The sequence below is a fragment of the Colletes gigas genome, unplaced genomic scaffold (assembly GCF_013123115.1).
Source record: "Colletes gigas isolate AHSC1104 unplaced genomic scaffold, ASM1312311v1 Colletes_gigas_Sc00007, whole genome shotgun sequence".
In the NCBI taxonomy this organism is placed as follows: domain Eukaryota; kingdom Metazoa; phylum Arthropoda; class Insecta; order Hymenoptera; family Colletidae; genus Colletes; species Colletes gigas.
Window position 1 is genome coordinate 2,373,335 of NW_025106636.1, and position 548,479 is coordinate 2,921,813.

The 548,479-nt window shown below is 44.3% G+C and overlaps 34 protein-coding genes across 62 annotated transcripts; 16 read left to right on the forward strand and 18 right to left on the reverse strand.

Moving 5' to 3' along the window:
• Nucleotides 1–6,972: 6,972 nt before the first annotated feature.
• LOC122396431 (RNA-binding protein Musashi homolog 2) lies at nucleotides 6,973–81,538 on the reverse strand. Of its 2 annotated transcripts, XM_043394815.1 has the most exons (4): nucleotides 81,319–81,538; nucleotides 66,100–66,221; nucleotides 20,159–20,399; nucleotides 6,973–18,663 (listed from the first exon to the last, which is right to left on the reverse strand). In XM_043394815.1, exons 2-4 carry the CDS (start codon nucleotides 66,153–66,155, stop codon nucleotides 17,788–17,790), a joined length of 1,173 nt encoding a protein of 390 aa, XP_043250750.1. In that variant the 5' UTR covers nucleotides 66,156–66,221; nucleotides 81,319–81,538; the 3' UTR covers nucleotides 6,973–17,787. The 2 variants fall into 2 exon arrangements, with proteins under 2 accessions (XP_043250750.1, XP_043250749.1); XM_043394814.1 differs by lacking the exons at nucleotides 66,100–66,221; nucleotides 81,319–81,538 and adding an exon at nucleotides 34,224–34,903.
• A 31,082-nt stretch (nucleotides 81,539–112,620) lies between these two features.
• LOC122396353 (prion-like-(Q/N-rich) domain-bearing protein 25) lies at nucleotides 112,621–113,851 on the reverse strand. The gene is made up of 6 exons (XM_043394665.1): nucleotides 113,667–113,851; nucleotides 113,444–113,593; nucleotides 113,253–113,381; nucleotides 113,030–113,173; nucleotides 112,785–112,901; nucleotides 112,621–112,707 (listed from the first exon to the last, which is right to left on the reverse strand). Exons 1-6 carry the CDS (start codon nucleotides 113,728–113,730, stop codon nucleotides 112,643–112,645), a joined length of 669 nt encoding a protein of 222 aa, XP_043250600.1. The 5' UTR covers nucleotides 113,731–113,851; the 3' UTR covers nucleotides 112,621–112,642.
• Nucleotides 113,852–114,194: 343 nt separating this feature from the next.
• On the forward strand, nucleotides 114,195–117,557 carry LOC122396268 (neurogenic locus notch homolog protein 1-like). Its single transcript, XM_043394501.1, has 7 exons — nucleotides 114,195–114,369; nucleotides 115,325–115,489; nucleotides 115,570–115,704; nucleotides 115,779–115,916; nucleotides 115,991–116,263; nucleotides 116,329–116,475; nucleotides 116,542–117,557. Exons 1-7 carry the CDS (start codon nucleotides 114,285–114,287, stop codon nucleotides 116,616–116,618), a joined length of 1,020 nt encoding a protein of 339 aa, XP_043250436.1. The 5' UTR covers nucleotides 114,195–114,284; the 3' UTR covers nucleotides 116,619–117,557.
• A 417-nt stretch (nucleotides 117,558–117,974) lies between these two features.
• LOC122396624 (uncharacterized protein DDB_G0272530-like) lies at nucleotides 117,975–123,233 on the forward strand. 9 transcript variants are annotated; one of them, XM_043395187.1, is made up of 9 exons: nucleotides 118,078–118,188; nucleotides 120,258–120,744; nucleotides 121,016–121,144; nucleotides 121,923–122,063; nucleotides 122,138–122,266; nucleotides 122,347–122,607; nucleotides 122,676–122,771; nucleotides 122,850–122,921; nucleotides 123,010–123,233. In XM_043395187.1, the coding sequence occupies exons 2-9, from the start codon at nucleotides 120,618–120,620 to the stop codon at nucleotides 123,123–123,125; spliced, it is 1,071 nt and encodes a 356-aa protein (XP_043251122.1). In that variant the 5' UTR covers nucleotides 118,078–118,188; nucleotides 120,258–120,617; the 3' UTR covers nucleotides 123,126–123,233. The 9 variants fall into 9 exon arrangements, with proteins under 9 accessions (XP_043251117.1, XP_043251122.1, XP_043251120.1 ...); XM_043395185.1 differs by having other exon boundaries at nucleotides 118,138–118,188; nucleotides 120,254–120,744; XM_043395190.1 differs by having other exon boundaries at nucleotides 118,146–118,188; nucleotides 120,302–120,744.
• Nucleotides 123,234–123,357: 124 nt separating this feature from the next.
• LOC122396623 (glucose dehydrogenase [FAD, quinone]-like) lies at nucleotides 123,358–126,001 on the reverse strand. Its single transcript, XM_043395181.1, has 5 exons — nucleotides 125,368–126,001; nucleotides 124,893–125,248; nucleotides 124,459–124,803; nucleotides 124,026–124,381; nucleotides 123,358–123,911 (listed from the first exon to the last, which is right to left on the reverse strand). The coding sequence occupies exons 1-5, from the start codon at nucleotides 125,949–125,951 to the stop codon at nucleotides 123,552–123,554; spliced, it is 2,001 nt and encodes a 666-aa protein (XP_043251116.1). The 5' UTR covers nucleotides 125,952–126,001; the 3' UTR covers nucleotides 123,358–123,551.
• A 21,114-nt stretch (nucleotides 126,002–147,115) lies between these two features.
• On the forward strand, nucleotides 147,116–220,595 carry LOC122396057 (gamma-aminobutyric acid type B receptor subunit 2). The gene is made up of 18 exons (XM_043394161.1): nucleotides 147,116–148,168; nucleotides 213,312–213,449; nucleotides 213,547–213,714; nucleotides 214,338–214,513; nucleotides 214,582–214,759; nucleotides 214,981–215,214; nucleotides 215,795–215,855; nucleotides 215,919–216,153; nucleotides 216,503–216,743; nucleotides 216,841–216,963; nucleotides 217,087–217,197; nucleotides 217,263–217,487; nucleotides 217,567–217,749; nucleotides 217,839–217,938; nucleotides 218,009–218,123; nucleotides 218,197–218,663; nucleotides 218,726–219,151; nucleotides 219,302–220,595. Exons 1-18 carry the CDS (start codon nucleotides 147,857–147,859, stop codon nucleotides 219,880–219,882), a joined length of 4,074 nt encoding a protein of 1,357 aa, XP_043250096.1. The 5' UTR covers nucleotides 147,116–147,856; the 3' UTR covers nucleotides 219,883–220,595.
• Nucleotides 220,596–222,582: 1,987 nt separating this feature from the next.
• LOC122396208 (aldehyde dehydrogenase, mitochondrial) lies at nucleotides 222,583–226,180 on the forward strand. Its single transcript, XM_043394400.1, has 8 exons — nucleotides 222,583–222,872; nucleotides 223,827–224,072; nucleotides 224,147–224,393; nucleotides 224,524–224,858; nucleotides 224,934–225,071; nucleotides 225,141–225,305; nucleotides 225,392–225,549; nucleotides 225,643–226,180. Exons 1-8 carry the CDS (start codon nucleotides 222,777–222,779, stop codon nucleotides 225,788–225,790), a joined length of 1,533 nt encoding a protein of 510 aa, XP_043250335.1. The 5' UTR covers nucleotides 222,583–222,776; the 3' UTR covers nucleotides 225,791–226,180.
• A 27-nt stretch (nucleotides 226,181–226,207) lies between these two features.
• Nucleotides 226,208–229,908, reverse strand: LOC122396207 (GATOR complex protein WDR24). Its single transcript, XM_043394399.1, has 12 exons — nucleotides 229,626–229,908; nucleotides 229,366–229,482; nucleotides 229,020–229,242; nucleotides 228,722–228,935; nucleotides 228,390–228,638; nucleotides 228,146–228,300; nucleotides 227,875–228,058; nucleotides 227,656–227,809; nucleotides 227,442–227,565; nucleotides 226,855–227,356; nucleotides 226,430–226,591; nucleotides 226,208–226,348 (listed from the first exon to the last, which is right to left on the reverse strand). Exons 1-12 carry the CDS (start codon nucleotides 229,720–229,722, stop codon nucleotides 226,220–226,222), a joined length of 2,310 nt encoding a protein of 769 aa, XP_043250334.1. The 5' UTR covers nucleotides 229,723–229,908; the 3' UTR covers nucleotides 226,208–226,219.
• A 525-nt stretch (nucleotides 229,909–230,433) lies between these two features.
• Nucleotides 230,434–232,577, forward strand: LOC122396484 (heme oxygenase 1). The gene is made up of 3 exons (XM_043394950.1): nucleotides 230,434–230,729; nucleotides 230,988–231,186; nucleotides 231,553–232,577. The coding sequence occupies exons 1-3, from the start codon at nucleotides 230,627–230,629 to the stop codon at nucleotides 231,986–231,988; spliced, it is 738 nt and encodes a 245-aa protein (XP_043250885.1). The 5' UTR covers nucleotides 230,434–230,626; the 3' UTR covers nucleotides 231,989–232,577.
• Nucleotides 232,578–232,710: 133 nt separating this feature from the next.
• Nucleotides 232,711–234,817, reverse strand: LOC122396482 (m7GpppN-mRNA hydrolase). 2 transcript variants are annotated; one of them, XM_043394949.1, is made up of 5 exons: nucleotides 234,572–234,817; nucleotides 233,782–234,429; nucleotides 233,547–233,688; nucleotides 233,177–233,468; nucleotides 232,711–233,106 (listed from the first exon to the last, which is right to left on the reverse strand). In XM_043394949.1, exons 1-5 carry the CDS (start codon nucleotides 234,616–234,618, stop codon nucleotides 232,850–232,852), a joined length of 1,386 nt encoding a protein of 461 aa, XP_043250884.1. In that variant the 5' UTR covers nucleotides 234,619–234,817; the 3' UTR covers nucleotides 232,711–232,849. The 2 variants fall into 2 exon arrangements, with proteins under 2 accessions (XP_043250884.1, XP_043250883.1); XM_043394948.1 differs by having other exon boundaries at nucleotides 233,547–233,691.
• A 495-nt stretch (nucleotides 234,818–235,312) lies between these two features.
• Nucleotides 235,313–236,488, reverse strand: LOC122396485 (phosphomevalonate kinase). Its single transcript, XM_043394951.1, has 4 exons — nucleotides 236,142–236,488; nucleotides 235,865–236,070; nucleotides 235,562–235,711; nucleotides 235,313–235,445 (listed from the first exon to the last, which is right to left on the reverse strand). Exons 1-4 carry the CDS (start codon nucleotides 236,273–236,275, stop codon nucleotides 235,324–235,326), a joined length of 612 nt encoding a protein of 203 aa, XP_043250886.1. The 5' UTR covers nucleotides 236,276–236,488; the 3' UTR covers nucleotides 235,313–235,323.
• Nucleotides 236,489–236,774: 286 nt separating this feature from the next.
• LOC122396486 (60S ribosomal protein L29) lies at nucleotides 236,775–237,486 on the reverse strand. Of its 3 annotated transcripts, none has more exons than XM_043394953.1 (4): nucleotides 237,370–237,428; nucleotides 237,131–237,185; nucleotides 236,992–237,056; nucleotides 236,775–236,926 (listed from the first exon to the last, which is right to left on the reverse strand). In XM_043394953.1, exons 2-4 carry the CDS (start codon nucleotides 237,165–237,167, stop codon nucleotides 236,816–236,818), a joined length of 213 nt encoding a protein of 70 aa, XP_043250888.1. In that variant the 5' UTR covers nucleotides 237,168–237,185; nucleotides 237,370–237,428; the 3' UTR covers nucleotides 236,775–236,815. The 3 variants fall into 3 exon arrangements, with proteins under 3 accessions (XP_043250888.1, XP_043250890.1, XP_043250887.1); XM_043394955.1 differs by lacking the exon at nucleotides 237,370–237,428 and adding an exon at nucleotides 237,271–237,331; XM_043394952.1 differs by having other exon boundaries at nucleotides 236,785–236,926; nucleotides 237,414–237,486.
• A 271-nt stretch (nucleotides 237,487–237,757) lies between these two features.
• On the reverse strand, nucleotides 237,758–242,485 carry LOC122396067 (calcium-independent phospholipase A2-gamma-like). Of its 5 annotated transcripts, XM_043394180.1 has the most exons (9): nucleotides 242,306–242,485; nucleotides 241,993–242,219; nucleotides 240,721–241,132; nucleotides 240,277–240,646; nucleotides 239,994–240,206; nucleotides 239,664–239,872; nucleotides 239,383–239,581; nucleotides 239,092–239,298; nucleotides 237,758–238,997 (listed from the first exon to the last, which is right to left on the reverse strand). In XM_043394180.1, the coding sequence occupies exons 3-9, from the start codon at nucleotides 241,036–241,038 to the stop codon at nucleotides 238,744–238,746; spliced, it is 1,770 nt and encodes a 589-aa protein (XP_043250115.1). In that variant the 5' UTR covers nucleotides 241,039–241,132; nucleotides 241,993–242,219; nucleotides 242,306–242,485; the 3' UTR covers nucleotides 237,758–238,743. The 5 variants fall into 5 exon arrangements, with proteins under 5 accessions (XP_043250115.1, XP_043250114.1, XP_043250113.1 ...); XM_043394179.1 differs by lacking the exon at nucleotides 241,993–242,219; XM_043394178.1 differs by having other exon boundaries at nucleotides 241,993–242,485.
• A 749-nt stretch (nucleotides 242,486–243,234) lies between these two features.
• On the reverse strand, nucleotides 243,235–244,370 carry LOC122396332 (mitochondrial inner membrane protease subunit 1). The gene is made up of 4 exons (XM_043394630.1): nucleotides 244,147–244,370; nucleotides 243,906–244,028; nucleotides 243,594–243,782; nucleotides 243,235–243,440 (listed from the first exon to the last, which is right to left on the reverse strand). The coding sequence occupies exons 2-4, from the start codon at nucleotides 243,999–244,001 to the stop codon at nucleotides 243,273–243,275; spliced, it is 453 nt and encodes a 150-aa protein (XP_043250565.1). The 5' UTR covers nucleotides 244,002–244,028; nucleotides 244,147–244,370; the 3' UTR covers nucleotides 243,235–243,272.
• Nucleotides 244,371–245,553: 1,183 nt separating this feature from the next.
• LOC122396248 (tetratricopeptide repeat protein 1) lies at nucleotides 245,554–246,892 on the forward strand. Its single transcript, XM_043394467.1, has 4 exons — nucleotides 245,554–246,043; nucleotides 246,115–246,291; nucleotides 246,369–246,551; nucleotides 246,620–246,892. Exons 1-4 carry the CDS (start codon nucleotides 245,741–245,743, stop codon nucleotides 246,797–246,799), a joined length of 843 nt encoding a protein of 280 aa, XP_043250402.1. The 5' UTR covers nucleotides 245,554–245,740; the 3' UTR covers nucleotides 246,800–246,892.
• Nucleotides 246,893–249,922: 3,030 nt separating this feature from the next.
• On the forward strand, nucleotides 249,923–255,314 carry LOC122396284 (probable sodium/potassium/calcium exchanger CG1090). Its single transcript, XM_043394524.1, has 9 exons — nucleotides 249,923–250,019; nucleotides 250,191–250,652; nucleotides 250,723–250,948; nucleotides 251,486–251,598; nucleotides 251,908–252,083; nucleotides 252,157–252,383; nucleotides 252,491–252,820; nucleotides 252,892–253,125; nucleotides 253,236–255,314. Exons 1-9 carry the CDS (start codon nucleotides 250,017–250,019, stop codon nucleotides 253,433–253,435), a joined length of 1,971 nt encoding a protein of 656 aa, XP_043250459.1. The 5' UTR covers nucleotides 249,923–250,016; the 3' UTR covers nucleotides 253,436–255,314.
• Nucleotides 255,315–264,347: 9,033 nt separating this feature from the next.
• Nucleotides 264,348–325,341, reverse strand: LOC122396584 (protein tincar). Of its 2 annotated transcripts, XM_043395120.1 has the most exons (15): nucleotides 324,646–325,341; nucleotides 301,668–301,706; nucleotides 287,991–288,051; nucleotides 279,062–279,157; nucleotides 277,629–277,911; nucleotides 277,327–277,551; nucleotides 277,090–277,221; nucleotides 271,932–272,744; nucleotides 271,683–271,861; nucleotides 271,422–271,621; nucleotides 270,844–271,346; nucleotides 270,511–270,706; nucleotides 269,422–269,572; nucleotides 269,058–269,108; nucleotides 264,348–267,862 (listed from the first exon to the last, which is right to left on the reverse strand). In XM_043395120.1, the coding sequence occupies exons 5-15, from the start codon at nucleotides 277,903–277,905 to the stop codon at nucleotides 266,723–266,725; spliced, it is 3,867 nt and encodes a 1,288-aa protein (XP_043251055.1). In that variant the 5' UTR covers nucleotides 277,906–277,911; nucleotides 279,062–279,157; nucleotides 287,991–288,051; nucleotides 301,668–301,706; nucleotides 324,646–325,341; the 3' UTR covers nucleotides 264,348–266,722. The 2 variants fall into 2 exon arrangements, with proteins under 2 accessions (XP_043251055.1, XP_043251057.1); XM_043395122.1 differs by lacking the exon at nucleotides 269,058–269,108.
• Nucleotides 325,342–334,810: 9,469 nt separating this feature from the next.
• LOC122396340 (nuclear envelope integral membrane protein 1) lies at nucleotides 334,811–337,575 on the reverse strand. The gene is made up of 8 exons (XM_043394643.1): nucleotides 337,390–337,575; nucleotides 336,980–337,089; nucleotides 336,671–336,893; nucleotides 336,428–336,594; nucleotides 336,132–336,347; nucleotides 335,921–336,045; nucleotides 335,187–335,348; nucleotides 334,811–335,092 (listed from the first exon to the last, which is right to left on the reverse strand). The coding sequence occupies exons 1-8, from the start codon at nucleotides 337,481–337,483 to the stop codon at nucleotides 334,972–334,974; spliced, it is 1,218 nt and encodes a 405-aa protein (XP_043250578.1). The 5' UTR covers nucleotides 337,484–337,575; the 3' UTR covers nucleotides 334,811–334,971.
• A 191-nt stretch (nucleotides 337,576–337,766) lies between these two features.
• On the forward strand, nucleotides 337,767–340,095 carry LOC122396062 (tubulin epsilon chain-like). Its single transcript, XM_043394168.1, has 9 exons — nucleotides 337,767–337,810; nucleotides 337,961–338,193; nucleotides 338,284–338,399; nucleotides 338,467–338,655; nucleotides 338,766–339,017; nucleotides 339,080–339,226; nucleotides 339,492–339,641; nucleotides 339,692–339,866; nucleotides 339,941–340,095. The coding sequence occupies exons 1-9, from the start codon at nucleotides 337,786–337,788 to the stop codon at nucleotides 340,085–340,087; spliced, it is 1,434 nt and encodes a 477-aa protein (XP_043250103.1). The 5' UTR covers nucleotides 337,767–337,785; the 3' UTR covers nucleotides 340,088–340,095.
• Nucleotides 340,096–340,179: 84 nt separating this feature from the next.
• Nucleotides 340,180–341,607, reverse strand: LOC122396063 (charged multivesicular body protein 5). Its single transcript, XM_043394169.1, has 4 exons — nucleotides 341,246–341,607; nucleotides 340,836–341,153; nucleotides 340,537–340,764; nucleotides 340,180–340,448 (listed from the first exon to the last, which is right to left on the reverse strand). The coding sequence occupies exons 1-4, from the start codon at nucleotides 341,312–341,314 to the stop codon at nucleotides 340,398–340,400; spliced, it is 666 nt and encodes a 221-aa protein (XP_043250104.1). The 5' UTR covers nucleotides 341,315–341,607; the 3' UTR covers nucleotides 340,180–340,397.
• Nucleotides 341,608–344,048: 2,441 nt separating this feature from the next.
• Nucleotides 344,049–425,890, forward strand: LOC122396150 (cytoplasmic polyadenylation element-binding protein 2-like). Its single transcript, XM_043394299.1, has 8 exons — nucleotides 344,049–346,608; nucleotides 356,845–356,956; nucleotides 395,185–395,235; nucleotides 412,534–412,830; nucleotides 413,240–413,352; nucleotides 414,027–414,419; nucleotides 414,517–414,627; nucleotides 414,822–425,890. The coding sequence occupies exons 1-8, from the start codon at nucleotides 345,484–345,486 to the stop codon at nucleotides 414,936–414,938; spliced, it is 2,319 nt and encodes a 772-aa protein (XP_043250234.1). The 5' UTR covers nucleotides 344,049–345,483; the 3' UTR covers nucleotides 414,939–425,890.
• Nucleotides 425,891–436,848: 10,958 nt separating this feature from the next.
• Nucleotides 436,849–440,984, reverse strand: LOC122396152 (apoptosis-inducing factor 3). 8 transcript variants are annotated; one of them, XM_043394303.1, is made up of 8 exons: nucleotides 440,393–440,984; nucleotides 439,466–439,586; nucleotides 439,008–439,300; nucleotides 438,593–438,929; nucleotides 438,176–438,526; nucleotides 437,902–438,107; nucleotides 437,610–437,826; nucleotides 436,849–437,530 (listed from the first exon to the last, which is right to left on the reverse strand). In XM_043394303.1, the coding sequence occupies exons 2-8, from the start codon at nucleotides 439,569–439,571 to the stop codon at nucleotides 437,271–437,273; spliced, it is 1,770 nt and encodes a 589-aa protein (XP_043250238.1). In that variant the 5' UTR covers nucleotides 439,572–439,586; nucleotides 440,393–440,984; the 3' UTR covers nucleotides 436,849–437,270. The 8 variants fall into 8 exon arrangements, with proteins under 8 accessions (XP_043250238.1, XP_043250241.1, XP_043250237.1 ...); XM_043394306.1 differs by lacking the exon at nucleotides 440,393–440,984 and adding an exon at nucleotides 439,864–439,997 and having other exon boundaries at nucleotides 439,532–439,586; XM_043394302.1 differs by lacking the exon at nucleotides 440,393–440,984 and adding an exon at nucleotides 439,864–439,997.
• Nucleotides 440,985–441,821: 837 nt separating this feature from the next.
• On the reverse strand, nucleotides 441,822–443,695 carry LOC122396242 (beta-1,4-galactosyltransferase 7). Of its 3 annotated transcripts, XM_043394460.1 has the most exons (6): nucleotides 443,592–443,695; nucleotides 443,183–443,202; nucleotides 442,891–443,105; nucleotides 442,586–442,809; nucleotides 442,356–442,502; nucleotides 441,823–442,268 (listed from the first exon to the last, which is right to left on the reverse strand). In XM_043394460.1, exons 1-6 carry the CDS (start codon nucleotides 443,618–443,620, stop codon nucleotides 441,977–441,979), a joined length of 927 nt encoding a protein of 308 aa, XP_043250395.1. In that variant the 5' UTR covers nucleotides 443,621–443,695; the 3' UTR covers nucleotides 441,823–441,976. The 3 variants fall into 3 exon arrangements, with proteins under 3 accessions (XP_043250394.1, XP_043250395.1, XP_043250393.1); XM_043394459.1 differs by lacking the exon at nucleotides 443,183–443,202 and having other exon boundaries at nucleotides 441,822–442,268; nucleotides 442,891–443,140; nucleotides 443,592–443,676; XM_043394458.1 differs by lacking the exon at nucleotides 443,592–443,695 and having other exon boundaries at nucleotides 441,825–442,268; nucleotides 443,183–443,304.
• Nucleotides 443,696–443,930: 235 nt separating this feature from the next.
• LOC122396240 (melanotransferrin) lies at nucleotides 443,931–448,646 on the forward strand. 2 transcript variants are annotated; one of them, XM_043394457.1, is made up of 9 exons: nucleotides 443,931–444,006; nucleotides 444,577–444,989; nucleotides 445,081–445,198; nucleotides 445,270–445,449; nucleotides 445,529–446,001; nucleotides 446,075–446,239; nucleotides 446,314–446,402; nucleotides 446,498–446,838; nucleotides 446,919–448,645. In XM_043394457.1, exons 2-9 carry the CDS (start codon nucleotides 444,735–444,737, stop codon nucleotides 447,557–447,559), a joined length of 2,262 nt encoding a protein of 753 aa, XP_043250392.1. In that variant the 5' UTR covers nucleotides 443,931–444,006; nucleotides 444,577–444,734; the 3' UTR covers nucleotides 447,560–448,645. The 2 variants fall into 2 exon arrangements, with proteins under 2 accessions (XP_043250392.1, XP_043250391.1); XM_043394456.1 differs by lacking the exon at nucleotides 443,931–444,006 and adding an exon at nucleotides 444,267–444,390 and having other exon boundaries at nucleotides 445,270–445,460; nucleotides 445,540–446,001; nucleotides 446,919–448,646.
• Nucleotides 448,647–448,905: 259 nt separating this feature from the next.
• On the forward strand, nucleotides 448,906–449,989 carry LOC122396243. The gene is made up of 3 exons (XM_043394462.1): nucleotides 448,906–449,296; nucleotides 449,357–449,492; nucleotides 449,574–449,989. Exons 1-3 carry the CDS (start codon nucleotides 449,198–449,200, stop codon nucleotides 449,837–449,839), a joined length of 501 nt encoding a protein of 166 aa, XP_043250397.1. The 5' UTR covers nucleotides 448,906–449,197; the 3' UTR covers nucleotides 449,840–449,989.
• Nucleotides 449,990–450,336: 347 nt separating this feature from the next.
• On the forward strand, nucleotides 450,337–452,596 carry LOC122396555. Its single transcript, XM_043395080.1, has 6 exons — nucleotides 450,337–450,464; nucleotides 450,806–450,926; nucleotides 451,120–451,578; nucleotides 451,649–452,000; nucleotides 452,084–452,295; nucleotides 452,372–452,596. Exons 1-6 carry the CDS (start codon nucleotides 450,337–450,339, stop codon nucleotides 452,594–452,596), a joined length of 1,497 nt encoding a protein of 498 aa, XP_043251015.1.
• A 657-nt stretch (nucleotides 452,597–453,253) lies between these two features.
• LOC122396435 (esterase E4-like) lies at nucleotides 453,254–456,047 on the forward strand. Its single transcript, XM_043394823.1, has 9 exons — nucleotides 453,254–453,688; nucleotides 453,916–454,044; nucleotides 454,118–454,277; nucleotides 454,342–454,718; nucleotides 454,795–454,966; nucleotides 455,045–455,235; nucleotides 455,308–455,452; nucleotides 455,522–455,833; nucleotides 455,904–456,047. Exons 1-8 carry the CDS (start codon nucleotides 453,491–453,493, stop codon nucleotides 455,830–455,832), a joined length of 1,683 nt encoding a protein of 560 aa, XP_043250758.1. The 5' UTR covers nucleotides 453,254–453,490; the 3' UTR covers nucleotide 455,833; nucleotides 455,904–456,047.
• A 277-nt stretch (nucleotides 456,048–456,324) lies between these two features.
• On the forward strand, nucleotides 456,325–458,979 carry LOC122396434 (esterase E4-like). Its single transcript, XM_043394821.1, has 8 exons — nucleotides 456,325–456,652; nucleotides 457,075–457,200; nucleotides 457,264–457,423; nucleotides 457,482–457,870; nucleotides 457,933–458,104; nucleotides 458,169–458,359; nucleotides 458,433–458,577; nucleotides 458,654–458,979. Exons 1-8 carry the CDS (start codon nucleotides 456,455–456,457, stop codon nucleotides 458,971–458,973), a joined length of 1,701 nt encoding a protein of 566 aa, XP_043250756.1. The 5' UTR covers nucleotides 456,325–456,454; the 3' UTR covers nucleotides 458,974–458,979.
• Nucleotides 458,980–459,204: 225 nt separating this feature from the next.
• Nucleotides 459,205–462,370, reverse strand: LOC122396436 (retinol dehydrogenase 14). Its single transcript, XM_043394824.1, has 5 exons — nucleotides 462,249–462,370; nucleotides 460,948–461,218; nucleotides 460,086–460,325; nucleotides 459,444–459,826; nucleotides 459,205–459,340 (listed from the first exon to the last, which is right to left on the reverse strand). Exons 2-5 carry the CDS (start codon nucleotides 461,213–461,215, stop codon nucleotides 459,236–459,238), a joined length of 996 nt encoding a protein of 331 aa, XP_043250759.1. The 5' UTR covers nucleotides 461,216–461,218; nucleotides 462,249–462,370; the 3' UTR covers nucleotides 459,205–459,235.
• Nucleotides 462,371–462,935: 565 nt separating this feature from the next.
• On the reverse strand, nucleotides 462,936–464,112 carry LOC122396556. Its single transcript, XM_043395081.1, has 4 exons — nucleotides 463,995–464,112; nucleotides 463,637–463,882; nucleotides 463,365–463,544; nucleotides 462,936–463,267 (listed from the first exon to the last, which is right to left on the reverse strand). Exons 1-4 carry the CDS (start codon nucleotides 464,110–464,112, stop codon nucleotides 462,936–462,938), a joined length of 876 nt encoding a protein of 291 aa, XP_043251016.1.
• Nucleotides 464,113–465,206: 1,094 nt separating this feature from the next.
• On the forward strand, nucleotides 465,207–466,482 carry LOC122396245 (proteasome subunit alpha type-2). Its single transcript, XM_043394464.1, has 3 exons — nucleotides 465,207–465,294; nucleotides 465,627–465,959; nucleotides 466,035–466,482. Exons 1-3 carry the CDS (start codon nucleotides 465,254–465,256, stop codon nucleotides 466,363–466,365), a joined length of 705 nt encoding a protein of 234 aa, XP_043250399.1. The 5' UTR covers nucleotides 465,207–465,253; the 3' UTR covers nucleotides 466,366–466,482.
• Nucleotides 466,483–471,772: 5,290 nt separating this feature from the next.
• Nucleotides 471,773–508,057, forward strand: LOC122396406 (microtubule-associated protein futsch). Its single transcript, XM_043394764.1, has 9 exons — nucleotides 471,773–471,910; nucleotides 472,114–472,325; nucleotides 473,823–474,065; nucleotides 483,238–483,336; nucleotides 483,504–483,676; nucleotides 483,777–483,934; nucleotides 484,018–484,429; nucleotides 484,949–504,143; nucleotides 504,208–508,057. Exons 3-9 carry the CDS (start codon nucleotides 473,825–473,827, stop codon nucleotides 504,375–504,377), a joined length of 20,448 nt encoding a protein of 6,815 aa, XP_043250699.1. The 5' UTR covers nucleotides 471,773–471,910; nucleotides 472,114–472,325; nucleotides 473,823–473,824; the 3' UTR covers nucleotides 504,378–508,057.
• A 508-nt stretch (nucleotides 508,058–508,565) lies between these two features.
• On the reverse strand, nucleotides 508,566–516,339 carry LOC122396335 (COMM domain-containing protein 4). The gene is made up of 8 exons (XM_043394636.1): nucleotides 516,260–516,339; nucleotides 509,778–509,825; nucleotides 509,611–509,682; nucleotides 509,448–509,513; nucleotides 509,248–509,287; nucleotides 508,959–509,159; nucleotides 508,724–508,870; nucleotides 508,566–508,655 (listed from the first exon to the last, which is right to left on the reverse strand). The coding sequence occupies exons 2-8, from the start codon at nucleotides 509,778–509,780 to the stop codon at nucleotides 508,618–508,620; spliced, it is 567 nt and encodes a 188-aa protein (XP_043250571.1). The 5' UTR covers nucleotides 509,781–509,825; nucleotides 516,260–516,339; the 3' UTR covers nucleotides 508,566–508,617.
• Nucleotides 516,340–517,347: 1,008 nt separating this feature from the next.
• Nucleotides 517,348–538,596, reverse strand: LOC122396143 (tachykinins). 2 transcript variants are annotated; one of them, XM_043394289.1, is made up of 7 exons: nucleotides 538,458–538,596; nucleotides 520,148–520,337; nucleotides 519,779–520,069; nucleotides 519,423–519,683; nucleotides 518,863–519,070; nucleotides 518,535–518,767; nucleotides 517,348–518,467 (listed from the first exon to the last, which is right to left on the reverse strand). In XM_043394289.1, exons 2-6 carry the CDS (start codon nucleotides 520,334–520,336, stop codon nucleotides 518,592–518,594), a joined length of 1,125 nt encoding a protein of 374 aa, XP_043250224.1. In that variant the 5' UTR covers nucleotide 520,337; nucleotides 538,458–538,596; the 3' UTR covers nucleotides 517,348–518,467; nucleotides 518,535–518,591. The 2 variants fall into 2 exon arrangements, with proteins under 2 accessions (XP_043250224.1, XP_043250225.1); XM_043394290.1 differs by lacking the exon at nucleotides 538,458–538,596 and adding an exon at nucleotides 521,130–521,239.
• Between the last annotated feature and the right edge of the window lie 9,883 nt (nucleotides 538,597–548,479).

A 548,479-nucleotide genomic window follows, 5' to 3' on the forward strand; every position in this document is an offset into this window, starting at 1 on the left:
TTTTCCCTCGCGAATCGTGCGTCACGAGACATGCTTTTTGTCTTCTTCGGTATTCGCAATATGAAAAGGAGGCACGATCAAGGGCCTATAATCTTTATCCTCCGCCGTCCGTGTTGCCCTTTCCTGGAAAATGTCGATTTTTCGAGTCGCGGAAAGTGCTTCGCGAACGTACAGTGCATTAAACGAGCCTCGTTCTTCGAAGATTTGTTCCACGCATTTGTTATTCGAAATTTCCATCTGGATGAAAAGATTGTTCATCTTTGGGCGTCTCTGTACGAACGAGCGGCCGCTGCACAGAGTCGAGAAAATCTTATTCGCGGATAACAATTTCAAATTGTTCGATTCGTTCGTAAATTAGCATTTAATCGCGACTTTAAGAGTCCCTTAATGGATTCCAATAAACGAATGAAACGTAAAGGGAAGTTAGTTTACGAACGATTTAAGGGGAAACATTTCTATTTCTTAAGAGTTCTCGTAACACGTAAAATTTCAAAGAAAACGTCATTCTTTTACGGATTATTTTCTACGATAATCTCTTGCACGATTTGCAATTTCATTTGCGGAAGAATCTAACTTGACAATGCTAATCGATGAAAACGTTCACGAACGCAAACAGTTTCGTACGGTATACACATCACTGTGCTATATTAAGATTTTGTTTCCTGTTGCTTTCGCTGCTAAATAAATTTCGTTCTCCGCTGTAATGAATTCTTCGCCCACGTTCGATTAGGCCACATCGTCGTTGATCGACAGGTTGCTGATAAAAATTGAGCGCGTCTTCTGGATCGGTCCTGCTCGCCAAAACAACTGGGAAGAAATCCTTTAATCGATATTTTAGTCGTAAATTAAGAAAATCGACGGAAACTTAGCTTTCCTTCTGTCGTTTCACGGCGCGCGCAGGATCGACGTCGAAGGTATGCCCATTTTCCCTCAGTGTCCCTGCACACACATTCGAATTTTGTTCTTCGACTCGTGATACGCTCGTTCTTGGAAATTCGTTGCAGAAACGGGGTGCAATGCCTTCTCAGCGTCCCCCTCCCTCCTTTTAGTTCCTACAGGTTAACCACTGTCGAGATTCTCGACGAAAATACATCTCTCTACGCAGACTCTAATTATTATCATTAATTACATCAGCTGCCACTATGTCTAGAAAAGTATAAGTTGTTTCGAAAGTTAAAGGAAACTACGTATCTACGATGCTGCGAAAAAGTTGATCATTCAAGGGTTTCAGGTTTCTCATGGAGGTTAGAATCAATTAATTATTCGATCGTTGCGTATTCATGGAGCGATTTCCTTAGATTATCGTAATTACATTGATTTTCTTTGTAAATAAAGGCACCAGCGCGAGGAAACAAACTGTTTAACTTTTATTTCGAGAGAAACTACGGCTCCATGTACACGCGTGTATTTTTAAAGAAATCGAACGTCATCAAAATATGTAACGATTTCTTATGCGATCGATGGGACCTCTCGTTTCGTGGCGATGGAACGTTCCATTAATTCGTAACAGCCATTGGAAAGGGAAGCCGTTTCCGATCGAATAAAAAATCGGTTTCTCTAAATTCAACGTTTCATCTTTCAGGTAAAATGTCTCGCTACTCTTGCACCAATCATCAAACAATACACCTCAAAGATTACACACGTTTTGCTCGTTACATCGAATCCAAGTAAAACCTACTTTCTTCGCATACTTGGACAAACTACTTTGTATCGAAGAAACACACCGATACGACAAACAAGATAAACTGAGATTTAAGGCTATCGTCGTCGGGCCCCGAGTCTGTATTCGAGTTCATGGCTTCCGGATGGGATGCCATGAACTCGAGCAAAGGTACGACAAAGTTTACAGAATTACTTTTCACCGTACACCATCTATCAAATATTAACTAATAACGTAATAGTTACAACTTTTCGATACAGACCCCGTTGTTTTTTTTTTTTATTTCGCAATAGCTGGTACAATACACGCTACAGGTATCCTAGAATATGCACCTTTGACTATTTCGCGTGCGCGTGTGTGTATGTGTGTACGTGTGTAAGTGTGAACATGTTTCATTTTCCTGTTCTCGATAGATAAAGTTCTGTCGTTGCTTCTTCCATCGGTAATCCTACGTCACGAAACGTCGGTTGGGCGAAAAATTACTTCCCCTAAACCAAGTATAGAAAAATAATGCCCCTGATTTATTGTCACTCACCTCTAGTTTTTTTAATCCCTTGGTTGCGATACGAACGATGCTGTCTCTCTTCCTTTCTCTATTGTTTCGTTAGGAACAATCGCACGTATTCGTTATCCCTATGAATCGAAAGTTAAATACACGGCACTTTCATGCTTTGTTAATTACGTTTTGGCTCGCGGTACCTTCGTTCGAAACAGCTCCAAGGAAGTAAGGGAAGAGCGGGGGGAAAAACGCATATTCCTACAATATACGCCACTGGCCGTCTACGTAAATAATACTTTGTCTCAGAATAGGTTGCATGAAAACATATAGAAAATGTTCGTCGTAGATGAAAACACGTCTTATAGGTTTTCGTTTAGAAGTACCGACGATGTATAGATTCGAAAATACGGCCAACGGCGCAAACTGGGGGCGAATAAACTACGACAAAGAGATACTAATATTTATAATATATAAATATATATATATACATATGTATATGTATATGTATATAGTATACAGGATGTTCGGCCACCCTCCCTGGGAAAAATTTTAATGGGAGATTCTAGAGGTCAAAATAAAACGAAAATCAAGGATACCAATTTGTTGATCGAGGCTTCGTTGAAAAGTTATAGAAACATTTCCAGCCACACAGTACATTTTCGGTAAAGAATTTTTTTCTCGAAAGTACGTAGGATTTCGGGGGTATGTCTATTGACCAAAAATGAATGCAATTGACCCCTGCAACCAAAAATAATTTTTCCAGAACGATTTGAAATTTTTGAATTTAATTGTTAATAACTTTTTAACGAAGCCTCCATCAACAAATTGGTACTCTTGATTTTCGTCTTATTTCGGCCTCTAGAATCGCCCATTAAAATTTTTTCCAGAGGTGGCCAAACACCCTGTATATGTATACACATGTATAGATATGTATGTACAAACACGCGCATCGATGCATCGAGAAATCGATCCAACTGCATCTTGGCGCATAATTTACACTACACGTATAATCACATACTATTCATTTACCAGAAAAAATACGATTCAACAGTGTAGAGGGGTGTGTGATATACCGCGCGCGTCAAATTGAAAATTTCACTACAGGTTTACAAAAACGGTATCAGCGTTTTTCGAATTATTTAAAAATTCGTAAACGTTTGTATCAAGAGATTGTATTCCGTTAGTATAATAATAATAATAATACTGTCTACGTGAAATTCCACGTCCCCGCGAATTTTTCGAACGCACGAAGAAGTTGTCGGCGATCGAGTGTCACAAACACCTGTTCCCACGTTTAATTGAATTTATTCGACGCGTCTCGATCCGTGATAATATATCGTTCAGCTGTTAAAACCGATCGCGATTGCTACGAAGCGGTGGATCACTTTTCGCGAAGTGCTTCGTTGATCCGTCGACGATCATCATTTACCGAATAGAGTCGATGGAAAGGGATGAAAATAAAAGATATTGCTAAGCGGCGTTAGCATGGAATAAGAGTGTTTTTAATGTTTTTTAACAACAACAGGTACAGTAACCAGTTTACCTGTAGTAAGTACGTTGGTAATTATTTCTTCCGTTTCTCCTTTTCTCTCCCTCTCGTGCATATCCTTTCGCCACGTCCCTTTCTCTCCCTCGCACACACACGAGGGCACGCACGCACGCATTCACGCACGCACGCACACACGCATACGTATATGTATACTCTCTAATTCGCTGCTTTGCATCGTGTCCCTCTATCAATTAATCAAAACTCACTTATTACTGTCTTTTGCATCTTACCCATGAAACCGGAGTAAGTAATTAATTTACGTAAGTAAGTTTGCTACACATCGTGTTACTATTCGACTGTCTATCTAGCTGACTATACTAAATAGTTGCGTTGCTAGAGTTCGGGTTAACCTACGTGGCCACGATTTCATGATCTTTCCAATAAACAGTGGGGTTCCAATATAAGAAAATCGTAACGCGAAATTGTAATCGTGCCGATTGGTCTCGTGTATCGACAGGCGAGAGAAGCAGCGAGACACGAGTCGAGACTTGCCGATCGACGATTTATGTTTTTTTGTTGGAAAGTCAGTGGATCGTCGACCGATCGCGGGAATGCTTACAGGGTGAAAGAGTGCGCTACGTCGAAGCTTTGTTTACAGAACATGAAAAATACGCAATAGATACAAATCCCGATCGTATACATGTATAATAATAATAATAATAATAATAATAATAATAATAGTGTCAGTACTCTAAGAAGTGTAACTGAGGTGTATTTGAAATAAATAAAATAAATAAATAAAATGACTACCTAATAAGGATGAGGATGACGATGACGGTGCGACGATGACGACGATGACGACGATTACGACGACGATGGCGACAAATGGCACATTTGACGAAAGAATATACTGGATACTACGTGGTAATTAATAGTAATACTTGTCGTGTACGACTAACGATATCAGCGATATTAATTAGCTGCAATTATCACGCGAGATACATCGCTACTGACTACACGCTAATCAGGAGAATGAAGTCCCGCGTCCGGGCAGGCCTCGTCGTCGGCCGGGAAAAATTGTCCTCGAAGAATATCTTTCTACCGGTTCTTGTCAGCCTTTGGGTCTCGGTGATCGACGAGGGCCTGCGAAAACGGGACTCGATCTCGATTTTTCTTGCTCAGTCACGCTAGGCAGAGATATCGAATTTCTCTCTCTCTATCTCTCGGACTACAGCTGGTCGATCCAGTTTAACGTTTATCCCGGTTTGTACTTTTTTTTGTAACATTCTCGAGGCCGCAAAATGTCCTCTCGTCGCAGAATTGTCTCGTGTCGTTAATGGAACGTTTAATCGAACGAAATCGCGCGCTCGCTCGCATCGACGAAACCGTGCCGATCGTCCTTTATTACTTTGCGTATCGGTATCGTCGACTCGAGCCAGTTCGATTCGCATTCTCGCTGTTTTTCTTCGAGCACGTGCTGGATAAATAGAGCGCCGACTCGCGGAAACGTACTCTCAAGAACCTAAGGAAATACCGAGGTACCGATTTCGTATTCGTATCGCGTAGGTTTAAAGGCGCGGTGTAATTAATAGCCGCGCGATCGATGATTGATATCTCCACGCGTCGATCGCGGCGCCGCTGCTTATTCCTACGGTTTACCACGATCGACGTGTTACGGGGGGGGGCAGCGCTAGAAAAAAAGAAAAAGGATAGCGCGAAACCGGTCGATCAACTGAAATTATCGAGACAATTTTACGAAATTATCGGCAACGTTTCCGCGTCTATTTTCCACATTTTCTTCTTTATTTAGAACAGCCGGGATCAGATTTAAAAAATATATGCGATACCTCGTACGCGACGCATGTATGCAAACGAATTACTAAGGTGTAGGGTGTAACTTTACGGATCGATACAACTCGTTACAAGAACGTACGTTTAAAATTTTCTCTACATATTGCGCCCGATGTTTTATCGTTCCGTAAAGTTTATAAAGATTCAGTATTTATATTTACAGAGGTAATAGATGTATCGTCGATCGCGGTTAGTTACCGTGGGATCGAGAGATCGTTCTCGAAGAAATTTCTTCCGGTTGCATTTTACGCAAATTCGCAAATAACAAACGATCGCCGTTCCTGTTTCGAATAGTCTTTCGATTAGCCCGAAGCGTGCAGTTTTCCTAGGCATAATACGGGACTGTTAAAGTCGGCATGCTTTTATTTTACGTATGTGTACCAACGTTGGTCCGACGAGACCTGGAACAGGTCAAGAAGTTGGTTAAAAATCCGTCCTATCGATCAAAGTTTCTATCCCCTTGTACTCGAAGCCAACCAAAAAGTGTAAACGGTCAAATGTAAATTGAAACGTCAGCGAAACCAAGTAGGTATTTACGAAGAACGCGACGATCCCATTGGTAATTGCGACGAAGGAAGAATAGACTGCGATGCTTGGATTTGTAATAAACTGTACAAAGTGGAAGAAATAATCGTGTACCGTTCGACGATATTATCGCTCGTCGTGGTCCTTTCTCCAGACATGTTCGAAGGTAAAAAATCATCGCGAAATAGAAACAAGTCTCGTACGCGTTGCAAGCAACAAGCCTATACTCCTTCTGTTTCGACGATACGATCGTAGGTATAATATTTACAAACGGGTATAGTCGTCGGGGTTTGAGGGAACGGGGTTTGAAAACGGTGCTCGCTTGGGTCGACGACTCGGAGAAAGAGGGTGAAATGAACGGTAAAATTTGTTTACCGGAAAACTTGTATCCATCGGTCCACGGTAATTGCTCGACGGAACCACGAGGAATGTTCGTTCGTTTCACCGATCAACGTTAAACGGTGTTTCTTTTTTATTTCTCGTTTTACCGGGTACTGGTGTACCGTATCGATTCGAAATCGTTATACAACAGTTCCAGAGAACGAAACATTGTGTACGAGACTGGACCTCGTTGATTCCCTTTACGTAATTTTAGATTTTGTTAATCGTCATTTTCCATGATTAATGTGATCACAGTTAAAGGTTGATAGTCTAATTAATTAATTGGGGAACATGGACAAAACGTTAGATAATTCAACAAAGTGTCATGCGACGAACCACTACTTGTATAAATACGAATCAAACACGCTTTTCTCTTCATAGAAAACCTCGTCCTTTCAAGCGTACGCTCGGCTCGATCGCCGACTTTGTCAAACGTACACTCGTTATATATACGCATATTTTTATGTATTATTATATAATTAATATATATATGTATGTATGTATGTATGTATATATATACATATATGTATTTATATTTGTATTTATAAGTATATATGTACTGGAAGAACAAGACACCGGACACGTCTACCGGCCTTAAAAAAAGCGTTACGAAAAACGCGCGGGTCCCATATCGAAAGAGTGCCTCGAAGACGAATGAAAAAAAGGCCAACCATCGTGCACGCGCGCGCGCGCGCGACAAATTTCGATCGATGGATCTTGGTTAAAAAAATGTCGGGAAATTCGTCGGTTCGCCGCGACGCGTTTCTCGCGGACAAAATTCGCTGGACTTGTTTAATTTCGTCTGTCCTGTTTTACTCGAAGCCAAGCTCTCCGACGGAAACGTCTTAGCGTGTACCTGCTTTCGAACGGAAGCAGCAAAACTTTCCTCGCGATCGTAATACGGTTATTAACGAAACGCTTCATCGCGAGCGCGGAGAGCTTGCCCTGTAAAAGTCGACTTTCGAGCGCACCGCGTCTTTAAAGCGACTCGTTTTAACTCGGATATTTAGCGGAATATCTCTCTCGTCGATGAAGGCGATGACGGTGGTAGTAAAGGTTTTTGGTGGCGGTGATGGCAGTAGTGGTGAACCATTACAAAGATCAACGATATACGTATACTTGTTTTACACTGTTTTCATCATCTCTCAAATCACGCATGCGACTACGTAAGGCCTCGCTTTGCCTTTGTACAGCACGACTGTCTCGTATCACGTTCGCTAATACACCACCTCTACTACGAAACGAAAAGAACAATGTTATCGATACACGTTGCATCGTTGCATATCCGAGCGACGTTTTCTGCGATTTTTCAAGGATCGTTTCGGAGGAGACGCGACACGACCGTACACTTTCGCGTACGCGCCTTTTTTTTTTTATAATTACAGACGCACATACGTTGTCGCGTCCCTTTCGAAACAACAGTCCCATAGACGTTGCGAGCGTGAATTCGTGGATACGAGATAATCGTTCAAACACGTGGTGTTAGTATAGACAAATCATTACTCATGCACGATACACCTCTGTTATCGTCGTCAAACAACCCCGATTCGGGTACTCTCTGTCCGTCGGTGAGTCTTCCACGTGGAAACGTATGTACTTTTTTTTCACGCTGTCGTCCGAATCGAGAAGAAATTCGGAATACGATGGACGACGATTAATTCCCGATGCAAGGGCTGTTCGGCGAACAAGTTACGAGGGCGCGAAATGGAACGACTCGCGTCACGTTGATTCCCAAGTTTCGCTAACAAGAAAACTTTGGGAACAGGGAGAAAGAACGTTGCCGGTCATCGAACATTGATAAATTCGACCGTTTCCGCGCGGAGAACTTCCCGACGTTGTAATAATCCACAGCCGCGGCCGAGACGGCTGAATCTTTTTTCAATTTCATTGATTGAATGTTCATGAAAAAGAAATTAAAGCGTACAAACAACTACGTTTTGAAAACTCGTGTTGGAAGAAGAAAGAGAAAAAGAAAATGAAGAACGATCGTCGAAAAAGTTTTACGCTTTCAAAGTAGCGAAGCATCCATCGTACGCAAATAGATTGAAAATAAATCGTAGGACAACCACCATATTACATATAATATAATATATACATATGTGTGTGTGTGTATGTGTGTGTGTGTGCGTGTGTGTGCGAGTGAGTGTGAATGCCCTTTGGAAGCAGCCGTTCTCGATCCCGAGGCTCTCTTTTTTCTTTCTTTTGTTTACTCGAAAAGTGTCTAAATTATACATGTAACTACTACGCCTACACACACCATCGGCGGCTCTTAGCTCTGCTAGTAACAACTACCAACATTTACCATGAAGATTACTATATAGATTACGATGCGTATGATAGAATGATATATCGGTTCTCTGGATCACCGAAACAGTGCCAGAGAGTCGAATACGTTTTGTTATCGACGATAAAAATAATGCTCGCAACTAACACGCTAAACCTCTCAATGCCTAAACGGCGCTATGTGAAAATCTACGGAACGATGCGTGTATATGTATAATAATAATAATAATAATAATAATAATAATAATAATAATAATACGTATATACGTCTATTTACACAGGGTGGGTGGAACATCCTGGCGCAGTCGGGGATAGTTGGTCGACGCGAGTCGAATTCTTCCGGTCGAACGAAAATCGGTGAAGTACTTTTCTTGAAATGTTGTTTTTCGCTGTACCAAGATGCTTAGACCACCCTGTACATACGCAACAAGTACGTAACGGGGTAGAAAGGGGTAGAGAGAAAAAAGAAAATGGTCTTACCTGTTTCTCAGCCGCGGTGGTCGGCCTTGCTCTCGAGCCTGAATCCGTAATGGCGGTTCTCTTCGCCTTCTCTAGCGACCGACACTCTCAATTCTACTCTGCCTATGGGAATTAATATGCATCTAAATCGTTCCTGGCTCTCTTCCCGCTGTCTCGAATTTTGGTATTGCGTTACATTGTTCCCTCTCTCTATTTCTGTATTGTTTCGTTCGTCCTTGACTTCTTTTTGTCGTTCGAGTTACGAAGGGGTGGCTGGGCCGGGTGAATACGGGAATACACGACGGGGGCATAGATAGATCGGATAAGGCACTCGGGTTCTGTCGAATCGACGATCGTAAAACGAGGGAAAAAGAGTGGCCCCCCAACTGCACGGAGAAAGCAGAAGGAAGCAAACGCGTTGATTCTTTTTCGATTCCCGTCGACCGACCCGTTTTTTACTCGCGTTGATTCCGGATCGTGCGAAATTACGGCCGTAGCGATAATCGATATGTCGCGGGTACTCGATATGTCTTTTACTTACGCTTCGCTCGACGCAGTTGGAATAATTCCGAACGATCGCGCGTCACGAGCGAAACGTTCATCGAATCGGTCCAGGTACGTGAAAAAATGTCTCGTTGAAAAGTCGATGAGTATTCACAGTTTCTTGGTCTTTCGCTGCCCCGAGGAGTCTTCTCTCTTTAATAAGAATCCCCGTGCTCGCGAGAACAACGACAAAACGCGAGAGGAATCACAGCGCGATATATTTACGTATGTATAAAACGAACTACGATCTAGAACTCGTACCAAACTAACTCGACGATATGTATGTATGTACACCGATCCCGAGGATCGCCAATTTTCCATCTAACATCGTTTCGAAGGCAAAGGTTTTCGCATTTATACCGAACTCTTTCGAACCCTATCTCGATCGACACGACTCGAAGAGGTCTCGCGAACCTGTAAAAACCGGAAGAATCTCTTTCTCCGTGTTGGGATGCCAGGTGTCTTCGCATGCTCGAACAAATCGAGAGTCATCGTCGATTACTCGTCTCTCTTTCTCTCTCTTTAGTAAACTCCTAAGGATGTTGTGTCGGTGTCTTTTCACGAATATCACGTTCGACGACGACGACACTCGTTCCTTCGATCGAGCGTACGAACAGAAAAGGTTAGGTTCACCGCGATATGCTCTCTTTCTTCGAACGGCTCCGAAATCAGCGGCAGAACGCGCATAATTTGTCCCCGTTAACCATTTGCGCTTGGGGCCAGAGTTTCTCAGCATGACAGACAGCTATACTTTCTACCGCGATTTCCGATTAATTTTTTACTTCCGCGATATTCCTACGTACGATCGAACGAAACTTGTACCGTTCCAAGAAAGTGCAAAGGGCTAAAGGGGGCGACGAGGTAAGTCGAGCCTTCGCACTCTTCGGGATGTCGGAGGACTAAGGAAAACCAAGTAAGAATTCTTACCACGGTTGCTCAAAATTCTCAACTTTAGACTGAAAATTCCGATGCCATCCGACCGTAACTTTCCTTCGATTTCTTTTATTCCAAGATACTGCGTGTTACCCCGGTTGGTCTTACGGTTGCTTGGCACCGCGACTCGCTCTTGTACGTTTTAAAAGTACGCACGCGTCCCACCGGTTTAGCTTGACAGCCAAAAGGTTGAGCAATCGTGAAAGAGGGAGCCTGTTGGGGGTTGTTGGTAAAAAAACTGTGTACATATGGAATTTATTAAAGTTTACTCTTACTTGCTGGTTAGAGTGCGCCAGAGGTGGTCTAGCTAAAATGCATGCGCTACAACAATTCCGCTGGCTGTCTTAAACCGCTTAAGAAGCAACATGGGGCGACAGGAGAGAGGAAGTAATGTTAAAAACGTTATTATCTATGCGTGCCGGAGGGCACGCCGCCCTTCTGCTCGATAGGAACAACAGCCTTGAATCGCGGAAATACGCGATCGGAAAACGCTACGTTCGTAACTCTGTCCATATACGATATAGAGATATGTAGCTGGAAATGCTTAAACACGGCTGTCTTCTGCTACCCTGTTCGGTACTATCAAGGACCTTGATGCGTTTCGCTCGTTTCCGTTCGCTTTTAAATTACGAAGAAGGGAGAGTCTTGCGTCGATCTCGCGAGGAAATCATTGAGCGTGCGTAGGTTCGTTTTAACCGGTCGAACGAAGAATTCTTTGGATCGAGGAGCCCTCGAGCGATATCGGAACTATTCGCGATTCGTAAACGACGCGAGATACTATTGCAAAAGCGCGAGAAAGGTCCTCGATGCGCGATACGCGATGCGAGCTAGCTTCGTGCCGAAGGGCACGCAGGGGCCATGTTCCGACCAACCAGAGAGCGGCGCGAAACGAGTGCCCAGCGGGGTTAACGAGGCTAATTACGGCTTAATATTAATTAGCCAATTAGCGATGCGCCCGCGGTGGCGCGCCTCCGGCAGCAACGGCTGCGCCGACGTTCGACGCCGCCGACGAATGGAAAAGTCCAAGGGAAAAGAAGAAAAAAAAAATTGAAACAAAGTAGGAGGAGAACAAACAAATCGTAAAAATAATCAATGTACGCTGGGATACCGTGTATCGCATTAAATACAAAACAAACACGCTAGATTTTAGGTTAAGTGAGGTATACAGAGAGACATAAAAGTATACATACATGGATGTGAGCGAGAGGATAGTGAAGTGTTACACAGCACCAAAAAGAAAAAATAAATAAATTACTTCTGGCGAAGGTAAAAATAACAAACAAGTACAATTAACCGAGGTATGCAGATACGGCTGGAGGATATTTGTTACGAATAGAAGGAGGGAGATATCAGCACAGGACGAATTGGATGTCGTGAGAGTATACAAAATAGATACACAATATACAGGTTAGCTACAAGTTTGAAACGAACTACTTTATTGGCAACTCATCTAGGCATCGAACTAAACTAATATCTGTCGTACTTGTCATTCTTCGCGTTCGCCGCCCTGCGTACTCCCGTTATGTCGCGCTCTCTCTTTCTCTCTCTCTCACTCTCTCTTTCACTCCCCCTCTCATCATCACCCCGTCCCCCTCCCGTTTTCGATCGATGGCCGATGGATCAAGGATAGATGTATTTGTACGCGTGTCCGTTTTTCAGGGAGTTTTTTTTCGCGTCGAGGGCTGGTTCGTCGAGAAAGAAACATAATGCTCGAAAGATCAACGCGAAACCTAGATCCGCTATCGTTTTCTTCTCTTTTTCGTCGTTAAAGAAAAGGCTCACCCGATGGAGATTAATACTCGTTATACATAATATTTGCGTTCGATACAAGAACGTCACACGAAGCGGAGAAAACGAAACGATACGGAGCCGCCATCGTTTCGGAATATCGATGAACTGATCGAAATTTGTTTGCGAGTACGTTCCGTCGAACAAAATGTTCTTCCACGTGGCGAACCGAAATACAGCATGGACCACCGCATCGATTGAAGCGTATCCCGTGGGCGGTCGACGACTCGAGGGTTGTCGTTTCATCCCCCTTTGGATGTTGAATCTGTTAGTGCACGCGAGGCGAGCGTCTCGTTGCACGGTTCTAACCCCCCAGCCCCGTCCCCCACCCCATCGTTTATGGCACCACGAAAAACACGTACTCGCACACGTACACAGGCGTACAGATAGAAGACAAGATAAGGCTAAAAAGAAAATAAAGGAAAGATATTGATACGGGAGAAGGAGAAGAAGAAGAGGGGACGAAACCCGACAACGAGAATCTCGAACTCGTGCAAGCTTATTTCACGGGCGACGCGTGATCTTTAACAAATTAAACATCTTTCTATACGTTTGAAAAGTTCCAATAGACGCCCACGATCGTATTCGAATGCGAAAATAATCGCTGGTAAGAATGACAAAGAGCAACGACATACCGATGTTCGTGAAACGTACTTGCAGGGGTGGCGGTAAAAGGCGGGCAAAAATAATTGTTGATAATAATTACTAATAATAAGAATAATAATACTAAGTAAGTAACCGCCATACGAGGCACGAAATATCGGGATCGCGTAAACAAGGACGTGTCTGGAGTTGTGGATGAATTCGCGGGAGGATGTGGGACGCGTCTCGGCAAGGGGTGCGTTTTTTAGTTTTCTTTTTGTCTCTTTTCATCAAGTTCGGCTCTCTTTTCATCGAAACGGCTTAATGAGGTTCTTTCCTTTCTTTTATTCGCCAATAATTCGCTGCTTCGATTTTCCTGAAGACTTTGTTTTTTAAACTCGCTCGCCACCGAGTGATTAATTACAATCTTTCGAGCTACATGGCAATTACGAGATACAACGATTCTACCAAAACGGATATCGATATCGACAAATTTATTAATTTCGTTGCAGTAAATAGCTGCGTGAGAAAGAGGTATAGCTGGAAAATAAAAAATCCTAGGCGTTTCTCGATTAAATCGCGCGCAACGAAAGTTGAAACGGCGAGGGAAATGAAGAAACTGGATACAGGAACGTATCGTGAACTGTGGTCAGAGGAACAACCAGTCGGTAGACGTTTTGCGTGTGTATATACACAGATATTTAAATTGGTAACATTACGATTGACCGCAACGAAAGCGTATTGCTCGAAGAATCGTCGTCGACGCAAGACTCCCACGTTCTTTTCTTTCCGCATCAACGATAAAGCTAGTTTCCTTTCCTTCTGGTTGCACGGTACGGATACATCTTTGTACGATTAAAAATTCAAAAAGAACAACAACAACAAAAGTCTGACCGAGAAAATAAACGAACGAGAAAGCAAACGAGAATAAAAAAAAAAGAAAAAAAAAGAAGAAAGAACAATCGAATGGGTACCCCTTGTCGCGACGCGGACGCGATCAAACGTCGGCAACAAGACAGAGCAGCGAGACACTGTATGCTTTAGAAATGTACGAAGAAACGACGAAGGCGGTGAAGGAACAGCGTAGGGTATCCGGTACTAAAAGATATTTCAACCAGCATGCTTCACCTACTGATCATTCTCAACTAGTGGGTGGTTAACGCTCATCAAAATATACTAACTACGCTAACAATTACTCTCGACATTCGCAATATGTGTGTATCTATGTGTTTGCATATTTTAGTGTGTGTGTGCGTGCATGTGTGTGTGTGTGTGTGTTTTGCGTATAAAATACATAATCATCTGTAGAGGTGTATCAAAGGGGTTTAAAGGGTGTTGGAAAAGACGAGTAAGTCTTGCGAAGGAGGGATAAGGGTTAGCTGTAAACGAAGATGGTATTCGCGTCGATGCAAGATCAAAGATCATTCCAAAACGCACGGTCGAAGATATCGATCCGTCGAATCAATGGTTTCCCTTTTGATTCTCGACGACGAGTCGTAAACACCGTATCCATCTGCTCGCGCAGAATTTATTGCCGAATCTTTCGATGAAAAGGATGCGCGAGGACACACACACGATGCACGGTCGACTCGGTGGATGTGCGCGTTCTGCTCTCATTGTTCGCGCGTTTGGCAATAGCCGATGTCGTCGAGTCTGTTCGAGCGAAAACTAAACGGAGGAACTATTCCTTGGAAAAAGAAGAAAATTGATCTCTTTCGTGCAACGTCGCGAAAGGATCGACGACACTGGGGAGGGGGGAAAGAAAAGACTAAAAGATCAGAGGATGGGGTTGGTGGTGGTGGCGGTGGCGGTGGTGGTGGCGGTGGTGTAGGGGCGGACGGGTTAGGGTACATCGATGTCGGGTATCCTCGAGGTCAGCTTTAAGTACGCACCGATTTCCTAGCTCTCGAAACGGCGCATCGAGTACGCAAACCGTGGAAAATAGAATTCGGTTTGCACCTAGCGGTGTTTCAGCTCGAATTATCGCCACCTGCTTTTTTTTTTCTCGCTAAATTGCGCTCGCGCGCGTGCTTGCTTGTGTTTGCTTCACGCGGTTTCTTAAGGCGTACTTCTCGTCGCTTATTTTTTCTTTTTCCGCTTATCGTTCTAAGTATCATCTTACGTGTAAGTCATAAATATCACTCACGAGCTTTGTCGTCGTTAACATTACGATACATGTTAAGTAAGTATATTAAGGTGTATATCACTAAAGAATATTACTTGTCGTTTGGAAGAGGATTCTTCCTTGCTCCCTGTTTGTCAAACAGCGAGCCTCTCACGCACAGATTATCGCATTTTTTTTTCGTTTTTTTTTTCTTTTTTACTTTTTCATCTCGTTTCGCTTATCGCGATAGTTAAACGTAAACGGTACAGCTTTAAGGTTTCAATGGATATCGCTTATTGCTGGAAATTTCTCGCGCGGTTTATCGCTACACGCTCCTCTCGTCGTCGACGACTTCCGTGCGCGCGCGTCTTCTTCTCACGAATCGCGGCATCTACCTGCACATCGATCGTTCGCATTTCCATCGAGATCGTTTCACTAATCGTCTATAAGTACACCGATCGAAATATTTATTTGAAAAATAAAGAAAATAATCACGGAAGATCACCGTTAAGACTCGGTCCTATCGTCGAGTTTTACTTTGCACCGCGTTTATTTAAAAAGAAAAAAGAAAAAATGATTCACGAAAGCGCAAGGTACGATAGTTGAACAAAAGCGTGCGCAAGCTAGTCGGAAATAGCGAAAGATCAAAGTCGCAGGAACGGTAGCCGCCTCGATCGTATTTTATCGCTGTGAATGAGAGGAGCGTGGTGCGCGCGCGAATTCGTATAAATTAAGTATCGACTTCGTTTTGTTACGAATGCCTTAAAAACCTATCTTAAAACTGGTTGAAACTTACAAACTAGGCGCGCTTAATTTAACGCTGAGCTAATCTCGATCTTGGGTTCTTGTTAACGCAGTCGCAGTCGCAGCCGCGAATGCTCGCGACTCGAAACTATTTCTAGAAACTTGAGTATCATTCTTCAAAAAACGTGTCTGTCTCTGTTTCGTATCCTCTAATCGCGCGTAGCGCTCGTTCAGTCTTCAACGAGTCCTACTAATCGCGCGATGGAGTAAATATTGTCTTCCATTACTCGGAGAAAAATATATGTATACCTATACATAACTATTTCTATTTAGACGCGTTACTTGTATGCACTTTATACAAGTTCTGCATGCTGGTATCCGCATGTACGTGTGTACCGTGTGGCGACTGATCGAGTGGTGTGTACGGTCTGTTTAAAGATCGATCCGTTGCGATCGCGATGCCGATCGCCGAGCGGAAGCACGCCGGAGCACGAACGATCGGATAAGATCGAGCGGTGCCGATGGAAGCTGGTGCGGAGGAGTATTCGGCGACGGTCCCTCGAGGGATCGATCCGAAGGTTTCGTTTGGCACTTTCACCGAGGCGGAGGAGTATCGCGCAACGAACAGGAGAACTGCCTCGTTCTCTGAAGAGGAAGAAAGGAGTGACGGGTTGGAATCGCCGACTCGCGGGTCGACGATCGAAACAGACGCGGCGTTCTTCTTCGCGCGTGCTTCCGCTTGGCACACGAGCAACGCTATCCCATGTTCAAAAGGAAGAGGGTAACCTCGGGCAACGAAGATTAAAGAAAAGTAACGTTAGAGTAGATTCAGTTCGCAAGCTCGGTTCACGGCACAACGTCCAGAGATATACATATACGTATATCTCTATGTATCTCACTCTCTCGCTCCCTCTTCCTTTCACGCTTTCTTTCTCTCTAACTCCCCTGTTTTATTGCTTCGTGGTCGAGATCCTTGAGAGTAAGGCGGTCGTGGTTCACGGCCGCCTATATCGCTTAATTAATTAAGTAATTAGTTATCGTGTACGGTTGGGCGCGGCGGGAAGCCGGGAAACAACGCGAACGATGTCACGCGCGTATCGTGTGTCAGGGAGCGTGCTAATCTAACTAGGAACCGAGTGTGGTGGAAACGCAAAACGCGCGGCTTAATCGCGTGGACAAAAGGAATATACCGACGGGCTCTCGAATGAGGGATGAAAAAATATCGTAACGAAACACGCGATACGACGAAACACACATCGGTCTCCTTCTCTCATTCAATCGCTCGTTCGTTCGTTCGTTCGTTTGCTCGCTCATTCACTCATTCATGTCCTCACTTACACGTGCTTTCTCTCTCTCTCTTTCTCTCTCTCCTCCTCTCGCTAATAAATTAATTGACAAGCGATAATGATGAGTAGTAAACGCAAGAAAAATGACTTCGGTTTCCGGCCGGTAAAATCCTCGTGCTCTATTTTCTCGAGGGTACGCACGCGCAACTCTGACTCTGATCCTTGCGAGCTTGCTTCCGCGCTTCCACGATTTTCGAAACGTTCGAGGTTCTCGTGCGTTGTGACGACGTGTTCTCGAACCACCATGAAGACGTTCGAACGAATGTCCGAGATGAGTTCCAAAGAGCAAAGTAAACGATGGTCCAACGTCGTCGAATATGGTTAGCAGACCAGAGAGTAGAAACGAGTCGGAAGCTCGGAAGGTGATGCCGGATCGGTGGTGTCCGTACGTAACAGCCGTATCTCGTATTTGATGTTGATATTGAGATGCCTTCGTGTGTGTGTGGATGCGGTGCGTATACAAGTGCGTATACACAGAACCAAGCATAAACACGAATAGGCGCGTATACAGAGGTACATCGGCGCGCGTGTAACGATGATGGAAGCGCGCGTTACGTGTCTTCGGATCAGAGTTCGTGTATCGACGAGTTATTAGACTTATTAGACGTACATGCCCATACCGTACATAGAACTCCAGTCGACGCCCTGGAAGCTGGACATGTCGACGTTAGTGAGCGAATAACCTTGATAGGGATTCGCGGGTGCAGCGGCGGCCGCGGCAGCAGCAGCAGGCGTCGCGGCGGCAGCAGCTGCAGCCGCGGCAGCGGCGGATGGCGGCGCGGGTGCAGGAGCTGGGGCTGCTGCTGCCGCGGCTGCGGCCACCGCCGCGGCTGGAATCGGGTATGGCGCGTATCTGTACGCGGATAACGCCGGATAGCTACTGGCGAACAATTTCCCGTATCCGGCGACGGCGTTCTGCACCTGAGCAGCAGCGGCCGCGGCCGCAGCCGCTTGTACTTGAGCTTGTGCCTGAGCGGCGACTATCTGCGAGGCCGCGGCGACCGGAAGCGGCGGCTGAGGCGCCAATCGAACCCCAAGAGCGCCCAACACCACTCTCTTCCCGAGAGCCAACGCGCCAGGTTGAACCGCCTCCTTCGGCTGAGCCTTCTTACACTCGACCTTCTTGTTCTTGATCGTATGAAAGTGAATCTCGCACACGCGATCCACTACGTCCTCGTTCTCGAACGTGACGAACCCAAAGCCACGGTGCCGCTTAGTTTGTTGGTCCATCAGCATCACGGTCTCCTCGACCTTGCCGAACTGGTTGAAGTAGGCCTTCACCTCGTCGCTGCTAGTATCCTGACTGACGCCACCGACGAAGATCTTCTTGGTGCGATTCGCCTGTTTCGCGCGGTTCTTCGGCGTTGCGTGTTTCGGGTCGATCTTCTTACCATCCAACGTGTGGATTGGACACTTCAGCACCTTGTCCACGCTACCCGGCTCGGCGAACGTGATGAAGCCGAATCCACGACTACGCTGTAACCGAACAAGCCAGAACGGCCACGATGCACAACCACCGACTCTCTCATCTTTCCCTGCTTTGTTTTTCGCTTTCCGCCCGACTGCCTCTCCCTGTCGCGCGGTTTCTTACCCTCTCGTCCGAGTGTCTCTTGGCTTCTCGATAACCTGCCTACTCGATCTATCTTTCGCAGCGCGTGATCTTTTGTCGCAGAATATCGTCGCGACGCGACGCGACGCGCTGCGCCGGTCAGTTAACCTCTCCGCTGTTCTACATAGTTTCCGCGCTCTTCATCGGTTATCGTCAACGAGCTTCTTCACCGATAAATACCATCTTTCTTTACCTTTCGTCCAACAACGAACAATCGAAACGATCGCGACGCAGCGAACAAGTTAACTGCCATCCAATTATTTCCCGCAACTTTCGCGATGCACGCGACCGCTATCAACGCGTTACGATCCGTCCGTTTCCTATCGCACTTTTTCCCAACAACTCTCGTTTCATCGAACAAGCTATCTATTACCGTCGCGTTTGTCGTGATAAATAATAATCCGTCTCGTTTTTTTCTATCGTACTCTCTCTCTCTGTATGTAAAAATGGTACCGTGATATATATATAGTATATATATATCTTCTTTTATATACAATAAACTAAATACTACCAAACTACCGTTTACATGCAAGACTGTCCAAGCCAATGTAAGACAAACATTCTAGGATTACGTGAGACAAGGACTTTGAATTATACGATAAAGATTCAACTGAGAATTACGATCGTTAAATGTATCGCTACCGAATATATGATAGATATAATGTGTGTCCAGAATCCTCGTTCGGTGCTTCCCCTCGAATCCCGATGCCGTGTGTGCGTCTGAATGTGTGTACGTGTGTGTGTGTATGTGTGTGCGTGCGTGTAGACGTATCTTTAGAAACGAGCCTCTGCCTCTTTTCCACCTTTTACGTTTTAAATACAAGTTTTAATACAGTAAAGTACCAAGATACACTTCTACTTCCTTTACACTGTCTCAGCAATTAGTTACATCGATTAGTACAACTTCTTCTCTACGATCTACTGTGTGAAGTCTCGTGCAAAAGTGGAAGGAAGAAACTGGTGCATCGAATCTCCTCGAGGCGAATTAGCGTTTCGACTTTTTTTTTTCTTTTTTTTTTTTTTTTTAAATTTTTGTTCTTTGTTATCCCCTCCCCCCACTCGGAGAGCTTTTCGGCTCGGCCGACACACCGATGCGAACGATTTGACCTATCGAGGAGGAAATGGACGAGAATTTGAAAACGCCGGTGGCCCGTTTACGAGCTTGCCCTTCGTGAAACCTAGTCAGAAACCGTCGTTCTACAATTGTACTCGTAGAGCACCCGCGCTCTACGAATCGTTTCTCGTTTTCGACCGAGTGTTTAATCGGTACTCGATATAGACGAACGTTTCTCGAACGGGCTCGCGAACGGGCTACTGTCGAAGATGGAGGAGCCGAGAGAGCTTTCCATCGAGTAGACCGACCTGTGTGACCGGATCCTTCATGATGAGGACATCGGTGACGGTGCCAAACATGCCAAAGTACTCCCTGAGCTTCTCGCTGTTGGTCTGCCAGGACAAGCCACCGACGAACAGTTTGCCCGGTGCCGGGTCGCCTCCGTTTGGTGTACTTCGACCGGAACTGCCGGAATGGCTACCGTTTATAGGTACCAGGGCGTTGTGAAAATCGTGCTCGATCGCACCGTTCGCCGCTTCCATACTGGCGCTGAAACATAACGAATCGGTGGTAAATTAGAAGGTTGGCCCGTTCGACCGAATTTCGAATAATTTCGCGCGCGGTGACTCGAAAAGACCAACGAAAGTTTATCTTTTGTTCCAAGGAGACCCCGTCCGTCGTGCATACTTTGCACACCTACGTATATTTCTGAACGGCAGTTCTACACCGATACCGATAAAATATCTGGCGACGGTGCTTTTCTCTTATCATTTATTTAGCAGTAGACGACGGGCTACTAGTATTTTAATTAACGGTGTGCCGCGTTGAAAAAGCTTTTCCCAGTCGCTGGGTTCTTTACCGGCAATTTACTGCCCGATCTGGAGCTAACCCGAACCTCTCGTTTCCTTTTTCACGTTTATGTTTATGCCGCGTGGCATTAAACGAACCTCTATAGAGCCTTTTGAATATTTCAAACGCGTCGAAACGCCCTTCGAATCCAGCCTCGCTCCCACTAAATATTCCCCTCTATGCTCGCGCGCGCCCCCCCAGCCTCAAAAGCGTCATTGTTGCTCACGCAATTTTATTAATTACCGATCTTTTCACGGATCGAAGCCTGTTGCTTAGTTCGCTGCAAAGGTGAAAAATAAAAGCGAGCTTGGAACGTGTACAACGTGGCAAATATTCGTCCGAAGTTAATCGATAAGAAGCAACGAAATCTTGCGAAAGAAAAACTTCCCTCTATTTTTGTTACCAGGTGATACCGCTGATCGTATTAAAAGCTTGCGTGCTCTTGGCGATACCACTGATAAGCTGCCACAGGATGTTTTTCACCACGATCGATGTTCAGTAAGTTGGTCTGCTTGGCGCAAATTTGAAAAGTAAAGGGTTTTCACGCGAATCGGTGAGAAAATGTGAACCGTGACGAAAGAAACGCGCTATTCGCAAACAGATTTCGCAAATTTGCTTGCTTCGATAATTTAATCGGAGCTTTTCTGTGCGCAGACTTGGCGGCTATCACCGTTACGAAATTCCGCCCGTTCCACGGTTCATCGATCTACGGAATCCTCGAGTTCTGAAGGTAAGTGGCCTTTAATTACCCTTTGCAACGTTTCCGTGATTACACCTCCTGTCGATAGTTGGATCTCTGCGTTCGAAAACGCGAAAGAAACCGCGGTCCTACACGATGTACGCAAGTACGGGGAACGATTTTATCGAACGGTATTCGATACCGATCTGTCAACTTTTTCTCGTTGGATATAAAAAATAAGTGTGAGGTACCCAGACAACGGTTCTTTATTACCAGCAGCGTGCTCGAGTAAGAAACTTGATCATTTAAAAATAATTCTGGATAAATTGGTTCGAGCACGGAACGGCCAGTTCTGACTGCCGTTTTTCTCTGTCGCGGCGGTAAGATTTAATCGGCCAGACGAGAACGCGTCGCTAGACTTGGCCACTGTTTCGCCGATCCACCGAGCGAATAATTGGGAAAGATAACGGCGTTTCCGCGTGGGAAAAAAAAAAAGAATGATAAAGACTTCGAAGACGCGGCAAACAGCCCGAAACACGAACGAGTAAGCACGAGGGCGTTTGCCCGGTACTTTCTTGGAAAGAACGCGTGTTCCATATGCGCGTACGTATACACGCGTCGATATCGAATCGACCAGGGGCGAAGACTACGCGACGATATTTTATTTTCTCTCCGCTGTCACCCTTCGTTACTCGTAACTGCTATCGATTCGCCGTCTCTGTCCGCTACGCGGAGTTACAACGATGCCGCGACTCCCGCGAGATTCCCATCCGGCCGATGTATCCGTCTATCTTCTTCATCCATCACAGTCGCCGTGCAAACTACCAATCGTCGTCTATTATCCATACTCCGAATCGAACCGAAGCTGCGTTCTCTCCTCTCTTTTCCTTAACTCGTTTGTTTCCATTGTTGGCCGTTGTGAAATCTTGCCAACGTGATCGTCATTTACGATTATAAATAAAATAATTTATCCAATAGCCAGAGTTTATTGCATGGGTACGGGAGATGTACTGTTACAATTAGTACGCGTCGCTTGGAAATTCTTTTCAATCTCCTGCATCAATTAAAAACGAGCAAAACAAGTTGAGAAAAGTTCGATGGAAGATCGGTTGGAGGGAACTGGAGAGATGTACGCTGTTGGCTTTTGCCCCAGGATCTGCTAGAAACAGCGTACATTCACCGGAAGAAAGGAACGTGGGAGTGGTGGGTCGAGGGTAGCGGAAGAGCTGCACGTTACTCTGGTTCGGTTCTATCGCCGCGAGGAACGCGAACAGAGCGTACGTATCACGAGGATATTCGGGGTGCAGAGGTCGTGGAGGCGCGCGTCGCGCTGCTCTGCTCTGCTCGGCTCGGTTCGCTCGGTTCGGCTCGACTCGGCGCAGGCTCTAGCCGAAGGTCCCGGGTGTAGAGGGAAACAAAGAGAAAAGGGGTGTTTGCGTGCGCGCGTACTACGCCCCTGAGGGGAAAGCGAGAGAAGAGCGAGCGTGCGCGAAATAAAGAAGCTCTGTAACGCGGTTCACGGTGTAGGAAGCATGACAGAGACTAAGCAAAGAGAACTAAGAACAAGGACGACGAACCGGCCAGCGATGGAATTAATTCGAGCTCCTCGCTTCTTACCCAAGGATTCTCTAACGGATTCGATTCCTTTGACCAGTAGGTATAGCGGTATATGGTACCTTGGCGAACGACGGAACGAAACTCGACCGACGTACGCCGTTTGGCGATTTCGCAGTCGCGTCTACGTGGGAATTTATTTAAACGGGTCGTCGTTCGGCGATAAGTCTTGTATTATAGTTTTGAAACTGCGGGTAAGATGCGCCGCTAACCTGAACGGGCTCGAACGAAAGCATCGATGGTACCCCGCCGCTCGTAAGGGTATTGTTCCCATCGCTATAGCCAGACAAGCTGGAAAGAGAAAAGCAACCGGAGACCAGAGAAAGAGCGAGTCCAAGCGAAACGGGCCGAGGGAGTCGAGCAGCGGGGGTGGAGAGGCTGAGGCTGAGGCCGAGGGCGAGGGTGAGGATGAGGGTGAGGGTGGTTTGGGCAGCGGGGGCGAAGGGTAAGAGTACGCGCAGCTGGTGGATCAATACGCCCCTCCGTTCCTCCCTCTCCGAGTTGTCGCACGATCCCTTTTGCAATGTTCCGCCCCTGCGGAACGTCTATCGGAAGATGCGACGCTCTTTTTCGCTTTCGCCGGCAAATGTCCACGTAAACTCGTCTCTCTCGTTGCTGCCACTCCGCATTAACCAGCTTTTTCTTCCGTGCTCCTTCCCGTTGCGTCTCGTTGTCCCTCTTTCGAAATTCCAAACGAGCACTTTTTTTTTTATCCACCCCCGAGAAATTGATCCGCGAGCACGCTAGCTTCGCGGCGACGCGTCGCGATGGTTGTTGCTCGTTTCGTCCAACGATCCTCGGAAACTTCCTCTTTCGAGCAGCCCAAGCTATTTTGTAAATTTACTTTGACCGATCCCGATGGTTGTTCTTTTCGTGAAACGGAGACGATATTATGTAATTATTCTACTCTCCGGCAGTTCCATTCCAGACACAATACACCTGTACATCACGTTTCCCGCAAACGAAAGGGAGTGGATTTCTTTATGTAAAAACAACTTCGTTGTACGGACCAACGATTCAAGGCGAAATAGCTTCGGCCGTACACATGGGCCGACGGTCATCTGTTAATTCTGATCAGGAGAAACAGTCGCGGACCGCACGAATACTCCTTTTTCACAAGGATCGCGCGATCGATTAATGCGAAAGTTGACGGTTGATGGTTGACGAACATTGACCGTGACCCTTTGTTCGGAAGGAATCGCTATTCACGCTGGGAACTGCGTCGTTTGTAACTTGAAATCGATCAAAAATGGAGCAACGACGGAATAAATTGGAAAATTGCGATCGAACGATCCACCATGGCAGCCATGACCTGGATCGTTTCGAATACGGAAATGTGGAAACGCGCAAATGCGCAAATCGAGCGAAGAGGAAGCGAGGATATAAATGAAGAACCCGGTGAGACGAGGCAAAGCAAGGAGGAGAGAAAACTGGACACGAGTACGATTCCAATATTTCCAGTATCGATAGACAGCCCGTGCTGCCGCCGTGCCGGCAGCAACATCGGCGTCGGCGTCGGCGTCGGTGGCAGCAGCGCACAGCACAGCACAGTTCCCGCTGGCCCTCGGCAACGTCGAGGGTTACTTTCCTCCCTTTCTCTGCCGCCCTTCTTCAGCCTGGCCGCGCGCTCCCTCGTCTCTCTTCGTCGCGCCGGCTTTCCCTCGAGGCCGTGCTCGCTCGCACGCGGAATATGCGCGGCTGGACACGCGCACTAACCATCCTTTCACCCTTACAGCTTCGGTCGTGGGGCTCGAGCAATCGAGGAGAGGGTGCACGCTTTCAGCCCTGGTGGGGTTTCGAACCTAGAGGAGAACCTCCCTCGGCTCCGAAAGAGGGGGGGAGGAGGGGGCAGGGTGCGGAAGCGGCGCCGACACCGAGCGACGCAGTGCCGTCGGGACGCTCGACCGTGCGATATCGTCTCCGCAAGAGTCAACTCGACGCCGCCAGCACCGAAGCCACGACCACGACCACGACCACGACCACGACCACGACCACGACCACGATCACGATCACGATCACGATCACGACCACGACCACGACCACCACGCCACACGGCTCTCCAAACTTTGCTTACTTTGCCGTCCGATGATCCTTATACGTTGTTGTCGGAAACACCGCGCGAAAAACAACTCGACAAAGGTTTCGGTTTGACCAAACTACCGGAAAACTCCTCGTTCGAGGACCTCGCGAGATCTGGACGAGGCGAGAATTTCACTCGAAACAGTCCCGTAGGACAGTGTTTCGGCTATGACGGGGCAAACGCGACGATGCGGTTCGATCACCCGACTACTTGGACACGATGCAGTTTTGGATGCTTGCCGGGGATATTGTCTTGTCACAGCAGTACGTCTTTAAAGAGTTACTGGTGTGATGGGACATTGTCCTCGTCTCGTGGCCCTCGTCGAAGGAAGCTCTCATCAACCCGACTCGATACAGTGCTTTCTCAATAGATTCTCGAGTGGAACAGACGTTAACAAAGTGTTTCAGGCTCGAATTGTGCTTCGTGACGCGCGTACACGATCGGAGAATTTTTCAGGCGTCCAAGGAAACACCCAAGAATTCGATTTCGACCGATTCTGTTGGCGATGACCCTTGCCGAGGTGTCTCTTAATTCTTCCCAACGTGGATGACACGGGCATTTCCGGTCGATAAGGCAGCTCTGTCGGAAGGTGCGACAGCTCGCTAGTTACGCTGGTCGATGGGGGAAACTAATTTTCCTCGTTGTTGGCCATCGTGAAGATATACAAATCGGAGTCGCGCGTCAAACCTAACCGTTCGTTTTTTCATTCGCTAGATTGATTTGTCGAAAGGAACTCGACCTGCTATCCGTTCCGGACATACGAAAACCATCGGCAACAGTGGATCACGAAACGGTACCCTCGATGGAATCGCGTATTGTACTGTCTAGATTCGCAAAATGGCCGTAGCGTTGACGACGTCGTTCGTTGACGCTGTGTTTTTCTCGCATGCCGGCGCGACGGTTCGTTGATCCAATACGCGTTCTTTTTTTTCGACAACGTACTTCCCTTCAGCCCCTACGAATCTACCGATCAAAGTTCGAATCGTTCCAACGAAACAGACTCGAGTGACAATATTTATCGAACATGTCGATAAATGGATGCAACCTTTCGAACGATGGACCGAAAATCATTTTTCCACTGGTTCGTTGGTGGTAATTGTACGCGTTCGATTTTCCGATATAATTTATCGAGCGTTCGTGGGATCGAACGGTGACGAAATCGACGTGGCCTACTTCTACGAAATAGCCCCACGATTCCTTCCGTCGTTTCAACCCCAAAGTATCTGCAGTCGTTTGCTGAATAATGAATCAGCCTTGTTTCCGTGCGCGACTCGGTCTACCGAATTAGAGCGGCGCCACGACGGGGTAGTGGAGAACTCGAACGGGGTCGATGAAAAGGTTAACGCCGGGTTTAGGTCGATCGTAGGTTTCTTTCTCTAACACTCTAGCCAATCCCCCTCCCCCATTTCTCTCTTTCTCTCTCTCTATCTCTCTCTATCTCTGTCTCGCTCTAGCCAACTCCCCCTCTAGGTTGCTTGGTTTCCCCAGTTTCGAACAGAGTTTCCACTAGTCACGACAACGTTCGATCGGTGTCTGAATTACGTATACGAATACACTCGTAACTCGCTAAATCCACGTTTAAGAAACCCACCTATACTCGATGCAAATCTTTTGTTTCTTTCTTCCAACGACCAATGGATTCCTCAAATTTGTCGAAAACTGTAAACAAAGAAGGACCGGTCCAAGATTCCGGCAACCTCGATGTTAAATATCTATTCAAGATCTTCGATTCCGATCGAGAAAATGATCAATCTCGATCGAGTACCTTATTAACGATTCTCCCTTCCAACCACCGGCCTAGCCTGCCCAACAGTTTCCACCGAAACCTTGTTTTAGCAAATTCACAGAGTGACGTTTCGCGATTGAAATCAATGTCCAGATGGCGCGTGTTTCCGTTAACCATTGCTTGGATACGATCTTCCGTGAAACTTGTACGAAATAATTTGTTGTAATAAATTGATATCGAAGCAACAGCATCCGGAGAGTTCCGAGTAAATATAGAGAAATAATCGATAAAATGGGGTAAACAGTAACGAGGCAGAATCGTTAGAAAATGAGTAGACATCGAAGCGAGAATTGATTAGCCGGTGGATTAACGGGCGCGGCACGTCTGCGATTCGAAAGAGAGAAGCTTGGAGGTCGTCGTCTGTTGGAGTTGAATTTCACGGGTGGTGGTGGTGGTGAAGTCGATGATATTGCTGGTCGTGCTCTACCCTTGTAGGTGCACGTGGAGGTGACGTAGCGTTGGTGGTTGCTAGTGTTGGTGATGGTGATGGTAGTGGTAGTAGTAGTGGTGGTGGTGCTGGTGGTGGTGGTGATGGTGGTGCTGCTGGATGGATGGGTGGGGTGGGTTGTCATCTAATCTTTCTACCAGTTGGTAGAGGGCACAGCCACCAGGTGGCGACACGTCCAATACCGGAAGAGAGGGTGGATGCACGAACGAGGAGAGGGGTAGGAGGATCGAAAGGAGAGGCAGGTACCCCCATCGGACCGGTGCGTTGGTTAGTCGCGTCGAAGACTGTGTGCCGTACACCTGCGCCATTTTTTTTGCGGAATCATTTGAGGGACCAGTGCAAAAGGAAAGCGGAAAGACGATCTATGAGAAAGCAAAAGGATTGGATCACGGAGACATGTAGAGAAGAAGAAAAGAATTCGCCATGTTCATCCCCGTGAGAGACACCTTAGACAAGAAAACCCCATAGATGTGTAGAGGCTAGAGTATCACATCGTCGCGCGCAGATGTCGTTGTTGTGTAGACATTGTTATAGATTAGATAGAAAATCCGTTTTAGACATCTGTATTATATGTACATTTCTGTATCTATTTATACATGTTGGAAATAGATTTAGCTTTAATCGAGGAAAGACTTGTTCCTCGTTCGAGAAATTATCTGTACACCTCGCTTGAATCGATGTATATGTGTGTTTGTATGTGACGGGGCGAAGCCGGCTCACGATCGATTTTGCCACGATCCTAGTACACACTCCGCGTAAAAAGTTCCGTTCAAATACTTCATACTACGCAATTTGGTAAATAACGTTTAAGGGATACTAAAGGCGAACGAGCAACATCTTATTGAAAATAACAACGAGCAATTTGCATGCATTGCGAGTTGGTATAGATTCTGTAACTAGGCTCTCTGCATACACGTAATCGTAACCATATTTGTTAAGCACCACTGCCCGTTGCGTATCATAGAAATGCACACACGTACACGCGCGCGCTTTCGTAGACTATAAACTTTCTGCAATATTTCGTTTAATATCGGTTAAGGTAATTGTTTGTTTCGCAAGGATAAGCACTACTCGCTAACGAACCTTCGACGAAAAGCATGTAAAGACCGGTAACATACGAGGGACTGAAATATCAATAAATCTAAATGATATTGATCAAGTCACGAATCGTCTACACCTTCCTTCATCCAGAAATGATAGAATAAAACACGTTAGTTTCTATTTACGTTTCTAATTCTATCGGGGGGGGAAATCAATATTCGTTAGGGACGGGAACCACGGTAATTCGTTTGCAAGTTACACGCGTAAACGTCCATTATGATAATTATACCGTACCGTGATCAAAGGGGTTAAACGTCACGCGTCACGTAACAACCCTATGCGCGTGCGCGTCTCAAGATGCTTTCGCGGTTGACTTTTTTCATTGGGGAGGACAACCGAGAAACCGACTCAATTTATTTTAATTTGGGCGATATTAATTTTAATTAAGGCGTACAATTAACGCGGAACACATCGTCGTTGACGAGCGAAACCGGATGAAAACGTCTCCTCCCTAAAGACTTTACGGGGAATTCTCGAGGGTGATACGTTGGTTGAGAGCTACCTAATGTTCGTCAAGGTGTGCGTGTATGCGACTGCGTGAACGCGCATGCGCACGTCCATCGGGTCAGGTGTTCGAGCGCACAACAAGTGCACATTACAGGACGCAAATGCGCGAAACGCGTCGTTGAGCATTCGATAATATACGTGGGTGAATGTCCCTTTAATCTTTTCGACGTTAAAACCTGCTAGCACACACGGTGTTTGCAACGATCGACAAATTTGTGGTTAGAAATCTTTGTTTGTTTCTATTTTCCGATCTAGTCGCGAAACACGATAACGTATCGAACGATAGTGTCCCACAATTTCCCTTTTTTCCTGTTTTCATCTCTCTCTCACGGTATCCTTCTTAAGATAGTTCTCTCTGTCTTTCGGTTTGTGTATCCGGCGGTCGCTGTTATTGGATCAATACGCGAGGATCCAATTAATCCACGGGGGGGTGCCCTCGACAGATGGCCTATGGGTAATACCATACCCTCGTGCATTAACCCTCCTAAACCACAACCACTCGCGTCGACGACGTCTTGTATGTTACGCGGACGCAAGCCACAACTTGGATCTCGCGATCTCTGCGAGTTGTCACGACTATTTGGAACAATCTGCTCTTATCCAGGGGACGATTATTTTTTAGTTCGCTCCCGGAACGCTCAACCCATTCGAGCATCTCTCTTACTCTTCTCCTCCTTAGTATCGGAGACCGTATACCCAAAACGAGTGAAAATGTTTATCGCGTGTGTTGGAACGAAAAGCTCCAAAGCGTCTTCAAACTATCTGGGCCACTCCTATTACCGAGCAGCCCCCATCAACTTCATCGGTTTCGCGAGCTAACGAGCAACCCGACTTCGAGCCCGAGTTTCCGTTCCTCGTTCTCGTGCCACCAACTACCTCGAACCGGCAAAAAGAGAAGGATAGAGCTTCGAAATCCCGCTTCCCGGCCTGAATGGCTTTCCTCTCGCTTTTCCGTGCTATTCACCGACCAATTAAATCGTCGCTCGGCCTTCCAGGCGTTAACGAGGTCTTTTTCCGTGGTTAACGGAAACCAACGTAGACGAGTTGGGATCAAACGAGGATCTTGGAGATCTTGGGAGCGTTCCTATCGATGAAAAGTTTACGTAACGACTCTGCTGGTCTTTTATCTTGATGTGCTGGACCGAGTGATCGCGCCCAAGGATTAATTTCGGAGCAACGTGTCGTTAGGTTTAGAGAACCCCGCCCTTAAACGACTCGTCAATTTTTCTTTTCTTTTTCCTCTCTATGATCGAGTTTGATCGGTCAAAGAGCATGTCGCATCGACTGACCAACTATCTATTCGTTACAAGTCCGACCAGGTACACTCGAACGTACGACTCGTGCAACTAGAGACTGACAGACGTTGTGTATTGGATTAACATTCTCGAGGGGGTATCCGATTCATCGTCAGCTTTTCTCTTTATATCGATAACGGACTGATCGAAGAGAACGTGGCAGAGATAGAGAAAGATAACACGTTCCTTGTTATCGTTCGGTGGTCGACCGAATGTTCTGCAACGAAAATCGATTGAAAATGGCTACGTATCGACGATCGAAAAACATCCAAATTTCGGACAATAGTTTCCCAAAATGATTAAACATATTTTTAAGCAGAATCAAAAATTTGTCGTATCGTAAAGATATTGCAGCCGGAATCTAAGAAACTATTCATCGATCATTACTATGGTCGCGGGTAAATGTAGCTTGATAAATGGTAAAACGCGCAAACGAGGAAATGGCTTTGCTACTAGCCGGTAAACTGAATTCCTGCGATGCCGAGAACGCACCACATTACCGACGCCTCCAATGTCGTTCTATCGACCGAACAATTCCATGAAATCTCAGTAGTTTCGTCTCGTCGCGAGCCAACCAATCGGTGCGCGTCGTACAGAGGGATGCAGCGAATAAAAAAAAAATGACGAGACCTTGATAAAATTGCATACCGATAACGGAATTTTTTTAAAGACATCTTTGCACGACGCTCGACTCGATAATGTAATGCAGAACGCGACGCGACGCGTAAAACAGCAAAGCGTTCGTTCGACGATAGGAAAAGCGATTTCCTTTCGAACGTTCCCAAGAAGCTGATGCGCTTGAATATTAATACCGCGTCGCTGAAGATTCCTTCGTATCGTTCCCCGTTTTAAAATCACCAACAGAGACTATTACACGCTGATAAATTTGTTCGTTGCGTTCCTCGGTGAAGAAAATGATTTTCGTGTCTGCAAAGTTCGCCGCGTCCTGCTTTTCTATTCTCTTCCGGCCGGAACGTCGCTAAGAATTTTTCGCTAAACTCTGTCTTATGAATTATTTACAGGCTTCTCCGACTTTTTATAAAAAGAGATTTCGAGTCAGCGCCACAGTTTTCGCTCGATAAAATTTGTAATTCAATTCGGTATGCTTTTTTCCATGTTTTCCATCGTTCTTCAGTTACATTATCATCGCACGAAAAGGAAACAGTTTCACAAAAACGTATTATATTACATTCGAAATTCCAGATACGTCGAGCAGACGTTCGAAATAATTTCAATTAATCTCTGATGCATTGTTCGCGAACAGCAAACGCGGAGAAAAGATGAAAGTGTATTGGGTGGAGGGCGTTAGGTTCGGACAAATCGGGCCCGCATCGTATGCACGATTTCGTTCGTTATCTCCGACAGACCGGAAAGGATTCCGCCACCTTCGAGACTGTGCGTGGAGGCTCTGCTCAATCGTTGGATCTCGATTTCGCCCTTCTTTTTACCTCTCGATCGTGGATCGCGCGTTATCGCGTCCATCTTCCGATTCACCCCTCGATACATTCTCATTCTCTTTCTCGCGGAGCATGCACCGACGTTCGAACGGAAGTCGAACGAACCACCGAATCTTTTATTCCCTTCAGAAGGAAACCACTTGGCGCCCTCGCGGCGCGGTTGCTTCCGAATCAACTCCACAAAGAAGCACTTGAAACACCGACGGTTATCGGGCACTGGTTATATTACTAGGGGATTTGGTTTCTGCTCTCCTTCGTGCATACGCGAGTCACGGAAGAACGTCATTGATTGCTCCAACTAATACGAAGACAAATAAAACTAAACTTTCGACTATGCACTAAAAAATAACACGAAATACTATAATTTTGAAACGCATGCACGTTTATTGCGTGAAAACAGTCTACTCTTTCTTGGGCATTTTCCAATCTTAATGTATCATTATCAATAATGGAATATCCAACGCATCGCTTCGAGTAATTGGATAATTGCTACCTCTAATACTTTTGATTCGTTGTTTGAAAATGATAATAGACGTTTTGTCGCGTACTTAAAGAATAGCAAGATCCACGTGTCGTCGTCGAAGGTTTGGGTTAACATTAATTCACGCGTCGATGCAATACAACTGCACTCGATTCGCGTTCGAGGTGCTCCGATCGATACGAAAGTTGGTCGTCACGGTGCTGAAAAAAAAGCCAACGCGTTCACCCTTTAACGAGAGCCGTGCGATTATTCGAAAAACTTTGATCGTTCGTCGAACAAAGCCGGCTGGAATTTTTATCGGAATTTTGTTGGGTTCGGAAAGAGAAACAAGCGAGGAAAAAAGAACGTTGCTCGTGTATAAACGGTGTTTTTTTCCGCAAACGTCGACAAGCAAAAGTTCTTCGCCCGGGATTGTATCATTCGACGAGATGCATAAGTGGAATCGCGTGCGATTTATTTTCAGATCGAGCCGAAAGGACGAGCTTATCGTTGTCTCCGAGCGGTGTTTGCGCGTACTTGGTCGGTCGTTGGTAGATTAAAATTCGTCGGTCATGATAGGTAGAGAGAAGGTAACCGGTTCTATTGGGTTCGCGGCTCAAATCGATTGCCATATATACCGGTCGTTCGGTCGATTTGGTCGTTTGTTGATCGACCTTCTTCTGGTTGGTTCGGTAGTGTCGCGGAACCGGTCGGATTTTTGCGACCGAGTTCCGCGGCCAGGCAACGCGTCTACCGTTTAGAGAAAATGAAGCCAGGCCAGCCCTCGTCCAGTTATATACACCGTAGGAAAGCGCACGCGTGCTACAAAACTTGAACAACCCAACACACGTGCGATTTTTCATCGATCTCGAACGCAGTTACAATTCCTATCGAGGGCAGGTTTCACGGGACCCAAAGATCGGGAAACTTGAAATCATTGCCGAAATAATGAAAGAAATTAATGGGAACCGCCACTCTTTTCTGGGAACTTTTTGCATGGTTTTTAGTTTCAACGTTACCGAGAGTAAATAGGAGTGAATAGCGGAGAAACTCGTTATCTGTCGTACAGAGGAACGGTTATGGTCGTCGACTTATCAGCGACTCTCGACTGGATGGATTCTAACGGTGTCTAGTGAACCAGGTCGTTTCCAGGACGATACGATACGTTTTCCTCCTTCTCTATTTTCGCGTGCGCGTGCGTACGCACGCACGCCGCGGGCTCTTTTAACCAAACGATCATCGTACCTCGGTGGACGCCTAGGATAAACGATAAAGAAAAAAAGACGCGAACGGACCACGGACGCGACAATTAATCCTAGATACCTGTACAAATTCGACCTATGTTCTGCTTCCTCGCACAAGTAACCTGTCGAGCAAGAGCATTGTCGGTAGATACGTAGAAACGTAAAATACGAGCAAGTAAAAGCGACGCAAAAGGAAATCTTTCGATATTAAAATGGTCTTCTCGAGAGCCTTACGCGTACGTACGGTGTTAGATTTTATAGCAACGCCGTACTGTTATTCGACACGGTTAACCAGCACCACCGTTCACGACGCATACTTTAGGATTATCTTCTAAATGGTTAGTAACTTATCTTACGGTAAATCGTTACGTCCGTAACTATTTTGATAGAGAAAGGCAGAAAAAGGATGACGAGAGACGTTGACAACGAACGAGCAAAAAAACGAGCATTTGTTGGTTGGACGAAAACGATGCATTTCGACGTTCCGTTCCAACGATCACTAGCGAACGATATCCGTAAAGCTGTATGCCAGTAACGCATTTCTATAACCATGACGCAATGATCCATAAACAAACCTTTAACCTTGTTAAGTGGTTCATGCGTATTGCACACGTGGTCGAGTGGCTGGTTGCCTTGTCCGACCGGTAATACAAACCATACGTGCACTTACGATTGTTAATTACTTTCTCGCAGATTCGAGTCGATGTTCGAAAGGTTAGAATTTCTTATATTTGAAATATTTTATGCAATCCTTTTCTACTGCCTTTCTCTCTTCGTTGAAAAGATACCAAGTTAGAGTTTTGGTAATTGGCCATTCGCGACAGACAATACACACGCATTGCGCCTCGGTTACCGTTGCTCCATCGTCCGTGCTCGCACCTGGTGGTTCAACGTCGGTTCACCAGGCTCGGCGATCAGGATTCGTACCTGCATCCTTGAAAAAAAGAGACAAGACAGAGGGTTTCTCGGTTGAAAAGGCTCGATGTCTCTCGTGCGCCTTGACCTGCCACGCCACGCGACGCCACGCCACACCACGCCACGCCACGCCACGCCACGTCACGCACGTCACACCGCACCACACCGCACCGCACTGCTCGCTCCGTGTTTCTGTCTGTCGTTCAGTCTCGCTTAACTCATTTTTCTGTCTTTCCTCTGCTCCTCTTCGCCAAGAAGAGACGTGGAAAGCCTGTGAAAATCGTCGATGCTTGTTTTCGTTCCGAATAACAAACAAGGGGCACGAAAAGAAAAGAAAGAAGCTGGACTAAGGTGGACGAAAATGGACGGTGAAGGTAACGCGAGATGCGGAGACAGAATCGGTTCGAGAGAAAAGGGTGTGATAAACGTTTACTGGATTTTCTCATTTTTACGCGATCTCTCGAGCCACTGGAGAACAGCAAGATCGTTTCACTGGTCTGTACGACTAATACATACTTGGACTAATATATACTTTACGATTACTCGATCGTATCGATCTTGTTATAGAAATACAGTGGTCACTACGGTTATCGGTGGCACGACAATACAAATTATAAGACAAACATTCATTTGGTGAAGAGCAGCGTTAGAAAGTGATGGGTGACATTATATGTATAACTAACGACGAGTAATAATATATAATAATAAAAATAATAATAATAAGATAATTAATATACACCAATATACATATCTGTATATACACTCGTAAAAGAAAATATTCAAACATTTACAGCTTCCAACGCGTGGAACATGTACCATATATTAAATTAAAATGTAAGCGTTCGAATATTTTCACGCGGGTGTATATATGTGTGTGTGTGTGTGTGTGTGTGTGTATTCTAGGATACTACTTAATATACGGTCAGTTACTGATATTGAAAAAAATAATCGCTCTAATTTATAGATGTAATAATTTATACATATATACAGGATTTATTTTAACATATATGACCCACTGATCGATCGAAGACACAAGAACAATGACAAGAGCAAATATGTATCCTGTTTAACCTTGATTTGTAGCAATTTTTGTACTCGGGGTAATACGTGGAACGAATGACTGTAATTTTGGGAATAAGGTGAAACATTTTTGTATTGCTTTTGTGGTTTCAATCGAACGTTCAAGTGTCTCCCGCATATTAGGATACACCTTGTACATACATATATGTATATCGGACATCTTTTTGGATTAGTATCGCGGAAGTTTCAGCGCCTCGCTGATATTTAAACGTACCTCCAAAGATTTTTCAACATTTTAAAAATCGTGAAATTTAAAGATGTTTCCCCCTGCCAATTATAATACAATCGTTGGGATATCGCGAAACATTGAACACGCGAGTGTATCGAATCTGTCGCCAGGCATAAAGTCTGCCGATCGGTGGAATAAAGGTGGTGATTCTCAATTATTGATAGAACGTACTGATTCCAATGTCGTACGTCGTATATCGCGATAGATTCAATACCCTCCAGTGTACATACAACTTTTTAATTCGCTTGGCCGTTGGTATCGCACGGTTCGAATCCTCCATACCTTTACAGTAAGCGTCTAAAAGCTCATTCTCATGCGACTGCTAGCTCAACAGTTATATCGGACAAAAGAAACTAGTATTATTTTTCAAACGACTATAAAATAAACGATTATCGAAATGTCGAAAAATCTTTCGAGATACCTTAAATTATCGCTAAAAGGTTTCCGATTTCGAGCGAATAAATGACCTATATATATATAAATATAAGCGAGAAAATGTTCTCTACATCCAATCTGCCACACTACCAAACATAGTGTTCACCACGCTAAGTTACCAGTTACAATTCGCAGATCAAAACAAATATTATGTAAACTACAAGCGATATTTATACGTATATGTATATTTAGACTACGAACAGCGATTATATGGTACACCGTGGCATGGATCGTTTTACCGTGACTGACTCGATTTGCGGCGCCAGCTCCAATCGCTAACTAACTTTTTGCTATCCAAGCGAAAGAAAAAGAACGGCGAACCGAGGGAAAAATGCGAAACGACGTCGATGATTCTGATCACTGCGACGATCGAACCCTTCCCTTCGAGACAAGGATGTACATAATAGTTCGAGATAGAAAGAGAACGGTGATACTCGGTTTAAAAAAAACAGAATGACGGCTGGCGGTCAGAGCGAAACGAAAGGTAATAATCGTTGTCGAAACGAGTGGCTGGGAATCACGGCGTCGCGTAATTAGTCGAATTAATCGAGGCTATCGTCAACGTGGGGCAATTAATTAAACGACAGCGGTGCGTGCGGTGTGTCTCGACGTTCGAAACGCGAGCGAACGAGCAACAAACGAAAAGCTAATTGCCCCGTTCGCAAAGGACTTCTGGAAGCCAAGCCGCCGCGGCGGTTTCCCCGTGACTCGACTAAGAAATCGTCATCTCGGTCCTTCTGTCGCGAGTTTAACGAGCGCGCGTCGCGCCAATCCTCGCGTATCGTCGTAACGAGCTCGTCGACAATTAACGATCAACCGTGTCAAGATGCCGTATCGATTTCTCCGTGGTACGATGGAACGATGTATCGTCCTCCGATACCGATTTCGGTCTACGTGGCGTTTCAATTTCATACATCGCGATTCTTCGAGTTATTTGGACTTTGTTGATTGGCTCCGTCTCTCTGAATCCTGAATGTTATCTCGTCCACGCGCCTCGATCGAATTTCTCCTCGCTATACGCGGAATCGCGGCGCACGGCTCTCTACACGATGGGAATATGCGAGCACAGTATCGTAGATCTGTAGCGAAACTCCCCTCCATCGTTGGCTGGAGCTCCCACCCTTGCCTGCTCTTCAGAGAGCGGACTCCATTCCTACCCCTTGCTCTGCCCTGCCCTGTCCTACCCTGCCCTGCCCTGCCCTGCCCTACCCTTCCCTACCCTTCCCTACCCTTCCCTACCCTTCCCTACCCTTCCCTACTCTGTTCGAAGCAGCGTCGCCGCCGCCACCGCCGACACCTCCCCTCGCCAACCACCCCCGACGACGAACCTATCTTCCTGGTCAATAACCTCGGTGTGCCGTGTACCGCGGCATAATCGGCCACCGGCGCGATTCGAATCAACGTGTTTCGATGGGGCACGTGTCTTTCCGCTACTCGCTCGCATCTTCCTCGATTTCTTCAGTTTCCGTTTTAAAGGACGGGTCAGAGTTCCCGGAAAATGGACGACGATTGATTTCGCGCCGCGGAAACGCCTCTGTCGCTCCTTCTTTCCAAGACAAATGTAGGATGTTGGAGGGGACGAAAGTCTCGAAGCAATTGATTTTACAAGTGTCCCGAGACTCGTCATATTTCTTATTCGTTTCTCTTCCGAGCAAATCGATCTACTTTTTCTTCCAACGAACCAACCCCCTCCTACTTTGTTTACGTACGTTTAAAATTGATTATCTATCGATTCAAACGCAACGGAGTTTACAGCGTTCAAGTTGCGTTACACGTTTTTAGAAGCTTCTGACATTACGGCAGGAATTCCTCTCGCCATCCTTTTGCTTATCGATCGTTCGCCCAGCCGATAGACTCGTTACAACTTTCCTTTAAAATGCATGCCGTGGTAGAAGAGGGTAACGTGAAATTTTTCAATACTCCGGAAATCGAATAAACGGGACCCGCTTAAACGTATCGATGGCAAAATAAATCGACGCTCTATGCTCTTCGAAAACAAACGATACAGAATTTCCAAGGTTCGCGCGATCGATATCAAAGTATGGAGAAAGATAAATAATGAGGATAAAGTAAACATTGTTAGTTCGATGTGTACGGATAGAAATAAAAGGAACGATCGTCGTCGGAACGATAATGTTGGTTAAAATCGACGCGACAACAGGTTCCGGGAACTTTGTGCCGAGATACCACCCCCGTAAGGTGTTGCCATCTGTGTCGGTTGTCGGGAAGCTCGTCTTAAAAATCATCCCCTGTAAGATCAATACATCGTACGGACAGACAGACAGTAAGTCTGTGAAACGCGGTCGGATTATTCCCCGGGAGATCGGGCGCTTTTAACTTGTAACAATGGCGAGGGGGAAAGGGTAGAGACACGATTAAACGGAAATAGAAAACAGGATGCGTATTAATTTCACGTGGGTGTACGATCGAAAAATTCTTAAACGCGTGGAATGCACGATGTATTTTGAACGTAACGCGACGATTCTACTAAAAACCGATGCGTTTTCCTTGACAAGCTTCTGCAAACATACTGACTCTCGGCCGTACGTCCATGTTTCGCATCAACGAGACTCTGTTCAAGGTTGATAATTATCGTCTCGAGCATCGTAACGTCGATAAAGCGTCTACTTATACCGGTGTATAGGTGTAGGAAGTTTCGTCAACGGTTTTCGCGTTAACGCGACCCTCTGTACTCGCGCCACCGACGCTCGACAAGGTTTCTTTGTTTACGAACGAATTTGCAGGCCAGCTGAAGAGCCCTGTGAGCTCTTCAGTCGATTTAGAATAATACACGCGCTTTGGAAACCATAGAAAACAGAAAAAGAGTTGATCGTAAACGACCAGGGAAGACCCATGAATTCGGGTCAGGCATTTGGCTTACGGGGGAAGTTTCCAAAGGTTTCCTCCGCTCCCTCTTTCCGTAGCGTCCGCTTTGCGGCTTCTAACGAGGGTAATTTGATTTCCAGGCAGCACCGGTCGCGATCAGTCGTTTGTAAAGTCACCGGCGCAGCGCGACGATTCCAACGACCAACGACCAACGTATTGAAAACGTTTGAAATTTACTTTTAGTACTTTTAACAACGAGCAAACTATCCAAAATATACCATTACCCGTACAACTGAAATAAAATCGGAACCCCCAGGATTTCGTTGAAATAGAAAAATGATCGTTCGGCCATTGTCGATGATTATCGAGCGATGCCGGTGAACCAGTCGCGAGAAACGCGGGATACGCTTTAATATTGACAATAGCAACGACAAAGTTCCTGGCAGGGTTGAACGAGGGTTTGCAGAGGGACCGAGAATGATGGGGTCGGTTGGTTGCGGGGTAAGCAGCTTATTGCGAGCGACGCGGTTCGGATTTTCAGCAACGTCGCTGTTTGACGTTGACTTCTATCCGATAGCTGCTGCACGAACGAAACACGTCTCTCTACCGAAAAACTCTTACGCTGTTGAATGAGGACTGCTGTATCCGTGAAAGCTTCTTTCCTCCGCGCGATGCAGTCACCCCCGAACGCGTCGAGGCCAACTCGCTCAATTTCTGCGCTTCTCGTTCGTTGACACTTTCCGAAATGTTTCGATAGTCGACGATTCTCTGCTCCGCTACTTCCTTTCCAAATACATGTACGTATACGCGCGTTTTACGAGCAGAGATTACGCCAGAGACGTGTCGCCGTGTGGTTCTCTTATCTCTTAATAAGCTCGACGCGTATGCATTTCACCGATTTACACGAATCATCGTGTATCAAGAATTTAAACAATACTTCACACATGTTCAATTATAATATGTTAGATATCTGTTTTTTCTTCTTCTTTAGCTAATGAAATTGCAAGAATGGAAACCAGCGATTCACTTGGACAATCGGTACAGGTTAATGAGAAAGGAACCAATGCTGGACGCCTGTGGAAACGAAACTGATGACATCGGCCAAGATGAGACTGCTCCCCCTGATATGAAAGAGACGTTTGAGAAAGGACTGGAAACGGGATTTTGGTGTTACATCCCCAAGATGAAAATTTTCTAAAGATTAATCAAATTCTCTGTACTATTCTGAAATAAATGCTCTTTGCAAAACAGTAGAGTTCCGATTATCTGACACCCGTTTATCCGGAATGTCCGAATAACCGATATATTTACCCCGACAAACGTTTTGTTTTTCATCAAAATTAAAAAATTTCAAATCGCTCTGAAAAAATTATTTTTGTTTGCAGGGTTCAATTACAATCATTTTTTGTGAATAGAACAACCCCCGAAATCCTACGCACTTTCGAGAAAAAAATCCTTACCGAAAATATCATTTCTGGTTCTCCGAATTTTCATGCGTGGCTTTAAAACATCATAACTTCTGAACGGATTGGAGGATTTTAATTTTTCAAACGGCAAACAACGCGTATTCTGGCGAGGAATATGTAGAAATTCTAAAAATATTCGAAAAATTGTTCCTTAATCCCGTAAAGTGAGGAAAACACGAGAAAAATGGTCCAATTTTCAAACAGCCATAACTCCTACAATAGCGAATATATTTCAATGAAATTTTTCCCCCAAGTAGGGCTCATGAGTGCCTACAAAAAAGTATTAGACAACTTTTCTATAGGGCGTAAAACAAAAGTACTAAAAATGTAAAACGAATTTTTAAGGAAAATCGACAGGGGGTAGGTGCCTAAATTTTTCGGCGAAAATAAAAAATTTCAAATCGTTCTAAAAAAATTATTTTTGGTTCCGGGGGTCAATTACAATCATTTTTGGTGAATAGAGATACCCCTGAGTTTTTACGCGCTTTCGAGAAAAAAATTCATTTCTGAAAACATGATACGAGGCCAGAAAAGTTTCCCGGTAATTTCATTTTCAGATTATATTCATCGCTTCATATGTAGATATAGTCCAATTACCTGGCATTACCCTAGTTATTTTTACAATTATATTTTTCTGGGTTTCGAAGCCCATCGTGTCTTATAAGGAAAAAACGCGGTCAAAGGACAGCGAACACGAATTTAAAGTCGAAACTACGGACCGAGGTTCGAGAGAATAATTTTGTCAGAGATGTAGGCCAGCTTTTTCGTCGAAAAGACGAAATTGTAGCGACACGGAAGACACCCGTCTTCCTGTAATGCCAGGTGATAGTTTGCGGAAAGCGAGAGGCGAACGACCCTCTTTTGATTTCGTAGGTAGGCAGCTGTTGCACGTTTTGCCGGAGATTATAAAGCTGTTGCGTGAATCGGCGATTCGATGAAAAGTGCAATCGTTCGAGATTAACGACATTCGCGTTCAAACGTTTCTACGACTCAGCGGTGACAATAATAATAATAATTATCTGGTTCGATGTCACGTGAAAATTAGGTAAAGCGTCGTGAAACATGTCCGAATGTACACGTTCGCCTGAATCTATCTAGACGCGTCGTACATCGTCGATATTGATATTCCATAGACAGGGTAAATCGTTGGTACGCGGCGCTACAATGGTCCTAATAATTAGATAATTTTGCAACGAGTAACGATCGCCGGGCAATGTACGGCCTCGCTATGAACAGGATAACGTATTACTTTGAATTACTTCTGGATAATTTCCAGCAGTCCGGTAGGCGGAGACTCTACAAACGATCGTGTAGTTCGCACGCGTAAAATGTCCCTCGTTGCTCGCGACTTGGACAATCTCCAAAGCGAAGCGACGCTCGGACCCACCGCGATTATTATTCCAAATAAGAAGATAATTATAGTCTGGTTGGTTTGAAAGATACGCGGTCGTTATAGCTCTGGTTTCGTTTTGATTCGCAAGTTAATCGATTCCCGATTAATTTCGACTGATCGAAAGTCAGTTGTAGGATCGATAACTCTGGTTTATCCGTAAATTGACAAGCAGCAAGGCCACAAGTAAGGGTCGTCGGGCGTCAGGCTCGGGGTCGGGGTCGGGATCGGGGGCCAGGTGGTTGGTCCGTGCAAGTATCCGTTAATACGACGGAAGGTAGGTAGGTAGGTAGGTAGGTAGGTAGGTAGGTAGGTAGGTAGGTAGGTAGGTTAGCGACAGCTGTTACTCGTCCCGGTACGAGGCTATACATCAGAGAACTATACATTAGACAGTGTGGTGTTCGGGCCGTTCGACGAGCTCCGGCAAGAGGGTCCTTCCTCGAGGTTGCACAGCTTAGGTGGGAGAACCTGGACCAGGCCTGCACCACCGTCGACATCGTCGTCGGGAGCAGCATGTACAGCCTGGACAAAGAGCTCATTCAACCACGGACAATGGCCCTGGCTGGATCGGTCGCTGCAACAAGGCCCGCGCGCGCTGCTTGTTGCAGTCTGCACATGGCCTGGAATCATGCTTTCGACGAAACCTCTTTTTTTCTGCGAGCCAGATACATACACCGGGCATTGAGTATCGGTTAATTAGTGTGGACGTTGTTCTTGCGCTAAATCGATTCATCGCGATCAGACGATGCGTAACTAGCACGGCCAGAGGCTAGGTCGGGATACCGAACGAAACGTCTAACTAAATATTCCCGACAAATATTTTTCAAACGTAATACCTTTCGATTTATCGTTCTATTTCTATAGAAAATAATTTTCTAACGAACGTTTCATAGCCTGCACACAGAGTACATTAAAAACAACAAAAGAAAAAGAATTGCTACACCGGTAACCGTACTTTTTTTCCAAACAATTGCAACAGTCATTGTTCGGCACCGTTCGTAGTTGTTCCGCGGATGACGCAAGTATCGTTAAACGTCGTACCGTTCAAGGAGTTGTAAGCGTCGGACCAGCAAAGTTTCTTCCGATTCCTTCGACATTTTTCGAATAGAACACATCCCGTTATCTAGTTGGAAATGATAAACTCTTGTCGCGGCAAGCTCGTGTACAACAAAGGAACCAGGGGAGACAAGGCAAAAAACGAGAAAAGGAGAAAATCGAAGGAACCAGCATCCGGGGAGGATCGATCAAGTTTCGCGGAGAAAGGAGAAAGACTGGATCGTTTCGTGTCCCCTTTTTCTCCGTCCATTTCGAAAGGCCTTTTAGCGAGCAATTTGCGGGTTTTGCTTCTCTCGGTTCTGTTACGCGGCAAATGACGCGGTGCGCGAAAGCGAGAGCGAAAAGGAAAGCGAAAGAAACCGTTCAACGAAGTAAGAAAGTGAATCGACACTACCCGCGACCGCACATGGCACGTTTATCCTCTCCTCTTTTTTTCTCTGCTACCTTCTCGCGCGAACTGCATAGCGTATCGAAACGGGAAGGGGAGTGCGCGATTGCGATTGCAACAATCATTTAAACATGTTCCAGCGACCTCTGCCCACGCTACATATTAGAGCTAATCCAGCAACATACGGTCGTAAAAATTCACCCCTGATCGACTCTATCTCGGTAGCATACAGTATCTTGCCGAATACTATAATATGGTTTTATCCAGTTACCCGTAATGCACCTATTACGCGGTTCTCGGTTTGTGCTTCGCATTCTTTTCATATTTGCATCGATACTCCGAAGGAACTTTCACTGGGAACACGTAATATAAAATTCTTGCTTCTACCTTTTTCTCTGTTTTGTGGAAAAAACAGAGCAAACACTCGGCGAGAGTTTATACCGCGGTTCTGATGAAAGAGAAACAAGCACACGGTTTCTTCCTGTTCCACGGATTTCAGTACGCCATTCACGAGTTATTGTTTTCGGACACGTTTCGTGGATACGGTGGAACAGTACGAACCGCGGAAAAAAGTCATTAGGCAATATACCTATACCGTTCTCTTTAAATTCCCGTTTCATTCAGGTTTCATTTGAAATTGGTTTCTTGCTTTCTTAATGGATCGATTTATCGACCACCGATGATCGATCGTTTCCAATCGAATTCTCCGCGTAAAAAAAGTTACGCAAGAGGTTAAATCTTCATTTCGCGTAAATTTTGCTTCGACAAGATTATCGCGACACATTCTCTGTTGGTAATTTCGCGCGGAAATGTCGCGAATAGAACGTGCGTACGACGACAAGCTCTCCCGCCGAAAGGATTTACGAAGACGTCGAGTGTATCGCTAGACACGATTAGCCACTTGCCCGACTAACTAACTGTTCGTGTCTCACGACCGGAAGAGCAGCAGCTGCTAGCCATTCAACGAAATAGTTATGTTTATCCGCTATGTGTTAATTTTCGTTGCGTTCCGCGTTCATCTTTCCTTCGTGTATTTTCGACATCGATTTTCTCGCCTGACAAATTACTTTGTTTTGGAGAAAATTTACCACGCTATCTTTTCTTCGCGGCTCTAGAACTACTAAATTAACAACGTCTGTTTGCGACCGCTTCATTCGAGTCGCTAATCATCGAATAATCTGGTTACGAGTTAGTTAATTAATTACACGCGATATGCAGTGATCGTTACGAAGCGAATTCCGAATGCGAGCCAACAGCCGTGCATTCTCATCGGAATCGGTGGTCTAGGAGTTCACGACCTATTTCACGTTTAAAATAACCGTTGAATAAAATCATTTGATGACCAGATCTCTCTTGGTTATGAATTACTAAACCATGCACCTGCGGTAATTATTTGTCAAAACGGTTCTTCTTATCGGCGCGGCGTGCTAATGTTTTTGTTACGGTTACCCGGCTATCGTATCGCCACGATAACAATCACCGTTTACGTTCTTTGTCGGCGTTCCACCAAAAATACACTATTATGCCCCGATGGGAACGAAACTTTTTCACGGGATCCAAGGTTTGCAAAGCAACAGCAGCTGCGGATGCGGATGCGAACGCGACGCACCTGCCTGAGCTTTTTCGCTGCTTTCAAGTTAGGAATGTATAGGGATCTTTTGCAAAGTTGATACGCTGCAGCACGGTTCGTTTACAGATAGACTGTAAGAACCTTGGAAAACCTATGGGTTCGTCGTTGTCCAGTATTGAAGAAAAATCTTTACCGATATATGTTTAGCGTGTCATAGTGCTCCATTATAAACAAAAGAAGAGAACCAGACGATAAACAAACGAGAACACAGCAGGTACGGACAGTGGTGGTTGGTGCAGACAAGGAGCAAGGTGGAGTCGAGAAGTCGAGACGAGACGTGACGTGAGAAGAAGAGAGGAGTAAACTGGAGAATCGAGAGTCGAGAGAGAAGAGTGGAGAGTAGAGGGTGCAAACTGGAGAGTGGAGAGTGGAGAGTGGAGAGAAAAGAGTCGGATGATCAGAGTGCAGGGAGGAGAGGAAATAAAGAGAAGAACAAAAATCGAGCGAGGTGAAGGAATGCTCGGCCTTGGCGCCTGCTGCTGGCTGGCTCGACAGAAAGGTCTGGTCAACTCCTCTGAATGAGAAAACTAAGGATGCAAATCGCTGGAATACACTCGTGTCTGATCCGTGTAGTAGTACTAACGACAACGACGATTCCTCGATAGTGACAATGGAATTCACGTACGGAGAGCCTTGAGGACGCGAGATTACAATGACGAGTTGCGTTTCCAAGCAACGAGAAAGAAAACGCATCTGAAATCGACAGTTACGAGAACGGTTCATTCGATCATTTACTCTACCCGGTAAACAAAACTTGTCTAGAGTAAGCGGTGTCGTGTGAAAACCAAAACGAACGTGTCAATTGCTTTAACGTGGTTTATTTAAAAAATTTCCACGTTTCCTTGTGCGATTTTTAATACACGATCTCGAATAAAAGAAGAAAATATATTCAGAAATCACAAGCAATTAAATTTAAAAAAATGATCCTCGGTAATAGATTATCGAAGACGCGAGGTCTTAGCATGGCGCATTGCGTTCTAATACCTTAATGTTCGTTAATTGCACGGGCAGCAATAATCGAAGAATTTGATTCGATATTTCATCGGTCCGATAACCATCCGACGTTTATTAGATTCTATCGCCAATCCTGCTAAAATTTATTCTGACAGCTTTAATAACGGCCAAGCGACTGCGCGATGAATTTAAATTGAACGCAGCGCGATGCACTGCCGTGCCGCTGCGAAAACAACCGTGTTCGGAAAATCATGCGCGCACGTTTAGTGGATTTCACTTCTGTATTTATTGGCTGGCGTTCAAACGCGACGAAATAGCTACACACCGAACAAACTCGATGCTCGTGTTTTGTTAACAATCTTTGCAAACTACATATACGCACACATCCGTGTTATCTATCGTTTTTCTAACCGCTAGCTTTCACAGAAAGGTTACCGATCTTTAGGACAAGTTTCGATAACGATCGGGTTCGAAGCAATTTTTAATCGGAGAAGCAAAGAAATTCATCGTTACCGGTCGTTACGAAATTTTCTTCAATTATGAAATGTTGGTTACGAAACTAATTCGAGCCAGGGAAAGTATCGAAAGTAAAACGTTCCTAGTTTACTGTGTTCAACTTTGATGGACACGTTCGCATGCACAGGACAAAGAGGAGTAATAGGGTAAAGAGAAAAGGAAGCGAACGAACGAACGAAGCGAACGTGAGTAGGTAAACGCGGACAAATATTATGAATAATGGCCGCGATCGAAAATTCGTTAGCTCGTAGCTAGCGATATTAGAGACTGTGTAAAGCCGGGGAAAGAGAGTGTACTGCTTCTAAATCCAATAATTACATCAACTCTGGGACGCCGCGCTGCGAACAACGAAGATACGCGAGAAATTGTAGAAAATGAGATCAGCTGTGAATTGAATTTTCATTTTTACCGACTTGGTTTGCGCAATAACGCGCAGCTGATTTTACGAAAGCCACGAGAACCCGTTTAACTTGAAAGGACAGCGAGTTTTCCGGGAGAAAATTGATTCGCGATAAGCGCGTTCCGACTCTCGGCGATCGTTAATTACTTGGAATTTTATTCAACCACTGTGTGTAAATTAAAATGGCTCCTATATAATAAATTGATAATAATTTTACAACTTAAGGATGTTTATCCATCGAACGATCATCGACCGTATTCTCGCTTTTTTTTGTAGAATCGCCGCGTACCATCAAACGCGTCTTTCAGTTTTCAAATAATGCATTCCTCGAAACGATACACGCGTCTTGCATTTACTCGGTTTCAGGTAGTGGTGCAAATGCATCGTGACACAGTTAAAGAAAAAAAGGAGGAAACTCTAAAAACCATTACTACTTTGAGCTTTCGAGAGACTTTCATCCGGAATCCATCAGGCGCGCGATTCTCATCGCGTGAGTACCAGTGGCGGCTCGCTCGCATTGACGCGAGTCAAAAACGCAGCTCTCTTTCGCCTTTTTCGATGGCTTTCAAGTGTCAAACACCAACGCTTTTCGAGAACACGTTTCGAAACGCGATAAAAGAAACGACCAAGGAAGGAAAATGCAAATATCACGCACGGGTATAAATCGTAACAGCGTTTCGTCGCGAAACAATAGACGCGATTCGATCGATCGACGTTCCTAATGCACCGATCCTAAACGATCAGGTCCATCTACTTAAATACATTTTTCTCGCAAACGTTCCTACGGAAATTATCTCGTTTCTCATCGATACGTTACAACAAATCTAACGACGATAAAGGCGCGCCACATAGATCGATCGTCGCGTGATTTCACAACGTAGCTCTTTAAACCGCCCCAGGAACTAGATTGTATAATGTTTTATGCCGGCCAAACGGGATCTGGTAACTCGATTCGCGAAAAGTTCTTCGACCGAGTCACGTTTCCATGTAGTGTTACGCAAGGTATTGCCGTCATGAGGATTTTCATCGATACGACTGTATTCGATTAATTGTATTACAGATACAAAAAGAAGAAATATAATCAAAGATCTATCACGAATATTTACAATCTTCGTTTAACTTTTAACGACTACTGTACATACGTCGCGATCAATATTTCCTGTTGTTATTTTTCGACGCGAATCAGGGAATCCATTGACCATTTTATCAAAGACGACTTCCTGCCTCCCACCATTTATTTGCTTGGTCATCGAATAAAAACGGATAGGATCGACTATAATTTCTCTTTCGAACGTGAAAATCGATACTTTCCCCGACGTTACTGCTAACGAGACCGTGAAACGATTCCATCGGTGCCAAATAAAAAAAAGGAAACAAGTAATCGGTAGAAACTCGTCGAAACGTTAACGGCAGAACGAAGGCGTTTACAGGTAATACATATGGTCCATGATCTATACGATCTATCGCGCGACGCGTGTTAATTTAGGTCTCGGAATTAGTTTCTAATCGAAGCTACTTTGTTCTTGTTTCGAGGATTGGCGCGACACGCGCGATGTTGCACTTGAATGCTTAATTCTGGAAATAGTTAACTAGAGTAGGGTTTCGATCAAGAGAAAAATCGATCATTTTTCACGTTGCTTCGTCCTGTTTACACCAAGCATATTTTAATTAATTTTCCTATCGCTTACAAACTAGTTTCCACCTGGCGAAAACATCTGCTCCATTTTTACAGCATTTCGTGCTCCGATCGATCAACGAATATTGATTTCACGAATAATAAACCCACCCATGATTAACAAATTCGTACGCAACCATGCAACAACTGATATTTGCGTATATCTCTTGCTTCTAAACTCTCCTGAAACGTGTTGAGTTTCTACGATCACAACCCACTCTCGGCAACACTCGACAGTTTAATTAAAACCAATTTGATCGAATAAGATATATCATTCGCTGTAATACACGAGCAGATACTGTTTGCTCGTAAAGTACCTAGACGGTAAAAAGGATAATAAACGTGGAAAGGATATCAAGAATGGTATCAGAAAGCTACGTTACGGGGAAGACTATGCTTACTTGTAGAGTAAATGCTCGCGACCGAAGTAAATTTCGTTCTCGAAGGATCAATAAACTTGTTCGGTAACATTTCTCTACCAAACTCGCATCGCTCTGATTCCTTTCTTTTCGATTGAATGGAATTGCGGATACACCTAGTATATGTATATGTATATCGCAAGGGGAAATTCCCCGACCGCTCACTGCCAGAGGTTGTAGATCACAAGAGAATTACGAACGCTGAAAGCGGGAAAAAGAGTCTAAGAGGAAAAGAACGGGGGTGGTAAAGGAGCTAAAGGGGAGGACGAGAGAGAGAAAGAGAGAGAAAGAGAGAGAAAGAGAGAAATAGAATCCTGACAGTGGCACCACGTGCATAGATCGAGGTCTTTGTCACTGGATACCATCGGTGGTCGATCGATTTCTCTCTCTCTCTCTGTCTCTGCTCTGGTAGCTAACTTTTTACACGCAGGGACTTCTAGTTGACAACCGTCCAACAATCTCGCATGTCTAAAGACGTCTCGCGATCGCAATACCGAATGCAGAACGGGAAGAAAAATTATACGCCAAGGTTTAAACACGAAGGACGTGCGATCTATGAGGGTTGTTTGCAGATATGTAACTTTTGCCTACTACCACCCGATACCGTTCGATGTAATCTTTGTCTCGTGTACGATGTAGCTTGTTCACTCAATTGCAGCAAAGTATGGTATATTTCTAAAACTAAAGCGACGAACGAAACGTTGGAAAACGGAGCGAAATGGGTCGAAGAGCGCGGGACGAGCAAAGGAGCGATGGTATTTTCAAAGAATCGACGACCAAAGGAAAATTCCCCGATATTTCAGTCACAACAGAAGTGAACGATAGTGGCATCGAAAGCACCTCGAGCGCGATCCTCTAGCGAGGCAAATAATCGAGCAGTCGGCAATGGCCACAACCGTTCTAAAAGCATTCGACGGACGGTGTCAGTGACGGACATTTATTGACATAACATTCGCGGATCGTAGCTGACCACGCACGCCGGTTATCGACTGCACAACGACGGATATTCACTGGTCGAAGAAAACACGTGACTCGCTCCCTATTATTCCTTCTCTCTTTTTCACCTCGAGCCGTTCCCGTGCAGCCGGTCTACTTACTCTCTTTCACTGTTCTGGCAAAACCAATTGCGTGCTTCTCGGTAGCCGACCGACAGACCAACCGACCTATCGTCCAAACTAATTACAAGCTGCGTTTTCCACCGGGAAACAAACGCTTGCTCGTTGCTCCCGGTGAACGTTTATCACTTGGGCCCCGTGCCAGGGAATTGCATCCGCGCGAAGATAGAAATGAAAGTGGAAAACTACGGCGGTGGCAATGTCTGCCTATGCCTATGCCTATATGCCTATATCCTCGAACCGTCAAAGTCTACCAGCTTTTTTAACACTTTCCTAAACCGTCGTTTCACCCGTAACGATCAACGGTCAAGTTTATTATTCGAGACTATTCGCGCCTCTGGATCAAAAGATCGAAAACTCCGATAATTAATTTCAATGCGATCTGCATCGGACAGTACACGCGGTAACATTTTTACCTTACTGCGTTGATCGTAACGTTATCGAGACAATAGGAGAAAACAGCGAGGTCTGTATTTCAATTAAAACTTTGCTCGAGTACGTTTGCAATCACATTCAATTCCACCTTTGTCTCTCGGACAAAGTAAAAACTAGCGCTTCGTACTGGTTCGCGTGATAAAAATCCAGCCAAGAATTAACCATCGAAAAGGAGTCATCTTTGCAATTTCATTAGCCAAAAAAAGACGGATAAAACTCGACAATAATCGATAAAAGGACAAACGAACGAAGCTGTTTCGTGTATGTGCGTATTTCCGGTTAAGGGCGGGTAAAGGGAACGGGGCACGGTTGGCTCTTTGAACAAATCGGAGTATCAAATATGTACCGTGAAAAGCCTAAAACTATTTCTTGGATACGATGATAACGAATGAATACCAGCGTATGTACACAAAAGTAATGATTTCAAGTTAATTTCGGCAGGAAAAATAGAGAGCTGAACATCCTGAATGGCTGGGAAATGAACGTCACGATGGTCGCTCGGACCAAGGTTTAATTACGAGCTACAGCTTAGAGCACGCATTCGTAAATTATCCTCGGTTCTCCGATAAAACCGACACTGTATTCAAACACGTGATACACACAGATTTAGTTGCATTCGCTGTTGACGTCACCATACTTCTTACCATAAAGGACCAATATATGTTTTCACGATGACTGTTCATTTATATGTACCGTGACGGTGCCTGTTTTCTCGTTTGGTAATTATTAGAGGGAAATATATTCGTCGAAAATAGCTTGATGCGTTTTGCTAACGAGGTCGTAACATAAAATTCGAGTCAAAGACGTAACATGCTTACGTGTACGCAAGATTATTGCAGTCGGAGCACGCCTAGAGTTACAAAATACAATACCATAAGCGAAAAAACAACGTTCGACCCACCAACCGTTTACTTCGTATAAAAAAATAAAGAATTCCATTATTCGTGAAAACTATTTCGGTTCAAACGTACAATTGTTTCTAATAAATTACGTGTCTTTGAACTTTGAACACGCAGCATTCGCGAATGTTAACCTAACCTCACTCGGTCGGGCAACACCACCGTAGCCGGTTGTTTTTTCGTCGCCATGACGACCTCGGTAGAGAGTGTGAGAGAGAGAGAGAAACGAACGAATCACGACAATCTAACCTAACTGCAACCGTAACGGCTCTCGTGTGTCACGCTACACCCTGCACCCTTTCCTCGCTTTCTGTTTTCTTCCCCTCGTAAAACACGTCGAATCAACGTGCTACGTTGCTAGGACAACCGAGAAGAAAGCTTTTGATTAAAAAGGACGTAATTCTCGGGATTCGAGTTGCGTTCACCGGAATCTTGGAGCGTTTCTCGCTTCCCTTTTCCTTCGTATCCGTCTCTACCTGTTCCGCGTCTGTGTCGAGCAGACAGAAGGCAGTATGGCGGAACACAAGAGATTGCCGTTGCCGTCGTTCGTCGCGTGAAACTTTTCTGTCAACTTTCGAATCGGCCCTCTCGCAGCCATTCTCGTTTGCACGCGATTGATTTCTCCGAACGCAGCCAGCGAGCAAGGGCTCTGCGCGATCCTCGTAGGTACACACGCGCGTATCTACACACGTTTGCACACAGTATATACATCGTATACCGGCGGTACACAGCCACAGCCATACACAGAGCGTGTATGCGCGCGCGCGCGCGCGTATGTGTATCTGTGTGCCTGTGTGCGAGAGAGAAAGAGAGACGGCAAAGCAAGGGAGAGCCAAAAGTGCGAGAGAGAAGAGGAGTAGGAGACAAAGGGGGAAAGGACAAAGCGTCGACGCGTTCGAAGTTCGGGCGTACCTATTCCGTAGAAACATGCATACGTCTCTCCTTGTCGTTTCGGCCCACCTCTCAGTCTCGTGTGCACACAGTCGACAGACGTCCAGTCTCTTTTTCTCTCTCTAAAATACGCGCAAACGTCGGGTAAGCACGCGCACGCACACGCACACGCGCAGCCAGAGGCAGAGGCAGAGGCATACGCACGCGCACGCACACGGCACGCAACGCGCATCGGTAGTTGCACGCGGTTTTTCCCCTCTGGCCGGTTTTCTACACGAAATAAAGCATGGACAGAGAATGAAATACAGGCAGGCCAGCAGCGTGTATATGCACGCGAAACTCGTTACAAGCGGTCCGAAGCAGGCACGACACCAACACAACCAAGCACCACGAAAACAAACAGTCCAGAATGAAAGGGTTAACGCGAGCAAGGACACGAGAGAAAGAGAACGCAAACGGTTCAAGCACGAGATGCGGGAAAAGAAGCTGCAAGAGTCGTTACCAGAGAAAGCCAATCCTTAGTATGACGAGCGACATACGCGCGACCCAACAGGGAACCACCGTCGAACGACTCGAATCGCGAAACGAACAAAAAAAAATTATTGTTTAGTTTCGGTGTTGCTTACCTTACTGCCGAAAAGGTCGTATAGGGGAACATTCTTGGACGCACTCGATCCCAGGATAAGTACCACCCCACCGGTTCTTCGAATCCTTACGTTTCTCTCTCTCCTCCTCGCGACACACAGTTTTATCGTTGGTCGATCGACGTCACAGGTTAAATGAACTACGCACAGCCACTCTCGGTGGGATACAAGCACACAAGTTCAAGGTCGGAACGATACGAATAGAACTAAACGATGCGCGGCGTGTACTAGCTTTATGCCGCCAAAACAACGACCACCGTTCGAAAGATGACGCGAAAACGTACTCCGAAGCTCCGCGAAACGATTCGGACAAAGAGGCTACTCCGTTGTGCCGGTCCTCGGCAAGCAGGAGTTTCCTCCGCATACGGAGGAACGTAGGAAAGGAACGCCGTCCTGTGACACAACGGTTTGCGAAAGTCACGCCGGCTTTCGATGCCGTAACAACAGCCAGGATCGAGGAAAAACTAGAATGTTACCAGAGAAGGAAACGCGAATGATCACACGACGTTCACACTGTCGATATTTTGCTTCGTTACTTTTATTCCAATTTTTAGGTTAGTCCAAAGAACCGGCTAGACTGTAACGGCGTCGCTGCGCGTCTCTCCAGTTCTCGCGCTTCACAGTGTGGCAGCTGTGCGCTCGCTGCCTCGGGCCACTGGTGGGGCTGTCTTTCAGGTTGGAGGGGATGGGCGAGAGGAACGGTGGAACGAGAACCACCGATGCACGCCGAAGAGTGGGGGTAGCAGATTGGTCGAACCAAGGGATACGTAGCGAAGTAGGGGTAGGTTAGGTTGGTACACCTGGAGGGAGAGGAGAGCGCACCCCTATGCGAACGCGGCCGCGGCGCGTACTACGAAACCGGCGCACGCACACGGAGAATGTATACGCCGGTTTGTAATTCCGTTCTGCCCTTCGATGAAAGATTCTGTGCGTCGCGTCGCATCGTTTTGCGTCGCATCGCGTCGCGGCGCGGCCCGGCGTCGTGTTGCTCGCCGTGACCGAGAGTCCTGTTTTTGCACCGGTGCTCACCGGAGATAACGACTAATCTTATTAATACGACCGAATGCCCTGTTCGTCGCAACGGATATAACTCGACGGTTAAGCTCTCGAATCCACGTATTTGAACATTTATAATACTTACGGTATCTATTATATTTTATTATTCTCGTACTTGGATCGCGATCGAACGATTCTCGGTAAATTATTTAAAAAAGAATCCTTCTCTATGGCCATTTTGATTAGTACACCGGGCGACGTAGATAGTTATGCCCCTATCGTACAAAACACCGTCTACGCGGATTTTGCGTTCCTAGCTAGCTACTTTTGAGCCCTTTTACGAGTGCCACTTCGTTCGTCGAGAGCTCTCGTGTTCGTGCAACGAATTACAGAGCCTGAGACGGAAAGGATTAAGGATCCTAATTGATGACACGCTTCGGGTCTCGACATTCGTTCGGATGTACCTCACGTTCTCCGTCTTCCACGGAGCTTGCTGCTCGTTTATCGTATTACGAGCGACCAGTGATATTCGACGCGTCGAGCGCTTCGATTAATCGATCGAGAATTACTCAAGATACGAGTAGTCGCGATTTTACGCAATCGCATCGAAACGCGAATAAACCCAGTTCTTGGAACTGCATCGTCCCGCCAATGAAAATACACAGATTTATCTTTGAACGAGCTCGAACAGAAGACATCCGGAAGTTGTACGACAGAAACGGAGAACTTGTATCGATAATATTAGAAGCGAGCTAAATTTCGCTACCGTGAAATCGAGTAAACCGAGAAATGTCACGAATCGTATGTCTCTTGACACGACAGTCTAACAGCAAATTGTAACTCGCGTTCTGTTATACTTTGTCACATTCGGTGAATTCGTATATTTCCACGAGTACAAATATACAAATATTTTCGCAAGCAGCGTTCGAGAATGTTAACGCTTAGGCGTTCTCTGGACACGTGTGCGCCGATACAAAGAGACGTGGGTTCGATGGGGAAATCAGCACGAGACGGACAGACACCATGTGCCAACGCCGCGTATTAGGCAATTCATACGATAGATTCGCATTTATTTGGACAGTTATTTGGAAAATTTCGAAAGATTCTCCGATGACGTACAATTTAAGTAATTCTCTTTTTCGTAATGTGCAACGCGCCGCGCCGTCTTGGCTAATTTCTTTGCAGTCCGTATACATACTATAACGAAAAGGTGACGCATTTGCCTGTATACCGTGGCTGGTGTTAAATTACCGGTGTAATGGCGGTTGCATTTTTCCGAGGCCTTGCACCTAATCCCTTTGGCCATACAGTCGCTCGGTTCCCGGTTCTTTTCTCGAGAATTGCACGATGGAACGCGAAGAGGAGGGCAGGTCAGGATCGAGACTTGGCTGGCCAGGTTCCAAATCGCTGGCCAGATTCTGGACGCGCGTGTCTCGACCCAAGGTAAATGTGTCGGCGTATTTCGGCGGTTACGTTGCATCGACGACAACCATGGGACCAAAAAAGACGGGAAATCTTCTTATCGCACGAGTCTCGATGTTTGTCATCGGTTTTGATCGATGCTCGATGAAATATAACATCGCGACGTTACCTAACGGTGAACCGTGGCAAAATACTTCAAGGATATCGAACAGATGTCCGAGCAGCGACGAGTACGAGTCAGTGACTGATAGTAGCGTCATCGAACGACCAACGAGCTTCTCCACTAAACATGTTTTCCGTAAAGATATTTTCAGAAGGTAGATGGATCGTGCACACGGTAATTCTTAACGTATAGAAAGATCGGTTCGTTGCAACGAAATCCATCTTCATTTTTAGTCGATATAGACATAGATAAAAAAATGAAAAAACGGGTGTGTATACACACGTGTAGGTTATTTGGAATCTCCGCGAGTTATATCTGCACACCAAGACCGAACAAGCGCATTGTTCGCATTGTAGGATGTTTCATTTGATTCGCGTATCGTGAATATCGGCTCTGGCTGAATATTACGAATATCGGCATGATCCAGATAATATGGATACGTGTACTAACCAAGCAATATCCAGATGGTGCAAGTACACCGCGTCGCGACTTTAATCTCGCGAAGTAGGTAGGTGTCATTTCCATTTGAATAGCATCACTCGCTTACTTCGGCAACCATAATTACTTAAGAAAAACATATTATTAATGACGCGTTTACGAAGAAGCATGAGAAAAACCTTTCCACAATTCCTACTAAGCTACGAATGTTCGCAGGCAAGCGTTTAAACACTTTGAGAGACAAGATTGGGAGAATGATTAGAAAAATTAAAAAGTTGATAACAGTCGAGGCCCGTAGAACGAATTGTTTCACCTTGGACACGAAACGAACGATTTCCACCTGGATCGTCAGACACAAAACGCAGGAAGTACTCTCGGACTTCCTTGTTCGGGTAATACGAACCTTCGCGAAGGAAGACAGCCGTTGGGGTGAGCGACACTCGTGGTGCTTCCATCCGAGCCGGTTGAAACCTATCCTCTTTCCGTGTCTTCCACCGTGCCACCACGAACGCACGATTTTATTACGTAAATTGAATTTACACGATGCGCCGCGGCGCGACTTACACGCCGCTCCGCTCCGGTCTGGCATCTCGTTCTCCTTCGGGAGCAAGCGTCGTCGATCGAGGTAACGAACTATGCTCTAATTGATTTCGTCGAACAGACACCCGAAGGACATTAAACGTCTCGAATCGATGACCGCCGCGAAGAATTCACCTCGAGAGAGCACTCCAACAACGACGAATAGGGAATTCGATCGAGTTGGAAACGTACGGAGAAATTAATTGACACCTGTGACGTACACGTATGGAATTTCGTTAGGACGGTGATCGATCGGCACAACGATTAATGTTATTTTTGTCTAGAAAAATAAAAGGATGTTTCTAAAGTCGCGAGGGTACAATTCGCCGGTTTCCATCGACTCGAGTCTAATCGAACGATGCGACTCGTTGATTAACTTTAGCAATAATTCCTTACTGTCGTTTCATCCGGAAGCGCGCTCGATAAGTATTACGGTCACAGACGATAAGGAATATTTGCAATTTGCCAACAAACTTGCACGATCGCGTCGAATATTTTATTTAACGTACCGAGAAAGTAAATAAACGAGTCAGAAAGGAGACGGTTGAATCTACCTTGGTGGGAAGCAAGACGAAGGTGCGTTACTACTGTTCCTCGCCCCCACCGCGCACCCACTCTTTCTCCGGCCGAATGGACAGGAACGATTAACCGAGCGGCTTTGCGCGAATTCTAAGCGAGCTCGAACACGACCCGTTTAAATATCGCGGAAATTGAACCTATAAATTTACCGTTGCCATAAATTTCACGATTTACCGCGCGTAAACTGGCCACCTCCAGCCTCGTTTCCACCTCGTCTTTGGCCTGACCGAAACAACGAGGAATAATAGAGAGTGAGAAACGAAGTTGGCGAAAGAAAAGAGAATCGAGAGGACGTATCGAATAATAATTTGGCGTTGTCGTTCGTTTGTTGCGTTGCTAAGCTTGCGACGGCTTTTACGCGTATCTTCAGGAAATACGATGGAAAATTGGCTCGTTCGACGTAAACCTCGAGACTACGCACAGCCCCATAAAAAGGGGTACATGTATACCATGCTCCACCTTGTATAATTTTTTTACGATCTATGAGATCTAAGAAAAAAGTGATCAACGAACTGTAATCGTAAGGAAGAAGAAAAAAACACTTGTAACTTGTGCTTAAAACAATATCGTGTCGACCGAATCTAATACGACGGGCATCCAACAAATCTACAAGGAAATCGTGTTCGTAACTGAAAAGTTCCATTTCCCGCGTACTCGGGTCTGGTGGTTAATTCCGGAAATCGGGTACAATAACAATAGCAATCGCGGGAACTTTTCGCAACGACGCTTCGTGTAACAACTTGATCCTATACGGCGCAATACCATTATCGTTTACCCGGATACAGTCTTGGAAAAGAACGGTTGAAAAGAAAAGTCGGGAAGAAAATATGCAGTTCGCGTCACGCGAGCGTTTAATATCGAAAATTCGACCGTGAAGGTTATGTGGCATCGTGGTTCTCGTAGGATTGTCTCGTAAATGTTTTTAATATCGATCGGGGGATGATGAATGCAACGAGAAGCGGAAGAAGCACGGAACGTTTGGTTAGATTTGTAAATACGTGTGCAGATTTGTAACCGGGGAAGTGATAGGTTAAGGAAATAATTAAATAAATTGTATCGCGAAGGGCAATCGTTCTGACAGAGAAAAATCTCGGGGAAATGTTGATACCATCGGTATTTCGCGTCTAAATGGGTTAAGTGTATGTTGGTCGATGTATGCAGGAAGAGGGAAGAAAGGTAGCGGATGAAGCGAGGGGTTGGGCCGTAAGTAGTAAAGTACGGCTTGTGTCTGGCGCGCCGCGCCGAGCCGCGCCGTGCCAGCCGGTGCACGTCGTGACGAGAATGCGTGCGCGAGAACGATTTCCACCCCCGCCGCCATTTCGCGATTTACTGCTTACCATTTGCCGTTTGCATTCACCACGCCCTACCTTTGTTCCTTCTCTATCGGCCGAAATTTCACGACAAATAAGAAACTGCTAGTCGAAAAACTACTTCAACCGTTAGAACGTGAAAAAGGGAATTAAACGCGTCGCGTCGCGTCGTTGGGATGAACAGAGAATCCGACGAAAGCATGTCCGTCGCTACGCGTCGATCCAGGATATCCTGGCAGGCAGGTATATCGCGCGACGAGATCGTTACCAAAACCCTGTCGTACCATCGACTCTCCGGCCCCGTTTCGAGCTTGATACCGTATCGATTCGCGGAGGCATACAGCAGACGCGCAGACGGAGGAATAGGGAAGGAGAGGAAAAGGGAGTGGGCGGAGGAGGAAAAGGAAATAGGCAGAGAAGAAAGAATAGGCCGACCGAACGACGAAGGAAAAGGAAAATGAGAGGAAAGAGGGAGAGAGAAAGTAGTATTCTCCTCGCACGACAACAGTACGGGTCTTCGTTACCCTTATCGGACACCGGAACCAGTATCGACAGCCCCGGGGGTCATTCCGATCGAAGAATCGCCGAGTCGAGGCCTCGACTCGAGCACGTTCCAAGAAAAATCGGAATTACAAGGCTGTCAAGATCGAAAAGAGTCGCGGTTCTCCTCGAAATTCTTCAACTTTACATAAACGCTTCGAAAATTAACAATCTTTCCTTCAACGTGGTGTTCGGTAACCGCACAGAACTGGACCAAACGGTGATTCCAGCCAATAAAAGTTAATATTTTTAACTAATGATTGGAACAAAATATGCAAACGAGCGTTTTAGGCTGGGGAAACTATAAAATTTCATGTACCATAAGGTTGCTTTGCATGGTGAAAAAGTTCCTTCCGCGATACAGACATCGTGACCGAACAATGTTACACATTAATTGCTTGCAAAGCTTTGCATTTAATTTTTGCGTGGTCGTTTGGCCCACTGTGGATCGCCGCGAATGCGTTCGCAACCGAGCAACGATTCAATTATCCCTCGCGCGACTTGTATTTCTCTCCTTTCTCCCTTTCCTGGTTTCTCGCCGATTTATTCGCAAACAGCGAACGTATTACGGTTTCACGGGCGACAGAGACATCCTGGGAACGGCACGTTATCGGTGAAACGTCTGCTGGCCGCCTATTTATAGTCGACTCGATGGCACGAATGCACTCTTTAAACTCGCATTTCCGCGGTAAACGGAGAGGAACGAGGATCACGCAGTGAAAGGAAGCCATCCGTGCAGACGTTAATTCGAGCGTGTCGCCAGGTCTCAGGATATCATTTCAACGGCTAAATTTCCTCGACTTGCGCTTTTTCCCCCCTCAAACTTTCCCAACTTTGCTCTTCGATTGACTCTTTGCTATTCCTATCGACGAATTAACCACCGTTCGCCTCGATTTTCTTACAAATTCTCCCGATTTTCGTTCAAGGTTCGACAGTCGACGAGAATCGCCAAGTAACAGCGCGAAAGATAGCCACTGGTTCCATAGAAAATAATTCGTTAGCCTTTGCATCGCGGCCTCTCTAACCGCGTTCGCTTTTCCACGGAACCGCACGGGTCTGAGGAATTGAGTTTCCTCTCGATTTACCGTAACGTTGTTTCCACTCGAATAACATTACGGGTCCGGCTTGTTCGAACGGTTACGAGAGCATCTTTCGCGTGCCGCTATCTAAATAACACTGCGCGTCAAACAAATTCTCCAATTCTGCGGGACATTGTAAATTTCAACTGTCCATCGAACGTCGCTCGTGGTTTTACTATTAACCGCGGATAAAAATTTTTCGAAAAACAAAGACGCGATTGAAACTTTATCGTTCCTCGGAAAATCGGAAATCAAATCGAATCGAACCGAACCGATTTTCCTTTCAAAGGTAAAGCTTGGTACCGTAATTTCACGACTTTAATCCCGTCGAGCGTTATCGTTATCGTTCGCGGAAGAGAAACGCGTCGAATGGAACGAGAGCTAAAGCTTTTATAATTCAGTACCGCCTATTTTCTCGAGCAAAATCGCGGCAGCGTGGCAAACAGGGTGTTTCCACGAAAAGAGCTGTTTCTGTTACGAGTCTGCGAACGGTCTGTACAACTCCCTCGAGACCGGAAGAATCATGGTTTCGTAAACACAGTGGCCTGCGTCTCGGTACAGTGAATCTTTGCTTTCGCGTCTTTATCCGACGAAACATATTTTTTGAAACCTTACGGATGCTTTGCGCTTACTTTCTTGCGTATTTTAATCTTAAATTCCAACGATTACAGTCATCGAAATACATCTAGGTATTTATGCATATTCAACGCGCTATCGAGTAATATTTTCGTTCCGATACGAGTACTCGAGGTACACATAGCTCCATTTTATCGATGCGTATACATTTCGATCGCGCTAGGAACGCCGAGGACGAGTGGTCGGTTCACTTTGTCGCGTCGAAGGAACTAGAACGGTCTACGATCGATTATTGATTTTTCGCGCTTATTACCGACATTACTCGTTGTAATTATAACGTAATTAATCTCGTTATTCTCCAATTCATCCGACACAAGCATCACCTTGTTACTTGGAATGCAATTGAAACGAATGAAATTTTATTCCGTTGGAGAACCCTCCCGCCCGGTCGGCGTGAATCGCACACAGTAATTATAATTATGCGAATCGCATTCTAGATCTGCGTGTTATTCCACGAGAGGTTACTTGAAATTGGAAATCTCTTTTACCGGGGCACTGAGCTACCTGAAAGATAATCGAAACTTATCCTCCCTCGTAACATTTTACTATTTACATATTTCGTTCGAAGTATAACGAAACTTTAATGCCGACACAGCGGAGGTCAATGTCCGCCGTGTGGTCCCGAATATGCGGGTCGAAATATTTGGCCGGAATTTTTCCGATTTTGCGGCGACCGTTTCGAACGTGGTTTGTTAATTACGACGCACGCGAGGTAAGCGTCGATAATTGGGAAGCATTAACGCCCCAACACCAAATTATATTCGACCCGAAAGCTTTTGTAATTGTTCGGAAAACGGTTATTATGTAAGCGGATACTATCGCGCGACGTTTTACCTTGTCTTTTTGCTAAACCATTAGACGTTTGTACTCAAGTCGGCTAATCGCTTGCATACTCGCACGCCATGTGGTTGGACGTCCGTTCACAGAGTCTAGAAGAAAGTTTGGCGATCCCAGAGTTTTGAACAGCGGTGTAGTTCGATGTATACACGTTACGGGCTTACCGAGGAATCCTTTCGGCACATTTGCCGCCCTCTATCGCGGTATATTTTAGGTCAGCGGATCTCCCTCAGCTTCCTGCTTCCACGCTATTTTATTCCTTACTGTTACGGGCGAAAAATTGCGAGCCAGATTCTCGGGTATTTCGTTGAAAATCTCGCGCGAGGTGTAATTAAAACGCAGGGCTACGCGACTGCGTCCAACTATTGGAAATCTTTTCATTCTCGGCAATACCGTCGCTGCGCGGTACGGTTTCGGTGGGTTTGAAATCCATATCATTTGTAACGGCACGGCATCCTGTTACATCTAAGCTAACGTGTTCGATTTTTTTTCTTTTTTTAAGCCGACTCGCTACCCCCGTCGGAACGAAACAGTCGGCCAAGAGCCGCGCGATTTCTCGCGTCGCGTTCGTGCCGCCATTAAATTTCGTATTTACCCGAGTCGGTAAAAGGCAGCCGCCAAGCCGGTGTCCCATATCTTGGAAGCATCGACGAAGCCTATCGTTATAGGCTACCGTTCGATTTGCGAACGCTGAGCCGCTTTCGAAGGATTACGGTCGCGGCCGCGGCCGCGGCCGCGCAACCGAGCATTCTGCTCTGCAATATTCACGGTAATGGCAGCCTGACGTGGAAACGTTGCTGCGTAGTATTCACCGATCGTATCGCGTGCAAATAGAATATTCGAAGAGCTAGGAAAAGATCCGACGAATTTTAGCTAATTTCCGACCGATCGATTCGCGCTCCTTTTAAATACACGCCTGCCGTGGCCCTACGTACACTCACGCGTCTACTTATTCGATCGATAAGGATTTTTAAGGATCAGTCCGTCTACCTTTCGAATAGGTATCCTCCATTTCGTGGATTACCTTCTGGCAAAAGTTACGTTCGCATAAAAGTGCGAGGCATAAATTATTCAGGACATTGTACCAAGAAAAACGAGACATTTTTCTCCGAACGACGCGTTGAAAAAAAAACTCGCTGCAATACCTTTCTTTTTTAATATCGACAATTTTTTCTGAGAGAAAGGTAACTGCTTCGTAATTTGCATCGTAAAACGATAACGTCGAGCAACACGATTTATAATTTACAGCGATCGCGTAGAGCAAAGCCGACGAAAGAAAAGTATCGAACGAGTATCGATAAACCGCTTAATAACGCGAAACAAGATTCATCGTTTCGAAAAAGAAGAACGCGTTCAAGATTGTGGATATTATCGTAAATACGTGTATTATACTACATTAACCAGTTGACATTAGCCAATTTTAGGAACCGCCCACGTCATGCCAGACTCCGAATTTACGCCGCGTGGGCGTCGGTGCACCTGCCTTCGCACGTGTGTTATTCTCGTAAAATAAATTAGCACCGCCAGCAGTCAACGCGGGAACCGTTATCAACCGAAACATCTTCCTCATCTTCCTCCTTTCTCAATGAATTCGCGAAAATAGTAGCGTCGACAGCTGCGCGTGCACAACAAAGTGGCGACCGCCGATATTAGCACCAGAGTACGCTCCGCGACGGGTAATTAGGCCCATTATCATATCCGTTTAGCGGTGAATTATAGCCGCAATAGCCGTTGAATTTGATCCGAATTAGCGAACCAGATATCCCGCCGTCCATTCGGAACGGATCTCCATTAATCTCTTCGCGAACGATTGATACGCTCGATCGACGAGTATACGACGCGAATTTTTTAAATCACTCGAGTTATATGTTTCGTTCGCAATAGGAATTACTAAACGACCAACCTTCCCGTATTCCGATTTAAAATTTATTGAACATTTTTATTCGACTATCAAAATGAACGAGCTAAGAGAACTCTCCAAGGATCATAAATCGCTACGTATACTCCAGCGAACGTTGCAAAGGACGCGGATAGTCGGAGTCTCCGTGAGTCATCTTCGAGATCTCGTCCCACGCGCGAATCACAAAGGTTGATTACCGTTTTCCTCGTTCGATCTACCGAATCTCGGAGCCCCGCGTAGGTCAAGAACAAAGGAAGTCTGCGAAGAAAGAGTTAATCGCGGCTTCCTGCCCGTCCTGTCGAGGAGGAGCGCGAAAAAAGCGCGAAAAAAAAACGGCTCCGTTTCTAAAATTGCGACGTGCTCTCTTTGAAAGGGAACTTTAATCAAAACTGCTTGAGATGGGGAGAGAAGGCGAGATAGAAAGAGAGAAATACAAGAGGCCTACATTTCAATCCGACCAAAAGTTGCACGAGCCGCGTCTCTTCGTTTTCGTCGGGGTGTCTATCTGTGGACTAACAATGATCACGCATTGTTCGCACCACTTTATTTAAGCTATCAGCAAACGACCAGCAAGGATAGATTCTTTCGAGGATAGACAAAGTGCACGAATAAGACGGTTTCCACTCGAACGAAATATCATTTCCCTTAACTTTGTTCTCGAGTTGATTTTATCGTTGAGGATCTAATAACATTGGTAGTCCACCTAAACTAGGTTTAATCAAAATTCGAAGCATCTTGTATCGTAAAATTACAACGACTTCTCTCGGTCTGGATGGAAGGTACGAGTTTCCCACGGCTCGACCGAAATTCGTCGCACCAATTACCGCGCACCGAGCGTGTTTCGTCTTCTTTGAAGTGCATTTCGGGCTTTTCGTTACGCGCAACAATGGCCCCGTTGCCTCTTTCTTTGCCCTATTATGCCTCTTTTGACACTCCCCCGTCTTTTCTACGCGCGCGAAACGACCTTTAAGGTAGATTCGGATGTGCATATTCGGTCGACAATAGAAAATGTCGACTGGTTTGCAGCGGGAACGCGAAAACGGAACAGTTTCGAAGCCTCTCGTGAACTGGAATAACCTGAATTTCATTTTCAACCACGATATTTTACTATACATGTATACGGTTAGAAAGAAAATTGTATATCACCGATTTATCGCGTCGAAGAACATAGAGATCGTAATTCCAGGTATCGGCAAATGATCTGGTGAACCGTTAAATTTGTTCGACGGTTGTATCCGAGTTATCGAAGCGAATCGAGCGTCTTCGAGGTAAACGCAAAGAGAGAAAGAAAGAGACTCGAAGACCGATAGGACAACGGTCGTATCCTTCCGTCGAGGAAATCCGTATTTCCCCGGTTCACCGACGAAATGAGCAAAAACTTGCGAAAATGTTTGTACCGATAAAGATGAAACCAAAGAAATTGCGGGTATGAGAAAAACGAGTCGACGCTTACGCTAAACGTGTCCGAAAATAAGGAAGAAACTTATTAATGGTGTAATAGGAGCTCTACGACTTCCCAAGTGGAAGCGAACCGGGTCAAGGTGGTGTCAAAGAGGGATGCTTCCGACAGATAACGATATTTTATGCCTGGTGTTCGTTGCAGAGCTTTTCAAAATTGCTATCAAGAGCAAAGCTTCTACTGGACTCGGTAGCCAGAGTAAGGATTCTTTCGCGCGAACGGCGAGATAACTTTCATCACGAAGGCCTTTCGGTTGTTCGTGCAAAACGTCTCTTAAGCTCGATATCGACTCTAAAAAGATAAAACTCTTCAGCGAACATTGGACCATTAGTATCGTCTGGTTGCAGGTAATCGTACTCTTTGTTGCCATTTTTTATCCTTTTCGAGCGTGATTTCCCTTTTACACGGTATTTCGGATGGACGGTAACCCATACACGCTGTATTTCTACGATATATCGTGAATTCTGGTTCGAGCAATTGTTTGGGCGAGTGTTTTCGATCGACCAAAATTTAAACGAGAACGGTGATTGCCGAGCTTTGAAACGAACTGGTGAATTTGTCAAGGAACAGAAATAATCGGCATCGATGACGGACCAAATAACCGTGCTTTTATTCTTCGGAATATTCCGAAGTTGTCCGCGAGTTAGACGCGGTCGAGCAGAAACTTGACGGTGCATTGCTGTGTGCACAATCGTTGACACGAATTCCTCTGAAATGCACAGTCTGTTCGCCGCGGTTTTCGAGTCTCGGCGTTTGTTCGCTTTTACAATACACGCTCGTACCGATTATCAGCGTCTACGCGAAAACTCGAGCCACGGGGCGGCACTTCCGTGCAATACACGTTAACGGTGTTCCGTTAACACATATGCATCTTCTCGGCCTTTACCGATCGCAACTCGATCGCGGCAAACGTTGCTAGAAGAGAGATTTTTCAACCGCGAATTTCCAATCCTCGCAGCTGGTAGACGCGCGTGTTACACCAAAACAGCATGCACTACGGACAGATCTAGATCGAACGAAGCTTCCAAAGGGGTACTAGAGGGGTTCGCTGGTACGTTCGTAGCGTGCAACCGTCTCGGTTATGCGTCGTCGTTACGCCATATCCACCGTTCGCTAACGTTGAAATACGCGGGATCGTAAAATTCCGTAGATCTTCGGTAGAGCCGCTCGACCGGCTATTTCTTGCTATTTGCCGAGGATTTCGCGACCACGGAAAAGAGGAACGGCGATTCCGTGCCCCTTGTAATCGATCCGAGGACGGTCCGCGAGTAAAGAAAGACGAAGGGGAACCGTGGCGGTTGCACGAGTTGGCCGTTCGAATGGGTGTCTCGGGGCAACCTTCTCCACACTTTAACGAAGCTTTCGCGACTTTTAAGAGGCTTCCAGTAGTAATTCCAAGGCATGACAAGCTATTACGTAGTCACTTACCAGTTCTCCAGAATACCGACGTTCGCGAAGTTTGGCGGAAAGCTCGCGGCCGCCATCGGTGGTCGCGGCTGCACTCTGTCCGTCCTGTCAATTCCGGTACTCTTTATGGTTGTGACGCGTCGCTGGAAGCAGGAAGGATTGCGCCATTAAGCTCCAAAGTTTCTCGGAAAATTCACCGTTAATCGCATCTCTCGTGGAACCGTTACGACGATCGTTAATGCATTGAACTAACAAGAAACGATACGCGAACCGATTCCACACGACATGTATGGTTAGGAAAGAAAAAGAGAAACGAAAAATGAAAAGTTTAGTCGGAACAACGATACATTTTCCATTTATCGGTCGAAGCGTCGCTAAGAAATACTCGTAGAGGGCGGCGTCCGGTCTCGAAGAAAACTCGCGCCTTCGACGCTCTTCCTTTCTCGCATTATCTTTTTACTTTTGGCCGGGTATGCGTCGCGCCGGTACCCGGTATCGGTAATGAACGATCTATTGTGCTGGTAGGTGCTCTTTCAAACAGCAAGAGAGACGGAGCAAGGAGGCGAGGAACGGATGCCGAGCGAGAGGATCAGAACTAGAGGGAGGGAACCGGGGGGGTGGCATAGAAGAGGTATGAAAACGGCACTCGTTAATGGACTGCCACCAGACTCTTTCACCCTGTTCCACCCACCCTCCTTCTCCCTATCAGTCTCTTTCTCTGTTTCTTCCTGCAGCTTTCGTCCTCTCGCTTGCTTTCATTTTTTTCATTTTTTTCTTTTCTATCTCTCTTCGCCTTTTTCTCGCGATCCCCCCGACTCCCACTTTTTACCTCCTCTCCTCGCTCATCGCCCTTCACCCTTCGCGTTTCGTCCCAACGTCGTTCCTTTACCCACCGGGTCCCTGTTTCCCTGTTTTCTCCCTTTCAAGCCCCGTCGTTTCTTTTCCACACCGCGCCGCGCCGCGCCGCGTCGTCGTCCCTTTAACCAGCCGAAGCAGCTAGCCGTGGAGTTGTTACACGTGTAAGCTCTGCTCGCGTGCATCTCCGTTGTGCATCATTATCACCGGCGGCTGACTGCATCTCCAACGGCTGCGTTCTCGGAAAAAGCCGGCTGAGCAAGATAAATAGGCAGATGCGAGCGCAGGATGGATCGTTTCGTTGTACTCGGTTCGCGGCAAAGTCCACCGAGTCTATACGTCACTGACGGACCACGGGAGAACGATCTTGGATCGATTATGTTCCCGCGCGCCCGTTGATACGATTTGTAAATTTGAAAATTTCTTCCCTTAGTAAATAGTTTGCGTACGTAGGGTTCGTAACACGAGAAACCTGGTCTCCGCGGGATGGATTGCGAGCGTACTATGCAAATTCTCCGCGGACCCGAACGTTTCCCGGTGCGATTCAAATTAACCGGCTGATGGGAAAATTATTTGTCCGACTGCTATATTCTGTGTCATAATGAACGGATCATCTCCGAGTTTGGCGAGAATTTCATACCGGTCGCGGGAACCGTCTCCTCGTCGAGGAGAATTAATTCTTGATTAGCAAGAAGATCTAGTAGAAATTATCGCGTGACATTCCATCCGTTTGGCCCGGCTCAAATTAATAGATCTCGAAAATTTTCACCGATCGAACTAGTCTACCGTACCGTGAATTCGTATACCTCGGTATAACTGCTAAAATACTTCGATCCGTGTCTGTCTGTTTAATTTTCCTACAGACGCTCTCGCCTCGGGGCCTCTCGTCAATCTCCGATCGCAGATTACACGGACCTTTCTAACGGGGAGCTTAAAAAGCCGGCTCCGCATCGATGGCTACGCCGAAACCGAGGATCGAAGAGGATGGCGCTAATTAGCGGGAACATCGAGAAACGCTTGGGAAACGTTGGGAACGCGGGAAACGAAGCACGCCTATATATGTGTATGTACATAGTGAGAGAAACCGACAGCCACGAAATCCGTTGTCATCGATCGCCGGCATTGTCAGTCGCCATTGTTTGTCGACTCGCGCGTCGTTGATAAGGGCGGCGATTCGCGTTTCGCAGCATTATCTTCAGAGGATAGTTGGCGAAACGGGGGCAGATTCTTTGTTTTCGTCACGGTTCATCGATCGTTTTGTAACGTGCGCGCGCTCCACTTCCGGAGTTGATCGGAGAACGCCGCGCAGCGCCGACCAGTCGTGGATCGCGAAAGAGGAAACAGTGCCGTTCCATCGACGCCTGTCGCGATACCATTTTTTTTCTTTTACAAATTTCGTAACACGGAAGAAACGGATTTTGGCAAACATACGATTGGTCGTGATACTACGAGCTTTCAAAAAGTATCTTTAATTAACGTTTTTAGCGATCTCTCCAACTTGTCGAAACACAGCACCCGGATCATACAGTGTGCACAACCGCAAGGGATTATTGCGAAATCGTAGTCGCGTAGCGGCCGAAACGCAACGTATCCAGGTTAATTGAGGATAATCCAACATATACGTATTTAGGGATTTAGTCCATTCTGGTACTCGTTTCGATATTTTTACTACGCTGAATTCGGGAATCGGGATGTCGTTTTTTCCTACTTAAAAAAGATTTCAGAAAAGTTGTCGTATTTGAATGCATTGAGAATATTGTATTATCGAGTAATCGTACAAGATAGACCGGTAGCCGAGGTTGTTGTTCGACAAAACCAAGATTTCAAACGTACCGAGTTATGCACACTTGTCGCGGTACGGCTCGATGTATCGCAACCGTTACGTATGAAAGTTAATGTATAGCTACATCTTGATAATCCCATTCTTATTATAGACATACCGAGGGTAGCAAAACTGGCGATTGTCCAAACGAAACATCTGATCGGTCCGGTTCGAAATAGAAAATCCCGCGAGGTGAAAATAGCTAAATGAAAGTCTTCGAACTTCCAAATCCCTCGATTCACGACTACTTAAATAAAATTGCACGTCGCGGAAGACATTCCGAGCAGTCTGATCCGTGCATCAGGATGCTCGACAGCGTTTTCTTATTCGAACAGTGTCAATATTGATTATTCGTGGCGCGAAATTGGAGATTTAAAAGAGGAGAACGTAATAGACGGAAGCAAAGAACGAGTAAACGTTGACTCGCGAGGGGAATAGCGCCAGATAGTCTGGCCACGTAGTCTGATATCGACTTGTCCTGGTGGACCGCGCACCGTTACCCCTTCGAACAACCCTGGTCAAGCTAACCAGCAACCACCGCCCCTCGAGGCAAACATCCCTGTAGACCGGCCTATCCAAATCGCGACGATCTTTGATGGCGCGGCGACGGTAGGGCAACGATCACGAGCTTGACGCTTATGCTCCGATTCCGAGGGTGTTTTGAGTTACGAGGCATAATCTTTTAACGCTACGAAGGTTGTCGTGGCCTACCGCTGCCAACGTTCTTCGACTGTATCTGTAAGTTGAATCTTGTACGATCGACTAGACACAGTTGCCTAGACGGTAGTATAGCAGTGCATAATTATTTCTAAGCGCGCGTGGAAACGTTTGAAAATTATTGCAGTCGTAAAACGGTTTAGTTCTAGAGTTCAGAATAGCACTTTTCGTTGAAGAAATAGATGGTCTTTCGTTAAAGAGGATTCGAATAATGCAAGTTTTACACGACGAATCCTTTGAAATATAATTCAAGGATCGACACGCCGCACGAGAGCACGTAAAAAGAGAGAGGGTGGCAGAGGATCGAGCAGCTTACGAGAAGCCCCCTGGAGAAAATCACAAACTGCGACCGTTTGCTATGCAAATTCCTACTAGTCGCCGACGCCACCGTTCCCCACTCTTTGTTTTTATTTTCTCGTCATCGTCGAATGGGGTTGCACGGGCGCCAGGACGGCTGTCCCTCTCTCCGGACTTCTTTTGGTAACCTTCCAAGCCAACTTCCGGTCCCTTGGCCGAAGTTCAACGCGTTCAGTCGCGTTCATACCGGCACCTATCCGCCTTCTCACAAAACAAATACGTTCGAAGCGAGTATCTCGACGGAAAGGACGAATTTCGATCCGTGCAAGTTAAGTACCGTTCGACGTGAAGAGTTCTGCGATCTATCTTTTACGTTACGAACGGTATATCTTCGTGCTTCTTTCTCATACTCTGACAAATAACGTAGCCAAGTTTTCGCGTCGTAGTTTCGACACGCTGATAAACAACCTTCTCGAGCAAAACAACTTTGCACAGTTCGACCGATCGAATTCATAGTCCCGACTTTTAATTTCGAACGAATCTATCCTGTGAAAAAAGTTGGTAGGAACGAAGAGTTGTAGCAAAGGGTGAAAACGTTTCGTCGATCCTTTGAAAGAGATTCGAACGACGTCGAAACACGAGGTCCAATGAATTTCCGCGCATTTAAACCGGAGAGAGGGGGTGAGTTTCGTTCACCGACGATGCCGACGGGTTCGACTCTTTAATCGCGCCAATTAATTCGAGGGTAATCCAATTAGGAAGCTAAGAATTAATAAAGTCTGCGGAGCACACTGTCCACGCTGTCGATTTCCATTCCGTTCCACGTTTTCACCACCGTTTTTCTTCGATTCTGTCCTTCGTTACCACTCACGTTTCGCACCCAAGTCGATGAAAACACGACCAAAGATCTTCCATCGAAATAAATTTTTATCACCGTCGCTTGGATTTTTCCAGTTTATTGGCCCCGTGGCTTTCATTCTTATTTCGCGAATAAACCGAGAGAACGCCAAGAGATCTCTGGAGAGTCGACTGTCCCTCAAGCTCTCGCAGTTATTGCATTCATAGAGAGAAAAGTTGCCAAACCGCGTGAAAACATGATACCTACGAAATATCGAGAAACCAGAGTTGGAACTTTGAACGAATAATTGGAAAAAAAGCATCCGTGGTCTTGGTCGACATTTCTCTAGCATTCGAAGCGTGGAGCGGAGTTTCGCTCGACATGGTCACGGTGCTTTGTAATTTCAGCGGAAAAAGGACGCACGAGAGTCCTGAAAAGATCACTCGGTCCGCGGATTCCTGGGATGAACGGTAAACAGTGAACGGTGAACGCGGGAACGGCGAGTATGGAAAAAGGTCAAAAGCGTGCCGAAAAGGATCTCACGTTCGCATCCGCGCGAGGGATTCTCGCGAGTGCTCGTCTTCCGGTTCGCGTGGCTCGCTCGAAATCTAGGTTACAACGTCGAGTGGCCCATTTTGCGCCGCCTTTTCGAGGAAAATCAATTTTTGTTGTGCACGCAACGCGTGTCGTCGCGTCACCTCCTCCCTAAACACACTGAATTCGTCGGGGACGACGATCAACAGATTCTCTTTAGAGTTACGGAAATCAAATTTCCATACAAAAGGAACGACGTTCGATTCTTAAAAAAAAGTGCGTTCCGTGTATGCCCCTCGTGGATGCATTTATCGCCACCGTCGTATTTTCATTCCTTTTTCGCAAACGTCCGACGAAAGCGATCGTTCACGACTAAAAATGGAAACTAGTTTCCTTCGATCCGGGGAATTAAAGTTTCGCTCGCGCGTCTGCGAGCAGCAGAATTATAGGTCCGAGTCTCGTATGGTCTCCCAAACTCGACCGAGACGAATAGAAAAACTATCGATCAAATATAAAATGCAAATATCTATCGGCGTACTTGCGCGTTCTAGCTTCGTACCGAAAAGCTACGATTATAGGTAGTTGCATCGTAGTCGTTAAGATGAATCGAGTGTGTAGTAGGTCGGCAGTGACTATAAACGGTGCGCGCGCGGTCGAGTCGCGAATCGCGTCCACTTTCTCTATCCGATCCAACTGGGAAGTCGTAAATCCCCTTTACCATTTACGCCATCGTATCTGGTTCGAAACGATGAAACTGCATGCCCGACACGTTTTATGCAACGCAATGCGTGCATAATAGAAACACGCGAACGTTCAGAAAACCGTTTCGCGTTCAACAATTGCACACTTTCCTGTTGAAGAGGAACATTGTAAGTTCAAGAAAAAAAAACAGATCAAAATGATCGTTGCACCGTTAGTTTGATTGTCAGTTGCATTACATTCTGGTTGTAGGAGGGCAACGTCGCGTCGTGCACTCGATGAGGACGGTCAAGTTCTCGGACATTCCAACTTCCGATCGAGTTGGAATACTACATCGCGACCGTAGTTTTCGAACGACTTGAAATCATTTTAATTACTGCACTTGATAAAGAATAATAATAAGAATACGTCGAAATTAGTGTATCTCTCCTTTTAAATTTCTCTAGTTTGTACGTTTCACGCGTTGGCGAGTGCAAGTAAATAAAATACTTCTCGGTCGAGTGTTCGCAACCAATAGTGCCAGTATGTCGTTATCGTCGTAAAAAGAGTGAAGGAAACGAGCACGTGGGCGAACCAGAATAGGCTCGGTTTCTCGTTGATCATAGTTGGCGTACCACGAACCGCTTACGCGTCTTCCAGACAGTCTTGTCTCGCTCTTTCCCCTGCCAGGTCGTAGAAAAAACGATCAAACCAGAAACCTTAATGGATTTCCAGAATGAGTTTCCTCCCCCCGCCTTTAGTTCTGTCTGCAAATTGGGTTAGTCTCTGTCAATGTTCCCTCGGTCTCCTTCTCCTAGCCTCGATTCGTCCGTTTAGATAACTTCCGATCTGTTCCTTACGGTCGGACAGTTTTTCGGAAAGAATTCCGAGATTCGTTTGGACGACTAATTTTGAAAAGTAACGCAAGATAAGAAGAAAATGATAATATCGTCCGCTTACTGCTACGTCAACGTTTTCTGTTCTTTCGCGGGAAGACATTTACGGAAAGTGGCCGATTACTTTAACGAAACGAATTTAGACACCAAGGACGGAAGAAGACTCGACGAGAAAAGATCGCGATCTTTAACTCGTACCAGTTTGAGCGTACGAGTCGAGGCGTATTAAAGGTGAACGGCTAAGACGCGCGATCGTTACGAGACGTCGGATAAATGCTGGGAGAACGGAATAACGTCCCGGTTCACTTTTGCCGGATGTATTATCCGCGCAGGCTTGTCGGTAATTGACATGGCGTTTACGTCCAAGCTGGAAACGTTATCGTCGATATCGGCGAGATCGAACGTCGTCGTCGTCGTCGACTTTTATGGACGACCAAGTGGCCACTCTCTGACGTTCGATATTTCGCGGTAGGCAGCCAACAGATTCTTTGCCACGTCCGATATCCTTTTCTCAGCCACGATAATTACCCGCAGCCATCGCGACAGTGCTCTGGCTGCGTTCGCCAGCGACAAAGATTCATTTCTAACCGGTATAAATAGTGACGCTAGTAATTTGTTTACATTTGATGAGAGATCTCGAGAGACCACGAACTCTCGAGGTTACGTGTCTAAGATCGTCCCTTCTAAATCTCTGGCCCGCCACAACGACTACGACAATTATAAGCATTCCCGCACGGGAACATCCTCTGAGGGTTAATTATGCATTCGAGTCTAATCACGAGATATCACGAGAGGAGTATATAACAGTCACGATCCACGCTGGGGCATCGATCGGGCATATATGTATGTATGTACATACGTATGTCCCAGGGGTTTCGATGCGCCGCGTAGATCGCTTTTCGACTTTTAAAGATTATTAAAAAAAATAGTTCACGTCGACCAACCAACCCCGTGGTTTCAGCGGTCGATGCAACGCGTTCGTATCCACGTTTTCTTCGAGTCGATTTATGCCCTGCTCTTCGCGAACGAGCATCGATGTTTCCCACTTCGCAATGCTCGATCTTTCCAGGATTTCGACGAATATCTTTCCGCGGCGCGTTCTTGGCTTGCCAACTTCTCGCGAAAGACGAGTTTTCTTTTGGAAAAGTGAGCCAAGTTTGGTCCAAGAAACGTGAAACGTTCGCGCCCGATGTCTCCCGGAGTAATTTATCGAATATGTCTGTTCGCGAAGAATAACGCGCGAAAGAAAATGTCACAAGGTCGTAGCCGTTCAGATCTCAGCCAACTTAGATCCAGCAATTTGAGCCCTGGCCAGATATTTAATACGGGCGTCTTTGCGATCGGATCATTTTCACGAGTCGATTATTATCGGGCATGTTTCGCGTACGATCGTCCATTATTCTCTACGTTAGATTAAATTGCAGCGAGCGTCCGAGAGAACGAATGGCTCGATCGAGACGGTCCTGTAATGGATCGCGGCGCAATAAACTAGGATGTAATTACTTTGCTTCTGGTGGCGAAATCACGGACAAGCAGAAATCAGTTTTCTCTTCTGCGACGTCGGGGAACGCGGGCACACGGTGCGCTGCCTGAGAAATCCCCGATGAAAATCTTTTAATGTACCTTGTGTAGTCACGGACCGCTCAGCGGAGCGATACACGACAGACTTTTTCATTCTTCGCCAACAAAGGGATCGTGTTGCATACGCCGTGCGCCATTCGCTGCCTTCAAGGGGATGCAACCGAGGCGGTGCGGCGCGGCGCAACACGGCGGTGACTGAGGACGCGGAACGAGGGTGGAATATCGGAAACAGTGGCAACACGAACCTCTGAAAACCCGTTCGCGCTGTTTTGCGGTGGGATAAAGGCGCCAGGGAGAGATAAACCGAGTCCGTTGCTAGATACAGTGACGTAACCCACCAAGAAACCAACAACCCCCTTAACGATCGTAAACGATCGATCCTCCCGATGAATCTCCACCACTTTTTCCAATCGGATAATTGCAAATTCAAAGTATTTTCAACGTTCTAAAGTCGCTACGTTCCAAAGAAACTACGCCGTCGGCTGGCACGCTATCGACCTATACTACTGGAAACCGATATACACCAATATCTACTTGTATTTTAAAATGTTATTTCTGGTCGTGGTTCGAACGTTGTTGGTCGTTCCTTCGGTAGACCGAAGACAAAAGTTTCAATCACGGAACAAGATCGAGACGTATTCGGAACTGCTACTGCGGAGTTCAATGCCCCCTGGTTTCAGACACGAACGAGAGTCGCCTAGGAGAGGAGGAAGAATAGAAGACGGGATTTTCGTTGCGGAGCAAGTTTTTGGTCGAACAAGTTACGCCACTGATTGCGTCACGAAACCATTTCATCCCCTTCATCTTGTCTCCTCGTCCGCTGGCGTCGTTGTGTCTCGGCGAGTCCTCTCGACTTGTACGCGACAGGGCTGTTTTCAGGTTCACCGGCGGAAAGCGAGCACGAGATTCTCGACATTTCCGCGACATAATTTTCCTCGCGTGCATCTTGCATCCTACCAGTGTCTGTTTCTTCGTCCAACTCCCCCCGTTCCCTTATTCTTCTTCTAGGTATGGTTTTAATCTGCAGGCCTTATTCAGGACGCCTTTTCGTTCCGTTGTACACGTTAATTGATAGTATTGTTGTCTCTCTTTTGTTTTTTCGAACAAAACTCTCGCAGTTTTCTCGCGTTTCGAGCAACGTCATTTTTGGTTTCGTAAAATCTACGGAACGATTTCTCGGTCAGGTTTGGCCAACTTTTCACGACAAAAGCATACCAACTACATTTTTTCTATTACAACCATCGACAAATTACACGGACGATGATGATCGTAATTAGGGAACGGAATAAGAAAATGTCCAGTTTTTCCCGCAGCTGAACAAATTTGCAATTTCGCGGCCGAGGAATTTCTCGAATAGCCGATTCTACGATAACTTTGAAATTCGCAATTACAACCAAGCTCGGGGGTTTCCTTGTTGATCCTCGCATAGTCGAGCCGACGAAATGAGAATGAAAAGGTCGGGGAACTGCTTTGAACTCCGGCTGCAAACGCGCGTCGCACTTTTATCCCCGAGACGAAATTATGTTTCTTTTCTGTCTCCGCGCGCGTGCTGGAATCCCACCGAATTCTCGTCCACGATATAAAAGTTAATCTGGAACGAGGAAAGGGAGCGTGAAAAGGCTTTCGTCGTGAAACAGAGGTAGCGAGCGACGCGGGAAGTTGATTTGCTACTAGAGGAGTAAGTTGGACGCGAATTATTTTGGTAACGAGTCCTGCACAAACTCGACCGACAAACTCTTAGACCGAGCAGAGGTCCGCTTTAACTTGCAATTTTCCCGGGGCAGAAAGACCATCTCGCCGATACTAATTTATTCAAATACGATACGTTTCTTTTGCATTTGAAATGGTAAGCTGGTTGCCAAAACCTGGCACGATAATCGATACCGGAGGTGCGATTAATCGCTTTCGCCGTTACACTTTTTCGCCATTTTGTCACGGTTTCAATCAGTCGTTCCAGCTCGCGATCGTTTCCAAGTTGAAAAATGTGGAACAAAGGCTTAAGAAATGAACTCGAGGATTAGATAGGGAGAGTAAATATGTGTGTGTGTGTATATGCGCGGGCAATAGAGAGAGATATTGAAAACGAGAACGCAAAGGAGAAACAAAGAGGAAGTAAATAAGCGCGTGTACAAACCAGCCGATGACCTACTATCGATGCTTTTGTAGACCTGTTTCAACTGCGTTCCGGCACAATGGAAAATGTAGCAACTCGAAACGTGGCTAGAAAGAGGGAGAGGAGACCAGCGCGAACAGAAAGGAGAGGAGAGACGTACCGTCCTTTTATCCGCGACGAAAAAACTGTGTCGCCCATTGTCGACCGGTACCCATCGCGGAACAATCGCGATAATGAGAAAGCTACGCAGCCGAAGAATTTTGCTCTTTCCCTCTTCTTTCTCCGCTGGTAATAGTCATCGCTAGCTCCCTCCATCCACAGTTTCTCGTTCCGGCCTTCGTATCTCTGCCATCCTAACCACCACCCCCCGCGAAGCCAGCTTCCTTCCTTTTGTCTTACGAGGCTCGCGATTTCCATCGTTGCTACGATCAGCCGATCGAACGAAATCACCCTTACCCGTCATCGTGTTATTATTTATCGTTGCAGCGACCAACAGATGGTCTCGACGCGTAACAGGAGACTTACATACTCTCCGGAAACGCTCTTTACCGCTGTCCAAAGAATCGTTCAATGTCAAGTTGTTCCTGACCTAGCGAACCCGTCTCCCTATTATTTCTATCTCGAGCTGGAAGACAATGAACGCGCATTCCACGGAACAACATTTATTCCGATCCTTCGCCATTTATTTCCGGCGTCATCCTAAACAGCCAGCCACCTCGCAATGATTCAATCAACCGCGAACGAGCTTACCGCGCCAATCCGACGGTTTTATTGTCCCGGAGCGAAGGTGGTGGGACACGAAACTTAATGGTCGCGTTGTTCTTGGCGGGATTCTCTTGCCAGGATTCGCGCTGATTAATAGCCAAGCGCTGCCATAAACGCTGACATATTCGCCGCGCGTGCTAACGCTATCGCTATTCCCCGTGGAATTTCTTCGCGTCGGGATCCTCCTTTATTTCGAACTCGCGCGCGCGATCGACCGGTCTTCGATCGATCTCGCGCACGGCACGCGACGTTCCCACTCATTCGGCCGACACTCTACACAGGTGATCAGAGAGCCCTTCTTTCTGGGGCAAAGTAACGCGACCGGTGCTGTCTGTTTTTTAATTGAATACTGAAATACAAGAAAGAGCCGGTTGCGAGTTGGTCGAGTTAACCGAGGATCGACAGCGAATTCCAAGGGCCGCGATTTTCCTAAAATGAGCATCGCCCGCCACGCTATGTTTAGTATTAGGTAGAAACAGACTCGTGTCTCCTTGCTGACCCGCGTCATCTAGCTAAACTTGGAACTTAGGCTTTCAACTGGCTTGCGTTGAACGTCCCTCGACGTATTCCACCATCTTGTCATCGCAGACTGTTTATATAATACTTAACACGGATTGCGCTGTCGATATTTTTGGAACGCCACGTTCTTCTTTCAGTCTAGCGCGCATTTTCGTGCGCTAAAATTGCAATATCTATCGCGAGGTTCCCTCCCTTTTAGATACTACGAACGTATCGTTTCGTTTTGAAAAAAAAACCACGTTGCAGATCGATCGTTCTTTGTACCGCAAACTGTTGGTCGCTGTTCGGAGACCCGGAGCGATCGAAAGAAAAAAATATTATCCGCCGGGTAAATATCGTATACCATTTTTTTGATAGCGTTACCGATAACGTTCTCCTTGCATCCTGATACAACGGTCGATGATTTTCAGCGACTTTGAATAGCCACTCTATAGAAAGAAAATCCTATTCGTTGGACGAATGTCAGTGTTGCTTAGATGCGAGCCTCCGCGATGGAAGAGGGCAAGAGAGCTGCGGCCAAAGTCGCCGAATGGTACGGATTTAGCCGACATCTGGTCCAGTCTGTTCTCTAGTTCGGTGAACGAACCACCGATAGGATTCGAAATAACTACCTCTTCTCGACTCCACTCTCGATTCTGCAGACCGAGGAAGTCTGTACGAAGCGATGGCGGTCGATCGAATCGAAGATCCCCTTTGGAATACGTTCCTCGAATAATCGGCACGTCCATCGTAGAAAACGAATCACGGTCTTTGTTGCTCCGAGAAAAATGGTTTGCCTTGCGTTTTATAACGAAAATAAAACGACAAATAATTAGAGCTCGGAAAAATACGGATAATTAGTTGCGTAATCACGGCACGCGATCGGGGAATCAAAGGAAGAAACAAGAACCTGGTCCGCGTTGCAGAAATTCCTACGGAGCGGAGGAAAAGGGGTGAAAATGCGACGTGAGATCGACTCTAGCGACACACGAAAGCGAAATCCTGTAGCGGCAACGCGTAACAACGAGCCGACTACGACGGAAAGCACGCGACAGAAATTCTTCGACGACGTGACGTATTAAAAACGCAAATACGATCGGGTATAACGTGAAACGTAATTGAAAATGTCGCTTTGTGCGCGAAAGCGGCACGTTTATCCAAACAGCCAATTATCCTGTCCGTGTACAATTTCCGCGAACAAATCAACGAGCAAATTCGTGCATCTTTCAACGGCACGTCTAGCCGAGTCTTCGCTGGCCGCGTTCCTTTCAAAGTTATGTACATTTTTTGCGAGCCCACGGTTTGCCGAGAAACTGGCTAAAGCGAACGACGACAAGACATATTTGAAGGGGAAGTTGTGCAAAGTTGAGGGACGACTTTGCACAGGGAGTTAATGGTAAGATTGCGATGAAAACAGCCTGTGGCACGACAACGTCGCCGCAAAGACCGGCATACTGCGCATAGCGTGGAATATTAAACGGTCAAAATGAAATTCTAAGAAGAGAACCGTCGACTGTTTCCCATCGACGTTCCTCGATAATAGCCACGGCAGCGATCAAATTCCTTGTACTTTCTTTTCGATTACGTTTATTTTAAGAAAGAACATTTATTTCCTGAAATTAACGCAACGATGTTTATTCGTACGCGAATCAATTTACAGCAAAAATAATCGTAATTTTAACAGCTTCGCAAAGATCGATGGTAAATAGAACTCGAGAGAAACGAACCAACCAACCACCAACCAGGAATTCGGCTACCCATGTTTCGACTTACGTGAAAGTAAAACGTTAAGGCAGCGTGACGCGAATGATCTTGGTTGATTCAAGTTCAAGTTTCCTCTTGCGTAGTACGCGAATCGTGATTATACCCTAATCATTTCGTCACCCGTATTAATATTTTGCTCTCTGTTGTTGCTGCTCTCTACGAACCGATCCGGATAAAATGTACAGATAAAGAAACAGAGCGGCTGATCGTCGATCGAACGGGCATTTAGCGGGGAAATACCGAAAGGAAGATACGGTAAACTTTTGGCAATGCGACATCCGTGACCCAATTTGCTCGGTAAAAGAGCTCATCGGACGTTTCGATGCCTTTTAGGCGACTTTGGATCCCGAGGAAAGTCGCGGGTGCGCGCGCGATCGATAATTGAAAATTAGCCGGTGGGAAAGGACGTCGACAAAACCGGCAACTCTTGGCGCGAGAAGGAGGTAAAATTCGCCTATTGTTCGGAGATTCTGTTCCCAGTTTTTCTCCGTCGGTCTTTCATTTCCCAGGGACGAAAGGCGGGAAGAGCAGAGAATGGAGGACGAGCAGATAAACGGTCCGCGAAAACAACGAGAAATTGAAGACCGGCGGAACAGCAAGCCAGAATCTATGTACCAGGGTTGACGCACGAGATCAGACCCGCTGGTAACGATAATCGAGTTCCTTGCAGCTCGGAGTAGTTTCAATGGAATATCTCATTTTAGCGCTATTGTACGTTCTCGTAAACGAAACGGCACAGAGATATCTATGTGTACACCAGATGCAACCAGGTGTCATCGATCAATACGCGTTGGAACAAAACGGGTTTCCCGTTTTTTACACCGTTTACAACATTTTCTTTCCTACCGTTTACCAAATCTTTTTAATTTCACGTAGGTATAGAGGAATGAATAATCTTCGAGCAATATCGGTAATGCATCTCGAAAAAACTCTCTGTTCGATCGATCGTATCGAACCAGAAGCGTCTCGTGCATCGATTTTCTTACGCGAGAAGTTTCCACGACAGAGCCGCGACGCGTCGCATCGCATCGCGTCGCGTCGCGTCGCCTCGCGTTGGTTCATCGATCCGCGTTCACCAGTGATTCGCGACTTCCCCTCTCGGGAGACTAATTTACGCGAATTTGGGTCGCCAGATATACGCGCGTGCCGATTGATTCGCGGTTTCTGATCACCGGAAACAACGCGCGGTCCAACATTGTCGCGATTTGGCTGTAATATTTCGCGAGTTTTATTCTATACCCGACAGCCGCCGGAATTATTGATTCTGGCACACAAACCGCACCGATGATGCTCCTCAATTTCCTTCCTTGGGGTGAAGGACGAAACTGTTTTGCCCAGATTCGTTCGTCGATTCCAGCCAGACTTTTTTTTTGCAACTTTTCAATAATATAATCGACCGCGGTGGCCGTTGACAAACGACGGACACCAATGTTGCGGATCGCGGATTCGTTTGGCTATTAGCGGAATTTCGGAAAGATTTATGACAGTGAGACGCAAGTCGGTCCGATACGTTAAACTTTTCACGACAGAGCATTAATCTTTGGACGAGCAGCCGATGCATCGGTGCAACGCGCACTCTCAATTTAAATTCTACTCGTCTCGAATGAAATTTACTAGGCTATTCCAAGCAAGAGATAGAGGATTTTGTGCGTTACGCGCCTCCAAGATCTTCTATTTGGAATACTTTAGAGCTACACTGTAGCAGCAAAGCTACGAGTACGTCGGAATGACGGTCGACCGGAAATTATCCGTCTTGTTGGAAACTACGCTCCTCCGGAATTTCATAATTTATTCGGCATTTATAGAAGGCGGCGGAGAAACACGATCCGAAAACTTGTCAACGGGTTTGGTGGTTCGCGGCAAGACTGCTCCGAATAATCACCTCATTGCCGGTGTGTTCAACAAGTCACTGCCACGAGGATCGAGCCTCCTCTCCATCGACGTTTCCAGAAAGTCACAACGATAACCGACCGATTGGCAGTCGAACGATCGATATCGATATCGATATCCAGCACAAGAAGAGCGTTGGTAGGGTTCGAGGCGGTGAAAGTTACGCGGCGGCGAGTAACGATTACGTGTGCGGAGGCGCGAACAAACACACGCGACAACGTACGCTTTGCGACTGAGTTTGATATCCTCCGGCGAGGGTAGCCCGCGGAGGAGAGCTCTGCCCCCACTCGGCTGGTTATGAGCGGTACCAACGGTCCGTACGGGGAGGCGCAGGGCAAGGAAGGGTGTTCTCCTCGATGTCTATAAAGCGACGCGGGTCGAGTACGCGTGCGCGCGACAATCGTGTGCACGCTTTGCCTGCAAAGTGGCAACCGGTGGCAACCGGTGGCACCGCACCGGCATCCTCCACGTCTATTTACGCAGACGATGCACCGTGTCACGCTGATCGAACAGACCGGACGCGCAAACCACTTGCACACACGAGGGTGTATCGTCGAGGACGATGCACCCCACCGACCAGCCTGCTACGTTATTCATTTCTCTCCTTTCTTCCGCGCTTACGTCTTAACCCCTAACGACCTATGCTCACTTCGCGTCCTTTCAAACGCACCGACCAAACTTTACAATCGTTAACCTTGTTAATTCCGTTTCGAGGCATCAAGGTACACTCGTTGGTTCGATACGCGCCTCAATTTTGCTGGTTTCGGTTCCTAGTGTATTATTAAACTACGCTTTGGCAGCGTTGCGAGCCGCGGATGCATTTACACGAACGTTGTTGTAACTCGGCTTAAGCAGGATTTAGGTTATACTCGGGGATCGCATGCTTGCAACCAACGAACGCGTTAACAACGCGACGCGACGCGGTGCACCGCGCGTTCGCCGCCGTTGAACGAAATTTAATGCGCGTCTCTAATCGATGCGCTGTCTACGAACGGTAGATTCTGCGCGCGGCACGCGACTAGAACGACGCGATGCACCGCGATCGAAATTAATCTCTCTCTTTTACGGCGCAGGGAAACCGGCACCTGAGAAATTTCAGTGAAAAATGTTTACCGGCACGGGTATCGCGAGTACCGCGACGTTTCGGAGAACAAAGCCGCGACGCGAGCCAACGAATTAATCGCCGCGCCACCGTGCACTCGATAAACAACAAGCACCGATGTAGAACAGCACTCTAAGCTCTCGAACGCGAGCGCCGGGAACGGGAAAATTTAAGGTAACGTTAGCTCGCAAATTTAAGGCGACCGCATTGGCGTCTCGCTAACCATCCTCGTGTCGGTGAGTATTTATGGAAAGGATGCACCGTCGCATTAATCGGACCATACCACCAGCCGATCCACGCCATCCAACCGCCAGTCTACAGTCTTTGTTTCGCTAATAACGCGTTCGATGCCTGCGGTTACCCTTCCTTCCCCTGGCGCTACTAAAACGAGACTAAACCTGACTCTTTCAAATTATTACATAACCACCATCGAGATATTGCAACGCTTGCCACAAGATCTACCGGATACGTTCACGTTCTTGTTCGATTACCTGTAATAAGCTAGTTAACGCGTGCAATTTAACTTATTTAATATAACGAAACAGTGAGATATTGCATTCCAGCGCGCGTTGCTTGTCCGTGGGCGGAACATTCCGTTGGTATCGATTCGCTATAATTCCGGAACATCTGGGGGAAACTAACAGGCATGCAGAGAAATCCTACAACGTGTTCCGTAAAGTCATCGTCGACGATGAAGGAGCGTGAGCGCAATCTAAGGCGAACAACAAACACATGCAACGCTTAAAAACCCCATTCCATGCAACGAATCTAAATGGTACCACTTTCTTCTGTTACAATAAACGCGATACCGCACCAAAAGTAACGCACGGCAAATATTTCAAATTGCTTTTGCAAGACCAAACCAATTACTATTGATCGTTATCCGGAACGTTACAATTCAGCAAACTATTCTTTTTATTCTGAAATATTTGATAATAATTCCCTATGAATTTTGATGGAATATTACACGAAGAGTCCAATTAACCCGACAAACGAATAGTTTGCAGATCATGTTTCACCTTTAGATCGGTTGAAAACGGATACGAACGGAATCGCAAATATTATTTCGCGTCCGTCCGCGAACCATTCTTACTTATTGACGTTCGACGATGAATCGATAAGCTGTTATACTTGTTATCCAACAGGAATCTAACAGCGAAGAAACGTTGCAATTAAAAGACGTCTCGCGAGTCTGCGAGCAAATCGAATAAACGGAGCACGCGTATCACGAACACCGCGCAACCATGTCCAACCATTTATCCCCGTTCGTGCAGATGCATATTTTTATGCTGATCCGAGTCGTTCGAGTTTTAAAAACTTGTCAAGGACTCGAAACTGGGATAGGACCAGTAACCAATTTATAATTTGATCCAAGCGCGGAACAATACCGACGGAGGCCTCCACCCACGAGACGACGGTAGAAATCGTTATCCCGGTTGCACAAAATGTCGGCAGAACCGAGCAAGAAGCCCGATGAGCTTTCGAGCTGGGTAGTGTCTGCGCAAAAACGACCACCAGACGCGACAAAAAGAAGAAAAACGCGAGCTGCTCGCTAATGGCCAGACAACGAGCATGCTCGGAGACGCGACAGAGTCAAGGAGCCTTCGGTCTGAGGTTTCAGCAACGGCGAAAATTCGCCAAAGTATCGATGACCCAGTAAACTACGATTCAACCCAGGGCTCAAACACCATCGAAATATATAAGTTGAATGATCGGAGAATCTTCGAGGGGATATCCAGCTGTCCATCGATGGAGCAACGTGCTTCGAGGGTTGTTTTAGTTCGGTCCTAGCGGTGGATTAACAATTTTCGGACTAATCGCGATCAAGTTTTTATCGGCGATGCGTTTTCATAGCGTCGAACATCGAGAACGCCGCGCTTATCGTGCTTCCACCCAATAACGCCGCGTTGGATCGCGATGGAACGTTCCTCCTCGTCGCGTTCGACCGTTTGGGCAAGCACTGAAACGCTTATCTGTCGACTTTATGACCAAACGTGCTTACAAATTGGAAAAATTGTGATAATTATTTCGATCTACGGGACTATTTGGTTTGCTCGCGGTACAAACGTGACGGACGACTCTTTCTGGTTCCCTGATTTAATATTAATCGCGTACCGTGCCACCAGACGAGCCTTATTCTTGCGAGCGAGCGTGTTTCGCATTGTACCTTGCGGATGTGTAGGCCGGCTAGAACGCGTCGCAACAGGTGCACTCAATTCGCGACCCTTTACGACCTAGCTTCTGCTACAGGTATGCACACATGCTGTACACACGCTGCAAAGGACCGAAAACTGCGACGGAAGATCTCGTGAAAAGCACACGGACGTTTTTTCCCTCCCGGTTGACTCGCGTGTCTACAGCATCCTCTCCTCCTCTCCTCTTCCCGGTTTGCTGTTCTTTTCTCGGCATTTATTTTGTTTCTTGCACGGCACGCTGCGCACTCTCGAAGCGGAGTGGAAAATTACTCAGCTTCCTCGGCTCATTTACAGTCGCGCGCGCTCCCTTCCCTTCCCTCCTGTGTCTTTTTTCTGTGTAATTTTTAATCGCAGCGACGGTCAACTTTTGAAAAAACTCATTCCTCCGTTTCGGAGACCTGAAAACTAACCAGCGACTTTCCGGCACGTTCGAACGCGTCTTCGAGTTGATCGACGTTCTTATTATTCTCGAGGAGAGAGACGATAATCGAAAAAGTCTGTAGCAACGATAAGTCGACCCTTGGAGCGTTAGCGTTTCGAGCAGGACGCGGAATTCGACGGGGACGGTTTGGCGGTGGAACGAGGGTGCTCGAAATACCGCATAGATCATACGTATTCTTACGTTCGCACGCGTGCCGGCAATTCCGTGATTCGCTGCTTTCACACGATCCTCGCGCATTGTTGCCCGCTAATTTACGGATCAATTAATTAGCCCCGTGTAGCTCAGATATTCCTGTTCGCTCGGACCGCCCTTTATACGCGTACCCCCGATACCATCCGCTCTCGTTTTCCTACTTCTTGCGACGGAATTTCCCGTCTAACTTTGCGTTCGTAGCACTTTGCCACTCTCTTAGGACGCTGTCCTCCATCTTTGAAACGCAAATCAGACCTTTTTTGCGAGAAGGCTGGCTAAAAGAAAAGTTGGGAAGGTAGCAGCGAGACGCAAGGACGCTCTCGTAAAGAAGAACGAACGTAGATCGAATATCTGGGCAAAAGCGAAACGATTGGGTATCCTTTGGTGCAAACGAGTGCAAAAACTGTCCGTTTATCGTTTGTCCACGTGTTAAAGTAACGAGAACCATCGAGTGCGACTATCGAGCGCGTTCTCTCGCAAAGCGCCGGGTGGGTTTCCTTGGTGAAAATATCATGGTGCGTGTACGGCGCGTCGGTGAAGACTCGCAAACGTTATGGATGACAGTGTCAGCGACAGAGGGTAGCAACGGCGGACAGGACAACGCGATGTCAGTGTCCGAGGGTGCAGAGTGCAAGAGACAACGAATAATTCATCCCTCTCTGGCGTCCCTCCGCAGAGATGCGCCGCACATGTAGTCGGTGCAGAGCAAATATCACGTCCGTGTTGTACCCTCGCTGGGTGCAACGTAATCTTTCAACCGCGCGGTCACTCGTTCACGCGCCGTGAACACGTTTTCCAATCAAGTTCCGCTCGGGGTGCGTCACCTGTTCCTCCCAGGTGTTTCGGCGGCCGTCGGTTTTTTTAAACGAACGCGATCCGATCGAATACTTTATCCTTTTAGAAGAAACGAGATCGCTATCTTGAAATTATTCGGAAGGATCGACGCGTTTTCGTTGACGGATTAATTTCCGACAGACTCGTTGTTGCGCAAAAGAGCGAGCAAATAGGTGGAAGATAACGATAACGTTCGCGCCGATAACGACGGTCAGCTATGATTATTAATCATGCGCAGGTTGCGCGTGCGAGTGTCAGCGGTGCGTGGGGAAGGCTGACTAATCGTTTAGCCATTACGGATTAATATACCCATGGTGGTCGAGGATCGTTTTGCTCCTGCGTTTTAACGGTCTGCGCGTTTCGCAGGACTTGCTCATTGTTTTCTGCACCCCGTATACGAACAAACGTTTCCACCGAAACCCCGGTTTTACTTTGCACATTTGGAAATCCATGCTTTTCGAACGTACGCTTGCACGAATAAATAATTATTTCAACGCTTGATTATTCGAATTTGCTCTACGCGTCTTGTATCTCTGGTTGTATTTCGAGAGGGTTATTATACCGTCGTCCGGTGGTTTCAACGACGGGAATACTCGTCTCTCGGTCGCGATAAAAAGGTTTAACGCGTTCAATGTTTGAATCGGTCGAGCCATCGTTGCTAACTTCCCGACCAGAGTCTCGTTTAAAAGACTTGAATCGGGGGTAAGTAGCCGCCATTAGGTGGGCTCGATAACCGGTGTAGCTCATCTCGGAGGACCGTCGTTGGAAAGGTTCCGGCTCCTGGCTGTTTCCGGTAATGCGAATGCAAAACGAGCAAATTTTCCGGGTAGGATATTTTGCGGGAGAGGACGAGATCCTCCGGTAAACCAACGGAATCCTACCGGGCTGGTTGGCTTTACTCTGCCGCGGTCTCGCGCTAATGCGGCAATAAACATGCATCTATCCGAAACGCTAGGCCTTTCTAGACGAGAAACAGAGCTTCGGGGGACGAGGCGTATCGCCGCGAGAAAGGAAGAGGCGGGTGCGCTGGAGTTATCTACTCGAAACAACCAAGGCTTTGCGGATCGTTAAATTTCCGCGAGAAAGAAGAATCACTCTCCAACGATCAGATTATCTTCTATTCTGTCGGAAATAATAAAACAAGTTGTGGAATTTGCGCTATCGACGACACGCGATATTACCTTTATTCTTGTTGCAAGATCTAACCTTCTTCCTAGCTTCCCAATTTAATAAAAAATAAAAAAAAGTGGTAATTTCAATTTCTCACTTGACCGACGATGAGTGAATTGTCTGCAACGGTGTCTGTCTACCTACTGAGAGAACACGCGAGAAGCTGACGCGCTGGGAACTGGAGAGTAGTTTACAATGGGTCGGAGTAGTGTTTGCACGACCGTAAAAAGGGCTTACGCCGAGAGAAATGGTTGCTGGTTGGTCTTCGGTACCGTGCACCGGTTTATTGCGGCGACAGTTGCGTCAAAAGGACACTGCTAACATCGCGCAGCTGTTGCTATATAACGTAATCGTAATTGCTCTCAAAGTCAGCTGTTTTGTACCAATTTCAACGAATCGATGCACCTGACAGAGGAACGGTGAGAAAAAGTAGCATTTTGCTAATTTAAAACGTTAAATGACCAAATATATAACAAATTAACCGACTACTAGGACGAGGAGAATTGATCGTCATATTTTTTATTCCCGACCCAGCTGCACGCTGAAAATTTCTGTGCCAAACAATGCTTTCAATTTTGTATCGAATTTCAACGATTAACTACCAAACGAAACAATAGTACGTGTATACAAAAGATGTAAACCGCCTACCAGAAATAATAATTAATTTAGTTTGGCAGACAATAGTTGCTTGCACATATGGGTCACCGAATAACGTATACTCAGGTCTCGTTCATTAGAGAGCGGTGTGTTTCGGTATTAATAACGAAAATAAGTTTACACGGTTGCGTTCCTGTATTTCGCGCGAACACAGCGCGCAACACGGGAAGGAAGTTAATTATTCCTTGCTCCTGTTTCGATTTTTTCAATAGCCAGCCGGCTCGACAAAAGCAAAAGAAAGACAGGCGACGACGTTGCCGTGAAATGTAGGTTGCGTCGCGAAAAATCTGTTTAGAAATGTTTTATAACCAGTGGCGTTGGAATTTTTTAATTTTTCATGACACCGGTGAAAATTCTCGCGGAAATCCGCTGCGCTTCCATCCGCTCGCTACGGAGCGGAGTTGAGAATATGCTATTCCGTTCAGTCTTGTTTCACGATGTATTTCGGCGCGCGATAAATTAATAGCGTACAAGTAGTTCCGAGCAGCGATGTTCGAGGATGAAATTGAAAATTGCAGGAAAGAATTGCGTACGTATCGATATATGTTCTTAGGCGATAAGAGGACCGAGTAACAAAAATGATACATTTTTCGATCGAATGGGTAATGTGTTTCCCGATGCCGGCAGCAATCTCGGAGCATTTTTCCTCGAGTCTCAAAGTATCATCCGACGTGAAGGGGTTTCAGCGATTTTTGGAACAAAGGGAGTGAAGCGAGGAACGGTTGATTACGACGAGCGATTAAATTTTTCATTATCGAGGAAATTCTGCAACGTCAGAAATAAGTAATAATCGTTACAACGGTCCGTTCGACCGTGAGAGGCTCTCTTTGTTTCTTTCGTCGAACGGCGATCCCGATCAGGATTAGTATCGATAAAAATCAAACGTCGCATATAATTTTCGGAACGAGGAACAAAACGCGATACCGAAGCGACAAACGAAGCAATTTCATTTGCTCGCACGTTCCGACCAAACTCGGGATTTCGACGGTACACGGGTGTGTCGAACGTTTTTGCTTCTCCCTCTTGTTCGCGATTTTTGTCAGTTACTTTCGAAACATTCTACCATTTCGAAACTTTCAAACTGAAACGTGAAAGAAAGACGAGGCAAAAGAATTGCTTACGGCGATGGAAATATTGCAACCGAGTCGTTCCCGTGGACACAAAACGTCGCATCTCATTGACAGCGATGGACAGTACTCGAAAACTCATATTTATTCGCCGTCTGGTTTCTTTTCTTCGCTTCGTAGGATCCCGTGGCTAAAGCGCCGTAGCATTGTCATCGTAGCGTGATACGCGAACAAGAAGGACAGCGTCTCTTTCTTGCCGCTTTGCTCGCGAATTATACACGGTTCGTCCACGCGGTTATTTTAAAAGATTGTCTTCTCCAGACGTCTTTAATCTCGCGATACGAGATCTCTCCCTCCAACTTGAACGTTCCTCCTTCGAACGAGGATATTATACGCGTATTATTACAGCCCTAGGTATGTTGTAGCAAAATATACAGAAACAATATTTTCACGAGCGAAACAATCACAAAATACGAAAATAAAGATCGACAAGGAGGATGTTAAAAATATACAAGGTGTTTTATCTCCGATGTTGCCTAGTTGGATAGTGTAGTGGAACTCGTCCAGACTAATTGGCAAAAATTGTTCCGCCATGAGCGATTAAACAACGCGTTGAAGACGGAATTGAATCTCAGAGGGAAAATGACCCCATCCCGTTAAATTATCACGGAGCGATAGAAACCGATTATCACGCTCGATTTCGTCGTTTCTGTATCAAGCGACAAGTTCTCGGCGCTGCGTCCGACAACCGTGTAATCCGTTTGCCTCGAAAAATCATCGCCGCGGAAAAAATGTCGTGTCTCCCGTCACGCGGAAAAACGAAGAAACGAGAAGCCGAACTACGCTCTGTCGAACATTGTACGAATAACACCGAGACCACTTTCTCCCCGACTCTGCGAATACTCGATTTTGCGAAAAATCGATTTCCGCGACGCCACTTGTTCCGAGAACAAGAATAATGGAAAACGAGAGAAAAGTTCGCACGATCGGTGGCACATTCCTATCGCGTAATACCATTTAACTTCCTAATTACAAAACGAATATCATCGTCGTGAAATTGAATGTTACGCGTATGCGCGCAGGACACGACGCCCCGACGCGACGTCGAGAAAAATTTATTTTGCCAAGCGCCTGAAATTAATCTAGCGAAAAGGTCTGCTCGTTCGAGAGTGGTTCGCTTCCGGAACTTAATATCGGTCGTGAAGTATGGTTCATTTCGTAGGAACGAGAGCACCTGCGACTTCCGTGAAATCGTAACTAAATGTACTTTTGGTAAAAGGAGAATTCCATCGTATTTTCGGTGCTGCCAAGCATCCAGGTTTCACCGAAATCATCGAAACGTTTCGAAATAGCCACAGGAAACTGTCTCTCGTTATTCCTCGACAGGTTCTAGCATTTTTCTGGTAACGGGAGCTTCGAACAAAGGAAGATTCGAAAACGCGTTCGGTCGGTCGTTAACGTTTGTTGAAAATAAGTCGATTCCGATTCCAGAACGGCACGTCGGAGGCGATTACCGTGACAAGACAGCTGGAAGAATCAGTCTCTGACGGATGTGTTTCGAAAGCTTCCACTTCGACACGGTTTTCGCGGCGCCGGAAGCGTTTTCTGCAATTTGTGCATCCGATCGTAACTCGGAGTGCACGTACAAGCACCGAAGGTCGTCAAAACGTGGCAAACTTCCGATGCTTGAGCTTTAACAACCGTTTCTTAAAAATCTGTAGAAACCCCGCTTTTCTTTTAAATCTACGCGTCGAAGCAAGTTTTTCGCGATACCATAAAGGATGAAGAAAAGAAAAACTGGAAGATAGACCGGCGATTCGAGCGTAGTTTTCGCTCGACGAGACGCTACTCATGCTCGAGCTAGCCGCTAAAAACGACGGAGGCATTATTTCTGTTCGGGATACCCGTTGACCCGTATTCCTATTCGCGAAGTCAACGGCAGACCAGCGTTCCTTTCGTCGATACAAGATTCTTGGCAGCAGTTTTCTTCCTAGACCTGCGGACCGCTCAATAATCTTGGAAAAAAGCGCGCGAGACTGGCCGGGACGGCCGCTCGCATGGCCGATTAACTCGATACCCGAACCTATCGGCCCGGCCATGCGAAACTAGTTACTCCGTTTCACGGAATGGCAGGTACTTGGCGTCTCGCTAAACCCTAAGAAAACGTTTATCGCCGAGCAACGTGACTCCATGTCGAATTTCCGAATTAAAGATTACCTCCTTTTACCTCTTTTCTATCGAATCAATATATGTATGTATTTACTACTGGAAACCAAAACAAACAAGCGACGCGTCGCGTGATTCGAATCGCAAAATTTTTTAACATACGATCGACGAATGTTTCCAGTTGGAATAAAGTTGGAATCGTCGGAGAACGATTGGTTAGTAAAAATGATAATTTCGTCGACTTGACGTGTGCACCGTCGATGCCTGTCTGTATCGTACGTATTATTGTTTCAAAGTAATCGATACGTAAACTGGAGCCGATGCATCAATACCACATTATCACACGAAACGATCGCTGACGCGTCGTGTGCAAAATCAAAGCCAATCTGTCGAGTATAATGTCGTTCAGCGAAATATCTGTGCAGCTTTGTATTCTGATTCGATGAGATAAAAATTAACGACTACCTATCCCGCTTCGCCGATAGCGTCGCGCTATTATGCGTACGCACAATCGATGTATTCGACTAATATAAATTAATCGAACGCGTGTTCATTAACGATGCGATACAATTGATCGACACAATTTCCACCGTCGATACGAGCAACTACGGTAAAATAATGCCGCGAGAGAGGTGTGCACTTTTTGTTCGAACATTTCTTCGTCGAGAAATGTTCTTTTTCTACGCGTAATTAACAAACATGACAACTTTTGGTTGTACGAAGGTACATGAATCGTAAGAACGAGCAAAGGCGATATTCAATATGAGAAACACGTTGTACGACGAACCGATCTCGAGATCATTTATATCCATAACCAAACTGTCGTTTGTTGTACGGTATGTGTTAAGATGAAAAGAGCATACTCGTAAAAATCGAGTTCGTTCTCGGAGAGAAATGATTACAAGAGCGGTTCGAAGCTGTTACTAGCAACCTATCGCGGTACACAACGTCGACTACACTTCGCTTCCCCATAGATATTACACGCGCACGTATCTATTTGCAGCTATCTCTGCCAGCGAATGTCATCCAACGGGAAGGTAATCCATAATCAGGCAAAGCCTATATCCACTTGGCTACGTAATACCTAATAGATCCCGCTCCAAGTAGATAGTCTGTGAATTACCGGCAGAATGAGTATGTAGAGACGCGTTCGTGTCAGCCGGTGATGTTTCGGCGACGAAAACTGGGTGAATCGGATCGAACCGTCCGGAAATCTGGTGAAATCGCTTCGATGGATGGACAAAATTGCAAATTGCAGCGAATTCGAGGATAACGAACGCGAAATGGGTCGTTGGTGCTTGCAAATATCGAGGGAGAAACCGTGTTTCTTACTCGGAGAAGAATTCCGTGTCGTCGGGGACGCAATGTTAATTGAAACTAGATTTCAGGCGATTCCGTAAGAAAACGGTTATCGTTTCCGAGGTTCACGCTTAAAAACTCGATTTTCATTACTCGAAAACGATGACACGGGAGCAGCGATCGTGCCTAATCTTCGACGAAGGTGCACAAGCCAAGAAACTACCCAGCCGAAGCTCGCCAAGTGCAAACAAGCTCCGTTGCACCCTAAGTATTCCTATCGCGGACAATGAAGAGGACGAAGAGAGGAGTAAATAGACGAGGAAGAAGGATAATAGATGGCGGGTATCTCGCATTGGAAAAGTTCGTAAAATCAGTCGTAAAACTCGTCTACCGGGGGCGGAATTTACGCACGAATGCAACGCATCTTTACGGCTCTCGGGATTTTATGGACGATGTAGACGCGTAGCGCGTCCAAAGAGGCCAGAAAATGATACCTAGGTGGTCCAGCATGACGCTTTCGATTATTCGCGATCATTCAATAAGAATCTTCCGTTAAAATTTTTCACAGGGGTAACCGAACACCTTCTATACTAAACATACGCGATCGTAAACTCGCCAACTTGATCGCCTTATTAAAAATTATGAAAACAGAGTAACGGAGCTTATTCGGTCTTGACGTTTGCTCGCTTTTCAGTGAAATTCCGCGCGCGAGATATATGTCGCTCGGAACCGTAAAAAAGTCTTCTCAGACGGCGTAATGAAATCTTCCTCTGTCTGCAGACGCATAATGAGCGTCCCACGAGGAAGCCAAGGGTGGCCAGATGACACGAGGGTTGTTAGATTCAACTCGGTCCAGAGATAAAGAGGACGGTTTTATCTTCGCGCGTGATTAAGCCACGCGGCAGTATATCATCGATTATATTCTCGTTAGACTAAGTGGCGTCCCCCTTTGCTCGATCTCGGTTTTCCTCGAGGCTGCTCGCGCGGAAAGATAACCGGACCCGTTTTCTTTGCGACGAAACACCCCCGCCGTTGCATTATATTCCGATTTACGGCGCGTCGTTTCAGCATCATTGATAAATAATCGAGGCTGACGGCGAATCTAACGGACCGTGGATTAATTGGCGAATCAACGCCCACCCGGTAGTAACTGTTAGCCCGGATAGCGCAACTTTTAAGTGGATTTTCGGTCATAAAAACACGTATTAACGATATTAAACGCGTACAAAGGGAATTAAAACAGAGCACGCGACCCAAGTTCAAATATTTGTTGAAAGGCATCCACCCTTGATAAATTTCTCGCATTCGTTTCCGCGAAAGCGACTCTGAATCGCGACCCCGGGAAAAATCCAGGAACGTCGCAACCTTAATTACGTCAGTACTTACGCTCGTGACCCGTATCGACTGCATCGCGAGTGTTCTACAGGGATTGCAGAACGTCATAAATTGACTTCCGTCCCGCTACGAACAAGAAGAAAATTCGACCGTTTCAAGAACGAATAAAAATAATAAATAAATAAATGGTATACGTATATACATAGGTAGAGAAACGTTTCAAAGATGCGCCATCGAGCACGTTGAATTTTATGGAACGAAATCTGTCAGCGATTCGAATGATCATGTGCCCTTAAATGTCACCGAGACACGAAATCCATTAAAAAATTTCAACGTCAAAGATTCCGTGAGCAAAGTTGTCTGTATAATCGCCGAGCTCCGCGTCTACGATTAATTAAAAGCGCAACAACGTTCCTCATGCTTCTCTTCCCTCAAGATGCTCGTAAATAAAACATGTAGCCCAACGTAACCAACGATCGAGCAAATGTACCAGGTAGCGTATAGCGTACTATTCCGTGGTATCCTTGGTGAATTTGAGAATTCGAATCGTTCGAGAGCTCGATCGTTACTTTGTCCGTGCGTCACCAAGAACACTGTATTAAGGAAAATGAAGACTGACGCTAGACCGCTGACAGAGAGCCAATGAACGTCGGGGATCAAAAAGTCTGCAGTCAGCTTGAGGAACGGCTGACAAAGTCAGCAAACAGGGGTGACTGCCAAAGGAATTGTGGACGAGCCAGATACGTAGGACAAGTGTCTGCGGCCATTGTGCAGAATTGTTTGATCGAATGGTAGTTTGCACATACTGGCGCATTTAGTTCCGACCCTTCTCTCCCTTCACCGCCCCCGCCTCTCTTGCTCCCTTTGTCCAACTCTCTCCTATTCTATGCCTTTCCTTCCCTAGAAGGCTCTATGCAAAGGTTTGCCCAGTGCATCGCCTAGTGCTTGCACTCGGTGGGTCGAGAGCTTTCCAAAGTGCTCGATGATTAGGAACGTTCGATCGTTACGTCCATGTCGCTGAAAGCAGAAGCCAACAATGTGAGATACTCTTGATAATAACGAAGCCGTAAAATTTGTTCGGGGCTTTGTTGCCGCGCGGACGAGGCCGACGAGCCGGTGGTAATCGTAATAAAAATCGACCCTGTAAGTTTTCGAGCACCTCGTCGCGTCCGGGACAATCGATGCGGTTTTCTTCTTTCGTTCTCCAACGAAACGATATTCCCCTTATAACTGACGAATCACCGGGCGAATGCGCAACGAGAGAAACTTTAGTTTTCTAACAACAAGCACGTTTGTTCGTAACGAGCTGAGAAAAAGAAAGAATGCCACGTTAACTACGACCGTTCGCGATGTTTCCTACTCGACCGCGAACAGCCAGATTTCATTATCGCGATCGTGACGATTCCATTCTTCGAAGCCGAAGAGAAAAGAAGGAAACGCAGGGAGAAGAAGGGCGTCGAAGAACCCCTCGGGATTCTCTCGAGCACTTTAGACCCCCTAAAATGCGCTTGGCACTCGAAGGAACTACGGCTCAGCATTTCTGCCACTATCGCGTTATTTTCGCGGGAACTGGAGGGCTCTTGAGCGTCAAAGATGGACGGATATGTGTGCGTCGCGTCGCCTGGCGTCGTGTCGCGTCGGTTCACCGTGAAACACGCTACCAACCATACCGTGATTTTCTCCGTTACCTCGACGACACTATAACGTACATATTATAATTCCGCACGCTGTTTCGAGTATCATTTTTTCTCACTTAATGTCTACCTACATTCCTGATCCATTCTTTTAGCACCGTTGAAAATGGTCAAAGATTCCTGAAGAAACGTTCGATCACGCGAACGGTCCAACTTAAACGAAAAGATACATATAGGGTATATCCCTTGCAGACGAAGCCAGAATAATTCAACTTTAAACACGATGACTACCATCGTTCGTTCGTTCGTTCGTCTTCTCGAGCGAAGAAGATGAAGTTTCCACGGAGGCAAGTTTCTCGACTGGATTAGTCATGAGCTGGATTAAACTGCACAGCCTATTGTATCTTGGATTTAGTAAACTTCAGCTAGGCTCGCGGAAGCTTCGAAAGAGACCAGGAGTAAGGGAGGAAATGGAAATCCTCCTCGATGTAGCGATCGAGAGACCTACGCGAACATTTATTTGTCCAATATCCATTTTTGCACGAGGAAACCAAAATTTAAATGCAAAACTCCCCGTGCAGCCGTATTAAAAACGAAAAGAGTCGCTCGATCGATCGGACACGACGTTTCCAATTCAAGTTTCGAGTTTGATTAAATTTCACTTTGATATCGCGGGCACAAGTTTCGTCTCGTGACTGGGGACGAATAGTCGCCGGTTACCATATTAATTCGCGACCGCGGCCATCAAAGGCTCGCCCAGTTCTCGTCAAGATAAATCACGATGAAGGACGAGCAGCAGGTTAGTGACAAAAGCAGAGCAAGTCCTTGGAACCGAGAGGGTCGACGTGCTCGTATAAATTCTCTTTCTGCGAGTTTTTCTGTCATCGAGCGACGTCCGACACGAAAGGGGCGGCGATAAACTTCACGAGCAGTTCGCAGGCAGAAATCGCTCGTCGTATATCTCGAATAGGCGCATTATGCCGAAATATTAACGCCCAGGATTCCAAGCACCGGCTATTCTCTGCAGAACACCGACGAATCGCAAACTCGAAGGAACTTTTCCTTCAAATATCGGCGTCCTGAATTTTTGCTACCCTCCGAACCGTTGATATTTCTTGCATCTTCGAAGCGTTCATTCAATAACGTAGTAGATATTCCGTTGTTAGCTAAACATTTATATATGCCAACTTGTTCACGAAATATTAACACGAATTCAAATAAAAATTTAATGAAACAAATCGGAAGCATCAACGCGAACGAAACTCTCTGTTATATGTACGTATATGTAGAGGAAGAAGCGATATGCCGTGATAACTGATGGTTTGACGCGTTCGCGCAAAGACTTTGACCCGTTCGAGTGGTCCTTACCGTCAACGCGACTGTCCCGAACCCCGTAAACTTCACCATTATCGGTGTCGTCTCCGACATCGATCATAAAGAGAGAGAGAGTGCACGACGTTAGAGAAACAAATGCTTCGACGCGTTGAATCAGAGAGTTAGGAGCGTTAAACAAGTTCGACGCGATCGATAATGTTTTTCGATCGTATTGTGGTCACCACCCTGCTATCCGTCCACTCTTTCGACATTTAAATTACAACGTATCGCGAAGAAATTTCATCGATCCCGATTCTATCGTTGCATAAATCAAGATTGGTAATCCTACCACTCCCTGCCTCGTTATCGTCGAGTTCAAAGGAAACCTCCATTTACAGGAATGTCACGTTCTCGCTGAAACCACCCATCGTTTATTCTACTCTGTTCGAGTAAAATTGATAGATCGTCCGTCTACCAGACAACCAATGTACACCGAGAGAGTTACCGATTTTCCTGCGTCGTTCGCGTACAGACAAATACCTCGAAACGTTGCGAGAAATGAGATATGAACATAACTACATATATGGAATTCTGGTCGGCGCGAATTTAAAACTATTTATCTATCGCTGGTCACTCGAATCCAATCACGCTCGATTTATAAAAGGAACGCGAGCGTACGCGCGTAAGTGAAAAACACGAGCATGCCGCGGCGCTAGTTTTAATAACATCATTTTTTCCCCGCCCCGTTCGGTCGGCGTTCACCCTCGTTTTATTTATTTTTTCATCGGCCGTGGAATTTTTATTAAAGTAACTCGAGGCCCTTGTACTCGTCAGCTCGATAAATTATTTCGTTAATTATAAAATATTCGCCCTTTGCTTTACGCTTGGTCGTTGCTCCGTTAAGGGCTCTTTTAAAAGCAGTTCGGATACGACGGCAACAAATTTTGACCCCGCCAAGCGACGTAACTCCGGCGTGTTCGATGAAAAAAATATCGGCAATTTCTCGCTTCGTTTACGGGAAAGCGGAGACCGACACGCGCGTCAGAAATTTCTTTTATATTTTCACAATTTCACTCGGCGACGATACGCGTGGAAATTATTCCCAGGATAGCGCGTGCATCGTTGCCGTGAAATAGATATTCGCGTAGACGAGGAGTTTTCCGAGTATTTTTGCTGGTCGTTTCGACGGGTCCTCACCGGTGAAGTGCGTGTTTCGACGTCACTCGTTAGGCAGGGAGGGTGGTAATGCAGCAGGCTCGTGCCACGTCGCGTTAAAATAATCGAGTTAAGCGACTGTAGAGAAAATAATCTGATTACCTCTGGCACGTGCCCAGTCTCGTTAACCACGACACAATCATAATTTGCGTTCCGACCAACACCGGACGTCTTTTACATACATATATTACGCGGTGGGGCACCAACGACCCACACCGACGGTAGTCGACGATATTACGACGCGATCGGATGTCTTTATTTAAACGAACGATAACGAAGTCCGGTCGGAAGCCAAATTTTCTCCTCGATTTTCGAAGCAATGTGATTGGAAAAACGACTCGATGCGAAAACAAAGTCGTTAAAGTATGCTTTCGCCGGGAAAGAGCTTCTGCTATAAGCGTATCCTCGAGACTAAAAACAGAGGAGGAAACGTAGGACGAAAAGTAAACGATACCGGCAGAAAAACTTGGCAATTTGTAAGTTACGAGGCTTAAAGAGACTCCGCGGAAGTAGCGACCAGGCGGGGACACCTGGGTACCCGTAAACGTTGCAAACTTTCTTTCACCTTCCGGAAAAACAATCGGGCTACATAATTTTCGGCGAGCACGCGAACAAAGTGTCTGCCAGCGGATGAAAAATTGAACGGTTCGTTGAAAATTATTAAACAACGTTCCGCGACAACGTTTTGTCAATGTCTACAAGTAAAATAAAGACGTTTCCATCTCGAGAATCGAAACAACAACCAAATATCCCAGCTCCGACCTACCGATCGTAACTCACGGTTCCACGAAGATCCGTATATCGATCACCGTAGATCCTTTCGCGTCGCCCTCGAGGATCCGATGCAAAAACGAAAATACGCGCAGACGCGGAGGATGTATTTCTCTTTTTCTGTTATTTCGAGACCTCGATTTTTCTTTTCTCTTTCTGTTTTCACCTGGAAACGTTCCCTCTGTCGAATACCATCGACGTTCGATGCTCATTCTTACTTTATTTCTTTTATCGAATTTGTCCCCCTTTGGCGCACAGCTTAAGAGAAATTAGGGAACGGAGACAAAATTTAAATATACCGGAGCAAAGGAAAGTATAAGATTCCAGGATAAAACAGTTATTCTAAATAGGTTTCGATCGGATCGAGAACGTACATATTTTACGTTTCGACTCGCGTTCGTGATTTTATTATGGAACGAGTAGTGGTCTCGAGTAGAATGAAAGTTTCATCGGGTTTAATAAAAATTCAAGACAACGTGGCCGACAGACAGACTTTTGTCCGTAAGTTCCCGGAATCGCTCGGTTCCTCGTCGATCTCGCCGGTTCCTCGATCCGTGCATTAACGACATTCGCGGCGCGCAATTAGAGAGTACCGGTTTAATTAAACCGATGGTGTTTAAATTTCTGTGCCGCGTGTCGCTATATATGCTCGGGTAACAATTATTTTTCTTCTTTCATCGAAATTTGGAATCGTACCAGAGACGACACCGCGTCGCGTCGCGGCTTGCTACGTGCCAAGAAATTGTTCGCGGCCCGATTAATATCCTAATGGATGACGCGTTGTCATTCGATTCCGGAAGTTCCGATTCGCGAACGGTTCTTCGGGAAGAAAAATTCCTTTACTTTTTCGATCGCTGTTTCGATTCGAGGAATTCCGTCTTAATAAAATGAGATCGAAACCCAGTGGACTGATTAGGAATGCCAGCAGCGAGGTGTCACGCCACAGAGAAAGACCTTGAACCTACGGAAATTAATCTCGTGCACGGTTGTACGAGCGTAGCGGGGGTTAGAAACTTTGGTCAATTACGAGGGTCGAGCCTGAGCAGCCCCACAAGGGATGATCGAACAGTGAATGTCACTGGATCGGACCCGCCAGCAAATTGCTTCCTCCCGATTGAATCTCTTTCTTCGTCGCCCTCTGCTCCCGCCTAGAAAACCTTCCTAAATTCAGCCGGAAATTGCCGGGTGATCGTTTCAAATCCGATCGACGCTCGATATACCACAGGCAAAGATCGATCAGCCCTTTCAACGTACAAAAATAAGCTTGGCCCATTTGAATGTTTATCTCTCGGTGCATGGTCGAGAGCAGAAGACTCGTCTCCGATTTCGTCTCGCAAGGTAAATACGTGATATCGAAATTATGCAATAAAGGAGGATTTTCGCGCAAACAGCGAGGAAAGAGGAGCGAATTCGTAAAATAGGGAGAGCGGAAGAAGAAGATCCGAGGTACGTCGGCTCGAGAAGCTCGCAGTTACCTTAGATACGCGTAGATGAACAGAATACCTTCCCTCCCGGTGCACCGCGCCACACCCCATCGGTGAAACAGCCCGCATTGTCTTCGTCTCGAATCCTCCATTGTTTTATTCGAGCTTGACGCGAATCCCCTCTGACGCGAGTCTAGATTCGGATATCCGTTGTCTACGAGCAGCCCGGCCGTCGTGTTTGCCACGTCGAACACGTAACTCGGCACATGTTTTCTCGCGTAAAGGACAACGGGTAAGCGCGAACCACCGAACAAAATTCTCCAGAGTTTACAAGACCAGCACCGATGGACGTAAAATTTGTTTAGCAAATAAGTGAAGGCTGCACCGTGCGCGTACTACTTGCATCTAGAATCTCGTACGCTAGGAACGCATTAAGGCTCGAATAACGAAGTACGCGAATGGCAACCGGTGGTTCTAACTACGGCTCGAGTTACAAAACGGCTTCGCCTTCCTATCGTCGACCTTTCACCCCGTGTCATCGGGAGGCCGGCTCGCTACGAGCTCGGCTTTAAACGATAAAGTGGCAAACTAATCGGTGGTACGCGACTCTGCCGCTATACGTGCAGAAAGGAGATAATGGACACCGATGCCATCAGGATGCATCAGACTAACCGCGATACATACAGCTTCCCTCCCCGTCTACGGCCATTCCTGCCCTTTATTCTCTCTTTTCTTTGTACAACGACTTTATTTCATGTACTAAAAAGGAAAACGACTGTTGGATTTCCTAACCGTCTCACGTTGTTACAAAAATCATCTCCAGTGACGATTGTATATGTCTGGAGTTTTGGTCATGGGTTCTAGGACGAACTGCGCTTCACTCTCGCCTTTCTTCGTCACAGTCTTGTAACAGATCTCTTAGAGAACAGAACTGAACTCTGAGATATACATTTTACGTATCATTTAATAAAAAGTACATTCTACCAGTAATTATTGTCGTTTCATTCGAATCACACGTCCCATAGCCCTACCTTTTCCAATAACGACAATTGCATTGCATCGAGACAAGGATGGGAAATTGTGCCGTTTTTTAAACCTTGTGCCGCCTTGATTCAATATTTATAATTCAATTTGAAAGGTCAAAAGTGAGATCGCGGTGTTATCCGAACGAAACGCGTAACTACGAGAACGTTCGTTCCAAGTTGAGTAAAAATAACCGTTTCGCGCGGCGAGACGGGAGCTTTGTTTACAACGAGACAGAGTTTAACAACATCCTCGACAGCTTTGGCGACCGGCAAATTAACCACGCGGCAATATTTGTACGACCATGTAATAATAATAACCGCGGCCGACCGACTCGTTGTTTCGTCCTTTAATAAATTTATCAACAGCCGTAACTCTTTTGCTGGCACGCCGCAACTGCCGTAATTCACCATTTCCATAATGTTTCCAAGTTGCGGAGTGTCGGTACATTTTCCGCGCGCGAATGACGCGCGCATCGTGTATAAATTCTTATTTAAAAACTGGGCGACGCGACGCGACGCGACGCGGTGCGCCTCGAAACTTTCAACAAAACACGGACTATCGATAAAAAGGAAAACGCAGTGACACAATACGCGACATTACGCGTAAAAACGGAATGGTTATATGTATTATACTCGAAGGTAAAATTGCACGCAGAAACGCAAGTTGGTGCGAAATTGGTAGAAAGGTAAATTGTACCGAACGAGGAAACGGTGCTCGCAAAACACCCCAAAGTCGTATATTTCGCGCTTAAACTGTTCAAGTTGGCGCAAAGAGTGTCCATTATTAGGGATTCTCGAACGAATTATCGCTGTTAAGGTATTGTCGGTGATTTTCCGAAGCGCCTATAGGCCGTGCCGTCGTCTCTTTAAACGCAGAGATCCGGCTCGGTTTTGGAAAAACAAGTATTCCTATATCTCAAAACTTTGGCAATAGTCCTATCCCGTGTCGGTTGAATCGTGGCCCGCCGAAATCCGTGACCGCCCCCGTCCCTTTGCGCTCGTATATGAACACGTACCCTCCACCGAACGGGTGTGTTGTTTCAGAACTTTCCTGCAAAACTGCTATAATTCAGACGCCGCGCCGCCCCGTTGCCGTGCAGTTAAAACCACCACTTTTTCCTGCCATTTACATCCAACCTGGACCGGATAATCGACCGCGAACCCTAACGAAACGATGGAAATTTTGCCGGTATTTCGGCGAACCAAAGATAACTAGTAGTACATGATAGATAGTACGTTTCTTCTTTGCTCGCCAGTCGCTCTGGAAACTCTTTGGAAATAACCAAGTGAAAAATGAACAAATTTGCTCCAGGTTACCGCGATACGACGAACCAATCTCCGAACAATCGTTTGCGATAAAAACTTATCGAACAACACTATATCGATACATGTCTTGAACTGGTGTTGTCTTTCAAATAAATTTCGACGAGAATTTGAATAATAGGATAGGATGCACGGTTTTTTCCGCATTTTTTCTTTGAAATCGCGTTCGCGCGAAGACGCGTTTTGCTGGAAACTCGTTTTGAAACATCGACCGGTGCTTTAGAGTATTCTATCGTTTTAAGTAACGGTTTACATATTCCCCCGATACATGTACATTTTCATCAATCTACAAAACAAGCGATCGCTTTTTATCCAACGGAACGCGGATGTAAAGACTGCTTTTATACTTGGTGAAATATCTCCGAAACAATGATCATTATCGGCACTCAAAGCGATTTGTCGTTCGAACGTAACAATGAACCAACGAAGCGATTAAATCGGTGAATTCGAATCTCAGAGTGCCGCGCAATTTTTTCTCGTAATTAAGAAACGTTTCTTCCCTCGATGGCGAACGTTAATGCGTTTTTAAGACGGAAAAGACCCAACGAGAGAGATTACCGAATCGTCGTGAAAGTAATAATAACGTGGTGATTTTTTTAAAAATACATGAAGATTATCGAAACGTTTGTATCGGTGGTAGTTCGTTGCAAAGAAAGTACGATGCACGTAAAATAGTTTGCCGGGAATTTTCGATCGGCCGCGTCCTTGGCAAGTTTTTCGTGCTCGCGTTTTTCTCTAAATTAAACTAAACCGGTGCACGGTGGTAAACGATAAGCGACGTTGTTCATTCGCCAAGAATAACCCGACACCGTAACAGTGATTATCGAAGTGGTATGAAATAACGTTCGAGCGACGACGGTATCGATTGCACGTCGGTTACCACGATATGGTTTCAGCTTTGACGATTCCTTCGTACCGACAAACTCGTCTAAACGCGAGCAGAGAAAACTGAATCTACGATCCGCCTAACAACGTACGCCCCGTTTTCGGTGATCGTCTTCGTTACGTTTCCAACGACCGGGTATATCCACCCTGGAACGAATCATCGCTCTCTGTCGAATATTATGCGCGTAAGGATGGAACGCAGACCGCAAAATGGCGGGAGGCATCGGTTGGCAGGAAATAAATCGGTATGACGAGACGAGAAGGAGAGAGGGAGAGAGAGAGAGAGAGAGCAAGGTTAGCCCATAATTTGACATCAGTCGTGTTCCGTCGGTAACTCTGGCTTAATTACATTCCACGATGCCTGCCGCTCATTGTATCCTCGGACGGAGTTATGTTTCCCAGGACAAGGAAGGAGACGGAGACGGAGACGGCTCGAAAGTTGAAAGGAATTTGGTAGCGACGCGAGGCGAGTCGGAGTAGAAAATGCATCGAAAATCGCTCGAAGGGTTTGGAAAATGTCAAGCTACGGATGTATCAATGTATGAAATCGGGAGCAGGACGAGAGGGCAAGAAGCGTCGCGTCGCGAACATGGGGACGCGCAAAGACGATAGAGGTAGAAAAGTGGCGCGGGAAGATAGATCGGTCGAGCGGCGATCTAATTTTATCCGTGGGAGGGCTGGTTTCTCCCACACAGTGAAAAGGGAAAACGAGCTTTTGCGGGGCGACCTGTGCAGGCCGGGATGAAAAAAGCCTGCTCACCGGAGCTTACGACGACGGAAAACCGAAGCGATCGACGTCATCGAGGCTTGTTGGGCTTCTGGAAGCTTTGATCGCTCGGCCGGATGCCGTTTCTCGTCAAACAGAGACAAAGTCGGAACGAACGAGGCTGCGCTTGCAACGAAAAAGGACACGTTGCGTCCATTATACAATTTTACTCTCGCACCGGGCTCGGACCAAAATCTATGGACCATCGGTTTACCGATCACCCGACGAAACGTTTTGCAATTCGTGGCCTGGTTACCGGACCTCGAACAATTTCACCCCGATACCCGAAGCTTATGTAGATACATGGTATATCGGCTTGACGCACGATTTATTTCAACGCGACGACGATCGATTACCTGATAGACCAACTACCTTAACCGACTAAAAAGATTTATCAAGTTACGCGGAATATAAATCGTATTTATCGATACGCTCAACGTTTTTATATCGAGACGCGTGAATCCGGTTAAATTAAACCTCGTAGCCGACGCAGACAATTCCTCCTCAACCTATCATCTTCTTTCCTAGCGTTCGCGATCCATCCATTTCCCAGGGTCTGCGAGTCCTCGAGACGAAGAAAGGCGACCGACACGGCCGATGACGGGGAGTAAACGAGAATGTCGGGCTAAATTGCTCGTCTTGCGTTCTTTCTTCCTCAAAAACCGGCAAGATACGACGGATGGTTCGCCGTGACCGTGCGGCTTTTTTGCGCGGATAAACGATTAAGAGACACGAGATAGGACGGAAGCCGAGATTGATCCGACGAATCGAGACGACTCGTCTGTCTGGTCTTTCGTTCATTGACCCGGCCGTAACAACTGGAAATTAATCGTCGCGCAAGCTGGTTAAAATTCCGCCAAAATAGACCAGTCGTGCTTTGAAAAATTATCTATACGTTCGGTTGTTTCACGCGTTGTTAACAGCTTCCCCCCTTTCTACGTTTATACATATGTATATCGATAGTAGCTGCAACGCCAGGCCACGCGTCAAATAAATACCGAGTACCTGATACCGGCAACTATAACCGTAACGAGAGGAGTTGGAACGATCGTTATCAGACTAACCACACCGATCGTTTAAAGTCCGAGCTTCTCGACCACGAACAGCCCTGGCATAGTTCAAGAACTTGCCCCTCGGATACGCTTCGATAAATACGCGGGGCTTATAGCTCCGAATAGACTAACGTTCGAGGAAAAACTGAGAAACACGATCAAACATTCATTTCCTCGTCGAAGAAAAGTATTTTGCGTTTACGCTTCCTAGTACTTACGAGAGAACGGTTTACCGGGATATATCTATGTACACCTGGGCGAAAAAATCTGACGACCTCTGTTGCGACGAGCACAAAACTATTCTGTTCTACGAAAATCCCAGTCGACGTTCGAAAGACGGCATTTTCAAATATTGCGTCCTCCCCGGACTATTGCGGCCAGATTGTTTTTTTTGTGCGTCGCGAAACCGTCGCGTCGCGCATACCTAACGCACAATTAGTCGGCGTGTAATTCCAGCCGGGCATCGTGCTTTGTCCAGCTGCTGGCGCTGATAAAGAAGAAACAAAATAAAAGGTACGAAAGGAGAAGGAGGCGGTCGTAATTAGAGTGTCGCACGACGCGACAGATGCGTCGTCCCCTTTAATTGCTAAACGTCGAGACACGGGTACTAGCTTGTTGGCGTCGACGCATTTTCCGAATGCATTTCCAAGGCGGATCGTACGACGTTATTTTACCTTTCTAAGGGTTTCTATATCTGGGTCAAGGACTGACACGCGAACCTTGACACGAGTCGCGGATTCGCTGGACGACTGATAGCTGGCGTCTCGCGGTCGCGTAGTTATTGGGTGTGTCGGACGATATTGGTCTAGAGAACGAATTTCGAAGGATACCAGGGGCCCCGATGGATTCTTATACGATGCATTCTGCCAACGAACGATCCAACAGGTTCAGGTTCGTTTGCAACTACCCTTCTGTTCGAGCTAAGCGAGCATCCGTTTTCGAGCGGTTTCACGAGAAGCACTCGATCCAAGAGGACGAAATATGTACATAGAATCGTCGGAAAGGAGCAATCGATGGATCGAGAGTAAAACCGAGGTGTAGGGAACGGAGGCTCGATGAATTTTTTCAAATATACGTATAATAAGTGGCATCGGCACGCTTGCGATTCTCCGTGAAAGCGGAAATGTAAATTCAGCAGTTTCGCCGACCGGAAGGGGAGAACGACTGGTCTCTTGTAATGCCGGCATTAAAATTGCAAACCGTGCAACGGGCTTGCCGAACCCTCCGTCTTCTTCTATCCTCTCTATCCCTCTTCCACCCTCCTCTCTCTCGACGACTATGATTGTCCGCAGAGATCTTCAAGTACTAACGTGGAAACAGTGTTCGAGCAGCAGTAAATGAAAGCCGCCGTTAGTCATAGAAACGCGACTGCGGATGCGTCATATTAAAATCCAGCATTGTTCGTCTTCAATGCGGACGACGACGCCGGGAAACCGAGTTACGGCTAGGAGGGGGGAACAGAGTTGGAAGCCGACGGAATATACGTATGCATGTATACAGAGTGCTCGCGTCATTGTTATCCAACCTTTTCCTTGTATACGTATGCCGCGAAAAGACAAAATATTGACAAATCTCAACGGTCTAAACTCTCTTAAACAACAATCTAAATACCTAGGAAGTACTTGGATGGCCACGCTAAACTAAAGTCTGCTCAACTATGATCGTTTCTGACACCTTGAATCCTTTACCGATCCTCTTCGATCGTAAAAGTAACCGTAAGATAAGAAGTTAATGTATTTTATCTTTTTCGTGCAAAACAGAAAGAAATTCTTTGCTTTCTTCGCCCTTTTTCCAAGTTAATTAACAGAGACGAATACACCTACGTCGTGTGATATTTTTCATCGTTAAGACTATTCTAATCCAAGATAATTTTATACGCAAAGCAATATTTTCTTAAATACGTTAATTCAAATATTTATGGTGTACGTTGTTAATGTCGTAAAACTAGAACCTTTTCGCTCTTACGTGTTAAACTACAAATAGAATAAAACAAGTCGTTTCGTCGCGACAAAAAAATGCCAAGCTTGATGACAAAAGATGGCGAGAAATAAATCGCAATCGTGCTCCGATAGATTCTCGAAACCGTTAAAATCATATAAAATTACACGCGTCACGTGTGATTGTATGGTGTTCGAAAAGGACGGAAGAACGTGGCCTTGGAAAAAAATCGAGTTTGCATGCTTTGTAAACAAACGGTTCAGCGGCCAAACGTGACTAATGGCCGACATAAACAAACAATAGGCAAAACGCGACTCAACAGGCGATCGTTTGAAAAAATGGTAAATTTTAAATACGAAGGTATAACGATCGAGAAACGTGAGAATAAAATTTTGACGATCGTACACGTTCGACATTGGGAAATAAATGTGCACATAAGTAAATATATATGGGGTACAAACATCGACACCGCGGTGAGTTAGAGTCTGTTGTATGTACATCGACGCGCGAGATCGTTCCAGACCGGAAACATGCTTTCTGATCAATCACTTGGACTGCTTACCTCTGTACATCCGTTGATAAACGTCCTGACACGTATTCTCCTTGATTTTCGACACAACCACCGACAAGTCTAACCCAGACCCAACGCACGAAACAAACCAGCCGACCGACCGCGCACCGACTACGAAACTCGCTTGCTCGCGTTCGTGCACGATCGCGCCTAACCGACCTTGTGGCGACATCTCTTCGACCAGCTGCGCCACCAGAGGGCTATTTCATATCCTACAAATATTTTAAATATTATGAGATAATTCGATTAGTCACTTTTATTTCTATCATTATCGCTATGCTACTCCACACATTTTCAACGATATTACGTAACAACTTTCTTCTATTGCTACATCTCATCACCGACTGGACATTCAACCAGAGTTTCTCGTGGAACTCGAGTATCGACCTTGCGAAAGGAACCATCGAAATTGCCAACGTATACAAATTCATGAACCTCGATTTTCATGTGGCACGAACTGAACTGTCGATCTCGTAAAAATCAATGGTTTCGGTACAGATGAGATGTACAAATAGACGTTACATTCGATGTATTTTTCGACTCATATCATTTCGGTGCCACCTCGTCTGTGTCGGTGAAATTCGCTTATTACCAACAGGCTATAGAAAACCATCATGGCGCTTATTATGGTAGGAAATGAAATTACTGAAATTCTGTGGTTTTTACCACAGACGAGGTATACTACACTGTGGTAAGAGCACAGACGAGGTATATGAATAGACCTTTCACCTAATGTAATTTTTCGGCCGGAGTTTCTGGGGTCCCGGGACCCCATTACCATTTTCGTATCACTCGCAACGTTATCAACAGATTTAGAAATTAACACAAGAGGAAGTGAGACGGAAAATAAAATTACATAAATTTTATTATTTTTTAACGGAATGAAAGCTGTATGGTCCAGAATTGAGCATCGATCGATTAATTTCATTGGAATAACCAATCGATCGAGATTATTTAAAGATTTCAAAATTATTAAAATACGTAAGAATCTCATTGATAAATACACCGCAAATCCTCTATTTTTTATTGTAAATTGTAATATATTATTTATTTAAAAACTAACTCGGCAAAAACGTATTTGCGACTCGAAATCAGTGTTATTAGACCGCACACCAGGACGAACAAGGTATGTGGAACTATAAGAAGAACGCAGCCATTAGCTCATATTATTTCCTATGTAATTAATAATTGTATTAATTACATACTAAATAATATGACCCAGGTCTCACCACGTGGAGGTTGCTGCGAGTGGAGACCCGAAGGGAGATAGATGGAATCAAAGTTCCATCGATCTCCCTTTTAGCTAAGCTTAGCTACCAAGTAATTATTTCGTTTAAAAAGGGATGAAGCTAAATTATGGGATACGCGACGCGACGCGATGCTGAACCGTGCAGCAGATCTTCGGATCGAATCAACACTGCCCTTGGTAGATTGATTCCTATTTCTAGCAATCGATCTATCATGGGTAGGCGACTAGATCTTTCGGACAAACTGGACGGCCGATCACATGTTTCGATCGATGAAACAGCGGTGATCGAAGCTAGGAACCAGAGAACGAGTCGAGAGAAGCTACTTGTTAAATAATTACTTGGAAATATTGGGAGACGCGTACGATAGGGACTTAAAATTAACGTCGAAGCTCAAGTCTGGTCAAGTTGAAACTAAAATTCGGACGATAGAAGGAAACAAAGTTCCTTGGATGTACCAAGCAATTATTTGGTTAAAAAGAGGGACGAAGTTAATTTGAGGGACACGCGACGCGACACGACGCGACGCGAAGCTGAACCGTGCAGCGGATCCGAGGATCGAACCTACTGCCCTTGCTAACTAGATCTCTACAGGATAACGGACGGCTGCGACTCCGAATCTAAGGTCTCCATTGCTCCAACGCAACCCGCCGGGAGCCCGAAGGACCCGACTCAAGTTGTCTGACAAAGAGAGAGTACCTCTGTTTCAGTGTCGACTTCCGCTGGAAGGTATGCGTTTCCGCAGGATACGGATACTCCACACCTTCCAGCAGAGTACCATTTTCCCTGGATCGAGCTACCAAGGGAAGGCGGTTAGATCTGTCGGGCCAGCTACACGGCCGATCACATGTCTCGATCGATGAAACAGCGGTGACCGAAGCTAGGAACGAGGGAACGAGCGAGAGACACAATCTACTTATTGAATAATTGCTTGGTAGGACACGGAGACACGTATAATAAAGAAGGCTTCGACTTTAATTTTAATACTCGCGACGAAGCTTAAGACTAATCAACTCGGAATTAAAAGTCCCTCGGCGGGCGCGGCGTTCTCCCTCGGTGTCCTTGCGATCAATCCAAATTTAAACTGAAATCAAAACTAATATTTATATTAGTGAGACATGGTAGGAAATTTAATAAACACTTAAAAATAATCTATCACCTAGCTAAAGGGGCTAAACGTAAAAATAGAAATCTTATATTAATCAGTGCCATCGAAACAAATATGGCATATCCATCGACACCATGTTTTACGTATCAAACCGAACATTCTTCTAATGATCGGTATCGTCGAAACGAATACAGTATATACATCGACACAATGTGATACAACTCAAAACGACCATTCGTAACAACGATAGGAACTTGGATCGAGACACCAAATTGAATCAACACCAAACGATCAAACGAAATGGAAGAATCAAAGGAAGTACCTCCGCAGAATATTACGAGAATTCGAGCAAGAAGGTAAAAATAAAAATTCATGGAATCGTGTAGAAACGAATATAGTATATGATTGAAAACAATACTACATTATTATATCCTGCAATACTATACATATCAAAGCATTCACATAAATTCGACAAACAATGTAAAAGTAGAAACATAGAAAAGGAACATTCGTAATAACCAAATAAAATCAGATAGATAAATACAGTTGAATTCACATCAAACAAACAAATAAAAATAATAAAATATAAATAAGTGGAGTGGACTTACTACTTGTTGTCAGTACATAGGGTAGTTACCATAAGGGCCAGCTGTAAAGTAAGAAAATATTCATATTATAGCAACATCGGTTAGATAAACAAGGCAAAATCAGTTCATTGAAGCAAAATTGGCATCAAATGATAGAATAGAAGAGGGGAGAGAATTTTTAAACAGTTCTTACCGTTGGTCATCACCGTCCGGCACTGGTCAGTAGTGGTCAGTAGTGGCAGGAACGCGAATCAGCACTGGTCAGTAGTGGTCAGTATTGGTCAGCATTGGTCAGCATTGGTCAGTATTGGTCAGCCATGGTCAGCTGTGGTCAGCGCTGGCCAGTAGTGGTCAGCAACGGTCCCCGGTTCGCTTTTGGCTATTTGCCTACTCCCGAATTCGCGACGCGACTGAAGAAATCTTCGCAGTGACCCTGCTTATATGACTAAGGTGATGAAAGGGTGGGGAGACCAGTCAGAGCCAAAGTTGAAGATAACAGGTAAGACTGTCTCGTCTACATAGAAACTATTTCGATTGGGTCCCACCTCTTGACCATTTCTGGCTCTTCACTGGACCGCTGACCTTGATGTCCACCTCACTGTTGACCACCAGTGACCATAAACTAGTCATTGTTGATCATCGACCCATTAAAACCATTACGAAGATTAAAGCCTTCTTACGAGGATTCCCTTACAATTTGATGCATGATCTTTTTAACATTTTGTTCCATTTTGGAAGAGTGTATCTCGTTAATTTTTGTCTTTTTGTACGTCAGTTCGAACAATTGTCATACCGAGCGAAAAATTCGGAGGTGATTTCAGCGTCCTCTTCTCATGGATGGCGGTCAGTTGAGAAATTATTCACTGAATTAGTATTGATAGGCAAACAGCTGTAGTTTTGCGTAAATCCATGTGAGTTGGCTATGAAAGGGATTAAAATTCATTTCTAAATCTGTTGATAACGTTGCGAGTGACACGAAAATGGTAATGGGGTCCCGGGACCCCAGAGAAACGGGCCGAAAAAATACATTAGGTGAAAGGTCTACTCGTATACCTCGTCTGTGATATTACGAACCCGAGGGATGCCTCAGGTAAAAATCGCGGTTAGACTGATTTTAGCAAATTATTTACAACTTTAACTAGTCAAGGAATGCCGAATAATTCGTACTTTTCAACTCGTATGCATTTACATGCAACTAGCTGCTGCCTATCACACTAATTCAGTGAGTTTCTCAACTGACCGCCATCCAAGAGAAGAGGCCGCTAAAATCACCTCCGAATTTTCAGGTCGGTATGGCAGTCAGATTAGGCCGCGAAAGTCCATAAGGTGAAAGGTCTATTCATATATCTCGTCTGTGGTAAGAGCACAGACGAGGTATACGGGGTGGCCCAGTCTAACTACCATACCAACCTGAGCATTCGGAGATGATTTTAGCGTTCTCTTCTCATGGATGGCCGTTTGTTCAAAAACTATGGGTCTAAACTGGTCTAAAAAAAATAGATTGGATATAAAGTCTGCTCGTATAGGTGGCCTCGTACAAGTAATGTATATTTTTATACGAATAACAACAATTGAAAATGGTTTTTCGATCGCAAGTGTTTGGCGCGTCATCTAGCGTTTCAGCCAAAGAACTATTTCTCGAGAAACTTCGGCAGCCTGCCGTAAATGACGAAACTTTAATAAATAAATCCTGATAATTTAATACGGTTATACTCGTTGAAATTTCCTTGTACAAGATTTACAAAATCGCAATCAAGTGTTAGAAATTCCTTCGAGTAACATTTATTGAATTCGGTTTTGGGCATCATGACATTAGATTGGATTAGAAAGTTCACCTCGAGTATTTTCCAAATATCAGAACATACCTATATTATTTTTGAATTGCCAACGCTGAAAAATCTATTTATCCGATAGAGCATGTGCCACAAGTAGTATAAATAATTTATTATTATTAATTAATTAATTAATTATTAGTAAATTTGTTTAGAGATACTGTTCTAAAAAAGTCGATGTAGTAACGATAAAAGTATCAGTGGAATTCCAAGAATTGCGTACATGGAAGCTGAAAAAAAGATGATCATCGTTAAATCAACGGGTTCACCGAATTAGATTGCAATGAGAAAAGTAATTGTAATTCACCTTTGCTACAATTCGCTCCTCCATCCTTACAAACGCATTGGCTACCTTTGCATATAAGGATATCTTCCTTACCGAGTCCCATGCATTCGTAATCCTTCGTGCACGTGTTGTACAAAACTGTAAAGGGCGTGTTTAATAATTTAGTTTCTTTGTTGCGAGCCACTCACGTCCAAAACGTTTCTACGTTCGTTCTGGCAGGATAATTCTAACAATCGTTACAAGAGAAGTAAAGTACAAGTAATTACATCTTGTCTGGATGCATTTTCCAGTGTGATTGACAAAGTGGTACCCCGAGACGCACTGACAAATTTCATTGATGCACATAGCACGACCAAGTACGTCTTGACAATCGTCGATCCTCTGACAACGATCGCCCACCATCGACGGCCCTGTAACACGATAAAATATCGTTGCAACCTATACGCATGTATTTTTATTCGGATTTTATCAGCCACGATTACTACTTACTGTTAATACAATTCGAGGAATTGGTCGTGTCCAAAACGTAGGAATCTTTGCAAGCGCATTTCCCTTGTTTGCATTCGGCGTTCGTCATCGATCGACAAGTCGAATCTTCCGTGCAAAATAATCCCTCGCCTGTCGAGAGAAAATTAAGAAAGCAATTTTTGACACGCTAGGGTATGAAAACCGATACTCACTAGCGATGCACATAGTCTTGTCCGGGGTGGGCGAGTAATACTGTTCGCAGATACAGGTCATTTGTGCCTTGCAGAATGCATGCGGAATGCAATTACGATCTCTTATGCATCCCTCGCCGTACTTGGCTGTTCCATATTGCTGAGTAATATCTGTAAACAGAAATTGTAATTTCGTAATCGGTTTCGATGGTTGGTACGTTGAAAGATTATTTTCGATACTCACCGTTCGTGCACGATAGCGATCCGAGAGTCGCGAAAAGCACACCGATCTTCAAAATTTGATTCATTTTAAACGCAACGAACTCGACAAGATCGACTATGATTACAGCACATTACTCGAACCTTTACTGGATAAGAAACGACCAAGATTTGGCAGGAAACTACGCGACGCAACGTACGCCCTCCTGTGATAATCGTTATCTTTTCATTTATCTCTCGCGTATCAAACCGAGTGAATCAGACGATTTGTTCAACGACAAGCGTTAGGGTGGCCTGATTCAAAGTTTCAGGTGCGACAATGCCAACGATCGAGATTTTTCGAAAATTTTCTAAATCACAGCCCCATTTATTCGTAGACAATTCGTTGGAATTTCCTTGTTACGAGTAAATCATCATACTTCCGGTAAGACGCGATCGAACGTTCATCGGTGGTGTCGTGGTCATCAACCGGGAAGAAAATTACGATGGTGGGAGAATATGGATAGCGCGGTTCGACTGGACTTGGCGTTCGTCAGTCGCGTGCTATCGTGAATGCTGGATCACGAACCGATACTCGCCAGTTTCCAAGGACTCGTGCATCACCGTCATTCGCGAACGTCCAACGAGCTCAGTTATCCTCGAGATGAAGAGATGCCCGATGTTTCTCGTACCCGTTCTTGTCGTCGTTCTTGCGACATTTCATTATCGCACGATGGCGGAAAAAATTGGTGAGATCTATCAGATTTTCCGGATATTAGACGTTCCGAAGCCGTTGCTCTCTTCGTAAAAGTAACTTGTATTTAAATACCGTGAATCAACATTATTCTCAACAAAGCGTGTGTGTCTCCTGTTTGAATATTTCGTGTAATATTGATTTCCATTGAAACTCGAGCCTCGAGCAAAAGTAATTAAACGTGGACAGGATACTCGTAATCAAACTCGTAAATGTTTGTTCATATTTTATCGTAAACGTTCCAACTATTCGAGTAAAAATAATTTTCACGCCTGAAACGGTATCGCAGAAATAACCATGATTATTCTCGTTATACCTACGATCACCGAGTCGTATCGAATATGTAGATGTATTTCGGAAATCTAGCGCAGCAAAGATAGAGTCGTTGGAATAGCTGAAAGCTGTTCGACGATCGATTTAACGTCAATTTATTCCAAGTAGTTGCCGCGTCTCGCGTCGACACGATTCCGTCGCTTTCCAAGAAACACACGTAGGAATGTCACGGTAACTTATGTATAATCGTCAACGATCCTCGTTTCAAAATAAAAACGACCTTGTCGAGGCAATGAAAAAAACTAAAATGTCCAGGAATCGGTAAACAATATTGAAACGATATCGATGAAACGTTACTTTGAATTTCCTACTTTTTAAATATTACGCATTGTTCTCGGCTGTCCCCAATTAAGAAAGCAAGTTCGATGCTCGAAAGTATGCAGTTTACAAGATTGCCAGCAAAACCAAGGGTTTCCTTCGCGGCTCGAACTCGCCGCGTTCTTTCTCGACCACATTCAAGTAACCCCTTGCTTCTTGCACTTTGGAAAAGTTTCGCAATTTCATGCTGGTTACGTTTCCTAAGCATCCTTTTTATTTTAATACTATGAAGTATCGATCCTTTGTATAGAAACAACGCTAGGATTCGAAACTAGAATTTCGTCTTTATCTTGTCGCAGATCCACCTATCCCTTGTAAAATTGATCAGAATTGCCCGGTCTTTTCGAATACGTTCAAGGATGTATTCTGCAAGGATGGATTCTGCGTGTGCAAGAACGGGACGGAAAATAGAAACTGTTCCGGTACGGACATTATACGGCAGGGTAACAGGAACGCAGAGAAAGGTTAGCACGTACCATACGTATGTATTTATGTTTTTCGATCAACGGAAAAACCGTTGTTCAGCCAATTATGTTCTCTCCAGGGTCGCTCGTTTCCCATAGTTGCAAGATCAATCAGGATTGCACGATCAGTAATTCTTTCTGCAACACGACGGTGTTACAGTGCGAGTGTTTAAAGAATTATGTATTTTCGAGCAACAGGAAATCCTGCCTCGAAAGTAAGAGAAACAAGCATAATATGGTCACGATTAAAATTTACACTTGGCGTATACCAATAACCTTTCGTTTTTAGAGGCCGAAGGAATCGACTTTCCATGCATCGAGGATAGGCAATGCATCGAATATCTGGCGAACACCACGTGTCAGAACGGGCATTGCAATTGCGTAACTGACTATCATCTCGTGCAAGACGTCTGCTACAAAACGATCGGTGAAAGAAAAAGATTCGTTTAGAGAGCATTTTTGGTAAACGCGTCGACATCGAATCCGAAATTTCTGTTTCAGATTTTAAAAAGCCGTGCACACGATTCGAGGAGTGCTCCCTCGTCGAGGGTGCAACGTGTACCGATAAAAAGATCTGCGATTGTCCCGCGGAAACCGTGATCGATGCGGCCAAGAACAGATGTTTACCAGTCGTTCGGGAAATATCAGACAAATGCACGGAGGACGTGCAATGTTCCACGACCTTTCGGAACTCCGTCTGCGTCGAGCAACAATGTTCTTGTCAAGACGGATATCACTTCGAGCCCGAGATGCTTCGGTGTTTCGTCGACGTGGGTAAGCTTTCGTTTATTCGTCGATCCTTTTTTATTCGTTGTTTCGTTTTCTCATTCGGTTTCCAGGTTTGGACAAAAACTGCGCCAACAAGTACGAATGTTATCAAACCGAAGAGAAAAACGTGACAACGAAAGCGGTCGAGTGCGTGGAAAACGTGTGCGAATGCGCTGAAAATTTTTACAGAGAGGGCAATAGGTGCGTCGATAACGGAGGTAAGCGAAACCGGTGTAATTTCTCTGTCCCAATTTCGATATTTTCAATAATCCATCGTTTTTCAGGTACGCGTTTCTTCGGATCGTCGATAGCGCTTTTCCTCGCAATCTTTCTCCACATCGTGTTCTGCAGGCAGAATTAGGTCTTGGAATGTTCCATTTTCTTTATGTTTTTATTCGTCGATACTAGCCGCGAGAACTCCATTTTCTCGTCGAGTATTTTCATTTTCAGCTACCTCCAATTTACGCGTCCTTCCATAGCCTTACTTGTTTCGAACAGTATCGGATTACATCCACTAATTAGGCTATGATAAATGTAAGCGATAGTCGAATCGTTTGGTCTCGTCCTTACCGTTCGCTTCTTCGTGCTCCAGTCAATACTTGTGGGATCTTATTAAACTTGTCGAGCTATACGAAATTACGCGTCGAGCGCGACGAGAGAATGCGTCGGGTGCATCGAAGCGTGCCAAGACTTCCTTTGGCGTACACGCAATTAACACGCTACAAGTACATATTGTATACGTTTGCTGCGGTGGTTGCGGTGACTCTTTTAAAATCGGAGCAAACTTAAAATTTCTATAATTATTTTATCTCTCGCGAGCACGGAAAGCGAACGTTTATCGAAAGAGGACGAGAAACGCAGCTATTTGCGAAAAGTGCCAATAATATAGATATCGAGACCTATTGAAATCTCATTTTTTATTTTTGCGAATGATAGTAGTATTTTATTTTTTATTTTTTTTACTATGTTACTATTGTCAAGAAATGCGCGAGCGCGCGCGAATCGTACACATATGAAACGTTTCGCTCTAGTCGAACGAATATTACCTTTTTTTACAAACTTGTAGTCTTTCTTTTTAAGAGAACAGTATTATGTAGTATATGTGTAGTTTGAAAACGTTTGTACGAGAGTGTCTCGGAGAAAAGTTTACATAAATTATCATCACTCTATTTTTGGTTATCTTTTTTCAATAAACAACCTCGTATCCTAGCAAATTAGATCGTTAGACTTCACGAAACCACGATGCAGCAGATATTCGTTGTTAATTGTAAATCAATTAACGTTTATCTACGCTTAAAAATTTCCACGTTTTAATTCGATGTAAAAATGCGTATTTTCGACTTCCCTTCCACCGAAATGTTTTGAATTTTTGTTAACGTCCAGGGTGATGGGTGTGTGTAAGGGAGGTCCAGCCACGCGTGAATCATCCGACAGTCAGCTAAAATTGCAATTACGCAACACCACCTTGGTCGGCCAGGTTCGTGACAACATCGAACTTGGTTGACTAATTGTTCGAGTAGACTGTGATACGACTGGCCGAAAATAACTGTGCCATGTGATAAACCCGGTCGACTCACCGGAGTCTAAACAAGTTACATACATGCATACGTACACGCGCGCAACCACGCACGTACGCACGCATTCGTGACAAAGTTATCAACACGACCAATTAGATAAAGCCAGCTCGGAAACATTAAATCGATCATAACCTCGGAAGAGTAGACCGGAGAAGCATCTTGTTAAATTTTTAGTCGCGAATCGAAAAAAAACAGTAATAGGAGTGTCCTGAAGGAGGAAGATGGCGGGCTCGGCGTATCGTCCTCGGTTGGGGTTGGGAGGTGTTGCGCTGTCGATCGGCCTCTGCTTCTGCTTGGTCGCGCGGAGTGCAGTCGTTGCCGCGCACGGACAGCACGAGCATCTGATCCGTAGACGTGAGTGTAAACTGCGATTTCGGTTGTTGGTGTGTCGTGGCGTGCCGTACCGTACCGTGGCGTGCCGTCCCGGCCAGTTCCACGCTAGTTTAGATCACAGGCGTAGCCAGCTTTACCTTCCGCGACGGTTCGAACCGAACCCGCGAGTTAATTCGTACGCGAATCGATCGACTTTCGACTCGGCTCCGCATCGAGACGCTTCGACTTTCCTTGGTTCGTCCGCTGTGGATTTAGCGAGTGTTCGAAAGACACTTGGTTTCTTTAAACTCGTACAGAATCGATCGTTTTAAATTGATCCAGGAAAATTATTTACGTCCGGAAATAGTTTAGGCGCGTCGTCGATCCCCGCCAAGTATTTATCGAATTAATCGACTTGTCGAAAGGATGTTTGGACGTTGCGATCGGAGCGAATTCGTAAGAAATGCCTCGAGCAGATTCGTTCCTTCGTGACCGAGTAATCCTCTGTTGGAGGTTCGTGGGGAATCGCGAGGAGGCCGGATCTACGCTGCTGGTTCTCACAGTTAGGTGAATGTCGGGTTGGGACCGCACATAATTAAAGAACAAGGGGAGATCGTTCCCTCCTGCCGTCTGATATTTCGGTCTAACGTTCCGTTCTCGAGGACGGGATTGCGACACGCGGGCTCGAACAAAGCTTCGCGTTGCGCGAACCCTTTTACAATAGTCACACGCGATGTGGAAACAATGCCGGCACTTGCACCGTCGAAACGCAACACGAAATCCATCCGTTACGCGTCGCGTCGCGACCAACGGTTCTCTCTAATTTAATTAAACACCTCGCACCTTGAAAACGTTCCGAAGGTGAGACTAATTGATACTGGGAAAAGTTTGATCACGCAACGTGGAACTCTTTTTCCTGTCTCTGTATTCGAGAACTCGGTCTTGGTGTTAAAATTGGATTCCTCGTGTACCACGTTACGTAGCACCAACGACCGTGATCACGAATCGAAAATTACTTTTGTCGATCGTGCAACATCGTGTGAAAAAATTCACGACAATCGTACACGGCGAATAATCGTGACGTAATGTAAGGCGGAACGAACGATGAATAATTTAAATGGTATAAGATGGGAACTGGTTTTCTCGAGAGATCGACGTGACGCTCGATACATGTCGATAACAATTTATACATTATCGTATCGTTAAACGACACAGCCAGCGTCGACGCCAGCGTTTGATCGGTGACTCTCGTTCGCTACATCGAACATATAACTTCGATTCTTTAGATAACAATAACTTTGCCGCGAAAAACATATCGAAACCCTCGATAATCCTCGACGAGATTCTACAATTGGTTCGTTAAAAAAAATGACAAGTATCTATCTCGTTTAACTTATTTCTCCGAGAATAGAAGTTTGTTATCGGAAAGATTAATACCGGGATTGAAATTTAACAACGTCGAGGAACGAGTTTAACGCAGACGATGGCTTCTGTGGTCGTACGTGGTAGTTTTGTTGCGTAACGAACCGAAACTATGGAAGCGGAGCACGCTAAGGTTGTCCATCGATCGGTAAACGCGTCCAGTCGAAGTGCCGCTGAAAACACGTCGTTGCCGATTACTAGAAAATACGTGTATTTAGTCGCGTCGTCATTGCTCCGAGAAGATTGCACGGAAAGACAAAAGGTTCGTTAAGGTTGCGCTTACGATTTCAATTAACCGCGCGATGGGAACGAGCCCATCTAATTAAAGTTAAACGCGACCAAGGATCCATCGTTGGGTCGCCGATTTAGCGCGTGCCCCGCTTCCATAATATACAACCTGTTACGGAGTTGCGGTTAAATACTAGCTGCAAACAGTTTGATTCGTCCAAGATTTCCGGACAAACGAAATAAATAGTACGAAACGATAGCGAACTTGGCGGTGGATCGCGAAAGAACGGCGATTCGACATCGTGACATCGATCGTTGATCGAATGGTAAATTAGCTCGATATTATTCGGTCGCGTTTAACCTAATTTGACCGGAAACGATCGATAAAACCGTGGCCTAAGGTTCCTGTAACAATGACAACGAGTCGTTGCTAAACTAACTTGTTTTTCACTGAAAGATAGCTCGAGATAAGGCGTAGAGAGAACGTTGCGTCGTTGTTCCCAAGATTGCTCGCGAAAGTGAAACTGGTTGGAAAAACGCGTCGAGGGAAACTGTTGGCGGTGCGACGCGACGGTTCGTCGGAATGAAACGACGATCGCGAACAATACCGCGAGTCTGACGCGATGCTCAACAATAGAGCAGGGCTTGTTCGCGACCGGGGAACTCGCAACACCGTAACGAAACGCAAAGAGCTGGCCTAACGAGCGAGCGAACGAACGAACGAACGAACGATAGTCGTTGGGATTAAGATCGGGAATGACGGCAACTGTCACCGGGCTGATGGAACGACAAGAAGAAGACGTTCCAACGGCGGCACGAGGATGACGCCGACCAGGACGGTGGCCAGGTTCTCGAGGCTTCTCGTCCTCGTGCCTGTCACCGTCTGCGCGACCATTTCCTACGTCAACCAGGAACCGCCGCGATGCAACGACCGAACACCACCCCCTCGTACGTATGCGAGCGATTCGCAGTCTTCTCAATCGTTTAGCCTCACGCCTCGATCTTTCACAATTAAAATCACATTTCATATCGATCGAGCGAACAAGGTTACCCAGTTTTCGGATACGCGTCCCGGAACAAACGTCATCTCGATCCACCGGCACCGAGAAATTCATTTTTTTTATCATTGGCCCGCGATCAAAAGAATGCTTTGTTTGTTCGAACGTTTCTTATCGAAATATTTAAACGTCTAACGAACATGTAACATAATTTTCTTCAGAGACCCTGGCAAAGTGCCATTACGACGTCGACTGCACGGACAACGCATATTGCTGGAACCAGGAGGCTTGTTTATGCAAAGATGGTTACATCGTCTATAAGAATCGGACGCACGTGGAGTGTTTAAAAGGTAGACTTTTCAAATATGAATAATTACGCAAACGTATCCTTGGTGATAATCTAGATAAGAAAGAGATAGTCATCGAGGTTCTTTGTACATCGAGTATAAAAAATGTACGTTTCGACTTACGGTTAATATTTGTTCCGGTAAACGATCTTGACTGTAGAAAGACTCGTGGTAGGGGAGAAGAGTATACATATATGTATCTCGAGCGGAAATTGTTGCGTTAGTTTATGGTGCTCTTCGGTATATATAGAATCTTATCGGAGAGAGTACATTGTAGAAAATAGAAATATGCTTTGTACAAAATGATGATGTGTGTCGATAATATCTAGAAATATCTAGGCCTCGAACGCGCTCGATAAGGTTCTAATTGAAACGTTTTTTACACGCATACACCTACATAGATGTTATCGGGGCATAAGCCAAGTCCGGTGACCCTCGAGAGATACGCCTCTTTGTTCGAACGAACGAATGGAGGCTGGCCTGCTCGTGCGCCAGATACTTAATTTCCGGATTAATCGTTGTGTTCGTAGACTTAGGATCGGTGTCGGCGACCTCCGTAAACGCGATTACCACGGAGATCTTCCTTCGTCCGTATTCCTATCCGTCCCTTTCTCACGGTCTCCCGTTTCCTGAAGCGTGTCGTTCGTCGTGCTTGCCGATCCAACAAAAAACCTTAATCATATTTCCTTCAACTTCCCACGCAGAATCGCTCGAGTTGGAATCGCGGAAACGTTGGAGAAATGTCCGAGTAACGTAATATTTAGTGGTTTTACTTTTCCAGTGGCAACCGCTATCGGGGATCCTTGCGTGGCGGACATCCAGTGTCGCGTAACCTTTGCTCCGTACTCGGAGTGTCGACAGAATATCTGTCAGTGCTCGGAGGGCTCTCACTACATGGAAGGAAGGTGTTACGAGTCTGTAGGTGAGCGTACACTCGCGTTTCCTATGCGACGATTTTCGATACAAGCGGCGCTATTAATGCGCCACCGTTTGTAGGTTTGGGGCAGGTTTGCCAGTCGAATCGAAACTGTTACGTCAAAGACAGCTACTGCGTGACGGGATTTTGCCGATGCACGTTGAAATATCATCCGAATCCCCGTAACGACGGATGCATACCGAGCGCCGGTAAACGATCGCTTCTTATTTATTTAAATTATTGCGTGCAATTTTCACGCGCTCTTTCGTCAAACGTTTCGAATCGGCAGAGCTGGGCGACAAGTGTTTCAACGATTACGAGTGCGTCGCGGAGAATTCGAGTTGCATCGAGGTCTGCTCGTGCAGAGTGGATTACGTGCTGTCGAACGACGGTAAGCAGTGCCTGAAAGCTGCCAATTCCGTCGGAGAACCATGTCAAGAGGACTCTCAATGCAGGCTATTCCTGAAAGACACCAAGTGCGGCCCTAATGGCGAATGCAGCTGCATCGAGAATTTTCATCGGAGCGGTTACGCGTGTTTGAAAGATGTCGGTGAGTATCGGTTGAAATCCCCGCCCGATACGATTACGCATCGAAACGGCATTCGTGTTATCTTTCAGCGTTGAACGATCGATGCGAGAACCACAGAGAGTGCATCACGGAGACGCACAGGGACTCGTATTTTACCGAGGTGACGAATCTCGATTGCGTGAACGGTACGTTATCGATCAAATTGTACGAAACGAAAAGAAATTCAAAGCGATCCAAGAAATTTGTCTCATTTTTTGTTGCAGGCGTCTGCGTCTGCGCCAACGATTACACCATGACGGAGGAGTTGCGAGATTGCATTCGATATAGCGACAGCGGTAATCGCTTCGTTACTTATTCCCCGTTTTCCGCGTTTCGATAACGCGTATTCTTGAAATTGCTAAAAATCGCTATGTTTACTTTCAGGTACCGCCCCGGTAGCAACACGTTGGAAACATATTTATCGAGTTTTGTCTCTCGCGATTCTTGCGAGACTCTCGATATTCTCAACACAGTACTTACCACGACTGGAACTCGTTTAAAAAATTTTTATTCAACCGCAACACGCTTCGTAGTTGTAATGAACGATACTAATTTCGATCGATTGTAAATACGTTGCATCGGAGTAGTCAATACCAGACGTATCGCTACCAAAGATTTCATTTTTTCGCTAGATTAACGACCGATTAACGCATATTTATTTACGACTCGCAATGCTACTTTAGCGGACCTTATTTAATAGTTTAAATTACGGTGGTCCATCCGTGTTGCCACCGACTCGTTTAAACGCAGAATAATATTATAATAATAATAATAATGCTGCTTTCGTTGAACGATAATAGACGACGACATATACGATCGGTGCGAAAACGATCGGTTCTCCGAATTGTATCGATTGTTCGTTTAGAAAAATAGATGGATCGCGTTTCCGATCATTATTTTTCTTGCAATTATTAAAAGAAGAGCCGTTAACGGGCGGTAGCGAAGAGTTTCCAATCCTCTTTGATCATATCCGCGGCCTTTTCGGCTATCATGTAAGTCGGGGCATTCGTATGGCCAGCGATCAGGCTCGGGATTACGCTAGCATCCACGACTCTCAGTCCGTTGATCCCGTGGACCCTTAACCTGTGATCCACCACGCCCGAGTTTTTCCTGGTAGCCATCTTGCACGTTCCAGCGAAATGACCCAAGGTCGTGCTCACGTGACGCGCGACGCACGCCCAGTACGGATCGGTATCGAACGGAATACTCTTGCACCCTGGAAACGCGACCGGCAATAACGTAGCGTTGAAACGCTTGAACGCCTTGGTAGATGCAACTTGTATAGCCTACGGATACACGATGAAAAGTTACATGTTAATAGATTCGCTCGCGCGACCGGCAGAAGAATTACACGGTGAACTTTCGAGCAAATAAATGCACCGAACGAAAACAGACGCTACCTTTTTAATGCCTCGAACCATAGTTTTCAGATCGTCGTTGCGATCGTAGTAATTTATCTGGAAAATTGGTCGATCGTGTGGATCCGAGCTTCTCAAGGTAACTCGGCCTCTGCTTTTTGGCTGTAAGAGTACCGGAACGATCGAGAAGGCGTCGAAACCTTCGTAGCCGGTGAAAACCTCTTTGTAAAACTCGTCCGTCAAACCGAGGAGTCCCCTGTAGCTGCCGGATATGTCTCCGGTCAACGCGCTTATGCCTAAAACTAATTCGATGTCGGGAACGGTCGCATGTTTTATTTTCTTTCTTTTAAACGATTCGAAATCGACACCGATGGAAGACACGTTTGGCGAAAAAGAGACTGGAAAAGGAGAAAAGAGCAAGTTGGTTTGTTTCACGCGATTCGTCGTCGATACGGACAGAATTTTGTCGCATTACCTTCGTTGTCTTGGTCGCGAAAGCGGCTCTTTTTGACTCGAGGCTTTCCCTTTCGTTCGTCTTGTTTGGTGTCGACGAATGCTAGACATTCGGCTCCGCCGGGCACGGTCAGCGGACCGGTTCCTTTCACAAAGTAATCCAAAGTGTTTACCAAATTTGAGACTAGACGAGGCTCGACGATCGTCACGCTCTCGTTCACGAGAAAAGTCAACGCCGACATGCTAACGTGATCTTGAAGATTGTATCCGACCGGCAGGTCCTCGATCACGCGGACGTTCAAGGACGTCAGGTGGTCCTTGGGCCCGACACCGGACAGCATCAGTAATTGCGGCGAGTTTAGAGTACCTGAGAAAACGCAACCGCGAATAAGACGGATTCCACGACTGCCTTTCGACTCGACCGCGTTAAAGGTCCTTGCAATTATTCTTGATCACCTGCTGAAATTATTATCTCTTTCCTGGCGGAGGCGTACAATTTCTTTCCATTCTTAACGAACTCTACGCCCACGGCGGTTTTCGTGTTCGGATCGATCACGATTCTGGTCGCCTTCGAGAATTTCGATAGATGAAAGTTCGGTCTGCCGCGAATGGGCCGCAGAAACGCCTTGCTGGCACTGACCCTGTGACCGTTACGCAGATGAACCTGTGCCGTTGAGAATCCAATCAGCCTGTCGGTGTTATAATCGATTACGTCATAGCCCAGCTCATTGCCAGCTTGTAGAAAACATTCTCTCAGCGGGGAAACGTACGGTGAAGTGGTGACGTCGAGGTAGCCTCCGCGACCATGGAATCTGATGGGAAAACTAGTGTCAGGACAGTGGCGATCTATCGTCTAACGTACACGCGACAGATTTACTTATTAGAACGATTCGATGAGCGCAAAGAAGCGTAGGTGAACGTGAAACGGTACCTAACGTCCTGATTCGACAACTTGCAATTTTCCGACTTGATAAAGTACGGCAAAACGTCGCGATAACTCCATCCGGGATTGCCCTGCACAGCCCAACGGTCGTAATCGGCCGGCGATCCTCTCGAATATATCATAAAATTTACCACCGAGCTGCCTCCGACCGCTCTGCCTCCCGGCAGGTTGCAACGACCCTCGTTCATCGACAAACAATAACCGCCGGACCCATCCGGCCCGCGAGGCCTCGGTTCGCTCTTATGCAGCCGAACGTAGTCCGTAATGTGCAAAACAGGGGCCAATAGCGGAATGTCTGTCAGAAACATCTCGTCCTTTCCCTCTTCCAGCAACAACACGCTAAAATTCGAGATCTCGGTGAGACGATTCGTTAACACAGATCCGGCGGAACCTGCCCCGATCACGATGAAATCGTAATCCTCGCTGAACACGAACGTATCGTCCGGGATAAAATAGTTGAACGTCTTCGTCGGAAATCCAGAGAAAAACTGATATACGTTCTCCAAAATGCTCGGCGAAATAATGCATTTCACGCAGGACAACAGCAAAAACACCGTTAACAATTTTAACATTTTCAAACTTTTTCATCGACAATTTAACGATTATTTTTCTATTTCGATCGTACCGAAAATGTTTGTTCGCTCGATGAGTCGCGAGGAGGCTGACACTGCATAGTCGATTCAAGCTTCGCCGGAGCTTGGCAGGAATCCCCCTGGACTCTAATCGCCGTCGACCGTCGCGATCGTTATGACGCGAGATTCCTTCTAAACGAAGCCGCTCGACGCGATCGGTGTCTGGCAGGAGAGACGCCTGGAATTCTTGATAGCGTTTATAAGGTCACCGCGTCAGGTTCTCGTGACGCAAGTCGAACAAAAACGTGCCGGGTGTACAGGACGAATCTTGATCGCGCACGAGCGCTTCGTAAAACGATCGCTACGATGGCACTCGGCATACATTTACGATCCCTTTACGATATCTCTCGTTAGACGGACGATAAATTGGTCATCCGAAATCACGTACCAATGTCAATGTCGTCGATAATTTTGATAGGATAGGTTCGGCACACCGTTAGGGCGACGGTGAACTGTTGTAAAAGAGACGACCGCTTCTTCTTCCTGTGCGACATCCTTTCGATACTTCATATTTTTTCTTTCAATCGTTTGCAAATTACCTTTTTACGTCTCTTCTTGTTCTCAGTCCTCGTAAAAATTAACGATCAAAAACACATTTTGTTGAACGATTATACGGGAATCGTTGCTCTTCTTCTAAGCCGTGACGCAACACGTCCCGCGTTCGTCGATTTCGGTGTTAAGTGGAACTCGTTAGAACCTCCGTGTACCAACAGAACAGGTTAGCCATTACGAAGACAAAATCTGTGCCAGCGAAGAGAATTCTGCGAGAAAATTTTGCTCTAACTCTGACTCGGTTCGTCGGAGGAATCTTCTCCTTGCGGGCGGTTCCGCGCGTGCCGATCGATCGAGCGTCGATCTTGATTCCACTTTGGACACTGGTCCACCTCGAGCTGCAAACCGAGGAAAATACGGACCGCACGAAAAAGAGCGGAGATCTCAAGGTCGTGATATTAAGCACCCGGTGTAAAAGTAGGGCGCCTGCTCGAATATGATGTCACCGATCACAGTTCGTTCGGCAAATGTTAATTGTATGTTTACAGATGCGAACAAGCAAGGTTTAACCATTCCAATTATCGTCCATTTAACGTTTTCGGCCACAATTGTAGACTCTCGTTAAGCAATCTGTTATAAAAGAAGTTGTAAGATAGATAATATCGTTTCTCCCTAACATTACAATCGCCATTTACATTCTGTGCATCGATCCCGATCGATGCAATTGAATTTGAAATAATTGACGATGATTAAATTGAATTAGAATTCTCGCCACTTTGCGAACGCTGTGATCTTATTCTTTTCTGGTTCGGTAACGTCGCACGCGACACGATCGGAGGCTACATAATCCCCCGTACCCGTGTATCATGAAAATCATTACTCCGTATTCTGTACCATAGACGAGGTAGTCGTTAGACTATGTACCTTGTGGAAATTGGTGTCACGGAAACTGAAATACCGACCTGGTAAAAAACCAGTGGTTTTCGAGCGACCTCTTCGTTGAAAAAACGGTGATCTTGGGAACTATAGCCAGTTGATCTACGGAAATCGGTAAAGTTAACAAACGCAGAAAATCTCTTGGCATTTCGGCCAAATAAAACAAAGACTCGGATAAAGTGTCTCGAGAGAAGATCGCGACAGGTGGCTCTCCATTTTCAAACTGGGTATCGTTCCTTTTATTACATTATCGCTGTACTCGGCTCTGGTATAGCTGATAAATTGTTTTTTGGTCGACGCATGTACATTGCGCGCGTACTATGTATGTTGACCCGTTGACCCAACAGCGTTGGGAAAATCACGAATCGAATTACCGTTGTAAACGAGAGCTAATCAGGTTCGAATTAGCGTTGCTAATGAAAATTGATCGCGGTTTAAATTAATGTTGCGAATTCAGAATATTAATCGCGTTTGCTATCTGGATAGTTTGTACTCGCGAGTACTGATCGCGATTGATGATTATTGATCGCCCTCTGTGCAATGCAATTCTTATGTTTATAAGTCGCGATAGGACACTAACGAGTTATCTGGAATTAATATCCAGCGAAAAAAGATATTTTGTTCATCCTGTCGGTTTTAAAAGCCTTTCTATTCGTGACAACTATCGAAGAAAGTGTTTGTTTCTTACGTAAAGTCCGACACACTGTGTATCGATCGAGATTTCGATAAATTTAAATTAAATTCTTAATTAATTCCGAGTCGGTAGTTTTGCTCGTAAGACAGAAATTTCCATCGAGCGTCCAGTCTATCCTACGTCTGACCTATGGTACTGGTATATATCTTTGGAAGCAAGGTCGATTCGTGCGCTCGACCGCTAGATGGCTATATCGTACATTGGTTTAAACGCGATAAAAACGATACGTTACGTATGCCCGTAAGAATTGAATTTTTAATATTCCCTTCGATGACAGTAATTCAACGTTCGATCTATGAATTAAAGTCTCGTCGCGATCTAAGTATTTTGGTTAAATAAAAAACGAATTTTCTATATTAAAAACGATAAAATTGTCGGACTTTTACTCGACCGATTGTTCGAAGTATTTGACCAAAGGCAAAATTGTTTCACGAAAGGGAACGTAAAGTGGAAAGCGTTTGTAGCGGAGAGCAGAGTCTCGCAGGGTCATGGTAGATACGGTCGATGGGACGTTTTTACGGGTCGTGGGAAAGAGGGGTCGCGAGAGACGAATCGTAGCCCGGGACGATTAGGGTCGTTCCGAGTTCGAACGCGCGTCCAAGAGTCCCAAGTCGAATCTTGTTGGAAGACTTGACATAGAACGGAAGATAAACGGGAGAAGAACGTAGTCGTTTGGCAAAGTATGTACTTGTTATTTCCCCGATCCTTCGTCGAGGAAATTTCGTTCGATCGAGAGGCAAACGTACGTGTACGCGACGAGGGTGAAGAAATATATCGTGGACGCGGAAACTGGATAGGGAGATACCTCGAACAATGCAGCTAATTTATAGAATGTAGTCGAAGGGATGACGCAGGTAATCGAGGCATCGTCGATTATGATCGAGTACCGGAATCGGGCAACGGAGGTGGTTGTTCGAGCGGGCCACGAATTGGGCCGCGGTGGAGGGTTAGTTTTGACAATTCGCGATAGATTCCATAGGATCGGTGGCGCGAGTTGGTCGAAAACTCGTGCCAGAGAGAATATCGAATGCCCGTGGGTAGTCGGTATGAGAAGTAGAGCACGTCGCGTCGTCGGCACCGGGGCGAAAGAGCGAGACTCGGGGCAACGGTTATACGCGCAAACGTGCAAACGCGGATACGCGCAAACGCGAAAGGGCGTCCGTTGGGGGTGGGTAGGCTAGCAGCGGTGTATAGCAGGGGTGGGTTGTCAGTTTGCCGGACGGCCGCGTGAGAGCGCTGCCGCGCAGGACCAACCCTCCATTCGCGCTGCATCCGGCGAACGCGACTGTTCGCTCGCGGACCGTTCGACCCTCGACCGCGAATCGTTCGGTTCGTCGGCAGCCAGGCGATTCGCTGCCGTCCATCGCGCGTCGTATCGTTTTTTCCTCGGCTCGATCATCGAGCGTTTATCGCGATCGCAACCGTGAACGTGCCATATCGGACGACGCGAACAACTCACTTCACCACCACCTATCTCTATCGACCGCCGTCACTGACCGCTCCGTCTTTTGCTCTTTCGACCTCTAGCGCGCCTTCCCTTCCCTTTTACGCTCGTCCTTTGGATCCGCTTTGGTTCCTCTCGATCTTCGGCTCGCCGTGTCTCTCGATCTCTTCCCCACTCGTCGTCGCCTCCCCCGCCCTCCCCGCGCAGTTTCCCTCGACGCGAACGCAAACTGGACGAAGAGGAACGCGCTGCTGCTTGCTATCTCCTCGGCCATCCAACCCTCACCCTCGGTTGGTTAATTAACAAACAAGGGGAGAAAAAGAGCCAACTAGCCAGCGAGCCAACGACTATTCTCGCGGAGAGAAGAGTGTGTGGTGTATTCTTTTGTGGATGCTGTCGTGAGAATCGGTAGCTGGTTCGCGATGGGGGTGGCAACCAGTGTATCAAACGTTCTCGCTGCGAGAACTCCGCCGGGAAGATAATGCATATAAATGCCCCGGAGGAAAGAGAGAACGGTAACAGAGGATTACGCGTAGTCGGGTAAGTGCGTTGTGCCTTTATTTACTCGTTTATTTTCTCTTCGAGTATCTCTCGTACCGCCTATACAAGAAACGCGAAGAACCTCGTCGACCAACTTCCCGTACCTCGACGGTTCAAACGATCCAATTACACCGAAAACGAGAATCGTAACGAACGCGAAACGACCTCGTAGCCGTTAAAGATGAACACGAAACACGAGCTGAACAAACTTTCCTCGAAAAACCGACTTTGGATTTAAAGAACCGAGTACGACAAGGTTTGCCTTGTCCAGTAATCGGGGACACTTTGACCAACGTGTTAACCTTTCTCTCTCGAAACAAGCATCGAGTCGCTGACCCGTTCGTTCGATGGTTCTCCTCGTACAGTGGCACATAAATACGATAAAAACGAATACTATATAGAATTATACCGAACTGTCTGGATAAATGACTTTAAAATCTCGGTGAAATGTTTCCGTATAGGGAAAAGTAACTTCGAACACAGCAACCGGGGCGAAAGAGAAACATCGTGTTTTTGCGCCCAAACAGAAATACGAATCGAAACGCACTCTCGTCGTGTGTGCCGTTGAATTTCACCCTCTCGAGCGGATCGTTTTGTTTACCTTTCGTCGACAGGACGCATTTTTTTCTCGCCGGTTTCGTTTCGCGAGGATTTCTTCGCACGGGATCCCGAAACCCAATTACCGCGGGGTCAGTGTTTCGCGGCCTTTAATCTCCATTCTCAGGTGTCACCTTTAGTTCGCGTGGACGCGAGCGGTAAAGCACCCTCGTTGTTCCCGAAGCGTTGCTTCTTTCAGCCCTGAATCTACGCAGACGAGATAAACGAAAGCAGCACGGAATATATTTCGAAAGATGAAAGCGCCCGGTATACAATAGCACGGAATCTCGAGTTACCCGCGGCAACAAAGTAGCTGCAAAAATGTTACAAACACCTGTCACCAGGGAGTGAGTATCGTCGATCGACCGATCCTCGACCTCGACTATAGCCACGGTCCAAGGTTTCATTTTCTTTTTCGCTAAATAACAGTACCGTGTAATGCCCGGTGTGTAGCATTGTCAAGCACGGATTGCATTATTCACCGCGCAGGGGACGTGGATACGCGGTTGTTAAGTATGTATACCCTTGCGTCGTAGAATGGTTTCGTCACGGAACGAGGAGACCGTAACGTGGTTACCTTTCGGATGACCCGTACTACGCGCATCGACGCACACGCACGGATTTAACGAGCTGGTATTAATTAATACTCCGACTAAATAATCAACGATGGAACCCGCAGAGTCGTCGAAGACTCTTGTAAGAAAACATTGCACGCGGATTTATTTCGAAACGTGTGCTTATAAAAATTTTCATTGAACCCGATAGAAACGGGTAGCGATAGGCTGCGTGTAACGGTGAATCGATCAAAGGCACCGTGTACTCCGCGAACTGAACGTCGCGTCGTCTGCAAAATCGCAGATGTGCGCGCGCGACCGAGAGCGCACCATAAAAGACATCGGAAGGATGAAATTACAAAGCACAGCTTGCAGACTGACGGTGCGGTATGTGCGGATATGTGGAACACAGGTTCCCGGAATCCCGAATTCCTCGTGGCACGTGCAAGATATTCCACGCCAAAGAATTAATACCGGATCTTAACAAGATCGTGATCCTCGAGTTGGAATCGTTAGTTTTGAGCTAGCGTGCTGAGACACAGGGGAAACCCGATCGTTCGTAAAAAGGAGAAAATCTTGATCCGAGTATCGTGTAAGATTCTCGCTCGCCACGATAGAATAAATGCAAACGCGACACTTACAGAGAACTTTATCCGAACTTGGTCTCGGTAATTTACTATCCGCGCAATTAACGTCGTGCTCCTCTCGACTTCGGTGTAGTCTTGAAACCGTGAAACGCGTTCCCTTTCGATTAACGGTAATTAACGAACGATCCTGCATTCGAACGACAAATCGCGAGCACAACGTCCGAACGTTTCCCAAACGTGTCCTGTCACTTTGTAACTCACAACGTGAAAAATATCGTGGCGAACGGTTGGATGGCAAATTTAGAGACGTATCGATTGGTCCAACGTAAGAACTACCTACGACCGTGTTCCGTTGTCGATGGAGTCGAACGCGCGCGTAAATGGCAACGATTGTGTCGCGAATCCAGCAAGGAATTCGAACGATGGAAATCTTGGGTTAATCCGAACGCGAACGGCCGTATCGCGTTCGCGTTGGCATTTCAGCCGAGAGAATCGAAAGCGTGGGACAGAGCGAGGAAACGAGCATTTGAAAACGAGGAAAGCCCGGTGTAGAACAACGTAATAGAAAATTTATTCAGGGTTTAATCACATCGCGACAAAGACAGCATTGTTCGAGCGTGAACAATAGGGCGGTTCTGCGGGTTCGCGTAGCACCGACTGCGAGCATTCGGTCCCCTGATTCGAAACGACTCTTTACTTTTTTGAATTCAGGTCGCCGCCGCCGCCGCCGCCGCCGCCACCGCCATCGACGCCGGTTCGGTTCTTCGTCTCGTGCCCTTATTCCTTCGATTTTGCAAATTTATCCCCGCTCTTTTCTTTTCCGCTGCATCGAGCCCGTCCAATCCTTTTCTCGATCATCGATTTCGAACAATTTCCGTCGACGTTTTCTTTTTCAATATTCCCGTAAAAGGTCTTGGCATTCCATCGGTTTCTTCGCAAACGAGTTTCGCACGGAAACGGCAAAGAGAATTTTCACTGGCACAAAAATGCAACGAAGCAACGCGTAACATTTCACCAAGTAGTTTAAGTGATCTTTGAGAAAAGGAGACTCGCAGCATTCGATACGTTACGGACGTACAGTTTACCCAGAGCTTCTTATTTGCAAATGGTCACCTGGGTGTCGAGTCGTCCGGCACGCACCTTACAATTTTCCATCTCGAACAGCCTCGTGCTACGCGTTTCGAGTATTCCACCAGTCGCCAACTTTTCTATTTAATTAGCACAGGCGCTATTTGCATACTTTTAAGCGAAAAGTCAGCGTCGCACTGCTGAATTTCGATCGAAGGGGTATTCGCTAATACGAAATTCCTCGAGTTCGCCATGTACATATTTTACGAACCGAAAGTAGCCAACAATCGCAATGCCTGAAAAGTCCAGTGTGAAAGAAAAAACGAGTATGCAATTACGGATACTTGTTTTCGCTTTGGCACTTTCGTCGTAACTTGTACACGGTGCTGTAATTCTAGCAACGTACTTTGCTATTGCGCTAATAATACGTGAATTTTTTAATTTTGTCGCCGCCTCGGTCGTTCACGGTTTTCCAGAGCGCGCGCTTCCATCGATTTTTTCGCTTCGAGACGCGAATTATTTCCGCGCGTGTTAACGCGTCCGACCGCGGAAAACCGACCGACGAACCGGATTAGAAACGCTTTAGAAAATTCGGAAACAATAGAAACGCTATCGAAGAAGATTAAAATGCACGCGACGACGCGTTGGTGGAACCGAGCGTGTGCTGACTCGACCGCGGGAAATCGCAATTTGATGAAAATTTCTTCCTGCGAATGCGCAGAGACGTCGACGGAGGACGATTCGGTCCACGATGAAAAATCACTGCTCGCCGCGTGAAAAATTAACCCCCCTGCCCCCGCTCGATCGGAACTTGGTGTGAATTCCGTTGGACGGTTCGCTCGCGATGGAAACGCGAAGCGCGGAAAGAGGTCGCGAGCTGGATGGTGTGCACTGATCCTGACAAAGAGCGTTAATGGCGAAGTTGGTGTCGGTGCTCTCGAGCATTTTCTCCTCGAACGCTACGAACGCTCGCTCGGTACTAGCGGTTGCACGAGATACATACATACGTCGTGTCCTTAAACGTGACCGACCTTTAAAGCCGATTCCCCTGAAAAGAAAGTCCCTCTTCCCTATGTGTTTCGTTCGTTCGTTCGTTCGGCTCGACCACGGTAGCAAATTTTTATACCATCGTTATTGGATAATGAAATCCTCACTGGCGTCGTGTTATGGCTTTCATACCGTCAACAAACACTTTCGGTCATCGAATCGTTGCCTCGTGAAATTCTCTCCCGATGCACACGGTTTAATCCAACCTCGAGCAAACTGTTGAATTTCCTATATACCAAGTTTACGACGAACCCTCCCTATTCTGACAGAGTTATCCGCGATTATTTTCCTCCGTGAGCAGTACCATAACAGCACGTAGCAGACCCAACGATATTCGATTCGTAATTTTTCGAATTGGATCGAGCAAGTAGCCAATTAGCTGTCGCTGGCTATTTTCTCGCTCTCGCGAGGAATCCGACAAAGGCAGGACTTTCCCCTCTGACAAAGCGATTCCCTCGATCCCGAATGCTCGGACGATCGGGAAGCAAAGCGGAAGGCAGAGGCGGGAGGGTGAATTGCGAGAGAGGGCAACGAAGAAGCCGGGAGAGACAGGAAAGATTGCAACAAATCTCGAGACGGACAAACTAGGGTGAAACTTCTGACGAGTTTACTTCCCTTTATCGTCGAACTGCAAAGGAAAGGAAGGCACGGAGAGAACGTTTCATCCTCTCCGTCCAAGTGCCGACAACAAACACACATCCGACGAGAGACACGAACCAACCGAGAAACCCTCGTCTCTCTAATTCCGGGCGAAACTTCCAAGGTTGTTACGCCAACTCCAAAAAGCATCTATCTCCTTTTTATCCGCGGTCGCTTACTTATAATAATAATAATTATTCCTTTTTAACGGTTTCGTTCCTCTTTGCGCAAAAAAAAGACAATCTAAAGATGGATCGATCTTGGTTTTTAAAAGGCCAAGTGCGTCGAAGATATTCTAAATCCAATTGTTCGTAAAACGGTTCCAGCGACGATTCCCCGAGCCCGTTTAAACGGAGAACAGCCGGTGTTTCTTCTCTTCGCGATAAAACAACTCGCAACGTTTCGTACGGGTAGCACGATAACGTATAACAAAGCGAGCGCCGAGGCAATGTTTGTTATTTACTTTACGGAGCAAACTTCTCCCTTTGATATATAAACTTGTTTTCAAAATAATAAAATTCAATTATAACATTCCCGTTGCAAGTGGCGATTATGTTCGCGTACGAGTCGGCCAACTATCTGTTAGATCCTTGGGAACACTTGGAACGCAACCGTAACTTTACGAACTACTTACGAGAAAATCTCTCTCCCTCTTCCTACCTTTCAGTTTTATTTTCGAAACGGACTTTTAACGGCATTTTAAAAAGTCATTGGCAAAAGTTGCAAAGATTTCTGTTGCAATTTCTAACTGTCGGATCGCGTCGTATACTCGATTAATTGCTATTTAAAGGGCTTTATAGGATCTAAAAGTATCGAGCATTCCGTTCACGTTTATCGAAATTCGTAGACGAACGACGAAAACATTTTGTTCGCGCGATCCGAACAACGAGAACGATGGGAAGCGAGAACTTTCGAGCGAAAGCTTTTCGTTTGGCAGTTTGACTCGACGCGAACCTGAACCTTCTCAAGAACGGTCTTTTGTTTCTCTGGTCGGACAGCTTTTCCTTGGAGCAAAAAAATTTAACCAAGATCCTGTTATTATTACCGCTCGACGGCATTAAAACTCATCGAGTGTTTTGAGAGCAATTAAACGAAAATCGCGGTACCATTTGAGCGTTCCGTGCACTCTTCGAATTCCAAGTAATCCTTCTGGTCTGTACGAACAATCGGATCCGTAAAACGTAGCAATTGAATTCGAGCACCTATTGTGTAGGTAAACTGGAACTGGAAAATACGAACCGATCGTCTAGTGACCACATATATGCTGGAATCCGAAACCGTTTCGGTTATATTTCGACGATGCCTGCCTTCTCTCTCCTCGACTGTTGATTTTCGAAACAGTAACTTTCGTCCATCGATTATTTATTCTTTCGATTCTTTGTCGGTTTAATATTTCGATGGATCGAATTCCAAATGTGTATACTATCCGACTATCGACGGCGTATTCGAGTAATCGCGGTTATAGCAACCTGCAAAAGAGACGAGGCTGCTAACTGGAAGAATTAGCGGCCGGTCAATTGATAGAGGAAACGGCCGCGTCGATCGATTCGTCGAACAATGCCACTTTAATCACCGTCGCTAATCGCTGAATGGAAGGGTACCGATGCTCATTTCAGAATCCTCGATTAGAACGTCTAATTTTCAATTTTACCGCCAACGCGTTATCGAGCTTTACAAAATGCACGGCACAGCAACAGCGCGAGCGACGAATTTCATTACGAGCCAACGATTCTCCGATCCGACATTTCTAGATGATATTGCGCGAAAATTGAAAATTGTTCTTACCCGTCGTTCTTTGGATATGCAAGGAACGCGCGCGCCGACGTGAAAATTTCGTTAAAATCCGTGAAATTCCATCGCGGAGCGAATCTCGAGCTCGTCGCGTGGATCGCAACACGCTCGGAAAGACGATGATATTTCTAGCCAAGTCAAACAGCGATAAATTTACTAAATTACGTTTACCGCCGTTGATTTATACATGCTGCGGAGAAACAGGCCACGCACTCACGCACGATATATGTATCTTTCGACGGTGAAACGGTCCAGAATCGATACATTTTCGATGCATTTCAAATCGAAACGTTCCGATGAAATATTAGTCGCAATAGAACGGCTGTCGACAATTTAGATCCGTGCTGCCATCGACAAAAAAGCCCAGAGTATTTCTTTTTAATACCGATTTGCATAATTTAGCGACACGACACCAAACTGCGAACCGGAAACGCAATTGTCTCGCATTCGTTCCAATCTGACGTTTCGAAAGACAAATTAACTCTATTTTCAAAGTGTCTTTTTAATGCGGGTTTTTAAATTCCAGATCTTCTACATCGTTTAATTCTCTTATCCATGCTTTCGATTTAACGATTCAACCGAACGATTTAATTATTTATATGGAACGACGAGTAATCGTTGTTACGTATTTGTGACGGCAGCGTTCAAATCAGAATTATAACGTTACATAAATAATATAATAAGCTAGATGCGTGATACCTGTTAATGCACGATTTAAAAACGATGTCAAGTTTTAGAAAGATATCGCTTAAATTTTAGTTTAACAATTGTAACGTTTCTATAAATAAAAAGACGTTATATGGCGTATTCGCCGCGTGTTATCTCGTCGCGACTGCTCGATGCCCCATTAATTGCCTTTTTGGTCAAACCGTCGGGGCGGTTTGCAATAAAAGTTGCTCGATTATACGGGAGGAGATTGTATTTTACGTAACGAATCGAATCTTTATCCGGTGTGTTGGTAATTTCACGAAGAAACCAATCCAGTGAAAGCACGCTCGAGAACGTTTTCCGAACGCGAATTACGCGCTCTTTCGCTTGAACGGTTTGTTTGCGAACTACGAGAAGTGCAATGTCAAATATTTGCATCTCGAAACTCTGCAATGGGGAGGTGCTTAAGTCTCTTTATAAAGCCGATTGGAACAAATCAACGCTTCCGAGGCTCCAAGAACTGCTGTTCGTTTCTTGGCAACGAGAAAAAGGAAAAGACAGGCTCTCGAAGTCGCGTTACTCCGTAATTATTTTCTACGGTAAAATGGAGAATCTCGTGTTTCGTACGGACCGATATTTCCACGAAACGCACGAATGCATTACTATTATTCCGCGTCATCCTCGAATTAAATTAGAACGAAATGAAAGCCGGTTTAATTAACTCCATGGAGCTTGGGCGTACGAGTTAATTAATACGCGCCCAATGAAATTCAAAACGTTCCTTTGGTATTGTTTAAGCGACATCGTTGGCAAAAATTTCGAATTGGAATAGAAACGGTGCCGAAATAGACAGCAAAACGCGTCGTCCACGTTTCGAGAAGCCCTTGACTTGGTTTCCGGTCGCGCGCTTACGTCCACTCGACGAGTCCCCAGGATGAGCCCAAAGGACGCTGATATTTTTACGACCAAAACCATTTTACTTCGATCTCTTGTCTTAACGCGCGAGCTAATTATCGAAACTCGTAATCCTGAATAGTCAAGGAACGGTAGATCAGCGTTGATTAGCTTCCTGGACGGTTTCGGTACATTTTCTTTCGACCTGTTAAATCGGGATGAGCGGTCGATGTGTTTTATTATTTGCACCGAGTTGTACGTTATTACCCCCGCGAGGTACGTGACGCGATGAGCTCCGAGCTCGGTTTCCCACGTGGCCTACTCGGATAAGCCGACCTCCGGCTCGCCTCCTACAAGATTCGATACTTTTCTGGACTAGCAGCACGTTCGCCACGCTCGACAATCTCATTTTGTCGGAATTTTTCGATCCACCCTCGTTTCGCCTCGAACAAATCCAAACTTTTTTAAAGGGTCCTCGTGTTTTATTATCCGTCCACGTTGCATCGTAACTCGCACCGTAAACAGTCGTACGTTTCTCGCGGTCTAGGATCGTTAATTAACTCGGTCTCCTCTTGAAAATTTCACAGGACGCGCGAGACCGTAATCTCCGAAATTGAAATAACGAATTCGAAGTTTTTTCCACGCGACCGTGTTTGTTACGAGAAATTTTAATAAGACACCGACGTTCGACCGTCTAATGAAAATTTACCGCGTCAAGTTTTCCCTCGGATTTTATCAAGCTCGTTTCGCGCTTAATCCTGTGCCGGGTTTACCGGCGGACTTAACTTATCGTTACTCGAAGGTACGTATTTTTCACTGCGATAAGAATCCCACCGGCTAAGGCAGTTTCTTCGCGCGAGTACCTGCTATCTGGCTGGCACGTGTTTCGGTGTCATTGTACAAACAGTAGGTTATTTTTTCCTACCGTGGCTGCAATTAATCTCCGCATGCTTGCCCCGCTTTATCGCTTTACCCACGCTGAGCATCGACTGCTAAACGCGATCAAAAAGTTGTACCTACACGTGAGAGATTGCAAACGGGGGCCTCCTCTGTTCTCGAATCTCGGATCCTAAGTTTACAAAGCGTTGCGTACTTCCGTCTCGTTCGTAGGTTCCCGCGAATGTCTCGCGCTAGAGTATTCATACGTATAATAAGTGTCTCGGAAATGTTACGCGATGACACGGTGTTTACATGGAAACGTCTCGCGCGCATGTACCTTACTAATGGAACCATTTTGTGTTACGCGATAATTTTACCGTCGAGCGAAACACCGTTCCTACGTGTATTCTGTCGCCAAACGAGCCAAGTCGTGTCCCTTTACGTTCGTTCGACAAAACCATATCGTACCGATCGACTAACATATCGAATATCGAAGTTAAGAGACTGGAACGGAGGATGAACGGTCCTTTAAAACAATTTAATTTACTTTAATCTACTAATGTTTCTATCCAAATAGTTCGTTGCTGCTTCAGCGCGTAAAACATCGATGTTAGTTTTGCTCTTGGATATATATAGTCGAATTTCTTGACATCTCGGCGCTTATCATTGACTCTAGCAGCTTGCTAGAAGCAACCGTCGTTAATATTTGACGAAACGACGAAACGTTGGTGCTTTCGTATTTGAAATTAAAATCGAATAGCCGACTATGAGGACGAAGGTTCGAAAAGTTTATCGCGACGAAGCTACAACCCCCCGGTAAAGTGGTCTCGTTGGTTTGCGTTTAGATTCTGTTTTTCCCCGGTCGAGCCTGTAAACAGTTTGCATTTTCTGATAAACGTGACCTTCGCGGTGAACATCGCCACAGTCGTCTATGCATTATGTATATTCGTTTGCATGTATTCGTGCACTTGATTATCGATCATCCACCGTTCGCGTGCCTCCGCACAATACGTTATCCGGGTCTGTCAACATTTACGTACGTAGCAGAACATTCGAATTTAGCACGCGAATCTGCCCGCTGCCATCGTTCGAAGGTGCTTTAATTTTGAACTGTCTGTTAATCGACTTGGCGCGCGCGTTCGAATATTCCGCGGGGCGAGAACGATTGGGACCTTGAATCTGTTTTATGCGCGAACGGCACGAAATTTAAACCATCGCGTCCTACTGTAAACAATCGCTTCGAATACGGACCAAATCCATTTTTAATAGGGATAATAAAATCACCCCCCGCAAGGATTTTCGAAAACGAAAACGAAAACGAAAACTAACGTCTTCACGCGGTAACATTTCAATAGCCACTAAGAGCTGTAAACATTTATTTGGCTCGGTTTCAACAACCCCGGGACGAACGTCGTTAACGATTTGGCTGGCGTATCGAGTTTAGCCAGGACAACGCACGGTCCCGTTCTCCAAGGATTCCGCCTGAAAAAAATGTTAGCAAACTCGAAGGAAAATTCATCATCCTCCTCGGACGTTTTCCCATTTGCCCGACTTTCGTTCTTCAATGTTTTTTAACAAGCTCGGAATAAACAGTAATTACGGACGAATCTTTTTTCTATACAGAGTACACAATGTATGTCACGGAACTACGAATCTAAATCGATGTGCTCGAATAACACGTGGGATCAAGTTTCTATGTTGCGTCGCGACTCGAAAGATATCCCGTCGGCCTAATGGTCGACGCGTACTACTGGCAAAGGTAATCGATCGTCGCGTCGACCGTTATTACTTTGTAATAAGCAAACGTTTCATCGAAACGTTTACAATTGGGTTTGCAAAGGCTCGAATAAGCGACGAAATTTTAAGGGAACAATTGAATTTCGACCAAAACTTTTCCATGCTTCCGGTCATCGGTAGAAGCGTATAAGAATTTGTGTATCGCTGTGTTGGCTGTAAAAATAGATGGTTAACGAGAACGGCAATTTTTGTCGCTCGACGCGAACCGTAAAAATATAAAAATTATTGTATCGCGAGACTGGCAAATTCGATTGCTTATAGAACGGGACGGTTTGCTGGTCGTAGAGATTTGAACGAACGCACGAGAATCCAACATTGCTTTTGCAATCTTCCGTTCTAGCAAGCTTCGTGTTTCCGTTCCCTAAGCGTCTCTCTATTATTTAAACTCGTCTGAAATATGCACCGCGTTGTTAGATTATCGGTTAGGGACTGGGTCGAGTTAGGTGGTGAAACGCTCCTATTCCTCGAACTTTACCCTTTCGCAACGTTCGTAATGTCGTCGCATAAAAAATATAAAGAAGTGTGCGATACAGAGCAAACGAATGACACGAAGTTGCCATTAAAGCAAACTCGGGCTACGAGTATTCGTTTTATCGATCGTACGTGTTTCGGTCGTTAGAACCGACACGAAAATCACTAAAGGGCCAAAGACTCGCGACTTTGGCGAAACAATCTGGTCGGTGCTAGCAGAGAAAACGCAACGAACGAGTATTCTAATTAGGTTCACCCGGTGAATCGCGAATTTCCTTAAAAGCAAAAACAGGTTTTCCAGAATCTCGGAATCGCGTCAGCGGCAGACGTTTAAACGTTTTCGATGTTTCGTTGGAACGTCGCGACTCGGGCTCTCCGTAGGGTAGACAATACGAGCGAGTGGTCGCATTTTTAACGGAAAACAACCGCCCTCCTCGGTTCTTGCGTCGCCGCCTCCGCACTCGAAAAGTAGAACGCCTAACCCCCGAGCAACCTGATCCAGTTTCCCGCGACTCATCCGAAACGTCGATCAACCGAACCGACGCGACGCGACGCTACGTATACCGTTTGCACCCGTGAGATTAGCAAACACTGTCGCCGTGAGTTCGCCCAAACAACGCTCGTTCGATTATCGAGAAGACTCCTGGCGAGATCGCAAACGGAATAACTTTCTCGCTAATTAAACTATCTATAACCTGTCGCTTGCAACGGATCGAACTTTGTCAAATAAAAATATAATTTTTTAACGATTTGTAAAAAGGCGGAATAATTTTGAAGTTTAGTCGGAAAATTAGTCGTAATTTTTTTATGAACGCGCGTGGAGAGTGGCGGCGTGGCGCGTCGACGGCGACGACGACGGCGACGTTATCGGCACGCGAGCCTAAACCCCCTAGCACTTTCGATGTTTCTTCGTGTTTCGCGGTAGTTTGCCTCGTAAGGTGAAAGCGAACGACCTTCCCGGCTCGAAAGTAAAGTCCATCGATCAACCGATGAACCGAAGGGAACACGCCACCCTGTGCTCGCTATCAACTGCCGACGTCATCGCCAGTCAGTTATTCCAGTCGAGACTCACGGTCACCACCGCCGGCTGACTGGCTAGCGTGTTACTAGCTAGTAGCGCGATACAACCAAGAATTATGTCACTATGCCAAGGCCCAACCTTGCCGCGACATGGTCGCCGATGAATACTGTATGAGACCACCTTATTGCTTCGACCGTGCCGCGCCACGCCAGCAGACAATCGGCCACCACGACTAACTCCGTTTACAAAACGTCGTCGCTGACATCGATTACGTTACCCGCGATCCGTCTCGGTCTTGCTCCTCTGCATCCGTCTAAATAACCATAACGTGCTCTTGGAATCACCCTTTCTCCCCTCGTTAATTCGAAACGCCTCGCCTCGTCGCGCGGGAATCAAGCCAACCCTCGCCGTCTTTGATAACGTTCAATTATCAATCGTTACGCGCTAATTACGTTTTACGATACAATAATCTGACGCGCGACGAACTCCACTGTTTGTCGGTTTCGCTTAAACGTGACGCCCGCCGCGTCGAACCGATTCAAACGGGCGTTAATATCGCGCCGCGTTATTTCAACGAAAAGTAGCGGTACGATTTATCGCGGGAGAAGATCGAGAATGGGAAACGAATTGCTGCATTAATATTCGAATTGGACGGCGACAGGAAGAAGCTTGGATAAAATTCATATTACGTATAATCCAATTTTCCAGTCTATCGGCCATCTGCTCGTAAATTTTCCATAGATTGGATTACTCGTCCGGGCAACCAGGCAGATTGTTCGCTTCCAATATAAATATCGAAGATTATAGATAAATTAACGACTACACGATAACCAACCACGGTCGTGATCACCGTGTGTAACATTAAGGGCCAGTCCACTAATCCCGTGCTTTGGTCCGTAGGTGAATTTAAATTACAGCGATATTCCTGTTCGAAGAAAAATACTTTGGTTTCTGAGTTAAATTTGGCTCCGATCGAATCGATTCCGTTTTCGATAGAACCGAACACGACGTGCATACGATTAATCCGAATCCGATACTCTGTCTCGTCTAGGTTCGAGTGGTCGTCTTCGTTCCGTTCACTCTCTCTCTGGGATGCATCGTCTACCTCGTAATCGAACGAAAGGTACCGCGTCGAGGAAATTTGCAGAGTTAACCGGTCGGTCCTGATTTCGAAAATTCCAACGGTCTATTCGACGAAAACGCGGATCACTGGATTCACCGATAGATAGATCGCGACTTATCGAGTCCGCCGCGTTCCTCTGAAGTCACGGTTGGTTAACCCGATCAACGTCCGACCGTTGGACGTTAACCGACGCTACTCCTGAACCTGACAGACCGACACGGTCCGTCAGACACCTGGCTCTCTGACCGGTGGGTGTAAACCGGTGGTTTTCCTGGACCTAGCCGGCCAACGCGACGCTCGATTATTGATCGAGAGTCGCGACCGTTGTTCATTACGTGGCATACCGATTTTCATCGCTACGTTCAAACTGGCTATCGTCTTTCCTTCTCTCTCCCCCTAAGTGTTGAACGAACATTGGTCGACGTCGGTCAATGGCACCTGGCGAAACCGCGACTGCCATTAGTTTCGCGAACAATTTTCCCGCCAAGTTCGTAACGGCTGACGCGTTGCAAGACGAGCCCCCAAAAGGGTAAAGCACTGTTTAAAAAGAAGCTACGATACGAGAAAAGGTCCCCATTCATCCACACGGATCTAAACAAAATGCAATGAAAAACATACAAGACTTTTCCATTGCTTTAAGGGTGTTTTTTGATCGTAAACGGCTAATGTTCTAGGATTCGTTTCGATTCGTCGTGGCCTACATTTTAAGCCCGGTTTTATCGAAAAGGCACTCGCCCCATTCGTATCCTCCCTTTGCGGGAACAAAGATTTTCTTTGAAAGAAAACGGAAGAGAACTCGGCCATTCTATGAGCTACGTAGATTCAAATGGCAAGGACGTTGTAAAGCGCGAATCGCGACTGCGATAAAAGAAACGAACAAAAGAAATTAACTCCATAAAGAAGGACAACGAAATGAAAACGAAGGAAGGAAATAGTGCACGGATCGCGAATATTCTTTAGATAATCTTGCTTTTTGTGTAACGTTGCTTTCGATCGTCACGCCATGGTCGATCGCGACGTGAAACAGCGACGTACAAGTTTACGCGACTCGGTGCTTGCCAAGTGCTTTTATTTTCCACCTTTCGGTATGTCTGAAAGCGCAAGCACTTCTAGTCCAAACACTTGGTTTTAAGAATGTTCGGAAGAGGGCGGAAGCGAAGGAGTTTCCCGCGCCGAAAATGGAAACGTGGAAAAAGCGAGGTGAGAACCTCGAGAGTCGCGGGGAAGAAATTCGGGCGAGACGGTGACATTTGCGAGGCGAGCAAGAGGCAAAGAACGAACAAGATGCTCTTAAGAAAAGAGTGATAAAGCAGAGGCAGTTAATTGGGAGAATGAAAAGACAACGACGACGACGACGACGATCGCGAAGATGATTCAATTCGGGGAAACCAACCTATACGCGTACGCCCGCGTCTCGTTGCATCCCCATACGCCGTTTGTTAATTCCTCGTTTACGTAATTAACTCTGTAACAGCAGTTAATAATTACTCCAGGTTCCGTCTGACCATCGCAACCGCAAGAACTTGCGCATCCGTTCTCTGTTCGGTAACGAGCATACTATTATAAATTAACGCCGGTGCAAACAGTACGCGAAACAGCTTCGAAATTTCCGCGTTCAACTGCTCGGTTACCGTTCTCGGTCGATTACGCGGTTTCTTCCTCTTGAAATTCTTAAACGTAAGAAATATTGCCGTTGATGCTCGCAACGGACACGGCAAGGTTCAATTACTCTTTATCGATCCCGATGAGCGGACAGTTTCCGTGTCGCGTACTTTGAAACTAAGTTCCCGCCGCCGCGCCGTTGAATGTCGCTTTTCGAGTCGTCGATACGGCTCCTCGACGTTTTCTATGCCAACGAAGATTAATTAGTTGGATCGACAGGCGGAATATCGGAGAGGGTTCTCTCTCGAACGTCGTAATCTATGAAAGTTGCGGAGGACTTGTTTCGCGTTTAACGAAAGATATATGTAAAGATACGGTGACCGGGGGAATAACGCATGCGTAGTAACGTACGGTTATAACTGGGCGTCAACGGTTCCGTATCACGGATCCAGGATATCTTATCGTCCGAAACAAGTGTCTCTTAGAACGGTACGATGTCGTCCGTTGCGAGCGAACGTTATCGACAGCTGCTGCTATTGTAATTGGGTACTTAGGGTTTAGAGGTTCCGGACACTTAACTTTACGATCATCCGAAGTTCATCGACTCGAGTGTTCCGGTCAAGTACGAGCTTCGAGCAAACTCATCTCGTGCCTCTATCCGCTCTCATCCTCTTTCCCGTTTAACCCTCGAACATCTCGGGCTTCCTCCTTTTCGAGGAATGTGCGACCGAGTTCTCCGTAGAACTTTGTTACGCTCGTTAACAATGTAAAATAACGAGTCGATTGTCTGCTACCGGGTTGCCTTCTCTATTTTGACGTTAATCGCCTCGTTGTTCCCGCGTAATTGCTTGTCTCGTAGATATAGCGTAGTTTCCTCGAACCGAAGCTAAGGTCTCGAATGCTCCTTTCACGCAGAAAACGCAACGATTTCTGCATCGAACAACGTCCAACGATGATTATAGTCCTCGGTGAGCGTAGCAGGAGGTTCTTCGTAATAACCAGTATTACTCGATAAATGGTCGGGGCACAGGCGTTCGCGGCATCGAACACCACTTAGCTTTAATGAAAAAAGTTCGTTAGGAGTAGTTGTCGGCGAGAAGCATTTCTTAATGTCATCTTCGATGCGCGGTGTGTTGCGGGAACGCGTAAAAAATTACGGAAAAACGTCGGTAATATTTTTTCCGCCAACGCCTCGGTTTTATTTCCGTTGTCTAGTGTTTCTTTTTTGTTTTTTTTGACGAAAAGTTGCGTGTCTCGTCGCGCGTGGTTTATCTAAATGTTCTCTGGTTTGCGAAGCCAAGATAAAACACGTTTCCCGCGGCGTGCAACAATCGAGTAGACTCCACTGTGTACGTAATTTTAATTCGCTAAGAGAAAGGACCGTTGTGTCTCTCGCGGTTGGTTTTTAACCGTACCGTTTCGAAATTGTTTCGGGAACGGTTTAATTTGGTAAACAACCGAACGTCGTTGCATCTACCCAAGATGATCAGGACCGATAATAGTTTGTCGCGATCGGAATACTCGGACACAGAGAATGCCGTGCAAACGAGAGAGACAATATTTTTATTCGTGCAACTACCGTGAAACAGAACGGAAAAACGATATCGTTCGACCTATTTCCTAAATTATCAAACGCGAAACATGGTTCGGCTACGGTTTCCGTTCGTTGGCTCGGTTATCTCCACGATATTTGCCTTGTTTCCGCTTTCGCGTCTCGGTTTCAATTTCTACAGAAAGGGTTACGTTTTCGGTGAATTTTGTTGGCAAGACAAGAATAATACAAGAATATGCCGACAATTGGTACAACAAAGTGATAATGTTAGTTCTGACGTGATTGCACCCTTAGAACCGTCTGGTTGGTTCCAACCAATAGACATAGCGTTTCTTTTAAGAGATCAAGTATAGAGAAGTCCTATAAGACACGGTAAACGTTGAATCGTGATCCACGCGTCTCGGCTGCTCGATCCTGCATTTAATTGCCGATTAACGACGCTCGTTCCCCGTTAATGAAGAATTACCGAATCGCGGATGAGATTTTCCGAAAACGGACCGCGGCGGTATCTTTGTTATATGTTCGAATCACCGTTACGGTTTCTAACTAAATTACACGGTTCAGCGACGGACTAGCTTGCGATTCGACCGTTAAATCACCGCTTTAACTCCGATATTACGAATTTCTGTTGCAGATCCAGTTTCGAGATCGTCGGTTGCTTCGTGAATCACGATCGAAGGCGGAGCACGCGATGAGAATCGAGGATAGAATAAACGATCGATATCGTCGTCGAGTCAGCGGAGCTTGCGATCGGCAACAAATCAAACGTCGCAGCGCGACAAATGGCAAATAAACATTGTTTGTTACGCTTTTCAAAGTTTAGGCAATTATCCTTTGCCAATCCGTTGAACGTGTCGCGCGCGCGAAGCCGCACACGAAATCTTCCTTGTTAACCAACATATATATATATCTTTTCGTACAACTATCGCCGGGTCTCGGTGAGTCGTCCGGAAATAGCTCCAAGTCTCGTCGTGTCGTTTCTTTCGGTCGCAGCATCCGCGGAACTACGACCAAGAGATGGAAACGAGGCTACGTTTCCAACTAGTCGGAGCCAAAGAAGAAACGTAAATAGACGAAATAATGTTTCACGGGAAGTAACAACCGCCGCGAAGGGTGTACGAGTATCGAACGTGTCGAGGATCTGCGAAGAAAATGATGGAACGCGCGAATAATCGAAGAAACGAACCGCGGTCGTGAGAAAAAAGAGCAAGAGTAACCCGACGCGTTCGAAGGATAAGAACGGGTAAAATGAACGTGGCGTAGCCGTCGATTCGATACAGTCAATTAACCCTCGACGCTATTAGATTTAAGCAAGCGGCGATCGTTTTCGATGCACGCGAAAATAGGAACCAGCGTGGCAAGATTATCGCCCGTGGAATCGGAGGCCGGGCAAAATAGAGCCAATTAAAGTCGTCGAACCGGTGATAGCTTTTGCAACGCGCGCACCGAGTGCATTCGAGCAACGCACGATGGCCGCCGTCGTTCCAAGAAAATTTCGACAGCGATGCTGGCGTCGTTTGTTAGCGGCCGCTTACCTGTGCGCGTCCATCCTGTGGCTGGACGGAATTTTGAGTTGCGACGGGCAGAAGCCGATAAACCTCGGCGGCGCCAAGAGGCGAGACGTTTACATCGCTGGATTCTTTCCGTACGGCAACCACGTACCCGAAAGCCACGTTGGTCGTGGCGTTATGCCTTCGGTCAAGCTCGCCGTGGATCACATCAACGAAGATCCAGCCGTGCTCAGGAACTATCGGCTGCACATGTGGTGGAACGATACAGAGGTGAGTGGACCAGAAACATATGTTAAACCTCGTTAAAATAAATTATATTCGTTGCTTGTCACGCCTCGCCAAACGTTAAAGGCTGTACAGGGAGGTATAGCTTCGATTATCGCGTTATTTCATTAGCCGGTAAAGCTTAAAACAATAATTATCATTTTCTCAAGTAGTATAACTCGGTCACTGGTCAGACGCGCCGAATGCAGACGCAGCACGAGATAACAAGTTAACGTCGCGTTGTGGGTTTCTTTACAATTTTAGCCGCGATAAAGCATTTCTCTCCGAGATACCAGATAATTAAGCATGAAACTGGTCGAGAAGGCGCAGAATGAAATTTCCCGGCAAGAGATGTTAATATTTTCGTAACGAGCAGTACGCGAAGAGGCACTGGTACTACAGTTTTGTTTACGAACGAATAAATTATAACGTTACGTTCGATTCTCGTCGAATAATTCCGCGTTAGGTGTTTCATCGACCTGTCCCCGTTAAATTTACGCCGTTAAAATTGAAATCGGTAGGTAATCTTACCAGTTTAATTTATTTTTATTTTGCATATTCATTGAATCCATTCCGCGAAACGTATCGTGCATAGATTCACCGTAAAATGAATTTATTCGTTTAGCGCGCGTACCGCGACTGGTTTATGCGTTATATGCAAAAAGATTGGCCCGAATAATGAGAGGAATTTATACCGGTAACGTCGGATGTCTTCGCGAACCAGGATTTTCTCGTTTTATCGTCGTTCCGCCGGCAATGAAAAACGCAGAGAACAGCGATCAAAATTACACAGTCGTTTAAATCGCGTCATCGTACGTTTTAAGCCAACGACTGTGCACGGAGGTCTCATAACCGCTAAAACAGAGAACCGGTTACCGCTGCAAGAAGTTCCAAGTGGTTGCCAGCGATAGCTCTGTTTTTTCGCGGTTAAAGAACCAAAGATAACATTTTTCACAAGGTACGTGTTATTTGTCTCGCGCGTCCAACAGAAAATACGAGTGATCCGATTACGAGATAACCGATTCGCAATTCTTTCCTTCGTTTGCCATTTAGATAACGTTTCGTTATCCATCGTATTTCTTTTTTTCCCCGACACGATTCGTGCTTTGAAAAATGCACGTTTCCTCGAAGAAAAAACGACGAGTCGAATCCAAGTTTCGCGATAAGTTTGTTGTTGACCATAGTTCAAGAAGAAGACGAATAGTAACGTTGGCGGTTGGTTTGATCGCGAGGGCGGTTCCGTGCTTAATATTCCGGAGGTATTCGGGTGCGATCGCGGCAATCAATTTTTTAAATTCCGCCGACCCGATCGATATATCGAGAACCTTCTCCATACGAGCTAAACGTCACATTTAGCTTTTTAAGGATATGGGTTAGTAGGTCTCTCGACGACACTGTGCTTCGTAAAATGGTACTAAAAGCAAGGCTAGGAAGGGATATAACGTTTCGCTTCGCGCAACAAAATTGCTGAAACTCTTTGTTCCGTCTTTCTTCTGGCAAGATCGGATGATCTCCGCCCGTCGGAACGTGCAAAATATTTTAAACACCCACAGCGAACAGATTTTTTATAAACGCGAGCCTTGTTCGCGGAGATACGATATTTCGTTTAATCTACTAAATAAGACGTTGGAGGAAACAATGTCTACTGTGCTACCGAACAGAACGTTTCTCTGACAAACGATCGTTGGATGGATACTTTGAGCATAAACAGCCGCATTAACCAAAGTCTTTTGCCTCTCGGAGTATCGTTTTAATTCTAATTTCTTGAATAGCAAAACGCTTAAATAAAGTACCTCACTGTTTGAAAGGAAATCCGGTCAGATAGCGGAACATCGATCGTTCTTGGCAGACATTTTTTTTAAACGATGCCACAAGACTCCAACGATCAGCCTGCAATCGTTTTCCAACAAAATGTTCCCGTGAAACTTTAAACGACCTCCGGGGGTAAAGTAAAGACAGTTTAAACGTTTCGCTGCTACTTTTTTATACTTGACGAGCGATCGCGCGCTCACTAGCGGAAAATTGTACACGGATTCGACCATGAAAGCACGAATCGATAAGTTTAGTCCGTCTTGGATGAGGGGAATCGACGGGTTCCGGTAACGATGTTAATCGATTTAAAAGAGAGCACTTAACGCGCCCGCGTTTCTCATTGAAAGTTTACCGTGTCGTTCGGTTAGGCCGTCGACACCACTTTCCGATGGTCGACAATAATTCATTAATTGCACGGTTTGCAAAACATTTTCATCGGAAGCTGATTTATGCTTCGAGTAGCCTCGCGTACAAATGTCCAAACGAATATACCTGAACCGGGTTCCAATTTAACTCGTCGGTACGACAACTTTTTTTTTATCGACGTTGTACGCAACGCGTATGTTCATTCCATTAAATCGTTTGACGTTACGCTAATTAACTCGAAATTCTCTGTCAACGTGTTCGTTTTTCAAATAGGAACGCGACGGAGCAGCGATGGAGCAGCTTCGCGGAAACAGCAACGTCATAAATCACTTTGAACGGGCAATATCTTTTGCAGCTATCTGCTCGATTGCAAATCTCCTAGGCAAAAGCAACGAGTTTCTCTTGCGCGTAACGTTGCTTCGTTCCGCAGTCATTTTACGGAAAAATCCATCCGTCCATTTCACGCGAATCCGTCGATGGAGCGACGAAAAAAATCTGTTTCCATTCGCGATATTATTTCCTTTAGTTCCGTTTCCTCTATCTACCGAAGCGACAGTAACGTTTACACAACCAACTAAATTCGACAATAAAATTGCTCCATGGTTGATTTTTTTTCTAAAATTTTCTAATCTTATTCTCGTGATAAATAAGAAAAGATTGTCAGCACGTGGAAATATCGAAGTGTGCCATCCGCATTCTTTCGCAACACACATTAGATGTTGTACGTACCTACGTATGTATGCTCGAGAAACGATTCACAGGAAGAGGTGTGTTATAAATAACTAGTCTTGTATCTGAAATCAATGACTACGTACTAGACGTTTTCTAGTTGATAGAGATGAATTATTATACCGAAGGGCGATTCGGCCGTGTTTACGAGACGTCGCGAAACTAGAAGAATACAGCTCGGACGACGTTGAATCGAATTTTCGTAAAATTCGATATTGCGCAAATAACCGAGCACGGTAGAGCGTTCGATGTAGTAAATATGTAGAGTATCGGTGCGATTACGATTGTTTGCGAATAATAAACAAATTCGTTGCATCGATTCGATGTTTCAATACGTTTCGCAAAATTAGATTTAATATTTTAAAGCGATACCGACGATTTAAAACGATCACGATGCCGGACCAACGTGTGCAATTTCCGTGAAACAGTCGTAACGCAAACAGTACAAAATCCATTTCAATTATCGAAAACGAAGTACGATCCGTGCATTGGAAATCGGTATATCTCCGAATTCTAGGATTCGCGACTGATTTCGCCCGCGCGAAATGTTTATTTGCTCGAACGGTGAGCAACCCAAGAGTCAGAAGTTGGAGCAAGAGAACTCGAGAATTCGAGTAGAGTAGATAAACGAATGGCGCGCCTCGATCAATGATAGTTATCGCTACGTATGTACGTCGTACAAACGTTCGTTTCTTTTTTACTTTTCTTCTTCTTTTTCTTTATCTCTTTTTAAATCGGAACAAGGAAATTGCATTCGTTTATTATGGTAACTTAGTTTCGAGTTGATATTCCATTAAATTGAAACAACGTCGAGCTTTTGCGCCATGAACTCCGAAATCGATCTACACGGACGGCGATAGCCCTTTGCCGCACGTGGCGCATCGAAAAACGTTTCTCTGTATTTGGCTATTCTAACCCTGTTACCCTCGCGCTCCATTAATTCGAGGGAATTTAAGGGAATTATTCGGGCACGCCTAAAAGTCGTATTGTTACGTGGGCAGAAATTACGCGAGAGCGTTTAAAAGTTTCGCCATTGTACCGAGACGGAAAACTATGTCCCCATTGTTCCTGTATATTTCGTCTGCGTACGTACTGCATTCGATTCGTTGCCTTTATACAAAAGAAAATATTTCGAATCTTGAAAGCTTTAATGGAACGTGTGCGGTTCGCTTTCAACGAACCAAGACTCGGTGTACCGGTGAATTCGTAGTCGCACCAGGCGTTCCGATTTCACCGGAATCGTGTTGTTTGGCACACATAGCGAATTCCTTAAACGAGGAATTGGCTTGATTACTATGGACTGAAGAGACGATGTGTTTCGTAAGGTGTACGTGAAAAATCGCGACGAAAATGTAACTGGGAATAGGTCGTGCACGAAGAAGAGGTTGAAAGACGTAGCTGGGGCCAGAAAGCCTAAAATCAACGTCACGTTCGATCGTAAAAGCTCAGGGAAGGATGAAAGCTGGGCGGCGTTTCGAGGTGGTCGAAACGTTGGACGCGCGGGAACGCGAGGGTGACACACGATGTGGAAGAAAAAGGGATCCCGTCCGTTCGGTGGCGAGGCGCGATCGATCCGCAAATAATCGCGACCTACAGCTTCACCGAGCAATAATAACAGTTCACCTATCGGAGAAGCACGAGAGCATCCTTGCCGATAAATTGTACGGAGGCATCTGTGAAAGGGCGCACGGAACCAGCTGCGTTTCCTGCTGCGCCGGACTTTGCCTCGAACGTACCTCGAACACTCGTTGATCCTTTTAACGAGCGGGGACCTTTCCAACTTCATTTAGGCAGTGTACGTAATGGGTTATCAAGTTAGAGTCGGTTTGGCACGACGAAATAGCCTCTATAAAATTTCAACGGACGCGACGGGGGAACGGGAAAAGAAAAGAGGCTCGAGGAAAAGATTGATAGAACCGAGAAGATAAAGAGGGATGACGAGGCGTGAGCGAGGCAGAAAGAGACACGCGAAAAGTAATGGGAAACGAGAAGGACAGAGGTAGAGAAAGCTCACCTTGACTCGGTGGCTGTGCAGTATCGATCCGAGTGGTAAACTCGCTAATATAATTGTCTCCGTACCGCGAAAACTATCAGACCAGGAGACACGTAAGTACGTAGATTGTTGCGTCGCGTCGCGTAGGTGACGTTGCCGTTTCTAATTCTCGACCATCGGGCATTTTTTCGCTAAATTTTCGCGCCCCAAAGAACGAACCGCTTGATGTTAACCGTTCAACGAACGAGGAGAAGTCGTTTCGCTAGCGAGGAAATTAAATATTCGCGCAGCGAGTTACTTACCGTGATAGTCTGGACGCGCGACGCTCGAGAAACTTTGCTGCTTTCTCGTTCTTCCGGAACGTTGAAATTGAATCGGAATTACCGTGATCCGTTTTCGAAAAAAGAAACGTTAAATTGTCCGTGGCCATTAAAGAAGAAACAACAAGAAAAACAAGGGAGAAATGTGCTTTTAAACGGAGCGAAGTTTTACGCGCCGCGGAAATCAAGTTTCCCACGCGACTCTGCGAAAATGTCTGCACGAGCAAAAGAAAACTCTGTTTACCGTTTCATAGTCGAAAGCTTTAGAAAGTGTCCGGATTATGTTAGGATTGGCTGAGACGGAATAAAGCGTACACACGGAACGTTGGCACGAAACAGCACCCCTGAGCGATAAAACTAGCTGTGTGTGTCCGTAGTTTGCCGTGTTCTTTGGCACGCGCGAAAGAACACGTATCAAGCGATAAAGCGATAAAACGACGTTCTCTTAATCCAATAACACCGAAACCGGACCATTGGATCGAATTGAGAAAAGATTTCCGCGACGCGTGCAAGCATATTTAGGCTCTAGATTGAAACCGTTTAATTCGTGCGGCTATAGAAACAGGAAACTGCGGAAGCAACAATAACAACGGTAACGCAATTACTCGTTGCGAACCGGTGGTACAACTTGAGCCCGGATGCGCTTTGCAAGCAACCATGCGCACAATGTCGGTCAAAAGTTGTAGGGCGAACGGGGGTATCCGTCATAAATAAATTTCCTATACTCGTTTTACGTTCGATCGCAAGGCAAGAATTATTTTCTTGACCAGCGGTGTTCCTACTTCCAGGATCATATTCGATCGATTCGTCGAACGAAACGGGAATCGATCGAATAACGTTGGCAAGAAAAAAAGAACGGTCCTCGCGTTGAAATCTCTCTCGGCGCTAGAATTTGTATGAAAATTCGACTGCGTTTCCAACACGGTCCTCGTTAGCAACTGCGGATAGAATATGTACAATTAATTACGGATTATTCGATTGTTCTTTGCTCGAACGTACTCGAGTATTTATTCGCGCGAATTCGCGATCTCCATTTATAACGAGCTCCCTCGTAATAACAGTTATTATTCGCTACTTTCGGGTAAACAAACACGCATCGTTCACTGTAATTTCGATGACCGTAAATTGATTTATCGGCGCCTGGTAGCGGGAATTTAATACCGTCTCTTTTCCACCGTCGTGACGCGTCGTTCGAATACGATGTAACGATCTCTGGACGTCGCATAATATTTCAAAGACGTTTATACGTGTTTCCTGGCCGAAGGATAAACTCTCGATTTACACTTTCTCGGTTCGCGAGTTTCTTGGCGGCACGCGTTCGCGACACGACAGGGAAATCGAGTCCTCTTCGACGACGTTCAGTTGTTTGCCATTGATCGCGTCGGGTTGCGTTAATCGGTGTTCCATTTGTCGCGTTAATCGAGCCGCGATCTAATTGTATGTTAAATTGCCGACCGCTTCGACGCAGGAAGCGTCAGTGTCCATAATCTAAAGAGGTCGAGTTGACGGAATAATAGCTACGACGATCGTCTTCCCCCGAGTAATCGTAACGCGTTCGTCTCTTGATGAGAATACTAAATTAGTACGCACAGCTGTGCTGCTGGATCTGCTCGAGGCACGACGCGGTGTCCAATATGATCTACCGTTCTCTCCAATTCCGCCGAGATCCTGTTTTCGCGCGTTTTGGACGAACAATTTTTAATTCAACGAGAATCGAACCACCGTCAGGCTCACCGCCAGCAACATTTTCTTTCGCCGAGTTGGATCGTCGCCGGTGTTTATCCGTCGTTGGATAAAATGTATTTGCGATTAATTAAGTTAGAATCGATCGACGCGTCGAAACGCCAAGATACAATTTATCGTATCCCCGGGCCAGCTGTTATTGCAAGACCGGAAAAGGAGAAGAAAGCGCTTGATTCTAGCAATCACGGTCGTTACGACGAGCTAACGTAATTTCTTTGAGCCGAAGATTTCTATCTTTTAGCTTGTTCCGAGAAAAATCCCTTACTCCGACGAGCATGCCTTTCCTCTTAGTTTCTCCCTCTTCTTGTCCAACGGAACGAAATTTTTTCGCAAACGTACGCTACCCAATAACGCAACAATTACTTGGATTAATTGAATGTCTCGCAATTTCGATCGTTGGTACTCTCTCTCTCTAAAAGCTAGATGTTGTTTGGCGACGTCGTAACGTAATTGCAATTAAGGGAGGCAAATTGATGCTATTTGTATTTACGTGATGTCGATTCGAAAGCTCCAAAATTCTGTTCGCGCTCGATATCGTAGGTGCTTAAAATTGAACATTGCGCAGCGTTCGCGGCGTGTGTGCCGGTGTGTATTTACCGAACGAAGGTACGAATAAATTTTTAATCGCTTCGTAGCTGAACTCGCAAGGAACAACTCTTTCTCGATCGATAGAGGACGCGTCCTTTATGGATTCCAAGTAACGGGCGGCATCGAACGAACGGCTGTAAAGTTTTTATTCGAAACACGCCGAGCTTTCTAGCGTGTACCGCACGGTATAGAACAATGCTGCGCTGTAGGTAGTATGTACCGGTTAAGCGAGCCATAGCTTTTAAAAGTTGAAAAAAACCTTGTCTGGAAGATACGTTGCCCATTTTTTATTTATCTTACGAGTGGTTGAACGCAGTAGTGTAACAAAACGGGACGCGATCGTCGTATAGACACGATTTACGACCTCAATCTTTCGCGACAGTCAACCTCCGCGAACGAAAGGGCGTCGACGGAATAGCATTCTTGGTCTTTTAAAGTAAAACTGTTCGATGGTGTTGGTTCAGTTTGTCGTTGGAAGCTCGTTAACCAAGACTGTCAGCCATTGTGTCGCGCCCGTTCTTCTCCTTTAAAGTTTCAACGGCGGCACTTATTGCCAACGAGCCAGTCCTACCGGTGATCGCGCGATCGCGCGATCCTGCGACTTAAGAACCCTTTCGTATCGTTATTCCACGGGGGAACGGTGATTAACGATCCCTCGTGAACCGTTTATGCAAGTATGCGCTCGAGATTTCGGTCGAAAAGCTGTAACTCCTGAAGCTCCGGCGCTAAGATTTGAGCAAATAGCACTCGAGCCGCGATAGGAAGAGGAAGAGGAAAAGCACACGATCCGGTTCAGAGCCGGAACAGCTAGCGATGGAACGGAGATGCTTCGAACGGTTTCGAAATTTCCCAAACCCAGACCTAACCCTACCCGAGATCATCCGTCCTCGGTCCATCCCAGAACCGTAAACGACCCGATCCGCTTAACAGGCTACGAAAGTCTTGCTAATCTCGAGAGCTTTAAAGCTTTGATATTTTTTTCGAGTAGCTGTAGTAGGTGTTAAGTAAACGAGAATAATGCATCGAGGAAACTTTTAATTCATACTGAAACGTAGTCTCTAATTAATTTGGACGTATCCGCGGTATTGCTTCCATGCTTGATCGGATTTCACGTAAAGTTGGAACAACGAGAACCGAATGGCCATTGGTAGCCAACGCTGTGACTCTTGGAATCTATAACGACTCTCCCTCGTCCCCGTGGCTGGTGTTCCCATTCAACGGGGGTGAGATGTTTGCGATGGAATTTGAAAGTTCAACCCCGTCGAGAGCTTCGGTCCTTTCGAAGCTCTCAACCACTTCACCCTTCGCTGTTATGTGCCGCTTTAACTCCACTCGTCCCGTCCAGCCCTCCTCCCCCTGTGCCTCTGATCCCCCGCTCGCTGGATTTAAAAGGGCGATCGAAAGAAATCCGTTCCTCTCTGTTCTTCGGCTCTCGTTTCGCGAGATAACTGAATTCATTACGAGGGTCCTTTCGTTTCGAAGGAAACCTACGTCGATCGCGCGATCTACGATAGAAAACGATCCGAGCGCAAACAGATAAATCGTCCTACGTCTCGAGTTCTGCTATCGAGCGTCGCTTGGCTCCACGACTTACAATTAACTGTTAAAAGACGAGGCCCCGGGTTCACGATCGTACTTTTCCTAGATCTTTGGCCGAGCGTTTTCTTCGTACGTTTCCCCATCGATAGGTCGCATTTAACGGTGAACGGTCGCGCGCATTTCGAACGAAAGAAACAACTGCGCGAGGCACTAGTCGCGCGTGACACGCCTGTCGTATAACCAGCAGATTTAACCGGCACAAAAGAAGTCGTTCGTATTTAACAACAAAAAAAAAGGGCCCTCGGCGAAACTGTTTTGTTTTGCAATTTCAGCTCCGTTGATCTTTCATCGAACCCATCCGCCGTGAAATACCCTTAAAAAATGTTTTGCCTGGTGGTAAACGTCAACCATGCACGAATCGTCTGTCGCGCACGCTGTTTGTATTCCAGTGTACAATGGCCAATTTATCGAAACTAGATTTACAGACCATCGGTGTCCCCCGCTTGTAAAACATCGTCTCCGTTCAGAGGCGTTCGTCATAAATTTTTTTCCGACAATTCCAAGCCGATCGAGTTTGCGAGGCGAGCGTTCGCGATCCAGTTTTCCCCGCGTTTCGTCGATATTTTCGATATTAAGTATACCATAATTAACGGCACTCTAATTATTCCACGGCTCGTTAGATAATACGAGTTTCTGTTTCGAGGTGGAAACCAGATTTGAGGCCCCTCCACGTAATTGTGGAGATTTTAATTAACGAGGAAACTCGATTACGCTTTCCGCAGCTACAATAGTGTTGGACGATAGAAGGGCGCAAACTGCGCATCGGGGAACGATAGAAAACGCCAAACCCATCGATACGTTACGTTTCAAATTCAAATTGTCTCTTCGTTGGACTGACACCGTTAAACAAAGAAGGCTCTCGGTCCCGGGAATCGCATAATTCTATACGCGACAATTATTCACACCAAATAGTTGTAACGAACCAGCATCGCGATAACCAAACGGTAAATGAAACTAAAGTTCCTTCGGGGAATCCTGTTTTCTTTTATTTGGCGAGAATTTCAGCGGGTCGGGTCGTTGAATCGTTGAAATTTTCATTGTACGAGTACTCGACGCGTCCGATATTTATCGATGTCAAACAGAGCGGAATATAATTTTTCCACAACTGTCGTTTAAAATAACGCAAAAACGGGGTATGATGGTATCGATGAAACGACACCTCGTAAAAAACCGCGTCTGCGTGTTGGAACGGACACGCGAAATCCCTTCTGCGAGAACAGAGAACATTGTTCGAGTAAAATTATTTTAAATTTATAATACGCTCGATGCTCGTACAAGTTACGCGTAAATATGTGGATCGCAGTTTCTGCTTGGAACAAATAATTTTTTATCGTAGTATTTCCTAGTGTGCATAAATACGTTTAAAATACCTTGGAATAAAGTTTTTTTAGTAGCAAACGTGGAAAAGGATCTTTGGTCTTGAGGAAAATTGACCGGATTTTAACGACGCATTATGCACACATAATCCAGAAAAGTTGGCAAGTTTCGGGTCGGATACGCGGTTAAGTTAATAGTGGTAATTAGCATGTCTCCGAGAGCGGCGCCAGGAGGCAGAAAGATAACGTTTACGTCGGCAATTGAGATCGTTCCGGGATGCAGCCTGAATTCGGAAGTGTACGAAACTGCGCCGCTTCTACCTGTACTTTTGCCTCGCGGTCGTTAAGGTTACATCGAGTCCCGAAGTACGGTGTTCATGGATCGTGACTTATCTACGAAGAACGCTGCTTTCCAGCCGGATGGAAATTCCGCGTATGATTCTTCGTTTCGAGAGATTAGGGACTGGCTGAATTCTCGTTCGACGGTGTGTCGCCCGGTGGAACTTGGAAAACTTTTGCCTCTAAATTGTTCGATATTAGCGTCGAAGCTAAAACTACGAGACAAGCTTTCGATGAGCTCCGGAACGAGGAAAAAATCTACGGTTCGATCGAAAATATTTTCTTCCTCGAAACGATAATAATCCCAGTTTTTCTTTTTTTTTATCGAACGCGTAAATATAGAAAGGAAGGAACGATAACTAGTTGAAACCCTAAAACGTAAGTTTCGGAAGTCGATGTATTATAGATAGCAAACTGGACCACGAATCGAAGAAACTTGTGGCCTTTCTAGACGAGTGCTCGAAACTTTGTAGCTTATTTTCTTGGCAACCCTCGGGTTCCGAAACTTATACTCAAACACGTATTCCTTATTTCTCCGCGATGAACGGTTGGATAAAGGCAAGAGGTTCGTTCGTGCTTGTCGTTTTTCTTTCCAACACCAACCAACCGAGTCTTTAACTAGACGGTTCGTCTTGTTTGCGCGAATGAAACTCGTTCGAGTAAACGCATCGCGCGTGCATACGTACTATAATCTCCGGTACGCAGCACTCTTTTTCGAATAAAATTTCGATTCCGCTCGGGGCTAGCGCAACGATTGTCCTTTGTATTTCTTTGTAGCTTTACGTTGCGATTTTCAAACGGCAGGTCGGTCCCAGAGTTAAATCACCGTTTGTCCTGCATATTCGAAACTCGCGATCGTTCCTTCGTTCGTTCGTTCGCCGAGTTTTTGCCTTCGATCGAACCATCTACGCTTTATCCGTTTAACGAAGATAAACACGTCCTGCTAGACAAGGTCTATAATTTGATGGTAGACTGAAATCTCGCGTATCGATAATGAGCTCACGGATACGACGGTATACGGAGCGCGATCGTGTAATAGGATTTCGGCGCATCTTACTAATCTCGTTCAACTTTTTTAACTTGCCACGCGCTTACCTTGGCTGCGCTAACGAATTAGATATAGCGAACAAAGGATAGGAGAAATAATTATTTTTATATACCGGTAATATTTTGATAAAATACTCGATCGTTCTGTTTATCGCAAAATTAATGTGCAGCGACCTGTGTAGGTGTTCCAGCGTGAAATATATCGTATTGATTTAGAACGGAAACACGTATATCGCAGGGTGATGGGATATCTACGGAAAGAGAGAATAAAATAGCGGCCAAGGGGCGATGGTAAAGTGCATCCAATGAATACGAAAATATCGGTGTAGCCGAAGGATTTCTCCTCCTTGACGAATTCCCTTTCAAAGGAACAAACTAATAGGAACATTTGTCCACCAAAAAAGAGAAGCATTTAACAAATTCTTAAACTCTTCGCGATACACGCACAACGCGTTCTTTTAACGTTCTTTATTAGCGATCATACGATCCCAATTAGCAACAGAGTGGGTATCTATTGTTTCGTTCCATCCGGTAGACGTTCGATTTTATTTGCGGCGTCAGAATCGCGAAACGTTACGAATGAATTCCTACGCAAAGAAACGCAAACGACGCGGTGAAAAGTTAATAACCAAGGGATGAATTTACCGATCCGCGTCTCTGGCATCGACCCGTGTATTTTTATCAGAGATTGCCGTTCCGCGTCGCAGCCAGCATACGAAGCGACTTGCGCGCAATCGTGACAAGTTGCACGTTCAATTTGAACGAAAACAGCGAGTAGAATTGCCTCGTCGATCTCGACGATTTCGTAAAGATTTTCCGTCGAGGTATCGAGGAGGAGGAGGAGGAGGAGAATAAAAACTGGAAACACTTTGCAGACGACTAGAATTATACAAATGGCGGGAGAAATGGCTGACTGATTTCAATCGGTAGGTGATCGTCCCGAACGTGCCGGATAAGGGCTCTCGGCGCCGAGAGTTAATTATCGGAATGCATCGCTCTCTCCGAGTCGCGTAAACTCGCTTCATTTTTCTCCGGAGAATATATATATGTATATCGTACGGGCTACGGTTTCTCTTTGGTCCGTTCGCAGCTAGGGAAAAAAACGATTAACAAACAGGTCACAGCACGCTAAAACGATCGCCCCTTTCATCCATATTTTTTTCTTCCCTTTCCGCTGTTTCGACGTAACCGAATACACGTCGTAGGTTTGCGTGTATGCGGAGGCACGAGGCGATATCGATCGACGTATGCGGAAACTCGATCGTAAACGAATTTCCTTGATACTCGGCGTTTTCGCCGCTACTTTTTGGCGGAATATGGAATCCAACTACTTTCCCTTCCCTTTCGGTTCCTTTGCCATGAACATGCATTCGCATCCAGCAGACGCATTCATCCGAGTCTCTCGCGTCGATGGGAGAAAGGAAAAGCTGCGAACCAAAGGCTTTTGCAAGGAAATTGAATAAAACGCACGCGGTGCCAGACAGACGGCTGCATACTTGGCATGCATCAGACCACTGACCAGCTACGCGATACACCTCTCGAGTATTGCTACTGTTTACTCGATAACCTTGCAAATCGATACCCAGCTTGTCATTTAACTGTTGCTCGTTGTTTCTCAACCACGACAAGCATCGGGCCTAATTAAAGCGACATTTTTTATTTATCTTTGGACGTGGATTCTTTAGGATTTTTCTACCACTCAGGCTCCTCTGCCATTCCACGGTTACAAAGTGGAACAGACTTTTTTCTAAGAATAACAAATATATTTTTAGTCGGACGCGGCCCGAATCCGTAATTTCTGCAACTATTTAAATTGTTAATTATTCTGCGAATTCTGGTGGCACGGCGGCTAGATGGTCGTCGCGGACCTATGAAAGCGCAACGAAATTAAAAGTTTCGCTACTGCAACCGTTCCTCGTTTCGCTCAGCGAGAGCGCGTTTGCGACCAGATAATAATATATGCAGTTCGCGGCGACGCGACGTCGGGCGAATCGAACCTCGAATTCTAGATTCATCGATTACCGAAGCTGAAACTGCGGATCGTTCCCTTCCGCAGCTCGGAGAGAATATTAAAATATTTGATGGAATGCTGTTCGTGCGATGTTTCGTCGCGATAAAATGTTTGACTCGCGAAGGTCGACGACTAAGTTCACGCGTGCGAGAAAAAAAATCGTTGGCACGTTTACAAACAAAAAATTGACAAAAGAAAGTTTCCTACGACCTATATGGATTGTAACGATTTTCCACCTAAAATCTCTGTTGGAAACCTAAAAACGGAATAGAACAAAATATGATTGGAGCAGGTAGAATTTGGCAGAAGCGACGCATAATCTCGCTAAATATCAAGTTGCACGAGACCGAGGCAACATACTCTCGAGCGACGTTGCTCTTCTCGATACCGTATAATGTATTACGATGTATCGATCGTCGTCCGATGATTACGTGTAAACATACGGACACGTTACACGTGTAGAAACGCGCAACCGGTGAGGCGCATATATTACGCTCGGCATTAAACTGATAATTCGACGTATTTAACCAAACGTTTGCATATACAGGATAAGATAACGCGTCGTGGAAAAATACGTATGTATCACGAAACCGTATCGTCGCCATGTTTCTAAAAACAATGGTTCTTAACCTCCTTATGTTCACGGTCAAATTTAAACGAAGATTCTTTAGTTTTTCGTAACAATTTTTTATACGACCAATGGTTTAAAGATGCCACTCCTAGGATATTGAAATCGAGTATATTTTAAATACTGTAACATTATTCGGGAAGGTGAAAAGAACCACGAGGCTGAATTTATCGCTCTGGCTTCCGATTTATTTTCTGCGAGTTTTCGTTCAAGAGCGAACGATCACATCGTAGGATGGCACGTTGCTGGTCGAATCGTAAAGGAATAAAAATGGTTCTACTCTCTTTAAGAAGAAGGTGGCGGGCAGTGGCCTCGATTACTCGAGAAGTGGCCACGTAGCTGGATTTGGAACTGCCTGTGGCGGAAGATCCTTTCCTGGGTGTGTGAAAGCCTTTTAACGAGTCTTTTCCTTTCCTTAGACGGTGATGTTGACACGATAACGGATCATAAAGGATCATAACCCGACAAAGGCGCGTTTTCACGCACGACGTATTACAGTACTCGGATCGATCGATCGATTCGACAATGAAAATCACAAGTGCGCACGACGCAGAGTTAGAGCGTTCAAATAATTGCCTCGTTAAACGCGAAAGGATAAAATAATTTCATTGCCTCGGCCGGTTTAACGGATTAATATCAATTTGCACGGATTTAAACGATCTTTGTTTTGCGCGTACGCCTCGAGAACGCTACTTCATTAAACGACACTAGGTCGATTTTTTCGCTTTGTGGCTCGTACCGCCGTTACCCCTGTTTCCGATTCTTCCTAATCTCTTAGGTTCTGAGATTCGCGTGCGATGTTGTTGGTTTTTCTTTTGTCGAACAATACGTGAATTCCCGTTGGTTGGTCGGCAACGCGTGCGATATCAACGGGACCGCGTATCGAATTAACTACAATAAACGCTTCGTTTCGCGATAGAATAAAATTGCGCGTCGCATAAATACCACTGGGACGAATGAATATGTAGAACACGCTCCCCGGACGCGTGTCCGAAGCAAAAATCATTCTTGTATTCTGTTTTGCGTGGGAAATGTCGGTGTCGCTCGCAAAAATTCACCTCGCGACAGAGACTGTACGGCTAGGAAAAACGTAATCGCGGCTAAAAACACGGAAAAATTAGGAAAATTACGGCTCGCGTCAGGAAAATCTGGTCGGGATTTTAGCAGTACGCGTTGTTCTTCTGGTCCGCGAACCAAGCGGATTGAAAAAGAGAGAAATTACGATGTAAGAACAATAAAGAAACGGGAGAAGGGAGGAAACAAAGGAACGAATCCCAATGCGTTACTAGTAAACTAATGGTACATTTGCTTTGCAAATTCGTCTTTGCGGAATGCCTACTCGCGTCTGATTCCGCAACGCGGCAGACATTTTACAAGCACTCTCAATGCGAGCCCATTGTTCCCTTCTCCGGCCGCGTTTCGCGCTTTACGCCTTTCTAACGAATTCACGGTTGTTCGTCGAACTCCTCTGTTTTGTTCTTCAATCTCGGCGCGATGCTCGTTAAAAATAACGAAACCGCCGTCAAACGATCGCGTCAATTTCATCGTCCAAGAAAGGAGGGAAATTGCCGTCCAAGATAACGAAGAATTTCGAGGCAGGTTCGCTTTATCGAGAGAAACGACCGAATTTCCCGACAGATCTGGTACGCGACCGTTTCCTATGATCGCCAAGGCTACGGAATCGGTTTCCTCGGAAATAAAGGGAGAACGATTTTCTGGCTGGCGAAAATGAAGCCTCCCGTCCGCGGCCGCGCCCGCATCCGCATCCACAGCCCGTTCGCCGCGTCCTCTCGATCGCAAAGAAAGAAAGAAAGAAAGAAAGAAGGACGAGACGCGTCCCTATCGGGCAAGCAATCAACCTACATCTACGAAGTTACTACCGACAGAGGCGGACAAGTGGCTGGCTAGCGACCTACTAGGAGAGACAAGCGGCGTAGTTACATATCAATTCCCCGGTTCGATATCCAATAGTCGATTGCCTATCGCTCATTTCCTACGAGCAAGAGTTATTGCTTTTCTATAGAGATCCTGGCAGCCAGCTGCTCGCTCGGTCGATCCGGTATCCCGGTGCAGCGGATCGAAGCCGAACCGGACTTGGCGATCCGTTGAAAAAGTTCCGCTGTACGCGGTTAATTTGATCCGTGGTTACATCGATTTATACAGCCCCCCTTGGTTGCTTCGACCTCGTAAACGACCGAAAATCACCTACACGCGACCGAGAAAAAACATTTCATCACCGCCGAAGCGTCTTTCCGCGGGGCCGGTGATGGACGAATCGACCCGTTCTCCTACGGTCAACAAATAACCTTTAGATTGCTTTCCCGACTCGTCGAATTAACCCGGCCCACGAATTACGGGACACGTTCCTATACGCGCGACCTTCTTTCCGAGTTTTATCGTCGTTGTTCGAACCTGCGATTCTTAAAATCTCGAATAACTCATAACGTCGAGTTTTTCGGGATTTCGTGCAACCCGATTAATTATACGGCTCGTCGTCGATCCCCTCTCTCCAGAGCCTCGTAACCCACAATGGCTGCCACCGTAGGATATATTTATTAGCGTTCGCTGCTCCTTGTATTTCCTACGTCCCGGAATATTAAGCGGATTTCGTGCTTCTTTGGACAGTCTAATTTCGGGGCAAGGCGAGGCTTCGTTACGCGTGTCCTCTATTAATTCAACGTTTAATCGTCTTATATCGTGAGAGCAACTGCTTCGTGCGCTAAAACGATATAATGTAATTGAGTATCGATTATATCCTACGAGGCCTGAACGTTCGTCTCGTTCGCGTTACGCTTCCTCGTCAGGATAGACGTATTCCGAACAAGAGAATCGACGCTTTGATCGATCGGTTAACGCGAAGGAATCAACCGCGTAGCGATTTTCACGAGTTTCGATACCACTTTCGATCTTATCGCGACAGAATATTATTGCGCGACGGATATTAATTAACGTTGATATTAATTAAGTGCGGCAACGTCCTTAACGCGCATCGGACGAGCTATGGATGTACGTCGATGTATACAAGGCGATCCAAACAGACTGAAACCAATCGGGGCTAAAATCAATATTTACAAAATCATCGTGTCGATAACGATAACGATCACGGACACCGTCTCGTACGTTAATCGAATTACGCCGAAATTGCACGCGAGCTACGGGTAAAAGTTCTCCGAGGTTCTTTCTTGCGTCGCGATCGTAATTGCAATCGCGGAGTCGAGCGTTTCTAAGGAATCATCCTGCGCTCGGGCGCGTCTCGACGGCCGCGTAGCAATTTAAAAGTGCTCCTAGAACTTGAATAATTTTTCCAACTTTTGCTTCCGCAGCAAAAAGCCTCTAATAATTTCTCGCTTCGTCGCGAAACCAAGAGACAAGGAGGAGGTCGACGACGACGACGACGACGACGACGCGACGAGAACGACAGCGACCAAGAATTCTCCAAAGAGCTCGACACTGTATTCCGCGCAACAAAACTTTGTTATTGCGATTCCATAGAAAGGGAAAAGCAATCGACTTGTAATAATTACACTCGGATGGAACACGTTGACGACAAGATGCCGACTAAGTAGATTTAACAGAGCGTCGTAAGGTGTCTAGAAAGTTTTCGAAACTCGGAAAACAGACGATCGCGAGAACGTGATTCTATCCGACGCGATGCCTCGACGTGCCGTTGCGGAAAAACGCGCTCCGGCAAAAAACAACACGGATTTACGCGGGACAAGCGATCAACGCGTGAGATACATTTTAACGCTATGTCCTGCTTTTGAAATCGACGCGCCCGACGCACTCTCTTTGCACGAGCGAACAGTGTAATTGTTGCGCTACATCGTTCAACGGGAATATTATAATTAGGTCGGCGTTCATTAGGAACAGCGTTGCCGGGTCAGTGTGCCCAGTCTATTTAATATTTCGGGAGCGGTATCGAACGATAGCGGTCGAAGCAGATCGAGGGCAACCTACGCTGTCCTCGATAGGATCTCCGGGATCAGCAAGATTAACAGAATTAATGGGTTTAACGGAGACCGGGAGCATCTCGAAATCATTAAGCACTGAGAGTATCGCGTCTCGGATATCCATAGCATCGATCTCGATCAAATTGATCCCGTCAATTTGATTAATTTCTACCTGCCTCGGTTTACCAGACAAAAGAACAAATACGTTCAGGTTGTTTCGCGTTCGTCATTAGCGCGGAAACTATTCTGCAATTTAATATTCCGTCGATCGGCGTTTGTTTGTTACCCTTCTGCTCGAGTTTGCCACTTCCCTAGTTCGTTTCCTTCGGACGTTTCGTTTTCCGACTTGGAAAACAAAAGTTCCCGATGGCCTAGCGTCGATATGCATTTCACTGTCGAGTCATCCGCGTCCCACGGATCGATTTCGACGAACCGAGCGTTTGCGTAGAAACCGCGACGTATTTTATCGCGCGGTTCCTGCTCGATTCGCTATTTAGTCATTTGTTTCTCCAGGTGCTTGCATTCTAGGAGAAGGCACGATGGAACACGCTTAAGGTTTACGCGCACGCAGCCAGTACCAATGAAATGCTAATCAAACCGTCCTCGAATCGCGTTTCCTCCTACGTTCGAAGGACTTTACTTACGATTATACGCTTTGGCGGGACAAACGTTCCACGCGGAAATCGTAAAATTTGATTCGAGACTCGCGATTTAATCGCGACGCAAGGATTTTGTCGCACCGTCGGTACCAGCAAACCTGCCAGAGAACGAATCTCGCTTTAGAAACGTCTAATTGTCGTAGAAAAAGAATGAACTCTGAAGTACATACGTTGAAGGACGGACAATGAAATCGGGGTTAAGTGGGCATCAACCGTAAACGCGACCAAGACTCTTGCGTTTCCGTTTCTTCGAAAAATAACTTGCGTTAATTGTTGTTACTGCTGAACGCGACCGCGTAGATCCTTCTAATTAATAATTCAACGATCGTTGTCGTCGAGCAGGATGACGTTATCTCGATCAAGCACTCGGCTGTTTGTTTTCGAAACACGACATTCTACGCGTGTAATTCAATTTTTTTTTTACGCGAAAGACGTATCGGTTTTTCGTTTTTTCACGAAACTTTTCTTCCCTCTTGGTCGTTAATTTCCCTCGATGGTTTGGTCCTGCTTCACCGATCGCTCTCTCGCGCGTGCTTGCTCTATTGGTAAATCATCCATCTTCCCGCATCCACTTCTAATCGCGCGATTCACAGGTGGCTCCTCCAGCTCCTGTCAAACACGTGCACCAAAGAGCTACGGAATAGACCGACCATTCAACGACGGTTCGTCAAGTATCAACCTCGTGAAAAATGTGAAAGAAATTTTCCTAATATCCCGGAAACATTACACTATTTTGATACAATGTTTTTCGTGGAACTTTTGGCTTATCACTTCTCCTCGTAGACGATCGTTTCAGACGCAAACGTTCGTTGATTATTACGAGGCTGGTTAAGAGCACCATCAACGACGCACGACGAAAATAAGATCACCGGACATTTCATTACTGTTATACGGCCCGAGGAGTTTCATTTAGCCCGACGCGTAAATGCAACCACGAAAGTAACTCCCGTAAACTTAGTCCGGGGTCCACAAAGTGGTTTCGCGAAAAACGGTTGAAAAGCTGGCAGTCGTTGGCAAGAAGGAAACGACCAACCGGGGGGTTCAAGTGTACGGCAAAAGTTTGCCTGGGGGTAGCTGCTTCGATTCAGCAAACAGTCCACTGAAAGGCCGGGTCCCTTAAAGCTCCGGCAGAGACGACGCCTGAAATTGATCATACGTCAGCCCTGACGGATCAGTCAACCAGCCAGAGGGTGGATAAACGCGAAATTTAATCTGCGCACGAGCATCGGCTCACCTTAGAAACAGCCACCAACCGGGGGGCAGTTTCTCCTTTATCTGCCTTTTCCAACGAACATCCCGACAATTTGGCTGCCCCCGTAAACAAAACTCCTGCTTGCTCCGTCGAGTTCCAAGTTGCCAGGAGGAACCCTACGACTCGGGACGTCGCAAACTCTTCGAAAACGAACTTGTCCAGCTTCTGACCGACCGTGTAGCCGATCGATGAACGAACCAACGCGATGTCCTTTGTTCCTTGCCGCGGTGCGTCGCGTCAGCACTATTAGCCGGACTCGGTGTTAATCGCAGTGTTTACAATGTGTGGACAAGAGGGTGGAGAGGGTGGAAACGAACGAAGCAGGCGTGGCGGGCAAACGGATATATTCGGCGGTAGCAGCGACTCGGTAAACGACAACTCCACTGAGCCAGCGCAAGATAGCTGTCCTAGTTACGACGCGGGAAAAACAAATACGTCACCCGCGCGCGGAAACAATATACAACAAGAAACTCGGTTTCTTCCTCGACGAGTATAATACCGCTCGCAACTATTTCGACGAATCAAGTACAGTCGATACTGTGTCTAAACGTCTGTTCTGCGACCCTCAGACAAGGAGGCCAACGAAATTTAATCGCTCCTATCTCTTCTCGGTTGTTTCCCGAAAATTCTACGATATTTTGACTCGATTTTGCCTAATCGACAACCCTCTTTCCGGTACCTTTGAAGGGAAAGAAATTAAGACGGCCGCGAAATCGATCTCGCTAATTAAGGATTAACTGGTTAACCGTTGGAAAAAGAATTAGCTCGTCTGTTGCGGGTATGTCTATCTTCGCGGGCGAGAGACGAGGTCACGCTCAATTGCCCCCTTTCAAAGAAGATTTCTTTTTACACAAACGCGTGGCTAGGTCTCTCGATCTTGGCCCTTGGCATTGTTCGCGACGTGCTGCTCCCTTTCACGGAATCCCCTTTTCATTCGAAAGAAAGTTGCCAGCGGGAGAGAGAGGGCGAGAAAGAAAGAGTCACGGTGCGCGATGAAAGTCAACGTTGCGACTTGGTTACCCAATGAAATAATTCGAGAAGCCGAGTGGTTCCATTATTCGAGCCATTTGTTCGTCGAATCCTGGCTGAAGTAATTAGAAAGGAGCGCGTTCGTTACTCTCTGTGCCACTCGTCCATTCTGTCAGTTCCGTTTGTTAGGCGAACCGACGGAAACCAGCCGCCAACATTGCTACCAACTTTGATCCGTTTCTTTTCTGTAAGTTTCATTGGTCCCGTGCGTTATCGAAATGAAAATACATCGTAAAAAATGAAATTACCGACGAATTTGTTGCTCGACGCCTCTCTTTTCTACGACGAATTTACTATAAAGTGGGCAATTAAACAAAGTAGATAGACAACGTATATATGGAAGAATAAATCCTCCCAAAGCTGATTGTTAAGGACAGAACGTTCGAATATATTCAACAAGCTCGAGAAATGATTCACGTTAACGCATACAGTATTAGCTGTAACGTACAGTCTTGTTATAGGATCAACGATTGAAACATCGGCTCTAATATAACGAATCCTGAACAAAGGTAAATCGAGAAGAGATCTGCAGCGACCATTAAAATTTATCCACCTTAGAACAGAAGGGACGCAAATTCGACTGTTAATAAATCTCTAAAGATCGCCCACATCGACGATCGATCTGGCATAGTTCCAAGGTATACAGCTTATCATTGATGTACGTACATATGTACCTAGCTTAAAACTAAGTTGAGTATCCCTAATAAAGTTTGAAATATACTGTAAAATTCCGATCAATTGGACTACTTTTATGGGGTTTTACACATTTTACTGGGTTAGACAAAAACTTATCGAACATTCTTAGAGTTTCTACATATTCTTCGTCAAAATACGCCTTGTTTGCATTTTGAAACATTAAAATCCTCCAATCCGTTCAGAAGTTATGATGTTTTAAAGATACGCAAGAAATTTCGAGGAACGATTTCTGGCCAAAGATTAAATTTTCGGTAAGGAATTTTTTTCTCGAAAGCGCGTAGGATTTCGGGGGTATGTCTGTTCACCAAAAATGATTGTAATTGACTCCCACGATAGAAAATAATTTTTTTAGAACGATTTGAAATTTTTTAATTTCGTCGAAAATACTGAAATTAAAAATAAAATTTATAAAACTCCTACGCTTTATTCGACAACTGTTTAGTATCGACGTCACTGCTGGATATATGCAGCTTAGAAGAATACTCTTTTAATTGTATTAGAAGATCCAAGGGTCAAGTCTCTGGGGAAACTGTTGTAGAATCTGTCAACGAGAAAGACTCGAGAGGAAAATTCCTTACTCCTTACCGTAGTGAACCGGGTCTTCCGTATCCGTTTCTTTATGACTCCGTTGACGAGGAAAAAGCTAGTTATTTCGAATCCAAGGACCCACGGATAGTGGTGCACCAGGGAATAAAACGCGTTCATGACCTATGGGTCAAGAAGGTTATAGGTCTCCGACCCAAGTACTCGTAAACGTCGCGACGTAAAATTACGCTCGATGTATCGCATACAAAGGATACATAGTTGCTAGTTAGTTGTAAAACATGTACGAGTTGATGTTACATTACGTATCGCAAAAATTTATAAATGTTTTCTATCGATTCAATTTGACCGAGAAGAGAGGAAATGTAACGGTTGTTTTGAAGGATTCACGAGGGTTAATCTCGCGAAAGCCTTAATCGTGCTGTCCAGTAGTCAATTCGGGACAAGTCGGTGGTTGCTCGACAAATGTTCGTGGAGGAACTCGGTGCACGGGGCCACGAAATCAGTCGCAAACCGCTCGTAAATATTCATAACGCGAAGTAACGCGCCGGGCCGGTGAAGCGTTTGGTTGCCGCGCATAATCCTGTAAATCGCTGGACGAGGTTTACACGGTACAAGGTTCGGCCACGATTGGCCATTCGGACGTTTCTAGGCCCGCGATGGCACGCGCGATAACTCCATATTCCCAACACGTAGCCGGGCTAGTCCCCCGCGGAAATGAAATTTCTTGTACATCCCAGGAATCCTTAACAGCCGGCAAACGGAGAAATTTCATTACGCTTGCTCGCGAAACGCCCCTGCGAATCTTGTTTCATCGTTGTTCAAGGATCAACGGATTTTCTCGTCGACTTAACGCCGCGAGCCGAGAATTCACGGTGGCCAATCGTAGTCCGATATCCTTTGCGTTCCATATACGCGACGCGACTTCGTACCGATCTAACGCGCACCTTTCGAGGCGTATTACGCACCTGAGACGTCTCCTACGGAATCCTGACGCGCCGTTTCATTTGCGTTAGCGTTTGTGTCTCGTTTCACGGCGCGCAAGCAACGAGTAGGAGAAACGAGTTCGTTGACGAGTTTCGATGGCTGTAAGGTTGAAAAGGACTGGAAGCCAGCTCGCGTTCCCCTGGTCGGGAAGGTAGTTGCGGCGGATTTGGTCAGCGGCGAAAGTCCGTCCAACTCCTTTCCGTCTCGGAGGGCGCGGTTTTCTCCACGATCGCCTCAACTTCTCGGACAATGTAACTTTAAACGCGCAACGTCCGAGTCGCAGCAACTTCTACTCTCCTTTCCGGCAAGAAGAAGCGTCGCGACGCGCCGGGGCCGCGCACGCTAGTCTATTCCCTTCCTTTGTAGAATCATTTTTAAAGTTGGTCGCGCGCGGCACGACTCTCGACCGAGTCTTGTCAATTTTCAACGACTGCCCCGTTTAAACTTTTATTCGTATCTTGGAGTTTACGCGTCAGCAAGAAAAGATCGCGAAACTTGTACAAATCGAGTGCCCGATTTAAAAACGGAACAACAATCTGCTAAAAGAAATATCTATGGAAAAGTATTTATTGAAAACCCGTGCGTTGTAAATGGAACCGTGTCGGTGGTGCGGGGATACCGTTAACGTTTACCTATTAGAGATCGGACCTGTCCGCGGCTAATTAATATTTCCTGTTTATCCGCGTCGCCGAGCGGTGGGCGTTTGCGAGTGTTCCCACGAGATAATGTTCGCGGCGTTGTCTGTTCGCCTCTTCCTAAATTAACTCCTCTCCCCGCGTTTACCTCTTTTCAGCTTCTTAACGCGTTTATCGAGACCACCGACAGGCATCCATAGTCGCTCCTACCAGTCGATTTCATCCACCTAAACGATCTCCTCTTCGTTAATTTCCCGAATCATGGAAACGAGTAACGATGCTCTTAAAATTTAATTGAAACTAAACGGAGCTTTGTCGGAAATATTTAAGTTTGTACGAAACTTGGAAAAACCACTATCGAAACGCTTAGAACGTCGAGGGAAGTTCATAGCGATAACGACGGTCTGTACGTTTCCTTTGTGTCGACATCGTGTCGAATCTACGGAACACCGAGTATGTCTCGTAGACAAGTATTCGAGAGACACGGACGCTTCAAAGACTACCGACAGGATTCGAACGGTCAGGTTGCCCGAAGTTGGCGAACAGTGACGAACTCGTGCAGAAAGTGGGCAAACTCGTCGCTATCGATTAAAACGTGACGTCGCGAACGATAGTTGCGACTAAACATTTGTACGAAAGATCTGTGTTTGATTGGTACCGTGTTCGTCGATCGATGGCTAAAAATGATCTCGCCTGGAACGCTCGGAGAAGATCGTTAAGACGGTTCGCAGGGAGAAAAAGTTGGACTCGACGGTGACCCGGTGATGAGATTGCCCGATACGACGATATCGAAGCAATCAAAGTAGCCGTCACCAGGGTGCTCGAGACGATTCCGAAATCACAGCTCGAAAAATCGTTTCGATAGCTACTCGATCGGTCTATCCACGTTTCGTTTACGAAAGATTTTTACTAGAAAACCTCTAAAAAGGTAGAAAGATCGCTCGCGACAGGATTTACATAAAGTTGGCACAAAGAGGAATTCCATGGAATTGAGATTTAAATCGTATAACCTATGGAAAAGATCGGCGGAGAACACGAAGAGCGTTACCGTGCCCGCAGCTGTTCCGGAAATGTTTACGAACAAGGTGGTTTCCTTAATTCGGGTAAAATGCACTCGGTGCAAGGTAGCCGAACGAACAATCGCCGAGAGGAACACGACACGTGCACGAGTTGCTTCCTCGGAGTTATTAGATGCTTCTTAGAGAAGATAATTGCGCGGATTCTAATTTGTTGCGCGGCTAATTAATTTCCCGGTTAAAGTTTAAGGAAGTAGCAGAACATTAGAATTTATTTTTTTAACCTTTTCTTCCTAAAACATAATAACCGTGATCGTTTAAAATTGACATGATTTATTTCTCGTTTAAAAATCGTTAGAAATACTTAATATTCGTCGTTTCTGTAAACGTAGTTCCAAGGAATCACGTAAATGACACAAATGTCAAGACTCGAATGGTAAAAGTGGCTCGATTCGAACGGTACATGGTTGGATCGATAAAGATTATCGTGATCAAAGGGAATAGCGTATATAACCCTTTGGCTGTTGCCGGCAGAGAGGTAAAAATGGTTGTTCGGTGGAACGGGAAGGCGCAAATTGTTACGATCGAGACGGTTAGGGTGGCCGGGGCCGTGACAACGGTTTATTTGCGCAATAACGGATTACATCTCGGACACAAATGCGAACGACATCGAGGTTGTGCGGCTCGAACCGAGTGAGTCAGCCACGTTTCTTCAGCCTCGCAAATGGTCTGACAAGGATTTGCTCGGAAAGACAAATAACGAGGCGCGAACCGTCCGAAATAGCAATGGAATCGAGTCCCGTCGCGTGTTTGTTATTAACGCAAACAACGATTAACCAGAAACCAAACAGACTCGGTCTGGGTTTTTAAGAGATAAACTGGGTTGTCTCCGAATCAGCACGGCCGCGATTGGCCGTTGCTTAAAAAGGTCGCGACAGACGTCGCGTTCCCCTCTACCGTGGAAAGTTTATCGACGAACTTTGCCTATAAATAAGTCGGTTGGCGCATCCCCCGTTCCCTTTGTTTTCGTTTCCCTTGTTCGCCACGAGTACCGAAACTCCGACTAACGCCATCTCCATACGGAAGTTGGCCTGCGAGGACGAAATGGCCAGTCGTGTTACGCGATTTGCATACGAACGAAACCGTGTTACCGAATTTTCGAAATAACGACCAACTCATCGAGGAAGAACGTCGCGGATAGTCGACGACCGACCGTGAAAAGCATGGGGTTCGCCGAGGCAAACCAAAGTACGAATCACCCCGTTCCTCCCGCGGTAATTGACAAGGATCATCCTGGTTTCCTGGAATTGCATAAATGCGACGACCAACTAACTGACCGTGAAATGCCAACGACTACCCACTATTACCAAATTGTCTCGCGATGGGCGAACTGCTTTACAAATCTGGCCCGTTTCATAATAATTGACGAGACGAGGCAGGGAGAGGCCATCTTGGGGTTGCAGAACGTTTTTACGATCTAAGGGAGCTGATAATTTTCGATAAATACGATACTCCCACGCGTCCACCTTGACCGTCGGAACGTTATTCGAGGCGTCTTTTCCAGTAACGTAATGGATTCCTTTTTAGACCAACTGTGTGTACGGTTGTCGTCGAAGGTCGAACGGAATCGATAGGGGGTTGCGCCTCTCCATAGTCCCGTCCATCTAGACGGGTAGGATTCTTCGGGCACGAGGTCTGCGCATCGTAGAAAAGAATAATCGCCTCGCGAATCGCATACTCGTCTCGCAAATTTCTTTCGTCGTTCGAACTACCGCAAAGCTTTGATCGGCAAACTTCCGATGCACGGAGAAAAAACGCGACCGACAAAGTTTCCTTTGCGCTGTGCGACGCGGAAAATCAATAGCCTCGAGATACTCTCGGCTCCGCCGATCGTCCTGCACCAGGGGGCCAATGTTTCGTTCTCTTCCGTATAAAATTCCATCCATTTCTTTGCTAGCTTCGCTCTATTTTCTTTCGCTAGTCGCACGCGACTCGTTTCCGCCTACGCAAACGGATGATCATCTCGAGATACCTATCGTCCAAGACACCGAATTGCTCTATTTATTTGGCCAAACGATCCGGAATTGGTGCCAAGCGAACGCAATAATCGCGACACGTTGCTCGATACAGCGTAATTGCGAGAACGAGCCATCGGTTATCGCGGCAAATGATCGATACAAGCAGCACTCTGCGTGCACTTGGTTCCAACGGAGGAATGCGCTCCACGCGCATCCGTGTGCGTGTAAGTACTTGCACGTCGTTTCCCAAACCAAAATTTCATAATGTTCGATCGCTTTGTCAGATGTTTGCTGTTCGACGAAAGAATCCGCAAACCTTCGAAATCAATCTCTCGGCAAATTAGAGCTGAATTTTTATGATGTAGCGTAGGACGACCCACCCGTATGCATATAGATACCCCGTTTAAGTAGAAGTAACGAGTAATGGGTAGACGCGCTGGCCAACCATACGCGATCGCCCGCTTATCGAATAACTTTGCAACGTCGCGTATGGTCCTCTCGAAAACGAACCCTCGGAATGGATATCGTTAAATAAAAAAGTTTCCTCATATTTATTCGTTTTCCCGAACTACCGTAATCCTGACAAACAAGAAGAGAATTGGAGAACTCTCGAGAGACAAATAACTCGTGGAAATCGCAATAGCAATTTCGATCGTAGTTGTTTCGCTGCGAGTGACATCTTTAGAATGGGACCAGATGTACGGCGAATATATATCGTCTGCAATTAAAGCAAAATACCAGGAAAAGGAAAAGACGGTATCGCGGTAAGGAGGGTTTAGATGCGGGTAGAAATTTGCTGCGCTCTTACCGCGACTACAAATGCAACAGCATTACGCGAGTTGCTCTTTCGCTGTTTCGCGATAGCTTTTTCTATGACAACTAAAAGCACTTGGATAGAAAGTTCTTACGACACAGCTATAGGGTACATTTACCGCGTAGGCGAAGATCGTTTCAATAATTTTTGCGAGAAAATTACCACGCGTATCGTAACAGTTTCTCGATAAATTTACATTTTTCAATTACCGTTTATCGTCGGACGGCGGGTAAGTAACGTTCATTTAGTCGTCTGTTACGCGAACAACTTGCGTTCCGTAAAACTCGATGTCGCGTAAAGAGGAAAGAGAGAAAAAAATAGAGTCGGTCGGGTTGCGTGGCGGCGGAAAAGAAGATTCCTAAAAGGAATTGGAGCCTCGTAGCTTCCGGGGAGGAAACATTATCTGCACAATGGTCACTTTATCTTGGGGCTGTCGACGAGACGTACACACATAGGTCCCGAGGTACATGTAAGAATCGCGCGTCGAGCGATCGAAACAAAGAACGTTTTCTATCGGAGTCTCGATCGTGCTCCGTTTTCGATTTATGTACTTTCTTTCTGGATGAATCGCGGCCACAAAGAGGTGTCAGTTTGCTGTCTCGTTTGAAAATTATTTGCTCGATAACGCTCCGGCTCGATTCGAAAAGTTGCGGCAAACGACAAGCTAGACGCTTCGAGGGAGGCGAATTCTTCTCGAATAGCCGCAGGACGATCGAATCGTTGCGAAATATAGGTACAGTCGAGTCGCGAATGTTTGGTTGGACCGGAGAACCGAACTGGCGAAGCAGACTTTCCGCCGTGGTCGGTTTCAAACGAGCCGCGAGCAGAAAACGCTTTAATGGAATCGAAGCGGAATCGAGACGAGAGGTTGGCATCGAAATTCGCCGAGGCAATTTGCCGAGGGATCCTCCTGGCCCGATGAAATTACAGCCGGAGCATTGGATTTTTGCAGGAAGCTCTGCTCGATTTCGATCGAGTCTAGGCTTCGAATTTGTTTCTTTCGTAACGTAAACTAGATTTTCCTCGAACGCGTGTCTCCGAGGATTTGTTCCAAGATTCGATCAAAAAAGAACACAACGAGTTATCGTCAACGTCTTTTAAGAATCTTTCCAAGACAAATACTACTACGGGCGTCGCGTCTGAAACACGTTCAGGAAAGTGTACTTTTTTTAAACGAAAACGATCCACGAGATTTCCTCGCGGTTCCTTAAATCTCGTCCGTCGATCAACGGGCCATCCGACGGCGACGCGTTCCGACCACGATTGATTCGAGCAAAAGCAAACGTCGAATCCATTTGTGTTTCCGTTCGTTAGGATTGTTTCAACGGCTTCCCTTCGACGGGTGAAACGAGACTCCCGTTGGACAAAGACAGGCTACGAACAGCATGAATAATCACGACGGTATTTCGACGGAGGAAAAGGATGAGAACGTGGAGATGGAAAATAGCGAACGCTGATCAAGCAACTACCAAAGGGAAAAATGTGAGACGAAGCTGGAACGCAACGAGAATGAGAAAAAGCAGCGGAAGAATAAGACCAAAGGAAAGACGAGGGTTTTCCCAAACAAGTTGACGCGCACGCGAATCAGCGAGCATCGAACTCGAAAAAAACCGGCACCGTTTGCGACGTCGCACCGTTAAAAACACGAGAAAAGGAAAAATAGGAGTTGCTCGGCGGTAGCTGGTCGTAGAAGCGACGGCCGGTCGTCGATTCTGAGATTTCCAATTCGAGCCTCACAATGGAATCATTATTCAGATACATGCGACCTGTTTTAAGGACTACGAAGCGCAAGAATTTCTGTTGCGCGGTATTTGGTCCGGCGATGGGAACACATCACGTTTACCACACTCGAACTTTTCTACCGTATCAATGTGCAATCAAGATAAAGTGTGTAACATCGTTTACCGATAAATTAAATTTATATGGACGAAATCAAAGAATAGAGAAAAAGAAAATAGCGTGCAGAAAGTTGAATAAATTTTTCTCAACGTGTACGGATTCCACGGTCCATTCCATCGTTGTTAATTATGGAACAAGGTGTTTTATTCGAACGTTCGATGCGGACGCTGTTAATTTAGTTCGGTCGACACAGGTTTCACGAAGAACCGGGAATTGAAGAGGTAAACACGATGTCGCGGTTAAATGGAAAAATATCGGTTTATCTGGCTCATTAGACCAGCCGACGATCGTCCAGTGTCTCCGTTAATGTAATAATCTTCGATCCGGAGGCGGAAATTACGCTGCTCCGGCAGAGAAAACAAACCCACCGTTACGTCTTCCCCCGGTATTGTCCGGAACGTCAACATCGGTTCTTGACATTCGTCGTGAAAAAAAAGAGAAAAAGAAAGGGGCCGGTGTGCTGGTCGCGTTCGAGCGGACGTGATTTTCAATAACAAGTTTGCGTAAAATTTTGAAGGAAAGTTGGTAAAAGAGCGAGGATATTTATGGTAAACGCTGCGCAGGTTACGCGTCCGAGGGAAATTCGGATTAAACCCCAACGTTCCGCACGCGCGTTAATCGACGGACATTAACACGCTTCGTTAGCTGCCATAAATTCTTGCCGGATATGAACGCGAGACTACGCCGGCAGAGCGAAACGGACGTCGGCCGAGCGAATTCGAAAATCCGTCGTTGGATAGAAAGTTGGACGCGCGTAAAATACAACGGAGGATTTCGAGCTTAAAGCGGAGGATTCGAAACTCCGTTCCCCGGTCTCTAACGTTTTCGACGGCGAATATCGATAGGTGAGCTTTAGCGACGAGATTAAGGTTACGGTTGGAGAAGTTGAACGCTCTTGAAAAAAATGTGGAATTAAAAAAAAAAAGATTCGAAAGCTGAAACGACGCGACGCGACGCCACGGCGAGACGAAAGGACGTTACCCTTGGTCGGTCGAGAGTTATCTTGGCGGTAAAAAAAAAATAGGTCGCATCCTTTTAAAACGGACTCGGAGAAAATTAACGATCATGCGTGCATTCCTGCATAATTTATGACGCCGTACGGCAAACGCTTCTGAAATAATTAAATTCCTCGAGACGCGGTTACTCGACTAAAACGTCGCCCGTGAACCAGACGAGAGAGACGAACTCTCGCCGTTGTCTTAAAGCGTCGTTTGGTAAACTTTAATCTCTCTACCTTTTACAGCTGTCCCCTTTCTGCACCGTTTCCGAAAGCACTCGAATACTGTTTCCCGATCTACGATTTCTGCAGCCACCCTTCCGTCCTCTGATCACGAGAGCCGGTCAAAGAAAACGTTTTCAGCGAAGTGGCTCTCGCGATCGACCAATTATCGGCTCCTCCGTTTACCTAGTACCAACTGCCTGATATCGAGCATAATGACGTTAATGAAGGTGAAAATCAATATCGGACGAACGAGAGTCTGCGATAATCGCTGCGCGATAGAGGCAAAAGTTCCACGGAAGTTTAACCGATTCGACGCGTCGACGCTCTTCTCATTGTCGGTTTTACTTGTACGTAACTACGTTGATCGAGACAAAAGGCTGAAAAAACTACCGGCAATTTGAAAATCGATCAAGGTTTCTTAAATCTTTCGACTTGGGAACTAAATGAAATTCTCGGTACCGGTCTACCGAAACCTCGAGTATCTTGGTCGACGATCATCGTCCGCCGCGTGGATACCAAAGGACCACGGATAACCTAAATCCGACGAGGTCGTTGATTTTTACAGATTACAATTTTCTTTCTATCGCGACCGGGAATTCCGAGGCATTTTGACGAAACTTGAACGTCCATTTTCCAATAACTCGTGCCAGTCACTTTATTTTCCACGAACCCGTTGGTAATTTCGCGCGATTGGATTTTCCGTTGCGTAGCCAGCGAAGTAACCGGTCTGCCGCGGTCGATATATAGCATGTATATATTTGTGTTCGCCCGAGGTAACGTTTTTGACGAATGGCTGAAAATTCCCGGTGGTCGGGCGGAGGCGTTAAAACGGTCGAAAAATGTTTTTTCAAGTTAAACGGACCTCGAATGAAAAGGCTGGGAAATTAACGGTAAAAGTTCTTATTTGTTTCACCAGACACGGAAGAACGTTTCGAGCAAATATCGCGCCACTTCGGGAGTCCGTCTTTGAAATTATTCGAAAGGTAAAACTCTTTGGCGTATTTCCACGCAGCCTGTGCTCAGACTTGTGCTCTGAAAGAACTTTGAGCAATTTGTAAATACACCGACTGCGGTAATTACGCGTTCGATCTGGAAAATGTCACGGGCAAGCCACGCGATAGCGTTGTAATTCCATTTCCGTGTAAGCGTCTACAAAAGACTCGTAAACGGCGAGCAAAGCATTCGTTCGCCACGGTATTGCCTACCGTGTAAAATTCAAGTAGAGTGCACGATAAAACCGGTAACCGTGTTCGCGCTATACGCGTGATAACGTTCGAGTCGTGAAATCGCGTCGAAACACGAGGCTAAGAATTACCGCGTATCGTAACGAAATTAACCCGTATCGCGATTAATCGCCGACCAACTACGACAGGATAGAAACGAGCGACGTTGCTGCGAAAGCGATAGACAAAGACGGTCTCGAACGCAATTTTCTCAAACTTTTAATCTATGCGGTCGCTATCGCTTCACGGGTGCAGTTTAAACGGAAATTAAGGTACTTTTGTACCGGGCAATACGCGACGACACTTTCCTCCGGTTAAATATGCAGGGAAAGAAAAACGCGACCGGGATCGATCTAACAAAAATTCCACGAACGGGACAGATAGGTGGAACCGTAAAAGAAATCGAGAGAAAAAGAAACCACGGACCATTTAATTGATTCGCGGTCTCTGTCACGAGTGCTCGAGAGATGGAAAGTTTCGTGTATCGGTTTTTCGCGACAATGAAAAATCTCGAGTGAAATCTCAAGTGGACGCGGCGGAATAGAACCGTGCGGGTCTCGCGAGAGCGCTGCTTTTGCTCCTTTTCAGTCACCGCGGTTATACCTGTACTTTCCCTTGAAAAAAAAGATCCTTTTTCCCTTTGCGTCGGTCTCGTAACGTTGAAAATATGCTAGCCACCGCGTAACGCGTTACCCCCGTTCTTCGAACACGCAACGAAACTTTGCAAATCTTTTTATTTCCTCGCAAGATTTAATTCGAGAAGAAAACGGTGCAGCCAATCTGATTCGGTAATGGAGAAAATGCAACCTTTTTGCACGTTTTGTCAATTCCGAAACCGAGGTCTGTAAACCTCTGGGGGATCCGTGGTCCCTGAAAAGGGAACGGTACCTTATTATACAGGATGTCCTCCAACGAAAGCGTACGTTTTCGAGAAAATCTGTTTTTAACGATACGCAAACTAAACGCGAGTGTGGCGCAAATTGCTCGGAAGAATCGAACACACTGGAAATTATTTTATCGTCGACATACGGTATAGATCGTAAACCGATCCATTCGAAACACATTTGGCCTGTAGATTTAACGGACCTCGAGGGAGAAGACCGTACGCAAAACGGAAAAAGTCTCAAAGTTGCCAAACTCGTGGCAACTTGTATCGTACGGAAACCTGGCATCTTCGCGACCTCGCCACAGAAATTCTGGGCGGACGTTAAGAACAATCTTGAACTTTGGGATTTGTATTATTCAAACACAATCATTCCTGTTATAAATGAAATTATTTGTATACTTGAATCTAAACACAGGAATAAACTAAACGTGGGACTAGTGGTTTGTCGAGTAATTTTCATTAGCACTCGTACTTGATTCCCAAAATAGACATCCAGATTTAAGAAAGCAAAGCATAAAGGGCGAGATAAAATGAAGCGAGAGAGTTTTTTAATCGAGATCGGAGTATTAGCCAACGACGCGTGTACGATACAATAGCTGTCCCGTGTAAAAGAAATTCGTTCGGTTACGATTCCGTTTTAGGAAATGAATCACAACTGCGAGCAGCTGCTGGTCATCCTGCTCGTAACTGCGGAGAATATTCGCAATCGATTGTGTTATCGGTGTGTTGGCAGTAGCCAGCCATTGAGAGAGAATCGACGAGAACGACTACAAAGAGGGCCACGCTCGTTCGACCGCGTCCTATCGCTTTGAAAGGGAAAGAGAAATTTTCAAATTGCCTCATTACCAAAGGAAACTGTATAGCCAGTGTATCGAACGAAAAGCTTTAGGTGCATCTCCTTGACAAAAGCGCGTTGGACGTCGCTCGTCTACGGTTTGCCAGGGACACGCGCACAATCGACCGTTACATAATGCATTCGCGTCTCGAATCCAATATTCGTCAACAGTTTAAAATGCAACCTACTAAAAGTGCTCCTTTGCTAGAAAACATTTAAGATGAACGTCTTCTGTAGTACGATTCTATCGTGAAACTTGACTTTCGTTTAAATAAAACTTTCGAAAATTACTCTCCAAGCTTCGATCTTTCGGAAAGTTAAAAGAAAGATTGATTTTTTTTTAAATATATACCGCTCCTCGGTGTTACTTTTAAACAACTCGTACGTTCTGAACCCTCCGTATACACATTATTTTCCTACGATCTCGATCTCTAGTGTAGCTTTCGAACGATCGGGAGGTAGAACCGACCACGATGGTCTTGGTTTAAGAGGACAGAAACAAAGACCGGCGCAGAGAATAAGCAGATTCGACGTGTAATTCGAACGCACGTACGTCGTCGTGAATCACAACGATCGATAGTTGCATCGATAAACAGGTTTGTGGGAAGCTCCGTTGCATCGTCGATCGGCTGAAATTGCCCAGGCGTGCGTAAAAAATGCATCCGTAACCTATCTCCCTTCAGTACTATAGTTCTAACATGCCACGAAAAAGCAGGTTGAGAAAAAGGGACGAAACGTCCAATTCGCGTCAGCATCCTTCGATCGGAACTTTTTTTCAAGCAGCTACTACTACGTAGAACGCTGGAAAAGCCGATACGAAATCGGCTAACCGGAGTTCCGGTTCGTTTTGATGCAAAGATCGATAGAGGAGCGAGCTTACGATTGAATCTTGGTTTGGAACGCGACTCGATATTCCTACCGAGCGCGACCGTTTCGTTTCGGCCCTGTGTTTCGTCGATAAATTCCGACCGAGCGGCGAATTATTCGAGAAATTAGAAATTTATTCTGCTCGGCACGCGCGATTATGTCGCTTTGAGTATTATCACGCTCGTGTATCCGGAAAGTTGACGCGGGGGTAGGAGAAGGGATCGTTAATTATGGCACCAGCCATTCCTGTTTCGTGTACGTGTAATTACATGTTCCTATAGATCCTACGAACCGTACGAGCCGTTAGCATGTTGCATCGTATTTAACCGAGCTAACAAGTATCAAAGCCAACGAACAAATTTTTCGTCGCCCTTTCAACCTTTACGACCTATTACATCGCATTTAATTTCCCTGGAATATTGCGTCGAGTTCTTTACGTTTACGCGGCTGGCATTATCATAAAGATGCTGGGACGAGGAAAGGATCTTAAACCTTGGCCCGTTCTTCTTTCGGGTAGTCGGAAGGAATACCCCGTGTGTCCTTGGATATGAAATTCCGATGAAACATTACAAATTTATGATGTCTCTAGGAATAATAAACTATTTAAATGCAAATTTAAAATGCATCAATGAATTCAGAATAAATTGCTCGAGAAGTCGTTTTCCGATTACCGGGGCGACGTTTTCCTCTTTGACGACGAGCTTTTCCATCTCGCCAGGAAGCCGTGCGAGAAACAGCCAATTAAAAATAAAACTCGGCCCGCGGGTGTAATTTTCTCGCTTACCGTCGCGTGTGACAAGAAGCGAAACATTCTAGATTTAAAATTGCCCACTTTTTTAATTACCATTTTAAAGCCGAATATAACTCCTTCCAGTTAGACTGCTAAATTACTCTCGCCACGCCTTCGCGCGAACTTGTTTCTTTCCTCTCTTTCCACTTCTCACCACGTGCGAACATATTATTACAAATAACGTTTCTTCGACTAGATACATCCTGTTAAATTTACACTCGACTTATAACTTGTTAACTCGCTACGTATTCCGTAAGAAAAATATTACCCTTGCGGATATAAGAATGCGTTCAACAGTTCTCGAAGCATGCGCGCTAACATAAACATTCGTTGCAAAGTAGTTTTCGCCGGCATCTACGGCGCCCAAGTACCTCGATTAAACGCAGAGAAAAATAAGAAACCTACACCGAAGAGCATCGTAAAATTGTTGTTAAACGATCGTAACAGGAGTTACACGGTCTCTCGTAACCAAGTAACCAGATTGACAAAGTTATCGAATTTTATCGCATCGTTACTGTAACTTAATTTAAAATACATAGTACCGATCGCCATGGACCGAGCCCCTGTTTTCCGTGACGTCGATAAATAATTTTTCGCGTTACAAGCCGCGTAACTTTAACCGTGTTTGCAACAGTTTCTGCGCACAAACGATGCACACCGAAGCACGTACATTGGTTAGGAAGTTGTCGCGATAATATGTAATAAACAGATAGGTAGATTGATAGGTGAATAGATAGAGACGGTACAGGTGAATAGATTTCTACAGAGAGACATCTGTAAAGGGATGAATAGACGCTTGGATACGCGCACGGATAGATTTGCAAGGCGATAGAGAAAGACAAGGATCGGTCGAAAAGAGGGGTAGCGAATATCGGTTATCGCAAACAGCAAAAGCGATGGACGCAAGGTGTTACGAGGTGTCTGTCGCGCAATTAGAACACATCTCGTACATACTATACGTGGTGGTTACGTAGATCCGTGGCTTTCATCCGTAACTCAAGATTTCGTTCGAGTTTTCTTTCGTTTCGAAGATCTGCAACTCCCCGTGTTGGTTTTACGTTTCGAGACTCATCGAGCATCGAATTAACGGGGACGTAAACCCGGTAGGTAAGCCTCTTACTTGGCGTAAAATATGGACGTTGTTGCGGGCAGTTCAATTTCGCCGCGACAAAGATTTATCGCGAGGGTTTGTTGCCAGAGGAAAATAATTGAATCGGACGGCGTTGAGTCGGCGTATTTTTCCTTATCGGGTTAGTTTCGTTTATTCTCGAGAGTGGACGCATTTACAAGCGTGATTTCGCCTCGCCTCGCCTTTTCCATGGAAATCGCGCCGGATCGAGATCGATCGAACCATAGAGCAGAGGGAATACGTTGGCGGGGGCTTGTAGCGAGAAAAATTGCGCGACCCTCGACTCTGCGAAAGATAGGCTAGATTCCCGCTACCCGGCTTAACAATGGCGATCGAAATACATATTCGTGTTCGATGGAAATGCACTTGGTGATACTCGCGCGGTATCAAGTTCTCTCGATACGCTTCATTTTCGACCTACGATTCGAGAGAGCTTGTTAGCCGCGCTAGATTTTCACGCCGAACCGGTGTCGGTGAAAAAAAGAAAATACCGTAGAAGAAAACTATTTGAAAAGGTTGTTCGTAGCATCGAAATCACGCTGCCGCGCAATTTTCTTTCACGCAATTATCAGCAAACTGCACCTTCGATGTGTATTCTTGTGCAACGGATTCATATTCATTCATCCTCGGTCGATTTTCTATTCGCATTCCTCTGCCTCCATCGGCCAATAATTGCGTTTCATAGTTCCTGATGCATTGGTTGCCGAGCATCCAGCACACGTTTCTTCGAACATTAATCCGTTAATTACACCGAACGTGGACAGTTTGCTTCAATGTACAGTACACTCGCCGTGAGGAGTAAAAATTGTATGACCGAAATCAGTCCTCTCGACGCGAAATCTACATTGACATTTACGAGCGTTCGATACCGTAGCCGAGTCTCTTCCGTGTACTGGTCCAAGGTTTTACCACGACAGAAAATTATCGCTATCCTCGACAAAGTTTACTCGATAGACGCGAGAACCTAATCCAAATCGATTGCCTCGCTCGAATCCTCTGGATTTCTTTTTTTCACGATCCTCCGACCGACCCTCGTATTTCTTGGGAGAATTTAACGATTAAATATATTACGTTTTCGAGATTGCAAAAAATTTTGTTCGGGAATCGGGAATCTCGAAATATTTGAAAATTGTTATCCCGAGAGACGGAAGAGGAAATTTGCTAAAAAATGCGGAGAATTCTCGAGACGGGATTCTCAAGCACAATCACTATTCCCGACAATGCAGCCGATTCTCGATACGCTTCGAGGAGGGGAATAGATCGTCGGATGGAACGATATTATTTTGTAGATTAAAGCAGACGAGATAATGTATTCCTCGTATAGGTCGGAGATTATGATACTCCGGAGACTTGGTCGCGAGAGACACTTACTCAGAATATCTCGAGTTAAAGCTTCTTTAATGACATTCGGGTTACATAACCGGGCGCGCAATTTCGAGATCGAAACTCATTAAAGGCAGCGTAGCGAGCGTAGGGTCTGGCTGTCCTCGATCGAATAGAACGGTATCGTCGAAAAACGAATCGTGTTTTCGAGCAAACGGTTTCGAAAAGATCCGAAATGAAATTATCCGTTCGTATCGCGTGTAGAACGAGTAGCGAAAAGACACGGCTGTTATTTCTATCGACGGTCTATTCTCCTCGTGAACTGTGCAACCCAGACCTAACCCGACCGGCATCGTCAAATTCCGGAAACGGTTGGAAATTCCAAGTACCAAAGGTGCCAGATGTCAAGTACCAAGTAAGATATTTTAAAGAAACATGTTATTTAAGTTTCCGGAGTCATTGTCAATAGTACTCAACGTCTAATTATAGAAAAAGCCCAATTTGTTTAATTGGCGATTGGGTTCTGTAAAGCGTGGAGAAAAGCCAGCCGATCGTGTTACATTCGCCACGTGCAGTTCAATCTTCTAACGCAAAGATGGGAAACCTCTCGGTCCTCGCGTACCTTCGAAGCTGCACCGTGAATTTTACCAAAACCGTAAGAAGAAATGTAAATCGATACGCGTTGAAAGAACGCGGGCAATTTGTTTGATCTCACTTTCGAATCGATAGCATTCCTCTGCTTACCTCGATATTAACAATACGAGCGTATATCTTTGTACATTGAATCGATATAAAAGAGAGTTTGATGGTATCTCCATAAATAAACGCGGCCTGTACGTAACAGCCGCTTCAAGTCGAGCTTTTATTAGAAACTTGAAACTTTTCGTCCCGAAGGAATTTATTGCCCGGAATATTCTCGCGCTCTAACGGTGTTAATTCGTTCCAGGTTCCAGGGAGTTTGCGTCAACCGTGTAGAAATTGTATTTCGTCGCCGGATTTTCCCGTTTCCGGGACGACCGAGCGCCTCTCGTTTCGCTTTTACTCGACGCAAACTTCCTGTCTGGCCTTATTATCCGTGACGGATAAATTCGATCGTTCAAGTCGACGCGAACCGTTTCGATTTTTCAACCGAACGACCAAATTAATTTCCCACCTACTGTTCGCGTCCTTATTAATTTTGGCAAAATCGCGACGGTGGAAGCAACGAACCCGCTCGTATAATGTGGGGATTTTCCGGTGACGCGATAAAAGCTACCACCTAATCGTCGAACTGTATTTCATATTGTACGACGCGCCGAGCGTTTAACCGCGATTTTCGAAAACAGATATTGATATACGGTGGACTACGACCGCGGCTGCGTGCGGTCGGACCCGTTAAGTATTAGAACGCGATCCGGTTGGCTATAATTGCGGCGAGCAGAATTTGTTCGCGCGTCATTAGCGAGTCCTGAATAATCAAGATAGCAATTTCTGACAGAATGCGCCAATTTACGGGGAACACCGCGTACGTCGCGTCGCGTCGTTCGTTTAGATTTACGCTCATCCCCGTTCGCTGTCTTCTTGCAGTCGGACTCGCGCTTTAATCTCGCGCTCCCATTAATTTCCGACAATTGGAAATCGATGTCGATCAGACCGCTTAACTCGCTCTGCCAAAAGAAACAACAATTTACATATTCGAAGCGTTTTTCTCGTGCGTGCACGCGATCCTATCCGTTGGAAGCAATTACATCTGTTGCGCGTACCTTGGACGATGGTCGTTGCTTATTGGACAAGTTAATTGCAAAGGAGAGATCGTGGTCGATCCCGCTTTCGAACGGAAATAGAGAAATCTTTCGATTCTAATTGGAAATGCGCGATCGCGTTTCGAATAGGAAACGATGTATCGACGCGTGTCTGTGCGATAAACGTGCGAGCCCTGTGGATCATGATTCGGTAACAGAAACGATTCGCGGGATACCTGTAACTAAATCAAAAGCTCCGTGAACCGAGTAGATTCAATTCGTTCGAAAGACCGCGAGAACACAGGGAGTACGGGGTAAAGTTTAAGCGGCGAGCGTTCGAATAACTTTCGAGTGACTGCGGAAAACAGAAGTTCAAGGGTTAAAGTTTCCCATGCATTCCCGGCAGTAGCATCCTCGACGCATAACCGTTTCCACAGCACGACAACAGCCAACTCTGCAACTACCAAGATCGAGCAAAGGATAAATTTGTTCCGCGAGACTTTGGTCAGAGAGTCTCCTCTTAGTAACGCGATTATAGTTTTGAAAATAAAAAAAAAAAACAGATCTGGACTCGGTTTATTCGTTTAAAAGCGAACGCGTCCGTGAAAAGTTTCGTTCGAAGCGCAACGACCCAACAACCGACGACAATGTTTTTCGTTTCTGATCGGGTCGATAGTCACGAGCGATATGTTCAAGTAACGTGAAAACAAAAGGGACGTAAGAATAGCGGGTAAAAGATCCAAAGCGGTTAATGCGATTAAAGCGACCGGATTGTAATCTTCCGAATACGATCCAACGCAAACCGGATTACTGCACGCAAGCGCGTTAACGTTTTCCTTCGCTCTTGTCGACACGAACGGGTTATTCGTAACCCCCCCGATGAGCGAATCCAACCCTCTAAGCGTCGTTCGTTTCGTTTAATCACCGATGTTCCGTCGTCCAAGTATCAGATAGTAGCAGAGTACCTGGAGTTTATCCAACTTGGAAGTTTCGTTCTGACGCCCAATCTCGTTCTATTAACGTTATACAATATCAAGTACTCCCGTAATTGTTCCATCGGCGAAAGATATTTACGCGTAATTCGACATTTTGGTCGCGATCGCATCGATTCGATGTACGGTGTCGCGCACGGTTCGAATTTGTTTCCATATTATGTACGAATTTAACGACCAGAGTAACAGGCAAGCACGTTTATGTAGCTACAATCGTGACCGCCCTTCTAGTATAATTACATTAGGATTACGATAGTTGAACGCACTTGGCAGATAATAGAGGATGCTCGACTATCGCGCAGCGCGAGTTTGATGTTAATTATCTGGAAAGCAGCGTTGTTGTTCGGATAGGTACGACGACATCGCGTGATGAGCCGTCGCTAAACGAATTTTCCTACGTACCAATAGATATATAAAAGACGATCGATAAATCTTTGTTAAAAGAGAAGATCGTGGGAGAAGAAAATTGAGCGAAACGCTTGAACGTAACGCGAACGAGTAACGTTCTTTCCCCCTTCTCGAAATATCCTTTTATCGATGAATAAACGCTAGAAAATGTACCTGTAACGAGCGGATAATAATTCAGCACCCTCCGTTTCAGTCGCGTCCAAGATTATCTTATCCGCGACGAGTTCACGATGTCACTCGAACGAGAACTGGGTATGTAGTTCGATTTCGATCTCTCGAAGCATGGTCGTTCGCGCGAACGAGACTGTCGATAAGGGTCGAAAGAAAAAGGAAGCAGCTGGCTCGTACCGCGCAAGTAATTCGTCCCGCCGTTTCGCTATCCGGCGAAATAGAAACGTCCGTCAACGTCGCGATGTTTAAATTGAGTTTGAAATTTATCATTCCCGACGGGAAAAGGCAGAATGGGCAGAAGTACGTGCGCGCCTGCCCAACAAAGAATCGAAGATGAAAACAGCAGATCTTGGGATTGTTCCGCGACGTCGCGAAACTTTTCCCTCGAAGGGAGATCGACGGTATCGAAGATTTTTCAGTCAGGAGAGCTACTTTCGTGTACGTTCCTCGGACAAAAGACGGAAACGCGATGTTACGGCGCGATAACGACCAGACCGCGCGAATCGGTTGGCTCGATTCGCGATAGATTTTGCTACGGGGAAAAAAGGAACGCGTATCGTGCACCGACAAAAGCGATATATACCGGGATAACTAGGTAGCGTGTGTATCTGCTAGCAGCACGGGAACAAACGAACGTTATCGTGTCCTCGAATGGCTGGATTACACGGATAATCTACCATTGTCACGATCGCGGCGAGTGCGTTCGACCGCGTGTCGAAATTTATAACGACTTTTGATCGTCGAAATTTCGCGACCTTATCGAAAGCTGCATTCTCGGTACGACTGTGTCGTGGGTGGTAATTCGCGGATTCGGCCTCCGCGCGAACCAACTTATTTCAATTACAACGACCACGTTAATCCGAAACCCTTAATGTTTTCCCACTGGGCTCGCGTTTCTCGACTCGTGCGATAGAACGAAACCATTAGGTTGCACGCCAGTCGTTGGCAAAAATTACCAAGCCAGCAAATTAGAGTAATAGACGAGGCTCGTCCCTTGCTCGTTCGTATCGTGCCAACGAGACCGCTGTGCTGACCACGCCCGAAACGGAAACTTGCTTTTCACTTTCCAACCAGCTTTAAAGTCATCGTGACTCCGCGAGTTATTCTGTATGCGTTTGCCTGAAAGTACCGCTGCCTATAGGCACCCCGGACACGCGAAACAACAAGCCAGACAGCCTGAATTTGTAACATTGACAGGAAGATCGAATAATTACCGAACGATCGGTTTTGGCATCGAGCCGGTCGATTCGAGGCTCGCGGTTTTCCAATCACTAATCGTTTGGGCTTAAAATATTAATCGCGACAGCGAAACGGCGCTCGTGAAACCCGAGACAATGAGGCCCCGCTCGAACCTGGAAATTTATCCCAGGAAATAATAATGAAATATATTTGAACGGATCGGGCAGGAGGCGAGCGCGTCGAGGGATGCAGGAAATCGGTTTAAACGTGCCATTGTGCAGCGCATTCTGCGCGAATGCGCACAGTTTAACGCGAGAAGCTGGAATTCCATTTGCCGTGCATCGGGAATTTCCTTCCTTCCACGGTATGTGTTTTTCCATCCGTGAAAGCTCGGCCGACGAAAGGGCAAAATCTTGCATGCACCTGCGATGCATATACTCGTCCATGCACGTTTATGCCAGAGCCGAGAAAGCCACAGGTATGCGAGCACACCGACGCAACTAGTGTCGCGATGTCGCGTGTATTGCTATTTAGTTTCATAGCTGGTGCCGCTGCTTCTTCGTACCACGGAGAAAGAATGATTTCAACCACATTCGACCGGTTACTGTCCTCGTATCTTTCCACGAACACTCTACCGCTACTTCCGCTTTTATAGAATGCACGGTTCTGGCCCCTTTTCCTAGAGTACTGTGCAAGCAGCCAGACTGCGTTCTTAATTTTCGTGAAACGTTTGAAAAGTAGCTGCGCGCAAATACCAAACACGCTGAGCGTACTTTAAACTTGCAAATATTTCAAATCGTTGCTATTACTTTCATTATTATTGTTATTAATCAAACACTTCACGCTGCTTTTTATCGTTCATATCTATCGTTTACTCTTTAAATATTTCCGTAGAAAGATCTTTTTTCGAAAACCGAATCCGACTGGATATTAAAAACTGCTGAAAGACGAAAGCGGGGCACGGGATCCGGAAGTTGGCGTTATGCGTTTCCGGCTCGCTGCCAGCGAATTCCATCGTTTCTTTCGCGCGCATTGTTCGTCCTCCGATAAATAATAAAGTTCTCGATATACGAAAAATCGAGCCTCTTTGAATTCATCGTACGATTCAAAGATCGTCGTCCTGTCGTAGCTACCTTAAGACGTCTTACGGCTTTGAAAAATTGTACTTTGAGTAAGAGATTCTTCCAGCAAAAAGAAGCGAAGCACGAATAAAAATATAGATAGACATAAACGTGAAAAGAATACGATACAAAGGGCCGCCATGAATCGACTCTGCGTGTCGAATACAACTTGGCGAACAAAGATCGGTCGCATAATTTAAGCGTAAATTTCGAACAAGTAGATTTATAACCCCGTATCGCCGACATTTGCGTTACAAATCTCGGTTGCGGAAGACATTTATTAACGAATATTGGAATAAACATCGTTCGAGGCGGACATCGAGCTCTCGAGAGAGAATTTGTTTTTCCGCGCGTGCGAATCCGTGATGCAAAAAAGACAGAAAGTATGAGGCGCGATCGATAATCGAGTCGCGTAAAAATCTCGACCAAAAATACTGGACTCGGAAGATCAATTGCGGCACTTGGCGTATTTTTCGAAAGAGTAGCAGCGAGGGTAATTTGTACGCGTCAGAGACATTGTAACGGGCAAAGTCCCCGCAACGATGAAACTTTCGATTTATTACGAGTTTGCATTGAAACGTTCGCGTTAATCGAGAATAAAGATCCGTTTCTCGGAGAACGTATGAAATTCCGAGATAAAGCGAGGAAAGTTGGTAGGCACGGAAACGCGCTCGTTTCTATATGACCAGCTTCAAAGCCGGTTTTTTTCTTTCTCGCGCCGGCTTTTCTTCCCCAGAGAACAGCCCTCGCTCTCTAACGCCCTCGGACCAGATCAAGTCACGATAGAAGCTCGATTTTCCATCGGAGAGTTTGGACGGCAAAAGGGTGGCTGACGGATTTCAGAAACGAACGAACGACATAAAAGAGAAGACATTCGTTCCTGTTAACGTTAAAAAAATCCGTTTCTGCTTGCTCGTTAGGTCAATGTAGGTCGTTGGTATTCTACGGAGGAGCGGTGTCTCGGTTTTCATAACCCCGATACCCTCTGGAATTTTTCAACGCTCGAAAATAGGAAACACTGTGAAAAAGGTTCTACCGACGACACGAGTCTTGAAACGAGCGAACGAGACCGATTCGATCAACCCCTTTCGCTGCACGTTTTCGAAGAAATGGTTTAAACAAAGACGAGGAAAGTTTGCAACGAAGAAAATTGGTTTTCTTTCGCGCGACACGAGTCATTTTTGCCGGTGTGGCTGTCGCGTTCTCGTCCAAAAGATGAATTTAACCGATCAAACATACACCCCAACATCTTGGTATCATCGTACAACGTCACCGTTTTATCCAAATAGAACCGAAAACAATTTCTCGACGCGTGCACCCGTTCTAATTCCAACTTCCTTCCTCGATTTGCAACCGGTTAACATTAAAGCTCCATTGTCGACGAATCTCTCGCGACGGGTATTCGTTTAACGGCAGCGCGAGATGCATTTTATAGCGCGGATGAACCGCAGAGCTTTTACGCGGGTAATAAATTTTGGAGGAGCCAGAACCGGCTCATGAATTCGCCTTTAGCGTAAAAGCACGTTATCTTTTCTAGGCTCCGAGCTCGCCGAATAAATTCGTCCGACGAATCGTCGTTTCAATATCATTAATTTCGCTAAATGAACTAGAAAAACGTCTATCGATACGTTACCCCCCCCCCCCATCGGTGTCGCTCTCTGTTCCCGTAGTCAACTTTTTCTTGCGTATTACTCTGGCATCGATCGCTGCGCGCTTTCGAAACCATTTTTTGCACCGTTAACAAAGAATCGCAGTTCTGTTGGTTGCTACGCCGCGCCGTCTACTCTCTTCCTTTTTTGTTCAAGAGTACACGTGTCTCTGGTGTCTTGTACCACAGACGAGACTGTACTTTGGCGAAGAATTCGAATACCTATCTAAGAGAGAAGCTATCGAAAAGCTAGAAACGAGCTACAAAGATCGAGTTCTTAAAAGAAATCGCGGACACAAAACAAATTAACGAAGGCTTACTAGAACAACGTAAATACCTTGACTTTAGAATCATATTGATGGATGGTGATATAATGTACAAATAAAACATAACTCACACTTGGATAATTAGATGTAAATTATTTACAACTTTAACTAGTCAAAGAATCGCGAATACTTCTCAACTCATATGCATTTACACACACCTAGTATGTTTGCCTATTACACTAATTCAGTGAGTTTCTCAACTGACTGCCATCCATGAAAAGAGAAAAAATAACTCGGCAAAAACGTATTTGCGACTCGAAATCAGTGTTATCCGACCGTACACCAGGGTGAAGGAGGTATGTGGAACTATGAGAAGAACGCAGCCATTAGCTCATATTATTTGCTAAGTAATTAATAATTATATTAATTACACAGTAAATAATATGACCCGGGTCTCACCACGAGGAGGTTGCTGCGCCTGGAGACCCACCCTAGCCTCGCCCCAACCACCCTTCCTTTGGCGAGGAATTCGAATACCTATCTAAGAGAGAAGCTATCGAAAAGTTAGAAACGAGCTAGAAAGAAACAAGTTCTTAAAAGAACTGCCCAATCAAGAGATGAAGAACCTAACAAAATGTTAATACATGTGAGATGATACACATGTTTTCTAAAAACGAAATTGAAACGTGCAACTGCACGCACGAACTCTGACTGATGAAGAGATCAGAAACCTAACAAAATGTTGATACATGTGAGATAATTCAGCACATGTTTTCTAGAAACGAAATTGGAATGTGCAACTGCACGTACGAATTCTGACGAAGAGATCGAAAACCTAACAAAATGTTGATACAGTACCAATATGTACTTTATTATTAATTGTTCCTACTTAAATAGATACTTTTATTATGACAGTGTCTAATAAGACACTGAAGACCTTGCATATTAGAATACTAATATGTTACTTAATATTAATTATTCCCACTTAAATTTACGCACACGCTTCAATAGTATTCAATAAAACGCTGGAGAACGCTTATATCTATATACATTTGTACTTATATTCTAATGCACTCTGTGGAAACGAAGAAATACGAGGAAACATTTTCTTCTTGATGTCTTCATCAATCCCACGAAGTTTTTCTAAAACATACACTCATATACAATAAATATAACCGATATAAAACGAAGATATGACAATATATTTTCTTCTTGGCGTCTTGATTAATCCCACGATGTTTCCCTGAAACATAAATCAGACAATAAATAAAATTGTATGAAATATTTTTCTAAGAACGATCAAGATGGAATCCGTGTACCATTTCCAATTCCATTCTTCGATGATTATATATCCTATAACAAGAACTTGTTCAAAGAATTAATAGCTGAAATGAAAGTGTATTAATGAACACAGAAAAAAATAATTATATACCGTCAAGATAGACCAATGGTAATCGATTATACGAGTAAAAATTGATATTGAAAAGTTAAATTCGTCTCAATGTTAAGATAAATACGAAATATTCATTTATCAAATAAAAAATTTTTCAAGACGTATACATTGCAATAATTATATTTCATTGTATTCAAAACTAAATTAGGTTCATACAGAAAAAGCAATAGCGAACAAAAATGTCGATTCTACGCGGAAATTAACTTTCAATATGAAATATCGAATTGCAATTTGCATACTCTTTTGATACAAGCATTCTATTTTCCATCAATTAAAACAATGATCGCGAACAAACTTTGATTTATGCAAAGAATACAAAATATTTATAAAAAAATCCACTATTTATAAATAACAATTGGGTCGAAAAGGTTATTATATCCCGTAAAAATTATCAACTCTAATAATGAATAATTAGTGATATATATATATATATATTGGAATCATAAATTTAATCTGTGATAAAAATTGCAGGTTTTAACATGTTCTGAAAAAGGAAATAATTGGTCTATTTATCCCAGTACTTTCAAGCAGTGTTTTCATTGGCAAACATAGTTAGGGTCAATTTTCCACTCATAAATTCAAAAAACAACCCGTGAGTGGATTTCTTTCGCAACGCTAATTTATAAAATATAAAAGTATACGCGAATGGTGCATGTTATTCGCAAAATGAATCACACAGGACTCCTTTAATAATTAAATCGCGTGCACCCGTATTCAATCATGCGCAACACTAATTTTAATAACAATATTGAGCCATTCGAGGCTTTGCAGAATCCCAGCTTGCTTCTCGATGATCCTGGTACAGTGGCCAGCGTTCTGGCCAGCTTTTGGGAATTGAATCGCAACTCTAATTAATTAAAAACGCGACAAGTCAAGATCGTAACGCTAATTTATAATATAAAAATTCCAAACGCGATTTATAACAATAAAAGCAACCGTGAATGGTGATTATTCGCAACACTACCCTGAAAAGTAAACGCGAAAAATAGTAATTCGCAACGCTAAGAGCAAACCGATCAGTTCATTCGCAACACTATTCTTAAATAACGATAAAAGCAATCGCGTATGGAATTCGCAACGCTACCCTGAAAAGGAAACGCGAAAAATAGGAATTCGCAACTCTACAACCAAACGCGATTATTGTATATTCGCAACTCTATCTTTAATGGAAATATTATGTATGTTTCGCAACGCTAATGCAAATCGCGTTGCCCAAAAACGCTGGATCAGGTGCTGGCGTCTTCGGTTGTAGCTATAAACATACATGCACGAAATAAACTAACTACATCAAGCTACTTCAAACTACAATAGAGTGACACATATGTGGATGAAGCTAGACATTTTAAATAACACAACACTACGGGGTAAACAACGCGATAAATCAACAATCGCAACGCTAATTTATAATAGAAAAATTCCAAACGCGACTTGTAACAATAAAAGCAATCACGAACGGTAATTATTCGCAACGCTACCCTGAAAAGCAAACGCGAAAAATAGTAATTCGCAACTCTAATTCGCAATCGCGTTTACTAAAAATTCGCAACGCTATTTTTAAAGCAAACACCCGGTTCCTAGGTTTGCATAAAAACAATCGCGAATCGTATTTATTCGCAACACTGATATATCAACGCGATAAATATTTTTTCGCAACTCTACGAGCAAACGCGAACATTGTATATTATTCGCAACTCTAACTTTAATCAGGGGCTGTTGGTACATGTACATAGACATGTACTGGCCACAAAATAAACTAACTACTTCTATTACTACAATTGGGGTAGAATTTGGGCATTGAAAATATCGCAACGCTAAAGAAAAAATCGCACGATTGATCAAGATCGCAACGCTAATTTATAGTATGAAAATTGCAAACGCGGTTGATGTCCATTATATGTATAAAAGAGTAAAAAAGCAACGCGAATCGTGATTGTTCGCAACACTACCCTGAAAAGCAAACGCGAAAAATAGTATTTCGCAGCTCTACAAGCAATCGCGTTTATCGATAATTCGCAACGCTACCTTTAAAGCAAACTCCCGGTACCTAAGTTTGCATGAAAACAATCGCGAATGGTAATTATTCGCAACACTACCCTGAAAAGGAAGCGCGAAAAATAACAATTCGCAACTCTAAAAGCAAACGCGATTATTGGATATTCGCAACTCTATGTACATCATAACCGCGAGTTATGGGGAGGGATGGCTGGCATGTATGGTGCGATCATGTACCATCAGGTACATGCATACGTGAGCCAGCCAGAAAAATAAACTAACTACAACTACAGACGAGTTAAGTGACAAAGTAGTAAGAGGAATGACTTTCCATCCTCATCCGAGGATGAAGATGAAAAGCCATTTGTTGTAGCCCACTCTTGAGACAGTTTGTCAGGGCCTCTTCAGCTCATATAGAGCCTTTTCTTTCTTCGGCGGTCCTGCCGATGCCTGAAACTTACGAAAGACCGGGCTCGAGATTTCGTGCAATACGTAGTCTTCCAACAATATACGAATTGTTGCAAGAGCATACGTGGTCATCTCGAGCGGGACGAGCGTTTCGAAAGGGACCTGATCACGACCGCGAGGCGCGAGAGAGCGACTTTAAGAGTCGCGCGATTCGAGGAGTCGAAAATAAAGCCGAAACAAACAGCACAAGTGCACCGTTTGAATCAGCAAGATTTCTACTCTCGAAATCGTAACTACAGGATCAGAACTGCCACGCGAAAACGCGCCTACCCGAGTAACTAATGTGGACAGTCCTGCCCTGACCCTACCTACTTAGGTTTAAACACACACACCAGAGAATAAGTTACCTACCTACCTAACCCTATATTTAAAAAAATGCAAAACTCAGTCTTTCAAACAAACACTCCACGGTTCTCATTCTGAATGTCCGGGCGCGACCTAAACTAGAGAGGACTCCCCGGGGTTCCTCCGACACCCGGACACAATCTCATTCATACTCTAATTGTGTACGTACCAGTTTTTGCAGTGGACTGACAAAGCTAGTGCCCATTGCGTACTTTTATTATTTATGTAAAACATTTTACAGATATAGTCTTTATTAAAGTATACTCTATATGTATATGATTATATAAGATTGAAAAGCTAATTCATTATGTATCTGAATTGTAATAAACTTTCGAAACGATGCACTTCCACATCCTAACCACAAACACACATATGTGGACAGTACATCGTGCACGATACACTAGCATTGTCAGTCGCACGGATAAATTATTATAAATGTTACAAACTAAGTCATCGTGCCCCGTTGCCTTCGCTCGTGCAAATAACACTTGGGCATGTGCATGAACTTAGGCAACGAACACGGAAAAGTATCCTGAAAATCCTGACTAGAAAAACTGGTTATTAATAATTAACTAAACGGTATCTATTCTCAATTAAAATGACTCGACTTGTTATATGTAATATATCAACAACAGAGTACGTTAATATTGAAAGATATTATTATTCAAGAAAAATTTGTGACTGAAATTTAATTGTTCAAAATGTAAGACTTTAATAAAGATTTCATGATAAAATAATCTACTTTGCAAATTGAAATAAATTTGTTAAATTATTATTCAAAATATTCAATTAACCTTGGTCGATTTTGTCGTCAAAGTAAATTTTTGAAAAAATAAAATTAACATGCATGTTCCTTTGAGTTGAAAATCGACCAGTCGCGAAACGCCTTCTTGCACGTAAAATGCATCATATGATGTATTAATTAATAAAACGAATATTTAATAATTATAGTAAGATATTTTACTGAATCGTATGATTAATATAATGTTTTCACATTATATTAATTCATATTCTACTCAATTATTTAATTCATATAAAGATAATAAACATATTTCATATATTGTATCAAAATTGTGTAATATTTATTGATAACATTAAAAAACGCGAGTGCAAGAAGACCCTAGCCTGCACTAAAAAAATATAATTCATGGGTCACTTAACTCGTCAAAAACACTAAGTATACAACTGGTCACCCGTGTTGATTCGGATCTTTCATCCTACAACATGGTTGGGGACCAGAGGAACACAAATAGCATGCGACTCACCAATGATGAACTTGTACCTCTGGGATGACTGCATAATGATGCTGCTGCTGCCCAGTGGAAGTCATCAGAGCCCCCTGCATGGTCCTGCTATAAAAAATAAGAAAGCAATTATAATCTATTGTTAAAATTATAGAGATTTTTAATTAACAAATTTCAAAGTATAAATTTATACTTACGTTGTTCGCTCGTGGTCCACCGCCTGATACCCCCCGGGTACTGCTGCTGGATACCAAGATCAGGTTCAGAAACTGTAAGAAAACTGTAAGAAAACAATTAGAATCTATTGTTAAAACTGTAGAGATTTTTAATTAAAAATTCCAAAGCATAAATTTATACTTACATTGTTTGCTCGTGGAGCATCGCCAAATAATCCTCTTCAGTGATGCACTGACTCTAATTCCGGTAACGAGGAGTTTAAATTTCAAATTGAAAAAATAATTGATTTGATTAGAAAATAATAAATTAGATTACCGCGACCGCAGATTGAAATCGGCGAACAAATGATTCTATTATCGCGATTCAGAAAACAGAAAGAGCCACGATGCTCTGGAAATAATTTAATACCGCGTAAGAAACACTGCTTCTATTCTCGCGTTTGTCTAACACCGTGAGCGATAACGTGCTTGGGGTCACTTTGCCCCGAAAAACAAACTTGTTGCTACGCACAATCACTGAGTCTACCGGCCGCATTGCGCTCGGCCAACAAATTTCCTGGAAAGAAAAGAGCTGAAAGAAAAGGGACAGGAGACAAGAAATACAACAAGCACATCTGTGCTTTGCCTATCGATTTTTGTTTTTCTTCTTACTAGAGTTCGACAACGAAAACACTGCTTTACTTAGTACTGATGTATACATAGTTTGTCCTGTACAAGATCAATGCCACGAAGGCGAAATATTCTCAATCAATGAGAATTTCAACGACAAAATATTATCTACGGAAGTAATTATTCAATTTATAAATATTATATCACCAAATTTCATAATTAGAGTTGTAAGCATGATTAAGTATACTTTATCGAACGTTAGAATATCCCGTAATTTTTATAAATATTCCGAAATTTGCAAGAATTAAAGTTCGCTAGTTATTTATGCTCGAATAGCATATTTCAATTTCGCAATTACTACGTTTTCTGAAACTTGTATCGAAATATGTATGCAAATTGCAATTACATTTCATAAAAAAATATAAACGATCAATTAAATAAATAACAGTCGGAAATAGTTAATCGCGATCAAAATACAGTTTAATATAAACTATTTCAATGTATCGTTAATATCTACCGACGCCATTTCTGTATACTTCGATATGTATCGAAGTAGATAAAAAGTTTGTTAACGATTTTAATATTTTATCTTAACAATGACCGATTACAAAATTAAGATCATGCTTGCAACGAATGATTTAATAGTGAAATAAAAATATATAAATATTAATATGGATGTTAATTTTTGTTATAATTATTTAGAAGTTACCAATACATATTCCCTCCAAAATTTGTCGACTCGTCTGCCATCTGTTATGGCGTCCTTTACGCGGCAATAAAACATTCCATGGCGTTGAATTTCAATCAGAGACTGCAACAGAAATAAAATACAAATTAAATCATAATTAAACAATGATTGATTATAATGAGGAAATAGCAAAAGGTTAAAAATACATACTTCGTTGGTCGCGAAACGCCGACACGTCTTGACAGGTTTCAACAAGTCTTATTATTTCTTGATTTCGAATTCCAATAAGAGACTGTAACAGAAACGAAATAACGATGCATTAAAGTAGACAAACGATTATTATAATTAAATAATGATTAAATCGTAACCGTATTGCCAAGAGATCGTAATTAAAACGCGAGTAGTAATAATGGAAAGATCAACAGGTTAGAAATACGCACCTCGGTCGCGGAGCGCCGATACGTCTTGACGTCAAAGTATGAATGATGGCCGTCCGCTGTGCTCGGTAACACTCGCGAATTAGGCGGCGGGGTGGGGGAAGCTCCGATGTCTCGCGAAGCTTGTATTACGAACCCGAGGGATGCCTCAGGTAGAAACCGCGGATAGACTGATTTTTAGCAAATTACTTACAAGTTTAACTGGTCAAGGAATCGCGAATAATTCGTACTTTTCAACTGGTATGCATTTACACGCACTAAGCTGCTGCCTATCACACTAATTCCGTGAGTTTCTCAACTGACCGCTATCCATGAGAAGAGGCCGCTAAAATCACCTCCGAATTTTCAGGTCGGTATGGCAGTCAGATTGGACCACGAAAGTCCATAAGGTGAAAGGTCTACTCGATAGCTCGTCTGTGGTGAAAGATCTGCTCGTATACCTCATCTGTGCTTGTACTTTTTACTCGCGTTTCTTCAAGTTTATTGTTCGCCGATTGCTCGCTTCGCTTGTTTTTTCGCGCATCAGGCACTCGTTCCTCGTTAACGAAGGGAATACATTCGAATCTCGTCTTATTTTAGATTTTATTTCTTCCATTTAACAACTTTATTCGTTATAACGAGAGGCGAGAAGAGAACAAATATAAGAAATCAAAGTACTGAAAGGGCGAGGTTCGACCAATTGCTTGTTATCGACCTAACCCTATGCTTGAATCTAACTAAAAAACACAACGTTCTCGTTCATTACACGGAGAAACTTTTCATTTAAATTGTATCATCTGTACTTATCAATAACATTGCTCTTTTAAATACTTCGTGATTTCCGTTTTAAACGTTGGTCGAAACTAGACTGAGAGTCACGAATCAGCTGTACTTTGCTAACACTCGACGTTCTCCCCTTGCACCTCCACAAGATGCCGGAGGTGCTCGGGACTCGCGCGATCTGGAGGAAGAGACTCCAAGCCAGCGGCGACGCACGCGCCGTCGACGACGTTTATTTGTATTCACATGTTGTGAGAAATATATACATTACAGTTTGTAAAATAGGTTAGGTCGGAAAATAAAATGCAGTGTTACAATCTTATAATAGGTGAAATTATCTCTAACAATTGCCAATTATTGCTTTCCTTTTAGAAACAACGATACAAATACTAACCGAAATTGAAATATTATTTGCTAATTTATTAGTACGACGAAGAATCTGCTGTCGGTCAGTATACATCATCGTATTCGCAGGGAAATCTTAGCAGGCCGCGAGAAGAGGCAACGCGAGTAAAACCCGCGCGAAACAAAGGTGCGGCCAGAAAGAGAACCAAAACGAGAGAAAGAGAAGACGAGTGGAACAACGAGAGCCAGAGCTCTCGAGGGAAAAACTCTCTAGTGGACACAGAGTCGAGGGCAGCTCTCGTATGGTAGCAGAAGACTCTCGGAGAATTGCCCTTTTCGAGTCGAATCGCGTCCATCTTGGGCTGCAGCCACATACTAGGAACCTCTCGACGGTACATAATCAACTTCGTACAATTAACAGTGCTTTTCGAGATACGTAACGTCCAAAACTTGTTTATCTATTCGTGGTTATCGTAACATCGAACAAATCAAACGTTATCGTAGTAATAAGCCTTCTCCACATTTTACTTACACGTAATATTAAATTTCCCTAGAAGAATCGGTCGCTTTTTTCGGGCAAAGCTAAAGTATTTTCAAGGAATTGGTTACAAGTAAAAGGTAAAGAGGCTGTTGTAAAACGACAGCGCCAATAATTCGATTAGTCTCCGCTTTGTCAACTCGTATGGAAAGCTACGCTCGAACATGATGATCATGTTTTCTTTATTAATTAAAACAAATTTTTTTTCCTTGTTAAAGCACCCTTAGCATGGAGCGCCTTATTGCGGTGCATCGTTTGTTCCCGCGTAAAGTCGGCCGGCTCGTAAACAGCTACAGCACTAATGACGCAGCTGCTGTCTCCGATTTCTTTACATTGTCACGGGAATGCATTTCAGAGGCGAGGCTGAGAAGCGTATCTTATGATTCTCGAGAAAGATTTCTTCGCCTCCCAAAACAGTGACGTACCTAATAAATTACCTCAAACGATTCTTTATACGTTTTCCAGAAATTTTTAGACAAAGACATTGATATAACGATTTCTTTTAAAAACGAAAGTAGTCTGAAATCGAAACATCTTTCTTGAAGGTACGAGAAACAGTCGACGACCTGCACGTCAAAAGCCGAGGGCGTGTCCACGCGATAGTCTCTCGCAAAGGACAGTTTCCCGAGAGTTTAACCCTTTTATCGTGCGGAGAGTTACTCTGAATGGAGAATTTTAATCTGAAGAGCGAATTTTTAAAGCAAAACGCTCCGATAAACACGAGCACTCTTAGTTTAGTTGCGATCTAAGGCACCGATGGCTTATCGTCAGGTACGCGTACCGACCGAGTCGATGCAAATTCGTCAAACAGAGAATGCGATAAAGGAATTAAATGTAGCAAGTTTAGAATCAATGATAGCGAGCAGTTAACTACAGATTCCCAATCAATTTGCTCAGTAGCGATTGAACCGTTCCACAAGTATGCTTTTCGCTTCGTGGCACAGAATGCAGCGAGACAATTATCGAGATTTAGGAATATTTAACGAAGAGTTTATCAGGGAGTATATCTTTCGTCGACCGTACGTATCTATGCATAAAGACCGGTCAGTTTTTCTCAACAAGATACAGCAAATACGATGAAAAATGGTTTTTTAACTTTTTCTGTGTTTTTTTTTTAAACGATATCGTCCCTTATTCTGGCGTACCATCCACCTAGGCTTTTTATCCCCCTTGGATCTTGAAGAATTTAGTCGAGGACCGGCCGTTTACCGAAAAGTTATGGTTCTACGGAACGAGGCGGGACGGGTGGTCGCATCTGGGCGGGGGATAATTCTACGTGCAAAAATAAGTCGAAAAAAAGTAACATTTTTTCGTTCATGGCTTTGTTTCCAAGATAATTTAATTGGAAAGTTTCTCGTATACGCGTGAAAATGAATAGAATTTGTCTGGCGCGTCTGACCATTAATCATTCTTTCTACTTCTACTGATCGCAAGCCGTACTCTATTGCACGCATATCCAATGAATATTCAAAGTCAATTTTCTCGTAAACAAGACCTCGAACGAAAAAAGATTATTCTATTTTTTCAATTTATTTTGATACGTAGAATCGTCCCCTCTCCGGTTCTACCACCCCTCTCGCCCCCTAACCGTATACGGGAATGCTTTTTAACAGCTCCGCCAACAACAGTTGGGTTTTCGGATTGTGCAAAGTAAACCCATGTAAAATAAAAGTGAAGACTTTTTCAAATATTTATACAAATATAAAGAAAGCGTTCCGTGCTAGAAATAGCTGTTGGTTATTTAGTCGGACTATATTGCCAGTTCTTGGCTCGTCTTTCTCGTCGCGCCTCCCTATTTCCTCTGGGGTCCGCATCTTTCTTATTCGTTTCGTTCGTTCTTCCTCGGTTGTCTTAGCTCCGCGTGTTCCGCGTCTCGCAACGTTGCGCCGCGTTGACGTCTCGTTACAAGTTCTCGACACATTGCGTTCGCTTCCTCCATCTTCTCATAGTAGATATTTCTCTTCGTTTCCGTGCGCTGTCAACAATTTAGGTTTTCTATTTTGTAATGAAACGCAGCTTCGACAAACGCAAAGATCAACTTTCCTGCAACAATCGAAATTGTCAACCGATAAACGCGACGTTGCGTCGTTTTAAAAAACGAAATACGTTCGCTTGGGAGCGCCAAGAGTAGAACCGGTAAAATTGCCGTGAAATAAATGAAATTCGCTTTAAAGTTAATTTAACTGGGATCGCCGGTTGATTATTTCACGCGTTGCTAAAATACCGGTTAACCAGCGTACCGCGAGGATCGCAACGTTATCGTAGCCCGCGCGTTATCAAAACACGATCTGGCTTTTAACGGTGGCTCGAGCGGTAAGCGACGTTTCAATGCACTTTTCCACTTAATAATGAGATTGCTGCATTAACCGCAAACACGACCGGTATTAGCCGTCGACTAATTTCCACGATTCCACGCTCGACGATAGGTGAAAAATTCAACGAGCGTTGTTTGTTCACCGTGGTGCACCCCGTTTCGGGCTCTGAAACGTTTCGCGAGGGGAATTTCCAAATCGAGTAAGAAACACGGAAGCAAACTTCCTTGCTCGTAGCATTTGTATACGCCATTTAACTTTTAAGGGCTGTCGAGCGTAAGTAACATTTGCTAGCGGAGGTCGCAGGGACTTGGAAATACTTGATGTAAATTATTACGCAAAGTAACCAACCGATATATCGAGTCTCGAGAGTTATTTATCGTGCACTCGACGCAACGAGAGACTAATTTTCTAGAACACTCGATCGATTCTTATTTTCCGATAGTAGACTCGTTCCCTTTGGAGCTTTCGCTCTGGGACCTTTATTGCTTCCAAATCGATCGAGATAAATATATTCGTGATTTTGCCGTGATTTTAACGGACACGCCCGAAATTTTCCATAGCTCGAACAATATCGAGAACCACCTCGAACAATTTATCAAACTTACGAACGCATACAGTATGAAACTATCGATACAACTCGAAGCTCGATCCAATCGTCTCTCGCAATCGTTAATTAGGGTTTTCTTCTGTTGCAGGTAAGAGTCTTTGAGCGCGACAGTTTGAGAATAAGAGTACATGTACCAGAGTAAGTATTGTAAATCGCAGCGTTACCCTTCGACGATCTATTACCGTATCGTTCGATATTTATCGAATCCCATCGAATCGGCCCACCATACACTTACAATTAGCCGGACCAGAATGGTTTACAGGGCACCGTAAATTGCAAGGGTCGTTACACGATCGTACACTATCTAAACGCGTACAGCCGATACGCCTGCGTACACCTGGGTGACCTTTATCCTATCGGTAGATATAATCGGAACACTGCCGGACGCCCACGCAACTTTGTTAATAATGTACGATTCTGTTTGGAGTTTCGGAACGACACAGGCCTCTAAAGGGAGTAGACGAGCCCCAGAATTTTAAATTCGGTATCGACCTTCCTTTAATCTTACTTGCTATAAAGTAAAACTAATCGAGTGAACATTTTACGCGCACTATATTACTGAAATATAGCGACTCGTAATAACGAATGCGTAAAAACTAATGGGACAGCTGTTCAGTGTTTTGATAAAGAGTGCGCTTGTACCGTACCTTCGTTATCCGTCTAATCGCGAAATAGCGGAGGGAATGAACCGGTAAGATGTAATTCCGATACCGAGCGCCGAAAGAAATAGGTAACGTCGGTTGAGGATTGCTCGAAGATTGCAGGAAAATATTGGACAGCTTGTAAACGTTGAAGCGTATTTCGAAAGCCCGGATCCGTCCTCGAGCCGGTAGTTTCGCACGTTACGAAACATCCTACGTAAATTCGTCTGTGGGTAATCGATGCATAAAGTCGTCGCGTCTGCAAACAATAGGCAGCAGAACCACTAGAAAGCGGCACGATATAGGTCGAGAAGGTGCCACGACAAGGCGGTCGTGCCCGCGCGTCTAAGACTTTGCTCTTTACCCTTCGCTTCGCTTGGCTTGGCCCCTCGGCCACGATGCTGTAAACTACCTTTTTCGATAAGAATAGACCCTCAAAATCGGAAAAGTTTAACGGGTTTGGAGGGAACGGTGCTTTGAAAACAACACCACAACGCCGCACCCCTGGTGACTGAAGGGTGAGAATGCTTTCCACGCAGAAACCCCCCCGAATAGCTGACAATCGGTACGAGCCACTTGCTGTCGTCGCCTACTCGCTGCTTCCACAACCGTAACGTCGTCGGATGTCGTCTCGTCGTCTACCACTTGCCCCCACGTCCTCGCTATACGTACCATTGTTCGACGATATCCTGAAACTAATAAATTAAATCCAAACAATTATTTGGTACTTTCGGTTTTCATCGACAATCGTGTTTAACGTTAACGAGCGAAACTCTGGACGAAATAACCGAATTTATAAAATTATAGATTAACAAATTTTATTTAACTCTGCCGCATACGTTACAGTTCCCGGCAGACTCCGGAATAATTAACTTAAAAACGGTAGATCGAACTTTTCAATTAGACGTTATGTAAAGTCGTCTTTAAATTTAATTACCGGTCTACAGCCAGACGTCGGACATCACGGTATTCGTTGGATAATAAACAAAGGCAAAGACTGCATAGTAATTTGAACTGAAATGCTTTGAAATCTTCCTTTATCGATTAGCCGAAATAAATAGAAACATGAACATTCAAACTGATCCTAGAAACGTAAATAGGTATCGTAAACCAACGACTATTATCTAACTTATAATTTTTGATAATTATTTATATAATATCATCAGAATATTTAAAAAACATCGAATCAATAAGTCGCGCGAGTTTCAAGTTTTTCAGCATTTATTCCCCGCCGACATTTTAATCGTAAAAATCGACAAAGCCCATTTTCTACGTAAATGAATTTCTTCGTTCTTTCTCTCCGCCATTTCAATTCGTTTTTCTTTCGTTCGAGCAAGTTAAGTTTTATTACGCCCCGTTCCTTTGAATCGAACAAATAATAAAATCCTTGCTTCTACTCGCTGCTCCAATTCTCCATAATCCTATAAATTCTGCGAAATCACTTAACCGTCGATTAGCTTTCCGCCGAATATTACCAAATAATATTATAATCGAACAGGACGAGGAAATTGCATCGATCGAATGAAGGTTATTCGATAAAGAAACGAATCGATGGCGAAAGATAATTAATAAGTAAGATCGATAGCATTTTGATAGGGAAATAGATTCGATATAGAGAAATAAAGAAAAGAAAAGGTGGAGATTTGCCGGATAGATTCGAGGCTTCAAATTTCATCGGTTTTCAACGTTCCATTTCGCTAATTGGCTTTCTCGGTGGATACGCGTGGGATTCTCTCGTTTTCCGGGTAGTGCGAGTTTCTTTCATCCACAGAATCAAACACACGATGTTTCCATTCCCGTCCCTTCCATTCGATCGACTCTACGGGACTCTGTTCTTCGTAACACGTATCGTGAACGCAAAACTTTTGTTTCGACCTCGCGAATGTTCGTGTCGCGTAACACCGTTCGATACGATATTTTTCGCAACTTTCCAAACAAACAAATCGTTTCAATGTTTTCAGTCGCTTTCAACGCCGTTTGAAATTTACATTGCTCGAAACATTTTATCCGCTGGTTCGGAACGTTTATACGTTCTCGTTGGAAAATGCGTTTCAACCCCGACAAATTCACTATAGGTATGGTATACCGGCGAACGAGATAGAAAGAATCGGTCGAGCAAAAGGTTTTCATAGGTACGCGCGACACACGTGTACGCGATTATGTAATAGGCGGCGATGCACTAGGCAAAGTTCTCTGTTTTGAAGATCGGCATGGAATCGAAAGAGTTTCCACGGAGCTGCCGGTGGTTCCGGACAATACATGTAAGGCATTCCAAGCATCTTGGAATATCGCGTGCCAGGCTATTTCGAGTCGAAAGCTCCCTTAACACGCGGAGAAATTATCTTCTCGTACGATCCAATAAAACTTACCGCAAACTTTGTCATTGTCGCTTGAAGCTGTTCTTGCCAACGCTGTTAGCATTTTCGTTTACTTTGAAAAGTTGACTGCCAATCCGAGAGATTCTATTTGCCGGATATCCTGAGCTATTGCACGGCTGTTGCATCCGGGTGTCGTGATTAACCCTGCGACGAGTAATAATGGTGGGTAACGAGGGATCGATTGATCCGGACGGAACGAACGTTCGATTCTGTTCCTACGCCATGAAACGCGACACAAAACAATCCCATTTAATTCCGTCGAGTGCGATGCGAAATCGTCGCAGTGCGGTAAGTACCGTGACAGGCCTCTCGTTGGTAACCGAATAGAAAAAAACAATTGTCAACCCGTTGAAATTATCCAAATTGGCATTACAGATACTTAAACAACCGTAAAAAATATCTCGGCCCGCCGCGTCGTTGTACCAGATGTTTCGTTATTTCCGATCGAACGTTTAAGAGACGAAGCAATAGCGATTGTCCTGATTATCGGATTGCTGTGGCACATCGGCATGCAACAGCGGTCTCGCTAAATTTCCCCGCTTTCCTGGCTCCGCGTATCTGCAACAATGACCAAAGGTGCATCCCTTCGATGTACATGCGCATGCATAATTATCTGGGTCACGTTCGCAAAACCCGGAGAATCGGGCACGCAGAAACTTCCTAAACGAGCATTGCTCTCCAAAGCAAAAGAGTTACCAGCAAACTTTACGAATGACACTTTGCACTCGAATTGCCGGGAACATTCGCCCCGGGAAGACATTCCGTTCCTTGCTTTCGCTGTAAACAACTCGATCGAGTAATTTTCAATAGCATAAAATAAGAAAAAAAGCACACGGTGTCTCCAACAAATAGTTTAAAGCATCGAAATTACGAAAAGACTAGACAGAAATCCATGATTGTGAATCGAATGCTCGATGTATGGGTGTTATTCCAATCGATATTATTTAAATACGTAGCCTTTATTCGGACGTACGTCCGCTTAAAAAACAATCACGAGCGCGGTAAAGTAGGACGCGTATTATATTACTTGGAACGAATGTAAATACATTTAAATCAAAACACAGAAAAGTTGCCGAGCAAATAAATCAAATTATCTTTTCAGGATGTACTTTTTGGATTCGTGGATCAGTAAAAAATGTATATACGTATAGTGTCGGACGATTTTTCTTTCTTTTTCCCGACAGCGGCCCGTAATACGATGCCAGAAACGCACGATTCCGGATCTCGATTCCTTCCACATTCCTAGAATTCTCTATGTAAGTACCTACGATATCAGGATTGTAGTCTGGAAATACTGCAGTCAGCCAGTCCGGTACAGCAACGCGAAGCTCGCGATGTTTTCAGGCCGAAAGCCAGGGTTTCCCGAATTTTAGAGGCCGTTAAAATATTGCTTCGGTTTCCAAACCGCAACGGTATCGTAAAATACACACTGCTTTTGCACGAAACTTTGCGAAGCTACGTCGCGTCGCCGCCAAAGTATTTACGATAGCACTATTAGGAAAATAGCTGAAAATACTCTAACAAATGGAAATGGCATTTATCGTATTGTTATCAGACGCCACGGTAAATCTTCGTAGGAGAAAATTATACGCGATATCCGGGACCGCGTTCCTCTTACTCCGAGACTGTACCTTTCTTCTCTCCGTAATACAATAGCCGATCGAGGGCAATCGAAACTAGAAATAAATAACGATACGACGATTTAAAGGAACGCAGATGTTGAACATCGAGTTTGAAAATAAACTGGTACTTTACCGTGGACCGACCAAGTGCAACGAGTTTTAAGGAAGTTGGCTAGTTACTTTTGCAGGCCAGGCGGCTAAAGGAGACCGCCTATATTTATAGACGAGGTTTCCGCCGAGCTGAATAATATCTTCGTACTAGATACCATAACGATCAACAGAAATAAATTAGCAATCTGTTCGATAAAGTAGCCAGCTGTTCGAATAACGTGGGACATCGGTGCCTCGTCTCGTTTCGTTTCGAGGCACCGAACTTTTAATGGAATGTTAGTATCGATAGTCGGCACAATAGAATGGATTTCGTAGGTTTGTGTGGTAGGGTAACCTTTCGGTAAAAGAAGAAGAACGAAACGGTGGACAGGTCTCGAGCTGCTGGCAAAGCTTCGGGACAGGCAATCTCGTTTTACTTATTCCTGGAAAGTCGCTATGGACTCGAGCGAAATTAATAGCTGCGATCGCGATAGAAGAAAATAATGGAACAGAGTTGGTCTTTAATCCTCTTGTTCGGTGGCGTGCGAGGCTCGAGATAACGGTGGTTGACTAAACGAGTGCAGGTTTAGCGTTACCTTAATGCTACAATTCCGAGTAGGTATCGTCAAATCGGACGATCGTATCTCAGCAAGTACAAATTTCTCACCCGTCATGGATCCTTACTCTTGCGTAAATATAGTTTTTTTATCGTCGTTCGCAACGAGAACGTTCCGCGTACCAAAGAGATTAATGCTCGTACGCGACACACGTATGACTCTGACTTGCTGGAAATTAATATTCGCGATCGTATCCTTAGAAACGAAGACCCTCCTCTGTCTTCTTGCTCGAATATTTCATTGAAATCGGTCAGGATCGTGCACCGTTTGTTGGCTACGGCTTACGGCCGCGTAGGTACGTATCAACAAGAAACAAGAACGCACCTCCTCCTGACGACGTTTTGCCCCACAAAGCCTGGCGTCGAACAATTCTGTTTCTTGTTCGTTTCGCAGTTTGTTAGCGTTTCCTGTTTTCCGAGGGTACCTCGGAAGGCCGCGGCAGCCAATATGGCCCGAAGCCAACACCTAAACAGCCAAGGCGTTGCGTTTCACGCTACCCGAGTCGCGACCGATTACCCGTCGATAGTAGGAGCACTACGGCTCCATTAAAACCCTTCCAACGAGGGGAACCCTTGAAAAGAACCGTCGACAGTGTTCTCAGAGTCCGCGCTTCCTCGATCGCGTAAACTTGATACGACGATGTCTTCGGTTTGCCGAGCACGCGTTATCGTGCGGCCGCATGTCGGCTATACGTATAACAATGCCCCTTCCCGACGAACGCCGACAAAGTAATCGCAGGCCCTTGGAGAACGGAGAAGGGCAAGTTCGCCAAGTTATGAATTAATACGTTGGTTACGGCGAAGATAATGGAATTTCGAACGAAATTGATATCGATACGAAGATCCGGTATCGGTTGCGGGGCAACCGCATATGACGTAGACGTGTAATTAATACCAGCGACTTGGGCTTAAATGCTTCGAAACGAGTTCACTGGGCCAACGTGTACGTCGATCCGCAAGGAATCGCTAATTCGCTGCGCACACCGACGCGACGCTCTCCCGGTATGCCGTTTGTGGTATCCAAATGCAATATACTAGCGCATCTGTCGCCTGCACGCCGCGTACAATCTCTCGCTTCTCTCCACCTAGCCGTGTATCGGCTACCTTGACAAACGTGCGAGCTACGTAGGTACGCGCACTTTCCGATCGAGTCACGATCGACGTTTATTTCAAGCTTTCGGGCTCGCGAGCGCAATGCTTCTCCCCGTACGTCTTATAAATTCGTAAAGATTTTATCGCGCTCCTGCCAAAAATACCAATCGTTTTACGTGCAAGATTCAAGCTTTGCGGAAATCGTTTACGCTCGTAATTATAGCACGAGACTATTTAAGGTAATGCCACGACATTTCCCGCGGTCAACGAAAATAAGATGCCCCGTGTGTTCTACATTCTGACCGTGGTACTTTTGGCGCGTTAATCTCGATCTCGCCTCGTAAAGCGTTTACAACGCACGAGTCGATGGAAAGGCGACAATGAAAGTTTCCCAATGCGGAACCTAGATATACATAGTATATCCAAATAAGGAATAGTTGTATCGTACATTTTCACGCTCCATTCTCGTTTCTAATGCCTCTGCGGTCTACGCTGCACGTTTGTTTGCGCTCTCGGCCAGCTGCTTGTCTTGGAGCATCCTCGATGGAGAAGCGGGAAGCATCGCTTTGACACACGGGATTTGTTACCGAGCTGCTCCTGACGTTTTCTGAGCGCCGTCGTAAAATATACGCGGACACGTTCATACTATGGAAATGCGGGCGCCGCGCTATGCGCTGCCGCGGAAATAAAAATAGAGAGCAACCGGCGAGAGAAAATGGGACTACGGGGGAAAAGATGCGAACCGCCGCGCCGGTTATACGTTGAAACTGAATTCAAAAATTGAATCATTTTCGTATGGGGAAAGTAGCCTCGATCCATGGAGAACCCCTTGGAAACGTTTAGTGTCGATAAACGAGCAGAGATTTAAAATATTATTCGTTTCGTTGAACCGTGGCGCAAAAACCGATAGAAAAGTAACGCGTGCAAACTGATCGCGAGCAGAAATTCCGTAATTTTGTTTCAGTGCAACGCGGCCGTCGGCGTGAAAGCGTTTTTCGACATGATGCACAGCGGACCGCACAAAGTGATGCTGTTTGGCGCAGCTTGCACGCACGTCACGGATCCCATCGCCAAAGCGTCCAAGCATTGGCGACTCACTCAGGTAAGACCCAATGTCTTTTGAAACATCATTTGCACCGGAAGTGCACGGCTCGTACGGATCGTACTCATGTCGAAACGCGTTGTTGTTTCTGTTGCAGCTCAGCTACGCGGACACGCATCCGATGTTCACGAGCAACAGCTTCCCGAATTTCTTTCGAGTGGTGCCATCCGAGAATGCGTTCAATGCCCCCCGTGTAGCGCTCTTGATACACTTCAATTGGACCAGAGTCGGTACGATTTACCAAAACGAGCCGAGGTACTCCCTAGTAAGTATTTCAAGTTTCACGGAAACCTAATAAAACGCGGCGCGAAATCAACGTAACGTCGAGTCGGTCGCCATCGGCGGAAACCTTTTAAACTTGCCGCATTATGGTTTCTACGGAGCTCCCGCGGAAACTGGTCCACGGTACGATGCTCTGCATGCAGCCGCGCACAGTTTCGCTACGTTAACGTCCAACTTGGATCGTTAATAATTGAAACGGTCGACTACCAAAAACATTAAGCGACCGTTTCATTTCCTGAACGCGCGGCATCTTACGAACCAATTCGACGGACCATTCGTCTTCTTTTCCTATTCGGAATTGTTAGGCGTGTCGTGTGATTCACCGCGATTGGTTCCTTACCAAGGGCCATATGGTAAATCGGAGCGATCCACCTTACCTCCAAGTACAATGTTTCTCTAAAGAACTTTTCTCTTGGGTGTTTCAACAACGCCTCCGGGACCCAAGATCCGTTACTACATCCTCGACGAAAGAGTTTTCGCACCCTGGACCAGTTTAACCGTTTAAACGCGCGATAAACAGACAAGACTGATGCTAAATCGATTTAATCGGGGTTTTCTCGACCGGTCTAAATCCAACGAGTCCCATCATGTGTTTTATCTTTGCAGGCTCACAATCGATTGGTCGCCGATTTGGACGACAGCAATATGGAGGTCGTGGAGACGCAGAGCTTTGCCACGGAGGTGTCCACGGCCCTCGAAAAACTGAAGGAGAAGGACGTTAGGATAATTTTGGGGAATTTCAACGAAGTCTGGGCTAGACGGATATTCTGCGAAGCGTACAAGTGCGTGCATGAAATATTTGGTAGTTTACTCGTCGTAAACGATTAGCTCGAGGCAGTTGCGTTCGCAGATTCGGTATGTTTGGACGAAAATATCAATGGGTGATCATGGGAACGTACGGGGAAGAATGGTGGCTTCGATCCGGCGGTGGTTGCGCTCCCACGGAGCTTTCCGAAGCTCTCCACGGTGCCATTCTGACGGACTTGCTCCCGCTGACGACGGAAGAACGGTACACCGTGTCCGGCATTGTAAGTAAAACTCGACCTTGGTTCGTAAAAACGAAAGAATCTGGCTGACCAGAGACAACAGGCGGAGGAGGTTGTCCGAATGAGGACGCGGCAGGAAACGTTCCAAGCGTATTGTTTAATTTTCCGGAGCTTAGGCAGGCGCGCGATCAACCCTTGGTGTTATCGCGGTCGCGACGAATCGTTGGACAATCGTTAAAGTTTCCCTTTCGAATGTTTTACAGACGCCGGATCAATATCGGGTCGAGTACGACTCGAGACGGGGCACGGAGTATTCGAGATTCCACGGATACACGTACGATGGTATATGGGCGGTCGCTCTGGCGATACAACACGTGGCGCGCAGGATAAGACACTATCGTCGCAATCAGACCATATCGGATTTCAGATACAGAGACGCGCTCTGGGAGAAGCTTTTCCTCGAGGCCCTCAGGAATACCAGTTTCGAGGGAGTGACGGTGAGGAACGAGATAACGGTTTAATTGGATCGACCAAGGACGAAACGAGTATTTAGTTTCGAGTAATCCGAATCCTTTTTCGTTGTTTCGTTGCTTTCCAAAGTGGTACGAACGAACGAACGAACAACAAACGAATCGATAATGCAGTCGCGGCGGGCGTCGATAAATCAACGATTCGCGAGCAACTTCCTGATTCGAGGGAACGCGTTAAAACAAATGAAACTTTACGCTGGAGCGCGACGATTAAAGCACCAGCACCGTCGTATGTAAATCTCCGTTTATTTTTTTGCGTATTTCGAGCCTTCGTTCTGCTTTTCCGCCTGACCGAGACACGCGAATCGAGATTCGATCGTGCGCGAAAATAAACGAGAAGTCACGGCCACGCGGGATAATTAATCGACCAATGAAATCAAATAACGCGTAAGGGACACGGGACCGTTCGTTCCTACGGTTCGTTGACGCTTTGTCGGTAATTTCGTGATTCGTGATACCCGATCGACGGAATTTCGGCGTCGAGGAGCGAATTTCTAGCAACTGTTACAAACTCGGAAATGTGAAACGAGTGTGCTTGATCTTTCAGGGGCCTGTACGTTTCTACGATAACGAACGAAAAGCGTACATTCTGTTGAAACAGTTTCAAAGTGAGTAACGCGAAGCGGCATCTTCGTAGATACACGATATTTCAACGGGCTTTGTTATTGCAGGCGGTAGCGAAGTCAAGGTGGGAGAATTCGATGGTGTGACCGGTGTATTGGACCTGACCAGAGGTCAACCTATGGTCTGGAGAGGACGGTCGCCGCCGAAAGATCGAACGCTTCATATCATCGAGCACTCGACTGTAAATATTACAATTTATGCGGTGCTGACTTCCGCGGCCAGCGTGGGTATCGTCATGGCGGCCATTTTTCTCGCCATCAATATTAAGTACAGAAATCAAAGGTAATTAATCGAGAAACGATTGTCCCAATTCAGGTTCACAGAATCGATAGCGTCGCGAGTTTCCTGTCGGTTCGTTTAAAAAAAAAGGAACGGCCACGAAACCGAGGTACACACAGATACACGTAATATACGTATTGTATATCACGAGTTGGCTTGAGAAACTATCATACTGTCGAGGGCCGTAAGATGGAAGCAAGGTGGTGGTGTACCTATTTGGGCTGTTTATGCGTTCGGAGAGAGCGCAACGATAAGAGAAAAAATCGTTGATCGCGCGCGCGCTCGTCCTTTTTACTCGTACGTCGGTATATTGTAATCTTCTCCTCACGATCGATCATCTTCAACATTTCAGATATATAAAAATGTCATCGCCGCATTTAAACAACCTCATTATCGTCGGATGCATGCTGACCTACAGCAGTGTAATTTTCCTTGGGTTAGATTCGCAGCTGTCCAGCGTAACGGCATTTCCGTATATTTGCACCGCAAGAGCATGGCTACTGATGGCTGGTTTCTCGTTGGCCTTTGGTTCCATGTTCTCCAAAACATGGCGAGTACATTCCATCTTCACCGACGTAAAGCTCAATAAAAAGGTGAGTCGTGTTTGCCGGCTATCGCGCAAGGGGGGTACCTTGGCTTACCAAATTACGATCCTAATGTACGCGTATACGTACGTCTCTCGCTGTTTAGGTCATAAAGGATTACCAGTTGTTTATGGTGGTCGGTGTATTGTTGTTTATCGATTTGGGGATTATGACGACGTGGCAGGTGGCGGATCCGTTCTACAGGGAAACCAAACAAATGGAACCCTACGTGAGTAACGATCTCCCTTAAAAGTACATTCGATCGAAGAGACGACCTGCCAGTCGAGAAGATGCGCGCGTTAAAGAATCGATTGTAAATACATATGTATCGGACAACTCTTTGTTCTTTCAGCCCCATCCTTCAAGCGAGGATATTATAATAATACCGGAAAACGAGTACTGTCAGAGTAATCGGATGACCGTCTATTTAGGGTGTATATACGCGTACAAAGGACTGTTGATGGTGCGTAGTCTGAAGAGTACGGGCAGATAGGAGGAAAGCGTGAGAGATACTTTTCCGGGTTACAGATATTCGGCGCTTTTTTGGCATGGGAAACGAGACACGTCAGTATTCCGGCGCTAAACGACAGCAAATACGTCGGAATGAGCGTGTACAACGTCGTGATTATGTGCGTCACCGGAGCAGCCATAAGCTTCGTGTTGGCCGACAAACAAGACGCCATGTTCATAATGTTGGCGGTATTCATAATATTCTGCAGCACGGGCACGCTGTGCCTGGTTTTCGTACCGAAGGTACTTTAACGCGCAAATTCTTTGCACCTAGAGATTCGCGGTACCTTAACAGAGCTTCTTTTCGATTTTTCGATGGCAGCTCATAGAACTGCGAAGAAATCCTCAAGGAGCGATAGACAAACGAATGAGAGCTACTCTGAGGCCGATGTCGAAGACGCGGAGGGACTCGAGCATGAGCGAATTGGAAGAACGTCTGAAAGAGGCTACGCTAGCGAATCAAAACTTTCGTAAGCAGCTGTTGGAGAAAGATTCGGAACTTCAGGTGAGCGAAACGAATTGGTTTCCCAGATCGTTGTTACGAACGGGTGGGGCGGGGGGCGGTGGCGAAGTAAACGACTTTTCCGATCGCAGATGTTCGTAAGGAGGCTCGACGACCAAGCTACGTCGAACACGCAAGAAGCGATGGACAGGTTGACGGTCCCGAGGCAAGACGCGACGATAAAGAAAGAGGGTAACGATCGCGCTATAGCTAGATGGTATATCGGACTATCGAGATGAATATTTTCGCCGTTGTGTCGCAGGTCTGTCCGTGAACACGGAGACAACCGATATCTCGATGTCGATGTGCAGCCTCAATTCGATGACGATTTCTCAACCGGAGGGCGATTTCGCGAACCTCGATCAACAATCGGCAAAGTGCGTAAAAATCGATCGCGCGACTACGGAAAACGAAAGTTGACAGTTTTTAAGCAGTCGGCCTGCTTCTCAGGAAGAAGACGTCCTTCTCGAAAGTTCCGGCGATCGCCATCGACGGTGAGCGGGTGCCCCTGGTGCCGCAGGTAGACGCCGTTAAAGGGGACGCCTCAAAGACGTCCGACGATAACGCGCCACCCTCGGCTTTGAAACACGCGGCAAACGAGCCGACGCGTAGAAGAAGCCGCTCCGGGAAAGAGAGCGAACCTCTTATCGAGAGGAGCCCGGAACCGCGTCCGGACGGCAAAACCAACGTCGAATTCGTGCCGGAAATCGTCGAGGAGGGCGACGCCGTTATTCTCGAAGAGACTGAAATCCCCAGGCACGGGAAACCGGTTAGATGCAGGGACGATCGCAGGTCTAGGCTTCCGACGCCGCTACCCGCGAAGAACGTCTCTTTCGGCGAACTACACGAGCAAAACTACCTCGAGCAAGCCATACTCCCACCTCCGTCGCAATTCGTAGCGAAGCATCGACATTCCGGTGAGTACGCGGCCAATATATTTCGCGCTTACGCTACTCGTAAACTTGGTTCCGTGGCGCAGGTTCGACGATCGCGTCCTCCCATCAATCGCTCAAGAGGAGATCGTCCGTGAAAAACAACGGAATGGCCCATTCTCATCACGAGCTGTTCCAAACACGCCGTACGAGCGTCCCGGTCAACTCCATCAGCTACATCTCGACCGAGAACGTGTCCAAGTCCGAGAGGACGGAGGTCTCTATGGGCTCGTTGGACAAATCGTACGTGATCGGCGAGTGCGGGCACAGACGAGCGGTGATGCCCGGCGCCGGTACCGGTACCGGTTACCGCTGCGAGAAGCACGGCGGCCGCGGTGGACACTCTCGCGCGACCTACAACGGCTCCGCCGAGACGCCGCCCGCGCCACGGAGGCAACGAAAGCACTACGACTCGCAGAACGCGAGTTCTCCGAGCGTGCCGGCGGTCGTCAGCGCGAGCTACTCCGACACGGGTGAGCACGAGCATCGCCTAGTAATCCACCACCACCACCAACCAGGCACGTCCAACGATAAATCTCGTCAGAGCAGGCTGGACGTGCCTGGCTGCTGGCTGCTAATATTTACCAAGGTAAGCTGATCGTCTTCGATCTCTGCGCTTTCAGAGAAATGCGACGAGTCGGTCTCGACGATCATTCAACGGTCCGTGTCCGAGAGATCGCGGGAGACGTGTCCGCGTCTTCGAAGCGAGCACAACGCAGCGACCGAGTGTCCCCATCGTGCCGCCCGGAGGATACGAGAATGCAGGCACACCGAGCCGAAGCTTCGGCAACAGGCTCGACTGGAGTACGTGCAGAGTACGCCGAACGTGGCCACCATTCACAATAATAAATTCGCGAGCGCGAATCCGCGCGGCGGAGGCGTTGGCGGTGGCGGTGGCGTCGGAGGCGTCGAGGAACGCGGAGGGCCGGGCGAACGCGGTGCCGGCGTAGCCGGAACCAGAAGTGGTGCCAGAGTAGCTGGATCCGTGACCAGCAGCTCGGACGTTGTCGGTGGTTCGGCGATCAACGTCTCCAAGATGTACAGTGCTGTGTCTGACGGCGAGCTGCTGGATGTAACGATTCTTCCCATCTTTCAGAAGCTGCTCACCGAGAGACACAAGAGCACGTCGAGAGGCGGTTACGGTGCCAGCGTGGCCAGCTGTCCGAATATATCCATCAAATGCGACATCGTCGAGTATCTTTAACGATCTTCCAACAATTAGTTTCGAATTTCGCGCGGTATCGGTATTACGGGCCGTAGTATCATCGATCGCGGAAAAGATCTATCGCCCGTCCGATACGGAGCCATCGTTTTCTTATTCTCGACCCGTGGTGTTATCGTTTGGTAAATCTTGCTTGGTTCGTAAACCGTGTCTCGACCGTTTCTTCTAACTCTATCGCAACCGCGTGTTCGTAATCGCGGCGGTATTCACTAATCGGCATATTAATTGTGGTATTGGGGAACGGGACGAGAGAAAAAAAATATTCCAATTACCCTCGATATTGCGTCGATTCGATCGCACGGACCGTTGCCGGCGAACACCGATAGTCTCGCGTTCGTACAACGCGTTACGTAATCACGTACCATCGACCGTCGGCGTCGTCATCCGACACCATAGGTACATACGTACCATTATACATCTACGTCCAAGTACGAGCGCGATGCTTTTCCACGTATGTACCTCGAAATACTCTCGCTAGATCTCGAATAAACAGTTTTTGATATAAGCGAACTTTTAACCTAATACATGCTCGAAAGGAAAGGCAAATGCCTGGACGCGGATGCCGGCCTTCGTAAAACGTTCGACAAATTTCTATTCCTCGTCGATACTGTACGACGCGACGGAGCGAATGCTTGCAAGATCAAACAAATACTTTTCTTTCTACGCGCAATCTTTCTTTCGCGTTTCGTTTTTATCTTATTTATTCTAGCTAACGTTTTCGAGAACGAGACGTACGTATCGTTAGGGAACGGGAAATCACCGATCCTGTACAAATTCGACGAAGAAAATAGCCTGTAACGAGACGAGCGCTGACAAACATTACCGTATGCGTCTTACCTAACTTTATTTCTGTAAACGTAATCGTTTTAAATAATTTTATAGACTCAAAGGATACGATTTACGTTAAGCTTCGTCTCGTCTGAATAAAAATAATGTCGCATTAAAGATCGAAACAGACTCCTCTCGGTATCGTCGGTGAAACAAATATAGCGATCTTGTAAAAATTCAAAGGTGCCGAGACAATAGCGCTCTCTAAATAAGTGTGATACGAATCGCAGAGACGGTCCGAAAGAATCTTTTTCGAACGTAAAAATGTTCAAGAGCTGCTGCCGCCGCAGTGCAGTAGAAAACTTAATTAGCAGTTTCTATCTAACTATCGAGAATCGCTAGATTTATTTCGTCTGCTATACCATATAGACGCAACTACTAATTCTACAGAACGGCTCAAAACACGCGCGTTTATGGAAAAGGTTCGAGTATAAGATACGCGAAACGGTTTCTGTTTTCAAGATAATCCTTTTCTTCGAACCGTAACTGTCACTTTTTCACGACAAATGGCCGGCGTCTGTTCGTCGACAAAGTATGTTTCAGTCTAAAAAGTTTACGGACGAATTCTGGATGTGATGTGCATGCCTAGTAAGCGAAATCGATAAAACGTTGTATTTTTTCGTTCGTATGTTTTTCTGTTCGTTCTTTCCGAGGAAAAATCGAGAAGCCTACGATAAATAGAGTCGGAGAAGAGAGGCGTCCGGATGTTCGGAAAAGCGTAACTATCCGAGAGCCTAATGCTCGTTACACAGGACCTCTGTTGCGTGGTTACGCGAGTCTTGTACATAACTCTCGAAATAAATGTCATGTTTACAGGTAAAAATAGGCATTTATTATGTAAAACGAATTACACCCGCTTTTTACGTTTCCGTACGGACAAAATCCATTGTTCACGGCACTCGTGTACTCCTTTCGTTTTGTAACTCCGAAGCAATACTTGTCTTTGTACCGTGTTCTATATTGTTATGCGTTACGGATATCCGATCGTTTGCGAAGCTCGTGACACGATGCACGAAAAACTTGAAACAAACGTTGACAAATTTCTATAATTTCGAATAAGTAAGAATCGATGCTAACAGGTCAATTATATTCAATTTTATCAATAAAGTTGATGCACTCGTTTTATCACCTTCGACTCCTTGAACAAAAAGAGTTTTTATTTTTTTTTTTACGATACGCGTCAATGAACTTCTTCGAAGGTCTTCGATGCTCTATCCAAATTGCTTGTTACCGACCAGACCAACCCAAAGCGCATCAAGCATTGATCTCGATTGGTTTACTCACTTTTCAAGACAATAAAAGATTCATAATTATCAGGTCTTAAAAATGAAAAGTAAAAGGCAAAATACCACAGCCCTGATAGCCCCCCTCCGACCAGTGTTTGAGTTTCGCGCTACGACGAGAAAAATGTCTCTCGCTGTACCACGGTCCAAGTAAAAATGTATAATAATCTAGGGAAGATTGTTGCGTTTACGTATAACCGTTGGAAATTAACAGATAAAAAATTTCTAACAAATGATACCGCACGATACTGTTTACTCTCAACGCGTCTCAAATCGTACGTTGCCCGATACTCGAATAGAGATATTCTTAATCGTACGTTGCCTGTACATTGCAAAGCGGTAGGGGAAAATGTCTGTTCGGTCTCGCCAATAGCAACGCAAAGTCGAAGGGAATCTACGATCACTAGTGGCAGCGTCCAATAGCGTACAATGTCGTTAACGGATCTAACCTTGGCAATGCCAAGTATCGCAGCTTTTTCTAAAAGTACAATATATCATCGAGACGATACAGTCGCAATCAATGAGTTGACAAATAATTATGATCCATCATCGGTATTACATAATTGCCCGCAACATACACAGAGACTCAACACGCCTGTGCGAAGAGTTCCACCATCTATCTGAACCACCACCATCTAGATTACTATTCCGGTAACCGACCGATGAAACGTGGAACAGTATCGTTTCGACTGACGTACGTGAAACAACTCGTGGTGGTGATCCGTCGTAAAATTAGTTAACCAACTTGAGAAAAAAACGTTCGTCATGTTACGACTGTTGGGAAAATTACAGTACTCACGATGCTTTTCCACCGCGGCTATCCCAGCGCCCGAGAAAAATCCATCGATTCTATATGCCGGAGTAAGTATGCAAATGCCTTTGAATTGGAAAATTCCCAACAGAGTTCGAATTTCCTGCGTAATATTTCATAATAATACGACAAATTCATTTTAACGACTGAAATAATTGATATAGAATAATTATTATTTATATATTATACGTCGAATAAAAATAGTATCGTATAATTAGAATGAAATTACTTTGTACGAACCAGCTACTATATGTACAAATTCCTAGAACGATTCCTGCATATACATGTGTGTACACAACATACAATGTACCCAAGACGTTTTTAATACGTATAACAGCAAAAATACTGTACGATACACGTTGAAAGCACCAAAACGACAAAAATTATCTCTCTCTCTCTCTTCTTATAACTTTGATTTTAATATTACTCCTATCCTAATGTTTATCACAGTCTTGTGTAAATTGTCCTATCATCGATTACGAAGTCAGTTTCCAAGTCGATGTAAGATAAATATTTTGATGTACATCGTTTTTTCTTTCACCATCGACAGAGAAAATTACGCAATTCCAGGGGATCTTGTGGGAAGAAAATATTTACGTCGGTCGACACGTACACGTATCTCCTATCTCCGTTAATTTTATCACGTTCGAAACTATAAGCAACGATAGGAAGCTGTAAAAAAGAAAATTGATAACCATGATATTTGCAATTTCCATATATAGTACGCGCGGCAAGTCAGATCTAAAGACAAGCATCGCGTATCTAATCTCTACGGGACGAAAATAACGGCTGGCGACATTAAAACCTTGGTTGACCATTATCTTTCACCCAGGACAAATACACGTTATTTGCTTATTTTTATGTAACCCGATTAATAGACTTATCTTGATAAATTTGTCGGGATATTATCTAACAGTTTGCTTTACGCTTTATCCAAAACATTTTTGCCTCTCGAGCATCGTTTCTTTTACGAGCTAATTTCCACCAATGTATCTCTCTTTCAGATTTTCATCGACAACGAGTGGCACCGATCAAAATCAGGAAAAACGTTTCCCACGATAAATCCTGCGACCGGCGAAACGATCGCCGAGGTCCAGGAAGGTGACGCCGCGGATATAAATGTAGCCGTGGAAGCAGCGAACGCAGCGTTCAGATTGGGCTCGCCATGGAGAACCATGGATGCTTCTAAACGCGGTGTACTTTTGCATAGGTTGGCCGATTTGATAGAACAGAATCATTCCTATTTGGCGGTGAGTTTTCTGTTGCAGATTAGCTGGACGAAACAATACCATTATCAATTAAGATTTTAACTGGTTGGTTTCAGTCGTTGGAAACGCTCGACAATGGTAAACCTTATTCCGTGTCGTACGGGTTCGATATACCCGCGAGCGCAGCGACCCTCAGATATTACGCTGGTTTGGCCGACAAAAACCATGGTCAAGTAATTCCTATGGACGGACAATACTTGGCTTATACGCGCCACGAACCAGTCGGCGTTTGCGGCCAAATTATTCCCTGGAATTTTCCCCTTTTAATGATGGCTTGGAAATTGGGACCTGCTTTAGCTACAGGTACATATCTAATAAATATACATATACATATATTTGAATCCTCGACGAATCACTCGAAATTAATTTCTCGTTAAAATCTCAAATAGTTAAAAATACGTATAAAGAACAAGTCTATCGTTACGTTTTATAGGAAACGTTGTGATACTAAAGCCCGCGGAGCAGACGCCATTAACGGCTTTATACATGGCCCAATTAACGAAGGAAGCTGGATTTCCTAGCGGAGTGGTTAACGTCGTTCCCGGTTTCGGTAAAGCCGGAGCTGCGTTAGTCGCGCACGACAGAGTTGACAAAATAGCATTTACCGGTTCGACCGAGATTGGACAGCTGATAAAACAGGGCGCCGCGACGAGCAACTTGAAGAGGACCACGTTAGAACTTGGTGGAAAATCTCCAAACATAATCTTTAAGGACGCTGACCTCAACCACGCTGTGGAAACGGCTCACTTTGGTCTATTCTTCAACATGGTACCGTAATATATTTCGTAGAATTATCGAATATTAATGAATGTTCATTAATCACGCGTCTTGCGTGTACATTAGGGTCAATGTTGCTGTGCCGGATCCAGAACTTTCGTCGAAGACAGTATTTATGATGAATTTGTCGAGAAAAGTGCCGCGCGCGCCAAGTCTCGAGTCGTCGGTGATCCGTTTGATTCGAACGTGGAGCAAGGACCACAGGTATAAAATATATAAAACACGTTCGTTTTACATACATATTACAACATTCGATTGTTCGAATTTTAACAGATCGACCAGGACCAAGCGGATAAAATTCTATCTATGATAAAGAAAGGTAAAGATCAGGGAGCGGAGCTAGTTTCGGGTGGTTCGCGCGTCGGTGATAAGGGCTACTTTATTGCACCGACCGTGTTTGCCAACGTTACGGACGATATGACCATTGCCAGGGAAGAGGTACGGCGAACACATTCTTTAAACCTAATTAATTCTATTTAAACAACAACTATTTTCAATGCTACCACGAACATTGATAATTGCAGATCTTTGGACCGGTTCAACAAATTTTGAAATTCAACAGTCTAAACGAAGTAATTAATCGAGCAAACAATTCTGATTATGGATTGGCGGCAGCCGTTTTCACAAAGGACATCGACAAGGCGAATTACATAGTTCAGGGACTTCGAGCAGGCACTGTTTGGTACGTTACTCGACAAATTATTCTCCGTTAAGTGAAACTACTTAAATCTAGCATTTCTCTTCGATTCGTTATTTTATCGGATTTGTTTTCCAGGGTTAATACGTATAACGCTCTAGCGCCTCAAGTGCCATTCGGTGGTTATAAAATGTCAGGACACGGAAGAGAGCTCGGTGAATACGGTCTCCAAGCGTACACCGAAGTAAAGAGCGTAATAATTAAAGTGAATCAAAAAAATAGTTAATCTAATTTCGTTTAATTTTGAATTTTATGAAACTTTGTACAGTTTTTTGCATAATTTTTTTTACAGTATACTATTTTTAATGTAAAGAGAAAATGATCGTCTGATTTATGTACATCTTTTGTATTTCGAAAAATAGTTCCTAACGTCGATTGCGCAAACAAGTATTTTTGTATCGGCTTTCACGTCGAAAACAAGAAAGAAAACTATCGATATAAGATCGAAACTTATCGCACACTATCGAATCGTTAACGTATCGTTAACGTGTAAAATTAATAAACAATTTAATCTCATTAGTATTCAGCTACCCAGAGAATAATTTACATTTTCAACTTTTACAAAATATATGAAATAATGTTGTACTACATAATGATATATATACATGTATTGTAAACTTACAATGGGGCCAAAGGAATCGTCGTCGTAAACTCTTTAAATATATTCGCACATGTGACCACAACCGGTTGGACATTGCCGATTACATCTGAACCATTCGTTCATGTGAACAACGTGACCTCCGTGCGTGCATCCCTGACACCATGCGTACATTCCTCGAACAACCTGCGAACAGACATAAAATACGACGTCCAATGTGAAACGTATGAATACTAGGAGAGAAGAAATATATTAAATATATCTCACTTGATGACAAACGGAACAAAGCGCGTGATGAGACGAATGACATCGATCGCACAACCATGCTGCCCTTTGCAATGGTTTCGTACACGCTAAACAACACGCGTGTATTACCGTTGATTGTTGATTTAATTGCGACACCGACGGTATCCAAACCGACTGGATTATCTGTAAACGTATGATGTTACTGCGTACTGGCGTACAATTACCCAACGCTCAGCTTCGAATACAGTACTGCCCATTTAAATGTCCGGCCATGGTCGTTTCAGCGGCATGATTACTTCTTAGAATTGAACGGAGATTAGGAAAGAGGATAAATGCGAATGAGATACAATAGCTGGTACCCGAAACCATGCAAAAGTGCGTGCGGTCACTTAAGTGGACACTACTGTAGCTATACTTTTTCTGTTTTTTATAATTCGATCACTAACCTGAGTAGCCACGTTCCAAAGTTTAAACTTTGCGAGCATATCTAAATACTCTAATATCCAATGTTCTTGGACAGCGGTTTCAATGTTCAAGTTCTTTCGTTTCTCTCCTAATGCGATGAGAATTGACGCAGAAGTCTGTATATCTCTGAGCGCCGCGTGATGTTTCAAAGCTTCTTCGATCAATATCGTAGGATCCCAAAATTGTGGTTTAGGTATATTCGATACTATCAATTGGCTCGGTTGATCTTCGATCATCAACGAGGCACAATCTTCGTTAATATCCGGAAGATGATTTGGAAATTGTTCGGGCGGCGGAGATCTATCTTTTATCTCGTGTCGTAAAGGGAAAGCCTCTTTGGACAACGTCCAGTCGTTATCGTTATTTATCATATTGTGCATATAACTCGAAGTATATTCCATCGTCATTGGCTCGAACTCGCTCTCTCCGAATAAAAAATCTCCTTTAGATGGTCCTTTGTAATCGATAAATGCTCGTTTGTAACTGTATAGTGGCGAAAACGAGGCACGTTAAAGTACAAAGTATCTCCGTCATTGTAATATTTTATATCGATTATTTCGATCCTAACCTAGGCAATATCGATCCTATCGAATGCTGATTTTCTGGTGTTTCGTCCGTTTCGGTCTCGTCGTCGCCTCCGCTGGTTGCACCTGTTACTTCTCCCTGTAAGGATTTCACATCGTTTTCATGGCCTGAAAGAAAATAGAGATCAAAATCGTTATAAGATCAAAGAGATCCTCGCACATATTTCGTGTCACGAATAGCAAAGGTGGTATTTGTACCTGCGCTTGGCTGATCTATATTAGATCCTATTGTAATCTGTGCTAAATTCAACGTATTTACTATATCTTCTTTGGAAGCAGTCGGAGGTGTTTTTAAAATAGATCCCATGGGGTTAGTATATAAAGTTTTTATGATACTCCATACTGTACTGATCTGATTGAAAGCGACAACTGTATTACTACGAATACAGAGTACGGCCGAGTTACATGGTTACTTACATCGTTTCTACCAGCGTTTCTGGCGACAATGGCATTATGATCGCAAATGTCGTTTAATCGTCCGGAAAGCAAGTAACCTTCCGCGCATGCTCTAAACCACTTTGGTTCCCGCGGCACGCTTAGCGCAAATCTATGCATTACGCTAGATACCATGCAAAATGTATCGTTTGTTGCAGCTGCCTTCCTACAAATAAATGTTAACTAACATTTGATTTTTTCGTTTGAGAAACTTTTTTTAAGTTGGCCCCGTTTATGCAACGTGTTTATTAACCTCATTATGTTAGTCAATGGTTTCGTTGTAGTGGTAACATGGACTTTACAAGCATATGCGATGTCTCCTTTCGGATTCAACGCAATACCTTGCGGATTTGCTTTACTCGCTGGTCTAGTAGCATCTTTAAACACATGATGGTATAAAGTACAATCCTGCATAAAAAACGATTTGTTAATATGTTTCGATATTAATAATTTTTTATAGCAAATATCTCAAAACACCTATCTAATAAGATAATTACTCTGCTAGTTGATAAAAACGACTGTGGATTGCCTCTCCATGCTACACCGGTTGGGACATCTTTATGTTCGTTAAAACTTGCAAAAGGAATATACGGCCTACGAATATCCCATACATTTATGCTACAGTCTACGACAAGGGCACAACTGGATATATGATATTTTCGCTGTGGTCTCCACTTTATACGACCTACCGATGCTATTGTATGTATAACGTAATCGCAACTGGGTTTACCCAACAAGTCCCAAACCTAAGTATAAAGTTTTAGAAAACAACATATTAATACTACTATTATACAGTTTATTTAAAATAATATAAATGCTAGGCAAGCACCTTGATAGTCTTATCTCTAGAAGCGGTTGCGAGCCAAGTAGATTCAGGATGCCAATCGCAAGCAAATATCGGACCGCTATGAGCGGTAAAATGTTGAAAATATTTATCCGGTTTCCGTAAGTCCCATTGCTGCACGTGTCCATTCTCGGAAACAGCGGCAAATGTATGCGGGGAGTGAGGACAAAACTGAACGTCGCGTACCGATTCCGTGTTACTAAAATAACAAATATTATCTACTATTTTTCATGAAAAAATTGTTAAAATCAAAATACTCGGTTACACGATCGAAACTGTTTACCTATAAAAAGTTCTAGTAGCTTCTTTTGTTCTTAAATCGAAACATTTCATAGTGCCATCTTGGGAACCAGATATTAGCCACATAGGTTCTGTCATATGAAAACTTACTTTATTAACAGTTCTTTTATGATCCATGAAAACATGTTCCTGCTTGGACCTTGATAATCTATTTAAATTCCATACTACTACTGCTCCATTGGTAGCAGCGGTTGCTAATATATGATCTAAACAATACAGGCATTATGAATTATTTAAAATAATTACATACATATTTTTAAAAAACAGACTTGTTGCAAGTTCATTGTAACATTTAAAGAATAGTATAATATGGATTATTATAAACTTACCATCTATGAGATTCCAAGCAACATCGTTACAAGAAAAATTTAAATTTAAATTTTTCCCAACACGAAGATTACATGCCTCCTCGAATCTGTCTTCTAGCAAGGCAAATATTTTAAAAACTGCAATGTAAAATTATCATTTATTTGCTAATTACCAAGTCTATTAAAGTAAATTAATTACCCTACTGTAACTAGCAAAAAGTAGACAACACAGCATTGGAAAATCCAGTTTATTTGACATTAAATGTAAATAAACTACTTACCATTACGTCCTGCTATAACAACTTGACTGTTGTCTTTATTCAATGCTAGTGCATTTGCTGGACCTTCTTGTGTGATGCACACAGTTTTGGAAATCATTTCAAATCTTTTTCAAACATAACAGGTCACAATATAAAAATAATGAGTTTGCCAATCATAATCGCACAGCAGGAAATAATTGTTAAATTATAAATAGCAATAATTCATTTGTAGATACGTAAATATACGATCAAATTTAAATATTATCAATAATACTGTGGATAAGATATTGTTTTCGAGTAGGTATCAACGTCTTAATTTACGATGAAATTCATAACTTTAATAATAGGATATATTAATAATTAGTGCCAAACACAAACAATTCCATCTGACATAACATAACATAAAGTTAATAACTATGTATGTACGTTTACACTGTCCTATTTACGCCGAAGAACATCAACATGCATGATTACACTGTGGGGCATTAAATTTGTCATGTAACATATATGGCGCTAAGCAGGCTAAGCTTCCAATTGGTAAAATGACACTGGAAATGTTTCGTTCTACCAATTGGAAATGATCGACGTTGTTGCACCAATCGAAAGACTTTATTTTACATTTTGCGACAGATTCAATGCCTTTGTAGATACTGTGCATAGATTATAAGTTGTCAAGTGCTCAACTTTGAATTCTTAGCACACTTGCTGCCTGCATGCAGCATTATTTTGAAAAATTATATTTTAAACCATAAAAATCTAGATACAAGTAACAGAGGCATTCGCGCATTCTAGAATGGTTTTGCGCCTAATGAAAACGAATTGTAGTGTGAGTGAGGTAGGAAGGGGTCGCTCTAGAGTTCGGCTTGATCGCAGACGTCAAACGTAAAATGTTATTTTCAATAACTTGATATTTACGATCGTTGAAACATTTTAAATGAGTAGACATTTAATAAAAAAGGATGACACCATAGTTTTTCTTAACTTTATGGTACCTTCTCGAAAGATAGATAAATTTTGTCAAAATGTCGGACAAAAGTGAAGAAACGTTTTGTGAAAAAATGCGGAAAGCTACAAAAAAGGTTCATACAATCAGTGACGCTTTGGTGAATACAAAATTAGCCTTTGGTAAGACAAATAACGCGTTTTAGCAAAATACTCTATTATATTTTTTTTTACTTTTTATTCGTTGCAACTTTACTGTTTGTAGCATTTAGGTTAATACTGTGTAGTATTTTAATTTTACTTTTTATCGAACCTTTGTTCTTCGTATTTTTATACAAAATAAAACTGTGCAATAGGGTTTTTGTATAAGAAAGTATTTGATAGACAACAGTATAAGAATTTTATTTCATTGTTTTGCCAAATATCATGTACTTTAAACAGGATTTCTCGATGATTCTATATGGGCTGATGGTCTTTTGGTGTTTTATGAAATTTTCCGATACTTGGAAGGTGCTATGTTTAGATTGAGCAATACCAAAATAGGATTATTTCCGCTTGAAAAAATTCAACGTACGAAAGCTTTCGAACGTGACCTTGATTTTTATTTAGGAAAAGGATGGATGAAAAACTACACTCCTAGGTATACTTTCTAGTATAGTATAGTATATCTATATATATATATATATATATATACACATAGAGTGTGTGTGTGTTTGCGTGGCGCGTGTGTGTGTGTGTGTGTGTCGCGCGTTTGACTGCTGCAGGGGGGGATGGGGGGCCCGTATATTACGTACAGGTGTATTTTTATTTAAACACGTGCTATAAAAAGTAACAAATATTATTTGCAATTAAATTGCATGCTTTCGTAATCCACATTATAATGCATATAGTAAGGGCATCTAAGTTTAAAAACCAGATTATAACATTGTTCAAATACGTACATATGTGTCTAGAATAAATGGATTCTATCCTTTAAAGCTATGTTTAACATCGTTTCAAACTCCAGGGACAGTGTTATCAAATATCTGATGCGTTTAAGGGAAATAGAAGATACTGATCCTACATTACTGGCAGCATACATTTATCATCTGTATATGGGTCTTCTTAGCGGAGGGATCATTTTACGTAAAAAAAGACTACTTATGAAAAAAATTTTACCGTTCAAAGATATTCAGACGGACGGTAATAATATTACAGATTTTGAAAGTAACAGTATCTTTGAACTTAAACGAAATATGCGCGATACAATGAACAAGATTGCAGAAATGTTGGATGAAGATACAAAAAGTAAACTTCTTGAAGAAAGTAAAATAGTTTTTGCATTAAATAATGAAATTATCAAAAGTGTGCGTGGTACTGGTAGTATACTTTCTAGAAAAATACTTTGTTTTACTACTGTTTCTGTGTTAATTCTCGTCGTCTTCCTTGTTCTCTTCAAGTAATAAACAATATTAAATCTATTTTTCAAAGCTATGTACATAGAAATTTTTGACAACTGTATTATGTAAAAAATTTTTTCCCAAATACAGTAGCGCCCACTTAAGTGTTCGCGGTTATCCCCACCAATTCTTGGAAGCCGCTTGTTATCGATACATTGTATATATTATGATTTCGAGTGCCAGCTATTGTATCTCACTCGCACTTATCCTCTTTTCTAATCTCCGTTGAATTCTGAGAAGCCAAACGAGCGCGGGCAATTAAATGGGCACTACTGTATGTGCACATGAACACGCTCAAGCAGAGAATCAGATATTCACACTCTATGTGTAAAATAAGCTGTTTCTATATTGCTCACAAATGTGATTATTGCTACGTAAAAATTTTTTGTTAGATAAAAAATAAGTAAAACTTGTAAAATAGAAATATGTGTAATGTTATGTATGCTTCAATAATTTTTTGATGGTTGTAAACAAATTATTGTATCGTTTGTATGGTATATAATCTGTACACGTGTTACTTTCAATTTTACTTAATTAACGGACGCTTTCGTTGCCGTGTTTAAACTGCACAACCGTGAACGTGTGATTAAAATTAAGCATCTAAGAAACATTACAGATTAGTAATGTATTCGTCTTACCATTATATTACTGTATACGACCGTATCATGCAAACATAAAATACAGTTTAACAGGGAATCCTTGAAATCACAAATGATTAAAATGACGTTTAATTCTAAATTTTCACACACGATTATTCGTAAATGTGAATAAATATCGTAAAAATTTGATATAATTATGAGCATGGACTAACCAAGCATAATCTTTTTTCCTTAAAAGCGTGATGATCGTAGTTTTAAAACAAATTTATAAACAATTGAGTATTGCTTGTTTATCAAATTTAAAGTGTGCCCAAATCATTGAACAAATATCTGTAGAATATTTTTGAGTTCCGTGGTAATCCTTTGAATGAAATCGTGTACTACGATCCGTCGCATCGAACGGTGAAGACATAATATCCAAGTTTGTTGGCAGTTTGTTTGCTGCTTTGCCAAATAACAAAGCTTCTATATTTCCTTCTAGAAACTCTATATTCTGAGATCTCTGGGGTTGAGGTGCTCTCTCTGAAAGGAAAAAGCAGTATTTTCGTAATATTAATAAACAATCTTTTTTTGTATCTTAGGATCAGCAAACCTTTCATTCCCTTAGTAAAACCTTGTGCTTTGTAGCTAAACTGATTGCACTTCACAGATTGAATGGCAGGATCCATTAAAAATGTACAAGATTGTTGACCTTGTGGACTATCCATTAATTGTTTGGCTAGAACAGCCGAAGTTTCATCGTCATTTTGATCGCCAAATAAATTACGTTTAATCGCTGCCTTTGATATGGCATTTTTATTATCGTATACACTACGACGGCTCCGTGCGGGCGAAGTGTTTGATTGTCGAAAGTCTTTTAAGTCTTTAAAACTTGGAATGTCAGTCTGAAAGTAGTTTTTAAAACCACATTACGATCATCCTCGAGTAAAATATAGGTATAAAAATAGATCAAGCTTAATTGCCTGAACAAAATGAGGAAGCAGTTGTTGTTGCCGTTTGCCCTTTGAAACAGTTTCAACATCACCCAAAGACCTATGCCTATGTCTACGTATTTTGTTTACATTTTTCTCGCGTAAATGTTTCTCTTGTATCCAACGTCGCATTCTTCTATTTAGAAATTGTGTGCGTAACATCAGTTTTAAACATCGAGTGCAGTAAATTATAAAAAGTACCAAGACATTTTTAATCGCATATTACCTCACAAAGGGAATAACCATAAAAAATGCGTTTGGACCGACTCCTATTTTCGATTTTGGAGTCATATCTTTCTTGTGGTTGGGTAAATCGGCTAAAGAAAACCATTCTACATTTTTTATCTCTTTCCTTGTTTTTGGTTGAAATTTTGTATCCTTCTGAACACCGCATATTATGTACAATCTCACTAATTGTTCATTTATCACCGATTCAATATATTCATTTTCATTTATCAGATTTGAAATATCAAAGCCAGTTTCTTCCAACACCTCTCGAACTGCGCAATGAGAAGGATTTTCATCTTCGTTCACTTTGCCTTTAGGAAAACTCCAACTATTTTTTGCCCAGTAACTTTGAACAAGTAATACTTTCGTTAAATCTTCGTTTAATACAATTGCCCCAAATGTTGGAACACTTTGCTTGTATTCTCGCCATTGTTCAAGAATATTATCTATATTAGCTACGTGTGGTTTTAAAAATGGTACATGGTAGAAGATGTGTGTGGCGAATTCTCTCATATTACACTGTCTAAGCTTTGGATTTTCGTCGGTACAATAAAAATCTAAATAAAACCAATGTGCTAGTTCGATTTGAAAACATATTCGTACTAAATCTTTTCTCTCTTCTTCGGGCACGTTGATAATAAATCGACTGAAAATACAATTGCGATTAAAACCAGGGTACGTTTAAAAACCACATCATTTTTTAAATAAAACAGTAAACGAATGAAGAACGCAATAGAAATAAATATTTTGTGCGATGTAATTTTTAAGAATTATCTGCAAAAGCTAACCTGCTCAGATCGTCGAGCATATCGGACGGCAACGAGTGATCCACCATTTCAAAAGATAATAAAATTATTTCAATATCTTTTACAAGACACTTCACGCTCTATAACGTGAATTCATTTACGATAGAAATTCGTAGTTATAAAGTAAACATACTATCATTGTATGAAACCATTGCATATCAAACATCATCATTGAGCTATCCGTTGTGTAATCTCAATTTGCATCATTCAATTTTTTTTCTTCCTTGGACCACGCCATCTAATGTCAATTAGTAATATAAAATGAATCAAAAATAATGTTAAACCATAAGTTAATTAAGTGTTCTCTTATCGAATTACAATGTCGTGTTTCTATTGTAACAAACTACGATTTGTTGAATGTTTCTGAATACGATGTAATTACTAATAGGTTTTCTTCATTTTACATGAACACTGTTTTTAAATAATAAAATCACGTATTTGAGTGAAATTTTTTTCATATCTGTCATCAGTGATAATTAAAAGAAATTGTTGAAATTTCGACGATTCAAAAGAATTACTTATAGAAAAAGCTTTATTAGTTAACCCATTAAGCATTACCATTTGGTCAATATTTTGAATATCCTGTAAATAAAACACTGGTATACACTGGATTAATATTAGGAAATATTACTTTTATTATTTAAACAATAAGCAACAACTCATTTATTACAAATTTAATAATTATAATATATATAATGTGTGTGTGTACACATTAACTTTTGGGTTTATTATTGCTAATTAATTAATCTTAGTATCTGCTGCAATATATACTCTATATTGTCATCGTTATTAGTTACTTCCAAGTCCCATGATTTTATATCATCTAAATCACATTCAGTTTCTGAATCATCAATACCTACAATAAATGTTTTGATATAATTATAATCAATTAAACTTTTATGTCTATAAATTAATTTTTCATTAAATTAATACATTTGAATAAGTTTCATTGCTATTGTGCTTAATATTTACCTGGAATAAAAGCCCAACCACGCTTCTCTCTAATTAAATTATCAGAAACAATGCGAATTGTTTTACATATACCTTCAAAATTTTGTTTGAACCATTGTATGTCAGTTTTTCTTCGTATATCACTTACTATCCATAATGGTTTGCTGTATGCTTTAAAAAATTTGTACATATCACTGATAAGTTTTATATGAACACATTCTTTGAAAATAAATGGCATAATACATTACATTATAACATTATACAAATCGTTTACTGGGGGGGGGGAAAAAATGAACATTATAGAATAAAGAAATAAATTTTTACCGTTATACATGTCCAAAGCTGCACGGCAAAAATATCCGTTATCTTTTTTTCTCATATTTTCTCCCCATTTAACCATTTCAAGACGGTAAGATTCTTTATATTTTCCATCTCCTAACAGTTGATTAATATCGAGATCCAATGATTTAGCCCAATGAGATTTGATCGGTCCTGACAACCTTATAATAACACTACTGGCAGAACCAATTCTGACAAATAAACGTATCATCGAATCAAAAGTCCATTATTATTATTAATAATATAATTAAGAATTTCTTACTTTTCATGCAATGCATTTGTAATGAAATCCTTCCCAGATTTTCTTTTACCGCTAAATAATAAAATTACTTGCGGTCTTAACGAAGTTTTGAAATTTATTGCATATTGCTTATCCGTGCCGTGTTCGGCCGCCATATTGAAATTGTTATTTGAAAATGATTTAAAGGTAGTGATAATAATATTCGATCACTTCTTTAGACAAATTTACAGTTTATAAAATCTGATAAACTAGTGTAAAACTATTTAAATATATTTTTAAATTTACGAAATCTAAACGCTCTTATTGAAGTCTCGTGTATCACTACTAGGTAAACTACATATGTACATAAATTATACTTATTTTTAACAGTTCCGATAAGTTTTTTTTTATACCTAACCTCATTTAAATAAATATAAATAAAAATTCTAATGGTTATATTCAATTGAGAATCTTGTTTTCATTATAATAATTATCATATAAATACATGAATGACATAAATATTTAAAAGTGACATCATGCTTTTGGTCTATTCTAGTCTAACTTGAATATGAAGCTACAAATACATAAATATGTGCGAATATGATCGCAATTAATAATTAGAAACGTTGAATAGTAAAAAAAAAAATAAATAATAAGATTATATTATGATTGTTTTTCAATTTTTATTATAATAAAGTAATTAATTTACAAACATTTTATTTTTTAGCCTCGCGAAGAGCTTTACGTCGTTGCCTCTTTAATTGCTCTTCTGGTTTCAAATTATGCTTCTTTGCAAAACGTTGATTCCTAAGGAATTTCAAATCCATCTAAAAAGTAATGAGATTTTTTTATTTTTTTGTTTTAACTATTATTTAATTAATTTAAGACTTACACCAAGCGTAGACTCGTGCCTGTAACGTTTAGGTTTTTTAATACCATTACGATGGGCTTTACGATCTATGAACCAACAGAAAAATATAATAATTTTATCGTATAATCAAATAATATTGTGAATATTTTGTTATACTCACTTTGATTATGGTTGGTGTGATTTTTAGACTTTGCCATTTTCTCGTACTATACAATCTAAAATAATAATTACTTTAATCAATTTCATTATAATACATTTTAAACAATATTTGAGGTTAAATGCATTCCTGAGTAGAATTACATCTTTCAATGGATTATTAAAAAACTAATACGAGTAACTACTACAGAATGCATTTTTCACTCTTCAGAAACAATTTATGAATAGTTAATTATTAAATACCGCACAGATTACAGAGATGTATAACAATAAAACTCTTCACTTACAGAAATGTCGTAAACACACTCGGAAACGGAAGTGCGAAGAAGAAGGGAAATCGATACAAGTATACGAGTATCGATAGTAGCGCCAGTTAGGTATGTTTTTACTTTTGTAAATTTATTTTAAATCACATTTATTATTCAATCACAAATAGTCTTATAAATATAAATTTGATAAAATTCAATAATGCTGAAATTTTTGGTCGTACATTTCTCACACCAAGTCTTTTCTTAATAATACTAAAATATAAAACGTGAATCTAAACATTTATTTTATAATAACAATGCAATATTTGTTAAGATATTACTTTGGATAAATTTCACTATTATTATGATAATTTACAGGAATAAATATTTCTTATTTTATTGAAAGTTTTCTTTGTACCAATGCATTCACATACACAACATTATAGTTACATATAAAATAGAGAATAGCCCACGATTTTAAACGTAACAATACATTCATTCGGTGAAATACAAATTACTTTCATACTTGCAAAAGAATTATGATAAATTATTTTGCTCGTGCACATGTAGACGACGAGTTATTGCACTATACAGCAATTCAAACATTTAACTAGTTGAGAAAAATAACCACTTCTAGTATATGTTTGTAGTAAGTATGCTGGTAAACCAAATCACTCTAATACGATAATGGTTATAATAATACGAACAAGCCTTTACTGACTAATAATACTTGGTGCTTCATCACATGATAAAAACCTTTTTTTGTAACTATTGTGTACTTAAAATAATATATGTATGTATGTACACGTATTCATTAGGGGTGTGCAATCGACTTAATTCGGTCAGAAATGTATCGAGCTTTGCCCCAATTCGCTAATTTCTTGACAGCTCGGGACCGAATTTCAAGCTACCTGCATACCTCTAATATTTATATATATATATATATATATATATATATCACCAAAAGTAAATCACAGTAAAAAATGTATTATTAATTGGTTTGTTCAATTAATTATTCATATGAAAATTGTACCTATAATATAATACCTCTAGATTGAACATTATTATTTTAACATTGTTTATAAAAGTCATTGTTTACAAATACGTGCAAAATCACGTTAGACATACAGAAGTAAGTATGAAAGTTTCTACAATCTTTCACTATGAAAGCATAATATAAAAGACAAATATTTATAATTAAATATTTAACAGTAACAAATAGTAATTTTATGATTTTAAATAATTTAATATTAATTAAATAAAATAACTATATATCGTATGTGATTTGTACTTATTGTTAACGCTTTCATCATTTTTAATGTTCTGTCATAAGTTATGGAATGCATGTTAATCTATGAAATACATAAACTCATAGACCTAACATTTGTTTTTGTAACACAATCCAGTCCATAACTTTCTGCTGAATTTGTCTTTTCTCTAACAAAACTCCAGCAGCTTTCTGAAACTTTTCTTCATTTCTACGTATATACATTTTCGCATCTTGTTCCAATTGATTGATCTTCTCTGGTCGTATTTCTACCATCGACAACATTTCCGTTAAATACGGATTAAAGCGAAAATAAACATGTTCGGGAAGAAGATCGTTCAGCATTGTATGTACGGCTATATAATAAAACAATCGCTATTATTCGAATAATCTTTCATTATACAACATTGAGATGAAGTTTTCAAAAATGTACTATTTCATAAACTATACCTTCCGTATCGGTTGCACTGTCCACAATTTTATAAAATTTTTCTTTCCAACTTGAGATTACCAATTCCGTCGTATCATTACTGTTTTCGCAAATTCGGTTTGGTGCCCTTCCAGTTCCAAATGAAATCACACATTGAATTGGATTATTTGGCCACAATTGTTTAGCTTCGTGTAATGCAACTGCACATGGATTATTTACCAGTATACCTGTACAATTCGGTGGATCAAATATCTTAATGTATATGAAATTCCTCAGAGCAATCGATATTCCCGAAACTTATTCAATCATACCTCCATCCTGATGAAGATATTCGCCGTGTTTAAATTCTTCAAAATAACTAGGCGCTGCTGCAGATGCTCTTATAGCTTCCCACAATTTATGTTTATGCGACCCTATGTATTGACTTTCTACTCTGTGAGGCAAAGTGTAATTTCGGAATACATAAGCCATTACGCGTTCATGGTTTACTATAGCAGATATGGCTGAAAACTGAACAGAAATTTGTATTGACAGACAAGTTCATTTGTCTGAACCTTTGGTTCACTTCTTATAAATAAAACATAATATGTACCTTTGGGGCATTTGGATCACGAACAGTTTTTATGAGAACCTTATCTCCCAAATGTTCTTGCAATAGTTTTTCCCATAGCAGTGTATCATAATATGCATGGCTCCATACTAGTTTACTTGTCCCTCTTATAGCACTTTGAGTAAAAACTTTAATACTTAATTCTCTGTATAATTCTGATACTTCATTTAACGATTTCCTTTTATGTCCGCCTGCAAAATTTTATTATTGAAGAATATATATACAGCAATGCCCACTTAAACGACCGCGGATACTTAAGCGGGCACTACTATACTTGAAAAGTGAAATTATAAATATGTATAAATTATGTACCTAAAACTGCAGCAAGAATAGCTCCCGTGCTCACGCCGCATATGTAATCAAACATCTCGTGCGTTCTCTTCCCTGTTAACTCTTCAAGTTTCTTTAACATTTCTATAACTAATATTCCACGCATACCACCTCCGTCGATCGAAAGTATTTTTATTCCTCTGCCTGGTAATGGATCAACATAGCCTAATACTGCAAGTGCTTCCCTAGTAGATGCTACAAAAATTTTTATCTTAGGATCGTTAATATCCATTCGAAAATGCAACATTTCTGAATTATCTTTTACCTTTTATTTCTTCATTTTTCGTTTTTCGTTGAGTTTTCAGTAACATTCTAATTGCTCCCTCTTTGATCGCATAATGCTTAGCTTCTGGGTATTGATCAATATGAGTTAACAGATCTTCGATTCTCCTCCACCTTGAGGCATTCGATTCAGCAGTTATAATACTATTCAAAACATGGCGTGTTCTTGATGCAATACTGTGCAGTTGTACATCTTTATGAAGATTTACTTTCCACTTTGGTGAAATGACTAAGGTAGCTGTTTTGCTTTTAGTGGTTAATTTAACAAATAAACTGTCCAAAATTTGTGAAAAACCATATGATTGTTCTTTAATTTCTAGTTTTTGTTCGGTTACAGTTACATTACGAATTTGCTGTAAAAATGATGAAAAAGAACAAAAATTAAATTCTTGCCTACAACATCTCTTTCATATCATATATAAAATACCTGATATACCTTCTGATCCTTAGTGGTATTGGTCGTCAATGTTTCTCTTTGTGTGGTTTTTATGACAATATTGTTGCTTTTCAATTCATCATCATTATTAATATATTTTTCTGTCTGTGACACTTTACTATCACTGATATTCTTTATATATTCAACAGGCGATAGCTTTTTTAAAGTATCAATTTGTGTATATGTTATTTTCTGTAAAAAGTCTATCCAATCTTTGGATAAAATAATCTGTACACTTTTATCATAACCAGATTTGTGTAAGTATTCTTTTAGTTGTGCTAAAAGCTTAGAATAATTTTGCATAGACATGTTTGTTTTTCATAAAACAGTTAATTGTTTAAATAACTTATTTTCATCAATGTTTTCACCACTGTTTTTATCTGCTGTACTATTTGTCAATTATCTGTAATTAAAAAATATTATCCATGTTATATTGCATAGTATTATAAAAACGCGTGCTTTTTGACAAATTGAAAATCTTTAATTCCAAATTGTTACATTAGTATGTTTAATTTAAACAAGAAATGCAATTAACCTATATAAATACCAAAACTTTAATATGTGTCTACATGAGTGCATACATGCAAAAAATGCGTAAAACATAAATAATTTAATAAATCGTACAATAAAAATATTGTATCGAATACGTAATAATTCTTTTGTAATTATCTTGTAAAATTGTCTTTGTGCCACGAAAAGTTACTTACTGAATTAGGGAGTTAACTATTAATATTCTTGCTGTTAATAAATATAACAAATATTATTAAATATAAAAGTCAACGTTCATCGGATACACCTGTCAAAATCAGCTGATGCGCAAAACGTTGGAAAACGTTTTACGAAATTCTTAATTTAGCAACGATTTTTCGCGAAGTGTGTATAGAGTTTACTTGCTAAGAGTGACTATTATTAATTTGGATACGAGCCTAATGTTTTTCTATGTAAATTTATACACATTTAGATGCACCTGATACATACACCCGCGCATGTAACAATTTGGTTGGAGGGAAGAAGGAAAAAAAAATGTATATAAAGTTAAATCACTCGCGTATCAATATGTACGATTACATTGTAACGAGTGATCGATAAAAGTTAGATCTGTCAAAACTTGCATCATCTTTATTTTATCCACAAGCAACATCTCACCATTAAATGTCAACGAAATAAAAATAACTGAAGCAAAATTGCACAAACGAAATGAAATTAATTACGTATTTCTGATTATAAACACACTAACGATTATACACTTGATATCTAACGTACCTTATAAAAAGAATAAATCTTCGATAATACTTTACTTTTATACATAGTTCGTCATTTTTTGTCTCTCTGACAGAAGAGCGAGAGTGTAGTACAAAAGAAAGAAATATAAATTTTCACGGCAATGATTTTTAACACTGATAATTGTAGGTCGTTAAATATCACATCAGATGCAAAACACGTAAATAATCGAAGATGATTCTGCATGCATTTTAAAACTTGTCCGTTTACTAAATGTTTCACACATAAATAATAAATCAAAATATGTACACTATTTTTTTACGTTATTTAGATAAAATATTTTGATAACACGAACATGTTCTTTCTCTCCGATCGATGCCAGTTACAATTGTCTCGTAATTCTTTGAAACGAACACGTTGAATATAACAATGATGTATTACAGATCGGTAATGAATACAGAAAATTAGTTGTTACCGCACTGTTCTTAAACTACGTTCACAGCGTTTGATTCTGCTTATATACAAGAGAGCTTCCGACGCATTTGGAAGGGCTCGGTATGTAAATAAAATCATACGATACTGTCGGACCAACGGGGATCGTTGGCAGCTGTGTACGAATTCAACATTTTCGCAGTTCAATGCTTCATAAAGAATACAAATCGTAATACCTGTGTTGTACGCATTTATGCATGTAAACATATTATTGATGTTGTTTACATCACGCTTTCTACTAATTTTTATATGTGGAACGGTACTACTTCGCAATTGCTCGCAGAAACACGGGTCCTGCGCATATAGATATACTTACCACGTATCATAGCACAAACAATAAACAATTATTCGTAATAGAAAAGTTGTAAACATTACGGAATTAACTTTTCCTCGCGTGCAAATGCATACCTTATTAAAATATGAAAGATGCGTAATAAAACGTGCACTATTTATAGAACAATAATTTTATGATCGTAAAGTTCAAAATAGTGATCATGATTCATTACTTGGGCGCTCGTATAGTTTCATACGTTTAAATACTTCGATATGTTGTAAAGAAGAATTTGGTTAATTATTGCACAAACAGAGAAAAAATCGAAATATCAAACCATCGTTGTTAATAACCACCCAGGTGCAGTTTACGCGACGCTAAACATATGATATATAGAAAAAAGAAACATTAAATAATTCGAAAGTACTTGTATAGTTAAGAGGCGCTATGAAAACAATATGCTTGAACAGCTTATGATTGCAGATAAAATTACAAATGATAAAAATGTATTTATTCTACTGATTATATTATGTACAAAGATTTGCATTAAATACCGAGACTAGTCAGACTGTACATGTTCAGTCTCAAAAAATGTAATATCTCTCAGCGGTAATATTTTGCATAACGCGCGTCCTCGTAATAGACCCTGCGGCACAGGCCCATATACACGAGAATCGGTTGAATTATTCTTATTATCGCCTTCCAACCACACGTGTCCATTTGGAACCTAAAACATTATATTCTTGAACCATATAGCAACAACAGTTTTAGTTTTATAGAATTGAAAAATTTTTAAGGATAAACTTAAATTTTGTCATTAATCAATGTGCATCATGATAAAGAGTAATTTGTAACATATCTTATCATTAATATTACATACTATAATTCCATATTGTAATTTATCGCCAGGTAACCCTACAACCCTCTTACATATGTGCTGTTTTGGATTAGAAGGGCATTTGGAGATAACTATATCACCTTTCTTAAGTTTTTGTAACCTCAGAGATATACGTTCTGTGATTAATACATCATCACTGTATAATGTTGGTTCCATGGATGGACCTGAACACTATGTAATAAAAAGAATATGTATCAGCAATAATTTTAATAGACTTAGCGAGTTTGTAATGACCATTGGTAGACTTTGCAAATGCATCAAAGTAATCTCTATGTATAGTATAAATTTTCTCACTGTTATAACATCTCCCACATATCTGTGAATTAAATGTATCGCACAGGTGCATTGCACGAACTTGGTGAACATTTTTAAACAAAATTTGGTAGACATAGTTGTTGATAATCCTGGATAACATTACTGTAAGTAGAATAGAAATTTTGTTAGACACTCAACTTGTACCATTTTTATTAATTGATCTACAAAGAACACGCAGTGTCGCAATTTTTGTACAACAGTGTATCATGAAATTTCTTACAGAGCGTAATCATCGAAACGTGCGATAGGTTAGGTATGCACAATTGTGCTGCATGTGTAGAAGTACATACACGTGCTTCAATTTTATCAAAATATCGTACAAGCATTAATGTTTAAATTTTGGTTTAAACTTGAGATTATATACGTCGTTCTATTTAATGAACTTAGTCCAAAGCTTATTTTCATCATAAAAAGAAATCGGTTTATGAATTGAACAGATCATCGTTGCACCACAGACGAGATACATACAATTAGTCTTACATCTAATGTAGTTTTTTGCTTTGTTTATATGGGGCTCTAAAGTATTTGCATTTTGAGTCATTAAAATCCTTCGATCCGTTCAGGACTTGTGATTTTTTTAAACATACGCATGAAATTTCGGGGAACCGTTTCTGGCCACACATTATATTTTCGGTAAAGAATTTTTTTTTCGAAAGCGGATAGGATTTCGAGGATATATGTATTCACCAAAAATGATTGTAATTGACCCCTGCAACTAGAAATAATTTTTTCAGAACTATTTGAAATTTTTTAATTTTGCCGCCATGTATTTACGCTCTCACTACAGTTGGCTGCCTATCAAACTAATTCAGTGAATAGTTTCATAACTGACCGTTATCAATGAGAAGAGGTCGTTAAAATCATTTCCGAATTTTAGGGTCGGTATGGCAGTCAGTTTGGACCACGAAAGTCCATGGGGTGTAAGGTCTATTGGTTTACGTCATCTATGGTTGCACCACCTAACCACAAAAGTTAGTAATGAAAAATATTGTATCGCTACAATATGAGGTATTAGACGTTCTCTGACGGGAAACATACAAGTTTATAGGAACCAGAAAAATATGCCATCACAATATCACAAACCTCAGTCAGTGATGGACTTTCGTGAGATTTTTCGCGGGATTCCTTTCTGCGCACGCGTAAGCGACGTCACAGCTGCACATGTCGTCCGCTACCATAGATGTGTTGCATCCCTAGATCGCGACTATTTCTCTCTAGGTCGCGTGCGAACGGAAGCAAAAGGCGGGAGGTATGAACGTGCGGACGCCAGATAACAGGTAATAAAACGGTTTATTTTTCAAACATAACAGTTAAACGTGTAACAAAATAACAATAACGATAACGATGAACGAATAATGGAAAGCGGTAAAATTTAAAGGCCGAGACCGTGACGAAGCGAGCGATGATTTCGTGACGCGTGGCGTTCTTGGAAAGATTCTACCGCGGTTTTCGCGTAGCGACCAGGTTTGTCATGAACAAAAACCGAACGATAACAATTGCGAAAACTACCGGACGCAGCTACTGTTTTCGACCAGCTACTGTTTTCGACCGTTGGCTCCATCGCCAGCGCAAAAAGAGAGTGCATACGAGAGTCTATGTATACGGCAGTGAGAACTGTAGTGCTCGCTCCAGTGCGCATGATCAGGAAATTCCCACGAAAGTACATCACTGACCTCAGTTGCATCGTAGTTGACAGATAAATTCATTTAGTTGCTGGATGAAGTGGATATTTGTTACCGTGATTAATTTCGACGACTGGCCAGGCAGTGAATATTAAGAAAGAGCGTGAAATTATTGAGGTAAGAGGTACTGCAATGGACAGTACATCCGAAGTTGGTTTAAAAACCAACGAAGAGATTATAGAAGAGCTCACGAAAGATCTAGAAAGTTCTTGTAATAGAGAAGATGAAAACTCTGTATCGAATGACAACAATGCGAAATCGAACGTGAAAAGAAGCAATTTGTCGAATGATTTTTGCGAACAGGTGGGGGAGAATAGCTATACCGATACTAACCCTAAAACGCAAAATGCAGAAAAAACGGATCTTCCAAGTGATTTCGTGGACGAAGAATTATTGAAAGACAGAGAACTTGGTCTCTCCGAAAGCGAAAAAGAAGTTTGTTAGATATTTGTTTGTTGCATTATATAAATTACCAATAGAAATTGTTAAAATTTTATTTTTTTCAGACGTTTAGAAACGAAGCGGCGAAACTAAAGAACGAGGGTAACGATCTTTTTAAAAGCGGCGAGTATACGAAGGCAATATCAGTTTACACACAAGGAATACAAACTTGTCCCTTAAGTTATAGTAAAGAAAGATCTGTGTTGTACGCGAATAGAGCCGCTGCGAAATCTAAATGTTTGGTAATATCTTTAATAGAAATGTTAATTTCATAATAGGCCGCTATCATTTAAGTTACTTGTACAACATTTATGCGTAGGAAAAAGAATCTGCGATATTGGATTGTACAAAAGCTATAGAATTAGATCCTAGTTACTTAAAAGTACTTGTTAGGAGAGCACAATTATACGAAGAGACTGATAAGCTAGACGAAGCTTTGGCAGACTTTAAGAAGATTCTAACGTACGATTCTAGTCACGCGGAAGCAAATAGCGCCGTTCGGGTAACTATAAAATAAGTTGTTTCGTATCGGTAAAGTATACGCGAGGCTTCTATATTAAACGTTTACAGAGATTACCTTCGTTGATCGAAGAAAAGAACGCAAAATTAGCAAAAGAAATGTTTGGGAAACTTAAAGATTTGGGAAATATGGTGTTAAAACCTTTTGGACTTTCTACAAATAATTTTCGGTTGGAGAAAAATCCAAACAACGAAAGTTATTCCGTTAAGTTTGAACAGAACCCTAGCTAATACGTTAATACGTTAATCGGTGTATGTTCCACGAGTTGCAGAATATTTATAAATACTTGTGTAAATTCTGCTGGAACGCTGTGCTTTTTATTCTAATAAAAATACAAACGTTATAACGTTGAATATTTAAAGCGAATATATATTTGAATTTAGATGTTTAGCGAAACCTCAGAAATCATCGACGGATATGTATATGTATAAACACGGTACGAAGTTGGTTTTTATTGGTTCGTTATTTTGACGGTTGTCTGAAAAGTTACGACGTCGCGATTACACGTCGAAAATGTCGCAGAGTTTCTCGACGATAGGGTAAGTGAAAAATTGATCTCGTGCGTGTGCAATCGTATCGTTTACGGATCGTTTGCAATACACGAAAAGATTGATAGCAGTGGCCACATAAATGGTCATTTATATGGGTATGGTTACTTCTTCCAATTGAACGGAGACAAGAAAAGAGGATAAGTGCAAGAGGCATGCAATAGCTGGCACCCGAAACCATATCGATAACGACCGGCGTCAAGTTACGCTCGATATTCGAAGTTGCTCGACCTGTAAGAATTGATGGGGATAACCGCGGTGATTTAAGTGGGCAAAAATTCGATCACTTATGCGGGCACTACTGTAGTTGTCAGTGAAGAAGAATGCGGCGCGTGGATAGCTCCGTCGCGTTTCTTTTAAGGTCCGGTAGAGTTTAGATATCGTTGTCGCGATATTCTAATGAAGCGACGCGCAGGCGTATCCAGGCGATGTTTAGTATCTAAGGGTGATCGGCGAAAGGAGAGGGTGGCATAGACGGAAATGGGTGAGAGAGGATGGCAGGAGGCAGGAGAAGAAAGGGGTGGCAGGAAGAGTCGAGGAGAAGCTTGATTCGCGAGCAGCACGTAAGCGCAGTGGACGGGACGGCGCTCGTAGTCTAGTAGCGAACGATAAACGGTGTATCGTATCGGTGGTTGCTGGAAGAAGGGTGTATACCGGTAGGGATCGTTAAAACGAGAACCGTGTGTGCGCATTCACGCGGTCTGTTATTACGCGTACACGTTCGAGGGGAGAGTACTCGAAGGAAATCAAAGAGCGAAGATAGGAAGAAAGTCACGTAGAAGGCGAAATAACGAAATCGGCGGCGAAGAAAAACGGGCTAGGACGAGAGGTAGGGAGGGAGGGAGGCGGAAGAAGATAGTGCGCTAGGGATGTGAGGCGGCGTGGCCCGAGGAACGATTGTAGAATCTTATCGGCGCAAGAATGGCCGTGACGTCGACGGTGAGTTATAGCGATAACAGAGGTTACATTAATTCCGAGGGTGGTTCGTTCAGTGAGCACGACGCCTACGTGTCGCGTGAGCACGCCGAGAACGCATCGTAACCCGCAGCTTTTCTGCAAATCAATAATTCGAGTGAGACGCGATGATAAAGTTTGTGATCGTTACTTAAAATTACCCAATCGTGTCGTTGAACGGTGACGACGCGACCGCCAGCCAGCCAGCCGATCGTGCAGCCGAGCGAGCGAATTCCTGGCCAGTTAGTATTTGCGAATTCTCTGGCCAATCGAAACTACGTCGATACATTGCGTGATTGAAAATTTGCCGTCGAATAATGTGCAACGATTCTGACAATTAGGTAAGCCGGTCGTCTGCGAGTTCCGGTACGTTGATCGTATTGTTTAACGATCGCTACGAACGACGAACTAGGTCACTTTCGCTGCCACCTTGATTGTCACGCGCTTTTACATTCGCATGCACTAATTGCAACCAACGACACCACTCGTCTTTACTTTTTTTCTCTAATTACATACGAGCACACGGTCCTAATCCTTTTCCAACAATTATCGCCGTCGATCGACTTCGTTTACTTTACGTTGTATAAACGTTTATTAACAACGTGCGTAATATGCTCGATAGCGTAATTCGCAACTAAGGAAATTCGAGTGTCGGGTCGAGTTCGCGCTCAATCGATTCGCTATAAAACGAAGCTTTGCGAAACAAAATTCGACTTACTTTCGCGCAAGTGATTCACGTATCCTGTAAACCAAAAAATTATCACGGGTCGTACAACGACCAATAAAATAAAATAATCTATATCGGTGTTGTTGACGGAACAACCGTTCGCGTGTTATCGATAACTCGACAACTCCAGTTTCTCTGTAATTTTGCGTAATGTTGTAAGAACGTTTCCGTTCGTTGTAGAAAATACGATGCAAAGTTAAACGTAATTATGTTGCAAGTTCGTATTTCCGGTAATTGACAAGGGCTTTATAATGCTTTAACGAAGGACGATACGCGTTACATAGAACTTATTATTTGCGTCTGTTCGAAGCAATGTTGGGCCTTTTCAGAAAGCTCGTAAGCATTAAGGGGGGTTGATGCTTAGTGGACGGACAGTGGTAGACATTACGAGGGCTGACTACAATGTTTCGCCAAAAATACCACTTGCAATAATATCTTTCGTAACTGGATCACTCTATAGATTCATGGTCATGGACGAGAATACGTTAAATCCACGAACGTAACGTAGGTATGAAAATAGGCACGAGCTTGACTATACGCAAAATAATTTCTTTCTAATTAGACGCGAGAACCCGTCCCTTGCCAGTACCAAGAAAACATCCTGGAGATATTCAGGATATGCAATGTAGCGTAAAGGCGTGAAAATTAGGGCATCCTTCGAACTTTATGAAATAACAGTGCACCCTTATTTACGGTGCGCATAATTTACCAAGTTACGTGCAAAAATACGTAACAGTTTAAACGATATAGAGGCAGCTGCTGCGTAAGCATCAAGCCCGAAGGAAAGTTTCTGTCCGGGGCGCCTAATGGCCCGAATCAAAACACCGAACAAACGTTATCATCTGCTCGGTAACTGGAAAAAAGTAACGACGATCGAAATAGCGGCGTTTGGAGCAAGACGCGGTCGCGATACTTTTGTTCGTATATCCGCGGCATTTAGAAAACAATATTTAGAACCAATGGCGTTGTACGTGTTACACGTGCATGCGCATATGCGAATAGGCGTATTTATTATGATCGATACGAGCGAATCAAACTAAACGAAAACATTTTAATAATTTTTTTCACGTTACACGTATCCCATATAAAGCCCGTTTGGCATTGAAACGCAAGACGCTCGTTTCGCAGAGACACCGAATGTACAGTTATCGTGCACATTAACGAAACTTGAAATCACTCGTGTTATCGATAAAATATTAAGCGGCCGTAATTGTTGTAATGGTATAGTGCGTGAACAAAGTTTGATCGAGTCGTTGGAAACTTGTTGGCTGTTCGAGCGAGAACCGATTTTTCCTACAAATGACAAAAGAAAAAACTAACGTTTACCTTATTTTTTAACGAGACGAAAGAGGCGTGAGTCGCGATAGTAAACTTGCGATAAATGTGTTTCAGTCGAGGATGATGGGGGTCCAGTTACGTAATTCGCGACGCAAAAGATGGCCTCTGCGTTTTGGTCTTCTACTTGGCTACGTACTCATTCAATATGTTACGTCCGCGAAATTACCCACCGAAGAAACATCGTCTTTCTATCCGAGTTCCACGGACAGCGAGGAAACCTGGACCGTAGAAAGTACCTTGGAATCTGCCACGTTGCTGGCGGCGGCGGCGGCGGGCGCGGACGTCGAGCAACCTAAGACGAAGGCGAAAACGGTAACCGAGGAGACCCTTGTGCGGGAAGAGAGTGGAAAGGATGAGCCGAACAGCAACACGGAGAAGACGAAGGAGGAAAAGCCAAAGAAAGTACGCGGACAGTCCAAGGAAGAGTCGCGACAGGAGACAGCGGGGGTTGTTCCGAAAAAGGAAAACGCGGTGATACCGCCGCCTCTTACCAAGACCATTCCCACAACTACAACGGTGAGACACGATCTGCTCGCTCCTTTTCTATCCAGCTATTTCCTATTCGTTACTCGAGGGGTTATTTCAGGTACCGACGATAACCACGGTGGTGTACGAACGCGCGACTTGGAGGCCGCGAAGAGAGAATTGCTCGCCACCGGCTATCGAACAGTTCCCAAGGCCGGTGATGGGGCCGAAAGCTAGAAAACACGGCGGACTCATTATACACATTTTGGTCGCCGTTTATACGTTTCTGGGCCTCGCGATTGTCTGCGACGATTACTTCGTCTCCAGTTTGGACAGAATTTGCGAAGGTAAGAAAGTTGTTGGATCGAAACGACAACGAAACCGTAAACAAACAACGGAATAAGAAAGTTACGAAACAACCGACGTACAGTTGAATGTTTTATTAATTGAATTGAATCGCAGTAGACAGGCTTATGGTTTCGCAGGGATAAAGGTGTGCCGGAAACGCTTAGCGTGCGTTGGAAATGTCGTTCCCTAGCGAAACGCAGTGTATATGCATTATGCGTGTACATGCATATTTATAAGACAGGGGACGAGAAAGATTAGCGCCGTTTCGATTAAATAATTTACATCTGTCGGTCAAGTTATACGTACCTCTACCGCGTTGTGCATTGCCGGTCGACATTCTTCGAGTCTTATCATACATTACTTTTTCATACGTACACGTATCTTTAAAATACATTTTATTTATTGAAAAAGTTTAGTCGTTACGTTTGTAAAAGTTTGGAAAACACACTGGTATAAAATCGTAAAAGTTTCAAGGAACATTAACGAACGAAAAGAAAAAAAACGTGGACGTTTATCGGTTTCTTTGTTGCACGCAGAACTACGACTATCTCCGGATGTGGCCGGAGCAACGTTCATGGCCGCAGGTTCCTCGGCACCGGAATTGGCGACCGTCGTGATCGGTGTGTTCTTCGCCAAGGACGATATCGGAGTAAGCAAACGCGATTTCTATTCGAATCCTACGCGTATATGTAGAAAAGTCAGAGTTGTCGTCTGCGGTCGGTTCGTTCACACCCGAAAAACGGAGCGTGCATGCCGCCCCATGCACGCGTGCCTGTACACATTCGATTCTCCAATACAGTATGTACGTATACAGTCGAAATTCATAGGATCGCGGTTTTGATGAAAAATTTGCGTATTTGCAAACCAACCGCAGCGGTACCGTTCAAATTGGTAAACGTTGAGTAGAATGAAACTCGTTATTCGGTCGTGATAGTAACATGTCGCGTTACGATTACAGGTGAGCGGTGTGATCGGTAGCGCGGTATTCAATATAATGTTTGTAATATCAGTTTGCGGGCTTTGCACCTCGACAGTGTCCAAGTTGAATTGGTGGCCTCTGTGTCGGGATTGCTTTTTCTATGCCGTGTCGATACTCGTGATGCTCGGTACAATTTACAACGAATCGATATCTTGGTAAGATGTTTGTTCATCTCGTTTCCGATCACCGATCGTGTACTGTTACAAGAGACGAGATTTCTACTTTTAGGATGGAGTCTCTGTTCATGTTGATCATGTACGGCGTGTATTGCATCGCGTTGTCCTTCAACGCTAGACTGGAGCGTTGGGCAAAATCTTACGACATACCTTTTCTACCGAAAGACGACGAACCAGCGGAGGAAAGCGCTCTCGTCAGCTACAGATCGCTGCAGGAGGATCGATTGTCTTACACGGGTCCCAATTCGCCTGTTACGGACCAAGTTAAAACTCAAGAAGGTAACCGACGTGTATCGTAGGGAGATAATTGCATAATTTTTCTTTCTCTCGGCCGTGCACTTGCGTCCAACCAATTACGAAACGTAACGATGGTTTGTTACCGACAGGCGGAATAGGAGGAGGAGGAGGAGGAGGAGGCGGCGGCGGTGGCCCTGTACCAGAAACGAACGAACCACCGCCTCCGAGGCAACCGGAATACTACAAAGCGAAAGAGCCTGATCCTAATCAAGTATCGCCGTTGGAAAAACCGGTCGATGGTAGCAAATGGACTTTGTTTACTTGGGGCCTGGTATACCCGATTCATTTCATGTGTCGCGCGACCATGCCCGATTGCCGGCAAGAGAAATTTCGAAACTGGTACCCTTTTACCTTTTGCGTGTCGATGGTATGGATCAGTTTCTACAGTTACATCATGGTGTGGATGATCACGATTATAGGTAAAAAATAAATTGTCGCGTTCCGATACGATGCTCGAATATTACTGACCGTCTGTCTGTCTGTTTAACAGGCAGCACTCTGGGTATACCGGATACGGTGATGGGTTTGACGTTCGTCGCTGCTGGTGTCAGTGTGCCCGACGCCCTGTCCTCTTTGGCCGTGATCAAGGAAGGTTTGGGTGACATGGCAGTGAGCAACGCCGTCGGTAGCAACGTCTTCGATATTCTAGTTTGTCTCGGGCTTCCATGGTTCATACAAACTGCTATGATACAGCCTGGCTCGCACGTAAATGTCACCAGCCGAGGTAAGTCGACCGCGAGCCAACGCGTATTCGTTTCATCTCGTCCAGCCGTTCTTTCGCTTCGCGCCCTTCATTTTCTCTCTTTCTTTCTTTCTGGTGATTACGACGCGCAGGCTTGACGTATTCGACGGTGTCTCTGCTGTCGACGGTGGTATTTTTGGTGCTGGCAACCCACTTGAACGGCTGGAAGCTGGATCGACGATACGGAGTGGTACTGATGCTTTGGTACCTGGTATTCATCATGTTCGCCTCGCTCTACGAGCTCAACGTCTTCGGTGAAATGAATCCACCGGTATGCTTTAGCTCGTTTTAATCGTACGATACCAGGAGCGATGAAAGTTGTCGTTTTGTTCGACGAAACGATCCATATCGAATCTTCGTTGCGATCGTCGTTTCACGGCTTTAAGCATCGTCCTTCTTTTTCTTCCCTTTTCTCCTCTCTCGTCAGCTGCTCCTCCCCTTCCTTCTTTCCCGTCTTCTAGTTTCTACTTGAATCGAAACTGAGAACAAACGAGGGAAGAAAAGCCATGCACGGACGAGACAAAGGAGCGGCGCGTGCGTGTGCGTTCCACTTTGCCCCGGAATTGAGCATATATGTACGGTATTAGAATGTCTGTGTCTCTCGTGGTAGTTTTCGTACGACTTTAGCTAGCCTCTAGGGAAGGGTTCAAACTTTTCGTAAGCTTTACCAAACAAAAGACTCAGAGCGGCGCGATTTTTCTACATCGCGTCTACGCTTCCAGCAAAATCGCGTCCTCCTCCGATTATTACCGTCAATCGACGCGCTGCGCTCTCGTCGCGACAGGCAGTCGTGTATCGGCGATATGCTGCAAGTGTAAACCTTTCCTTCTGCGTCTAGTTTCTATATGTATATATACGATATCGATCGAGCCTTCTTCCGAAAGATCAACGGAACACCGAGAGACAGAAAGCCGCATGGCTTGGATCGCGAAAACTAGTTGTAGCGTGTTTGCATGTTTTTCGAACCATTTAAACGGACAACACATTTATCAGTATTAAAAGAACCGATCGTTAAACAGTAGCCAGTTTAGAGCCAGTTATGGTAAACGTAGGGGTAACTGATCGATCGAACAGGCCCAATCGTGTTTTCCTTTCAATTGTCTATAAAAAATCATATTCTTTGGCTCAATGGGTGGTTTTCGATAACAATTTAAGCATTGATTTCGGATTTTACATGAGAACCGCATGATTTTCTTGTATATAAATATGTATATGTAAACGCTACGAATAATAAGATACGGTAACGATCTCGATTTAACAAACAGAAGAATTTTACGGTGCTACGTCGGTGCATCTCCAAGTTGTTGCAGTACTTTCTTCTTCGATTACTTTCAGTTTTTCCCCCCCACCCAACTGGATTATTAAATCGAGATTTTACAACAGTGTCTGATATACATATACATATGAAAGAAGTATTTAGAATGTAGAAGCATCGAGAAATCTATTAATTTCGACATTTTTTTATCGGTAGAGTAATAAATCCGTACAAGATTTTTTCTACTTTAATAAAGACTTGTTAAAGTGGTAATTGTAAGAAGAAAAGGTTTGTTATTACTAGCTTCGTTTATTAACTATGGACGAACGTAGTCCGGCATCCACTCGTCGATGCGACCACTAGTCAATGTCCGTAACAAGGTTATAAAAACTGTCCAAAACCGTACGGGTTTTGCTCTCTATAACACGACTGTTGTTTATTAACACCGTCAACGTTCTTTTTTTATTTCTCACGCAACAATATGCTGCGTACTTTTTCTATTTAATTCGTTATCATCGTTTCGTCTTTATTCTATTTCTGCTTGGGATCTATCTATTGTCGCGTATTACGGACGAATTAATCCTTCGCGGACAAAACATTTTTCCAGTAGAACTGTTTGAGAATGTAGGAAAATAACGCGTACAATAACGGGTTTATAGAGAATTTGTAAAACTATGTTCTCTGGTATATTAGTTTCTAGTCCGCAAAGGGTTAATGGATAAAACGTGCGTTAACTTGTTTGTAGATTTAGCAATTATGTATTCTTCGTAATCGGTTTTACGCGTCTCGTAGAAATTTACGATATAAACGTGCAATTGGAGTTCAATTTACGAACGAAGAAACGTCGCTCGTTGTAGTTAGCGCTGGGACTGTTTGAATAAAATTCGAATATTATTAAGAGAATATTTGCTCGATTACACGACTAAGAAAGTATGCATACATTTGCACTACGTGTGTACAATATAATAATTTTTATTATCTTCTACTTGTTCTGTTGAAATTTTGTTAATACATAAAGCGAAAGTTGAGAATAATTATTGTTCAAAGAACACGGTGCTTCGTAACGAAAGTTTAAAATAAGAGAAATTATCGAAACAAGTCGATAAACATCGTTTCGTTGAACTTTCCGTATTGTGTTTCGAAGATTAGTTTAGTCGCTAAGGAATGCACGAATCGTTAAGACTTTGTTATAGACAACTAACGCCGTTAATATTAAACAAATTTAGAAGTAATTTACAGATTTATACAGTAGTTTATAAAATTTTTTTACAAACAAATAGTTGTATCGAATTTGAAGAATTGTCTAAGCAATTTACAAATTTATAAGTAGTGCATATATTATTTATAAGCAAAAAATAATTCAGCAAATATATCTCAGCGGACATACATAGATACGTATAATCGTACCATCGATTGTTTCGTTAATCCTAGATCGGACAACGCGGCGTCGCTTCCAAGACGCATGTGCCAACGAATAAAATTTTTTTAATCGATAAATCGATATCGAAAATAAAACAAGCACGTCGTAAAAAAAAGGTACAGGTAAATTTCTTACGTGTCTGTCCGACACACGTTGTTCGTTTCATTATTAAAAATGGGTTGTCCGGATTAGGGTTAATTCAAGTCCTACCGTAGTTAAGTAATTGAATAATAGTTAAGCATTTAAATAGTACTCGATTAATATCTCAATAGCATTCGAATTTTATTCGATGAATATTTTGACTCGCTGAAGCGCTCGAATGTTCGAGGAGAAGTCTCAGCTCTAGTTGGAATAGGCAGATGTCGAAATGCGCAAGTACAAATTAAGTATGTACTCAACGATCGCGTAAAGCTGGCAAATTGCATCGAGTATTCGTCAGTCGCGCGTTCCTTACGACTGACCGTGGCTTATAATAAAAGCTGAAACGATTCGAGGAGCGTTACCGAATCAATTTAACCGTACCAACAACGTGTCACGATGCAAACGACTCGCGTTTACAAGTAAATGTATGAGAAACGTTAACCGTACACCCGGTAGAACTCACCGCGACGTTCGTTGGTTGAACGGAAGCTGGACCAATAATATACAAAGTGTGTTGCTTAAGCCTGAAACTTGAAATATCATCTTCGTAGCTTTTAACACGCTCGTCTAATTCGGGCCTAAATCGAAAACGCTGTGAAACGCGATCCGATCGTAATGCTTATTCGGCCTAACCGCGTCAGATTTTCCAAACTGTTTCTAGCGCACGAACGGTTAAGAATCAAGTCGCAAAAGTGATTAAAAGCAACGGAGATGTATAAAGTTCCAATCTTGGACGACAAACCCTCGACGCGCGTGAAACGATCGTACGCGAAAATTATGAAAGTACTTGATGTTATTTTCTATCTAAAAAGTTTCCTTATCGATTGCGTCTGTGATCTAATTATTCGCGGTTCAGTCGCTTTCGTGTTTCCAAACATTATATCGAATCGAAGATCGTTTTACCGAGGCGCGGAAGCTTTGGCATTTTCTCGAAGAAAGTCCACAAGTACGTCGCATCGAGGAATTTGGTTGCCTTAGCGAGTATTCCGTCGAATTCACGACGATTCCCAGGGATCGTCGAACATCGATCTATTTTGTACTCGAGTCGATCGTGTCCGAATGGATACCATCGACTCGAGTACAGAATCAGGCCGCGAAAGCCTTAAATTTCCGATCGATGATCTAACTAGTTAGCCGCGTATGCTTCTAGTCGTTTCTTACACGGTACTTTTTATTCCACCTGTACGTTCCTCTTCTTTTTCCCTTTTCACATCGAATTAAAGAAATAACGAGAGTTTGTATATCGTGAACGAAGTTTACAGATCGTCGTTTAGTTGCGTCGTAACGGTATCTATTCGAAGGAAAGGGCAAGCACGTACTTATTCCGAAGAATCGAACGAAAGATAAAGGGATATTTGTCTACTGATCGACGAGCGAGGAAAGCAATTGGTGATCGAATAGGGCAGAAGCACAAAAATATTAAAGAATGGAAGAGGGTGAAAAAGGTACGGGGTAAATCTATGAGCACGAGAGATAACGAAAAAGACAATAATTAACGCAGCCTTATCCGATGAAAGTATCTACAACGTTACGCAGCACTTTCCTTGGGATCCACTCGGATTCAAAGGTGCTGAAGTCTCGAATAAACGAAAAATGTGTTGCACCGCGATCCTTTGATCTTTCGATCGTGTCGCTTCGCAGAGAGGATCGAGGAAAGATCGATCGATCCTGGCGACGAGCATGAACGGCACAGTTGTACGGTTCAAGCTGACGATTGAAATCGGTAAGAGTCAATTTTTTTATTTCATCCGAGTAGAAAATAGACGACGACGAAAGGAAAAGGACGAGGAGAAGAGAGGTTTCTGTCGATCAGCTTGGACCGTGTATCCTTGCGGATTCTACCATCCAGTATAGCGACGCGTAATGCGCAAACAGTTATCTAGTTTGTTAGTAGAGTTATCGTATCCTACGTTCGTCCGAGTAAAATAAGGGTCGGGTACGCGATCCGTCAAGGGATCACAAGGATCGCGCAGACGCATTAGCGTTAACTTTAGCGTGCGCGCGCGCGCGCGTGTATGTGTGTGTGTGTGTGTGTGTGTGTGGCTGTGTGGGTGTTTGTGCGTGCGTGTGATCCACTCTGTATATAAGCCCGCGCGAGCATACGTATTATACATGTATACATACAAGTACACGCGAAGATAAAAATTCGAAAAGCTTAGGTTTGTACGATTATCGAACGATCGACGCGTTTGTTCGCTACATATATTCGTTATTGTTGGCGCTTCGGGCGGATACGTATTAATATTTAGCAACATCGATGCCACGGGGGGACGCGGTGCGCTCGATCGATCGAATCGATTCATGCTAGATACGTTCGAACGCCACGACTCCGATTTAATTAACGCGATTCTGATCTTAATGTTACGAAGAATTCGGTCGGTCGATCCACATAGGTAATAATGTGTTTCTATCTATGTATATAAGTATATAAGTACATCGAACGATCGAATGCATCGACGGTAATTAAGGTAAGTAGGGAGAAGCCTTTTGTCGCGTTGGCAGCCGATTTAGAATGACTTACTAAGCGAGCGACAGTAGTTTATTTTATAATCACGCAACAGTATCCTGCCTGTTAATCTCGTCGTTGATTCGTACGAATCCGACACGTGTATATGAAACACTTGACGAACGGATCGCGGGAATCGCGAGCTGGAAAGCGATTTTCCGGAAAGAGTTCCATTGTACTTTTCGACGCGATCCTTCCTTTTATTTTGTTTCAACTACTTCCTCGCGCAGTCGGTCGTCCATCGTGGACGCGACGATTCGTTCGGAAATTGGTGTAATTAGTCAGTGGAAACGTTATCGTTAACGATTAAACGATAGTATTACGATGTAGATTTAGGCTGAGATACCTTAGCGCAACGGCGATCAATTCTTCGGTGTCCTTAATACGCGTAGCTCGTAAATCAAAGTCAATTTACGATTCAGGAGTTTCTCCTATGTTTTAACGAATCCATTTTCCCGTCCTATGCCCCTGTCTATCGATCACTAATTTTCGAACGAAAACCTGCAATATCTCGTCCGATCTGTACACGATCGAGAAATCTGTTACGAAATGAGAGGAATAGTCGTGGTAGAAGGTACGAAAACGCGCCCTTTAATCGATGTTTGCTCGGTAAAAATGAATTGTTGACTGTTGCAACCGTAGATTTTATATCGTGACCTATATATACACATGCACACACACGCACACACACACACATACACACACACACACAAAGGATATACATACCGTACAATTAGCTTGTTTACCAAATTGGTTAAGTATTAACGATGTCTCCTTCTTCCTGCGTAGTACATTTTCTCTTCGTCGAGTCAATACGTCCGCGTACCTGCGATTAATAAGAGGGAATCCCCGAACGATCTCCCGTTTATTATGATTTATGGTCATCTGTTCGTTTTCGCGAAAAAGCGACGAGAGTTTCGATTTCTCCAATCGTTTCGTTCGCAGTGTTCCTAAACTCGTTGTACCTTTCTAAATGTACGAAAGACGGGAATATTTTCGAGAACCCTTCGCGTTTAATCCTTCGATATGGAAACGATCGCTCGAAGCTCGTTCCGCAGGAATTAAGGACCAAGGATGAAAAGATAAGAAGAAGAGTAATAGTTAACGGGTGAATGGGAGTACATGCCATTTAATCGTAACGTTAGACGATCCAATTTTCCTAATCGAGTACGAGTCCTAATAAGAAGCGTAGAATCGCTTAGCATTTTATACTATTCGTATAGAAAAGAGAACCACGTAATAATGTATCATGGTCGGGGGTTAATCGATCATCGTCTTTGTAAAAGTAGATTTAGTTTCGAATTAAGTAAACGATCAACGAACAAATTGGTTACCGCGCGCCGTACGCGTAAAATGTTCAACGGTGTAATCGAGAAAGTACATGTGCATGACTTTGTACATACAACGAACCTACGAAAACAAGCACGCGCGGGCACAATGGAAACGAACGAGATTAATTCCTGCAGAATTGCACGTCGGGATTCCCTCTTTTTAACGTTTTCTCTCGTTGTTAGAAATATTTCCAAAAACTATCCTAAAGCGTCAATACGTCTAGTCATAGCCATAGCTTATTACAACGTTATGTAAATAATTGTTCTACCGACGTCGTAAAGAAATAAATACAAATATATACATATATAAATATACAGAAACAAATATATATGCGCGCATGTGTGCGAATGTATATACGTCTGTATATACGCGCACACACACATATATGTATATAAATAAAAATATGTAGTCACACAGATGGAGAGTACATGGATATTTATATGAAGTAAACACGCGTACCGATGCAGAGAGAGCCTAAGGTATACCCGTATGTATACCGTACGTTTACACGCACCCTTACTTTGCAAGAAAACGACGAATATAGTAAATTCGAATGAAAACGATTGTCATAATATTCTGCGCATCTTGTTTAGCCTAATGAAACTAAAAACGAAAAGTAGATAGACGAGATAAATCCATTAGCGCGTACTCTGATGTATTTAAAAACGTTTAAACAATAAAAGTATTGCTATCGATTAAACTGTTTGTCACGTTCAATGCATTTACTTACCATTCCTTAAGACTTGGACACATTTTTTTTACAACATTTTCCATTGGAAACAACCTCGACGAGCAACATGTCCGTGAACACGGGATCTGGAAAATGTTTGTCGCACTCGAGAGGGAAAGAGCGATTCCTTCCCAAATTTCCTCGAATAATTTACCTTTATTCTTTTGGTAAATGAATATACAAAGTTTACATCTAGTTTACTTGCTTATACGATGCATCGAGTAATATTGATACGTTGTGACGATAATAATGTCGCTGTTACAACCGCGCATACCATTTTTCTTTTCCTCTTTGCCCCGTTTATACGTTTCTCGAGAGCACGACGGATCTTCCTTCGGAAAGAATAACGCGTCAATTAATAATGCAACGATTCACGAGGGTTCGTGAGAACTTAAAAGTGTCGCAAGAAACGAGGATTCGGAATCGTTGCGTTCTATCGATCTATGCGTCGTCTTTTGGAAATCGTTTCTTCGTACCTGCGATCTTCCGGTCGCTGTTAAATCTTTCGTAGGCCGTTAGATTTATTCGATCGCTCAATACGTTCCACGGAATATCTGTTTCGATCGCATCGCGAGAGAAACGACAGGAAAACGTTACAACGACGGAACTACTAGTCGGAGAAGATAAGAAAGAATCTGTTTGGGTTTGCTAAGCGATCGACTGAACGCGCAACGATCCGCTCTTTCGTGCCTACAGCTACATATGTATTTAGCACTCGATAGTTGATACGATAACGGAGCGTTCGATCACGACGCGAACAACACAAGTAAAAAAATTAAGATAAAAATGGAAGATGATTAAGAATACCTTTGGTATCGTGCTCCGTGAGGATTCGAGAGCGCGCAAAGCGATAGCATTTAACTGTGTGAATTCGAATAAATACCAACGCTAGTCTAATCAGTCTTTATACAATTATTCGTACATATTCGCTGAATTGTTCGTTCTCATTCGTTCCTTTGTTTTTTTTTTTTCACGTTACCCGCGAATTCGACACGATCCTCAACTATTTACATTTCTCAAAGGATCTGTCGAACGCGACGAATCAAAACACGCACGCACATTTTCTCTTATTTTTCTTTCACGCTAATCTCTCCCCAACCCCCCTCTCACTCTTTCGCGGTTATACAATACACGCTCGAGACGCGACTCGCTCGGGAGGGCTCTGAAACCGATAACCTCGTAGTCCCAATTTTTATCCTTTAAACTGGTCAACAAATCTAATTTATTCTCGTTGCACAAAAGTGGTGTCCTGATGGTCGATGTTCGCGAGCGTTCGTTCGAGTCAGAGCCTTCCTTCGACGGTCTACGTTCGCGCGTTTAGGTTCTAGCCGAATCTAAAACGAACAGAGTACGGTCGCCGATTGACGCTAGACGGTACAAAAATATTTCCACGAGGCGGCACTGGCCCGATCGTTCTTCTGCTTCCTTTTCAACGCTCTTTCCGGTACTGCTATTGCTGTTGCCGCTGCCGCCGCCGCCGCTGCTGCTGCTGCTGCTGATAATGATGATGATGATGATAATAATAATGATGACGATGATTCTCGGTTAGCAAGCGATCAGAACTCGCGAACACCGAGAATCAATGATACGAAATCGATTCACGCAACACCGGACGTAGTCCTCTTTTAACGCCATCGACTTCGTCGTTACAAACGGATGGTCCTTCCATCATGATATGTACGATCGGCATGGCAAAGCGTTCTTAAAAAAAAATGAAAAAAAAAGGTATCGTAAAAAACGATGTTCGGTTTGACTTGCCGTTCGTGAATTTACAATTGGTCGATTTACCGCATCCCGGCCATTGAAAAACGATTGCGTTAAGCTCTGTCTATTTCTCTTCTACTTTTCTCGCTGTCGCCGCAACCGTCGACGCGTCGTTATTCAACTACGAACAAAGATGGAATCAAGTTTTATCAAAGCACTCGACCGCCGATATCGATATCGATATCGATATTTAAGGGCATGCGTAACGTTCGCTTGAAAAAATATACAAGTACAGTGAAAGCTTTATCATTTCGCAGCTCGAGCTCCGCTATTGCTATTTGATCCACGACCGAGCTCTATCTCCATTCAAGAACACCGTGAGCAAACAAAACGAATCGCACGCTTACGGTTCTCGTCGATACGATAGATCGAGTTTGTATATTTGATATTGAGATTTAAGGCTTTCACGGGCTGAGTTTGTACTCGAGTTCATGGCTTTCGGATGGATACCGCGTCCAAGTTCATCGATTTGCCGATTCGCCATTTGTTCGTTTCGTGAACGTTGCAGTTTGGTCCCACATGTGTACAAGGACTTTGAAAACAGGAAGCCTCCAGCCTCGACGATGGAAACTGCAACGTTCGCCAAGACGTCGGCGAATCGCACAACTCGGACGTGGTATATTTGATATTTTCTCAAATATAAGCTCACAAAACAATAGTACGAAACAAGTTTTCTGCATACAAGCGCTCACGCACGCACGCACGCACATAGACAGAGAGCATTGCACGTTTTGCCTTCCGTCGATACCACAAGCTTTCACTGTATTCATTTCGATGCTTTTGCTCCTAGAAGAATAGATTCGAATTTTTTTATTTGCTTGCAAAAAAGTCATCTATCCGGTCCTACTGAGATATAAAAATTATAGGGGTTTTTTTTGCTACATCTATCCAGATAACCAAAGATTTTCAAATTCAATTTCGAGGGTGCAACACATACCGACACGCTTTACCTGAAAATACATGCATATTTTCGATGGTTATCTGGCTGTTTTGAGATCGTCTCACCTCTGCTCTTTATTCGTAACAATATTTTATACACGTTCTACTTGAGAAGGCATAACTCGTTCATGGAAAAATAACGAAATATCTATGAACAAGTATTTTCCTCGATTCGTATCGAGCACGTATCAAAGGAAATTTCCTTTTAGTATAAAAAGCATTCGATCGTACTCGTAGACGTTGACATTGACGTTCGCGTAACGGTGAACATTGCTCGCGCAATGCCCAAGCACATTTGTCTTGATCGAAAAATCTATGTGAAAGTAAGAACAAGCTGATATCGCTAGGTCGAAATACTACGTCGATCGCTCGAGGGACGAATTTGGAAAATATAAACGTAACGGACACACAGCCTTTGAAAAGCGTCAACGTCTACGTCGCTCGATATACGCTATAGTATTTGAAATTTCTCGCGAATGCTTTAAACTCTTCGATACAAATTTTTGTATCGATGGTCTCCGTTCGTTTCAGTCTCGCAAAAAGTGCATACAAAATACGTGGAATTACGATTGAAATTCCTATTCGATTACGTATAAAAAAGACACCTGTACATCCGGTTTGCTCGATGTTCGCAGCTAATTCGCAATCTTGATTCCATCTTCGTTTGCAAACTATCTCACGAAACGCATTCATCGGCGCGAAACTTTTGCTTTTACGCGCCGTGTATCAGCAATCTTATAATTTGTCCGTTCGAAACTGTTGGAAGATATTTAAAAATAACTAATGATATTACCTTTTTCTCGTATTTTATATTATTGAGCAGCGTTTTCGTTTGAATTTTGCGTTTATCTTTAGAGGCTACTGCTATGCAAAATCATAAGAAAAGTCTTCTAATTAGTCGAACAAAGAAAGCGTGCATCTGTGTTTACCCTTCATCTACGAGTGCAATATTGTTGGATGACCAACACGACCAGACAAACACCACTCCGTCACCAAACATTACCCATCCAAAACATCCTAGTCCAGATTTCTAATCCTTACTCATCCTGAACCTCGTACGACGTAATAGTTGTACGAGTTTTCTTCTCTTAAATAAAGTGTTGGAATCCAACAATATTGTGCCGTGTTAATTCTGCTACTCAGTGCATTTAGTCGTTTGTAAAGATCGTTCATAAAAATACTATCATCTTGCTTGAAAAATGTCAGCGATTTATCGACGCGTCGCGTTCAAATGTTTATCAATAACATCGTAGTGTACGCGTCGAACAATTTTTCTTATTATCACCGTTCTATCAGGAAGAAACGTTGTTTCTTTGTTTTCAAAGTGTAAAGTAGACAAGTGCGTGTTCTGAAGTTTGGGGGTATCGGTAACGAGCAAAGACGTTTTAATCGTTTCGCGGTTACGATTATTTCTGCGCGTACTAGATGCTTTAGATCGGTTTAAACGGGCTTCTTGCTGGCCATCGGTGTTTATTACCGTCGCGACGGCTCGGTCCTTTTCTCCGTTCGATTATCACGAGAATCGCTTATCGCTTCCAGGGTGGAACAGACTCGACGATCGCCACTTGTCGTTAACACCGCGAACAGACTGCGCGGAGGTCGCAGTCACGAGGCGCGTAATGTAAACGCGTTCTATAGAAAATGTATGTATGTCGCGATCAGGCTCTATCGCAAACTGGGCCCACCAGCTAGGCCCGCCGCTCGCTTACAGAGATTCGATAAACACGCGTGTCTCCGTAATCAATTCGTTTCGCGATAATGATCATTTAACCGTATACTCTCGGCGTTAAAAATATTAAGTAATTCTTGTTAACGTAGACGCTAAACTCTCCAAACGGATGTGGCGTTTTAAAATGAAATCGAAACGATCTTCTCGTTCTCTGATCGAGCCTGGTCGCGACGCATGCTCGCGAGGTCAGAGGTATCTGCCGTCTCGCGCGTCTTCGACGAGAGTTATATAGTCGCGAAAGGAAAGCAAATGTATATTTCAACTAGTGTAGGAAGCGTTTAAACGCATCGATACCCGCGAATGATCGCGAGTGCAACGAACGCTTCTTGAACGTTTAAATTCGCGAAAGGACGAAATAACATGGCAGTCGATGAAACAAGTAAATATATGTGTATAACAGAGATCCATAGATCCTCGCAATTAGTGGCAGTAATCGTTCCCTTAACCTTCCCTAAATGGCCCGCCACGTGCTGACCTCATCCAACGTTCGTTATATCGAGCCGTTTCAACGTTTATAGATCGGTCGCTGGTTTCGATCGATCTCGATACATCCAACCGGTATAAATATTCTCTTTATTTGCTCGACGCACGTTCGTTTCGATTCAAACTGTAAAGATCGACACGATAGCTTCAAGAGTCAACGTATTCTTTCGGTAATCTTGTATTATCTACTTAACGTATGGATAATCGGAAGACGGAAACATAACTTACGAAATTTTTAGCAACAATTTTATTTACAAAACAAAACGGGAAAGAAAAGAAAAATAAATGTATAAATAGACGAAGAAGTAATGTAAAGAAAGAGAAAAAAAAAAAAAGAAAATGAAAGACACAGTAGTTGATCGAGATCGAGACTCGAGATAGAAAATATTAAGATGGAGAGAAAGAGAATTGAAAATATTATACGTGACAGCACGTGCGAGATGCGTCTTACCCGATCGTTAATTATATAGGCAGAATACCCGAGTATAATGAGGGGTATTCGCAAAGAAAGAAACGGTACACCACCGGTCGTGTGCCGTTCTCGATTGTTACGTAGGAACCACCGATCCGAGTAATTCCTATTAGTAAGCCGCGAGAAATCAAGTCAAGTAGCTACTACAACGTCTCGCTATACTCGCTTCGTTCTTTAAATTCGGTCGCGAGCGTATCTTTTTTGCCTGCCATCGCCGCGAACAACATGTTCGTTTCGCGCGGTTCGCTCTCGACTCGGAAAGATCTGATCGTCGATACATCGATTCGCGATCGGTACAGTATACGTGTTAAAATAAATGCAGCCTGTTTACGTGCGAAACAGGGACAGGAGAGTTATCTTTCACCGTTCCTAATCGGAGAGTAAAGTCTTTGGGGAGAGAGAAAAGATTTCGCCCCGAAAAATCGATCACGATTAGCAGTACGAGCATCGGACCGCGAGATATGTTTAATTTCGAAACGTGTACGTCTGTGTATGCACGAAGACGGTCGATGGAAAAATGTTTTTACTTTCACGGAAGCATCGAGGTACCGTTGATATGGAAGTTGGAAAAAGTGTCGTCTCGATGGACGATGTTTGTATTAAAAATAGAATTTATACGCGTCGGTGGGAGGTTCTTCTCTTGGATGGGGATCAGAAAAGTATGATATGTAGCGTCGCTTGTTACACTCAAACGATCGAAAATACGAAATAATCGTTGGGAGCGTAAATCTTTTCTTTCTCTGGTAGGAAGTGCCCGATCTTTCGAAGGAGTTTGTTCCGCGCGAAACGAAGGCATGGGGCGAGACGCTTAATGGGGTAAACACGTGTCGGAGTCGCCGCTGCTGGCCATGGAAAAGTTGGCCGAGTCGCGATCGGTTTGTCTGATCTGAGCGGCCACCGAGAGTTTCCCGTTAGTTTGGGGCTGTTGGGGGAAAGTATGATGGCCCGGAAGAGCCCAGGGCTGCGTGTGCAGCTGCACCGGTGGGAACCTCTTCACGAAGGGATTGTTCGGGGGTACTGGGTGCAGAAGCCTGACGCCGTTGTGATGGGATGGCAGAGTGGTGTGGGCGGGAACCGTCGCGTGTCCGTGGGGCGGATGCGCGACGAAAGTGTGCCTGGGCACGGAGCCACAGCTTCCCGTCGATCCGCTCATGTGGTTGCCAGCCATGCTGTGGGAGGCATGGGGCAACGGCATGGTCGAGCAATGTGGATAGGTAACGGCGGGTTGTGTGGGATAGTGGGGCAGGGTGGCGGACGAGGCGTGAACGCGAATGTCGTTGCTTTCCGTGAAGGACGTCATCCTCATGTTGGTGGAACGACCGAACGGCTCCTCGTTGGGATTCAACGGTTCCGTCAGCTTGGTTCTCGAGAGCTTGCGACGTATCACGACGGTCGCTTCGTTTGGGTTTTCCAGGATAACGGCTGGACAGCCGGGACCGGAGCCAGAGCCAGACCCGGACCCGGAGCTCGAACCGACGATCGCGTCGACGTTCGCGTTACCGGTACCGTTCGCGTTCACGATCAGCGGTACGTGGTTCACGTACTGCGGCGAGGAGAAGGATTGGCTGGTGCTAGGACGACTGGTCGGCGGCGAGAAAGTACCGGAAGTTGCCGTCGGTGGTTGCATGCCACGTTGAAGAGAACAACTGCGCCACTGTTCGCGCGGTTCTTCGCCGGGCCGCGGTTCCCCGGTCAAATCGTCCACGCTGGTCGCGCGACGCTGGCAGCTACCGTTGCTCGCGTTGCTCGCGTTACTGTGCACACCGCTCGAGGAGGTCTCGCTATGGCTGCTGGTGTTGCTGTGACCCGTCACCGAACCGGCTCCGCTGCTTCCACCCACTGCCTCCAAAGGCGGCGAATTGGAGGAATCCGAGCGGGGCGTCAGCTCGTCGTGGGGCATACCCGAGTCCGCACGGCGCAAGCAGCGCGGCGTTTGTCCTCCGATCGTCTGAAACGAACCGAACACGTCGACGTATCGTCGATATATTAATGGGAACACCGCTCTCGTTTCCTATCCTATCGTACGGAGATCCAGAGGAATTACAACGATATACATACATAATGGATACGGCGATAGCGTTCATCACGTAACGATCGACGGAAACTCCTTCTCGAATCAATCGCTCTCGATCTCCCTACGTTGCGCAAACATTTTCATTCGGTTCGATTTATACTATTTACGGACAATAAACACACCTATTTACAACGATCAAGACTACGAACGGTATCGGTGTTAAGCGAAGGGTGAGCAAACAATGACCATCGCCGGTCAAAGGAACCGTTATCATATCCTATTCGAATTAATCGACGTGTATCACGGTTTGCTCACCCATGGATTAAACACGGTGAACACGTTAAGACTTTTAGTACCTGGGTGTCAGTGGTTAGTGGCGCCGTGATAACTTCGGTGGTCGGTGCACAAGTTGGAGTCGGAGGTGGCAGTGGAAGTGGCTCCGAGTTAGGATCGGACAGAGGATCGGGGGTTAAGAGGGGCGAGGGGTCACCCTCCGAGGGTTGTAGATCGCGATTCGCACTCGCATAGTAAGTCACTTGGTCGTCGTTCACGCACTCGAGCAGCTGTTGAAATTGTTGCAAATTGTTGACGATTAATCCAAGTTCGCAATGCGACGCGCTTTGCGTTCGGTTAACAGGGATTTTTTACGTCTAACGAGAAAAGTAGGAAAAATGAAACGGTAAGAGAGAGAAGACGGTGGAAAGCGAAAGAAACGTACGTAGGAGATTTGTGCGCGGAGGAAGCGAAGATGGTTGTAGTTTGCGACTTTCGTATCGTTCGATCGACGATTATTTTCACAGTAAGTATATTGGCAGCTCCAACGTTTCTATAGAAAAAAAAAAAAAGAGAAAGAGACACGAGTGCGAAAAATCTATCGTATTCGAACGTCGACGTGCTGCTCCGTGGTTGCAAATTCTATCGTCCGAATATTAGCTTAAAATTATCGTCGGTTGGTCTCGCAACGGAGAAAGAAGAATTGATAGAGAGTAGGACGGCAAAATCGGCGCTCTACGCTAATCTTGTTAATAAAAAAAATCAAACGACACGCACGAGCGATTAATACGCGTGTTAATGTTCGTTACTTGGAAGCGCAGGTACGAAAAGACAAACACATTTTTGTACGTCTTACGTCTCCAAATTTAGGTATACCGTCCCTACGGGATATCAGCCATCTTCCCCACTGTTAAAGCAAAACAGAACTAAATTAAAAGCCGATAAAGAGAATGGGTCCGACACGAATAACTTATCTTTGGGGACTAATTCGATATAGCTGCATGCTGCGATTTATAAAACCGATGCACTCGCGCTTTAACCCTTTCGGCGCGCGAGACTACGAGGATGCAAAGTGCGTGGCAAGCGTGTGGAAAGATTCGGTCGCGCTCTCGTTTCTTTCTGTCGGTATTCACCGACTCACGATCGAAAGGGTTAAACGAAATACTTGATTTCGATTCGTGACGGAGTCAGCCGTGAAAAGGATAGAAGGAATCGAGTACCTTGTTCTCCTCGGACGTTGAATCGTCGGCGGGATCCAGAGACGTTATCAACGGTAATTCCCGTAGCGTGGCGTAATCTCCGTCATCCTCAGGCCCGCCCTGGTCACCGGCACCGGGACCGCCACCGCCTCGTCTGGCTTTTCCCTTATTACTGAAACACAGACGCGCCAAACGTACGATGCATTGAATGCATTTGTCGGACCGACGTATCCAGCGACTACTAACGAGGGTAAGAGGGATGGTTTCCCAACGTCGATTGTTCGCAAATAATGCGAATCGTTCGATCGAGCCGAACGGCTCGTCGTTGCCGAAGCCAATCAGCGTAGGAAAAGAAAAGCGATATCGATCGGATTAAATAGTTTTAGTACGATCGGTATGTATGTCTTATCGAGTGGTTAGCGAAACGGAAAATTACACAGGCACGAGCAAGGGAAAGTGGCTAATTACCAGCCGACAACGTCACCGGTCGCAATACGCAACCGTTAACTCTTTGCGGTTCGATTCCCGGCAATTTTTCCTGAAATTTAACCGCTGCCGGCGCAATTACAACGACCGCGGCTCGTCGTATTTCCTCCAGAATTGCCATTTTATTCCGAAAGCGAGACAGAGACAGAGACAGACATAGAAAGAGAGGGAGAACACAGAGAAAGGAAGAGAGAGAACCTCAAAGAGTCGACGGAGTTTTGTCGACGATACTTTTTTTTTTACGACGCACACATATGTAGATCAGGAGTAGATACAACGTGGGGGAACATTGAAAAATCTATAAGAGATTATCGACACGCCCGCTACGAGGATAAATATCGAGAGCCGAGGGTAAATACACACCGATCGCAACGATACTAGCACGTAGCGGTGGAAGCGTAGAGTTCCCAAGCGGATCGGAAGGCGAAAGTAAACAATAATCGCACGTACTGCGATTATCGGATCGAAGCGAAAGTGTATGCGTGTGCGTGTGGACAAGAAACCAGTTCGATCGGCGCGTTTAGGGTAATCGAGTTTGTAGGCAGGAAAGAAAAGCAAAGGGCACGGGCACGGGCACAGCGAGATGTACTGAAAGACACCAAGAGGAGGGAGGAGGGTAGTTACCGCGAGCCTGACGTACTAGGCAGGTCGTTAAAGGTGACCTTGGGCTTCAGTTTCTTGTTCAGCCAGCTCTTATCGGTCGTCGGTGCGCCATTGGCGTCGCTCGTCGACTGAGTAGGCGACGGCCGTAATTTCGGCCTCAACCAGTAGATCTGTTCGTCGTCGGCCGTCGATTCGCCATCCGCGGCATCTGCGTTTCCTGTACGCGTGTCAATAAATAAACGTACGAAAAATACATCTGGTCTAGGTCCAGTCAACGATTATTCGTTTCAAAAATAAGACGGAAGAAACCGAACGGCACAAATGATTCTGTATACCTGTGAAATCGAGAAATACCTTGGGAGCGTGCTTTCCTTTCGATGGCCGCCTTTTGTATCACGCTCATGATGGCCTTTTTCGGCGAGGCGTCGGAGATGGTGTAAGTTCTACCGTTCCCGACGACCAATAGCGGAGCACTGATGCCGTCCTCGTCGTCCCTGGCCGACACTAGATCAACGTCGGTCACGAGCTTTACCGATCTCGCCGACCTGACCGTCGCACGACCGATCGTCACTCTCAGTTTGAACGTCCAGCGTTGCTTTATCGTGAGGCAGATCCATAGCAGCAGCCAAAGAAAAAGATGAAGAACGGTGGCGACGATGCAGGCCAAGATCGCGCCGTCCAAGCTGGCCCGATACACCACGCTGTAGTCGTAGAGCAACGGTGCGCTGCAGATCGCGATCGCCAAAAAGACGCACAGGGCGGTGCAATGGATAAAGTATACCCAACCGTTCCCCTCGCGATTCTCTTTCGACAAGATCACCCGACGCTCGCGTTCCTGGTTCAGGAACGCCGTGAATCTGTACAGTTACAAAACGATTCGTCACGTTCTACGTTCGTTCGGATCACTCTCGCGATCGGGAAATGTTTCTTACCTGCCGTAAGCGTAAAAGTACATCACCATGCTGGAGCAAAGCACCAGAAGAGAGGAGAGAGCAAACAAAACGAGAGTCACGTGTGGATTCAATAAGAAATACGAATCTCCGAAAATGGTCGATATGGTGCTGGTACTGGATACCGCTCGATACTGTTGCCGAAGAACAGGCAATACTTTCAAGGGACCTACCACCTGAATCTGTGAACATCGTAGACGATCGTGTAACGAGCAAATCGTTGTTTGGTCGAGAACGACTCACCTTGTAGAGAACGGACATTCCAACGAAAGCTAACAAGCTTTGTGCAACGTTCAGAACCAACTGGACGCTAAAGATCGTGCCGAGAGCTTTGTTGCACGACCAGAACACTGCAGGATACCTCACGGAGTAGACTCCAAGAGCAACAGCGTAATTCAAGTATTCCAGAGTAATGGGTCCGGCTGCAAAAAAGAATGACAAAATTTTCATACAACAGGATTCTCGCAAAAATTCCAATTCCAGCATTCTTACCGGTTTCGAATTCGAGATCCAGCTGTTCCGGATGATCCAAATCGGCCAGACTGTTCATCGTCAACGACATACTCTGCGCCGTTAGATTTCCTCCGGTAGCGATTCTAGCCGGTCTGATCGTCGTCGAAGTTCTTCCCAGACTTTTCGTCTTCGATCTGCTCTTGGAATTATTTCTGACGATCGTTTTCGAGGTCGTCCGCTTGGAGGTGATGCCGTATTTGCTCGTGGTACCCTTGATAATTCTGGTCGACGTAGTCGTCGGTGCGATCGTCGACGTAAAAGCGGTTGGTGCGGTCGATTCTGTGATCGTTACCACCGTCGGTGTCGTCGTCGTCGTCGCCGTCGTCGTCGTCGTTGATCCCGCGGTCGGGGTCGGGGTCGGGGTCGTAGTCGTAGATTTGATCGTTGTCGTTGCAATGGTTTTCGCCGATGTTTTACGGGTGCCTTGCATCGCGGAGGTTGTAGCCTTGCTGGTGGTCGCGATCGAAGCTGCGTTTGAGTTCAAAATTCGCGCGATGGATGGAGGTAGGCCGGTACTCGTAAAACGAAACTGGTTGACAAACTTGTTGACGGTATCTCGGGTGCGCGACTCGACGACGTCATCGACGATACCGGACAATTCTGGCGTGGTAGTCGCGATGATATCGTTGACAGCTTCGCCGCTTTCCTCGTCGGGCGTTAAAGTAACGAAAGGTTGAGGAGTTATGATACCGGTCAGAACGCTAAGGTTCACGTTCGGATTCAAGAAGCTAGACACAACCAGTCGATCGCGTTGAATCATTACCCAATCCAGGTCCGTGCGCCATATCGCTTCTGTAAAGCAGGAAATTCGCCTTTAGTCGTCGATCAGCCGATAATCGATCGGTTGAATAAACGATAAGCCGCGATGTTATCCCATCTTCCGTGTTGCAATCGAATTATCGATAATTCGAGGCAAACTATTGCGCGGTGGATCTAACAGACGAATACGATTAACCCGACTAATCTGTATATCGCGTTCGGTTCGACGGTTCCTGAAACGTATAAGTATAGACTATTGTTGCTGTCTATCCGATACGCGCGAACCTAGAAATCTACGAATGCACTTGTTTCGCTTCAACTTTCCCGGATAGGACGTAATTACATTTACAGGATTAACCTTTTCCTATCTCGTTTCTTCCCGCGGTTTCGTACTTTTAATCCGGATTCCGGACGGGGATAGATCGCGCCAGAAGGGAAAGCTGCGGAAGGAAGAAAAAATTCGAAAATCCCTTGGCTTTAAGTCGGATTAGCCAGCTTCCCGTCGTGTCCTATCGTTTCCTACCGATACCGTCCTAATAGAACAGTTTCTTTCGTATAATCGACGCGATTATAAATATTTCATTAAATTTCATCCTCTGTCCGTCGGCGAAGAAAAACTACTAAAAATTTGATTCCAAAGTCGAAAACTTCTTCTTCTCTTTTCCTTTTTGTTCGTCGCGGAGCGTCTGCTCCGACAGAGATAAATATACCGTCGAGCCGTATGCGAGCAGACCGAGGGAAATTGACCGAGACGGCAAAGTCTCGTTCAAGTTCACGAATGCGGGAGTGGTTGACTGTTGACGGAAACCAACTATCCCCGTTAGCTGGCTCCGACCAAACCTTACCTTGGCGCCACCCATTCTGGTATCCTTCTTTCCAACCCTCGACTCGACTCGACTCGACTCGACTCGGTGGGTCGTGACAATGACCTTTGGTGCAGGTGACGCTACCCCGGGCAACGTATTTTCACAAAAGAGCCACTTGGCATTTTGCGCGTCCCGACTGGTAATACGTCGAACCGATATACGCGTAGACGCCTGTACGAGCAGCGCGCAATCACCCACGCTCGGCGACGCCTACGCAAATCGGATTACAACCCATACGGTACGCGATGGCTACGATTACTATTTACGCTTTTCAGGGTAATCGGACCGCTTGACCGGTCGGTCGCTCTTCTGTTCGACGGTGGTTATTTTCACACGAGCGAAAATCTACCGCGACGATGAGGTCCGAGCTGGATTTGTCCAAGTTAACCGCCGTAATTTTATGCAAACCAATTAGGATTTAATTCGATCAAGGCCGTAGTCCGTAGAATCGAGTCGTCGGAGAACGGAGCAGCGCAATCAAGCCTGCGTGCCGCGTTGCAACGCAAACAAAATCAACCGAGGCGTGGCGCAAACGAGGGCACAAACAGCAAAGGAGCATCCAAGTTACAAAATTGAGCGAAAAATTTTCGAAAATTGTCTTTCCTGGTCCTTCATAGTATAGACACATTGTCTTGTTATACATATACAGGGTGTTCAATGGGAGATTCAAGATAAGACGAAAATCAAGGATACTAAGTTCTAGAAACATTTCTGGCCAGAAATTAGATTAAAAAGAATAAATAGCCCGGTACGAGGAACGAATATACGACGGAAAGATGAAATTGAAAGAGTCACACGAGGGGTTCTTTTCTTCTTGCTACTTTCGTCGTCTTTGCGTCAATCTAGAAATGTACTTTTCTCTTTCGCTAACCGAATTACAGACGCGCGCTGCACCCTCTATTTAAATGTTCTTATTAAATGCGGTATTCCAAGCAATTTCGTTGCAAAAAGAATGCTGGATTTTCCTTACGCGTACACACGTTGTGCCTTGAATCGTGATAAATATTAGACTCGCTGGGAACAAACGCGATTCGAGGGAAGAGAATGGTCGCTGGCTGGTGTTTGGTCAAATTAAGCGCGAATTAATTTAACGAAAGGAACGAGATGGATGGAAATCGGGGCGAGATCTAACTTTGAACTCGGTTGAGCGATTCGAGATGGAAGGATTCCACGAACGGCGAATCCTGCAGCAAACTGTATGCACACACCTGCCCGATCAATACACGAACCAGAACGTAGTCAGGACAAAGTTGCCCTGTTACATCCCGACCGCCCGTTTCTCCATGCGCGAATCGTTCTACTCTGGCTATTATGCGCTTCGAAACAGAAACGATGCCGATTAAACTCCAACGTTTCGTGGAAATGTTTTTCCTCTTTGTCCGTAACGCGTGTACGCGATCGAACAACGAACCATTAAACGGACAAAATGTCTATCCTATAGATAATATTTTCTCGAGAACTTGAATTCTGCTTCGCCCGTAGATTCGCAGGACGAATAGGCAATTTAGTCGAAAGTCTTTCATTCTACGCAGAGCAAAGGAAACCGTCTTCTAATTATTTACGCTTCGACGTCGAGACAGTTGCGCCCAAAGAGAGACGAGTCGAAAAGCTACGAAATTTTCCGCTACTTTTAACTTTCGAGAAATCCACTCGTTAGCGAGTGTTCAACAGGTATAACGAAGCGAACTTTGCGAATGATCTCGACTCGAGCGATCGATTACCGCGACAGGAAAAGAGAAACTGGTGTACACGTTGTACAGGTTGGTCGTTAAAAACGTTGTAACGTTAAGACGATGCAAGATGGGTCTTACGATTCCAACCAGATGCAAAGGAAAATGTTTACCTTCTATTTCAATATTGCAAACAACTTTACCGGTCGTGTAAACGTTCAGCGAGATGTTTCCTCGGTCTCGTTAGGCTGTGAGAATTTTTTCAAAGGTGACCCGCTTCGAAAGAAAAGTCTCGGAGCTTTTGCGAAGAAATAAACTTAATAAATTAAGTCGCCACCTTTTAATTGAGAATACGATTCTTTGTACGATGATATTTTATTTGAAATTCTTCATTCGGTACTAAATTGTACGAAAATTAATTGGAAATGGCAACTCGATCTTTTACGCGGTTATTATTACACGTTAAATCTTTTTACCTCGAAAGAACGTCCAAAACGGTTTTGAAAGCAATTTCGTGTCGTGCTCACGGCACTCGAAACATTCAGACTCACGGACGTTGCCGATACGCGTGCATGTACTCGGTCTGTACGACCAGGCGTTGACCTATACTACTGACTGGCAGAAAAATACCGAAACGCGAGGCCGAATGTTCTTTTCTTCGCTTCCTAGTTTTTCTTTTTTTAAACCAAAACCACGAGCTACGCAGTTTCACAAATCATCGTAAACTTTCCAGTACAGCGTTATCGCGATACAGTTTTCGCGTTTCATCGAACTGAGTTATTTCTCTACAGTTGGACTTTTCAATTTGCATTCGCGCCGATTGTTTCGTTCTTAGGCGAATTAACATTTTCCAAAGTTTAAATCTGCTTTGCATTCGCGGGCTCGCCGGGAGCTGGATACGCGTTTGACGGCCAAAAATGTTCAGAGAGTAAATTAATTAACGGGACGCTTGCTCGACCGCGGGTCATTAAATTTTCTATCCTGTTGCATATTTATAATATTCGCTCGATATCTCAAGGGTGAAGTTTGTCACGATCAAGTTTAACGCGGTGCTCGTTGAAATATTCATCGTCGAACTTTGTCACGGTGCATATTTATGCGTTTCGTGTAGTATTTTTACGAGCGAGACGTGTACGATAAACGTTGCGAAATTTCGTTTCGATGGTACTCGGAGGAAAGTTAGCGTCGCTAATTCTGCTCGGGAGAATAACTCTTTCGCGTATCGTTTCAGGTTATCGTCCATCATACGGGAAATTCGTGGTCGGTTCCACGGCGTATTGTCGCGAACCATGCAGAAGTTAGCAAAGGGACACAGATCGTTGGGATAACGGAACATAAGGTATATTAGAGTAGCGGTGCACCGAGTCCGGAGAGCATGCTCGTCGTCTAACGTATTTCCACGCCGCGAATCGTTTCCGCGGTCGTTGGCAAAACGAAAACGTCAAAAGTTTCGCGTTATCTCGAAAAGTTGCCGCACACACGAAGCGACGACGGCTGACGCCGCTATAGTAATTTCAAAGTCTCGAGTCGCGTCGTTGGTCGTCCGGCGGAGGATGTTTGGTGTCGAGTGCAAAAGCTTTCGGGCCGAATCGCGTCAGACTCGGGTTCCGTGTAAAACTAACCTACCCTCGGGTTTAACGTTATCGTTCTTTTGTCTCTTCTAAATGTTACGACAAACGTTTGTCGACCATAATATAAATTCTCTCTGGGAGATGATTTCGAAGATGTAAAAGTCTCAAGGGCTACGACAATAGCCTTTTCCGACAAGTTCAAGATACAACTACGATCGCTTGGAAATCCATAGCGTTGCCATAGGAGAAAAGTAGTCGATCGGTTTGTTACCTTTTGGTAAAAATCCAGCGTGTATAAGCCTGGCCTCCATGAGCAGCGAGGGCAGCAGGAAGCACATGGCCGTGCAAAGGTGTACGAATGCCGCCGTAGGACCTCCGTGTCGCCATAAATTGTTCGCTAGGCCTGTGAAGAAATTAAAGAGGTTGACCGAGGTCCCCGTTTGGCTCGCTTCGGACCAGAGGGAACGTCTCGAAATGGAAATACAACTAAAAAGCGAAATGCGCTCACTGTTGTCGGGATTGTTGGTGAGCAGCGAGGACGGTGGATCGCGGGAGCACGCGCTCAAATGACGACCGAGCTTTATTCCATCGTTGGCCAGGTTGCCGAGCTTGAGAAACGCCGCGCCAAGGAGAACCGGGAGTAGAACCACTCCGGTACCGGCTAGCACCAAACAGGCGTACAATTCGACCTTTGGCGGCGGCGCATCCGCGGGCCAAGGTAACGATAAATATGCTGTAAAAGTAATCGTAATAGTAATATCGTTGGCTGAAAAAATCCAAGCTAAAGAACCTCGACGTTTGTCGACTCACCTGCAAACCGTTTGGTGTATCTCAAACCGATGTAAGTTTGGAAAGCAACCGCCAAGATGCCGTACCAAACGGACCACAGGCTGTTCACGTGGCCCCGTATACACGAGTTCCGTTTCGACGATCTACGCGATCCCGGCTTTCTCGTTTTGCTGGTCGTGGATACGCCGCTCGAGTTCACGCTCGACACTATCGGAAGTGGCTTCAGTGGCTTCTTATATTTCGCTTGGTTTACCTCGTTGTTGTTTTCGTAACCCATCAAGCTTCCAGTCATTGACATCTTGTTCTAGAGAAGCAACGAATACGCGTCGATCCATTAGATACGAACTCAATCCTGCGGTTGTTGTAAACGAGAGTCATCGTTCCCCGCTTATGGAGCATTTCGACGATTTATATTTTCCGCGCAATTTAATCTCCTGGGAGACTCCCCGTTTTTCTCCCCCTCGCTTGTTTCTGTTTTTCTATCGCGTCGCAGGAGGCTCGAGAGCTCTCGGAGCACCGGTTATGCAAAAATATTAATAACCGCGTCTCGTCGTGCTTTCCCTCCCAGCATTATCGATTTTTTTCGTTCAACGCCGCTCGATCCGAAATGTTTGTGATTTCGTTTCGAGCGATTCACCGCGGTGGTGAAAGGTTAAAAAAAAAGAATAAGTTGATCGTCGATCGACGCGAAAATGGTTAAAAAAACTAGCTCGTTCTCGATTTAGCATACGCGAGCAATTAAACGCGCACTGCCCTCGTCTAAAATTTACAACTTTCGAGCAGCCCTTCTAGCGTGCCTCTGGCCCCGAGACCCTTGCCGTCGTTCCGTCCCTTCGCGAAGAACGGGCTGTAAAACTGTTAGAGTTTTACGGCGGTCTTTTCCGGATTCGTTTCGCGATAAAATCTCAAGATGGAAGCGTACGACGGTGCGTATTGAGCGATCTCTGTTCTCAATAATGTCTAATCGCTCGCGAGACTATTCCTCCGTCGAACGAAATGCAATAACAGACTCGTTTCCGTACCTACGTACCGTTCCTTTTCGGTAAATAGTTGTTGCTCGTACACGAACGCACTTGAAGCGGTACGTCCCGGAAAAAGAGTTCCTCTCGAGCCGTTCAAAAGAGTATTTAACTGTATTCGGGAATACCGCATCCGAGCTACGGTGATTAACTCGAGAGCAAAAGTATGTATGTACTCCTCGGTAGCTTGCGAGAGCTTTCGAGTAGTCTTTGCTCGATTAACGGCTCTCTCTCTCTCGCTCTGTCTCTACCACTTAAATATATTAATTAACACTCGAACGAAGCAACATTTCGCGAATCGCAGACTAAATTTCCCCGTAAAAAGAACCTTTGCGAGTTTTGGTTCGAGTAAGCAAAGAAAGAGTAAAATTTCAATAATATTAATACGAATAATTGTCATTCGCTCGTTCGCTGTATAAGCAAATAATTCTTTACCAGATTTTTTCGTTCGTCTCCGGTCCTCTAAAGTTTCGAGCAGGCTTGTTCGGAACAATCGATTCGATGTTCTGGCATGTTTGGCGGTGACAGCGCCTGAAACAGAAAGCGCAAACGATTCAACGGGCGAGGGAAAGAACGCGAAAGAAAATAGAAATCGTCGACATTCCCCGCAATACGGACAGCAAATGCGCGTAATCGATCTGGACGTCGTTTTTTTTTTATTTCTCCTGTATCCTTTCTTTGCCGTGGAAACGCGTAAACGCGCCACACGCAAGTTACGTCTGCTTTCCAGTGAACGTACCGCGTAACTGATCAGACGCCCGGACACCGTACCGTCGACATTCTCGATTGCGCAACCTTTACGAGCTCGGTTTGCTTTTCGTGGTAACTTGTAAACGAGAGTATCGCGTGTTACGTAACGATTTTAATAACGCTCCTCGGGCAAACATAGAAACGAAAAATATACGCCACCAATTCCGCCGTTTGGCTCGGATATTCAACACTAGCTACGAGACATTTAGCAATAAAGATCGTATCTCGACCATCTTTCTCGAGTATTTAGAACGCCGCCCGCTTTTCTTTTCGTGAATATCAACTTAGGGAAGCGACGAAAATTCTCCTTTTCTGGTAAAAGCCTCGCGTAGCCCGCGGCGCGTCAATACCGGTCCGTGCGCGCATACAATTCAAGAGTAATACGAACCAGTGATTATGAAATATGACCGAGTAAAAAATTCAAGCTATACGTTCGTTATAATAACCTGAAATTAAAAATAAATGATTTTCAATATAGGTAATTTGGTAATTTGGTAATTTGGTTTTTCCGTCACGCAGATTGATTAGCGTGTCGGTGATCAAGAGTACATTTTTACTTACGTTGGCTATCTTTAATTATTCCTCGATAGGGGATAAAGACTCGAGCTGCCTCGAGTATCGAGAATAATGGCTCGGAGAACACTTTGCTCGTAAGTGGAGTGATTTAGAAATGGAATGGACGGGAAAAGTCGCTCGCGGTAAAGGAACTCGCGGCATTGTTCGCGTAAAACGCATGCTGTGTTGTTAGTTGTCGCGTCCAGCTCGATGCGTTTCCTGTCGTACAGACGATAACGATGAAAACGATCGAGGAGCGGTTGCGGCTGAGGACAATCAGAGGCGCGAGTCTGTCGCACAAAAGGCTCGGAACAGAGGGGGGGCTAGCGTACCGTGATAATTCTAGTGCCCTTACGACCTCGGTCCCTCGGTTCCTCGGTTCCTCTTTCAAAGTCCTTCAGAACCCCTCTACCTTTGGGTTAACCGTTGCCTCTTTGGCAACAGACACTATGCACGTTCGTCACCGTCGACTCTGCACCACTCGCTGACTTGGTCGGATCGATCGACCTTTGGCGATCAATTTTTGGACGCGATATGCGAATACGGGTCTCGAGAATCGGCCATCTCGCTTTACCATTCCTCTGTACAGCAGCAAACCGCCACAGATCGAAGCTCCCAATTATCCTAAACTGGCGAACGTTGGTGTACGTTTTTCGATCTACTTTCGAGCGATTAGTCTATTGAAATTTTTTAGTCGTTGCCTGTTTCTACGACGACACTCGTTGAAACGTTAATTTTGTCGCGTCTACGTCCACGGGTCTGTGTTAGTTTCGTCACCGATAAAGCACCAGAGGAGATGGCTAGCGAATTTCTCTGTTAATTAAAAATCCTGGGCATCCTGCTGCCGACGCAAAGATAATGGTGCGCAACCCTCGTCGTCTCGTTAAGAAATGCCGGCACCGACGTTAATTATCTCGGAAATGCCCTCGCAAGGGTTGTGCAAACATCATTACGAAGCAACGATATGCCTTCCGTATCTAAGGAAAAAGGATTTTTACCGTTATTGCGTAGACTGCGAGATAGCCGGAAAGGACCGATGCAAAAGCCACCTTTCGCGAACTCCAAAGGGGGAAAGAATTGTATTTGCGCGCAATACACGACAGGCACGCGACGTGGATGTGAATCGTGACGGAGAAATTGCAGTTAATCGATGGAAATATTGCGTGTAAAGCTTTCCTTGTCGCCGAAATCCAGCAACGCGACCGCCGCGTCGCTAAATAAAAAGAACGAACCTATTCGTCTGGTTTTGTGCTTTTCACGATGCTTGATGGATGCGTTTACTTTGAAAACCGATCGATTACGTTCACGTGGCTGCTAACAAAGCGACGGTACCTCGGTCGATGTTGCGGGCGCGTGCAAGGATACGAGAACGGAGAAAATGGAACTCCGAAATTACGGACCAACGAGGAAAACCAGCCAGGGGAGAAGCTGTGGCTACGACAGCGTCTACAAACTGAAATAAATTGCTTTTCTCCTATCAAAATTTTATGCGTACATCCATTTAATAACCCTCTTATTACAACACATTAGGCAACAAATCCTGGCAAGTTTCCGGCATTCCGTTCTCAAGCCTTGGTTTACTCGAATATTGTCAACCGATGCAAATAGCATAAAAGCATCCTAGAAGCAGAAAAAATTACACCACGACAATGTCGCGAGTCGAAATTTGTTCGCAACGTAGGAAAATCATATCGGGAGATTTCGAAGGATATTGAAATTCCTAGAATGGCTTGTTGTCAAGCTATGCGACACATTGCACGACACGGAACGTCGGATTTCGTTTCCGGGGAAATGAGATCTCGAGAAACGAACGCTAGAATTGATCGCGAGATAAATCGCGTGTCTGAAGCTGGCGGATTTAACACTAAATCTATCACGATTTCGTTTACAATTTCTAACGCACAATATTAGTTTAGCGCCATTTAACTTCTATTCTTATCGTTTCTCTCGTCTGCCACGACCGGTTGAACGATTTATATTTTTTTTTTTTGTAAAAAAACTGGACGAAATTTGGTACCAAATTCTGGTCAGTTTCCGATGTAAATAGCAAATAATATGTATGTATAGCAAAAACGAAAGGAGAGAATCTCCAGTTTCCAACAAACAATGCGTATTAAAAGTAGTTAAACTTTGGACGCGTGCAGTTCCGAAACTACTATTGTTTCATCCATAATCGAACCACTGTTAGAAGCGGGGAAGCTTCTCCTTTAAAATGCTTTTTGATTTATGTCGATCCGACTTTTCGTTTTCGAGATATCGTAATTTACGTAGAAGGTGATTTTTTAAATCTGGACTATCTCTGTCTTCGTCTGACGCGTCGCGTCGGACCTCTTTATCGCACGTGAGTCGTGACCGAGTGACATACTTTCGGCGTAGTATTTCCAAGAATTTACTACGCACTGTTTACTATTGTCGCGCGTGGGAGATCAATGAACTCGCGCGAGTGCAACAACAAAACGTAAACAAACCCTATCTCCGAAACTAGCCATCGCATCGACGCGAAACTAAAATCGCTATATCTCCGGAACTAATAAAGCTATCGACTTGTCCGAACGCTCGTTTTAAAGGGCATTTCATCCCCTATCCGATGAAAATTAAAACATTTCGACAAAGTTTAAGTATGCACATTTAGAGTAAAAGGATCGAATATTTTTGTACAGATTTTTAAAATACATGCTTTAAGAAAAAATATGCGACATAAGAGAGAAAGATATCTTACAAATAAGCATCAAAACACAACTTTCTATACATATAATGGAAAAATTCAAAGTACGTTGTCTCGTAAAAGAGGAAAAGAAATATTGGTCGTTTGATCGGTCATAGTAGGAATGACTCTCAAGAACGGGATAAAATCTGTCAGGAAACGATAGCAGTTTCGATCCGTTTTACTAGTGAAAAACGTAACGAGTCGTTCCGGTTCGTTGATGGCCGGCAAGCTGCCGCGCTGCCAACAGTTTTTTCACTCCAGAGAAAAAGAGTCGATACGCATTTGAATGCAACCGATAACTGTCTGAGTATCGAGTCAGCTGGGATCAAAGACGAGGCGATAGCTCGAGTTCTTCGACTTCCAGCGACAAGGAGAACCAAGCAGAAGAGAAAAACGAAAGGTTGTAAAAACGTTTTGGGGGCGAGTTACCGTTCCAAGAGTCGTTAAAGTCTTCGCGACGGTGAAAAGCATGCTCGAGCACCGACTGTTTTCGTAGTTCTTACCCTTCGGTGTCTCGACTCGACTATTCCCTCCGTTTTCCCTCGAACGAGCATTTCAAGGGAGATCCCCCGACGGAACGGGCCTGGTCAACTTCACTCTACTAGCTATGCCACGAGAATTTTTAACTGTCATTTTCCAGGCACTTTACCCGTTAAAAGAACGGGCCTCTCATCAAACCATCGAAAAATATTTATGCGAAAATATTTAAATTCGAACGACCTACGAATAGAAATAGCGAAAGTGTTCGTTTGCGCAGCTACCTCGCGATCCACGGTGAATTGTTTGCAAAGAAAGGCAAGGAAGTATATAGAGAAGCGAGCGGGAGGGAGCCAATCTCGCGTGAGTCATCTCCGGCATTGAACGAGCGCGTTCTTCTCGTAACAAAGACGGAGGGATGTAATTTCACGAGGGTGGTCCTGCGAGTGACACTCTATACGGTCGCTGTAAATGCCAAGAGTGCATCCTCGGAGAAATTGCGTTTGTCAAATGACGAGAAAGACGTCCTAACACCGGTCGAATCGCATTAAACCGATAAGCCGCGCGCGCGCGCGCGCGCGCGAGAGAGAGAGAGAGAGAGAGAGGGAGAGTGGTTTTTGTTCCGTGGGCAAAGCAATCCTCCAGGGAATCGCACAGAGACCGTCGAGTTGGACGACACCCGACCGACTCGACATCCATACTCCCTGATACAAGAAACAAAACGAAACGAGATACATTCTCTATCGAACAAAGATGTCTCGCAGTCTTTAAGAGTCGTCTCCTTACCAAGAAATAAGATATCTTTTGGCTTTGTTGCTCCGAAGGGAACCGTTGCTCGATCGAATATGCGTGCCGATTCGTTCAAAAGGAGTTAATCCGAGAATCGCAAGGGGAAGTGGTTTAGGGACTCGAGTAAGTAATCGCGTATGTACAAAGTTGAGGTTACGCTCGATGCGGCCGTCTGCCTAATCGTCGGGGCATCGATCTGTTCCATTAGACTGCTGCACCAGCCGAGCCTCGAGAAAGCGGTTTACCACGACAAAGGAAAAATAATGAAATAGGATAAAAACGACCACCGGGCGGTATTACTTTCCAAGATAAAAGCTACCTAACCTACAAACAACCTCGAAGCGGAGGAGTCATTAGCAGAGGATTCTTCGCGTCTCTCTTCTTTTCTTCGTCTCTTAACCATAGTCCTTTCTTAATCGGTTGTAAAATCTCGATATTATTCCGTACCGTCGGGCTCGAATCGTTCCTTTAATTATTACGGCCAAATTAACTTTTCCTGCGCTCGTTCCTTCAACGTTGACTGCCCCACTACGTGTGCCGGAACAAATACCTTTTCTCGAACGCACGCCGCAGCACGATTATTTTTAAACAATTATATACTTGATTACACATCTTTTTATCAATCTGCCATCCGATTTCGAACATTACAGGCTTGGACAGGACGATGCATCGTCCCGTTTCAGCCGAGAAACCAGGTCTTCGATAAACGAGTATTTAATGGACCGTGGAGGACTCGCTGCTTGATCGAAATATCATGGATTTTTGTTTCTAGGGCCGCTTGAAAACATTTGTTCATCAATATCTATTTCCATAAAACAACGATACCGTTTTTACAGGACACGATTACCGTCTGTATCACGCATCTCGTCGACGAATCGATCCCGCGACGCTTGTTGGTTCTTGCGTGCACGTAACGCGTTCTCGTTTACGCTATTTCTCCGCGACATTGACCTCTGGGAAATCCAATAACTGCATTTAGCTGTATGCATTCGCACGGTCGTCGCTTTGTTTACAGGTCAAGACCTGTTGGTTTTATATTCGAACGCTTTCTTATTGGTATCGAGCAGACTTCAGGTATTTCTTTGTCGCGCATGTCGCGCCGCCGATCGTTCAGATATCGTCGAACACAAAGGAGATTGCGAGATTTCGGTACGGATTGAAAATAATCGAGATCAGTAATTTCGAAAAGCTTTCGATCCAACTTGAACTCCAAAGGGTTAAACCGTTGCTGGGCTGTAACGTTGATCGTTGCCATGCCCCGACACCCGTGTGTAGTTTAGCACCGAGCAATGGTAGCATCGGAATGTAGAGACGAGCCAGCAACGGAAACGGTCGCAACAAGGATTGCTGCTCCCTTTCCACGATCTCGGTGCTGTCGAGAATCTTGAATGTCTCGAGAGGGAATTGGCTGCGCGTGCAGGCTCTGTAAAGCGCGTGACACGCGTGACAAACGTCCTGGAATTAAATGCCGGATTTTCCAGTCATCTTCCTGGATCCAGAGCATGTCAGGAGTTCTACAAACGATGCTCCGTGAAAACGAACTCGTCGCGAATCCCATGAAAAGGAAACTGCTAATGCTTCCGGCACTGGATTCGTAACGAGAAATTAAAGAACCTCGCCTCTGTATCTGATTCCGATTCTAATTCTAATTCTGGTCTTTGGTTATTCAACGGCGACGACTGCGGTCTACTTTGGCTCCCGATTCGGGGTCACGGTAAACTTTTCCTTTTATCCGTGGCTTGGCAAAGCCGGTTCTTTGGCTTCTTCGACGACAGGAGCTGGTTTTCCAAGATGATTACGCCGACGGAATTTCTTATCTAGCCAGATATTGCTCGGTCTTACGCCGCGAAAGGATTCAAAAGAAGGAAACGGTACCGTGGAGACCTTACGACCGACTGCATACTGACCCGAACGAAAGAACATGAAACCTGCTCCTTCGCGTTTGACATCGTGCCGAAAGAAACGAAACGAACAGAGTCAAAGAGTCTATTTTCAAAGGGCGCAACCATTTCTGATGCCGCGATGATAATCCCGCGGCGGGTGCTCTATATCGCCTTCGAGATATTCCAGGTAGCTGAAATTCAGATTCCGTCTCGTCGATATTACGATATTCTCGAACGAAAATAATAAAACTTTATCATTGGAATTTAATAGAGAATACCGTACACTTTCGACAAACTCTTCACATAAAGTATATCCAGACGAATCTTTCTCGGTAAGGTCTCCTCGTTCTACCAATTACAGAGCAACAAACGGGTATTTCGCCCAAGGATTTGTCATCCCTCCGTACGTGCCATCGGTCAGCAACAGACTTTCTTTCCCGGCGTCGACTATCTACCCCATGAGTCAGCTTGTCGCCATGGCTACACGGAACATCCCTCATTGTCCGCTAAAGGATTTTCAACATTTTGGCTGGAAATCTTTTCTCGAACTCGATTTCAATTCTTTAGCCACGCGAGTTTTGCAAGAATAATCTGGTATCGATTACGAACGAAGAAAGGCTAGAGCAACGTCGCAAGAAAGTTACAACTTGGAAAACGTGAACATGGATTAGAATATCAAGACCATCCATCTTGACTACGGCTGGTGTTCCGAGCGTTAAAATATATTACCGTGCAAGGTGTTCTTCTCGCTACCGTAAAAATAAATTCGCGCAGAACCCCGTCGTGGGATCCCCCAAATCGCAAGAGAATCGATTTCTATCGAGGGTAACGCGACAACGCAACATCTATTTCTATTCGGCCGCCTTTAAGAACGAATTTTCAATTCTTTGGCCAGAATAATCGCTGCCTCGGTCGCGATAGACGAGCAAACCGCAGTCGGCGGGAAAAGAAAGGCCGTTTTCAAGTTGGTGGCTCGAGTGGACGGATTTCTTTTCGAGAATATGAAAGGCTTAAAAGTCGTCGCGCGTATGAAAGCGTTTTTAGAAAAAGCTTTTCGTCCTGTTGGCGAGTCGCCGAACGAACAACAGTCGCTCGCGACGAGAGCGTGGGTTGCGTTCGAGAAAAGCTAATTGTTGGCATTGCGAGGACGAAAAATTTCTCTTTGATATCGACGGGACGACGAGAGATATCCTGGCCAAACGTTCTAAGCGAGAAAGTACCGGACGAGAGTATAAATAACGGTGAAATATTAGCAACGAATTAGATAACCGTGCATCGCACTACGTTTTCTGAATAATTTATCGCGGCGTGGCGTCCGGAGTAACAGGCAGCCAACGCTATAAGGAAAATCCCCTCGAAAGAGAAAAATCGAAGACGCATTATGGACCGATGGACCGCGTTCGCCGCGCTGCAGGAACTCGTGGAGACGAATGGCAGGTCGTGAATGTAATGGAAAATCGAACGGTTCCGGCGTTGCGAGGAACCATCTGGCTCGCGCGGAAGGGTCCAGGGCGCATTCTCCTCGAGGGAAAAGAAACTGCCGGGAGGGCCGAATAAAACTGATTCTGATGAAATTACAAGTTCGTCTTGGCTATTTCGGGTCCGTCGGTCGAAAGTCTCCCGTGATTCTCCGAGAACAAAGCAGCTCTCGTCGACCATCGTCGACGAGTACGGGCCACCCGCTGTTTCCCGCCTATCGATTTCCCCGACGTGTTTGTCAAAAGTCGTCGCACGAAACGAACGAGATACCGAAAAGAGAAAAATACTGTCGCAAAGAACAAGACTCGTTAAATTTGGTTGTGCTGAAAATGCAATTTTTAAGAACGCTTCGAGATAGAAAACGACAAAAGAAACGCGAAACGTGACTAGTAACCTTCGTTACCAGGCTACTGTTCGACATCCTTCCCTCGTCCGCGGAAACGACGCACGTTCCTTGGACGACGAGCGTCGGAAAGAAGCGACGAAGACGTTTCCCGTCTAGAGAAAATACGACATTCACTTTTCCCCCGACCGAATTAGATCCCCGACAAGCTTTTTTCTTCTCGCGACATTTAGTTTACGAACTTGTCGCTCGCAATGTACTCTTGGTACACGATCGTTGCACAATATTTTCTTCTGGTACGAAAATACACGGTACAAGACAAATTTTTTGACTTTGCAATTTTTTTATCGTTAGTATAGATACATACGCGTATGTACTTACCGAACGGAGAATAGCCTCCTCCGCCGCCGCCGTTGGAACACGCTTTCGATGTCGCGAAAATCTGAAACGAAAAGCAAAGTTCTCGTTATGTTCGAAGGGAGAGCAGACGTACATATTTCGAACGTATTCGAAGCACTTAAACCGGCGTAGGTTATCTCTCGCGTCTGTCAAAGGGCATAATTTCGCAACCGATTCGCCAAAGTCAACTTGCAATTTAAGTTGGAGTTGACCGTTGGCGAAAAGGTCATCAAACTGGAACGTAACGTAGCAACTTGAACGAACAGGATCGCGATCTCGTTGTTTCTCGACGATTTGCAGATTTTCCAACCTGGAAGAGGCGTTCACGTCGGAACGTACAGCCTTTATCATCCTCTCGTTCGTTTCTTGTTTCGTTTTTCGTTCGTTCTCGCCGTAAGAAGCTCTCGCCGCTTTCCTCGCAACGAGAGGCAAACAAGAGGCACTTCTTTGTTTCGTCCGTAATATTTTCGTATGATATTTGACGCAGCGTATAAGATGCTCGAAAAGGCGCAAAGTGCCTTCCGTTCCTTCCTTCTTCGCGTCGTAGATGCTGATAATACCACTCGCCCCTAGCTCGGCTTCTTCCACTTTACGCGTTCTCTTTGCAACGACTTTTCCATACTCCTCGTGCATGCTCTGTATATGGAAATATATCGTTCGACTTGGATTTCGTTCACGCGAAACGTCACTGTCGCAAACTCTACAGTAATTTCTTTCCGAATCTCTGTGCAAAATAATATCACTGCACGGCGAAATTACACAATAGTTTCGTAGAAATAATCGTGGTCGTTCGGGTCGCTGGCCGGAAGAGCACATTATAATATCTCGCAACGTAATAATATTGATTCCCGAAACTGCATCTCATTTATTTTCATCGTTTGCACGGACTGTTTACTATTTTCACTGCCTTGCTTCTCCTTCTCCACTTCGATGTAAACATGGCTGGAGCGAGCTTCGTTCGAGGCAAAATGCGATCGATCATATTTCATATAACTCTCTATGGTTGTGTTCCGAGTCGACGACACATCGAAAGAAAGGCGCTCGTTGCGACGAGAAGTCCAAGAGTTTTCAATATCAACGGTCAATACGCATTACGACCGATTATTGGTAATTATTGTCTCTGTTCGAGTCAGGTTTCGTGACCCGGTATGACGTTAATTTATCGATCCCGCCGCGTCTCGCGGTACAAATACCGGAGAACATTAATTAACCGACGAAGCGGCTACATCGATCGTCAAAGTTCCTTCCCGTCGAGGTCGAACTTTGCGTTGCATCTCGAACGTTGGTGCAGCAAGTTGCAAGGTAAACCGCGGTGCGGTGGGTCGCTCGTAACGCAACAACCGATTGTTTCTATCGCTCCATAAATTTTCGAAACTGATTTCCGTTCGCGCGTAACGCGCAAAGCGTCTTACGCAACACTGTCCTAAATTTAGCCGGGACCAAGAAACCCGTGTTCCTCGGTCTCCGATTCCCGGCGAGTCCGTGCAGAAATTACAACTTGGAGTGCCAAACGTGCACGTTGGTTTCGCCTGTCGCAGCGGGAGATACCCGGATAGGTTAACGTTTCCTTTCAAATTATCCTGGCTGGCAGCCCCCCTACAGAAACGTACAAATTCTCGATAGGTAATTATCACGTCGGTGTCAGTTGCGATGGAAGGCGAAACTGACAGGAAAACTGACATCGTCCCGTACACTCGTTAGCAACGATGCTCTTCTCGCGATCGTCGCAGTCTTTGTCGGTGAGAATACAGTGTAGAATTTACTTGGATTAAAACTCAAACAACCCCGTCTTTCATTTCGAAGGCAGACGAAGGGAATTTTCTATTTTAACGACGGTATAATACGATTAATAGATGTTTGGTGCCGTAAAAGTACATTACGAAAGAGCAGTCAAGAGTTCCTAAAACTATCAAATATAGAACGTGGACAGGTTCGCGGAATGTTTGTTTCGTCATAGGCGATAGAAAGGTCGACTAAAACCTCTGACCCAATACCGTTCGAATTTAGTTCCAGAGCCGGTATCTTCCTCTTCCTGGTGCTTGTTCGATCCTATCGATAGAATCGCGAGAATTTAGCGCGATCCGACGACGGATTCCAAGAGCCGTTTATCGCATCGATCGCCATTCGATCCCGAAGCGGCGGCGATTCGTGCGCGCAGATGCAAATTCGTTGTCGAAATAGAGGCTTTGTACGTAGACCAGGCACGGTAATTGTATCCTGGAGGAGGAACGCCGACGATACAGATTTTAGACGGTTGTATATCGGCTCACCGTATAATGGAATGCTTTCTCCTTTCGGAGAACCAACGCGTAACGCGACAAAACGAATTGCTTGGACCGATAGAGCTTTGTTCAAATTCTATAAGTCGCCGTTGCGTAATAATATTTTCCAACTACTCGAGGATATGGACACCATAGATCGCTCGGTCGAAAGATTTACAGCACACTCGAATAAAAAATGTATTCGATAATAAATTGGCGGAGATGTTCGACGAGCACGCTCTTATCGCGATATCGTTCGAGGATTACGAGCGTTACGAAGGGCGGAGGGCGGAGGGCGGAGGGTGGAGGGTGGAGGGCCGCGGAAGGGACGATGATTTGCCACGCATAAGATAAGTGACCAAGCGCTTTAATCATCCACGGGTAGTACGATCGTGTTCCTCTTTAGATCGAGCGATTACGTCCACGGAGGGTTATTATTTTGCGTCCGCATCCGCCGTGTGCGAAATAAGAAAACACGAAGCGAATAAATTCTATCGCGTCGAACGTCGTCAAGCCGTTATTGAATCAGATTTGCAACCAAGAAACTGTCTCGGCGGCGACCGCAGGCTTCGTAAAATACTCTATTACGAATGTGTGTTTTCACGCGTCAAAAGTCACGAACGATTAAGCTCGCGCGTGTCGCGGCTTCGCGGCTAATGCGACCAAGCTTTGCAGACTACCGGTTTTCGTCGGCGTCGTTTTACGTTGTTCGCCAGGATACGATACGTGGTGTCGCTTCGCTCCAACGCAAAAGGTTTACCGTATCCTGCGCAATTTCGCGTCGCTCGACTCTCAACGTCTATCACTGCCAGCTTGATTCGATATTTACTCCTGCGACAACTATCGGGTGCAACGGCCACGGTAAAGTCGTTTAAATCTCTCGCGATATCGTCTTACTTTAACGCAACGCGACCGTTGCCTGACAACTTTTATCCAGACTAAAAACGGATATTAAAAAATAACGCAAGCGATTAGAAGGATCGTTTTGGTCCCGTTGGGAGAACGATATCGGAGGAGCTGGTTCGAATCGTTCGGAACGTACAAGAGGATGAACTCCTCGATGGAGGTGGCGGTGTCCTGTAGCGGGGGGGTTTAGATTCCCGGCGTTTAGTAGTGTGCGGCCATCGGGTATTGATTGAATGGGAGGGCACGGGTGCGAGAACAGGGCTGATCACGGGGACGGGGACGGGGAACACTAGGTAGAGAGGGAAATCAGGGTCGGCGGGGGCTGTCGGAAGGGACTGTGGTAAAAGGGACGAAGGAAGGAAGGAAGGAAGGAAGGGTGAGAATGACTATTACTTCGCTGGGTGTCCGCTAACCATTGTCCCATTCCTATCGAAGAATAGAAGCCAGTCCTGGATCATTCGACCCGGCCACGGAGCTTTAAAGATGCGAAACCAATACTCGTATCGCCGGATACAGGATCATCCGATTGCGTTCTTTTCGATCCGGTTGCTCATTTTTTAGCTTTCCTCCCGAGCATCCTTTTCCTCGAGACTTTTCTCCCGAGGCTCGGACAATATCGCAAATAAAAGCCGGGTCTCTCTATGTTACACGGCTAACCACTATACCGCATCTCCTAGACCGGATTCGGTTTATTGGATTTTAACGAAAGCCAAAAAATACGAGACAACGCCGTTAACGGATCTACATCCATTTATATAATTTTCCTACGCGGAGGAGCAATGGACAGCCGCGAATAAAATTGGATTCTTGCGGCCGCGAAATCTCCACGGTTTCTTTTTCGTCGTAAATCGGCGTTAACCGGAGCACTTTCATTTCGTACGGCATTTAAGCGCATCGACGAGAATCTCCGAACCAGGGTGAGGAGAGAGCATTCGTTTGCAGTTGAATGGAATTTCGAGCAGCATCGGTTCATTCTGGCTGTCCCTTTCTCCGTCCGCCTTTCCACCCCTCTAGCCACGGAATACCACAGGATATGTACCGACCCTACGCATCGACCACCATTTTTTTGTCTCTCGATCTCTCTCCGTCGGCCCTCGCGATTCATACAAATCGAGCCCGCGAAGACCAAATCGTTTCCATATCGTTTGAATGGCAATAACGGGGAAATTTCGATGAATGCCACGGGGTAAATTAATTGGTTTGGTCAGCAGAAATTGAATCGCGTATTAAGTTCCAAGAGTACTCTTACGGTCTGGTTTCGATGGATTGGACCATATCGTGGTCAACGCAGGCATCGCTTCGTTACCCTATTCTACGATCGTTCCTTCCGTTCCCTTCGAACGACACTTTTCGAAAGTAGAGTATTCGGTACTTAATTGCTAGGAAACAGGTTAATAATATGAAAAGCACCGGTTACCGGCTCGTCGACCCGTAGGTGCAACGAAACGAAAAATTGGGAGGAAATTTTAACCCGGTTTCGATTATCGAGACGGTAAGCACCCTTAGCTCTATTTAGGGCGGAAAGTGCATACACGTGATAATAAAATTTCAAATGTCTCCGGTTTGATCAGAATTTTTCACCCGGGAACGAACACAAGCCTAAACAGTTAGGAATCCGCGATACAATATCTCGACTTTCCCCTTTGCCGGAGGGAACTGGAGGAATAAAAAGTCGACAGCATCGAGGATGGATATACTCGTCGATGCATTATCTCAATTTCTAAAATTTATTCCGAAACCAGAAATAACACGGAGGGTCCCTCCGACGTTAGAGTGTCTCGAGGCGGTACAGGGGTCATGTTGGGTCATGGTGGGTCGGTGCTCTGGAACGCCGAATCGTGGATGAAGGGTGGATTTCGAGGGTGAGTCATCGGGAAAGCCCCGAAACTGTCTTCGATACGTGTGTGTTGCAAGGACCGTGACTCATCGATGCCCATCGGTATGCTAGGCGAATCATTGTCGACGCTTATTTGTCTTTTTTACGCCCGTTCGTTACTCCAGAATATACACGTGTACGTACACTTTGTTATCGAGCAACAAGCGCATTGGCATTTCCTTTTCCTCGTTAACGTACGCGATTGTAAGAGGCTAAGCCCACGCGCCTCTGTCGGAGGCTTCTCGGTTTTGTTCCTGTCCGAGAAAAGAAGGAATCGCGGTCCTCTCCGAGCTCCGCCGAGCTCGTTCTATCGATTTACCGGGGAAAGCCGGGTAGAAGCGACGCCAAGAAACGCTCCATCCTAGCAGCTGCGTTTCCCGTTTCCCGTTTCCCGTTGCACCGTTACAGAACCACGTGCGCGGAATGATTTCGTTCTCTTTGCTGTTTCTTCGTTCTTAAGAATACCGAAACAATACTACAACTTTAAGGAATATGTAACGAAGGAAACGACATCGCCATCGCGTCCTTGCGAGAGGAACGTCGGTACCGATACTTTTAGGTTTATTATTTATTCACCGATAAACCGTATACAAGTTTTGTAAAGCTCCTAGTCCCGATTCGAGATCGGAGTAGAGGATTTTCCACGAAACAATTTGCCGTATGCAAGCATACGCGCGAGACGAGAACGAGAAAGCCTAAATACAGAACAGGCCAGGGATGTTAGAGCAACGAAACGATCGTACCGTGGTTTTGGTAAAACACCGGTTCCGTTGAACCTGCCTGTCTAAAAATAATTACGGCCTTAAAATGTGCCCGACTGCAGCGGTCGTCCGTTTATTCGACGCACCGATCGTTACCTTGTAACTTATCCGATGAACCGCAGCTGCTGATTTCATGCTAGCTATGGCTTCAACAATTTCAACTAATCGTAAATCCTGCTAGAATTATAGGCCAGTCTCTGTTTCATTATCCAGTAGAATCGGTGGAGAAAAACATGATCTCTTTCTAGGGCGATCGATCGCTTCTAACCTGACCATATTTTCTACTTGCACTTAACGAAGGTAAACAAGTTGACACCTATCTAACGTACGCGCTGTTGCGTTGAACCGGCTTACAAGTTATTTGTCCGATCAAGGGCTACCCCGCTTATAAAGAAATAAGAGAATCAATGGCTTCGCTGAAATTCAACTCACGTGTATTTACGCGCACACTGCATAGCAGTCATATAGGACAAGAGGACTTTAAAATCAGATTGGGCCACTTTCAGTCCATAAGATCTAAGGTCTACTCGAATAAGTAAACTTTGTTGTTAGTTGTCGTTAGAAATTTCTAACGCTCATCGATCGTTTCTGCCGGAACGAAAGAAACAATGAAAAACACGGTGACTGTGTTACTCGCGATATAGCGGTCGAGAGCCGTTGCCGGAAATCGATTTTCCATCGAAACGTCTGCGCGGCAACAGCACCTCGTCGCGCGCGAATGTTTCCACCCTCGTCTAGTCGTTTCAGAAATCCTAATTTCCTGCCTGTCACTCGTAATTCTAACGTCAAAACGAGAGTAAAGGCGTCTCGCAATGTTTCTCAGCGGCGCTGAAATGAATTTTTCTTATCCGCGTCCGATAAAACTCGTCGACCTTCTCGGGTCGGACGCCGGAGCAACGTTCGCGCTTGTAAGGCAATAGGTGTTCGTTAACCGTGTGTGAAAATCGATGGGAAGACGCGGCAAACGAACCGCGGCCGTTTGTTCGTTCCTTTCGGAGGCCCGCGAACGAATCCATATCGATGTATAGATAACGGTACCGAACGTCTAGTCCTTTTCGCCCCCATGTTCGTTTCGTAAACGGAAATTTAATCTATCGATAGAACTCGTGATTGCAAAGTCGAGCGTGTAATTAAAAATCGTCGGGACGACGACGATAGCAACCCAGTTAATACCCGTCCAAGTTATCGGAACACGTATCCGAGAGGAAAAATAGATACACCGATTATCGCGGTTACGGCTATTTCCCGTCCATTCTCGCGATACGCGATTGTCGCGGGGGTGGATGGGCAACCTCTCCCTCTTTAGCCTCGTTAAGCAAGCTTTTTAATCGATTTGCAAATATCAGCACGCGATCGGGACCGGGGGAATCGAGGGTTTCGCTGGGAAGAAACCGCGGTCACGGTGGTTTTCAGCCCTGTGCGAGTCGTACGTCGCGACGCTGTAATTCCACGAGAATTTACGGTCGCGCGATCGTCTATACTCTATACCGTGGCTCGCACGCTCCCGTATCGAGCTATTTCGGTACGGACAGGGCCAAACCAAACATAAAGCGAAAATGGAACGAGCAGCGTATGGGAATTAACCGTGTATGCGATGCGTAACCGGGGACGAAAACGGAGACCCCGTCTAACGCAAATAGCTGTGCCGAGAAACTCGAACCGCTGTTATCCATGGTTTTGGCTTCGACGACGACCGAGCACTCCACGTGCACGCGATCGCACGTGCACCATAGTCTTCGACGAGCCTTATTTCACCCTTTAAAACGAAATTTAAAAATATCGATTCGTCAAATAGAAAAATCCAGTCTCGGGACACTGGATTCGGCTCGTTTTCGTTACTGACGGCGATTAGCTCAGCACCGAGCCAAACTTGTCAAGGGCCGGACATGCGTACGACCAAACAGCAGGCCACGCTTCCACGTACAAACGTCAATACCAGAAATCAAAGTCTGTTTTTCGAGACGTCGAACTTACGCGAAGAAGTTCTCAATTTTGCTGCAAGTTTCGTTCCTCTCGAAACATTCCAATTAAATTTATCAACCTAAATTTGTCGAGAGCGAACTATCGATCAATTTCCAGACAGAGATAAATTGAATCGAACGAAACGAAACGAGGGAGAAAAAGAGCGCGATCGGTTGCAAAGTTAAATCTTGGCGGCGTGGCGGTGGCCGGCAGCTCTAGGTATGTTTCTTTGTCTAGCTTGAGCCATTCTTCGGCCACGTTCCATAGAAAGCGACTCGGAATTGCTGAGTTGGGTGAAAAAGCAATCCACGTGGGGCAAGTGCTCGCTGGCAATGTTCCAATCCGGTGGGATTTTTCTACGAATGCCCGCCAACTACGAGTCTCTCCGCGGCGTTCTTTCGGTTTCTCGGTTAGAAAGAAGAGCTAGGTCGGGAAAGAGAAGCGAATCCGAAGCCGAAAACGGTAGAGCGTGTTCGAACAGCCGGCTGACGGTGGCCGGTGGCCGGTGTCGATAATTGAGGTGTCGATGCCTGACTCGAAGCGCAGCGCGAGCTCTACGCGTTATAGGCGCTAGCCACTGGCAGTCTGCCAACTACTCGTCGCTGCTATCGATGCCTTCGGTGTTGACCGACAAACAAAAGGGGCCTCTGTATTGTCCTCGTCGGCCGAATGCAGGTCGAGGATCCATCCAGTGGCCAGCTTCCATCCGGACGATATTGAATTTCCTAAAGGTCGATCGATGCTCGCCAAGCGCCAGGATCAACCACCGTTGAATACTCTTGGCCTCCTAATGAACTTCAACCTCGATTGGTCAACGATGCGACGTCGCATCTTCGAGCGTCTAACGCGTATACTTTTGTATTCCGATCGAATAAAGAGTCACGGTTGCCTCGTTCAGGGTTCGTACCAAGAAAACGTTTCGCTATTTTCTTGGATCAATCGCACCAGTAAACTCGAGGGAACAGAGCCATTCTTCTTCTTCTTCTTCTTCTTCTTTGACCTCGTCTTGTTTGCACCGCCGAATCGACAAATGCCACTAAACGTCGCTCGCATTTTCCGCTAACGAAGACGCACGAAGAAAGTGACTGGGAAGACAAATCGCCGGAAACTCTGGGGAAAAATGCCTCTCGGTTCGAGCATCGCGGATGCTTACTCCGGTAATGGAGCTCCGGTTCTAGGAACGGAATAAAAGTGAACGATAAATTTACGTAATCGGGCGCGAATAAATCGGAATTTCAGCAAAATATCGATTAAAAAAGGAGTGTGTACGCGAGAGACTAGAAGCGGCAAAGGCATCGCGTTAATCGAATCTTGATCGTGTCGGTGGGAAAACTCGACGATGGTTGAAAAGCTGCTGATTGACGCGAGCACGAAACGGCAATCACCGACTAATGCATCGCGTCGCGTTACCTCGCCACGGGAGAATCAATTTCGTCGTTCCATTCTACGTGAACCTTATCGTCGATTTACTCGTCCACGAACGATGCATCGAGAGAGAATTTCTAATAAGGCGAGCCTTAATAGACGCCGAACTATCCAGCAACGTATAATCGGTCCTTTAAGCGCCGCGAGATCGAGTTCGTCGAGACGACTCGTGGCACAAAGCCGCAATTACAAACGTATTAGCTCATGGTTCGCGGAACGGTTCTTTGCGCCGATCCGATCGGGTTCCTGGTTGTCTACGCGCGTTACGAGACAAGAATTCATAAAGCGCGGTCGCGCGATTAATTCGACGACGCAGATGCGTGCGTGCGTGCTTTCTTCCGGTTACGCGGACAAGGACGTGCCGATTCCGTTCAAGAGTCACGAAATTAATCGGGAGGAGCATGGTTCCTGGGGTTAGCCGTTGAAATAAATTTCAGCTATGACGACAGACGTCTCGAGAACGGAGCTGGAAAACGTAAATCGGTGGGAACGTGTTAAGATCGTTGCCAGGGAATTCCGAATACATATATGTATACGTGTATAGCTAATAGCGTGTTCTGGCTTTCCTCGCTTAGGCAGTCGCGTAAGTAGCTGTCGGAATGTCGGCGTAGGCGTTCCGGAAGTACAAGTAACGAGCGATAGCACGATGCCACGGGGTACGACGGTGCAAGCGAATAAGTGGTTGCTGCGAGATAAACCACCTTTCCAGATTGCTGCCCAGCGCAAACTAATTAACGGAGAACCACCACCCTTTGCTTGCCAACGTAAAGCGACCTTACACGTTACGCTCTCCATTCGTGACAACCACTTTGGACATCGAACACGAACCTTGTTCTTCCATTTAAGCCCTCGCTGCGGTCATTTCTTTCCACCGTGAAATTTTAAACAAAACGATTCTATGCACGAACAAGTACTTGGAATTAGTTGTTTAGAAATTCAAAGAGGATAGAACGATGGAATGTATTCGACGAGCTCGAGAAAAAATCCACGTCGTCGCATATGTATCGCATATTAATAATTTTATTAATCGTATTCCAAGTAACGTATCGATCGTACGAGCTCGATAGTTTCGCGTTGAACGTTGCCTACAGAGAGACAGAAAGTCGACGAAATAGAAACGAACGGAGCCTCTCGCGACTGTAGGATCTGGTTCGAGAGGAGGGCAAACGCCGCGCCGCGCCGCGCCGCCGCGCGTCCTTCTTTCGATAACGGGTAAAGGTATATCGCGTCGATTCCCTGCGTTACCGCGCCAAATCCCGGCAGCTACGCGTAATGCCAGCATTATGTAAATCGCGCGGCCAACCGCTTTGTAATTACACTCTTAACCCCTTTAACCGGTACTTTTCGTTCGATAAATGACTCCCCAGCTGCGCTCGATTACGTTACACGTACTTACGTCCGATCTCCTGGGTGAAATTCGTTCGAAAGGATCGTGCGAAATACTCGATCCGCGAATTTCTTTCCTGTTCGAAAGGCACTCTTAGAAACGGAACAATTTGCTTGCCGCGAAACAAAATAATCATCGTTCAGCTTGTAATTTAGAGCCGATCGAACACCTGCGCGAGACAAGTTCTTCGCCTTCCGACGAATTAGATCGGAAATCCAGATCTAACCCTAATAATCCAACCGGAGCCCAAGTTTCCTTCCTCTTTGGATGAATTTGGCCGGGGATATTAATACCTTTAGGAACGCAATTAGTTTTGCGGCGGGGCAGAGGAGCGAGGGATCGAGTCTGATCGGTTCCGTTGGTCCGTTTCCGCCAAAGGACGAAAGACGATGGCAGCATTGGTCGGTGAAAAGGGAGGATTATCGAAACGGCACTGTGCGCACCCCGGCTGTTTCAACGTTGCTCTGTTCTCGCTTAACTTAGTTTCCGGCCGTGTCGAACAGATCCCAAATACGATTAGCAGAGACTCCACGAAACTTGACGCGCTTACGAATCCCGTCAGGAGGGCGTTATATTTGGTTACGCCGCGCCGCGCCGCGCGTTCGTCGGATCTGCTCGGGGAAAATAAACTTTACACGGCGAGCCGGTCAAATTTTATGCCTCTGTTTCCCATACCTTCTAAACGCGGTTTTCTACAACCGACGCGCGACGTTTCGTACACGTATTTCAAATAGATCAAATAGAGCCCAATATTGTATGTATACAAAAATATAAACATGTACGTCAAAGGTACCGATTCTGGCTGGCATCCATCCATTAATTTCTTCGCGTGTTTTAACTCTGTCGACGAACGCCGCTTGAAACTTGATACCAAATTCTGGTTAGCTTCCGATGTAAATAGGAAACAATATGTATGTATAGCAAAGACGAAAGGAGAGAATCTTCAGTCTCCACTGCCTTGGAACAGTCCAACAACGCGTATAAAAATAGTGAAACTTTAGACGCGTGCAGTTCCGAAACTACTAGTGTTCTATCCGTAATCGAACCACTGCTAGAAGCGGGGAGGCTTCCCCTTTAAAATGGCTTTTGGTTTTTGTCGATCCGACTTTCCGTTTCCGAGATATCGTAATTTATGTAAAAGGTAATTTCGCTGTCTCTTGCTTCCCGTCTTAGAAAAGGCTATTAACGCGAATTAAAAATGCTAAAAGTTTAGACGCGTGCAGTTCCGAAACTACTAGTGTTTTGTGCATAATTGAGCCATCGTTGGAAGCGGTAAACCTTCCCCTTTAAAATGGTTTTTGGTTTTTGTCGATCGGACTTTCCGTTTCGGAGATATCGTAATTTATGTAAATGGCAATTTTTTTATCTCTGTCTTCGTCTGACGCGTCGCGTCGGACCTCTTTGTCTTACGCGCGTGGTGCTGACCTAGCCCGCGTACGTGACTGTCGTGACCCAGTTTCGGCGTAGTATTTCCAAGAATTTACTACGCAATGTTTACTATCTACGCGCGCGAGATCAATGAACTCGCGCGAGCGCAACTACGAAACGTAAACAAACCCTATCTCCGAAACTAGCCATCGCATCGAGTTGAAATTAAAATCGCTATATCTCCGGAACTAATGAAGCTATCTACTCGTACAAACGCTCATTTTAAAGGGCATTTAATCCTCTATCCTATGAACGTAACAACTATTATAATTTAGGCTATCTTCTATGTTTATTTTAACATTTACTTTGACGCTACATACCCAAAATAGTTTCAATACTTCTTATCGGTCATACGACTAGTGTACGATAAAACTGGACCATAAATTGTTTATTTAATTGAAAATTAATTTAAATGCAGGATGTTTGCGTAATTACTAGCAAGTACTTTTTCTTGAATAGTTGTTTTCTCTAGAACTAACTACGGTATCGACTTGGAATAAAATTCCTTTTCAAGGGCATTTTATCTGCTATCCGATGGAAATTAAAAAATATTTTTTAAGATGAAAGAGAAGGATATCTTGCGAATAAACGTCAAAACATAACTTTTTATACGTATAATGGAAAAATTTAAAGTACGTTGCCTCGTAAAAGAGTCTAACCTCGTCAAGTGCTTATAGGTTTAATGTTAAACAACGATTGAATTTTGATTGTCAAATTCGTTGGTTGGGGATATCTTTTTGTCGAAGGCAGAGCGTTGTACGGAACAACGCGTTCGCATAACGATTATGTGGTCTGCAGCGACTGCCATTCCTGGTAACGCGCCGCGGACGTCCAATGTCGGATGTCCGGACATCACGTAGACGGCTGCACGCGCGCTTACAAGCATTACTCCGGTCAATGTACGTCTATCGTCTAACGTCCTATCAATTTCCTCGCGAGTCCATCCACTTCCGCGTAACTTTCAAATCAATAACGCACGGCTCGACTTTTTGACTTATCAACAGCGACGCGAAACATTTTAAACTCGACTAGACACTCGGAGACGAAGCAACGATAAAAATAGTTGTTTGCTTAATAAGTATTTGTACGAGGATATTCTCCCAATCTTTAAATAAAACGATCTGGTAGCCAGGTGGTAGGAAAGTAAGGCGATCTTAACATGAATATATAAATTAAATATAATGCAAAACAAGGGGAACAATCTGTAGAATAGCAGCAGAGGAACGAAATAATAGGTACTGTGGGGTGGGTAATTGCTAAGTGAAACGTCTCGGATCGAGCACGGACTACGTGCAGCGCTCAATTAAAAATGGTCTCCTAGGAAATGGGGGAGAGAACGAGAGAGAATACGATAGAAAACGCTTCCCGTTGCCTTTCTTCTCTTTTATGAATTTCGATGCACAAAGAAACGTTCAGCTCCATTCTTCTGCAATTATTAAAGTTCTACCTTATATCGGAACTCTCTGCGAAAGAACCTGAAAAGAACTGCTGCTACATCCTAGCTCTAAAGTTCACGCGACCCGATTCCATAATCATTTATACGTTTCCTATTAAATAAAAAAGCATTAAGGAAATAATTTCGCTTTCAAGTCCTCGTTTTAAATACCTATAACGTATCGCTCGAATCTAGCAAAAATTGGGTGTTCAATTTACCGGTAATTCGTCGATCGTGTATCTTTTGTGGCACGAGTTCTGAAACAGAAAAGAAAAGAGCCTTTCGTTAATCTTTCGAGAAGAGAACGCTCGCATCTGGTTAGCTGTCTTGCAAACACGACGAGAGGAGCTACTATGTACCTTTTGCGAATCAAAGTCTGCACCGTCGATACGAGAGTAAGCATCGAAACGTTTTTGTCGTCTTGAATTAGAAGCGAGGGTAGGCCACGAGGAGGCAGGGTCGTGAAATTGTTGTCAAAGGTACGGTGTTATCGTAATTCGTTCGAAATGTAAATTTAAAGGGTGCTTCGTCGACGACTATTTACATAGCAAAGTGCATCGCAACGATCAATTTGGTCACGTTGGTCTTCGTAGACTATCGGAGTAAAGTGGAAAAAGTAACGAGCCATCGAGCATCGAATACGTCTATGCGTTCGAATTTCTAGACAAAGCGATAACTTACAGAGAGGGTAAGCACGCTGTCTGAATATTAATGCTAGGGTTTTGCGTGGATGTATAGGCGAGGAGGTGGTTCCGAGCGACGCACCCGCAGAGCTTTTATGGAGTCTATCGGTCCACGACCATACATACATCGCCGACTGCTATCCGTCGTAGCTGATCGAACAGGAAGGCAAACGGGGAAGCGCGTAGCGGAAGATCCGGGCTCGCGGTAGTTGTATTTCACTCGATTCCCGAGGGTGGGGCATTAGTCGCCATTGGGTGAGCGAACAATTACAGAGGACGGATTTGCATGAAAGTGGACAAACTTTTCACTCCGCGCGACGGCATTCTCTGCCGCGATTCGGGAAATTTCAACGATCGACCCGTGTGCGTATTTGAATATGAAGCGTCGGCAAATTTTTTTCGACGCGTTAACGATCGACGTCGACAGACAGCAAAGAGATCTTTCGCTTCGAAACGGGGAACGAGCACGATTGGAATTATTCCAACATTTACCCACTGTTTTCACGGACGATGGTCCGATCTACGATCGGTAAATTTTTGAAAATTAAAGCGCGAGCCAGCGGCCGCAACTTAACTCGCTGCAGGGTAATACGGTGACTCTTATATTTTTGGCGATGGTCCAACCAGTTCCATCGCGATAACGTCCCACCGATGCAACTTTATGCCGACGCTTCATCAAAAATCGCATTTAAGGACAAAGCAGATGCGGTTTTTTCCAGCCCGTATGCAATCCCACGGAGAAATCGAGTCACGCGATTTATGCATCGCGCGGTCAAAAAATGTGTACCGCGAGACTTGCGATTGCCAGTCATTCTGGCTATTATGCATACATAGTCGTGGACGGGAACCGAAACTCCACCCTTCTATCGCTTTCCATGTACATAATAAGTCTTCGCACAGACGGATAATACAACCAGGTTTCCCAGTGAAATTAACCCATCCCACCGTTTGTTATAAATATTCATAAGGACTCGAAAGCCCGGAACGACGAAACAGTTGTAAAAAGAAGAAAATAACGGACGGACGAAATATACGCGCGCAACTCTAAACGAGAAAGGAACGGTGCTTAAATTACCGATTTTTCTTTTTCTACTTTGGGCCAGACATTTCATCCTACGTTTCGATTTCAACGTTTAAACGGTGCACCGCCGCCGATGGCTGCATTCGAGCGCGTTAATATGCTCGACGAGTCCTTTTCCTTCGTTACAGTCTTTCGTAAGAGCTTTAATTAGACAAGTATCAAAGATATCATCCAACAGATGTTCCCGTTCCTAGGCTTTGTCCTTCAGTTGACTGATTGTCGTCTAGACTTGATGCTCCGGTAGCTAAGCCGTGGATTATTTCGTAGCGACGTAAGTGTACGTGGAAATTCGTTCGGGGAAATTCTATGGGAAGACTGCTCCGAAACGAAATCTCGAGAATACGTACCTCGGAGTCGGGCGAAATACACAGTAACTTCGAAACGGTTTTCGTACGACTTTTCTTTTATGCAAACGACGGGACGCAAGAGTTTTTCGCCGTTGCTCGTTACTCAAGTTCAAGATCGAATTGCGAGATCGGACGACGACGTTTATCGTTTCGAGACTTTCCGCCAACTTTGGTAACGAGTGCGAGCTTCTGCCACGGCCACAAAATATTTCTCAATTTAACGCGAGGTTTGTCGCAGAAATTAATTCTTCAGAAACCGGGCGCGGCGTCTACGATGGCGGAAACACTCCACGTTGATTGTCCGTACGTTTCGCCGCGCAAACTTCCAGACTCTTTTCAACGGTCGCGGTCGGACGAAACTTGGCTGCTCTTCTTACGAATAACGGGGAAACAAAGTTACGAGAATCGGATTTTCGGAAAACCGATGCACGATGCTCGAATTGGCGTACCGGGGAAACTTTTCAAACAGTTTATCCTCGGACGTAATATTTGTTACAGTATCGTGGAATAGTAGTTGCATCGTTTTCGAAACGGAATCTCGGTATAATTGTGATTAAAGAAAATTGAAGCGATCGAACCGTTGGTTTCGAGATACATATTAACGAGGTCTTTCCCCCCGCAAAGGATGCTCGTCGCTCGATGGTGCATCTTTTAATCTCGATCGATTGGATTCTTCGGATAAGACGCGAACCGTCTCGAGTCTTCGTATCGGTTTACAGGACGGTTTTTTTTATTTCTTTGCCTTCGGTGGAGAAAATTCGGGCTTGTAAACGCGTACCTATTTCTCGAATCACCGACACGATAATGCACACGACGCGACGGACGAAGAAACGAGAAGGTGTGCTTTCGTCGCGGCGGTGTTTGCTTTACCCAAAGTCTCCATTTAATCCGGTGCAATCGAAGAGTTTCCCCACCTGCCAGCCATTTCCTATTACTCCCCTTTCCCCTCGTTCCGTCGTCTCGCTCTCATCCATGGTAATCCAGGATAAAATCCCAAAGTGATTGCCTTCCTTTTTCTACGGGCAGAGACGAAAAGAGGCAGACTGGCAGGCAGGCAGGCAGGCAGAAGCTTCCGTCGATACGCGTAGGAGGCGGCTGCTGGAATTGCAAAGTCGCGGACTGCTCTACATCGAGTCTATGCTATGAAAGGAAAGGAAGACATACGCGCGCGTACAAAGAGAGAGGAGAGATTGAAAAGAGGGTGCAGTGGACGACACGTAACTGGTAATCCGTGTCGAAAGGCGAACCAAACCGACCAGAGGATCCTCGCAAATAGCAACGCGCACAATAGTCGTGGAGCGTTCTATAAATGTTTCTTAAAACATAGTACGACCACTTCTTCCGGCTAGATCGCCAAGTTTTCTTATCAATTACCAGCCAAGTAATGCAAGAAACGACAGAACACGATCAACAACATCGTACTTCCCTGTAGCTACGGCAAGAAAATCGGTCTGCACTGTGTTTTTCCTGCGACACGTTCCTCTGCCTGCCAGTCGCGGCACTGAGATAATATAGCTTATTTTCCGAGAACGACGCGGAATTGAGTCTGACGTGAGGCGAAACCAGCTTAATCTCTAGAGGGGAAATTGCATTAGCACCCAAGTACAACAAAGCGAACAAACGTACGAGCAACGAGCCAACGATTTTCGACGCGCCTCGTCGCTCCTTTTCTACCGGAAAACCCTGCTAACGCTAATAACAAACGAGCAGAGGATAACCAGCGGACAAAATTACATGGAATTTTTCCGACAGATACGTTTCAACGAATATACGATATACATATTCTTCGTAACCTGTCAAAATAACTTGGCGTACATCCTCGAGTTTCACGAATTCTGTTTTATCGCGACCACGTGATTCGTTTCCGGTTCTTTTGCCCCGGTCGGTGACAACCGAGCGACAGTTTCTATCGGCTTTTACGATTCGATGAACTCTCTTGGGTGCCTCGTCGATACAGTTTTACGGGATTGTAAGAAACGGGACACGAAATATGTATTTCCTTCGGTGGGATGCTCGTCTAATCGAGTTTATACGCTACCGTTGTTTTCTATACATAGTATATTGATATACATTCGCTAAATCCAATCTTTTCGAATAGATGAAAATCAGATACGTAAATGTTTCAATTTCTTGTAGGCAATAAAATAGACATATTATCCTTACAAGTTCCTTACTATACCTTATTAAATACTCGATCCTTTTTCGTTGTATGAACTCTACCTCGCGAAAAATAATTAGCTCTCTCGTTTAACTTGCAAACAATGCTAATTCCTAGAGCGTGTTGACGGTGATCGCGAGCGGGGCACCGCGATATGCTGCTACGAGGTTGTACTGGAAGCGCCAGGAGGGTAAATGAGCGGGTAAATGCAAACTACGGAACGGGTTGCACGACGCAAGGCTACGGCGATATTTGCTCCTCCGTCTCTCGTTCTCTGCCGCCATGCCTTCCCTCCCGACACGGGAGGTGATTCGTTACGCCAAGGTACCGTACAGATAGACGCGTCATTAACTAACATTCGCTCGACAAAAATTGTTCAAGACAGAGAGTAGCTTTTCCGCCAAACCATCGAAACGACCAGACCCATGCTCGCGAATATCAATCGATACACGAAATAAGGACAAAGGATAATATACAGTGTACGTACGTGTGTACCTAATAGTTAAAAAGGCAAATTGCAAGGTACACGAAAAAAAGAAGAACGGTCGGAAACGGTACAGGTAGGTAGTTGTAATTCGACGACCCTAACAGACTTCTTTATGCAAATTTATGCGCATCGGAGTGCAATTTTATTTAAAGATTGATCGTTCCGACGGAAATTGTCGGGCGTACGATTGCCGGGCGAGATGTTATCGGTGATGAAAATTCAGCGAATTTCATGGGTTCCGGCGATTATCGTTATCTGACTGGCCGCATCCGTACGTTTCGGCTACGTAAAAAGAGGAAACATCGTGCTCGAGCATATTGTACCCTGTGCACGCGTAAACCCTTTTACTACACGACTTCGTAAGAAGAAGCTTGGCCGTCTTTTGCGAGGGATAACGACACGGATTCAATTAGTTTGCGGTTGGCGTCCAAGGCTTCCTTTCTAATTGCAAAACGAATCCTTTTGTTCCGATATACGCATTTACGCGTTGCCTCGCACGATCGCTAGCAACCTCCGTTTACTTTATTAGAATTTGAGAAATCCTTTCGAACGATGATCGTTACGATCGTTGCTTCCTTTGGAAATTTGAACCGCGTCTCGTTTTTTTCGGACGGAGTTCGCAATCAGTTAACGAGCACAGCGAACATTAATCTCGAGAGAAAAATGGAAAAGCCGTTTTCGAAAATTTTACCGAACGTTGCATTACCCTGTGTACAGGTTGTATATACGCATCGTGTTGTTCTTCTCCGCGTCACGAGAGATTCGAACTCACCAAATGCGAGCGCTTTTGTAATTTTCGTTCGTTTCGTTTCAGTCTATTGTTCTTTATTTCTTCCTCTCTCGATACGTTCGACGGACTGCTACACAATACAATATCTCCTGAAACTTATCGTTTTTTCAGTACGCGGGCTTATTTGGATATTACGGTTTTCCATCGGGAAATATTTCCAGTATTGTATACGTCGCTGAAAAAGGATTTCTTCCGTTTATCCGACAAAGAGCATTAATTACTTATCCTCGTTAGCGAAGCCATTTTAAGCAATTAACGAAAGTGTCGCGTAACGTTTGTTCGAGAACGAGTAGAAAATACGAGGTGAAAAGATTGAATCTTTGGCCGCGTATCGAGGGACCCGGAGTTGCCCGTACGGGAATGGGCTTTTTATATGGGTACTGTAGGGTCGAATAAGGGTCCCAAAGGGGGCGAATGTCCTCTGCGGACTAACGAAACGACGAGAAAATTCCTGGGTGCCTGACGGTAAAGTGCGTGCAATCACGCGTAGCTCTCGACTGCTTCGATCCTCGGAATTTAATTACGATCACGTCGGGGGAAAAAAATAGTCCAACCGGACCCTTGTCGTCATTTTATTCGATAAACTCTATCGCCCATGCAAATCGCACTTTCGCCAATTAGAGATTCCCCGTGTTCTTTTCGATTATACGTACAGCTGGAACTCGAGGCAGACGCGAACAAAGTTCACCCACTTCCTTTGTCCAGTTTTTCAGACGGCTCGAGACGTCGCTTCTTTCGATTTTTAACTCGATTCGCAATAAGGATTTTTGATGAGTGACTTGGACGATCTATTTCTCGCGCGATGCAGTATGTCGGTGGAAGCGACGGTTGAAAAGGCGCAGTCGGAAAGGTTCGTGGAATATTAACGACCAACCTAGAGGAGACGCATCGCATCGCATCGCATCGATCCTTATCTGGTCTAGTCTCGCCTGACAAAGCGCACGTATTAAACTGAAAGCATGCTGCTGCATGAAAACATCCAAACATCCGTTTCAAACACAGGCTTTCATCGACAAAAAAACGAGAAAAACGGATTACAGCGGCAACGATACGCGTATTTTCCAATTACCTTTTCTGCTCGTTTAAACGACAAACCTTTTAAATCTATTATGCCAGGCCCGCACGACGTATCTAGTATTCGTTTTAAAAAGTGAACTCAACCAGAAACTGTAACGTTATCGATGAACAAGAATAATTCATGCGCGAGAGAATACGCGGAGAGGTAATATTCGATCGCGTTGTCACTCGTGCGTGAACAAACTATGCGCATCGATACAAAGTTACGCGATTCCGCGAGATTAAGCGTACACAGAGGGTTAGAGAGTTATATCGTACGTTGACGTATGTATACGGGAACAATGACACCGTCGTACGACGCTCGATACTTTATCGGCGGTTTCGTTAGCAGAAACCTTGCTCCTCGCCGGGAAAATACCGTATTCGGATTTATCGAACGTACGAGTACGCTGCCAAGCTGTCGTCGTGTACACACGGGTACTTGTTGAGTTTACCTAATGAGATTTACCAGTATCCAATTACCTAAAGTGCTTTTCTGATGGTCGCTTCACCTCCTATCAATCAAATTTCCCTTCGGCCAACGGGCTGCTACGTTTCGATGCTTTGCGTATTTAGTTTCGCGAATTAATTTACCGCGAATGCATCGGTGCACGGCAATGGCTGCACCGCTCGATGCATACCGACAACGCCGATCGACTCCCTGCGCACGTTTATTACAAAAACGAATAATATATTCCATTCGTTTGTAAACCAAATAAACCCTATAGCCCGACAAGCTTAGTATACTTCAATCGGCGCTTTGTTAATGCAGTTTTTACAGAGCAAAAGTCGACGCTTTTACCAAGTCCGTTTCCTAGATTTCTCATTATGTTAATAGGAACGCTATACCAGCTAGCTTGGCTTTGTACGTTGTTGGTCCGAATAAAAGAGCAAATCCGACTAATCTTGGCCGATGCATTCGTAAGAATTCTTATCCCGAGCAGCTCGGAATAAACGATCTTACCGTTAAAAATTTTAAATAGGAAGATTAGGTCCGAGGTTGCTCCTCTCTGTTCGGGGACCATAATTAACTAACGTCATGCTGCACCGTTAGAGGTTCAAAATTTTGAAAAGCCATCATATCGCGCAGACGTCGTGCTTACAGAGTATAAACAAAATAGGAAATTTCTCTGTGATTTCGCGGAACGAGAATAGTGTTTCACGATCATCGATCCGTCGAATAGGATAAGCAGAATTGTTCCACTTTAATCTCATTTTCGATTCCATCCTCCGTGAAATAAGGTAATAAAGAAGTCGCTCGCCGGGTCCAGTATTTTCGAGCATTCGCGTTTCGTTTATTCCACGAGTCGTCCAAGATGAAACGCATATACGTATGTATGTAAGTAGACGCGAGAACTGTTTGCTCCAAAATAACAAACAGAATCACGAGAAAATACAAGCTATCCGGAAATAGATTGTTACAACAGTGCGCGCAAATATTTCTCCAATTTTTTTACGCGATCGGTGTGTTTGCTTGGCAATATCCTCTTTCGTTTTCTTCATTCTTCCCATCGTTTCAATTTTCCAACAGTAGCTTGGTTTTGTTATCGAACGATGGAAAACCGATAATTATTTTCTCAAACGGAGTGAAAGTTTCGTTATCGGCGTGGTTTTCACGGTATATGTATGACGAAATTCCGTCTTATTCTGGTCAAGTTTCCGTTTCCGCGACAACGATAGACACGGTTGTTGTAAATTCTGTTTGAGGCAGCTGGTCAGCGGCCCGAGTACATCTCACCGGATGCTTTGACTAGCCTCTGCGGGGCCAAACAATAATAATGAGTCACTCGATATACGGGTGGGTGCATGTGTCAGTTGCGGGTAATCAAATACGGGTATATCGAGTTGCGAGTAAGTCGGCTGTAAACGAGCGTAAGTAAATGCGTCCACAGAACGTATACCCGTGAAAATCGGGGATGTTTTGCCATGGGGTGACGAACGCTCGGCTCGGGTTGACACGGTTTTCTCTTTTCCACTTTAGCCCCGAGCTGGAATTTCTCGCCGTGGCAATTTTACGGTTCAAAGTTTACGCGGCTTCGTCTTTCGTGGATGCTCTGAAAATTTTACACCGCCGCTCGCTGCTTGGTTCTCGATTTCCACTCGAAACAAGCTGTCGTGCACGGGATTCCGCCGCGAATCTATCGCTTTTGTACCTCGACGGATATTCGAGTAATTATTTAATTAATCGACGCGTCGATCGGCAACTTTTTCAACGATACCTTTATATAATGTTCCGGGTGTTTTATTCTACAAACCCTTTGTTACAAAGAGTTATAATCAAATATTGAACGCAACGTGAAATAGCTAACAATGGATTTTCCGTTGCAGCGTATGGAGGGTCAATCGTGTTTATCTTATCTGTGTATTCGCACGATGCTGTCAATTGTGTTCAAACGTGAATTAGCAGGGCAGGAGTAGTTCAATGGCCCGTGCGATTATCGGATCATACACTTATCGATTTCTACCCAAGGGAACTCGAAAACAAATTAACTAAAACAGAAATAATGCAACTTATAAATATTAGTAAACTAAATCGTATCGATTCGTTAAATAATTACTCGATATTTCTAAGAAAGGCTATCCGCCGTTTTCACGGTTGAAATTTCTTTAAAGTGTATTTTCAAAGAAGACCGCCGCCTCCTTTCGGTTCGAATCGTGGAACTTTTTACGCCCGTACTAAAGTTTAATCGAACTTGGCGAAGGTTACCGATCGTTTTATGGTTCATCGAATAAACGATTAAAGTAGATGTGATCGACATTCTTTGGAAAAATTACTGCTTCCATGCAACGCGTGAATTTGAAGAACAAAATAAAGCCAACGACTAACAAAGCAAGTCTCGTGGACCATAACTATGGTCGAAATATCGTTTCTAGAACGAAGCTGTATGCTCTCGAGAGTTTTCTCATTTGGTTGCGCGCGCCCGAGGATATTAAATGCCGTTGAAATGCCCGAGCGAAACGAAAAGAGGGAAAAATTTATTCGAAAAAAATCTGAACGCGAAATATACAACACGCGATCGACCGAAAAATCAACGATACGATATTTTTGTCGCGTGTTATACGCAAATCATCGACCGCGCGAATACTGGCTTTATTTCAAGTTTCCGTGGATTTTTCAAAGCCTGCCTTCACCTCGCTTTTATGGTATAAATGCTCTCGTTGCTGAACAAATTTAATTCGACGAATATTTTATTGCGTACAATGCTGAGATATTACGTGTCTACTCGTTCTAAAGTAGAAAGAGGAGCCGTAGCCGGCGGCCATCGAGAACACTGTTGTACGAATTAAACACATCGAGCTAATTATCGAAACAGAATGGCACAATGTCTTGAGAGTTTCGTAATTATTTCTACCGCGTTGGTTTTAATATCAAATTCAAGTTGCCGTCATAATTAAACGTCGGTCGTCCAGAGAGCGTGTCGGCACTACCGTGCCTTGACGGGGGTTGATTGCTTAATTAGCAGTTAAACGTAACAGTCGATCCTATTAAAACTTGAACGCAAAGTAGAATTCGGTCGGAAAGCTAAGCCGACGGCTATTACGGTACACCTGGGAAGGAAATTTCTGAAACGCTCGCTCCAACGATTAACCTACGGATGCCGAGCCTCGATTACTTTTCTTCCGATACTTGTTAGCGTGTTTTTCGCGGCTGTAATTCCTCGGCCAAAATAAAATGTATCTATTGTCTTGTTTGGTCCGAGGCAGAAACGATCCGTTATCCGAGCAAACGAATCGTGGTCGGTCATAAGAGAAAAGGTTTCGCCGGCAACAAGTTACTAAGGTATACATATGTATTATTGCAAGCACAGAACCCGTTTCCGGTCTGGTACGAGCGTAACGAAATAATCAACCTGACGATCGCGCGACCGAAAAAGGTGAACACGTTCTACTCTATCAGGCGCGTAACGCGTATAACCGTGTACGATAATACAGATGAAAACACCGCGTGACAATACTATTTCCCTGGGCTTCTCCCCTCCCGGAATACTTGTCAATGGACGAACAATCGATTCGACCGACAGAGGAAATTCCGCGATGCTCTCGATAACTGGAATTCTGAGGGTTCGCAGACGAAACGCATCGATCCTCCAGCCTTGGACGTGGAATTCTCTTGCGAAACTTCCGGCTAACTTTCAGCCAAACTTCGAGTCAGCGCGCGTCTTCCAATTAGAGCCGCGCAAACCACTGATTACGAATCTACGCATGGTTCGGTTTGGCTACGAATACGCGCCAACACGCCATCGACTTCCTCTTCGAGTCTCTGCTAATTTTCACGGACGCGTTTACCACTTTCCAGCAGACTGACTAAATGGTTACGATACAACCCCTCCCCATCGATGTCTGTACATTAGGGTGGTCTTTAGATTTTTACGGTGAAATTTGTTTGCTAAAACTATACGCGCGGTGCTCCAAATCGTCTAACAAAATTCACGTTCATTTACCTGGCCACTTCTCCTTTTTTTACCCATTCACTTCATCCTTTGATATCCCTTCGAACGACGGGCGCATTCGATTCCAATAGCTTTGCAGCAGTTACATCCGACGAATTCAGCTTTAAATGTGAAACTTTAAGGGCCGCCAGCCGCGTTTTCCAGTTATTCGAATTTTACAGAGATTACTTTTTTACGAATTAAAACCATTTTGGCGAACGGCCGAGAGACAACCGCATACAATAATGCTTGCACAGAGTCGACGCTTGCGCTTTTAGCAGAATCGCTTTTTTATGTAACTGCGCAACAGCTGACATTGTTTGCGGACAAAATTTTCGTCGCTCTGGCATGCGTCAACGTCGGCCAAACTGCACCGTGACACGAACCCAAAGGGCAAGAGAGCGAGCGCGCAGCCAAACGATCCATCGATCAATCTCGCGACCGGAGAAATCGAGTGAAAAATATTACGAGATATCGGATTCGATTAAACCGGGCTGGTAACCACGGCGATAAAACAGTCGTACAGGTAGAAAAAAAAAACTGTCAACTTTTCTTCTTTATCCGAGGGTAAATCTAAAAATGTTTAAGGTTTCTTAAATCATTATAGTCCGATTCCAGCGACTCGTTATTATTATCATCGCGCGTATGATTTTCTGCCTCGTTTCCTCGCCGATGAGTAATCGTTTAGTCATTATTCTTATATTTATAGCCCACGATAAATTCTCGATAAACTGACGACGGGCAGTCGATGCGTAGTATTGTCCTGATTTGAAAAATCCGATAAAAAGAAAGTTAACGCGTAGTTTGGAAATGACGAGCCCCCTTCGCGCCGAGCCGAAACTATACGTCTCCGCAGGGAATGGAGTCTTGTTAATCGAATCGGGGAATTTGCATTTCAAATTCACGCTAATTCGGATCAGTTTATTGTACTTGGATACGCTGGATAATTTAACTAGCGCGATATCGACGTGTTGCTGCGCGAATAAGTTGTTGTCGCCGATAATCGTTATTCGGGAATAATGCAAAAGAATGCATCGAAGCGAGTCGCGAAGGGGCAAAGGGAGGGTAGAAAAAAAATAAGCGCGAGATCGAAAGGGGTAAAGCCGGAGATCTCGCGTCGTCGGAGAGAGATTACAGACTCTGCGGTTGAGCGTCTTCGGAAACCAAGGGAGCCCGACAGGGGGAATTGGCGTGTAATTTGCAGGAAATTAGTTCCTTTGAGCGAGACGACGGTAAACATCGAGGGCACCTCGCCCCTTGACCCACATTCTTACGTCACTGTCAAGTTCTTGCACGATTATAGCGCGCGGGGCTAATTGCACGACCACGCGGAAGCTGCATTATTCCTGTCCCTCGGTTCGACACGAGGAGCGACGACGTCGTGTCTTTCCATCCATAGATACGCGAACAAAACGACCCGAGCATCGATAATTCTTCGACTTAAAGGCACGAAACTCGATTCGTTCGGAAGGTACGAATTCCGCGCGAGAACAGGCCCGAAGGAATGCAGCCGGAAACCCGGTTCGCAACGAAGACGCGTTACTGGTTTCGTTCGATGTTCGTAAACTAGTATGTACACGGTACAAGCACGCTAGGAAACGACAACTTTCCAACGATTCTAATTCCAAGGTTGAGGTTTCATCTCGAATCCTCTGCACCGTTATTAGACGCTGGAGGAAGCCAACCAGACCCTGGCGACGAGTCCCACCGAAATTAACTGGCTTGTTCTCGCAGATAAGAATATCGATGATATGGTCTTGTCGTCGTATTAAGTGCCATCCGGACCGACGAGTTCCTCCCGTTGCATTTTTAGATGGCGACTACATACATATACGGTCAGGCTGCTCGGTTATGTCTCGCATATGCTATCTTTAACACGACATTTCTGTGAACGTATCTCGTCAAAGATGCAATTACGATCTGCGAATGTACAGGTTCTGCGATCTCGGATGAATAAACTACACGTCGAGCGCAATATGGCATGGAACGTACAGCCACAAGGATGGAGATACTCGTCCCTGTTATTATTATTAAATTATTAAACGTTTTTATCGCGCACCAAAGTATACGGTATTCTGAATAAAAATAAATTTCACGACCCTCCTCGAGCCAAAGTTATCGTGCGAACAAACAGATCGAAACAAGACGATAGAAACGACGACGCGAGGAAAGAAAAAGTAAATAAGGGAATAAGAGTTCGTAAAGCAATGTTCGCGTATTCCCCGCGACCGCGTCGAATCGTGTAGAGAAGCAGCATAATTCGTGTCAGTGGCCCCTTCGAGCCACTACTGCCTCGGCCAGTGTAGAACAGGAGACTATGAGTATGTATATCGACCGGTTAGAAATAGCCTTGCAGGTCAACACGCAACTTTTCGCGTTAACCGCTATATCGATCCTTGGCGTTCAAAGTTCGACTAGGTATCGCGAGTCGTAAACGCACGCCTACGACGTCTTTCCTTTCCTCCTCTGCATTTCCCGTTTCCCGTGGCTGAGCACGATCGCGGCGGCCACGGACGTAGAAAACGTTTGTTTGATCGAAATCAAGACGCGCGGGCATCTCGGTAGATGCCGTAAACGAAGGAGGCAGGTAGGCAGGGGGCGAACGAACAGGTCGTCCCGTCTGTCCGGCTACCAAGAGCGCAAACCCAGCGTGCTGCAGGATGCACAATAAGTGTTGGGTTACGATAAACTGGTGAGAAACAATGGAGCTTGCCGGAGCAATGTGCTCGAAACTGTGCAGCGAAGCTTCAACTATCGGGTTACGGGCATATAGCGGGCGAGTTACGACGGTCACGTAGCGAGAAGGCGGCCCAAAGGGCCAACCAAGAACAAACTCCCTAGCCGGCTGGCCAACTGGCCGGTTCAATTTCGGCCGCGGCAAATGCTTTTCCTTGTTTTCCGAGTCACGCTTATTGCTATTTCCCTCAAATTCTACGGTCTACTCTGGTATAAAGGCGTGGCGCGTGGCTCGTGCCGCGTTCCGTTCCGTTCCGTGCAACCACCTCGTCCAACGATCGTTTGGGGAAATCGAGGCGAAAAGACAAGAATCGTCGATCGAATCTCCCGTATGCCGAATTTTACGTGCCTCGAGTACCAAATCAATATCGACAACGAGATATTGCGCAACGGAACTGCTTTACGAGCAGCCGTCGAACCTAATTGTTGCTCGTTATAAAGCGTAAACGTACCTACCGTAGTTACGCACGCATCAAGATTCTCCGAATTCTCCGAATTCTTCGAGCATCGCGCGTTCCGCAATTTGTACCGAGTGCTTGCGTTCGTGTAGACCAACCGAGTCGGAATAATTAAGTCGTATGCCCGTAAAAAGTTCGTCTCGTGCCAACGTCTCGTTTCTCGCGATCCCGCGAACCTCGAGAAACACGATACGAATCGAGCCGGACATCTTACATCTTACCATCCCACCGCAAAAGATAGTTAAGGTATCTTCCCATCTTTCCACTATGCTTAATATAGCACAGCTACCGTCCTTCGGGGCGATACTTGTTAAAACAAGAAACAAAAGTAAAAACCTACCAGGCGTAATTAGTAACAAACGATTACACGCGAACAAGCGAGAAATGCACGGACCGTATTCGCGTAATCGATTTCAGGAACTTGCATCGAAGCGTTTCCGTCGTTTGGACAGTACCAGATATTACCATTGTAGTATAAAAATGTGTTTATTCGCTCGTTAACGACGAAACTTTACGCGATAAAGAACAATAAAAAGACCAAGCAGATCGCAAACTCTGACAGAGGGTGGTCGCGCGTTTGACGCGTCTGCTTCGAACAGACAGTTTCTACTTGATCGGTACACGATACACGATTGATTGCTTCGGGAGTGCGTGGAAGGAAGTGTCGCGATTCTGTGCGTTTGAAAAGTTTTCTTCTCGTTTACTAGCATCGAATCCGCGATACGATTGTTTTCACACGCGATCGTGTACCCGTACATTTCGCACCGTTGTAAATTTCTGTCTCAAAGTCCGATACAAAGCAGCGAGAGACTGTGTGGAAGCATACGCCGCTGGCTTTCGCGATAATACGATTTGTTCGTGCAGCCGACACAGCTCTTTGCTCGAGACAATAACGACCGTAAATCGTAGATCTCCATCAAGGTGCGTTCGTTCGCGCTGGTGCAAGCAAAGGTGTACAAAAGATACGGAAACAACGTTAGGATTTCGCATCGAAACGCTAGAAACTCGGCACCGACAGATTCCTCTCGAGATACGCGTAGATACGGTAATGCTCGACTATGAGCCAAAGTTTTACGAACCAACCGCTGGGCAAACTAAACGCGACATCGAACGAAAGGATCGTAGTTTAAAGCATAACGAACGGAGGGGGGTTAGAGAAGCTAAATGAAAATTACCGATACCTAAAACGATAACTGTTCTCGATAAACTTTCTAAGCACCGTCGACGCATCAAAATAAGGATATTTTGGCGCCTGTCCAGACGCAAGTCGTCCGCCGATAATTCGAGTTGTCGAGACGGAACGGTGCGATGAAACGGATCGCGCCTATATAATCTCCGTTCGAGTACTCTCTACCTTATGTGCATTCTAACCAAGTAGAAACGCTACCGCTAATCTGCATATCGGATTACACGTTGCGCGTGTCTCCTTTCGATCAAACTGAACGATATCTCGAGCGTGTGTGGTACGATCGTACGTCGATCGAATCCTTCAAGTTCAACACCCGAAACAAAGTCTCCTTAAAGGACTAGACCACGATGGAAAAGACAAACTTGCGTCGCTCGATGGGTTCTTACAATTTTCTAAAGCAATCCCAATGGTTGCGCGTTAACGTTCTCTCGTCCTCCTATTGTCTTCTTACGCCGAGGATCCTAGTACCGTAGCTTATAAATAAACAAGTATATATAGCCAACGGTCGTCGCGTTCGTAAATTCCATTTCCGTATACGGAGACGAGCGACATTTTAACGACGGTTTTACGAAGGTCGAGCGAATCGAAGCGAAGCGAGGCGTCCCAACTTTATTTGCTCGCAACCGTTTGTCATCGTTGGTACTGCAGTGCGGCCCATTTATAGGCAAATAAAGAATGCACCGGGGACGAACTGGCATCGAGCAACGACCAACCAGTTATACGCGCTGTCTGGTTAAAAATGAAGTTGCGTCGACGCTCGTGGAAATAGAACCGCTATTTGGCTAATCGCTTCGCGATACGCGTCACTCCAGCCAAAATGAAACAAATACAAGGCAATGATCCACGGTACGCGGTCATATAATGGCGCGCGTATAATGTAAATGCGTTCGAAACGAGCAGATGTTTCGAGCTTTTGCCTCACGGTTGCAACGTTTCCCCGGGTAGTCGGGCCGTGAAAGTGAAGGCGTATCGCGAAACAACGAGTAACCGGTTAAAATCGAACGAAAAGATTTGCGAACGAAGCAGCCGAGATAATTATGAAATAGCCGATTCAGAACGCGGCCGTTTGGGGCATTAAAAAAAAAACTATCAACCGATCGAATAGCAAACACCTCGAGAGCGAAATTTCTCCCCGTAGAATCGATTTGCCTCGGAGTTTGCGCTCGAGAGCGAAACAGCAGAGCTTTCGAGCTTGAGTGCTTCGACGTTTGCTCGATCCGCGAGAATGGGACGGCGCGACGTGTAAAGCAAACAAGAATTACGAAGGCTGGCATCGGATGGAGACACGACCGGAATGGATGGGAGTTCGGTAAACGACTCGACGAAATGCACAATGCCGGCTGGAAGCGGAAAATGCGCTCGCGGATGATTGTGCAAAACGATGGAGGATCGTATAGGAACCTAGTGGAACGGAATGGAATCCAACCGAACGGACGCGGCACGCTGGCAACAAACAGACTTTCTTGTAATGTCATTCTCTTCTATTGTGCGCCGATTTAAATGGCGCGACGCGCCGTCAACGCGTCCAATTCGCGGAAAACGTGTCGGAACTACGTTCGAATGTGGGTCGTCGAACGTTTTCGCGTTCGTTGAAAGCATCAGAGAATCCGATAAACTCTCGACGCTGTTCGTTCGAGCAATTTTCGGCCCGATAAAAACGATAAAAATTTTCCAAACGAAACGGGACAAACCCTTTCACGCGACTTGATTTTCCAACGCTGCGTGCAACATGCACGCGCAGCGAGTTTCTAAGGATAACAAAGCACAGGGGAGAGATCCAAGCGAGCATCGGAGAAGCAGAGTGGAGAAGAGTGGAAAGAATCGCATACCTGTGGAGCAGGTGTTCCATCCAAGACCGGCTTTTCGTTCGTTCTCTTTCCCTTCGCGCTTACACCTCCGCGCTGCGCCTTCTTCGTTCCCTCGTATATTTGCTGCCCAAGCGCGACACGCTCGCCTACGGATTTTATCAACGACGGCCAACTTTGACCCGAGCACGCGTTTCTTTTATTCTACGACGAAAAATGTTCGGGTTCGTGGCACCGTGGATCCGCGAGACGTACATACGTACATTTTGTTCGACGAGAAACTTTCAGATCTCTGTCAGACTCCGAAGGAACCGCTGGACGGAATATTCGGTAGAAACATAAATTTTAAACGACGCGAATTGCCTGTCGCGCGGAACGCTTGCGACGATGGGTACGAGCGATCGTTCGAGCGAACAAAAATATCCTCGCGATCGTTGCAATAACGAGAAGCAGACGCGTGACGAATTCGTTGATTGAATTCCACGAATGGTGCGCGTACACGAACGCCGTGCTCCTGCCACGCAATCATGTATCGAGGCTAAGAGAGAAAGAGTCCGAGAGTCGGAGCGTGCTTGGCCCGATGCCCGCCAAAATTTACTGTGTTTTAATTACGCGACCCGATCCCGTCCTACCTGCTTTCGCCCCGGATAATGGACCGCGCGAGTGCCAATGCGTTCGCTCTTACTCGTCGCAATTAATTGCCGTGAAATTTAAGTAGAATCGATTTCCAGTTACGCACAGCCACACCACGGTTGCCGCGCGCAGGACAATGCAGCTCGCGATTCATCCAACCTTTCTTCCCACGCAACCACTTCCGAAATTCTACTTTTACGAGGAACCTACACGCCAGACTAAAGGAACGCACGAGTTCTCTACTGGGTCGTACTATGGATCGGGACCGTGCATACATACATCGTCAACGATTCATTTCTCAAATTATGTATTCCTATTCAACTACACGAACGCACAAATTTACTCCATTTCTCTTTTTAAGTAATATTTCTCTCGTATATAAATATCTCTGGGCTTTATCTTCCGTCTTCCGACATGTTTATTTATCTGTATCCGGTCGCTGCGCCGTCACGTTTGCACGTGGCTGTCTGGCCATTTCCTTCTCTATACACATATTCTCTTTCAACGCGTAAACATCTCTTGTGAAAAATTTGTGACGCCTCGTAGAATCGCTGACAGGTTATGTATTCTTCTTCAAAACATTGTTGCGATCGACGTACTTAAGCGTATCCGATATTTCTGTATCTTTATTTTTATAGAGGTTTCCGTGACGCGGCCGAAAAAAATATCGATACGATACCGGATTTTGTGTTTCGGTACAAGTTCCGGAACGAGACGTCGATAGCGTCGCGCATGGCTTCGTTTTCACGCCAATACTGCTCCTTCTCGATACGGTGCACGCGAATTCGCCAAGATTGCAAACGCAGGACCGATTGTCTCGTTTCGTCGCTAACCCAGTGGATAGAGAGCTGCGCGTTTTTCTCGGTTTTCTTTAAATTGCCCTCGGTAGCGAGTTGTCGAGCGATAAATTTATCCGGGAGGGTCTCCTCTCCTCTCCTCTCCTTCCTTCCTTCCTTCCTTCCTTCCTTTCCCTGTCTCGCTTTCTCGAGGGTGGACCAAACGACAAAAATAACCCCGAAAGTTGCTTCTCTCTGCCAGTCCAAAGAATACATAACTATGGAAGGATCCAACCATCAACGATACGCTTTCGATCCGCCCCTTTCGTTTCAGAAACTCGTGAAAATGACATGCTTCGAAACAACTTTAATCCCTTCACGCCTGCGACTTTGCTTGTAAATTTCGAGAAAACCATCTTTGAGAATTCGACGTTAAAAGTCGAGTCACCGAACAACTTGCCAGTTTATTGGCTCATCCGTCGACGGATAAAAATATCGTTTGTTCTCTAAATCTTCCAATAAGGTAAACTGTCGCAGGCGAGGGAAGAGAATATACGACTTGGAACGCGGTTGGAATGCACCGTTGCAAGGCTATCTGTCCCTGAAATTCCGTGAAAAGAAGGGAGACGACTGGTCCGAAGGTCGAACGAAGTGTATCGCGATGATGAGAACGAGCCCACGTCTAAAAAAATACGCGTTACAAGCTATAGAAAACCGATTACTCGCGAGAATGCTCGCACCAACTATTAATTTTCCGAATAAAAATCAAAGCAACGTGTATAAAACACCCGGCTTCGCGTAGTTACCGCAACCGCCGAGTAATTGCATCTTTCGAGGCGGCGTGCACGGTTGTCGGGGCAAATTCAACGTATCGCGCATACCACAGTTTCCCTTTGTAAATACAATGTTTTCTGGCACGGCTCGACGCGACACGACGCGTACAGGAAGAAGAAGAAGTAGCTGCATTTCGATGCTATTCTTTAATCGTTCGCTTTGAAAGAAAGAAAACAGAAAAGGGCCGCGATCGGTGCAGCGTGTGATTATTTTAAGACGATGCCGCCGAAACCGTGACTCGGCGAAAGCGAGTATTCGTTCGACCGCCCTCCGAGGAGAACCGGAAGACGGAATACCGGTTGTTCCCCGCTCACGACGGGCAAACTTGTTCCGACGAAAGCACTCCAAGATTACGTACCGGTAAACTGATTGCAACCAGTGGATTCTTGATCGATCAACTTACAATGTACAAAAATGAAATATTTCGAGCGGTACAATTTGGGCAAATCTCTCTTCTACAGGAGGAATTCGTAAATAGGAATTTTGCAAAAAATTTCAGAGGGATCCAGGTAGATTGTACCAGGAATACGAGACAATGATCGAGGATCTAGAACCGGGAGCAGAGGGTAACGACGCCGTCGGAGGACAATTGTGCAGTGCTGACGATCAAGTGGAGCATCATCGTTAGCGCGCAGAAACTGCGCCCGAGATGCATTCGTGCACACATCTCCGAGTTTCTCCTATGTTTGCATCATGCTTCTCACACCTCGAGCATACTCATCCTGTTTGCACCGATGGAACAGTCACCGAAGCGACGCGTCCAATAAGTGGACTATTCCTCTGCCAAAATAGAAAATGTCCAGCTTATCTTGAAAAATTCGTCTACGTCGCGACGATAATAAACCGCGTTTAGCCAGCTCGGTGCGAGCAAGTATTCGGACGCGACACCTTCTCCGAGGCCGATCAATTATCCAAGACCTCGTAGAACGCGTTGTTTCTTTAAGAATCCTCGACCCATTTAATATCGGAACCGCGTCCGGCTGACTGCACACTTAACCACGAAAAAATCGTTCCCGCAGCGCCTTCTAGCTTCCGTGGAACGATCCGCTTGTAATTCATCCGACAGATTCAACTAATAGCTGAGCAAACAATTTTTTTTACAATTGCCCAACGGGATCGCGCGGTTTCAGAACGTTTATCAGCGGCTTGGAGAGATTCGTATGAAATCGCGAAACGAGCAACGCGAGAACTAATTTCCGAAATCAATAAACAGGATCGCATGGCCCGAAAACGAATCGCTTTGCAAGCACGAAGGCATCGGGAAAGAATTACGAGGTCGTAACCTACATCCGCCACAGGATACGCGTCAACAGAAGGCGGAAGCTTTTGCGGGATCATCCATTCGAAATGGTCCTAAATCAAATTTAATTTCGTGTCACGTCCGAGGCCACCGGACACGTTTCAAACTCGCTTTGCAACACCCGCGGTCAAACGATCGCTTTCGATAACTCCCTTGGAAAATATTTGTCGTGGCGCGCATTAGACAACTGCTTCTTCGAAACTAAAATGATCGAGTCAACGTACGTTACGAGATGGGCGTGGAATTGCCAGGGAACGGTGAAAATTGTATTACGTTTCCCCTGGGACATATTTCAAATCATTATAAACGATTTAAAAATAATTTTAATTATCGAAGGTTTCGATTTAGCAGTTTCACGAGGCTTGAAAGCTTTATCATTTTCCGTGCTAAGGAGGCAGTATTCACGAAGAAAGACACGGGGAACGTGAAAGGAGACCAAGAGCGACTTTTCGTAAGTAACGGCGTAACCTATCAACGAGCCTCTTCCACCAGTTTCTTTAATATACGCGACCTGCATAGCTGTATTCTCCGAGATAGGGCAAGGGTGGTAAATATTACCTTCAAGAGGGAAGGTGCTGACACTCTACTCTTCCCACCGACCAGCAACCCCTCATTCAACTCGATGCAACCTTCCAATATCAGGACGAAATCACGCATGCTGGAAATCGTTCGCAAACCTCGAGCATCCCATTAAACTTAACAGTTATAATTAACGAATAAATAAAGTCAACTGATCAAAGTCGTATTCGTGTACTTGTTTAAACTGATACTATAATCGTGAATGATCACGAATTTGTTTATTCTCAAACATCGTATAGTTAAAAGGCTCGGAGCCTTATAAAAAATTTGTAAAGGGTCTCCAACTCTATCCTAAACTGTGCTGCTGTGTATCGGCACAGTATAGCCGGGTTGGCGATTTGGTGGAACAACTACTCGGGTCCGAGCTCGAGGGATTCTCCAAATGAATAAAAAATACGTAAATTCCATCGTTAGCGGGGTAGAAAACGTATAGTGTTGGTATAAAAGAAATACCTCGCGACATAGATAAATTAATGCGACATTATGAGAAGGCGTCACGCCAAAGTATCGTTAGTCAGTTTGGATCGCGTGTAGACGCGCGATTGTTGGTTGTCGGTTGAACGCGAACGAATTCTCTGTGAACCGGGAACGGGTAATATACGCGTGTGGCACGTGCCAGCAGAAGCAGCAATTATTACGCAACACGGTAAACGATGAATGAACGAAGAGGACTTTACGGTATGGTGACTTTCACGAGAGTAAACGAGACGGTAATTATCAATGTTCGTAGCACGGCGTTACGTCGTCCATTAACGCGTTAAGCAAACCGACTAAACGCGCGATTCGATAGAAATTAATCGATCGTGTGAAATCGAGCAAAGGTTAATCGAGACTAGGAAAATCTGTTTGCGTTCAAACTAGGAGGAATCCGTATAACAAGGACAAAGAGCACCGTGCTACGCTTTCGATTCCCCTGCACGCAGGTGTCGGTTACGCAATACGAACATTTTAGTAAATGGTTTTCGTATGTAACCTCAAACTAATCCAGTTTACAAGGAGAGAACTTACAATGTACCTTAATCTAATACAGACAGCAAATACGACGGGGAAATTAGAGAGCTGCCGGATTACGATTAAATTGTCCACGGTCGTGAGCGAATCAGACGCGACACTTTACCATCTTTCTTCGATAATTCTCCAAAGGCAAATCCGACTAATTTACTCCGTGGTTTGGTTATGGCTGTTTACCGACGGGCTGTGCCGTGCGTGCACGCGTCCTATCGCTGACACGCCTAATCTAAATCCGGAGGAAAGGACAATGGGTGTCGTTGTGCCCGATTTAAAAACTCTGCGGTATTCCTCTATTGTACCATCGACTATTGACTATTGATATATCGACTCGATAAGAGAACAAACTGCTGCTCGATCTATCATCGAGTAAAACCGTTCCTCTCCCATGGCGTTTAATCGACGCCTCGTCGCTTTACACCCACAACCTTTCATGGGATCTAATCTCAAGCTATCGATCTTAATTACGCACCCAGTCCTACTTAAGCCGCGTTCGTGGCATTTTGTTTCGTGAAAAATGGAGCGGTTTACAACCGCTGTCGGCAACCTTGGTCCTTGGTCGATTTCTCGCCTTTTTTACGCTTTCGGTGTAGGTACGTTGATCTCGATATTCGAGGCGCGTATCTTACCGATATTACGACTACATTAGAAATTCGATGCGTCGAGAACAAAGTTCCCGTAACAAGGTGGGTTCCGTCTTTACATCGATTTATATTCAAATTACACCTACACGATATATCGAATACTTTCTCGTAATAAGCACAGCGTCGCGATGTATCGATGATCTTTTCATACGTTTAAATACAAAATATGAAAGAACGAACGCAAGATAAACTGTACACTCACTTTTCTACATCCAATCCTGAGCTCAGCTTCGGCGGACCTCGGTGCGCATAGATGCCTCGATCAAAGTCAAATTCGCGGAACTACAGCATGCCAACGCTCGCTATGACTTATAGAAGAGCTTTACATTCTCACCGACTGGTTTCAGTCTATTTACAGAAAGGAATTACCAGCAAGCAACTCGACACGACACGGCACGGCACGGCACGGCACGACACGACACGGCACGACACGGCACGGCACGACACAATTACAAGGTACACAACGAGGTACAACGCAAACTATTTACATTGCTCGAATTCGCACTTGTACATCGGCACCAACAACGACTGGCAAACGCGACATAGATTTCCTATGTCCTTGACACGCGATGCGACTTATCATGTTCGACCTTGTCGACGAACAGTGCCAAAAATTTCGGTAAACCTTTCAACGTACAGAATGGTCGGGGCACGTTTCACTGGCATGCACTGTCAATCGCGTTCTATCCCGGATGCTTTCGCAACTCGGAGCAACACACTGTACGTGTCCTGGATGCTTTCGATCAAGATTCGTGCAAACGATGGAGCTGTTTTTACGGAGCAAGCGTTCGCGAAACACTCTCTTCTGGTGGGAATCGGTTGCGGGAATCAAACTATCGACGAGCACGTTGCGATTAAAAAGGACCGAGGATGAGGAATCGAGCGAGAAAGGCCAAAGGATAAGATACGACGCAGCCCGACACGACGCTCTAAACGTCCACGCTCGCTCTGAGCAACCCGGCGACTCGAATGTAGCGCGCATCTGCGCCGCGCAAACGCGCCTCTCATTGGCTCGTTGATCGGTACATATCCACCACCACTTACAGAGCTACAGGGGTTCTCCTCGCACCCTGACAACCACCGCTTCAACTATTTTATCGACTTTCTTTTCCTTAGTTTTTATTTCACGGATAACAAGGGGATCTACGTATAATCGAATTGCTTAGAATCCGACTGGTCGGTCGGTGGTTTTCGAGTTGCTTTCAATTTATTATAGTTACTTCCCCCTCCCCCCTCCCCTTGTTCACAACACCCTGCGCTGCGGTACGGCCGATGCCGTTTACACGATTTACAAACAATACTAAATCTTTCTAACATAGATAACCAACAAACTTACTACTCTAGTTTCTACAAACATACTATATTTTCATGGATTGAAAATTTACAAACATTCCGCGACTACATTTTCAGTTCTCTTCTTATTTACGATCGTATTAAAAAACTCCTTGCGATAAAGTTATTCTATTTTAAGAGACACGTGCTGATAGAAAAACTTTTTCTCAAGGGCACATTTTAATGAGATTCCAAGAGCATCGATATTTTTTAAAATAGAACCATACATTTTTTTAAACATTCTAATCAATGTCTATAAAAATGTATTATGTTGTTCGAGTCGAAACACGATTAGTTGAAAAATTATTCAATCGTCTTACCAATCGTTTCTCGACCCAAGTAATTTAATATTTCTTTTGCAAACGATAAAAGGACACGTACCGTGAAATCATTTTTCAAATTTGTTGTTTCGACTCGTTCGGAACTGCGGATAACTGGTGGAAAATACAGCGGTACCCTTCTCTTTGCTGGGATGGTAATTACGCACTTGTTTTATGACAATTACACACTTCGGCACGGCATTCTTGTCTTGAACAAAGAATCACGAGTAATTAAATACAGAGCAGCAATTGTAGCAACTAATGGCTATACAAAGTGCAGACCGAAATATTGCGTATAGAGAATAGCATATAAACGCAGAACAATAGCTGCGAGGCTGGCTGGTTTTGCCGCGTTTACGTTCATTGAACGTAATACGGCTGGGATTTACAGGGTATTGTCGTAATCTCGTATTCGTGAATAAAAACGGATGGTCTGTTGGATGCGTTGCGATAACCCGGTAACTTTCGCACCTCGTGAAATCAGAGTTGCTTACAACGAAAAGTTATCGATCGTTATCGCGTGTTAGTTAATACAGTTTCTACTACTACTACGGCTCGCGGCAATCTTTACCGCGATCGCAGCTAGTTTCGAAAATTCATTTCGCGGGAATCGATTCCTTCGCAACGCGAACAAGTTTCACGCTTTACGAGTAAAAACGCTTAATACACAGCTGGAACGAGGATACGCGTGCATCTGGAAAATAACGTAATCGCGTCAGTCAACTACTCGACTGGGCGCTGAAGCATCGTTAAACTTTTTCAATTTACGAGTTCTGACATTGTGGCAGTGAAAGAAACGCCTTGCTTCGGCGTTTGCTTCTATGCGAACGCGAGCGTGTTTACTTTCCCCTAGATGCGTACGTGTGCTCGCTCGTTCGCCCCTAGCTGGTAGTCGAAAAACAATTTTTTACATTTTTACTTGTTCCACTATCCCTTTAATAAAAACGAACGATAAACGCGGCTACGTTGAACCAAGTGAACGTTCGATTGTTCGCGTTCGTTGTCCATTGTTTGAACGTTGGGCTTTCGAAAAACGTGGCCCGATTCGTGGTGGATACATCGACCTCGGTTACGTTCTGGGAACGTTTTAGCGAAATTACGCTCGGTCGCAACGCAAGTAGTACGGTTGGGTACAAAGTGCCGTCACTTGTCATCAAGACCCACTGTACAGGGAAGAACGAAGCAAGAGGAAAAATGGTCGAACGGTGCCGTACTGGTCGATGGATAAATGACTTCTCGTGCTTCTTCTTTATTCTAGTTTCCCTTCGTTTTGCGTGCTGGCCTGCTTCTCGCTGCCTTCTTCCCTATTCACCCTATATTCCCTATGGTCCCGTTAACAGTCGCGTAACCATCGACTAACGACTAGGAGAGATATCGTTTGCAAACACAGTCGTTTAATGGTAATGGAAAAATAGGTCTCCGGTCGATCCGCGACGATTTACTTTCCATGTCTATTAACCCCCGAATGGGAAATCCGAGTAGATACGAGCACCGATATCGATCCGTAAGAGTAAAATTCGGCAAACTCCTGTTACTATATCGGAATACGAGACTTTTGATAAAAAATAATTCACGTTCGCCGTCCGAGGGCCGACGGAACGAGTTATTTATCTTTGCTCGACCAAACACACGCGAATGCACGACTCAACAGACTCGCTCGCATCCAAAACCAGACAAAAGTATACCAGGCGTGTCGTATACCGCTCGGTATACCTACATACTTGGTTCGTTAACACCCCAAACGGGAGAAAAGCCGGGTCAGATAGCTAACTCGATAAGATACACGCACCGTCGCACAGAATTTGCAATTGAAAATGTTTGGATCTCTATGGAAATCCTCCTAGACTCATTTATGTTCTTAATGTGTCGCACAGTGAACGTAAAGTAGCAAAGCAGCAAAGTACATAGATACGGGAAGAATATTGCGTGCAAGTAAATTTGCGTACTCGTTGAACAGGATGTAGGTTGCGCGCATTAATCGTTTTAACACAAGGCATTTGGAATTGCGTTATACATGATAACTCTAGATGATGTAAACTATTTCTCCAAAATATTCTTATTTGCACATTGCAGAAGATCGATCTCAAAGTCTACGTAAAAATTCGCTACGCGTCGTAAACAATAAAAACATTTTTCAGTCAAAATCGAACAATGTTTCGAACGTTATTAGACGAAACGGTATTCCATGGATGTACCAGGATTCGACTATCGAGAATCGATTAAATTCTTGGAAATACTGCGCCCTTTTCCAGTATCATGGAAGAGCTTTCCGACCAAGCTTCGACCAACCTGTTATTAAATCATCTCCGAAAGCGCGCATTCACCCCTAGGGTATCTATTTCTAATAACGTTTACTCTGGCTTACTTTGCCAAACCAACCAACCCTATTTCCTTTCGCTGACAGTCTCTAATGTTCAGGACGAATTTTTACCGATAGCGATGTTTCCAGCCATCAATTTCTATCGTTCCGAAATCTTTAGTAATCGGAGTAAAAACAGATTACAACTAATTGTCCGTAAGCAAGTAAAATTCCAAGTACACGTACACGTTTTATTTCCACGGTGTTGAAGTAGCAAAGTAAATTTGGCAGAAACTCGAGTCTCGAAAGTTTAACGAGCTACCTTGCTCGTTAAAAGAAATTCGGAAAAGTTGTTAACCGGACCTCGTTATAAACTCATTGGCGTCCAAATAACTGTGAGTTTTCGAATTGTCAAACGTTATATGTACATACATTTCGCTTGATTTGATTTATTTATTTATGAAAAATATAGATATACAGGGTATTGATATATAGAATGAAAATTACTCCATAATCCAATTTAGAAAATTCAAGACAACCAAGATTAATCACGGAACTCGTCTTGATCAACTTTCCGCTATTAAAGTAACTTGAAACTTAAGACCAATAAGAAAAAGTATTGAATTTTTAATCTTATTGAATTTATAGTCTAGAAATCGATACATCGATAAGTCGAAACTTGTGTAACCCCAGGCATTTTTCATTTTCCGTCAACTTGGACTTATCGAATCTTGACCGTATATTGAACTCAAGATTATCGACGTAATTCGATTTAACCAGAATTTTCCACCGACGGCAGAAACGCGAGAAAGTTGGAAAGTCGCGATATAAATTCGTACTTTTCCAATTACAACGTGCCAACATTTTATCTACGACGATAGTTTTTGACCGAGCTGGCAAGAAGACCGCTTTAGAAAAGTGGATTTTCATCGATCGACAGCATAATACGGTTAGTAGTATACAAAGTTGATACACGTATCGAGGAATGCATTGTTATCCAAGGTATAAAATTCAAGTAACCAACAATCGAAGCGACTGCGGAATAAAACGAGTAAAGAGATATCAAGGTATCGTTGTAAAGAGAGAGATCCAAAATAGAAAAAGTAGTCGAAGCAATTAACGATTTAATTATGGGTATGATTAAACGCGCAGTGGCTTCTTAAAATAAAGAATAATAAAGAAGTTTATGCAACGACGTTGTAAATTTGTATATCGCTGTAATCAAGTATCAAACGAGTAAAGTTTATTCCCCTCGGAAACGTTCTAGTTTAAAGAGAATAAGTAGAAACGAGGAAAGGCGAGGAAGAAACTCGTAGCTAAGGAAGAGGAGCAGAGGTAGGTAGTCTGTTGATTCGAAATTTCAGAGGACCTCTGAAAATTCCAGGATCACGGCCGAACACCATTACTCGAAGGAAAGGAAGTAATTGTGTGGTAATGAGGGTCAGAGTCGTGAGAGACTCTTGGTTGCGAGTCCGTGGCAAGATCGGTGACCTTTAACCTCCGTTCTCTCCCTCGCTCCTCCGGCTGGCTCTCCTTTTGCTTTCACGCTGCCCTAAATGCGGTAGCTCTGCGCACCGATCGTTCCCATCGTATCGAGAAGACCTCGATCCCAACGGCTCCTCTCACGATGACAAATTGCATCGGTCTTGGATCGCTTTATCTACCTCGATATGAATTTGCATGAATCGAATTTCCGTGATCTTTATTCGCCGCTTTGTTGGCGGTACCGTGGACACGAAAAGAAGAGAAGCCGAAACGTCGAGCTATACAATATGTACACAAGTAATGTATATTAACACGATGGCTGCGAGTGTCGCCCTTTCTATCGATACTCGAGTTCAACGTTCAATGACCTCCACTGTTTCGGAACTGTATCGAGTTGGCAAGAAAATAATTTCAGCCTTTGCGTTTCATTACGAATCAACATTTTCTCGACGATGCTCCTTCCTTTTAATCCCATCGATTCTATCTTTATACATCAACTCTGGAGACGAAGAAAAAATGTCTGAATACTTGATACGTAGTCGACCCAGCCTATCCTGAAACATAGATATTATTTTTCACAAGGTTTTGGAGATTATTAACGAGTCGGTGAAATTTCTGAACCGTTTTCAGCGTTCGTTAATCGACAGATTTTATCGATACGCGTATCCACACAGTGCTCGATGGTAAAGGGGGATCGCGACCGGTAAAACTCTTACTATTAATGTTTCATAGTACACTGCAATCGTCGTTGGTCCCGAGGGTAGGGTGGTCGGTTGATTGGCACAAAGTACGTCGCTGCGTGCACTAAATCACACCGAGCGTACTTGCTGCAAAGGTTCTTTTTAATGCCATTACCATCCCAAATGTCTCCCACCACGAGCCACTGGCGGATGTGATCTACGGTTGGGGTGTATCTAATTGACATCGAGAAACACAAACCTACACCTCATGTATCCTGTACATATGTACAGTGTGTGTACGGTCTTTTCGTGATTTAACCATCGATTCGCGAGGGTTTCATCGGAAACACATACGTATCTGCTAAATGTAACTGAAATACTTATCCGATGCAACACACATTTCGCCTGGTCTTTCTCGTTGTTCCCGTTTCCAGGATTTCCTGCGACGTTAATAGAATTTCACGATGGAAATGCATTCCGAGTCCGAGTTCGTTTCTCCGCGCGCAATAATAGACGGCGTAAAATCGATCGCGATTACACGAATTATTAAAAGTGACGGTACGCGAGTAAATACGAATTCATTGCTCGTAATAATCGAATCAAGCAACTAGACCTATGAACAACGCATGGCAGTTATCAGAAATATTTGTAATACGCCCGGACAACGAGAAGGATATCATCGACTATCGTCGCGTCTTTGTTCCTCCTTGATCGCTCTCGACGAAGAATAACGAAGGTGTAGATCGTAAAGAATTTAGAGGAAGGTTAAAACTTGAGAGAGAAAGGGAGAGAAGTACGGGCTGGAAAAGGACGCTGACTGTGCAGCTGACTGAAAATGAGATTGCCGTAGTAGTCGATTTAAAAGGCTGCCGGTGGCTATTTCTTGCGCGTTTGGGAGCTAACCAGCAAAGAACGACCGGTATACCCGAACAACTAGTCGGCAGATGGCACGCGCTGGGGCCTTGGCCAGACCCTTCCGGTCCCTCGAGAGAGCTCTCTCTCTTTCTCGAGGGCCCAACCTTCTTTCTTCGGGGGGTCGTACGCGATTATGGTCGGTTAAGCCCCACGCTCGCACAGACAACGACTTTATTGGAATCGCGTTCTGAACGACGTTGACTCTGGGAACGATTGTAAGGGCCTGTAGTCTGAAATCATACTTTCGTAATAAGAGCAGATTTCCATTTACCGAAAGGACGAACGGAGGAATCTTAATCAGTCCTTGTATGGAATTAGAAAAGGTTTTGCGCGAAACGGGAGCCATATAAATATTTCCTAGAAACGGGTAGTTGTTTGGGAAAAAATCAGTGAAGAAAATAGCAATTATCTATTACGGGCCAGGAAACAGCAGTTCGCAACAGGAGCAACGATCGAGAAACGAAGGTTATGCTTCGGTCTGCAACGCGGTTGGCTGAGCCTGCTGATGCGCTCGCCCGTATAATTGGATGCACAACGTCGGTAATTTGTTTGAAACACGTACCGCCAAGAAGAAACTTGGGGCATAGAGACCTACGTCGTTTCGCTGCTGGTCAGCCATTTTCCATTTCTTATTCTCTCGTCGCTGTGAATCACCGTCGCGTCGCGTCGCTCGAGAGAAAATATTCTTTCTACAAAGGAACGCGTCGTGTGCTCGGCTCGCCCGCAACCTCTACACTCTTCTTCCTGTCTTCCTTTACCCCCCGAGATTAAAACCAACGATATCGCGTATAAAATAACGCGATAATAAGCCAACGAAGAACGTAAAGGTAATCGCTTATGCGTACACAATGAAATATTCGTTGAAAATTTTCACGTCGCGTCGCGATGGTTCGCTGGATATGTTAAAATATAATCTGAAACTTGTCAGTCGACAAAGCTTGAGATTTCTGGCAAAGAATCGCAAACGAGATCGGATCCACTCTCCTCGGTTCTGTCGCTTACCAAGAGCAGGTGCGCCATGCATCACGGAAAACCAGTCTTTTTCTTATTGATCTTGCTTCTGCCCTTTGGACCGCCACCAATCCCACCTGCCGATCACGTGGCTTCCTCGAGCCACTCGACCGAGCACACAATTTACTTCTCGATATAATACGCTCTTACAATACATCTTATATAATTTTCGGCGAGTCGTCGCGTCAGAATGCGGTTAGATCTTTGTAATTCGTATCTAGCTACTTTTAAACGCAAATCGTGTACTACGCGGTTCGCGATGTTTTCATTTCCTTCCTACGTTCCTCCTTCGAGTTTAACGGTGAACCGGTACAACGATGGAAATTCCTACGATATTTACGATCGATCGAATAAACCAACATTTTCATCCGGCTGCGAAAACATGCAAAGTAATTGGCAATTCCTGATACTCCATCGGCAAAAAGTAAACAAGCGGACGACTTGTTTTCAAATTCAGAGAAACGAGGGACAAACGGCCACTAAACTTTATAGATTCATCGAAGGATACGGATGCGCGAAACGCAGCTGTCCATTAACAAACCTCGAATAAAAGCGAAAAGAAGAAGAAGAAGAGTCATCGTTAGATGTTACCCGTACTGTTACCAACTAAATTAACATTATCTTTAGGGTATTAGCTACGTGAAGTTGGTTCGAAACGTTGGTTAATTAAATGTCGCGTAATGTATCGAACGAGCGACATATTGTAACGAGTATCAGCTGCGAAAAGGAAAGCCAGTACTTGTTACTTTTTCCGTGCGATCGTAACTCGTAATCCGTGGGCGTTCCTTGGTCAATTTGTAATCCAATATGATCAATCGAGCGAATGCACCGAAGCCGTATGCATACGGGTCGATCGTCGATACCGAAGTCGAAGCTTCTTGCAAGGTGTCCGATTGAGGACCACCTGTCGGTGTTGTTTGCCGGCTGATGACAATTTGCCCAACATCGGAGAAAGCACGCCCGTACGCACGCACTCTGGCTGGCCGAGAGTCTGCGCGCGACGTTAATAGCGATTCGAGGACGTGCCTCGAGGTGAAATTAAATGCCAGATATGCGAATCGCTTATCTGCGCGCCACCGAGACCAGATACGCCTTCGCGACCAAACTTTATCCTATCTATCCGGCCGGGGCTCCTTTCAACCCCGAACGGGCTCTGATATTTCCAGACAACGTCAAAAACCATGCCACAGAATCGGAAAATATCTATACTAAACGCGTATCGATTACGATGCAACGTTTACGCAATTTATTTCATACATAACGCTGTACTGCGTCTTTTGATACAAGGAAGCTGGAAAAGGATTCGAATTCTCGGGATTAAACACGAATAGAAATCGTGGAACATACGGAGACGATTCAGTTCGCGACGAACGAAGGTAGCAACCGAGTCGTACGATAGAATGTCGTAACTAAAGCGTGGATGCGCGTGTTTCGTGATTTTCCAGGACGACCAACTTGTTTGCAAGGGAAGTAATAACCCTGCCGTGCCTGTGTGCTTGCGCAAACCAGGCCAACCAAAATAGAAAGAAAGCGGAAAACGGGAAGCGGAAAGCTCCAAGGAAAACAAACCAACGGTCGTTGCTCGTGCGACAAGTACTGTCCTGCTTCTATTCTGTACATCCATCAGGAAGTGAAAAAAAGGTGGGGAGGTAAAAGGGACTCCGATGATTACTGCTGACCCACATCCTGTTCCTTGAACAAAGCTTTCGCTTTTTCTCGCTTATCTCGCGGTGGAAAGTTTGCGAAAAAAACCGTTCTTCGTGGTTTTCCACTCGTTGGCACGAAAACGTGTCGTCTACGGCGTATTCGCGTGAAGGGAACGAGAACGCGTCGTGTTTCAATCTGCGAACAATGACGATTCTGTGGATCGTCGCGTTCCGAGCTTTAAAACGGCTATTAATTAATGGGAACTCAGTTTTCCGTAACTATTCCGCGTTGTATATTCGTCGAGGTGAAAAATCCTATTCTCGGAAATACAATTCGAGCAAACGATAAATTGCCGTATCTCTGATGCAGGCAATTTCCGTCACACGAACACGATAAAAATAAGATAGCAAAGAACTGTGAAAAATTTTATCAGGTCACGGGACAGATCGCGACTAACGACTATTTAATTTCCACCTGTTCTACTTTCCATTTATATCGATCGAGATTCTCTGTTGTGTAAATCCGATTTACGCAAAATGCTTTCGAAGCTACACAGCGTTTGCAACGAGAATCGCACTCGACACTTTTATTTCGAAAAAATCACCCATCAACGTATTAACATAGTAGAAATTACACTGATTACAAATACAATGATATTTACAGTAAAAAATTCAAAATTCAATTCGCATCGTTACGAATTATGGAACGGTTTCTCCATAAACTCGAAACGACCATTGCACGAAATACGTATGTATTCCGGAAATCCGCGGTGCTTCAACATTTAGGAATTTGTACTTGTAGATAAATTTTTTTAACGAACGTGCTCTATGGAAATTTCGTCAGAAATCGTCCTCATCGTCCGTATATTCGCATTCCTCTATAATTCTTGTGATCTCGGCGTCGTGTTCACGCGACTCGTCATCCGACAAATGCGATTCACCTTCCATAAACTTGGCAAACCTAAAAATACGCGTATTTCAATTACGATACACGTAATGAACATAATCAGTTATAATTCTCGCCCGAAACCGCTAAAATATTTCTGTACAATAACCTGATGGGATCCTTTAATCTTAGAACTGTCTTCCACGGATTACATTCAGGACTAGAACAGTATCCTTTTAGCTCGTCTAACGCTTTATTAGTTTCCCTTATACCTTCTTTACGATATTGATCCTCGGTTAATAACTTTCTCCTTTCAGGAAACATATTCTTCCTGATTTCAAACAGGTATACATATAACATACACGCTCATTTTTCCAAATGTTTATTACTACGACCACTATTATTATTATTATTATTATTATTATTATTACTACTACTACTACTACTACCACCACTTTTATTTACACATTAAAAGCATAAATATTATAAGAATAAAACGCATACATTGTGCGCGTGAAAAACACATAAAAATTGGACAAAAAACGAATTTACGTTATGCTTACTTTATATAATATTTATATTATATCTGTAATAAAATAAAAACGTGCTCCTAGGATTAATTCAATCGTACAAAATATTTTTATTGAAACAGGTACAAAATATAATTACAGCTTGCAACACTAGACATTCAAAAGTAAAATATTTAAAAGAACTTTGTGCGATAAAAACGGAATCGTTTGAAAAGAATCGAATATCTATCAAGCCATACGAATATTATAATAATTAAAAGACAGTAACGTTAAGGTCACATTCTTCATTTTTTCGTACAAAACTAAACTGTGCTCGTTATTAACGCTCTTATAACAGCTTTCAAGAAACTCAACGACGTTGGTATTAACTTACCAGTAACTCCTTCCTTTTTGAATTAAAACAATCGGAAAATTATAAAGGAGAATCATTACGATACAACAGAAAAATGATGCTTCGCGGAAATAACTGCTATAATATATTGCAATTAATCCCCCTATCTAAATAAAGAAAATTAGTCGTACGTTAAATTACATTTCAGAAATATTGTATTGTCAGCATTGTCTAATATAAAAACGGAACAGACCTGCAAAAACCATTCGATAAGTTTTTTTGTTCTTGCGTTTGTAACTGGACCAAAACGATAGCAAACAACAAAACTGATAAAAGATGTTCCTAAGATATACCATGTGACAATTTCCCTATACTGTACTGCGATCAGGTGCGCGTTTTCCCATAACGCTTGTAAAATGTAAAAGCTCATTGTCCAACCAGTAGCAACCATCAAATACATAATTTTACCCTTCAATTATATGCATATATTAAACATAGGAAAATAAATATTTTAGACCAAATATTCACAAAATGTTTAAGATTGTTTACCCTTGGTAATAGTTTGCTAGTAAAATATACTAATATTATAATCGAGGTAGTTATTCCAAGCATGATCCCGCATAAATAATAAAATAAGGGATTTCTACTTAATCTGCGAGCGTTCCAATATATCATAGCACCTAGCACCGTTAACATTAATTTCAAGATGTCGACACCTATTAATATAAAAATCCAATGCATTTAACAGACTTGTAGTACACGTGTAATAATTCAGGTTCTCGTTACACTCACGTGTCTGTGTCATGCTCATTGTATATTTGTGTGTGTTGGAAGGATATATGTACACGCCTATGCATATATCCTCGAACGGATTTATTTTTAATTTATTACTCTTTTTTGTACCAAACAAATTAAAGCGCCAAGATCGCTGATTATCATCGTGCATTTGTACAACTTCTTGTGGAGTTTTTCCATCGTAAAGATCATAATTATCTATATTGGTGTTTAAATGCATCTATAATTTGATAAAATACTATCACCATGATGCTATGCTAATTTGTCTATGAGGATTTAAACTAATCTTAAACCATTATTCCTTACGGTTAAACTTCTCCATATGTGTATCAAATATTTTGTATTGGCATTGTGACAAAATATTTGTAATCCAGCTTTGTCGTTTTCAAAAACATCTTCTGGTTTTAAAAAATGTACTAGAAAGCACCAATAAAGAAAATTGAATTGCACTTTATAGCATCGATCTTAATATTATATTTTATAACAAGTACTGGTGTATTGTGAAATAAATGAATTTGATAAAACTACAAAGTATTAATTGTAAAATAATCTTTTCTAAGATACATTGATTTTAATTGCCTTGAAAACATCATAGAAACGTAGAACTGTTATGATACGAAACAAGCGGCGACTTTTCTTTGTTAATTCTATACTTTTTAACAATATCGATACCGGCACATTTACAAATGCAAAATGTATAGGTTAAGTTTACTTACTCGAATCCGTGGCGAATGCAGATTCTGAATAAAAAAAATTGCAGACGAGTAAACATATAATTACACTAAACAATTGAACTACTTTATGCTCCATTTTATTTATTATACAAGTACCGATCACTCTAATCTATCGTTTAATTTTGAAATTTATGAACACAACTACGACATTGTGAATTTAGCGTTCCATCGTTTGAAATTTTAGTTTCGAGATACAGCTGCTTCGAGACCGTCAATATTCATTGAATTTCGTATTATCAAACTTCACAGAACAAACTGAAAATTAGCGGGAGTCTACCAGTGATTCGAAACGAAGTTTTTAATCTTGGGAATATTAAAATATACAAATAGGTAACATCAAAGAAGATTGGTGGTTATTGAGTTTCGTGACAAATTGTTATGAGTCAGTTCATCACGATACAAGGTACATACGTTATCTTACACATATAGCAATCTTCCCGCGTAAATATTTTTGAATTTGTTGTCTTAGAAATTAATTTCAAAATTAATTTACCGTCATACGTGCATATATGATCATAGTTAAAGAAGTTTTAAATGTTTCTATAAATTATAGTTGGACAATGCGGAAATCAGATCGGTTCAGCATTTTGGCCTTTGACATTGCACGAGTATGGCGTACAAACGACTCATACTGCCGTGAATTTATTGAAAACACAACGTCATCATATTAAAAATATAAGCGATCTATCAGATGCGTTTCATAGTTTCTTTTCAGTACCTGATAATTCGCATAATTTATGCTTCAAAACTATAGCAGATTTAAAAAAAGCTAAAGTCAAGGCCAGGGTATAATATTTACTTAACGATAATTTTATTGCACGAAAACCACTTGCGGCGTATAGATTAATAGATTAGCACACACGTTTTGTCATATAGGCGGTTTTGATAGATATGGAAGATAATGTTATAACAGGAATAAAGAAAGGTCCCTTACATGATTTATTCGATGAAACTTGCATGGTCACAAATTATCCAGGATCTGGAAATAATTGGTAATCAATTCTCCCTTCATACCCCAACTTTTAGCTGAAACAAATTTTATATAAATGTTATACATAGGGCTGTGGGTTATTATACTCATGGAACAGAATATCGTGATAAATTAGAGGATAGCATAAGGCGTACAGTTGAAAAATGTTGTCGGTTACATGGTTTCTTAATTATGCATTCCCTTGGAGGTGGTACTGGTTCTGGGTTAGGGACAGCTACCTTAAAATTATTGGCTGATAACTATCCTAATGTAGACAGGTACTTTTACACCATAAAAATACATGTACCTTCTTCAAGGACACATTAATTATAATCACAGGGATTTCTTTTTACAATTAGAAATACAATGCCAGTAATCAATTTTTCAGACTGGTATCTTGCATATATCCAACAGTTATGCAAGATGTTGTTACAGCTCCATATAATTCATTGTTAGCAACACGAGAGCTTATAGAATACGCAACATGTGTATTTCCCGTTGAAAATACATCGCTTTTAGACATATGTACCTCGCAATTGAGTAAAAAAGAGAACATGGATCAGATAAATTACAATGTTTCGTGTAGACCATTTCAAGATATGAATAGTATTGTTGTAAATATGCTTCTTCATTTAACTAGGTAATTAATGATTTAAAAACTGTTAATTCGTAACTTTATATACAAAAAAATTATTCCGTTAGCGGATCTAGATTTCCGGGTGTCTTAAATATGGATATAAACGAAATAGCAACAAATCTTGTACCATATCCAAAATTACAGTATATATTTAGTAGTGTCAGTCCGACAGCTCTAACCGCACCAAAAATATATACTATACAAGGAACAAAGTACGTAGTGGCGTTATACCTAATTACCAGAGGTGTGCAAGTAGTGCGAAATTTGAGTTCGTGCCATTAAGAAATCGGCAGATTGTGGTCAAGTCCGATACATTTCGAATTACGTCGAATGGTCCCAAAACAGTTCGGCTGTTCGAGATGTATCGAAATTCGCTCGAATTGGTTCCTTTTATCATTGTCAAGACTCGAGTTTCGGGCTACCTACATACTTCTACGCATTACACTTGATAGAGAAATCTTTATTTATAATTTTAAGGATGCAAGATGAACTGTTTACTAATGCATGGTCACGAAGCAATCGGTTGATTAAAATAGATCCGCTCCAGGCAGATTCAATAACTTTCAGCGCTGCACACATCGCAAGGGGAAATTGTTCTATGACCGATTTACAACGAAATATTGAAAGGTATATCGCTTACTTTTCCAGAAGCCAAACAGTAACATTTATATTCTTAGGTTTCAAAGTAAAGTTAAGTTTACGGAGTGGAGTAAAGAGGCTATGAAAGTAGGCTTGTGTTCCATACCCCCAGCTGGACATTCGGCCTCTGTGTTATGTCTTTTAAACTCATCTGCGATGTCATCGTTATTTAAGAATATCATAAAGCAGTTTACTACATTATATAAGAGAAAGGTAATGTTAAGATGTATATATATATGTATAATATGCATACTTCGTAAAAAGAAAATTGTAAGGTTATATTACAGGCACACGTGCATCACTATACGCAAGTTCAAGGCTTCGAAGAAGCATATTTTGCTGATAGTAAAGAGACACTTACAAACTTAGTTACACAATATGCCGAACTGCAAACAGTGAAACAAATAGATATTTCTCGGCTACAGATTATTTAATTACATTTCAGCAATGTGTTAATGAACTTTTAATAATAAAAGTTTATTCCGTTAATTCGATTCATATATATTTACAACGAAAAACATAATCGAATAAAAATAATTTATCCAATGACAATAACGCAATCATGTTAGTTATTAAAGACTTAAAATTTATGCACGTTTTTGCCAACAGTTCGAATAGTTTGGAAGCTGCTTGTGTTTACATTTTGTAAAAAGCAATTCAAAGTCTTTCAAGGACCTAAAGTCTTTGGGCATATTTGTAAATATTGTTAATTTGTTTTCATCGAATAATCTATTTAATATTGTTTTAACTGGCTGGTATTTGCGGTAAGCCAAATTCATCGACCAATACACCATCCTGAAAGAAATTTCCAAGATGAAGTAAATGTGTCTGTCAATGAAATTATAAGAATCGTTAGGAACAAAATCTATTTTTAAATACAAACCTTATTCCTCACAGAAGCAGTGCCAGGTTCCTTATCAGGAGCGCTAGGTGCTTTTATGGCATCATCCAAATAGCTCGAATCCTCGTCTATACCCAAATCATCTCCCAAGGCTTCTAATTCAGCAGTTAATTCATCTTCATCTATATCTGGCATACCATAACTACGACCCATTGCTTCTTGTACTTCGTCCGCTTGTAGTAGCATGTCCGCCAAATCGTCTTGAAGATCCTGCACAACGTATTATTAAACATACAAAGCAAATAACTAGTTTTTAAAAAGAATAATTTCAGTCTATATACCTCGATTTGATCTATATTGAGATTTTTAAATTCTTTCTGCATCTGTTTCACTCCTTCTTTCATGGTGATTACCGTTGTCTGAGTATCTTTTAGCGTTTGAGTGGCATAGTTTGCTTGTTCCATGTTAAATGCCTGTTGCCGCAAGTTATCTACTTGTGATTCGTACATTTTTCGTTGTTTTAAAATACGCAATGCTTTAGCCTTTATGGCGTTTTTTGCAGGACCTTCTCTCATTTTAACCATTTGATCTTTATATTTCTTTAATTCTGCGTCAAGTTTTGCTATCTTTTTTTCCGCAGAATCTGCTCTGCTGTCAACCTTGAAGAAATATATTAAATAATCATGCACGGTTTAAATTATAAAAGTTGTAATATAACCTTGATGACAATACGACAAAACGTAATTCATACCCCAGCGATGCAATCGGTAAGACTTGCAGACGGTTCTTTGGGCTTAGCCCGTCCAAAAATCCTGTTCATTTTGTCAAATTAAGAAATAACGCAAGATACAACAATGTTAATTGTTACAATACTTGCTATTGCTTGAAACGTCAAAGTCACTGATTCATCGCTTTAAAGTAACGACACTCTCCTTGACTTACTACATTGGCAATGGGGTATGGATACACGATGGGTCATGTTATCTACTTAGAGTTGTCGATCAATTGTTATATTTGTTCATGCAGAAGAATGAAAATAATTGTTAACATCGAATTTAAAGCGATATTTAGTAATAATCTATTTCGCATGCTATCAGAAACCGTTTCAACTCGTACATATGGTCACTAGATGGCTGTATCATTCATGATGTACCATTCGAAAGAAAAATAGGAAAATAATATTGCGCAATATCGTTGTAAATTGTGGGAAAAGTTTTCAAGCGTGAAAAATAATTATAAATAATTTCTTTTTAGATACAATAATGTAATATTTTGTGTAATTAATTTAATTCGCAGCAATAAGTAGGTAATTGAAATTGCGATTTATCCAATAGTTGTTGTATTGACTAGGTACTCAGTATGAATCCAGTAGTCATTGAGTAGGAGTAGGAGTAAGGAGCCACCATCTTGGTGCATACAAATGTTAGGTATTCTCATACGAAAGTGATAGATTGTTCTCATTATAGAATAATATAAAGTCGTCGGTGAAGAAAATGCTTTAATCGGATCTTGTGCAAACTAGGTAATTTCATTAATCGCTAACAGGAAAAGCGTTGCATCGCGGATAAATTTTGGCGGTATTCCGTTTTGGGTTTCGTTAGAGGGTGGGTGTTAAGTTGTAATATTACGACAATATTTTAAGCTGTATTGCATCGATCGAGTTTAAAACGTGTAGTAATTTAAATAGTTAATCAAAATGGAGTTACGAAAGTAACAACCTCGATAGGTTTTTTTCGAATCTATAATAAACCTGGTGTTTGCATTCCCGCCAAAAGTGTTCTGTACGGAGAAGGTATCGATGAAACGATATTATTGCATTTCTTTTACAATCGCCATCCATCAATATGTTTCTAAAGTCAAGGTATTTACGTTGTTCTAGTAAGTCGTGTATCTGCGATTTCTACCTAAGGCATCCCTTGGATTCGTAATGCAAGCTTCGCGAGACATCGGCCCTTCCCTCATCCCGCCATCTAATTCGCGAGCATGTAAACCAGCAGGACCAATGCTGATTTCGCTGATGACTTCAAGTGGTCAACACATCGTCATACGAGCATTTACATTCTACGATTGAGTGAGTCCCATGCATTTATGTTCCTCTGGTCTTCAACCATGTTGTAGGATGAAAGATCCGAATCAACACGGTTGACGACCAGTTATATACTTGATATTTTTGACGAGTCGAGTGACCACGGGTATTTTCAATACCCGTGAGTAGTAACACAAATTTTCATATCTTTTTAGTGCAGGCTAGGGTCTTCTTACACTCACGTTTTTTAATGTTATAAATAAATATTACATAATATGATTATTATAAAATTTTGATGTAATTGTACAGTAATTTTAATAACATTAATCTAATTCTTAAATATTGATCGTATTTAATGTATTTTATGTGGAAGAAGACATTTCGCGACTGATCGATTTTCGAGTCAAAGTAACATGTATTGTATACTAGTTTCATCTTTTTAGAAATTTACTTTGACGACAGAATCGATTATGGATCGTTGAATTTTTTAAATAATGTTATTTATTAAATTTCTTTCAATAATATATTTAAATTTGAAAGTAAATTCAATTATATCAAATTTCAATTATAATAGTTTTCTTAAATAATGATATTTTTCAATATCAATGTATTTTATTGTTGATATACTTGATACAACAAGTCGAGTCTTTTTGACTAAAAATTAAATAAAAATTACCGTTTAGCTATATTTAATCAACAACTTTTTTTAGTCAGGATTTTCAGACTAATAAGTTCATGTACACGCCCAGGTGCTGTTTCTATGTTTAAAAATTCATGACTTGTGAACTTCTGTTGGTAATGTTGCGAGTGACACGAAAATGGTAATGGAAGCGTAGAACCCAAGAAAAATGGGTTGAAAAAATCCATTGAATGTAAGGTGTGTTCAAATATGTACCTCGGTTATGTTGAAATTATCGAATAACTCTCGGTATACCTAGTTTTAGTTTTAATCGCTGATAGCGTTACAATCTTGTTCCATTCGAAATCGATAACGTTGGACGCGACATGGTAAGAGGGCAGAATGTAGCTGGGAGCTCACTGCCGTGAAAGAATGATCGAATGTTGTATTTGTTTTATACGTCGTTCGTAATTGGATGGGAGACGATACTCGTGGTGGTTGGGATCATAGTTTGTATCGCACATTAGGTTTATCTGATAGGTAATTTGCCGCAATCTAAATGGAAATAAACGGTGGAAGGTGTTCGTCGGTAGGTAACGGAACGGAAATTACTAACGAAAGAGGAAGGTATGGCATGTCGAGGCTAGGCGAGGCGAGGCGAGGCGAGGCGAAGCGAAGCGCGTGGTTGAAAATTGTGGCGAGATTCGGAGGAATGGTATCAGGGCGGCTAAGAGGGGCGGGTCGACGGGTCGGCTGGTCGGCGGGTCGGCGACGGAGGTGGTGGTGGTTTCTCGGTGGTATCGGTGGCGGTGGCGGTGGCGGCGGCGGTGGCGGCGGCGGCGGCGGTTCGAAGTGAAACGCGCGTGCGTGAGCGACGTCGCCGCGCGACGCAGCAGCGACGAGGACGAGGACGTGGACGAGGACGAAGCGGCGGGCCGAAGATCGCCGAGTGCACGGCTACGCGGAGAGACTACGGCTGGTATGGTGTGGGCCGCAGCACGGGCACAGTGTTCAAAAAGTCGGCACGACGCACGAATCGCGTTACGCGCCGCGACGCAGAGCCACGAAGCCGCGTCGTCGAATCGCGGTCTGCTGGCCTCTGATCGAGAGCCGCCCCGTCGAGTGGAGCCAGGTAACGCGGACAGTCAGCCGGTTGCTCGACCAGCAACCACCATCCGAATTCACGGGTACGACCGGACGACGGGTCTGGGTTAGGGCTCGCGAATCACCAGCTACGCTCGACCGTTCGGAGCTTGAGCTGTAGCGAGAGCAAGTGCCGTGTAATCAGCGGTAGCATCAACGTAACTAGTGCGTTAAATATGCGAGGTGCCGATAAGACGGTGCGGTAGGTCGGACGAGTAAAATTTCGGGCAAGCGAGGGATCGCGTAGAAATTTGGCTCGGGCGTTCTATCGTTGGTAGGTCGGTCAGCTTAACTGGCGCGTTGGTCGCGCACAGCAGTGTCCGTACGGTGGTCCGTGTGTGCGCGTCGACGCGCTTCGTCGGGTTCGCGGTGATCGAGCGAGAAAAGCAACCCACCGATCGCCGCCACCGGGTCGGGAAACGGTCGCGATCGACGTACACGCGCGCTACTTCTCGCGGTAAGATCCGATGGTGCCCGAAACGTTCGCGGCCCTTTCGTCGCCAGTCTGTGTCCAGTGATGTACTCGTAGTGTCGCGACGAGGAAGAACGATCTCGAGCGTGGTTCGAACCGACTAAGTTCGCCAAGTGCGCGAACCCCGACGAGAGAAGCGGCCGAGCCACTTTCCGTTGTATCCGGTTGTCCGGTTGTCCGCGCGGCCGCTGAAAAGCGAAAGCTCGCGTTTCGCGGATTTAGCCGAGCAACGAGCATCGATCGAGAAGAAAAGTATGCACGCCAGGGACGAATGAGAATCATCGAGAGAGGGGTATCGTGCGATCGTGAAACTTTCCGGGCCGCGATGAACGTCGACGAGCGGTTGGTCGACGATTCTCGATAACCAAAAGAGAATGCTACGGAAGCAAAGTCGCTGCCGAGTTACGCTGCCGGGGGTGACGAATCGTTAGCGTAATTTAATCGACTTGGAGGTTGGCGAGGAGGTCGCGAAAAGAGTCGAGAAGAGGATAAAAGCAAAGACCGGTCGGGACGAGAGGATCGAAATATCGGCGTAGTCTGCACAGCTTCCGGGATTCGTGGGTGTTTTTACGCGTACAGCGTGGATCGATAGGTGTCTCGCGAGCTCCGGTCGCGGCTGGTTGACGACGTTCGTGTCGGCAGGAAGGACCGCGTTACGTCGAACGGAAAACACCGAACAGGATCGAAACAGCAGCAGCAGCAGCTCCTCGATCCTCGTCGATACGATTTATGGGGGACTTTAGCGGTACGAGTCTTTTCTCGAACGCCTTGTCCTCCACGACGAAATCGTCGATCGGTACCACCGGCAGCGCCAACAACGCCGTAACCGTGACTACGTCGACGATGCAGGACGACCTCTTGATCGAGAAACAAGCCGCTGGCAAGCCCGCGCCGCTCTCGCCGAGCAGCGGCCTGGAAACGGTGGCTGGACAAGAGAAGACCAAGGACGCGGTCGAGGTCGAGAGTATCGCTATCACGTCGACGACGCCCTCCTCCGTCGTCAAGGATATTGCGTGCAACACCGGCTCGAGTCTTCAGGCGTTCTCCGATCCCGGCAGAGTACCGAACTTGTGGTCCGCCCCGGACGACACGGGCCTCCACGCGTTGCCCGTCAACGGATCCATCGCCGCCTTTCAGAACTTTCCGACCGGCGGTCCGGCGGGTTTGTTCGCCGGGAACGGGTCCGCCGTGTCCACGGGTTCGCGACGCGCGATCACGGCTAGTCACAATTTCCCGCAACAGCATGGGAACGCTGGTGCGCCCATCAATAGACACGGTCTTCAGGTCTCTTCGGCTCAACAGCAGCAGCAACAACAACAACAACAGCAGCAGCAGCAGCAGCAGCAACAGCAACAACAACAACAGCAGCAGCAGCAGCAACAGCAACAACAACAACAGCAGCAGCAGCAACATCAACAACAACAACAACAGCAGCCTCCGGCCACCTCACATCCAGGCGTTTACTTTCCTGGGAAAGGATACGTGGCCTGGTCGGGTGGGCCTCAAGCGCCTCAACAATGGGGCGCCGGGCCCCAAGCAACCGCGGTCGCGAATCCAGGACTCTCGTCGTGGAATCGCGGCAGATCCGTGTCGAATCTTCCTCCCCTGCACTCGTCTTTACACGCGGCAACCGCGGCTGCGGTAGCCGCTGGACTCCAAGGGAGGAAACCGAGTCCGACGTTTCCCGGTCACCCGGGGCCACCAGCTCATCCGTCTTGCATCAGCCCGGTAAAGTTTCGAAGGAGTACCTCGTACCCCGGAAAGGGGAACATATACGCGCCCCAACCCGCGCCCACGTTCGAAGTTACGGCCGCCGAAGAGAAGGACTTGCTGCAGTTGCCACCGTTTCAGCAGGTAGGTCGACCGGCCGACCGGTCGACTTCTAAACTACGCCTACAATTTCCATTTCCCGTTGTTTCCGTTCCGTTGGCTCGGTTCGGTGAAACACCGCGAAAACCGAGGGAAATGTATGTTCCTTTGGTCGTTGGCTCGAACGCGTTAACGTAAGCGTTTCTCCGAGTTTTTACACCGACGTGTTCCGTTATCGATCGTTGACCAGCTACCACGGTAAAGGCTACGTTATAAAGCCGCACCGGTAATCGTGCACTCTCGTCGAAAAAGTATACACCGGTAGCTCCAACTTCCGTAGTTTGGTTGGTGCACGCACTCGATGCCAGGTTATGCAACTGCTTCGAGACTTGCATTTAAATTTAGACGGTACAACGGCTGTTTCAACAGTCGCTCGGTATACGTTGTGACACGGTCGTTTTTAAACGGAACACCGTTCGTCGAATATTCGAGAGGGCTCCGAAACTCGAGCGTCCGTTTCTTCTGTCTCGGTTCGAGTTGCTCCCGTTTACGCGCGTACTTTTCCTTTTCGTCCGATCCAACATTCTGCTTACGCACACGCGTCTAACGATCAACTTGGAATCGCATTTTTTCCGTTCGTTCCGATTAGGGCGTGACGCTATCGCGCCTCTAGTTCCGCGTAGTAGTTGCTTTTGCGACGCGCGATCCGACAAATAAATTATCGTTGACGTTTCGCGAATGTTTGCGGATGATTTTTAAACGAACGCGCGCGCGATACGCGGGAAATCGGCATCGATCGACAATCGTGGTGCGCGGGCGCGCGCTCGCTCGCGCTCTCGCGTAACGTGTCCCGATTCCGTTAGAAAAGAGAAAACCTTTTCCGATACTTATTTTCCCACCGACGTTTGACCCAATTCCTTTCCTACGCAGCAGCTCCAACAGTGTCTAGCAGACGTTTAAGCCCAGCTATTTTAACCACTTGTCGAAAATAGACCTGCATACTGTCCGAGAGAAACGGCGGTGGATCTCGTTGCGCGAGCTCCTGCCCTTTGCGCATCCGTTCCTAACCGTTTACGCGCTTATCGCTCGAATAAACACAATTCCACCGCTTTATCGTCGATTTTTCTACCTGTTGGAATATTGACGCGATGTTGGCTCGATTTTACTCGTTATCTGACTTGCAACTCCTTACCAACGCCAAGGTTCTTTTTCTTTTCTGGCCAGTAGCAGCCAGTTTCTGTATCGTAGCCTGTTCATAGACAAATTATCCACGGAGGCGTTCAATTCTGTCCGATAAATCAATTTCATGTTTCTTCGATATAAGCTCGTTCGATGCTTGGCTATTTCCTCGATCTTATCGATAAATAGATACAAAATACGATATAGAATTTTTATTGCGCGCGGTAACGGTCGTTACCGCGCGTCAAACAACGTTGAACGTAGCTCGGCAGGTTTATCGACGTCGCTAACCTTAACGTTAGCGAATCGATTGCGCACCACGGGCGAACAATTAGTTGGAAAACAAACGATTCTTTCTAGAGTCGGCGCGAGCGCGACGTTGCGTCGAACGTCCCGTTTAAAATGCAGACAGCCTAGCTTCGAGCACTCGTACGGATATCGTTTTCAGCTCGATCCTAAAATTTTACCCGAGTCGTACCTCTCTCGATCAGCGATTCCTTCGAAACGCTAGCTGGACACGTACAATGTATTACGAGAGAAAATTGCGCGTTGTTTCTTGAAGGAAAGAATCGACACGAGTACTCTACCAACTCGCCTACCGAGTCGACGCGATAAGCCGATTAACGACGATATCTCGCCACGAATTTCAAGGTTGAGCAACGAATCGTACGAAATCGGTAACAAAGGGACGCCGTACTCTATTGCGCGTAAAAATTATCTGCGTACGTAACGAACCAAGCTATTTCTTATCGATTTATCGAATTCGATATACGGGATTAACCCTTTCCGTACATGAAAATAGAACGTATCGCGGAACGTATAGCGGTTCTCTGTGATTACGTGGTAATATAATACGCAAGTATTAACGCGTTAGGAAGCGATAGAGCCTCGTCGACCTTGTTACGTACCGTGTCGAAACTCTATCGAGATTCATTTAGAGTATATTAACTCGCACGACGTCGTTTGATTTAAAAAACAATTTCGTATCGTCGCGTGTAAAAGAAACGTTAAAAATGGTGGTGTTGTTGAGAAAAGCAACGCGGCCCTCGATGAGAACCTCGAGGCACGCGGGAGAATCGATTACCAACCCGTAAGAATATAATAAAATTTCTAACGAAAGGTATCACGAATATAAACTCGCATCGAATAAATTCAAAATGGCTGATTCAACATGGCGGAAATGAAAAAGGGAAGTATCACAATGATTCGCGAAACTTGTAAGCTCGACAGAAAATCATGCTACGATAAGACTGACATTTATTTTTGCAATAGCTTTGTTTTTCAAGTATCGGAATGGATCGATAATTTCATACGCACCTGCTTATCTATCGATGTGAAAATCGACACGATTAAACCGAGTTTCTAGCGAGCAGGAAACAATCGTAATAAACGTTCCAGTATGCACGAAATTAACGCGTTCGTTTCGAAATATTGTAAAAGTTTTCGCGCCTTGCGAATGCTATTGAACTAGAATCGGAACACCGAGTTCAAGTACTGATAGTTATCGATAATGAAAAAATCGTTTAATAGAATTGGACTCGTAGAGTGTAAATTTTATAGAGGTTTAAACGTCCAAGTATTGGGTTTTTTAGCTCGCGAAACGTCGCGACGGTGCGGAACGATGGACGTAGGCCTTAACGTCAACGTCGACGTCGCGTCGATTCGATCTTTCGTGGAAGTATACGTACGTAGGGACGTACTAGGATAATGGAAGGTAGCCGTGTAGTCCGCGGATCGAAACGAGCTCGCGCGGGCAAATAGATCGGCGAAAAGCGTGCAACGAAGCGAAAAAACGCTCGAGCTCCAAGTCCGATAACTCGTCGGTCGTCGTTCACCTTGGAAGCGAATCGGGACACGTGCGGTGCAGTAGGCCAGTTCGCTTCACTCTGCTCTGGCTGGCCAGTCGGAGCAAACCGATCGACCACCGGCGCAAATTACTCGACTCGTCTGCTCGATCATGCCTTTCCCGTTACTCTTAATTTCTAGGACCGTTCTCGGGAAAAGGGAATGTAATAATAATCCGTTGGAAAGTTTCGCGGCTAGGCCTCGCCGGGTTTTATATTTTATGTATGTACGTACGTACGTCGAACGCTATTGGACACGCGTAGTTCGATCGCGGCGGCTAAAGTAGTTTGCGGCGACAATCTCGTTCGACGACAACATCGATTCGAAAAAATACGACGCGCGAAGATAAAGATTTTTATTGGCGTTACCTTGACGCACCGGGCGTCGTTACACATCGTCGTCGAGGTATGTATTTCGTTACGAAACGGGCCTCCGTGCACGCGCGGCTCTGACGAAATATGTACATAGAACACAGACAACGTTTGCCACGCGGCACGAGCGCCGAGCATCGACCACCAGCTCGTTTACCATTGCAACCGTTTTTTGCGAATCCACGACATGGTTACAGCTATCGCTATTCGCGATTCTCCCCGGCGCTTTCGCCGCGAAACTCCAATTGTTCGAGCCGTGCAACGATCGACAAAGTCCACCCGTATCGTTGCTATTTAATACAGGCGCTAGGTATATCGAAATGTAGGCGGTGGCGAGCGGCATCTGGTATTCGAAAGCCAGCGATACGCTAGGAAAGCACGCGAGAAAATTGATAAAAGACGATTAACTGGTAACGGGCCAGCCGATTGCGGCGTACCAGATACGAACCGTTCTAAAAGTAGGCGTTAAAAATAAAGACACGGTAATTGTCGCTGTCGCGAATTGAAAGCTCCAGAGAAGCGGAAGATAACTGTCTCGATGGAAAACACTATACAACTGGTTATTTTAGCTCGCACTTGAAACGGGCAACCGTTATCTGAACACAGCGTCAAGTTACACGCATTAATCGAACAGTAAGACGCCGTACGAGTTCATTCGATCGAAATAATACTCGTTGATGCGCTAATTTTTCGCTCCTGTTCATTTTATTTTCAACAAATTTTATCCGTTCGGATCCAATTATTATCGTGAACGGAGTAACACCCACTGATTAGCAAATCAGTTCTAGATAGTTGTCGTTAAAGACGTTTGCACGTACTTGAACGAGCTCGAGAGAAATATTCAACAACGATAGCGCATCGAGTATTAACCGTGATGCGTATTCCTATTTTAGGACCACAGCGTTTGAAAGATCGGTTTCAAGGCAACGAATTTTAAACAAAAGTAAATTGCATCGGTCTAGGTGACAAAAGCAGACGCGACCATTACGTCGTTCCTATTATCTTCGCCTTGAGAAGGAACCAATTCCCGTAAATAAGTAAATAAATAATGATCGTGCGATTGTTTGTAGCAGAACGGGAGCAGCGAGGCACGCGCGCGGTTCTAAGCGTTAATTGCGTAGCGGTGTCTGGTCGATCGGCGTAAATTCGGCCTTGAAACAGACACTAAACGAAGAAAATAGCATATCTCTGCATGGATCGTGGTTGCGTCACGAATTAGGTCCGCGTTGTCGATTCTTGCGCGCGAATCCAGAAACAAGGAGCAACGGGAAAAGTTTTTCAAGAAATTCCTACTCGAATCGGGGTCTGTGCCGCGCCACGTCGCGCCGCGCCGCGCCGGTGCGAGGTTTATAGGTCAGTCCAGTTTCGCGCGATATAGATTTTTCGGGCAGAGCTGGCAGTTACGCGCGCGTTATCCATCCAAGATTCTCGAAATCTTGCTTCGCCTCTGGTCCCCGCTGTCGCAGAATCCTACGTTGTTCCTGGCTCGTACGGGGCGAGTCGATCGATCCGCTCGGTTATCACGAGGTTTCCTTGCTATTCGTCGATCGAATCTCCCAACCGTCTCTCAACCCGACAAAGAAAAAGGGTAGTATTCGAGGGAAAGTCGAAGGACGCCGTAGCGAGCGATCGAAAGCATAGCCTTACCGTAATTCGCTTAAAACTCGTAACAAGATCAATGGCACGCGTACGATTCGACCTGGTTAATCCAGACTAACGCGATTGACCACTCCTCGCGGCAACTTTCCTAACGATCCAACATTTTTCCTAACGCAAACAGTGAATGACGGTGTCGGCTGGTTGCGTTATACGACGTAGGACGCGCGACGCTTCGACACGCTACGATTGTTCGCGGTCTGGGCTGCGATCGCAGCGGCAGCCATTGATCTTTTTCAAGCGTACGGAACTCTGTTCCTTAACGAGCATAAATAACGGCGGATCGAACGCGTCGCGATCGGAAGCGTACACCCTGGTCGTAACCTTGGGTAAACGCAACGATGCGGCTGGTTCGATCGGTTCTCGATGGGACTGGAAATATTTGCAACAAACGGCTACTAGAACCGGGTGAAAGGATAGTTTTCAGCGACGGCAGCGCTCGGCGTTCTCCGCCCCTCTGCCGCATCCACCCTCTGGGTTTTGCTCCGCCACCCCTTTTCCCTTCCTCGGCCTCTGTAGCTCCGCGCTTCCACCAACGGTGACCTAGTTCGCGCTAGCCGGCTGGAATCGTTTCTTCCGCACACGCCTCGGGATCCAGGTTACTCCGCTCCGCTTCGCGTCGCACCGCGTCGCACCGCGCCGCACCGCACCGCACCATTCTGCTCTCTGTGTTCGGTTTCCACACCCTCGCGTTGCCTGCCATGACGACGATTCGTCTCGCGAAACCGCGTTCATTCCGCCTCGACCGCCTTTCGATTCCGCGATCGAACCACTTTACCGTCGCGTCAGCGAATCCAGCTTTCCAGCTGACTGCGAATTCTTCCTTCGAGGTTGCGACGATCCGCTGCTGTCGCAACCGAACTCATCGACGTTGAGCGGTTTCGATTTCTTGCTCGAAAGGAAAAAAAAACTAACGCATTTCTGAGCGAAAGACTTTCAGAATGTTGTCTTGCCACGGTTTCCGCGCGCGAATATATCGCGGTGAAGTATACTCGTTGGAAGAAAACAGAGACGCGCTTTAGCGGAGCGATGGGGTGTGCGGTGGATTGTGCGTGTCTGGTGCGTCGCGCGAAAAATAAAGGGACTCGAGGAGTACAAAAACGCGCGTAGAACAACGGCTGGTACTGCAAGAACGGTCGCGTCTAGACCGACGGGATCTGCGGAAATGGAGGAGCCGAAAATGGCTATACGTGTACGCGCATATACCCGCTAACAACCCCTTTTAGAGCCCTCTTCTCTCTTATTTCGCCACCATCTCTTTCCGTCGTGTCTTCCGTCTCCTACTTTTCATCCGCATCGGCTGTTTCGACAACTTTTACGATGCCGGCCGTTTTTACTTCTAAACAAACGACCATACTGACAAATTCACCGCGACGATTATTCCAAGACTAGACCCCAGCATCCACGCAATTCGAATCTAGTTTCTGGTTATCGAATTCGGTCAAAGGATGCCGTTGCTTTTTACGAGCTGCAAACTTTGGAACTGGGCCAATCCCGTTGCGGGCACATGCTTTGCAACCGTATAGCGCAGAATCCTGGGTCATCACCGCCGCCACCGCCACCACCACCAACACCACCACCTCCACCAGCACCGCTGCTACCGCCACCGCGTATCTTTGTACGCGACAAATTCCTGCATGGCCGCGCCGTGCCACATTTTTACCAACCACTTTTACTCGATCCTCCCGGATGATTCGTTCAAGAAACCAAAAGTCGCCACTTGGGGCCAATGTCCGAAATTACAGTGGAATTGGTACAAACATCGTAGTACAAAAAAGTTGGTTCGACGAGCCCCCGTTTCCACGGAAAAGGAATCTATAATTTCAAGATCGTGGACTCGAATACCCGAGCCCTCGTTTCTTATCGATTCCCGCGATACAAATAATTCTTATTATAATTAATATTTACAACTATATTTCGATCGGTACTTTGACGAAACGTTCGAAGAACATCGACGTAGGTTGTTGGCTAGACAGTTCCTTTTAACTCGGAACAAACGATTAAATTTGGGCCTGTTCGTCCGTGCTCGAACCTATCGATTCCTACATATGGTAGTTTCGCCAAGAGAGGAGCATAATCGTGCACAAGCCAATGCGCACGGGTCGACCGATCTTGAATGCCGCATATCGCGAATATCTACGCTGCGTCCTTTCAAGCAAATCAGATTGATTTCTAGATTAACGTGCCCAGCAGAATGTGGATGCATACTCTGGCTAGAGCAAAAGTAACATCGTACAGAGATTCTTGGGTATATGGAGATTAGGAGGACGCTAAATGATTTAGTTTCGCGCTCGGCTATATCGAATACGCGCACGAGTGCTGCTGTTTCCTTTGCTGGTTCTTCCGCATCACTCAATACGTACATACCTAGCGCTCTGGTACCCTACCACTTTTCCGTCCCTCGGCTCTTCTCCCCCTCCCCGGGTGAAATTTGCGCAGTGACCTCCTCCAAGAGGAGTGGCAACCGCCTAGCCAAAGGTGTCGGTGCCGCGAGTACCGTTGACGAAGCTGTCAGGGTAGAAAATGTAATAAACACGATCGCCAATCTGATTCTATTGTCCGATCGAGGCACGCGTCCAACGCGGCGAAACGAATCGCCGCGTATGAAAATTGTAACGAGCGCGAATCCATGTACGCGCGAAAGAAATCGAGAGACCGAATAGACGAACGCGAGCTCGTAGAAGAGAATCGGGAAGCGGTTGTTCGCGTAAACCGGTAGAATCGATATGCGGATAGGAAGGAAGCGTAAATGGGAAGAGCGAAAACATAAATGGGATAGGTAAGGGGTGACGAGGGCAGAGCAGGTGGATGAATAGATATTTCTTGACCTGGGCCACGATGCTCGTCGAGAGCATAACGTAATACAAGTATTCGATGCTATCGACGTAAACTTCGCCTCCTTTTCTTCGGCTCTTTTTCCTTGGGCTTCCGTTCGCTCGTTTCCCTTTCCCCTCTACTTTTACTTTGTTGCTTCGCGTACAGGCAAGCACGAGCGGTATACTCGGAAAGTGGTTTCGCAAACGCGATGAATTTGCTCGTTAAAAAATATATCGATACATTTTTTAAAAATATTCTTTAATATCAGAGATGAGGATGAACGTTGTCCAAGTACCGGGTGTTTTAGTTTATACGGTGACACTATCCAGCAGAAAATTACTAATGCGATCTAAGAGAAAATATAAATATAAATGTTAATAGTAGGTGGAAGGGTAGAGTAGGTAGGGGTGATACTGTGATGGAGCCTGCACAGAGGTTGCTGTCGACGCCCTGCCGCTGCTTCCTGGTTTCCCTATATTGATTTTCTAGCGTGCCTCCAGCTAGACGGAAACGGAACGATGCCGCGAGAGGGAGGGAAATGGTTGCCTCGTGCTCGAGGCTCGCGCACGGACACGCTCCTACGCGGAAATAGGCTAGCCCCGGTGACGGTGTGCGTGTGTTGGTCCGCGGTGTGCGAGTCACGCTTGCGCGAACGAGTTTGCGAAATCCGGAGAAGGGGAAGTGGGTTGGAACACAGAGGGGTTAGAGAGTCCATGGTTCGCGCAACTGGGTGGAAAGAGAACAACGCCTAGGGGTTGCAAGCAGCACGAAGAAGACGCGAAAACGAAGAAGGTGGGGCTCTACCTTTTACACCTCCGCTCGTGCCTCTGCGAGAAAGATGGGGAGGATTATCCGACATCGAGCTAGCGCGCGCGTACGTGTTGTTCCTTTTTCGCCCCCGTCCTCCGGCTTCTTTTACCCTCTATCCTCCACCCTCTTCCTATCCTTTCCAACCATTTCGGCATCCTTGTTCTTGTCCTCGCGCGTTCGCCGAGGAATAAGTGTCACGGTCATTTCGTTTTGCCTCGAACGATAGGTCGCGGGAACCTCGTGGAGCTTGAAACGCAAAAATAAACCTCAAACTCGAATCGTTTCTCTGTACTCCCGTCTCGACTAAAAAGTAACAAGATACGGTCTACGGTCATGAGACATTACGCTGTAGATATCCGTCTTGTCGAGAGAGAACCGTCGCGAGAACCGTCGCGTCCACGTAGACCGCGGCAAGTAGTAAAGGACGATGCGCGGTCGGGCGATCGGTCATCCACGCTCGGGAGGTCGAAAATGTCCCTCGGCTTATACGAGTACAGCTACGACAACGACCGATAGCAATCGTAATTGTTCGTTGCGTCAACCATCCTTTTCAATTGATCGCTACCAAAGAACTTTCCGTGGTTCTTTATTTCTCCTAGCTCGTTTCACCGATTTACTTTGCCCAGGGCGCGTGTCCTTTTTCGATCGAACAACGCGGTATTGCCCAGCTAACTGTCGCGGTTTCTGTCTCGTTGCCTGTCGCGTAACTGTCTCCGTAGCTTAATTGCATCTCATTCGCTCGCTTGTTTATTGCTCTCGTGCCTCGGTCGTACTCTAAGACACCAGGAGTGCGGCAAATAGACGACATCGATCAAATTCTAGAACACCTCGCTTCCTTTAGTCGTTACTCTGTCTAATAGTAAATGGATAAACTATTCCTCTTAGAACAAGGTAAATAAACACTTGGAATACATAGGAAATGGTCAACCAGGAATTTTTGCATGCAATTTTCACGAATCGAAAATACAAGCAGCGTATACGTAATGGATGCATTATGGAATAGCTTGCAACTTTCGTTCCGATCAAGTTCGAGTGGTTCGCTATTATAGACGTTTTCTCGTCTCTCTTTTTACCGTCCTTTTCCTGCTATTTTCAATCGCACAGCCTCCTCTCTCTCTCTCTCTCTCTGCCAATTTCTTTTCGCTTCCCGACCCTTTTCCTCGGCCCTCGTCCTTCTTTGTTGCTTGTAAGCGCGCTCGTGTTCGTCCAGCGGACCGATCCGGATACCCTCGCGCGACAAGACATCGCTGCCGGCCAAGTAGCAATTCCATCGAGGCGCTCGTCTCTCTTCAAAAGGTTTTTCTCGAGCAGGAAAGCTCGTTTCGATCGTGCACGATAGTGGACTCGATGAAAGATTAAAATTCGCAAGCTCTATAGAAGCTGCGGATAACGAGAACGCGTCGACGGCGATGTTGTTCGGACATTGACGAGCCTAACTCGTTTCGCTCGTTCTAGACTGTTTCGAACTGGTTTTCGAGCGATGCCAATTTCTATCGCGTAACGACAGAAACGTTTATGCAACTTTACGCGCAGACATCTGTCTCTCAGTTTGTTACAGAGACGCGAGAAAACTCACGCAAGTATTTTTACGGTATTATTGCAGGATCGTATGACGGCCAATGGAAACTCGCCGCTGGACAGTATGAGAACCCTGGAGCATTATTTGAGCGACATCATGCGAACTGGCGCCGCGGATACCCCGAAACAGGTGAAAGGTAAGCGTCGAGGATTTTTTGAAACCGTTGTGTACACACGAATCGAAGGAACTATGTTCGATGGTATCGCGGCCGATTCGTTGAACCGGTCGTCGGACGGTCGACGAGCTCCGAGTCTCGAACGTGTCGCGCCTCGATGCTTCGGAATTGCAAAATCCGAAGAATCTCTCCGACGATACGACGCGTCGTTTGTTCGTTTGGGAGCTTACAGCTGCTGGGAATGCGTTAAGAATTCACCGGAGGATCTCGGTGGAATCGGATCGTTGCGTATACGGGGATCCACCCCTTCGGTTTACAACGCGATCCTCGCTGCGGGAAAGTAAAAATGTCTCCGGGTAAAGCGAGCCGGGAAACGTTGAAATCCGATCGTTGGACGCGTATACACCACTCGTGGAGAGTTTAGAAGAAATACGCTTCGAAGCTGGAGTCTCGTCGAACGGTTACGTTCGTTTCAATCTGTCGTTCGTCGAACCTGCAACGCGCCAGGTTTTACGACAGCACCGTCGTATCGCTTATATACCATCTACCATCCAACGCGATCACGCAGCACGACAGTTTGCATAACAACCCCGTACGCTTTACAATTATCGTTCGCTCTTATCGAATACAGTTGTATAACTTATTGTACGATAAATCGTTACGTTCGCCGTTCCTATTACGCGCGGAAGATATCCGTTATTTAGTTACCCTGGCAAACGTTAAAATCGTTTATTTTACTTGAAAATCTAATTACTAGGTATAACGGTACAACAACAAGTTCGTTAACTTTGAATATCTTCATATTTTACGTAGGTAGCAAGTAGTAAGGCGAACGATCGAAACGCGATATAAAGTTGGAAGTTACGAGACTCGGCATTCTCTTCTTTTGCATTTGCGACTCTCGAAAAATTTTCTTCCGCTGTATTCGCAAACCAGCCGCACGTGTCGTTAATAAACCTCGTTACGAACGTTCCCTATCTATTATCTACTAATCTACGCTGATAAGCAACTCCTCGATGGCTCTGTCTTTTCTTACTTGCGTACCGTTTGGCGCTGTACTTGCTCGCACACCATACGTACACGAGAGAAAATACCTAAACGGGGTCAGAAATAAATTTATTCGGAAAAATAGCTATCAAGGAGGAAATTTTAATCGGATTTTACTATAGCGTCGGTCAATTATGTACAAGTTGCGCAACAAGTCTACATATTCGTGGTCGTATTTGGGAAAGGGTAAAATTCCTTGGCTAAAGAGTGTTTGCGAAAAAAAGAGAGGATACAGAGAGATCGAATAGGTTGACCGTGCAAAGGAAGCCAACTATTCGGCAGACAAGACTAACGGCGGAACAGCCAACCAGCCGACCACTTAACGTACCTCGGCCCTTGTCGGCACCCTCCACTCGACGCGACTCCGCTACTCACTTGTACGCGCCGAACTTGTTCTATCCTCGGCGTTGAAATTCTACGCGACTTTATCCACGCGTCCGGCTCGCGTGCTCGCGTGCTCGCGGCGCGAACGAAGATTCAGACGGAAGCGAAACAAGAAAGCGTCTCGCAGCTCGCTCTCTCTCGTCCCTTGGTCCCTAGCTTTCTTTTTCCCGTCTACCCACCCTGTCTGCGAACTCCGGGAACCCTCAGACAAGCATTCTCGCGCTTACAGTCAAGGGCAAGGGTGGTACAGCGAGGCCTCTTCTTCCCGATGCTCGTCCACACCGAAACCGTACGACGACGACGACGACGACAAAGAGAGGGGAGTTGGTTCCACGGTACTCTCGGAGAATGACGAATTTTCTCCGTGTGCCCAAAGACTCGAAAGGAAACCGACCAAACCTTCGCTACCCCTAGGAAAAACCTCCACCGTGAATACCGACAAATTTCCCTTCGTGCTTATCGTTTAGTCCCCTTTGAGTATCTTTGCAACAACACAGACATTTCTATACCGATGCCTGTTCAATTCGAGTACCGATACTTTTATCGAGAAACCTTGTCGCTGAAATAATTCTAGTTTACAGCATCTCGATGGTGTCGTAGGGACATTGTTGCGTTCGGTTTTGTACACGAGCGTCTTATAATTTAGTCCATCAGCGTATTCCCGAGGGACGCAGCCTGACAGGCAGGTTCCTCGTAATGAGAAACGGCTTCGTCCATTATACCGAGTTCCGAATCTTTTCAAGACGGACTTATTATTCGGCAATATTCTCGTTATCGGTTCGCGACCGGCAAAGGGAAGCTCGGGGGATGAGACGAGACGAGACGAGACGACGACGGCCGTCGCGTCGAAGAGAATGCAGAAGAAGCGTCGCAAAAGGTGACACCTCCGCAGACCGGCGACTTCATTGTATCGCGTAATTATCGTTTCTCGTCGGGGGATGTCCGTGGCGGTCTTCGCCGAGACAGTCTTTTCTTTTTAGCTCGCCGCAGACCCTTACCCACGCAATTAAAATCCGGTCACGATCGAAACGCCGCGCCTTCGGGGATAACGATCCGTTAGACGGATGAGAACAGATCGCACCGACAACTTCCGGTTAGGAGATACCGAGTAGAAGGTAGAAAGGTCGACAGTCGTTGGGGGCTGTAAATCGCCGAGTTAAATCCGACGGTCTTTCGTTGTCTCGCTCCGTCCGATCCCGTAGGTTGTTCGTAGCACGAGTTGCTACCTGGTACCGATCGCCAGCGAGGATGCGTGTTTCGAGACCAGAGTAAGAACTTTTCAACGACTTGGAAAGAACGAGAACGAGAACGAGTCGGCGGTGGTCCGTTGTTGATCATCTCTGCTTGCAAAGTATTTGCGATCGCGTTCGAGGGCGCGAAAGATTCCGAAAGAAAAATGCCTGCTTGTATCACGGTATAGAAAATCCCTGGCGGCTGAAAGGGGAGGAGTAGAGTCGAGAGTACGATAGGATAGCATCGTAGTGTGAACAGGTTTTTATTCTAGAACAAAAACCTCTCTCGAGGCATTGTAAGGCTCCGTCGAGTGGGCGTGCTCGCGACGACGCCATCTTTGGAAGTGTCAGCACGGGGCACTTTAAACTGCACTAGTAGGTCAAGTCTCGGAAAATCCGAATGTAACCTAGACGACGACGCGACGAGTAAGAAGCCGCGGCGCTGTACCCTTCCCGCGTGCAGCCATTTTATACTTTTGAGCGAGTTTGCTTCGAACGGTGCCGAAACCTAACCCCCGAACAGCCTTTGAGAAAGTCTAGTTTGCGTTCAAAGTCGGTGGAACGGAAGGGACGAGGAGAAGGATCGCGGTTTGAGGACAACTCGAGACCGGGTAGCAGCGTTTCGTTAGCTGCGAAACGGTTTCAGAGTCACGATCGATATCGTGAAAAACCGCGATATGCTATACGTACATACGTACGTGTGTACCCGTAACTACGTTGTGTACGTAGTGGCAAGAACGATCGCGTGTTTAACGTCGATAAGATCGCTTTAAAAATACGCGAATCGATGCCGGCGCGTTATCTTGCCGTTATTTCGGTGTTGCGCGCACCGGTCTTTCCTAACAGATTTTTGGAAATCGCGCCGCGTGCCGTCGTTTTTTGGTTTCGCGTCGTGTCGCGTCGTGTCGCGTCGCGTCGCATCGTTTCCAATCGATCGGCTGTTCGCGACGTACGACGAAAAGCGCGCGTGGGTATTTTGCGACGAACAAAAGGCTGACAATGAGTAGCGGCCAACTTTGCGTCCTTGAACGCCGCGGGCTTTACGATTGCATTCCCTGACCTATATTGTGACTGCGCGTGTCGCGTAATCGGTTAGTAACGCCGCTGGGATTCGTAGAGGGTGGTTTTAACGCCGCTCTCGAGCCATCTAGGGTTTCATTGGATCGTACTTTCTCCCCCTGGTTCCCTTTTCACCTCGTCCTCCTCCTCCTCCTCCGTAGCTCTCGCGCCAGCACATAGGCGTAATACGTATAATTGAAAAGGTGAATGGATAAAGAGCGCAGCGTGTAAATACGGACGCTGTTGGGTCGAGATCCGGCCTTGAAAAAAATTAACGATTTATTTTATCATGGGGATACGTCTCCCTTTTCTTTCGGACGATCGATATTTACAATATCCTTTTCTCGAACGCAGTGCCGGGGTGCAAGTAAAAACCTTTGTTTATTCAGTTTTTGTACGAAACATTTTTGGGTCCTCCTTTGATACACGGGACTCTAGGAAAATGCCTTTATTCGAATCCTACGAGTAGTACAGTAGATCGTGCGTTCACATCGAGGTCGAGTTACGAACCGCAACAGAAACTTTCAACAACCCCCCACAACCCAGAGTGTAGAGCGATGGAATTTTGTTTCTGCCCCGAGAAAGATGTTTTCCGTACATTATTTACGACAGCGTTGGGCTAAATTTAATCAAAGTAACGACCGATTAAATTATTTCGCGATTCCCGTCGTAGCGTTTCGGTTGTGCGGTCCGTTGCACGCTTCCTCGCCGACGAGGCTTTTATCGATCCTGCTAGACCAAGCGGCTTCCTTTCTTGCTCCTGGACGACGAAGAAGCAATCCCCTGTTCGAGCTAGCGTTGCTACTACGCGGCTCGGTCTTTCCCGGACACCAAGAAAAAATATCGTTTAATCGGAAACCACCACGGTGTCTCTGTTACGAGCTGGCGCCATCCGGATAAGATATGGTCAAGATTATTGCAACGGTCGAGGATGCAGCTAGCTATCGATCGCAGTCGATACGGTAAAACTTACCGCGAAGGTGAAAACCAACCGTATGATCGACGATCGTCCTTGGAAGCAATCGCGTTGCGTAGCATTTCGCTGTTTCCGCCTTAGCTCGACGAGTTTCAAACAGAAAAGACAAATTATCGCGCGCGATGCTTGTTATTTGTTCGGCCGTGAAGAAATCAGCAAATTCGTTTAGGACATCGAAAGTACTTTGGGGCCGCTTGTTCGATTTCTCGATGGCTCGTGGCCGAGTTTTCGGAGTGGCTACTCGTTATTAATATCGAATAGACTCGAGTAACGAACAACGACGGTTAAAGTAGACGAGCGTGAATCGGAGGTAACGATCCGAAAAATAAAGGTAACGTCCGATAACGAGTAACTGCGCAAACAGTAACCACGCGCAGCGATAAGACGTGATTAGACTAAGAATAGAATTTGAAACAGGCAGACGGACGAATAATCCAACAAAACGATACACGAGGTTTACATTTTCGAGCAGCTATCCGAAAAAACGCACCTGTTTGTTTGTCTCTTTTCCCGATCCGTGGTTCGTGAAACTGGAAAAAAGGTCGAAACGTCCGATCCATTTCGTCGCGCTCTACGAAACGAGTAAAGTCGTCTATGATCGCATCGAACGAACGTTGCGTCGTGCCTCGCGTTAATTGTATTCGACGGAGAACCGCGGGTCTCGAGTCATTTTTCCGGGTACCGACCGAGTACGAGTATTCTTGGAATAATTCACGACCCAGAAAAGATATATGCTGCCATCTGTAGGTCGTCTCTTCGAGAAACCACGAACGCTTTGTATCGTACACCCGCGCTAAATTTCAACGTCCGTTCGTCGCGGATCGATAACGAACAATTTACCGTGGAATTTGGTTCAAACAAGATACAAGTGTAATCGGTAGGACGAGGGGTGTGTAAGTCGAAGAAGGATATATCTAGGTGCTCGAGTATGATTTACCGATCTTGGGAACGAGGGCCGGCCGAGAATCGTCGATCGTTTATTTTTCATGGAGTTGTTCGTGCGCAGGAAGGGCTTCCTTCGTAAATGATATACTATATTCCGAGTTCGGAGCTGACCGTGCAAAATGGCACAAGGGCTTATTTAGATTCGATCGGAATTGGCTGGTTGCCTATTGACCAACTGCCACCATCAGCCGCATTGCAGTGACCTGCACCGTTGTCTGGTCCGAATCGGAGGAAATCCGAAGGGAATCGATGGTTTAAACGATATTTATATTCGCCTGGTATATAAGCTCGTCTTTAATCAGAGACACGCACGATCACGACCGATTTGCCGAATTCTCCCTGTAAATTATTTCACTTGCCGACTCGACGAATCGATTCGATCGAGAACGTGGTTATTTCGTTTAGACGATAGACTCGAACGGCAGCTCGATCCCTGGTCCGGTGTCGATCCACTGGTTATTTTCTTGACCATGGTCAAATTATAAATAAACATTTGTCGGCATCCAAGCAAGCCTCTTTGTATCTTCGGTCCCGTGCCATTAGCGGCGTATGTTTAAGCCGGTACGCAGCCCGTCGACAAAACAAAGCCCCGCAAATATCCTGGGGGACAAAAGGCTTACGTCAAAGAATAAAAAAGGGTAAAAGGGTGAAAGAGTGAGAGTGGATGAAAGCGCTTGGCAGACGAATGAACGACACACACTCGACGATGCGACTCGCACCGGAACAGCGAAAACCACCCCTTGCTTGGCCTTGCGCTTGAAACCTAGCAAGGTCGCGTTTTCAATCGCATCCTTACATCGTTTTTCCTACTGCGCGTTACCGCCGAAACTATCTCGCCGCTTGGAATTTCTCTTTTCTCGATTCCGCGCGAAAAAAAAGCTCGAAAACCTGTCTCGTATAATAGGAGAGCCTACTACGGTTTCGACTCGAACCGAAGATAGCCACGCCCCGCGATTTATTCATCCAAGAGTTTCTCGTCTCGGCAAACCGCGAGATTTCTCTCTCCGTGGTCCTGCAAAATAGTTGCAAAAAATTGTCCGCGTAGGACGCGGTTGGCAACCGGTAACCAACAAACTACGAACGTTCGTAACTACAGGGGCGCGATAGTAGCGAGCGTTGATCAGCCGTTTCGACAGGAGGTGCGTTGCAGTCGATCGATTAAAGTAATTAGTAAACTTGGACACCGACGCGCTGCATTCGTAATTAATTAGCTTCCTTCTTCCGAGAAACTCGAGCTCGTTCTATTACCAAATACCCTTTGAGATTTCTACTATTTATCCGGACGTTTTACGTTTCTCGCCGATAAATTTACGACGGTAGCGGCAAGAAAGCAATTCTCTCGGCAACAATTATCCTTATCGATTCGCCAGCGAGCAAACAACCGTGTTCCTAGTATTTGTTCTAAAATTCCTTCCAAAAGTAGTTGCTCCCTAATACATATGTACTCTGATTAAACGTTAGGTTCTTTGGACCTAATGAAACGTAAGCGAACGATAGATATAGAGCAGCAATAGGGAGGGGGTCGAGGAATCGGTTGGCTCCGAGGTTGGCCAGCTAAAAATCATGCTACGTATAACCTCGACCGAGAATCTTCAGCAAGCATATCGCGGAGCCGTTGGCTTCGCGACTGGTTCTCTGTTTGCTTTCGCAAAGAGTGCGCTTTGCTCGGGCGAAACGAAAGGAAAGTTACCGAAACTTGGCAAAGAAATTGGAGACAGAAACACGCTCGCCGGGAAACTTTTTGTCGCGCCTACGAGACAAGTTGGCCTATCCTATCGTCCAATTCTCATTTATCGAAGCGTAAACGAGCTATCGAACACCTTGCTCCAATCTCGCCAAGCACCAATTAAAGATTTTTTTGTCGCGCAAAGAAAATCATTCTCGTTTCGTTTCGTTTCGTTTTCTCCTGTTTCGGCAGATTCGCCGGCAGCCAAGCGACGCGCCCTTTCGTTCCTTCCTGGACGCGCTCTTTTGGAACGCGAGCGAACGAACCTCCTTTGCAATTTCCCGCTTTCGATTCCTTCTAACGCTTTTAATTGTATTTTTTTCGGAATCTTTCCTTTGGTCAGGTCGGACGTGTCGTTAATTCCGGCGCTCGCCGCTATCCGGTATTCGTTTCGCTTTGAGCACGCTACCGCGAACGAACGACATATTTAGTACAAGTGTCACGGTCGGGGTTTGCGAGGAAACTGAAAATAAACATAGAAAATGTCACGCGCTGCACCCTCGGGACGAAGGGTAAATACGTAGCGATAAAAGATAACGTAGCGATAGACCGGCAACCAAGAGCAAAGAAAAGAAGAGAAAATAGGAAAGAGGGCACAGCGGGTAGTGGTGGTGGTTTTCTCAGGAGCGAGAAGCAGGCCGATTCCGTGATCCGGTCGACAGATTTCATCGATCAAGCCCTCTCCTCCTGCGCGACCGTTTGCTGGATATCCGTCGTGAACGTCGTTTGCGCGTGTCTAAGGGTGGATCCTTTCTCGGCCCCCGAGTGCATCGACCCCCTTTACTGCCACTTTGAACCAGCGTTTCTCAAACGATCCCCCGACCATACCACGTGTTTCCAGTTTCCGTTTTCATGGCAAATCTGGCCGATGAAACTTTCACGTTCCGGGATCCTTACGTGTCGGGTGTACGACGTTGATCGGAATTTATCAACGACCACGATTTTACTCGGGGCTAATCACTTTATTCACGGTTTACGTTCGGTGGAGAAAAAAAAAACAACGAGACTTGGAATTCCGACACGTTCGAACAAGTTTGAGAAACCCTGGTCGCGAGGGGAGACCGGCAGTCGTAAAAATCGCAACCCTCCGGACGCTAGGAGCGAGTTTCGTGCGTCTCCCGAGAAATTAGAGGCGAATCTCGTACGGTATCTGGGTGCGCGATTACACGCGCCACAACCAAAAGGGCAGAACCTAGCGAAGGTTAGGAGGTATTTCTCGAAAGGTACGAGTTTCCGCGGATCTCTGTGAGAACAGAAAGATGCTGCTCGATCGGCGTGGCAACGATAAAAGAGAACGAAACGCTCGGCCGTTACGTCGCAAGAATAATGGGAGGGGAACAACGATTCCGTGCATATTTCGCGAGAACCGCGCACGCGTTCGTAGAAACTGGATATCAGGAAGCAATCCTTCGAGAGTTATTACTATTTCTCCGTAATTGCTAGAATACGTATATCTATTCTTATCTTCCACGTGAGTCGATAAATGTTTCTACATTTAATGAAAATGATCGTTCGTTCGAACGAATGCCTCCATCGGCTTATTATTATTATTATTATTATCATCACAATATATGTATAACTTGCAATAACGAAACTATAGTTCTTGGTCAACCGTTCTACGGCCTATCTGTGATTTCGAGATTTCTACTCTCGAGCATAGTCGACGCATATTCGATATCCCTGTCCAAGCAGTTTTTATCGAGTCGAAATACGCGTAAACTATTTGCTCTTGCATAGATTGTTTTTTACAGGATCACTATCCCTTTTACAATCTAAACTCAATTAGAATTTGATGTTTGGCAACCGTATTCATTACGTAATTGTCGCAACGTAGAACGTAATGCCGTTGCCTTACCAAATAATTGAATTATTATCACTAACGAGAGAATCCAATAGAAACGTACGAATAAAAAAATAGAACAGTCACGCTTATCGGGTCGATATCGTTTCAAGGAACACGCTTATTAGGATCATTTCATTTCTGTCGATTACTTTGATCGTCGATGCGAAAAATCTAAACGTATAATTTACGACCGTTCCCGTATTTATTATCGCATTTACCCAACGATAACGCGAAACGTTCATGCCCGTGCGCGATTCCTTCCGGCGTTTTCGTTATCCTTTTCGAACACTCGTAACCTCCTTTGGCAGGAAGAGATCGTCGGAAGAACGCGGACCTTCCATTTATTCGCGAGCGAGCGAAAACGCGCGAGCGAACGACAAAAATTCTTACACAATCGTTCTATCGCGCAACCTTCGCCGAGAGAGATAGCGTCGGCTAAAGAAGCCCAACAAATAGTGGAAGAACGACCGTTACATAAATTCAAGGATACCGCGCTCGCGCGCACTATTGGGTATCGTATTTGTATTCATTGAATATATTATATGGCCGGCGCAACCGCACTTTGTCACAACGTGTACGTACATTGTGTCGCGGTTAATTGTTCTCAAAGTATCGTTCCAACTCGATACAACGGCTGGATCTACTCGAATCGCGATCCAATCGTTTTAATTCGATTATTTCTAATCGACTATCAAGAACGCGATCTATTAAAGTTATTCGTGAATATAATCTATGCCCAATCGTTGATGCGATCAAATTCATTTGGACTATCCTGTTCGTCCTACGAGAGTAAATTGCAGAGAACTCGCACAGTAGAAATGGTAAAAAGGTTGCGAGCAAACGGGCGCGTCTCGAATCGTTTTTAGGGCGACGCGCGTTCGGAGGTTGATAGTTTCCCTCGTAGCTGGTATCAGTTTTTGGGCGTGTTTCGGTCTTATCTGCCATAGTATGGCAGTTTTTTCCCTCTCGGTGCGTCTGGTTTCCTCGGTAAACACCGTTCAACCGCGGCCGTGGCCCGTTGCCCGCTTATCGAGTTCGGTCTCGGAGCCTTCGTGCGCGCATCTATGACCGACGAAAAAAATATTTGAAAAACAGAGGTTTCGAATTGTTTTTAGGGGGGGATCGGAGTTAAGCAACGACGACTTTCGCTTTCGGGACCAACGAACGCCGTTTTCGAATCGTGACGCGGACGGTAATTTATATTTTTGCGAGAGTAAAAATGCGCCGGAAGCGGTAGAGACGCCGGAGGTCCGCTCGAAAGTTGTACGAAACGATTAACGGTTTCGCGGTCGGTCATCGACCGACATTGTTCGTTACGTAACAGCGTCGAAAATAAAGCAGCCCGGGACGGAATTCTCGACCCGTAATTACTTTGAATTCTTCTCCAGAGATCCGTGCGAGGATCGATCGCGCGACCGACCGGTGTTTCTCTATTGTTTCGGTAAACTTTGGTTACGCGTCAACTCGCGAAGAATTCGGGCTATTGTGCGCCGGTCCGAATTGCATCGGTCGAACACGGTCCGCGTTCCACGCTCGAGGAACGCGATAACAATTAACAATGCTGCATTCAGGATTGTATAGCGTTCTGCGACTGACGCAACGCACCGTTGCACCGGTGTTTTCTCTGTAGCGTTAAACACGCGATACGGCCGCTTAAGATTCGTTTAGGCTGTTCCGCCGCGAAAACGGCTCCCTACGTATTATCGGATCGCCGCGTCGCACCGTGCTCGTGCTATTCCTGCTGACAAGACTCGAGTCGTCGCGACCCGCTCCACTTTCGACTCTCCTCGTACACATATACCATGCTTTCGGCAAAGATAATAACGTTCCTCAACGATTAGCCAACGAAAGCCGACGTTCGTTGGTCTGGCCTTGTGCCTGGTCTTCGCTATCGGCATCGAGAATAAAACATAAAAAAAGCCTTTAAAATTTAATCACGGATGGTCTTTGCTTTTGCGGAAAACACGAGAGAACGAAAGGAATCGCGAGCCATCGTCTATCGCTACAGCTGTTTTGGCAGTCAGCTGGTCCCTCGTTTTTCGCGCGGCACGCGCTTACGCCTTACGCCTCGGTCCTCCAAAGGAAACATTAAGGCCGCATACATACCGAATCGAACAACGTTTAACGTCCAAGAGGCTGCCTTAGAATCGGAGACGGAGTAACTCTATTTTGACCTCTACAAACTCGGTTGCAATGTATTAGTTTGGGTTGTCTTGGAAGCAACGACCTATGTATATCTATACCGGGATTCCAGCATGGACATTTTCATTATCGAAGATCATGCGTGTTATTTGATTCCCAAGAGGCACAAGCAACAAAAGACCAGAGCGAAAACCAAAATTCCGAAAAGACGAGCTACTTTAGCTCGGGCATACTCGTGCTAAAGTGCAAGTCTTATTTGGTAGATTCTCGACGAAAAACTAAAGGCAGAGCTGGTCGAAGGAGCGCTCGAGATATCGAAATGCAAATAGGACCAGTTTTCCGCGACGCGGGATCCCTGATATCCATTATGTATGTGGCCTAAGCGCTTAGGCCTGTATGCATACTGCTTCTGCTTATGCGTCAGAGTCGGAGCCAGAACAGGAGCCAGGGAGAGCGCGACTCGCGAGACGAAAAGCGGCACAGCGACGCTGATATGCAACGACAAGGCTGGCAGCGTAATAGCAGAGAGGCCGAAGGATGAGCACACGTCGTCGCGACGCGAGGCGACGCAAGGCGACGCGGCACGCCGGCTAAATTTAGAAGCGCTCGCGCTGCTTACTTCCGCTTATTTTAGCCAAGGGGGCAGCCGTTTCGCCCGAGGAACGTTTCGTGTGTTGCTTTCCTCCTCGCCGTTTCCTCTTTTGTCGCTTCATCGTTTCGCTCGCGCAACCTCCAAACAATGCCTACAAATATTCCTGCGACACCAGATCGCGTCGCAGGAAGCTAAATTGCATCGTTTATCAGGATAACGTATTTTTAAAAGCCGCCGCGGGTCGCGTTCGATCAAAGTTTCAACTCTTTCAGAAATAACTGTTTCGAATAAAGCTTGTTGGTGAAATAGTTACGAAGAACCAGAATAATCTCCTATCCACTATAAATAGAAAAGGGTCTTCTGTACGTACGTACGTCGGATTCTATTACGAATCTCGTATCGGTCCTACGACGATTCCGTATCGATTTCCGCGTCGTTCGTCGAACTTGTGCTATATGTAGGTACCTACGTATGTATAGTTGCGCGCGCGGTCTAGATCCGGAAACCACCTCGGCTTCTTCTGGGTAGCGTTTAAAAATTTTCATCGTCGGTGGCCGATCGACCGTCGAGCGGTTACCAGGTCGCGTTACGAAATATCTACGCGGACCTAAAAGCATCGTAGCGCTTTAAAAATGTATTGCTAGAAACGAGCAAGGTATTTTCGCGCTTGGAAAAATAATCGCGAAGGGGCCGTGTGCGTGTGTATGTGTGTATTCGACGCCTGCGCCTCTGGCGTTCAACCGACCCGCCAACCACCGATCCTCTCGGGTTTTAGTCACGCTACCGGTTTCGTTTACCAAACGTTTTATTGGATTATCGACAGCCGTTTCGAACGAGAGAGGCCAATAATCCGTGATCCGCGTACCCGTGTATCCGTAACTTCCATTATACGACGTTTAGACGAATCGGAACGACCATCGTCTGGACCGTTGGTTGTCTTTCCTCTTCGATTCATAATTTATCGCGCACCCGTAAAGAGTACGCAACAAGATCGCGTCTTGTTGCTCCGATTGGTCTATGCCTGTCGCCGCGACGAACTGTGTGTCGTAAGCGTCGATCTTGCGTGTCGCTTTGGCCGCGTTTCTTCGACGCTCGAGATACCGCCTTCGCGCGTAAATAACGAGTTCCCAGTGACTCGAATCTTATTAAATATCGCGGTTAGCCCGCAATCATCGCCCCTTCGTTAAGACCTTCGTCTAGCTTCCACTTATTAGCGATGCGGCGCGTCCACTCGTTAAGTGCGCGCAGGAAGACCGAGGCAATTTGTAGACGGTGGTCGTTAACCGCGGGAGAAGGACGTAGCCCTTGGTGGATCGCGAGAAACGCGACTCCCAACGACACACCAAATCGGATAGATCGAGAATTTTCCAACCGTTCCTTCTCTTTATCGATCCATCGACAACGATAAATCAAACGAGACAATCGGTTCCCATCGATATTGGTAGTCGTTGCATCGTTTTTAATAAATGGTAGGAAGGGTGTTAACGATCGTGGCTCGTAAACAGAAGGTGGAGCGAGCAGACACGCGTCAGCTCCGATGGATAGGCAAACGGCCAGGGCATGTAAGTCGCTTTTGCACGGTTACTCCGACACTCGGTGGTTATGTAACGGGTGTGCGTCACAAAACGCACACGTCGCCGTATTAACACTGACTCGAGTCGCGTGTGCGGAGATGTCGCAACGAACGCACTCACGCACGCACGCACGCACGCACGCACGCACGCACGCGCTAATAATTGTGTCGTTTAACCTTGGACACTGATTAAACCAAACCATCCTCCGTATCGGTGCACCTCTCGCCTCTGTTACGCACAGATAATGCCGATCGTGTATGCAACTACCATGTACCTACCTGTGCGGATGGTTCCTCGATCAAAGATCCAACAGACGACGACAAATATCGAGACATTCGGTATAGCACATCGTAACCCTTGTAGACCCGTCTCAGCTCCTATTGCAGACATTTTCTGTTTTACGCGTTCTCTCGAACGGTTATTGCTCTTTCGTTCCAACAGCCTATACATGCAATTTCTCGGAAAGTATCGATCCGAATAAGAAGTAAATCCATAGAACAAGCAACCGCATTCCAAGTATGCACGGTGGAACGAGAACGAAACGTCTGTTTGCACCATCGTGCGAAAGCAAAGGTTCGAAACGCGCGTGGCGCGCACCGTTACGTAAACGCGCGTAACAATACGTCAACGCGTATCAAAAGTTGTAACGATGGTAAACGTTATCTCGGCGTAATTCGAGATCGGCCAAATATCGAAAACGATTTCACCGTCTTGTCAGGCCTATCTACGAAAATGAAATCGGGGCGCAGTCGCGCAGAACTCTGGCGTTTGATTCTATCGCGAATTTGCCGCGCGTCTGGTAAGATTGCCGTGCTGCAACGATGCTCGCGTATTATTGCACAGTGTCACGTGTACGCAGAAATGCGCACATAAGCGCACGCTCGCGAGCAGACAACCTTGAGCGTATTATCGAGTTCCTCCGCATCGTCGTTATACACAGGTTAGGCGAACGCGATGAAGAACGTTTGTTATTCCCTCGATTCTGGCGCGATTTCTGGGAGGATTTAGTTTCGATTTATATACAAGGATGAAGATTGGTCAGGACTCTCGAGAAATAATTCGAGACGGATGCAACGAGGGGGGCCTCCGGGGCTCAAGTTCCGCCACCCAAGTTCGGTCTTTCTGGCAAAACGTAGAGACGTGTTAAAAATTACTCGAAAATCATCGAAATTTGGCACAACGAACTGGAATAACAGTCCAGACTCGTTGTTGCACGACAAGGGGTTAATATACCGCATAGGCGTGAAAAGACGTTTCGAAAGAGTAAAAGTTTGCGGGACGAAACGATGGGTGGGGGCGATTGATTTTTAAAGCGATCGAGGAAGAGGGGGGAGGGAGGCGGCGAGGTTTCGTCGATCGGATCGGTTGTCCACGACAAGGCGCGCATCAGAGACGATAGGTGCACGCGCTACACCAACGCGCGTTATTTGAGTCATCGCGTTTCAATGCTGAACCGGTAGGAGCGAGGCAACGCAAGCGCGTCTACCGGGGGATCGCGCGTACGAGACCGCGTGCACACCTACATACACGATTCCCATTTTTAGCTTCCTCGCACTTACTCCTTCTCGGCGCGCCCGACTCGCTCGCGCCCCTATACGCACATGCGTGCAGCCTCTACTGTCTTCCTTTTTTATCTCCGAGCAGCTCCCCCTCTCTTTGCTCTTCCTTCTCCTCCCTCGAACGCTTTGACACGCACCCCACCTTAACCCCATGGCAACCGCGAACGCCGACCACCACTCGAGCTCAGGTACGTACGTCCGGGCGATCGCGCCTAACTTTTTCCCTACCTACTCCGTTTACCCCGTTTCCTGATTTTCGAGCAAAGGAAAAAAGGTTCTGTTTTCCGTTTTAAAAGAAACGCCTACGTCATAAATGTTTTAGGTAATACGTTAACGCAAATATTGTTTATACGTACGCGTACTCGGTGACTGCGAAACTTGTACTCTTTCCTAAACTGGAAATCCAAGGTTCGGTAAAGTTCACAGCAGGCTTTATCGTTTCGCGCTTAAAGTTGAATTTGTCGGAAGGGACGAAAGGTAAAAGAGAAAAAGGTGTAAGTTGGAGCACAGGGTGTTTGGCGATAGGGTATACGTTCCTGTCGCTTCTGTCCTTTCTCGTCCGCGGCAGTCTCCTATCTCTCTCTCTCTCTCTCTCTCTCTTTGTGGGTTGCGTGGATATGTATTAGTGCGTGGAGATTCGCGAGTGTGTGTGGCCAACGGTGAGTCTCCGTCTGTCGAGCAGCGCGTTCTCGCTCGATCTGGCTGGCGAGCGGTTTCGGCCGGCTTCGTCGGCGCCATCGATCCCTCTCGCGCGCGCTCTCGTGTGCGCTCTCGTGTGCGCTGCCGTGTGCGCTGCTCGTGTGCGCTCTCGTGCGCGCTCTCGTGCTCCGGCCGAGCTCGTCCGTAGAGGAGCGGACACGACACGCAGACAGACGCGCCGCGTACGTGCACACGCTCCGCGATAGACTTCGCCTCGTCTCGCCTCGCCGCGCTTCCCGCTTCCTCCCACGCCTGGGGGCCGGGGACCATCGCGGAGCGGCCATTCCTTCAGCGAGCTTCGAGCAGCGCGCATCGCATCTCGTGTCCGCGTATCGCGCAACCGCACTCGCACTTGCACTCGCAACCGTCGACGTAATCGCAACCCGTAACCACGCCTTTTTCCAAAAACAAATTGTCGCGCGCGAGTGTCGCGTTCGCCGGAACTCGACGAACCGGCCCCGGGTATTCGGAAAATAAACGTCCAAGGAAAGACGGAAAGAAGAAAGAGCAGTGCTACGTGCAAGAGCCGCAACGATCCGCTCGATCGAACCAGTGCGCGTAACCTCTCGGTAGCAACAAACCCTCTTTTGCGTTCTGGGCCGTGACGCGCGGCCAGCCGTCGCGAGGGAAATCACGGCAACGCGTACCGTCGTACCAACGGATCGAGCAACGTACATCGAAACCATCACCACGAAGACACTGTGGAGACAAAGATCTTTGGAGCAGGGTGCACCGTGGATCCCGATAGCGGAGGAGGAGGAGGAACAAGAAGAAGAAGAAGAAGAAGAGGAAGAAGCAGAAGCAGAAAAAGAAGAAGAAGAAGGAGTAGTAGCAACAGCAGCAGCAACAGCTTGGTCTAGGGTCGTTCGGTCTGGCTATTCCCTGTCACCGGAGCTTCGTTCCTGTCCGTATGTGTGTTGTGCACGAATTCGGGACTTCCGATGCTCTGATAGCCGCCAACGTGTCCCGTCGAGCACAGTCGCTCCTTGTCGTCCGCGGTGTGCCGAACGCGTCGAGAATCGAGCCCGATCGGCGAGCAAAAGTTCAAAGTGCGCGACAGTGGCCGGCCGGTTCGACGGTGGGCGGGTTTGCGCGAGAACGAGTTTACGGGCGACGAGGGCTGGGCTCGCGAGCACGGGACACCGGTGAAGTTTCGCGACTGTGTCGATCGAGAGGCTCAGGTCGTGTGTAGTGTTCGTGGCTCGTACCGGAAGAAGAGGAGAACTCGGTGGGAAGATGTTTCGCGCGTACGGGGCTGCGCCGGCTGAGACACCTTCGACTGCCGACATTTACCCATGGACCACCACGCTTCTCAACAAAGGTGCATAACTCTTTTACTCGTTAGGAATCTTCGACGATTCGCTCCCCGAGACCGCGAACTCGATTCGATGACGTAACAACAAACCGAGTTTCTTCGCTGCCTGTGGCCGTTTTCGGCTCGAGCCGAGACGGCGCGTGTCCTGCCACGTGATCGCACCTCGCGACTAGCCTATCATCCTCTTGGCCCGCGGTGGGAGTCATCGATAAACAAACCCAACGAAAATGGATCGAAACCAACAGTTTTTCCTGCTAAAATACTTCCTCCGGTTTATTACTTACCTACGCAGAGTCTCGCGAATCTCCGCTATCTCGACGGGTTACGCAATCGACGAGCTACGCGTACGTAAAAAGCTTGTGCTATTTCCGAACGCGAAGCCTCGAAATAGACCATCGAAGAGACACGAGGCTGGCCAGCCGGCCGGCCGGCCGGCAGGCCGGTTCAGTTGTCGCGAAAGCGAAAGATCGTCCCGTCGATGAGCATTAAATGTAATAAAAAGAAACGTGCGAGCGTAAAATTCGATCGAGGGGAGGTTTCTCGGGGTCGAGCCACGGCAGAGGTAGATCGAAAGCAGGACGCTTGCGCGTGCACATGCCAGGGAAGATGGATGTCGAGTCGGTGTCGCGTCGGGACGCTCGAACGCACGGATCCATAGATTCTCGCGAAAGAGGGGCCCTTTAAAGTTTAAAAGGTCCCTCCGGTGGGTCAGGTGCGGTGCACCTGTTCCTCGCTCGCACGCGCGCTTGCCACCGCAAAACGACGGACCATTTCAAGCCCCGGGCCTCCGGACGCGAGATACTTACCTACACGGTGACTCGAAAGTCGCGGGCCACGATCACCGAGCAGCGACGATTTCCTTTTCTCCCGACTCGTGTTCCAGCAGCGAAACGAAACGTGCGTCGTTTCCGGACTATTTCGAGCGTTCAAAGTTCGAACGGCGTCGCGTTACGTCGAATCGACGCTCGAGGCGACATCCTCTTCGAACGAGAAAGAAAGTTGTGCAATTTAAATTCTACGCTACCGACTTGGTTTCCTTCGGAACCGATATCTAATCACGTTGTACGTGTCTGGACTTTCGGCCCACCCTGTATTTCGTCCGCCGATACGCCGGAGTGCCTTGACCTGCCTGACCTGCGCAACTTTTCACCCTACCCCTCGGGAAAACCTCCTTCTCCCCTTGCTCGCGCGGAACCGTGGAACGCGTTTCGTTCCGGGTTGCTTGCCCCTCTTCTCCGCCCATCCTCCCATCCTCCCATCCTCCCATCCGCCTATCCGCTCTTGCAACGCGTCGTCGCGTTTTACGGGATGCCTTGTGTTGTCTTTGCTCTTCGTCGCTGGAGATAGGCCCGGAGATTTCCTTTTTCGTGCGGTTTCCGCTTACACGTCGACTTTTTAACCCTCGAACTCGTTTCTATTCGTAACATAACTGGACGCGCGATGCTCCGTCAGACGATTAAATTTCTTTCTTTTTTTTTCTAAATACAAACTACTCGTTTGATAAAAAATATTGTTTCGGTCATCTTAGTCAATACAAATTTATGTCAGAAATTCTTTCACGGAAACTCTTTCACGATCGTTTAGACGTTTCTTGGAAATATTTTTCCTACGCGCAAACTAAATAAATTCAAGATTCGTTCCTGCTGCGCGGTATGTACGTAGACTGTATTACTTGGAGAGTTGACGGTGCAAAACGGTCAGTTCCGCTACGCAGTAAAGGTTGTCACGATTAGTCGTTGAACGGTGCAAAGTCGATCGCGGTGTAACGCTCCGAATAAACTCCTCGACGGAGCAAACAGTTCTTATAGTCTCGTATCGTATGTATTTGCTTTTGCGTCGTTTCTTATCTTAGGAACTCCAGAGTCATGCGAGGTTTCTCGGAAAGCACAAGAATCAGTACTCTCGCAGTTTTATTTCTTTTACGTAACCCCTTAAAAAAATCACTAAAATTTAAACGACAAAGTTTATCGTATCGTTCGAGACCGAATGAAAGTTACGTCGAATCCGAGTAGAAAATCTCGTCTATTCGTTGATCGCGAATAAATTGTGAATATTCTGGATCTCGTGGAGCAAAGTTACGCGGAGGAAGAGAGCGTGTTGCGTGTCCCGGTAATCGATACTGTCCTGGCACCGTTTGTCCGTGCCTCTGCCCCCGCACTGGCTGTTCGATGGACAGAAATGGGACGTATTTCTCTTTTGCCAGGAACGCGAGGAAGGGTGTCGCGTATCGACCGCCGTTGAAACTGTCACTGTTCGTCCTAGCCATTTACGTTGCCAGAAGGAATTGCAACCAACGTACATATGTGGGACAGAGGCACCACGCAGGGCGTATCTCGATGCTCCGATTACGCGTTGGATCAATGGCTTTATTCGATCATTAAACGCTCGTCCATTCTTGATGGGAAATTTTTAACGAAAAGAGAAAAAGAACTGGCTCGAAGTAGGGGATAGAGATAAAGCGGTGTACCGCGGTTCTCGAGAAACGCGCAAACACGGTAAACAATATGACTCGCGTCCATTCTACGTACGTTCGCGCGTATCTACGTATACAAAATAGAAAACAGAAATGGACAATGTCGACGTAAATAAAGATAACAAAAAAAGTATTATTTTTCGATTAATGAAAGTAAAAGTTTTATCTAGATATTCGGAAAGCAAGCGGTAGTGGTCGCCTATAAAGCTTCTTTCCTACATTTCCTGTTGGTTCTCTTTTATCTATCGTGGTTAACGTCGTATGTAAACGATAACAGAGAGAAGACGCATAGACGTTACGAAACGAAACTTTTGATTAGTAGCGTCGAGAAAATGATAGTCCATGGCCAGATTTGTTTTCAGTCTACGTTTTGTTTCGAGTATCGCCGCCAGTAATGCTAACGTGTTCATCTTGATTTGCGTTTCGAGGGTAATTACGTCACGATAGTCACGATAAAAGAAATTTGGACTTTTTCCTCGATCGATCACCGTCCGTTCCGCGTCCGTTTTGTAAACGTTCAGGTTTCTCTCTTCCGCCGATCGTTTGGTAACGATCTGGCCCTTGTCGCGAATAACCTCGACCGACTTTCGAAAACGGTTCCGAAAGCAACTATCCGTTGCATCGTTTCGGCAACGTTACAGGCAAATTCCGTCGGACGGTCGGTGACGATTGCTGTTTCAAGTACACCGATGACGCATCGCGACTCGCGGCCTGACGTAATCGAGGAAATCGTTGGTTTCGTTGCATAAATAGCGCTTCCGAATCGCACGCGAAACGTACAACGATCGTCGACGGAGGGAAAAAATATTCAATTTTTTCGCCAATTTTCTTGTACGTCTCTCGTAGTCGTAAAGCGCAAAACGATTTAATTTTCTCACCGATCGATCGATCGATCGATCCTCCTACCGTCTTTTTTGGCTCCTCGTTCACGCCTGTCTTCGATCCTTATCGCGATCGATCAGCTCCGAAAAACTACTCTCCGCTCGAGGTAGCTTCGTCGTCGAGCGGACCTTCTCCGTTATCTCGCGTTTCTTTAGTTTCAACAACGATGTTACGCAAGGAACGATGCGCAATTACATAACGCGTATGTTTAATGCATAAGAGTAGCGAGGCTGGGCAGCACGTAGTGTCCTCGATGTTTCGAGGGTTATGATTCGTAAAACGATTGCGATGAAACGCGTACAATTGCTCGATAACAGTTTGCCGGATCCATTCTTCGGGACGAATCGTGGCAGTACGTCCGTCGATCGAGGAAACTTTTCCATTGGCTCGAACGTAGAAAATTACATTGTCCGGCTTCTGCTTCTGCGTCGTAACATATCATATTTATATCGCGTATGCTCGGTAGGTGTGTAATCCCTCTTTATTAAATATGTAAGAGCAAGTCTAAAAGCGAAGAATAATTTATCCGGTCGACGACAACGTGTTTCGGGCGCCTGTTCGGGGGCGTAAAACAGGGGTATATCTGAGCGTAGCAAGAACGATAGGGCAACGAACAAAAATGTTGACGCAGAATCAAAGTACGATTTGATACTAGCTTTTATTCCATAGAATTTCCCGATGTCCTTGCATTTGCGTTTAATAGGCGCCACGATAAAAACGCACCGTGAAAAAATTACGCTCCTTTGGCAAGATAAACGCGGGGTACCGTAAAAGATCGTGGAGCCGTATAATGGCTGATACCATTATGCAAACAAGCCATACCGCCGGCATTTCTTACTCGTAATGTTCTTTCCGACGAATTTCATCGCGTCGCCGCAAGTTCCTTTTGGTCACGCAAATTGGAGATAGACGCGTGGAATAGCACAAAGTTTTTTAATTTTATTAATTCGTCGTCAACGAAAAATCGAGAAATTAATAATGGATGGAAAAAAGTTAGCAACAACTCCGTGGAAAACGGTTCCGGAAAGAAGCTAATGTCGCGCAATTGCCATTCGAACGTACATACGACTTTCACAGAGACTATTCGACGTTATCGCGAAAATTGAATAAGATATCGATTTCATTCTCGAGTAGGTAATAGCGACTACGTTCCTGTTCTAGGTACTGGGTCGTGACGCGCAATGGAACAATCTATTTAAATAGGTAGTACGTAGTTGGTTGGGATTCTACGCAATCTTTCGACGCGCACCAGGGACTTTGTATCCAACTGTCGGCGTTTGTTACGTTTGCGAAAAACTCTCGTAACCGTGCGTGGAATCGTAATTGTTTAATCGCGGTTATTCGTTCGTAAAATAAACCATATATCGGAAATATTTTTGAAACGACGATTTCATTTGACGAAAAGTAATTTATTATTCGCGGCCGTGCACGCTTTTCCCTGACCAGAGTCAGACGACACGTTTCTCTCTCTTTCTTGATTCTGATTTCACCGTTTCGCTCTATAAAACGAACGACGAGATATCTGCTGCGTTTCGTTCGAGGAAAATCACAGCAACGCGCACTAGCATCCGAGTTTCTTTCTCCGGACACCTTTGGCTCGAGAACCACAACCGATCGAATAAAAAATGTTGACGTCGCATAATTCATAATGGTTAAAATTAGACTCGAAAGAACGCAGCATTAACTGTTGAATCGATTATCGCTCGTACGGTGTCGTACATACTTATTCGTTACCAGTATTATTTTCTACGGGTTTCCTTTCACGTGCGGTTGCTCGCGCGATACGCAGATAATTACAATGCAGAACTGTGACGGTAATTAATTCAGAAACGCGTTATCAAATGGTTTCGCAGATTAATGGCAACTCGAGCGGTTAATTGGATATAATAAAATGGAGGAGGGGACGCCTCGCCCCGTTGTTTTTCTGAATTTCTTGCCGTACGAGTTGTTCTCGATCTCGATCGTCTCGAGAAAGGTACGCGATTATTACCGATCGATCGTGTTGGGAAATTTTGTTAAAATTCGGCATAGATCGCGGTACCTCGTCGACCATTGGCAGACGAGGTTGGCGAGGCGAAAGCGCGCAATATGTCGGCGTCGCTGAATTTTTCTCAGCTCGGTAGGAATCGAGATAGAAAAGTGTCAGGGAAAGAGGCCGCGCTGCTGGTAAAGATAGTGGCGGCGGGTTGGGCCAGGAGAAAAAAAGAAAGAGTTACGTATCAGGAGCGAGCCGTAGGAGAGCACAGGTACGGGCTACGCATGTCAACTAGAGGGCATTCAACTATCGATCGCATAGTTTCAGCCACCCTCTGCCGAGCCAGATCTGCCGTTCTTCTTCCTCCTCCTTCACTAGCTCCGTTTTTCCTTTCCTACCGCTCGACGGGATCCCCACTCGACGCGGTTTCCATTTTCTCCCGTTTTTCCGACGAACCACCAGTCGTTTTCGCGGCCAAGTAAATTGGGAAAACACCTTTGCGATTCCGTTAGTCTGGCACGCCAAGGGATTTTCCGGGAAATTCCGTTACCCGTTCCGTTATATGTACACGGTTCGAAGAAGCTGCTCGAAGAGGTCTCGAACTCGGACAGCATTCGATATCACGGCCGGACAGGTGCGTTCGCCCAGAACCACCATCGTTGGAACTTATAGGGGAATTGTCATCCATCCTCCCCCTGGTTGCTGGCTAATACGTCAATAACCGACGATTACGGATGTCCAGTGACGTCAGTATCCGGACGGTTTCGCGCGTTCTTTCACGCGTTCTTTCACGCTTGCAGCAACCTGGGTCCGCGTCATCGTTGCGTCAACTTTCCCCATCCCCGATTCCGTCTCTACTCCCCCACTTTTTGTTCGACCCTCCTCTCGTGGTCTTTTCTGCGCGCGTATCGAGCGACGCGGAAACAGACGCGAGGAGAATAAGCCACCTCGACTGCAATAACTCCATTCACGAGAACCGTATTCATACGGCCCTGTACGCATCCGGAAGCCTCTCTCGCAATTGACGCAGGTAGAACGAGCGACCGGTAGACTCTAGAAAATTGCAGCGTCTCTACCCTTTGCTTGCCGGCGGTGAATGCGCGTTTCCGTGATACAAAACATTTTCATGAGGCGCGGAATTGTCGCGAACTGCTGCATCCAGATGAGTTGTCGGTCTCGACAACCAACCAGACTTAACTCGCGTCGGCGAACGATGCGCTTTAGAAACCGATGCATACGAGAACACGGGTTCGACGAGGTCGAGACCCACGGGGTCAGGGTTTCTCCAAGATAGAGGCCCAAACCAACCCCCATTTACCTTTTAAATTCCCCTTCCATTCTCTTAAAAATAGTCCAATCGATTAATACCGATGGCCCCCTGTGCTAGAAAGGTGCTGCCTGCGAACCGAACGGGATATCGGTCCGTAAGAATCGCTTAAGAGGGTTGAAAGTGCGTTTCGTATGCGGGCCAGCTGATCGGTGCGAAGCGAACGTTGGACGAGGATCGACGCACGTGTTCGCTCGGAGCCGGCTGTGGACGGCTGCCAGTGCGTTTCGTTAACGATACACGAGTACCGGGCCATTTAAATTTAGACCACAGCTCCCCGAATTGCCCGCATCCCTAGCCGCGCGCTCTCAATGTCCTTTCTTTCGTCCGAGCCGTCGCTGGATAACGATCGTTCCGCCTCGATCTCGAGTGCCTTTTCGTGCCCGGGCGACCGCCATTTATTACCATTTTCGTTTTAACGTCTACGTTGCCGTTCCACCGCCTTCTTCTTCTCTTAAATGTTAATTATCGCAAAAACGCGTCCTTTTTCCCTTTCCGTGCATCCTCGTCACCTTCTTATCCACCGTTTAACGCGTATAAAACGTGGGAAGCCCATTGTTGGATAATTCTGCGCTCGCTAACGGTTCGAAGCGCGTGCTCGTACGATACTTCCGGTTGACCGAGTTTATCCCAGCAACAAACGTTCGGACAATGCAGTCGAGCTTTCGCAGGAAATTAAATAACGCAAAATCCCCGTGCGACCTACGAAATATCGGGAACAACGTTTTGCTATATGAATTTCGATGAATTCCCGGATCGCCAGTCGTGTTTTCCCAATAGGCTACAAGAAACTTGTCCATTTTTCCTGGCTCGAAACACGTAGCGATAAAAATCACCCAGTTCATAATAATACAGTAAAAGTGCCAAGCAATAAATACTTGTTTTAAAACCTGGCGTACATTTATGGTGTAATGGAGCGGAACTACATCGCATCGGAGAATATGAGCTTTAACGGATAATGGATCATTTTCGTTTTGTATGTTATGCAGATACGAGACACCTTGTAAATTATCAATTATCCTGACCCATATATGTATATTAGCACTTTGCCTTTGTCGAAACCGTTTTTCTACCTTATTGTATCTCGTCCTGTCGTTTGTTCGATAACGACTGATAATTAATACTTATTACGCGTGACAAACTTGATAATGAAGAAGCCTGTAGTATTTCTTTATCCTGTTTGTACCACGGTTCCAAGTCTACGATCTATGCACGACGAACAAATTCTTGTTCCATTTTCGACGCGTCTAACAAGCAAATTGTATAGCATTTTAGACAAATTTCGGAAGAAAATTTGTCCACCTACGTGAATATTTTTCTGAAAACTGCGTAGGATTTCGGGGGTATGTCTATTGACTAAAAATGATTGTAATTGACTCCTGCAGCCAACAATAATTTTTTCCAGAATGATTTGAAATTTCTTAATTTTGCCGAAAAATTTTGCGGTACGGAACTTTAAACATTAGGTAATAACTTTTTAACGAAACCCCGATCAACAAATCGATCGATGTTCTTGATTCTCCTCTTATTTTTGCCTCTAGAATCTCCCATTAAAATTTGTTCTCAGAGGTGGCCGAACACCCTGTATAGCGACTCGCGTTAGTGCCTCTGAAAGACGGGAATAGAAACGAAACCGACTGCAGGGAATACGTTGGCAACTTTTTTCCTGTTTCGAACCGCGACCAATGTCCTCGTGCGACGGGGAACCCAAGTTCAGAGATCAGAATCGCTTCGACGAAAGAGACGCAGCGACGTTCTCGACACGAAACAGCGATCGCGTATTCTGGACGCGTCCATCGACGTCGATGCCTCGGCGCTTTTCAACCGTTTCGCACAGAGGTTGCTCGAAAATGTTCGCGAGGGAAGAATAAACCTCGGTTCTCAAATTCAACGACCTCGCCGCGAAAGAGCACGAGCAAAACGTATATTCCGAGCCGGGCCACGGAACTCGAGTAATTTTAACGCGACCCATATTCGTCTACTCGCGGTTTCCGCGCGCGCCTCCCTCGCCCTCCCTCGCCCTCCCACACCCCTGCTCGCCCCGGCCCGACCGGGCCTTTGGATCGATTCTCTTTCCTCCCTCGCAACCATTTAAGATGTTTCTCGCAAGTACGTGCCTTTGTACCAGATGCAATTCACCGGAAGAGAGAAGCTCGTTTGCGTCGTATTTCATTCGTATTCGTAACTTTCCTTTCGAACTTGGAGAGTGTCTGTCCAAAGTAAGCTTGTCCAACGCGCTGAAAGCGAGCCAGGCTATATAATTTTGATTTAAACTCTAATTAGGACTCGCCTCGGGGAACGGGAGTAACGAACATCCGGGAGCGTGAGAAATATTAATAGAAAATTATCTAGATGTCGTCGAGGCGCAGGGTAAAGAGTCGACCGACACTATTTTGACGAGGTTTGCGTGAATTTGTTAATAACTATAGCGTGGATTTGCTTGGAAAGCGCCGTGGACGATAGTCAAATACACGCTTCTTGTCGAGCGTTTCATTTTTCGTTTGTCATTCCTCGACCTTTGTGGTTCGCTCGTTCTTCCTCGTATGCGCTTTCTCTCTCGTGACTGCCTCACCCTGGTAGCTCCTTCTCCTCCTCTCGCCTCCTTAGCCGATTTAACCTCTCAAAGAGTTCGAGGTGTCGGTTGATACTATTCTTAACTAAGAATGGTATAGCGACCGCTCCGACTCATCTCTTCTTTCCACGTACCTTTCCAGTCAACCACCTTTCCTGCTTTTCTCTTCTAGTTGCTCGCGTTTCACGACGCTTTTCTTATGTAAATCGATCGTTTAATGTTTATCCGACTTGGTTCTTTGTCACGCGTCACGGTCCCTCCGCTTTCGTTTCGTCGTTACGTACTATACACAGACCCATCCACTTTCTTCTTTCTTAATCGATGTAGACGCGAATCTGACCGATCGACTTTCAGAAAAATCGATCCTGTTAAATATCGAAGGCTGAAGGATCACTTGAAATCTTAACGACCAGTTTCCTCTGCGTTTCTGTTTACGCTATCGTTGCGCACAACGAACGCGTTATTCGCGCATCTTCGTCTTTGACAGGTACACGCGCGACAGGTACCGAGTTGCATTCGTATGTAAATTACAGGCACAAAAGCTGCCAAAAGAATCGAATAAAATTTCTAGCACGCCTGCATTCTTGCAACATAATCGACGAACCACGCCTCTTGAAGAAAGACTTTCTCGAGTGGCGCTTTTTACTCGTCGCTCGGCCCCGTGGTCTAAATACAGGATTAACGTCGGCGAAACGTTCTACGATTATTTAATTCGAGCACCTCCTCCGTTTAATTAAACGAACGCAACGAGCGGGCGGATTCAGGAAATGAAAAAACAATTATTTACCTACTTTCGCTTTTTCTAAAAATTTTCTGGACAAATGGTCAAGGCTAGCCGCTGGTGCTCGTGCTGGTTTTTTTCTCAAAAAAGAAATTGCTCCAAGAGTTATCCGCGTAGAAGCGACAATCTTTTCGCGCGAACCGAACCGAGCTGTAAACCTACTTTCCCGATTTGTTAAACTTGCTGCATTCTTATCTTCGTATTTGCGTTAGGAAACGAATAATGCGGTTAACCTTTGCTCGGAAACGTTCGCGCGGTTCACGGGACGACACGCGCGTTCCAGTTGAACGTTTCGACGCTCCGAAACAACGGAGACGGGCAACATTTAATCCCAACGATAGATAGTCGATGAAACCAACGCGCAGGAATTTATTCGAACCGTTCGATCTTTTCATCCGTTTCTTTCTATATTTTATTTTGATCGGCAATTGCATTTTTCGTTGATCATCAGCCACGAAACGTTACCTTGGGGTTATCGCAATCTCTCGACCCTTCCGCGTTAAGAAAGTGGCTGCGCGTTAGCTCCGATTATCCATCCCTCATTGTTCTCGATAAAAGCCTAATAACGTTAATACCGATTAGCTTAACGTAACCAGCCACGAACCGAAATTCCCAAATAGAAAAAGGATCGCGTTAAAAGCTAATATTCCTGGTCTCTAAAAACATACTCGCTCACTTGCTCTGACTTGCCCCCCTTAGACACGTAAACGCAGCCAGAGAGCCGTTGTCTGGGGGTTATTTATAGCAAGAGATAATAAAATAACGATAAATATTACATATAAGAATAAATACGAGCAATAAAGTACAGGTTTCGGTGCAGTTCTGAAACCCATTCGAAAAACGGGTTAACCGGGTTACGACGCAGCTATCATCGTGTTGGAATAACCTGGTTACTTTTCTCACTCTGCATACACATACGTACATATCTATGTATGCACGTAACATTAACGAGCGAACCGAGTTTCGGTTACGATCCTCGTTTTTACGGATCGTCGAAGAAATGTCAGCGCCCGTTTCGAAACGGGCTACGTCCCTTTAACGATAAGCGATATTTGCGAGCTTGTGATCTTAAAGCTTTTACTTTCGAATCTAAAGGGGGCTACCGAAGAGAATTTTAGATGAAACAACGACCGGTCGATTTGGTCGGTCTGCCCTTGTTTCGAACGTCCGCGTTCAAAGTTCCTCTATAATTAACGACGTTCGTTTCGTTGTCCCGTTCCGTGAACCTTCTTCCGCGTCCATTTCGACGGTCGAAGTCGGCTGCATTGCGCGCAACGCGTATCATGCATTGTCCCTGTGTAACGGAGCTAAATGGGTTAATATGCACATCCGTATCGTAGCTCGCGTTATGTCACCGATGCCAGCCTAATTGAATAGGCCGAGCTCTACCGGGTGTCTTGAGCCTTTCGAACCGTTCGCGGTTCTCGACTTAACGTGCCCGGTAGAAAATGCTTTCACGTTTACATTTATAGTCTGTGTGTACAGTTGCAATGCGGAGATAATTACAGATAAACTGATCCAGTTGTCCAGGATCGGTTCTAAAATTACGAGTTCTAAAAACACTCTGGACAGAGTTCCTTAAAAGGGAAGGCGACTTTATGCCACTCTGTACATTAAAAGGTATTAGTTTGTCATTTACGAAAATTTACGAGAGGAGAAGCTCGGAGAATAAAGTCGCTTTCGGTTGTCCGGCGCGATACGAGACCAAAGTAGTCCAGCGTGTGGCCCAACTGAAATTGTTATCTAACGCTTTCACCGGGCAAACGTTGATTCGTTTGCCCCGCGGGTCGGCAACGGTCTCTTGGATTTTATTACGAGACGCCTCGAGCTAGAGACGCGCGTCGTAAACTGCCGATCCGACGATAACGATGTTTGTTGGCTCGTAACGCCTCTGATTAATAAATCCGCGTTCGATGATGCGTCGTGGGCTCGCGCGGGTGTCGTTGGATCCTATTGTAATAATACCACGAACATTCTGGCGACACGACCGCGCCTACTTGGAAAGAATTTCTCAACTCGATCGATCGGTGTATACGAATAAAACTTGCTCCTAGAAGTATGATCGACGATCTCAGAATCCAAGTGGACTCATTCGAGAACTCTGTCGAACTTTGTCGTTTACAGAGTCTATGCGATATCGTTTAAACAGAATAACAGTTATAGGGTGAAATTGTATTCCTGGGCCCGGTAAACAGTCGGCATTGTCAAAGAGAAAGAAATCCCAGGCCGTTCGGGTTCTATTCGCAATTTGGAAAATTTTCTTCCTCCGGCGTACGGCGAGAATGCTAATTGGTCGAACGAATACGATGCAACTATTACAAGGTTCTCTCAAGAGACTGCGTCGTCGTATCGATAGAGGGGCAGAGCTATGTAATGCGCGCAAGCAGACGACGCGCGATCGACCTTCGCCCGCCGTATACTGTTGGAAACATTTGCGATTATACAACTCGAACGCGACGACCCACCGATTGGTCCACCGTGCCGTGCGATTATTAGCGTGGCAATAGCTTAATCAACCTAAGGAACTTAACGAATACAACAAAAGTTTCTCTTACCCGAACAAGATCCTTTCGTTCCCATCGTTCGGAGTAACCAAAACATTTGTCGACAATTAAAGGATAGAAAATTCTCTGTTTCTTTTATTTTTATTTGGAGTTTGTTGTCTGGGCTAGAACAGGCTGTTACAGAGTGTCGGGTTACCGGCTTAATATTTAGTCGGGAGACCAAACTACAAAATAGTTGCGGAACTTCTGCGAGCCCGTAGTATCGTTCGGCCTAAAGTGCCTAATGGCTCGTGGCTCATTTCCAGCTACAATGTTTGCCCGAGTAACGTCCGCGGTAAACTTGCTAGCCTGCCCGCTAAAGAGATCCGGTGCAAATTGCTCACGCGACACCAGACCACTGATTTATGTAACTAGTTTCGATTCGGAGTCAGCTTCCCTAGAATTACGGACAAATAACGCTGAATGCTGTTTACGTAAAAGGACAGGGAAACAGGAATTGTTTCCGCGGCTTTATATATTTTTTTTTTTATACGCGTACAACCGGTAAAGAGACAAGCGAATAACGATGCTTATTTTTCTTCTGTTGCAGGTCAGTATCGGCTCGATCGATTGGTACTGTAGGCGGTAAGGGATAAAAGTCGGTAAGTCGTTCGTCGAACGATTATACGTATATTCCAGCGAAGAGGAAAGACGAACTCTTACGCAACGAGTAAATTTCCACGCGTGATTCGAGCGTATGGGATCTCCGATCGTTCGTTGCACGACGACGACGACCACCAACGATAAATGATTATCGTCGGTGGGTGTTTTACCGGAGCAGAACACGGGAAAGAAAGTTTCGGAGGCAATCGGTCGAAAAATGTGCCCGGTACCGAGTGAAACAGACCACGTCGTCGCGCGCCGTTTAACTCTCCGATCGGTTGCCAAGTCGTCGACAGAAGGCAAACGTATTTCTTTTTTTCTTCGATTAAAGAAATGTTTGGTTCGTTTTCGAGATGTTTGAAGGAGCTACGGAATTGTAGGCGATGCCACGAAATAAGGATAGCGGATCATATAAGATGATCGGAGCCAGCTCCTCGGTTAGCATCTGTCGTTTGCGTTTACAGCGTAGCATTTGCGCGTATTCTCGTGAACGACAGTAGATCTTGGTTCGTCATCGGGACGTTTTACGGTGTTTGCCAAGATTACCGCGAAAATCTTCGCAACCGTTGTTTCGAAGAAGCCACCGAGGCACCAAGCCCCAACTTCCTCCTCTCGAAACGTCGCGCAACAAATTACAACGAATCTATATATAATTTCCGATCCAGTCGAGTACCTACTCGAATTTACTCAGTGTTTCGTATAGCAAATCGAACGATTCATTTAATGACATGCTGAAAAACAAATTAACTGCACGTTTCGCGTATAAATAAACTAATTTATTTATCTTCGCAATAAGTACTGTAATCATTCAGTATCACTGAAAATATCCGTCTTTTTAAAGTCCATTATCTCGTTTCACGACGTCGGTACCTTCAAGTAGCCTCTGCGAAATAATTTAGTTACTGGAATCGTGCGACTACGCGTCCAGAATGATTGCGTAACCGTGTATCAGCTTCTTGGTAAATATTTAGTAGTAAGTACACGTTGGTCATAAAACTGACGTCTAACGGTTAGTCTGCGAGCATAGTAGAAAGGAAAAGATAAAATTACGACTTCATTTTCTCTTGCCATTTCAATCGGCGGTGGCATGGATGTCTAACAATAAACAACACAGATTCCGCGAACGATCAAATCGTTATAACCAGCTATCGAGCATCGCGCTGTGTGTCCATCCAAGATTAAATTAAATATTCATTTTTTAAGACAATTACTTGGAGCCCGCGAGTGCCGAGACAAACGTACGAAAAGAGTCGTTCAAATTCTCGTCGGTTGGTGGCTCTTTATAGCAGATAATTTTATGGCGGACAATTTTATTGTATACTCGCGACAGAGAGATTGGACGAAGAGTATTTAAATGTCAGCGCAGCGTGGAAGGAAAAGGGTAACTTTCATCGTCGACGATTACTCGTTGATTTTCATTTTTACCGGTTCGAGGAATTGAGTTTTTTTTAGTATTAATCGACGCGTTAAATCCTTTGGCAACCGAGGAATACGATGGACGTTTGAAATTGTTTGTAAAAGGCGACGACAACCGCTGCCACTTCCGACGATTCTGAACCAGAAGTCGATCTTGAGTTTACAGTTATCCCTGAAACGACAATGACCGTTTCGCGTTCCGCGGCCTGTAACTTGGAACGCGATGCATTTTCGCGACCGAGCGCCTCCCTTGTAGATCGAAAAGTAAAAAAGACAGTCCGATCGGGAACGAAACGCACAGCCGGTCGTTTTGATATTTTCGGTGTTGTACTCGGATCTGCAATTCAAATACGTTGGCGCACGCCGGTGATGCGTTTGCCGTAGTGTGCACCGTTCATCGAGACAATTAATCGAGGCAGAAACTGTATTTAAATGAATCGCACCGCTGCGCCGCGCCGCGCCGGGATCAATGTGAGGTTGAAGCGCGTAGAGCGCGGAATCGAGCGGATATTTTTATCTCGAAGCAATCTGTTGCGTTCCGTTGAAAGGGTACGCGTTGAAAAACGCTAACAATTGGGACAAAAGCTACGGAAATAGGTTGACGGGGGAACATAATGCGGGATGGACCTCTAATCTTGTACCATTTATTCGTGCCGCTCTTCTTCGTGATACGGTAACGGACACTAGTTGCGTTCTCTTCTCGTGAATGCGTGTAAAAATCCTAGCGTCCGGATATTTTCGTTGTTCGCTGTACGCATGTGTTCGTAGTTAATTTTGTATGGAAGGCTGCGCAGCGCATCGGTGTCGCAGATACGCGACGAACATTCTACATTGTCCTCTGTATAAAGATGCGTTTGATTTATTACGCCTATTAAGCCCCGGACCACGCAAATCATTCGACGCATCCTATCGACGTCCGTGTCCGTGTCCGCGTCAAGCGACAATTCAATTTTCTGCGTAGCGAAATCCCAGCTAGTTTATATGTGTTTCCCGTGGTTGGAGAGACACCGATGCCATCGTACACACATCGCGATTAATTGCGCGCATAACGTTAGCGGTCGTTGCGCAAGTTGTTGCGTCGGCGGTGAGTTATTAATGCGTTTGGTAATAAAAAGGTGTTTTCAACTTCTCTGTAACGGGCTTGCAGAGCTGTACGCGATCATTGCTGCAAAATGATAAACTCGCTACGTTGTAAACGCGTCCCATTGCCGAGTAAATACGAGGGTTAGGATTTCTCATCGCGATACGCATTTCTTTAAAATCGTGCCGCACGTTTGTCCAGTTAAATACGATTACGACCGTTTCGATCGTACGCGTAACAGTATTTGACAATTTATTATCCGAACAAGAGTTTCGTCCATCTCCGGGCGAATCGAAGCTCGTCTATCTTGTCGAGTTCCGCGAAGAGAGGGAAGGAAGGTCGAGACGTCGTCTAGGGGCAGAAACTTTTCCATCTCCATGTTGGATGGTGCACGAATACCGCTATTCGGTCCAAACGGCGAGACACGAGCTGCCAGCCGAACAGACAGGGAACGTCACGATCGAAAGACTAAACGATCCTCGGGGTTATCCTCGCGAGCGGAATGAATTTATCCACGAAAGAGATTGTCATTGTTTCGATCGCGGGATCGAGACGTCGACGAAATGATCGACGCCGAGAGTTTTCTTTCCTACGTCCGCGTCGTTCCTTCCGGGATCCAAGCGACAAGAAATCGAGTCTTCGGTGTCGGAGTTTGGATTTCAGCGACGAGAATTTAGAGGAGTGAAACGGTACGGTGGTCTCGCGTTACTTCCGCGTTGGAACGTCTCGCGATCGCGATCGGATTTGCCAGAGCGGTGGTTGGTCAAGCGAGACAGAGTGCCGAGGACCGAACATCCGTCGAGGAGACCCTACAAGGCCATTAGTCGATTCTCGTTAAGCCGGTAGTCCGAGGTATCCAGTAAATCTGCCGTGGAAAGCGAGCCGTCGCTACCATTACGCTTTCTGGCCTTGCCACGTTCGATTCCACGAGCACGCTTAAACCTCGACTCGAACTTCATCCAACTTGGAACCGGTTTACTCTCTAGATTAGCGTCTCGGCGCATTAGTTGGCGCGATTTTCGATCGACGGACGAACGCCTTTGGACGTACGGTAGGTCGGACGCGTTTGTACAAAAAAAAATAGGAAAAACGATTCTGACTAAATTATCGAGTAATTTACAAGCTCTCTGCATAGCCTGTAATTGTTTGAACGAACGGGAAAGTTCGTCCTGAACGGCCGTATACTCGAATCAGTGTGCGTCATCGGGTCGTATATTCGCCGGGCGTTAACGTCTGGACTAATGGGGATACGCGAAGGTTTCAGTCGCGAGACCGAGGAGAAAGCGTTTGGAAATTTTATCGAAACGGCGCGACGCGGGACAGACTCGTTTGGCAAAAAGTCAAGTCGTCACGGTTTTGTGGCGCGGCTTTTCGCGGGAGGGAAACGCGCGCGAGTCATTCGCTCGAAACGACCGTTTTGTTTCTGAAACATAATCCGCGTCGGGCAATAGCCCGGAGGAAACAATTGCCCGATACATCGACGGACTCGTTTCAAGCGAATAAATTCGAGTCTGCCGAGTGTAAACACGCGAAGAGAGAGGGGAGGATTTATCGCGTTATTTGGATCTTTTCGGGGTAGCTGGCGTCGAAAATGTCTGCGGGATGTCTTAAAAATAATACCAAGTTTGACAGAGTGGTATCGTGTACTCGAATCGATAAAACACGAGAACGTTGGAATAACTCGGGGATTGAAAAATTAATGGCGACACGGTTTACGTAGCCAAGAGAGTTGGCGAGGATTTGTTAACGGTTTCGGCGATTCGGTTGCGAGAAGGCGAGTAAGGTACCGTAAATTACAGCAAGATCGGTAACCTCGTTGACGCTGGTAAGAGAAACGTTTTGAATCGCGCGGGGACGGGGACAGGTGCGAGAGTTACGAGAAAATCTCATTACACGACACTTTGATATATTTAGTTCTAGGTTATCGACCCTAAACTAGATTCCAAGTTTACGCGAGTATGCTCGAACCGTTCTTCGTACGGGTGACGATGTTCACTTTTAAATTTACAATTGGTTGGTTATACCATCTGTCATTTATCGTTTGGCGCGTATTAGTTGACGCTGTTAAAAGTTTGTTAACCCATGATGCAATTTCGTCCGGAGGTTGCTCCAAGTCTCCCGGAATACGTAATCGTACGTAAACGAACGCGAGAAAACTGGAATCGACGCGTGCGTATGTTTTTACAGCGTTATTCGACGGTGTTTCCCGGCTGGCGTTGCACCTTGATTATGCACCTACTTAATTCTCGAGTTTCCAGTCGTTCTCGCATTTAAATTACCGCCGATAGTAAACCACCATTCGGTTTCACTAACCATATTTAAATCGAAACGATCTCGCGATTATCCAACGGAAACAAGATCCTTTTCGATAAGTTGTGTAAAGTATGATAGCGAAGTTGGACGGCGTTGCGAAGCGGATACAGAGAATTAAGCAACGTTTGTTTTTCCTTCTTTCTTTTCTTGAAGAAAACAAAAAAAAGTATCGATACACCGTAATTCTTATCGATAAATATTTCCTATCTCGCTACTTGGCAATACTATCGATAGAAGTCGAAAAGACAATGCTCAAAAGAATCGTTGCTATCGTCGACGACAAAGGACCAACACCGGATTACCAATTTGTGTTCGACGCTCTCTGCTGATAGCGAAAAAGCTTTCGATAGAACCGTGACATATTGGACTGCTCGACAAAGCGCAACAGTCCCTGCCAGCCACGCTGATCGAATCCTACACAGGAAACGGATATTTCTACGGTGAAAATTAAAAACACTACCTTTGATCTCCGCTTTATTTAAATCAGAGTTACGTACTATCTGTATAGTCGATATTTCTGTCCACCGAAACCCTCGAATATTTACGTTTGCGAACGAAAACACAACCAGCGAAGAGTTCTGATCATTGTATCGCAATCGACGCCTGGACAACAAACTCGCTTGGAAACAGCGATAGATTTATTTTACAGCTAGTTACAGACCCCTTAAAAGTTGGTGTGCGATTTTGTATCGTCGAGTTAGAGTAGTCGGAACGAAAAGCGTGTTGGCGGCCCATTTGCACCATTTACACTTGGCGATTGTCGCGATCTTCCGAGTTCTTCTGGTCGATCGATCGGGCAGGATTACCTGGCCAACGGCACGGTTACAGGCACGATCGCACGAAGATCGTGCCACTACATCGGTAGAAAAAGCGATATCGGGCCATCTATAGGACGAGACGAAGTCGCTCAAACGATCCTCCCGCGGATTTCACCCTCCCAGGACGCGATTCTTTCTGCTCGAAACGAATAGTTACACCTTTATCGACTCCCGCGAGACCATCCTTCCACTCGTGCATAGAACGATGCGAATATAATGTCACGAGTAAATTGAAACGAGACTTTCTCTTAAACTTTGCTCAGGACACGGGACTAAAACGCGGTTACCTAAACTCGCTCGATCCGCGAGGACCCGATCGTCTTGCTCGAGGATTTTTTCTACGCGCGTAAGCCGATCGAATCGCCTTCTATTCCAACCGTATAGCAACGTTAACTAATAACGCGTTGAGTTTCGTAATTGAAAACCTCTCGTTTCGCGTGTCTCGTTTCCATGCAGCCGCGCCGCGTCGTACTAAATTTCATAACGACTATTATTAAACTAGAAAATACTCCAACTATTATGGGTCCGTAACAAGAGTCAATATCATCGATAATGGCCAACTACCGTTAAGAGAAATTTTATTTATTCACGATATTACAGGATTATACATATGTATACCAGGATAAATCGTGGATAAGGGGAACGTGGACAGTGTCGGTCAGACGTAGTTTAAGGCTGCCCGGGACGTCTGACCCAGTACGGTAGTGGATCGTTCCTCTACTGATTTTTCTTTCGCCGAGGAACGTGACACGTTTATACTAATAATTTAATCACGAAAAATAATTAAAACTCGTTGGTTGGTTTTCGAGAAAGAAATTTCCAAAAATAGATGAGAATAGTTGGGGGTGATTGTGAGAGAAATTGGGAGCAAAGAGGTGAAAAGGAGATAGTTGCGAACCCGTGTGAATGAAACTTTAAAGAACGGTGGCAAGCGGTGCTTTCGCAAAACGCGAAAACGCAACTTCCCTGCGTTTCTAGAGTTTCTATCCTTTCTCGGTGGTCGCGCAAACGCGAAACAACGTTCTTCTTTTCGTCCGATGTTTCTCTCTTGCGAGTAGGTATCGCACGCTCGTGGAGAAAATGATTTTGCGCCTGACATCGCTATTACGGTAACGGTACGAGAGATTAGTCACGACGAGCACGTCCCGCGAATCGTTTCGCGGCTGCCACGACCCAAGATTTATTATTTGCTAATTTTTAGCCATTCTCTGGCTAAAGTTGTTGTCGGAGATTGCTCGTTGCCTGGATGATACTCGGTGGTTCCCGTTTACGAAAGCTCTTCGATTCGAGACGCGTCCAATCCCCTCTCGACCGATCGAATTTTTCAAGCCGATTTCTCACGATTAGGCAAATGCCGTTTGATGCTTTCGCGTCCAAAGTAAACTTTTAGATATTTGTTTGCAAAGTCCCTGGACGATCGGATAGTACTATATATGTTGGTTGCAATCTCTAACAGAACACGTTAACCAGATCGAGGGTAACATATTTTCGAAAAATGTTCTTCTTCCGGTATCCTTAATTTTGCCAACAGGAAATAACGAAACGTTGCTTTCGACGAAAAGAACATTGACTTTGCGGTTAAAGCTGCGTTGTTCTACCTTTTGCACGGATATACGTATACTCGTTCGAGCGATCTAGACGTTTCCTCGGTCAGCTTATTCCCGCCACAGCAAAACGCAAACTTTTTCCAAATTGTGAAACCGCGTTCGACCCCCATGTCCGACAGCGGGTCTTCGAACCGATACTTACGACACTGTGCAACATGATCTTGGAGAACCGCACGCGAGCGGTTCGTTTCGTTTCGTTTCTTTTCTTTCTATCTTTACCTTTATACCGTTGCGACGTAATATGCTCGGGCGTAACCTCGCATAAACGCGTACACCGAGAAAAGCAGTACGAGCAAGTCCGGGGAAAGACGATCGTAGCTTTCTTAAAAGGCCTTTTATTATAGTTTTCCACGCTCTTGGTCTTTCTCGACAAAGGAAAACTTTACATCGCGTTCAACCTTGAACTTTTTCGGTCTCGAAATAGTTTTGTCCACATAATCCAAGACACGTTGAAAACGTAGGTTGCCCGATTATGCGGCTCGTTCGATTTCTTTATTACGAGCATCAATATTTTAATGTAAAGTCTTTTTGTTTCGGATTCGTTATTTAGCTAGAAAAGATGTTGCGTTCAACGAACAACGATTAAATAGCATTTTTTCGACTATAAATCTCGAGAGATTTGCAAAATTGACGCGTCGCTTTCACGCGGCGTCGCGTCTCGCCGACAGTTTATGGAATTTCGAAATCGAAGATCGCGCGATTCGCGCAGGCATCGGTCCCCGAAGAGACTGCATTTTTAATCGAAACGTTACGTTTCTGTTTCAGGATACATAAACTGCAATGCCAGCACGCTACAGTCGCTCGCGCAGTTACACGGTGAGTAAAAACTGCTGATCGATTCTTTCGTCCTTTCGTTGGTTCGTTTCTCGAATCCGGCGAGTCGAGTCGCGTTCGCTGACGGAAGATCCTGTTCCCTCGGGTCGAGAGGAGACCAACGGGCCACGGCACGGCGCGGCACGGCACGGCACGGTCAATTAAAATTTATAGTTGCGCAATGCCTCCTTGTATACCTTTCTGACGGCAGTCGGGGAAACACGACACTCCTCCTTCTCCTCCGCAATGTTCGCTTCCTCTTTCTACATCGTAATCGCTGGAAAAGGACTAGCCGCAAGCCTGTACTTTGCTCGGTAGCCCATTAGAACCGGCCGCGCAATCTTATCTTCGATTTCTTTCTCCTTTTCCTCGCATTTTCCCCCTTTCGTGCAACAGCCCTTCTCGCAACTCTGCGAAATTCTCTGCTCGAACTACTCCTGCCAAACGTACGCCGACAGAGAAACGTTACAAGAAAAACAGCTACAAAGGACATTCGATGTCGAGGAAAATGAGAGAAAATTCGAGATCTCGTTTAGCTCGTTTTCTGTTCCGATAATCGACGTTCAAACTGCGCGTTGGTTTTTCGAAAGCGTACGACGAGAAAATACAAATTCGTGATAGGAATTCAAACGGCTAGATCTTGCAAAAGGAACCTGCTCGTCGATTACTCTTGTTCGCGGAGAGCATTCGCCGTGAATTTTGTACCGGTAGCCAGGGTTGGTGGCTCGTCGGAGATCGAGCGCAGTCTGAAATTACACGAGCATGCCATAGGAATCGCACGCGTGACAGATATGCACGGAGTCCTCCGTTGATGAGGGACGATTGTCTATGCGGAATCTCGACAGCGTGAAACGCAACCGTGTAAATACGAACCGTTTCGTAACGCGGATCTTTGCGTCGCGTCGCGTATCGATAATTCCGCGGCCAATTTCCATCTCGGTCAAACGCCAAACAAGAAATCCAACCGGAGAAATTTACATTTGCTCGTAAAAATATTTTTCTCCGATGCTGGGACGTTTCTCTTAAAACTAAAAATCGGAGGAAACGCGAAAATCCGAGGATTCGGTTTTGGCGAAAGTTCCAGGCAAAGGGTAATTTCATGCAAACCATCGGGCCGAATATGTGTTTAAAGCCTGCCGTAATTCTCTAGTTGGCCAATCGCTCGGGCAGACTTGCAACCGAAGAAGAGCTGGTTTGCGAAATACGTAAACGAGCCCTGTCTCGACTGGAATGTTACGCGTTCGTCCGAGCAATCGGTGCGAACAAGCTAGCGTGTGCCCGCTAACGATACAACGGACCCTCTGACCTTTCCACACACGTCATTCTGTAAATTGTATTCTGCCACCGTTGCAGTCGCTCCTGTCCCGGAGTTCTCCGCTCCTCGAATGTTCGTTTCAACGGTATTTCAACTTGGGAAAACGGACGACTTATTGTTATTACCGTTATTACGCGAACAAACCAAAAGACAGGCCCGTTAATAGGAAAGAAAAATAGAAAGAACGCGAGGGACTCTGTCTCTCCTCTCAACACCGATACCACCAAAGGGTCTCTTTGCGACTTTTATCCTTTAAAGGTACTCTTAACAATATGTAAAATAAACATTACGAAAGAACGTAAGCCATTTGTCTCGGTAACGTTACAAATACCGTTTCGAGGGAATTTAGCGTTCAGGCTAGGCGTTTAGACGTTGGTGACGTCGAGTGACGCAGCATTATATTCTATGTAAACGATGTAAAACAATTGCGCATCGCACATTGCCGCGCGAACCAGTAAATCACCTGGTTTCGCATCGTTTATACAAAATGCTGTGACGCGCTATGTTATTCTCGACTATTTGCATTTTGATGCGCGCCTAACCTCAGAGTTTTAAATGCTCTTACTTTAAGGATAGCTAGTTTCGTACAGCTGGATGAAATTACTTTCGATCACTCGTCAGAATGAAAGAATGACCGTAGAGATAAACGATGGTTCGCGATACATCGAACGACCGGTGAAATTAATCCGGATTACCGCGTCCCGTTGAATACACAGACACGTGTCGCGTGTTTCGTATTCTCGTGGCTCGACCCTTTTTCGTCACGGAGAAAACCAATAGGTATGCATAGAGCGGTGGTTGGGAGGTCAAGGCGGACGCGTTGCATATTCAGCGGATGCAGATTCCGCGCGGACCGCAGCTACCGAAACAATAAGTATGTACATTAATTAGCTGCCGGAGGACAGAGGGTCTCGCCTTACAACACCCGAATACCCTTCACGGTTTCAACTTTCCTGCGCGTAACTTGCTACGGATACTCCATAAATTCGACCGATCTTCGTTATTCAGACGACGGTGACCGCTTCGATTTTAAATATGCAGCCTCCAAAACGAACTTATCTTCGTCTCGTGTCGTTGCTCGCCGCGATCAATCGTGCATTTACAATTTTATTAACGGGACGCCTATTTTGCGTCACCGTAATTGTTGTTTGTAAAAAGATTTTCATCGTTAACCCGTCAATCCCATTGGCTAAACTTCCTGGAATGGCAAAACAAGATCAAGGAGCAATTTTAGCAAACTTCGACTCCCCTTCTGCTGTTATTCGCTACTTTCCTTGCTTGCATAATAAGACGGAATAAATAACCGAGCTATTGCCTGCCGAGTCTAGCGTACCAAGTAGAAAACTTCATTTCACGTTCCCTATTTGTACGCGTTCTCCGTACGCCGTGATCCGACAAATTTATCGCGACGTTGCGTAGAAATACATATTTTCTCGAATATCCCGCAAAAAATTTTCATACGAGTCTCGCGTGGACCAGAAAGGGAAGTAATTGTGGTAAATTCGGCTTTAACCAAACACGTTCAGCGCGATGATTAAATATTTTAATCGTCGATGCCCCTCGTCGACTCGACTAGGGATTGACCTGACCGGACGGATGGACGTTGGAGCTTCGAGCGGACGCTGTGAAACGCGCATCAGAGCCAAGGCGCACAGTTTTCCTTGTCCCACATTTCCAGTATCCTTGGCAAAGTTTCGCGCCGTCCATGTCCAGGATAGATATTCCTGCTCGTTAGAACGTGTAAACCCCGTCGAAAGCAATTTGTCGACGCCTTATCTGCGTGGACGTTTACTTTTTCCCGTTCCAATGATATTATATCGATCGTTGTCGCGTTGTTTTTCCACGCCGGAGATTCGAGTTCCGTTCGGTGGAAAAGACAAACGATCGACAACTTTCGACCGTCGCGTCGGATCGACAATAGTTATACAATAGGTTGCTTAAAGGATCTGAACGAACGCGTACGAGAGGATCGGCGAACGACTGGACGGACGTGTTAGAAAGTTTGAATCGGAATAGAACGACGCGGCACGATTAAGGTTCTCCGCCATCGAGTGTAGCTCTATCGAGAAGCGAGTCGAAAGAGATTCGTTGAAAAGTGGACAGGTGACATCCGAGCGAGGCGTTCAATTATCGTCGCGTCTCTGCGTTTCGCAAGATAGTCGCGAGTAACCCGTTCTCCCCAAGGCCGATTCTCCGGGTCAATTAAAATGAACGATTATCGTAGCGGGGCTTATCGGACCGCGGCGTAATTGCCACGGGTCCTATGCGGTTCGCGAGCTACTTCTACCCCGCGAGGGGGGCAACAGGGGGCCTAAAACTGGCATCTGGTATAACGTGACCAGGCGACGCGTGACTGGCCGCTCATGAGAGCACGTGCTCTCTTTCCCAATTGTTCCCGCTGCGCCACGCCACGCCACGCCACGTCGTCGCGAGTTTCTGTGTCTTTCCTTAACCGTAAACTGCCGGTGCCCCCTGCCGCTCCACGGACCTTGATAACGCTTGTGAAACTAGCATTACGAGCAACTGTGCCTCGCCGTGGAAATCCCGCGTAAGAATGGAAACAGGTGTAGCCGCACAATGAATCTTGCGTGCTCGCGCGTCAATCCGTTCGCATTCACCTGGATTTTTGTCGGTCGCTGAGTCACACCCGAGACAAATACAGAACGAGAGCCATTGTCTCGCGCCTTCGTTTGGGAACGAACTTCGAGGAACGGTTTTTCTATGAATTTATAAACCTGATTGCTCCTAGAACGTAGATTCCAATTAGGATAATGGTATGGTCTGGCACAAGCGTGAGTTTCGTTTCTTTGATTAAACGTTTCCACGTTTTATCCTTTGTACAAGTTGTTAAGAATGTACAAAGATGTCAAGTTGTAAAGGGCGCGAATGTGACCGGTTTCGAGCACGAAACGAAGGGGGATTATTGTCGCGAAAAAGGTTTGAAAAATCGTGCGACCCGAGTGAAGTAATCGCGTGTCCCTGGTTGCGTTCTCGCTTGTCTCGTTCCGCTGCTACTCGTATCGCGCGATCTAATGTATCGAAGGATAGTAAGCGAGAAGCAGACTCCGTTCTCGTAATTCGATCGGCTCGAATCGATACCACGGTGTAACGGTATACCCAACCGAGCTGTTTGCACGCTCCTCGCACCAAGCGCGTCATCCACGACGGTCCAACAACAAGAAAAATACACCTCGAAACCTTTGCGTTTTTCAAACTTATCGCGCACCTTCTCTTTCTAAACGAATAAATTCGGAATATAGAATATGCGGAACATAGTCTGAAAAGTAGAATCACTTTTTCGGTTTCGTACGGCTCGAACGTCCCGATCGGATTTTAACCGTATCGCGAAATGCCGGGAGAAGAAGGTGAAACAGAAGGTGAGAAAGAAACAGATGGAGACCGGGGATACCTGTTTTCAAGACCTGCCTTAACGCGTTACGAGACGTGCCTCGTATTAAGAGCACTTTCGCGATCGCGGTCGACTCAAAAACCGAGGAGCGACAATGCCTTCTCCGCTACGAGGCGAACACGCGAAACTTTCGTCGAATCTCTCGCATTCTTGGTAGCTGTGGAAGCTGGTCGCAAGAGAAACCTTGCAACGTTTCGCGAATCAAACAGTTTTCGAATAAATATATCGATCCCGTGTGCTCTTAATGTTGGTATTGCTGTAAATGTCGGCTGTTCTTCTAGCTCCCTCTTTGTTCGATCCGATTCGAGATGCAACCACGTCGAAAGCACGCGAGACGCCCCACAGTTTCGCTTGCACAAGACTTTTAAAAGGTCAGGAGTGTAGCGCGTTGTGGATTCCCTTTCTTTATACTGGAATCGTCGCGTCGCTATAGATTCCATGGTTGGTCGTTCGAATATCAAACCTCAACATCCGAGTAACGCGAATTTCTAGTTTTATTGTTAAAGATAACATAAACGGGAAGCATCGCGCGTATTCCACCTTCCGAATCATCCTTGCAACCTCTCGTTGCAAACCACTTGACGCGAAAGTCGTTTCCGTCTGGTCGTTTAAGCGCGCATTTCTTTCAAGTTTTTCCCGGTAAAAGAGCTCGGTCAATTATCGCGTAATGGTTGCATCAGGGGTGTGGCGGATGGAACAGAAGGCCAGCATAAATAAAACAGGATCGATCGAGGGACCAAGTCGCCGAGCAAAATTCTTTGATCGCACGAAATTTTAATTTCTTGCACCAGTAAGCATCGTCCGTTTCACGGACTCTTTTGTAGGGGGATCGAGGGCTAAAAAGGGAGACGACGAGAACAGGGGATACTAAACGCGTAAAAGATGCAACGCCCCTGACGTGGACGAAGACGAGCAAAGGGAGCGAGAAGCGGCGCTTGGAGGGATAATGAATCAAATTAGGTGTAAATAAAGGAAAGCCAGCCTCCCCTTCTCGGTCCAGCGACGTTACTCTCAACTCGGAGACACTGATTTCGCTCTTTAATCGATGCCCCGTGCCACTCGCGTCATTCATATTCTTTGGTAAACTCGAAACGATTTACTTTTCCATACCGAGAGTGTTCGTACATGAAAGAATAAGTGGAAAATGAAGCGAGATGTTTTGTGTAGCGTCTGTTGGCGAAATACCCAGTAAACTTACAAAGAGAATTCGACTCGCTCGAGATAGTTTAGAAGGGCTTTCATTTTTTCCTCGCACCTAATTTTATCTAAGTTCGTTACCCTTAACGGGTCTCGGGTGTACGTAAACTCGGAAACGTGCATCCGCAGACGCATTCCCCGACGCGACGTTTCTACGTATCCATGGCTCGAGTAATTTCACAGTTGACGTGTCTCGCTCTGCTCCGCGCCGCGCCGTCCTCTTTCTATTTCTTTTTTCTCTCTCTCTCTCTCTCTCTCGGTGGTTAGATCGTGGCCTAAGGGGTTGGCGAACGGCTCCGGGGTTGAGGGTGCCAGGGAGACGCGCGGGTCGGAAGTTGGAGAGGCGGAGAGGCAACTCGTCGAGGTCGGTGGGACGAGAAGGACGCAGGAGGGCTGTCGTAGACGCGCTGTGGCTCTTGAGACGCGCGCTCGTTAATTTACAGGATTTTCTAAGTCGTTAATAAGCCCATAATTACGAATTTTTATAAGTTTCGCTCGCAAACGGAAAGACCGGAAGGGAGTGGGAGGGCCGAAGGAGCGGCGGGTGGGCTAGACAGTCGAGTGGCTGCAAAAAAAATGAAAAAGCTGACGAAAACGTCGCACCTCCGGTAACGTTTTAATTGCTGCTTTCCCCTGATTACCATTATCGCCGACAGCCACTGCCGCCGCGATGCGCCTCGTTTTCGCGACATTGCTTCCCTCTCTTGTGTCATTCCGCCGATTCCAATATTTCTCCACGGAGCTTGTTAATTGATACGATTCTCTTCTTAGTAATTAACGCGTCTTCGCTACTTTCCTACCGATTTCAATATTCAACGCATCCTTACGTAATGGAACATTCGTGCGAGAAGAATGTATCGGGGACCAGTTTTTAACAAAGTTTTCTTCCTTTGGATCAACGGATCAACTAAAGATCTCTGTTCGAAGCGTCGAGCAAACCCTATATTTGTTAATCTGGTCGACGAGCAACAGCGAAAATACGAACAAAATGCTAATTATTCCCAACGCTTTTCTTTTACCGAATACGTGAAAATAATTAAAAAGAGTGCGCAACAAGGGTGAAAAACGATCCACGAGCTTGTCTAAATTCCTTTCGTCGCGTCGAAGCGCGAAAGTGCCAAGTTGTCTATGCGTTCGTCGATCGGTCGATCGATTAATCGACCGTGGCATGTTTGTCCGTTTAACGAGCTAGGTGCAAGGCGCGTGCCTTGACGGGTTTTATTCTTTTCCAATTTTTATTGCAACTACGGCTGGTCCGGTCTCCGCTCTGCGATTCGGCCATCACCGCCGGCTCTCGTAACTTTCCTAGTCTCTTCCTTTTTCTACCATTTTTCTCGACATATTTCTCTTCGTGCCGAGTTAGTTAGTCTTTCTCGAAAACACGATCAAACGTTTCGATTCCTTGTAACTAAGAACTTTACCTTGCTATTCCACGCAACAAGATATACGTAATACCTGGTCGGCGTTCATCTTTGCGAACGGGCTGGCATCCTCGGGCCAGCAAACTCATCGCGAGATTCGATATACGTAAAATACGATTCGGTAAGGTTCCTATTTCATCGTTAATTGTGATTCACGAGCGACAGCTGACGTCGATACGAGCTCGTGTTGCAAAGTCGGTGTAAACATCGTGCAAATTTAAATAACGATATATGGAGAGAAAGTTCAAAACGAATCCTTCTAGAATACTTTTATCGCGATTAAGTTTTGATCAAATCATTCCGTGTACGGTCTTGGGATGGTACCGATGTGCCAATAATATTCGCTTTCGTTGACGTTCGCGGTGCGCCTGAAATAACTCGCTTTCATTTTATTTTACTTCTAATGCTTTCTCCGTTTGAAATTTCCTCGATTTCGATAAACAGAAATCACGGTTGTTTACTTTAACAATGATCGCGTCAGATAAATAAATGAAATTCCCTTTAAAACGGTAACGGTGAAGGAGATTCAGCAGCGAAATTCAGTCTTTCTCTATCCGATGCGGACGCAATTTACGAATTTCTCACGAATCTCTACGTCATCGAAGAAACATTGTCTAGTAGACCCGAGATGGACGTCGACCCGGAGTCTTTGACGAGAAAGTCAATCCCTTAAGCTTTATCTAAAATTAAATCAGCCGCCGTAGTAAGGAGACACCGGGTAAATCGTAGCGGGGAATTCACGGGAGTGCAGGACAGGAAGAACGTCATGAGAGAAGAATGGCCGGCATCGTCCATGAGACAACATTCATTATATTCCCTCAACAATGGCCGATTATTACGATAAATCCTCCTCTTCCTACGTAACCGGCTTTTCCCCTTTTACTCTTCAAATTGGATTAGTGGCCGAGCTTCTGTACCTCCGCCGCGCCGCGTCTCGGCTACCATTTCTCATTGCGCTCGAACCGAGGAAAAGATTGATTCGTTCGTTCGCAAGAGAAACAATTTAAATAACTTTGAGCAGCAAACTTAAAGCATAGCAAGCGAATAGACTCTCTCTATCTATGATCGGTTCGGCCGCTAACTATATTTGTACAACATGTGTTAGGGTCGCGAACCTTTAAAAAAAAGGTGACCGTGTGGCCAAGCTGGGACCATTTAAATACAATATTACCGTTTTGCTTGCAATCAACGCACGTCTGGACGAGATTTTATCTCGAATATTTGATCGAACGTAATAACGATCGATCGAGAATGGGACAACGATTGGAGTTTGGTGTCGAAGCGAACAAGGATGGCTGGCGCGACGTTTCGAAATTTATGAGGCTCGTATCGGAAAGGAAAATCGTAGCGGCATGACAGGGAGGCAGGGGAGTGCGTTTATCGCACAAATGTTGCCCGGCATTTGCATATCGGTCGTAAAAAGTCGCGTGACCAACAGTCCCTTTCTCACCATCAGCCCTCTACCTACGGTCCCCAAAATAAGCGGCGCGGTGTCCAGTTAGCCCGTCGAGCGTCGCGGAGGGTGCCCCCGTAAAGGAAAATTTCTATTTTTATCACGTACGTCGAAAATTGACGTTTGACCGCGCGGAAAAGCATCGCGTTCCACGCGGCCACCGTAATTTGTTATGCATTAGCGCGGTGATTGGCTCGAGGATAAGACGATCGGTCTTGTTGGTTGACAGCACGGACGTGATCATAGTTCTGCTCGTGGCAAAAACAAAGAAAAATCATTCCTCGAGTATGGGTTAGGTCCGACAATTTCATCGTTGCTCGCGCTCGTCCTATCGAACGCACCATCTGCACTCTAACCCCTATTTTAGTTAGTCTATACCAATGGTAATTAACTTACATTAGGAGAAATTGGTACTTGTAATTTATTAACATTAGTAAAAACAGACGGTTCAATGAACATTGAAAAAATGACATTTTTAACGAATCCCGTCCCTTTCAATTACGTTTATTTGCGATCCTGCGACGAACGTCGGTAAAACCTAATTAACTCGTAACAAAGTCATCGAATTTTCTCGACTCGGCGTTAAACGCGTTAATCGGCCGATATGGTGGTTCGATCGGAGTTCTCGAGGCCAGGGACTGGCCTCGTTGTAAACGCAATTACGTAACGAGAAGGCAACGCGACGTAACGCAACGCTTCGGGCAACGGATGGCACGGAACAACGCGGCTCCACTTATTAACGAACTTATGGACCGACGCGAGGGTGGAGACTCTGGGGAGGAAGCTGTTGTTGGTTTGCGCTCGTGCCACCGCACAAGCAAACAGGGTGAAGCGTACCATATTGCGCGTAAATGGTCGCACTCGATTCGTCCAAGGTCCTCGGTTCTGCTTGGCAGCTAAATCGTAGTTGTCGCGAGCGCAAAACATCGCAGGTGGAAAATCGTGGAATAAAAGTAGACTCCGTAGTTTCCAGTAGGTGTCTGGAACGCGAGGTCACGAAAGTTTCCATCCGAAAGCAAAAATACCGAGCGTGTGACGTAGCTTGTAACGCGTTATTTCGGGCTTGGCAGCTTTCGCCGGCGGTTTCTTCGCGAAATGTCGGCTCCCGATTCTTCTATCGGGGTTCTCGGCGAAGCGGCAGCGTCGCGGCGCTGCACGACGCTTTATCAGAATTCCGTGTTGCTGGACTCGCACGGCCGCGCACGGGACACGGTTGCGTGATCCACGTGGCCAGAAAGAGAGGGAAACGGAATGGCACACGAAGCATCGACGCTAGAAAAACACGACGCGCCAGTAAGGGTGCCTCTCAGCAGGGAAGCGAGGGGGTGGCTCGAAAAGGGCATTCACCTCGATCTACTCCTGCACCCGTTTCTTTTCGGCGCGTTTACGCGGATACGGGTCGTTTCGTAAGCCACGATATGCCCGCGAAACAAGAAAAACATGTTTTTTCGTTGCCTTATTGGACCGTAAGTCGCCCCCTCCCCGTTGCGCGACGGTCTCTGACATTCAACCGTGTCGCGCTTTACGAAAGGAACCTTCTGCACAGCCGACTTGCATTTGCAGAGACAGCAGGCGTTCCCTGTACATATTCGTTCTTTTCAATCGATAACTTTCCTTCTAACGTTACAGTTTGCCCCACTTTTTCCCCCATTTCGGCCTTTTGTCTTCTCCGATTCCCCCACTGGCGACTTCCGACTCGATAGAAAGAAAAATCTGATATTTTCTATATTACTATCGAAGAAATTGATATTAGAATTTGGTATAACTTGATCGTTATTTATACGATTGAGAGAGAGGCTTTGTACGGAGGACGGAAAGCTGGTCATCAAATGGCGCACGTAATAGAAAAAGTGCTGATACAGAAAAACAGGAGGAGACTCCGCCCATGCGAGGACAAACTTCCCACACAGAAAAAAAGGCCAGTTCGTAATCGAGTAGGAAATCCTTTTTTAAGCCTGGTACACACGCTCGGGCTCGTTGATACGATGCATTGTTGCAGAGTCGAATCTCGATGGCGTAGCGTCGTGACAACCCCTCGACGTCGATGGAAAGGATCGAACGCTGCCTCTTTCGTAGCGCAAAAATGTATAACAGAGTCGTGGAAATTTGTTTTAAAGAAATATTCGGACGAGTTAAGCTAGTTTACGAGCGAATCCAACATTTCTTACTGGTTGTTCGACTCTGGCGTACAGTTTTAAAAGCGTAGGGAGATGTTGTCCGGTATAGCGCGCCTAGAATCCAGGTCCGCAGAGTTTCACTCGCATGCAAGTATGCGGTAGCACGTGCTCGTGACGTATATCTACGGCCCCTATCCGAGGCTTGCGCGCATAATGCTATCAGCCGTTTGGCGATACACCCACGTATCAGCCAACAGCCCGTATCAGCTACCTGCTCGACTTTACCCACCCGTACAGTACGAAGAAAAAGTTGTTTCGTTCCACGCGTCGAAAATTATACGACCGACGCACGCTGCACTTCGACGTAATTTATACCGACGGAAATTTGATCGCGTCCTTGCGTTATCGTAACGCGAAGAAAAGTTTAGGGGGTTACGCAAACGATCCATAGCGGTATACCGAAAATGGTTAATCGTTGTAAAAGAAGCCATTTTGACCCCGATGGTGGATCCGGCGTTAACGATTGGCCCGTGAGCAGTCCTCCGCGGCATCTAGGCGCAGAGACTCCATAATGCAAGAAGGGTAGCGGCTGTTGTTTACGGTGGTGTAAAATAGTGACGCGCACCGAGGTGAAATCGCATGCACGCGTGCCAAGATATCGCTGGGTGTCTGAGGGGTGGGCGACAAAGGATAGCGAGCCGGAGAGGGGCGGCACGGGCATGCGGGGGAGCCAGAGCTACCTGTAATATTGATCCGTGCAACCTCCTAGCGGCAGTGCCGACGCGTGTTAGAGGGATGTTCCATAACTGTCGCCGAGCGGTGAAACGAAAACATCGCAGCCTTTCGTCGGCTCGACATCCATTTCGAGCCATGATCGCTCGTAGATTACCACGAGACCCGAATCGACTTTAGTCCCCGGTTTTTTTACCAGAGACGAACCACAACAGTGTGCCCCTTAGCCGAGCAACGATCCGTTCGAAAGGGAGAAATCCTGGCGAAAACGTTCCTCGCGAGGAATTCAATTCCATTATCAAAACACGGTACAGTTTAACCCCTCTGGTTTTACTAGTCGCAACTTTTTGCAAGCGAGAGACTACGCGTGTCACGGAGCGCGGGAAAATATTCAAATTCCAAAGGTAAATGAAAAAATACAAACACAAAGTCATTGAATAAATTAGCACGCATAATCGATACCACGGAGGTCTATCGAAAGTAACAACGAGAGCGTGTTTTACGAGTAAGTTTCGTTTCCCGAACGTCCATTCGAAGGGAACTTTATCCAGATTATTTTCTTCTCGAGACCGAAGCTTCCCTAAAAATATCTCTGACCTTTGACTCTCGTTAATGCTTTATACGCTGGTCGATAAAAATTGTCGACGTAATCGAGATAACGATGCATCTGTTACGATAAAATGTTCTCCGATTCCATTTTGTTCATTGCCTCGCGGGTGTCGGGCTTCTGAAATCTTCGTTAAGCGTTGAAGATCCAAACGGAGGGATTCTCCAGTTTCTCGGAGTTTCGCCAATCTTTGTTTCGATTCGCGAAACGTCACGGTCAAAGTGGGCGTTCTGGAAACGATTTAAAATATCGCGGTTACTGCTGGTCGAGCGGCTTTTAGCCGCTGAGAAGCTTCCATTAAGGTAACTCGATAAATCTCGCGTATAAAACACGTTTGTGGGAAGAAACTTTTGTTTCAGTAACGATCCGTTGTCCTAAAAAATCTCTTTTTTCGAATTTGTCGAGCAAATCTCAGCTACGAAATAACTAGAGTTTTGGAGGTCTGGTTTTTTGGAAACGAAGGTGGAATATCGTTCGGAGGAATAAACGGAGTAATAATTAGGACGGAAATAAATGGATGGTGACGCAGACGCTTCCCTCGCGCGGCCAAAGCCGTTCTCGATTAGTCTTCGGGTGTGTGTAACGTGAAACGACGCGGATGAGCACGAGCTATGCAAAAGGAAGCGACGCTGACGCAGGAGGCGGCGGTGAGTCAGCCGCGTTGGTTGGGGCGGCGCGGCGCGGGGTAAGTGTTAAATAATTTTGGCCGAAAGGCTCGTCCCGTCGCGTTCCCCGAAATGCAAGTACGAGCACTGGCTCCCGGCCCCCGGCTCCCTGGCAATAAGGGTGCGATTGTCCGGTGCAGATTATTATACGTGTCGGTGCGTCGGTGTCGGTGTCGGTGTCGGTGTCGGTATCGGTGTCGGTGCCCCCCGTCGATCCCTGGAACCCTTGCGTTCGCGTTTCGTGACTCGAGTTTATTCTGGTGCCACGATCACGCATGCACCGACTTGTTCGGCCCGGGCAGCGCAGCGCAGCGGCCGGCAACCGATCGTTGCAAAGGGCCGGGGAACCTGTCGAATCGTGATTAAGCCTCGAGGTGCTTCCCCTGCTCGGGGGTGGCGGCAGACCTTCTCCGAGCAACCTATCGGCCCGCATCGTCCCTTGGTTTGCTCCCGCTTCTTCTCTCCCCCCTCTACGAATTTCACCCTTTACGCGTGTAATAGCATCGCGCGGCAGACCGAAATGCCCGATAGCTACCACACGACCCAACAAATAATAATAATTGTTTGTTTAACCGATCGAACCCCCTTTAGTCTCCTCGGATATAGTTTAACAATCGAAAGGAGATTTGATACGCGCGCATCCCAGGGGTGCTAAGATTACGGGATCAGCTAAAGTTTCATCGACGCGAAGCATGGCTGGCACACGCCATGCTCCTATCGATTAGGAGGTTTTAGGCCCCGGGCCTGGCCTCGATTGCTCGTCAATCATTCGCTAAACGGCTCGACGTTAACTTTGATCGAATCCGGGGTAAGGCCTTCCACGCTCGTCCGCCTGGAAAATCGGCTAATAATGTCACGCGGATCGAGAAACAACGAGAAAGGTTGTTCCTCTTGTAGGTGTATACATATAGGTTGTGCAATGTAGGTCTTAACTGTCTCTGTAGCGTTTATACTGGCAAATTCGTAAACATTCCATTTTCGGTTTCCATATTCTTGATCGGCCATCTTCGCCTCGGCTTGAACTCCACGCACGTGCAGCTGGAAAGGATAAGAAGGAGGACGGTGCTGGTAGAAACGGGGTTCCGTTCGAGACTCTTAATCCTGGTATCTTTGCTCGGTTTTCTCCCCGTAGTTTCCTCCCTCGGCCACGTATCGATTTACAGCGCACCTAGGGCAGCTTCGTGCTCCGTTGCGCAAATGCCGTAAAACTAACGCTCGCTTTAAACCACGGTATTTTTCGTGTCTGCTCCTCGCCGCCCTTCCAACGGGGAAAACGCAAGCACCCATTATCCAACGCTCGCGACGTCCAATCCCCATCACGATTGCAACAATGAACGAAATCCAAATAAAATAAATATAATAAAGGAGTTTATCGAGTCATCTTGGTCCGTCATTTTGGAAAGCAGCTTCGTGGTCTTCTAGAAATATTGTCGAACGATCTCGGTAAGAGTTATTTCTCGATAACTCTGGCAGACAGGATCGATGTTTGAATATTTCCGGCATAAATGTTTCTTTTTTTTTTTTGTTAATTTCTTGGTCCAATTATAAGACGTCCGCGTTCCCTGCGTGTATTCGCTAGCGCAGGAATTTATCATTCTGCGGCGTTAACGCGCGTGCGCTTCTTTTGTTGGCCGTACACGGCAATCCAACCGGATGAACGACGAAACAGAGGACAATGGAAATTCTCAGCCAGTAAACCTGACGGTCTTAACGCTCGTCCGTTTATTAGCCTGCATTTCATTCGTTCCCTTCCGCGACGTTGCTCTTTCGTAATCACAGGTCGCGAGTTTTATGCATTTCGTCGCGTTCCGCGATCGTTTCGTAAACGAGAAACGCGCCAGTGATCGAGCCAGGATCGAACGTCGGCCATATTTGGCAAGATACGTACGATAAAAGAATTTTTAGGGCTGGTAAATAGATAATAATATAATGAACGGTTTCGAAATTATTCGAGGGGTCGATCACGATGAGTCATCGCGTTTAGTTGCAGCAATAATAAGCACGAGGAGATAAGATATCGACGATTATCGCGAAACGACAGGTCGATCTACGCGTAGGAACGCAAAGATAAACAAGATTCGCGATACTTTGGTCGCCAACCGAGTAAACGACGCGCGTTTATCGAGAACCGAGCGAATCGTCGCTTCGATCCTCGGTATTTTTAACCGTTTCCATCGATTTTTCTCGAGGTAACGTCCGTTTCTAGAAACGCGATCGAATCAACGACGGCAAATGTAACGTCGAGTATTGACGCGACCTATATTGCTTTCCGAGCGACATTACCACCCCGGTTTGCCCTAAAAATAAACGACACGGCTGAGAGAGTCGTTCGGAGTCGACAACCCACTCGTCGCCAGGCGCAAAATAATGACGAGCTCTCCTCGTTAATCCACGACTTGGTTTCAATCTAATTACGCATTTCCGAGCACACTTTGTTCCTTGGTAGATGTATCCTGTCTATTAACATATTTACGAGAGACTTTCGGACAGCGAACGAGATTATCGAATCTATTTGTGAAACATTTGAAAATTCGAAGAAATAGAATTTGTCTTCGTGACAGATTCGTGCCTCGAACAACGTCCAACGTCTGGTTTTCGATCGAGCGTCGTAAATCGTTTACGATCGAGACCTCCGGGAAAGTTAGGTGCGCGCACGCAGTGATTGATGGGAAATCGCGAACCGGGAGCTGTTCGAGGCTCGAGGACCCGGTCGAGTAATCGATAGTGCACCGCCAGCAGGCAAAATCGAACGGGTAGTCGGGCGAGCGAAGGTGGTACGCAGCTTGCTTTCACGTAGAAATTCGTTTCGAAGAAAGGGTATCCCGAGGAAATAATATCGTAAGAAACGCCATCGGGTGCAGTGGAAATTCGTTGCTCGAAAAAGGAACGAACGAACGATTTGGTGGCCGTTACGTAATCAGGTTGAAAGTGTCGATGCGTTTAGAAAATTTATCTTTCGACTTTGTATCTTAAGGCGGTTGAAATTCAGTCTATCGCGTAGATGCTATAAAGCCGCGATAAAGATAATTCCTAAATTTCTTATCGCGTTTACGACATACGCGTATCATTTACAGAAGGTAGTTTCTCGATCCGGGTATAATTTACGAACGTATAATCGAGGAGCTCGATTTCCTTTTTAAAATACATATTTCGATATCCAATTTTCCCGAATCTCCAAATTTTTAGTATCGCGGCGTACGCTTTCCTACCGAGTAATTCGACGAACAAACACGGTCGGTCGACGCTCGAAAAAATTACCGAAGCGACGATTCGGTTCGCTCGAATCCGAAACGCTCGATGCTCGTGGCGATTCAGCGACGATCATCTCCGATAGGATATTCCGAATCCATTTCACGGTGAGAGAAGGCGACCGACATAAATGGCCCGATTCCCGTCGCTGGCTCTTCCTTCCCCTGCCGTAACAATCGAATCGAACGCGCGTCATCGTCGTCCTCGCCCTCGACGGTTTCCCATCGAGCAGTTTCCATACACCCCAGCACCGCTCTCGCCTGCTTATTGCATCGAGGGTACGAAAGCGATTCCTGCCACGCGAATTTGCAAAATTAAACGAAATCTCCGGCGAGAATACACAACCGCGCACACCGAGCCGGGGCGAATTTCCATTTGCATAAATAGAAAACTTGTAGAGAAAATGGTCGAACCTGAATCGAAGAGCTTTCTAGAAAAGGAACCCCCGTAAGGTAATGCGACCAATTGAGTCCATTCCTTTGAAACTTTTACTTTTATTTTGTTTTTAATACAACGTTATACGTGTACTTACAGTTACGCGTGAAATATAAATTTATCGCGTTTTCCGTTGGAGCGAAAAAACGTGAGCGTCGCAAGGCTCGAATTCGACTGTTTCGCGAAACCAACGTCGACCGTTCCCGCTCGGTTGTGTTGGCATGTCTTGTTCGTTTTCTGTTTTCTCTTAACGACAGCAAGAAACAAACAGTTACGTTCGCGCGACTCCGAGTTTCTTTGAGTTCGTATCGCAACAAAGATTTGCCAGGAATGGCAACGTTTATCAGAAGAGCGAGATTTCCTATTAGGAGACGATACAGTAAGTGTTTGACATATCGAGCCACCGAACTTTACGAAACGTGGCGTCGTTTGTGCCCTAACCATTCTCTTTCTAACCCGAAGCCAACGAACTCGTCGTTGCCCGAATACGAATCACTTTGCGATTTCCTTGTTCCGCCGAGGGCCAAAGAGCTCGACTCTCGCCGCGTGCGTTACATTACCGCTAACGCCGTTGGCCGTTGCTCCTTTTTCTGAATACACGATCACAAAACCCGCCATATTTTATCGAGTCGTGACTGAACGTATTAACAAATAATTGCCTGTTTATTCGAGATCTAACGTGTAAAATTGTTCGGTTCCAGGTAAATCGCCGTTCTTCCCGAGTCTCGAGGAACAGAGCGGAACCCTGCTGGAGGATCCGAACGCACCGAATCAATTGGACGGCGTTGGCGTTGGCGTGGGTGTCGGTGTCGGAGTTGGCGTCGGTGTCGGCGTCGGCGTCGGTGTCGGCGTTGGCGTCGGGGGTGGCATAACCGCCTCCCAGGCTGCACCGCTTTCGTCGCCGAGTCGGAGCAGTCCTCACAGCCAGGGTAGCGAGACCGGAGAACGCTTTTCTAGGAAAGTGTTTGTCGGCGGATTGCCACCAGACATCGACGAGGGTACATTCGCTTTCTTTACTCGTTTATTTCATCAATTTTTTAATCAATTAATACGAACACTTTAAACAATCTAATCTATCTTTTTTAATTTTACCACTAAACTTATCTTACAAGATATTAAAGTTAATTGTATTTACACGGTAGGTTACGAGTAAACTCCTGATTAAAATAATTTTCATCGTTCGCGATCCTTCACGGAATTCACGGTTCCAATTTAACGCGTCCTGTGTTCGAATTTGTACGCGTTTGCAATGTGTCGCAATTTTCGTGTCGTTTCAAACTCTCTCTTGGTTCGCTTTCACATTTTCTTTCAGCACAATGTTTCGGAAACGCAGGAACGTTAACGACTGCGCCCGAAACCGTCCCGTTCGATTTTTACTCACGCCCGGCTGAAATTGTTTTATTGCAGAAGAAATCAAAGCCAGTTTTCGTCGTTTTGGATCGTTAGTCGTCGATTGGCCCCATAAAGCGGAGAGCAAATCCTACTTTCCACCAAAGGGCTACGCTTTCCTGCTTTTCCAGGTAATTTAGAAACTCGTTTCTCACACGACTCGCTTTAAATTATAAAGGATGGATCCGCGAATAGAACGCCACGATATATCGTACGAATCGTTAACAGGCACGGGCAACGAACGAACGGAACGAACGAACGAACGCATTAATATCATACGCGTTTCCTATTTTCAGTGAAAGCAATCGAACGGAAACGAAAGTAACGTTACGTTCCGTGACTATCTCGAATATCGTCCGAGACTAGGTCTACTTATTGCTGCGAAATATGCATTAGAATGTGTCCGATTTCGTCAACCGTTGCGCTAGAAATTGCCATCGAATCGGTCTGCGGTGTGAAAAGATCACTGCTCGAAGGCAATCATGTATTAATTTTACAAGTTGGATCGTCCCAGATTACACTGGCTCGTTTTCACCTCAGTTCAGAACTCGGGAATATGCATCGAATACATGATTGTCTTGAAATGGGATCCTGTCACGCGACGGACTAATTCAGTATCGTCCCATTTATGCAGAGCGTCCGGCAGCGTTACGAGCGGGCCGTAAACGAAAGTGCTCGTACGGACTGTAAATATTGTCCGACAGGCTCGAGGTTATTTTTGATAATATTGAGAAAACGGGACCGTCTAATAGCCCGCGTGAATAGATCGTGTCAGTGATTCATGGCAGACTTGTTTCGCACGCAGGACGAAGCGTCTGTGCAGCAGTTGATCGACGCGTGTATTCAAGACGAGGAGAAACTGTATCTCTGCGTAAGTTCACCGACGACCAAAGACAAGCCGGTACAGATCCGACCATGGCGATTGAGCGACGCGGACTTTGTATTGGACGCATCGATGCCGCTGGATCCGCGGAAGACCGTGTTCGTGGGCGGTGTACCGCGACCATTAAAAGCCGTGGAGCTGGCTATGATTATGGATCGGCTTTACGGCGGCGTCTGTTACGCAGGCATCGACACCGACCCTGAGCTCAAGTATCCCAAAGGAGCCGGCAGGGTTGCCTTCAGTAATCAGCAAAGCTACATAGCTGCCATATCGGCTAGATTCGTCCAACTGCAGCACGGCGACATAGACAAAAGAGTAAGTTTTCCAGGACCGAGCGGGGGTTCCATCCATTCCATGCAACCGTATTATCGTTAGATGTTGACGCTTTTAACTGGTGTATTTCGTTACCAAGGTCGAAGTGAAACCGTACGTTCTGGACGATCAAATGTGCGACGAATGTCAGGGACAACGTTGCGGAGGTAAATTCGCGCCGTTCTTCTGCGCCAACGTTACCTGCTTGCAGGTAAATTGCCCATTCTTCCGTCGTTGTTCGCTACTTTCTTTTTCTTCTTTTAACGCGTTCAACCGTTGCTTGCAACACCGAATGTCGGATCATTTTTTCTACCGCATTCGGACTTTGCGCCCTGGCTCGAGCATCCGAGAGTCAAATATCAAAGGAACGAATCGCTCTATAGATTCGTGATTTGTTTGTTTCAGTACTACTGCGAGCATTGCTGGGCAACGATTCACTCTCGACCAGGTCGGGAATTCCACAAGCCGCTGGTAAAGGAGGGTGCGGATCGGCCTCGAGCCGTGCCTTACCGCTGGTGTTAACCCCAGCTGCGTCCCTAATTATCTCGCAACCCTAGCTAATTAACTACCACTTCTACGAACCACCCCATCCCCCACGAGACACTTTACCCACCTCTACCTTCACCTCCGCCTCCGCCTCCGCCTCTGCCTCCATCTCCATCTCCATCCACCCCCCCCGGCCGTGCTCATCACCCTCGTCTCCGAAAACGAAAAGAAATACCCTTCATCCAACCACGACACACCCCAACTCCCCCGGCCCGTCCGACAGTCCGTCTCACCCTTATCACTACTTACCTACCGGAACACACAGCCCGAAACCACTATTACTACTACTACTACTACTACTATTACTACTACTACTACTACTACTCTACTACTACTACTACCCACTCGATCGTCAGTACTACCACTATTCTACTACTACCACTATTATCGCTACTACTATTACTACTCTATCACTACTACCACAATTACTATTCAACTACAAGTTACTTCAACTCCACTGCTACTTTAACACTTTTACCGGTTACTCGACGAAGAAAACCACCCGCTGTTACCTACCAGCCGATCCTCTCGGCGTCGCGCTGACCTTCGATCTCCGATCTCGCAGCATCCGGAGCACACCCTGAACGATACACGGTTTTACGGTGAAAAAAAGAGAAGAAACGTTCGTCATCGGCGGAGGAGAACTCGTCGATTTCGCTGTCGAACGAACCGACCGACCGACCGATCGACCCACCAAATGCCGAAGGAGGAAAAAGAGGCCGCGAGTTGGATGTTGCGAGAAGTCGTGGTCGTCGAGAAGAACGAACGGAAAGAAGAAAGAACGGACATGGATTCTCGGTACATCGATCGTTCATACGTACTATCTGTCGGTCGTTGATTGACTCGCTCGGTCTGTCCAAGATCGAGTTTATCTTAATTACCGAATCGTTACGAATTTGCTAGCACCGAGGGTCGAGTTCGATCGCCGAGTGCAAAGATTCGCGAGATCCTCTTCTCCTTGCCCGTTCGCTCGTCTCATTTTTTTTCTCGCGGCGCATCGGGCGAAGGCAGACAGAGTCCCTCGTCTATCGAACACCGACCACGAGGAACGTGCTTTGGCATCGAGCAGGGCCGCAACGGTACGGAACCACCGTTGACCGATAATCGCCTGTGATCCTTTTGTACGAGCGAGTCGCCGAGACAAACGGAGAAGAGAGAGTTCCTCGTCGACGAAACCGGCGCAACACAGACTTTTCTTCTTCCTTCTGATCGCCCGGCTGTCCTTTGTTCGAACAGCCAAGATCAAGGAAGGGAACACCGAAGAACCAGGGGAAGATGATGTCTCTTTCTTTCGTCGATCGTCCCACGTTTCCGTGGACGATCGAGAGAGGATCGAAGCTCGTCGATGGAGAACCGCGACGCGGCCGTCGGTCGTCGTCGGAAAGGGCGAGCTCCGGCCACGAGATGCACGAAAGAAACGAAATGGTAAGAGAATATATAGCGAGTACCTGATTCGACGCGAAACTGCGAGATTTAAAGATCGATAGAACGGTAGAGAGGGGGAGAAAGAGAACAATCGAAAGAGTTTAAAAGAGTCGTCGAGACGAGCGCTGGTAGAAACGCGGAAGAGAGTGATAGAAAAATAGAGACTCGAATCCGGGAGGCGAACCGTTCGCGATTCAATGTTGAATAGATAATGAAAAACATCCACGCTTCAAACCGCTGTGTATTAGATAATTCTCTGTATCACAGTCTTTAGCTCTTAAGGACTTATTGAATATGTTACATAGGTGCGTTATATATAAATATATATTATACATGCGTTTATCGCGTGGATAACGCGACTCGCGCTCGTAGACGGAATATTTGAGAGAGAAAGAGAAAGAAAGAAAGAAAGAAAGGTAGAGAGAGAGAGAGAGAGAGAGAGAGAGAGAGAGAGAGAGAGAGATGATTTTTTACTAATTAACTTATCCGAGTGCGAAGCGTAGAAAAAATTAAAGAAAAGGGGGAAAGAGTCATAGCAGGGGGTGGGGGAGAGACAGAAAGAGAGAAAGAAAGAAAGAGAGAGAGAGAGAGAGAGAGAGAGTGCGAGTGAGTGAGCGAGCGAGTGAGTGAAAGCAAATGAGAACGAAAAAGTTGACGAGGATAAAAAAAAAAACAACGTAACGGAGCGTAAATGGAATATTTAAAAAGTCGATAGTTGAATTTTCGTAGGGCGCGATCGCGTCTGTCTAACCGTACCGGATTCTCTGCCAATACTTGAAAGCAGCGCGAGCGACTTTTTACGGGAGTCGTTTCGGGGGGGAAAAGAGAAGCGAAAATGCGGGCCTCGGGCTCCCGTCGTACGAAGACAGTCCTGCTCGTTTTCAAAAAAAAAAAAAAAAGAAACGAAAGTACAAAATTAACGAACGCGTCGCGGATACGAGAACGTAAAAAAAAGTACGCGCGATAAGTACACCGTTGATAAATGATCCTGCGGGGGCGTATCCGGAAACGATTGGCACGACGACGGCCGAGGCGTAACGCTGGTTCTACGTACGTACGTTTTTTCTAGCTAGGCCCGCACGTTCCTTCTTCGAAAAACGAACGGTGAATATCTCTCTCGCGGAAGTATATGTATATGTATACTTGGAATAAGATTCGACCTCGTGAACCGCGCGAAACGGACGAAAGGGAGAAATCCCCGACGTCGTCGGAAGAGCCGGCTTCTCGAGGTCGTAGTTAATTGGCTCGTCATACGTCCGATGAAAGATTGGAAATTGCGTACGAGGAGCAAAAAATTCTTTTCGCGCCAAGTTATAAACTAGACTCTTAGTAAAATCGCATGGATCCCTTCAGTGTACATACTGGCCCCTCCTCTGCCGTTACGATCCGCGCGTAAAATGGCGGCCGGGTCGAATGCACCTTTTCTTAATCCTAACGAATTTCTTCGCTCGGTGTATATAATCAAACGCAATGATGCAATCGACGTAGTTCAAATGAAATCTCACCTCGACCGAGACACATGTTATTACAGGTTCTATTCTTCGACGGAAAACCAGCGGGTTTTTCTCGACGGTAACTTCCCGGCGTGGCGCTTCCCAGCCACCGATCGTTCGACCTTTTTTCTTTTCTTTCCAAGAGCACGACTCTGGGCTCGATCCGTTGCCCCTTGTAATCCGATAATTAGTAAAAGTATATATTATATTATAGCTTGAATTGAGAGGCGAGTGCGACGATCGAGGAACGGAAGGAAGCGCACGCACGGAACCCCAGTATGCAACGTTGTGTGTTCCGCTTAATAGATGGACGTGTTCTATACGTAGCAGCATCATCGATCGAAACCATAATCTCGTAGTTTAATCTCGCACGACGAGTACTCTTTAACGACACACTTCCGCGTGTACGCATTCAGCGAAACAAACACACGCAACACACACACACACACACATACCAGTAGAAAAAACCATACACGCACGCGATGAGGGACACCAAGCTTGGTCACTCTTTGAACGACGCGACACACGCAACGCGAACAGACACAGAAACACGTACGAATTGGTAGAACAGGCGATCACGGATCAACAGATACGTTGCGTACGTCTGGTGTAACGAGGAATGGACAAACAAAAGTAATCTCCACATCTATATATACATATATATATATATATACATACATACATACATATATATATATATTTATTTTTTTGGTACTCTTTTTTGTATATACTTGTCGCCGTAGATTAGGTGACGTCTAGGCACCGCACGAGGTACGAGCTATGCGCACCAGAGTAAGGGAGAGTCGAGTGAAAAGCCGCGTTAACGATCATCCCTCCGTCCCTTCGTTCGTACAGAATTCGTGCAGATAACTCGCGAGCGTTTAACGGGGGCGGGTAAACGCGTAGTCTAAATAATTAACGAGTAAACATCCGCTCGACGATGATCCGTCGAGACGAGCAACCCCGTTTTTCATTCGCCCCCCACCTCCCTCGGCTGAGCATTGGCAGAGACAGAAGGTATTTAGACGAAACATGCCGCAACGCGCGGACTTAACCAAACAGAAAAGAAGAAATAAATAAGTAAACCCGAGCATCAGTAATCGATAGAGAACGAGGAACGCGTTGAGATTTTTCTATCCGTTGCTCCCGTAATATTCTAAATAACGGTTAATCTTTTCGTACGCACTCGACGAGTTCGAAGATGTTCGTCCGAAGACTATAAACGAGACGAAGAAGCGGGGGACAGTTTCGATGAACGGCTAAAAAGTTAGATAACGGGGGACGAGAGAGGAAAGGGCTCGATCGATCGATCGATCGAGCGAGCGAGCGAGAGAAAATGAGACGAACATTAGTTAGCGTAATTTTTCCACGCAAGGCAAGGCAAACAAGGCAAGGCAAGGCATCGTTCTCGCGTGGACGAGGAGCGATTCCGTGCGGTACGCGACCGGTAAATAATAAATTAAATACCGCGGTGCGCGGGTGTGGTTTTTCGATTGCTTCCAAGACGAAACTCCCTCGATCGCGCTTCGTCGTCCCGGATTCTGCACCGACGAACGTCGAACATAACGCTCGGCAATACATTTTATCGGCTCGAGAGAAATCTCTTGCTAAAAAATGTTTTCGAGTACCTTTTCACCGTGGACGTTTATCGGGGGCGACGAGGAGACTCGATCGCGACACCGCGGTTCGTATATTAGGTGAAAATTCGCGACTCGTAAATATGCGTCCGTAAAGGGGGTGATGCACGCGCCCCGGCAGATTGCTCGTACGCGTCTACGCACGACAAACGATACGGATACGCGTATATGTACGCGTTGCCGCCGCGTATGCACACGATATCTCGTTTGTGCACGGACAAGCTCTCCCACTAATCGATCGATATAATTGTAGCGAAACTTAACTAGGTACCAATTCACCTAAATCAATTGATAATTAAAGAAAAAGTATACATATATATATAGAGAGTAGTTTTGTTCCAATACTTGAACGAATCGAGTATTTGGACGAGGACCGAGACCGAGATTTTTCTAGACAAATTTTTCTATTCGTTAAAGAATGTTTTGCTTCGAATCGCGAAGCGTCTCTGGAACCTGCTATTGGCGAACAAGAATCGCGCGGTTTTTTGCACGAGCGAACACAAGCTGCCCGCGCCAGAACCGTCGCGCGCTCCACGGAACGAACCTTCTCGAGCGATTTTCGCCGTAACTGTTCTGGCGCGGAACGTGCCAATCCACCCACACGAACACACCACGCGCTTACACTTGTACGAGCACACACCAGCATAGATAAAAGCGCGCGTGCACGCGTTTTCCGTACGCGAGAACCGCTAGGACACACATTACCGTTTAGCTAAATTTAGCGGAACCCGCGTTTTGCAATTTCGCGCGCCGTTCCACACGGATATTCTTTTTCGGCGTCCTCTGTATCGCGAACACGCGTACGCGCGCGAGCATCCAACACACGCATGCACACGCGCACACACACACACACACACACACACGATAGGAAATTAAAACGAAAGCAGGAGCAAGAAACGTATTGCGGTGCTTTAACCAAGTGTTCGAAAATTACACGCGAATTGGCTACTATTTTCTATATTTGTGTGCCTCTACGACGATGACGATTAACCCTTTCGATACGATGCGACGCCACACATCGCATTTTCACGTAGTAACGTTTATTGATTAATTTTAGAATAATCGTGTTTTAAAAATCGTTCGACGATATACAATTCCGCGTGGAAAATTTTAAAATATACGCGTAGGCCTACATCGTAGATTTTACAACAGTAACGAGGAGTTTGTCGTTGTATAGACATTTTAAAGCAAACGATCCACCACTTTCTAACTCCTTTTGTTCGTTTCATTTTCGTTTCTAAATTTCTTAAATAGTAAAATCGGTAGTCGATAGAGGTGTGCAACGCGTTGCGAATCGATGGAATATTTTAGCGGGTGAACATAGTAAAGGATAGAATAGCACCAGCGCGCGACGAACGGTGACCATAGTCACCGGTGGTATCGAAAGGGTTAACGATTTTCGTGCATCGATCGATAAACGATCGGCAGCTCGTACCGGGTTCCATGGCGTTGCGCGATACTTCGGGAATTGGATTCCTTTAGTTAATTTTTATCATCGCGAGTACTCTGCGTATCGAGGCGATACGAAATTTTGTACATTTAGAGAAATTAGTAGAAATTTTATTTGATGAATTTTGTATATTCGTGACGATTTATTTGTGAAACGAAAATCGTTGATTCGAGCTCGGTAGGAGTTCGGATGTGTCTGGTAGCTAGTCGAAAAATACTTTTAATTCGCCGATAACGCGGATCTAGCCGAATTCATTAGCAAATCTAACTCGCGTTGCTCCGAATCGAGATTGCCCGCTCAACGATCGAATGTCTCCGCGATGGAATGAAATCGCTGATGCGAACATATCACTTGGAATTTTTGTAATTCGCGAGAGTGTACACGCGTCCCGTCGATGCCTCGGCTTATGCTCGCTTTCCGAAAACGGCGAATAATTCGGAGGGCGGCGCGCGTTGGGACTACGGAAATCGGTCTCGTCGTCGTAGACGCACGGAAATCGCAATCTATCCAAGTCTCTTGTTCGTCGTTCCGCAACAAAAAAAAAAATATGAGAGGAAAGACGCGGAGAACGCGGGAAAGTAGAAGCGAACGAGAAAGGACTGCCGCTGCAGTCGGCTAGCGAAAAAAACTTCTTTATATACATACGAACATGCACACGTACACACGATGAAATGCATCCGCAAACGTGGCGCGCAAACAATTTGAAGCAAAAAAAAAAAAAATAAGAATAATAATTACAATAATAATAATATTAATATTAATAATACAAAATAATAATAATAATAATAATATTAATAATAATAATAATAATAATAACGACGACGGTGTTGATGATAAAACTGCATCCGCGGCGAAGTTATCGTTTGATATCGCTAGTAACAAGAGTAACAACAAGAAAATAATAAATAATATGTTAGGTATGATTCTTCACCTCCTTTGTAATATGTGTGATAAAGCATAATATATAATATAATGACAATTATATATATATATATAGATATATATATATATATGCATACAATATATATATATATATATAGATAGATATATATATATATATTATATATATATATATATATAAAGTACTAATATATAATTGATAATAACGATTCAAATATCTAATATATTCTGACAAACTTGGAAACAAAAGTAAACGGAAGTATGTAATTGGAAATTATATACCGATTGCGCGAAACGACAGTAGGGGAGGAAATAATGCAAAGGGACGAGGAGTAGGGTCGAAAAGGACACGAGGCAGGCATCGTGTGAAAACCCGCCGCGGCGTTTTCGGGACGAAGCAACAAAATGGCCGAGACAGAGGCACGCGAGAAACGGTGAAAAACTAGGAGTTTTGCCGGGCGGTATTCACACGCGGGTGCACACGAATATTATAATTATATCGCGCGTATACTGTCGTTCGAGTAATACGTCTGTGTGTGTAATTAAACGAAAGGTAACGAAACAAAATGAAAAAAAGATAAAAATGTGGGTGGGAACGAGTAACAATGGTAGTCATTTACGATAGATTTGTATTTTTCAGTGTTGAGAAGTTTTTTATACCGCTGTTATATTCTTGTCTAAATATCTTAGTTCAGAAAGAATGCGTGAGAGAAGATTTCTGTATCTTTAGCGTGCATGCGAGATTAGGCGCGTCCGAGTGCGTTCGAATGCAAGGGAGAGGGATAGAATGGGTGGTAGGGGGAGAGAGAGAGAGAGAGAGAGAGAGAGAACGTTAGACGGTTGATTGAGAACGGGTAGCGAGCGAAACGAAAGGAAAAAGCTTCGCGAGAAGCAGGAAAATCGTAGCGAGCGAGGCGAGACGGCGGGATCGCATCGCGGGGGATCGAGGGAAAAAGTCACGATTCGGTCATGACCAGTTTGCATTTTCTACCGTGTGGGCGTAAAAGAAAGAAATCGCCTGTTTGACGCGTATCGCGTGCGACACGTCCGCGGATACGAGAAACCAAACACCCGATCGACCACCGTACGACCCAACGCGTCGCCGCAACCGGCCGATTGCGGTTGTCGAAACTTGTTCGCAACGTCGACGTCCGCTCGATAGAACGCAGTTCATTATCCGGATAGACGACGCGTATCTACACATTAGACGGCCATGTTCTTACGCACGCTTGAAAAATTCAACTTTTATATATAAAATTGCAATACTAACAGTAAGCATAGTTAAATGGAAATTTCTTGGACGTACAGCAAGTGTTAACGTACATACACACAGTAGTAAAAAGTTTGATGTATTTTTCCGTACTATACGTATACGTATGCTTAGTTTTGTATTTCTCAACCGTAGCATTTGCACCTTTTTTTATTTGGTAAATATTCAAGAAATTTATTACGTGTCTGGATGAATCGTTCCTCCATAGTAGTAGGAAAGAAAACACTTGCTCCAACGAATTCTAAGGACGACGGATTATTTGCTCGTGTAATATTTTTCTATAAATGTATACAACTTGATAACGTATTTCCGAGTTGTCGTTAAGCGTATGGCCGCCGGGTGTCGATCGATTAGCGATATCGATTGCGCTAGAATTCCGAGTGGCGACTATTTTAGTCGGCGTTTAAGAGGTCGAGGCTGTGCTCGTGCAACGCGTTGCGCGAACGTCGAGGCCGATCGAGGGGAAACCCGTACCGTGCGATCACGATCCCTCGCGAGCGAACCTCTCCCGAGAAACGGGTTTTTCCGAAGCTCGTTTCGCAAAAACCCCCGAGAAGAGACGAACGAACGGAACGCGAACGAGTTGTAGCAAACCACGAGACGACATCGCGTCCACGAATACGTCTACTTGTTGGTAAACGCTACTCGGTTCACCGTATATACAACTTCCTTGCTCACCCTCCGATGTACCGTGTTCCGCGTACGATTCGATTGATTTTTATTTTTTTAAATAAACGTTGTCGTCCTTGTATACTTAGCATTGTAACGGAGACAGACATTCATAGTGTTCGTAGCGATAAGTTGCGTGTCTATTTTCCAGTCTTATCGTTTATATTTTGTTCCTTCGGTTCTTCTTTCCTTTTTTAAGTTTTCCAGTTGGACGTCTTTGATCTTACTCTTTGAGTTTCCTCGTGGACGAAGAGGTCGTATTGCCGGACGGAGGTTAGGCGAGGCGCGGCGAGACGAGGCGAGACCAGAGGACGGGAAATCGATGCTTGGCCGCGATCAGGGCCGACTCGAATCAATTTTTGTAAATTTTTATCGATACGTAGAGTTTGTCGCGATCGTCACGGCTCGAATGCCCGAACACCCGTCGGCCAACCGTTTAGAAAACGAACGCTTAGGCTCGCCTTGGACGCCACCGTGAACCAACCGACCGTTCGGACCTATTCGTAAGCCTCTTCGTCCTTCTAGTTTCTCCTGTTTTTAGAAATCCTAACGACCGGCCGAGCGCGCCCGTCTTCTCCTTCCTCCGTTTTGCGAATTTTCTATATTGTCGCTACGATAATTACTATTAGTTGATAGTATTTTAACGCGATTAATATTAATGCCGTTATTATTGCGATTATGATTATCACTATTACTATTATTCGATTACGATGAATGATTATTATTATAGCGTCTATTATAGATATATATGCGTATGTATATCTCCATGTACCAAAGAAATAGTCGAACACACACTTTTGACACCGATATATACATGGACACGTGCACGTATACACGTACACATGTACACATGTACACGCGTACAGACGTACGGGGCCCGACACGCATGCAGAAAACGAGAGACGGGTAGAAAGCATAACTATAACTCGACGCGAAAGGACGCGACGCCGTGAGCCAGAGCCAGATCCAGAGCCAGATCGCGATCGTAACGATTTCTCTGATCGCCGGTGTCCTTTCGGGTCGTGAAAAATGTCCGTTCTCTTTTTTGGTAATTGCGTTCGAACGCGGATTATAATTGGATCGTCGAAATACGATATTCGGCTGTATCGTCCCGAGTATCTCGTGTATCTCGAATTCCCCAGGTCTGCGATCAACGTTCACATAGTTGTACAAATTCCAGCAGAATGTGAAATTTCAAATCTTCCGAAAAAGCAAAGAAACGTAAGAGAAGGAGAAACAGTCGCGCTTTCGATCCGACGATTGAAATCCACAGCGATAAATGTGGTGTTTCGTAGAAAAAATTGATTAAAACCGGATTCGTACTATCGCCGCTCGGGTTGTACTATAGTATAATGCGCTCATCCAACGATTCTGCTATCCTAATCGACGATTTGATCGTAGACCCATCGAAGAAGCATCTTACGGGGGGCAGATACCGTGTAATTTTCTTTGTTTTCCATCGATTAACGTAATCGATGAATTAATTAGTACATCGAGCGAGGTCAATCCACTGCGCCCGCGGTACTGGCCGCGCGACTAGAAGTAGTTTAGATAAACTTAATGTATGTACATGTATATGTTTGACGGAGACACTTAGAACGTAAAACGTGATAAGGCTATAAGACAGTATAAACTGGAGCTGGGAGCCGTGCAATGTTCTTACCGGACGAAAGAAAGCAACAGAGCGACGAGCAAAAAAAAGAAAAAAAAAAAGAAAAGGAGAGATCGAGAGCGAGAGAATGCGACCGTGTGTGCGAGAGAGGGAGTGAACGAGGGTAACGCGACGTCGAGAGAAAAAGACGCATTGCGCGAAGAAAGGAAAGAGAAGATATTTTTTTATTTTTTTAAACGAGAGCCTGAAAACGAAAAATAGACTTTACACGCAAGAGAAAATATCTGAGAAAGGGAGGCAGTGTGTGTGTGCGCGTGCGTGTGTGTGTATGTGTGTGCGCGCGCGTGTGTGTTTGCTGCGTGTGTTGCGTGTGTTGCGTGTGTGCGTGTGCGTGACAAAAGGCGGAAAATAGAAATACGGAGCAAAGTGCATCCCAGAGGCGGGCACAGTGCATGCGTTTTTTACGTAGAAATAGAAACTCTGACTGCTTTTGTTTTGTGGAAATTTTTACGAGAATAGTAAACGTCTGTTAGATATATAAAATGGAAACGAGGGGAAAACGACGAAAAATGAAAGAAAATGAAAAGAAAAGAAGCAGAAGAATAAAAATAGAGGCGGAACGAAAGTTGTAATAGCGATAATGGAACTGGATTTTTTAAATGTCGTTTCGGATTTCTACGTATCTTTTTATGTACATTTATACGTCGACGTTTGTTTTTATTGTAAAAATTTCGCCGTTTATATTCGTAAGTTATCGTAGAACCCTCTTGTTACTAATAACTATTACTTAAGATATCCACTTTTGTCCTAGCGTATAATTGTGAACGCAAATTTCTATGATTTTGTAATATAAACGATAATGCAATTAGAGGAAACTTACAAGTGCAACTTAAGTCCTAACTTGAAGTTACCAAACTGCGAGGTTTTCTTACTCGAAGGATATAATTTTTTATTAAAGCAAGTTTTTGCGGAGCTCGTTTGAACGATCATCTTTATTTTTTTATACCAATGATAGTATCCTGCCCACCTCTGGGTGAAACGAGGAACGAAACGCCAACGTCTGTCTTATGCAAGACGCGATTTATGACCCCCTTCTTACATTGCATTTCTATTTTTAATAACGTATGCTTTTTCATATTTCGCTAGATCGGAAACGACGACGAGTAAATCGCAATAAAACGCTCATCGCGTCTTGTAAATAAATCATCGACGATCGCGTCTTGAATATCGACAGAGGTTAAAAGCGCCGACGGGAACAGAGGCAACAAAAATTGAGGAAAAAAAAGACGAAACGAAGGCAAGAATAATTTATTACTAGTCACTCCTCGATCCACGAAAGTTGCACGGAAGTTACGAACGAACGAGAGAACCTTTTTTTACTTTCGTTTCGTAAAAAGACTTGGTTTCTTGTACCATCTTCGATTCTTGAACGTTTATAAGCAGACAGGTGTTGAATACGATTCAAGCGTCCTATTAATTTGCAGACTAGACATTTGCACGATTCGAGACATCCTTTTTCTACCTTGTTTCTACGGTTCTTCCCCTGTACTTTTACGTGATTTTTAGTTTTTCGATTCAACAACCTTCTCTTGCTTTCCTTTTCTTGGTACATATTTTTCTTTTGTTTTTTTTTTTGTTTCTTTCGCGGCGTTAAACGCAGGCCGTTTCGATTTCGTTTCGTTATTTTCTCATTTTTTTAGTACACGTCCATCCTTCTCCCCTGCTTCCTACGAGTTCGTCGAGCAATCGAGGACAGAGAAAAGAAAAGCCCGACGAAATGTACGCGACGAGAGAATTTCGGTAGATCCCTGGGTCGTCCAGGAAATTTCTTATTTCAACGCGTCTGTAATTTTTTACACGCAATCTATATACGTAAAAAGTTAGCGGCTCGGAACTGGCTCGAATCAAGTCCACGTTCGATCGATCAACCAACGCTGGACTTGATTCGCTTTGGGATATACATAGTTTCTCTTAGATCTCCTGCAATTAAAAAGAAATGAAAAAAAAAGCGATTGCTTGATCACTGTCGTTTGTCACAGTATTAAGTAACGAACGGTTAATCGGTTAATCGATGAGAATCGATTCTCCCCGATGTTACGAATAACGCCTAAGCGAACGGCGCCAGGGAAGGGAATTGGCGCCGCAAGATCTAGGATATTTCACACATTACGCTTAACGTAACCTTATGTAAGTAACTACACTTAAGTGAAAAAAACAACACCTTTGCTAAGTTTCACGGTTACACGCCGATTCATTCGTTTGCCTGTCGCTCGTCGAACGTTCTTTTTCATACGGTAGTCACGCTTAAACCGATAGGCGAATTTAACGAACAAACAAAATACTGTATCTTGTTTACCTTTCGAATAATTTTACATTAAGGATTATTAATAAAGATCAACACTTTATGCAACTACGATCAACAGTTATTTACGGAACGTGGATGTTCGCGGGTGCGTGTTGGAAATCTGTGTGTTGCGGAAGTGCGATCGTTTTCGATTCAGTTCCGAATCTCTGACATCCGACATCGAACACGAACTCTAGCGATCCAACAATTTCAATTTGTTTGCAGCGTGTACATTTTTCGGAGGGTGTCCGAGAATTTTGTACCGAATCGCCGGAGAAAAGGGGTTAAATAAAGGAATGCGGGTGTGCGTGAACGAGAGAAACAGTGAGATTTATGATAATTATTCTTAGCGTCTAGCGTAGCGACGATAATATATATATGTACCTATATATATATATATATATTCGTAGAACATTTAATCGACGAAGCGACCCTGCGAAAACGCGGCTGGTCGCGTTGCTAGTTAATTCGATCTTACCAGTCTTTTTTTGTATCGTTATTTTTTTCGAAATAATCTCTTTCTATAGGCATTTACTGTGTAATATTCTATGCTTGGACGAAACGGAGACAATTTTTGTACACGTGGACCGGTCTCGATGCGCGCATTACTCGGAGCTCGGTAGATCGATGATAGGCCCGGTTGCTCGTCGGTTCAGAAACGCAGCTTGTGCAAGCAGGTCTTCGATTTTACGATTTATCGGTACGCTGATCTACCCACCAACGACATCCCCAACCAACATTATCGATCTTTATTCGACTCGGAGACCTTGCGACCTTTAACCCGTTAACGATCAAATATTATTTTTTATAAAATGTATTCATTTTTGTCCGAATTACAGAGAGCGAATCTTTAATATTTTTCCTAATAAAATCGATACACGTTCCTGAAGAAAGGAATTGTCCAAAAAACTGGCGAATTAAAATTACCGAATTAAATTTAATGTTGCTTTTTCGCATCTATAGCATTTAACGGGTTAAAATTGTTTTGATTCTGGTTTGGACTCGTCGCTGGACATTTTTCTCGCGCGTATCCGTATACATGTACTGTCTGTTTGACATTTTTGGTGCGCTTCAGGCCCACTCCGTGTGACTCGCGTGTCACCGTGTGCTTTGAACGAATTACGACGCGTAGCGCAGTATGTTGGGACGCGAATTTATTTTGTTACACTTTCGTCACTTTTATGCACACACACACAGAGAGAGACAGAAACGAGCAGGCGATAAACGTCGTTCCTCGGAATTGGAAAGAAATCGAAAGAGAAGACGGATTGATGCAACTGGCGCAACGCGAGCGAGCAACCGATTTAGAACAATTTTGAAGTAACCTGTTTTTATCGAACCTTTCAGATATTATACTTGTACGATTTATATTTTATTACGCGTGTAAAAGGAGAAATCGTAGTTTCCCGCGCTGATAGGATTTATATGTACATCACCGCGTTAACACACCTTGATTGGACGCGTTCCCTCATCTTTGATTACCGAGTAACGAATAATCGGAAATTATATGGCAAACTCGACTACATAGATACGTATATTTAAATAGTAACAGTTTAAAACGATAGAAAAAATGTATGGGAGAATTATAAAACGATTCTCGCATTTGTGTCTTGCTCCGATTTTACGATCTCGAATTAACGTTTTTAATGCAAACATCTTCTCTTTATCCGCGATCGAAGTAATCGTCCAAGGATACGTAAACTACTTTTAAACGCATTATCGTGCTAGAAGTAGCGTTTAAAGTACGTCGAAGCAATACTATTTATGCGATATTTTTTACGTCGATCAAAGTCTTCTCCCGTTAGTCGAGCGCGCGAGTATCATCGAACTCGGGGCGTATTTTGTAACGACCAGCGAGCGTAGAGGCGACAGAGTTCTCGGGGAAACTCTTTTTACCAAAGATTATCGACGAGAGCCTCGCCGCCGGGAAACGAAACTACGAAATTCCAGTCACAGACAATATTTTCGAGCTTTTGCCAAGTATTTTCCGAGCGATTCGCGTACGAGCTGCACAGCCAGCGCACCTCGCAACAGCTATGTTTCATCCGACGGACCGTGGAACCTCAACCGCAACGTAACGCAACGTAACGCAACGCAACCCAACGCAAACCCAACTCAACGCAACGCAACGCAACGCAACGGAGATTGGCGATTTTCGTACGTCCAGATATGTATTTTTTTACATGCGCCTAGCTAGACTTTTATAGGCGCCTCGACGTCGACGAATTCACAGCGATGCATTGTTCCGACGGATCAATCGGAACGAACTAAAGAAGGCAAGTGACCGCTGCGCGCAGACGAAAACGAAAAGGAGGAAATTACGGGACATGGAAATATCTTCCGCGAACATCACCTTTTTACGCCCTTTTTCTACGACGCGTCGTTCGATATACATACTATACCATACATGCGAACGGAACTCGATTGTCGAGAAGAAGCGTGTGCGCCGCGCGTGCCAGTGGAAATACGAATGCAAATTGAGACGCGATAAATTGTAAAAGGGAGCGTTTTCGAAAGAAAACGGAGAAGAGAAAGTACAAAGACAGATTTTTCATTTTTTTTTATAGTCGCGCGAATAAAATCGACCGGATTAATTTCGATCTACAGGATGCTCCGTAGCACGTGGTACGAAAAGAAAACAAAGCACTAGGCACGAATAGACATAGTTAAACTAATTCGATCCATTTAATAATAAAACTCGACAACGTTGGCCCTTGTATTCTAATTCTGTAAAGAATTCCTCTTGGTATCTCACGTACGAGTTATTAGAGCAAGAAGGTGATTTTCAACACCTGTTGCGAAAGTAAGGCAGATTTAGATGAATTTAGTTTTTATAGTTTCCATGTACAGTATCGTCGATACGATTCCCGTTTCGTGCTACGAAACACCCTGTTACGCGCCGTGTTCAACTTTTTATTTTCGACGAGAACAGATTGTTTGTCGATCGAACCGAAAATGAACGTAGTACGGCCCAGCCAGCTTTTTTAAACGCTAGCCAATATAGTTTTCGTATCAAACATCGCGTATCGATGTACGTATCTACTATACATATAAAACAGCGTTATCGCGTTATCGTTTAATCGTAGCGCCGTCGATCTAAACCAACCACGAGTTCCAAAGTAAAATCGATCGATCGTCTTTCATCGTTGATAAATTAACGACGGAACGAAAAGAACAGAGCCTGCGTTTTATACGATATTTATCGTAATTTATGTGATTCGTTTGTACCGATTGAATTTATTTTTGTATCGAGTCTTGTCGTTTCTTTGTAAGATCGATTCTAAACAACCAAAGAGACACTTTCGAATTTTTAAAGCGAGCCACTTCCAAACGAATTCCAAACGTTCCACCTTATAATTCTACGTATACATACCTATTTACCTTCCCAAATACACTCTCGTAATCCGCAGATTACCGATTCTCTGCGAATCTTTGACTCAGTATTATCTACTTGTAGGAGTATCCGCTCGATCGTCTTATTTCTTAGTCGATGAAACAAAATTGCGCGACTTGTATCAATCAGCGGCAAGTTACGTTTATAAAAGTAAAAAAGTGTTAATAGCGTGGTATTGGAAATCGAGCGTGTTCACCGACAATTTTATTCCGTAGAGCCGTTTTATGCGTTTCGTGCGAAGCTGATCGATGGACACGGATCGAGAGATCGTGATCCGGGTCCTCGAAAACGTCAAGGATGCGAGAATAGAATTTCAAAGCTGGGACAATCAAACTTTTGTACTTTCTACGTCTGTCGATTTTAGAGGAAGCAGTTGCAATTTTTTAAGCGGTTTTTAATTTTTTTAATAAACGTTCCGGGGTCAAAAGAAAAAAAAAAAAGAAAAAAAAAATGAAATAACAGAACAGGACGGACGAGCTTTGGAATTTTAATCCGCAACGAGAAAACGGAATCCGAGCGCCGTCGGTGTTTCGTTAAATAGAAATTTCTAATAAAGTGGAGAAGAAAAAAACGAACAAACGAAATGATAGAGAGGAATACGAGCGTGTCGCGCAATTTTTTTGACGGAGAAAAAAAAAAAAATTACGTTCGTTTTCTTCTGCGCGCGGATCAAATCCGAGGAGGAAAGATCTCGACTGTAATCAAACGTTTAGCGTCTGTTGCAAATTCGTGCTTTCGAGTTTACGCTGTGATCGGCTCCGCAAAAGCCAACGTATTCTATTAGGGAACTGTGAGAAACGAAGGGAGAAGAAATGGGACTATGAAAATCGCAGCAAAATATATACGGATTCGATTCGAATTTTCGGGGTTCGCACAACTTTCTTTTCCCTTCTTCGAATATTTTTCAGAACTGTCGTTCGGCTCTCGTCCAAATAGAAAGAAGCGATGGAAAGAAGGGAGTGGGAGAGAGAAAAAGAGAGAGAGAGAGAGAGAGGAGAAGCAAAGACGTGTAAAATATCGTAGAGAATGCACCGCGCCATCGAACGCGATACGTGCAATATTTACGTTCGATACCTTCGTAATCGATTAAACGTAATCGTAGCCGTGAAACGATCGATGATTGTAGCTTAATTAGCCAATAACACACACGATAGAGTTTATTTTTTTGGTCGCAGAAAATATTGTTATAGGTATATTTAAGCCGTGTCGCGTGTGAACGACGGAGTGGAAATCGTGGGTGATTGGCAGGAAATGTTGAGAAACGAACAAAGGGAGCAAAAATGTGTGAGCGAGAGAGAGAGAGAGAAAGAGAGAAAGAGAGAAAGAGAGAGAGAGAGAGAGAGAGAGAGAGAGAGAGAAAGTCGAAACGTCGAGTTTGCGAGCGTAAGACGACGATATGAACGCGTCGATAAGGGAAGAATCGATGGTTCGTGTGTCGCGCGAGTGCTCTCGGTGCGTGGGTGCGTTTAATTGCGTTTCGTTGTACGCCGTGTAACTGTAACTGTACAAATGCGCGATAAACCTGCGTAGCTTTTGCACCGATTCAGACGGCGCGAGAGAAACACGGAACTCGAAAGCCAGTGCTAGTATTAGTCTATTTACTATGCTCCTTGAATAAAAATACTTGTATAGATCGGTAATTGTGTAGTCAGAATGGATAAAGGTAGCATTAGCCGGCACCGATAGGCGACGTGCGTTCCTATCAGGATTTTGCCTCTGGAAAGCTTGCGATATACAATACGTTCGTAAAAATGGTGGCTGGTCCAAGTAAAACGAGAAACGGTTACCGGCCCCGATCGAAAATACTGGCACTAGCTTCTTCATCCTCGTCGCGCGCGATCCCTTTATTATCGTTCCCTGACTTTCCGTATTATCACGAAGCGACTAATACCCTCGGCTACACGCGATTCTCTATGTTCTTTCACACCGTTACGGGACTACTTTTTCGAATCTTTTTACTAAAGATAGCAAGAATGTTATCGCGCGGGGCAACGCTCGAAAAAAGTCGAGGGACCGGTAGAACGAGTGAACCTTGTTTTTCTCTTGGCGTTTAAACGAACAATCGGGGAATCGTTAAAGGGTTGCTCGATTCAACACTCCGGACACCATTGGTACACACATCGTTGCTCTATACTATCTACCATATGTACTCGTGTGAATCGTTGTGTCCTTGAATTTTCTGGACTACGGTGGATCAAAGAATATCTAGTTTACAGACACGTATAATTAGTTTTAGTTATTTTTTATTCTATTATAGATAGATTAGGAATTACTGAACGAGATTAGTCCGAAAATGTCTGTACCGTTTGGTGTCCGAATCGTGTTGAATCGAGATATGGTGTAGGTGTATTGGCTGGTTCGCCGAGTCCCTCGGTATTAGTGGGTAAGGATAAGGATCGGAACTGCTCGCGAGTACCTACGTACGCGAGTAGGTACATACTGCGTGTCCACGTCGCAAAGAGCAGTGCGGCCTGCGGCTATGTATTGTGGCATTAATAAAATTAAGATCGTGTTTAGCGAACGAGGCCGATACACGTGCGGTGCCACGTAGGAAATATTATTCACTCTGCTGTGCTCGCATTTTCATCGTTCACTTATCGTTAACATAAATGTTATGCATTTCTTTGTTAGAAATCGTAAACAAACTCCTGACTTAGTAACCGCAGATAGGATTCCCGTTATCGTTAATATAATAATTCGCAATTCTAGATGATAGAAAGTACAGGACCGTGAATTTCTCCTTCTACTCGCGGCCGCGACGATACCGGTTACGCGTTTAAAATAATGGTAAAGTACCTTTAGCGATATGTTATTATCGTCGGTGGCGAAAAACCGTCGACGCGATGTGTATACAAAAAGTACGGAGCAAGACGAAAAATACGTTTCATCTAGATTTCCATTAGTCCCGTGTTAAGCCGTCGAATCGACAGACGCAATTATTATATTAATAATAACTGGAACGTTTTTCTAAGTAATTTTTTACTGATATCGGTAGTTTAAACGGCAACAGTGGAGGTGCAGCAAAACTCACTTTGCGCTGATATACGTGTAGATGTATGTAAACGTGACCTATTGCAAAGAAAATCCAGTGACAGCGAGGAACGGGGGGGGGGGGAAAAAAAAGAAAAAAACAAAAAAACTTGAGAACCAACGGAGAACGGTGGAACAAATAAAGACCCAGAAGGCGAACATTTGGCGTACCAATATCCGTGTTTCTATTATGTACGCGTGCAACAACGTAACTAGTTATGAATAACGAAACAATTATCGCGCGAGGCGTTTTCCCGTTTATCCCGTCGGAATAACGACCAACGGTGAAAAGAACGAACGCGTCGGTGAGAAGCGACAGCAACCAACTAAAGAAACGGTAAAACGCAATGTACGCGTACACGCGAAAAAAAAGAAAAAAAAGAAACAAAGTGCGTCACGAGTGAAACATTAGTAAGGAATCGTAATTTTTCATGCTCGTTTCTCGATCACACTACTCTAATTACCCAGATGTAATTTGTACTGTGTAACTATTACTATTTTTATGAATTTTTGTACATTTTTCTAATTATTTTGTATGATGACCTTTAGCGGAAAGAGTGGCGAGTCTGGCACCCAGCTTCCCCCCGATTAGAAAACTAAACAGAGTGTTCAAAGGGCGGAAAATTAACGGGAGGTGTATCGACATTCGAATGAAAAGCAAACGAAACGGAGTTTGTCGCTAGCGGTACCGATAGCTAATACGCGACCAAGCGTGCTCGATCGCAAACTTGACAACGTTTTCGGGTTGATTAAAGGGTGTCGAAGCAGAATGGATTAGAAATTCGATTACAATATATTTGAAACAAGAGCAAGTGAAAAGAGAGGTATGTTGCGCGTAGATCGCGAGAGTCAATCGAATGCCACACGATACTTATTGGATAGCATGATCCACCGTTTGTCTACGTGCCTGTCTATCTGTCCATCTGTCTTTCTCTATTTATTTTTATTATTTAATTTTACTTGCGAGCGTCGAGAACGAAAGTTACAAACTTTTATTATAAATATTACATTATCGTGCAATTCACAAACATGAAACAGTGGGGAATACGGGGAACGCGGAAATGAAAAACGAATATCGAAAACTTACGAACCGAAATGGGTAAATCGAAGATGGGGAGAAAGAGAGGCGAGACAGGCAGGCAGGCGACAAATATGAAAAACAGTGGCGACGAAAACCAATAAATTTCGCTTATTAACGCGAAAACCGAATGCGTGAACCTCCTTCGTAATTTGACGACGTGTTTGTTATTAATTATAAGAATCACCTTTTCTTTTTGTCTTGAATTTGAAATGCTATAAAATAGATCAATTCTTTCATGGAAATATCTCTCTGACTTTGTTCGATCATTCCTCGCCAATAACCATTTTTGGTCATTACACATACTCCTGAAATCCTACACGAAATTCTCCGGCGAAATTAAAATATTTCAAAACATTCTGGAAAAATTATTTTTAGTTGCGACGATCAATTACGATCATTTTTTATCAATAGACGTACCCCCGAAATCCTACGAACTTTCGAGAAAAAAAATAAAATCTAATTTCAGGCCAGTAATGGTTCCTGGAAATTTCATGCGTGTGTTTACCTTTCACCTTATGAACTTTCGCGGCCCAATCTGACTGCCATACCGATCTGAAAATTCGGAGGCGATTTTAGCGGCCTTTTCTCATGGATGGCGGTCAGGTGAGAAACTATTCACTGAATTAGTATTGATAGGCAAACCAGTAGTAGTTGACTATGAAAGGGATTAAAATTCATTTCTGAATCTGTTGGTAATATTGCGAGTGACAATGATCAACAGTTCAAAATTCATATAATTGTTAAAAATGGTAAAATGATTGTAGCCAATCAAATTACGTTGCGAGGAGCACTTTTTCCGGTTAGGCTACAAAATTCAATATTGAGGTTACCACTCTATTCCATAGTTCGTATTCGTTGGCCGGGGAAGAGTAGGCATCAAACGCAGGAGGTTGCATAAGTTAAAAGTTGCGGTTATAACAAACAACGATAACAACAAAACGTATCCAGAGAAAAGAAAACTCTAATCGAGATGCGTATTACGAGTATACTTTTTTATAAAGTTCATAACATTCCGTATCGATATCGAGGGTATGTACGAGTAATTGTTGCACTTTTTTAACTTAACGTTTATTTAACTCGAGTAGTATGTTAGAAATATTAACGTAAGCGTGGTAGAGAATAGCATCGGCACGAAACATATTAAAGTAATTATTGTTACGATTTCAATAAAAGAATTTTCACTTTAAGAGATTGGTATTCTTTCAACTGTTTGTGATAGTGTTGTATCGTGATATCGCACGTTGTTATAAACAATGCGAGTGGTGTATATACGTATAATTACATATACAGGAAGCAACGCATCGAAAAAAAGCCAACTTTGAAGGATATAATTCAATTTAAGATCGATCTTGAACGAGAGGAACAAAACATGTTACTATTGAGGCATCCCTATCTTACCGTCCAACAATCCCATGGTCATATGAGTGAATTTAAAGCAATAAGACTCGCTAAAGTACAACAGCAATGGCAAGAAGAAAAAAATGCAAAATATAACAGGGAGGTTACTATTGCGGATCGATTAAATCATTTAATGGTAAACGAAGTTTGGGATTGATATGTATTTTATGGGTAATAGTACCTTATTGTTTTATTAAACTTAAATGTATTTGATCGTTTACTGGTAACTCGATGATAAATACGTATCTTTTTCTATTCCTTTTTTTCTTTATTGTTGGTATAAACTATTTATTCAGGCATGTTCTACAATGGTACTATCGTGTATAGAATACCGTTATAAAATGTATTTAAATGGATAAAAAAAGAAATACTTTGAATGTATTACATACGCGATCCACGCGTATAGTAAAATATATATATCGTACGAAAACATAACTTTACCTTTAAAGTCGCAAAATTATAATTTCATTTCTAAACAATAACTTAAATTATATAGTTGCGAAAATGCATTTCAGAATACTCTGTTAATCTTCAGCTATTTCTTCTATAAAATATAAAACAAAAATTAACAGCATGTTTTTTAAATACCCTTAAATAGCTTGCTTTTATGGGTTTACGGTAGATACGTTTTGGAATCGTTCGAGTAAGTTTTTCGGTTTATTCTGTATCCAACCGAATGGACTTTTATCGATCATTTCTTCCGTCAACGTCTTTCCTTCGTATAGAAAATTTGCAAAATCAGATACGACAGGATCTGCGCCTACGCTACTCATTGCAATAACTTTACCATCTTTAATATATAATGCAAAAAATTCAAAGTTTTCCAAGGAACCATAGATTTTCACCCTGTCTGGTTTTCCATGCCCTGAATGCATCACAAATTATGATAAAAATGCTGTATTACGCTTACTACTTGCGTAGAAAAGAAATAATGATAAACGTACCCGCGTATCGATAACTTCTTCCAAATAATGTTGTCCAGAAAAATGGAACGGTATTTAATTCTGTGCTTTTTTCACATATATTTAATGCTGCTATTTTTCCATGATAATGCGCCAAAGGATAATGACCTATTGCTGCCGAAGTATTGTCGGAATCAAATAACGGTGCATACGCTATATCACCGCCGGCATATACATTTTCTACGTTAGTTTTCAAGTACTAAAATTGTACACAGAATATTAAATATTTCCTAACAATGATAAACGTTTATTGTCGTATGCTAAACTGCCGTACCTTATTCACTTTTACACTACCATCTTTTAACATGTCGATCGGCGAATCTTTCATCCAATCCGTGTAAAATGTAGATCCAATTCCAATAATAGCTATATCGGCAGGAAGTACCGTGTTATCGGTAAGCACAACCGAACCTATAGTATTTTCGTCGTCTTCCTTCGCAACAAATTTCGTAATATTCTTTTCAAATATAAATTTAACACCTTCAACAAAATATCATGTTATTTTTTATTTAATTTGATAGAAATCAAACGACAAAATAATATGTTACCTTTCTCTTCGAATTCTTGTTTAACTCTATTACCAATCTCTGTGCCTAAAACCGATTGCAGAGGTACCGTTCCTCTGCCTATAACGGTAATGGATGCACATTTACCCACGCAATAAGCAGCTGCTTCCATACCGATAAAGCCTAGCCCAAGTATTACAATATGCGTTTTAGGTGTCAATTTGGAATGTACAGCATGAGAATCTGTATAATCCCTTAGCACATAAATATTAGATAAATTAATGCCGGGTGTATCTGGCAGTCTAGGCTTGCTACCAGTACAGACGAATAAATAATTATAAGTTAATTCCTCGTTATTACTCAATAGAAGAACGTTTTTGCTTACATTCAGGCCTGTAATACAATTGTAAAATACAATTTAGTTCAACTACGGTGAACCAATTTATAAGGATTTATTACCTGTAGCCTCCACACCAAGTTTCATTTGGATATTGTGAGTATCATAAAATGATTGCGGTCTTAAAGCTGCTTTTTCAATATCAAAGTCCAAAACCTTTGATACTTTTACTCTATCGTACGGAACTGTATTTTCTTTACAAACCATAATAATGTTTCCCGTAAACTCCTCTTGCCGTAAACTTTCTGCACAAGTTGCAGCAGCTGGTCCACCTCCGACTATCACAACTGTAGTTTTATTATCGACGTCTTTTTCATGCATTTTTTTTACGCGTCTATTTAAATCCAGATCTTTACGATTTGCTTTCACCCGTACAAGTCCAGCATCGTCCACGTTTACCTGTTTAATTAAATAATACATATCGACCAACAATATTTACAGATTGTTGCATATCAATTTGATTATTCGTTAGAGTACTTTATAACACGGTAAAGAGTCTAAGCCTGGATAATCTTCTATATCTCCTGTTTTAATGTTAAAACATGCACCGTGCCACGGACATCTTATCCTTCCATCTCCCAACGCTCCCGTATGAAGTAATGCCCCATAATGTGTACATTTTGTACCAATAGCATGCAACTCTCCTTTTTGTTTGATCAACAGAATTTTTGTCCCAGCATCTCCAAGTGGCAAAAGTTTCATTTCATTTTCGTTGATATCCGTTTCTTTGCACACCACATCTTCGATGTAATCATACTTTTCTGGCTTGCCTAGATCAATGTAAGTCATCCTGGTTAGAAACAGAATTAAATACCTATTCTTTATTACGAATACCTCGTAATTCTATAAATCGCGGTTCGCTTATAGTTAGATGCAAGATTATATATTATAGTAAATAATATCGTTGACGTACGAACGAGCAGCTAATAACTCACAACTACAGCAACATTTTGAACTATTACGCGACGCTCTAATATCTTCTTTCGGTTTATTACACTCACTGCAAATATAATTCTTCTTTTCAGACTTTGATTCTGACATCCCCGCTTTCTGTATCTTTAAACGAACACAAGAAATTGTGTTACACGCTAAACGTGTAAAACGATTTATGGTGTATAAACGCCTCATATGTGTGCGTGTGTGTATTGCCAAAGTATTTTACTATTTGTTACGTTGTTTAAAATTCCACCGATTATTCGTAGTGTGAAGAATTTTTAAAATCAACATTGGATTCTCGTTAAAAATAGTATACGACTATAAAAAAAAACTGCAGTGATACTCGAGTTAGTATCATATAAGCTTATGTACGTACGTATGTATCGTTTCTACCTACGTTTTCGTGTGCAATTTAATTGTATACGGCGATTTACATTCCACTACATAATTTCACGGATCGTTTGTATATTTTTTATCAATTTAACGAACAAAGATAGTCAGTAAACGATGACATTATTGAATAGGAAGGATTTCATGTATCATGTGACGTTGTTAATTATTCATGAAAGAATATAAGAATCGATCAGTGGGAACACTCCTCATTGGATTAAATTTTACACGAACAGAATATCGATTCAATTTTATGTAGTAATTATCTACTTGCAAATTTAAACATAAATTGTACTAAATTGATCTAATATTGTAATTAATATTCGATAGAATTTCACTGAAATAGATTTATATAAAAGGCCAATTCTAGTGGTCGGTTTTTTACGTCTGTATGTGCGTATACATAACTACGCATTTATGCCTATAAGGACATCAGCGTACGTACATACGTACCTGCTCAAATTTACCATCGATTTATATTACGAAATATTTACGTAATTGTGAATATATACTTTTTTATTAAATATAGTTCACACCTGTTTTCGACGATTTGTCTGGAGTGATTCTAGAACTTCCTGGAAGAAGTCCTTTACAATTGCTGGCACCCATCTTTTTTTATAATAATGTCACTCGCGTATGAATACGGTATGATATTCCAAAAATATTATCGCGGTATCTACAAGTACTCTGGTTATCTGAATTTATCGTGATCTACGGGTATTTACTTGTGTCGCTATTGAATTCTTATAGATCGATTTTACTACGATGATCGACCTTGAGCCACTTGTAGCAAAGTATTCAGATAAACTTTCACTTTTTCGTAGAATTGTTTATCATTGTTCATATCTTTAAATAGTTTATCGCAAACGCCTTAATAAAAATTTATGCTTCTAACGGGATAAACAGATGCAGTCAATTATGAAACTTGAGAAGACGTAAAATATTTTTAATCGAAATGTCCGCTGTTTGAATTATTTTTTAAATATAACGCAAATCGATGATACGCAATCGATCACACATTCATTGTCCAAAATATATAACATGAAGCAACGGTAATTATTTAATTTTTTATTAGAATCGAAGACAGTGACTTTATCATCACTTTCTGCAATTGTGCATATGGTACTGTTTTGAGAATTTGTATTATGTATATATATATATGTACATATTATATATTCATAAACTGCAATAGTTTAGGAGTAACGAAATATAAATTTATTAATTAAATTATAACAAAAATTATAATTAATTTTTTTAACAATTTTACACGACGTTGTATTATACAATTTGATGAATGTTTATTATATAATGAGATACGTCGTTTCCTTTTTTTATCTTACTTCATACAACACACAAGTGTACACCGCAACTTGTTGCAGAAATTCTAGCAGTAACCAGCTATACTGTTAAGGGGGCGTTAAAATCGATTTCCTCGTATGTATATAGTATCGCCATAGAATAAGTACAAAATAGATGTTTCATCGTATCATCGACATCTTTAGGAACGATCATATCTCGTTCGTGAAAGTAATATTTTTAATTGCTTCTAAAATAACTACTATTCACAATTTTATTTAGTTTTAATTCCTGCACCAAATATCAGGAGTCCTGCGAGCCCACAATCCGTGTGACACGAAAATTGCCTGTAAATTATATTCTATTGTCTATGATATAGGCTAGATCAGACATTCAATGATCATCGGGATATTAATTTTTCCCTTTAGAAGAAAATCACTAGCTTCGGCGTTGAACAAGTCACTTGGTCAAAGTACAGAAGAAGATCTTGATTGGTGCTGAAGCTAGTGACTTTTTATAACACACATTCCCATAGGATATTCGTTACACTCGAAACTTTCGCGCGTATTCTTAGACTTTGCCTCCTCGTACACTTATCATGGGTAAGGCCGAGCTAATAGCTGCAAATTTAAAATTGTTTCTTAACGCCAATAGTATAATAACGCTTCTGTATAATTAAATAGTCTCAATATCATTTAATTATTCGGTATGATCGCTTTATTCAAAATATTTGTATTAGTTTGAATAGGATCATTAACGTGTAAATACATTATATACATATATGTATATACTTTTTTAAATACAGTTTTTATCAATATAGGTTTTTATAATCCGGTGGCAGACTTGTTATTATTGCCTTTTTTTTTCTCCTTAGATTTTCCATCTTTAGATCCCACCAGCTTATCACATTCGCACCAAGGTGTATTTAATTTATCGCACATTAGAGAAATATTAAGGACGGTTAATGGAGTATCCCCAATGGACATTTTAATCGTACCTAATATTTTATAAGAAACATTATTTAAGCCGGTCTGACGATCGCGTTTTCGAGTAATTTCTCGTTGGTTGTAACACTTGACCATATCTCGTTTCCTATGATTTCTATCATGTATATGTCTGAAATTAATGTAACCAATATAATAATTGATGTATACATATATCTAAATGAACAGGTGGTACATTATTTTATGCAATTTATCTTACTTGAATGTATTGTGCGTTCCAGTAGATATATTTTGCGGTCTTGTAACAGTTAAACCAGCTTCTTTCAATCTAACATAGAATTCATCATCTTCAAGACCCCATCCCCAATATTTATTAGACATTCCATTTACTTGTGTAAAATGTTCTCTGTAAAAATATTTTTCTATTAGTACATCGATGCAACAAATTTTTACTATACCATGTATAATAAGAACCATTGCTATATGTACCTTTTAATAATTAATATGCCTCCAACAAATGTTGGATAATGGTATCGAGGATGTAATTCTGGGGAAGATATATGGTAAGGACCTTTGGTGGGAAAAGAGTATAATAATTCATCGTTTATGGGTAATAAATCTACATCGTGCATTGCTATGTAATCAAACTCTTTGTTAACTTCAAGGAAGCCTACATTTATAAGAGAGGCTCGATTAAATCTAAATCTATCAACCTATGAAAACAGAAATGCTATTATTAAATTTAAAATTACTTTGTTTAATTTATAGCCGATTATGTTGGAACAAAAATATACCTGGTTGAGTATGAATATATGATAATCTATATTTTGCTTATCTAAAAATTTCTTCATATGTGGCGCAAACATTAGTAGCTCTTCGAAGCGATCTCTAAATGGCACAAGTATAGCTAAACGATGGACTGATTTTTTATAACTTTTATCACCATTGTCTTCTTGTTTATGATTATCGTACCGACTTGGCAGTGTAACTATTTCACATTTGCATTCATCTAAAATTGTAAGTTCCATGTACTTGTTGAACATTCTGTAGTTTATATTTAAAATGTCGAAACAATCAGTGTCTTACCTATACTTATAGGGGCGATACTTATCAAGCATGAAATGACAAAAGTGATTAGAATGCAAGCGAATATGTATTTGAATTTTATACTCTTCCAAATAACTTCCATGCCGAATAACAAGTATGTAAGAGATATATCTTAAATTTAAAAATCAATTTATTCATCGAATGAACAGTCTTATTAGGTTTTATTAATGAAAGAATAGATTTTCATTCAAATAATTCATTATTGAGCCTTTCATATTCATTTTCTATGTTCTTGTTTACGATCAATTTTGTTAAATAGGATTAATGCTAAACGCATTGCGTAAAAGTTATCGCTTCATCGATACGTTAAATATTTCTATTTGAGGATTCGTGATATTTCGCACGAGAATCGGAGATTAGTAAAATAAGACACTTTGTTCTTACATACTCCTTCCGGACTAGTTTGAATACACACATCGATCGAACCTTAACTAACAGCACTTTTTTCCATCTAGGAAATATCTATCGGTCGCTCGACCGAAAAGGATATGTTCTTTGCCCCAAATACACATATCTTCTGATCGATTGTACGCATAATTATGACACACGTTAAGATTTAATTCGTGCATTATCGACGCGCAATGTTACTCGGTTATGCTATTAGCGAAATACATTTTTACACCATGCCATTGGCAATAAAAAAGATTACTTCCAGGAACAACTGTGTCATTATCGGTTGCATTGCTTAGATGAAACATAGAACACTATCACAATAGTAGTAGTAGCAGAGGGCCTTATCGAGATCCTCTAAATATGTGCGCAATGAGTTACATCTCTGAATGAGTACACGTATTTATTCTATAGTAAGTAACGTGTATGTAAAATGCGTACTATAGCAGGAGTTCCCAACTATTTTTTGTGCACGGATTTCTTTAAAAAATTATACATATTGCACAACGAATTGGACGAAACAAAAATCAATAAGAGTTTATTCAATATTCTTACTAAATATGATAATAAAAAGTATCAATAATTCTCTGATTTATACTTGAGAAAAATCAGAAAATTTTGTGAATATTGATCACGTTGGGAACTGCTGTACTAAGCAGGGCTTATAGTATGACAGTGTTGGGTGTTGTCTTCCGCGTTAATTGATATTTGTACTAAGAAAGTTGTAAAAATGTCGTTCGAAAACTATAAAAACGTATTCTTAATAATTTTCAGTTTATTCTGCCTTCAAATACATGGTATAAAAAATATTTTCGTCTTCTAGATTACTTATGAATATCACGTTTATCATTTCAAATAAAATTTCACTTTCGTTCGTGTAATGTATATCCTTTCTTAAATAATGTTGTTAGATCCTAATCAGAAAATAAGCAAATTTTGCGTACATAATTATGCGATTGTTTATCGTTTGTTATTATTCACAGGTCAAAATCTCAATAATACTGTTATATGGTGTACAATATCAGAATCTGAACAAGATAAGTGCAATGCATTTTCAAGAGCAGTTGATCGTGAGATAGCATTTTTTGAGTATAATTATGTTTCTGTGCAATGCAAACAAGCATTAAACAAAGAAGACTGCATGGCTATGTTGGATCATGAGAAGGCACACATAACCACTTTGGATGCGGGAGAAATTTTTATAGCTGGAAGATATCATAGCTTAATACCAATAATGCAAGAAATATACAAGAATAACGTGAATTATCAGTATGCTGTTGCAGTTATTAAAAAAGGGTCGTTACCAGATGTTCAGAGCTTAAATGATTTGAGGGGTAAAAAGGGTTGCTTTGCTGGGCTTGGAATGCTTGCTGGTTGGATTATTCCTATACATATAGTAAACTGAATTTTATTTTATTTTATTTTACTATATTTTTAAACAATCTCTGTACATTTAAGAATACAATTTTTTCTTGTTGTAAATTTAGCTGATGAAGCAAGGTGGTTTAGAAATTATCGATTGCAATAATCATGTGAAGTCTGCTATCAAATATTTTGGACCTAGCTGTGCTGTAAATTCATTGATCGATAAATACAATCCATTAGGTAAATTAGTATTAATATTAATAAATTGTACATGTAGTTTATAGTTAATTTATAATGAATTTAAATTTTAGGTGACAACTCTGACCAGTTATGCAAGCTGTGCATTGGAAAAATACCTGGAGGAAGGTGTACAAAGTCAGATCCTTATTCAGGATACGAAGGAGCATTTAGGTGTTTGGTGGAAGCAGGAGAAATTGCTTTTTTGCTACACACGACCGTAGATGAAATGACATCGACTACTTTTGACTTTAGTGGGTTTTTAGTTTGCCATTTCATTCGATCGTCCGTGAAATTGTAAAATTATTAACAGGATTTTTTTGCTTTTCACAGATTCTGTGAAGAAAGAACAATTTGAATTACTTTGCCGAGACGGCACGCGCAAGTCGGTCGATGAATATACACATTGTAACTGGGGTACTGTTCCATCGCGTGTGATAGTCACATCGTCCGCGACGAAAATCGAGACTCGTCGTTTGTATCAACGGTTTTTACAAAAAGCAGTGAACATACTGAATAAACGTAACGCGAAAAATTCGACCGAACCATACGATGATCGTTTCGAAAATCGACCCGGCTATAATAATAGATTCGGCGAGAATAATTTTAATAGAAGCGGATACATTAATCCGAACGAATACAATACAGATAATTTTGAAAATCGCAACGCATACGATCCAAGTTACAACGGTATCGAATTAAATTCGTGGGATAAACCAGAGTCGACGAACGTACAACCGATAGAGACTTTCAACCTGTTCGAATCTGCACCAAGATACGGAATACATCACAACTTACTTTTCTCTGTAAATATATTCACGTTTATGAAATCCGTTACACTACTTTGGACGAGCCTCGCATTAAATTGTACGATTTTAGGATTCGGCGCATGATTTTATCCAATTGCCTGAGAAAGATCAAACTTATGGTGGATATTTAGGTAGCTCTCTAGATCCGATATTGGGAGTTCGTCGTTGCCCAGTCAATAGAATGACTTTGTGCGTTACGTCGGATCCAGAAATGGAAAAGTGTATGAAAATGAAGGTAAAGATTCGAAAAATCTCTCACCGCGCCGTTAAAAAGCATTTTTGTCTAATTGCGATCCGTTTTTGTTTCAGATGGCATTAAAAGCGCAACTATTAAAACCAGAATTAAATTGTTACAAAGGTCATAGTCAGATTCATTGCATGCAAGCTATACAAAGCGGGTACGTATACTTTGAAGAAATGGTAATCTTCGCCGGGTAAGGTACACTCTTTAGAATTAAGGAATTGATAAAATTAGATCGTTTTGTTTTGTTAGAATCACCGATGTGGCGGTATTGGATACCAGCGATGTATACACCGCTGGTCTGCGTTTCGATCTGATCCCCTTTATATCGGAAGTTTACAATCTACCCACACCGGAATATTACGTGGTCGCGGTGGCGAAGGAAGAAGACGATAATACAGATTTGACTTATTTGAAGAACAAGTATACTTGTCATACGGGAATTAACACGGCCGCCGGTTGGGTGTACCCTTTGGCGTATCTAATTTCCAACACATGGATCAGGGGCTACGGTTGCGACTCTGTTCGCGCCGCTGCTGAATATTTTAGTAAATCATGCGTGCCAGGCGCGCTCAGTACCGAATATAATACAGGTGATTCTTGATCCGTTGATTCGTTGTACCGTTGTCAGTCGGTTACCATCGATTACCGAAATTCTCATTACACGTTGCAGGGGTGCCTTACGATAATATGTGCGACCTTTGTCACGGCGCGAGTTTTCGTTACTGTCGGCGAGATGCGTCTGAAGATTACTTCGGATATACAGGTGCGTTTCGGTGTTTAGTCGAGGGAGGAGGAGACGTAGCCTTCGTTAAGCACACAACGGTCGCTGAGAACACCGATGGGAAGCGACGAGAGACGTGGGCGCGTAATACATTCACGAAAGACTTTGAGCTACTTTGCCCGGATGGGACTCGTCGACCGACCACCGATTACATGCACTGTAATCTAGGAAAAGTCACGGCGAACGCGATAGTCACCCGTGGCGGATATTACGGATACAACGAAACGCAGATAAACGCTTACATAAATCTGTTTATTTATGCCCAACAGTTTTACGGGCGAAAGGAGCAGGATGAATTTAGCTTCAGCATGTTTTACAGCCAGCCGCCTTACAGCGATCTGATTTTCCAAGATGCCACGCAACAACTGGTGGTAATACCGCCGGAGAAACGGGAGTTTAGTGCATATTTAGGGCCAGATTTCATGAGAGCTAGGAGGATCGTAGACTGCAACGCTGGCGCGTCAGCTATAGAGCAGTCGGTATTAGCCACGATAGCTATGATTATACTCACTTACGTGTTCAGTAGATAAAAGTTGGCATATTTTTTCTTTACCAATGAGTATCTAATTAATATATAAATGTATATTGAAAGAAAACAAAATTAGATGTATGTAACTCTGCACCGGGACGATTACGATGCGTCTAGCTGCTGTCGCTATGTTATATACGAAATGTGCATATAACTCGACCATAGTTTTTGGAAGATACTTGGGTGTTCCAAGTTAACAGTTCTTTTTTTTATACAATTTCGAACAAACTTTTCTCAACATTGCCAGGAGTACTTGGAATACCCAGTAGTCACTTGTAATTTACAGATTTAGATCTGATCCGTCCATTTTGAAATTTTAACATTAATTATACGGTAAGATTTTATCTTATATAATGACTTTACGCGTACCTTATGCCGTCCATTAATATTTTTATACATATCGATTAAAATAAATTTTCAAGTTCTTAAATACGTTCGTTATTTATCATTTTATTCGATGTTATCCATTTCGACGATCGTCTCGTACTATGCTATATTTCCAGTGTTCGTCAATTCCTTTAGTCTTTTGGTTACTGGTTATGCAAATAATTGACAATTGATTTTAACTTAGTTGGCAATAGAACGCTAATGAAAATAATATGAATTCAAACCTAGGGAAAATAATCGGTCTCCTAGTTTCTTGGGCAGCACAATTCCGGAAGAATTTCGTATTTTCGATTTTGTTGTAGAATTTCTCTTACTTTTTCCTTTCCCCGTAGAACAGGATTTTGCGATTTTACACTTTCGATCAGATTCCATTACCTTAACGTGACAAACGGTCGAGCGAGTCATTAATGCGCTACACTATAACGAAAACATTCTAACAAGTCGAAGAGATGAAATTTACATTGTCGGAACGATGGTTTTGTTTCGATTGTCCAAGTACGATATCGATGTGCTTTAATTTTTTCGTAATGTTTCGCGTTTTCTTACGACGTCTCTGAAATGAAATTTCATTTAATTAACAAATTCGAAGAGAACTAATTAAGCAATTTGGTTAGGAGACACGGTATACTACTCCATCTTGAACCGGAATGAACGTTTATTCGATGCACTTTCACCTTACTTTTTTTGGTTTCTCAGTTTTCGTCAATTGATTGCTGGAATTGATGCTTCTCACTTTTCTAGGCGCGCACCAGTAAGTTTTTAATTTACTGCGGTGTTTTTTTACCGCTGTGCCTGGCGACGTATGGTATCTATCGCGTAAGAAATCCTTCGTGAACGAACAAATTTACAAATTACAGGAAGCAAGTATTTACTTTGATTCGATCATTTGGAAGGCTGAAGTTGTGAAGATTGTTTCCAGGACGTTTCAAAAATATGTGGCTCACATTTTCTAATAATTTATTGCCAATCGGGTTTTCTGTGAACTTTGAATTTTACAGTTTCTGTTTGTGGACAAATGATTCGTTAAAAGAGTTGAAGTTAGCGAGCATTCCGCTTCACGATGCGTGACCATCGTTTCACTGTCACACATTACATTTAACCCCTCGACACCATTACTCGAAAAAATTCTCCGTAATTTTCTACATTTTCTGTTCACCTTGTCACTTCCACCTTAGAAATTTGGAAAACCAGACCTCCCATTTGGTTAAAAATATTTTAAACATCGCGTCCGAATAATCTGTAAATAAACAATATGAACAAGTATGTTCTCCAGGATAAAGCGCTAAGATATGAGAAATTAGCGAAACCCAAAGAGAGAATTGACAGAACCAGCAACCGGAATCCGTTTAATGTGAGTATTGTAATAGAATTGTTGTACATTGCATTACATTGAATCGTTACGATATTTCAGGTGAAATCTGGAGCCTTGTGTTACGAAATTACAGACTCTATAAACAAACTTGCCCAGCCAAAACGAAAACCAGCGAAAAATGTGTCTGCTGCGACCGTGAGCTCGTCCGTGAAAAGTGCTCCTGCAGCTGCAGCGGGTATCCTGATTCGATAAACAATTTTCTTCCTAGTTGTTCCGTCGAACATGGATATTAATTTTCGTTTATTATTATCGCAAGTGAAACACGGAGACCACAAACTGATAAACAGCAACGAGCAATCGAGGGATGCGCAGGAATCGAAGAAAAAGAGATTTCTGTTGGACACCTACGCTCGAATCGTCGCTGCCAGGAACAAACGTTGCTCGAAACGTTTGAATGAACTAGCCAAACCAAAAACTTACTCGAAACAGGCCGAGGATTACGAACATTTCGATAATTACTTTCAAACGATCAAGAACTACAACACGAAACATTCACGACTCGAAAGAAGAGACCACCACTAGTGACCAGGAAAACCGATTATAATCAATTTACTATAGCTGAAATGCAAAAGCAATAATAACAGACGTTTAAAAGAACCATTGAATTTTATAGTTATTACATGTGTATGTTTCGCAGTCCTCGTTAAATTTTAAAGGTTTGCAAATTTTTTGCAAAAAAAAAAACAAACGAAGGTTTCATTTCCCCTCGACGACTGTAAAAATTCATTCGCACGGCAGAAAAATGGATAAATAAAGAATAGAAATGAAATAACGTCGTCGAAGATGTACGACACAATGAATTCCAGTAAAACATGTCACCGTTAATGATCCGTTTCCCGTAATTTTTACCACCAAACTGAAAACACCTAAATTTAACCTAAATCTAACCTAAATCACCAAGTTAACTAAGTAAGGATAATAGAGGTAAAGAGGATATTTATTTTACTCTCTTCGCACAGCAGTTGTTTATTATTGTAATTTTTGTTAGATTAAAAGCTGATGTAAAAGAATCTTGAAATATGCCACCAAAAGTTAAGAAATCACCCGCGGCTGCTGCAAGACGCGGACATGAACCGAAAACTGCGACTGCTAAACGAACAGCACCGGGTAGATTAAAAAGAATAGACAAGTCGAAAGATAAAGGAAGGTAAATGAATTCTTACGTTAAATATTTCGGGCAATGCAAACTTGGTTTCAGAGGTTATGGTGTCTTGAGAAGTCTCAAATAATTGATATATGCAGGGGAGAAATAAATAACGCAGTTTAATGCGTAGTTAACGGTAACGATGAATTTGAGAGAACAAAAAGTATTTATAGTACACGTTTGCAATTCGACTGTAACACTTGTTACCCACACACTGCCTTCTCTCCAAGTTCTGCTTTCACGCACACGTTTGTGACTCATTGTCGTGCCTTGGAAATTTCGATTATTCATTTCACGTAGATAAAAGATCGGAATATATGTACATATGTACGTTTTTTTTTCAGGGCGGGAAAACCTACGGAAAAATTGAAAGGATGGCTGCAGACACCGGCCGATTGGGCACGTTTCAATGCCTGGGCGAAGATTAATGCTCAGCCAAAAAAGCTTCCGGAACCCGAGCCAATAGTTAGTAGAAAAAAATTACGGATAGACGAATACCGTATACCTGCATTACTTGTTCGTAAAATACACGAAACAGTGAAATTGTCGGGGTTTCTAAAAAATTGCTTTTCAAATTTTCCTTATCGTTCGATCGTACGTGAGAAAGTATGTAGAAAGTTGCTCCGTGCGTTTCTTAGGAATTTCTTCGATTTATTAGATCCGAGAGTCGATGCCGCTCTTTTGTTTCCGCAAAAGATTGAAGATATTGGCGGCACCCCGCAAGACGGCCGATCCGAGTATTAATTGCAGATTGGATCAGAGAATTCCGAAGTCAGCGTTGACGATCGTCCCGTGGAGGCGACTGATTCTTCTGGCGTTGCCAAACGTGAAGCTGTGCGACTATGGTCGGGTGTTTTACAAAGTCTCCCCAGCAGCCCTCGAGTACGAGGCTTCCGACAGGATCTGCGAACTAAGCCAGCCTCGCGTCTATATTCCCGAAGAATGCAGACCCCCCATAGTCTCGATGTGCGAGGAAAGGAAAGTGGTCGACGAGGAACGATTGAAGAAGCTTGCTCTGGCGAAGAAATTGCTTCACTGTCCCGAGCAATTGACCCCCGAAGAAATCGCTGAGATTTTTACACCGTACGGCATAAAGAGAACCGCTCTCCTGTACAAGGTATTCCATGCATGGTTTAAACGGCATTGCACGCATACCTATGAAAATTACAAGATAGTTTTCGTCTCAGATCACACCGTGGATGAGATTCTTGGCATTGCCGTCGTACAAGACGATAAAATACAGAAAAGACGAGGACGCGGTGACTTGGAAGAAAATAATAATCGAGGACGGGTCGGAAAGGGGTAAAGCTGCTCTGGCCGAGCAGGAGAAGAGAATTGGAAGGAAGAGGAAACACAAGGAACTGGAAGAAGGAGAATCGAAGGAGGGTAGCGGCGATGCCGTAGAAAAAGCTGATGAAACGAGGGGTAAAGGGAGGAAGGCTAAACGAAGAAAATTAGAGAAACATGCTTGGAGGTATGCACCGCATCCGTGCAAAGATGATCCTTTCCGTATCAAAAAAGGAGCGTTGGAGGGCAAAGGTCTGCGTTTGTATTTGATAGATTTTTGCACAAATCGGAATCAGAATCCAACAGGTTCGACAAATGGTTACGTTACGTTTCAGTACCGCCAAGCGTGGATGAATTATCAAAACCACGCATCCACGAAAGCAAAGCTATCAGATCCGACCCTTTCACGGTGAAAAAGGCTGCTTTGGCCGCTTCAGCTTCTGCGAGAGTAGAGGATCTGGCAAAACCACGGAATCCTTTGAGCCCCATCGAGAGGAAATCACCGCGCGAAAAGGACAAATACGGAAGACCGATATTTCAAATGCCTGTAAAACGCTTTTAAAAGAATTGTTTAACCCGCGAGGAAAAAATGATCATATACCATCGAATAATTTGTTGCGTAGGTCTATGGTAAACGGTTGCCTAAAACGAAACCGTACAAGATGGGCGAATGTCCGCCGAAAAAGACGGGGAAAATCGTTAAGAAGCGTCCAATCGATCCGATCGCTTACGAATTAACTTACGATCCTTGCATCTATCCAGGTTTGGCCAGAAGACAGATGCGGGAAAGAAAGAGAGCTCAGAAGGATCGTACGATGCGTAGGAGGCTCGAGAAAAATAATGAATGAATACAGAAAAGTTTGGTGTAAATAATATAGAAGAAACACTTGGCGTTAAAGCTTGTTTGTTAAATTTACATTTCGCCGATTGAACTCGTTCTGTGAGACGTGCGTATATCGATTTGAATGGAAATTTGATGTGCAATAGGCATGTAAGACGACATAGTTTTCACGGTCGTGTTTCCTGGATTTCCCGTTTTACGATTACACAATCACATATGTGGCAATTGAATTCTATGCAAAGAAGGAAAGACGATAGTAAAGTAGATTACACGCTTCTATATATATTTGGTGGTGTGTTAGGAACATAATAGCAATAAAATATGTATTATTCGAAACGTAGGCCCTATTCCCAGCATTCTTTTTAAATTATAGTCAGTTTTGTGTACTGCGGTAATAGCCATCCGGCTAAGATCGTGTCACGGATATTTAGAATTTTTTAAATACTTTCAGGTACTTGGTAAATTCGTTGACTGTATTCGCGTACACACCACTGTCAAGATAATGCATTTCAACATTGGCGACGAGCGTCGAACAACAAGTATCGACTATCAGTCGCGGATAGATAAAAATACGAGCGCAATAAATTATACGTAAAGTGAACCGTGCAACGATAACAAGGAATAACTAGCTCGATAAAAGAATAACTTCTAGAAATTTTTAATTTATAAAGAAACAACTTTGTTCGTTACTCCATAAATCAATGGGGGAATTACTAATGTTACGATCGTCTGATCAACGATTTCTTTTTCTCTTACGTGCATTATAAAATGTTTGTTTCCATTCCTGGGTTTGTCAGTATTTCTCAAGCGTCGGCTGAGCGAAGACGCCGTGTCACACTTTGTTCGTTCGAAGGGGAAAAAGATTTGGAAACTTGGGAAACAGTGAATTTTCTCTGATAGAATGACGCTATACTGGACGATCTTGGCCTGTATCGTCTGCATCGGTAGCAGCGTACAGTGTGTTTCTTCGAGCCCGGAAACTCGCGCACCGACCGGAAAAATCCGTGGTTCTATTCTAGATTCAAGGCTTGGACGGAAGATTTATTCCTTCCGTGGAGTGAGATATGCCGAGGCTCCTACGGGAGAACGTCGTTTTCAGGTAAATTTAAAAAAAAAAAAAGAAGAAATTATCGCTTCTTATTTTGTCCCCTTTTAGATCGTTGAAGAGTTTCAATAAAATTTTATAAATTCCTGTCTTTTTTTTTTATCTAAAAGTTATCAATCGTCGCTCTTCGATCGCGAGGATAAAAAAGTTCCCTTGTATTTCCTTTTACGCGGATATTTGCGAGATATCGGTGAGAAATACCTGCAATTTTCTCGTAACAGGTTGCAGTTCCAGCGGCCGATTGGAACGACGTCTTCGATGCATCCGAAGAAGGTCCTTCGTGTCCAAATTTAGATGGATTGCCATCCACGTCCGAAGATTGTTTGCGTTTAAACGTGTACACCACAAAAGTACAGTTTGAAAAGTGTATACTCGCTAAGGTTAATCTTTACCCGTGAAGTTAACTCGATTGAATAATTGCAGCTGCCCTCGAAGAGCGAGAACGTAACCAGGCCAGTCTTGGTATTCTTCCATCCCGGTGGTTTTTACTCGTTCTCTGCCCAAAGTTTTTACTTTGGTCCTCAATATCTGATGGATAACGACATCGTTCTGGTTACCGTGAATTATCGTCTTGGAACGTTAGGTACTCGAATGCACCGATCGAGAAAGTTTGAGAATTTACTCGATAAACGCCCCATTCGTTTCAGGTTTTCTGAGTACAGGGGATTCCGCGGCACCGGGGAACCTAGGATTGAAGGACCAAGTGATTGCCCTTGGTTGGGTTCGAAGGAACATCGCCGCTTTCGGCGGAGATCCAAATTCTGTGACCATCAGTGGTTACAGCGTCGGAGGACTCAGCGCGATGTTGCATATGTTGTCACCAATGTCCAAGGATCTGTTCCACAGAGCAATCGTGATGAGCGGTTCGCTTTTAACCGCGGAACTTTACCCAACCGAACAAAAGCACCTCGCGAACAAGCAGGCGGAACTCTTGAACTGTCCGACCGATAGTTCGGCAGCCATGCTGTCCTGCTTGAAGTCAAAGCCCGTCGAAAACTTCACGGACACTATGGCGAAAATTTTTGTTAGTTTAAAATTGTCGAAACAAGTTCTTAATTTCGGTAATTGAAAAGCACCGAGTGTCATTCATAATGTTTTAGGAATGGCACGGAGATCCAATTGTGATCTGGAAGCCAGTCGTGGAACCGGAAGTCCCAGGGGTCGAGCGATTTTTGACGGATCAACCCATTAATCTGATCAGACAAGGGAAGATCAATCAGGTCCCAGCTATATTTGGAGTAACCAAAGACGAATTTGGCGGCGTAGTTGTTGGTAATTATATATAGATATACGAGAGAAAGAGCGGTTAATTTTCTCGCTGATCGTTAAAACCCCCTTTGTGTTTCGAAGCGTTTGAGAATCAAACCAGACAAGGAAACGATTATTATGGCGAGATGAGCGACGATTGGGATCGGATTGCACCGATCAGTTTCATGTACGAATGTGGAACGCCACGATCAAAATATATCAGCCATCAATTACGGAAATTCTATTTCAATGATGAACCACTTGGCTCGAATAACAGGAACGGTCTCGCCCACGTACGTTTCACCCAACGATAGCGCTTTCTCATTTATCGATTACGTAAGAAAATTGTCATTGACAATTTTTAGATCTATGCGGACAGTGTAATCATATTTCCCATGTATCGTACCGCGAAACTGATGGCTCGACACTCCAAAGAACCGGTCTATTTCTACGAGTTTACGTATCAAGGCCGTTACAGCTTTGCTATGTGGAACTCCACCACACCATACGGTAACTTTACGTTTCTTATACAGTGGTATTTGAATTGTACGAATCGTTGTTACGAGCAGATTGTTTTAGGTATCGTTCACCACGACGATCTGCAGTATCTGTTCTTCATGAAGGAAATCTTTTCGTTTTTCGATAAATCCGCGCCTGAGATCCCAATGGTAGACCTGTACACGTCTATGTGGACGAATTTCGCGGGGACTGGCCATCCAGTTCCCAAGAGTGGGGCGTATAAGAAGATCAGATGGGACAGGTTTATCCCAGAGCAAGACAATTACTTGGAAATTAACTTGAACCCGACCATGAGAACTGGCCTGTATCTGGACAGAATGCAAGAATGGGAAAGACTCTTCCCTCTACCCGCAGTACCAAAACCCGCATAAAGTAAGAATTACAATAAATAGAATTTTTAATTCGTAACCGTCTCATATCTTGTATCTTTCTGTTCCGTTAGAAAACTCGTCCGATAACACTGGACAGAAATCGACTGTTTCAAAGGAGGGTAATCTCAGTCCGTTCGCATACTTGTTGGAAAGTAAAAAAAATCTGACGTAATCGAATTGTTTATTGTGTACCAGTTGTGTATTAATAAAATGTGTTAGAGTAAGATTTGCTTTCATTATCGTTTGTTTACTTAATTTCTGGTACGCGGGTTCTTGACATCCGCGACTTCGCTACACTTTTAATCGTCCGTATCGATAAATGTGCAATTAAGTGCAATTACTACTTAACATTCGTGCATGCTCGTCTTGATTTTATTTTCTTGATAAGGCTTTAAATGTGCGGTGACCTCGCGTAAACGTTTCTAAGTACTATTGTTTCCAGACGGTTGCCGGATTTCCCCACTCGTTTTCCTCGTTGCTCCTCCATAAATTGTTCGGTTTTGCCCTTGAGTATGTCAGTGCTGTTACAAGCACCGAGCGTACCGGTTAACTGGATCAAGTCAACGCGTCTTGAAAGACAGTCTCAGATTTCTTTCCAGAAGCGACGAAGAAACTCTGGAAAATGAAGATCGTTTTATTAGTATTGGCCTGCGTCGCCGGCACCATTGCCACCGAAAATTCCGTCGAAAAACAGCTACTGGTGGCTGCCCCAACCGGTAAAATTCGCGGTTCGGTCATGACTTCGCGACTCGGAAGGACCATTTACTCGTTTCGCGGCGTGAGATACGCCGAGGCTCCCACGGGACATCGACGTTTCCAGGTACGAATTTTGACAGTGATATTTCGAGTAAATGTCGAATGTTTAGAGGAATTGCCAAGTTGTGGGTGGAAAGAATAACGCGTAATTCGCTATTACTCGAGATGTACCTTAACTAGGCTTTCCGTTTCAGCGATAAGCGAGTTAGTCATGCTGAAGGCGGATCGCGACACTATGTACCTATGAATAATCGTTCGACGTACAGATTATCTTTTTCTCAGTTTGCAAAATCCGTAATTAATTGTTGTTCACAGACTCGTAAATAAATTTTTCGTTACGTTGGACGATACATATAAAGCATACATATACATATAAAAATATAAAAATATAAAATACATAAATAAATAAAAATATAAGACACATACATATAAAAATTGTTCCCATCGCGTCTATTACTTATTCTCGTTATTTGTCCAATTGTACAGCCACCGGTTCCAGCAGCAGACTGGCAGAGCGTTTTTGATGCCAGCGAGGAAGGGCCCAGTTGTCCTCAGTCGAAAGGTCAATTGCAATCCGAAGATTGTCTGCGTTTAAACGTGTACACTACGAAAGTGAGTATATGTTAAAGGTACGATAAAGGTTCGATAGTAGAGTGACTTAATTTTGAATTACAGTTGCCCTGCAAAAACGAAAATGTATCGAGACCAGTGATGGTGTTCATACATCCGGGCGGTTTTTATGGCTTTTCGGGGCAGAGTCTGCTGTTCGGGCCGCAGTATCTTCTGGACAAAGATATCGTTTTGGTCACAATCAATTACCGTCTCGGAGCGTTAGGTAACGAAACGAGCAGATTTCTCAAATTCGAACGATAGATCAGACAGATTGTTTGCAGGTTTCTTGAGCACCGGTGAGAATTTGGCGCCAGGTAACATGGGTCTGAAAGATCAGGTGGTGGCCCTTCGTTGGGTGAAAAGAAACATCGCCGCGTTCGGTGGCGATCCGAATGCTGTTACTTTGTGCGGCGATAGTGCCGGTAGTCTCAGTATTATGCTGCATATGGTGTCCCCTATGTCCGGAGATCTGTTTCACAGAGCTATCTCGATGAGCGCCTCGGCCATGGCCCCGGATGTCTACTCCGGAATTGCAACCAACGGGCAGAAACAGCTCTCTACGAAACTGGCCAGGTTGTTGGATTGTCCCACCGACTCAACCGGCTCGATGTTGCTCTGTTTGTGCACGAAACCCGTTGAGAACTTTACCGACACGTTGGAGTCGTTGTTTGTGAGTTTGAAAATCAATTCGTAAATGTATGTAATAAAACATCAATGTTTTTATCGTCGCAGGATTGGCGTGGAAATCCAATTTTACTCTGGAAACCAACGATCGAGCCCCAAGTCCGCGGCGTCGAGAGATTCTTGACCGCTCAACCGTACGACTTGATCAAACAAGGAAAATTCAAACAGGTTCCTTACATTCTCGGTGTCACGGAGAACGAATTTGGCGGAGTAGCTTCTCGTAAGTGTATGACCCACGACATTGATCTTCCTATATGTAAATCGCGTATTCCTTTGCGTTGCAGTTTATGAAAAAGACGCGTTAAACAACGGTACACTGTACGAGGAACTTGACGAGAACTGGAACCGCCTTTCCCCGATTATATTCTATTACGAACGCGACACACCGCGATCGAACCACATCAGCAACGAATTACGGCGATTCTACTTCGATGATCAGCCAATCGGTTCGGAAACTATTCAAGGACTTTCCGACGTATGTGAAAACCAACTTTTAAAACTGGTCATTTTTACGTCGATCACATTGAAAAATCGTAAACGTTTTGCAGGTGTATGCCGACGGAATAATTATATTTAGCATGTATCGTGCGGCTAAGATATTTGCTTCGAAGTCCAACCAGCCGGTATACTTTTACAAATTTAATTACAAGTCGCGCTACAGTTTTCGGATGTGGAACGACACCACGCCGTTCGGTAATACTGTTTCATATTTTATTTTAAATCGTTTCATGGTTCGGTTTTCACGAAAACTTGTCTCACGCTGTTACAGATGTAGATCATCAGGACGACCTGCAGTACCTTTTCTATATGAAGCAACTCTTCCCGTACTTTGAACCTGACGCGCCTGAAATCCCAATGGTGGAAGTCTCCACCTCGATGTGGGCTAATTTTGTAGAAACCGGTGAACCAATTCCTAGGAACGACGATAGATTCAAGGGTGTAACTTGGAGTACATTCGTACCCGCGAGAACTAATTTCTTGGAGATCAGTCCTCGTCCAACCATGAAAAATGTCTTTTTCCCCGATAGAATGCGATTATGGGAAAGACTGTTCCCTTTACCGTCGGACACGAAAAACGTGAAACACTGAACGCAAAATATGTTTCAAAACACACAACGATTTTTATGATTATCGGTTTCTAATGCAGTTCGAACTCTCTCATCAATGTACCAGAGGATAAAGAAATATAGGTGATCGGTAGAGATCGTGTACGAAAAATGTTAAAAAAAGAACGTTTATTATGATAATTTCATTTAACGAAAATAGTTAAAATCAAGATGTACATTTATAGAGGGCGATAGCCTTGTTAAATATTTTTAATACGCGAGTAAAAAAAAGATAGAAGAAAATTCTAAATTTTTGGATCCGTTGGTTGCAGTTTCACCATCGTTTCGCTAAGCTCCCAGAACTTTTTGCCTTTTGACGGGTCCTTCACGTGGCGAAAGAGTTCCTGTTCCTGAAAAAATCAAACGATTCTGTCACGACGTTAAATTAACAGAATAAGAAATAAGCTAGATCTAAATCGCGATAACGTTAAACGAGAGTAACGATCGTCTTACGTGACAATCCGAGAAGTATTTGCCAGAAGTTCCATCGAGCTCGTCGGAAACGGCAACGTGTATGGTTGTTTGGGCGCCTTGCACAGGCGTTTTACAGAACGTGTTCAGTATGAAATTCAACACCCACGAGACTGGCGGAGGAACGTTCTTCCAGATCCCGGTGCTCATTAGTCCGGGATGCAAACAATTGGCGGCCACGCCGGAACCTTCGAGACGTCGCGCCAACTCCAACGCGAATACGATATTCGCGTATTTAGAAACGTAATACAAATACCCAGGCATGGTTGTCGTTGGATTTACATCGTTCAAGTTCAATCTCGCTAGAACGTACAATCCTGAAGCGACGACAACTATGCGACTTGGCTTCGACCGCTTCAACAGATCTGTGAGCAAGAAGGAACATGATACGTGCTCTTAAATCTTTTCACATTACTTATTTCGACGTCTATAAACTCGGTGAAATGTTGACAATGAGATCTACGAATATGCAAATCTATGCACGAGATAATGGGTTTTCAGATAATAAGATAAGGACAAATCGTTGCCATTAAACAAACGGGCCGATGTTTAGCGAGTTTACATATAAAACAAGTTCAAGGAACTGGTACGATCATTATCCATTACATGGATGAGTTATCTCACCGATTAAGAGGTGCGTAAGCAAAAATGGACCATAGTGATTCGTTGCCATAGTCATCTCCAAACCGTCCTCTGTAACTTTCTTCCTGAACACCTCTGCAGTGCCAGCATTGTGAATTAACACGTCCAACCTGTTCTCCTCGCGATTTATTTGTTGGGCGAATTCTCTCACCGAGGAAAGCGACGACAAATCGAGCTTTCGGACGACTATGTTGTTGTTGCCAGATTCTTTTATTAGTTCTTCTGCGAAGCCCCAAGTAAATATTAAATAATAAGATTTTTTTTATAAAATTCCGGTAAAATGTAACGTCGCGCGATGCAAATAACAATTTCTTTTGCAAATATTATTTGATTCTATTTCTCCAAGCATTAGCATGCAATTAGCCGAAGACCGACGCGTGATGCAATGACTATCATTATAAATATCAATGGAAGTGACTTGAGAATATTCAAATCGTTCTACAGAATTTACTAAAATTGATGTATCAAACATTCAAATCTCCAGTTTAGTAGCAATTCAATGTTTCCTCGAAACTCGGGCACTATTAATTTCTACTTTTCATATTTGGTAATTGCTTTCGCTTACACTTTGACTCTGTACTACGCGCAACCAAAGTCTGACTCATCAATTTTAACGAACCCTGTACAATGTGCAGTCGCGAGGGTTTTGCTCGCTAATGACATACATTTGCAAATATTATGATACATGTCTGTTAGTAATTAACAACTTTCTTTAACGGATGATTATAATTTATGTAACTTGGAAATCGTTGAACTACGCTCGCGATAGTTTACCAGCGATCCGTCGTTTACGGAAAATTAATTAACAACACCGATGCGACGGTTTCGAATTTAGTCGACGAACCTTTGAATTTGTTCGCGGCCTCCATATTTCGGCAGGCCATGATCAGTCTAGCACCTCTCCTCGCTATGTCTCTCGCGGTCTCCTTCCCGATACCAGAAGTGCAACCAGTGATTATCACAGTCTTCCCGTCCATTTTCTTTTTGCTCTTGCAAATCCCCAAAGTGTACTGCGCGTAAAAGTACACCGCCAGGAGTAGCAGAAGCGCAACGAGTAACGAGGCTACGGCCAAGTAACACAGCGTCGTGCAAGACACTATCTTCGGTAGCATGATCTAAACGAACGGTGCTCGATAATAATGCGTGATACTTTTGTGCACCCGTCGTGGGGAAAGTTTCTTTGGAAAGCGGCATCGAAATATACATGGAAATCGATTAGCGTGTGAAAGCAAGACGATGCGAACAGATGCAATGACCGCGACCGGGTCCACGAATTATTTCAAACTGTTCTCGGACATTTATGCGTGTTCTTAGAGCAAACGTGTACGATTCAGACGCGAAAATCATGTGGTAGCTACGGCTAATCCTTTCAACAATGCTGGAACGCTTCTCTTGGCATTGAAATCTCCCGTGCGATGGAACGTTAGTCGAAGGTCGATGACCGTGAACACGGATCGTTAGACATATCGGACACTGACGTTCTACTCGACGGAATACCTTGTCGTACGAAACAATTTTTAGCCACTCGCGACGCCTTTAAAAAAAATACGGTATTATACACGGGAATTTCTTATTCTATTACGAGGAAATTACAGTACGGGTGTCTCTTTTCGAACCATCATCTTCGTCATTACAGCTTATGCCGAGGCAGAGGAAAACCGGTTTCTTCTACAGTCTGTACCGATTAAAATTCGCCGTAAAGAATGAACCCGGATGATTGTTTACTTGTGCCACCGGTAAATGTCAGAATGCTCTAGCGTATACGTATATAATACTTTGCACCTGTTCTGTAATCTGTTATTGCGTTATTATATATGCACTTTACTTTTTATATGTATGTATAATAGGTTCTGTAACTTTTCCACCTTGAGAATTTAATTACCTTTATTTAATTACCTTTTCAATATTTCAGTTCTAGCTATTTATAGAAACTTTTTACCGTGAAATTTCGAAATTAACATATAGTTTACAGCCGTGCAGTTTACGTACGTTAGCCAGCGTAGAGAACCTTTTACAGTAATTCGAAGAATAGTCGAACGAGTACGCGAGGTAGTCGAATTTCGTAAGAGCAGCATAAATAGTATGAAGCATCGAGCACGAGTGAAAAAGTTTCCTTAACTTAACTTGACGCTGAATTATACTCACATTAATTACTACCAAATTGTCATTAAAACTGGTTGAAAGATGCTACGTAAAAGATGCGTGTATCTTTCCTGTTAGAGCGTTGTCTCTATACTGACATTGCGATACGTGACGTGACCAGACGGTAGACCGGTAACCGGAGAAAACTGTCCCTCCACTCGCGCACACTAATGCACAACCACGTGTACGCGAGTTTATGCGCTTCGGGCAGCTTCGGGGATTCGAGAAAGAAGGCGAACACGTTCAGAGTGACTTTTACAAACTTTAATGTCAAGTTCCCTGTAGCCGTGTTCTAAAAAAACATCCACGTGTCTCATACATACGTTATTTACCTCGATTATATTTACTTCTATGATACTTTTGCTTGCAACAGTTTCAAATTGTCGAAAGGCTCGATGTCCCGTAATTACAAAGATCTGAATTTCAAACAACACCATCGCCGCGCTTAAAACTAATTAAAGTTCAACCAGCTCGATACTATCAAGCCCCCGTTTCACATTAATGCGCTATTAATCGCCCAACTCTGTTTCGGAGAAATAGACTTTCTTATTTTCTCGGTGATATTCGGTTCGAAATTATCCGTAACTTTGTCGATTTTCACCTCGTGCAGGGTCCGAAATTGTTGCTAATTTTACCGAATAACCAAAAAAGACAAGAAACGTTGCGATATTTATTTAAAACGCTATACCATTATTCCTCCACTTTAAATTTATCCCGAACGTGTAGCAATTGAAATCGAGATTTGATCTGTGTATCGTTGTTCGTTTGAACTTTTCCGAGCTGCTCGGAGTCCACGGCGTTCTGTAAGATTTGCGACGCTAAATTCGATATTCGCAGGTCCTTCACTTTCATCGCGCTCTCCAGATATTCGACCTTGCGATTCAAGGTACAGATAATGTCGTCCTTTTCGCAAAGTTCTTGCTTCAATTGCGTACAGACGTAATGAGGAATGGAACCGTCTTCGACGTTTCTGTTCTCCCATGTGTTCTCCGTCCTGGACACTGTGTCGGTACTTTCTTTCCCTTTAACACACGCACCTATGTATACATATATACATATACGAATCAGATACATTTTTTTAAACTTTTACGTTATCAGAATTACCCCTTAATAACTTACGGAACTTTATGCTTGGGAAATAATTCCAAACGCATAGCCAACTTAGCAGCCATTGCACGATAAAGAACAGTCTCTCTTTGACACGTGCGTAGATCGATCTACGGGAGCATTCTGTCTCTGCGGTTAATCGGTCGGCGAAACACGAATTTTCTTCTATCGTAGCATACTTCTTGTTCTTGCCTATGCAAAGTACCATATGCTTTGGAAATATACATACGTATACAATTAATGATTTCTACCGGCGCGGCGTATCGGTATTTCGTTCGCGCTACCTTTCTCCTTATCGTTGCACAAAACTTTGTCCCTTAGCTCTAGCAATAAATGTTCAGCGACCCCGGGATGAGAATTCGCCAGCTGACTGATCGTATCTTTAGACAATTTCATATCGATTTTGCTGAACACCTTCCGATTTAAGATGCCCCAATTTTCTTTCTTCGTCGTCAAGCTGTTGGCTGGCACGTAATTGTGGAGATCAACGTAACGGGGGTAATATACCTTGAGGATCTCCGCCATCAAAACTAAAGAGCATATATACGTATATATTTCATAATTGTTTGAAAAAAGGAGGACGCGAGGTAATGCCGGGAAATTGGACAAACGATAGAAAATGAAAAATCATGGTGTCGGTACCAGCGTCCGAAAAGTCTCTTGGTAAATTTTTTTTCTGTTTCAAGGATGGAATCATGGAAATCCACGTGTACAGCTCCTCCGATCGATCATCCGGACTCTTTTCGTTCTCGTCGGCCATCTCGGGTTTCCTTGATCGATACTTGTTGTAATTAGATGCAATTTATTACACGCAACGAAGAAAGTACCTACGTGACCGTACTGGACATATTTCCCCGCGATCTAGCGTTGGATTTTGCACGAATTCACCAAGAATTTCTTCGTGCAAGGGGAACTCGATTTCAAAGGGTTCTCGTCCGAAATAGTCGGCAGATTCCGTCACGGAATTGATATTCTTTTATTTGAAGTTGGACTGTTCACCGATATCGAATCGATTTTTAATTTTATTCAAATGTCTATCGATGCCCTGTATGTACTTACTGAAATATCTATTTATTTAGGTTATGAAATGATTGATGGTGTTATTTGAACTTTACATAGCTTTGGATAACGTTTAAAAGGACATTATTCTCGAAATACTTGACAATCTCGATATTAATTTCTTTTTTCTTTGCTAATAGACTAGCTTTACTCTAAAATTCATACTCAAAAAGTGATAACACAAAGATTCAAAACAATCAACATCTCACATATTATACTTGTGCACAATACTATCTATAAACTATTAATGTGCTCAAAAATTAAACGTGGAACCATATACTGTTACTCTTATAATAATAAAACAAGGATTTTCGATCTAATATATTGATCAACAAGTTATTGAATAGGTCTCATACTTTCTTACATATCCTGACACATTTCTACAGAATATATTTGGATCTAGATAATTCAGAGTATTTAGACTGTTTAATTATTTCGCGGTAATTAAAGTTTCAAATAGGTCATTAATCGTAGCAATTAAAATAGTATTTGTTAAGCATGTATCATTATGAAGGCGGTTCCCTTCCAGAGTACGTGTGTACATAATCTAGATATGGCAAGTGTTACGAAATAGGAGTTATTAGGAACTTGATAATGTTATAACTTAAAATGAGTCATCGACCCAATGAACAAATTTTTATGAAATTTGTGTCCATTATTTGGAAAATGAATTTTAATATTTTAGATATTTTATTTACATGAGATACATCTATTGGAAATACTATATCAAAAAGTCCCTAGATTCGTAGAGGTCTCTGCTGTTTTCGTTTCTTCGCGTTGTTGAACGTTGTAACCTAAGGTTCACAATATTTAGTAACCTGTATTGTTGCAAAGTAATTGTCATGGCTTCGGAACGGTACAGTTTCTCGTTAACGACTTTCAGGTAAATACTGTCACTTATTCGCAACGATTTACAGATTTCGAAGATTAATCTTGATACGTTAACGTCCTTTTCATACAATTTCGACGATTAAAGTTTCTTGGTAGCAATATAACCTTACAAGTAGTCACTCGCATTAGTTTACAAAAGTGATCGATGAATGTACATTGAAATTCTCTCGTGCAGTATTATCGGCGAAAAATTTACCGCAACAATGAACTTTACGTGATTCTTTTTATGGAAAATATTGATATCAATGGGGTTCATAATGACTCGACAGTTATCCATGCAGCTTAACTGCCATAGTATAGAAATCAATTTACTTTGTTACGCAGTCCATCTGGAAAGTTAGTGCAAATAGAATATGCCCTGGCTGCTGTAGCTGCTGGAGCAGCTAGCGTCGGTATCAAGGCCTCCAATGGAATTGTCCTTGCCACAGAGAATAAGCACAAATCCATATTATACGATGAACATAGTGTAAACAAAGTGGAAATGATTACGAAGCATATTGGCATGACCTATAGTGGGATGGGACCAGACTATAGGCTGCTGGTAAAGCAAGCTCGTAAAATGGCACAGCAATACCTGCTCGTGTATCAGGAACCAATACCGACTGCTCAGCTGGTGCAACGAGTAGCCATGCTTATGCAGGAATATACGCAATCTGGGTAAATATTTCGGAAATTATTTTTTATTTGCCCATTGTATATTGTGGCTAACGTGCTATAAATTAAAAAATGCAGCGGAGTTAGGCCTTTTGGAGTATCCCTGCTAATTTGCGGATGGGATAACAACAAGCCTTATCTGTTCCAATGCGATCCTTCTGGAGCGTATTTCGCGTGGAAGGCGACTGCTATGGGTAAGAATTTTATAAACGGTAAAACGTTTCTGGAGAAAAGGTACAGCGAGGATTTGGAGCTGGACGATGCCGTTCACACTGCCATTTTAACGCTAAAGGAAGGTTTCGAGGGTCAGATGACCGCTGATAATATAGAAGTTGGTATTTGTGACGCGAGTGGTTTCAGAAGATTGGATCCCTCCAGTGTCAAGGACTATCTTGCCAATATTCCTTAATTTTATACTACTTTTATATCGCATTATTGCAGCAATCGTTGCACACTTGAAAACTATAAAACTAGATTCTTATAATAAAACCTTTTGTTGGAAATAAAATTACCACTTGTTTATTTACTACTGTTTACGTAGTTAGTGTTCATTTTTACCGGTAACGACGATTAGCCTTATTCCTCGTTCGGTCGATAATTTTCATTGGATGTTGCGTCTATGTTATACTTTTTCTATGATCTAACCTAGACGCAAGCAACCTATGTTGGACAAACGTACCGCGAAGGAGGAGTGTCTCATCAACATTCCCCTTTACGATCGAATTAATCCATTTACGGAGATGTAACAATAGGATGCATAAATGTCGGACACGAGTATCTATATTACAAAAGCATTTCATGCAATCGCCAATAGAGGGTTCGTCTATCGTCTTTTAACAAGTTTTTAACCTATTATTTATTCTGTCACGGAATGTGCTCGCTTTGAGAGAGGATCTCTTAGGGTACGTAGCTATGCCGAGAAGTTTCCAATTTCGAAAGTTTAGGACGAAATATGTACTCTTTTCCTATCCTTTCTACTCATCAATTGTTCCGTTTCACAATCGCCAAATTATGAAGTAGAAACAAATTCGAATGTTATGTACAATATTTTTGAAAATTGTGATAGAAAATTGGTATGAAAGAGGCCCCCAGTGAGTTTATTTTTTCAGTGAATTACTGCGTATAGTAAAATAATAGCTCGATAAATTTTTTTTAACAAGAAAACGACCGTGTACGTCGTTGATAGATCGTTAGAGGATGATACTATTTATTGTTCCGTTCCATTTCAGAAAATAAAGCACTGATTTCACTTTGCGTCGAGTTGGTATTATAAGCATAACAGCGAACAAATGAAACACAATAGAAGAGGTGATCAAAGGTAGTGGTAAAGTGTAGGAGTAACCGGCATAGTATATTCGTTTGCAGTGGCGGCAGCTCTCTGCGGATATGTGGATTTCCTATGGTCCGGTATACAGTCGATGTATATTGTAAGTGGCTGCGGTATTCGGCTAGTCAGATCGATGAGACGCCGTCGTCGTGGCGCCTCGTAAACGCCCAGCCTCTGCCCCCTTCGATAAAATCGTATTTTCGGGTACGGTCGATTTTTTCCGATACTTGTATGCATTACCACTAAATGTTACTAACCGAGAATAACCATTAATCAGAGAGGGACATTTTGTCGACGATTAATTACTTAATCCTTTATTGGCACGATTACTCGGGAGCATACAATTATTTCGTCACGGAACAATGTAATTGTAGTATGTAGGATTGTACGTAATCAGATGGGTCTAAGTAAAATGCAAAAGTAGGTAGCTCGAGAATAATCCATTTAACGTTCATTATGCAGGCGTTGCAAGAGGTACAGGTAATCGTGCTTTATCGTGGAGGAAGAATTTGAAATCTTCGGAAGGAGGCCACGAGAGTCGGAGCCACTGAAAGTATCGCGTCACTGAATACAAAGAGTAAGATGCAAAGTGTAAAAGCAATTCGAACGATGAAATAACGAATCGTCGATGAAAATACTTGTACGGTTATCGAGTGTGTACGTATGTAAGCCTAGGCGTACGTAAATGTATTTCCTGACGGGGGAAAGCTTCGTGTCTCGCTATGCTTCGCCAGGCTTTTAGTCACGGACTCTTTAATTAGTATTTTAATTGCACCAGGACTTGAAACGCTTATTTAAAATTCATATTGGATGCCAGGCTATCGATCGTCGATTAAATCATCGATTCTGTATGAAAATTAGGCGAGGCAATAAAGCCTCTTATCACTGTAATATTTCGTATAGATAAATCTGTAAGGGTAAATATTTTCCGCGACATCGTTTCATCTTCAAATTTCGATAGTTTTTTTTTTTTTATGTTATTTAACGATATCGAAGCCAGAAATGTATTTTGAATATATTTATTTGTTCGTTTGAATGTTTTCTGTTGCATACATTTTCTTCAATTTTGAGAATAACTGGTGGTACTTAATATTGGGCTGGGTTTTCTCTTGAAACCACACGAGCGAGTCCATTAAAAAACTAATTATGACCGTAATTAGTTGCGTTGGCATAAGGTGCTTTACAGAGTTCTTATTAGATACAGAAAAGAAACCGTGATTTGGGAGGGGGTGTATATGTCATCGTGATTAACACATAAGCGAAAGTGTCATTGTTCGTTACAACATGTATTCGTAATATATATATGTAGTCTCGTTCGGTTTCGCCTTATTACAAGACCGAGTGGTATTTTGACTCGTTTCAGCCCCCCCTCCCCCCAATAGTTTTCTCAGAGTGATCAACGCCGTATTTCCACCGAGTAAGAATAATTTTCAGAGTTCTAATCCCCCGAATGTATCTGCAATGCAGACATTTGTCGAATCAGTTAGGTAATCCTTTTTAACGTTATGCATTTATTGTTCCGAGATGTTGGTGAGTCTCGTATCGTTTATCACGATTATTTGTTAGAGTTGCGATCGTGTATGTATGTATTCGTACCTTTTTAGGAGTAAATATCTGTCGAGCGTTATACTATCGGACGATCGAAGAGTACAGGAGTTACGTGCGTACCGAGAAACATTCGTACGTTGTCCCGATGATCTTCCGTGCACGCATTTGTTCGACGATGCTGTACGCAGGTGTGTAGAAGAAGGTGTATGACACAGGACGCATCGTCGTTACGGTGGAAGATAGTATCCCCGACTCGAAGAGATACTATATTTTGGTTTCTGATGTTCGTAACACGGTTAGTAAGGGATGCCGGTCAATACTAGCGCCGCGCACTATGGCCAGTGCCGTGAAAATTCCTGGTTCGTACCCTGATTACGCTTTAAACCTATATTCGTAGGAAAATATCCACGAAAAGGAACCATACGCAACCAAGTAAACGCGAAAAGTAAAATTGAAAGCCGCTCTTTCGAGATATTAAATTAAATATCTTTAATCTTTGTCACGCGGCTTTGTTAATTTTTTCTTCTTTTTTTTTCTTGAACAAATGCGTTAGAAGACACTTGCATTTAAATGTTTAATATCCGTTAGGTATGTGTCTATATTGTTGGAAACGAGTAAGAATATAAATGTGATGCGGGCAGGGTACCGGAGGTCGGATATACGCGGTTGAAATTCTGAGATGCATTGCGGCAATCGAAGGTACCAACGAATCGATGAATCGACCGGTTGATCTACAAACATGTTAATTACAACGCGATTTCTATCAGCTATATCTTCCGTTCGACGAAAATCAATCGATCGATACGTACGGGTGATGGAGATAAATACAGTACGTACAAATTGAATTGGTTCCGAAAGCTTTTACCGAGTTTTAATTGCTTTTTAACTATTGTGGGCATAGACAAAATGCTCTTAGATGGCTTATCCGGTACACAAACGTAACCGATTAAACGCGACGCAACTTGGATTGCATACGATCGCAATACGTGTACGATAATCGTCAAATTTTTTCAAATTATTCGTTGATGGTAGCTGTATGTTCAGGGTCTTTAAAAGTAGGGTAATTACATTTTTTTCTCCGCGAACGGTGATTGTATGAACTTTTAGAGTATATATTTATCTTAGTAAATCACGATGTATACGTTATTCGCTTTCGGAACATCTATTGACTTCAATATGTTATTTTCAATTGAGAAATAACCGTTTATCTCGTCGTTTAATATCGATATTAATAGAATAATAGTTGCCAATTGAAACATTTAAATATCTTACGATTATATTTTTTATCATTTTAAATCGATAAGTATGAGGTCGTGTAGAAATGCGTGAAGGACTGCAGACTGTAGATTTCTGCCGAATCCTGCTACCACCGAAGTTTATTGATCCCGTGCCAAACTAACGACGTGATCATTTGTTTCAGTTGGCGTTTCTGCCCCTTTGCTTTTATCATAATAGCACAAATTTTGCAACAAATAAATATTAAACGATGACAAAACATTTTACCCTTTAAAATATTTGTCTCCGAATTCGTCGAGGTATTCCGATTGATAAATGTGGTACGAATTGCGTCGAGTATAGCGAATTAAATTACGATCAAGTATACATGCATGTTATATTATTGAATGTGGCGTCGGATATCCATTCGCGTTTTATATAAAAATGTAGTAAAACGTCTGCTTCGGACAGTTTCCGTTTAAGAAGACGCCCGAAAGAATGGAGATAAGTATTGTTAGAGACACGGATTCTCCCTGCATTGCGACAAATGAACATGACAAGCATGGAACGTGTTTTGATGCGTTTGTTTATTTTATATTGCATATTTTCATTATATCTATGTGTAATTCCGTAAGAATGGCGGATCTGATTTTCTAGGACAACGCGGTAATTATACCAATGGAAAGCAAAGAGCATTGTATAGTGTTTTGCATAAAATGAAGCGGACACAGGGTGTTTCGTTTAACGCGAATATCCAGAAGAATATCTTGTGTGATAGGTATACAAAAGTGTGAATTTTCTTATTCAAGATGAAACAATGTTTACTCATGAAAATATTATTATTTTAGGCATTGACATACGTTGGCGGTCTTGGTTCTGACTACATCGGTATTTGAAACTGAAAACTTGTCGAAATCCAAATTTTTTTGGATTTTGGTTCTGTAATTAGAATGATAGAATGCTAAGATAAATTTGTTCAATTTCAAGGTACCGTTGAATCTATAAACTAGCTTCCTTGGTAATACATATAGAATAGTAACTAAGAGATTTGGTGCGATCCGACATTGATTTTCTAAAGAGAAGATTTCGATATTTTTCGTCGCAAAGGTGGCGTAACCCCGTTAAGTTCTCACGGTGTGCCGGCCGGCGCGGCGCAATGGCAGACGAACGTATCGCGTGCTCCTTAGCTGGTCATTATTTCACCTCGTAACATTTTCCCCCAAATAACCGCGCCCGTACTGCGGAGTACGGCCTCAAAGTCTGGATCCTCTCTCGTTCTTCCCCATTTCCGGTGCAAGTCCTTTCCCTCGATACTGGCGGCTTCTGACGGCATGGCATGGCGCGGCGCGGCGCGTCTCGGCGCGTCGCGACGCGCCGGCCGGCTTGCCGGTCCGTGTCACAGCCAGTCACGCAGGCAGCTGCACGAGCACGTTGCTTGTACCCCCCGGTTCGTCGATGTATGTATATACGTTTGAGGAACATGTGTACATACATAGATAGGTTGTTCGTCGTACACAGTGAAACGTGTCTACTACATTGCGACGTTTCTGATGATGCGACGGTGTGTATGCGTAGCGTAGCCGGCGAGACTGCATAGACAGTCTGGACTGCGCGGAATCAAGGAATCGGGGCGATTGCGCACCGGTGGTGGGGGATACTGGAACGATTGCAAGGAAGGGGATGGCTCTGCGTGGCAGCGACGCAGGATATCACCAAGTTCGTCAGAGAGCCGGCAGCTTGCAACGCGAGTGTTGCTGCCGAGTAGATTCGAGTTCTGTCGTCGACCGAGGCGTAGAGAGAACAGACATTTCGTGAACCGTAGCAGGCAGAACGAGTCTGCCGCGGGACCATCGTTATTCTACTTGTACGTTGAACAGGCACGTTTTGTCCTATTGGTTTCGTATTTCGCATAATAGTGTCGGCCGCGCCGTACGACGATTCTCTCTCATACCCTTCAACGTCATCATCGTATTCGCGAATACACCGGTCTCCTGTCACTATCCCTTTGCCCCTCTCCTCTGCCCTTCCACTGACGGTCTGTCTTTCTCCTCTTTGCACGGGCCACAGTACACGAAGGAAACCGGAGGTGGGTCGGGTGGAGCGACTCCAAGCTTAGACGAGGAGCCAGACCGTTGGGAGACAGACTGTCTTCGATTCGCATTACGGCTTTCTTCGACAGACACTTTGCCCTCGCTGCAGCGTTGCACTTTCCGCGGAAGGAGAAGCCTTCCCGGATACCTGTCGAGAGTTAGAACAGGGCAACCGTGCCACGTAACAAGGTAAGCCCACGATATATTTATATTTTAATCTCGATGCTAATTAAACGATCTACCACGATAAGCGCGATCGAAAGTTTCGGTTAACATTTTCGAAGAATCTCTCTCGAGCTACGTATAGATTTTATCGGCCGGTCGGGTGGACTGCGGAAGGGGTTGTTACTAAGGGGTAGACTGCAATGCCGGTACACGGTGGGGTGACCGCTTGACACTTTTACTCCAATTTCGAATATCGAGCCTCGAGCCTCGATTCTCCGATAACGTCTCGCCTCTCGTCCATCCCTTCGGCACGATCGTCGTTCGATCGCGATTTATCGAGTACCTTGATTAAGTTTCAGTCGGATCGAAACCAGCTGCGATCAATCGACCAAACATTTCAACATTTCACGAATAGGAAGTTCCTTAAAAATTGAATTTCCATCGAAATCGCTAGACCAGAGTAAGTTTTTCGTGTCCTGTTTTCTAGTCGGCTGGCCAGAATTTGGATCAATGATCTAAGGCCGTGCGGAGAGGCTCGGGTCCTGCGCATTGGACGATAGGACATAGCCCTACCGCTTTTCAGGGAAAGGGTCGTGCAAATCCTGCGCAATACCCAGCGCCAACATTTGACGCATGAAATCGCGACTAGACATCGCGGTGACTTGTTCGTAGAATTTCCTCGAAATTTTCTTGCCTCGGTAAGATTCTACCATGGACAGTTCCTTCTGGTCGACGCGACACTTGGGGATCACGTTAGCCAAAACTCGACCATTCTTTCCACGGTGCCAGACATTATTAGTGTCTCTTGAAACCTTTCCGAAATAGTGCAGCTTTTCATGAGATTTCACGGATATTTTATCGACGTTTTACTTAGAGAGAAGAACGTGCGTATCGTAATCTCGTATTCGCGTGTACGTACGCGTACGTGCGTGAGTACGCTGGGCCCTTTTCTCTTTATATTATCGATACTTTTATTGCTCCGAGTATAATTCATTTTTTATTTTTTCGCAACCATGTACAGCTGGGCCGTCTTAGCTTCCGAAATATCTTCCTCGAATTATTTTCGATCGTTTCATTATCGAGTTTAATGCAACATATATACGTATACATATCGATACGTTGATCGTAAAAAGAACCATTTATTACATTGTTTGTTCGCTTTTTATCCATATAGGATGGTGCGCAGTTAAGAGGAATACTAGAGCACGAAGAAGACGGGCGAGGGAAACGGTTTAAAATCACTACTAGTAGAAACATGATGTCATATGTCAGCCACGGTGACGGAACAAGTGACAGTCGTTCGCGTATACTTGCAGCAGCAGCGTTGTAAATTGTCGATTAAAATTTTTGCTCGAATATCGATTTAATTGGATTCGAAAGTATATCGGTAAACAAATGCAGAATTCGTAGATTTCCAATAAGGTATTCGGTAACGAGGCGAGGAAACTGCTAGCGGAAGGGGTAGGGGGGCAACTGAAATCTTGGACTAACTGTGCTTTCGTTTTTTTGTTTCTCTTTTAGTAATGAGTACCACGGATCCTACCGGCGAGGGCGGAGGGGGAGGGGAGAGGACTACGATATCGTCAACAAATATTGAACAAAATATATCTCCGGTTACACCGGTAACCGGTAACGTAATGCCACCAGGCTCTCAACAGCAACATCCACCACCATCGCCTCTAAGTGGTTGTTACCTTCTCGTTGTGCTTCCAGAGCCTCATACCGCGCAACATAAAGATCTCATCTTGAACCGCCTCTCGAAAGGTAAGCACCCGTCTTACCAAACCAATCGCTATCACCGTTTTTCCGTTTACTCATTTACCTTTGTTCTATCATTCGTTCTTCCTTCCGGTTCATACGAACGATCTCGATCGAGACTCCTAACTGGGTCAATACGAACAAATGACAAAAGACGATCACGTTTTGAAATATTTTGAATATTCCAAGCAAACCTATTCATCCGAGGGATAATACAATTTTCAGGAGTAACGTTCGCGTCGACGTGGTATCTTTTCTTAAAGTAGAGCATCGGTGCGCGAAATTACGGTGCAACACAATTTACTATTTTTTTGCTCGAATTTTTAACCACGATCATCAGACCTTCGTTTTTAAAACATCTTTCTCTCCAATTAACACCATCGTACAATTTACCTCGATATATGATTTCACTTCGATTTAATCACCGCGATCATCGAACGGTGTTTAACGATTTGGATTATGGTGTTACGATTACGATTACGATTACATTCGTATTCGTTGTGTTACTTCCGCGCGTGAAACTAAGCGATAACGGTTCTTCTTCGCTGTGAGTATTCCTTCAGATTTATCGGACGGGCTTACCCAGCAACTTTATACGTCCCCCTTGTTGCTAGGCGGAGTTTGACCGTACGTTAGGAACAAAATCGAATGGCACGTGGATCCTTTCGCGCCTCTATTATTCAACTTGCATACTTTTCACTTTGACTTGTCAGTAAATTAATTTTTAAATTAATTTATTTCATGTCGCGTTTTTAGGTATTACCGACCACATTACGTAGAGTACAGTGGTGTTTGCTATAACAGTGCCTTAACAGAGTATCACTTATTCAGCGAGTTATTATTCTGATATATCGTTACCAGTGCCAAATCGTACGAAGATACACGAATAGATACTCTCAAATTCTTTAACGCGAATAGAACGTGTACGTTTATAGGAATTTAGCAACGAGAAGCTGGAAATGTGAAAATGTAGCAAGAAACACGTGCTGTCTAAGAGGGAGGCATGTTAGGGGCAATGTACCAGTCATAGTCAGACGTATGCTCACTGCATGAAATACGTATGCATTGTTAATATTGAAAAGGTCGTATGACTAGTTAGTATCTCTTGCAACAAGCAGCAAATGGAGCATAGAAAATTCTCAAAGGATTTCTCACATTGAACCGCAAAAACTTACAGAAGAAACGGGAATGTTGTTCGCGCTTATGAGTAGCCTCGTTTTTAATGAAATAGTATCCACTATATTTTATTGCATCAAAATGATGGTTTAACCCAATTTTGAATTTTTTTTTTTTTGAACAACAACAGAAATTCGTCTCAATAATTGTGAATAATCGTACATTATTATTCGAGCAAATACAAGCGAATCGTAGCGTTTCTGTAACAAGCTTACGCAGTATCCACGCAAACTTTTCTGCGTTTGCGTTCATTGTTTCCCTGCACGACGAACAACGCGTGGGAGACTCTTTTTGAATGCTTGTCTCTATTTATAGGAATTACTGTAACAGCGCGTTATTTACGAAACTCCTTTGCTAATCACCACGAACGATACGAATTTTATAAAGACGCGTTCTCCTTAGCGGGCTTTACTCCGTAGAACAAATCATGATACAAACAAAGGAAGGGAATTACAACGAGGGTGGGTGTACTTTTCTGGCGTCAGTCCGATGAAAGCGTTTCATCGTAGTCGTCGTCGTCGTCGTCGGTGGTGGTGGCGACGGCGGCGACGGCGGTGGCGGTGGAAAGAAAAGAAAGTGCTTTGCGTCGAATCGTAGGTATCCGTTTGAATTTGAAATATAATTTTTTCCAAATTCGTTGTATACCGTATATCGTGTGTAAACATTATAGAGGAAAAAGGGAGTCGTTGGTGTACGAAATAGGGAAAAATAGAGAACGCGGAAGAAGGAGGAAAGTGTGTAGCGGTAGGTTGGTGCGGCATGCGCATGTTAGTACCAGCCTACAGTCACATCCCCGCAGTCCCCAGAACTTCGATCAATAATCCATCCACTCGGTTCGTAGTGAAAACTGTCGCTAAGCCGAAATGACGACATTATTTCGTCACTCTCTCACGTGGTTGAATGAATAATGATCGTACACGTATATGGATACACGCGTACTCGAAGCAAAGGGTGGAAAGTGGAAAAGGGACCGAGTATGTGGACGCAAAGTGTGACAGGGAACGGTGGGAAACCGTAGGGGTGAGAACGGGATGGGGGGTTGTGGGTGGCGGGGAAAAAAGACTAGATCGAAAGACGAAAAGAGAACGGTTAGGATCGGGAACGTTTCGAGTAGCTTTGATTACCGAACGGAACCGTGTCAAGGTCATTTTTTTACGGATCACCTGCTAATTGCATCGGTTATTTTTCTATGGCAAAAACTAGCGTAACGTTACCGAAATGTCAAAAGAACGAAATGCCCATAAAATTGTCTTTTTTTTAACTAGCGCACGAGACGCTGTCACACGAGTTATTTATACCTTTAAAAGGTGAATGATTTTTTCGCTCAAATTAGTACACGAGCGTCGAAGGAAACGTAAAGTTTCTTCGGATATAAAGAGGATCGATCCTGTCTATAGTCCATTTTACGCATCGGCCGCCAAGGTGCCTGACCCTTTTCAAGTTAAATAAGTCACACACCTTAACGACCGAATTCTATCATGAACTACTGTACACGGAATCGGCTATTTATATGTGGTTTCCCATATTATGGGAATATTCTTTCATGTTTCGAGATATTGTCCGATCGGAGACTCTGCTGACGTTTCCAAAAATAACATAAATTGCACGGGAAGGTGACTCGGTCGAAGAATACACATACATATGTATATCGTGAAAGATTATGGTTCTCCCATGCGATGACCCATCTTACTATGTATACAATGCATACCGGTAATTTCGTATGCGACGAGTACGATGCAAACGTGCTAGCCGACAGGTTTTCTGTGACTCATTGGGCTACATATACCTACGTGTACATCTATCATTGGAAGATTTTTCAGGACGGATTATTTGACAGGATTATTTCGCTCTTTGAGAAATTTTCGATCAGAATAACTTTGCAACGAATAAGATTTCATTCAATTCTTTCGAATATTTCATTAATTGTAATATTTATTTGATATAATATTATTTAGAATTTTTACAAATAAATATTGGAGACACGACAACTATGAAAAAAGTTGTTTTAAATACGCGCCCTATCTGACCTTGTTTCCATTTCTGTATTCCAACAATTTTTAACTGTGCTACTCTATAACTACTACTACTACTACTTCTAATAAATTGTATTATAATAGTGGAAAAAGTTTTATTAGATGTACGTCTGACGGATGCATAGGAGATATATTCCTTAGCTCGGTTCGTTCCCCACGTTTAAATCCATCGAATCTTTTTATTTCTGGATCCACTTGAACACGATTGTTTATTCAACAGCCATTACCAGCGTTGAAATACTCTGTCAACGTATACAATAAGGCTGTCAACGGCTCCGACAAACACTCGGTGTTCCCGAAAGATTGAGAAACCCCGTGACACGAAAACTGCAGGCTAGCACCGAGAAGGTGGCCATTTTGAGCAATTCGTACAAAGGTACACGAATTACCGGAGCACTAAAATTATTGAGTAAACGTTTCTCTGAAGCTAGTATCGCGTTAGTATACGAGTGTCCAAAAACGTGTGTGTTTCGTTGAAAATTTCGTTTCGATTTTTAACGACCGCAATCGGATTTAAATAAACGCGAGGTAATACGGTCAGGAACGATTTATGTGATGATACGTGTGCAGTTATACGTATAATGTACATGTACTCGCAGATATTGTACGGTTATCGACACATATAAAAGGTAGGAAGGCATACTTGTCGGCATGAATCACGATTGAGGACGTGGGGAGCATCGAGAAAGTTGGAGTTACACGATGCTTGTAATATCCGGAAGAACCCGCGCACAGAGGGATCTGTTGGATTGTATCGCGACGCATCGCGTCGCGTCGCCTCACATGCATATGCTCACTTTAACGAGTCGATACACACACGTACACCCACCGTTTACAATTTTTTTTTTACGATACTATCAATCTTTTACACGGAGAAAAATTTCAGTCGGGTCATCGAAAAATTTCGCTGGTCGCGTGCACGTCGCGCGAATACGAATTCAAGGCGAGCGAAAAGGTCAGAGTATCGGTGATAAGACGAAGGTAAAGGGTGAATTGCGACGACACGAACGGGAAAATTGCAACTATATTCGATGAAGAAATTGTAATCGCCGTTTGCACGCCGGATTTTCGAATATCGTCGTTATCGAGGCTCTTAAATATTTAGCACGTGTATACAGATTTCCTATAGAGCGATATAATGTTCGGTAAAACGTTCACGGCGACTGTTATAGTTTCATCGTACGTACAACTGAATATAGTGTGTCTAATTTTACCATGGCATTCACCAGTGATTTGCTCTCGCGGGCATCGTGCTCTTCGAATCGTGAAACTCTGTTTCTCGATTACCTCGTTCATGAACCTGACCCTTGGGCCAATCCGCGACTCTTAGTTACCAATAATTTTCCAATTCAAACACCAGGGTAAACCTTTGATCAGTTTTACACATCGGAGACGTTCTCTGAAATCGCTCGACGAACCTTCTTTCTACTATTTTCTTCCATCGAACGCTTTTATAGTACGTTTTTCAAGTATAATAACTGTTGGAAAGGAAACAATAAATCAACTTGTACGTTATTGTTTTTATAAAAGTTATGTTGTATCGCGTTCCGAAGAAGGCCGATATAATATGGTCGATTGGTAGCAGTGCGGTAATCGACGATCAACAGATTACTTGGAGTCATTGATCGGAATAGTTAAAAGAAAAAGCAGACCTGACGTTTACCTATCTCGATACGACTGTTTTCGTGCAACAATACGAATCAGAACTATTTCCATGTGCTTGAACGATCGAATATCAAGAAATCGATTAAACGCGTAAACGATATTTGATCAAGAAACGGTATAATTCGTCCAACTTGCGTATCGTATCGGTTTGCTATTGATAACAATGTTTGCTGGAAATATGTGTCGTTGGAATGTAATTTTAATTAGTTTTAAACGTAAGATCGTGAAAGGAAAAGGACTCAAGGACCAAAGCTTCTTTGCAACTTTGGTCGCAACTTTGACAAATCCTTGGATCGGGTCTTCGCCCTTGTCTTGGAAATATAAATAGATACGGGTGAGCTAGGTCGGTCTCTCTATGCTATACCACCGAGATCGTGCATCGCATGTTCAAATATCGGTTACCAATTCGAGTATCTATTTCTAATTTAGTGTCCGTTTCGATTATATGTTGTTTCTTCGGGGGATACGTTATTGACAAATTACTCTATACTATTTAGAACGATACGAGGAACCGCGACGAGTATCGGATAAATTTAATATTTGATATGCATGCCAGCCAACAAACCTCGTCACAGTATGACGACAATGGCGTTTAGAGCAGATTAGAACAACGGCTCGTCATCGACCTCGTTCGAGGTCGAGTGTTTTCTTTCCCTGATAGATGAATCGTGACCGATGTCAGCAGTTTTCGAAGAAACTTTTTGACCCTGTTAGAAAACAAAAGCTTCTAGATCGTTCACTGTCGCTACAATACAATGCATACGATATCGTCCGGGAATATTTCTTCGATGTTTCGCGTCTTCGAAGCTACGAATAATTGGGTCGCGGTTTCGTTAAAAATTTACGAACCGTCGAAACCGAACTCTCGAAGCGGAATAATGTACAGTGCGTTGCGTTTCATCGGCGATGATATTAACGGTACGCAGTTTCGCGTCACGACGTTCGAGCGAACGGAGCGAAAATGCAGAAATCTCGAGAACCGTAAGGAAGTAAGAGTTGCAAGAAGGACAACGGAAAACCGAGTCTAAACATAGTTTGGGCAAACCCCTAACGTTCTGAGCATCCGTCGTCGGCCGAGGAAAGAAAAAAGGTAAAAAGGGGGAAAAAGGAAGTCAATGCAAATCGAGAAACGCGATGGAAACGAGTGCGCGTGGTTCTAAGGGACGCCATAGGAGGGGTAAATGCTCCGACGAACAAGCCCACGATTTTGTCTATATTTAAACCCAGTATCTTCAACTACGCTGTTTTTAAGTACTGCACGTATTCGAGGCGTCACGGTGTGCCGTGTACGTCTCAGTTTTTAACTGTTAACGGTTTCTCGAAAGAATCGAGCCGCTCGTTATTATCGGCCGCGTGCAAAACTTTCGATCGTAAAAGATTTTCATTCGGTATCGGTACCGTTTCCTTTCAAACGACAGACTATTCAAATTTCTTTCATTCGTTCTCGAAAATGTATACATAAGTGTTTATTCCATAATACATATTATACGTCGACGGATTAAGCCTGTCGTCGTCTCCACGTAATGCATCGACAGCTACCTCGATAACGGGATTCGAACAAAAGTTATTACACTATATCGGTCATGCTTTTTCTTAACGTACCGAGCAGACGGAAAATGTCCATACGTACAATATCCCGCATCGTTTTCATCGATATCGTACGAGTTGGACGTATGCGGGCATTTTTTTCACAAAGAGAATGCGCGGAGATCGTTGGGCATTAAAAGTCACACCAGGCTGCAACCGCCCCCTCCTCCTTCGCCTCCCACCTCCCACACCCCCCCTTCCCCCCCTTTCCGCTTTCCTCCTCTTCATCCCCGACGTGGCACGGCTTCTCTTGTATCACCGTCAGGGCTTCCGATCAATTTGACATAGAGGGTTTTTGCTGGCTGTGTGCCTCGATATGTAGATTTAAACGGTTTAATACTCGTAGCAGCACAGCCGTTGTTCCATTCGCGTTAATTCATATCGTTCGAATCATTGTACGCGCAGGATACCAAGGATACCAATCAACAATTATTCTGGACCGTTTCAAGAAAGTAACAAGCCCCCCTGTTCGGGAGATTTTCATCTTTGCGGGTTCCTATGCAGTATTATTCCGATTATTCGGCGTACTCGAGACTGGGACAAAAATATACCTTACATCCAATGTAATTTTTCGGGCCATTTTTATTGCCCCATTACCAACAACTTACAGAAATTAACACAAGAGGAAATGAGACAGTAAACGAAAGTATAGAAACATTTCTGGCCACACGTTCTATCTTCGGTAATGATTTTTTTTCTTGAAATTGCGTAGAATTTCGAGGGTACGTCTATTCACCAAAAGTGATTGTAATAGACCCTTGTAACTAAAAATAATTTTTTCAGAACAATTTGGAATTTTTTAATTTTGCGATAAATTTCACACCTTCTCGAATTTTTCTCTCGAAACTGGTTAGGATTCCGAGGGTATGTCTATTCACCAAAAATGATCGTAATAGACCCTTGTAACTGAAAATAATTTTTTCAGAACAATTTGGAATTTTTTAATTTTGCGATAAATTTCACTCCTTCTCGAATTTTTTTCTCGAAACTGGTTAGGATTTCGAGGATATGTCTATTGACCAAAAATGATTGTAAATGACCCCTGCAACTGAGAATCATTTTTTTAGAACGATTCGAAATTTTTTTTTTTCACTGAAAAATTTCAGTACCTACCTTGGATAGTGAGAATTTCTATCCAAGGGTTTTGCTCCCTTATCGCGTAGGTATACATTTACCAACGTAAAATTGCACCAGAGCCGTTTCAGCACCGCCTTGGCAACCGGCATCGTTCCATTTTACTGCATCATCGATTCCTTACTTCGAAACGAGAAGCTGAAACGATCTAATTGCTGCTCGTTGTTTTCGATCGCGGCGGAGCCTATTGTCCGCAAGGGAACTATTGTACTCGTGTGTACGTATGTATCTGCTCGAACGCACATACATGCACAAATGCTTCTCCTTTTCCCTTTCTTCATTCCGAGGTTGGGCGTATCAACGATACAGCTAACAATTGTGTTTAATTCGTTTTGAGATGTTTGCCAGGACGTTCGACAGAGGAGGAAATGGAAAAACTGTGACCGTAATGTCGTTTCTTTTTCAGCCAGTAGCCGGCAGAAAAGATTTGCGGAGGGTTGAACGCGTCGAAAGGCGGCGCACACGTTCGGTAGAGAATTCTTTAACCTTTGTTCTATTTTAACGGCGCCGGGGATTAAACAAACGGAACCGTATAAAAATGTCTATTCCAGACGGTGTAGGAAAAAGGTACGAGGCGACGCGACGGTTCGCATAGGTGGGAATAGAGAGTGGTTGCAGGATACGCGACGATCGATTGACCACTACTACGGAACTACGCGACGGGGTGCGGTATTCCTGACGTCATGGAACGACTTGTTACGTTCCTTTATCGGTACCAAGAAATTCATTTTACTTTTCGATCCCCGATGTTTTATTCAATGTTCCGATTTATCCGTCGTTGGTTGCATTTATTTGTCCCGTTGACGCGCGTACAACGAAACGAACCGCCTCTTCCTCCTCCTTCGCCGTACAGAATACGCGTACGGACTTTTCGAATGCGTCACAGTGGTTTTTGATACATCGCTTCGATCCGTTGAACGGAAATATTTTTTCCAAAGAATAAAATTGTATTCAATGAAAATAATTAAGAATAATACATGTATATTACGTGTAAAGGAAGACGATTGTTCGAAACCTTAGAAAATACGAGAATATAGCGGGGTTAGATACGGTTGGTTCTCTAACGAGGATATAATAATCGTTAAATAAAAATTGGTTGATAATCGAATGGGATCGATCGATGGTCGGATCGGTTATCGGGTTATAAAATTTCTTGTAAGAAAGTTTATGCGATGTAGCAATTTCGTAATTCGCTTTCCTCGTCAATCGGGGATGTAAGACGGACAGCAAGCAGTTCTTGCCTTCTTAACCTTAACCTTCCATTACTCGACCCTGAACAGCCCTCGCTTTATGAAGCCAGAACAGTGCAGTCTCTTGGGTAGGTTATACGTGGTTATGACCCACTATTCTGCTCACCCGGCACCATCGTGATAATAATTAGATTGCGATCAAAACGCAATTACGTTTGTCTTCGTATCGATACGACGTTTGAACCTACGTGTACGTATCTAGAACGGAGGATGGATAAATGATGCTCAAATAATCTGTAAAACCGTAAAAGACGAGCCTCGCGATGAAACAAACATTCGAGTAGACGTTAAATATAGAAATACTGATCGATACTGTTTCTGATGTTGTTTCAGGTTTCCTGTCATGGGACAAGGATAGTTGTCACGTAGATTTAGAGAAAGAATTACTGGCGTTGGTAGCACAAGCACCAGAAGGAGAAGAAGCTCGGAACGGTATTGATACTTTTTATAATATATACAGATATATTTATGATAATCGATCGACGACTAGTCGCAGTCTGAATCAATTATGCTTTTATCGTTTGTATTCGCGATGCGGTCGAACAACTTATCCGTACGTGGTCGTGTTGTTTTATTCGACGAGACGAATGAAATTTCAGGCGAACGACTGATCCAATACGCTACCGAGAATCTTGTTACGGAAGTTCTCATTCACCCGCAAACAAACACATTATTACAATGTATCCGCAACCTACTCGCGAGTTTCACGAAACATCGACACATCATACACGCCGGCTATACCTTTGGTGGAAATGGTTCCTGGATACTGCAAGTACGCACGCTTTTCTTATTATTTTTCACGCGGTGTTACTCGTCTCTTTGAATTTACCACGCCAGACCGAACTGACGATCGTGCTGAAACATTCCTTTAGGATGGAACCTTCAGCATCGCCGACTTTTTGGATGCGTTCAGCGAACACGAGGTGCAGAGAGTACTTCGCGCTTACGAGAACAGCGTTACGGTGGACATTCATTGCGCGGGTGTTGGCGATTGGACAACAAACCGATTGTCGAAAGAAGCTTGCACCAGGTACGTTCGTCTTTGATTTTAGATCCGGTAGAGTACTAATAGTAGATTTGTGAAATGAACGATTATATTTTGACCCTATATAGATCGTGCAGAGTCCGAGTAAATCCCGATGACGTTCTTACCGCCGGTGTGCCGGCGATCGCGAGTTTCACCAACTATGTTGGACAGTACCTGGTGGCTCAGACCCTGGACCAGCTTATGGAGCCGTCCGACGTTGTGGGCAACATTCGATTCAGTCATCCAACTTTATACGTCTTCCCCGGCGGACAAGGAGACGCCGCCCTTTTCGGCATAAACGGTTTTAATATGCTCGTGGACGGAGGGTTCGCCAGAAAGGCATGCTTCTGGGACTTTACCAGGCACTTGGATCGCCTCGATGCCGTTTTAGTCACTAGAATAAATAACAGTAACGTTGGGGGCATGTACAGCGTTGTTCGCAAAAAGAAGGAGATGCACGTTTATCCACAAATTGGACACTTTTTCTGTAATCTCGTCGTGAGTATTTCTCAGTACCCTCTTGAAACGTTGATTTAACGAACCAATCGTTGATTATCGAACGACCGTCAAAAATCCTAAAGTTTTTTTACTTTACAAATATCATTTACTACTAGTACTTGACGTTTCACCGTTTATAATTTGAAGAAAAAATTACATACGAAGAATAGATAAAAAGAGACATTTAATCGTTCTTGTTTCTAGAATATTAAAAGTTGCGTATAAGATCCCTCTCTGGTCAGATGTCACAGTAAACTCGTAATAACGACTGTCGATAAAACTATTTACTTGCCTAATCCGGATTATTTTGTAGGGGAAGGCTTCTTCTGGCAATAGAAGCAAACGATAAGCCTTATAGTCTGGCTTTTATAAAGGGGTTGGGGGTGGGAAAAATTGTAAAAAGAATCGGCTTCGTTAAATCAAAGTTTTAACCATTTTCGTTGCCGATCGCTTTGCTCGACAAAGTTGCCAGCTCGGTGCGTTCATTAATCTATCGAACGTTGCGTTGTCATGTAACAGGAGAGAAGACAATCCAATTCACCGGACGGGGACAAAGATATCGATCCGTTGATTCTGAATCTCACCGACATCGGGCAGGAGATGGTCGCCAATCTTCGTCACATTAATTTACGGGCGCACCCGTGCTACAGGGATCCCGATCCGATAAATCTGTATCACAAAGTGGGCCACGGTACCCTGGACATGTACGTTCTCAGCCCCAGCAAAGATAGCCGCGAAGTTAGGGAGTTCCTAGCGAAATGGCATTCGGCGGATTCAAAGTTATTCGCGGGTTCCCACAAGAAAGACTCGAACAATTTAACGTTCCCGATACAGAATCTCGTGTCGATATGCGTTCTGTTGGTTTGGCAACCGGCCAACCCCGAGGACACCATCACGAGAATCCTGTTCCCCGGAAGTACGCCACAGCATAAGATTTTCGAAGGTTTCGAGCGACTGAAGCACTTGGAGTTCCTAAAGCACCCAGTCTGTTCCGCCAAGAGTCTTTCTCCGTCCACGTCGTTGGCGACTCTGCGCGACAAACCGGCGAAACAGAAGTTGAGCCTGATAGACAAGGAGCCGACGAAGAAGCTGTCGGACACGAAGAAAGAGAAGAGAGAATCGGCCGAGGTGAAGACGACGAAGGGCGAGGACTCGCATCCGAAGAGCATAATGCAGAGCACACCGATCATATCGACGAAACCGCAGCCGGGCAAGATCGAGGTGAAAGCTAAGAAGGCGGCGGAGAACAAGAAGATAGAGGTGGAGGCGAAAGAGAGCAAGAAAATCGAGAAGGAGCTGAGAGAGGTGAAGAAGGAGGTTTCGAGGAGAGAGGTGGCGACGAAAATTGAGAAACAAGCAGCCGAGAAACAGACGGAGAAACCGGACAAGACCGAGGAGGAGGGTGGCGTTAAGAAAGCAGAGCTTCAGGGTAAATCGGAGCTAGAGAAGATGGCCCCTCCGAAAGAGTCCAAGCACAAAGGCGAGGCGAGAAAGAAGGAACCGAAGGAGACGAAGGTCGGCGTGAAAGTCGTCGGTAAAGTCGGCGAGTCGCTGAAACCGAAACTAACCGAGAAGAAGACGAAACAACCGATCAAGGAGACGGGCGTGGTGAAGTCGTCGCCGACCACGCCGAAGAAGACGGTGAACGGCGTCGCGTCCAAGACGGAGATAATGAAAGTGAGCGTACCGCGGTCGAAACCGTCGACAGGGCAGAAAATTGGAGCGGCGCCACCGGCGAAGAGCGCGAAAGACGCGAACAACAGGAAAGTCGTGGAGCAGAAGAAGATTGAGAAGTCTGGCGCGAAGGAGACCGCGGCTGGCGCGTTGAAAGTGTCCGCGAAACCGAAACTGATGGAACGGAAGCCGATCGGTCGTCGCGGTAAACCAGTCAGCCCTAGCAAAGCCCGTGTGCCCGGAAGTCCGGCGAAATCGACACGCAGCACGCCGACCACGTCCGTGAAATCCGACAAGGACGGTGTGATTCGTAAACCGAAGGGCGACAAAGGCACCACCGATTCCTCGACGGTGTCCACGCCGTCCGGAATCGAGCCGGAAACCGCGGCTGCGGAGGTCGAGGCCAGACTGGTCGACAAGAGCCTGATCGAAAAGTCCGAGGACATTTCGTTGGACTCGATCGAGAGCAAAGTGTTGGCCGATCTGAAAGAGGAGCGTGAGGTCGTCGAGGAGATCGAGGCTGTTCTCCAGAAGGCCGAGAGGATCGAGGAGACCAGGAAAGACGATCGTTTCGAGGGCGACGACGAAATCACGGCCGAGGTTACCGATAAAAAGGAAGAAGACATCACCGAGGAAGACGTTACCGCTGAAATCGAAGACGCCCCGAAGAAGGACAGCCTGAGAAAGGGCAGCCAGGAGCTGACCGAGGAGGACGAATATCTGATCGTCGAGAAGGAGGAGGTTTACACGGAGGATTCGGTGCAGAGCGGCGAGGGCGAGCAGAAACACGTTCTCGACGAGGCCGAGTCCGAGAAGGCGAAAATCCTCAAGGATGCGGATCTCGTGAAGGAGAAAGCCTTAGAAGAGGAGGACGAGGAGGACGAGGAGGAGGAGGAGGAAGAGGAGGAGGAGGCCGAGGAGGAAGAAGAGGAAGACGGGGAGGAAGAGGAAGAGATCGAGGAAAAGGAGAAGGATGAAAGTGCGGAGAAGAGGCCCTCGGCGGAATTAAAAGCGATCGAAACGGTAACGAAAGTGGAGAAGGAGCCATCGGCGGAATTACCGTCGCCGGATCAACGGGAACGGTTGCTGGAAGAGGAGACGAAAGAGACAGTCGTTTCACCGTCAGAGGTTCCGCAAAAGCCCGAGGAGAAGGACGACTCTGGGAAAAAGGACAGCGAAGATATTACGAAAGAACCGTCCAGTTTGAGTCCGGATAAATTTGACTCGTCCGAGAAGAAGACCACAGACACTGACTTGAAACCAGAAGCAGACCAGAAGGAACAAGTTCCCTCGCAGAAATTGGAGGAGTCGCAGGAACGGATCTCCACCATAGAATCCGGCGCCACCACCACGGCTCCGACTCTCCCCGAAGACGAACGAATACCCCTCGACGAGATAAAGGAGGACATCGACGAGAAACACATCGTCGAGGACGTCAAAGAGAAAGACTTTGCCCTTCCGGTGAAAATTAAAGAAGAAGCTCCCGCGGGCGTTCCCGGTCCTGTCGTTAGCGACGATGTTGCCGCAGTCGCTGCCGTTCAACGAGCCGCTCTTCCACCGATCAAATCAGACTTTTCTATCTTCGATGCCCGCCAAACCGTGCAGACTCTGCCACGCGACATTGTCAAGACACCCGACGAGGTCGCCGATTTGCCGGTTCACGAGGAAGTGGATCCTAAACTGTACAGAATGGAGGGCTTCGAGAAGGACAAGGAGGAGAAACCGTCGCTGCTGCCGCAGCCGCCGCCGGTGCAGCAGATCAAAGAGCCCCCGACACCGCCGATCAAAGAGCAAAAGGGCATGTTCAGTTTCCTGGGAAAGGTCGCCGACAAGTTCGAGAAGGGCATCGACAAGTTGACCAAGAAATCGAAGAAAGACCCGGAGAAGGACGCCGATGACAAGTCGTCTTCCAAGTCCAGCTCGCCAAAGGAGGCCAAGGTGCAGGAGAAGACTCTTCTCGAAGAGGTCGACATGGAGAAAATGTTCCCGAAAGTGGGCAAGCCTAGCGAAAAACTCGAAGCCCCCGAGGAAGTTGCGACAAAAGTCACCGACGCGAAACCAGCCCCCGTGACGGAAATCGTTAAAGATACCGTCCAAGAGACCGCGGAGAAAGTTAAAGCAATCTCCGAGCCCAGTCCGAAACCCGAGGTCGAACTCAAGACCGTTCCATCGGAGGACAGCGAGAAGAAGAAGAAAGAAGAACCATCACCGGTGATAGAGACCGATATCACACCTACAAAGAAAGAGGAACAAGTTGAAAAAACCGTGGAGGAGAAAGTAGAAGACGATATCCTCGATACTTCGAAGAAACCTTCGAAGAAGGTGAAAGAAAGTTCCAGAGATTCCTTCGAGTCTGTCGAGGACGAGGCTGTCGAGCAAGTTCGCAAAGCATCGGTAAAGGACGTTGTCAGGGACACGTTGGACGGTGTGGTCGAAAAATTGGAAGAGATGCAGCCTCAGATCGAAACCAAGGAACCGGAACCGGCAGCGGAACCAGCCAAAGCGAAATTCGACGTGCCAAAAGACGAGGATTTCGAGGCGGAACACGACGACGAAGAGATAACAGAGGCGGTGAAGGACCTTAAGGAGGCCGTACGCGACGTGGGCGAAGTCCTCGCGGGAACAGTCGGCATTCACATCGACGACAAGCCCAAGGACGTCACGGAAATCGTGAAGAAAGTTGCTGAAGTGTTGAAGGCAGACGATTTCCTTTTGGACGAGGTGCTATTGGGAGTCGAACGGAAGGAAACCGTGCTACCGCTCACGGCTGAAACGAAATCTCCGGTGTCGGAGGTCGTAACAGCGAAACTCGACGAGAAGCTCGGCGTAATTCCAACGAAAGTTGGCATCACCGAGGAGTTTCCGCAGCAAGAAGAAGTCCAAGAGCTCATCGAGGGAACCACAGATTCGGTATCGGCCTACAAACCAACCGACGCGGTACAATTGCAACAGGCGGAAAAGCCTTGCGTGAAAATCACTAAAGAGGACGACGCGATCGATTCTCTTGCACCGAAAGACAAAACAAAGGATGATCACGACGCCAAGGAGATCTGCACGGAACTTTTGAAGGAAGAATCGATTTGTAAAGTTAAGAAAGACGAGGAACCGGAGGAGACGGCGGAACCTACGAAGGAGCTGGACGTGATGGAGGCTGGATTGGAAGACGTGTGCGTGAAGGAAGTTGCGAAGACACCGATATCCGACGAGGGAAAGATCCCGCCGGATAGCATAATAGAAGAGTCGGTGATAGGATTCGAGCAGAAGATCTCGCCGGCGAAAGCGGAAATTGTCACCGTTTCGCCCGGCTCGACGCCGACATCGCCGAAATTCATAACCGACAAGCTGTACGAAACCAAAGAACTGTCCGCCGAAATAAAGGCCATCGTCGACAAGGTGGACCGCATGGTGGAAGAGATCATCGAAGAACTTATAACGAAGAGGAAGAAAGTCACGATCGAGATTATAGAATACATCACGATCGTTAAACGGGTCCCGAAGGAACGCGTAATTTATATAATCGAAGAGATCATCGTGAGAAAAGGACTGTCCAGGGAAGAGGTTGTCGACAACGTGGAAATTTTGAAGCTGGAGGAATCAATCACGCCACAGTTGAGAACCGAGCTCGAGGAGTACATTATCAACGAATACGTCACGAAAGGGAAACGCATCACTGTTCGAATAGTAGAGGAGATTTCAGTGAAAATGCTAGTCCCGAGAACGATTATCATCCGAATAATCCAAGAGATAATTGTCAAGAAGATGATCGACGTGACCATGGAGGAAGGCTTGTTCGAATCGAAACCGGAAGAACCAGAGAAAGTAGCCTCCAAGTTGGATACGAAAGAAACAGAAGAGAAGGAATCGATTATAGAGAAGGCGAAAACAAAGGCGGAATCGGTAGAGGCTAAAGAACCCGTCTCCGAGGAGCAACCGGCACAAGAAGAAGAGGAAGACGTAGAGGAGGACGGTTTCGTTACCATCGGCAGAAAAGTTTCGAAAGGAACGATCGATACAGAACAGAAGACGGTGTCTCCTGATAAGATCGAAGACGCGAAACATGTTATTGAACAAGTACATGAGAAAGACCACACCGACGACTTTGAGGCGGTCGAGCAGGAATACAAAGTACACGACTCGCCGGTCACTTCCGGTCGCGACACGTCTCGCGACGTTTCGCCGAAATCGGACGAGATCAAGGAGAAGGACTATGCGGAGGAAGTGATCGAGGACACCGTGAGCGACGTAGTCGAAGCCGACGAAAAGTTCGTTCACGAGACGAAACAGAAAGAAGAGAAGAAAGAGTTGCACCTAGAGAAGGTAGAGCCTAAGGTGGAGTCGAAGGTGGAAACAGCGGACGCGTCGAAATCCCTCGATACTATCGAAAAATACCTCGACGAAGCGAAAGAAAAACCAGACACAAAACCCAGCGTCGAACCGGTCGATGAAGTTGCCGTGACAGTGACGAGAAAAGAGTCCATCGTCGGTAAAGAAGCAAGTCCTACGAAAGAGACGTTGCAAAAGGACGAAGAAAAACCATTGGACGTGAAGGAAGCAACCCCCGTCGAGGAGAAAGTCGATGCTGAAATTCCAACGATCCTGGATATATCGGAAGAAGAGAAATCCAAAGAGGAGAAGCCTAAAGTACCGATCGAACCGGAGGTGAAGCTAGCGGACGCCACGGGAAGGGCTACCGAACCGAAACCAGAACCCGATAAGAGAGAACCCGAGGAGAAAGAAGATCGCAAGAGTCCCGACGAGTCGATCGAACCAGCGAAGATCGACAGAAAGGATTCGAAAATTATCGAACCTGTGTCATCCGCGGAGATACCAATCACCGTTGAAGCAGCAGAAGACACAGGCGCTGTCAGACGAATGCTGGTCACAGCGAGCAGCGAAGATGGCGGACACGAAACAGAAATTTGCCCGAGCGGCAGCATCACGTTCACAAAGACCCTTACACCGGACGATTCTCTGAAAGACGCGTCTATGAAATCGACACCCGACAAGGATTCCTTGCTTCTCGATAAGGACTCGCTGCTGTCTGGAACAAGCAGCCCGGAGAAGGACAGTATCTCCGAGAAATCGCCGCCTGAAACGAAACGCGTGGAAAAAGTGACCACGCCCGAAGATAGTTTGGACAAGTCGCCGGTGGACAGACGCGATTCCCAAGATCTCGAGGACAGCCTAGAGAAGGTGACCACCGTTGGAAAAGCAAAGGAGATGGACAGCACTTCTCCTTCCATCGACACGGACACACCGAGATCCCCGCAACCGCCGAAGGAACTCGTAGACAAGGAGAAAACGCCCCCGAAGACCGACCACGAAGAAAAACCCTTGGACAAGGTTGAACCGATCGAGTCATCAACCAGCCAAGTATCTGATAAAACACCGGACACTATCGAGAAAGAAGTTGCTCAGAAAACGAGCCCAGTTCCGAAATCACCGGACCAACAGTTCGTCGATGCAGAAACTTCGGAAACGGCCCTGGAAATAATCCGAGTGTCCAAGTCGCCCGAATCGATTCGCTCGGAGGACGTTTCCCCGGCAGAGACCATTTTCGCGAAATCTCCCACCGAGAAACTTCCGAAAGGCATTATCGATGCAACCCCCGGAAAACCTGAGAAAGAAACGTTGACTCAGATCGACGAAGCCACTGTTCGGGATTCCGAAATTATCGAGGAGAAGGAGATCGATAGCAAGTCGCGAGAGAAGAGTCCCGAGACACCAGACACCAAAACAGAGGACAAAGTACCGAAGGTGGAGAAAGAATCGGTAAAAAAAGACGATGAGGAGTCCGTTGCTCGCTCCAAGTCGCCGAGCATTTCCGAGGATAAGTCTCCAAGTTTGATTGAAAAGAAACCGGACCTACAAGACGAACCAGACAAAAGAAAATCACCCGAGGAGACCGTTACCACCGATTTCGCGGCTAAAGAAAAGTCTCCGACTCCGCCAAAGGATGAGCTCGATCAGGAGAAAGCAGTACAACAGTCGCGACCAGTCAGTATCGAGAAAGAAGTTGTCGAGAAGATCAAGTCACCGGTCGATACAAAGATTACGGAAACAGCGACAGAGAAGTCAAGATCACCCAGCGTTACGAGCGAGACTATGGTGCCAGAAAGGGTCTCGAAGTCCCCAAGTCCTGCTAGCGAAAAGCTCGATTCGAAAGACGTCGATGAGAAGACGATTGATAAATCTAGATCACCGAGCGTGGCCAGCATTCCGGTTGAATCCACGGAGCCAGAGGATCGATCCAAGTCCCCCAGCGTCGCGAAAGACATCACCGAACAGATGGCGGATAAATCGAGATCGGCCAGCGTGGCGAGTCTTCCGGTCGATTCCAAGGAGCCGGAAGATGGCTCGAAATCCCCAAGTATCGCGAGCGAAAAGCCCGATGACATCAAAGACACCGCAGATAAATCGAGATCGGGCAGCGTGGTCAGCGATTTCAAAGGACCGGAGCAGGATCGATCCAAGAGCCCGAGCCTTACCGACGAGAAGGCTGACTTGAAACAATTGGAGAAATCCAGATCGCCCAGCGCCGAGAAAGAAACGAAAGAACCTTCCGCCGTCGATGGTAAAAAATCACCGAGCGTCGAGAAGGAGAAGATCGACGAGGACAAGATTCACGCGGCAGATGTTAAAGAGGAGTCCTTAGAGAAGGCACGATCGCCTAGCATAACGAGCGGCCACGAAGAACCTGTAGAAACGGATCGTATTCATCGTGAAAAACGCGATTTACGCGTCGACGAGAAATCTAGATCGCCTAGTTTGACCCCCAGCTTACCGGAGAAACCCACCGATTTTGCGGATCGATCGAAAACACCGAGCATCGCCAGCGATAAATCTGATCTTAAGGATGTCGCGGTCGATAAATCTAGATCGCCTAGCGTAACGAGCTTGGTTTCTGGCGAACCAACGGACGTTCTCGATACTTCCAAGACACCAAGCATCGCTACCGAGAAACCCGATATTAAGCAAGTGGATGAAAAACCGATCGACAAGTCCAGATCGCCTAGCGTAACGAGTCCAGCCCTCGATGAGAAACCAGCACCGGATCGTTCGAAATCGCCTAGTCTGGCTGGCGAGAAATTTGATGAGGAAGAGGTGGAGAAAAAGTCAGATAAATCCAGGTCTCCCAGCGTGGTGAGCGTTTCCGGAGAACCGAAATCACCGACGGATCGTTCGAAATCCCCGAGCGTTGCTGGAGAACCGCGGGATGCGAAAGACGCCGATCTGAAAGTAATTGACAAATCTAGATCACCCAGTGTGACCAGCGTTTCCGGAGAGCCTAAAGGAGTAGTGGATCATTCGAAATCGCCTAGCATCGCTAGCGAAAAGTCTGATTTGAAGGACGTCGACGAGCCAGTAGAATCTAAATCGCCTACGTTGGTCGTCGCTCCGGAACAATTTAAAGAAATCGATCGTTCGAAATCACCGAGCACCACGCCCGAGAAACCCGACGAGAAACCAGTCGATAAATCGAGGTCGCCCAGTGTAACGAGTTCCCTCGGCGAATCTAAAGAACCAATCGACCATTCGAAATCACCCAGCATTATTGGCGAAAAGCCTGACACGAAGCAGCTCGAAGAGGAGGAGGCAATTGACAAATCCAGATCACCTAGCGTAATAAGCGTTCCCGGGGAATCGAAGGAAACGATCCCCGATCATTCCCGTTCGCCAAGCACCACCACAGAAAAACCGGACATAAAAGACGTCGAGGAGTCGAAAGATACGCTGGATCGTTCGAAGTCGCCTAGCATTGCTGGCGAAAAGACTGATTTAACGGACATCGGTGCAAAGGAGATTGATAAGTCTCGATCACCCAGCGTAACGAGCGTTTCCGAGGAGGCCAAAGCACCGACGGATCATTCGAAATCACCGAGCATCGCTGGAGAAAAACCTGATTTGAAAGGCGTTGACGAGAAGCTGGAAGACAAATCTAGATCGGCCAGTGTGATCAGTATCGGTGAAAGTCAGGAAGGTAAGAAAGATTCGAAATCACCGAGCACCGCTACAAAGATACTCGATTTGGTCGACGTGGACGAAAAAGTTATCGATAAGGTTAAATCACCCAGTACAACTAGCTCTCCTGGCGAGACGAAAGAAACAGTGGATCCAGAAAAATCACCGCCGAGCATCACTGATGTAAAACACGTCGAAGAAAAGGCAGATAAGTCTCGATCGGGCAGTGTGGTTGGGCTGGATCATTCTAGATCGCCAAGCATCGCGGGCGAAAAGATTGATTTAGCAATCGATGATAAATCTAGATCGCCTAGCGTGATCAGCGTTCCCGGAGAAGGGAAGGAAATACCAGATCGTTCCAAGTCACCAACCCCTATCACCGATAAATCAGACTCGAAACAAGTTGAGGATAAACAGGAGGAAAAGTCGAAATCGCCTAGCGTGACGAGCTCCCCCGTCGAGGCGAAAGAACCGATAGATCGTGAAAAATCACCGAGCATCGATAAATCTCGATCGGCCAGCGTGGCAAGCACATTGGGCGAGGCCAAGGAAACGGATCGTTCGAAATCGCCGAGCATTGCTGGCGAAAAGCCTGATGTTAAAGACGTCGAAAAGGACGAAAAGGAGATCGAGAAATCACGATCACCGAGCGTCGCTGGAGAATTGTCCGATCTGAAGGACGTCGATAAAAAATCAACCGACAAGTCTGGGACGCCTAGTGCAACCAGTTCTCCTGGCGAGGCAAAGGAAACATTGGATCGAGAAAAATCACCGAGCATTGTTGGTGATAAGAAGCCTGATGCAAAGGATGTGGACGAAAAGGAGGTCGAAAAATCTCGATCCCCGAGCGAGCCGAGTCTTTCCGGCGAAACTAAAGACGCTCCAGATCATTCGAAATCACCAAGCATCGCTGATGAGAAGCCATGTTTAAAGGAGGTTGACGAAAAAGTTGAGAAATCCAGATCGCCTAGCGTGACTAGTCCTGCCGACACCAAAGAAACACCACAGCATTCGAAATCACCGAGCATCGCCGGTGAAAAATCTGACTTAAAGGATGTCGAAGAAAAGGCGGCGGTCGATGACCTGACCAGATCACCTAGCGTAACAAGCGTTGTCGAAGAACCGAAACAAGTCCCGGATCGTTCACCTACCACCACCGACGAAAAACCCGATGTTAAGGAAGTCGATGAGAAAACGATCGACAAGTCTAGATCGGCCAGTCTGACGAGCCCCGTTCTCGACGAGAAACTAGTACCGGATCGTTCGAAATCGCCTAGTATTGCTGGCGAAAAGGACGTCGACGATAAGAAGGCGGTTGAAAAATCCAGATCACCCAGCGTGACAAGCGTTTCCGGGGATACGAAAGAAGCAGCGGATCGTTCGAAAACTCCGAGCACCACGACCGAAAAACCAGAATTAACCGACGTCGAGGAGAAAGCACCGTCTGAAAAATCTAGATCGCCTAGCGTTGCTGGAGAATCGAAAGAACCGGAAGATCGTTCGAAATCTCCGAGCATCGCGGATGTTATCAAAGACATTGACGACAAGACGTTGACGGTTGACAAATCCAGATCGCCTAGCGTGATTAGCGTTGCTGGTGAATCGAAGGAAGTCCTGGATCGTTCAAAGACACCGAGTACCACCGAAGAAAAGCCCGATTTGAAGGACGTCAAGTCCAGATCACCTACCGCGAGTCCAACTAGCGACAGTCCCACCAAGGAGACACTGGTCACTTCGAAGCCAGATAGCGTTGCTAGCGAAAAATCTGATACAAAGGACGTGGACGACAAGGCTGTCGAGAAGTCCAGATCACCTAGTGTAACTAGCGTTGCTGGGGAACCAAAGGAAGCCCTGGACCGATCGAAAACACCGAGCACCACCGACGAGAAACCCGATTTAAAGGAAGTTGACAAGTCTAGATCTGTTACCGTGAGCCCTACTAGCGACGCTAAGGAAACACCGGTTCCATCGAAGCCAGCGAGCGTTGCTAGCGAAAAATCTGACACGAAGGACGTGGACGACAAGGCTGTCGAGAAGTCTAGATCACCTAGTGTAGCTAGCGTTGCTGGGGAACCAAAGGAAGCCCTGGACCGATCGAAAACACCGAGCACCACCGACGAGAAACCCGATTTAAAGGAAGTTGACAAGTCTAGATCTGTTACCGTGAGCCCTACTAGCGACGCTAAGGAAACACCGGTTCCATCGAAGCCAGCGAGCGTTGCTAGCGAAAAATCTGACACGAAGGACGTGGACGACAAGGCTGTCGAGAAGTCTAGATCACCTAGTGTAGCTAGCGTTGCTGGGGAACCAAAGGAAGCCCTGGACCGATCGAAAACACCGAGCACCACCGACGAGAAACCCGATTTAAAGGAAGTTGACAAGTCTAGATCTGTTACCGTGAGCCCTACTAGCGACGCTAAGGAAACACCGGTTCCATCGAAGCCAGCGAGCGTTGCTAGCGAAAAATCTGATACAAAGGACGTGGACGACAAGGCTGTCGAGAAGTCTAGATCACCTAGTGTAGCTAGCGTTGCTGGGGAACCAAAGGAAGCCCTGGACCGATCGAAAACACCGAGCACCACCGACGAGAAACCCGATTTAAAGGAAGTTGACAAGTCTAGATCTGTTACCGTGAGCCCTACTAGCGACGCTAAGGAAACACCGGTTCCATCGAAGCCAGCGAGCGTTGCTAGCGAAAAATCTGACACGAAGGACGTGGACGACAAGGCTGTCGAGAAGTCTAGATCACCTAGTGTAGCTAGCGTTGCTGGGGAACCAAAGGAAGCCCTGGACCGATCGAAAACACCGAGCACCACCGACGAGAAACCCGATTTAAAGGAAGTTGACAAGTCTAGATCTGTTACCGTGAGCCCTACTAGCGACGCTAAGGAAACACCGGTTCCATCGAAGCCAGCGAGCGTTGCTAGCGAAAAATCTGATACAAAGGACGTGGACGACAAGGCTGTCGAGAAGTCTAGATCACCTAGTGTAGCTAGCGTTGCTGGGGAACCAAAGGAAGCCCTGGACCGATCGAAAACACCGAGCACCACCGACGAGAAACCCGATTTAAAGGAAGTTGACAAGTCTAGATCTGTTACCGTGAGCCCTACTAGCGACGCTAAGGAAACACCGTTTCCATCGAAGCCAGCGAGCGTTACTAGCGAAAAATCTGACACGAAGGACGTGGACGACAAGGCTGTCGAGAAGTCTAGATCACCTAGTGTAGCTAGCGTTGCTGGGGAACCAAAGGAAGCCCTGGACCGATCGAAAACACCGAGCACCACCGACGAGAAACCCGATTTAAAGGAAGTTGACAAGTCTAGATCTGTTACCGTGAGCCCTACTAGCGACGCTAAGGAAACACCGGTTCCATCGAAGCCAGCGAGCATTACTAGCGAAAAATCTGACACGAAGGACGTGGACGACAAGGCTGTCGAGAAGTCTAGATCACCTAGTGTAGCTAGCGTTGCCGGAGAATCGAAGGAAGTCCCGGATCGTTCAAAGACACCGAGCACCACCGAAGAAAAGCCCGATTTAAAGGAAGTCGACAAGTCCAGATCTCCTACCGCGAGTCCTACCGGTGACACTAAGGAAACACCGATTGCTTCAAAGACACCGAGCTCCACCGAGGAGAAACCCGATTTGAAAGACGTGGACGATAAAGTGGTCGATAAATCTAGATCACCTAGTGTAACGAGCGTTCCTGGAGAATCGAAAGTGACTCCGGATCGATCGAAGACACCGAGCACCACCGAAGAGAAACCCGATTTGAAGGACGTGGACGATAAAGCGGTCGATAAATCTAGATCACCTAGCGTAACGAGCGTTCCTGGAGAATCGAAAGTGACTCCGGATCGATCGAAGACACCGAGCACCACCGAGGAGAAACCCGATTTGAAAGACGTGGACGATAAAGTGGTCGATAAATCCAGATCACCTAGCGTAACGAGCGTTCCTGGAGAATCGAAAGTGACTCCGGATCGATCGAAGACACCGAGCACCACCGAAGAGAAACCCGATTTGAAAGACGTGGACGATAAAGTGGTCGATAAATCTAGATCACCTAGCGTAACAAGCGTTCCTGGAGAATCGAAAGTAACTCCGGATCGATCGAAGACACCGAGCACCACCGAGGAGAAACCTGATTTGAAAGACGTGGACGATAAAGTGGTCGATAAATCTAGATCACCTAGCGTAACAAGCGTTCCTGGAGAATCGAAAGTGACTCCGGATCGATCGAAGACACCGAGCACCACCGAGGAGAAACCCGATTTAAAAGAAGTCGACAAGTCCAGATCTCCTACCGCGAGTCCTACCGGTGACACTAAGGAAACACTGATTGCTTCAAAGACACCGAGCACCACCGAAGAGAAACCCGATTTGAAAGACGTGGACGATAAAGCGGTCGATAAATCTAGATCACCTAGCGTGATAAGCGTTGCTGGAGAATCAATTGAAGCTGTAGATCGTTCGAAGACACCGAGCACCACCGCGGAAAAGCCCGACTTGAAAGACGTGGACGATGATAAAGCAGTCGATAAATCTGTATCGCCTGGCGTAAGAAGCGTTACTCCAGAATTGAAAGATTCATTGGACCGTTCGAAGACACCAAGCACTACCGAGGAGAAACCCGACTTAAAAGACGTGGATGAAAAGATCGACAAGTCCAGATCACCCAGCATATCGAGCGTTCTCGGTGAAACGAAGGAAGTTCTGGATCGTTCCAAGACCCCGAGCACCACTACCGAGAAACCCGATATCAACGAAGTCGATGAGAAATTGATCGATAAGTCGAGATCGCCCAGCGTGACGAGTTCCCTCGGCGAATCGAAAGACGCGATAGATCGAGAGAAATCACCGAGCATCACCGAGGAAAAGCCAGAGGTAAAGGAGCAGGTCGAAGATCAGCCGGAGAAATCTAGATCAGCCAGTGTGGCGAGCGTTCATGGGGAAACAAAAGATGCGAAATCTCCTAGCATTACCGATAAACTCGACGAGTCGAGATCGCTTGGCGTAACAGGCTCCACCGTCGACGACAAACGAACGCTGGATCATCCGAAATCACCGAGCATTGCCGACGAAAAACTTCACTTGGCAGACGTCGACGCGAAGACGTTTGATAAATCTAGATCGCCTAGTGTGACGAGCATTTCCGGAGAGCCTAAACGCGACGCGGATCATTCAAAGTCACCGAGCGTTGAAAAATCCGAATTAACAGATATCGAGGAAAAGGCGGCTGATAAATCCAGATCGCCGAGCGTTACCGGGGAAACGAAAGAAGCTCTTTCAAAGTCACCGAGCACCACTACCGAGAAACCCGATTTAATGGACGTTTGCGATAAAGCGGAGAAGTCGAAATCACCTAGTCCTGCCAGCGACACGAAAGAAACTCTGGCCCATTCCAAGTCACCGAGTATAACCAGTCCTGCCAGTGACACGAAAGACACTCTGGCTCATTCGAAATCGCCTAGCGTTACCAGCGAGAAGCCTGACACCAAGGACGTCGACGAAATGACGATCGGGAAATCTAGATCATCCAGCGTGATAAGCGTTCCCGAGGATTTAAAAGAATCTACGGATCGTTCGAAATCGCCGAGTACTACCCCCGAGAAACCTGATTTGAAAATTGCCGAGGAAACAGCAGCCGACAAGTCGAGATCTCCTAGTATAACGAGCTCTGCTGTCGATAAAAGTCATTCAAAATCACCGAGCATTGCTGGCGAGAAGGTCGATTTAATGGACGTCGATGAACAAGCAACCGATAAGTCTAGATCCCCCAGCGTGACGACCGTTTCCGTGGAGTTGAAAGAAGATCGATCCAAGTCATCAGATTTAAAAGAAACCGATACGTCTCCGGGCGATTCGAAGGATACGCTCGACCGTTCGAAGCCTGCTAGTGTCGGCAGCGACAAGTCCGATCTAAAAGACGTCGAGGATAAGGCAGTCGATAAATCTAGATCCGCCAGCGTGATCAGCGTTCCCGGTGTTTCCGAGGAAACGTTAGGTCTGAAAGACACGTCGAGATCGCCGAGCGCGACCAGCATCACCAGCGAGTTCAAAGACGCGACGGATCGTTCCAAGTCACCGAGCATCCCTGGCGACGAAATCGATCTAAGAGACGTCGATACAAAAGTTGTCGATAAATCAAAACCGGCCAGCGAGGCGAGCGTTCACGAAGAACCCGTGTTAGATCGTTCGAAATCTCCGAGCGTAGCCGACGAAAAATCGGTCGCTGGAACGAGATCTCCTAGCCAGACTAGCGATCTAGGAGAACCGAAAGTGCCTACCGATGAAAAATCGGATTCGAAGGAATCCGCGGAGAAAGTGATCGATAAGTCGAGATCACCAAGCGTGAGCCAAATTTCGAAAGAATCCAAGGAGTCGCCGCCACCGCCGCCGCCGCCAAAATCGCCGAGTCCGGATGAAATCGAGGACGCCAGCAAGTCAACAGGACCTGTTTCCGCCCTCGAGGAACTGAAAAAGAGAACCGTGGAAGAAGATGTTCAAGTATCGAGTTCACAGACGGGCGATCAAACGGCCAAGGATAGATCCCGATCGCAGAGCGTTCAATATACAGGAGACAAGACACCTTTGACGAGATCGAGAGCCGCGAGTATATTCGAGGAGAAGCCGTGCCCCGCGGAAACGGAAAAAACCGCTGGAAAATCGTTGGACGAGGAAAAGGAAGCGTCCTCGTCTTCCGAGGCGTCGGCCAAGGCAGAGGATCTTACAACAATCAGCATCGCTGCTACGAAAGCGATCGAGAAAGAGCTGGGAATTATGTACGAGACGGAGAAAGCAACGAGCGCTGCAAGAGTCGGTACCAGGGCCGATATCGATCAAGAAGACGAGCGAGAGGACATCGTGAAAGTGACATTCGAGAAGAGGGCGGCCGTGTTGAAACATATTTTCGATTATATAAGTAGGAGGAAAAAGATTACAACCGCCGTGATAGAGGAATTGGTTATGATTTATTCGGTGCCAGAGTTCGTGGTACTGGATATCATAAATATGATCACTACGAGCGGTAACATACGCAGAGAATCGATCGTAGACTTTGAAGAGGAAGAGGAGGAGGATGCTGCGATGGATCCCAAACAACGATCCGAAATTGAAAACTATTTAACGGACGAGTTTGTTGTTAAGGGTAAGAAAATCACGTCGGCCGTTTTCGACGAAATTTCCGCGTTGAAAAACGTGCCGCGAACGATTCTTATAACCATCGTCAAAGAGATGATCGTTAAGTATCATCTGGTGAGAAGTTCGATAATCGACAACGAGGTAGAGAAACTTTGCGAAGAAGATGAGACGCGAACGGCGTCGAAGGAGAGTTTCATGGAGCTGTCGGTGGCGCAGGATGACCAATCGAGAGACAGAAAAGAGGCGAGCGGCGGTTCGAAAAGTCCCAGCTTGAGCTCGGAACCGATCGCGTCCGACAAATCCACGCAAGACAGTCCCGTTCGTTCCGAGCCGCACATCGACGAGGAAATCTCGATCTCGGAAGAGAAGAGGACGGAAATCGAGAAACTGTTGGAGGAAGAGTACATCAAGAAGGGGAAGAAAATCACGGAAGAGATCTTGGAAGAGGTGATCGTTCGAACCTCGTTGCCTCGATACATTATTTTGGAGATAATCGAGGAAATAATCATAAAGAGGAAAATATCGAGGGAGCTGGTGGTCGACGGGGAGATCTACCAAGACGGGGCGGACGAGAGTTACGAGAAGGACGATTATCGTTACGAGAAGTCTCCGGAACCCCGATACGAACTCGCGGATGACGGGATTAAATCGTCTTACGGTTACAAAGTGGCCGAGTACTCGGATGCCCGCGGAAAGCAGTTGGATACGTCGATGTCCGACTATCCGATGGGTTACGAGAGCCAGTTTCACAAAGCGTTCGTAGGTGGAATGACAGAGATTCGTACCACCCACATCACGACGCTCTCAGGTAAATCAACGCCGGACATAACTCGCGACGGAACGCCAGACTCGACTTCCGAACCCACCGCCTCCACCGTCGAAAGAGTCGAGGATAAATTGATGGTCGACGGTAGCAAGTCGTCCGATGTACGCGTGTCGCCGGACAAAGCCGGAATTACGTGCCCTGTCGAAACGGCGGAGATTAAATCCACGCAAATAGTCACCGTATTAAAAGACAGCAAGATCGGGGAGCCGGAAGACGAGTCTGATAAAACGAAACCAGAATTGGACCAGCCGGACAAACCGTTGACGGTAGTAAAAAGAGTGGAACGGTCCGAGGACGTGTCCGACGACGAAGTGATCGTAATTAAAAAGATCGTGAAACGAGAAGTGGTGGACGAACAGGAGCCCGAGATAATTTCGGAGACCATCACGAAGCGAGAAATTCCGGCCCAGGGCGATCCCGAGACCATTCGAAAGATCATCAAGCGAGAGATCATCGAGCAAGACGAACCGATTGTGATAACAAAAGTGATAAAACGCGAGATCGTCGTTCCCGAGGGCGAAATCGACGAGACGAAGGAGTCGGAAAGAGCGAAAGAGATCGTGACCGAGGAAATTGTTCCGGAGACTATGGAAACGATTACGACCAGAACGAAAAAGATCGTGATTACCGAGGAGTCGTCGGAGAGCGAAACAACGAAAGGATCGACGACGACTGTTCTCGGTAGTGGTGTCGCGGAGGGAAAACGAGAAGGTGGGGAAGAAACGATCGAGGAAACCGCCGTCGTCTCGACGGAGGCGAAGCAAAAGGATAGACAGCCAATGTCTCCTCTGGTTCGGGACATCGTGTCCGACGTGGCCGCTAGCGGCAGCGGATCCGGAAGATCCACGCCGGACAGAAGATCCGAGGGCAGATCATTGACGGGAACGCCGGAAGGTTTCCGATCGGGCGAGGTGATCAGAACGATCATCACGACGACGAAGACGGTCTCGGACGACGGGGAGATCGTGACCACGACCAGGGAAGTAACGGAGACGACCAACGAGAAAGGCGAGACGGTCGTGTTGGCGGAGAAGGTAGACGTAAAGGTGGACGAGTATCTGCCTAGCAAAGATGCCGCCGAATCGGCGATCAGCAGCATAATCGGTAGCATGAAATCGTCCGAGCCGGGGCACTATTCTTCCGCGAGCGACACCCAGGAAATGTCGGGTAAGGGGGACGCGTCGTCGTCGTCGGTCGGATTCTCCGCGGCTGCGATGAGCAGCAGCTTCTACGGCGAGCTGCCCGCCGTTCCGCCTCAGATCAGTGCCATGAAGACATTCCAGGAAGACGTTGAGACCGGCGCGCGCAAGAGCTCCGGTCCGATTCCGATACCCAGCGATCACCCCTCGAAAATGTTCACCGTAGAGAAGGAATACGAGGACAAGCCGGACGCCGCGAGCAAGTACGTCGACGAGCCGGACTTCGACTTCAAGACTCTGATGAAGCGCAAGGAGTCGAAAGATTCCGCCGAGTCGTCGTTCGCCAGAGGATTGTCGCCGAGATACACGAACGGCAGTGTCCGACAAGACGTGACCGACGAGCACGCGGACCAAAGTACCGAGGACGCGAAGCCCGACGCGAAGAAAGACCCGTTGGAAGGTTGGGGAACGCCTTTGGGCCTTCCGTCTCCCAAACCGCCGCAAAAGTTCAATTTTAAGACTACCGTGCAGCCCTCGGACTCCACCGAACTCGGTACGACCTCCAACAACGACGCCAGACAGAACTTCGACGCCACCGTCGACTGGGGTGAACCGCTCAGGCTGCCTTCCCCAGCTCCAGTGACCAATGAGATTTCCAACAAAGGCACGCCGAGCACTCCCAAGAAGGAGAAGAAACAGGCGAGGAAGGTGCTGTCCGAGAATCTCAAGAACAAGAAACGCTCCGAGAGTCCGGCGAAGAACGAGAAGAAGATCAAAGACTCGAAGAACAAGATCCAACCGGTCTACGTGGACTTGACCTACGTACCGCATTACGGAAACTCCTACTACACGTCGTTGGATTTCTTCAAGAGAGTTCGCGCCAGATATTACGTGTTCAGCGGCACCGAGCCAAGCCGAGAAGTGTACGACGCTTTGCTGGAGGCCAAGAAGACTTGGGAAGACAAGGATCTCGGTAAGTGGTTCGACTCGCGGTTCGAACAATTCATGGATCGTCCTTAACTTTACGCCTTTTTTAGAAGTGACCATAATACCAACCTACGACACGGACACTTTGGGCTATTGGGTTGCCGACAACGAGGAGGTTCTCGCTACGAACCATATCGACCTCTCGCCGTCGGCGTCCCGGTGCACGATCAACCTCCAGGACCATGAGACTAGCTGCAGTGCCTACAGACTCGAATTCTAGGGATTGGCAGCCTGCTCAGCCGTAATAGTCGAGTTCTGAGCGGTGTCCAGAAAATACACCATCGCTTCGTTTCTGGACTCGTTTCCATGAAATATCGAGGCGCCGCGAACCGCCGTCCCTACTATACACCTACCGAGTTCCTCGAATTTCGACAAATCCTACAAACAGGCTACACCATGTTCGTTCAGAGATCGATCGCGATGCCCCATCGCGGTCTTGCGGAGTTTCGTAGTTTATACCGGGCAGAAGAAATTACCCTCACACTTTATCGCACGAATTCTAGCCAGATTTATTCGTAGATTTAGGTAACCGAACTCTACCGATCTTTTCTTCCTCGCTCCTTCGATTTACCGTTGTTCCGCCTCGAACCCGCGTTACAAAAAAACAAAAGAAAAAAAAGATGAACGTTAAAGCTAAAACAACGGTAAATATAGGACGTGAAAATTATCCCTTCTTCCCGCCCGTGTACGATCTACGAACTCGCCTCTGGGTAAAGAAAATAATTAGCCTACGGTGTCTATCGTTTAATGATCAATTTCTAAAGATGCCAGTTACCTGGAATGGCCGAACAGAGAGTATGCGTCTGGACGCATTACTGCCAGAGCAAGGAATAAAGGGAGAAACCTAAGAAGCAAAGGGCTGTGAAAGATCCGAAGCTCGACGTTTGCAAGATGAACAAAACGAAACCTACGATCGATTCCAGAGCCTAGTCACGATCACCGCATCGGATGTATCCTAAAAAATCGACGCAGAATATTACAGTTTCATTAAACGGAATCCACTATCCGCCATTAGTATTCGTCGGGAATACGAAGAGATGTTCGTCATCGCGAAACAAATACCCTTTTATATTTCGAAACGTTTGCCGCTTTAAGAGGTCAGTGGGTCACTAGAAAAGGAGTCTAGGGATATCGAAGCAGACAGGAACTAGGCAACGGTCGATAATATGAACACTGTACACGACAGAAGAAATACAGGGTGTCAACGACTAAAAAAAAAGTAAGACCGACGATGAAGAAAGACGATTCTTCGTCGACTGCTTTAATGTTTCGGAGGGCAATAGGTCGATTCGAATTTTAATCGAATTTATCCGATTCGCGATTAACGGTCAACTTTCTCGTGGTAAATGTCTATTCGAGTATAGATAAACGACTATATGCATCGTCAAGTATTAGATAGGAATTATCTATGCAGTGTTTCTATACTATAGAGAATAGAAATACACAGTCGTAAGTTTTAAAGGATGAGCTTCGATGGTCGTTAATAATCGAATAGATTTAGATGGAAAATCAAACCAGTGACGCGTTAATGATTGCGAATGTAAATGTTCCATTCCGATAAATTATTCGAGCCCGTACAGAGGTGATCTGCTGAAAGGGATTCTTCTTCTCGCGCCGAAGGAAGTTCAAGTGTCGGAATAAATAATCGAGACGGCGATAAATTCGTACAATATTCATCCAATGGACAAAGTCCACGTTCGATAATTTTATTGGGGCGAAAATCTCTGTTCAATCACGACCCGTTCAACCGGAGACGCGTTCCAAACAGAGTTGATCGCCCCTAACCATACAATCCGTTCGTAGGCGTTTTCTAGAAGCCGATCGTCTCGTTTCTAGTGAATCAGAATGCCACGTTTCAAAACGAGATATGAGAAATGTTTAAAATGCGCACCATTTGCCTCTTTGATCACGACCCGTTTAATCCGAGACGCGTTCCAAACAGAGTTGTTGGTCCTCCCGTAACCATACGATCCGTTCGTAGGCGTTTTCTAGAAGCCGATTGTTTCGTTTCTAATAAATCGGAATGCCACGTTCGAGAATGAGAAAGTTATGAATTAAAAACGCGCCGCACCATTTTTCAGATTAGACCAAAACGGCGCGATCTATCGCGGTGTCGTGTCGTGTCATGTCGTACCGATCATGAGAATCGTACGAGACCTGTATGACGTTCGTTCGATCAACGAATAATTCGCTGACCTGAGATATCTCCTGAGAATGCGCAGACTCCGATATTTTCTCCTGAAGGAATTATTAAATATTTCGTTGGTCGCTGTTATCCCGCGAGAGAGACGAGACGAGACTGGTTCGGTCTCGTAGCAGAGAAATTTAAATTTATTCAGATTTTTCTACTTACGTACATGTCTCTTCGTTACACAAAATACACGTTCTGTTGACCAACGATCGATACCGGACAAATTCTACGAGAACAAGAGACAATGATGCTACAATACTTTTAACAACGATGATAATGATAACGATGATGCTGACTATGGGTTTAAATACGTATAACGATTAACGTCTATGAACGCGAGACTAAAACTGAAAACGGTTTCACGGTACTTCATCTGAAACGTGATGACTAATATTTAATATTTCGATTATTATTATTATTATTATTATTATTACTACCGTTAGTAGTAGTAGAATTCGTCATCGTTACTCTCACCGCCAATATAACCATCGCATTATTACTATTATATCTCGGTACCGCTGGCACCACGATCGTTATCGTTGTTACTTTTCTTATCGTTATCATCGTCGTTGATATTGGTACCACCATTACTATTGCTATTGCTGTTACTGTTGTTGCTGCTGTTCTTTTCGCGACGAACAACGCCACCGTCGCCTATCATTACGAGAGACGATTATTAACGAGAGAAAAGTTTCATTACTCGTGAATGAAAAAGTTAGGAAAGTAAATGTGTGATGACGACGAAGCATGTACCTATGTATTTATGTATTATTTATTGACAAGTAATAAAGACCAGCTATTTAGGTAGGATGTTAAAATTATGAAATCGAATTTAACGGATACGAGAGACATAAATAAATGAATAAAACTATTATCGATACGTAATGAACGATCGAAGGCACACGTCGACGAGTATGTGAAAAATAAGAGACGAATTTAAATTGAAGGGAGGAAGAGTATAAATATTGAGAACGAGCTTTCACTAAGACAGTTTAGAACAAATACGAAGGTGAGATGAATAAAATATATATACACACACACACATACGTACACAGACACACACACACGCAAATAAGTATACATATATGTGTCTATATTTATAAAAATATGTACATGTATATGTATATGCATATGTAATACGGATGCAAGGGCAAAAGAAAATAGAAACAAACTTAATTGTGCAAAAAAAAGAAATAACGATAAAGAATTACGAAATGTGAGCCTCGACACCTGTACGAACCCCTAAAACGCGGTGCTTATCGGGTGTGAGAACGGTGATAGGATTTTATTTGAATATCTATTTAAAAAGCCGGCTGATGTTTCTTTCCGATTAAACACGTGTTCCGACTCTCGAATTTAACGGGGTAAATGTTCTCGTTCGGTCTTGACGTTCGTGTTCTATGTTTTCCTAAATCCAAACGTTTCTCAACTAATTTCAGACCCGATCGAATAACACGGTCAAATAGTCGGTGTTCTCGAATGAAAGCAATCTACATTCTATGGCACGATAGATCAGAGTACGTTAACTGTCGGGTACGCCAAGGTTCTAGTCAGAAAAATATCGTTTCCTAATGTTAAAAAAAAAGTCATCTAGTCATTCACAGGCGGGTCCTCTGTCCTTAACGAGATTGCACCACAAACATAAGCGACTGCAGTCTTTCACGATTATATATTATTCAAGTCGCGGTTCTCACCCCTTGAAGCGCATCGGCGCGTCGCGTTTTTCGAATAACGAATTAAAATACTTACTGTGGAGTGTTCATGGTGCTATGATTATTATTATTATTATTATTATTATTATTATTATTATTATTATTATTATAGAAATAACAATGTTATGCTATATGACAAAAATGATAATATAATAAATATACATTATAACTTAAAGATTATAAAACCCTTTTATAGCCTATCATTTTTAGTTACTGCGTCGGTGAAAAATAACATAGTAATTGGATTTGGAAATAAACCAAGTAGATACTTTCATCGTTCAAGTTTAACCCTAGTAACGTGTATTGTAACTAAAAGAAAAACCGCGTTTCAATGCGATCATATAGATCTAGCATTAAGCGCGTTCTACAAGATCGACTACTTCGACTTCCGGTAAGTGATCGGTATGGTAAATGGGAATAAAACCGGGCGAAAAGCTTGCAATAAGGGAGGGAATGCAATAAATCGTGAACAACAGATAGTTTAGCTGTTTCATAGTATAGATCGCTGTGTTATTGTTTTATTTGATAAACAGAAGTGTATAATGGATATAAGGTACTTATAGATTCTCCATCAATGACTTGGCTTTCCGTAATTCTGGGAACGGAGGACAAACAATTAGTGATAATTAAATATAAACGTATTAGCGAATATTAAATTCTCACCTGTTAAAAGAACTTGAACATCATCCTTGGAGATATTGATAGTAGAATTTTCCCCGATGCCGTCTAATTTCTTTACCTTGAGAGACACCGTAGAAAATGGCGACAAGCCGTCGCAACTCAATACTTCGATCGATGATAATCGGCTGACTGAACAGATTTTACAACGCAGATTCTTTTATTCGATCAACGCGAAAGAACTTTAGCGATATTCGAACGGGATTTAAATCGTAATTACCCCTCAAAGATTGCGAGGACAGAGCAACTGTGATTTGAGGGCAATAATCTGTGTGCAATCTAGCGATCGCTGCACTATGTTCTCGTGGCAGACCGAGCTGTTGTAGTTCGCTGCTTAAATCGGCGGCGGAAACCCCATATCGAGCAGATGACGAGAAAATTAATTCAAGAGCCGCCACCATAGCCTTTGCATCGTCCAATTCTTTGCGATTTAGAAACAAAACCAACGATAGAATCGAAAGAACGTGCCGTGTAGCTAATTTCGAAGGGATAAACTTCGTTCCACTTACCAACTTTAGCGTCTTGGGTAATTTTTTTTATTTTTTCTTCCTGCAAACATGGAAGCACGGGAAAAATTATAATTATTATTAGAAAGTTTTATAATATGTTGAAAAATTATTGAACAATTCTACGCGTATGTAGTACACAAGACATGCTTTATTTATAGTTTTCTTTCGCTATACAAAATAAATGATGGATTTGCGCTTACGTCAAGTTCTCCTTCCGTGAGATATTTTGCAACCGTTTGACCCAATATTTTGATTTTTATAGACGTCTAGGAAGAAAGAAAATAATCGTGAAACTGTACTATACAATATTTGTTCTTTTTTTTCTAATAAAATCGAAACTATAGAATAGATCAAAGCTCGTACCATGCGGGACAAAGTGTTGATTTCTGCCAGGAGCCAATCGGGGCAATCTCCATCGCCTAGAAATCGGAATTTCTACGGACAAGTAAAAAGAGACAGGAATGCCATCGTTTTAACAAATACCATAACTTAATGCACACATTCTTCGGTTACAGAGAACGTTATCTCACCATTTTCGATAGTTTTTCTTTTAAATATACGGTGAATCGGTTCCTTATCTGAAAAGAATAAACTTTAGTTCTTCTGCTCGTGCATTAACGCATGTGTACTCTTGTTCCGAATAAATGTAAAACGGAGTTAAAATTCAGTTTGTTGGCGAGTAAGTTGACGAAGGAAGCTCGATCCTTCTGCGAGGACTGCTTAAATACGATTGCGTGCCCATCGTTGTACGAATAAAATATATACGAATTCCTACATACTGTTTCACTGTACTAATTTTCTATTCGTTTGGAAAAGTTAGTCGAACGAAAGACGTGAAATATAATTACGTGCGCTTGGTCGATTTTTACTTTATTAGATTACGTAAGAAGTCCGAGCATTAAGCACGACTTTCACACACTGTAAAATTCTTACGATTATGTGTACCGTTTTTTATGCAGAAAGGAAACAGAGTATCTCGTTTTGCGAATTAACACCTTGGATAAATCTGTAACGTTAATTTATTTCGACAAATATGTCAATAACTCGAGTCGTTTCGGTCTCTTAAACCTTAAAGCTCGTAATCGTGACAGGGTGGTCGTAAATACCGAAGAACCAATCACGTTTTGGTAATTTCTTATCCATAAGCAGTGGCGTTGAAACAACAAGTGTATCACTCATTCGAGTGTTATCATTTATTTTGATAAATTTAATAGAACCGAGAGCAATAACGATTTTTGTTAACTGTTTGTAACACTACCGTGAGTTTTCTTCCACGTAGTATCGTATTATACGTACCAATGTATTTTAACGAGGAAACCTTCGAAGTTACAACGACCTCAAGAGTCAATTGGAACGAACAATCTTTGGAAAACAGTTTCCTCCCTAGAGTCGCGTTTCCAGCTAGCTATTTTATTCGCTTTGCAACAATAAGAAAAGTCATTCATTTTTCCACCATACTTAAAGTAGCACATACTCTATCTACTCGTTGGTAATTACTTCGTATTAAAAGACAACGGAAAATCGGCTCGATGGACGGATTATTTATCCATCGATCCTTCTTCTGTTCCCTCGCGGAATTAGAAGCACGAGAGTCTGACAACAACAAACAACGATTTCTACAAATTACTAATAATCTTATTACCGATACTAGTAATTAGAAGCTAGAAAGGTAGTTACGTATTTAAGTGTTTTGTTAAATATCAAACCTGAAATATTACGTTGCATGGAACGAAAATTTACGATGGCAACGTGCGATAATCTTTTAGGACGCGAAGTAACACATTTTTAACCTTTACGCGCATATGCTACCCCCATTTTTCTCGCATTTTCGCATATTCTTTTCTTCATTATAAAAATGTTTTCTGACTTAAAAAATTCTAGTTTGAAAATGTCATCATCTTTCACCGAACAAATCGATAAATCGTTCGATCGTTATCGCGTATAACTAACAAAAATCTGCTGAAATACACGTGGAATATGTACACATACGTGTCGAATCGTTGTTTCGATCGAATGATCCTTTGCATTTTACATAGACGAAAGAAAAATGTCCAATATCAATTTTAATTTCGACATAAAGTAATCCAACGACGAACATATCGATCGTCAATTATCCGACCCTAGAATTTAATCTCCACTCTTATATATTTATGGAAAAAGTGAAGATTAAATGATTCGAGACTGATTCAATATCGTGTATACATAGACTGATATATTCTTTCGAACCGTAAATTTCTATCGATTATGTAAAATAATCAAGCTCGCGGCTATTCGCCTCGAAGCATATTATTATTTCGTAAAAGTATACCAAATAGCAACGTTAGATAACATAGAAGAACGTATGTACGTTAAAAACTTTGATAAATCCTAGAATCCTCAAGTGGTTGAGTTGTCTGAGAAATTAGAAAAGAAGATAGAGGATACATTTATACCTTGAAATTTTAAAACGGTTTCTAATCTGATTATCGGTATGCATAATAAATAAATGAAGAGAAAAGCTCGTGTACCGATGAAAAATATATGCAACAATTACCGCGGTAAATGTAAAGGAACAAAAATGGCTGTAGTGCAGCAGGGAAGTGGGGGGATGAAGATTCGAAATGGAGAGGGTTGTAAATGCGAAGAAACCGAGTGACAAAGACGTTAAACCGAGCAATGATGGTAAGCGTGAAAGAGACGGTTAACAGAGCAGGGGTTGATTTTTTGGACCAATCGGAGAGCGCGCTGGCGGAACCGCGTGGCGGGTATAAGAAGAGCGACGCGTATCGTTCCTGGTCATTCTATAACTTATTTTACTCCGAAGCTCGTGCTTCAGGTATACACGCGTGTATTTTATTTCATATCGAGTGATCGTAATCGTTGTGCCCCATCGAAGGTGAGCGTAACACACATTTAACATAATACACAAACAAACATTGTTACTTTACCGGTAATTGGTGACAAGTCGTTAATCTCTGTGCAACATTTTTACTCGTTAGACGAGAATTTCGTCTAGTTTTTTATGTTAGTCCAGTTACGTTACAAAAACAGTCTTTACGAAAGAAATATGAACATGGACAAAATTATTGATGCTAGTTTTTAATCGTTATCTTTAATAAGAAAGTTAGGACACTGTTTGTCCAATTTCATTAACATCAAATTATGTGATCGTTCGAATGACCATGTTCAGAGAGTTGGAACCAAAATAAATATTTAAAGCATTTGTTGTTTCGAGTACAATAACTAATGAACGATAAAAACGATAATTTTAATTTTAACGTAGAATCGTACAGGTTTCGTTCCAAATAAATTGTTTGAAAAGTGTTTTGAACTCGCAACGTATTATAGAAAATCGCAGAGGAGATCGTGGAATACGTGTTTTCGGGAAAAAAGATTTCCAGTATCGGGGGTAAGGCCGTAAACATAAATGGCGTCTGAAAACAAACAAGAACTTCGATGACAGGTTTGAAAGCGTTCGCTAACTAAATTTTAACACGTATGCTGACGAAAGTGCATTTCGCCTTCCTCTCTGTATATACGTCATTGTTTTACTATTATTGTAAAAGCATCGATCGACGAAAAAAGCCTCGATATAAGAATATGCGATATTATAATATTTTCGTAACTTTCTTTCTCTTACTGACATTGAAACGCAATAATTAAAAACTACTCGAATATTTTTTACGTATTAACGTATCACCTACGAGAATCCATTTTGACGTGTACGCGTAGAAACACATACACGATTATACGTACGATATACATATTTCTTCCTAGGTACACGATAAATACGACTTTAATAGAAGCATGCAATTAGCAGATTATTTTTTCGTAAAGAAGATTACAGTGTGTGCTTACGATGCCATTTTCAGCAAAGTTAGAGCTAATATCTTTGTTCTCGCATAAAATCTGATTATGCATACTACCCACCGTTCTCATCAGACGGAATATCGTGCCCCTTCTCTCTTATTTTTGCAAGAGATTATTCTATTTTAACAGTACAAGCCCGGTACAGGATGAACCGAGCTAAGCGTTACAAGCTGTTTTCTACGAAACCACTGCAAATACTACTATTTTTCTTGCTTAAATAGAACATAGTAATCTTACTATATTCGAATTCAAATTTACTTTATAGAATTTGAATTTAGAACTATAAAAAGATTATTGGTATAGAACAAAGTGATGAAATAATTGCTATCAGGAACAGACAAGCAAAAGAGCAGCATCTTGTTATTATTATGTTATACTACTTTGATCTTACGAATACTGTTTAAAGTTTTATGAAAATACACGCGTCATCCGTTACTTTTTTTACGCCAGAAACCGTTTTCGTTTTTCATATTAAACACGAACCACCACCACCACCACGCACCATTTATTATATTAATAAATAATAATTCCTTCTAAAATGATTGATTTGTTTTAGACATGTGGATGTCGTCGCTGCTAATCGTCTCCCTTTTGATATGCGTGGTTGTCGGAGATCCCGAAATTGACCAGTTTAAAAATGGGGGCAACGTGTCGAAAGAGGGGTCGTTCGAGGTAGAAGAAATGAGAAAAGAGCCCGATCCAAACGCCATTGTAGCAGGTAACAGTTTCGTAACTATACATTTTTATACGACACACGAATGCATGTATGTACCTTAAATTTAACCCATTGCGGAATAAGAATTGTTAGAAAATGAATTTTATATATCGTTACACGCGTATTATCTTGATTTTAGAAAATGAACCGCAAAATAGTAGAAACGTCGAGTGTGATCCGGGGCTCGATTCGAACATGAATATCAGTGCGAAGAAAAGGACAGGTACAGAATCGTGGCTCGATTTGACTCCAAAGGGCAAGGTGAGCTCGAGTTATGGCGTTGCATTGTTTTCCCATATTTATTCCAAGGCAGACGGCACGTCAAACGATTCATTTATATTTCAAACTAATTTTCTACTTTGACAAAATATTTGGAAATCTACATTTCAGTGAACGCCTATTGGATTTGACACAGTTAACTTAATTTATTTTAAAACACGCGTGGATATAGTATTTAAATTATTTTACTGCATTACCGAGAGGTCAAGATTTGGTATGAAATCTTGATTCGATATGTTTGTTTCAAAATTGAAGAAAACGCGATCTCTGTTGTCTAGCATTGAAAAAGTCAGCCTTAAAATTCAATTGATCAGCGTGTGTTTGACATGCCTGCTCTAAAAGTTAAGCGAACGATCGTTAAAAACTATTTTCTGCCAAAGGAATTTCAGGATTTACTTCAGAATAAGGAACGTTGGGTTTACTGGTGGGGAGACAGGAGGGTAAGCTTGCACGGGCCGAACCTCTGCATTCGTGAATCCATTCGCGTACCGTACGATCAAGGAAAACCATCGTACTCTCTGTCGAACGTCCTAACTCGAGTGAAACGGGACAATTTTATGTACGATCGAAACGAACGGGACAATCGGGGCAGGTTCGACTATGGAAGCAATGATAAAAAAACGTCGAAAATGTCGAAAATTGAGATTCCGTTTTATAATTGGGGCGGAAAAAGGGCACAGGAAACCTATTTCAATCTGAAACCCAGTCGCGAGCAACACCTGATGACGATCGTGGGGCCCACTCTTGACGATCCTCGTGTACTCAGCAACTTGAAAGGTCAGTGACATGTACCATAGTAACATACAATATTAGTATTGGACCAACCGCGGTTTTAGAACTCTTTGAAAACTATTAGCGCCATGTTTAATCTAATCAGATACCGAGGTTATCAAAATTACTAAAACTTGCGTCGATCAGGGCAGGTAATTAGTGTATGCTGTATCAATGATAGGTTTCGAGTTTGTTAACGCTATTACAATTTTAACATTAACATATTTACACGTTTTCAAGATGAATTTCTCAACGGAGAAAGCATTGAAAATGCCGTAGACGAAAATGAAAACCCTGTGCACTTGTATAACAAGATACACGAGAACGATTACCCAACGGAAGAAGAAATTGCCGACGACGATAACGATTGGTTTGTAATATAAATGCTGATGTCAAGATCATTTTTCTTCGTTCAAGTCTTTTAATTTGTTTATTTATTTATTTATTATTAGAATCTATTTTGTATGTACGTGCATTAGAGATGGTTGTACGAGATCTCGAGTTTATCGTCTATTGCAGGGCAATTGCAGAGTCAAAACCTAGCAAGAGGGCGCAGTGGCGTGCAGTACGCAACAAAATGATCAGAAGAAAACCCCGACAATACCGTGAATACGTTCGTTTCATCAAATCCTTCTACCCTTGGGGCGGATAAAAATTCATTCAGAACCGTTCCAGCGACCTCTGGTTCTAATTAACATTAAACCTCTTTCAAATCGGATATATGCGTCAAATTTGTTCAGTTCATTAGCAACTTGATGCATTTGTTATGCTAGTTTTACTTGCAATCGAACTTTTTCATCGGATTCTAGCGCTAGGATTCTTTTCTATATAGCAGACTTGTAGTGTTATTATTCGTACCGCGTTAAAATCAATTTTTATTTAAATTTTTTTTCGAAAACGTATGTATGATGTATCATGCACTATACAGTATTTGTGACATACATACATAGGCAAATGTTTAAAAGTTTTACGAATACCTTCAGGTTTCCTCGATAATATAATGTTTATTCGTTATTAATACAAGGAAACAGTACGAAAGTTCTTTCTATACATACATATGTATGCAGAATTGATTTTGACGTTACTCGTCGATGTTTGTCATATGTGTAAACGTTAATAGTCGAGTGTACAGTAGTGTACATTATCATTATTTAATTAATATAGACGTAATGCAGGCAATCATTCGTACACAACTATTTAATATTTATGGCACGGTATTTAAAACATACGAAATACGTCGTGTGATGTATTATATGTACATAAATAAATACTTGAATGATCGAGAATCCACTTTGTGTTTATGTACGAATCTGTATCATGTACGTTATCGTGTACGTAAACGAATAATCGGGTAAACTCATTGAAAATTAATAAACTTTTAGAAATGAAACGACTTACCTAATGGAAATTACAGTTTAAACAATTTTGACAGGTTAACATATGCAGGTTAGGAACGATTTCACCTATGACGTTACATATTAACCAGAGAGAATTAATTTTATAATTCTAAGGGAAAGACACCAGTTTAAGCACCAATCAAAATATCTGTTCGAAGAAGAAAAGATTTTGATTGAGCGTCTGGGCTGGTAATTTTCTTTTTGAGCGGCAAAAATTAAAGATCCTAGGGTTTCCGTGGTGTGGTAACGCTACAGTGTCGCCACCTTTAGCAAAAGCGTATCGTTACGTTTCGTGAACCGTCGTCGTTTCACGGAACCGGTGTGATTTGTATTTCACGATTTTTCTTTTGATTTATTTAAAAATGTCACGTGCTCTGTTATAATTGTCATTGAATCGTCAAGTATTCTCTATCGCTGCCAACCGAAACAACCGAATCGTTTGTGTTGAAACATCAACGAAAACTTACCCGACTCTGTTGGCCGATACCTGTTAACCTCACTCTGCTCACGTGGCGAAAATTTAGTAAATATTTTTTAGTTTTTTCTTTAAATGTAGCAACTTTGCTTAGTGTTGGCCAAGAATTGATTATATATATGTGTATACAATGTAAAATTGACGGATAAAAATGAAGCAATTGATGCCCGTGTACAAAGTGTACGACTTTGTTTCGCAACTCGGTCTTTCGCCAGAAACTTTCTTTCCTGCGATCGAATCGATTTCGGACCTTTTCCTTATTTGAAGGTTTTTCGCAAAAAAGGTGCGTCTGCCAAAGGCAAAGTGAAGCTTTTAATGTTACCATAAACTTTGGAAATTTCCTTTTTACGATATGCGACACATTTGCTATGTTGCAAATAATAAATAGCTCAAAGTATTGGTTCGATTGATTAAAACGATGCATTGACTTTATTGATATGTATTTGGTTAATGGTAGGTACATAGACATACATTGTATCTACCAAACAGTATATGATGTATGTATATACGATATATATCTTTCATGTATTACCATACACGTTTGCATACCCAGTCACTTTCTTTCTCCGGTATTTGGTATATCGCAATAATGTAACTCTTACATTGGTCGCGGTATCAGGTGCTTAATGCTTAACAAGGACATTGAGTGACTCGTGGAAAATTTATGCTCTTCCGAGGTTCATCAGCAACATGTTTTTTTTCACATACAAACCTTGTACGAACATACATACATTGCCGTCCGAGACTGTACGAAAAGGCAATGGTTATACAGATTTAAGCTTTCTAACGATTCTTGCGACTCAAGAATAAAGGATAACCGATACTATGAAACTAAGCTTTGGACACATAGACTGTACAGTGATTGCAGCAACACTATCCCTGTTCCATAAGAACTAAATACACGCTCTTACGCGTTGTCGATCTTTTCATCTATATTTATAAATGTACATATATTCGCACAATGAACATTGTTCGTATTAGATTCTGTAAATAGTTTTTTCAATAAGAGAATGGTAAGCCAGCCAACTAATAGACAAAAGCGCGTCGGTATTTACTCGTGTTGATAGAATTTTCTTAAAACTTGGGCGAGATTCGTCGTCGAATTAAAAATCTTCTTGGAAATCGTGTACGACACGTTCTTGCGACCAAAGTACGACGGTAGTCAAGTAATACGACTCGTCGTTTCATCGAGAACGCTTATTATATACATGTACATATCCGCGCCTCAACATTCCGAGAAAAATATAATTCCTACCTATCACGATTTTAATTTATCCATTTATTCTTACATCATTCATCTGCTTCGAGTTGTACATACGTATGTATATCGTCTTTAGGAAAACCGATATTCGAGTACGTCGCGTTTCCCCTATTCATCGATGAAAGTTTCGAGCGGAAAGAGTAAATTTTCATAGTAGGCAAAGCCGATATCGGAATAAAAATAAAACAAATGATATTTATCGAGCCCATTGACCGCGGAATGAGAATGAAATTGTAGAGCGTAAATGGAAAATATTGTTTCGCAACGAACGCTCTAAATGTAACGACGATAGTCGATAGTCTGGCGATAAAATCGACGCGCACCCTGTTTTCGCATTTCTCTATTCGTTAAGTGGATCGGTTTAAACGAGAAGACTAGCATTGCACAATTGGTTGTTGCTGCTATTGTTGATATCGATGGTGCTGGTTGTTGTTGTCGTTACCAACCAGAGCAGCAACACCACCGCTGGATATCTAAAACATAAGAGAATGTTTCAATTTCTCAACGAATATCGTACAAAATATACATTTTACAAATTACCTAATCACGTCGAGGAGTTTCCATTCATACGCATCCTTTCGGTGTTAATTAACCGCGTTAAAAAGCTGCTGCTCGAGGTTGCAGAGGTAATGACTTTTTGCCTCTGACGCCCACGAACTTTCCACGGAACTCCCATCGCGGATTCTTTTTACCTCGAACTCCGAAATATCTGAAGGGCGATCGTTTCTCGATTTCGTATGCGGCCAGTTCGTTTCCTCGATCATTCGTCGGCCCTGTGTATAAAGAAATAATTAGGAGATCGAATCGGAAAGTACATACATTCGTACAATGGATATTGTACATATCGCGGATACGACGAAACATTTACCTTGATAGTCGATCGTTGTTCTCGAACTAGGCCCGTAAATCTGCGCCGCGTCCCTTTTACCTCTCATCCCGTGGAAACCCATTCGAGCCCTTTTGAACGATTCGCTAGGTTCCGTATCTTGAAAATCCGTGCCTCTTTTCTCATAATCGGACGGATTGATCGAGTAGTCTACGTAGTTGTCAAATATATCTTTTTTACCTCGCATCCCCTGGAAAATTTGTGCAGATTTTTACCCTCTACGTATATTCGTAGATGCGTTTTATTTTTGCTTGACCCCTTAACGTTCATGCCCGAGTCCGACTGCTTTGAAAAACAATATTTGTTTAATCCAACGGTTTGAGGGATGATAATATTTATTTTCCTTCAAATAATACGTTAGATACAACATTGCAATCAACAAAAACCGTATTTTTAGAAACAAATCCAATAAAGAAAACTGATCATTGTTGGTTTACCCGAAAAATGTGGGCGTTAAGGGGTTAAGCGATCGTTGCACAATATGTATAACATGTATATCGATTATTTAAATGGAGATTATGCAGTTGACGTTTTTAACTTACGTGGAAGCCCACAATAGCTCTTTTCTCAAGTTCCTCTATTGCGTCGAGCATCGTTTTCTTGCCTCTCATTCCTTGAAACCCCATCGGAGCCCTCTTCTCCCATTCTTCTAGGATTTCGTCCTTTTTATCGCGCATATCTTGGTATTTAATCGCCAGTAACCTCTTTTCATAATCTTCCGGATAGTCGAGCAAGTACGTTTCCTTGTTATTTCCGCCCTGGAATCCCGTAAACGCAGCTCTCCTTTCGATATCGTTCAAAATCTGTAAGATACGGAAGAGTAGAATTTATTCAAGTATTTCTGCGAATAATTTACACGCAGTTTTATATTTTTCGAATCGATCGAAGGCTGTTGTACCTCTTGCAAAGACTTTTTGCCTCTCATCCCCTGAAATCCCATCGGGGCGCGTTTATAATATTCATCCGTTAGCCAAGTCTTTTTCCCTCTGATGCTTTGTAAACCAGTCGGTGCTGGTACTCTCTTCTCGTACAGGTCGTCCGTAAAATAGCCATCCTCGAAATCTGGTATCAGCTTGTCCTTTTTACCCCTCATACCTTGAAATCCCATCGGTGCTCGTTTGTTGGTCTCCTCCGGAATAAGTTCGTTTTCGATATCACCCGTTATCGAATCTTTCTTTCCTCGCATACCCTACGTAACGTTAAACGTTGACAAACATTTGCAAGAGGAGCAAACGCGACGAAATATAGAAATTGGTCGATACTTCACTTGAAAGCCCATTGGTGCCCGTTTAGACGGTTGACCGTGCTCCGAGGACGCAAAGTCCTTTTTCCCGCGCATTCCTTGGAACCCCATAGGTCCGCGTTTATCGGGAACAGTATTCCCTGACGACGAACTGTCATCGGCAAATACGAACGTGATCGTCACCGCCAACAATAGGATCGAACGAACGATCATTCTGCAACAAAGAAACGCATAACGTTATTCCCATCGCCGTTATTAACCCTTTGCACTCCGAATTATATTTCAATTTTGTTACCAGCAGCTCCCAACGCTTTTTAAGTGTTTTATTTGAAATTTCCATGTTAAAATATCTGTTTTATTTACACTGTTGTTGCATTTTGTAATTTTCGAGTGTACGATATCTCTTTGGTTTGACGAAGGAGCTCCTGAGATAAAAATTGATGTAGGAATGCAAAGGGTTAACCGTTACTCGATGCATTTATTATTCTCTTTTATTTTTCTTTATCTCTCTGTTCATCGATCATTTTCTCGTTTGTGCGTGTGCACGGTTGATGGATGGATGTGTGAATCTGTACTGTCAATTACCTATCCCGAGAAGCGTGTCACCGATATTCGTGTTCATCGGTCGGAGAAGATCTGCACGCCAGCAGCTGTCAAGAACGAAATCTGATATTTTTTAGATATGTACGTGTACGCGTGTAGCCATCGAGATCGATACGCACGATCACTTTCGATATTTCCACGGGAACTCGATTCCGCGTGTCGTCCAGCTAGAAGATAAAAAGATTTGCCCCTGTTCGAAATCGAATCGAATCTCTGACGGACGTTTTACCAAAATCGAGGTTCAATATTCTTCCCGAGATTCGTTGGTGAATTTACCAAAAGTTTGATTCGAATAATAGAGAATAAACGAAAACAATCGACGCGCGTGTGTGTATCAATCGTGGGCATTTATTTAGACAACAGGTTCGGAAAGGTAGTTCCGCGTGGAGGCAGATATACCTACGGGGTGTGGTAAAAAGACTCGAAACCGATCGGTAAAAGGTTGCTGTTAACGAAGAGGCAGTCGCTGCGAATCGTCGAGGTCAGCTGGTTGGATGACGTCGAGTTAGCGGACCGAGGATTCCCTCTTAACCTCGACTCACTCGATAAAGAGACCGATGGGAGGAGAGAAAAAGGATAGATCGACGGGGGTTTCGGACGGTGGAAAGACAAGGGTTGGGAGGGAGCAGTAGGGTTGCCCGAGGTGGTTGTGTCGTCGTATGGGTAGATTCTGCGGTGAGCCAGCAGCTTTTCTTCACGGATCGGTCACTCGTGTGTAATCGTTGGAAACGAGCCTGGCTCTCCGTACTCCTCCATATACTTTCCCTTAAAATCGATGATTCGCAGCCAGGAAACTTTCTTTCGAAGGCGATACTTTACAGATAATAGGCAATTATCCATCGGGAATGCGCGAAAATTCGTTGACATGGAATTTTATTATTCCGCCGATTCCAGGCAAGATTCGATCGTAAAAGGTATACCGTACCTATCTGCACGTAGGTACATGCATATAGTATATTCAGTTTCGGTCTTTACGACAAGATTACGCAAGACGAAAAGATTCGGTTGTAAAATAGAACGGTTCCTGGCGCCGACCGCCATATCCGAATACGATATTTCGAACAATGTATCGAGATGTTTTCGGAGCGATGATGAAACAGAAATAGCCAGGTTGATTGTAAGGTGGGCAGCGATGCGTTTTACAGTTGTTCGTCGGGGTTGGTCCGTAGAACGAGGGAGGAAAAACACACCGACGAAACAGTTCCGAATCGTTGCTCTTCCCTTCGTAACGGGAATCAATCTCTTACGTTGCATTCTTCGAGATAATGCTGCTGCCCACGCCGTAACGCAACCACCAACGTTGACCTTTACGTTTACCTTTACCTTTACGATTAACGATTACCTTTAACTTTACGCAACTTTATTCGTACCGGGAACATTCGACCTGTTGTTAAACCAACAGTTGGGAAACTTTTTCGATCGACCACGATCCGAGTGAGTTGTGTCGACGGTTTAGAAAATGCTGACCACCAGATCGGTCGCGGATAATAACAAGGAAAGAAGACGCTATTTTAAATAACGTTTCTTTAATTAATTTGAAATAGGGAATACGCTATTGTTCCCCAATACCATCAGCATGCACGCCTCGTATGACTATGACGCGGTACGAACGACACGGGTGCAACGTTCCACCAGCACCTAATTAATATATTATTAATTTGGTCTTGCTAATTGGATCTCGGAAAATCGTGACCGATAATCGAAATTTTTAATCACCTTTCAAAGTGTCGATAATTTACGTGGTGGCAAGTATGCACAGGGTAGACAAACAATTACGAACATCTTAATCAGTTTTGCTGTCCAGTGTATGCACGTATCCATGTACACGTGATGTACATAAAAGATCGATAAGCAAGTAAGAGCTTTCTATCTTTCACTGGGATAGTGCATCGAAATTTTTAACATATCTGTGACATCGTGACGTTTCCAGACGAGTGCGCCACTTGTGTTGTTCGCCTTGTGTACGTTTACAAACTGAATAAATTTCATGATAAAGAAACTTTCGAGTAATATTCCGAATAATATCGAATACGACTACAATGTTACATTTCAAAGAATAATCTCATCAATTATTCCGCGACCCGGTAATTATTAACTTGAAATCGCGTGCTTGCGATTCGAATTCTTCTCGGGATTTCATAGAAAATGCAGTTTGCTCGTCTCGCGGGTAAAGCTTCTTTTCCGCAAATCTGGCACAATACGAACATCTACGTGTATTCATTTTCCGTGTAGAATCGCGTGATTGCGTGTATTCGGTGCCAGCTAATTTCTTCAATTTACTTGCGACTGCGTCGCGTCGTTGCATCGGGGGTGAAAAAAAACAGACCTTTCGAGACGAAACGAACGTTGTTTTCAGAAATTGTGCTTGTCACGAGAATCGAGCCGAGCTCGAGACAAACTGAACAAAAGGAAAGAAAGTTTGTAAGCGCGACAGCAAAGGATTATCGGAAGACGCAATAATGTTTCGTTCATTATTATCGTAAGATACGATCTTCCGTAACGTTAATATTTACCTTGTTTCCTTTGACCGTTAAAAATTTTACTGGCGATTTATTTATATAGCAATGTGCCGTCGAATCCAATAAACAAGACTACAAGCAGCGAGGATCGTAGCGATTTCGATCGGCCGGGTCTCGATGAATCTTTCGATATCTTTTTTGAGAACGTTTATTCGTTCGATGGTGTCGTCGATGAAGGCGTCTTTCGAAGATCCATTAGGCATATTGTACCGCAAAAGTATCGAATTTTCCATTTTGAATAACTTGCAAGAAAAGTTTATGTTGTCGTCCATATCAGCAACTTTGTATTTTTTTATCGCTGCTTATCGTAACCTTCTTCATCTTTCAACGATTAATCGCTGCAAATGACTATCGTTCTCGCGAAATTTATCGAATCGAATCGCACGTATCTTCAGTTTATTGTAACCTAGCGTATTTATTTGGGTAAAGTATGGCGTGAATCATTGAGATTTTGATCGTTCCGTTCCGTTAGAGGAACCAAGTTTCCAATTGGTTTCAATCAAGCCCAGTCGAATAAAACATACTCGTGTAAGCGTAGTACAAAAATCAATAGAGTTGTGTTTCACGTGGCATGAACGATAAGGAAAAGTTTAAGAGAATACCATGTACGGATACGAGATGCGAGCCTCGAGCAGCAAAATGTCTCAGCGAAATTTTAAAAAGGAAAGACCTCTTAAATTATTTGAAGAAACTCGAGAGAGCCTTTCAGCGAGATAATAGAGACCAAGAAGAAGAAGAAGAAGAAGAAGACGAAGATGATGAAGGTTACAAAAAAGACACTCGTATCGATTCAGATTTAGGAAGATCAAGAAAGGCCAAAGAGTTTTTGGCCCGTGCGAGTTCGCCCGTTAAATATTCTCTAAAATCATCTTACCAAGTATCTCGATCTATCGATCATGTTTCGCAACCACGGACCACCGATTACACAACTTTTCCCTCTAAATTTATCCGACAACACCATGCGAATGATCCAACGAAATGGCGATCGAGGAACTTTGAAATCAGCGAGAGCTGGTCAGAAGGAAACTTGGAACGGTTAGAGAACGAACATGGCGGTGATTGTCGACAGAGAATGAATCGTAAAGGTTCGTCCGTGCCATTGTTCGTTGCAAGAAACAAAGATCTTGCTCGTCCACCCTTCGTATATTCGGGATGCAAATGCGATCCCGCCGATCCGCGAGTTTTTCAGTCGAAATGCACCACTTTGTTTCCAATCACGGACGATTTAAACAGTTCAGAAATTCTTCGTTGCGAAGAATTGATAAAAAACGAGAAAGAGCTAAAACGTCGTCGATTTCGTGGATCACGGTCGATATTAGCCAACAGAAGAGCCTTGAAAAGTTGTAATTATAAACGAATCGAACGACCCACGCGTCGCGAAACGAAATTACCAGTGTTTGAAAGAGACTGCTGTCGGTGCTTTGGAACGAGGAATCCGAAGAGTCGAAGGAGCCGCGCTGGTGGAAACGGAGGAGCAAACATTTTATCGGAACAAACTGTAACTTGCAAAAACAATGCGGTTGAAGAACCATCGTGCAACACTCGACGAGGCGAAGAACGGTTCGATTCTCTCAATGGAACCAAGTCGGAGACGGTGGAACGTGATTTCGAAAACGTCGATAAGTGCTGCGCCACCGGAAACGGGAACGATCTTGATTTGGAGAACGGAACGAGCGTTTCTCGCGGTAAGTTTCGGACTGCCGTGCAACGAAATCGAAGAAAAGATCGACGACCATTTCCTCGCGACTCGAATCCAAAGTTACTACCGAGTCGAGCTGATTTTCCAACGAACCGGAACAATATCGAAAAGAGGTGGTCCGTGGTACGCCAGATCGATTCCTGTTCTTGCGTAAAAAGTCCATACTACGATCCAACGCCGAGAAGCGAATCGAGCGCAACCTGTTGCTGTGACCAGCATTACGACGACAAAGATTCGGTCGAGGAATCGGGCGAACGGTCGTCGCTAACGCCTATCGATTCTCCAAAGTCCAGTCCGGTTCGGTTTCCTCGACAAACCGTCGAGAAACATCGAAAGGATCCTCAGCTTGGGCACTGTTGTTACTGCAACGATTGTCGTTTGTTCGAACGAGCGGATCCTGCGGATACTGCGATATCGAAAGGAAACGTTAGAGTAGCGAAGCCGAGAGGCGACGATAGGAAAGTAAATTTGAAGAAAGTTCTCGTCTATCCACCTCCCGGAGAGACTGGACCGCCTCTAACGCTTTACAAAACAGCCTCGAATATTGATTGCACGGTGAGAGGAAATATGCATACGGGATTTCGTTACGACGTGACGTATGTACAAAAGTTTTCGAGTCCTGCCTGGTGTCCCGAGGAGGGCGTGCAAAAGTTCCTTCAACGGACAACGGACAAATGTGGTAGAAACCGTTTGCCCGATCACACATGAACACTATAGACATTCAGGGAATTTTGCTAAATAATCACTGGTTCCTCTTGAAAACTCCTCGTGTCTCTTCGAACCGGAACAAATAGCGGGAGAAAATAATAAAAACGACAGACGGAAACGCGCGTATATGTGTGTACGTATATCGTGACGCGCGAATTGAAAATATTATGTATAAGCGTCGCTTCTTCTTCTTTCATATCGAATAAAAAAGTTACGGAGGAATCGACGCAACGTTATATTGGTGGAGAAGAAAACCTTTTACGAAGATCCTCCTTTCGCGACGACTCTAACCATTTATCTGTACCATTGTCGAGTAAGATCCGAGTTTTACAATTATATCTTCTGCTTAATTATCGTACAATTTCCTTCAAAGCGCATTTATTTACAGACCGTGGTCGGTCTTTGCTATTTACCTTCGACAAATAAACAAACTATCGAGTAAACTGGATATTGCTCTACCGTCGATTATTTCTGGTATTTCGAAAAATCTCTAATAACTACGAGGATAAGGATCAGGAACATTTCTAGTAACTGCAAATTATTTAGTAGCTTGGACAATTTTGCTGCTGGCGACTCGTAGGTTTTTAGGGGATGGTGTGCAATTTCCTTCTTTATGATTGTCTTCTGTTCAAACTGGCCGCCCGTGGCAATAGGCAACCCGATTTAGACGTCTTGAAAACGAAGGGACGCAAGAAAAATCATTGAAATTGGAGAGCAAGCCCGCGCGGATGTAAATAATTCGATCGCGGAAGAAAGGATTATTTGACGGTCGACGCGATAGTTGTGTGACGATTGAAAATTAAAAAAGACAGGTTGTCGAGTCGTTATGTCGTAAGAAAATGGTCTCCGGGAGTGGCGGGTGGCAACCAAGCTAATCGAGTAAACGTAAAATTGCACAGTAAATTGCAAAGCCGTCCGTCCGCGTAAGCAGTGTCGAGCGTGATTGCTTCGGTGTTTGTTAAATCGTGTCTCTTCTAGTGTCGAGTCACCGAGTCCTCGATTACCCTACCGCCTTCTCCAACACTCGAGCGATTACTAGAGTAATTACTTGAACGAACTTTCAAGTTTACCCTCGCGATTCCTTAGCATCGCCGTCGCCGATTACATCTCGTGTCTCATTCTTTCCCCTTTTCTCGACAAAAATTCATTTCCCCGGCTTCGACAAGATCATCTCACGCACTCCGAAACAAAACTTTAAGACTTTAAAGACTTTAGTTATCTCAGACATGCAAAAATGCGCAATAGCAACAGTCGAAAGGCAAGAAATTTCAAGGCTGGACGGACGGTACGTTATTGAAAAACTCTGTCTAGAAAATGTTTATGGTGCGATAAGCCATTGAACGGAGTGCTTTTACGTAGCTTTACATACACATACGCACACTCAATTTAGAACCTTTTAAAGAATAACCACGAGTAATAATATAACACGTATGCATAACCTTCTACCACAATTTCCCGTAAAGATTTTACGCTTTCGATAAAAATGTCAATACCTATTCTGAATATAGAAACGGGTGACCGAGACGAGACCAATCGAATTCACCGATGCTCGTCCTTTTCTGCGTATCGGGTCCTCGAACTACATGTCACGAGTTTAACGCTACGTGTACGGAACTCGTCAATTTCACGGCTTTCAGATTCCATATTTAAAGTTACACAACTCACGACTATTATTACTTTGTTAGCCATTCCTGTTGAATTTCACGACACGAATATGTACACGTATGTTCTGATTTAAAGAAAAACCATACTTTCTACCGTTAAACTCGTAAATCCGGTTTCGTGTTCATAGTTGCCGCGTTGGACATCGTCCCTCGTATCGCGCGATTACAATTTTTCGGCTCGCGGAAAGATAGTTACTTTGGACTACGCGACGATTCCCTGTTGCATCGCGTGACCCAGAACCTTTGATTAAAAACCGTGCAGTGTCCCAAAGGGTTCGCGCCAACGCAAAATTTGTACAAAACGTTACGAAGCCGACTTACCGTTTCGTATTTCCGAACAAGATAGCTTCGCGCGACACGGAACACCGAACATTGTGCGCATCGAGTTCACGAGCAACAAGAACGCGTTCCAGAAACTCTTGTCCGTGGTAACGGAGCAAAAACTTTTCAAAAGACGTCCCAGATCCCATTCAGACTGTCGTTGATTGCGTAACAAACCCGCGAATCGTTGCCAGAGCAACAACCATCGCGACCGTTTCCCTTCTGATCCCAACTACCCTCTTCTCGCCATTTCCTTTTCATTAAGTAAACAGGCCTTCGACGATCCAACGATCCACCGAGATGAACCGCGATTATACGCGAAACAACTTGACTCGTTTAAACATTTTTCTTCGGCGAACTTGAACTTGCAATCGCGAGAAGGATTTCGGTTAAGGGTTAAATCCATGATCCGATTATTCGCAGTTATTCGTTTCCAACAGAATCATATAGTACAGATACACAAAGTTTAATAAAACAATGTTTGGCCGTTTTTTTTTGTAAATAACGATTTACGGAACAGTAAACTATTCGAATGGTCGATAAAGGTAACTTTAAGATGGTCGTTCGAAACCCAATTATAAGTTAGCAAAATCGGCACAAGTTTTTAATATCGTCGAGTTACATTTCGCCCGCTAGTACTTTTCTAAATCGTGTATTCGCGCGTTTTCTAATTTCGAAACTTCGGGAACGTTGTGTGTATTCGCGAGATGTTGCGTTTTAACGTAAAAGTATGGTATATACGTATTATATAAACGTATGTACTGCGCGGTATTTGAACGTCGGCAAGCGACACTTAACTGACGATTTGGCTCTTTTGCTCGATTCCTCGTAATTACTCCGGGTATTAATTATTAATTACCGCGGATTGTTGCGAGCGATCCTTCGTGCAACCTAGCTCGCTCCTCGCACCGTATTTCTCATTCATATAAATAACAACAACAAATATCGTTTTTATTACACCATACAACAGAAAATACTAACTCGACGTGGTCGAACAAACGATCTAAAAATGAGGGGAACAGTGTCGGAACTATTTTAGCTGTTAGAGTCCAGTCTACCATAAACATTCTCACAAATTTTTAAAATGATCCAAATTGTGTTAAACAATCGTGTATCTTATACTTGAACTTGGACCGTTTGCCTTTCAGTGACAATAATGGATTGGTCATAGACAGTGAAAAGTACGCGTGAGAACGCAAGGAAGGGTTTTCGAAAGAAAGAACAAACAGCGGATGATAATCTAACGCGGTTGCTTTGCGCGGAAAACGGAATTTCTCGTTTACTGGAGCTCGAATGCCACTATCGTATCGCGTATCATATCCACGTGCTGTCACAGGATTCTGTAATTTCAAAGTGCGATTGAGAACCGAGGATGGTCGAAATATCCGATAACATCCGCAAATAAGTGACTCGAACGGACGTTATACCTATAATATTTTTAATCATCGTCGACCATAGAACGGCGAAGAAGATCGTGTTCGATCGAAATATTTCGAAGACATCTTAATCGTGAAACGCGTTGTTGGTCGCGTTCAACAAAATTAAAATGTAGGTTTGCGCGCAAAGAAAGAGCCGAGTTACGCCTTTTCGGTTTAGTACGACGATATTGCTTGGTATAAAAAGGCTCGAGAACGTCCCGATGAAAATTAAGGAATAAAAATGTACGCGTCGTCGGGGGAGAAAGAAAAAATGAGAAATCAACCGCGAGATGATCGCGTTTGCCGTGGATTTACCGACGACTCGAACAATTTCACGACAAAGGCTATACATACAACGTCGTGTAGTTTATAGTGATTGCTGCTCTTAGACTCCCACAGGGGGGTTGTACAATCTTGAAATCTTGACACGCATACAGACATTTAGCGGGTATTCACGATATCGTAGAGGGTACACGGTTTCTCTGTAATTTTTCGAGATACTAAAGCGACAGATTGCACGAGTGCTATTAAAAATTATGTTTACTTTCTCCCCCCTTTTACCCGTCCATCTCCGGTACGCTTCTGAATCCGGATCGCCAGACATTACGACGCTCCCGACTAATAAAATTAATTACACGCGGCTTTATTACAAGATTTCCAGTAAAAATACACGCGAGAGGGCATCCTCGTTAAAGCAAAGCTAGCGAAAAATTGAAAAAGTCGAATCTCCGACGAGCATTAGATTTTAAAATATCAATCTTTCTTATTCGAGGATAATTGATAATCATCCGGAGGGATTATAACGTTCGTAAAATTGAAATTGTCGATCAAACGTCACGGCCAGTCCATTATTCTTCGTTTAACTAACTACCTAATGTTCCAGTATAACATTATCGCGCGATTTATTACCGACAATGAGACCTAACGAATATGGCGTCACCGTGGCGAAGAAAACGACGAGGAAGTTTTGCCGATAAACCCTTTGAAATATTCTCACGCTATGTATTAATAGTGTCTGCGAAACATGGACGTTATCGTTAATATGTATGGAATGGAAACGTTTCGTTGCTTTAGTCTTGGGAAGAGGTTTCACAAAGGCTTTTAAAATATCTACCCCGTGTCGTCGCCGCCGCCGCTTTCTTCCTCCGTCACCATTCTACTTTGCTTCCGTTCATTCAAGCCGTAGAAGAGTTTGATACGTTTTTAAGAGGGCGATAAAAAAGATCGTCGAATGCACAGTGTTTCGTCTTACAAGATTACGGGAGTGGATCTTGTAAAACGTTACGAGCAAAAGCAGAATATTGGATAGGTTACAGGCAAACGCGAGAAAATTGAAACGTAATATAATATTGGCTACGTTTTAAATCAAACCATACAGTAAAAATGTTTGTTTACCCTCCTCCTCCGCCTTGAATTTTGAAAAGTTTCCACTTTGGAAAGGAAACGAAATTACTCGTTTCGAGAGACAACGCGCGCTCTTCCGTTGAAACTCACGAATGGAATGTTTCCTGCGATCCACCGACGCTTTCAGTAGAACAGGTTTTAAACGGGCGAAACAAGCTAAATAGCTCGGAGCCGCGACCTTTTCTTACACTGCGCTCTTCTCGTACAATCTTCCAACAGTCGTTAGTTGTGTGTGTGTATATATGTATACGCGTATTCTCGTGGGTGTAAAAAAAATGTTAACGACTAATTGTTAATCGTTAAACAAGACGGTAATCAAATATCTTCTATATTCGGTAAAAGGCGTGAAAAATACGGGAAATAAAGCAACGTTAGACGATGTCGCGGCGTGGCCATTTAGCGCGTTAAAACAATACGCTTGCACGTATGTACATACATAGGTACTTACATACTCGAGTGGTTGCACGCGCGCTCCTTTCGTTCGCTCAGTGTTTCGGAAAGTCGAGTCGGCTACCGTTTTATCTGCAATCTCCACAATATCGGAGCTTGAACTGTCACGGCCAACCCCGCAAACGGAACTTTTAAAGTGAAACGACCCTGCTACGCCTATCGGTGTTTCCAAATCTAAATCTGTTCACCCCTGGCAAGCAACTACATACTTGGGAAAGATTAAGATACATGTTCTCGCCATGTTTTATTCTTAAATTTTTTTTTAGACGGAGTCAGTGCATTTTTCGTCGTCCCTATAACAGAACTATAAGAATATATACGCAAATATCAGAAATTTATTTTTCAGACTGTTCGAATATCGTTAATCGCTCGCCTCGATTCGTTGGGTTACGAATGTTTCCAAGTTTTTTAAGCGATATATATATGTATGTAACGAACTTGGATAGCACGGTAAAGCAATTTTCATTCTTCGGTTACGGGAAAAGGGCAAACAACAGAAACCGTGGAGTGAGATTTAATTCTTATCGACGTCTCATCTCGATTCTCCATAACGTGTCGCGCGTCGCATCTGACGCGGATAAATTGTAAGAACAGCCGAGGGATCCATACGCGTTCGCCAAAAGAACAAGTCTGATGGAACAAGATTACAACCTACACATACATATGTATATGCTAAATAGGAGATAAATAACTGTCAGCATTTTTTACCACAAGCCATGATGGAACAACGTGATTTTACGTCCCCCCATTCTTTCATTTCGAGAAACAATGTTCGATATCTCTGCTAAAAATACGCGAGACTAGGGCAATTCGAAAATTTTCATAACGATGCCGTTGGTAACGTGGTAATTCTAACGCGTTTACGTACACATAATAGAATAAATTTCCTCTTTACGGTTTAAGGCAGGCATTATGGTTGCAAATTGCTTCGCAATCTTCAATAGTCGGTTTCCTCGGAAGAATGATATTTTAACGCCATCGTTAATTTTTCAAAGCCGCGTCCTGTCGACGCTCGGAGCGTTAAATGCACCTGTTTCGGGATCGCAAAGAGATCTCGATTTTACGAGAAAAAGATCTTGGAAATATCGAACGAATCAAGGAAACGTTTAAATCTCCTGTTAATCGTTGAAAGAAAAGTACATATTATGCGTTTAAATTTTAGCCAAGGAGAAAGAAATATTTAAGGAAACGAGTGGGATCGCGAAAGGAAAGAATCACCGCGTTAAACTTTACTATCGTCCATGGCGTTCTGTCGCGTCGCGTAACGTCGCGTAGCGTCCTATCGAAGAGATCGATCCATAATTTATGGAATTCCGGTAGCAGAGTTAACGACTCCCCCGAGAGACCCCGGTTTACAACTTAACAATAAGGTAAAACAATCCAACTGCATCGCGTCTATATCGTTCATTTAACGGCTTCGTAGAACATTCGATGGCGGAATACAAAAATCGATCGGACATCATAAAGCTATACGTCCATAGATATTTCTCGTACGCTTGTAAATAAATTTATCCAACCATGAATCTAACGGCGATCAAATTTACACGAACAACGCTCGAAAAACAATTAGAATTAAACGTATATGTAGGAAAAGAGCACGCGAAAGAATCCGCCGTTTCTATAAAATCTGTTGGCATCAATAACTTTAATTTTGATGGCTTTAAAACATAATTTTTCTCTGTTATTTTTTTCTAAACTCATCCAGCAACCGTTACGACGATGATATATCGCCAGCTTATCTTATGGCGCGGCTTTTATCGTATGTTTTTTCACGATACGTTCGGGAGAAATGTTTAACGATTTGAATTGCTCGACGAAACGGTTCTTATTCGTCGAAACTGCGATACCGCCGCGAGCAAAGGTTTACCGTGGTCGTCGTTTATCTTTCAGTTTAAAACGAGCAAGTAAATCGAGAGAAAATTAATGACCCCCCTTTTCCGTTCGCCGCCTAATCCGAGAAATCTTACCGCGACGGATTTCAAGTATTCAACGCGAAAATACACCAATGGATTTGCTTGCTCGGCGAGAACGATTTTATTTCGGTGAGTCTCCCTCCTGTCGGCTATATAAATTACATTCGTTTTCTCAAACAATTTTTCCCTCGGGAAGCAATCGCGTTCTCGACAGTCTTGGTAAATTTCGTTCCAGTACTTGGTTAAGATTCCACGTTCGCGAAACGCGTTCAATTGTATAATACGCGCGTATATAGAAATAGGTGTCGCGAAATATTCCTCGTTTCCTTTCCATTCTGTTTCGATCGCGAGTAGAAACTCTGCCTGGCGGCGAGACAAATGATATGTATTCCGTTTTGGTTCGTGACGGTCCATCAAGAATACACGTGTAAGCTCCTTGTTCGTAGAATCTTTTCGCGTTGCTATCTTCGTCATCGTTTCTCGATATATTACATACATTTAGGTAGTTTCTTATAGTTTCAAAAATAGTTTAAACGCAATAGTTAATAGCGACACAACACAATAGACTATGTATATCATTTAGTAATACTCGGTTAGTAGGTTAAAAATCTTTTCTATTCTAATAGGGTCGCTCAGAGGCGCCGAAACATAAATTTTAATCAAACTTTCTTCTATACGACTCCTCCTCGCGTATGGAAATATATAATCTTTCATGCCATTCCGCTGACACTGGTTCCACTCGATTCCAACTACACCTATCTGTTCCAGTTCATCGTACATTCAAGTTTCGAGCCTCTTTAAATCCCAAACCTATAATTCTTTCAAACAGGTTACCAGATTCACAGTTGCATTATTAACCACCGTAACCACCAGGTCTCCCATACTTGTGTTCAAATGTAATTTAGAGATTCGAAATTTTGTGGAGAACATTTGGGTTTGAAACAGCTTACGAAGCCGCACTTGAGATAGTACAAACTGAAGAGGTGAAATAATTTGAACAAGAAATTCTTGCTTTTGCGAAAAGTTATTTAGACAGTCAGCTTCCCCGGGAGGATTATAGAGAACTCCTCGAGAGTTAAATATAATTTTCCACCGCGGTGTTCCTCCTTTATTGGAATATCTTTAAACGTTTCAGGGACCAGCCATTGCACAAGGCAGATACAAAAGCAATTTATTCTTTAACAATTCTCTTATTTCGTGATCATCGTTTCAACTATCAACGGAAAAGAAAAGCAAAAATACATTTTTGCAAGGCAATCAATGATCAGACGGTTTATTGATAAAAAGTTGCTACAATTTGTATTGTTCGATAGAAAATGACCGATCGTAGCTTTTTAGTCGGCGAAACGCATGCAGTTTTTGTTCTTTGCCGGTTATTAGAAACGGCGCGGCGCGGAGGCATAGCTACGCGTATTTCCTATTCAACGCGCAACTCTCGATCGGGGTAAAGCTTTTTTATCGTATCCCGATAGGTTGCAGAGCTTGATCAAGCCCGAGCGATAACGGAGAAGTATCCAATTACAAACGGATTAGCAGCCGGCTAACCCGCAATGAGAAAACTCGTTGCTTAGCGAAACGACGAGCCAAGAGTTTCCAGATTCCGTTCCCTCGAGCCTAGTTAATCGACGATTTGCCGCCAACCAGCCGCCATCGACACCCCATCCTCCACCTCTTTTACCGCTCTTCACATTTCACTTACATTATAATTCCACTACAAGTCATTTACTTTTCCTCCCTACAAAAGTTTATATGTATATTCGCATCTAAACGAGAGCTTTGTCTATCGTTGCTTGTAATTCATTTCCAAGTGGTATACCAGTCCCTATATTTACAGCTTTAAAAAATTAGTCGAGTTAGATGCGCTGTTCCCCGTGACTCGCGAGGCTTCTCTCAATCTACCCTTTTACTGCGTTGAACTCTCCTTGTCTTATCGCGTCGAGCGCTACGAAATTCTCGAATCTCTACCTCTTGGACGGTAGATGCATTTTTTATACGGCCAGACTAGCCTTTTTACTTTCGATTTACGAATACCGTCCCGATAAACAGCTTAATGGTTTTCCAATCGCCAGTAGTTTTATCTTTACTAACGTTTACACGAAATAGCAGGTACGCGTATACAATTTCCTCTTATTCCATGTTGCAACGATGTGTTAAACCAAAGAGGCGCAAGAATACAGAATTTATTTATTTAAACGACAAGTAGCGTGCGCGCCTTATGGCCCGACCGGAGACTCGTTTCGCGAATACACGAGTTAATAATTATTTTGAATAAAAAGAAATTTAAATGCCCAGTCGTTGGAATCAACTTTCGGAATGCTGATGATTAACCGATGCGACTGCATTGTTATCGATATTTTGCAACTTCCGTAATTGTATCGCATTATACGCGCCAACTCGCAGCGCGTAAAAGTTTTAATTAAATCTTGATCTTTAGGGTCGCCAGGTGCTTACCACCTACCATTACTTTGAACGACAAACAGGATATTTTCCCAACTTTATCTAATCATACGTATGTATAGTTGCTGCCTTGTAATCTCGTCGTTGGTTTAAACTTTTCCAACGGGCGTGATATTTCGCGGGTTATCAAAATGCAGAGACCTGGGATTGCAAACTAATTTACCAGAGAGATTATCATCGATGCCTCGAGAGTATAGAATCAATTTTCGCGTTTTCGAAATATATCAATCGTACCGTCTTTTAGACGAATGCTCGCGTACGAAATCAATACATATGTACCTACATACATACAGATGGAACGGATAAGAAGAATAACCGCTCCATTATCTAGGAAATCAAGATGTAGCAATTCAGCGTTTCTCTTCCTCGATAGAATATGTATGTATGTATGTATCTGACGGCTGGCATTATATTGTACATATAAGGGCAAATCATTCTTAATCGTAAACGGGGAGATATTCGAGCCGTGACTGATTAATGAATAACGAACAGACCTACTACTTTGGCCCAGCGTATTTTTCTACATATTTACAGCGCATCTGTTATCACTAGAGCAGAACTAGACCGTACACTGAACGTCGAATATTGGACGGACTCGGAGAAACGATGAAATTACAATACATAAGTGCATAAACGGTTTCAGAGCGACACAATCGAGAAATACATGCACGTAACGATTCTGCTGGTCGATTAACGAAATACACAGGCCACGTCAAAGAGACACGTTTTCCCCGCACGAGTTTCGTAAAAAAACGGGGGAAAAAACCTATTTCGCTCGTTCATCGGATTTTAATTGCGTTCGGAGTCGTGAATTTATTTCAAAGTTTCCTCTCGTTGGTTATTTATTTATTAAAGAGATTTTAAAAAGATTTATTAAACGGCTGATCGTTGATTGTACGGCGTATTGTTTGTAAACGATCGATCGTTTCAGCCGGCCTGTTGCTCTTGAAAAACGACGCAACAACGTTACGCTAATTTCGAATAACGCGAGTTGCACGCGGCAAAACGTTAAGAAAACGTACGATCGTTTGAAGAAAATAAGCTCGGCCCTTTCTAGGGAACAAAGTTACCTACACTGCGGATATACGAGTATGTATGTACATAGGTGCGCTCGAGCAACGTTTCGAACAAGTGGTTACTTAATGTTTTCACAACATTGGTCCGCGAACTTGAAGAGCTTACGGACGACGATGGTACAACTAATTTGTGAGTGTGGAGACGTTTGTTGTCGGTAGGTTTCCGATAAATTGCGTAAACGTTTGTCGCGAACAAAAGCACGAGATCGACAGGGTCGAGCGGCGATCCGAGGTTCGCTACGTTCAATTATCTCGGGGACTAGACAATTCGAGACGGAAGTTTGCATTCCCTAAGGCGACCAGGCAAATTCGGTGCTGGCAAATTAAAGCGTCGCTTTATTACGGACACCGGAAGGGTGGAGGGTGACTTTGATACGTGACGAGGAACACTACACGGTTACTACCGCTGCCAAACGTCGGCATCCTCCTCTTCTCGCGTCGAATCGTAAGCGAATCGAATGGCCTGTACGTGTTTGATAATTGGCCTCGTGTACCTGAGATTAATTTTGCCCGGGTACATTCATGCGATGGTACATGCTCTTGCGTTCGATTCAACGCTCTTCTCTTCCTACCGAAGAATATCGAAACTTATCGGGTATTCGATACACGACGCAACCGTTCGCTTCGCTCTCCATTGTCTCGTACCACGAGAATTTCCAAATAACTTTCTCGTTAGCTCGCGTTGTTCCCGTACAATAATAACACCCTCGTTTAAAATTAACTAACAAGCCGTATAAAAATACTCTAAACCATCCATGTTTCGAAACCATCGATTTTCTCGCCGAGGCTGTAACTTTAAAATTCATATTTAGGACATTTATGGGCTACTACAGTTACATACGATAGGTACGCATTTTTTTCGAGAATTTTTACGAGCTTCTTAACATATTGAGAACCTATCTACAAACATTCTCCTTAAATATGTACAATAGAACTGTATGCAATGTGAGATTAAAGATAACATTAAGAGGATCTGGACGAAATGTTTAGAAAAAGACACGTAACCCCGAATCTTTCGACAAATCGAAAATATAGAATGATACTCTTTCGACAGGATACTTTTGTTTTCAAGAAAATTCATTTTAATCGTTTCCATGGTGCGATCAAGCACGATTCGGCGAGCGCGTCTGATCATTACTCGACGTTTCTACTTGCCTCGGTGTTCTTAAATATTGATCGTAGTGTGGCGATATTGTTTGTTTTTCGTTCTGATTACCGTTTTCCGAGTGGTTACGACACGTTCAAACAAACTATGCCTTATCGACGTCGATGGTTTATTATTTAGCACTTGACACAAGTAGAAATGACGAGCAATGGTGAAACGCGCGTACCTAAGAAAATTTCGATCTCGATAACAAACTTTTCACTATATCTTTTTCATAGAAAACTAATGTTAAATATATTATCGTGACATTGCCTTTGTTCCATCGATGCTGTTTTAAATAATATTCTTCTTCTTTTTCCTCGCAACATTTTGTCACGAGCGGACGCGTGTCGTTATTTTCATGCATTTCCTCGTTTTCGTTCGAATTTTAATAATTGCCCGTGCACGGCAGACCTTGAGCGTTAAAATATCTTTCGAATCCTTTGAAGCGAAGGATTCAGTATGCGTTATATCTGCCAATATTGTACAAACGACGCTTCCTATTGTTTCAATGAAAGTTTGTCTTTGGAAGATACATAGAGCGTATGTAGCACGTACATACAAAGGTACACGTTGACTGTAGCTACGACAGCCAGGAATACAGGAATGCTCAAAGAGTTTTAAAAAGACGGTGCATGTAAAAAGTATCCTAGCCAAGTTTCAGAATAAATAAAAATAATAATAAAAAAAAAGAAAATGTTAAAGTTTCACAATTAATATGATTACTAGGCGATGTTGCAAAGTACAATACATCGGAGAGAAATCGTTAGACGAAGTTTATCCAGCAAAACGGATGTGAAACGTGGACAGTATAAATTACCGAACGAGCGAAATTCTATTCCCCCAGGAAATGTTGTGAAATTTCGTGCGGTGAAAAATACATGAAAGAAAATTTGGTACATGCTCGAACTTGGTGGTCGAAGGTTGTATTAAAAGATTGTACGAATGGATCTCCTACCTTTCTCAGGTGGATACAAAAGTGTTCCAACCAAGCAGAGAGGTCGTTTACTTGGACGATCTGCTCGAAACGAAGAATTCGTCGGTCAGTTCACGGAATAAAGGGTGATTCAAAGGTAAGACCTGCTCGATGTGACGGACAACGATGGACTGACGCTCCGCGTGCTTCACCTTATACATAGGCCGGCGTAGTGACGTCACAGATCACTGGGACCAATGGGAGACACCGGAGCTTGCACCTCCATCGGGGACAGAAATATAACCGTACCCCTTCCGTCATGTATGCCGGGGAGAAACTTGTGGTTTTCTCGATATCCACTGCCCACCGTATTTGGATAACCAACGACTCCCCCCCTTCCTCTCCCCTGGTTTTCCCTCTTGCTTTTTTCACCATTCATTCACATTATCGACAATATTTTCGAGACGCGACAGGATCGATAAATCGATCGAACGTTCTATCATCGTGCAACAATTAACACCCGATTCACGGACATTGATTGCACATTTTTTTATCATCGAAACCCTTCGTGTTGGCCAGACGGTTTCATTAAAATTCGCTTTTCCTTTTCACTAACTTTTTAAACATGGAATCTCCCACCCACCCAAATTTACTAAGAATCTTTATTCTTTGCTTGTGTACAACTTACAACCCTCATTCTGGTCTGCGCTAAAGGTTCGCGAAATAAGAGTAACTTGAAAAAATTTTAACATTCTGCTGTTATGATTTGGGGAACGAAGAAATTCATCCCTCGTTTGTTCAACCGATAACGTTGCGAATAGAAATTTCGAAACGTAGGCGATATTCTATGAGCAGAACGATATCGAGAGGAATTTAGCCATTTTGGATAGAATTGTTAATGCACGGTTACCTAACAATATCACGAAATGACATTACACATTGTTTATATTCGATATTAGACATGATTAACGCAGTTAATACCGAGCTCCGATGAATATTCATACCGGTTTCTCCAATCTAGCGGGGATCCTTACCAAGTTACACGTATAGAATCGAATAGATACATACATGTATCAACCGACGATGTAACTTTGTACCGTCGATCGAATAATTCGCTTTCTAACTATGTGCAAAAGTTTGGAGAAATCTTTATTCGTCTAGACATTGTTCAATTAATTCGCAATGGCAAGTTTATATTGCAGAACGTTAGGGACACATTTATTTTACTATCGAGACGAGATAAAGCCTTTAAAATAAAATGAAAACACTGTTCGATAGATAGGCAAGATCGTGGAAACAGATGCTCTCGTTGTCGACACGGGAGATCGAACACGAGTATCGCATTAGTGCTGCTTAATCGTAACCGTATTATTTCGAGAAATTTGTTCCTGAAATCGAGACAATATTTATAACCGTACCACGCTGTGTGTTTTTCATTCGATAATCCGCGATATTGAGCGAAGAATGGGGCTCGAAACCAGCTTGTTTATCGATCATCGAAAAATATACATATGTAGAAGGGTTACGAGCGTAGACACGCATGACGCAAAGTAACTTGGGGACGATATATGTATCTCAAGAAAAATAGCATGTCAGCTTTTCTAATGCGATAAAATAGGGAAGACGTGCTTCTTTTACGAGTTTAAGATTGTGAATTTCGATATCGATTGTTTCTCTCTCTCTCTCTCTCTCTTTCTTGCTAACAAGCATATTGTTATTTAAATAACGAGATGAGGTAACTGGTTGTCAAAATCGAGAATGTATAGTTGAGAGATTAAAAGGTAAATCCTGGAAAGCTAAAACTGATCAAATACTTTTTATTTAATATTCGCCCAGTGTACTATGATTTTTGCATCAAACTTTAATTGGGCAAATAAATCACAAACTCGAGTTTTCGTCGTGTCCTTTCCATCGGATCAAAGTCTGTTTGTTTTGCTCTCATCTGACTAAGATTACACGTTTGATGTAACTTGGTACGTGATTGTTGAAATTCCCGACAATATTCCTTCGATGCTAATGTCGATATTATTAAAGCTTTTTAATCCATTCTTTACTTATATGGCAGATTATATCACGCTTTATTGTATCAGAAAATGTTGCTTTTCGACCAACTTTATCGTCGTGGGCAATAATTTAAATACACTATTAATTAACTATATAGATGTGTATGCCAGCATCGAGGGAATTTGAACAAACAGACAAACGAGGTAGCCTTTGTTCGAGTTTCAATCGTTCCAAGAAAGTCATATTCCAAGGAAACTTTAAACAATATTATCGTGTGATCGATTTCGCGAGTCACCGCATACATTGTATAGCTGACGTTGTTGGTCGAGACAAAGATTTTCGATTAAATGAAAGGAAATCAACTGTATTCTTAAAAAGTTTGAGGATATTTGGTATGCAGTCCATAGGAGAGAAAAGTGACATTAGTTACACGGTCGATCTACCATGGTCCCGCGCCGTTACCATCCTCTAAGAAAGAAACTACACCCTAGTGGCTACTGCTTGCGCTTTCCACGATTCCTCTGTAGCATAATTTTCAACTTTACAATTTTTATTCGCTTATTATACGTTGCGAAAGAAACACGGCCTTCGGTTGTTCATTATCAAAGGATATTGCGACCATTCTGATCACAATATACGAATACATATGCACGTATGTTGTACGTACTCGTGTACAGTTTAAATATTTCTCAAAATAAATTATAATATTGTTTTAAATATCTTATACTTCCCAATGTTTAGTTAATGCACAGAATATTTACATGGGCGTACAGTGAATATAAAAATAGCCAAGAACGTAAATTTAACCAAAAGCAGACATCAATATACGTGGGGAGGAGGTTTTTGGTTTTATTTTATTATTTCCCCCTGTTACGCGTTCCCTAGGCTCACGGTGGACGAAGAAATCGTTCGTTTTATTTTATAAATGTACCACGGGGAACGTTGCACGAAACATCGGCTAGGCAAAAGTTACGCGTGCATGATATCGCTGTAATAAAAGTGCGTCGAGACATGCAAGGAATCCCACGATCGCTCTGCGAAACATTTACAAGTTAAAAATGAAGCGTTTCGCGATACGATCGCGGCCAACGTGAACGCGGTAAACCGAACTGCTTGACGAAATTAAAAGCAGCCAAGAAAATTTATCAAATTAACGAATAATTCGCGCCAATGCTGAGAAACTGACAATTGTTCCACCGTTCGAGTGATAAATGCGACGTGTCACGGTTCAAAGGGATATACATTGTGTACCGCGGTGGCTCGACTTTGAACCTTACACACAGCCACGCACAATAACGACATGGCGGGAACAAAACGACGCGACGTCCCGTTCGTACGAGGAAAAGTTGCTCGAGGCGACTCTAACGTAGGTCGGACAATTCTGTGTCTTATCGACGAAATTGCAACTGATCAGGTTCGTTGACGGAGAAAAGCCGCAGGCTCACCAAACGAGGTTCCTTATTTATCCCGTTTCTCCCACAAACGAATTTCATATCACCAAAGATCCTGTTATCGTCGAAACTGATAGCGAAACGTTCGATCCGGACCGATTTTCATCCAACTGGTCTCAAAGATAGTTTTTCACAGACTTAAATCAAATTTTTTCCTCTTTTACGTTTATTTAGAAACAAATGCGAAATAATTTGACCGAAATAGACACATATATTGATAGATACATGGATATAATTTGAGTATGTAGAAACTTTGAACAAGATCGCGATAGTGACTTTTTCACAACCTGGAGACGAAAAAGGTCCGTTTCAACTAGTAAAATACCACGTTGGATGATTTATCATAGATCAAGGTTTGTCTAGATTTTTATTCAAACTCAACGCACGTATAGGAATCGAAAACAATCGATCGTACTTGCGACATCGATGATAATAAAGTTCCATCGATATGTAACTTTAAATCGTATCGTGTTTGCTAAACGTGCGAGATGAAATTAATTCGTTTTAGAAACTTAATTCAGGAGTTGCTTGCCAACCACGTTTCTACGCGCGAATAATCCTACGAGTTGAATTTAATTATTACAGTTACGTGTTTGAAAATTATTGTCGTGTTGTTTGTCCGCCGTAACAGTCGAGCTCCCGAAGAGCTTGGTAAATAAGAGATTAAATTTGAAATTGAAGATCAAGGAAGCTTCAATGAGTGCAATAATTTGTTTAAGTGGCACCTGTACTTAACAGATTTTAATTATTGGTAAAAGATACTTTGGACAGTTTCAGTGTTACGAATGAGAGATATGATTTTATCCTCTTGACGAGCATTTTCTACCAAACGGTCACATTGAATACAACCCTTTGTCTTTCGCGATACTTTTTTCCCTCGCTTGATACGAGCAAGTACCTTATTTACTTGCCAGACGAGCTGACATGCTAGATGAAACGAGACCACGTACAATATCTGGTAAGTTCATCATGAAAATACCAAGCAGAATGTAACTTGTTCTTCGTCGCGTCACGCCTCGCCTTGCCCCCGCAGTTCTATGCACGTGCTCAGGATAATTTCTTCCTTTTCTCTACTTAAATAATTTACACTCCATCATTGAGAAGTGCCGCACAAAGCATTCGTGACTTTAACGATATTAATTTCTTAACGCAACACAGTTTCCTCGCCGTTCGTTACGAACAGCATCTAGTAATACTACGATAGTAATAGTAATAATATGTACGAGACATTTTTCTAATTATTAAAGTAGGCACATATTAGTATTCTAATATGCAAGGTGCATACGTGCAGTTGCACATTTCTGGTTGGATCTTCAGTGTCTTATTAGGCACTATCATAATAAAAGCATCCATTTAAGAAGAAACAATTAATAATTAAGTACATATTGGTAGTTTAATAATCAGGATTCATATGTGGAGTTGCACATTCCAATTTCGCGGAGGATTTGCGGTGTACTTATCAATGGGGTACATTCTTACGTATTTTAATAATCTTAATCGATTGGTTACTCCAATGAAATTAATCGATTGATGCCCAATTCTCCGTTAAAAAATACTAAAATTTCTGTAATTCATTCTTATTTTCTGTCTCACTTCCACTTGTGTCCATTTCTGTAACCCGTTGGTGGTAATGTTGCGAGTGACACGAAAATGGTAGTGGAGTTCTAGAGCCCCAGAAAATTATTTTTAATTGTTTAATTATTTATTTAATAAATTAATGAAATTATTTAATAAATTTAGTTCAAATCTTATATTTATGATAAAAAAGAATCTGACTGCCATACCGACCTGAAAATTCGGAGGCGATTTTAGCGACCTCTTCTCATAGATGGCGGTCAGTTGAGAAACTCTGAATTAGTGTGATCAGACTAGTTGCGTGTAAATGCATACGAGTTGAAAAGTACGAATTATTCGCGTTTCCTTGACTAGTTAAAGTTGTAAATAATTTGCTAAAATCAGTCTATCCGCGGTTCCCAGGTGAGGCATGCCCGAGGCACGGGTTCGTAATACAAGCTTCGTGAGACGTCGGAGCTTCCCCCACTCCGCCGCCTAATTCGCGAGCATTGCCGAGCACAGCGGACGGCCATCATTCGTACTTTGAAAACAAACATAGCAAGACGTGTCGAGACGTATCGGCGTTTCGCGGCCGAGGTGCGTATTTCTAACCTGTTTATCCTTCCACTATTACTACTCGCGTATTACTACTTACGATCTCTTGCAATACGGTTTCGATTTAATCATTACTTAATTGTAATAATCGTTTGCGTACTTCAATGCATCGTTATTTCGTTTCTGTTACAGTCTCTTATTGGAACTCGAAGTTAACAAATAATAAGACTTGTTGAGACCTGTCAAGACATGTCGGCGTTTTGCGACCAACGAAGTACGTATTCCTAACCTTCTGTTATTTCCTCATTATAATAAATCATTGTTTAATTATGATTTAATTTGTATTTTATTTCTGTTGCAGTCTCTGATTGAAATTCGACGCCATGGGAAGTTTTATTGGCGCGTAAAGGACACCATAACAGATGGCAGACGAGTCGACAAATTGTGGAGGGAATATTGGTGACATTTAAACAATTGTAACAAAAATTAACATTCATATTAATATTTATACATTTTTATTGTAGCTTTAGTACGTTCGTTGCAAGCATGATTTTAATTTTATAATCGGTCATTGTTAAGATAAAATATTAAAATCATTAACAAACTTTTTATCTACTTCGATACATATCGAAGTATACAGAAATGGCGTCGGTAGATATTAACGATACATTGGAATAGTTTATATTAGACTGTATTCTGATCGCGATTAAATATTTTCGACTTTTATTTATTTAATTGATCGTTTATATTTCTTTATGAATTGTTGTAATTGCAATTTGCATACATATTTCGATACAAGTTTCAGAAAACGTAGTAATTGCGAAATTGAAATATGCTATTCGAGCATAAATAACTAGCAAACTTTAATTCTTGCAAATTTCGGAATATTTATAAAAATTACGGAATATTCTAACGTTCGATAAAGTATACTTAATCATGCTTACAACTCTAATTATGAAATTTGGTGATATAATATTTATAAATTGAATAATTACTTCCGTAGATAATATTTTGTCGTTGAAATTCTCATTGAATGAGAATATTTCGCCTTCGTGGCATTGATCTTGTACAGGACAAACTATGTATACATCAGTACTCAGTAAAGCAGTGTTTTCGTTGTCGAACTCTAGTAAGAAGAAAAACAAAAATCGATAGGCAAAGCACAGATGTGCTTGTTGTATTTCTTGTCTCCTGTCCCTTTTCTTTCAGCTCTTTTCTTTCCAGGAAATTTGTTGGCCGAGCGCAATGCGGCCGGTAGACTCAGTGATTGTGCGTAGCAACAAGTTTGTTTTTCGGGGCAAAGTGACCCCAAGCACGTTATCGCTCACGGTGTTAGACAAACGCGAGAATAGAAGCAGTGTTTCTTACGCGGTATTAAATTATTTCCAGAGCATCGTGGCTCTTTCTGTTTTCTGAATCGCGATAATAGAATCATTTGTTCGCCGATTTCAATCTGCGGTCGCGGTAATCTAATTTATTATTTTCTAATCAAATCAATTATTTTTTCAATTTGAAATTTAAACTCCTCGTTACCGGAATTAGAGTCAGTGCATCACTGAAGAGGATTATTTGGCGATGCTCCACGAGCAAACAATGTAAGTATAAATTTATGCTTTGGAATTTTTAATTAAAAATCTCTACAGTTTTAACAATAGATTCTAATTGTTTTCTTACAGTTTTTTTACAGTTTCTGAACCTGATCTTGGTATCCAGCAGCAGTACCCGGGGGGTATCGGGCGGTGGACCACGAGCAAACAACGTAAGTATAAATTTATACTTTGAAATTTGTTAATTAAAAATCTCAATAATTTTAACAATAGATTATAATTGCTTTCTTATTCTTTATAGCAGGACCATGCAGGGGGCTTTGATGACTTCCACCGGGCAGCAGCAGCAGCATCATTATGCAGTCATCCCAGAGGCACAAGTTCATCATTGGTGAGTCGCATGCTATTTGTGTTCCTCTGGTCCCCAACCATGTTGTAGGATGAAAGATCCGAATCAACACGGGTGACCAGTTGTATACTTAGTATTTTTGACGAGTTAAGTGACCCATGAATTATATTTTTTTAGTGCAGGCTAGGGTCTTCTTGCACTCGCGTTTTTTAATGAAATAATTGAGTAGAATATGAATTAATATAATGTGAAAACATTATATTAATTGTACGATTGAGTAAAATATCTTACATCAATAATATAATTATTAAATATTCGTTTTATCAATTAATACATCATATGATGTATTTTACGTGCAAGAAGGCGTTTCGCGACTGGTCGATTTTCAACTCAAAGGAACATGCATGTTAATTTTATTTTTTTTTAAATTTACTTTGACGACAAAATCGACCAAGGTTAATTGAATATTTTAAATAATAATTTAACAAATTTATTTCAATTTGCAAAGTAAATTATTTTATTATGAAATCTTTATTAAAGTCTTACATTTTGAACAATTAAATTTCAGTCACAAATTTTTCTTGAATAATAATATCTTTCGATATTAACGTAGTCTGTTGTTGATATATTACATATAACAAGTCGAGTCATTTTAATTGAGAATAGATACCGTTTAGTTAATTATTAATAACCAGTTGTTCTAGTCAGGATTTTCAGGATACTTTTCCGTGTTCGTTGCCTAAGTTCATGCACATGCCCAAGTGTTATTTGCACGAGCGAAGGCAACGGGGCACGATGACTTAGTTTGTAACATTTATAATAATAATTTATCCGTGCGACTGACAATGCTAGTGTATCGTGCACGATGTACTGTCCACATATGTGTGTTTGTGGTTAGGATGTGGAAGTGCATCGTTTCAAAAGTTTATTACAATTCAGATACATAATGAATTAGCTTTTCAATTTTATATAATCATATACATATAGAGTATACTTTAATAAAGACTATATCAGACATATTAAAATGTTTTACATAAATAATAAAAGTACGCAATGGGCACTAGCTTTGTCAGTCCACTGCAAAAACTGGTACGTACACAATTAGAGTATGAATGAGATTGTGTCCGGGTGTCGGAGGAACCCCGGGGAGTCCTCTCTAGTTTAGGTCGCGCCCGGACATTCAGAATGAGAACCGTGGAGTGTTTGTTTGAGAGACTGAGTTTTGCATTTTTTTAAATATAGGGTTAGGTAGGTAGGTAACTTATTCTCTGGTGTGTGTGTTTAAACCTAAGTAGGTAGGGTCAGGGCAGGACTGTCCACATTAGTTACTCGGGTAGGCGCGTTTTCGCGTGGCAGTTCTGTTCCTGTAGTTACGATTTCGAGAGTAGAAATCTTGCTGATTCAAACGGTGCACTTGTGCTGTTTGTTTCGGCTTTATTTTCGACTCCTCGAATCGCGCGACTCTTAAAGTCGCTCTCTCGCGCTCGCGGTCGTGATCAGGTCCCTTTCGAAACGCTCGTCCCGCTCGAGATGACCACGTATGCTCTTGCAACAATTCGTATATTGTTGGAAGACTACGTATTGCACGAAATCTCGAGCCCGGTCTTTCGTAAGTTTCAGGCATCGGCAGGACCGCCGAAGAAAGAAAAGGCTCTATATGAGCTGAAGAGGCCCTGACAAACTGTCTCAAGAGTGGGCTACAACAAATGGCTTTTCATCTTCATCCTCGAATGAGAATGGAAAGTCATTCCTCTTACTACTTTGTCACTTAACTCGTCTGTAGTTGTAGTTAGTTTATTTTTCTGGCTGGCTCACGTATGCATGTACCTGATGGTACATGATCGCACCATACATGCCAGCCATCCCTCCCCATAACTCGCGGTTATGATATACATAGAGTTGCGAATATCCAATAATCGCGTTTGCTTGTAGAGTTGCGAATCACTGTTTTTCGCGTTTCCTTTTCAGGGTAGTGTTGCGCCTTGACACGATACGCGATTGGTTTTTTGCAAACTTAGGTACCGAATGTTTGCTTAAAAATAGCGTTGCGAATTATTGATAAACGCGATTGGTCGTAGAATTGCGAAATACTATTTTTCGCGTTTGCTTTTCAGGGTAGTGTTGCGAACAATCACGATTCGCGTTGCTTTTTTACTCTTTTTATACATATAATGGACATCAACCGCGTTTGCAATTTTCATACTATAAATTAGCGTTGCGATCTTGATCAATCGTGCGATTTTTTATTTAGCGTTGCGATATTTTCAATGCCCAAATTCTACCCCAATTGTAGTACTAGTAGTAGTTAGTTTATTTTGTGGCCAGTACATGTCTATGTACATGTACCAATAGCCCCTGATTAAAGTTAGAGTTGCGAATAATATACAATGTTCGCGTTTGCTCGTAGAGTTGCGAACAAATATTTATCGCGTTGATATATCAGTGTTGCGAATAAATACGATTCGAGATTGTCTTTATGCAAACCTAGGAACCGGGCGTTTGCTTTAAAAATAGCGTTTCGAATTATTAGTAAACGCGATTGCTGTTAGAGTAGCGAATTACTATTTTTCGCGTTTGCTTTTCAGGGTAGCGTTGCGAATAATT

Coding starts and splice junctions, on each gene's coding strand:
- LOC122396485 (XM_043394951.1), bottom strand. CDS start 236,275: ATGGCGGCCGAACACGGCACGGATAAGCAATATGCAATAAATTTCAAA. Junction 236,071..236,141: donor ACAAATGCATTGCATGAAAA/GTAAGAAATTCT, acceptor TTTATTTGTCAG/AATTGGTTCTGCCAGTAGTG. Junction 235,712..235,864: donor AGCTTTGGACATGTATAACG/GTAAAAATTTAT, acceptor AATTTTTTAAAG/CATACAGCAAACCATTATGG.
- LOC122396242 (XM_043394458.1), bottom strand. CDS start 443,285: ATGGAAGTTATTTGGAAGAGTATAAAATTCAAATACATATTCGCTTGC. Junction 442,810..442,890: donor ATATATTCATACTCAACCAG/GTATATTTTTGT, acceptor CTGTTTTCATAG/GTTGATAGATTTAGATTTAA. Junction 442,503..442,585: donor GGCATATTAATTATTAAAAG/GTACATATAGCA, acceptor ATATTTTTACAG/AGAACATTTTACACAAGTAA.
- LOC122396208 (XM_043394400.1), top strand. CDS start 222,777: ATGTTACGACTGTTGGGAAAATTACAGTACTCACGATGCTTTTCCACC. Junction 222,873..223,826: donor CATCGATTCTATATGCCGGA/GTAAGTATGCAA, acceptor TCTCTCTTTCAG/ATTTTCATCGACAACGAGTG. Junction 224,073..224,146: donor AGAATCATTCCTATTTGGCG/GTGAGTTTTCTG, acceptor GGTTGGTTTCAG/TCGTTGGAAACGCTCGACAA.
- LOC122396207 (XM_043394399.1), bottom strand. CDS start 229,722: ATGATTTCCAAAACTGTGTGCATCACACAAGAAGGTCCAGCAAATGCA. Junction 228,301..228,389: donor CGTTTTTATCAACTAGCAGA/GTAATTATCTTA, acceptor TTTTTTATGCAG/GATTGTACTTTATACCATCA. Junction 226,592..226,854: donor TTTGGAACGTGGCTACTCAG/GTTAGTGATCGA, acceptor ATACGTTTACAG/ATAATCCAGTCGGTTTGGAT.
- LOC122396486 (XM_043394953.1), bottom strand. CDS start 237,167: ATGGCAAAGTCTAAAAATCACACCAACCATAATCAAA. Junction 237,057..237,130: donor TCACACCAACCATAATCAAA/GTGAGTATAACA, acceptor GTTGGTTCATAG/ATCGTAAAGCCCATCGTAAT. Junction 236,927..236,991: donor GGCACGAGTCTACGCTTGGT/GTAAGTCTTAAA, acceptor ATTACTTTTTAG/ATGGATTTGAAATTCCTTAG.
- LOC122396584 (XM_043395120.1), bottom strand. CDS start 277,905: ATGTCAATGACTGGAAGCTTGATGGGTTACGAAAACAACAACGAGGTA. Junction 277,552..277,628: donor ATACACCAAACGGTTTGCAG/GTGAGTCGACAA, acceptor TTACTTTTACAG/CATATTTATCGTTACCTTGG. Junction 271,862..271,931: donor GGATCTCGAATTCGAAACCG/GTAAGAATGCTG, acceptor TCTTTTTTGCAG/CCGGACCCATTACTCTGGAA.
- LOC122396268 (XM_043394501.1), top strand. CDS start 114,285: ATGAAGAGATGCCCGATGTTTCTCGTACCCGTTCTTGTCGTCGTTCTT. Junction 115,705..115,778: donor CAGGAAATCCTGCCTCGAAA/GTAAGAGAAACA, acceptor TTTCGTTTTTAG/AGGCCGAAGGAATCGACTTT. Junction 116,476..116,541: donor TAGGTGCGTCGATAACGGAG/GTAAGCGAAACC, acceptor ATCGTTTTTCAG/GTACGCGTTTCTTCGGATCG.
- LOC122396062 (XM_043394168.1), top strand. CDS start 337,786: ATGAGTCAGTTCATCACGATACAAG. Junction 338,194..338,283: donor AAGCTAAAGTCAAGGCCAGG/GTATAATATTTA, acceptor TTTGTCATATAG/GCGGTTTTGATAGATATGGA. Junction 339,642..339,691: donor TTACAACGAAATATTGAAAG/GTATATCGCTTA, acceptor TTATATTCTTAG/GTTTCAAAGTAAAGTTAAGT.
- LOC122396436 (XM_043394824.1), bottom strand. CDS start 461,215: ATGCTACCGAAGATAGTGTCTTGCACGACGCTGTGTTACTTGGCCGTA. Junction 459,827..460,085: donor GCTTACGCACCTCTTAATCG/GTGAGATAACTC, acceptor TCTTGCTCACAG/ATCTGTTGAAGCGGTCGAAG. Junction 459,341..459,443: donor AATACTTCTCGGATTGTCAC/GTAAGACGATCG, acceptor TGATTTTTTCAG/GAACAGGAACTCTTTCGCCA.
- LOC122396150 (XM_043394299.1), top strand. CDS start 345,484: ATGGGGGACTTTAGCGGTACGAGTCTTTTCTCGAACGCCTTGTCCTCC. Junction 412,831..413,239: donor GCCACCAGACATCGACGAGG/GTACATTCGCTT, acceptor GTTTTATTGCAG/AAGAAATCAAAGCCAGTTTT. Junction 413,353..414,026: donor ACGCTTTCCTGCTTTTCCAG/GTAATTTAGAAA, acceptor TTTCGCACGCAG/GACGAAGCGTCTGTGCAGCA.
- LOC122396057 (XM_043394161.1), top strand. CDS start 147,857: ATGGCCGCCGTCGTTCCAAGAAAATTTCGACAGCGATGCTGGCGTCGT. Junction 213,715..214,337: donor ACGAGCCGAGGTACTCCCTA/GTAAGTATTTCA, acceptor TTATCTTTGCAG/GCTCACAATCGATTGGTCGC. Junction 215,856..215,918: donor TCTGTTGAAACAGTTTCAAA/GTGAGTAACGCG, acceptor TTGTTATTGCAG/GCGGTAGCGAAGTCAAGGTG.
- LOC122396434 (XM_043394821.1), top strand. CDS start 456,455: ATGAAGATCGTTTTATTAGTATTGGCCTGCGTCGCCGGCACCATTGCC. Junction 458,105..458,168: donor ATTTGGCGGAGTAGCTTCTC/GTAAGTGTATGA, acceptor TTTGCGTTGCAG/TTTATGAAAAAGACGCGTTA. Junction 458,360..458,432: donor CTATTCAAGGACTTTCCGAC/GTATGTGAAAAC, acceptor AACGTTTTGCAG/GTGTATGCCGACGGAATAAT.
- LOC122396248 (XM_043394467.1), top strand. CDS start 245,741: ATGGACAGTACATCCGAAGTTGGTTTAAAAACCAACGAAGAGATTATA. Junction 246,044..246,114: donor TCTCCGAAAGCGAAAAAGAA/GTTTGTTAGATA, acceptor TATTTTTTTCAG/ACGTTTAGAAACGAAGCGGC. Junction 246,552..246,619: donor AAGCAAATAGCGCCGTTCGG/GTAACTATAAAA, acceptor AAACGTTTACAG/AGATTACCTTCGTTGATCGA.
- LOC122396406 (XM_043394764.1), top strand. CDS start 473,825: ATGAGTACCACGGATCCTACCGGCGAGGGCGGAGGGGGAGGGGAGAGG. Junction 474,066..483,237: donor CTTGAACCGCCTCTCGAAAG/GTAAGCACCCGT, acceptor ATGTTGTTTCAG/GTTTCCTGTCATGGGACAAG. Junction 483,677..483,776: donor ATGGTTCCTGGATACTGCAA/GTACGCACGCTT, acceptor ACATTCCTTTAG/GATGGAACCTTCAGCATCGC.
- LOC122396284 (XM_043394524.1), top strand. Junction 251,599..251,907: donor TCGCCAAGGACGATATCGGA/GTAAGCAAACGC, acceptor TTACGATTACAG/GTGAGCGGTGTGATCGGTAG. Junction 253,126..253,235: donor CGTAAATGTCACCAGCCGAG/GTAAGTCGACCG, acceptor TACGACGCGCAG/GCTTGACGTATTCGACGGTG.
- LOC122396624 (XM_043395182.1), top strand. CDS start 118,056: ATGGCGGGCTCGGCGTATCGTCCTCGGTTGGGGTTGGGAGGTGTTGCG. Junction 118,189..121,015: donor CGAGCATCTGATCCGTAGAC/GTGAGTGTAAAC, acceptor AATTTTCTTCAG/AGACCCTGGCAAAGTGCCAT. Junction 122,772..122,849: donor GAATCTCGATTGCGTGAACG/GTACGTTATCGA, acceptor TTTTTGTTGCAG/GCGTCTGCGTCTGCGCCAAC.
- LOC122396152 (XM_043394300.1), bottom strand. CDS start 439,658: ATGAGGCGTTTATACACCATAAATCGTTTTACACGTTTAGCGTGTAAC. Junction 438,527..438,592: donor ACTTGGTGTGGAGGCTACAG/GTAATAAATCCT, acceptor ATTGTATTACAG/GCCTGAATGTAAGCAAAAAC. Junction 437,827..437,901: donor GTAGTGTAAAAGTGAATAAG/GTACGGCAGTTT, acceptor GTACAATTTTAG/TACTTGAAAACTAACGTAGA.
- LOC122396243 (XM_043394462.1), top strand. CDS start 449,198: ATGAACAAGTATGTTCTCCAGGATAAAGCGCTAAGATATGAGAAATTA. Junction 449,297..449,356: donor GCAACCGGAATCCGTTTAAT/GTGAGTATTGTA, acceptor ACGATATTTCAG/GTGAAATCTGGAGCCTTGTG. Junction 449,493..449,573: donor TGCTCCTGCAGCTGCAGCGG/GTATCCTGATTC, acceptor TATTATCGCAAG/TGAAACACGGAGACCACAAA.
- LOC122396340 (XM_043394643.1), bottom strand. CDS start 337,483: ATGGAGCATAAAGTAGTTCAATTGTTTAGTGTAATTATATGTTTACTC. Junction 336,894..336,979: donor ACATATGGAGAAGTTTAACC/GTAAGGAATAAT, acceptor ATCAAATTATAG/ATGCATTTAAACACCAATAT. Junction 335,093..335,186: donor AGATTAAAGGATCCCATCAG/GTTATTGTACAG, acceptor GCGTATTTTTAG/GTTTGCCAAGTTTATGGAAG.
- LOC122396353 (XM_043394665.1), bottom strand. CDS start 113,730: ATGAATCAAATTTTGAAGATCGGTGTGCTTTTCGCGACTCTCGGATCG. Junction 113,382..113,443: donor CAAGACTATGTGCATCGCTA/GTGAGTATCGGT, acceptor TTCTCTCGACAG/GCGAGGGATTATTTTGCACG. Junction 112,902..113,029: donor AAAATGCATCCAGACAAGAT/GTAATTACTTGT, acceptor CGCCCTTTACAG/TTTTGTACAACACGTGCACG.
- LOC122396240 (XM_043394456.1), top strand. CDS start 444,324: ATGTCGTTCGAAAACTATAAAAACGTATTCTTAATAATTTTCAGTTTA. Junction 444,391..444,576: donor ATTCTGCCTTCAAATACATG/GTATAAAAAATA, acceptor TATTATTCACAG/GTCAAAATCTCAATAATACT. Junction 446,002..446,074: donor ATCACAACTTACTTTTCTCT/GTAAATATATTC, acceptor GTACGATTTTAG/GATTCGGCGCATGATTTTAT.
- LOC122396623 (XM_043395181.1), bottom strand. CDS start 125,951: ATGTTAAAATTGTTAACGGTGTTTTTGCTGTTGTCCTGCGTGAAATGC. Junction 125,249..125,367: donor TTGTCGAATCAGGACGTTAG/GTACCGTTTCAC, acceptor TTTTCCCATCAG/ATTCCATGGTCGCGGAGGCT. Junction 124,382..124,458: donor TCGCGACCAAGACAACGAAG/GTAATGCGACAA, acceptor CTCCTTTTCCAG/TCTCTTTTTCGCCAAACGTG.
- LOC122396556 (XM_043395081.1), bottom strand. CDS start 464,112: ATGGCCGACGAGAACGAAAAGAGTCCGGATGATCGATCGGAGGAGCTG. Junction 463,883..463,994: donor AAGAGACTTTTCGGACGCTG/GTACCGACACCA, acceptor TATGCTCTTTAG/TTTTGATGGCGGAGATCCTC. Junction 463,545..463,636: donor GTGCAACGATAAGGAGAAAG/GTAGCGCGAACG, acceptor TACTTTGCATAG/GCAAGAACAAGAAGTATGCT.
- LOC122396063 (XM_043394169.1), bottom strand. CDS start 341,314: ATGAACAGGATTTTTGGACGGGCTAAGCCCAAAGAACCGTCTGCAAGT. Junction 341,154..341,245: donor TTACCGATTGCATCGCTGGG/GTATGAATTACG, acceptor TATTTCTTCAAG/GTTGACAGCAGAGCAGATTC. Junction 340,449..340,536: donor CTGCTTCTGTGAGGAATAAG/GTTTGTATTTAA, acceptor AATTTCTTTCAG/GATGGTGTATTGGTCGATGA.
- LOC122396332 (XM_043394630.1), bottom strand. CDS start 244,001: ATGTCTACCAAATTTTGTTTAAAAATGTTCACCAAGTTCGTGCAATGC. Junction 243,783..243,905: donor ATGTGGGAGATGTTATAACA/GTGAGAAAATTT, acceptor TTTATTACATAG/TGTTCAGGTCCATCCATGGA. Junction 243,441..243,593: donor AATTACAATATGGAATTATA/GTATGTAATATT, acceptor ATAATGTTTTAG/GTTCCAAATGGACACGTGTG.
- LOC122396245 (XM_043394464.1), top strand. CDS start 465,254: ATGGCTTCGGAACGGTACAGTTTCTCGTTAACGACTTTCAG. Junction 465,295..465,626: donor TTCTCGTTAACGACTTTCAG/GTAAATACTGTC, acceptor TTTGTTACGCAG/TCCATCTGGAAAGTTAGTGC. Junction 465,960..466,034: donor CAGGAATATACGCAATCTGG/GTAAATATTTCG, acceptor TAAAAAATGCAG/CGGAGTTAGGCCTTTTGGAG.
- LOC122396143 (XM_043394289.1), bottom strand. CDS start 520,336: ATGATCGTTCGTTCGATCCTATTGTTGGCGGTGACGATCACGTTCGTA. Junction 519,684..519,778: donor GCAAAAAGTCTTTGCAAGAG/GTACAACAGCCT, acceptor CGTATCTTACAG/ATTTTGAACGATATCGAAAG. Junction 518,768..518,862: donor AACAACGATCGACTATCAAG/GTAAATGTTTCG, acceptor CTTTATACACAG/GGCCGACGAATGATCGAGGA.
- LOC122396067 (XM_043394179.1), bottom strand. CDS start 241,038: ATGTCTATGCAAAATTATTCTAAGCTTTTAGCACAACTAAAAGAATAC. Junction 240,647..240,720: donor AGGATCAGAAGGTATATCAG/GTATTTTATATA, acceptor TCATTTTTACAG/CAAATTCGTAATGTAACTGT. Junction 239,873..239,993: donor TATTCTTGCTGCAGTTTTAG/GTACATAATTTA, acceptor AAAATTTTGCAG/GCGGACATAAAAGGAAATCG.
- LOC122396484 (XM_043394950.1), top strand. CDS start 230,627: ATGTCGGACAAAAGTGAAGAAACGTTTTGTGAAAAAATGCGGAAAGCT. Junction 230,730..230,987: donor GAATACAAAATTAGCCTTTG/GTAAGACAAATA, acceptor TACTTTAAACAG/GATTTCTCGATGATTCTATA. Junction 231,187..231,552: donor ATGAAAAACTACACTCCTAG/GTATACTTTCTA, acceptor TTCAAACTCCAG/GGACAGTGTTATCAAATATC.
- LOC122396335 (XM_043394636.1), bottom strand. Junction 509,160..509,247: donor TACCCAAGACGCTAAAGTTG/GTAAGTGGAACG, acceptor TAAATCGCAAAG/AATTGGACGATGCAAAGGCT. Junction 508,656..508,723: donor TGTTCAAGTTCTTTTAACAG/GTGAGAATTTAA, acceptor CTCCGTTCCCAG/AATTACGGAAAGCCAAGTCA.
- LOC122396555 (XM_043395080.1), top strand. CDS start 450,337: ATGCCACCAAAAGTTAAGAAATCACCCGCGGCTGCTGCAAGACGCGGA. Junction 450,465..450,805: donor AAGTCGAAAGATAAAGGAAG/GTAAATGAATTC, acceptor TTTTTTTTTCAG/GGCGGGAAAACCTACGGAAA. Junction 452,001..452,083: donor AGGAGCGTTGGAGGGCAAAG/GTCTGCGTTTGT, acceptor GTTACGTTTCAG/TACCGCCAAGCGTGGATGAA.
- LOC122396482 (XM_043394948.1), bottom strand. CDS start 234,618: ATGGTGGATCACTCGTTGCCGTCCGATATGCTCGACGATCTGAGCAG. Junction 234,430..234,571: donor ATGCTCGACGATCTGAGCAG/GTTAGCTTTTGC, acceptor TTGTATTTTCAG/TCGATTTATTATCAACGTGC. Junction 233,469..233,546: donor TGCTTCCTCATTTTGTTCAG/GCAATTAAGCTT, acceptor AACTACTTTCAG/ACTGACATTCCAAGTTTTAA.
- LOC122396435 (XM_043394823.1), top strand. CDS start 453,491: ATGACGCTATACTGGACGATCTTGGCCTGTATCGTCTGCATCGGTAGC. Junction 454,967..455,044: donor ATTTGGCGGCGTAGTTGTTG/GTAATTATATAT, acceptor TGTGTTTCGAAG/CGTTTGAGAATCAAACCAGA. Junction 455,236..455,307: donor ACAGGAACGGTCTCGCCCAC/GTACGTTTCACC, acceptor GACAATTTTTAG/ATCTATGCGGACAGTGTAAT.
- LOC122396431 (XM_043394814.1), bottom strand. CDS start 34,303: ATGCAGGTACGAATCCTGATCGCCGAGCCTGGTGAACCGACGTTGAAC. Junction 20,400..34,223: donor GCACGGACGATGGAGCAACG/GTAACCGAGGCG, acceptor GTTATGTTTCAG/CGCCAGTATGGAAGCGGCGA. Junction 18,664..20,158: donor TGAAGGATCCGGTCACACAG/GTCGGTCTACTC, acceptor GTTCGGTTACAG/CGTAGTCGTGGATTCGGCTT.